The 522,685-nt window shown below is 39.6% G+C and overlaps 3 protein-coding genes and 1 long non-coding RNA gene across 9 annotated transcripts; 2 read left to right on the top strand and 2 right to left on the bottom strand.

The window, feature by feature from the left end:
• Positions 1–96,221: 96,221 nt before the first annotated feature.
• On the top strand, positions 96,222–333,722 carry dhx36 (DEAH (Asp-Glu-Ala-His) box polypeptide 36). 2 transcript variants are annotated; one of them, XM_081372075.1, is made up of 25 exons: positions 96,222–96,691; positions 97,249–97,388; positions 97,511–97,742; positions 97,841–97,879; positions 99,327–99,497; positions 100,210–100,289; positions 129,580–129,654; positions 131,443–131,609; positions 131,938–132,019; positions 133,131–133,271; positions 133,559–133,664; positions 206,467–206,554; positions 231,547–231,602; positions 231,777–231,841; positions 252,255–252,398; positions 254,666–254,783; positions 299,396–299,494; positions 303,469–303,642; positions 303,739–303,825; positions 308,708–308,791; positions 308,894–308,993; positions 313,721–313,811; positions 325,288–325,405; positions 332,946–333,098; positions 333,204–333,722. In XM_081372075.1, the coding sequence occupies exons 1-25, from the start codon at positions 96,452–96,454 to the stop codon at positions 333,369–333,371; spliced, it is 3,018 nt and encodes a 1,005-aa protein (XP_081228201.1). In that variant the 5' UTR covers positions 96,222–96,451; the 3' UTR covers positions 333,372–333,722. The 2 variants fall into 2 exon arrangements, with proteins under 2 accessions (XP_081228201.1, XP_081228200.1); XM_081372074.1 differs by having other exon boundaries at positions 133,559–133,679.
• Positions 333,723–333,981: 259 nt separating this feature from the next.
• Positions 333,982–459,065, bottom strand: LOC308694513 (rho guanine nucleotide exchange factor 26-like). 2 transcript variants are annotated; one of them, XM_081372076.1, is made up of 15 exons: positions 458,863–459,065; positions 456,979–458,185; positions 455,603–455,654; positions 423,066–423,211; positions 400,961–401,017; positions 400,097–400,257; positions 386,939–387,091; positions 386,189–386,318; positions 385,094–385,168; positions 384,903–384,992; positions 375,575–375,729; positions 351,361–351,570; positions 336,230–336,297; positions 335,821–335,922; positions 333,982–334,260 (listed from the first exon to the last, which is right to left on the bottom strand). In XM_081372076.1, the coding sequence occupies exons 2-15, from the start codon at positions 458,149–458,151 to the stop codon at positions 334,118–334,120; spliced, it is 2,715 nt and encodes a 904-aa protein (XP_081228202.1). In that variant the 5' UTR covers positions 458,152–458,185; positions 458,863–459,065; the 3' UTR covers positions 333,982–334,117. The 2 variants fall into 2 exon arrangements, with proteins under 2 accessions (XP_081228202.1, XP_081228203.1); XM_081372077.1 differs by lacking the exon at positions 400,961–401,017 and having other exon boundaries at positions 458,863–459,063.
• A 1,900-nt stretch (positions 459,066–460,965) lies between these two features.
• On the bottom strand, positions 460,966–464,047 carry LOC308694800. Its single transcript, XR_014030639.1, has 5 exons — positions 463,768–464,047; positions 463,441–463,496; positions 463,017–463,057; positions 462,480–462,590; positions 460,966–461,931 (listed from the first exon to the last, which is right to left on the bottom strand). It is a non-coding gene; the product is annotated as an uncharacterized lncRNA (long non-coding RNA).
• A 13,325-nt stretch (positions 464,048–477,372) lies between these two features.
• Positions 477,373–516,420, top strand: cd151l (CD151 antigen, like). 4 transcript variants are annotated; one of them, XR_014030637.1, is made up of 9 exons: positions 477,373–477,655; positions 481,849–481,932; positions 504,378–504,569; positions 509,774–509,848; positions 509,929–510,033; positions 510,118–510,279; positions 512,255–512,341; positions 515,211–515,345; positions 516,104–516,420. XR_014030637.1 is itself a non-coding variant. In XM_081372461.1 (8 exons), the coding sequence occupies exons 2-8, from the start codon at positions 481,849–481,851 to the stop codon at positions 515,268–515,270; spliced, it is 765 nt and encodes a 254-aa protein (XP_081228587.1). In that variant the 5' UTR covers positions 477,373–477,655; the 3' UTR covers positions 515,271–516,420. The 4 variants fall into 4 exon arrangements, 2 of the variants coding, with proteins under 2 accessions (XP_081228587.1, XP_081228586.1); XR_014030638.1 differs by lacking the exon at positions 477,373–477,655 and adding an exon at positions 479,011–479,250; XM_081372461.1 differs by having other exon boundaries at positions 515,211–516,420.
• Positions 516,421–522,685: the final 6,265 nt, after the last annotated feature.

Below are 522,685 nucleotides of genomic sequence, written 5' to 3'. Positions count from 1 at the left end.
ATTTGAAGTGGGGCTACCATGGTATGAATGAAGCACTGGAGAATAAGGCTGAAGTCCTTGAGTGGTTGAAAGTGATGTGAAATAAAGGTTATTGGGTACAAAGAATGAGGAAAAAGAAGAATAAATGATTTAAAAAAAATTACAACCTTCACTTGTGCATCTAAATCCTCCAAAATTGGGCTCTATTCACTTTCATTGGAAGAGCTTCACAGTAACCTTGATTTTTTTTTCTTTTTTTTTTTTAAAGGAAAACTGGGAAAGTGTGGAAATTAATTAATTTATATTATGCCAAAAATGCTGTCAAAAAAACTTGATTTACATTAAGCCAGCAATATACCTTTAGTTGCAATCTTAGTATGAGTGAATATGTAAATGCTGCTAGCTATATGTATGCTTGCTTCTTTGTATGTGGGTATTTGTACATCTTTGTAGTACTAAAGCCCTTTTTTCAACAGTATATACTAAAGACTGTTGAAAAAACAAGAGAGAGATTCTGTCAAAGGAACATTCCACAAGTGAGTGTGATGCATGGGCCTATTTTATGTGTTAATGTGTGTGCAAGTGTGCTCATTTTTGAGCCACTTAGGAATCCTTTCCCCCATTTTCAGTGCACTGCATTTGCAATCAGAAATGTGACCCTGGCCACTTGCTTTTGCATTTAATACTGGCATAAATTCAGCTCTGAAATGGAACATTCATGGATTATTTAATAGATCCCAGTAAAATGCAGTCATGATTACGCTGTTTTTCATTTGAGCTCTGCCATATCAGTGTGTTGAACAACTATTTAAAAATGTGAAAATTAAATACAATGGCATTCGTGGAGGCTTGTGTAGCTCTAATAATTATTTAGAATTTACTGTAGACATTATTTCTTATTATTTTCAAATGTTAAATCAATGTGTTTTTAAATATATGTATTGTATGTTCAGAATAGTAGATTATTTGTCTTAGCCTTGTGTTGTCAAACAACCAAATAGCTGAGGCTTAATGCTACAAAATATTTTCATCTATCCAGTGTTCTCATTAAAGATTTATTCACAGAAAATAGCCTAATTTAAGAGGGTAGATGGGTTAATTCCCATTTGTATGCCACAGCTCTTCAATGAACTGACTCCCATGGTCTCTATAAATTATCAACATCTGCAAATGAGACAGAAATTCCAATGTCTGGATACTTGATGTTTTTGAGATAGGAAATGTCTCTTGCAAATTATAACTTGCATTTTATGTAACGGCAAAAACAGCTCGATATCTAAAGCCTTTAATTAATGTATTTTAGCAAATTTTGTGTTACGTAACGTGGTAGTGGAAATAGCACGAAGACGAAGGGATGATGATGATGATGATAATAGTCTTTAATGACTAAACTCAGGAACCAGAAGAAAACCACACTTAACATTAACGAGAACGGACGAAGACTGCGGGAGAGAGCAAACAAAGGAACTTAATTAGATAATGAACAGGACACAGGTAAAATAAATGACTAATCAAACAGATTGGGGAAAACTAGGTCACAGGAAACACGACACAGAGCATACATGTAACAGTCTGGGGGAAGGTGTTTATTACTGAAATATGATTAAACCTGAGAAAAAATGTGTCATGTTGCCTAAGTGTTCATTTAATATCCTCATATTAGATGAAAAAAAAAAAAAATGCTCTACTGTTTACTATTTGCTCTATGTAGGCGAGACTTGTCCAGTTGTCACAGTCGATATCCCAGTAATTTAAAAGGCTTTCCATTTTGAAAAAGAGGTGCACTTAATTGTATTAAATGTGCACTTGTAATGTACTTAAAATCTTAAAAGTATTTTTTTTAAACTGCACTTGCAGATAATATAGCATTAACAAAAATAAATGCCACTTAAGTGTACAAATTTAAAGGTATAGTTCACCCAAAAATGAAAATTGTATCATAATTTACTTACCCTCAAGTTGTTCCAAACCTGTATGAGTTCACAAACAAAACAAAACAACTTGAATTGCTCTATTTGTAAGAGAGGCATGTTGCATCGTCTTGAACTGTTCCATGTTGTGTGTGTGTTTTGTGGTTTTGTGAGTAGAGTAGCCTATAGAGAAAATGACCCATAGTTTGAGAAATTGTGTGTAAGCAAACTGTAAAAAAACAAACAAACAAAAGAAACTAATATAAATTAGCTATAATAAAAGCTTTAATACATTTACATTTAATTGCAATTAAATACCTGAAGTGCCTGAAAACATTACATTCTGTTAAGTATATTCCCTTAAAGGGCACCTATTATGCAAAATTCACTTTTACATGGTGTTTGAACATAAATGTGTGTTGCAGTGTGTGAGCAAAACCACCCTAGAATGATAAAAATCCACCCAGTAGTTTTTTTACTATCTCAATAAATCATAAGCACTGTCTCAGAACACCCTGTTCTAGTTCCCTTACGAGAACGTTCTCTCGTACTGCGTTGAAAACGCTGTGGGAAAACTCCTTTTCTCGAGAATATTGAAGCCTTTATTTTAAAACGCATTGCTGCAGCACATGCGAGAGCTAGAAGTTCGCGTGAGCGTGCTGATTGGCTTGTGCAAAGCAACTGCACGAACCAATGGCGGATCAGCAGAGGAGCGCGGACCAATCGGGGCGCTTGGCACTCTGCCAGAGTCAAGTGCGCAAAACCGCACGTGACAGAAGAGTATAAATACACAGAGAATCCGCCATTTGACAGATTTTATCTCCTTCAGCTTTCGACTCACCTCGTCGCTGATCCTCTCCGGATAGAAGCCGCTCGTCGTTGAACAGCCGTCCAGCGGAACAGCTTCGCATCCCGGCATCTGCCAGCTGAGCGTTTCCCTGTGGCATCCGACGAGTATCCTTTTTCTCTTTCTCTCTATCCTAAAAGAGCAATTTCGCTGTTTTCACAGCGCGCAGTGTTGATTCAAATGCCGCTCTCTATCTGTGAATACTGCGGGTTTCCCCTGCTTGTGTTTACAGACACACACTCTGTGTGCTGCCTGTCTCGGCCCTGAGCACGCCGAGTCAGCGCTCACTATAGGTGGCTGCCTTCTCTGCGACGGGATGCCTGTTTCTTCTCTCCGCTCGAGACTCGCTCTCGCTTCGTCGGTGAGTTATCCCGCCCTTCTTCCGTCTTCGGCGCCCCGCGAGCCCCGTAGGAAGAAGCGGCGCGATCATGAGGCGTCCTGAACGCGGTGAGTTTAGCGGATGCACGCTGGGCTTTTCTCCACGTGCTTCCCCCACGCTCTTCTCAGTTCTGTTCTCTCAGAGCGACCAACGCCCCTTGTCTGAAGCGGCGGGATTCGTCGCTTTTGACGGATCTGCTGATGTTAATGCATGACGCATTTCCGTGGCGGCATCTGAGAACGAGGATTGGTCGGGCTCCGCGGACCCCTCCCCCCCGTCTCAGTTAGACCCTTCCGACACTCGAGCGAACATCGACGCCGAACTCTTCCGCGTCATGTCTCGCGCTGTCAACGAGCTGGGACTCTACTGGTTTTTCTCCAGCTGAGCCTGCCAGAAGCCGCCTCGACGAGTGGTACCTGCCGGGGCGCCAACAGGCCCCTCGTCAGCGCGCCGCTCCATTTCTGCCTGAGGTCCACAAAGAGCTCACTAAAAGCTGGCGCGCGCCCTTTTCAGCACGTCTGCTTCTTCAACGCCCTCCACTGTTGACGGCGCTGAAGAAAAAGGTTATGTGTGTCTCCTCCCACTGGAGGAAGTGGTCACTGCACACTTATGCCCTCCCACTGCAGGAAGTTGGAGGTCTAAGACTGTGCACCCATCTAAGCCGTGCAGAACTACTTCGGCCTTTGCCAGCCGCGCTTATGCTGCCGCTGGTCAAGCCGCCTCTGCTCTCCACGCCATGGCGACCCTCCAAGTGTTTCAGGCGAAGCTCCTCCGCTACATGGATGAGTCAGGCCCTGACCCAGACACTTTTTAGGACCTCAGAAGTGCGACAGATCTAGCGCTACGGGCCACTAAGACCACCGCTCAAGCACTGGGCCGCAACATGGCAGCCTAGTAGTTTTAGAGCGCCACCTATGGCTGACATTGACCGAAATCAGGGATGACACAACCTCCTTCCTCGATTCTCCGGTCACAGCATCTGGTCTCTTCGGCCCATCTGTCAGCGGCTTCGCAGACCGCTTCACTGAGGCTCAGAAAGTCTCCAGCGCCATGAAGCATTTCCTCCCTAAACGCTCCAGTTCGGTCCAACGGCGCCCCAAGAGCACGCCGCGACCTGAGAGGGTAGCTTCACAAGTCCTCCAGCCCCGCCCAGTGGCTGAGACTAGCCAGCGCATGAAGCCTGCAAAACGGTTCCTGTTCCCTAAGCGCCAGGGCCCGCAGCCGAAGCTCACGCTCGATCACGAGCCCAAGAAGCCGTCCTAACCGGCTTAAAGAGGGGTCATTGTCCCGTCGTGGCCGGACCAGCCCCGAAGATCGCTCGAGTGCTACTCTCAGCCCCCTCTTCAGTTCAGGCGGTTGGAGCAGTATTAAATGCAGAACATGGGCCCGTCACCTGTCACGCACCCCTGCACTCAAACGCTGTTTTAACAGCGACCCACAAAAAGCACAAATCGAGCAAAATTTCTCCCTCACATACATGTCAGTTCGAACCCCCAACACTGGGCGTTACAGATATGATAATGTCTCTATCTCTGCGGGCTCTAGCTTGGCAAGCTATTCCCGGAGTTTCAGAATGGGTAATGAACATCATAAAGCGCGGTTACTCGCTTCAGTTCGCCCGCAGACCACCGCGTTTCCGTGCGGTTATACAAACCACGGTAAGGAGCACACTGAGTCATGTCCTCCGCACCGAAGTGTTAAAGGAGAACTCCGGTCAATTTTAACATTGAGCTCATTTTATTGTACATTTGGAGTGCTGTCAATACAGAGAACAACGACAAAAATCGGTGTCTACACCGGTTATGCCTACACCGAGTTATTCTATTTTTAAAATTTGCACCCTGTTGACTTCAATAGGGCAAGTACTAAACCTGCTTTTAGCCTCTTAACATCCTTGATGTGTCATTACAAGTGCACAGAAAATGTGAGTGATTCCTTCTGAGTGAACACGAGTGGATCTGACTGCAGTAGATGTGAAAGATATGTATAAAAATTATGTTATTTAAGCCAGCGCAAATACCTGTTTACATCCTGTTTTTCGGTTGAAGTCAAAAGTAATCGATTGCCAAGTTGACGCGCGTGATCATAGGTAACTAAACCTATGCGCGTGAACTCGGCAATCGACTACTTTGGACTTCAACCGAAAAACAGGATGTAAACAGGTATTTGCGCTGGCTTAAATAACATCATTTTTATACATATCTTTTACATCTACTGCAGTCAGATCCACTCGTGTTCACTCAGAAGGAATCACTCACATTTTCTGTGCACTTGTAATGACACATCAAGGATGTTAAGAGGCTAAAAGCAGGTTTAGTACTTGCCCTATTGAAGTCAACAGGGTGCAAATTTTAAAAATAGAATAACTCGCCGTAGGCAACACCGATTTTTGTCGTTGTTCTCTGTATTGACAGCACTCCAAATGTACAAAAAAATGAGCTCAAAGGGGCCATCGAAAAGATCCCCCTTTCTCAGAGCGAGTCAGGTTTTTACAGCCGTTACTTTCTTGTTCCAAAGAAAGACGGCGGCCTGAGACCCATTTTAGATCTGAGACATCTGAACAAGGCTCTCATGTCACGGCCGTTCAGAATGCTCACGACCAGACAATTCAAATTCGTGCAAATTCGCCCAGGCGACTGGTTTTTCTCAATAGATCTAAAAGACGCTTACTTTCACATTCTAGTGAACCCCCACCACAGGCCATTCTTGAGATTCGCCTTCGAGGGGCAGACATACCAGTACACAGTCCTACCATTTGGACTGGCACTGGCACCTCGTACATTCACGAAGTGCATGGATGCAGCTCTCTCCCCCCTGAGACAGCGGGGAATGCGCATCCTGAACTACCTCGGCGATTGGCTCATATTGACCCAGTCAGAGGCGGAGTCACATACTCACAGAGCCTGGCTCCTCAGACATCTAGAATGTCTAGGGCTCAAGGTCAAATTTGCCAAGAGTAATCTGTTGCCCAGCCAACGTATCACGTTCCTGGGAACAGTTCTCGACTCCGTACTTATGAGAGCATGGCCCACACCGGCCCGTGCTCTAACGATTCAGCAGCTCGCAGCATCGCTCACAGAGGGCTCTTATGTACCCCTCAGAACGTTCCAGAGGATCCTTGGCCTCATGGCCTCCGCATCATCAGTACTCCAACTCGGCCTACTGCGTATGCGTCCTCTTCAGCTGTGGCTAGCACCTCTGGTGCCACCCCACGCCTGGCATTCAGGCCACTTGGTTATCAAGGTAAACCAGCGCTGTGTTCAAGCCCTGGCCCCTTGGAAAGACGCCAGCTGGTACCAGCAGGGCGTAAGCATGGGGGTGGTCTCAGAGAGAAGGGTGATTTCAACAGACGCTTCCAACTCAGGTTGGGGAGCGCTGTACGAGGGCAGGCCTGCCTCCGGCCTCTGGTCGAGCTCGGAGAAACGCCTACACATCAACTGCCTCAAAATGAGAGCAGTTTTTCTGGCCCTGAAAACCTTCCTCCCATACCTGGCTGGACACCACGTATTGGTCCGGACGGACAACATGTCAGTGGTATCTTACATAAATCGCCAGGGCGGCCTCAGGTCCCGCATCCTGCTTGCCATAGCCACCCAGCTACTGTTATGGGCTCACACCAATCTGCGCTCGCTCAGGGCAGCTCACGTGCCGGGCACGTTGAATACAGGAGCAGACATGCTCTCTCGGGGCAGGGTTCCCCCAGAGGAATGGTCTCTCCACCCTCAGACGGTTCTCCTACTTTGGGAGGTCTTCGGGAAGGCAGAAGTAGATCTCTTCGCCTCAGAAGACAATCGTCACTGCCCAATCTTCTTTTCAAAGAACAGGGATGCGTTGGCCCACGACTGGCCCAGCCTTCCCCTCTATGCGTTTCCTCCGGTCTCGATGCTCCCTCAGGTCATCGAACGGATCAGAGACACGAAATGCGCAGTGCTCCTGATAGCTCCTCTCTGGCGAACCCAATCTTGGTTCCCGGAGCTGATACGGCTGTCTGTGACAGACCCTTGGCCAATCCCAGTGAGGCGCGACCTCCTGGCTCAGGCCAACAGGACTATATGGCATCCCCGTCCCGATTTGTGTGCCCTACACGCTTGGCCACTCAACGGGTACCCCAGGACCTCCCAGAGGGCGTCCTGAACACGATCAGGGAGGCTAGAGCTCCGTCTACCAGATGCCTCTACCACCATAAATGGTCAGTGTTTTCCAGCTGGTGTTTAGCTCGAAACCTCGACCCACACACTTGTGAAGTACCAAGAGTGCTATCCTTTCTCCAGGAGATGCTGGATGCGGGTCGTTCCCCCTCCACTCTCAAGGTATACGTAGCAGCCATTGCTGCACAGCATGTATCGGAAGCCGGAGCCTCCTTAGGAAAATGCGACCTTATAGTTCGCTTCCTTAAGGGCGCCAGAAGGCTTAACCCGCCTCGGCCGCCATCTGTCCCAGCATGGGACCTTTCTTTGGTTCTGCGGGCTCTTAAGGGACCTCCCTTTGAACCACTTCAGTCAGCCAAAACCTCTCTCCCTGAAAACCGCCCTGCTGTTGGCACTGGCGTCAGTCAAGAGAGTAAGTGACTTACAGGCGCTCTCTACTAGCGCTTCCTGTCTGGAATTCGGCCCCAATGACTCTAAGGTCATCCTTAGGCCAAGACATGGATATATTCCTAAGGTGCTCTCAACTCCGTTCAGAGCCCAGGTTATTTCTCTGTCAGCTCTTCCCACTTCAGAAGAGTTCAGTGATGTTCTCACACTCTGCCCTGTCAGAGCTTTGAGAATTTATTTAGAGCGTTCAGCCTCTTTCAGACAGTCTGAACAGCTTTTTGTTTGTTTCGGGGGCCGAACCAAAGGTCTTCCCGTCACGAAGCTCACGCTGTCCAGATGGATAGTGGATGCCATTGCTCTGGCCTACACCTCACTGGGCCTTACATGTCCCATAGGTGTTAGAGCTCACTCCACGAGAGGCGTCGCCTCCTCGTGGGTCTGGTCGAGTGGTGTTCCTATCGAGGACATTTGTGCGGCGGCCGGATGGTCCGTCCCGTCCACATTTGTGAGATTTTACAACCTGGAAGTTCCTGCTCTGCAGGCACGAGTTCTCTCTATCTAAGCTCTGGCTCTGCGGACCCAAGCTAGTTTTGACATTCCTTCTGGCACATTTGTGCGATGACCAGCTAGTCTGTTTCGTCCACATCTGTGAAATGTTACAACCCAAAAGTCCCTGCTCCGCAGGTACGAATTCTCTCTGGCTAGGCCCTGGCTCTATGGATCCAGACTAGTTACGAAAATGCCTATGTAGGATGTTATGCGGCGGCCGGCTGGTCCGTTCCGTCCGCATCTTAAACCTCTATGGTACCTGCCTTATAGGCATGAGTAGTCTCTATCTAACGCTGGCTCTGTGGACCCAGACTAGTTTTTGACTCAGACACTGGTTGTCATCTTGAGTTGTGGGATTCTTAAGACTGGCCCTTGGCCCAGCTTTATCTGTTTGGATATCTAAGGGCCCGAAGATTCGGTCTCTTTATCCTAGGCTATTCTGTACTTCCTGGAGCTCTCGGTGAGTCAGATTGGCCAAAGACGACAAGCACGGCGTTTTAAATAGTGTTCCCACAGCGTTTTCAACGCAGTACGAGAGAACGTTCTTGTAAGGGAACGTACTTGGTTAGAGATAAGGGAACGAGTACTGCGTTGCCTTGCCGTGCTATTGTCTCTTATGGCAGGTGTCTTTTCGCTTCAGTCGATTTAAACCTGTCAAATGGCGGATTCTCTGTGTATTTATACTCTTCTGTCATGTGCGGTTTCGCGCGCTTGACTCTGGCAGAGTGCCAAGCGCCCCGATTGGTCCGCGCTCCTCTGCTGATCCGCCATTGGTTCGTGCAGTTGCTTTGCACAAGCCAATCAGCACGCTCACGCGAGCTTCTAGCTCTCGCATGTGCTGCAGCAATGCGTTTTAAAATAAAGGCTACAATATTCTTGAGAAAAGGAGTTTTCCCACAGCGATTTCAACGCAGTACTCGTTCCCTTATCTCTAAGGGAACCGAGGTTACGTAAGTAACCAAGTACGATTTTCCTCATTGTGACGTAGAAATGAGCTAAGCCCCACCGACGTGATTTGATTGACATCTGGTTTTGGCATAGACCCCGCCCTCGGTGATCTGCATCCTCAGCGACAGCCGGTAATGTCTCCTAAGAAGTGTGTTGTGGGATGTAAGAATGGACATACTAGTCTTCACTGACATCAGAGCCACTGAAAACGCAGCGGATGGATTTTATTTATGAAGAAAAGGCACCACTTAAACTTCCTAAATACGAGATTAATTTTCTGACTGACTGTTTAGTGAACGAGGGTCAAAGTTAATCCTAGAGTGTGGATTGTTGCCTACAGTTCGCGATCCAACGTCACCTCCAGAAAAAGTAAGTGTATTTTATGATTTTTGAGCAAATAGTCATTTCAATCGATGTCAGCAAGTTCAACAACAAATGCGTCTAAAGCTATTTATTGTCTTCGTCAACTCGTCATAGGATGTCTCAACAAACAACGTCAGACAGTTTTATGTCACGTAGGCATTTTTTTGCAGCATTTACAAATGTAAATAAATTAAGGTCTGCTCTATCTCCATAGACAGTAGGCTATATAAACGTCTATCTCCCTCCCCTTAAGAAATAAATTAAAAAAATCGTTTGTACAGTACTTCACAGTAGTGTGTGTGTGTGTGTAGTTTCAAAAAATTGCGCGAACGTTATCACAGTTCGTGTGTGTGTGTGTGTGTGTGTGTGTGTGTGTGTGTGTGTGTTGCACATCCATAATGGCAAAAGGGACGCGATTAAAACTTTGTAAGTACAGAAATGTATCAAATAACCATTCCGAGACGTTTAGTCCATTCTCTTTCGTGTTTATTCTGTGCCGGACTCTCTTCATCATCTGGGTCCAGCAGCAGGGCGGGGATATGCAACTCATTTACATTTAAAGTGGTAGACGCCAAAACAGCTCTTTTTAAAACAGGCCCCAAAAATGACATTTTCAAATGGTTATAATAAATTAACTGTGGCGTATTTTGTGCTGAAACTTCACAAATGCATTCTGTGGACACCCAAGACCAATATTACATCTTCTAAAAAGGGGCATAATAGGTGCCCTTTAAAGTTTACTTTTTTAATAGCATGCTAAAGTGTACTTCTTTTTCACCATAGGATAAATATAACAGCACATTTTTCTTTTCTTAGAACTGTCTTAATTAGAATATTTTTTTGTGAATATTGTTATTAAAACTATGTTTTTAATAATCTGGGTAAACAAGTGAAGAAAAAAATACATTAAAAAATAAACCAACTTTGAGTAGCATTAATAAAATGTGTGACATCTAGCCCTGCCCCCATTTAATCTACTTATTTCTACATTCAGAATCCTTGGATGGATTTCCCTGAAAGACTCTTTTACAAGTACCTTTATTATCCAAAGAACTCTCTAAATCTTTCATAAATATATTAAATATTATCACGGCACATTTTCCCCTGCCTCTTTTGCACCTGCAGACATCGGTTGCTGAAGCCACAGGGCATTGAAGGGACTGCGGGCTGATTTGGAGTGACCCATCACAAGTTCACAGCAGAGCTGATCTTAAGGAAATGAAAGCTCTCTTTCCTCCATTTGTGTTTCATCTTAGCTACTGCCATTTTGAAGACTGACACACCCCCTCAGTCCCTCCTCCCTCCCTTTTACAAACAAGGCAAGTTCTTTACAAGAGCCTGACATTCAGATTGTGTTTTTGCACAATTAACTGTGAGTTATATCTAAAACTATCAGGAGATGTTGTGTAGAGTGACAGGTTACTGGAAATGGTGGTGTTAAATCAGCAGAGAGTGACAGAGGTGGTGATTAAAGAGTAAAAGTGAGAACAAGATGCTCCTCGACATGAATAAAAAAAGATTTTGTGGAACAACCTGTACTGACTGAGGGACAAGATGTTTATTAAAAAGGAAAGGACACAAAAGAGAAAATGGAAGAAATAAGAGAAAATACAATACTTTTTTATTTGCTAAACAGATGTGTAATTTCTTAGCAGCAAGCTCCTATTAAGTCCTGCTTACCACATCTACATTAATCCTTCACCGACAGACATGTTAATGTAAGTAACACACATGCACACATTCTTCACAGCCTGTCACATCCTGCCAAAGATATCAGAGACCCCCAACTCCCCTGTTTGCTTAATAATGTAAAGACTAAGCTTCAGAGTACCACCATAGGCCTGTGTGTACAAATCTTATTTCTTTAAAAAAGACAAGTTTAGGCCATGAATGTACATGCTGTATGTTAATTTGGTAGCAGCTGATGGTCAGCTAGCACACATTCTTTCTTTGAAGTTGATTCACCAGGGAAGACTAGCTGGTAAATCAAAGTGAAGACACCAGTATCCAAAACATTTTTGTGAATTATGTTATCAAAACTATGTTTTTAAAAATCTGGGTAAATAAGTAAAGAAAAAAAAATACATACAAAAATAAACCAACTTTGAGGAACATTTATAAAATGTGTGACATCTAGCCCTGTGCCCATTTAAACTAGTTATTTCCACATTCAGAATCCTTGACATTAATTGGATGGATTTCCCTGAAAGACTCTTTTACAAGTACCTTTATTATGACCGCCGCTAGCATAGCTAGCGAAAGCGGTCATATAGGGATTGTCAAAGTTTTTTTAGGGCCCAAGCCCTGAAAGGGCGAAGGCCCTATTGTTTTCGGTAGGATTATTATTATTATTAGGGCCCAAGCCCTGAAAGGGCGAAGGCCCTATTGTTTTCGGTAGGATTATTAGGGCCCAAGCCCTGAAAGGGCGAAGGCCCTATTGTTTTCGTTAGGATTATTAGGGCCCGAGCACCGATGGTGTGAGGACCCTCTTGGAATTGCTCTGTTTATTATTATTATTATTATTATTATTATTATTCTTCTCCGCATTGAATTGCATTTTTGAGGGCCTAAACATGCGCGAAAACTCACGAAACTTTGCACACGCGTCAGAACTGGCGAAAATTTACATCTGATATAGGTTTCAGAATTGGACGGGGCAAAACGGCTCGATAGCGCCACCTATAAAAGTTCAACGGAGTGCGCCTCCCGCAACGTTCCACGTACGTGCACGAAATTCGGTACATACATGTAATGACCTAATACCTACAAAAAAGTCTCTTGGAGCATAGCCCTAAACCCAACAGGAAGTCAGCCATTTTGAACTTCCTCCCAGATTTTTGTGCAGTTTTTGACATTTTCAGGCCTCATACTTTAACGAACTCCTCCTACAGTTTTAATCTGATCATCTTCAAATTTGGTGAGTGTAATCTTAAGGTCTTTGCGACGTTAAATTGCGAAGATCTTGAGTTTTCGTCGAAGGGCGGGTCCTCGGCGGCCTGACAAATTTTGATGTTTCGCCATGAAACAGGAAGTTGCTGTAACTCAGGCATGGAATGTCCAATCTGCCCCAAACTTCATACGTTTGATAAGAGTTCTGTCCTGAACACATGACCATGCTCATATTCAGTTATAGTCATAGCGCCACCTGCTGGCAACAGAAAGTGACATGTTTAACACTGTTATGGACTCCTAATAACATATAAAAAAGTGCCAGCAAGTGCTAAACATAATAACAACATACTAGAAGCATGCTAAAACATGCTAGCAAACTCTTAGCTAAGTGCTAAAGCATGCTATTATTGCAATTAAATAGGAATTTGCTGTAACTCAGGCATGGAATGTCCAATCTGCCCCAAACTTCACACTTTTGATAAGCGTTCTGTCCTGAACATATCTACATGAGAATATTCAGTTATAGTAATAGCGCCACCTACTGGTAACAGGAAGTGTCATGTTTAACACGTTGATGCCATTCTAGCAACATGTTAAAAATGCCATTGACTTCTAAACATGCTAGAAACATGTTAAAACATACTAGCAATACTTAGCTAAGTGCTAAAGCATGCTAATTCAATGAAACAGGATGTTGTTGTTACTCAAGAAGGCAATGTCCAATCTGCGCCAAACTTCACACTTTTAATAAACGTTCTGTCCTGAACACATGACCATGCTCATATTCAGTTATAGTCATAGCGCCACCTGCTGGCAACAGGAAGTGACATGTTTAACACTGTTATGGACTCCTAATAACATATAAAAAAGTGCCAGCAAGTGCTAAACATGCTAACAACATACTAGAAGCATGCTAAAACATGCTAGCAAACTCTTAGCTAAGTGCTAAAGCATGCTATTATTGCAATTAAATAGGAATTTGCTGTAACTCAGGCATGGAATGTCCAATCTGCCCCAAACTTCACACTTTTGATAAGCGTTCTGTCCTGAACATATCTACATGAGAATATTCAGTTATAGTAATAGCGCCACCTACTGGTAACAGGAAGTGTCATGTTTAACACGTTGATGCCATTCTAGCAACATGTTAAAAATGCCATTGACTTCTAAACATGCTAGAAACATGTTAAAACATACTAGCAATACTTAGCTAAGTGCTAAAGCATGCTAATTCAATGAAACAGGATGTTGTTGTTACTCAAGAAGGCAATGTCCAATCTGCGCCAAACTTCACACTTTTAATAAACGTTCTGTCCTGAACACATGACCATGCTCATATTCAGTTATAGTCATAGCGCCACCTGCTGGCAACAGGAAGTGACATGTTTAACACTGTTATGGACTCCTAATAACATATAAAAAAGTGCCAGCAAGTGCTAAACATGCTAACAACATACTAGAAGCATGCTAAAACATGCTAGCAAACTCTTAGCTAAGTGCTAAAGCATGCTATTATTGCAATTAAATAGGAATTTGCTGTAACTCAGGCATGGAATGTCCAATCTGCCCCAAACTTCACACTTTTGATAAGCGTTCTGTCCTGAACATATCTACATGAGAATATTCAGTTATAGTAATAGCGCCACCTGCTGGCAACAGGAAGTGACGTTTAACACTGTTCTTGACTCCTAATAACATATAAAAAAATGCCAGTAGGTGCTAAACATCCTACCAACATACTATAGACATGCTAAAACATACTAGCAAACACTTAGCTAAGTGCTAAAGAATGATATTACTGCAATTAAATATGAATTTGCTGTAACTCAGGCATGGAATGTCCAATCTGCCCCAAACTTCACACTTTTGATAAGCGTTCTGTCCTGAACACATGACCATGCTTATATTCAGTTACAGTCATAGCGCCACCTGCTGGCAACAGGAAGTGACATGTTTAACACTGTTATGGACTCCTAATAACATATAAAAAAGTGCCAGCAAGTGTTAAACATGCTAACAACATACTAGAAACATGCTAAAACATGCTAGCAAACTCTTAGCCAAGTGCTAAAGCATGCTATTATTGCAATTAAATAGGAATTTGCTGTAACTCAGGCATGGAATGTCCAATCTGCCCCAAACTTCACACTTTTGATAAGAGTCATGGCCTGAACACATCTACATGAGAATGTTCAATTATAGTAATAGCGCCACCAACTGGCAACAGGAAGTGACATGTTTAACACGTTGATGCCGTTCTAGCAACATGTTAAAAATGCCATTGAGTTCTAAACATGCTAGAAACATGTTAAAACATGCTAACAATGCTTAGCTAAGTGCTAAAGCATGCTAATTCAATTAAACATGACTTTGTTGTTACTCAAGAAGGCAATGTCCAATTTGCACCAAACTTCACACGTTTGATAAGAGTTCTGTCCTGAACACACATCCAAGCTCATATTCAGTTATAGTCATAACGCCACCTACTGGCAACAGAAACTGACATGGTTAACACAGTAATGCAGTACTAACCACATAATTATTGTGTACTAAGCATGCTAGAAACACACTAAACATGCTAGCAACACTTAGCTGAGTCATGAAGCATGCTATTATCACCATTATACAAAACATTTTGTAACTGACTTTGACATACTCTTACTATATATACCTCCTTAAATGTACATTTCCCAACCATGCTCTGTCTTCCTAAAGCCACCGAGTGTTGATGGCACGGGTGCGAGGGCCCTTTCATCGCTGCTTGCAGCTTTAATTAGGGCCCGAGCACCGATGGTGTGAGGACCCTCTTGGAATTGCTCTGTTTATTATTATTATTATTATTATTATTATTCTTCTTCTCCGCATTGAATTGCATTTTTGAGGGCCTAAACATGCGCGAAAACTCACGAAACTTTGCACACGCGTCAGAACTGGCGAAAATTTACATCTGATATAGGTTTCAGAATTGGACGGGGCAAAACGGCTCGATAGCGCCACCTATAAAAGTTCAACGGAGTGCGCCTCCCGCAACGTTCCACGTACGTGCACGAAATTCGGTACATACATGTAATGACCTAATACCTACAAAAAAGTCTCTTGGAGCATAGCCCTAAACACAACAGGAAGTCAGCCATTTTGAACTTCCTCCCAGATTTTTGTGCAGTTTTTGACATTTTCAGGCCTCATACTTTAACGAACTCCTCCTACAGTTTTAATCTGATCATCTTCAAATTTGGTGAGTGTAATCTTAAGGCCTTTGCGACGTTAAATTGCGAAGATCTTGAGTTTTCGTCGAAGGGCGGGTCCTCGGCGGCCTGACAAATTTTGATGTTTCGCCATGAAACAGGAAGTTGCTGTAACTCAGGCATGGAATGTCCAATCTGCCCCAAACTTCACACGTTTGATAAGAGTTCTGTCCTGAACACATGACCATGCTCATATTCAGTTATAGTCATAGCGCCACCTGCTGGCAACAGGAAGTGACATGTTTAACACTGTTATGGACTCCTAATAACATATAAAAAAGTGCCAGCAAGTGCTAAACATGCTAACAACATACTAGAAGCATGCTAAAACATGCTAGCAAACTCTTAGCTAAGTGCTAAAGCATGCTATTATTGCAATTAAATAGGAATTTGCTGTAACTCAGGCATGGAATGTCCAATCTGCCCCAAACTTCACACTTTTGATAAGCGTTCTGTCCTGAACATATCTACATGAGAATATTCAGTTATAGTAATAGCGCCACCTACTGGTAACAGGAAGTGTCATGTTTAACACGTTGATGCCATTCTAGCAACATGTTAAAAATGCCATTGACTTCTAAACATGCTAGAAACATGTTAAAACATGCTAGCAATACTTAGCTAAGTGCTAAAGCATGCTAATTCAATGAAACAGGATGTTGTTGTTACTCAAGAAGGCAATGTCCAATCTGCGCCAAACTTCACACTTTTAATAAACGTTCTGTCCTGAACACATGACCATGCTCATATTCAGTTATAGTCATAGCGCCACCTGCTGGCAACAGGAAGTGACATGTTTAACACTGTTATGGACTCCTAATAACATATAAAAAAGTGCCAGCAAGTGCTAAACATGCTAACAACATACTAGAAGCATGCTAAAACATGCTAGCAAACTCTTAGCTAAGTGCTAAAGCATGCTATTATTGCAATTAAATAGGAATTTGCTGTAACTCAGGCATGGAATGTCCAATCTGCCCCAAACTTTACACTTTTGATAAGCGTTCTGTCCTGAACATATCTACATGAGAATATTCAGTTATAGTAATAGCGCCACCTACTGGTAACAGGAAGTGTCATGTTTAACACGTTGATGCCATTCTAGCAACATGTTAAAAATGCCATTGACTTCTAAACATGCTAGAAACATGTTAAAACATACTAGCAATACTTAGCTAAGTGCTAAAGCATGCTAATTCAATGAAACAGGACTTTGTTGTTACTCAAGAAGGCAATGTACAATCTACCCCAAACGTCACACGTTTGATAAGAGTTATCTCTTGAACACATGTCCATGCTCATATTTAGTTATAGTCATAGCGCCACCTGCTGGCAACAGGAAGTGACGTTTAACACTGTTCTTGACTCCTAATAACATATAAAAAAATGCCAGTAGGTGCTAAACATCCTACCAACATACTATAGACATGCTAAAACATACTAGCAAACACTTAGCTAAGTGCTAAAGAATTATATTACTGCAATTAAATATGAATTTGCTGTAACTCAGGCATGGAATGTCCAATCTGCCCCAAACTTCACACTTTTGATAAGCGTTCTGTCCGGAACACATGACCATGCTTATATTCAGTTACAGTCATAGCGCCACCTGCTGGCAACAGGAAGTGACATGTTTAACACTGTTATGGACTCCTAATAACATATAAAAAAGTGCCAGCAAGTGTTAAACATGCTAACAACATACTAGAAACATGCTAAAACATGCTAGCAAACTCTTAGCCAAGTGCTAAAGCATGCTATTATTGCAATTAAATAGGAATTTGCTGTAACTCAGGCATGGAATGTCCAATCTGCCCCAAACTTCACACTTTTGATAAGAGTCATGGCCTGAACACATCTACATGAGAATGTTCAATTATAGTAATAGCGCCACCAACTGGCAACAGGAAGTGACATGTTTAACACGTTGATGCCGTTCTAGCAACATGTTAAAAATGCCATTGAGTTCTAAACATGCTAGAAACATGTTAAAACATGCTAACAATGCTTAGCTAAGTGCTAAAGCATGCTAATTCAATGAAACATGACTTTGTTGTTACTCAAGAAGGCAATGTCCAATTTGCACCAAACTTCACACGTTTGATAAGAGTTCTGTCCTGAACACACATCCAAGCTCATATTCAGTTATAGTCATAACACCACCTACTGGCAACAGAAACTGACATGGTTAACACAGTAATGCAGTACTAACCACATAATTATTGTGTACTAAGCATGCTAGAAACACACTAAACATGCTAGCAACACTTAGCTGAGTCATGAAGCATGCTATTATCACCATTATGCAAAACATTTTGTAACTGACCTTGACATACTCTTACTATATATACCTCCTTAAATGTACATTTCCCAACCATGCTCTGTCTTCCTAAAGCCACCGAGTGTTGATGGCACGGGTGCGAGGGCCCTTTCATCGCTGCTTGCAGCTTTAATTATTATTATTCTTCTTCTTCTCCGCATTGAATTGCATTTTTGAGGGCCTAAACATGCGCGAAAACTCACAAAACTTTGCACACGCGTCAGAACTGGCGAAAATTTACATCTGATATAGACCTTATGCACCAGAGAAACAAGGGCGCCGCCATCTTTGGAAAATTGTCTTTTAACTTCCGTTTTGCGGTCGCTCTGTATATTTATATGGCATTACTGTCCAGGAGTAATTAGCTTTTTAAGTGGATTTACTTAATGTAAAGTTAACGAAAGTTATCATGAGGACTGTAATGTTTAAAGCAGATGACTTAACAAATGTAAATCGACCGGGAAGATTTTAAAACGAGCCGTTCATTAATAAACACGCAAAACGCTGTGAAAATACAGACCGGAAGTCAAAAGACAATGAGCGCAGCGCTGAAAAGGGGCGGAGCTACATAAGGTCTATAGGTTTCAGAATTGGACGGGGCAAAACGGCTCGATAGCGCCACCTATAAAAGTTCAACAGAGTGCGCCTCCCCTAACGTTCCATGTACGTGCACGAAATTCAGTACATACATGTAATGACCTAATACCTACAAAAAAGTCTCTTGGAGCATAGCCCTAAACCCAACAGGAAGTCAGCCATTTTGAACTTCCTCCCAGATTTTTGTGCAGTTTTTGACATTTTCAGGCCTCATACTTTAACGAACTCCTCCTACAGTTTTAATCTGATCATCTTCAAATTTGGTGAGTGTAATCTTAAGGCCTTTGCGACGTTAAATTGCGAAGATCTTGAGTTTTCGTCGAAGGGCGGGTCCTCGGCGGCCTGACAAATTTTGATGTTTCGCCATGAAACAGGAAGTTGCTGTAACTCAGGCATGGAATGTCCAATCTGCCCCAAACTTCATACGTTTGATAAGAGTTCTGTCCTGAACACATGACCATGCTCATATTCAGTTATAGTCATAGCGCCACCTGCTGGCAACAGGAAGTGACATGTTTAACACTGTTATGGACTCCTAATAACATATAAAAAAGTGCCAGCAAGTGCTAAACATGCTAACAACATACTAGAAGCATGCTAAAACATGCTAGCAAACTCTTAGCTAAGTGCTAAAGCATGCTATTATTGCAATTAAATAGGAATTTGCTGTAACTCAGGCATGGAATGTCCAATCTGCCCCAAACTTCACACTTTTGATAAGCGTTCTGTCCTGAACATATCTACATGAGAATATTCAGTTATAGTAATAGCGCCACCTACTGGTAACAGGAAGTGTCATGTTTAACACGTTGATGCCATTCTAGCAACATGTTAAAAATGCCATTGACTTCTAAACATGCTAGAAACATGTTAAAACATACTAGCAATACTTAGCTAAGTGCTAAAGCATGCTAATTCAATGAAACAGGATGTTGTTGTTACTCAAGAAGGCAATGTCCAATCTGCGCCAAACTTCACACTTTTAATAAACGTTCTGTCCTGAACACATGACCATGCTCATATTCAGTTATAGTCATAGCGCCACCTGCTGGCAACAGGAAGTGACATGTTTAACACTGTTATGGACTCCTAATAACATATAAAAAAGTGCCAGCAAGTGCTAAACATGCTAACAACATACTAGAAGCATGCTAAAACATGCTAGCAAACTCTTAGCTAAGTGCTAAAGCATGCTATTATTGCAATTAAATAGGAATTTGCTGTAACTCAGGCATGGAATGTCCAATCTGCCCCAAACTTCACACTTTTGATAAGCGTTCTGTCCTGAACATATCTACATGAGAATATTCAGTTATAGTAATAGCGCCACCTACTGGTAACAGGAAGTGTCATGTTTAACACGTTGATGCCATTCTAGCAACATGTTAAAAATGCCATTGACTTCTAAACATGCTAGAAACATGTTAAAACATACTAGCAATACTTAGCTAAGTGCTAAAGCATGCTAATTCAATGAAACAGGACTTTGTTGTTACTCAAGAAGGCAATGTACAATCTACCCCAAACGTCACACGTTTGATAAGAGTTATCTCTTGAACACATGTCCATGCTCATATTTAGTTATAGTCATAGCGCCACCTGCTGGCAACAGGAAGTGACGTTTAACACTGTTCTTGACTCCTAATAACATATAAAAAAATGCCAGTAGGTGCTAAACATCCTACCAACATACTATAGACATGCTAAAACATACTAGCAAACACTTAGCTAAGTGCTAAAGAATGATATTACTGCAATTAAATATGAATTTGCTGTAACTCAGGCATGGAATGTCCAATCTGCCCCAAACTTCACACTTTTGATAAGCGTTCTGTCCTGAACACATGACCATGCTTATATTCAGTTACAGTCATAGCGCCACCTGCTGGCAACAGGAAGTGACATGTTTAACACTGTTATGGACTCCTAATAACATATAAAAAAGTGCCAGCAAGTGTTAAACATGCTAACAACATACTAGAAACATGCTAAAACATGCTAGCAAACTCTTAGCCAAGTGCTAAAGCATGCTATTATTGCAATTAAATAGGAATTTGCTGTAACTCAGGCATGGAATGTCCAATCTGCCCCAAACTTCACACTTTTGATAAGAGTCATGGCCTGAACACATCTACATGAGAATGTTCAATTATAGTAATAGCGCCACCAACTGGCAACAGGAAGTGACATGTTTAACACGTTGATGCCGTTCTAGCAACATGTTAAAAATGCCATTGAGTTCTAAACATGCTAGAAACATGTTAAAACATGCTAACAATGCTTAGCTAAGTGCTAAAGCATGCTAATTCAATGAAACATGACTTTGTTGTTACTCAAGAAGGCAATGTCCAATTTGCACCAAACTTCACACGTTTGATAAGAGTTCTGTCCTGAACACACATCCAAGCTCATATTCAGTTATAGTCATAACGCCACCTACTGGCAACAGAAACTGACATGGTTAACACAGTAATGCAGTACTAACCACATAATTATTGTGTACTAAGCATGCTAGAAACACACTAAACATGCTAGCAACACTTAGCTGAGTCATGAAGCATGCTATTATCACGATTATACAAAACATTTTATAACTGACTTTGACATACTCTTACTATATATACCTCCTTAAATGTACATTTCCCGACCATGCTCTGTCTTCCTAAAGCCACCGAGTGTTGATGGCACGGGTGCGAGGGCCCTTTCATCGCTGCTTGCAGCTTTAATTATTATTAGGGCCCGAGCACCGATGGTGTGAGGACCCTCTTGGAATTGCTCTGTTTATTATTATTATTATTAGGGCCCGAGCACCGATGGTGTGAGGACCCTCTTGGAATTGCTCTGTTTATTATTAGGGCCCGAGCACCGATGGTGTGAGGACCCTCTTGGAATTGCTCTGTTTATTATTATTATTATTATTATTCTTCTTCTTCTTCTTCTCCGCATTTAATTGCATTTTTGAGGGCCTAAACATGCTCGAAAACTCACGAAACTTTGCACACGCGTCAGAACTGGCGAAAATTTACATCTGATATAGGTTTCAGAATTGGACGGGGCAAAATGGCTCGATAGCGCCACCTATAAAAGTTCAACGGAGTGCGCCTCCCGCAACGTTCCACGTACGTGCACGAAATTCGGTACATACATGTAATGACCTAATACCTACAAAAAAGTCTCTTGGAGCATAGCCCTAAACACAACAGGAAGTCAGCCATTTTGAACTTCCTCTCAGATTTTTGTGCAGTTTTTGCCATTTTCAGGCCTCGTACTTTAACGAACTCCTCCTACAGTTTTAATCTGATCATCTTCAAATTTGGTGAGTGTAATCTTAAGGCCTTTGCGACGTTAAATTGCGAAGATCTTGAGTTTTCGTCAAAGGGCGGGTCCTCGGCGGCCTGACAAATTTCGATGTTTCGCCATGAAACAGGAAGTTGCTGTAACTCAGGCATGGAATGTCCAATCTGCCCCAAACTTCACACTTTTGATAAGCGTTCTGTCCTGAACACATGACCATGCTCATATTCAGTTACAGTCATAGCGCCACCTGCTGGCAACAGGAAGTGACATGTTTAACACTGATATGGACTCCTAATAACATATAAAAAAGTGCCAGCAAGTGCTAAACATGCTAACAACATAATAGAAGCATGCTAAAACATGCTAGCAAACTCTTAGCTAAGTGCTAAAGCATGCTATTATTGCAATTAAATAGGAATTTGCTGTAACTCAGGCATGGAATGTCAAATCTGCCCCAAACTTCACACTTTTGATAAGCGTTCTGTCCTGAACACATTTACATGAGAAAATTCAGTTATAGTAATAGCGCCACCTACTGGTAACAGGAAGTGACATGTTTAACACTCTTGTGGTCTCCTAATAACATATAAAAAAGAGCCAGCAAGTGCTAAACAGGTAAGCAACATACTAGAAACATGTTAGCAAACACTTAGCTAAGTGCTAAAGCATGCTATTACTGCAATTAAATAGGAATTTGCTGTAACTCAGGCATGTAATGTCCAATCTGCCCCAAACTTCACACATTTGATAAGAATCATGGCCTGAACACATGTCTATGCTCAAATTCAGTTATAGTAATAGCGCCACCTACTGGCAACAGGAATTGACATGTTTAACACTTTGATGCCGTTCTAGCAACATGTTAAAAATGCCATTGAGTTCTATACATGCTAGAAACATGTTAAAACATGCTAGCAGTACTTAGCTAAGTGCTAAACCATGCTAATTCAATGAAACAGGACTTTGTTGTTACTCAAGAAGGCAATGTACAATCTACCCCAAACTTCACACGTTTGATAAGAGTTATCTCTTGAACACATGTCCATGCTCATATTTAGTTATAGTCATAGCGCCACCTGCTGGCAACAGGAAGTGACGTTTAACACTGTTCTTGACTCCTAATAACATATAAAAAAATGCCAGTAGGTGCTAAACATCCTACCAACATACTAGAGACTTGCTAAAACATACTAGCAAACACTTAGCTAAGTGCTAAAGAATGATATTACTGCAATTAAATATGAATTTGCTGTAACTCAGGCAAGGAATGTCCAATCTGCCCCAAACTTCACACTTTTGATAAGCGTTCTGTCCTGAACACATGATCATGCTTACAGTCATAGCGCCACCTGCTGGCAGCAGGAAGTGACATGTTTAACACTGTTATGGACTCCTAATAACATATAAAAAAGTGTCAGCAAGTGCTAAACATGCTAACAACATACTAGAAACATGCTAAAACATGCTAGCAAACTCTTAGCTAAGTGCTAAAGCATGCTATTATTGCAATTAAATAGGAATTTGCTGTAATTCAGGCATGGAATGTCCAATCTGCCCCAAACTTCACACATTTGATAAGAATCATGGCCTGAACACATGTCTATGCTCAAATTCAGTTATAGTAATAGCGCCACCTACTGGCAAAAGGAAGTGACATGTTTAACACTTTGATGCCGTTCTAGCAACATGTTAAAAATGCCATTGAGTTCTAAACATGCTAGAAACATGTTAAAACATGCTAACAATGCTTAGCTAAGTGCTAAAGAATGTTAATTCAATGAAACATGACTTTGTTGTTACTCAAGAAGGCAATGTCCAATTTGCACCAAACTTCACACGTTTGATAAGAGTTCTGTCCTGAACACACATCCATGCTCATATTCAGTTATAGCCATAACGCCACCTACTGGCAACAGAAACTGACATGGTTAACACCGTAATGCAGTACTAACCACATAATTATTGTGTACTAAGCATGCTAGAAACAGACTAAACATGCTAGCAACACTTAGCTGAGTCATGAAGCATGCTATTATCACCATTATACAAAACATTTTGTAACTGACTTTGACATACTCTTACTATATATACCTCCTTAAATGTACATTTCCCAACCATGCTCTGTCTTCCTAAAGCCACCGAGTGTTGATGGCACGGGTGCGAGGGCCCTTTCATCGCTGCTTGCAGCTTTAATTATTATTCTTCTCCGCATTGAATTGCATTTTTGAGGGCCTAAACATGCGCGAAAACTCACGAAACTTTGCACACGCGTCAGAACTGGCGAAAATTTACATCTGATATAGGTTTCAGAATTGGACGGGGCAAAACGGCTCGATAGCGCCACCTATAAAAGTTCAACGGAGTGCGCCTCCCGCAACGTTCCACGTACGTGCACGAAATTCGGTACATACATGTAATGACCTAATACCTACAAAAAAGTCTCTTGGAGCATAGCCCTAAACCCAACAGGAAGTCAGCCATTTTGAACTTCCTCCCAGATTTTTGTGCAGTTTTTGACATTTTCAGGCCTCATACTTTAACGAACTCCTCCTACAGTTTTAATCTGATCATCTTCAAATTTGGTGAGTGTAATCTTAAGGCCTTTGCGACGTTAAATTGCGAAGATCTTGAGTTTTCGTCGAAGGGCGGGTCCTCGGCGGCCTGACAAATTTTGATGTTTCGCCATGAAACAGGAAGTTGCTGTAACTCAGGCATGGAATGTCCAATCTGCCCCAAACTTCATACGTTTGATAAGAGTTCTGTCCTGAACACATGACCATGCTCATATTCAGTTATAGTCATAGCACCACCTGCTGGCAACAGGAAGTGACATGTTTAACACTGTTATGGACTCCTAATAACATATAAAAAAGTGCCAGCAAGTGCTAAACATGCTAACAACATACTAGAAGCATGCTAAAACATGCTAGCAAACTCTTAGCTAAGTGCTAAAGCATGCTATTATTGCAATTAAATAGGAATTTGCTGTAACTCAGGCATGGAATGTCCAATCTGCCCCAAACTTCACACTTTTGATAAGCGTTCTGTCCTGAACATATCTACATGAGAATATTCAGTTATAGTAATAGCGCCACCTACTGGTAACAGGAAGTGTCATGTTTAACACGTTGATGCCATTCTAGCAACATGTTAAAAATGCCATTGACTTCTAAACATGCTAGAAACATGTTAAAACATACTAGCAATACTTAGCTAAGTGCTAAAGCATGCTAATTCAATGAAACAGGACTTTGTTGTTACTCAAGAAGGCAATGTACAATCTACCCCAAACGTCACACGTTTGATAAGAGTTATCTCTTGAACACATGTCCATGCTCATATTTAGTTATAGTCATAGCGCCACCTGCTGGCAACAGGAAGTGACGTTTAACACTGTTCTTGACTCCTAATAACATATAAAAAAATGCCAGTAGGTGCTAAACATCCTACCAACATACTATAGACATGCTAAAACATACTAGCAAACACTTAGCTAAGTGCTAAAGAATGATATTACTTCAATTAAATATGAATTTGCTGTAACTCAGGCATGGAATGTCCAATCTGCCCCAAACTTCACACTTTTGATAAGCGTTCTGTCCTGAACACATGACCATGCTTATATTCAGTTACAGTCATAGCGCCACCTGCTGGCAACAGGAAGTGACATGTTTAACACTGTTATGGACTCCTAATAACATATAAAAAAGTGCCAGCAAGTGTTAAACATGCTAACAACATACTAGAAACATGCTAAAACATGCTAGCAAACTCTTAGCCAAGTGGTAAAGCATGCTATTATTGCAATTAAATAGGAATTTGCTGTAACTCAGGCATGGAATGTCCAATCTGCCCCAAACTTCACACTTTTGATAAGAGTCATGGCCTGAACACATCTACATGAGAATGTTCAATTATAGTAATAGCGCCACCAACTGGCAACAGGAAGTGACATGTTTAACACGTTGATGCCGTTCTAGCAACATGTTAAAAATGCCATTGGGTTCTAAACATGCTAGAAACATGTTAAAACATGCTAACAATGCTTAGCTAAGTGCTAAAGCATGCTAATTCAATGAAACATGACTTTGTTGTTACTCAAGAAGGCAATGTCCAATTTGCACCAAACTTCACACGTTTGATAAGAGTTCTGTCCTGAACACACATCCAAGCTCATATTCAGTTATAGTCATAACGCCACCTACTGGCAACAGAAACTGACATGGTTAACACAGTAATGCAGTACTAACCACATAATTATTGTGTACTAAGCATGCTAGAAACACACTAAACATGCTAGCAACACTTAGCTGAGTCATGAAGCATGCTATTATCACCATTATACAAAACATTTTGTAACTGACTTTGACATACTCTTACTATATATACCTCCTTAAATGTACATTTCCCAACCATGCTCTGTCTTCCTAAAGCCACCGAGTGTTGATGGCACGGGTGCGAGGGCCCTTTCATCGCTGCTTGCAGCTTTAATTATTATTATTATTGTTCTTCAAGGGTTCGGGGGCTTTTGGGGCCTTTAACATGCTCGAAAACTCATGAAACTTTGCACACAGGTCAGAACCCGCGGCCATTAGGGCCGAGCTGAAGCTGGTACCCGGGCGTGGCAGGGGTGCTCAACAGCGCCACCTAGAATGCAATCTGAAATCTTGGACACATACAAGAACGTATTAGTTTGAAACTCAGTACACATATAGAGCTCATCAGGCTGAACAACTTCCGCACTCTATGTTATTAGCTCCGCCCAACAGGAAGTCAGCTATTATGGGTTGTTTGAAAAACGTACGCTCTGGAATTTGAAATACTCCTCCTAGAGAATTCATTCAATCCCCTCGAAACTCGGTGTGCATGAAGTCAAGACATTGAGGATGCTAAATTGCGGACGGATTTTTGATATCTCGAACGGTTTGGCCGTGGCGAGGAAACGAATTTATGGCGAGAAAAGAGAAACAGGAAATGTGTTATAACTTCTGCATACATTGACTGATCTTGATGAAACTTCAGCAGTGTGTTCGTGGTAAGAGGCCGGTCACATGGATGTGACTATTGTGAGTCAAAGTTATAGCGCCACCAACTGGCAGCAGGAAGTGTGTTACTTTCAAAATGCTTTGAAATCACCCTCTTATTTTTAGCAGATTTGCTTCAAACTTTATGTGTATAATGTAAACACACGGCAGATGTAGACCTGTGAAAGGATTATTGATATCTTAGATACTGTTGCCGTGGCAACGCATCAAACTTTAATATTCTTTTCGGATGCGTTTGAGACTCTTAGCATGCTTGAAATTGGATGAAACTCGACAGACACATAACACTTATTAGCCAGTAGACATGTGAAAAGTTTCAGAAACGGGCGTGGCAGGGGGGCTCAACAGCGCCCCCTTGAACGGGGTCTGAAAACTTGGTCCATATATCAAACACGCTTGCATGAATTAATATGAAACTCGGTACACATATAGATGTCATCGGGCCGAACAACTTTCCCTCTGTCAAGTTTCACGCCAGCCCAACAGGAAGTCGGCTATTATGGGTTGTTTGGAAAACGCTTGCTGTGGAATGTGATGTACTCCTCCTAGAGAATTTATTCAATCACCTCCAAACTCAGTCAGCATGTAGTCAAGACTTTGAGGATGCTAAATTGCGGACGGATTTTTGATATCTCGAACGGTTTGGCCGTGGCGAGGAATCGAATTTATGGCGAGAAAAGAGAAACACGAAGTGGAATAACTTCTGCATACATTAACTGATCTTGATGAAACTTCAGCAGTGTGTTCGTGGTAAGAGGCTGATCAGATGGATGTAGCTATTGTGAGTCAAAGTTATAGCGCCACCAACTGGCAGCAGGAAGTGTCACTTTCAACATGCTTTTGACAAAAGTGGGGGGGTTAGTTTTAACTACAGTAAAAAAAAAAATTGTTTGTATATTGTTCTCATCAAGCCGGACAACTTTCTAATTTACATTCATTAGCTCCAGCCATCAGGAAGTCAGATATTTTGGTCTGAATGTGGATTTTTTTTGCTAAATCAGCCTCTGAATTTTTAGCCACTCCTCTTAAACTATTTATTTTATTCCCACCAAACTTTTTCAACATGATGAAAATACATTACATATGCTAAATTGTGAATGGATAATAAATATCTTAAACGGTTTTGCTATGGCGAGGGATTAAAGTAATGTCCAAAAAGGAAACACTAAAAATCTTCTAAAAATGTAATTATATACCATTTATTTCTATATAAAAGTAAACAAATATCACAACTAAACCCATTTTATTCTGTTTTTGCAATTCAAGAAGAATGAAAAAGTTAAAAACAGGCTATTTAGTGCTATTTGGTTAAACAAAAAAGCAAACATAGGGCTATACTGCCCTCTTGTGTCCAAAAGGACATCAAAATAATATACAAAACTTTTTACCAGCTAGGCCAATAATGTATTTAAATATACATTTATTAGGTATGTGTCTGAGGATATTTTCCCACCGATTAATCGGCGTGTGACATCGCTGGGGGCTTTTGAATTGCCAACTTAAAAACGAAAGTAAAATATGTTAGTCCGCACTGACATTGATAGTGGTTGAGCGAGCGTTTCAAATGAATTCCTATAGAAGTAGGAATTAACTGAAAAACGTTCACTCTGTTCTGCTCGTTCCTCACCGTGGATGTGCACCGTTTTAAATAGCTAATATGAGCATTTTAGTTTAATTTTAAAATTAGCACCTTTTGGGGGGAGGATTGCTTGAAATTATTTTACAAAAGCACAATGTTGTGTTTTATTGCAACTGTACACAAATATAAGTTAACACTTTGCAGTTTGAATGTCGTCCTGTATAATGACGGAGTATGTTGTTGTTTTTTCAATCGCACCCACGCCACACACACACACACACGGTTTACTATCTTTGTTGGGACTCTCCATAGACTTAATGGTTTTATACTGTACAAACTGTATATTCTATCTCCTCACACTAACCCTAGCCCTAAACCTACCTATCCCAGAAAACTTTCTGCATTTTTACATTTCCAAAAAAACTCATTCTGTATGATTTATAAGCTTGTTTACCCATGGGGACCTCTATTTAGGTCCCCACTGTGACACGAGTCCCCATGAGTCGGTGTGCATTCAGGTTGAAGTCCCCACCGGGATAGAAAAACATGAACACACACACACACACACACACACACACACACACACACACACACACACACACACACATTACAGCATTGTAATCTTGACATCGCAGCCTGTTCATTATAGCCTTCATAAAATATAATAATAAAATAGTCAACCTAACATATAAAAATTACACTGCTCTAAATAGTCAGTAGTACAATTCATACATTCACAGTAAGCACCGCTCCACTGTGATGTTTCCAAGCACATTTTTGCGCTTGTGAAGAGGATGATTTTTTCCATCGATATTGGAACATGAGTGAAGAACAAAGCCTATAATAAAGAATAGTTTAGCATCCAAATACATCGCAAATGTTGAAACAAGAGGGTTACGTGAGCCCAACACTGCTTTCTTTCATTTTTATTTTTACATTAAATTTAAAGGATTTGTTGTGGAATATTTTGAGTGTATCATAAAATCAGAATAAGGTAAGTCAAGTAATATTTTTGGTCTTTTATATATATATATATAAATATAGCTGCGAGCAGTGATGAAGGGCCAAAGCCGGCGGTACCGCCACCCCGGTGCCTTTAGGTAACTAAAGGCACCGGGGTTGCGGTGCCACCGGCTTGGGCCCGTAATCGCTGCTCGCAGCTATATTTATTATTATTATTATTATTATTATTATTATTATTATTATTTTGTCAACCTTTCGGCCACTTTTGGGGCCCTTAACATGCTCGAAAACTCTTGAAATTTTGCACACAGGTCAGAACCTGCGGCCATCAGGGCCGGACTGAAGCTGGTACCCGGGCGTGGCAGGGGGGCTCGACAGCGCCCCCTGGAACGGGATCCGAACACTTGTCCATAAATCAGACACGCTTGCATGTAATAATATGAAACTCGGTACACATATAGAACTCATCGGGCCGAACAACTTTCGTGCTCTAAGTTTTACGCCAGCCCAACAGGAAGTCGGCTATTTAGGGTTGTTTGGAAACGCATGCTGTGGAATTTAATGTACTCCTCCTAGGGAATTCATCGATTCGCCTCCAAACTCGGTGTGCATGAAGTCAAGACATTGAGGATGCTAAATTGCGGACGGATTTTTGATATCTCGAACGGTTTGGCCGTGGCGAGGAAACGAATTTATGGCGAAAAAATGAAACAGGAAGTGTGTTATAACTTCTACATACATTAACTGATCTTGATGAAACTTCAGCAGTGTGTTCGTTGTAAGAGGCCGATCGCACAGATGTGACTATTGTGAGTCAAAGTTATAGCGCCACCAACAGGCAGCAGGAAGTACATCACTATTAAAATGCTTTGAAATCACTGTCTTAATTTTACCAGATTTGCTTCAAATTTTATGTGTACAATGTAGACACACGGCAGATGTAAACCTGTGAAAGGATTATTGATATCTTAGATACTGTTGCCGTGGCAACGCATCAAACTTTAATATTCTTTTTTTATGCTTTTGAGACTCTTAACATACTTGAAATTGCATGAAACTCGACAGACACATCACATTTATTATCCAGTAGACATGTGCAAAGTTTCAGAAACGGGCGTGGTGAGGGGCTCAGTAGCGCCACCTTTAGTCATAAGTGGGGGTGTTAGTTTTATCAACAGCAACAAAACTTGGTATTTGTATTGTTCTCATCAAGACGGACAACTTTCTAATTTACATGAACCATCTCTGACCAACAGGAAGAGAGATATTTTGGTTTGAATGTGGATTTTCTGAAGAATTTTCTCTCCCTCTCTGTGTCTGTGTGTGTGTGAGGGGAGGGGGGGATTTGACTATTGCTTTTATATTGTTAATCAAGGTTTCAGGGGCTTTTGGGGTCCTTAACGTGCTCAAAAACTCTTGAAATTTTGCACACAGGTCAGAACCTGCGGCCATCAGGGCCGGGCTGAAGCTGGTACCCGGGCGTGGCAGGGGGGCTCGACAGCGCCCCCTGGAACGGGATCCGAACACTTGTCCTTAAATCAGACACGCTTGCATGTAACAATATGAAACTCGGTACACATATAGAACTCATCGGGCCGAACAACTTTCGTGCTCTAAGTTTTACGCCAGCCCAACAGGAAGTCGGCTATTTAGGGTTGTTTGGAAACGCATGCTGTGGAATTTAATGTACTCCTCCTAGGGAATTCATCGATTCGCCTCCAAACTCGGTGTGCATGAAGTCAAGACATTGAGGATGCTAAATTGCGGACGGATTTTTGATATCTCGAACGGTTTGGCCGTGGCGAGGAAACGAATTTATGGCGAAAAAATGAAACAGGAAGTGTGTTATAACTTCTACATACATTAACTGATCTTGATGAAACTTCAGCAGTGTGTTCGTTGTAAGAGGCCGATCGCACAGATGTGACTATTGTGAGTCAAAGTTATAGCGCCACCAACAGGCAGCAGGAAGTACATCACTATTAAAATGCTTTGAAATCACTGTCTTAATTTTACCAGATTTGCTTCAAATTTTATGTGTACAATGTAGACACACGGCAGATGTAAACCTGTGAAAGGATTATTGATATCTTAGATACTGTTGCCGTGGCAACGCATCAAACTTTAATATTCTTTTTTTATGCTTTTGAGACTCTTAACATACTTGAAATTGCATGAAACTCGACAGACACATCACATTTATTATCCAGTAGACATGTGCAAAGTTTCAGAAACGGGCGTGGTGAGGGGCTCAGTAGCGCCACCTTTAGTCATAAGTGGGGGTGTTAGTTTTATCAACAGCAACAAAACTTGGTATGTGTATTGTTCTCATCAAGACGGACAACTTTCTAATTTACATGAACCATCTCTGACCAACAGGAAGAGAGATATTTTGGTTTGAATGTGGATTTTCTGAAGAATTTTCTCTCCCTCTCTGTGTCTGTGTGTGTGTGAGGGGAGGGGGGGATTTGACTATTGCTTTTATAATGTTAATCAAGGTTTCAGGGGCTTTTGGGGTCCTTAACGTGCTCAAAAACTCTTGAAACTTTGCACACAGGTCAGAACCCACGGCCATCAGGGCCGGGCTGAAGCTGGGACCCGGGCGTGGCTGGGGGGCTCAACAGCGCCCCCTTGAACGGGGTTCTAAAACTTGATCCATATATCAAACACGCTCGCATGAATTAATATGAAACTCGGTACACATATAGATCTCATCGGGCCGAACAACTTTACCCCGGTCAAGTTTTACGCCAGCCCAACAGGAAGTCGGCTATTATGGGTTGTTTGGAAAACGCTTGCTGTGGAATGTGAAATACTCCTCCTAGAAAATTCACCGTGCCCCCTTCAAACTCGGTGTGGATGTAGTCAAGACATTGAGGATGCTAAATTGCGGACGGATTTTTGATATCTCGAACGGTTTGGCTGTGGCGAGGAATCGAATTTATGGCGAGAAAAGAGAAACACGGAAGTGGAATAACTTCTGCATACATTAACTGATCTTGATGAAACTTCAGCAGTGTGTTCGTGGTAAGAGGCCGATCAGATGGATGTAGCTATTGTGAGTCAAAGTTATAGCGCCACCAACTGGCAGCAGGAAGTGTGTCACTTTCAACATGCTTTTGACAAAAGTGGGGGGGTTAGTTTTAACTACAGTAAAGAAAAAATAGTTTGTATATTGTTCTCATCAAGCCGGACAACTTTCTAATTTACATTCAATAGCTCTGGCCATCAGGAAGTCAGATATTTTGGTCTGAATGTGGATTTTTTTGCAAAATCAGCCTCTGAATTTTTAGCCACTCCTCTTAAACTATTTATTTTATTCGTACCAAACTTTTTCAACATGATGAAACTACATTAAATATGCTAAATTGTGAATGGATAATAAATATCTCAAACGGTTTTGCTATGGCGAGGGATTAAATAATGTCCAAAAAGGAAACACTAAAAATCTTCTAAAAATGTAATTATATACCATTTATTTCTATATAAAAGTATACAAATATCACAACTAAACCCATTTTATTCTGTTTTTGCAATTCAAGAAGAATGAAAAAGTTAAAACAGGCTATTTAGTGCTATTTGGTTCAACAAAAAAGCAAACATAGGGCTATACTGCCCTCTTGTGTCCAAAAGGACATCAAAATAGTATATAAAACTTTTTACCAGGTAGGCCAATATTGTATTTAAATATACATGTATTAGGTATGTGTCTGAGGATATTTTCCCACCGGTTAATCGACGTGTGACACGAGTGGGTGCTTTTAAATCGCTAATATAATAGTGTAAGAAAAATAATGATAATGTTGCACACACAAATCACACACATGTGGGAAAGAATGATGCTTTTAAACAACACTAAACCGCCATTAGGTGTCGCCAGGCATCCATCTTAATAAGCGAGTCATTGATTCATTCGTTCAAACGATTCGTTCGAATGAGTCGATCATGATTAAGACAGATGTTTATGGATTGATCATTCAATCTTTGAGTCAACCGATTCGTTAAAAATGCTGAATCGTTCAGTTATGAGAAAACACGTGATGCGTGATGGTTCTGCCGTGATCTTTGTTTAACTATTTTCGCTGCTGAAACAGAACAAAAACAGTCAACATTGCATCTAAAATGTAAGTGACTTAATTGTAACTGTTTATTAACCTGTTGTATGAAATCTAGGGGTGGGAGAAAAAATTTATTCTTAGATGCATCGCGATGCGGACGTGGACGATTCTGAATCGATTCACAAATGTCAAAAAATCGATTCTCTAAAAAAATATTTTTCTAATAACGTAATATTGACGGAAGGCAAAAGGCGGAACTCTAAGCGGACGTGCGTGCAGTCTGTGGCGCGCACATAACAGAGAAGTTTCTTCTGCTCACCAAGGCTGCATTTATTTGATTAAAAATACAAACAAAAACAGTAATATTGTAAAATATTATTCCAATTTAAAACAGCTGCTTTCTATTTTAATATATTTTAAACTGTTATTTATTCCTGTGATCAAAGCTGAGTTTTCAGCATCATTACTCCAGTCGTCACTGTCACATGATCCTTCAGAAATTATTCTAATATGATGATTGATACTCAAGAAACATTCATTATTATTTTAAATGTCGAAAACAGTTGTGTACAGTCTTTGATGAATAGAAAGTTCAAAAGAACAGCATTTATCTGAAATCTAAAGCTTTTGTAACGTTAAACACTACCGCTCAAAAGTTTTGGGTTAGTAATAATTAAAATTTTATTTTTGGGGGAAATAAATAAAATAAATCAGTACTTTTATTTATGAAGGATGAGTTAAACTGATCAACAGTTACAGTAAAGACATTTATAATGTTAAAAATATATATATTTGAAATATATGCTGTTCTTTTGAACTTTACATTCATCAAAGCATTTTGAAAAAAAAAAAACTGTACACAACTGTTTTCAACATTGAAAATAATAATGAATATTTATTGAGCATCAATCATCATATTAGTATGATTTCTGAAGGATCATGTGACACTGAAGACTGGAGTAATGATGCTGAAAACTCAACTTTGATCACAGAAATGAATTACTATGTAAAATATTTAAAAATTGAAAACAGCTGTTTTAAATTGGAATAATATTTCACAATATTACTGTTTTTGTTTGTATTTTTAATCAATAAATGCAGCCTTGGTGAGCAGAAGACACTTCTCCTAAAAACATAAAAAATCTTACTGACCCCAAACTTTTGAACAATAATATATATATATATATATATACATATATATATATATATACATATATATGTATGTGTGTGTATGTATGTGTATGTATATATATATATATCTTGGAATTGCTCTGTTTATTATTATTATTATTATTATTATTATTATTATTATTATTCTCCGCATTGAATTGCATTTTTGAGGGCCTAAACATGCGCGAAAACTCACGAAACTTTGCACACGCGTCAGAACTGGCGAAAATTTACATCTGATATAGGTTTCAGAATTGGACGGGGCAAAACGGCTCGATAGCGCCACCTATAAAAGTTCAACGGAGTGCGCCTCCCGCAACGTTCCACGTACGTGCACGAAATTCGGTACATACATGTAATGACCTAATACCTACAAAAAAGTCTCTTGGAGCATAGCCCTAAACCCAACAGGAAGTCAGCCATTTTGAACTTCCTCCCAGATTTTTGTGCAGTTTTTGACATTTTCAGGCCTCATACTTTAACGAACTCCTCCTACAGTTTTAATCTGATCATCTTCAAATTTGGTGAGTGTAATCTTAAGGCCTTTGCGACGTTAAATTGCGAAGATCTTGAGTTTTCGTCAAAGGGCGGGTCCTCGGCGGCCTGACAAATTTTGATGTTTCGCCATGAAACAGGAAGTTGCTGTAACTCAGGCATGGAATGTCCAATCTGCCCCAAACTTCATACGTTTGATAAGAGTTCTGTCCTGAACACATGACCATGCTCATATTCAGTTATAGTCATAGCGCCACCTGCTGGCAACAGGAAGTGACATGTTTAACACTGTTATGGACTCCTAATAACATATAAAAAAGTGCCAGCAAGTGCTAAACATGCTAACAACATACTAGAAGCATGCTAAAACATGCTAGCAAACTCTTAGCTAAGTGCTAAAGCATGCTATTATTGCAATTAAATAGGAATTTGCTGTAACTCAGGCATGGAATGTCCAATCTGCCCCAAACTTCACACTTTTGATAAGCGTTCTGTCCTGAACATATCTACATGAGAATATTCAGTTATAGTAATAGCGCCACCTACTGGTAACAGGAAGTGTCATGTTTAACACGTTGATGCCATTCTAGCAACATGTTAAAAATGCCATTGACTTCTAAACATGCTAGAAACATGTTAAAACATACTAGCAATACTTAGCTAAGTGCTAAAGCATGCTAATTCAATGAAACAGGATGTTGTTGTTACTCAAGAAGGCAATGTCCAATCTGCGCCAAACTTCACACTTTTAATAAACGTTCTGTCCTGAACACATGACCATGCTCATATTCAGTTATAGTCATAGCGCCACCTGCTGGCAACAGGAAGTGACATGTTTAACACTGTTATGGACTCCTAATAACATATAAAAAAGTGCCAGCAAGTGCTAAACATGCTAACAACATACTAGAAGCATGCTAAAACATGCTAGCAAACTCTTAGCTAAGTGCTAAAGCATGCTATTATTGCAATTAAATAGGAATTTGCTGTAACTCAGGCATGGAATGTCCAATCTGCCCCAAACTTCACACTTTTGATAAGCGTTCTGTCCTGAACATATCTACATGAGAATATTCAGTTATAGTAATAGCGCCACCTACTGGTAACAGGAAGTGTCATGTTTAACACGTTGATGCCATTCTAGCAACATGTTAAAAATGCCATTGACTTCTAAACATGCTAGAAACATGTTAAAACATACTAGCAATACTTAGCTAAGTGCTAAAGCATGCTAATTCAATGAAACAGGACTTTGTTGTTACTCAAGAAGGCAATGTACAATCTACCCCAAACGTCACACGTTTGATAAGAGTTATCTCTTGAACACATGTCCATGCTCATATTTAGTTATAGTCATAGCGCCACCTGCTGGCAACAGGAAGTGACGTTTAACACTGTTCTTGACTCCTAATAACATATAGAAAAATGCCAGTAGGTGCTAAACATCCTACCAACATACTATAGACATGCTAAAACATACTAGCAAACACTTAGCTAAGTGCTAAAGAATGATATTACTGCAATTAAATATGAATTTGCTGTAACTCAGGCATGGAATGTCCAATCTGCCCCAAACTTCACACTTTTGATAAGCGTTCTGTCCTGAACACATGACCATGCTTATATTCAGTTACAGTCATAGCGCCACCTGCTGGCAACAGGAAGTGACATGTTTAACACTGTTATGGACTCCTAATAACATATAAAAAAGTGCCAGCAAGTGTTAAACATGCTAACAACATACTAGAAACATGCTAAAACATGCTAGCAAACTCTTAGCCAAGTGCTAAAGCATGCTATTATTGCAATTAAATAGGAATTTGCTGTAACTCAGGCATGGAATGTCCAATCTGCCCCAAACTTCACACTTTTGATAAGAGTCATGGCCTGAACACATCTACATGAGAATGTTCAATTATAGTAATAGCGCCACCAACTGGCAACAGGAAGTGACATGTTTAACACGTTGATGCCGTTCTAGCAACATGTTAAAAATGCCATTGAGTTCTAAACATGCTAGAAACATGTTAAAACATGCTAACAATGCTTAGCTAAGTGCTAAAGCATGCTAATTCAATGAAACATGACTTTGTTGTTACTCAAGAAGCCAATGTCCAATTTGCACCAAACTTCACACGTTTGATAAGAGTTCTGTCCTGAACACACATCCAAGCTCATATTCAGTTATAGTCATAACGCCACCTACTGGCAACAGAAACTGACATGGTTAACACAGTAATGCAGTACTAACCACATAATTATTGTGTACTAAGCATGCTAGAAACACACTAAACATGCTAGCAACACTTAGCTGAGTCATGAAGCATGCTATTATCACCATTATACAAAACATTTTGTAACTGACTTTGACATACTCTTACTATATATACCTCCTTAAATGTACATTTCCCAACCATGCTCTGTCTTCCTAAAGCCACCGAGTGTTGATGGCACGGGTGCGAGGGCCCTTTCATCGCTGCTTGCAGCTTTAATTATTATTATTATTCTTATTTTTCTGTCAACCTTTCGGGCACTTTTGAGACCCTTAACGTGCTCGAAAACTCTTGAAACTTTGCACACGGGTCAGAACCCGTGGCCATCAGGGCCGGGCTGAAGCTGGTACCCGGGGGTGGCAGGGGGGCTCGACAGCGCCCCCTTGAACGGGGTCCGAAAACTTGGTCCATAAATCAGACACGCTTGCATGTAATAATATGAAACTCGGTACACATATAGATCTCATCGGGCCGAACAACTTTCGTACTTTTACTTTTTACGCCAGCCCAACAGGAAGTCGGCTATTATGGGTTGTTTTGAAACGCATGCTGTGGAATTTAATGTACTCCTCCTAGAGAATTCATCCAATCGCCTCCAAACTCGGTCAGCATGAAGTCAAGACATTGAGGATGCTAAATTGCGGACAGATTTTTGATATCTCGAATGGTTTGGCCGTGGCAAGGAAACGAATTTATGGCGAATAAGGGACACAGGAAGTGTGTTATAACTTCAGCATACATTATCTGATCTTGATGAAACTTCAGCAGTGTGTTCGTTGTGAGAGGCCGAACACAAGGATGTGACTATTGTGAGTCAAAGTTATAGCGCCACCAACTGGCAGCAGGAAGTGTGTCACTTTCAAAATGCTTTGAAATCACTCTCTTATTTTTACCCGATTTGCTTCAAACTTTATGTGTATAATGTAGACACACGGCAGATGTAGACCTGTGAAAGCATTATTGATATCTTAGATACTGTTGCCATGGCAACGCATCAAACTTTAATATTCTTTTTTGATGCTTTTGAGACTCTTAACATACTTGAAATTGCATGAAACTCGACAGACACATCACACTTATTATCCAGTAGACATGGACAAAGTTTCAGAAACGGGCGTGGTGAGGGGCTCAGTAGCGCCACCTTTAGTCAAAAATGGGGGCTTAGTTTTACCTAGAATCACAAAACTTGGTATGTATATTGTTCTTATCGAGCCGGACAACTTTCTAATTTACACTTATTAGCTCAAAGCAACAGAAAGTCAGATATTTTGGTTTGAATGTGATTTTTTGGAGAATTTTCTCTCTCTCTCTGTCTCTGAGTGTGTGAGGGGTGGGGGTGATTTGTCAGTTGAGTGAGATTTACTTTTTCATTTGTTTTTCAAGGTTTCTGGGGCTTTTGGGTCCCTAAACGTGCTCGAAAACTCTTGAAACTTTGCACACAGGTCAGAACCCACGGCCATCAGGGCGGGGCTGAATCTGGTAGCCGGGCGTGGCAGGGGGGCTCAACAGCGCCCCCTTGAACGGGGTTCTAAAACTTGGTCCATATATCAAACACGCTTGCATGAATTCATTTGAAACTCGGTACACATATAGATCTCATCGGGCCGAACAACTTTCGTGCTCTAAGTTTTACGCCAGCCCAACAGGAAGTCGGCTATTTAGGGTTGTTTGGAAATGCATGCTGTGGAATTTAATGTACTCCTCCTAGGAAATTCATCCATTCGCCTCCAAACTCGGTCAGCATGAAGTCAAGACATTGAGGATAATAAATTGCGGACGGATTTTTGATATCTCGAACGGTTTGGCCGTGGCGAGGAAACGAATTTATGGCGAGAAAATAGAAACAGGAAGTGTGTTATAACTTCTGCATACATTAACTGATCTTGATGAAACTTCAGCAGTGTGTTCGTGGTAAAAGGCCGATCACAGTGATGTGACTATTGTGAGTCAAAGTTATAGCGCCACCAACTGGCAGCAGGAAGTGTGTCACTTTCAAAATGCTTTGAAGTCACCCTCTTATTTTTACCCGATTTGCTTCAAACTTTATGTGTATAATGAAAATACACGGCAGATGTAGACCTGTGAAAGGATTATTGATATCTTAGACACTGTTGCCGTGGCAACACATCAAACTTTAATATTCTTTTCGGATGCGTTTGAGACTCTTAGCATGCTTGAAATTGGATGAAACTCGACAGACACATAACACTTATTAGCCAGTAGACATGTGAAAAGTTTCAGAAACGGGCGTGGCAGGGGGGCTCAACAGCGCCCCCTTGAACGGGGTCTCAAAACTTGGTCCATATATCAAACACGCTTGCATGAATTAATATGAAACTCGGAACACATATAGATCTCATCGGGCCGAACAACTTTCCCTCTGTCCAGTTTCACGCCAGCCCAACAGGAAGTCGGCTATTATGGGTTGTTTGGAAAACGCTTGCTGTGGAATGTGAAATACTCCTCCTAGAAAATTCACCGTGTCCCCTCCAAACTCGGTGTGCATGTAGTCAAGACTTTGAGGATGCTAAATTGCGGACGGATTTTTGATATCTCGAACGGTTTGGCCGTGGCGAGGAATCGAATTTATGGCGAGAAAAGAGAATCACGAAGTGGAATAACTTCTGCATACATTAACTGATCTTGTTGAAACTTCAGCAGTGTGTTCGTGGTAAGAGGCCGATCAGATGGATGTAACTATTGTGAGCCAAAGTTTATAGCGCCACTAACTGGCAGCAGGAAGTGTGTCACTTTCAACATGCTTTTGACAAAAGTGGGGGGGTTAGTTTTAACTACAGTAAAAAAAACTCAGTTCATATATTGATCTCATCGACCCGGACAACTTTCTAATTTAAAGTCATTAGCTCTGACCATCAGGAAGTCAGATATTTTGGTCTGAATGTGGATTTTTTTGCAAAATCAGCCTCTTAATTTTTAGCCACCTTTATCTAAGTGGTTTATTTTATTCCCACCAAACTTTTTCAACATGATAAAAATATATTAAATATAGCTGCGAGCAGCGATTACGGGCCCAAGCCGGTGGCACCGCAACCCCGGTGCCTTTAGGTAACTAAAGGGTGGCGGTACCACCGGCTTGGGCCCTCCATCGCTGCTCGCAGCTATATTTATATATATATATATATATATATATATATATATATATATATATATATATATATATATATATATATATATATATATATACATACATACATACATACATACATACATACACACACACACACATACATATATATGTATATATATATATATATATATATATATATATATATATATATATATATATATATATATTATTGTTTAAAAGTTTGGGGTCAGTAAGATTTTTAATGTTTTTAGGAGAAGTCTCTTCTGCTCACCAAGGCTGCATTTATTGATTAAAAATACAAACAAAAACAGTAATATTGTGAAATATTATTCCAATTTAAAACAGCTGTTTTCAATTTTTAAATATTTTACATAGTAATTCATTTCTGTGATCAAAGTTGAGTTTTCAGCATCATTACTCCAGTCTTCAGTGTCACATGATCCTTCAGAAATCATACTAATATGATGATTGATGCTCAATAAATATTCATTATTATTTTCAATGTTGAAAACAGTTGTGTACAGATTTTTTTTTTCAAAATGCTTTGATGAATGTAAAGTTCAAAAGAACAGCATATATTTCAAATATATATATTTTTAACATTATAAATGTCTTTACTGTAACTGTTGATCAGTTTAACTCATCCTTCATAAATAAAAGTACTGATTTATTTTATTTATTTCCCCCAAAAATAAAATTGTAATTATTACTAACCCAAAACTTTTGAGCGGTAGTGTTTAACATTACAAAAGCTTTAGATTTCAGATAAATGCTGTTCTTTTGAACTTTCTATTCATCAAAGACTGTACACAACTGTTTTCGACATTTAAAATAATAATGAATGTTTCTTGAGTTTTAATCATCATATTAGAATAATTTCTGAAGGATCATGTGACAGTGACGACTGTAGTAATGATGCTGAAAACTCAGCTTTGATCACAGGAATAAATAACAGTTTAAAATATATTAAAATAGAAAGCAGCTGTTTTAAATTGGAATAATATTTTACAATATTACTGTTTTTGTTTGTATTTTTAATCAAATAAATGCAGCCTTGGTGAGCAGAAGAAACTTCTCTGTTATGTGCGCGCCACAGACTGCACACATGTCCGCTTAGAGTTCCGCCTTTTGCCTTCCGTCAATATTACGTTATTAGAAAAATATTTTTTTAGAGAATCGATTTTTTGACATTTGTGAATCGATTCAGAATCGTCCACGTCCGCATCGCGATGCATCTAAGAATAAATTTTTTCTCCCACCCCTAGATTTCATACAACAGGTTAATAAACAGTTACAATTAAGTCACTTACATTTTAGATTCAATGTTGACTGTTTTTGTTCTGTTTCAGCAGCGAAAATAGTTAAACAAAGATCACGGCAGAACCATCACGTGTTTTCTCATAACTGAACGATTCAGCATTTTTAACGAATCGGTTGACTCAAAGATTGAATGATCAATCCATAAACATCTGTCTTAATCATGATCGACTCATTCGAACGAATCGTTTGAACGAATGAATCAATGACTCGCTTATTAAGATGGATGCCTGGCGACACCTAATGGCGGTTTAGTGTTGTTTAAAAGCATCATTCTTTCCCACATGTGTGTGATTTGTGTGTGCAACATTATCATTATTTTTCTTTCACTATTATATTAGCGATTTAAAAGCACCCACTCGTGTCACACGTCGATTAACCGGTGGGAAAATATCCTCAGACACATACCTAATAAATGTATATTTAAATACAATATTGGCCTACCTGGTAAAAAGTTTTATATACTATTTTGATGTCCTTTTGGACACAAGAGGGCAGTATAGCCCTATGTTTGCTTTTTTGTTGAACCAAATAGCACTAAATAGCCTGTTTTAACTTTTTCATTCTTCTTGAATTGCAAAAACAGAATAAAATGGGTTTAGTTGTGATATTTGTATTCTTTTATATAGAAATAAATGGTATATAATTACATTTTTAGAAGATTTTTAGTGTTTCCTTTTTGGACATTACTTTAATCCCTCGCCATAGCAAAACCGTTTGAGATATTTATTATCCATTCACAATTTAGCATATTTAATGTAGTTTCATCATGTTGAAAAAGTTTGGTACAAATAAAATAAATAGTTTAAGAGGAGTGGCTAAAAATTCAGAGGCTGATTTTGCAAAAAAAATCACATTCAGACCAAAATATCTGACTTCCTGATGGCCAGAGCTATTGAATGTAAATTAGAAAGTTGTCCGGCTTGATGAGAACAATATACAAAATTTTTTTTCTTTACTGTAGTTAAAACTAACCCCCCCCACTTTTGTCAAAAGCATGTTGAAAGTGACACACTTCCTGCTGCCAGTTGGTGGCGCTATAACTTTGACTCACAATAGCTATATCCATCTGATCGGCCTCTTACCACGAACACACTGCTGAAGTTTCATCAAGATCAGTTAATGTATGCAGAAGTTATTCCACTTCCGTGTTTCTCTTTTCTCGCCATAAATTCGATTCCTCACCACAGCCAAACCGTTCGAGATATCAAAAATCCGTCCGCAACTTAGCATCCTCAAAGTCTTGACTACATGCACACCGAGTTTGAAGGGGACACGGTGGATTTTCTAGGAGGAGTATTTCACATTCCACAGCAAGCGTTTTCCAAACAACCCATAATAGCCGACTTCCTGTTGGGCTGGCGTAAAACTTGACCGGGGTAAAGTTGTTCGGCCCGATGAGATCTATATGTGTACCGAGTTTCATATTAATTCATGCGAGCGTGTTTGATATATGGATCAAGTTTTAGAACCCCGTTCAAGGGGGCGCTGTTGAGCCCCCCTGCCACGCCCGGGTACCAGCTTCAGCCCGGCCCTGATGGCCGTGGGTTCTGACCTGTGTGCAAAGTTTCAAGAGTTTTTGAGCACGTTAAGGACCCCAAAAGCCCCTGAAACCTTGATTAACAATATAAAAGCAATAGTCAAATCCCCCCCTCCCCTCACACACACACAGACACAGAGAGAGGGAGAGAAAATTCTTCAGAAAATCCACATTCAAACCAAAATATCTCTCTTCCTGTTGGTCGGAGATGGTTCATGTAAATTAGAAAGTTGTCCGTCTTGATGAGAACAATACACATACCAAGTTTTGTGATTCTAGGAAAAACTAAGCCCCCATTTTTGACTAAAGGTGGCGCTACTGAGCCATTCCACCACGCCCGTTTCTGAAACTTTGCACATGTCTACGGGCTAATAAATGTGATGTGTCTGTTGAGTTTCATGCAATTTCAAGTATGTTAAGAGTTTCAAAAGCATCAAAAAATAATATTAAAGTTTGATGCGTTGCCACGGCAACAGTATCTAAGATATCAATAATCCTTTCACAGGTTTACATCTGCCGTGTGTCTATATTGTACACATAAAGTTTGAAGCAAATCGGGTAAAAATAAGACACTGATTTCAAAGCATTTTGAAAGTGATGTACTTCCTGCTGCCTGTTGGTGGCGCTATAACTTTGACTCACAATAGTCACATCTATGTGATCGGCCTCTTAAGACGAACACACTGCTGAAGTTTCATCAAGATCAGTTAATGTATGCAGAAGTTATAACACACTTCCTGTTTCATTTTTTCGCCATAAATTTGTTTCCTCGCCACGGCCAAACCGTTCGAGATATCAAAAATCCGTCCGCAATTTAGCATCCTCAATGTCTTGACTTCATGCACACCGAGTTTGGAGGCGAATCGATGAATTCCCTAGGAGGAGTACATTAAATTCCACAGCATGCGTTTCCAAACAACGCTAAATAGCCAACTTCCTGTTTGGCTGGCGTAAAACTTAGAGCACGAAAGTTGTTCGGCCCGATGAGATCTATATGTGTACCGAGTTTCATATTATTACATGCAAGCGTGTTTGATTTATGGACACGTGTTCGGATCCCGTTCCAGGGGGCGCTGTCGAGCCCCCCTGCCACGCCCGGGTACCAGCTTCAGTCCGGCCCTGATGGCCGCGGGTTCTGACGTGTGTGCAAAATTTCAAGAGTTTTCGAGCATGTTAAGGGCCCCAAAAGTGCCCGAAAGGTTGACAAAATAATAATAATAATAATAATAATAATAATAAATATAGCTGCGAGCAGCGATTACGGGCCCAAGCCGGTGGCACCGCAACCCCGGTGCCTTTAGTTACCTAAAGGCACCGGGGTGGCGGTACCGCCGGCTTTGGCCCTCCATCGCTGCTCGCAGCTATATTTATATATATTTATATATATATATATATATATATATATATATATATATATATATATATATATATATATATATATATATATATATATATATACATACATACATACACACACATACATATATATGTGTGTATATATATATATATTATTGTTCAAAGGTTTGGGGTCAGTAAGATTTTTAATGTTTTTAGGAGAAGTCTCTTCTGCTCACCAAGGCTGCATTTATTGATTAAAAATACAAACAAAAACAGTAATATTGTGAAATATAATTCCAATTTAAAACAGCTGTTTTCAATTTTTAAATATTTTACATAGTAATTCATTTCTGTGATCAAAGTTGAGTTTTCAGCATCATTACTCCAGTCTTCAGTGTCACATGATCCTTCAGAAATCATACTAATATGATGATTGATGCTCAATAAATATTCATTATTATTTTCAATGTTGAAAACAGTTGTGTACAGATTTTTTTTTTTCAAAATGCTTTGATGAATGTAAAGTTCAAAAGAACAGCATATATTTCAAATATATATATTTTTAACATTATAAATGTCTTTACTGTAACTGTTGATCAGTTTAACTCATCCTTCATAAATAAAAGTACTGATTTATTTTATTTATTTCCCCAAAAAATAAAATTTTAATTATTACTAACCCAAAACTTTTGAGCGGTAGTGTTTAACGTTACAAAAGCTTTAGATTTCAGATAAATGCTGTTCTTTTGAACTTTCTATTCATCAAAGACTGTACACAACTGTTTTCGACATTTAAAATAATAATGAACGTTTCTTGAGTATCAATCATCATAATAGAATAATTTCTGAAGGATCATGTGACAGTGACGACTGGAGTAATGATGCTAAAAACTCAGCTTTGATCACAGGAATAAATAACAGTTTAAAATATATTCAAATAGAAAGCAGCTGTTTTAAATTGGAATACTATTTTACAATATTACTGTTTTTGTTTGTATTTTTAATCAAATAAATGCAGCCTTGGTGAGCAGAAGAAACTTCTCTGTTATGTGCGCGCCACAGACTGCACGCACGTCCGCTTAGAGTTCCGCCTTTTGCCTTCCATCAAAATTACGTTATTAGAAAAATATTTTTTAGAGAATCGATTTTTTGACATTTGTGAATCGATTCAGAATCGTCCACGTCCGCATCGCGATGCATCTAAGAATAAATTTTTTCTCCCACCCCTAGATTTCATACAACAGGTTAATAAACAGTTACAATTAAGTCACTTACATTTTAGATGCAATGTTGACTGTTTTTGTTCTGTTTCAGCAGCGAAAATAGTTAAACAAAGATCACGGCAGAACCATCACGCATCACGTGTTTTCTCATAACTGAACGATTCAGCATTTTTAACGAATCGGTTGACTCAAAGATTGAATGATCAATCCATAAACATCTGTCTTAATCATGATCGACTCATTCGAACAAATCGTTTGAACGAATGAATCAATGACTCGCTTATTAAGATGGATGCCTGGCGACACCTAATGGCGGTTTAGTGTTGTTTAAGAGCATCATTCTTTCCCACATGTGTGTGATTTGTGTGTGCAACATTATCATTATTTTTCATACACTATTATATTAGCGATTTAAAAGCACCCACTCGTGTCACACGTCGATTAACCGGTGGGAAAATATCCTCAGACACATACCTAATAAATGTATATTTAAATACAATATTGGCCTACCTGGTAAAAAGTTTTATATACTATTCTGATGTCCTTTTGGACACAAGAGGGCAGTATAGCCCTATGTTTGCTTTTTTGTTGAACCAAATAGCACTAAATAGCCTGTTTTAACTTTTTCATTCTTCTTGAATTGCAAAAACAGAATAAAATGGGTTTAGTTGTGATATTTGTATACTTTTATATAGAAATAAATGGTAATTACATTTTTAGAAGATTTTTAGTGTTTCCTTTTTGGACATTATTTAATCCCTCGCCATTGCAAAACCGTTTGAGATATTTATTATCCATTCACAATTTAGCATATTTAATGTAGTTTCATCATGTTGAAAAAGTTTGGTACGAATAAAATAAATAGTTTAAGAGGAGTGGCTAAAAATTCAGAGGCTGATTTTGCAAAAAAAATTCACATTCAGACCAAAATATCTGACTGCCTGATGGCCAGAGCTATTGAATATAAATTAGAAAGTTGTCCGGCTTGATGAGAACAATATACAAACTATTTTTTCTTTACTGTAGTTAAAACTAACCCCCCCACTTTTTTCAAAAGCATGTTGAAAGTGACACACTTCCTGCTGCCAGTTGGTGGCGCTATAACTTTGACTCACAATAGCTACATCCATCTGATCGGCCTCTTACCACGAACACACTGCTGAAGTTTCATCAAGATCAGTTAATGTATGCAGAAGTTATTCCACTTCCGTGTTTCTCTTTTCTCGCCATAAATTCGATTCCTCGCCACGGCCTTACCGTTCGAGATATCAAAAATCCGTCCGCAATTTAGCATCCTCAAAGTCTTGACTACATGCACACCGAGTTTGGAGGGGACACGGTGAATTTTCTAGGAGGAGTACTTCACATTCCACAGCAAGCGTTTTCCAAACAACCCATAATAGCCGACTTCCTGTTGGGCTGGCGTGAAACTTGTCAGAGGGAAAGTTGTTCGGCCCGATGAGATCTATATGTGTACCGAGTTTCATATTATTTCATGCAAGCGTGTTTGATATATGGACCAAGTTTTCAAACCCCGTTCAAGGGGGCGCTGTTGATCCCCCCTGCCACACCCCTTTCTGAAACTTTTCACATGTCTACTGGCTAATAAGTGTTATGTTTCTATCGAGTTTCATCCAATTTCAAGCATGCTAAGAGTCTCAAAAGCATCAAAAAAGAATATTAAATTTTGAAGCGTTGCCACGGCAACAGTATCTAAGATATCAATCATCCTTTCGCAGGTCTACATCTGCAGTGTGTCTACATTATACACATAAAGTTTGAAGCAAATCGGGTAAAAATAAGAGGGTGATTTCAAATTATTTTGAAAGTGACACACTTCCTGCTGCCAGTTGGTGGCGCTATAACTTAGACTCACAATAGTCACATCAGTGTGATCGGCCTCTTACAACGAACACACTGCTGAAGTTTCATCAAGATCAGTTAATGTATGCAGAAGTTATAACACACTTCCTGTGTCCCATTATTCGCCATAAATTCGTTTCCTCGCCATGGCCAAACCGTTCGAGATATCAAAAATCCGTTCGCAATTTAGCATCCTCAATGTCTTGACTTCATTCACACCTAGTTTGGTGGCGATCGGATGAATTCCCTAGGAGGAGTATTTCACATTCCATTGTATGCATTTTCCAAACAACGTATAATAACCGACTTCCTGTTGGGCTGGTGTAAAACTTAGAGCACGAAAGTTGTTCGGCCCGATGAGATCTATATGTGTACTGAGTTTCATATTATTACATGCAAGCGTGTTTGATTTATGGACCAATTTTTCCGACATAATTCCAGGGGGCGCTGTCGAGCCCCCGTGCCACGCCCGGGTACCAGCTTTAGTGCGGCCCTGATGGCCGCAGGTTCTGACGTGTGTGCAAAATTTCAAGAGTTTTTGAGCATGTTAAGGGCCCCAAAAGTGCCAGAGAAGTAGAAAAAAATAATAATAATAATAATAATAATAATAATAATAATAAACAATAATCCTACCGAAAACAATAGGGCCTTCGCCCTTTCAGGGCTTGGGCCCTAATAATAATAATAATAATCCTACCGGAAACAATAGGGCCTTCGCCCTTTCAGGGCTTGGGCCCTAATGATGCTAAATTGTGAACGGATAATAAATATCTCAAACGGTTTTGCTATGGTGAGGGATTAAAGTAATGTCAAACAAGGAAATGCTAAAAGTCTCATTTATTCTAAAAATTTAATTATACACCATTTATTACTATATAAAAGTATACAAATATCAGAACTTAACTCATTTTATTCTTTTTTTTCAATTTAAGAATGAAGTTTAAGTTTAAAAACTGACAGAATGGTTGTTTAGTCTAAACAATAAATAAATAAAGTCAAACATAGTGCTATACTTCCCTCTTGTGTTCAAAATCAGGTTCATTATAGCCTTAAGAAAATATATTAATAAAATAGTCAACCTAACATATAAAATTTACAATGCTCTGTTTAAATAGTCAGTACTACAATTCGTACCATTCAATTGGTAAGCACCGCTCCACTGTGATGTTTCCAAGCACATTTTTGCGCGTGTGAATAGGATGATTTTTTCCGTCGACATTGGAAAGTGAGTGAAGTACAAAGCCTATGATAAAGGATAGTTTAGCATCCAAATACATCACAAATGTTGAAACATTTTGATTCTAATGAGAGAGCTGTGTGAGCCCAACACTGCTTAATTTCGTTTTCATTTTTATTTTATTTAGTTTCAGCTTGTTTATAGTTCTTTTTTTATTCTTGTTCCGTTCTCAACATCGTTGAATTTAAAGAATTTGTTGTAGAATATTTTGACTCTATCATAAAATCAGATTAATTCACTCGTTTCAGTGATTCCCAAGTTATTTTTTCATTTAAGTTTTTTCATTGTTTTAATCAGGTCAGGCAAGTAAAATTATCTGTGTCTTGTCCCTTACATTTTTATGTAATATATATACACTACTGTTCAAAAGTTTGGGGTCAGTAAGTTTTTTAATGTTTTTAAGCAAAGTTTCTTCTGCTAACCAAGGCTGCATTTATTTGATTAAAAATACAAACAAAAACAGTAATATTGTAAAATAGTATTCCAATTTAAAACATCTGCTTTCTATTTTAATATATTTTAAACTGTTATTTATTCCTGTGATCAAAGCTGAGTTTTCAGCATCATTACTCCAGTCGTCTTTGTCACATGATCCTTCAGAAATTATTCTAATATGATGTAACGTACGACTCGGGGTAAATATGAATTAGCTCAAGAATATGGGGAATCTTGTGAATATTAATATTTATGACTCATGGTCATAATTCATAAGTCGCATGTACATTTATTTTATCAATTATCGAGCTTACCTTGTTCTATAACTATCTGACCAACATTTAATTCGTCCAGCGAAACAAATGTAAAATCATTACAGTCAAGAAGAGGTAACTTATTCACAAACTTCAAGAGAGTTTCATGTCCTGGCCACGGACACCCAACTTTCTGAGTTTATAAATTAAAACTACTGAATGTAGTCCAATATCGAGCTGGTAGCTTAAATAAGATCTTTGATTTCATTGACTTCATAAAAAGTGGATTCTTCAAACACAGAGGCAGTGAAAAGTATTTATGAATTTTAATAAATGCAAAACTAGAGATTATGAGCTACGAATATAAAACGTACGTAAAAATGCAAACAATAAACAAACAAACAAACATTTAAACAAACAAGAACATAAGTGATCGGAATGCAATGAAATAAAGAAAGCAAGAAAGAAATATAGAGAAGGGAAAAGCTAGTAATTATTACATACAGAAACCTAGGTTCACGAGACACCGGGAAAACAGCTTTTATCAGACAATGTAGCCTACTTGCAAGTTTCTGTGCTCTTTCTGGTCTGGCTGAAGAAGAGGGGGCGCGCGTGTCCTGTTCTGCTGCGTCTTCCGGTGTCGCGCGAAGCTTGAAAAGGCTCACTGAAATGTAACGTTACCGAGAAAGTTCGTCTTCGTCTTCCGTGAAGGAAGAGGCAAGATATAACTTAGTTGCAAAGAACGGCTGCTATGGCTCGAACATGTGTTCGAGCGAGGAGAAGGCCGGAGCCTTTCAGATGTTTCTTGGAGCCGTGGAGAAGAGGATGAAGAGAGATCCGGAAAGAGGCAGGAAGAGGCAGGAAGAGAGTGTGATGAGGGGGTTTCTTCCTTTTAAGCAAACATCTGTTTACGCCTTCTCTTGGAACGACAGCGAATCAGATTGTCTTTTCTGAGGCGGGAGAATTCTCTTTGTGTGAAGGAGAAAACGCCTACTTTCACCATATGTCTCCTGAACGAAATAATTCATATTTCATCTTAGGATTATACATACTGAACTAAAGATGTTACTTATATAACTTAGGTGGGACTGATTGAATTAAAACAGGACGGTCAGACAGATACCAAGAATTACAGGTAGACTTTGGACACACATAACGTTACGTTCATATGCATCATTACACACAAATAAAGCTCGATTAAACATACAATAAAATTGTCAGTGTTTCCGTTACGGCATGTGAAGACACTTGAGAAACATAGGAATACATATCAACATTTTGGTAATGTACTATGTGGAAGTGTATGGAATGTGGGCTTGCAGGAACTGGATGAGATGCAGCTCTGGGTCATAAAGTTTTATGGTCTGGGGGAGGATTACAACAGGACATGACTGAGGAATTCCTTTCAAGGAACATAAGTCTATAGGATTCCAACCTATATTCTAGCAAACCACACTTCTATTAATACTCAAAGTTAATCACAAATACATATCAGCAGGTATACACTCAAGAGCCATATCTCTACCTGAAATTGTACTCAAGGAGGTTTTGTGTGTGTGGGGGTGAGTGTGTGTGTGTGCGTGGGTCATGAGGTTGTAAAGTCGGGGGATACGAGTCACATGGGTGTACCAGCCAAACTGGCGCTGGCAAATTGGTCCTCGTGGGGCAATTATTAACCAGCAAACACAAAGACCATGTGTTTTGCCATCACATGATCTACTTAATGCGAAAAGCAGATGTCGTTGTGGCTACAGTCCCCCTTTTTGTTAAAAGAAATTCAGGATGGAATTCGTTGAACAACAAATAGGCACAATGGATGGCAGGTGGATCATGATGGAAAACTAGCAGGTGGTTGTTAGGCTGATGACTCAGCTCAAGTGAGGTTGAGGTGGTCGATGACCGTGGAGATGCCCATCACAGTGTTAGACTTCCTGACTGTGAGTCCTGCCTTGGGGATCAGGAGCCGGGGGTGTTCTCTCTTAATGCGATGCCGGATGCCGGGCCTGGTGATGTCCGATTGTGGCTGCTTCCTCACGAACCACCACAGCATCCTGTTGGAGGAAAAAGAGAGAGAGAGAGAAAGGGAGGAAAAATTTCAGCGATGGATGTCCTTGGTTGACTAGGACAGTCTTGTTGCTTCGCTGAGGTTGGTATGCCACATGCTTCGATGTCTCACGAGTGGCGTTGGGGCATCATTGTTGGCATAGGAAAGGTCTGTTCATCAGAGGCCCGCATGACCTTCTTTGTACACAGCTGAGGTGTCGTAAGCGGCTCTGAGGCGTGCAGTGTAGTTGGTAAAGTTTGTTCGTGCTGTGTAATCACTGCAATCGTGATGGTGGTATGTATGTGGCGCAGACATCAGTCTGGTTACTCACTGCAGGTCAGAGATGACCTCGAAGCAGTAGGGGTCAGTGTTCGTTTTCTGTGTCGGTGTCAGACGTGGCTGCACTGTCTTCATCTGTTGTGTAAGACGACTCAGGCTCATCAGGGTTCTGGAGAGAGTGGCTACAGGTTTGACGGTCAGGGCTTGGAGTTCTGGACGGCGGGTGATGCTGGTTCCAGAATCTTTCGGAGCGCTGGGTCCGACGCTTTGGACGAGTACCGTCACAGTCGTGCTGCCACCTGCTGTCTGGCTCGGAGCAGTGTTCAGAGACGGAGTAGATTGTGTGTGTTTTTACAGTCTTTTCATCCATAGCCCTTTGCTTGGTGTAAGCCTTGTGGACTAAGTCTCTGAGTTTTCGAGTGGACATTGTTCGTGGGCAGACAAGCACGTCAAGATGTCCACTCACGCTGCTATGTAGATTTCGCAGAAACAATGTTCTGAAATTCACATCCTCTTCCATACCTGGGGAGTTGGTTGCTCCGAAGAACGTTTGTCGGAGTCGGTCATAATAGGAGTGTGGGGGCTCAAGTCGGCCCTGCTTTACGTCAAAGGCCGCGATAAACCCTTGGTCTGCCTCTGGATCAGAGAATTCGCGGATCAAAGCTTGTCGCAGTTGCTTGTAATCTGCTTTGACCGCCTGTGGTTGGCGGTCCAGAAAACTACGCACATCTCTACTTGCGGTGATTCGTAACAGGTAGAATTTGTCCCAAGCTGTCAGGTTGGCGACAGTTTGCAGGTGAAAGTCAATGTCTTGAAGGTACGAATTGACACTGTGGTCTCCGGCAAACGTAGGGATGTTGCGGGCTAGTTTATCAAGGCTTTTGGGAGGAGAGCTGTTGCTGGGGGCCCAATCCGTCTGGAGAGGATTCTGACCCTTTACAGCTCCGCCCCCCTCAGCTTTTGGTGTTTGGCTGACCGGGAGAAACTCTGTGATGTGTGTTTCTCCGTTCCAGACACTCTGCAGTCTGTAAGCATGTTTTAGTTCTGCATGAACAGTGTCAAGTTCATCTTGGAGCTCGTGTCTCTGCTGAGTGAGCTGATGGATTTTAGTCTCTGCTCTCTCAAGGAGAGCTTCAGCCTGTTGGAGCCTTTCGTTGAGTTCCTTCCGGGTGAGTTCCTCCGACTGCTGCCTTTGTTCTGTGTGCCGATGAAGATCATCTAGGGCATTTTGAAGTCTTTCAACTTCCTGTTGCAGCGTCGTGTCCGTCTCGTCCTCTTCCTCGGTCAGGAAGAGTAGCTGGTCTAGACGGTTCTGTGTGTGTGCTCGGTCCTCCAGGTCTTCTGTGGAACTGGGTGAGCTCGACATCTCTGCTTACTGTGGTGAGAGAAGCACAGCACACAAAAAAAAAGAGACAAAATGCAAGTTTGTTTTAGGGTCAAATGAGCTATACTCATACGGCTATGCCGTCTATGAGAATTTCGGGGCTAACTGATGCCGACAGTTAGCGGAGCCAATTTTGTGGGTATGGATAAACCCACAATAGAGATTTTGACAGGCGGTAGCCTGGGGGTCGTCTAATGACGCCGGCTCTGATCGTTACTCTATTCGCTTTCCTGGGGTCTCTCTTAGGTTCTGTCTGTGAGTGAAATGAGAGAAACAAATCACAACAGAATGGAGAAAGGCAAAGTTAGAGGTAGGGAAGAAAAGGGAAACACAACACAAGGAAGTGAATTGGTCTGCAATGAAATGTCACAAACAATAACACGGGGAGTGTTATAAAATAAAAATAAAGAGGCCTAAGCCTATAAACACTGACTGAGTCCTGCCAATAGATACACAATAAGGGATTACGAGGTTAGACTCAATGTAAATTAAGGCTTTCTGGTTTCATCAAATTGAGTAACTATGTATGCAGGAGTCAGAGGTAAAGGCTTTACAAAGAAAAAAAAAAATAAAATAAAAATAAAATAGTGATACAACAAAAAGGGAAATTATGATAACTGATAGTGATTTATCAGAATAACCTACCCCCCCTTGGAGAGACTGGAGAAGAGAAAAAAAAAAATAATTATCAATGAAATAAATTTTGAATAAACAACACAGGCTTGAGACGCAGGCAGAGGGATAGGCCCCGGCAGTGGGTTTGTGCCACAAAGGTGAGGGGCGTATGTCCTCTCAGTGGTCTACCTGGTTGAGTAAACAAAATTTTAAATTCAAATTCAAACTAGTTTAGATTGAAATTCAACTAAGCATGCAAGGAGATGTCCAAAGTAATAATAATAAGGAAGGAAAGAAAATTAGAATGATACAGTGATGTATCAATACTAAAATAATTAAAACTGAAATTCAGAATGACTTCCTATAATCCTTACAATAACACTGAAGTTATTAGTATTGCTTATAAAAATAATCAAACGAAGAGGGTAGCAATGAGACACCAATGCAGACTGAGACTGTCTAAGCTTTAACTCAAAAAGTTTTTTAGAACTTCACTTAAAGTGTGACAGTCAAAAACAGAAAAAGGAATTGTCTAACTCCAAATAATATCAGCATAAGCTAAGCTTTGAATGCAGTTAAGTATTTGAGAGAGAAAATGAATGCAGAGAGAAAAAGAAATTGAAAGCAGGTATTATCTTAGAACGCCACGAGATGGCGTAGTTGCGCTCGTGCAGGCTGACGTCAGGGGGAAGCGACGCTTACGCAGGATGACGTCGGTGTGGGGCGCGTGATTTGAGAACTGCCACACACCTAGAGGCTGCCCTCTAGTGTCGGTCAGTGGCGTGATTCAGCAGATTTTTTTCTGTGGGATCACGAGTATTTCGCGCTCTGTTGCATGCGGAAAATTACACGAGTTTCATAACATGTGACTAATAGGAATTACACATCTATTAAATTACACATTTTACATTACACATTGAGACGGTTTAGAATAATAACAGGGATTATCATCTGTTTTAATTCATAAAACTGGTCTCCAATTACACATTATATATGAAATGGTTTACAATAAAAACAGGTATTAAAACTTCTTGTTTTAATTAATTAGAAACTGTGAGCAAACAGGCATTATCTTCTGTTTTATTACTACAGCTCTGAACAGGTATTATCTTCTGTTCATTACAGGAACAGGAATTATTGCATCTGCTCCTCTCCCATAAGCATTAAATCAAAAATAGCACTTTTATGATTTTTGCGTAGGTTTACGAAATTGGATCGCGACGCCAATTTCTGACCAGGAGTTTATCGTTAACGTATTATATATAATAAGGCCTATTACGACTGAAAAACTATCAGATTTACGTCTTCGTCCTAAAAGAGATCCTTCGTCTTCATTTAGTCGGTTTAAATCATATTACATGTACTAACTGTAAAGAGTTTTGCTTCGTCTTTACAGAGACACAATGTAATGTCATGAACTGCAGTTTTAGCTCTTAACAGTGATTAAAAATGCTTAGACTTTACCTCACAATTCAAAACGCGCGTGTAACGTTACAATTATTAATACCAATAATACACATTCACTGAAACTGAATTTGTTCCCACCAAATAAAGTTTGAAACTGCCTAAAATAACTCCACCAAAACATGTAACGTACGACTCGGGGTAAATATGAATTAGCTCAAGAATATGGGGAATCTTGTGAATATTAATATTTATGACTCATGGTCATAATTCATAAGTCGCATGTACATTTATTTTATCAATTATCGAGCTTACCTTGTTCTATAACTATCTGACCAACATTTAATTCGTCCAGCGAAACAAATGTAAAATCATTACAGTCAAGAAGAGGTAACTTATTCACAAACTTCAAGAGAGTTTCATGTCCTGGCCACGGACACCCAACTTTCTGAGTTTATAAATTAAAACTACTGAATGTAGTCCAATATCGAGCTGGTAGCTTAAATAAGATCTTTGATTTCATTGACTTCATAAAAAGTGGATTCTTCAAACACAGAGGCAGTGAAAAGTATTTATGAATTTTAATAAATGCAAAACTAGAGATTATGAGCTACGAATATAAAACGTACGTAAAAATGCAAACAATAAACAAACAAACAAACATTTAAACAAACAAGAACATAAGTGATCGGAATGCAATGAAATAAAGAAAGCAAGAAAGAAATATAGAGAAGGGAAAAGCTAGTAATTATTACATACAGAAACCTAGGTTCACGAGACACCGGGAAAACAGCTTTTATCAGACAATGTAGCCTACTTGCAAGTTTCTGTGCTCTTTCTGGTCTGGCTGAAGAAGAGGGGGCGCGCGTGTCCTGTTCTGCTGCGTCTTCCGGTGTCGCGCGAAGCTTGAAAAGGCTCACTGAAATGTAACGTTACCGAGAAAGTTCGTCTTCGTCTTCCGTGAAGGAAGAGGCAAGATATAACTTAGTTGCAAAGAACGGCTGCTATGGCTCGAACATGTGTTCGAGCGAGGAGAAGGCCGGAGCCTTTCAGATGTTTCTTGGAGCCGTGGAGAAGAGGATGAAGAGAGATCCGGAAAGAGGCAGGAAGAGGCAGGAAGAGAGTGTGATGAGGGGGTTTCTTCCTTTTAAGCAAACATCTGTTTACGCCTTCTCTTGGAACGACAGCGAATCAGATTGTCTTTTCTGAGGCGGGAGAATTCTCTTTGTGTGAAGGAGAAAACGCCTACTTTCACCATATGTCTCCTGAACGAAATAATTCATATTTCATCTTAGGATTATACATACTGAACTAAAGATGTTACTTATATAACTTAGGTGGGACTGATTGAATTAAAACAGGACGGTCAGACAGATACCAAGAATTACAGGTAGACTTTGGACACACATAACGTTACGTTCATATGCATCATTACACACAAATAAAGCTCGATTAAACATACAATAAAATTGTCAGTGTTTCCGTTACGGCATGTGAAGACACTTGAGAAACATAGGAATACATATCAACATTTTGGTAATGTACTATGTGGAAGTGTATGGAATGTGGGCTTGCAGGAACTGGATGAGATGCAGCTCTGGGTCATAAAGTTTTATGGTCTGGGGGAGGATTACAACAGGACATGACTGAGGAATTCCTTTCAAGGAACATAAGTCTATAGGATTCCAACCTATATTCTAGCAAACCACACTTCTATTAATACTCAAAGTTAATCACAAATACATATCAGCAGGTATACACTCAAGAGCCATATCTCTACCTGAAATTGTACTCAAGGAGGTTTTGTGTGTGTGGGGGTGAGTGTGTGTGTGTGCGTGGGTCATGAGGTTGTAAAGTCGGGGGATACGAGTCACATGGGTGTACCAGCCAAACTGGCGCTGGCAAATTGGTCCTCGTGGGGCAATTATTAACCAGCAAACACAAAGACCATGTGTTTTGCCATCACATGATCTACTTAATGCGAAAAGCAGATGTCGTTGTGGCTACAATGATGATTGATGCTCAAGAAACATTCATGATTATTTTAAATGTCGAAAACAGTTGTGTACAGTCTTTGATGAATAGAAAGTTCAAAAGAACAGCATTTATCTGAAATCTAAAGCTTTTGTAACATTAAACACTACCGTTCAAAAGTTTGGGGTCAGTAATAATTTTCATTTTATTTTTGGGTGAAAGAAATAAAATAAATCAATACTTTTATTCATCGAGAAGGAGTTAAACTGATCAAAAGTTACAGTACAGACATTTATAATGTTAAAACAAATTATATTTGAAATAAATGCTGTTCTTTTGAACTTTACATTCATCAACGCATTTTGAAAAAAAATCTGTACACAACTGTTTTCAACATTGAAAATAATAATATTTATTGACCATCAATCATCATATTAGAATGATTTCTAAAGGATCATGTGACACTGAAGACGGGAGTAATGATGCTGAAAACTCAACTTTGATCACATAAATTAATTACAGTGTAAAATATTTTAAAATAGAAAACAGCTGTTTTAAATTGGAATAATATTTCACAATATTACTGTTTTTGTTTGTATTTTTAATCAAATAAATGCAGCCTTGGTGAGCAGAAGAGACTTCTCCTAAAAACACACACACACACACACAGACACACATATATATATATATATATATATATATACACACATATATATAAATACATATAAATATATATATGTTCCGGCGGTACCGCCACCACCGGTGCCTGGGGTTGCGGTGCCACCGGCTTGGGCCCGTAATCGCTGCTCGCAGCTATATATATTTTTTTTTTTCGTCATCTACTGAATTTTTCGTCAACGATACCAGGGACACCGAAACACCGGGGAACATGAAATTTGGTGGGCATGTAGCCCCACTAGACTTTTACGGAAAAATTTCGTTTGGTCCCCGGGGGCCACTCCCCCCCCCCCCCCGTGCTGGGCCCCCCCAAACCCAAAAAATGCAGTTTTTCCTAAATAACTACCTGAACCGTGGCACCGAGGATGAAGAAATTTTTATGGTATGTTGGTCTTAAGGGCCCACATCAACCTAGCCCATAATCACTTATTTGTGATTTGCGCCCCTCCCATAAAAAATGAAAATGCAATATTATTCTGCTTTAATCGCCCCTATCTTCAGTTGAGATGTTCAGAACTGCACCATATTTCATGTGTATGATTAACTTGACATCATCTGGGGGTATGCTAAGTTTCGTAGAATTTCATCCATGGGGGGGTATAAAATAAATTCATTTATGTGCACATTTAGTGACTGTACACTCATTGGCCTGTAGATGGTGGTGTTGAGCGAAGGGTTGCTGGTTTAGGATGATACTGTCACTAAGGTTGCCAACTGTCCCGAATTAGGCGGGACGTCCCGTATTTTGGGCCTAATTTATTTGTCCTGTGCGTGACCTCCCGTGTCCCGTTTTTTGACAAGCTGATAAACCACTGACTGATACAACAGCAACAGCAGCAGTGCTGACCACGACACTTGAGAATGATCACCGACACCTGTCATCATCCAATCACAGCTTTTTTTAATCACTGTTTTGAGACAAATCATTGTTTGATTTGCGAACATCCTCTGCCGTCTAGTCGCTTCCGCTTCAAGCCGGACTCGTCTCGCGCTAACGGTAATTTCCTTTCACTGTCCACGTTTTGATTTCGGCTAATCAATTTTGGCGAATGCAAACAACGCGATTATTGTTCATGAGTCTAACATCCAGCCACGCAAGAAAACATGTAATCTACCTGAGGGAATAATATGCTCAAAAAACATTTCTGATTATTATTAATGTTTTAAAGCTTTTAGAAAGTACATAGAAAGCTTTTGTAACATTATCTTAACTGTCACTTTTGATTAATGTAATGCATCCTTGCTGAATAAAAGTAGGCAATTACTTTCTTTATTTTTTTTTCCCAAAAAAATAATCTTACTAACCCCAAACTTTTGAACTGTAAGCCTAGTGTATAATGTTAAAAAAGCTTTCTATTTTAGATAAATGCTGCTATTTTGAACTATGGTTTGTTTGTAATGTGACTATTTTCATGTATGACATTAAAATTATTTTTAGAATTAAATACATAAATAGGTTAAGCAATACAAATGTGTTTATGTCCAGAGGCGGACAGAGTACACAGCTACATTACTTGAGTAAAAGTACAGATACCCCTTGCTAAATTTTACTCAAGTACAAGTAAAAGTACTACAGTCAGATGTCTACTTAAGTAAAAGTACTAAAGTACTTGTTTTTAAAAGTACTTGAGTATCAAGAGTACAAGAGTACATTTTCTAAATATTGCATTACTACTGCCACAGTGCTTACATTGGTAAACACAGCAAACACTTGAAGCGAAAACTATCATTAACTTGTTCAGAAAATTGAAATAGTCTGGCGAGGTGGGGCCACGGCTTGACACATTCCCGGGATGCGATATTTTTTTTCCCAGGATGGTTGGGGAAGACTCATGAATATTCATTAGGGAAGTCATCCCTGATTGGTCTGATGACCTACCCCTAACCCCACCCCTAAACCTACCTGTCACTGGGGGTCTTATGACCTCCATAACCCCGCCCCTAAACCTACCCGTCACTGGGGTTAAGACCAATCAGGGATGACTTCCCTAATGAATATTCATGAGTCTTCCCCTACCATCCTGGGAAAAAAAATATCGCTCCCGGGATGGACCTGCTGCGTCTTCATCCATTGTTTCGTCCATGGTTTCGTCTTTTATCTAAATCTGACCATGGAGTTGACTTTGGCGGAAAAGCTGAAGGTGATTGCTGATAGGCTGTCCCAATCAGTGGCGCCTGCACAATCCAATCACATTTGAGAGGGTTTCCGAGATGTTTTTTTTTAGAAGAAGTAACGGGTACTCACAGTTATGGATAGAAATGTAGTGGAGTAAAGAGTACAATATTTGCCTCTCAAATATACTTGAGTAAAGTCATGAGTACTCCCCAAAAATGATACTCGAGTAAAGTACAGATCCCTGAATGCACACACACTGACATCCACACGCACAGACACACACCCATACACACACATACAAATCCACATACACAGACACACACACACAAACATACATGCGCACACACATGTACGCACGCATACATACACGCACAGACAAACACACACACAGACACACACATACACACACACATACACACACACAGACAGACATGCACATACTACTACTTTTTTTAGGTATATACATAAACACGCAATACAGCCAAATTGCTCCACGTCATTTAGTTTTGTGGAAAGCCAGTGCAGGCCTGAGGTTATATTTTGTACCGCCATGCGGTACATCTAGTTATCCAAAGGACTCTCTAAATCTTTCAGAAATATATTAAATATTATCACGTCTCCTACGCACATTTTCCCCTGCCTCTTTTGCACCTGCAGACATCGGTTGCTGAAGCCACAGGGCATTGGAGGGACTGTGGGCTGATTTGGAGTGACCACAAGTACACAGCAGAGGTTGTGGATGGCCTTGAATGTAAACAGGAGGACTTTGAATTGGATACGGAACTGGAACGGGAGCCAGTGGAGCTGTTGGAGGACAGGAGTGATTTGGTGGATGGAGGGGGTTCGAGTTATGATGCGGGCAGCTGAATTCTGGACCAGTTGAAGTTTATGGAGGGATTTGTGTGAGAGGCTGAAAAGGAGAGAGTTGCAGTAGTCCAGTCGGGAAGTGACGAGACTGTGGACAAGGATGGCGGCAGTGTGGGGGGTAAGGGAGGGGCGGAGGCGATTGATGTTTCGTAGGTGGAAGTAAGTGAATGTTAAATTTGGGGAAGATATTGCTAGGGGAAGGAGGTAAACAGGACAGAGCCCTGGGGCACACCTGAAGTGACGGAGGAGAGACTGGATTTAAAAGACTTGAATTGAATGAACTGAGTGCGGCCAGAGAGGTAAGATGTGAACCAGTCTAACGGAGTATGGGTGATGCCGATGGAAGATAACCTGTTGAGGAGGGTGGTGTGACAGATGGTATCAAAGGCTGCACTCAGGTCGAGGAGGATGAGAATGGTAAGGAGTCCAGAATCAGCTACCATAAGGAGGTCGTTGGTGATTTTGATAAGTGCTGTTTCAGTGCTATGGAGTGGGCAGAAACCGGACTGGAACTGTTCATACAGGTTATTGTGGAATAAGTGAGAATGGAGTTGAGAGGCAACTGTTTTTTCAAGGATCTTTGAGATGAAGGGTAAATTGGATATAGGACAGAAGTTGTTGAAGTTGGAGGGATCGGCATCAGGTTTTTTCAGATTTGGGGTAATGGCAGCAGTTTTGAAGGATGTAGAGACAGTTCCAGTGGTGAGGGAGGAGTGGATGATAGCAGAAATGAGTGGGACCAGGGAGGGAAGGCAGGCTTTAACAAGTTGTGTGGGGACTGGGTAAAGTTGACAAATGGAGGGCTTGGATTTCTGGGTGAGTTCTGTGATTTCTGAAATTGCGGGGAGCTGGAAGGAAGAGAATGAGTGTTTGGATGGGTGAAAGTCGGCTGAGATGCTGAGATGACGGATTGATCCAAGTAGGGTTGTGCCGATAGACGATAGTATCGTGTATCGACGATAGACAGAGATATCGCCGATGGCAGATGCCTTTGACGATATCAATACGATAATTGGCTCGTTTTCCCATTAATGTATTAAATCATTATTATTATTATTATTATTATGAAGCTAGTATAGTTATTAAATTAATTAGGAACTACAATTATATTTGCCTTGCCTAAATTCATAACGGCATCACCACACCACATAACCACACTTGCGACATCACCGACGCGCGCGTATGAGGACTCCTCAAAGAAAATGTTTTTAAAACAGACTAAAAAAACTATACCCCACAACGAAATTTAATTGCAAGGTGATCCATTCACAAATTGTCAAGAGTGCTTGTTTTAACAGACGCATTCTTATACAGAGCCTAGATGAAGACGCGGCATCGCTGCTCGTCAGTATTTTGTTTCCATAGCACATTAACAAAATATTTAATGACACTAATAACACTAAAAACAATACAATTACAAAATATTAATTATAATAATAATATCAATAAAATTACATAGGCCGCCCGCCTAGGCCTAATAAAATTCTTTAGTTCACGAAGCATCTGTGAAACTCTGCCATCTGTGAAAATCACAAGAAACTTCAAACTTGTTTAACAAGAAATATTCTTCTAATTTTTTCACTGTCAATAATGTAAGTCCACAAGAGAAATGTTAAGCCAGTAAATTAAGATAGTTGCTGTAGCCTACCGTTATATCCACCGTGTCTCTGAGAGAACGCGCCGTTAATGCAGCGAAAGCGCAGTCCGTTTCTGCTTTCGTTTTCAGGGAATGAGCACGTTTACATGCACGTTATTAACTCGATTATGCTGAATAAACTGACAATGCATGTGGTCATGTAAACGGATTAACCCGTTTTCCTTTATCAGAGTCAAGTCATAAGTTTAAGTATAACCGATCGACTTTTAGATTTTTGCCTCTGATTTCTCCCGGCATTTAAAACACATTAACCCGCGTTATTTGGGCTTATTGAAGTGCGGTGCGCATAAGTGAAGTGCATCCAGACAGAGAGAGCACTGGTAGGAGGACATATCGCAGACTCCGACTCTTTCTTGACCCAATAAATTAAAACGTGTTCTTGTGATATAGTGATTTTTATGTTTATTAATTTCTTCAAATGCATTATAGAATCGTCCAATGTTATTTTCAAATGCATTATAGAATTGTTCAATGTCATTTTCAAATGCATTATAGAATTGTTCAATGTCATTTTCTTGATATTTCTAATATTGTTTGAATGTTTATGTGTGCTTTAGGTAAACGAAATGAGTAAGAGCGTTATGTGCATTAATCCATTTAATTATTTTCATTTGGCATACCAGCGTGGTGACGTCATCGCACACTTCGGTATGTGGCGCGCACCCGTGATCTGAGCACATGGTTAGCATGGATGCCTCGCGATTAGCGCGTTAGCCCGCTATACACGAGAGAGAGTCATTTATGTCAACATTGTTTGAATATAAGAGTTTATTAAGTTGTTTCAGTTTTATGAGTTATCTGAAACTTGCACATTTGGGTAATTAACTCCTTCATGTCTGTGAATTGAGTTAAGTTATGCATTTCCATAGTTTTCATCAATCTTGTAAGTGACTTTATTGTAGTAAATACATTGGACACGATGGAGTGAACATTAGTTAGACATGAGCATGTAATTGATATCTCAGCTGCATTGTTGTCATCAATTTCATACTGTCATTTAGTGGGTCCAGGTAAATATTTAGTCTGAAAATGTGTTTTCTCTTTGTACAGAACAAGTGTCACTGTGTCAGTTGTAAATGCCACACGTTTCTAGTGGGATGAGATATGCTTGAATTTACTTATTTACAGCTAGTCATTACTTTGTAAGAAAAGTTATATATGCACTGATAATGTAATGTACTGAGCATTTGTTATTCATGTATGCTTTTATTATTGTCATTCAGAATCAATAGACTGTTAAAGAAGCAATCACTGCAGCAGCGCTCTCTCTTTTATTTTCTTCTTTATTCTTCTTTAATCTTTTTGTACTTCTTCTTCAGGGGTACTACAATTTTGGAGGCACCGCTGGGATAGATGTCAGACGGTTTATCCACCTTGATCGGCAGGGAACCGCCTAGCGACATTCATCCTTTAACTACCCAGATGTATACCAGTTGAGTAAAGTGACAAGGCAGAACTGATTGAACGGAGCATGCACTGGAGGTACAGAGGCAGCTGAGTTAAAACAGATAAGTCAAAGTTCACGTGCGAAACTGTGAAACACTGCAGCAACGATGGATGACTTGCAAAGTATTCAGGAAGAAATCGGTGAGAGGCTGTGTACATTGCCAAGAGGAAAATTAATTGAACTGAGTCAGTTCCTTGAAATTCAGTTAGAAGCAAATGTAACACGCCTTTCTCTCGTTAGTCGTCTCAGTAATCATCTGCTACGAAGTGAGTTGGAGGAACTTGAGGATGGAGGCATGGCTGAACTGTTAAGCATAAATGATAAATTGAGCGAAATAATGCTAACTGATGTGAATGTTAGTGAACCAAGCCCAGAGCCGGTACAGGTAGAGGAAAGAGAAAATGTAGTACAAAGACAACCAGGAGAAATTAAGCACACAACTGATCTGCTTCCTGCTGTACAAACACATCCAACCGTTTCACAGAGCATGAGGCTGAGGCCAGCATCAGCAGACAGTGTAGCAGTTAACTCTTCGCTGCCTCCACAGGGACAAATGATACCAACTGTATGGCACAGGGAGTTTAAGATTTCTGGTTTTATCGGAGAGCCTGGCCAAAGAGACAGATTAACCTTTTCGAGTTTGGGACTAAATAAGGGCTACCCAGAGAACGAGATTGTTGATTCAGTTATTCGAGCCATTACACCAGGCCTTCAATTACGTAGCTACTTAGAAGGGAAAACTGATTTGACCTTACCAATGTTGAGACGAATTCTTCGGTCGCATTACCAAGAGAAAAACGCCACTGAATTGTACAAGCAACTTACTGCAGAATCACAACGTGCAAAAGAAACACCTCAAAGTTTCCTCATACGTGTGCTTGACTTGAGGCAGAAAATTCTCTTTGCTTCACAAGAAGACGAGTCGGGGTTGAAATATGACCCTGCACTCGTGCAAAATATGTTTCTTCACACTGTGTTAACAGGTCTACAAAACGACCGTATCCAGAGTGATCTCCAACCGTACCTGACAGACACCACAGTCACAGACGAGACACTACTGGAAAAGTTGAATGTTGCATGCTCCCACGAGGCTGAGAGACAGAGTAAACGGAAAAGTGAACGCAGTGCCACTGTGAATGTTACTCAGTTAAATGATCCAACTCTGCATTCAAAAAGCAAACAAAAGCAGCCAAAATCTGATTTGATGTCACAGTTGAAAAGTTTAAGTGAAGAAGTTAAGCAGATCAAGGAATCTATGCAGCAACCCTCACCTCTGCCGCAACAATGCTGCACTGTCAACAATGATGTCTCAACTTTAAGAACAGTTCATCAATCCATCTCAGAGGAGAATCAGGTGCCGCAGAGCCAGGCCTGGAGGCAGAGTCAAAATGGAGGTGAGCAACAACAGCAGTACCCATTTCAAGTTTCTCATTTCACACCACAACCATATCAACGGCAGATGAGTCCAATGCCAGTGCAGTATTTCCAACCAACTCGTTCATCTCAGTATGCAGCTCAAGGGTTCAATCCACAGCAGTTTCACGCAGAGTCACAGTCATACGTTGCAACACCACAATCACAGTATTTCCAGCCGTACCGACAGTCACGCCCCTCGAGGCCAAGACAGTGTTTTCATTGTCAGCAAGCGAGATCGATGGAACTGTGCACCCATTGTTACCGCTGTGGCAGCAATGAACATTTCCTGGCGGGCTGCAAAGAGAGAGGTACCCGAACACAGCGTAGAGTTCAGTTAAACGAGGACGGGTTACCACCGCGGGACAGGGAGTGACCCATCAAGTGAAATTGTCCCCTTCGTATCCAAAGCAGCAAGTGGAAAGAGTGGGATTGGAACCAGAGATCATCCCTTATGAGTGCAATCTACTTTCTGAGTGTCAAGTCAACAAACATTCGCCTGTGACTTCCCTGGTTGGTAAGCAATGCTTAGTGACATGTTATCTGAATGGACACAAAACAGAGGCATTGTGGGACACAGGATCCCAAGTGTGCATTGTAGATCGACAGTGGAAGGATCAGTACATACCTGGAGTAAAAATAGGAGAAGTTTCCGAAGCGACAGAGGCCACAGACAACTTGAATCTTGTCGCAGCCAATGGTTCCATCATGCCCTATGAAGGATGGGTAGAAATCACGTTCAACTTGGCTCCCCCTGCAAACAAAATGAAAGAATTAGTCATCCCTGTACTCGTCTTAAGAGGCCAGCAGTTGTCCAAACCAATCATTGGTTACAACGTAATTGAGCAGGTCATGAAACAGAGTGAAGCAATTGGGCAGTGTGATGTGAGCAAAGGACTGTTGAATAAGACTGTTAGATGTGCCTTTCCGAGTTTGAGGAGAAGTAAAGTCCAAACATTCATTAACCTTGTGACAGCTGAAAGGTCAATTGAGTATTTAGTTAAGACGACAAGAGACCATGTGACTGTGCCAAAACATGCTATCATGCAGGTCAAGTGTCAAGTAAAAGCACCATGTATGAAGCAGGATAGTGTCATGTTGTTTGAACCATCTGTCAATCTACAGTACCCTGATGGACTGGAACCCATTGAAACACTCTTGACTCTGAAAAAGGGGAGCCGACCTGTGATCCAAATCAGTGTCCAGAATGTGACCGAACACGATATCCTTCTGGTAGGAAAGACTGAGCTTGGGACAGTACAAACAATAAAGTCAGTGTTACCAACAACAGCATCATCCTGTCTAACAACAGCCGGTGGTAATGAAAGTGCGAAGCCAACAAGTGAGTGTGAGACTAATGGTGAAGTTGTGTGGGACCCACCTGTGGATGTGAGTTATTTGTCTCTGGAGCAGCAACAGAAAGTCAGACAAATGTTGCGAGAGGAATGTCATTCCTTCTCAAAGTCAGATGAGGACATCGGGTGTGTCAAAGACCTACAATTGAGCATCAGTGTAACAGATCAGACACCTGTTGTGCGAATGTATACATCTGTTCCAAAACCGCTGTACCAAGAAATGAAAGACTATCTTCATGATTTGATCGCCCAGGGGTGGATTGAAAAATCTCATTCGCCTTATTCATCTCCAATTGTGTGCGTCAGAAAAAAAGATGGCAGTCTGAGGTTGTGCATTGATTATAGGGACCTCAACCGGAAAACAGTGCCTGACCGACAACCGATTCCCAGAGTACAGGACATATTGGATGGTTTGAGAGGAAATAGGTGTTTCTCTTTACTGGACCAAGGAAAGGCGTACCATCAAGGTTTTATGACACCGCGCATGGGGTGAAATTGAAGCCAAAAAAATGTGAGTTGTTCAAAGATGAGGTCCGCTACTTGGGAAGGATAGTTTCGAAAGAAGGGAGCAGGATGGATCCAGCAGATACTGTAGCAGTGACAGCACTGAAGGAAAAGAGACCCACCACAGTTGGAGAATTGAGGAAGGTTTTAGGCTTGTTAAGTTACTACCGGCCTTACATTAAAGACTTCTCGAGGATTGCTTGCCCCCTGTATGGCCTGCTGAAAAGTGACAATAACAAGGTACAAACAAAAGGTAAAGGGAAAAGAGGGACTTACCTCAAGAGTCATGTGGTTCCATCAAGTCAGTTGGTTGAATGGACGGAGCAACATCAGGAAACACTCGAAAAACTGATTGATTGTCTAGTTAAGCCGCCTGTGCTGGGGTTCCCAGACTTTACAAAGCCGTTTGTACTGCACACCGATGCGTCAAATCAGGGATTGGGAGCTGTCCTGTATCAACACCAGGAAGAGAAATTAAGAGTGATTGCTTATGGATCGAGGACATTAACGACAGCAGAACAGAATTACCATTTGCACAGTGGTAAATTGGAGTTCTTGGCTCTCAAATGGGCCATCACTGAAAAATTCAGAGATTATCTTTACTATGCGCCCACATTTACAGCGTACAGTGACAATAATCCCCTCACCTACGTTTTGACGTCCGCCAAGTTGAATGCAACGGGATGCCGATGGGTCGCAGAGCTTGCTGATTTCCACTTCACTATCCGGTATCGGCCTGGAAAGGAAAACATTGATGCTGACGCATTATCCAGGTTGACAACACTCTCAGAAAAAAATGTCCCAGAATACACAGAGGAGCTTTCATCTGATTCAATAGGAGCCATGATACAGGCGGTGGAAGTCCAGTCTGAATCAGGGATACCATGGTCCTTTGCTATAGCTTGCCAGAGTTCACCAACATCTGCAGAGACCAGTACAACATCAGCAGGACCCCTATCAAAAGAAGAGATCAGAAGAGCTCAGAGGGAAGACAACGACATAGAGTTGGTAATTCGTCACTTACAGTCAGGAGTAAAGCCTTCTTCTAAGCAGTGGAGGTCTGCGGGTTCAGCAGCGAAAAGTTTGATGAGAGGGTGGGATAAGTTGATGCTGGATGAGGATGGCATTCTGCAAAGAAAAACAGCACAGAGAACTCAGCTTGTATTGCCAACAGGATTCAGGAAAATTGCACTGGAGGAATTGCATGACAAAATGGGACACCAAGGCGTCGATCGGACCACAAGTTTAATGAGAGACCGCTTCTTTTGGCCCCACATGCAGCGTGACATTGAGCATTATGTGTTGAGGACCTGCTCCTGCATTAAGCAAAAGAAACTGTGCAGAGAAATAAAAGCACCCCTGAAACCCATCACGACGACTTGCCCATTCGAACTTGTGTCAGTGGACTTCCTTCACTTAGAAAAATGCAGAGGAGGATATGAATATATCCTTGTCATCGTCGATCATTTCACACGATTCGCACAGGCATATGCGACAACGTCAAAATCTGGCAAGACTGTGGCAGACAGACTCTTTAACGATTTCGCTCTCAAGTTTGGATTTCCGTTGAGAATACACCATGATCAGGGGGGAGAATTTGAAAATCAGCTGTTTGGACAATTGCAAAAGTATAGTGGGATCACTGGTTCAAGAACTACTCCCTATCACCCCCAAGGAAATGGGCAAGTTGAGAGATTTAATCGGACGTTGTTGCAAATGTTGAAAACTCTCACTGAAAAACAGAAATCAAGTTGGAAAGACTCATTGAACAAGTTGATCTATGCCTACAATTGCACAAAAAGTGAAGTGACTGGTTTCTCCCCGTTTCACCTCTTGTTTGGTCGTTCCCCGAGACTACCCATTGATGTTCTCTTTGGACTTAATGCAGACAGCCTGCCCACAAACAAAAGTGAGTACCTGGAGACTTGGAAACAAGGGATGCAAGAAGCACAAGAGATCGCTAGAGAACATGCAAAAAAGGCAAGCGAGCGTAATAAAAGAAATTATGATCAAAAAGTGAGATACACAGACCTTGACTCAGGAAGTCGAGTCCTTGTAAGAAATCTGACTCCGAGGGGAGGACCGGGTAAACTTCGGAACTACTGGGAAGAACAAGTTCATGTTGTTGTACGCCGAGTTGCTGAGGATGTGCCGATTTATGACATAAAGCCTGAGCGAGGAAAAGGGAGGTCACGAGTATTACATCGAAACTTGCTGATGCCATGTGATTACTTACCTCTTGAGGTCGATCCAACGCCGAAACCCAAATCACAGCGGAGACAGCCACAGGGGAACTCCAGCATACCTGTAAACCGAATGGAAGAAAGTGAGTTGGAAAGTGAAAGTGACTGAGTATTATATACCAGTTGAGCCTTGCCAAGTGAGAAAGCAGCTTAGTGGTCATGATCAGAGACGAGAGGAAGCACTAATACAGTTTTCACCTCCTGATTTACCTGCTCATCAGAGTGCATCAGATAGTTCTCCACTGAATCGGCTTGAACTTGAACCGTTACCTACAGCTGAAGTGGAACAAGATGTTCCCACACCTGCTCATGTACCTGTGAAAGAGAACAGATTTGAACTGCTTGGAAGACAAATTGAAAATGAGTCAGCGAGTGCACATGAAAACTTACCTGCGAAAGAACCAGAGGAAATTGAGTCAAGTGACAGACCTGTCGAGGTGCAAAGAGGATACCAGTACTCAAGGAGGCAACGACGTCCACCAAAGAAGTTCACCTATGATAGTTTAGGGACTCCTACCTGTTACAAAGTGCAAGCAACTGGTTTTGGGTATGATCCACACTTTCCTAACATGTGGACACCTACATTTACGCCTTGGGTGCCAACGGCGTTTCCCTACCCGGGACCACCATCTGTGTATTAAACTTGAACTGAAACTGAAACAGAAATTGAGAACACACACTAATTGTTCTTACTGACTAGTACACACACTAATTGTTCATATGGACTGTGAAAGAACTTTTGAAAAACAAAGAACTGTTGCCCACATATGCACGTACACATAAACGGGACTATTTATAGGCCAAAGGGACATGGACTGTTTTGCAAGGCCTATAAAAACATTGAGTGAACACTTTGAAAAAAGTTTTTGAAACATTTTTACAAAGACTTTACAGTATTTTTGTGCGCTGAAATGGACTTTTGTGTTTGTTTGTTTTTTCCTTTTGGACATTGGATGAAATCCCTGAACTTGAATTTATTTTGAGATGGGGTATGATCTATTACATTTGAGTACAAAAAGACTTAATCGGTTGACAAGGACTGTTGGCAAATGTGAACTTAAAGTGTCATTATAGAGGAAATGTGATGAAAAAAAAAAAAAAAGATGCTATATGTCATGGGTATGAATAGCAATGGAAAGTTATAAGGGCATTGGTAGATGTCGGGACGACATCTTATCCTGTGGGGGAGTGTGTGATATAGTGATTTTTATGTTTATTAATTTCTTCAAATGCATTATAGAATCGTCCAATGTTATTTTCAAATGCATTATAGAATTGTTCAATGTCATTTTCAAATGCATTATAGAATTGTTCAATGTCATTTTCTTGATATTTCTAATATTGTTTGAATGTTTATGTGTGCTTTAGGTAAACGAAATGAGTAAGAGCGTTATGTGCATTAATCCATTTAATTATTTTCATTTGGCATACCAGCGTGGTGACGTCATCGCACACTTCGGTATGTGGCGCGCGCCCGTGATACGCTTCATTCAGAATCAATACACTGTTAAAGAAGCAATCACTGCAGCAGCGCTCTCTCTTTTATTTTCTTCTTTATTCTTCTTTAATCTTTTTGTACTTCTTCTTCAGGTAACTTAAACACTTCGTTCTTGAGTAGTAACATTGTTTAATGTAATACTGATGAGTTGTACAGATTAAAATCAGTTCATTTTAGTGTAGTGATAGTGTGTCATGTGTTAGCATTTCTGAGCACATGGTTAGCATGGATGCCTCGCGATTAGCGCGTTAGCCCGCTATACACGAGAGAGAGTCATTTATGTCAACATTGTTTGAATATAAGAGTTTATTAAGTTGTTTCAGTTTTATGAGTTATCTGAAACTTGCACATTTGGGTAATTAACTCCTTCATGTCTGTGAATTGAGTTAAGTTATGCATTTCCATAGTTTTCATCAATCTTGTAAGTGACTTTATTGTAGTAAATACATTGGACACGATGGAGTGAACATTAGTTAGACATGAGCATGTAATTGATATCTCAGCTGCATTGTTGTCATCAATTTCATACTGTCATTTAGTGGGTCCAGGTAAATATTTAGTCTGAAAATGTGTTTTCTCTTTGTACAGAACAAGTGTCACTGTGTCAGTTGTAAATGCCACACGTTTCTAGTGGGATGAGATATGCTTGAATTTACTTATTTACAGCTAGTCATTACTTTGTAAGAAAAGTTATATATGCACTGATAATGTAATGTACTGAGCATTTGTTATTCATGTATGCTTTTATTATTGTCATTCAGAATCAATAGACTGTTAAAGAAGCAATCACTGCAGCAGCGCTCTCTCTTTTATTTTCTTCTTTATTCTTCTTTAATCTTTTTGTACTTCTTCTTCAGGGGTACTACATTCTCATAGAAGTAGAAGTAGCCTACAGTCAAAATGCTGCATCTGTAATGGCATGAGAGGATAATGTGTGTCCGTAAATTTCCCGCTGACATGTTGGAATACTCAGAGTCAGATACAAGAATGATTAGGATCTTTTTTTACCTCACTACTATACCAGGAAATAACCTGATTTAGCCTATTAATAAACACTCCACCTTTGCTAGCAAAATAGAAAAAGATTCTCATTTAAAACGAAGTAATAAAACAAGCAAATTGATGAGTAAATAAGCAAGTTAATAATCAAATAAGTAAGCCCCGCCCCCCTCACGATAATATCGTGTATCGCCGATCTCACAGGCTGACGATAGGACGATATGAAAATGGAGCATATCGCCCAACCCTAGATCCAAGGTGCTGGTGGATGTTCTTGATTTTTTCAGTGAAAAAGGACATAATGGAGTTGCAGAAGGAGGTTGCATACAAGTGAGGGGGGAGAGAGTCCTGGGGGTTGAGTGATATTATTAAGTAGGGAAAACAGTTACTTGGAGTTTCCTTTATTAGCAATGATTATACTGTAGTAGTAGTGTGATTTGGTGCTAGCAATAGAGTCCTTATAACGTAAGATGTGGTTATTGTACATTTCATTGTGAATAGTGAGACCAGTTTTTCTATGAAGACGTTCAAGTTGCCAACCTTTGGCTCTCATGAGATGAAGATGGGGAGTGAACCAAGGGGCGGAGACGGAAAAAGAAACAGATCTGTTATTTAACGGAGCAAGGGAATTAAGAATATTATGGAGTCCAGTATTGTATTGAGAGACCAGATCATCGGGGGTGGATAGATTGTGAGTCTCAAGGAGGCAGGAAGAGTGAATACTTGAAGTGAGAGTAACAGGGTTGATATTCTTTATATTGCGAAATGAAATAAGACATGGTATTTTAGAGATGGAGAGAGTGAGTTTCACTGTAAATGAGAAGAGAAAGTGGTCAGTTATGGAGAGTTCAACAGCTGTAAGGTCAGAAGGGGTGACACCAGAGCAGCAGATTAAGTCCAGAGTATGTCCTTTGGAGTGTGTGGGAAAAGTGGTATAATGCTGACATCCAAAACTCTTTAAGCAGGAGCTGATGTCTTTGGTGATTGGAGGCAGATTAATGTTGTCCATGTGGATATTGAAATCGCCCAGCAGTATTATGTTTGATGAGAGGATAAGTGGGTGAGAAAAGCAGCAAAGTCATTTAAAAATTCACTATTTGGTTTAGGGGGGCGGTAGACAGTAGCAATGATGGTTGGAGTGGGACCAGACAACTTGCAGACAGCAGATTCAAACGATCTGGAAACAGGCACAAACACTGGCCTTTCCACTTCTAAATTATCGCGAGACCTCCTCCCTGGCCGGAGCCACAGGGTTGAAAGATGTAAACAATCCCACTAGGAGTGGATTCATTGAGCTGAGAAAAGTCGTTGGGCTGTTGCCATGGAAGGCGATGTCCGGATGAAGGTGGAAAGCCAATGGCGAAGGCCCAGGCAGGTGACAGCGCAGCCGGAGCAGGTCAATGGCCGAGTACTGAAGCAAACCCGTCTCTAGCAGGTGAACAGGCAGTAGAAAGAGCCAGGCACAGACAAACAAGATGTATGTCCTACTGGCCCACATTGTGGATGAGGATTTAGGCATCGTCGACGGCCAGTGAAAATGCCAGGTGAGGCTCAGACTGGAACAGAGCAGGTAAGTAAGAGTAGAGCTAACAGTAAGGACTCGGTAGTGCCAGTGGATCGTAGAAATATTCCAAATGAAGGCAATTACACTGTCCGATTAGGTCATAAAACCATAAGGTGAGTCTGGATAGTCTAGAAAGTTAAAGGATAAAATGGGTCCCGGCGAGCAGTGGCATCAAGTTGCGCCATCTTTTTGGCCAGTTGCTAACAGTCTAGAACAGTGGATCTCAACCAGGGGGTCAGGGCCCACTAGGGGGCCTCACTATGACTTAAAATGATCTAAAATAAGACAAAACAAGCATTAAAATGAGCTAAAACAACTAAAATTAAGATGCTTCCATCATGTTAATTCACCTAATCAACAACTGTATTTTTTCTTTGAAGAACCATTGCGCCCTGTCTTGGAAAACATAGGTATTGTGGTAGCCTATTAATAAAATCTAAAAGTGCCCCATTATGCTATTTAAAGGCTCCTAATTTTGTTTTGGAGGTCTCCTACAACAGGTTTACATGCATAAAAAGTAAAAAAAAAACTGTTTAATTTTCCAATAATATACATTGTACATTGATTCTCAAACGACTCGATGGATGATTCAGTCTCTTTAAATCCCTCCTTTCCAAGAGCCTGCTCTGCTCTGACTGGCCAGATGGCCCAATCTGTTGTGATTGGTCTACAGTGGACAGCGCCTGTCTGAAGCTACACTGTCATTACCATACATTAACGTCAGCTCTGTCCGGAGGCTTCCTACAGTTCAGCGATTGAACTGTAAAGACAGTAACAATGACGTTGATTTTAACATATCAATCTGACCGTGAGTCCAATTATGAAACATTGGAATAACTAGTTATTCAACCCGAACCACCATCGCAAGGATAACTTCAACAGGACGTTTCTCAGTGATCCGCTACTCAGTTTGAGGTACATTATGAGACCTTTCAACTGTAATTCCTCACCATCAGCATTAAAGAATTAGTTCACTTTAAAATGAAAATTACCCCATGATTTACTCACCCTCAGGCCATCTTAGGTGTGTATGACTTTCTTCTTTCAGACAAATACAATTGGAGTTATATTAAAGGTGCAGTGTGTACTTTTTAGCGGCATCTAGTGGTGAGGTTTGCGAATTGCAAACAGCTAGTCACTCACCGCCTTTCTCCCCCTTTGCAAACTCGAAGGAGAAGCTACGGTGGCCGACGTAGGATAAAAGATGTTGTCATCAATAAATGAAATGCTACATGACACAGTCGCATACGACTGTAATACATTACTCTAATGTAATCCACAATGTGTTACATCTTGGTAGAGTTTGCTCATCTGGCCTAATAAACTGAACATCCCAAAAACTATCACATCTAGTGCAAGTATGATCACCGACAGACAACATAGAAAACGTAAGCCAAGAGTGTGTAACTTTGTCACTGTTTCTGGACCACAGTCCATTATAAACCACATCATGGATAAAGTTTACAAAGCCATAGTCAGGTGAGGATCAAGGGTCTTAATATGTAATATAATAATGCTAATCAGCTGATTGTCTCACTAACGTAACCAGCACATTTCTCCCCACATAGCAAACCCACAACACAGCGAGGGAGAAGAACCACATGAAACTATCCAACTACAAATTTTTTCCAACAGGGTAGTAAAAGTTTAGCTGGTTAATATGAGCTGTTATGCTGTAGACTAACGTTAGTGTTTTACGGTCAATAGTATTAATCAGCTGATTGTCATACGAACATAACCAGCACATTTATTACCACATAGCAAAGCCATAACACAGCGAGGGAGAAGAACTAAGTTACATGAAACAATCTAACTACATATTTTACACCACCACTGACAAGGGAAAAGTCACTTCTCACGGTGTCTATGGCTAGCTTCTAGGTAATGCTAACATTATGAAACAACAGTTTTCATTTGCATTGTTAAAGTTGGAATACCTTACTTGTCCATCAGGTGAAAAGCCACACCGATGTTGACCCGTGATTTTTGCCTACGTTTCTCCCTTATTTTTCTGGCTTCATCATACTTTCTCTCAAAAAGTGCATCCATCCATCATTTACACGTTTACCTCAGTCTTTCTCGTTCTCGCTTCTGATTGGTTAGTTCATTCACGTGGACGGTCCGAACAAGGAAGTGTTGTTGTTGTGAGTAGTGTTCAGTAAAGTACCACTTGAAAAAGTCATCCGTCTCCATCCTGCTGTTTATTATCATAAAGAGTGATCCACCACCACATACCGAACCCTCACGTTACATCAACATTATTCAACGCACCGCACACATCAGTTATGGTAAATGGAAGCTCAAGCCTGTCCGCTTGACATGCAAGAACCAATGAGGTTCATTCTCGTGTGTTATATGCAGACCATTTGAGCTTCTGCAAGAGCCAATGAGATTTGTTCCTGCACATCGATCAAGTATGGTTGACCTTCTGTTTATGTTCGCTGATCAATGTTTATATATGAAATTATGAATAAAAGCCTAAATTCAATCTAGACAAAGGGGAACTGGAGCGCTGCTGGTATCCTCTGGTGCTCATTGAAGGGTTAAATGTTCATAAAAAAGAATTAGAAAAAAATCCAGGTCCAGGCACTCAGTAGGATGCAAAAGTTAAAAAGCCTTTATTATTTTAAAGGGCTAAAGCATTAAAACACCAACGCGTAACGGCCCACTGGCCTTCATCAGGGTGTTGGTGATGAAGGCCCTGTGAAGGCCAGAAGGCCAACACCCTGATGAAGGCCAGTGGGCCTAAATTCAATTTGGTGAACTAACCCTTTAAAATGTTTTTGTTATATAAAGATTTTATATATTTTGTTATATATATATATTTTGTTATATATATATATATATATATATATATATATATATATATATATATATACTCACCTAAAGGATTATTAGGAACACCTGTTTAATTTCTCATTAATGCAATTATCTAATCAACCAATGACATGGCAGTTGCTTCAATGCATTTAGGGGTGTGGTCCTGGTCAAGACAATCTCCTGAACTCCAAACTGAATGTCAGAATGGGAAAGAAAGGTGATTTAAGCAATTTTGAGCGTGGCATGGTTGTTGGTGCCAGACGGGCCGGTCTGAGTATTTCACAATCTGCTCAGTTACTGGGATTTTCACGCACAACCATTTCTAGGGTTTACAAAGAATGGTGTGAAAAGGGAAAAACATCCAGTATGCGGCAGTCCTGTGGGCGAAAATGCCTTGTTGATGCTAGAGGTCAGAGGAGAATGGGCCGACTGATTCAAGCTGATAGAAGAGCAACTTTGACTGAAATAACCACTCGTTACAACCGAGGTATGCAGCAAAGCATTTGTGAAGCCACAACACGCACAACCTTGAGGCGGATGGGCTACAACAGCAGAAGACCCCACCGGGTACCACTCATCTCCACTACAAATAGGAAAAAGAGGCTACAATTTGCACGAGCTCACCAAAATTGGACAGTTGAAGACTGGAAAAATGTTTCCTGGTCTGATGAGTCTCAATTTCTGTTGAGACATTCAGATGGTAGAGTCAGAATTTGGCGTAAACAGAATGAGAACATGGATCCATCATGCCTTGTTACCACTGTGCAGGCTGGTGGTGGTGGTGTAATGGTGTGGGGGATGTTTTCTTGGCACACTTTAGGCCCCTTAGTGCCAATTGGGCATCGTTTAAATGCCACGGCCTACCTGAGCATTGTTTCTGACCATGTCCATGCCTTTATGACCACCATGTACCCATCCTCTGATGGCTACTTCCAGCAGGATAATGCACCATGTCACAAAGCTCGAATCATTTCAAATTGGTTTCTTGAACATGACAATGAGTTCACTGTACTAAAATTGCCCCCACAGTCACTGTAGCAACAATTTACCATCTTGTCACTAGTTAGAGGTGTTTGTAGAGCTATCTGACGCGTGGTTCCAAACAAATACACTTCCAGTCCAATACTGCATTTATCTTCTTTATTTTGGCTCAGTTCTGATGCTCAAACACATTGCAATCAATAGTTAGCATGTCCCCCATGATTCATGATCCTCACGGTCAAAAACTGTTTGCTTCCCCATTACACCTGGCCTCTTTTTTTTCCAGGTTGTCATACAATAGACAAAGCTTTGTCACAGGTCTCTCAAGTATATTGGTTTTAGTTTGTACTCGCACAGAACGTACAAGTCCATTTTTATCAGGAAAAACTTCCAAGACTCGTCCCATCAACCAGGATCCACGTGGGGCTGTAGAGTCCACAATGACAACAATGTCCCCAGGAACAAAGCTCCTCCTTTCCTTGTTCCATTTCTGTCGCTCTTGAAGCAAAGGCAAGTATTCACTTGTCCATCTTCTCCAGAATAAGTCGCACATATATTGGACCTGTTTCCATCTCCTCTTGCTGTATAACTCTGATTGGTCAAAGAGTCCAGGTGGTAGAACTGGCTTGCCTTTCATTTGAAGAAGATGATTTGGAGTAAGTGGCTCTAGGTCATTAGGATCATCCGAGAGCTTTGTTATTGGACGATCATTTAGAATGGCTTCAATTTCACATAGCACAGTATGAAATCCTTCATCCTCCAAAGTTTGCTGATGTAAGATGGAACTCAAAATTTTCTTGATCATTCTGATCACACGCTCCCACACTCCTCCATAATGTGAGCCTCCTGGAGGATTGAAACTCCACTGAACACCTTTTTGAAGCATTGCCTTTTGAATCTTGCTTTTATTCCATGAACTGAGCGTTTCTCTTAACTCTCTTTCTGCTCCGATAAAGTTGGTACCATTGTCTGATCTTATATGAACAACTGGTCCTCGTCTGCAAATAAATCTGCGTAGAGAGTTAATGCATGCATCGGTGTCCAAGGAATAGGCGACTTCCAGATGAACGGCTCTACTTGCCATGCAAGTAAAGATGACCCCATAACGTTTCACAATGGAGCGTCCTCTTTTGACCTCTACAGGACCAAAATAATCCACTCCTACGTTCGTAAATGGAGGAAGGTCGGGAATGAGTCTCTCTTTTGGCAAATCTGCCATCTTCTGCTCACCAACCTTAACTCCAAGACGTCTACAATGGCCACAATTAGATATGATCTTCCTAGCAGCTGCATTACCTTTAATGATCCAATATTTTTTCCTCAGCTTGGAAAGCATATAATTTCTTCCACTGTGACCTAATTGTTGATGAATATGCCGCAAAATGAGTGTGGCAATATGCTGATCTTTATAAAGAATGATAGGATGCTTCCTTTCCTCAGGCATAGCAGCATTCCTCAGTCGTCCTCCAACTCTTAATAGACCATCTTGAAAGACAGGATCCAACTTATACAATTTGCTGTCTCGTTTTACCTTTAAAACAGATGAAGATGACAGAACAGATGAAGATGACAGAGCAGCAATTTCCTTTCCAAACTGTTGCTGTTGACTAAATGCAACAATAGCGATTTCAGCTTCAGTCAGGTCCTCCAAAGTTAAGTTCTGTGTAATCGTTGAGAATGTTAGCTTTTGAAGCTCATTCTCTATCTTCTTGGAGGATGGCAATACACCCTTAGAATCTAAAGAGGTTTTGATTTCTTTTCGCCTTTGACTCCGTTGCCTAAGAACTTTCTTTAACTTCAAAAACCAAGCAACAGCAACTTTCAGCTTTATCCAGTCTGAGAAGTGTGTAATCAGTCTATGAGTGGCATTTGTTGCACTTAACACTTCATTTACACCAGTGGTGTTTACACTCATGTTCCTCTTTACCTCAGGATCATTGACCTTAAGAGTAGAATCAACTATTTGTACTGGCCACTCTTCCTGTGGTTTCCGCAGATAATCTGGTCCACTGATCCATTCTTCACTTGATAACAGCTGGTCTGCTTTCATACCTCTTGAACAACAGTCTGCAGGATTTTGAGATGTAGATATGTATCTCCATTCCAACGGTCTTGTAACTTCTCTTATAAAAGAGATCCTGTTGGCCACAAAGGTCAGGAAGCGTTTGTCCTCATTTTTTATGTATTTTATCACAGATGTACTATCTGTCCAAAATACTGATTCCACCAATGGAAACTGTATCTCTGCCCTCAACATTTTGTCCACTCGAGCAGCAAGTACAGCAGCTGTCAATTCAAGACGTGGAATTGTTACATGCTTCAATGGTGCTACTCTTGCTTTGCCAAGTAGGAAACTAACATGGACATCCTTGTTTGTCTCCATCCTAAGATATGTTACAGTACCATATCCAAGTGTACTTGCATCAGAAAAATGATGCAACTGAATGTTGGTAAGTTGGTCCAATCCTGTGGGCTTTAAGCATCTATCCACCTTAAAGTCTGCAATCCTCTCAAGTTCTTTTAACCACAAAGACCATTGTCTTTGAAGATTTGAGGGTAACGGATCATCCCATCCACATCTTGTCCTACACAGTTCTTGCAGAAGAAATTTTGCTGTAAGAGTGAATGGTGCCAAGAATCCTAAAGGATCATATACAGAGCATACAATTGACAAAACACCACGTCTGGTGCAAGGATGGTCTTTGATGGTCATTTCAAACTTGAAAGTGTCCGATTCAACACACCACAACAAACCAAGAGCTCTTTCCATTGGTAGTTGATCCTTGTCCAGATCCATAATTTTTATGCCATGTGCTCTGTGTTCTTCAGGTACAGTTTGCAACACAGCACGGCTATTACTAACCCATTTGGTCAATTGGAAACCTCCGGTTAAACAAACTGCTGTGAGATCTTTGATCATCAAAATGGCCTCTTCCTCTGAATCTACACTTTTCAGACAATCATCCATGTAGAAGTTGGCATGAATTGTGTCAATGACCCTTTCTGGAAATTTGGGCTTATTGTCTTCTGCTGTCTTGCGTAGTGCAAAACAAGCACAACTTGAGGATGACACAGCTCCAAACAAATGCACATTCATCCTGTATTCCACAGGTTCTTGCCTCAAGTCACCACCTGGCTACCACAAGAAACGAAGAAAATCTGTATCCTTTGTTGCAACTTTGACCTGATGAAACATTGATTTCACATCAGCCATAAATGCAATAGGCTCTTGTCGAAACCTCACAAGAACTCCCAGAAGTGAATTTGTCAGATAAGGGCCTTGCAGCAGTTGATCATTAAGCGATGTACCTTTGAAAGCAGCTCCACAGTCAAATACCACTCTTAACGTTCCCTTCTTGGGGTGATAAACACCGTGGTGAGGGATATACCAAACTTTACCTTCATCCTGTTTCAACTGATGCAATGGTACTCTTTCAGCATAACCTTGATTGATGACCTCATCCAAGAAAACTTTATATTCTTGATGAAAAGTCTTATTTCTGTCCAATTTCCTCTTCAATCCCATTATTCGCTGTTTAGCCACACAAAGGTTATTTGGCAACATGGGATTTTCCATTTTGAATGGAAGATTCAATTAGTAGTGTCCATCCTGAAGCTCAATTGACCTGTTTACCTTTTCCATAAATGCATGATCTTCTCTTGACATCTCTTTGTTCTCAGAAGCGATCTCATTAAAATCGTGATTATACTGTTTATTGAGCATCTCCTCCAGCTTGCCTAGTGAAATCCTATTAACAGTAACATCCGGACATTCAATTGTGTTCCCATTGTCCTTGCTTCCTTGTAATGGTCCATTCACGACCCATCCCAGTAGGGTTCTAACTGCATAAGGTCCTTCTCCATCACTGTTTTTAACCTCCCAGGGCTCCATTACCTTGGAAGCATTTGCTCCAATTAGCAAATCCACATCAGCAGGAATTTGAGGGATCTTAACACCTTTCAGGTATGGCCATTTATCCAAATCCCCTTCAGTAACCATGTTATCTTTGGACACAGGCATTTTCTCCTGAGTGAAAACTTCCGGAAGACTGTAAAAGATGTCATTATAAAGGCTAGACACTTCCAATCCAGTCAGAATAGAACTACTAACAGACCTTTGATTGCCCATTGTTTTCAAAAGAATATTAGTTTTCTTTCCTTTTAATTTCAAACGGTGCATTAAGTGTTCTGAACAAAATGTGGCAGAACTACCAGGATCCAAGAATGCATATGTTTGAATTACCTTTTGTCCTTTACAGGATTTGACTTGAACTGGTACAATTGATAATGCACATTCTCCATTACCGGCCCCTGTTTGACCACATGCTTGAAGGGCAACAAGCGCACTACTTAGTGATGGACGATTTTGTTCTTGAGTGCATGTTCTCTCCTTCTGTTGAATATGCAGAATGCTGGGATGCATTTGGCCACATACTGTGCAAGTCAAGCGCTTTTCACAATCTCTGCTCATGTGTCCAACACAAAGACAGCCAAAGCAGATACCTTTCTCCTTTAGAAAGTTCAGTTTTTCCTTGTGCATCTTGTTTTGCATTTGTGTACACTGCTCCAATAAGTGATCACGTTTGCAGCACAAACATACAACTTGAGATTTTGATCTGAAATCAGACACACAACACTGAATTGACTTGCTGTTAGTAACAACCGTTGTTGCAAAGCTGTTTCTAATTGTATTCCTACGTTGAGGTTTCTGTTGTACAATTTGAGTACTCTGGATATCACCAAAAAGTGGATCAGATGACATTTTAACTTGACGTTCCACAAATGTTACGATATCTCTGAACTTTGCCCTTCGATTGTGCCTTTCCAATAGCTCACAAGCAACAGTTCTCCAGTTCTCCCTTAATTTGTAAGGCAGCTTCGTGATGACTGTTTTCAAATTGCTTGGCATCTCCAGCTCCTCCATGTACTCAATTTCTTCCATTGCATTACAGCATCCACGCAAAAAGAGAGCATAACTCTGCAGTGAACTTACATCCTCTGATTTTACTGAAGGCCATCCAAGTACTTTCTCTATATATGCAGCAGCTATTTTGAACTCATTGCCAAAATGTTCCTTTAACAATGCTTTAGCTTGCACATATCCTCTTTGTGCATCCATGTGCTGACAACTGCGCACAAGTTCCTTAGGTTGACCTTGTGTGTATTGTTCCAGAAAGTACAAACGATCTCGATAATTGTTGGTTTTGTCCTCTATTCCATTTTCAAATGCTCTGATGAAAGTTCTATATTGCAAAGGATTACCATCAAACACATGAATATCTCTTTGAGGCAGTGTGCTGAATTGTTGTTGTTGTACAAGAAGAGCAGTAATCTCATTTTGTTTTTGCATAATACTGCAGATGTTTGAAGTTGATGTTCCATTGCTGTTCGGCATTACATTTGATGTTTGCATTTGTGACACAGAATGAAGATCAGATTGCAGTGCACTGTGAGTTTGCTGAACCACATTCCTTTGGTTTGCTTGCTGGAAACAATTCCTTGGCCTATATTCCTCAACATGAGGGTTAAGAATAACTTCTTTGCCACCCATTGTAGTTCCTTTATCATAATATGCATTCATACCATCAGAAAAGGTTTTAAGATGCTGGCCGTCAGAATTGTTTAAAACCGCAATTTTAGCAGTAGCAGCAGCAATATCTGCATCAATATCCATTTGCTCTTGTCTTTGCCTCAGTTGTTCCTGTTGTACCTCCAAGGCATGTTTCTCCTTTAAAGCAGTTGCACGTGCAATTAATGCAGCCTTTTCTGCCTCTGCTATAATTCGTGCTGAAGAAGCAGAAGATCTCCCAGTACGCACACTGCTAGAACTTTTCCTACTGGATGGTTTAGTTGACACTCGTGAGGAAATGTTTGAAACGCTATCATTTGGTTCAATGTCATCTTGACAAGCATTGTCATCAACACCAGAACATGAAACTTGACTTTCAGTACTCAACCATTTTTGAACATCATCTTTAAACCCATTATAAATTAACATCTTTCCATTGAACCATGTTTGTTGTTTTTCCTTTTCTTCATTGGGCAAAATAACCATCACAGAATTGTGCATTTCTTTTGCTTCATCACACAGCTTTATGAATTTCTCAAAAGAACATTGCACTTCCTTTTCATACTCTCGGTTAGACATAAAATCTCTTATGATAACCATCAAGTTGTTTGCTTTATTTAATTTAGTCTTTCTTGTTTTCTGCAACGTTTCCAATTTTTCCAGTAATGCCCTTGGAGTAAGTTTGATGCACCGTTTTTCTTTCACAGACTCCATTTCAACTCTCTCAACCGGCACATTAGTCTCTGTTTGTTTACCAGCAGCCATAAAATCTTCACCACAATTACTCACACTCATTTTCACAGAGTGTTGAATTCATTCAACTTGTCAGTAACTGTAAACTTAAGCAACCAATGCATTGGATTTATGCTATTAAAGGTGTGCACACAAGAGCCATTCATAGGTAGCACTACACATACCTTGAATTAATTCGCTCGCTTCGTCGCGACTGGTCCTTGATTCATACGTCCAATTATATCCAAATCCACAGCGGAATCCAGTGCTTAGTTCATAAAAAGTTCCAAAGCGATGCGTGATAATCCACAAAGAAGTAGTTTTTGACAAAGTGTAGCAACAATTTACCATCTTGTCACTAGTTAGAGGTGTTTGTAGAGCTATCTGACGCGTGGTTCCAAACAAATACACTTCCAGTCCAATACTGCATTTATCTTCTTTATTTTGGCTCAGTTCTGATGCTCAAACACATTGCAATCAATAGTTAGCATGTCCCCCATGATTCATGATCCTCACGGTCAAAAACTGTTTGCTTCCCCATTACACCTGGCCTCTCTTGCTCTCTGATTATCTATATACCTTAAACCCATACTCCACCCAGTATTCTCCAGTGGAACTACAACAGCCATTTGAGAGCATAATGGCTCTTACAGTAACCATATCTCAACCCAATAGAGCATCTTTGGGATGTGGTGGAACGGAAACTTCGTGCCCTGGATGTGCATCCCACAAATCTCCATCAACTGCAAGATGCTATCCTATCAATATGGGCCAACATTCCTAAAGAATGCTTTCAGCACCTTGTTGAATCAATGCCACGTAGAATTAAGGCAGTTCTGAAGGCGAAAGGGGGTCAAACACAGTATTAGTATGGTGTTCCTAATAATCCTTTAGGTGAGTATATATATATATATATATATATATATATATATATATATATATATATATATATATTGTAGCGTCTGGACCAATCGGACACACACAATTCATTTATTTGATGAATAATCCAGCAAACTCACTGTGAAACTTTCACCAAAACTTAACATCCCAAATGATGCTAACACACTGGCAGGATGGTGTCTTGTTACAGGAAACACAGGGGGGTTTACGACCAAAAGGTATGTGGCTGCATGTGTAAGAGAGAGACAATGGGGGGACAGAAACAATCTTCCATGCAAACTTCGCTGCATTAATCAGAAACTAACTGATCTAGAAATGAACGTGCATCCCAGAAACTGTGTGAATGATTGTGATGTTTTGTGTCCTATTATGTATACACCATAGTATGTATTTTATTATACAACATTGTAACTTTACCTGTATCATGGCTCCTATCAAATTAATCCTCATTTGATAACTCACGCTTTGATGTACATCACCTTCTCTTAGAATGCAGTGTGGATTTGTTATATCTAGCTGAGTATTAATGAACAGAAAAAGAGGGCTTGAGACAGCGTTGTAAATCTTTCCCACAAAGGAAACTCCCGCCAGAAATTCCCTGTTTCTGATTGGTTCAAGGCGTGCCTTTTGGTTAAGCTTTAAAAGGCCCTTCCGTTAGTCCTGCCGCTCTCTCTTCTCAACGCTTCTCATCCGACAACAAGGCAGCTTCTGCTGTTACTGGGGGAGGGGCTGGACCCCTTCCCCCCCCCCACTTGGGCCCAGCTCCCTGGGCCCAAACAGGCCTGAGCAATGCCTGCCATGCTTTCATACTCCAAAAAGGGAGTCAGACTTTTCTTCAATCTAGAAAACAACTGCAACTTTACCATCACTGACTCAACGATCCACTCCTGGTCTTCAAGCCAGGACAGCAGGCTTCGACTCACAACAGCCATGTGCTCGAAGCCACCATGCTTTTCTTCAAGGCCTTAGACCCATCAACGAATCCAATCCAATCCAAGAATTTTCCACGATTACAACTGCCATGCAAGTATTCTTTGATGAGATTGCTATGAAATAAGCTGATGGTTTTTTTTTTTCATTTCTTTCCATACTGAAATAGATCGTATTCTAGTTCTATTTCCTGTTTCCGGTTCCACATAACTCACCCCTTTACCTATGCATGTATGTATGGATGTATGAATGTATTTATGTTTGTTTAGTGTTAGTTATGTTTGTGATTTAGTTAATAAAACTTGTGCACAATTATGAATTTGGTTTCTGATCCTCTGTTTGCATACAAAGTCCCTTTTACGATTTTGATCTTGCTACATGCTAATTGCTGTACATAAGGAATAATTATTTTTCAGTGACCATGAACAATACATTTTCCTTAGAATAAATGAATAATCAAAGAGTTCGTTGGAACTGATTAATTGATTGTAATATTAATTTGGCTTACCTCAAAGTTAATCTAATTAACTGACCAAAATATTAATAATTAATCATAACTGGTAATTATGGATTATTATTAATATTTCCCCTTTGAGCTAATATTATTACATATGGTGGAGAATCTTGGGAATTGTATTAAACATTGTATGCAAGCAGACATTAATCAATCATATGTTGTCCCATAAGTTTTTATTAACATCTCATACATGCACGTACAAGTTTCTGATAAAATCAGCAAAACTATTGCTTGAATATGCCTTCCTACGAATGGCAGAAAGTTTCTCAATGCTATTATGCATGTTTAAATCGTACAATAAGAAACTTCTGATTTTAGCGAAGAAATCCTAATTTCAGATATAAATCGAGCGTAAGCCTTCTCTGACGAAGAAATCTCAGATTAGCCGCCGGTATAAATGGTTCCTGATATTAGCAAAGCAACCCTAATTTCAGTTCTAAAGTGATCGTAAGCCTTCTCTGACGAAGAAATCTCAGATTAGCCGCACGTATAGATGGTACCAGAACAAATTAGTCTGAGATGGGCGAAGAAATCCCCATTTTCAGCAATTTTTAAGGTGTTTGAGCGATGTTCCTCCTCACCGATTTAAGGCCTTATTATTATTCGTCACGTCATTGTATTCATATTAAACTGCTAAACCGCACATATGAAACAATCGCGTCGATTTAGTGGTATAAATTCTAGCATAGCTAACTAGGAATTTGCCATTGTCTGTGAAAGAACGGTGCTGTTTGATTTGTGAAAGAATCACTTACATGCAACGTCATGTGTCTAAACTAGACAATCTCTGACTCAGTGCAAACCTTCAGCACAATGCGAACGCTGCTCCGTTCGACTTGTGTTGCTGGTTGGCAGTGTGTCTGAAGTGCGAGCAGGCACTTCTGTTTACGTGAAGAACAGCACCAATCTCACAGACCACTTGTGTAAACAAGTGAATGCGTGTAGCCAAAGCCAGCTCGCTAGCAACCCTACGCGCATACAAGCCCCTTTACCTCGAGTGATAGCTTTTAGCACTGACTAAAACTTAGACACGTGCGAGCGTAAAGTGTAACCTTTAAACCAAAGACTACAGACTTTGGACCTTGGCCCTTGAAACAAAGGGGTAGTGTTTTGAACACAAGAGTCAAAGCTTCTCGAGGCTTTGAATCAATGGAGTCAATTGCATCACAAATGATTCTTTGTTTTGAAGCGCCCTCTTTGGCGACCCCTGCTGGTCAGAACAGTGTAAGTGCAGAGAACTCAGCGTAATGAAACACCTTTAACAAACCAATCGCAAAGGTTTGATCAAAGGTGTAAGCATGTTATAGCAACGCACAAACTATCTAATACTATGAGGTGTCTTTTAAGGCACAATAATTGAATAAACTGTAGGGCTCGTTTATGAAAGAGACTATTAAATTCGCCTCTTCCTTTTATCAAATGCGTCATTAAATGTGTACGAATCTATAAAGTGATACAAGATCACATAGAAATCAAATACACATTGTTTCACGAACCGTTGAAATTTAGAATAATTTCTAAATATCTATGACGCGCAACGAGCCCGTTTACTGAAATCCTGTGACTTTAACAGTCTGATACATGCTCAGAATCACTGATTTGAGACAAATGATTCACACCGGTTTCCGAGCTTCACGAAGCACGTATCATAGGCGGTTTAAACTACTCCGCCCTCTCTCTATTTCTGTCTCTCTCTCTCTCTCTCTCGACCCCCCCCCCCCCCCCCCCTTTTTTTGGTTTCACTTTAGTTGAAACCCAGATACCTTGGTTTTATTTGTGTTTCATTTATTTCGACTTAAGTCTACCCCTATTTTATTTTGTGTATTTACACCTGATGAGCCTGAATATTCCTATTCAGTTATGTTGAATATAATTAAATTTGAGATTTAATTAAATCAATTTGCTTATTCAATTTCTCTTTAAGTTACCAGGGCTATGAGGACAATCCCTGTTTACTTTTGATTTTGATTTTATTCAATTTATTTACTTACATTATTTCAGCCTGAATTTCCATATTCAGCTAAATAAAGTTTAACTAAATTTGAGATTTAACTAAATCAATTGTTTCCCTTTCCTTTGGTTTTGAGCTATAAGGACATTCTACCTTTACTTATACCTTATCTTAGGTACTTCCTATCGACATCTTCCCTCTCTCTATAGGATTACAGTAATTATAGCAACTGTTGTTTCTGTAACGACCCAGGTCATTAGAATCCTAACCCCTGTCTGTGCTTTAACCCTCCTCACTCCTTAGCACCAAGTTAAGTACATGAAGTACGGTTAACGTAAACGCACAGTAGGCAAAAGACAGAACGGGAGACACTTCCCGCTGTTTCTTCTTCTTTTGACCTTTTTGTCTGATGTTTGATGTGTCCCTGCTAGCTTCGTCTAACAGCAGCTTAACCCATACGTGACACCTGTTTACCAATGTCTCCTAGCTAAACTTAAATAGGTAGAACACACCTTCCCTTCCCTTTCGGATTTCTATTGTTTCTATTTTGTTTTTCTCTATTTGCTACTCTCGTAGTAAAACGTGAAAAGAACCATCAGTTTTGAGTAATAGTTTTAGGACATGTAAAAGGCCAGTCATTAGTCAATGCTGCTTAAAGCACATCAACTTGAATACTCAAAACCCTTTTGTTGTGTGCTCACCAACACTAAATTTAATGGCCCACAGAGCCACCTCTGTAGAAACTTGCATTGGCCTTTGTCACTCCTCTCTTGTGTTCCCACAAAGTATGCCAGTAGGCCTCAGACATCCAGCCCTGCCACCCACCAGAACCACCTGGAGACCGGCAGAGCCACGTCCTCGACATCCTCCAGCCTGAAGCAGACAACGACCTGCCGAGGCAGAGAAGGGAACCGTTAGACGACAACGAAAGCGGACGTCTGACACCCAGCCTGAGTCACCAAGAGCTGACCAGCATCATCTTCTCCTTAGCCACGCTCCCTCAGGCCTTAAACAGGAGGTAAATGAACTTAAAAAAACTGGTTGAGCTCAAAGAGAGACACTAAAGCCATCAGTGTCCACTCAGGGCTGAAGTCCAAACACTGACTCAACGATGCTGCAACATTATAGACAAACAGAATGTGACCCTGAACAGAACTGAAACAGTCCAACCACCTGCAAATGGACTTCACATAAACTTCTAAAGTTTGCTAAAGCTAAACTTCACATCAGCCGCATAAGCTCCCCCAGCCCTGTACAAAGGGGGGGAGGAGTCAAACCCTTGGCTCGACAGTCACCCGCCAGTGTCCTGTGAGCCTCTGCAGGCGCAGAGGAAAAGGTTTAATTCAGACAAACCCTGAAACGACACATGAAGCGATGCTCCAAGAACCTTTTTCTCCAAAACCAGTTAGTCACCATTCCTGGCAGCTCCATGCAATGCCCACTCAACAATGTGTGACCTGACGCAGAATGCCTTTAACACACGAGGCCTCATCAGAAAGGGTTCATAAACCCCACTGACTTTGAACTGCAAAGATCAGAAGACACACAGCCCGACCATAATGCAAACCGCTGCTACAAAGTTCATAGTCAGCATAGGACATAGGACTTTTAAAGTAGATGAAAATGTGTGCTCAAAAGAAGCAGGAAGCGGCATTAGTAAAATTAGAATTTTACTGACTTAAAGAAAATCTTGAATGCATACGTAAGCCCAACGCGCCAACAGACTATGCACTGCTTTCGAACCATACAGACATTTGATCATTGCAATCCAAATAGGATACAACCTGCAATACGCACTTTGATCACTAGTTACTGGCTTGTTTAAGTGCAGATAAAACGATAGCTGTAATCGACATCTCTACTAAGAATAAAAAGTCATAGATTTTTAACTAGTATCGGCAATTTCAGCATTAAAGCTTAAGTCTGTTTGACAAAGGAAGCTCAACTCAGCGGCATGCTGTGCCGGTATTTATTATTCTGCCTTGACTGGAGAAATCCAAAGTGCAGCATTGTTTAATCTGTTCGGACGAAGAAATCTCAGTACAGTGTTATATACACGTAGACTTGGGTGATGTCCCCTCCTTTCTACAAGGTAAAGGCCTTACAAATTATTGTTAGATTGATGTAATTCATCTAGATTTTGGGCTGCATCTACAAGCAGAGCTACTTAGTGATCAAGATTGTTTCACTCGCTGAAAGGCAATATTTATGCATGAGATGGACGTAACCTTGTATGCTTAGACAAGCTTTAACTTACAGCAAATCCATTTCCTCACTTTTTAAACAAGTAGAAGAAGTTGTTTAAAGTAAAGAGAAGCATTACACAAGTAAAAGTTTCAAATGCCAAACCACATTTGCATTTTACTGAATGTAACATCAAGTTTTGGAAAGACTCAAAGTATAGGCGCCACATTTTAACTTGTTTAAACATGTATGACTCATTTCAAATGTACAGACATTCGTCATAGACTGTTGAATTGCTCTGACATGGTTCCCTTGACAACGACTTGTCACAGGAAGTGCAAACGCATAACGTCATATTGTAAACAAATCAGCCTAGATGGCTAAGCCAACCTAACCTAGCGTCCGTTCAGCTTAGACCAAGCTAAATAATAACTGCTACAGTTAGCGGTTAGCATCATTTACTTGAAGCCTTTTTCTACAGCTTTTGCTGTGCACAGTGCAAAGTTTAGCCACTCGTGCTATTGATTATTCCCAATTTCAGATGATTCCTGCTGTTTTTATCACTTATTTAAGTCCTTTTTATTTATTATTTTACTTTGATAATAGCCGTCAGCTATTCACTTGTCTATTCTTTCATTTATTTGATTTATTTACATTTCCCCTCTTGTTCTAATGTGGTTCCAGTCCCCATAGGGCCCAGAAAGGAACCAGAGACACCTTTATTTGTGATTTTGTTTATTTTCAACAAGTGCACTCATTTTTATGACCCTGCAAAACAAGTAATCTCAACGATTACTAGGGCATAACTATAGTCCTGAGGATTGATAATAAGCATAATCTGAATAGGAAAACTGTCCTTTTCCTACTATCATTCACTTCGCCAAGCCCGTTGTGAACAACCAGTTAAGTCCAGAGAAATAATTTAGCCATAAGAACCATCTTAAGTCATTTATTTCCTCTTGGCTTATGCCCTTTTCAAAAAAAAGGTCTACTAACACTAACACCCACAGCTAAGATGATAAGGGTACAAGACACACTTGACAAGCTACACATAAACACCTAGCTTTTTGCTACATACCTAGCTAACCTATCAAACCTTAGCTCTGAACTCTTTAGGTGTCATGCATTAGCCTCTCACCCCTAGGGTGTCAAAAATGTCGCAGATCCTCTGTTCAATCTGACCCTAACCAGACAGGAGACCGAAAGAACTGACAAGCCCTCACAAGGAACACTGTTCCACCAAGGCTGCTGACATCCTACAGCACCAGAGCCAAACGTGACTGAACCTTGAGAGAAGAGGACCAACGACCCATGACCCAAGCCAGAGTTATAGCCTCACCAGGCTGATCAAGAGTATCATCTCCTTACCCCACCTTTTGGGTGGGAAACAGAAGGTACACAACCTTCTATAAAGATCACAGCGTCCCACAAGGAGCCTCACACACCAGCTAGAGACTGAGTTTCAAACCAGATTCAACGCAGCTGGACTGAGCATGCCCAGCACCAGCGCAGAACTGTCCAGACAACCCAGGTAACAGCCAAGCCCTTGGAGAAGCCATGGATGACAGCACCCTCCACCTGCAAACACCACAGGATGACCAACGGCTGTCAACGACAACATCCTCCTCCACACCATTCACACAGGTGTCAATCGGAGGCTCCACAAGGACAGCTGGACACACCTGACTCAGAGCTACAGGAGCTGCTGACGCACGCTAACCAACTCCTGAGGAGTCCTGTAAAGTACAAGCATCTGACTCCTTGCCTACCCCAGCTTAGGCAAGCTCACATCAACACCGCCATAAGGACGGAGCAACCCTTCAGTCCTTCAGTCCTTCAGACTACCTTCTGACCTCCTGCCACCAGCACTGGGTCGGCCTGAAAACCTCTCTATGCTACATAGAGCCCTAACCACTTCCTGCAACCACAAGCAAACACCTGCCCCGAAACTAATTGACTTCAGAATGACAGGTGACACCCTGTCATGGCACCTGCTGCACCGACACCTGCGGCACCAACTCAAAGACCTGTATTTGGATACTGTCTACATCACCTGATGGAACGACCACCGCTCCAGGAAACACCAGCAACCAGAGGCCACCATGGCCTTCCAGCCTGGTATGACAGAGGTGTGTCTGATCCTTCCGCACCTTAAACGTCGCTCGTGGTTGTCCTTGAGAGGGACAACAACAATCGAAAGGGGGGAAATATGTAGCGTCTGGACCAATCGGACACACACAATTCATTTATTTGATGAATAATCCAGCAAACTCACTGTGAAACTTTCACCAAAACTTAACATCCCAAATGATGCTAACACACTGGCAGGATGGTGTCTTGTTACAGGAAACACAGGGGGGTTTACGACCAAAAGGTATGTGGCTGCATGTGTAAGAGAGAGACAATGGGGGGACAGAAACAATCTTCCATGCAAACTTCGCTGCATTAATCAGAAACTAACTGATCTAGAAATGAACGTGCATCCCAGAAACTGTGTGAATGATTGTGATGTTTTGTGTCCTATTATGTATACACCATAGTATGTATTTTATTATACAACATTGTAACTTTACCTGTATCATGGCTCCTATCAAATTAATCCTCATTTGATAACTCACGCTTTGATGTACATCACCTTCTCTTAGAATGCAGTGTGGATTTGTTATATCTAGCTGAGTATTAATGAACAGAAAAAGAGGGCTTGAGACAGCGTTGTAAATCTTTCCCACAAAGGAAACTCCCGCCAGAAATTCCCTGTTTCTGATTGGTTCAAGGCGTGCCTTTTGGTTAAGCTTTAAAAGGCCCTTCCGTTAGTCCTGCCGCTCTCTCTTCTCAACGCTTCTCATCCGACAACAAGGCAGCTTCTGCTGTTACTGGGGGAGGGGCTGGACCCCTTCCCCCCCCCACTTGGGCCCAGCTCCCTGGGCCCAAACAGGCCTGAGCAATGCCTGCCATGCTTTCATACTCCAAAAAGGGAGTCAGACTTTTCTTCAATCTAGAAAACAACTGCAACTTTACCATCACTGACTCAACGATCCACTCCTGGTCTTCAAGCCAGGACAGCAGGCTTCGACTCACAACAGCCATGTGCTCGAAGCCACCATGCTTTTCTTCAAGGCCTTAGACCCATCAACGAATCCAATCCAATCCAAGAATTTTCCACGATTACAACTGCCATGCAAGTATTCTTTGATGAGATTGCTATGAAATAAGCTGATGGTTTTTTTTTTCATTTCTTTCCATACTGAAATAGATCGTATTCTAGTTCTATTTCCTGTTTCCGGTTCCACATAACTCACCCCTTTACCTATGCATGTATGTATGGATGTATGAATGTATTTATGTTTGTTTAGTGTTAGTTATGTTTGTGATTTAGTTAATAAAACTTGTGCACAATTATGAATTTGGTTTCTGATCCTCTGTTTGCATACAAAGTCCCTTTTACGATTTTGATCTTGCTACATGCTAATTGCTGTACATAAGGAATAATTATTTTTCAGTGACCATGAACAATACATTTTCCTTAGAATAAATGAATAATCAAAGAGTTCGTTGGAACTGATTAATTGATTGTAATATTAATTTGGCTTACCTCAAAGTTAATCTAATTAACTGACCAAAATATTAATAATTAATCATAACTGGTAATTATGGATTATTATTAATATTTCCCCTTTGAGCTAATATTATTACAATATATAAAGAGTATAAATGTTTTATTTGAATATTGTTGTGGACAATGAACTATATGTTTCAAAAGATAATCAATGCTGTTTTTTAAAGTTTATACATTTTACACATTTTCTTGAAAACACAATTCAAGGTATGAGTGTGTGTTTGTGCTAGAATGTGCGGACATGAGAGAGAAAGAGGAAGAGAAAGAATGGTGGGTGTAGGTTCATTTAATAATGTTATACATATTCAGTGTTGCCAACTTTGCAACCAGCAACTGTTTGGTTTTGGGTGAACTATCTCTTTAAGAACAAGCGGCAGCATGATTATTATTAGGGCTACTGTCTCTGTAAGAACTGCACGCGACGCGTCTAATATACACGCATATATGACAAGCAGATTTTAATTAATTTTCTCTGTTTGCTTTCACTTTAGACATAACCAACTTTGTTTATGTAAACATTGTCTGTATTTGACAGTATTAGCGCAATATAAGAGTCCAGTAACAGGCTTTTAGTGCATGTGCGCGTCGAGTGTACGCGCTCAGTAAAGCGCATATTTGAACAGCGCATCAGCAGCGAATGACATGTTTAACCGGCAAGGCTTTAAAGCACATGCAAATAATGAACTTTTGTGAACTGCAGTGTCCCGTTCCTCTGCGTTAACATTTGATGTGAATATACGTCGTGCTGCAGTGTAGCATAGATGAAGGCGCCGCAACTGATAAAATGCGCAGTTGTAAGACTTTCCCTCTCTGCCGTGCGTGCGCGCGCTATCGGTTGGTTTGGACGACAGTCTCGCATGCGTGCTCGCTCTAGGTTCTGGGAGATTTTTAACTAATTTGCGCCATAACTAGTGGTCCATCCAGTAGTTAAGAGCCTGAATTGTTTATAGTAATTCTGAAATTTAGTGCACATGAGTGAAAAAAAAAATACAGCACAGAAGAATGTCTATTTTTGCGTGAGATTTCTTTGTTGAGCGTGAGAGAGATTGAGGCTGAATGCGTGACTGTCACGCGAGATGCGTGAGAGTTGGCAACCCTGCATATTTCATGATGGGGTCTCGAAGCTTCTGTAGGATAAGTCCTCCGCACCTTCCCCACGCAGTTCTCCCACAACGCCACAGGGTTCTAATTAGCTCCCTGCCTTTTGTTAAAACAGTCGCTGTTTAAGCTCCCTGTTAATCCCTGTCTGTACTGCTGCCTTTTAAACAAGACACCGTTGACAATATGAGCAGAGGCCAATTAGAGTATAAGCATTAGGATAATTGCCTGAAGTCTTCATGCTTAAAGGCAGTAAACACACAGCTCTTTTTTTTGCTGTAGGCTACGATACTGCAGGAAAGCAAGAGACAATAACTTCTCTTAGACTTGAAAGGTTTCTATAAGATTACACCAACAATGGAGATGCTAAGAGAACATAATTAGTGTTCCCGGGTCTTGAGATGAACATTAAACCTTTATGATACTGCCTTTTCTGTTTAGGAAAACTGCATTTTTTTTTCCTCTGGAAAAAAAGTTTTTTTCAAGAGGTAGGCTATACGTTTTCCCTCCATTTGGTTACATCATGTTCAACCACAACGGTTAATGATTTTATTCCAGTTGATAGTGGGATAAAACAGGATTTTTCATGGATGTTTCAGGAAGGTGAGGTGATCCTCTGATGCATTCATATTTTTCATATAGCCTACATACTATAAATTGTCAGATCCACACTTATTTCTTTTATGTTATATAATCACTGTTTGACTGCTTGTTCACTTTGTTGTTCCCTGATTATTCATCTGTATCATTTGTGTTATTTGTCAATATTATGTAAAGTGTCCTTGGGTTCTTGAAAGGCGCTATATTAAATAAAACACATTATTATTATTGGGCACTTTTCTGTTTGTCAGACTGGGAGACCTGTTAACCCCCCCCCCCCCTGGGTTTTTTTCCAGGTGAATAATATAATATTAAAAAGAATTGAGATTATAAATAAATAAAAAGATTACGTATATTATTTTTATTTTATGATTTTTTTTTCTGTCATATGAAGGCCTACCTGTGATTTGATTAGGATGTAGATGAGTAAAGTCAGTAAAAAAAAGAAAAGAAAAAAAAAAGAAGTCACAGCAGCGCCGCTTGAATTTTTGATTTATAGCGCATGCGCAGCCGGAACCAATCGCATACCATTGCGTCAATATTAGTCGCCTCGGTTTTACCTTTTCGTCATATGTGTACGACATTTCCGATGTTTGAGAAAATATCGTTATGTTGGACTGTAGTACGTAGTGATAAATGACAATCAGAGGCATCATAACACTTTATCATCTTTAAACCGGCATCAGAGTTGCAGCAGCTGCTCTGGTTCATATGATCGCTGAGCGGTGCTATATTAACGTTAGTCCGGCGGCATGAATCATGGGTACGGTAATAGACGCGGTTGGAGAGGAGGGGGTCGGCGGTTCGGAGATGGAGGGTCCAAGTGGGATGGAGGGGCTGGCTCCAGTGGGGGTGCAGAAGAACAAGGACATGGAGGAGGAGGAGGAAGAGGAGGAAGAGGCAAACATCCACCTCATTTAAAGGGTCGAGAAATTGGACTGTGGTATGCCAAATGGGGCGGCATTAAAAGATCTGATGCAGAGAGGAAATCTGTGAGTAGTAGACGGTTACTATGATGTCAGATTGTTTGTTTATAAAATATGTTGAATTATAGGCTAGTACTTGGTAATGTGTTGTCTGAGATTGACAGCTATATGAGTCAGTGGCATAATATTGATGTTTGTGAGACATTTTATTATGGGCGAAACAAATGTACAGACCATTTCTGAACTTAATTAAACACCTTTTTATTATTAACTTTATACGATTGTGGCTGATTTTCATCACCAATTGGTCAAAGTCATTCTAAAAATTTGTAATAAAGTAAGATTTTGTAAGAAATGCATAATCGAGAACAATTTATGTTTGTCTACTAAACAAATTTCAAGCATTTAAGCAAAAGTCTTTAGATCTAATGGATTAAGATCATGAGAAAGTCGAATGTGCTGAAACATTTGTTGGGTAGCCTATATCAATATAATGTGTATGAGTGGGACTATTTTTTGCAACACTATTTAAAACAGTCTGGGAAAATGTTTATTTGACCAAACAATATCTATATGATATGATTGTGCATATTTTAAGACTGAGAATGGTTGTGTCATTTTAGAGGGCAGTTGTTCAAATGGATGAATCACGAGAGCAGCACATTACTCAGTTGCTGAATTTTGTCCAAAGAGATCCGGGCAGAGACGGGCATCCCTCCACGTCTCAGAGCTGGAGGGTGAAGGAGGAGCCCAGTGGCCACAGGTGCAAAACAATATTGTACAATCATCTGGGTCCACATAGTCATTGAAATCATGGACATGTCAAGGTATTTTAAAATTTTATTTTCCGTAATTATGCTTAACGAAATTGTGTATGCGTTCCAGTTACTTTGACGGAGATGATCCTCCGGAATCGCAGAACATTGTGAAAGTGCCAAAAATTGAGCCTAAAGAAGAGAAATGGGAGAATGAGCTGGGAGCAAATGTGAAAGAGGAGCTTAATGACGCTGACCTGGAATACTTATTCCAGGATGTTGTGCGGAAACCCTCGCTGGATGAGGAGCTCAAGAAAGATCAGGAGAAGAAAAAAGATAACGCTAGATACATTGATATGCTGGTGAGACAGACAGAAAACTATTCACTAACTCTTCATGTCAAAAAAAGAAAAGCGCTTTTACCCACAACTTTGTTTTAATGTGGCATTTCCTTTTTCAGAAATTCAGAGAGAAGCTACCTTCTTATGGGATGAGAGAGGTAAATGTCACCTTTTGTGATTCATATGCAGTTATATCACTGTAAAATTTGCTGTAAAACACTGGCAGCTGTGGTTGTGGTTATGACAATGTTTCCATTTTTACAGCATGCCTGTATATTTTACAAATTATAACCATATATGTCATTAGGTGGTATAATGTTAATATACCTACTTTAACTACCAACATCTGCCTTTGTACCCTAAAGTCCCCCTGTAGTCAATAATTGTAACCCTTAAAACTCATCTTTGATCACCAAAATGACATATTTAAAAGTTTTGTTCCTCTAAAAATAAATTCTTCATGCCTTAAAATAGTTTAAATGTAACTCTACACCAGGGGTGCCCAATCCTGCTCCTGCCGATCGACTGTCCTGCACAGTTCATCACAGTTCATCTCCAACCCTAATCAAACACACCTGCCTTTAATTTTCAAGTGATCCTGAAGACCTTAATTTGTTGCTTCAGGTGTGTTTGATTAGGTTTGGAGATGAACTGTGCAGGACAGTCGATCGGCAGGAGCAGGATTGGGCACCCCTGCTCTACATCCTTGCCTCATGTGGTTATATGAATATGCAAATTAGCCCCGCCTCCATTCACTCACACCAGCTTAGAGATCCACTCGTTGACAATCACACGTTGTCGTGATTGGTTACAATGTAGTTTGTGATGTCAGAAACACCAGTGATTTCAAACCGCATTTTTGAGTCTATCTTTGGTTCACTACAGTTTTAAGGAGAAAATACTCCGCAATGGTGTTGATTTATGAATTTGCACATGGTTTGTCTTAAAGCATATTAAAAACATTACATAGACATATAAACAACGTTAAAAGCTTGATTTTCACCACAGTGGGACTGTAAAATATACCGATAACCACCACAATAATACAGGTGGCACAATAGAAAGCCACATGATGAGTCAGAGTTAATCTTAAAGTAGTCTGTTCATAAAACATGGTCAAGACTGTGCACAGGGTCATACACGCGAAGACAAAAAAACATCAGGGAAACACATGACACTAGAATAACGCAATAAACATGAACTAAATAACATTAAATGTAACACAAAACACACTAATGTATGTAACTGATAACAAAAATAAGAAAGGACTAAATTATTTATAATAATTTAATCATATGTGATGTGTAACTCAGGGACTTCTTATGGTAATTCATAGTTTTTACTTGCTAAAACCATACATTTGACTGTATTTTACAGTAAAAGGTAATGGGATGTTAAATCATTTACAGTTTTTCACCGTAATATGTAAGGTAACTTAACATTTTTGTACTGTTTTTTTTTTTTTTACAGCGTAATAATTATGTTGTTACGTCTCTTTTAGTCTTTAGTTTTAATATGAAGAAGCATTTTAGTTCGCTGATCACCCAGTGAATTTTTACTATTTTTAGTTCTCTCATGCACCATTCTGTTTTTGTCTTACTGTAGGAGCTGGTTAAACTGATCAGTGCTAACCAGGTACTGGTAGTCAGTGGAGAGACAGGCTGTGGTAAGACCACCCAGGTCACTCAGTTCATCCTTGATGACTTCATCCAGAGGGGCATGGGCTCTCTCTGCAGGGTGGTTTGCACGCAGCCACGGCGTATCAGTGCCATATCTGTAAGTAAAAGCATTATTCAATTTTAACCTGTTTTTTCTCTAAACTTTTCCCCGGACACCCTTGCACTCTCTTGCAGTTTGAAAACCCTGGCCTGCGTTAGATGGTCCTCCAGGACAGGTCACATGATCTGTCAGAAATCATTCTAAGATGCTGATCTGGTGCCCAAGAAACATTTCCTATAAATGATGAAAACATTTTTACTGCTAAATATTTTAATACATATTTTTTCTAGATTCTTTTATTTAATAGAAAGTTCAGAAGAACAGCGTTTAGTCCTATTTGAAATATAACTCTTTTGTAATATTATAAATGTCTTTTTACTGTCACTTTTGATCAATTTAATGTGCATCGTTGCTGAATAAAAGGTATTAATTTCTTTAAAAACCTTTGAACTGTATTCTATTCCCTTTCCTGATGATTCAGCTTTTTTTATATATATAACACCATGATCTCTAACATGGGGCAAAAGTTGTCACAGGACCAGTCACAAGCCATATAGATACTTTCAAGTTCAGTATACATTGCAGAAATGAAATATAATTAGGCCTCTTTGTTTTCGTTCTTTCTCCTTGATTTGATTTGATTGATTTGAACTTCATTAAAAAGCAGCATATCTGATCCCACTCTTCCTACCTAATTTGTAGAGTGTCTGTGGTCCCACTAAACTTTTCTATTTAAGGTGTGAGATTGAAAGTAAGTGCCTTTGTTTAGGTTGCAGAGAGAGTGGCTTCAGAAAGGGCAGAGCCGGTGGGAGAAGGGAAGTCCTGTGGGTATCAGATCCGTCTGCAGAGGTAAGTGAATCAGATCTGCAAGTCATTCTTAATCCTGTAATCCCCATCCCGGTTCTATGGAGGCTATTCTTTTATAACAGAGTTCTGGCAGATGGGTGAATTCTTTTTTCTCCAAGTTTAATTTTGCCTGTCAGAAAGTTTGAAATTCTCTTTCTCACCTGGCCAGAAACCCTAGCTAATTTATGCTTCGCATACAGTTGGTACTCAACCAGAATAATACGGTGGCGGTCAAATTGGGGATGTGTATTTGCTGCCTTTTAACAAACCTAAACAAAAATAACCTAAACAATATAGCCGCAAGAAGCAATTCGGGGCCAAGCCCGAAGGCATCGCAAGCACTGCAAGTACAGCAAGCACATCAAGCACAGCAGCACAGCAAGTACTGTAAGCAAAGTAGTACAGCAAGCACAGCAATACATCAAGCACAGCAAGCATTTAAAAACAACAAGCATTGTAAGAGCACAGCAAATACATCAAGCAAAAAGTACAGCAAGTACTGTAAGCACAGCAGCTAAGTAAGCACAGCACAGCAAGCATTTAAGCACATATGAGAACAAACATAGTGACAGTCGACTTAAAGTCATTTCTAGGGAACGGTAGCAAATCTAAAAAATCTGTTCAGTCATTTCTGTGTGGCTCGGTCCAAAGATCATCTGAGCCAATTTCCGTAAGAATCGGGTAAAATTTGAACGAGATGTAGCGAATAAACTGAATACTGTACTTTTCAAAATGGCCTCTACTGTAATGGGCAGAGTCTTTATGTATGTAAGATGTTGAATGTGATCAGCATGAAGAGCGGATTCAGGTGTACTAAGTTTCATTTTTCTAGATCAAATGGTTTAAAAATTATAACTATTAATCATTAGAAAAGTAAATTTTTGAAACTGGTGGTGGCGCTATAGAGTTTGCCACAGTACCTCTTACGGTCTGGGCATGTGCCACACAGGATTCGAACCCACGAGCGGAATGGTTGGGGGTTTCGTGGCACATGGTTTAGCAGCTTGCGCCTCTCAGAGGACGCTGAATTACAAAGCTGCAGAGGAGAGGCTTCAGTGAAAGAATGAGCACACAAAAGCATTAGGGCTATCACTTTACGTTCGAAAATCGGACCAACCAACACAAGTTTCGAAAACGAAAATAGGGAATCGATTTTAAATGTCTTCTCTCGGAGCGCGTCCAGCTCGTCACGATACGCCCGCAGCGAACGCACGTCACACAGCAACTCTGACAAACACACATAACAGCAAATTATACTTCTGCATAATGTTTCTCTTTTTACTACAAAAATGTGAATTCTGCCGGTACTCAGACAGTCTCGTCATGCATACAGATACAGATTCGGGCTGCGGTCAACAATCACCTACTTAGGCAGAATTTTTTGACATTTCTTAATGTAAACACAGCCATGTTGAAGCCTGCAGTAATGTTTTTCATTTATGTTATGGCAGTCCACTCTCTGCTTATTGTTTTTCGAGAATGTTGCACTCCTGTTTGTCATTGTGCACAAAACTTCACGCCAGTAAAGCAACAGGAATATTGCTGACTTGTGCGCGTCTCAAGCGTCCTCTTTACGTTCGTCCTAATGCCTGTTAGTTGTCCGTGGATTTGCCCATATTTGGCGTTTAAAATGGAAACGTCTTTAGACATGGAAAATCGATTTAACAATCGATTCAATAAACACTTATGTCTCAAAAATCGAGCAGGATTTTTTCACAAAAGTGACAGCCCTAAAAAGCATGTTAACCAGATTAGCATGTTAAGCTAGCTTAATGCTAATGTAGCTTATGGTTAGCCTGATAGCTGAAGAGCCACATTAGAAAGAATGGCATCTGGTTAGCATGCTAACCAATTAGTATGCTTTAGCTAACTCTTTGGAGATGAATATCTCGGGAACGGTAGCGAATATCAAAAATCCGTTCAGTCATTTCTGTGCGGCTCGGCCCAAAGTTCATCTGATCAAATTTTGGACAAAATTGAGCAAAATTTTAAGGAGGAGTAGTGAATAAACGTCAGAATCGGCATAAGCCAAGGAATATAATGCATACCTGCAAACTTGTCGCTTTTCGGCGACAATCGCCGTTTTTTTGGTCAATTGGGTCATTTACGTGAATCGCGTAGAACCGGAGAGTTTTTGTTGGGGGGGGTGGTAATTGAGATTTTAAAATTTGAAATTTCAAAATACATTTGAAATGTTATTTCAAATGCAGGCTCGTTGCGCGTGGTGGGCGCGCTCATAATCCGCCGGCGCGACCACAACATTGTCCAACATCAAATGGCAAACGTAATGCAAGCGGAACGAAACTGCTCGTGGTTGACGGACCGTTTATCAGTTTGGACCAAGGCAGCGCGAGCCGATCTTGATCAAGCGACACTGTTACTACACAGCGCTAAGAGATCCAGTAAAGAAAGCGTTTGAATTCGCCACAGAAGTAATAACATCGCTGCGACTCCCAGCTGCGAGATCTAGTGAGAAACATTCAGATTTCTCCGTTATTAACAGATCAAACAGCACTGACGTGGAAACCAGGAATAAACATTGTGGCATGAATGAACTATCCAGCGTCCACAGATCAGCAACATTCACCATGGATTTACCGTAGTAACACTCACTGCAACCATGTAAGTTTGGCAGGAATAGTAGGCTACAATGCCTCAAGTAACATTACGTCGGTTTTATTTTGACAATGTTATGAATACAATTGCCTCAAATGTTAATCATTCTGAACTAAAATAAACCTTTGTTTATAACTACTACAATATTTTTTCCAAGGAGCTGTTTTGTTTTATATGCTCCTAAGAAGAGTCAATTATAGCTCCAGAATTGCTCAAAGTAAAAAAAATGTCATACTTTATGATGTTAGTTTTAATTTAAAAAAAAGATTAAAAAAAAAATTAAATCCAGGAAATTTCTCTGGTATTTCTTTCTTTTTGCTGTATCAAAAATGTACCAAACCGAACCGTGACACAAGTGTATCATTTCGAACCGTGAATTTTGTGAACAGTTACACCCCTACTGTTTACACAACAGCTGATGCGAGAGTAAGTGTAACATAAAGCAATTTGGCAAGCGTGTTAATCTTTTGTTGCATGGGATTAAACATGAAATTTCTGTTTAATAAAGCACTCAGAAATGTCACCCCACCCCCCCCCCCCGCGACACTGTCACCTTTTTTACTCTGAGGAGTTTGCAGGTCTGATAATGACAAATTTTAAAATCAAATTTTAAACTATGATTTCAATAGTTAAGCGTTTTTGCAAAAAAACATATCTCTGGAACACTAGGTGTCGCTGTGTTCAAACTGCTCATGTCCCTTCAGGACATGGTGTCGATCATCCCTACCAACTTTTGTGCTGATGTGTCAAATAGTTTAAAAGATATTGCAATTTATGACAAGATTCAAAATGGCGGACACATGGTTCATCCAATCTCTGACAATTCGGTATCCACGGATTCGTCATGACGCAAGGAATCTATAGACACCAATATTATGATAAAACTGACAAACTGTTCAAAAGTTATTGGCCAAAATAGACATTTTCCAAATCTCATGACCTGTAGGTGGCGCTGTTCCCAACTTTGGCTTGGACCCTCAATTTTCGTTTCAATTGATCAAAGTTTGGCCGAGCTATAGCTTCTGAACCAATTTTGGGTTGACCTCGTTAAGTTTGCGACATCATATCTTTTGAACAAAGATGAATCTTTGAATGAAAGAATGAAATCTGTTCTCTCATTTCTGTGCGGCTCAGTCCAAAGATCATTTGAGCAATTTTCTTACAAAATTGGACAAATTTTGAAGGAGGAGTAGCAAAAAAAACTGAATACTGTACTTTTCAAAATGGCCACTAGTGTAATGGGTGGAGTCTTAATGTGAGATATTGAATGTAATCAGCATGAAGAGTGGAATCAGGTTTACTAAGTTTAATTTTTCTAGATCAGGGATTTTCAAAGTGTGGGGCACGCCTCCCCAGGGGGGCTCCAGAGCATGCCAGGGGATGCGCGGAGAGTGGTAAAAATTATAGCCTAATAATTGAATGAATAAATTAAAAAAGTTAAATTTGTTATTATTCTGAAAATAAGGCCTCATTTACACTGCAGGTCTTGATGCCAAATTCTGATTTGTTCTGATTTTTTTTGACCGTCCGTTTACATGTTCTTTCAACTGTGACCCATATCCGATTTATGTGTTTACACTTTCATCTGAAACATTGCGCATGCTTAAAGGGTTAAATTCTCTTGCACAGATGGACGAATGCGAAATATGCTTGATGCTAGCTCTGCGATATAAGCAAAGTTCGCCAAACATCACCATGATTTTGAGGCAGAGGAGGGCGAAAAGTGCCATCATTGCAGCCTGCGCATATGCTTCAGTTATTGTGTGCGAGAGAGATCTCAGGACTGGTGGGAGCATATTGTGTTTAAATATTGTCTTTAACGAGGAGCAGTGGGTCCAAAATTTTAGGATGAGCAAGCCAACCTTTGATATGTTATGTCGACGTTTGTCCACATTCCTCTCCTATGACGACACAACATTTCGTCGGGCCATCCGTCCCTTTGTAGATGCGCGTCGGGGGTTTCTCTCGTCATTAAACCACAGGTTCATTAAACTTACGGTTCATAGGGCTGCCATTGACTCCCATTTGGGAAAAATAATAATAAAGTAAACTAACAGATACAATAGGGGCTATCCCCTTCGGGGCTTGGCCCCTAAAAAGCACTTACCGCTAAGGGGTGTTACAATCACAGACTTTGAAAAGTGTCAGTTTATTATCTCTATTGCTATCTGTGAGACTCTGTTATTGTTACGTGGCATTTCGTTAGCAGTTTTGGTAGATTTGGGCCTACACTTTTTGAATTCTTCATATAGTTCCCTGAGGTTGCGTTCCAGATGACTGTGGAGATTAGTTTCCTCTCAATGTGGCCAAAATTGTTCGGCACGACTTAGTGACACCGTCACTTATGTTCACATATCGCGTTTTTTCAAGTGCAGGCGTGTGGCAAGTGCACTCAAAATGAAAGCACATTTTTCCAGGCCCGCATATGCCGCGACGAGATGAGAACACCTCAACTTTTCAGAGTTCCACAAGCTCATGCAGGTCATGGTTGCATAGCAAAGACAGACACAAGCGCTTGTGGAAAGAAGGACATAGCGGTGCCGCCGCGCTTTTCATGCGTTTTAGACGCGATAAGTGAACGGCCCCTTACACAGTACCTGCATTTATGACACGTCTTCTCTACTGAAGCCAGAATATTGCCATATTTGAGACGTACAGTTCTTTTTAGGCACAGGTTCTTCGCTGTTGTCATTTTGCTCACTTGTCTCTACTCCCACCATTAGTTTTTATTTTCCACTCTCTGCTCTGAGCCACTAGGTTCCCCTTTGCGCCCGATCTAGCCAATAGCATAATAGCACCTACTGGGGAGGCGGGTATAAAGATAGTAAGGCCCCATTTGGTCGAATTTGGGTAAACAACCTAATGTATGCATGCATGCATCACAAATGCTTGGCATATAAAATAAATGCAATGTATCGCACCTCTCTGCGATACGGATATTGCATATACTATTATCGCGATAACGATAATTTTTCGATATATTGTGCAGCCCTAATTACAACATCAATTTGCTACATTCCAGTTGAGCCTCTGTTGCGCTGTACAGACGACAAAACCTGAAGGTTTGTTGAAGGAGATTATCAGCTGATCGCACCAGAAAATGAAGATGATGAAGCTCGTTTTTAATCTGCTAAATTATTGTTTTGTGAATCATTCATGAAATTGAGACGATTGACAGTGAAATCCGGCCAGCAACGAAATAACATTTTCAAAACAGATCCATACATTGAACAAATCAGAAAAAATACTTGTTGGCTTGGCTGCAAAAAATAACAGACTAACTAAATAGTCTCTCTCTCACGGACGCGCTGGATCTCTTTTTAGCAAGTTTATTTTTTCTCCCTCACTGCATGCATGCCGGGTCTCTATTAAAATGAAATGTTTCAGGGTAGAAACACATCATACAGCTGATAATCATCATAATCATAACTAATAAGTGTCATCCACACCAATTACAAAAAACAACTGTGACAAATTATTTAGCCTTTGTTGCTTCAAAGAAACGGAATGCTTTGAATTCACCTCACAATAAAACGAGGTTGATCGCGAATAAAAGCGATGTGTATCTGCTGCTCACTTGCATTTGTTTAGTTGGCATGAACGTGTTTCGTCAACAGTTCATGTTTAGATAATGCCAGATTGTTGACAATCATACACACTGCTCAAACATTCTAAAACTCTACAAAACCAGTTGAAACAACTGGATTGAACACTTCAATTTTTTTTTTTTTTTTATGCAAAACCTTTAAATAAATTAGCTACATTATTTATAATTTAATTAAGATATGGTCTATTTGGACACATTGAGAGATTTATCCTGAAAGGAATTTTGCCTTTGCCTGTTCTGTATCATTAGGCTGGCTATCCAACACTCTCCTTATGAAAGACGAGACATGAACCTATAGGGTATTGTCCTGCACCCCCACGATAAAGCCACTGAACTGCCCCTCCAAACCCCCCACCGGCTCTGAGAGGAGCGGAGCGTCTGAGACAATCAGAAGTCGCAATTCAGATTTAACTCGCTATTCTAGACATAAGCATTATTAAAGTGTTGATAATGAAGGAATTAAATAGTTTTAGCTACATGTAGTAATATTTCTGTCATAAAAAGGTTTATTAACTAAATATTTCATTATTTCAATAGGCTAATTGAAGAATTAAAATGCTACTTCGGTTTAGGCCAGCTTTTTCTTAGCAAAACAAAATACGAACTTCAAACTCATGTTCATCTTTCAGTCGGGCTAGATCTTTGGGTCCTTAAAACCAGGGTGCGATTTGTGAATTAAGCAGAGGGCGGTTATTTTTTACTTATTCAAATAAATCTCGAACTACAGTGGGTATTTTGTGCTGCTGTTAAACTAAATAACATTATAGAATAATTATAAACTTAAACGAAACAATCTCGCAACATTTCGACAAAAAAATTATTTGATCTGTTTTTACATTTTAATTCAGGGCGATTTACATTTAATTAGAGTGAGATTTTCACTCTTGCCTTGTTCTCTCCTTTCCTCATTGGGAAGCGCTCATACACATGATAAACATGTTTGAGCAGATCTTCTGTACCTCTAGGTTTTATATGGATTACATAATCAGGTAACATTCTTTTAATATTTAGACATTTAAAGCATTGTGAATGAGCTGAGGCAAGTGGCTTTCGGTTCATTTTTGTGACGCTCAGTTCCTGGAGACAGAGACCACAGAAAATGTTTTGTCGTTGATCTATTGAGTATACATGAATAAAAGTTTACAGTTTTGAATGATGTACTCTTATCTGTAAGACCAAAAAATGGCTCAGTATATTAAGTTGTTTTAGCTGTTATGAGAAAAATAAATCCAAATGAAAGCGCCAGAATAAAATCCGATTTTAGAACAATGCGTATTACCACTCGGCCTGGTGTGCCAAAATGCTTAATTATAAACTTCAATATTTCATTCAAAACAATCCCAAAATGCTTTGTGACATTTTGAAAAGCCATGCATGCATTAAGGCCACTGGAACCAGGATCGTAACTGAAACGTGCTGCATGTTGTCTCTCAGTACAGGAGCAGAAGTGCTGGTTCTGATTTTATTGTTTGTTGTTTAAACGTGCATGTTGCATATCTTTATTTTATATATTTTATATGGTCTATTGGTGAAGTATAGCATTGATTACTGTGGGGGTGGGTAATCATATTTTTTAATAACTGTTTATGGGGAACCCCATTAAGTTTTTTTTTCTATTTTTAACAGAACTGCTTTTGATATACAAATGTATTATACAAATGTAAATTGTCATTCTGTTGGATAATATTTGTTCCTTAGTGTAAAAGGGAAATGCACGGTCATTTTATTTTATAAATACAAGCAACAACAAAAAAACTGTAACAGAGTTTTAGACCTAGACAAATCTCTCTCAATTAATAATAATAAAAAATTACAGTAGCCCATGTTTGTTCGGGATTTGAACCCGTGTCATCTAAATTATTGAAACCCAAGTTATACCACTCGAACACGTATTTACTAGAAAGCTCAGAAGTTCAGATGTCCAGCAGTCAGTGTGTTCGCTCACACGAGAGAGAAGCGCTCTTCGCCTCATTCCTCAATAGAATAGTAAAAATAACCAGCGTCATTGCAACTAATTTATTTTCACTTACTGCGAGATAGACCTTTGATGGTCTTTGGTGTATTTTTTGTTTGTTTGTTTGTTTATCGCGCTGCTCCCCCGATGAATAGGCTTCTGTTGCCCACCGACATCTACAATATGAAATATAGGCTGTATTGTTGTCTCTATTTTTAACTTTTGATTCTATTTTTGTGTTCTAAAAGTTTGTTCTATTCTGTTTAAAATGTACTTTTACATATTTAATTTTTGCTATCGTTAAAGCTGCATTCCGTAACTTTTTTGGGTTAAAAAATGATCCAAAATAATTTTTTGAGCAAGTACATAACCAGCCAGTGTTCAAAACTATCTGCTTGCCTTAGCTCGATTCAAAAAGGTAAGCTTGTAATAATGTTTTTAAGTCCAGTGGTACTGGTGGATTTCCGTGGGAAATTCTAGCATGTCTTTGCGTCATTACGTTTGTACGCATAAAGAAGGTGTCTCGGCTAGTAGGCTATATTGCATGTGAGGATGTTGGAGGTGGAGATTTATAGCCTTTTCTCACAGCACTTGATATAATTAAACTTAGCCTATCAATTTGATGGCGGATCCAGAAAGGTTCAAACGACAATCATCAGTGTAAAATGCAAAAAAGTGGCTACAGAAAAAAAGAGACTGCAACCGGGCCCATGCGAAAACAAGGACAAATTTTGGAAGGGCATTAAATGTAGTCACGCAATGCTGATGTTGTTAACATTAACAATTTGAGAGTATAATTTGCACGGTTTGACGTGATATAAGCGATCGTTAGATTTAATCAGCGCAATTTATTTTTTGCTTTTTTTCCCTTAGTTGGTCAGAACAAAAGTGGATGTTACTTACTTGTACAGATGACATTTTCTGGTGAAAATTCTTCTGTTCCAAAAAGTAGAATCTGTGATTCTGGATGACAGTATCCACACAGGCGCGGTGACTGACAGCTGCACATTCTCCTCAAAACATTAATTCATCTGCGTTGTGCCGTGCCGAGGCACAACCCACTTAAAGTTGATGATTTCGCGAATAACTGCAATTGCAGATTTCAAACAGAGATGGTGACAAAGAGGAAAAACTACGGACTGCAGCTTTAAATTTAACCAATTCTGTTGTAGCCTATAAAAGATAGGTATATTTAAAAAAAAAAAAAAAAAAAAAAAAAAAAAAAACCTTTCTTTATTTTTTTACATGTAATCAGTCTCATTCTTGTTGAAATAATGAAAAAAGTTTTTTTTTAACAAGACCTTGTGCTGTGTGTTTTTCTGTTGTTTAACTTTTCAAAATGAGGCAATTGCTGCTGTTTTGCAAAATGTCCCTTTGCGCCACCTGGCGGTCATTTTGCGAACGACTTTAAAATGCAACTGGTTTATTTTTGCCGTGGTGACTTTGCTGTGCCAGCTGGCACGGTGGTAACTGGCATTCTGGTTGACTACCTACTGTACACACAGAAATTCTTATCTAGGTTTGCTATAAAGCAATACTTATTTTTTTCAGGTTTGTTTAATGATATTAAGACCAATTTACTGTAACAATTTAATTTAATTAAATTTGACAGTTTAATTCAAAGTCAGAGTCAACGTCGTTGTCATTTTTAGCACATTGCACGGCAATGGTTAAAAACGAAACACAGTTCCTTCAGGGAACAACGGTGACAAACATAACGATAATTCAATTCAGTTCATATTTATTTGTATAGCGTTTTTCACAATATACATCGGTTGGATATGAATCTTGGCTGTGGATTGTGATTTGTATGACAATACAGTAGTGGAAACCCACAGATGTTTTACACTCTAAATCTCTCAGAGACGTAACGTTCTGGTCTTGACTTTCTGGCATTATGATGAGCTGAACAAGCCTTATTTTTTTTCTATAAATAATCCTACTGGAAATACTGTATGTTTTATAATGAGAGAAAAAGCAGATTATTTTTTAGAAGAGGTAAAGATAGTTAATTGATAAATTTGAGAAATTAATTGTGGTGGCTTCTTTTGTACAATACACATTGTTTTTGTTATGATTTTTCTTTGTGCTTCCTTAAAGATGTCAAATCCTATTCTATTTCCTTGAGCCCTGTTTATAATGTTAGACAATATTTATAATTTTTCTTCCTTTCTCTGACTCTTTGAGTCACAGCACTTACTCGCAGGCTGCAGGTTTTCTGTTGGGTCCAACAACAGGGCCGCAAAACACAAAACCCTGTTGTTAAGATCAGACTGATCAGGGACCTTGTTAAAAATAAACTTCAGCCGTTCTTCCTTTGAGAAGGCTATTCAGAGATTCCCCACAGATGGGTAGGCAGAGCCCAAGCATTGTCTTATTCTTATTGTTAGAATAAATACCAACTCTAATAACAGTTTTGTTTTCAGTAGTTCACCAACACTCACCTCTCAGTACCCACCCTTCTCTCCGCTTTCATTCTCTCATTTCCTGAAGGATGTCAAGTGTGTGACTTGTGTGAAGGGGGTATTAGAAACTTCATTGAAAGACAATTTCAACAAAACTTGTGCCTAATTCCTCCTCTACTTTTCTCCTACTGTTTTTCGAGTACTTTGTATTCAGACATTCTACTTTTTTTGGCGAACTGTTTTTTTGCATACTACATAGTAGGGAAGTATTTGATTTTCGAACGCAGCTCATGAGTTGAGGGGTTTTATCCAAGTCTTCTGAAGAGACATGATCACTTTATAATGTGGAAGCTCAACCGTGTTTGCTTGATGCCAAAGCAGGATAATATGCAGGTACATGAAGTTTTGTTTTAATATTGTTTTTAATATACTTATAACTGAGTGATTGGTTACCAACTTCAAAATCCACATGCCCTTAAAAGAATGAATTACGCACCTATAAATCTTTTAAGGAAGCAGTCAGACCCTGCTAGTGTTAAAACAGGAGTTTGTGAAGGGGACAAAGACTTCAGCTCATCAAGTTTCTAATACCCCCTTCATACAAGTCACACACTTGACATCCTTCAGGAAATGAGAGAATGAAAGCGGAGAGAAGGGTGGGTACTGAGAGGTGAGTCAGTGGGGAATTTGTTGCTTCAGCTGTGCCGAAAGAGATGGAGTGATAATGTGAAAAAGTGTGAATGGGGGTGTCGGGGAGAAGAGAAATGGTTTGTTAATCTTGTCTTGCTGTGGTGAGGAAGAGTAGAAGACTGGACCTGAGAGAATAAGGTGGAAAGGTTGAGGGCTGGAAAAGAAATGGAGGAGGAGAGAGGTGAAAAGAAGTACAGATGCAGATGGCCTCTTCAGGCCATGAGAGGTGCATTATCTTGTTTTTTCCTCTTCCTCACTTATACATCAGTCTAAATCATCTGGCGCTCCCATACACCTTTTCTCTATTGCTCTAATTTGATAGTTTGTTTGTGTCTGACAGTGTGTGGGAGCAGGTAAGGAGGTTTAGCATAGTCTTATGAAGTCTTTTGAATTGCAGATTTTCTGTGTTATTATGTAAAATAGAAAGTTGAATTACTGACACTTTCTCCACTGTGGAATACCTAGTCTCTCGGGGAAAAAGCTTTCTACTTATGTACTGTACAAGATGGCGCTTTTCTCCTTCACCCAACCCCAGCTCAGATGCATCAGTTTGTACTACAAACGGAAGTTCAAAATTCGGACTCTGTAACACAGGATTCGGATGTCCACTTGACTTTAGTAGAACTGCTTTTCTTTTTTAGGTATGTCAGTGACGCCGCTATGCTGGCAAAGTTAGGTATAAACCTCCTGTACCAACCTATCAAACCCAGAAAGGATCTCTGACCCCTTTCTTCGATGACGGCGGTGCACATGACAAAATTGCTTGAAGTTTGTCCACTTGTGGTCTCACTGAACCTCCTCCAGGAGCGTAACTCAAGAAAGAAACTTCCTGCTTGGCGATCTGGCATTTCTTTGCGTTTACCACTAGGGCTGGGTATTCACACAAATTTCACAATTCGATTTGATTTGATTCACAAGATTGCAATTCGATTAGATTTCGATTCCGATTCGATTCAGTATTGATTATTTTGGATATCAGGTACAATACATGGCAAATTTTCTCAAGGAAAACAAATCTCTTATCTAATGCTGTAAACTATAGGAGTCAGTTGTAGCCTACTAGGCTTCATTAGCCTATTATAATATTGAAAGTAAAAATTTACTGATTTTTATATAAACACTTAAATTACACTTTTATTTATTTTTATAATAATAAAGTTATATGAAATATAAACATTTAAATGGTGGCTGTCATAAAAACCTGCCAGATTTATTCAAACATGCATTAAAAACTGAAGAACATTAAAAATTATAATGAATATGTAATATGGTGCATATATTTAGCAAAATGCTCCTCTCTAGAGTTAATTTTTCTAGCTGACTAACGAGTTTATGGTCACTTTATATGGTTTTTCTGAGGTAGCCTAAATGTGACGTTACATGACATTGTTTACAAGCTGATTTACTGACGTCTTTCTACGGTTGAAACTCTGATTGAGCTATTCCATGTCCCATGATACGGATTTCGATAAGTTATACTCTATCTTTTAACACACTTTCAGATGCTCATTCACGTTTATTTCGCGCTGTAACTGGCATTATTAAGGCGGAAGAGAAGATCATGTGCGCTCCGTGCTGCTGCTTCTCTTGAGCTGAGCCAGAGCGATCTCACGCCACAGTGCCAAATTGGTATTTATTATTATTTATTATTTGGAATTTCGTAAGAAAATGGACATAATTTGAAATCTGAGACTTTGTTTCATATCAATAGTAACAAAGCACAAAGATTATTGCGATTTATTGGATGGGATGCACGCTACAATGTTACATTCATTCATCAACTGAAAACAGGATGACTAATCGATTCTTGGGATTTAAGAATCGATATCGATTCATAAAAATGAGAATCGATTAAAATCGAGAAAACAGTATTTTTTTTACCCAGCCCTATTTACCACCAGACCTGCCCGTTGAATTCTTTCAAACACCTCTGCCAAGTGTTCTAGATGCTGTTCCCAGGACTCGCTGAAAATGACGATATTGTCAATGTATGCTGCTGCAAAGCCGTCCAGACCCCGTAGCACTTGATCAACCAGGCGTTGGAAGGTCGCTGCAGCCCCGTGAAGACCAAACAGCATATACTTAAAATGATACAGCCCTGCAGGAACACGAAAAGCAGTCAAGTTCTTAGCAGAATCAGTCAATGGCACTTGCCAATATCCTTTGCACAGATCTAAAGTTGTCAAATACTTAGCTTTGACTAGTTGCTCGATCAACTCGTCGACTCTCGGCATCGGATAAGGGTCGAAAGCTGATACTGCATTCAGTTTTGAGAAATCAACGCAGAATCTGAGTGTCCAATCTTTCTTTGGCACCAGTACGACTGGACTACACCATTCACTTGTTGAGGGCTCGATGATGTCAGACTCCAGCATCGAGCCCACTTCCTCTTTCAAGGCTGGGATCAGGCGTGCTGGCACTCTGCAGTGATGTTGCCTGATCGGCTCTGTTGCAAGCAAACGAATATTATGATGCAAAAGTGTTGTTTTTTCCTGGTTTTTCAGAAAAAAGCCCCCCTGGTACTAGATTCTGGAACTCTTTTTGCTGTTTAGGTGATAGATGATCTATTAGTTGGAAAGTTGACTTTGAATTAACAGGAAAATATTGTTCCTCTAATTCCTCTTCATCCTCCGCTTTCCTTGTCCACAGCTGCTCTGACCATGAGCCCTTTCTTTCATTCCATGGCCTCAACAGATTAATATGGAAGATCTGAAACTTTTTCCTACGATCAGGTACAGAAATCTCATAATTCGTGAGACTTAGCTTTCTAACCACTTCATATGGTCTTTGCCATTTAGCCAAAAGTGAACTTTCCGAAGTAGGAAGTAATAACAGTACCTTCTGCCCTGGAGTCAGCACTCTTTTCCTACTGGACTGATCATACCAGTATTTCTGTTGCTGCTGTGCTTTTGTCATGTTAGCTCTCACAACATCGGTCATTGAGTCCAATTTCTATCTCATCTTCAAAACATATGACAGAATGTTTGCTCACGTGCATTACCTCCTTCCCAGGCCTCCTTTAGCACATCTAACGGTCCACGAACCTGACGTCCATACAGCATCTCAAATGGTGAGAAGCCCGTTGATGCCTGTGAAACTTCACGATACGCGAACATCAAATATGGCAACCATTGGTCCCAGCACCTGTATCAGACACAAACTTTCGTAGCATTGACTTCAGTGTCTGATTACATCTTTCCACCTTCCCGTCAGTCTGAGGGTGATAAGGAGTGGTCTGTATAGGATGTATTCTTAACATTGAGCAAACTTGTTTCATTAACTTCGACGTAAAGTTAGTGCCCTGGTCTGTGATTATCTCTTTAGGCAATCCTACTTGAGAAAAAAGTTGAACCAGTGCATTCACAACCTGCCTTGTCTTGATGTTTCGGAGAGGAAAAACTTCTGGATAACGCGTAGCGTAATCAGCAACAACCAAAATGTACTTATTTCCAGCTCTACTCCTTTCTAAAGGTCCTTCGATGTCCATTCCAATTCGAGAAAATGGTACGTCAATAATAGGTAAGCTTACCAGAGGTACTCTGTCATTCTTTTTAGCAGGTCTCACCAACTGACATTCAGGGCATGATTTACAAAAATCAACAACATCTGTATAGAGTTTAGACCAATAAAACTTACTAGCAATTCTAGACTAGGTTTTCTGTTGGCCTAAATGTCCTGCCCACGGTACTGAATGACCTAATTGTAATACCTTTAACCTCATAGACTCCGGTACCACCAATCGCTCCCCTTCAGCACTTAAGTACAACTTTTCATCTTTAATCATCAGCTGATCTTTCTGAATTAATGTTGACATTCTGTTGTTAACCTTAGCATTCTCAAACAGCGGTTTCAAAGTTTCATCCTGCCTTTGCAATTGCACAGTATCATGAGGAATTCACTCAAGATCGTCTATGTATGGTTTTGTCACATTTTCAATTACTTCAGTACCCATAACTTTATTGCAACGTTTCTCCCTCCTAGATTTCCTCTTTTTAGAAACTCAATTGAACGGTAAATCTTGCAAAAGCTGTTTACTGACCTCCTCTTGATTAGCCTGTGCTCTTGTTACAACCCTAGCATCTGCTTCATTATCATTCTGTAACAAATCCACTAACACCGGTCCATCTCTGCCTGATATCACTGGATAGGGTGATTTGTCAATTACCCCAAGAGATAACTTATAGGCTTGACCTTCAATTTCAATCACAATCTCAGTTTTAGGATACTCTTTTTCATCGCTATGAATACAACAGACTTTCAGTTTGTCATGATTTAGTACATTTGACTTTCCTAAACATTCTGATCTCACTAATGTTTGGTTTGAACCAGAATCAACCAATGCTTTAAACAAAGTGTTTCCAATCTTCACCTCCACTAGGTTAAGGTCAAGGTCAAGGTCAAATTTATTTATAAAGCACATTTCCAAGCAGTCATTACTGCCACAAAGTGCTGTACAGAAATTCATACCAAACATAAAAACATACTAATTAATCAAAAAGAGAAATTACATAGGCAAAATGTCCCAGTAATAATAGTAATAGTTAAAAACACATGTAAACATTTTTACAATCAAACATCACACGTCACAGCTCATATTGTATTAAAAGATTTTTCAAAAAGATGAGTCTTTAAAAGCGATTTAAATGACTCAATAGAGCTAGCTTCCTTAATATTGAGGGGAAGAGCATTCCATAGCTTAGGTCCTGCAACAGAAAATGCTCTGTCTCCTCTGGTTTCACAGTCTAGATCTAGGATAGTCTAGAAGTCGCTGGTCATTTGACCTAAGTGCTCTGACTGGGGTGTGCATAGTCAGCAAATCCGCTAAATAAGATGGTGCTAATCCATTTAAAGATTTAAAAACAAATAATAAAATCTTAAAATGGATTCTGAAAGCAACAGGCAACCAGTGGAGGGACGACAGTACCGGAGTAATATGATCAAACCGTTTTTTCCCTGTCAACAGGCGAGCGGATGCGTTTTGTACTAATTGTAAACGCTGAATAGACGACTGATCTAAGCCATAGTATAAAGAGTTACAGTAGTCCAAGCGATTTGTAATGAGGGCATGTACAACGTTTTCTAGTTGACTTTGCGGCAGGTACAGCTTCACTTTCCCCAACAGTCTAAGCTGAAAAAAGCTTGTTTTAACTACTGAACTAATTTGTTTCTCTAATTTAAAAGAACTATCAATAATGACTCCAAGATTTTTTACAGATGGGCTGTAATTAGGGAGTAATGGGCCTATAGCCCTGTTTAGACCTGAGATATCCGGCTTCCCAAAAATTATAATTTCAGTTTTTTTGTCATTTAAATGTAAGAAATTTAGTGACATCCAATCTTTTATTTCACCCAGACAGTTACTCAGTGCTTCAATAGAAGTGGTTTTAGAATTTAGAGGTAGATATATCTGGACATCAGCAAAGCAGTGAAACGAAATTTTGTGTTTCCGGAAAATTGATCCCAAGGGCAGCATATACAATGAAAACAGGACTGGGCCCAAGATAGAACCTTGGGGCACCCCGCTATTAATTGGAGTTTTCTTAGAGTAAAAAGGCCCGAAATTTACAGAAAAAGATCTGGCAGTCAAATAAGACTAGGGCTGGGTACCGAGTTCGATACTTTTTAGGTACCGACCGAATTGCCTCGATACTATCGAGTATCGAAAAATGACTTGTTTTTCGGTACCAGATTTCGATACCTAAGGGGTTAACTCGTCAACGTCAGTGCTCAAACAAATACATGAAATGCACAACGACACACCTAAAGTCGCTCACGCACATACACGCAAACTCTACACACACGAGACGCGCGGAAATCTCCGCACACATACTCATATGAGAGGCGCGCGCTCACACAAACTCGCGCACATACTCAATGAGACGCGACTCACGCGAACACACACACACAAACTCTCCACGCACATAGTCCTATGAGACACGCGCGCACACACACACAATACCCTAAAGATGTGGATAAGTCGATCAAAAGTGTGGCTACATTTCTCCAGGCTCGATGCCAACAGCGCGCGATGCAGTATTTGCGGAAAATAATTGCTGCAAAGACCGGTACCGCGACAAATATGATGAAGACCTTGACAGTGCACAGAGTAAACAAGAGCAGAAAGTTGCTTCGTCTTCGACTGGTAAATGAAGAGATACCTTGTTGATCACTCTGACAGTGTTTATATTGCAATAATGACCTACTGAATGTAGGCTACACTGCCGTTCAAAAAATTGTTGGTTAGTCAGAATTGTTTTTCAGTAAGGATGCATTAAAGTAATCAAAAATGACCCTAAAACATGTGTAATGTTACAAAGGATTTCTGTTTCAAATAAATGCTGTTCTTTTTAATTATTTATTCATCAAAGAATCATGAAAAAATGTATCATAGTCTCCAAAATATTAAGCAGCAAACTGTTTTCATATTTCTGAAGGATCATGTGACACTGAAGTAATGATTTTGAAAATTTAGCTTTGACATCACAGGAATAAATTATATTTTGAAATATATTCAAATAAGATTTTAAATTGTAATACTATTTCACAATGTTACAAGTTTTACAGTATTTTTGATCAAACAAATTCAGCTTTGGTGAGCATGAGCTCTTTATAAAAAAACATTTCCTTTGTGCACTGGCTAAGGAGAATGAGTCAAACTGAAAAAATAAAACCAAAGTTTTTCTGAGGTAATGTGTTATGTAATCTTGTTAAAATGGATTTCATAAAATGGGTATCGAAAAAAGTATCGTTCAGGAACCGGTATCGAAATCAAGGTATCGGTATTGGTATCGAAATTTTTGGAACGATACCCAGCCCTAAATAAGACTCAAACCAGTTCAGAGCTGTGCCTTTGATACCTGCACAGGACTCAAGTCTTGACAGTAAAATCTTATGATCGACCGTATCGAACGCAGCAGTCAAATCTAAAAGCACTAACACAGCAGAGCTACCAGAATCAGAAATTAAAAGGAGATCGTTAAATACTTTTAAAAGTGCGGTTTCCGTACTGTGACCTGATTTAAAACCTGATTGAAATTTTTCAAATATATTATTTGATTTAAAGTGCAGTAGAAGTTGCTTATAAACCACTTTTTCTAATATTTTAGATAAAAAAGGCAGCTTGGAAACTGGCCTGTAATTAGACAAGACAGAGGGGTCTAAATTGTGTTTCTTTAGGAGGGGTTGTACAATGGCCTTTTTAAAGGTTACCGGCACAGAACCTGTTAAAAGAGACATATTTATCATATTTAAAATATAAAATCCAACAGTGTCAAATACATCTATAAAAAGCTTTGCAGGAAGGCAGTCCAATGAACAGACAGAGAGTCTTAAGCATTGGACCGTCTTTAACAAATCTGAAAGCGATATTGGGATAAAATTTTCAAATATGCCTAAGCATAACGGTGTAACACTGGGATCTGGTGCAGTACAACATGTTAATGCCCTAATACTGGACACCTTATCAGTAAAAAATTCACAGAATCGGTCACACAAAATGGTGCTAGGAATAATGCCAATGTGTTCAGGAGGGTTAATTATCCTATTTAGAACATTAAAAAGGACTTGGGGTTTATGACAGTTGTTTTGCACAAGGTTCGACATGTACTGGGTCTTTGCCGCTTTAACAGCAGACTGGTATTTGGACAAGCAATTTCTTAAAATCTCCAGAGAAATAAAGAGCTTGTCTTTCCTCCATTTCCTCTCAGCACATCTACATTCCCTTCTGAGAGCACGAGTAATGTCATTTTGCCATGGCTCTCTATTTAAATTAGCCTTCTTGCTCTTTAGCGGTGCTACTGAGTCAAGAATTTCAGTACACGTAGAGTCAAATGAAGCCACAACTCCTCAATGTCATTGAATGAAGAAATGTCTCGGGACACTACTGGAGCGGTGTCAAATGCTGCAGCAAATAATGAAGCCGTAGATGAATTAATTATGCGCCGCTGACTCATAGGGAAGCACGACTTGCTTTGAGAGCACGGCAAAGAGACAGTAAATAAAACTGGCATATGGTCAGAAATACCTGCATCTGAAATGTCCTTTATGAACACATTTAAATTGTGTGACAGTACCAGATCCAGAGAATGGCCCTTGTTGTGAGTTGGGCCATTCACCGACTGAGTTTTAGATACATTTTGCACTGGACAATCTGCTTTTTTATGCCCTGGCTGGCTGCATGCATGACGTATAATTACATCCCCTCTGTTGTACTTACTAACTCCCCCAGCCCGCAATACCGTTACTCGGAGTAGAATTGTTTTGTAACGTTCGACTATTAGGGTAAAAATTTCTCAGACCACTACCCTTAGCATCCCCAGACTTACCAGTAATGCTGTGGTTGACGTCTCACCATTGTCTCGGCTGATGCAACGATCGCATTGCAGTCATGAATGTCTCTGCCAGTTCTGCCGCTTGTCTACACGAAGTAGGACCATTCTGCTTCACCTAAGTTCTTGCTTCCGGATTCAGCATTTTGAGAAACTGTTCCAGCACTATTTGATTGCCAATCTCTTGCTTGGTTCGACTTGAAGGGACCATCCACTTTTCGTACAGATCTTTCAATCTTACATACAGTTCATGTGGTGTTTCATCATCTCCCTGACTGTATGCTCTGAAACGTTGTCGGAAGGTTTCTGGGTTAATTTCAAACTTGTCAAGTATCGCTTGCTTAACACAGTCATAGTTCAGTGAATTATCCGGCTCCAAATCATAATATAATCACGGATCACATGTACACTACATATTCAAATAAGACAGTTTATCATATCAACACATTCATATCACTCTCTGTCTTACTAAATAGTATAACCCATAACAGAATCATTAGGGATATTCACATCATCAGAACACTCCCCTGCACAGGACCAAACAGGTAAGTTAAGCCATGACATACAGTGGGGAGAACAAGTTTACACTGTTGATACAATGATACACTGCTGATTTTGCAGGTTTTCCTACTTACAAAGCATGTAGAGGTCTGTATTTTTTATCATAGGTACACTTCAACTGTGAGAGACGGAATCTAAAACAAAAATCCAGAAAATCACATTGTATGATTTTTTTTTTCAATTAATTTGCATTTTATTGCATGACATAAGTATTTGATCACCTACCAAAAGTATTCCGGCTCTCACAGACCTGTTAGTTTTTCTTTAAGAACCCCTCCTGTTCTCCACTCATTACCTGTATTAACTTCACCTGTTTGAACTCGTTACCTGTACAACCTCTCCACAATAGCCAAGACCAGAGAGCTGTGTAAGGACATCAGGGATAAAATTGTAGACCTGCACAAGGCTGGGATTGGCTACAGGATAATAGGCAAGCAGCTTGGTGAGAAGGCAACAACTGTTTAATTATTAGAAAATGGAAGAAGTTCAAGATGACGGTCAATCTCCCTCGATCTGGGGCACCATGCAAGATCTCACCTCGTGGGGCATCAATGATCATGAGGAAGGTGAGGGATCAGCCCAGAACTACACGGCAGGACCTGGTCAATGACTTGAAGAGAGCTGGTCCTTTCTTTGAGACTCCACAGTCTCAAAGAAAACCATTAGTAACACACTACGCTGTCATGGATTAAAATCCTGCAGCGCACGCAAGGTCCCCCTGCTCAAGCCAGCGCAATGTCCAGGCCTGTCTGAAGTTTGCCAATGACCATCTGGATCCATAGAAGGAATGGGAGAAGGTCATGTGGTCTGATGAGACAAAAATAGAGCTTTTTGGTCTAAACTCCACTTCCGCCGTGTTTGGAGGAAGAAGAAGGATGAGTACAACCCCAAGAACACCATCCCAACCGTGAAGCATGGAGGTCAAGTCAAGTCAAGTCATCTTCATTTATATAGCGCTTTTAACCCTCTGGGGACCAAGGTGTTTTTGGGGCCCTTGAGAAGTTCTGACATGCCTTGACATTTGTGCTTTTTTCAGTTATTTATAAACATGTTAATGACAAAGGTGTAAATTCACTCTATATAGCACAAACAGGGCTACCATAATATGCAAGCAACTTGTATGTAGATGTTTGTATTTTTAAGAGAATAATGTTTATGCGTGGTTATTGGAAAAAATAAAAATGAAAGTTGCTGAATTAAGACCACAAAACACATATTAAATATGTGTCCACAAGACTTTTGACCAATGGATGTGGTCCCTTTGAGTTCTAGCTTCAAAATTATATGAAAATAGTCTTGCTTTATCGTTCACAAAAAAAAATACATTGATTTAAATGGTGTAAAACAGGTTTTGCTTGGAAAGCCAATATGCGAGGGGGAGGAGTAGTTCACACCCACTCTGCATAATGACTCTGCCTAATGAGCCATCCTTTCAGGTGTGACACTGACTGAGCCACAATACAAGGACAAAGGATGTATTTAGAAGAAGACTTATATTGACCATTTAAGATTTTGCTTACATCTCTCTTGTAAATGTTTTGCTATTTTATTAAAAATGTTACAATTACAACAATAATTACAATTTCAACAATATTTCAAGTGTACTCTTTCTTTGTAAAAAAGAAAAAGAAAAAAGATTATAGGCCTACATTTTATCATATGTATTCATTAGTTTGAATATAGCCGCATTGGAACATCTAACATCTTAGTCTATGACTTTATTTTTGACAAATATATATATATATATATATATAAAACGTTAGATATGAGCAGAAATTGCTAAACAAAAGCTTATTTTATGTGGCAGTATATTTTACAGTAGCCTAAAAACTGTACCCAAATCTAGTCAACAAGTGACTGACTGTAGCGTTGTTTTTATGAAATATTAGGGCATATAAATGCTAATTTGCAGTTTAATACGTTGCTTGTACAAATACATTTTATTTCAACATATTCCAGTCGATTTTTACTCATCTCAGTAGGCTATAGCAAAGCAGTTTATTCTTTCACACACAGACGTGCGATTTATATTTAGGCTAAACAGTCTTTACAAATATGTACCCTTCATTCATCTCACAGAAAGGCGAGTCATATTATAGAAATGCGATTCATCTTTTTGCGGTTTGCATAGGCCTACACTAACGTTATTCCATAACGTTATTCCACACGTGAGAAAAGAAAACAGCCTACCTCACTCCTCAGCGGGATCTGCTCCTCATATCAGGATATATTGTTCCTCATATCAGCACTGTTCTGAGGAATCTTTTCTCCATAAGGTAGGCTATATTATGCCTCACTCGATCGCGACGCGCTTTGTTTACAGCTGATGTGGGCGTTTCACAGATCTTCAATAGTTCTCAGAATTTGCGTTTGAATAGCACGCGCTCTCCGTGGGCGTGTCACATTACTGTGAATTAGCTCGTAATGAGGTCGACTGGAGTCGCTCTCTTTTTATACAGATTACAGAAGCTGATAATATTTGTTTTTTATATAAATGACTTCATTTAACAGATGCGATCTCAAGCTTTATGCCCGTGGGTCTGTTTGCCTGTTTGACTGAATTTTCGCGGAGTTATAGATCATTTTCGAACGCGTTTCAAATGGGAGTTTACGGATAGAGAGAAGGCAGAAATCGCATCATGTTAAAGTTTCTTTATTTGTCAAAAAGCAAAACACTTTATTTTTATTTTGAGTATACAGAAAAAAAATAGAAAACTGAACAGGATCGATTGATGTATAACACGAAAACTAAAGATCAAAATTAACAGAGCATTTTGTGTTTATTTTTCATTGCTAAAAAAAAAAACGAGCAAAACGCGCCGGCGCGTTTTTGGTCCCCAGAGGGTTAACAATGTAGATTGTCTCAAAGCAGCTTTACAGAGATAAGCGTATAATTTAAGGTAACAGAGATTGTTTCGGCTTTACAGCAGAGTTAAGTTATTTCCATCTAAAGTTAGTTTTAATTGATTTGGTTCCGTCGCAATGATCATTTGTTATTAAATTAGGGGCCGCTAAGACGACACCATTCTCTCTACATAGACTTTAAACGCGAACCTGTGAGAAACGCTGATGGCGGTCACATGCGCATTTAGAATGGGTTCTATAGTTATGTGCGTTTGAATATACGCAGGTTTGGAAATCCCTACAAGCCAAGCCTAAACAAAATACTTGTTTTTCCTTATAAATTTTGATAAGGAATTTTATTTGTTGCTTTGGGGTAGGACCGCGAGGTGTAAACATCATTCTTTGGGGATGCTTTTCTGGAAAGGGGACAGGACGACTGCACCATATTGAGGGGAGGATGGATGGGGCCATGTATCGTGAGATCTTGGCCAACAACCTCCTTCCCTCAGTAAGAGCATTGAAGATGGGTCGTGGCTGGGTCTTCCAGCATGACAATGACCTGAAACACACAGCCAGGGCAACTAAGGAGTGGCTCCGTAAGAAGCATCTCAAGGTCCTGGAGTGGCCTAGCCAGTCTCCAGACCTGAACCCAATAGAACATCTTTGGAGGGAGCTGAAAGTCCTTATTGCCCAGCGACAGCCCCGAAACCTGAAGGATCTGGAGAAGGTCTGTATAGAGGAGTGGGCCAAAATCCCTGCTGCAGTGTGTGCAAACCTGGTCAAGAACTACAGGAAACGTATGATCTCTGTAATTGCAAACAAAGGTTTCTGTACCAAAGTTCTGCTTTTCTGATGTATCAAATACTTGTCATGCAATAAAATGCTAATTAATTTCTTAAAAATCATACAATGTGATTTTCTGGATTTTTGTTTTAGATTCCGTCACTCACAGTTGAAGAGAACCTATGATAAAAATTACAGACTTCTACATGCTTTGTAAGTGGGAAAACCTGCAAAATCGGCAGTGTATCAAATACTTGTTCTCCCCACTGTAGGTTGAATAATAAACGTATACAAAATAAACAAATATGAAACCTTCAAAGTCTCTGTTCATTTCTTGTCCTTAAAGGGTTAAAAGTGTTAAAGAGATGGATTCTCATGCTTAACATGGCCAAAGTTTTTAAAAAATATTTTGGACGAATAACGGAGAATTTCTGTGCCGAAAATCGTACTTCCGGGTTGGTACAAGTTTCGGCTGTTTTTTTTTGTCCGTGGATCTAATGACGTAGACCAGAGTGGAACTCCTTATATGAGCATTTCTCCCGGAAAAGCTTGCCCGCGCACACGTCGACCAGAGGAGAGCGAGACCGCGCACATCAGCGCGCTTCAACAGGAAATCATTGGCAGCGCTGCAAAGTGTCTCCAAAGTGTGTTTTTGGATGTGAGGGAAAGCTTACCATGTTCAGCTTCCCAAAGAACCCAGCGTTAGGAACAGTGGATGCAGATTGTTTTTCCGGGGCAAAAACGAGTTGTGTAGACTGTTTGTTCCCTGCATTTCGACGATGAATGTTTTATAAACAAAGCCCAGATCGACGGATTCTCTCTATGGCTCTGGCTCCGCCCACACGACCCGCCTCCAGACGCTCGTTTTTTTCCGGAAAGACTCGGTACTGCCTATCTTTCTTTTATAAATATAATAAAACTAAAGACTTTTTGGAGATATGAAGGATGCAATACTACTCTATAGGTACTCAAGATTAACAGGAGATTGAGTGAAAATGAGCATTTCACCCCCCCTTTAATCACTCTACATCATTTAGACACTAAACCTTGACCTGGTCTCTATACACATACAAAATCATAATAATCAATGTACACAATAACACAGTGAACTGATGTTCACGTGATGATAACCCGCAGGTTCATCATCACAGACACAAACCTCATTTTAGGCTTGTTTTTTCCTCTTCTATAAAATAATAACAGTCTTGTTCACTCTATGTTCTTCTAATATTAGTAATGTGCCTGAGGAGGGTTCTCTTCAAGAGAAAGTTAACTTTATTAAAAATTTAATAATATTTTGTTCACCCTCATGTCATTTCATAATTACAAACATTTGGATGGAACAAGAAAGAAATGCTGAAGAATGTGCTAGTTCGTCTTTTCCATGCAATTCCAACAAATGACGACTGTAGCTTTTACGCTTAAAAAAACTAAAACAAATGCTGCGTTAAAAACAGAAAAAAATAATCCCCCTGTAGTCAATAATTTTATCCTTTAAAACTCATCTTTGATCACAAAAATTATTTAAATGTTTTTTTCTTGACATTTTCTTCATGCCTTAAAATAGCTTGAATGTATCTCTACACTCTTGCCTCGTTTAGTATACGTGGTTCTGTGAATATGCAAATTAGCTCCACCTCCACTGACTCACTCCAGCTCAGAGATCCACTTGTGGAGAATCACACGTTGTCGTGATTGGTTACAATTTAGTTTGTGATGTCAGAAACACCAGCGATTTCACCAGCATTTTTTGAGACCGTCTTTGGTTGACTACAGTTTTAAGGATAAAATACTCAGCAATGGTGTTGACTTATTCATGTGTACATGGTTTGCCTTAAAGCATATTAAAAACGCCACATAGACATATAAGCGCATAGGTTTAGTTACCTATGATCACGCACGTGAACTCGACAATCGATTACTGTGGACTTCGACTGAAAACAGGAAGAAAATACAGGTATGTGCGCTGACTGAATTAACATCACTTTTATTAATATCTTTCACATCTACTGCAGTCAGATTCACCCGCGTTCACTCTGAAGGAATCACTCACATGGCTGGGCACTTGTAATGACACATCAAGGATGTTGAGAGGCTAAAAGCAGGTTTAAAACTTGCCCCATTGAAGTCAACAGGGTGCAAATTTTAAAAAGAGGATAACAAGGTGTAGGCAACACCGATTTTTGTCGTTGTTATCTGTACTGACAGCACTCCAAATTTACAAAAAAAATGTACTTTTTTTTTTTGAAAAATAAACTATTAAATGGCATTTTCTGGAGAGTTTTGTGCAAAGAAATGGAGAAATTGAGTCTTACATGATATGTGAAAAACTGCAAGGTTAAGAGCATATTTGCATTGTTGTAGTATCAACAGGTATTAGGACATTTAGCATTTACATTACTGTTAATCAGCAGTGGTGGAAGTAACAAAGTACAAATACTAATTTTCTGTAGGCCTACTTTACTTAAGTAGAATCAATAGTGCATACTTTTGACTTTTACTTTGTTACATTTTGCAGCAATTATTATACTTTCTACTCCACTACATTTCTACAACGTTTCGTTACATTTTCTGATCAGTTTTTCCCCTGCCAAAACAGGGATTGAAAAAAATGTCCTGTTTTCGGTGCTGATGCGGTGGTGACATGTTCATGTAACGTGAGGGTGGCGCTGCCAATAAAGCACCTAAAAGCTGTCACAAAGAACCGGCAAAAGTAATGATTTATGTAAAATATAGCAAGGAGACATTTTAATTGTTTATTAATAAACAAGAGTTTTCTGTGTCAGTGCCCTGCATAGATGAAGTTGACGATGCTATCCTTGCAATCTTCGCAGTAGTGAACTCGCCAGAGAGAAATGCACATTTCATACGGATTAGGCTACACAAGCAGCGGTCTGTTTTCTTTTGTTTTGAATTGTTCTGTTTAAAAGAAGACCTTCCAAGCTTTCTATAGATATATTTATCAGGTCTGTCAGGCAAGTAGGCTCCCTTATACGCTGAGTTTCGGTTCATTTATGAGACGAAAGTCCAGTTCACTCGCCGGCGCGTCCGTGTTGTGATTATCTATTGTCTATATACTATTTTTTACTATATTTACTATATTTAATAATCCAGGCAATTTTTTGATGAAACATTGATTAAAATTAAGATACAATTAATACAAAACGAAATTAATTTTAAAGAAAGGCTTTGTGCTTTCTGTTTGAGGTCTCAGTGGAAGTTTTAAACAGTCTTTTAGTGCCGCTTTCAGAGCACTCACGTCCGTAACATTGTTTTTTCCTCATAAATGCAAACATGAAAAATAAAATAAAATGAATATGTTACGTTCTGTGGAGAGCCAACCCTTCTTCATCCGGTGGGTATATTACTTTGGTTTGCAGTGTAATTCACAGAATTACAAAAAAATATTTTGCCACCTAAAAGTTAAAGTTTTTTGTGTCCCATCCACGGCATGTGTAGCCTATTTTCCTCATATTAAATATAAAACGCTTGATTACACACTGTATTACCTTGTTATGATAGTGACCCATACAATGTGCCAAACATTTTTTCCTTACCTTGTCATTCAAGGCCAGGGCACTTTTTGTACAACCAACGTTGTGCTGAACTTGACAAAACTGATCTGTTTCTGCAGCGACGGTCCAGCAGCTCGGGGTTTTTTTTTGTTTTTTTTTCAAGACAGTAGAAGGTTCTGGAACTTTTGCGCGCTTCCACATCCCGCGCAACTACGGATCTCCCAGGAACATTCATTATTGCTGCGTACATTTATCCATGTCAGAGTTCTGAGTAGTAGCTTATCTGTAGATGCGCATGGCATGCGCGAGCGGTGCGCGATCATGGTCGACTGACAACGAGATTAAGCAGCTGAACAAGAGTAGGCTACGGCCGTGTCCCGAGCGTCACTTTCATCAAATTTTATGTGACATAATTTCCAGTAGGTAACTGACTGCAAACGAGCAGGCTTATGTGCCGGGGCTGAGCCCCGGAGAGCCCCGGCCCAATTTAACCACTGTTCAAGGGTAGCCATAATGGGTTCCATTCAGACCTTAACATTAAGTATTTTACTGTTATATATCAACAAGATTCAACAACACATTTTCACCTGGCTATACCCAATGTTTAGATCTGTTGTGGTATTTATGCAAATTAGCACATAATTAATTAGATTATACACCGTTTGTCCATGTTAACAAACTATTTAAAAAAAACTTGTAATACATTTTTTCTTTGTCTTGATGTAAGTAATCAACTTAGAAATTTTCATTGTGATATATAAAGGTTAAAATTTTTACCCTATTCACGTAAGAAAAAGAATGAATAGGTGTATGAATAGGCTATATTTGGGTCTTTTTCAAAACTTTCCCCTAATGGGTTTCTTCTGGGCTTTTTCTTTCCCTTACTCAGGACATATTGAGGATACAAAATCAGTTAAGTGCTTCTGTTGCAATTTGTTCAAGGTTGACCCCCATTTTGGCTTAAAATGACTGGACTATAAAGGCACAGCTAAATGTGACATTTATTACAATGGGTTTATGTCAAGATTATTTTAAGTCCACTTAAATTAAATATTGTTATATTTTTTGAAGTCTATTGAATTTTTAAAACATTATCTTTCAAATATACTGTAATGCTGAATGGCTATAATTAATGGCTAAAATTAAGTGGAAAAAAATCCATGTAACAGAGAGACATCAGTATTGTATCAGGGATACTGGCCTTCATTCATAGTGCTTAGTAAAAAGAAGTATGTAAAATATATTGTCTTTGTTATTTCAACATTATTTTGGAGATTAAATGTGAAAGTATTACAGCATAAAAATATATAAAATGCTTTAATGTTAGGTGCGATTAATCGCGATTAATTACAGACATTTTGCGATTTAATTCATTTTTTTATCGATTGACAGCACTAAAAAATATATAAATGTGGTTTATATGATACATCTACTATATTTCAAAGTCTTGAAGCAGTACAATAGTTTTTTGTAAGGAACAGTACATTTTAGTCTGTATTTTATTGCATGTGTTGACCACTTATTGTGCTGTAACTGTTATGTAAAGCTTGATATCCCTATTTTACTGTCATTATGTTGAAAAGAGTGGCCAGAATATTCTGCAAAAAAGAGAAGTTTCAGTTTCTCCTTATTGATAAAATGTCTTTTATTGAAAACTTTTTGTTACCATTTATTTTCATTTATTTAGTAGTTTCTTCATGTATTTTTTTTCATTCATTTATGTATTCATTCATTCATTCTTTCATTCATTTTCTTTCATTCATTCATTTACATAGGATATGTTCTTGGAGACTGATCTTAAAGCAGCAATTATATGAGTACTTTATATTAAAATTAGTACATTATTGCATATTATTGAATAATGTTGCTTTTGATATGTGTAGTATTTTGATTTAATATTTTATTATGTTTTAATATTTTTATATGAAATAGTTTATATTAATAGTTTTATTTGTCTTTTTCTCATCGCTCACTCTGGCACTACTTTCCAGTCGGTTACCACGGAAACAAGGCTCGGTGTTGTATTGTACAACAGGCATTATTCTTCAGTGGCTCCGCTCAGATACGTAAGTGTTCTAAACCTCTTTCCCTCCACTCCTTTCTGCTGTTTCATTACTCCCCTCCCACCATCCTCTATCTGTCTGCTTTGGCTTTTCTTTTTCTTTCTGTTAGAGACGCCAGTGTTTAATCAATACACAGCCGGTGTACAGGGCGCATACATGCACTTATACGTACTCAAAGCAATGTCAAACATATAAATTGCACATACATTCAATATCACTCACTGACTCACTCACATCAACTCTGCTTCAGCGGCTGCAGAGTGGAGATGCCTAAAGTACTGTTCACCATGCTTCTTAGTTTGACTCATCCACTCAGACAGCTTTCACCGCAACCCATATAGAAAACACATTATGTACTGTTGCTGTTTTGTTTTTTTCTCTTACATCTCTTCTGTTTTGATGCCGACATATTCGTACGTACAGAAGTCCCTGATAAAAGCCTGTTAGGGATCTGAATGACATCATTCAGGCTACGTTCACATAGTCAGTGTTTGGGATTGACAACAGTGTTTATTTACAGCTGTGTTTCTCGAATTGCCCTGTTCGTGCAGAAGTAGGGCTGGGCAATATGGTCAAAAATGTATCATGATGGAATTTTTCATATCAGTCAATATCATAATTATCATGATAAAGTTTTTTTTTTTTTTTTTTTAAGTTTAAAGGCAGATCTTTGCTCCTGAGTGAGGTGAACATTTCACAAATTAATATTACATGTTTTGTCTTAGAAATGCACATTTAACAGTAGCTTGAGTTGGGATGCAGATGTAAATTTGTTCATCAACAAATCATCTGTAAAAATTGTAACAACCTCATTTTTGTGGGTAAAATGTTATTGGGTAAAATGTAGTATTCCATAGTATTTGGAATATGTTAACCACAGGTAAAACCACGCATTGCACCTCACTGCCATGGTAAAAAGTAACTGTATTATTGTTTCTGTGGTATTTGTTATGAAAAGATGTAGCCTAAAGACATTTAGTAATACAAATGCATAAAAAACTGCTATAGCCAATTAACAAAAATACTGTAATTATATTCAGTTATTCCTTTAATACATTTAATGTCTACGTTAATAATAAAATAAAATTTGATTTGAATATCCCACATTTCTGCCACAATCCCATGGTTTCAGTTAGTTACTACAGTTAATGTTGGCGACTTATCATTTTAGCTCAATGTTTCTCCTGTTTTCTGTGTCAGTGTTGTTAAGAATGTCAGCACTGTTTTATATGGCTTCAAACTAGTTAAAATCACTAGGCATTTGATTAATGGTTTGTATGGGAGAACACTGCGCCAAAGTCGAACACTTTTCACTGGATTTTCACTTTTCACTGGATTATGTTCTAAGCTCACGCTGAGCCAAGCCAAGCTGATACATGTTCAGTGTATCTCATGGTTCAAACAGGCAGCCCTGTCTTGTTCCGGTTTTGGTGCGTTTTAGGCATAGACTGTAAAAAAATAGGTTCTGCGTTTACTGTATAATGTTTCTCATACACAACAGAAATGGCAGGGCTTATCAGTTATTGGTAAGCATTTGCATAGAGCATAAACATTATATCGAACACTTATGGAACTTTTGCTATAATTTTATCAAGGAAAATTATAGCTGGGGAATCTTTTAACGATATGTGGCCTTCAAGAAGTATTGTGGTTGTCTTGTCAGTTCAGAGCATCAAGGCTTCAGGAATCTTTCTTATTTCCTGCTCTAGTTATTTCTTCTTCATAATTATGAAAAGTCTGTCCTTTGCTCCAGTGTGTGTATGTGTTTTTTTTTATTCTCTCCCCCCCCAGATACCTCACTAGCATAAGTCACCTGATCTTGGATGAAATTCATGAAAGGAGTCTTCAGTCTGATGTTCTTCTCACCATCGTGAAGGACCTGTTAATTGCTCGAAAGGACCTAAAAGTAGTCCTCATGAGTGCCACACTTAACGCTGAAAAATTCAGCAAGTATTTCAGTAAGAGAATTAACATAACTTCAAATAATTCAGATGGATGAATCCAAAATAAATATTTTTTTTATACAGTTTTGTGAATTTACCAGTTATCATTTAGGATTGTTTAACTATATGTCTTATAATATATAACAGTCTAATACAGCTCTCTGTACTCCTCAAAGGAAGTATGCCAAGACCTAGCATAACGCTAATGACCAGGATAATCGGTTTAGCATTTAAGGGGGAAAAAGTCAGATCATGAACAGTGGGAATCCAACCATTCAATAAGTATCAGACACATAACTACGGTATGGTAATCATTGAAGATTGCATGTTCTTTCTCTTATAGATAATTGTCCCATGATCCATATTCCTGGATACACATTCCCAGTGAAAGAGTTTTTACTGGAGGACGTGGTGGAATTGCTTAGGTGAGCTCATTAAAAAAAAAAAAAAAAATTGTGATATATTTACAAAATACAGTATCATTTCTAAAGTTTGGGGTCAGTAAAAAAATGTAAAAAAATTAAAACATTCACTGCCCTTACTAAGGATGCATTAAACTGATAAAAAATGACATTAAAGAAATGTATAATGTTACAAAGGATTTATATTTCAAATAAATGCATAAAAAACAAAACAAAAAAACTTTCTATTCATCAAAGAATCCAAAACAATTATTACTGTTTCCACAAAAATACTAAGCAGCACAGTTGTTTTTAACATTAATAATAATAATAATAATAATAATAATAATAATAATAATAATAATCAGAAATGTTTCTTGAGCACCAAATCAGCATATTAGAATGATTTCTGAAGGATCATGTGACACTGATTACTGCTGAAAATTCAGCTTTTCCATCACAGGAATAATTTACATTTTAAACATATTAAAATAAAAAAAAGTTATTTAATATATTTATATATATATTATGTTTCACAATATTACTGTATTATTGCTGTTTGTTTGGTCAAATTAATGCAGCTTTGGCGAGCATAAGAGACTGCTTTCAAAAACATTTAAAAATCTTACTGACCACAAATCTTTGAATGATAGTGTGTATTTTATACTTATTGCACTGCTGGATCCAGCTATTTAAGATAGTAGCTGTTTTACATGGTTCCAGCTGGTCCAAGGTGGTTTAAGTGCCATTAATTGTGAGCTAGACTTAGTAGAGGTCAATTCATTCAGAGCTGCTAGACCATCTTGAATAAGCTGGCAGGCACCTGGTTGAATAGGTTAAAGGATTAATTCACCCCAAAATTAAAATTCCGTGTTTAAGCAGCTCTTTTCTATACAGTTCATCAGTTCGCACATTTACTAACCACAGCTTTTTGAATTGCCATGGGAGAGTAACTGATGACATAATTGTAATTTTTGGGTGAACTATTCATTTAGGCTGGTATTTCTTTTTATTTTGTAGTGGTTTTAACTCCATTTGAGATTTTCCCACATGAAATGTCACAATGGCTACAGTATATGCAGGATAGAAGTTGACTGACTGAATGCTGGGAGTGTCTTCTAACTTTGTATCATAGATTCCAGCCAAAGCAACATGACCGAAGACCTCGCTATAAGAGAGGGTTTATGCACGGCCAGAACGCACGGCCAGAGAAAGAGCAGAAAGAGGCAGAATACCGCGAGAGCTGGCCCTGTTACGCCCGTACGCTCAGAGATCGGTCAGTATTTTTTGAAAAACAGCTATTGAATGACAGTAACCTCAAACTTTGACATGTACAAACACATTAAAGTAAATGCAAACTATTTAACGAATTGCCTTGTTTTATTGCCTTAAGTTATTTAATGCAGTTTGAAAATACAGCTTTTTGCGGGCTGAAATTAGGCTTTGTTGACGTTTTTTCTTGCAGCTGTTAAAGTGAATTTTTGAAGTATAAATATTTCGCAGCACTTGTGTTGAGTCACTGAGATGTGATGTAGCATGACCTGTCTGCTCTGTGATTGACAGGTACTCAGACAGCACCATTGACACGCTGGAGATGATGGATGATGATGAGAAGATCAATCTGGAGCTCATCGTAGGATTGATCCGACACATCGTGATGAAAGAGGATGTGAGTGCCTTCCTTGTAAGCCTGGCTGTTATTTTTGTGTATTCGAGTGTGTGTCCATGTGACTTGGCCAAATCAGGGACAGATGGTGAGCCTTGAGTAAAGCAGAAACAAGTTGGCATTAAATGTGTGCTAATGGGACTGCTTAGCAGATGCTCCTCTCCTCTCCTCTCCTCTCCTCTCCTCTCCTCTCCTCTCCTCTCCTCTCCTCTCCTCTCCTCTCCTCTCCTCTCCTCTCCTCTCCTCTCCTCTCCTCTCCTCTCCTCTCCTCTCCTCTCCTCTCCTCTCCTCTCCTCTCCTCTCCTCTCCTCTCCTCTCCTCTAAGTCATTTAGCTTAAACCCATTTTCTGTCCTGTCTCTGACCCTTAAGGGGGTCGCACACTGGACGAGAAGTGTAGCGCCGCGTCTTTAAAATTCACATTATTCTCTATGAGTGTACACACACCGGCGGCGCCATTCGGCATCTGTCCACGGTGCCCAACTATGGCTCAGGAGCTTGTTCAAAATCCTGCCACGCCACAGAGCGCCATTTACATAGTTTTATATTAATTTTACATTTATTTGTCTCAAATCGTCGTTAATGTATATACTGACTTCACCCTGTGCTGCAATATACATTTCGTTTTACATTCATTTACAGAAATCAGCTGCGTGGATGAAAACTTGCTGATATTATCGGATTTTCAGGTAATATTCTCAATTCATTCAGTTAACGGACGCTCTGAGGTAAAGTGTTCAGACTGCAGACTTAGCAACGATTGTATTTAATTGTAGAGTATAACATAGTACAGACATTATTTAATTCCATAACGTCCTTAAACATAACAATATTGCTAGCCATAAACTGAGAAAATGCACGCCCGGTGTGCGATACCTCGAGTTGTCCTAGACGCGACGCGGCTTCTCTGCGCGGCTTCTCTGCGCTTCTCATCCGGTGTGTGACCCCCTTTAGTCTTAAACTGTGCTGCTGTGCCTTTAAGGTTCCTTTTCAAATGACACCGTAAGACCTTGTGGTTATCCTCTGAGTCACGCTTTGGTGACGTAAGCCAGTGCAGACCCATTAGGCTTGTCAGCGTGTCCTTGAGGGTGAATGGGTTATGAAAACATACATTTGGGATGGACTAATTCTTTCAAATAAATCAGCATTTATAGGCAAGAGTCATGGAGTGTGTTTTAAATGTACACTTGCATATCTATATAAGGTTAAGTTTTAAGACACTTTTATAAATGCAAAACTTCTTTTGGAAAATAAATTTGGGAAAAAAACTGAATAGGAGTAATGTCATCTATGGAGGAATGGCACTTTTTAAACGGACAAATTAATAGGCATATTTATAACTGTTTATTTAATTAATAATAAATGATTCAATATATTTTTTAAATTTAATAAATTGACTTTTAAAACATTAATTCATGTTTTAAAATATGGATAATGTTATCAAAATTACTCGCGTACAATAGCGAGTGAGCGTTGATACTTTTTTCTACGCTGTGACGCACATCATAACAGTGGTCGTCTACTGACATGCCTTAAAGGAGCCCCTTAAAAAACGGATAATTTCAGATTGAGGGTATGACTGAGTGTTGCAAATGAAAAAAAAAAAATGCATATATATATATATATATATATATATATATATATATATATATACAGTGAGGAAAATAAGTATTTGAACACCCTGCTATTTTGCAAGTTCTCCCACTTAGAAATCATGGAGGGGTCTGAAATTGTCATCGTAGGTGCATGTCCACTGTGAGAGACATAATCTAAAAAAAAAATATCCAGAAATCACAATGTATGATTTTTTTTTAACTATTTATTTGTATGCAGGGTTTTTCCTGGGTCAAAATTGGTCTTCGGTGGTGGCTGACCGACATGGTCATCCACACACAGCAAAGAGTACCCTAGTACTCACATGATCCGCAAGCCCAATATTGACAGTAAATGTTAAATTTAAAATAAATACAAAGAAACAGTTTGTGATTTTTTTTTTTAGGTAATTTTCTACACATTGTCATAGGCCTATACATACTGTGGATTATTAAGGCTAAATTTTACTAAACACTCTTGCTAAATGAGGTAAGCACACTTACTTTCTCATTTCAGATTAGGGGTGGGAATCTCTAGGCACCTCACAATTCGATTACGATTCAGAGGGTAACGATTATCGATTTATTAACGATATTTTTTTTTTTTAGTTGGTACTTTTAAAGCAAAGTATTTATGATGACCCATAACAAACTTACTTCCATCTTCCTATATTAATTTTATTAATAAAACAAATGGAAATGATTTGAACATTGCAAAGAACCAACAGGAAAATAAATGTGTGCCTGTACTAGCAGCGTACTTGTAGTAAATGAATACAAACTTCAGCATATTCTGAATCTCTAGCATTTAATAATAGACTTCTAACCAACATCCTCTTGTTATTTCCAATGAGCAATATAATCCTTCAGACAAAAAAACATTTTGCTGTAGCAAAATCACAAATCAGTTTTTGTTCAAAAATATAGAGTTATGTACCAGCAGCTCTCATACAAACATAATGCTTGTGGACGCATATTCTGAATAATTAGTAACATACAAAGCCTCTCTTATTCACAACTAAATAATAAAAAGTTATGACTTGAAATGTTTGCTGTATACCACAATCAAAAACAGCTTATACAAAAAAAGTGAATGAACATCTGCAGAGAGCACAGTCAAAATGTACTCTCTACTCACTTTTTGTGACTGGCATTGCACATATTGCAGGGCAGTACAACACACGTATAACAGATCGGTTTACAGTATATTGATGTGAAAACTAGGCTACTGAAAGCAGCTTTCATACAAAAAATACTAAATAGGTAACAATGAAATTGCCAATTTTCCATACGCTAGCTTTTAACCGTTGGTGCCGTTCGAATTTGGCGCTCAACCATCATGCGTCTGTTAAGTGCGCGAGTCTGTTATGTTCCGCCTTTTGCGTTCCGTCAATATTAGGCTACGTTATTAGAAAAACTATTTTTTTTTAGAGAATCGATTTTTTGACATTTGTGAATCGATTCAGAATCGTCCACGTCCGCATCGCGATGCATCTAAGAATTGATTTTTTCTCCCACCCCTATTTCAGATGTGTATGTTCTTCTCAGTAATGATTTGATATACACCGATTCAGACACTGACGGGCAGACCAATTGCTTTAACCATTCATTGAATCGGCTCAAAGGAGTCATTAGGTCGCGAATCGGACTTTAGCGGACGTGTTGTGTGGGAATCCTGGCTGTTAGGACATCACGAAAGATTTGTCAACACACAAAAAAAAAACAACACTTCAAACTCTTCAACACTTCAGCTGTCAGCTGCATGTGCGGAATTTTCCGCTTGTCACAAGTTGTAAGAGAAGATAAGGCAACTTTTTTTTGACTGCAATTCACACCCAGCGCTAATTCAGCAAAAATATTCTCCGAATGCACCACGTGAAACATGGATTCGGTCTTCCGACCTTTAGGATCAGTTGATTTTGATGCGAGGGAGAGAGCAAAGACAGAACTGAAGATGGAGAGTGCCCGCGCGGGGGTGGGGCGCTGTGATCGTTCTCTCCGTCACTCCATCAGTAGCCTGCTTCACTCACAAAACCCAATTACAGATCAAATAAGGCTTTGGCGGGACAAAAAATCGTTTTGGCGGCCGCCAAAAAAATTTCAATGTAGGAAAAACCCTGGTATGATACAGCTGCAAATAAGTATTTGAACACCTGAGAAAATAAATGTTAATATTTGGTACAGTAGCTTTTGTTTGCAATTACAGAGGTCAAACGTTTCCTGTAGTTTTTCACCAGGTTTGCACACACTGCAGGAGGGATTTTTGCCCACTCCTCCACACAGATCTTCTCTAGATCAGTCAGGTTTCTGGGCTGTCGTTGAGAAACACGGAGTTTGAGCTCCCTCCAAAGATTCTCTATTGGGTTTAGGTCTGGAGACTGGCTAGGCCACGCCAGAACCTTGATATGCTTCTTACAGAGCCACTCCTTGGTTATCCTGGCTGTGTGCTTCGGGTCATTGTCATGTTAGAAGACCAAGCCTCGACCCATCTTCAATGCTCTAACTGAGGGAAGGAGGTTGTTCCCCAAAATCTTGCAATACATGGCCCCGGTCATCCTCTCCTTAATACAGTGCAGTCGCCCTGTCCCATGTGCAGAAAAACACCCCCAAAGCATGATGCTACCACCCCCATGCTTCACAGTAGGGATGGTGTTCTTGGGATGGTACTCATCATTCTTCTTCCTCCAAACACGTTTAGTGGAATTATGACCAAAAAGTTCTATTTTGGTCTCATCTGACCACATGACTTTCTCCCATGACTCCTCTGGATCATTCAAATGGTCATTGGCAAACTTAAGACGGGCCTTGACATGTACTGGTTTAAGCAGGGGAACCTTCCGTGCCATGCATGATTTCAAACCATGACATCTTAGTGTATTACCAACAGTAACCTTGGAAACGGTGGTCCCAGCTCTTTTCAGGTCATTAACCATCTCCTCCTGTGTAGTTCTGGGCTGATTTCTCACCTTTCTTAGGATCATTGAGACCCCACGAGGTGAGATCTTGCATGGAGCCCCAGTCCGAGGGAGATTGACAGTCATGTTTAGCTTCTTCCATTTTCTAATGATTGCTCCAACAGTGGACCTTTTTTCACCAAGCTGCTTGGCAATTTCCCCGTAGCCCTTTCCAGCCTTGTGGAGGTGTACAATTTTGTCTCTAGTGTCTTTGGACAGCTCTTTGGTCTTGGCCATGTTAGTAGTTGGATTCTTACTGATTGTATGGGGTGGACAGGTGTCTTTATGCAGCTAACAACCTCAGACAGGTGCATCTAATTTAGGATAATAAATGGAGTGGAGGTGGACATTTTAAAGGCAGACTAACAGGTCTTTGAAGATGAACTGAACTGAAAATTTGAGTAAAGGTGATATAACAGATGTAATTTATTTATTCTCATTGGTACAATTATTAAAATGGCAGAATTTGTTAAAAGGGATAAAATAGTACATTGAAAACGTTGTTGTAGTTACACGGGCGCCGCCATGTTGGATTTCAGCATTCCGCTACGTCACTGGAATGGTAAGCTACTCTGTTGCTAACCAACACAAGCAGAGCAGCCATAGCAGGTACATAGTCTGACCCCCAATTTCCACCAGATGCGTTACGGCTGCGTTACGGCTCCGGAACGGCGGCGGAGTCAATAGGTTTCCATTAAAGTCAATGAGTGTATTTCCACTGAATGCGGTACAGCTGCGTTCCGACTCCGGCGATCCGCAGCCCTCCGGAGCAGATACGCAGAGCTTCTATTTTTGCCGGATGCCGGAGAGCTCCGCAGCACTACAGGACAGAGTGCGCAGGACAGGAAGTCGAGCAAAAAACAGAACAAAACAAAATAAAAGATCCGGTTAATTTTCAAAATAAAATACACCGTGATCATGGCGGATCATATTTCCCTACACTACACCTTGAAAACGTCATAATATACCATTCGTCATAACGTTCTGTTTATAGAAACTACATATCGCGCGATCATACGTGAATTAGCGAGATCTCGTGGGTCCTCGTGACTTCAGCTGTCAGTCATGGCCGCAGCCGTTCCGCAACAACTCCGGACCTGGTGGGTATTGATGGACGACGGAACACGGAACTGTCACGCAGCGGAGCCGTTCCGCAGCCGTTACGCATCTGGTGGAAATTGACCTTTCGCCGGCCCCTCCCCCAAAACGGCCATTGTCCAATCACACATCATAGCTACCGTTACTATGTGAGCAGGTCCGACAAACATTAGCAAGATGGTGAAGCATGCGCCCATCACTGTCTATGGCGCCCATGGCGTTTGTAAATCGGACACTACATACCCCGAGAGATTGTCTGGAGGAGTTGTGTTCTTTCCATTCCCAAAGCCGAAAACACAACGTGAGCGGTGCCTACAATGGATAAAACAGTGTGGACGGCCCCAATCCCAGTTAAATGTGTCGAACATTACGAGGCATAAATACGTCTGCTGGCTGTGGTATCGATGGCTACTTAAAGTTTTTTTTGTTTTGTTTTTCTGATCTGAAAAACTCCTATCTGTAACTCAAAAAACATAATATTGTCTGAACCGCGAGTTTTATGATCCGTTGCCCCACTAATAAATATTATGGTCTCAACCGCGATTTTTGTGATCTGTTGTCCCCCTTATAAATAGTATGGTGGTAAGTGCATTATGAAAGACAATCAATGAAAGTTATTTAGATGCAAATTAAGGCTATGTCTGGTTAAACAGTTATTGTGTGATTTCGTTTATTGTGCTTTGTCAACTTGAAGCATGAATTTGAGAAAGAAAATCATTTTTGGAAGAAAATGCACCACATACTTTTGTCAATGATATAACGTTAGGCCTAAGTTAGCTAAAAGATTGTATAAGCTTTCAGTTCATCTGCCTAATTGTAGTTGAAAAGTCAAATTAAGCTTGATTATATACTGTGACTGATCAAATAAACTACAGCATCGGGAATAACGTTGACTCCCATGTGTTGCAGCATTTAAAATTTTAGTCATAGTGTTATGCGAAAAAACACACATAAGAAATTATTGCTGACAGCACTTTTATTTTCAGAGACAGTTTTTTTTCACACAAAAACACAACAGTAAGTGTCTTACATTGCTTTTAAACACTTGTTTCCTTGTTCTTTGCCATAATCACAAATGATGCGTATGAACACCGGTAAGCATTAGCCTCGATAGAGACGTAGTCGTGTCTCCTTCATTGCGTATTTTTATATTATAATATATCCCTCCACTGCATACTGTAACCCTTTTTGCCTCAATCTGGAGGATATCGCGGAGGTATTGCTCCAAAAAAGGTCACTGACACGCACGGGTATACCTTTTTCCGTCATGGCAATCTGTCGCGCTGGTCGTGTGTGACCATTTGTTTGTCGGACGTAGCAACAGTAACTAAGGGGGGCGGGGCTCGGCGAAAGGTCAATTGGGGGTAAGGCTGGAACGCTCACGTCAGGCAGAGGACAGAGAAGTATGTTAACTGTTATCATGCTATTAAGTATACTAAGCAAAGGGCTGGATGTAACGTTGTCACATACACAAAACATGTACATATTCACTTACACGCACATATAACGTGTAACGTTAGGCTTTATAGCGTTCAACAAAAGTGAGACTGACACACTCTGCATTCATTGAAATTGAACTTGAGTAACAAAACCAAGCTAGATACCAAACGATCCAACCAAGGTAAAGAGCTAGAAGCTAAACACGTTGGAAGCACTTTTGTCAAAGCTAGCCACCACTCCGACCATATAAACTGTATAAATAAATTATAAATCATGACTCCGACGATAGAACAGATCGATAATAATGCGTTTACTAGCAGCTAACTAAACCGCAGCAGGTCTGTAAACAGAATCCAATGTCCCTCTACTCACCCTGAAGCTAGCTGATGTTCATTGTGTCTGGAAACATTGTTGATGCAGGGAGTTCAACTCGCAGAACTAACGTTAGCTGTTAGGTCCATAGTAAGAGGTATCTGTGCAGTATTTTGATTTTAACATTTTGCGTGCAGCTAACTTAACAAGTGATCCCATTGGATGAATTCGTCCAATCACATTTGCCATTTATCAGCCTCGATTTTCTAAAACGCACAGTACCTCAACCATGTTTTAGTATTTTTCTCTAAAATGCACACGACATATACAAGCAGTCTCTATTAAAATTCATAATGTGCTTGTATACAATAAATGAGAGTGCATGACAGGCTACAGCCCTCCAACCTCCCACCACATTTCCCTCTTATAACACCATGAACCACTATTGCTCCATTAATAATTGACTATGTACATTGCAAATACAATCTGTATCATACCTGCATTACTTTTATTTTGTGTAATTTACAACGTAACAGCGTTGCATGCTCGTAGTTTCTTTTGCACTTGGATCAGTGAGGCGATACAGCGTGTGCCGCCGCATTTGCGTGGGCAATTGAAGAGTGCGCTATGAGAACAGGATAACGGCTGACAGGACAAGAAAGTCCGTTTTTCTGAGGTGAAAGACTTTATTTCAGCGTACACTTATGTCGCTGCCTGGTAGTTCCTATTGTGCTGGGTTTTCTGAAGTAGTCATGATTCGCCACATAACATGCTCTAAACACGCACGCAGAGTGGAAAAGGAGGAGCGGGGAGCAAGGATCACAAATTTGAACTATATCGATATATGCGATATGGTCTAATTCCATATTGCATTTCAAAAATAAATGTTCCAGGTTGACCTCTCTGCAACAGATCGATTCCGGTGCAGTGTTTATGCTCCGGCAGCGCCTGCACCCACACCAGTCACTTCCCCCCAAAACGATCCTGTACTGTAGGTGGAGCCTGAAACTGATCGTCCTCCTTGTGGTGGTAGTCAGGTACTACTGGCCTGTCCCTCACAGGCTCAAATGCGTAATCAAAATGACTCATTTTCGTGTGTATAGGACCTGCAGCTGCAGCTGCCTATATACCTTTGCAGATCCTACCATTCCAGTGACGTCATCAGAATGGCCCGCGTTCTTATACTAACAAACGCAATTTTTGTGTTGCTTTTTAAAGAAGCTATATTGATATTTTTAATCATTTTTTTTGTGTAATTTACTTTTAATTGTCATAAACAACACGTTATCAATGTTGATTCTTTCAGTTCAGTTCATCTTTGAGGGTCAGAATTCTAGCTGATAGACAGATGTTCAAATACTTATTTGCAGCTGTATCATACAAATAAATAGTTAAAAAATCCTATATTGTGATTTCTGGATATTTTTTTTTAGATTATGTCTCTCACAGTGGACATGCACCTACGATGACAATTTCAGACCCCTCCATGATTTACAAGTGGGAGAACTTGCAAAATAGCAGGGTGTTCAAATACTTATTTTCCTCACTGTATATATATATATATATATATATATATATATATATATATATATATATATTACATAGTCAAGTCACCTTCATTTATATAGCGCTTTTAACAATATGGATTGTTTCAAAGCAGCTTTACAGTGATAATAGGAAATTACCATAACAGATTGTTTAGGCTTTACAACAGCTCTAGGATAAAGTTATTGTCCAGCTAAAGTTAGTTTTGATTGATTTATTCACTTAATAACTTAGGGGCCGCTAACACAACCCCATTCTAACAGGAAAACCCTAACGCGCTCCGGCCACCCATCCGCACTACAACAGTGCCTGTTGTCTCGAGAACGCACTCCCTGAAACATGTTCGAAGGTGCAAACGATTATCCGTTATCTCTGCGCAAACCTCAAAAACGCAAACCCGCGAAAACGCATATGCGCATTACATGTTCAGTCCAAAGGTATGCGCATTTGAATATGTGCGCAGGCATGTAGTCCTTCTTTACAAATCAACCCTCAATAAAGTGCTTGTCTGGCCTTAAAAATTTATAATACAGAATTTTTTTGTTGTGTCTGCGTAGCCACGTGAACCGGAATTATCCCGGCAATATTTTATCTGTACTGAGGTAAAGTGAAGGGATGGAAGCCTTCCCAGGGGAGGGACTGGTTGATACTTCAGGACTGCATTGTCATCGTGTCCAGGCGCAGGTTTTTCATCTGATCTGGATACGGCCTGGATCCAGTGGACTGCGCTAAACCTCGAATAAACAGAAAGACTAATATTAGCGTAGACGCCATCCTTCTTATGATGTAACAAGTACATCAGGATTTACGGGGAGTGTTCCCAGTTCCGGCTGACCTAATCTATGCAGCCTAACATCGAATTATAGAAGTCTATAATGTGTTGTGTATGCTAGGCCAAAGAGATGTGTTTTTAGTCTAGATTTGAACTGACAGAGTGTGTCTGCTTCCCGGGCAATGTTAGGAAGATTGTTTCAAAGTTTTGGTGCTAAATAGGAAAAGGATCTACCGCCAGCAGTCGATTTTGATATTCTAGGTATTATCAAATGGCCGGAATTTTGAGATTGCAATTGACGTGACGGACTATAATGTGTTAAGAGCTCGCTCAAGTACTGGGGAGTTAAACCATTTAGTGCTTTGTAAGTAATCAGCAATATTTTAAAATGTATGTTGTTTAATAGGGAGCCAATGCAGTGTTGACAGAACTGGGCTAATATGGTCCTACTTCCTGGTTCTGGTAAGAACTCTAGCTGCTACGTTTTGGACCAGCTGTAGTTTGTTTATTAACCCTCTAGGGTCTGAGCTGTTTTCTGGGCCCTGGAGGTGTTCTGACATGCTCTGACATTTCTGGTTATTTCTGTTACTTGTGACATTTTCATGGCTAAAGTCTAATTACACTGTATTCAGCACAAACTCTGCTACAATAATATATCAACAGCATGTATGTAAAAGTTTGTAGTTTTGAGATAATGACATTTATGCGTGGTTTGTGAAAATACAAAAACAAATTCTCACTGAAATAAGGTCATGCAACCCATACTGATTATTTCTTCACAAGACTTTTGAAAATTGTATGGCATAGCCTAGAATATTTGCTCCAAAACTATGTGAAAATCACCCTGACTGCTCATTCAGAGAAGACAATATATTGATTTAAAAATTTTACGACGTGTTTTGTGTGACAGAGACCTTTGTGCCATTCCTAAAAACATTGTACATACCTTTCATTTCCAAGGTGTTTGATTTTCACTTTACCATGTTCATGTTCCAGAGACTCATGTGAATGTTGAAGTTGGCAGGACTCAGTGGCATCTGGGCCCTGAAAAAAAAGTGAACATACTGATATCAAGAGAAAGGCCTGCATGACTTTGCTACGCCACACAATCATTGTCCTTGTAGTATGCGATTGGCTGAAGCCTTTTCTGTCGCCGCAAAAGTAGAAAAAAATCGACATCGAAGCGAAAAAAATAAATTTTAAATCGTAAAAAAAAAAAAATCGTTTTTTTCGCCACAGCACATTCGCGTTCGGTGTGTAAGCACTCATTACACAAACAGCTGATCAAAAAATAAAACCATCGCGCGAATTATTTGTGCGTCAAAATTAGAGCCCGACCGATATGGATTTTTGGGCGCCGATACCGATAAAAAAAAGCCAGATACCGATATATCGGCCGATATTATTTGTGTATATTATAATGCAGTAGCAATATTATTTATGTGTATTATAGTACAGTAAGTTTGGACACACTTTACAACTGGTGTGTACAAACTTTTGATGGCTACTAGAGCCCGACCGATAAAGGATTTTGAAGGCCGATACCGGTACAAATATTTGTTGGTTTTAAATTTATTTTTTATTTTTTTCAGAAACGCGCAACAAAACATTAACAAATTTCCCTAACATTAGTTATTTGTAGTTATTTATGAGTTTTAACTAAAATAATATGATAATGCATTTTAAAAAGAAACTTGTTTCTTTTATTGTCACAACAGAACAGAGGAACATCAAAATATATTAAAGTTCTGATAAATAAAATGTATAAAAATACAAACTTAAGATTTTTTTTTAAGACTAAACGTTTAGTCCTTTGAACAAAAACAACAATTTCACATTCAAATTGACAACAAATTCAAATTGTCATAATTTACTCTCTCAAGTTTTTTTTTTTTCTTCTGTTGAAAATAAGTTATTTGGATGAATATGGGTAACCAAACAGTTGATGTACCCCAGTGACTTCCATAGTATATTTTTTTTTTCCTTTGGAAGTCAATGGGGACCAGCTACTGTTTGGTTACCCACATTCTTCAAACTATTAATATTAGAAAAATATTAGAAGGAAATTAATACAGTTGGAACAACATTAGAGTGCCTGTAAATAATGAGATCGTTTTTATTATTGGGTGAACTATCCCTTTAAGGACAAGCGGCAATGTGTTTACAATTGCTACTGTCTCTTTAAGAGCTGAGCACGACACGTCTAATGTACACGCATTTAACAAGCAGATTTTCTCTAAATTTTTGCCTTTACTTTAGACAACCGACTTTGTTTATGTAAGTCTTGTGTGTATTTAACAGTATTAGCACAATAATACTCGAAAGATAACTTAGTCCAGTATCCAGGCGCTGGTAGAAAGGCTTTTAGTGCATGTGAGCTTCACATGTACGCGCTGAGAAACGCACACGTTAGAACAGCGCATCAGTATTTAAAATTAAATGTTTAACCGACAAAGCATTAAAGCACATGCACATTATGAACTTTTGTGAACTGCAGTGTTAACATTTTATGTGAATATAGCCTACGTCGCGTTGTTCCGCTTCACTCTCGGCTTATTTAACCGCAGCAAAACTGGACATGAGTCACGAATTTTGTCATCCTTATTTGAGTTAAGAGAACTGATAGGGATGTTCTTTTAATTGTTATTCAAGCAATGTATGTCTCGTGAGTTGTGACCAACTCACCATGAACACACTTCACCGCTGATCTCACTCGCGGTTCTCTCTGCCCGACTCTGGCTGGATCAGCAGGTTGCTGAATGTGTGGCGCGTTATACACGAGTGTTGCCAACAGGGACGGTGTAGAGTGCCCTCTGGTGGACAAACTATACAACGCCAACACTCATAACATAACGGCCTGCCGATATATCGGTCGGGCTCTAGTCAAAATCGCGTCCAGTGTGAAAGGACCTTAAGTCCTCACCAAATGTCTGTTTGGGCCTAGTCTGATAATACCACTTTTATTATTTTAGGTCATACCCCAAAATTGTAATCAACTGAAGATGTGGCCTAGTGGTTACAAGGTACATGCTTAATGACACATTGAGCCATGGTGTTCATGTTGGCGAACTAAGATTATCTTTGTCTATAGTTACATAGTCAAACATTTACATTTCTTGAGACAGCATAATTGTATATACATTTAATTACTGTATGGCAGTTGAGAGTCCACTGACCCTTACTAGGAAAGTGCAGCAAAGAAATTAAATTCTCCATGTCCAAAATGTCAGAGACAGCAGAGTAGGGCTGTCAAAATTGCTCAAAAATTACGTTCGAATATTCCCTCTAAAAAACACACGAATATTCGAACTATTCGAACATCTGGTTGCGCATTTTGTCAATGACGTACATTACGTCAATAACAGGACAAATTAATACAAAGAGACATAACTACTTGTATAGGTAGTTTATTTAAGTTTAAACATATTTGACAACGTATTACATACACAAAAACAAACAAGTAAATCCCCTAATGGCCAAGACCGCAGACCTCACTCACTCTTGCTCGCTCACTCGCAAGCACTCTTTCTCTCTCTCGCCCTCACCCGCTGCGTTCACACACCAAACGCGAATAGAGCGTCTGCTGGCGCGAGTGATTTCAATGTTAAGTCAATGTAAAGACGCGTTTACGCGCGTCTGGAGGTCTTGTGGCGCGAATGAGGCGTCACGCTCTCCGAGCATCAAACTTTTGCTTTTGACGCGCAAATTCAAAATGTTTAAGAGTCCAACTAGACGCGAATCCGACATTGAACGCTCCGAGCGAGCTGTGCTGTGGTAAAAATATAACTTTTCCTTGACATGAAACGGTAAATAATCAAACCAGTGGAAGCCTGCAGTGCATGAAACTGCTGTATCTAACCTACCTTATTCATGCTGCGCAATATCTATTTAGTCAGTACTCTTTAGTAATGTTTCTGTTTACCGTTAACGTTTCTTCCTGTTACCTGTCCCTGACCCCTCAGGCAGCGCGCCCACTCGCAAAGCTGACAGCCGCGCCTCTGCTACCGCGGGCGTTTTTCCACATTCGAATATTAATTTTCACATTCGAATTTCTGTTTTTTAAAACTATTCGAATATATATTCGAATTTAGAATATTCGTTGACAGCCCTACAGCAGAGTGGGTTGTCTTTCAGGAGGCGAGTATTGCTATTGTAAGATTGTACGTGTCTAAGAAGAAATGAGCTCTGACTTGAAAACATAACAGGCAAATAACCTGCTCTGTACTGTGAAGTATGAACTAGTCCCATCACATCTTCCTCAAAGTATTTGTTGTCTTTGTCTGGGAGGAAGAGCAAAGTTTTTCGTAGAAAGGAGCACTTGCGTCATCAGTGTCACAGTCCTGGATGTCACAGTAGAACAGGAAGATTAAGTTTTGGTAATTAACCATAACATTTGGGAATAATGGGCTTTTTATTGTAAGGTTTGTTTTGCTCCACACAGGGGAATCTGCTTAAGGAATCGCATCCCGTAACCCTATCTCATGCCAGGTCATAAAGTTTATGACCACCAAGCTTCAGCAGCTCATCCATTTCCTCTGCAAGAGAGATAATGGGGGGCGCAACACGACCGACATTCCAACACACATTAACGCACACACATACACGAACTTTGAACATTAAACTTAGAATATAAGCATGTCATATTTCATATACTCCTGTGTGTTTCCCAGTTTATATTCACTTCGTTTATGACGTTTATTTGAAGGAACAAACTTGTAAATGCTTCTGTTCGTGCATTTGAATGTAACTTTGTATTCCTATAATCTTCAGATGACGTGTTTGATATCTCTGTAATTCTCTCAATCTAACGGAGTCGAATTCCCATAGCAGAATGCAGTAATGTGCATTGTTTTACACATTTCATATTTCTGGTGCCGAACGGCTCAACCCAATCTCCTCATGACTCATTCCAGTGGGCGTTGCCCACAGGACAAAGGAACTTCTTCCCGCTCGAACATCTCGGGAGATGATTTGCCCTCCCCGCAAAAGGGGCGTGGACGGGATTCCCTCAAAACCGTTTCTCACTCTCTTCGGTCAAACTTCGGGAAACACCAACTTCGGCTTCGGCCACCGTCTTCGGACGCGTACCTCCTTCCGACCTTTCTTTTCTTTACTAAGTTTTATGTTCATATTCGCCTCTCCCTCCACGGAGGAGATGAACTCTGAATCATTTCTTTGGTAAATTCATGTTCGGTGAACCTTTAAAACTTCGCGCGAGTCTGCTCGCACCGGAAGACACGAAAGAACGCACAGCTCCGAAAGACCGACACGCGCGTCTTCATGCCTCAGCAACACAAAAGACTATATCAGGGTGTCCGCGCGGTAGTAAAAAGAATCTACCAAAATTAAGGCCCTTGAAAGGTAGTAAAAGGTAACAAACGCAATTTGACTTGGTAGTACATTTTTCATCACCACCTCAATATATGAGTTTCAATTTTTTTGCTTAATATTTGTGTCTCCATATTTTAACTTCATCTAGCATGATTTAAAAATATATACGGTGCTAACAACAGGACCTGACGGGCTCGACATTAACGCTTGTCCGGGACAAGTGGATTTTTTGAAGGGACAAGTAAAAGAGAATTTTACTTGCCCGACCGGACAAGTAGCCTGATCAAACGTCAATAACAAAAAAAAATATAGCTGCAAGCAGCAATACGGGGCCAAGCCGCTGTAGCACAGTAGGGCTGTAGCGCAATGCGGAGCCAGAAGAGCAAAAACAGCAGAAATAGAATGTACATGAAGAACAGATGGGTTCAGAGGTACAGATAGGATGAAATCAAAATGAACAGAAGTTCTGATGAGAACGAACATAATGTAGAAAAAAAAACACACTTATTTCTAATCCCAGTGTTAGAAACATTAGTACAGCTCTTTCCCAGATAATAAAGGAGTTCAAATGACAATTTTATACCCAATTTCAAAGTCGCCCCACACTGGTCTTGAACCCACGACCAGAATGGTTCGGGATTCATGGCGCATGGTTGAACAGATTGCACCCCCCAGAGGACTTGTTTTTCAAAGCTGCAGAGGAGAGGCTTCAGTGTAAGAATAAGCACACAAAATCATGTTAACGAGATTAGCATGCTAAGCTAGCTTAATGCTAATGTAGCTTATGGTTATCTTGATAGCTGAAGAGCCACATTAGAAAGAATGGCATCTGGTTAGCATGCTAACCAATTATTATGCTAAGTTAACTAGCATAAGGCAAAAAACGCAGGCTAGGTCAACTTCGAAGATGAATATCTCGGGAACGCTAGCGAATATCAAAAATCTGTTCAGTCTTTTCTGTGCGGCTCAGTCCAACGATCATCTGATCAAATTTTGGACAAAATTGAGCAAGATTTGAAGGAGAAGTAGCGAAAAAACTGTTTTCCATTTGTTCCAATATGGCGGACAGTCACATTGTTCGAAAATGACAAATGAGATGTCGTCGGAATCAGCATAAGCCAAGGAACATAATGACATAAAGAAATCAAAATTTTAACAATGATTTCAAGAGTTATAAGCGTTTTTGCAAAAGACCTTATATCTCTGGAACACTAGGTGGCGCCATGTTCAATCTTCTTATGTACCTTTAGGACATTGTGTCGATGATCCATACTAAATTTTGTGAAGATATGTCAAATAGTAGTTATTGCAAATTATGACAAAATTCAAAATGGCGGACACGTGGTACATCCCATCCTGGCAAAATTGGTATCCACGGATTCGCCATGACCCAATGAATCCATAGATACCACATTTATTATTTCCTGACAAACTGTTCAAAAGTTATTGACCAAAATAGCAATTTTTCATATCTCATGACCCATAGGTGGTGCTGTTCCCAACTTTGGCATGGAACCTCAGATCATGCTTCCGATGAAGTGTCCCAATTTTCGTTTCGATTGATCAAACTTTGGCCGAGATACAGCCTCTGAGCCAATTTTGGGTGGACCTCGTTAAGTTTGCGACATGATAACTTTTTTTTTTCCAGTATAAAAAAATATTCTGTTCAGTCATTTCTATGCGGCTCAGTCCGAAGATCATTTGAGCACATGTTTGGACAAAATTGGAGAAAATTTGAAGGAGGAGTAGCGAAAAAACTGAATACTGTACTTTTCAAAATGGCCACTACTGTAATGGGCAGAGTCTTAATGTAAGGTATTGCTTATAATCAGTATGATGAGAGAAATCAGGTGTACTAAGTTCCATGTCTCTAGATCAAAGGGTTCAAAAGTTATAACCATTTTAATGTTGAATTTTTGAACTGGTGGTGGCGCTATGGAGTTGGTCCTAGAGACACAAAAATTGGTCCAATTACAATTCATTAGCATCACTAGAAGTGTACCAAATTTCATCATTTTCCTATGTTCCGTTGAAAGGGCTGCCATTGACTCCCATTCGGGAAGAATAATAATAATAATTAAAGCTGCAAGCAGCCTTTCCGGGGCCAAGCCCTTCTGGTTGTTTGGCTTGTTTGGATACATTATTTTTTTACTAGGAATCTTTTGAACATTGCACAATTCACATGGTTTAACATTTGCTACACATTGAAAATGATTTAACAATCTTCAAAGTTAAAGCCTTTTGCTTTACTTAGTATTTGGTTTACACTCATACACTGTGGTTTGCTTAATAATTTTACAGAGACTTAAGATGTTGAAGGTAGAATCGCTGTAGCACAATGCGGAGCCAGAAGAGCAAAAGATTAGTAGAATGCTTGAATACAAGAATCGACTCGACATAATACACAATTTTATGTAGTCATCCTACGCAGGATTCGAACCCCCAACCAGAATGGTTTGGGACTCATAGCACATGGATTAACAGCTTGCGCCACTTAGAGGACATAGAGTTACAAGCTGCAGAGGAGAGCATTCAGTGTAAGAATGAGCACGCAAAATCATGTTAACGAGATTAGCATGCTAAGCTAGCTTAATGCTAACGTAGCTTATGGTTATCCTGATAGCTGAAGAGCCACATTAGAAAGAATGGCATTTGGTTAGCATGCTAACCAATAATTATGCTAAGCTAATTAGCATAAGACAACAAACAGGGTCAACTTCAGAGAGGAATATCATGGGAATGTAGACAACTATCAAAAATCTGTTCAGTCATTTCTGTGCGGTTCGGTCTAAAGAACATCTGATAAAATTTTGGACAAAATTGAGCAAGATTTGAAGGAGTAGTGAAAAAACAGTTTTTCATTTGTTCCAACATGGCAGACAGTCACATTGTTGGAAAATGACAAATGAGACATTGTCGGAATTGGCATAAACCAAGGAACGTAATGACATAAAGCAATCAAAATTTGAACAATGTTTTCAAAAGTTAAGCATTTTTGCAAAAAACATAACTCTGGAACACTAGGTGGCGCTGTGTTCAAACTTCTCAGGTACCTTCAGGACATGGTGTTGATCATCCCTACCAACTTTTGTGATATGTCAAATAGTTTAAAAGATATGTCAATTTATGACAAAATTCAAAATGGCGGACACGTGGTTCATTCGGAATGTGTAAGAAAACACATTTCTAATTAAATGGGAAGAAAGATTAATGTAAGTATTATCTGGGTAAAAATAATTCAAGTGACAATTCACAGCTTTATAAATGTTCAGAGAAAGAGCAAAATATATATTTATCTGGGTTATAGGTAATTCAGAATGTATCAGTACTGAAGGGTGATAGTTCAGCCCTTATAGTAGTATTTATTTTCATTGTAACAATTCAAAGTTCATTGCAGTGCTGAAACAATTGAATAAACAAGACAATGTATCTGGAATGTGGAAACCACAGTCTTTTGGTCAACTGCATGTCATTTACAACAGTAACATGTGGTTGGCCAACACATTGCAGTTTCTGAGTTCTTGGTTGGGAACAATTTAAGAAAAAAAAATCTGGTTTAACCATTTTTGTGCAGCTCATTTATAATTTGACTGAAATTACACACTAGACATTTAGACCAATAATGGAAATTTTATAGGGGACTAAAATTAAAGTACAGTTCGTATGAAAAGAGGATTAGTTGGAGTTTAAAAACAAACCAAAATTTAAAGCAATATAAATGGAAGTACAGGTACAAAGATAAAGAGGACAAAAGTTAGTGACGTATTGCATTTATTTAGAAGGAAATCAATTTGGGTGAAAAAAAAAGTAACCATCAAAAGTAAAACATTGATAAAGAAAGCAAAACATTGATAAAGAAAGCATCCTCTATAGTTGCAAAACTTAAACATTTAATCAAGTAGGAAAAAAGCATCATAATTAAATCATTTTATAGTAATGTATATTTCCATTACAAATTTTAGCAACTAGAAATGGGGGAAAAAAACAAACAAACATTTTAACTATTGAAAAGTAAACCCCTATAGATACACATCTACACATTTTTTACAACAAAATACAAGTTATACAGGCTATATAGACTTATCACAAGTTTTGTTTTTTTTACAAAATTGTTTGTTTTTTGTTACAGGTCTTTTTTGCGGGATGAAAACTGCAGCAGGTTCTTGTGATGATTCAGTTTCTCCAATTTGAAGAAATTGTTCGTCGCTTGAATGTTTGGTTTCTGTTGCAGGTGTTTTTTGCGGGATGAAAACTGCAGCAGGTTCTTGTGATAATTGAGTTTCTTCAATTTGAACAAATTGTTTGTCGCTTGAATGTTTGGTTTCTGTTACAGGTGTTTTTTGCGGGATGAAAACTCTGGCAGGTTCTTGTGATAATTCAGTTTCTTCAATGTGAAGAAGTTCCTCATCAGTATCGTGGTTGGGTGTTGTTTGCATTTGTAGAACCTGCATGTTGTGTGTAAATGTTACGGTTAAACTGTTCATGGCCAGGAACAGCTGTTCGATGTCCTGGGCATCGGTGTGGTTCAGGTCAAGTAGTGGTGCTAAAAATGTCTTCAAAATGGAATTTGACACTGTTAAAGAGAGCTCCGTTTTGTTTTCTTTAAACTCAAAAATGCCACCGAGTTTTGTGACGTAAGCGGTGCCACTCCTTAACATTTTGCACTTTGTGCAGCGGTGGAAAGCAAATTGCGGAGAAAAATCTTGCTGAAGAGTGGCACACTTTGGGCAGTGTTTACTAATGTTTATTTGGACACCTTGCAAAGCAGAGGTGATGGTTTTGTGAGAAGTAATTTCGTCTTCAGACATTTGGTGAAGTGGTCCAGTAGAAATTTGAACTTTTGAAGGTGTAATTGTCGAGTGTCTGGTTGATTGTAAAAAGGTTTTTTGTTGGTATCTTTTTGTCATTAAGTTCGTAAAGTCATACGAATTCCCTTGATGGACGTCATTAATAAAGTTGTCCCACAAGGCAATTTGAATTCCTCCGGTTTCATCATTTATCCAACAGTTCATTACCTCTCCTTCAGTCTTGTTAAAAAATACATTTTTAACAGACTGTATCTTTGTTACTTTGGCTTTTAGTGTGGGTATCTGTACACAAAGAGAGTGCGAGAGAGAAATCAGTCATGCCATTTGTTTTCAATGTACTTCAACTTTTAATTTGTATGGAAAAATGTTGTGCAACTTACATGATGCTGTGCATCTAGGGTTTTCATTTCGGCAATGGTGGAGGGGTATAGTTGCTTTGGGGGTTTATGGGGGAATGGTACTTGAGTCACTTCGAGTGTTGTAGAGCTGGTACTCTGGATATCATATTTTGTGTCATTGCTGTCTGGAAAATGAAAGAAACATTTTTAAAAAATTAGATGACAAGGAGGCACATGTGCAATCACTTACATTTTACTTAAAATACCATGTCATTTTTTTTAAATACTAATAATAACAACAAACAAAGCATTGTGAGTTTGTAATAAATGTTGACCACGTCACAAAAGTAAACCGAAACCATGTATACAACTATATACGTGCCTCACAGACATGAGAAATATATTAATGGAAAGTTTGAAATGTCTACTTTAAAAAACATGAACTGATTCAAATCTTAAACACTTTCAGATTATGTAATCTGCATGATAGTAGGGAGGTTAAGTGACTTTTGACTTCAAGTCATGATGCAAAGGTCCCCTTTGGTATGGAAGTACCTTAGGGCCATAGAAATAAATTTATCCTAAGACACACGTGAGATCACATTTTGTATCTTATATACGCACATTTTTTTAAAAATGGCCGCCGACCATACTTGAGAGGCCCATATCTTTGCTTCTGTTATAGCTATAATGACAAATTTGGTATCAACGTGTACATTTTTGGGGTCAAGGAGTCCAATAAAATAGGTTCCAAGACTAAAAAACAATAATGTTGTCCTTACCATGACAATTGGAGGTGAAGTATGCAATTTTTTATTAAAAAACACGTGCCAAACACACAGTGTTTCGTGGGAGGTGGGAGGTTTTTTCCTAAAATGTTCGATTTTGACATCTTAATTTCAAAAGGCTATATCTTAAAAGTGATAAAAGATAGAGACTTTCTGTAAATTAGAGAAATATTAAGGAAGACCCAAAGTTTATGTAGGGATTACATTTCCCCATCTAATTTGCATATTATGACGTCATTATGGTGGCGGCCATCTTGGATTATAGAATTCTCATGAAAAGTCACGTTTAAATGATAAAATGATCAAATGCAGCACTTCTTTCCCCTCAAAATGTCCCTCACCTTCTGTATGCTATATTGCACAATACTGAATGCTCAGGTAAATAGTACTTCTCAGGTCCAGGAGGTGGCTGATCAATACCTGATCCATCAAGAAGCATGTGTAAGAACGATCTCAGCATGGGAGGGATAGAATCAGCTTCACAGGAAGTTGAGAAGGCACCTGTAAAAGCATGCTTCATGGGGAGATACTCTTGCCAAAGGATTTTGGCTGCTTTGAATTTGATTTTTTTATTTTGAATTTTTGGTGTTGCATTTGATGTTTGGAAATCCAAGATCAGCAATGCGCTCGTCATAGAGGGCTGTCAAGTCAGACATTGCCAGTGATTCCCCTGAGCAACGATAGTCCATGATGTATTCGAGCAACTCATTGAGGACATGTGCTCTGATGACCTGAGTTGCATTACTTTCAGTTGAGTCACATCCAACAGTTTCTGCTTTTCTATAGAGCCTAGTCAGGCATGGACGATGATAAACAGCATTAATAGCAACCATGTCACCAGCAGCTAGTTCAGCCAATAGATGCCTGTCACCCACCACCTGAGCACATTCTTTCACTTTTCTATCCAAGCCAAGGGTGGCAGCCCTCCTCAGTTCCTTTTTTTTGCCCACTTCACCACAGAAGAGACACAGTTTATCAAATGGTTCACATGATGATGTTGAGGGTCTGGGTAAAGCGAGTGTGGTGGACTTGTCACTCATGCGGCATGTTTTTACTGGACTCACAGACTCTTCATGCTTTTCATGCCCGATAGGACTCCTTCTTCAGCTTGACGGCATCCCTTACTTCCGGTGTCCACCACCGGGTTCGGGGATTGCCTCCTCGACAGGCACCTGAGACCTTACGGCCACAGCTCCGAGCGGCCGCTTCGACAATGGAGATGGAGAACATGGTCCACTCGGACTCAATATCTCCAGCCTCCCTCGGGATCCGGTCGAAGCTCCACCGAAGGTGGGAGTTGAAGATCTCTCTGACAGGAGACTCGGTCAAACGTTCCCAGCAGACAGTACGCTTGGGTCTGTCGAGTCTGTCCAGCTTCCTCCCCCGCCATCGGATCCAACTCACCACCAGGTGGTGATCAGTTGACAGCTCCACCCCTCTCTTTACCCTCTCTTGGAGTGTCCAAAACATACGGCCGCAGGTCAGATGAAATGACCACAAAGTCGATCATCGACCTACGGCCTAGGGTGTCCTGGTGCCACGTGCACTGATGGACACCCTTATGCTTGAACATGGTGTTCGTTATGGACAAACTGTAACTAGCACAGAAGTCCAATAACTGAACACTGCTCGGGTTCAGATCAGGGGGGCCGTTCCTCCCAATCACGCCACTCCAGGTGTCACTGCCACTGCCCACGTGGGCATTGAAGTCCCCCAGTAGAACGACGGAGTCCCCAGTTGGATCACTTTCCAGCACCCCTCCCAGAGACCCAAAGAAGGCCGGGTACTCTGAACTGCCGTTTGGCCCGTAGGCACACACGACAGTGAGATACCTATCCCCGACCCGAAGGCACAGGGAAACGACCCTCTCGATCACCGGGGTGAACTCCAACACATGGCGGCTGAGCTGGGGGTCTATAAGCAAACCTACACCAGCCCGCCACCTCTCACCATGGGCAACTCCAGAGTGGTGAAGAGTCCATCCTCTCTCGAGGAGTGTGGTTCCAGAGCCCAAGCCGTGCGTAGAGGTGATCCCGACTATCTCTAGTTGGAACCTCTCAACCTCACGCACAATCTCAGGCTCCTTCCCCGCCAGTGAGGTGGCGTTTCACGTCCCTAGAGCTAGCTTCAGTGTCCAGGGATCGGGTTGTCGAGGCCCCCGCCTTCGACTGCCGCCCGATCCTCTCAGCACTGACCCCCTTACGGTCCCTCCTGCAGGTGGTGAGCCCATGGGAAGGCGGCCCCACGTCGCTCCTTCGGGTTGAGCCCGGCCGGACCCCGTGGGGGGAGGCCCGGCCACCAGGCGCTCGCATACGAGCCCCAACCCCGGGCCTGGCTCCAGGGTGGGGCCCCGGCTGCGCCATACCGTGCGACGTCACGGTCCTCGGTTTAAGAGGGATCTTTTTTCAATCTTTAGGGCGGACTGACATAGGAAGCATAAACTCCAGTCACGGCATTCCATTATGGCTAATCTGAAAAAAGAAATGAAGTTGCTTTAACATCATAAGAGAGATAATATGAGCATTAACAAGCATTCGCAAAAGTAAAAAATATCAAATAATGAAGCTAGCTAACTAGCTAGCAACATGTAGACTATGTGCTTGCTTCAATAAAAATGACACTAACTAGTCACTAGCTAGTTATGATGAAGCTAACTAGTTACTAGCGACCTAGTTATAATGAAGCTAACTAGTTAATAGCTAGCTAGTTACTAGTTATCTAACATTAAAAGCATTTTTCTATTTAATGAGGAAGTCATACAAACCTCAAAGTGTTAACCTGTCACCTCTGACCTTCAACAGCTGTCACAGCTCCTGGTGCAGATGGGATGTGTTGTTGCAGGAACTGATTTGCTATAGGCTACAACTGACTGGTCGAAATCTCATGCTACTTAGGACAAATGTAATGTACAGAAGTAGCTGCACTGCTTAAATACAAAATTAAAGTTTTTGAAGGAAAAGATAAGTAAAGTCACTCTGATGACACAATTTTTATGTGAAATGTGCATATTTACCCCCAATTGTCATGGTATGGGGAAAATTTTAGTTGTTTTAAACTTGAAACCAATTTTATTGGATTCCTTGACCCCAAAAATGTACACTTTGACACCAAATTTGTCATTATAGTGATAACAAAAGCAAAGATATGGGCTCTAGAGTATTTTCGGCGCATTGGCGGCCATTTTGGAAAAAACCTGTTTATTTCTGATACAAAGTGTGATCTCACTTGTGTCTTAGGATAAATTTATTTGTATGACCCTAAGGTACTTCCATACCAAAGACGACCTTTGCATCATGACTTGAAGTCAAAGGCCTATTTTTTGGGCTTAACCTCCCTACTATGAAACAGTTTCTTGTTTTTTCAAGACACATTAATTATTGTTTGCAGGTGCACCACAGCAAGCTTTATGCGTTTGAGCACTGATTAGTTGATTATGTACATAGGGGATTAAAGGCTTATAATTTATTCATATAAATGTGCTATCCGTTGACTAATTGCTTAAGTGAACAATTGCTAGTTGACTAGAAAAATCTTGGGCAACCAAAGGAAAAAAAAAAAAGTAAAGTAACTTATGGGATCACAATTAAAAATGACTACAAATAAAAAGTGGAGTAAAATATACAAGGCATACTTACTTGGAACTTTCTTTGCATTCATGAGTTTGATTGCAGAGCAGTTTCTTGCAGCATTGTTCCATGAGGTTTGTTGATTACACTGAAAGATGACGGTGTGGTGGTATGTGTCCCTGTCGGTTTGTAGTGAAGCGGTGAAGTATTTGCTATTAATTTTAGATAGTTTTATGGGTGATACAGAATGCACGTATCCTGAAATTGAGTCTGGAAGTTGGTTCATTTTTCTCTCAATTTTGTTTTTCAATATTTCTGTTCTTACAGTGGAAAAGTTCTAATGGAATTCTTTGCAGGATACTCTGGTATTTAACATAATTCACAATTGATTGTACCATTACTAATTAAAACAGATTGAGTTGGTTCATAGTTAATTAATTGGAGTGTGTCATTCGTTGATGTTGATTTTAAGTTTATTAGTTAATTAAGGTCTTTAGTGGTAAGTTGTGGATAGATTAATACCTGTAAGTTAATTGGCTTGTTTGTCATTACACTACATTTGATTTTTGCCTGTTATGTATTTGTGGTATAGGCAGGTAAAAATAATACACCGATTTATGTATAGTTTTTTATAGATATTTACAAGTATTGTGCAATAAAGAAAAATGACAATGATATTTTATGGAATTATTTCTTTATTCATTTTAGTAAATATAATTTTTGTGTGGTAAACTTTGAAAAGTTGAGTGACATGTACAGCAATGATACTGGTATGATGAAACTGTCTGTTAAGTCTGTGTTACTGCTGTTGTTGATATTATCACTGGTCCAGACAAAGTAATTAATATGAATCAAAGCAGTCAATGTTTTGCATACAATGCATCAAATAGAGATTGTGGTAAGTCTATTCAATATTAAGTATCAGTTATATCCATTGAACAACAAAATTCCCTTAGCGGTTTTAGTTAGTGTGTACATTTGGAGTATTAAAGTATTGATGGGTTATTATGTTTACTTCATTTCTATATAGATGAGTACTATTTATTTAATTTTTACCCAAAATGAGGTGATATGAGAATTATGCAGCATGTGTCATGTAATGTCTGTTTCATTCATACATGAAGTTAGAGGGCGCCCTTGCCTAGAAAGTGTTCAAAACATTTCAGAAAATCCTTTATATAGCATTTAACGATCGGTGCAGCTGAATAACATGCAGGTAAAGACATTCTGAGGGATGAATGTTCAAGATAATAAACAAACTTTTATGAAGATATATGTTTTGTGTTATTACAGCCACATCCTAAATATGTGTTTTAAATTACTTCACCGTACATTTAAGCTCTTTATAAGTGCGTTTCTTGTGACAATAATTAATTCTGTCTTGGCAACAAATTGCGAAGTGTCTGCTTTCAAATGAGGCTGAAAAGAGGTGGAGTCATTCGTCTGTGTTCCTAGAGCAGGTGAGGTTGATTCTAAGATAGATCTAAGATAGGTCAGAGCAAAAGATTAGAACAATGGTTGAATCAACACAATTTTTATACTAATCCAACACGGGGTTCGAACCCACAACCGGAACGGCTCGGGATTAGTAACACATGGTTCAGCAGACTGCGCTACTCAGAGGACGTACAATCACAAACTGCAGAGGAGAGGCTTCAGTGTAAGAATGAGCACACAAAAGCAAGTTAACCAGATTAGCATGCTAAGCTATCTTAATGCTGATGTAGCTTATGGCTTATGACGTGGTACATCCAATCCTGGCAAAATAGATATCCTCGGATTCGACATGACGCAAGGAATCGATAGACACCAATTTTATGATTTTGTGACAAACGGTTCACAAATTACAGCCTCTGAACCAATTTTGGGTCAACCTTGTTAAATTTGATCTCATCTAATCCCACTGTAAGAAACATTAGTACAGCTCTTACCCAGATAATAAAGGAGCTCAAATTTAAATTTATACACAATTTCAAAGTTGCCCCACACTGGTCTCAAACCCACGACCACAATGGTTCGGGATTCATGACGCATGGTTGAACCGATTGCACCACCCAGAGGACTTGTTTTACAATGCTGCAGAGGAGAGGCTTCAGTGTAAGAATGAGCACACAAAAACAAGTTAACCAGATTAGCATGCTAAGCTAACTTAATGCTAATATAGCTTATGATGTGGTACATCCAATCCTGGCAAAATAGATATCCTCAGATTCGACATGACGCAAGGAATCGATAGACACCAATTTTATTATTTTGTGACAAACTGTTCACAAGTTACAGCCTCTGAACCAATTATGGGTTGACCTCATTAAGTTTGCGACATCATAACTTTTTTTTTCCAGTATAGCAAAAAAATCGGGGACAGTACTTTTATGCGGCTCAGTCCGAAGATCATTTGAGTATATGTTTGGACAAAATTAGACCAATTTTGAAGGAGGAGTAGCGAAAAAACTGTTTTACATTCGCTCAAATATGGCGGCCAGTCACATTGTTGATAAATAACATATGAGATATCGTTGAAATCGGCATAAGCCAAGGAATATATTGACATAAAGAAATCAAATTTCAAGCAATGTTAGCAAAAGTTATAAGCGTTTTTTCAAAAAACAATGATATCTCTGGAACACTAGGTGGCGCTGTGATCAAATTTCTCAGGTACCTTCGGGCCATGCTAATGATGATCCATACCAAATTTGGTGAAGAAATTTCAAATAGTTTAAAAGATATTGCAAATTATGACATCATTCAAAATGGCGGACACGTGGTACATCCCATCATGGCAAAATCGATATCCACGGATTTGTCATGACCCAAGGAATCGATAGACACCAAGTTTATAATTTTCTGACAAACTGTTCATAAGTTATTGGCCAAAATATGCATTTTCCATATCTCATGACCCGTAGGTGGCGCTGTTCCCAACTTTGGCATGGAACCTCAGATCATGCTTCCGATGAAGTGTACCAATTTTCGTTTCGATTGATCAAAGTTTGGCCGAGCTATAGCTTCTGAACCAATTTTGGGTCGACCTCGTTAAGTTTGCGACATCATAACTTTTTTTTTTCCAGTATAGCAAAAAAATCGGGGACAGTACTTTTATGCGGCTCAGTCCGAAGATCATTTGAGTACATGTTTGGACAAAATTAGACCAATTTTGAAGGAGGAGTAGCAAAAAAAATGCATACTGTACTTTTCAAAATGGCCACTACTGTAATGGGCGGAGTCTTAATGTAAGATATTGGTTCTGATCAGCATGATGAGATGAATCAGGTGTACTAAGTTTCATTTTTCTAGATCAAAGGGTTCAAAAGTTATAACCATTTCAATGTTGAATTTTTGAACTGCTGGTGGCGCTATAGAGTTGGACCTAGAGACTCAAAAATTGCTACAATTACTTTTCATTACCATCACTACAAGTGTGCCAAATTTCATCATTTTCCTATGTATGGTTCATAGGGCTGCCATAGACTTCAATTGGCGGAAGAAGAAGAAGAAGAAGAAGAATAATAATAATAAGAAAACTAACAGATACAATAGGTGCCTTGCCCCTTCGGGGCTTGGCCCCTAACTAACAGATACAATAGGTGCCTTGCCCCTTCGGGGCTTGGCCCCTAAAAACTAACAGATACAATAGGTGCCTTGCCCCTTCGGGGCTTGGCCCCTAATAAAGCTGCAAGCAGCCTTTCCGGGGCCAAGCCCTTCTGGTTGTTTGGCTTGTTTGGATACATTATTTTTTACTAGGAATCTTTTGAACATTGCACAATTCACATGGTTTAACATTTGCTACACATTGGAAATGATTTAACAATCTTCAAAGTTAAAGCCTTTTGCTTTACTTAGTATTTGGTTTACACTCATACACTGTGGTTTGCTTAATAATTTTACAGAGACTTAAGATGTTGAAGGTAGAATCGCTGTAGCACAATGCGGAGCCAGAAGAGCAAAAACAGCAGAACTAGAATGTACATGAAGAACAGATGGGTTCAGAGGTACAGATAGGATAAAATCAAAATGAACAGAAGTTCTGATGAGAACGAACACAGAACGTAGAAAAAAACACACACTTATTTCTAATCCCAGTGTAAGAAACATTAGTAGAGCTCTTACCCAGATAATAAAGGAGTTCAAATGACAATTTTATACACAATTTCAAAGTCGCCCCACACTGGTCTCGAACCCACGACCGGAATGGTTCGGGATTCATGACGCATGGTTGAACAGATTGCGCCACCCAGAGGACATGTTTTACAAAGCTGCAGAGGAGAGGTTTCAGTGTAAGAATAAGCAGACAAAATACATGTTAACGAGATTAGCATGCTAAGCTAGCTTAATGCTAATACAGCTTATGGTTATCCTGATAGCTGAAGAGCCACATTAGAAAGAATGGCATCTGGTTAGCATGCTAACCAATTATTATGCTAAGTTAACTAGCATAAGGCAAAATACACAGGCTAGGTCAACTTCGAAGATGAATATCTCAGGAACGGTAGCAAATATCAAAAATCTGTTCAGTCATTTCTGTGCGGCTCGGTCCAAAGATCATCTGATAAAATTTTGGACAAAATTTAGCAAAATTTGAAGGAGGAGTAGCGAAAAAACTGTTTTTCATTTGCTCCAATATGGTGGACAGTCACATTGTTGGAAAATGACAAATGAGATGTCGTCGGAATCGGCATAAGCCAAGGAACATAATATTGTAAAGAAATCAAAATTTGAACAATGTTTTCAAGAGTTATAAGCGTTTTTGCAAAAGACCTTATATCTCTGGAACACTAGGTGGCGCTGTGCTCAATCTTCTCATGGACCTTCAGGACATTGTGTCGATGAACCATACTACATTTTGTAAAGATATGTCAAATAGTTTAAAAGTTATTGCAAATTATGACACAATTCAAAATGGCGGACACGTGGTACATCCCATCCTGGCAAAATCGGTATCCACGGATTCAGCATGACCCAAGGAATGCATAGATACCACATTTATGATTTTCTGACAAACTGTTCAAAAGTTATTGACCAAAATAGCTATTTTCCATATCTCATGACCCGTAGGTGGCGCTGTTCCCAACTTTGGCATGGAACCTCATATCAAGCTTCTGATGAAGTGTACCAATTTATGTTTCGATTGATCAAACTTTGGCCGAGATCCAGCCTCTTAGCCAATTTTGGGTGGACCTCATCAAGTTTGTGACATCATAGCTTTTGAACAAAGATGAATAAAAAAAATCTGTTCAGTCATTTCTGTGCGGCTCAGTCAAAAGATCATTTGAGCAAATTTTGGACAAAATTGGAGAAAATTTAAAGGAGGAGTAGCACAAAAACTGAATACTGTACTTTTCAAAATGGCCACTACTGTAATGGGCGTAGTCTTAATGTAATGTATTGGTTGTGATCAGAATGATGAGAGGAATCAGGTGTACTAAGTTTCATTTCTCTAGATCAAAGGGTTCAAAAGTTATAACCATTTCAATGTTGAATTTTTGAACTGGTGGTGGCGCTATGGAGTTGGTCCTAGAGACTCAAAAATTGGTCCAATTACTATTCATTAGCATCACTAGAAGTGTACCAAATTTCATCATTTTCCTATGTACGGTTCATAGGGCTGCCATAGACTTCCATTGGCGGAAGAAGAAGAATAATAATAAATATAGCTGCAAGCAGCAATACAGGGGCCAAGCCGCTGTAGCACAGTAGGGCTGTAGCGCAATGCGGAGCCAGAAGAGCAAAAACAGCAGAAATAGAATGTACATGAAGAACAGATGGGTTCAGAGGTACATATAGGATGAAATCAAAATTAACAAAAGTTCTGATGAGAACAAACACAGAATGTATAAAAAATCCCAGTGTTAGAAACATTAGTACAGCTTTTACCCAGATGATATAGGAGTTCAAATGACAATTTTATAGTTGGCCCACACTGGTCTCGAACCCACGACCAGAATGGTTCGGGATTCATGACGCATGGTTGAACAGATTGCGCCACCCAGAGGACTTGTTTTACAAAGCTTCAGAGCACAGGCTTCAGTGTAAGAATAAGCACACAAAATCATGTTAACGAGATTAGCATGCTAAGCTAGCTTAATGCTAATGTAGCTTATGGTTATCCTGATAGCTGAAGAGCCACATTAGAAAGAATGGCATCTGGTTAGCATGCTAACCAATTATTATGCTAAGTTAACTTGCATAAGGCAAAAAACACAGGCTAGGTCAACTTTGAAGATGAATATCTCGGGAACGGTAGCGAATATCAGAAATCTGTTCAGTCATTTCTGTGCGGCTTAGTCCGAAGATCATCTGATCAAATTTTGGACAAAATTGAGCAAGATTTGAAGGAGGAGTAGCGAAAAAACTGTTTTTCATTTGTTCCAATATGGCGGATAGTCACATTGTTGGTAAATGACAAATGAGATATCAACGGAATCGGCATAAGCCAAGGAACATAATGCCGTAAAAAAATCAAAATTTGAACAATGTTTTCAAAAGTTATAAGCGTTTTTGCAAAAGACCTTATATCTATGGAACACTAGGTGGCGCTGTGTTCAATCTTCTCATGTACCTTCAGGACATTGTGTCGATGATCAATGCTAATTTTTGTGAAGATATGTCAAATAGTTTAAAAGTTATTGCAAATTATGACAAAATTCAAAATGGCGGACACGTGGTAGATCCCATCCTGGCAAAATTGGTATGCATGGATTTGGCATGATGCAAGGAATCCATAGATACCACATTTATGATTTTCTGACAAACTGTCCAAAAGTTATTGGCCAAAATAGCAATTTTTCATATCTCATGACCCGTAGGTGGCGCTGTTCCCAACTTTGGCATGGAACCTCAGACCAAGCTTCTGATGAAGTGTACCAATTTTTGTTTCGATTGATCAAACTTTGGCCGAGATACAGCCTCTTAGCCAATTTTGGGTGGACCTTGTCAAGTTTGTGACACCATAACTTTTGAACAAAGATGAATAAAAAAAATCTGTTCAGTCATTTCTGTGCGGCTCAGTCCAAAGATTATTTGAGCAAAGTTTGGACAAAATTGGAGAAATTTTGAAGGAGGAGTAGCGAAAAAACTGAATACTTTACTTTTCAAAATGGCTACTACTGTAATGGGCGGAGTCTTAATGGACTATATTGGTTTTGATCAGCATGATGAGAGGAATCATGTGTACTAAGTTTTATTTTTCTAGATCAAATGGTTCAAAAGTTATAATCATTTCAAAGTTGAATTTTTGAACTGGTGGTGGCGCTATAGAGTTGACCCTAGAGACACCAAATTTGGTCCAATTACTATTCATGGCCATCTCTACAACTGTGCCAAATTTCATCATTTTCCTATGTACGGTTCATAGGGCTGCCATAGACTTCCATTGGCGGAAGAAGAAGAATAATAATAATAATAATAATAATAATAAGAAAACTAACAGATACAATAGGGGCTATCCCCTTCGGGGCTTGGCCCCTAAATATAGCTGCAAGCAGCAATACAGGGGCCAAGCCGCTGTAGCACAGTAGGGCTGTAGCGCAATGCGGAGCCAGAAGAGCAAAAACAGCAGAAATAGAATGTACATGAAGAACAGATGGGTTCAGAGGTACAGATAGGATGAAATCAAAATGAACAAAAGTTCTGATGAGAACAAACACAGAATGTAGAAAAAACACATTTCTAATCCCAGTGTTAGAAACATTAGTACAGCTTTTACCCAGATGATAAAGGAGTTGAAATTACAATTTTATACACAAATTCCAAAGTTGCCCCACACTGGTCTCGAACCCACGACCGGAACGGTTCGGGATTCATGACGCATGGTTGAACAGATTGCGCCACCCAGAGGACTTGCTTTACAAAGCTTCAGAGCAGAGGCTTCAGTGTAAGAATAAGCACACAAAATCATGTTAACGAGATTAGCATGCTAAGCTAGCTTAATGCTAATGTAGCTTATGGTTATCCTGATAGCTGAAGAGCCACATTAGAAAGAATGGCATCTGGTTAGCATGCTAACCAATTATTATGCTAAGTTAACTAGCATAAGGCAAAAAACACAGGCTAGGTCAACTTTGAAGATGAATATCTCTGGAACGGTAGCGAATATCAGAAATCTGTTCAGTCATTTCTGTGCGGCTCAGTCCAAAGATCATCTGATCAAATTTTGGACAAAATTGAGCAAGATTTGAAGGAGGAGTAGCGAAAAAACTGTTTTTCATTTGTTCCAATATGGCGGATAGTCACATTGTTGGAAAATGACAAATGAGATATCAACGGAATCGGCATAAGCCAAGAAACATAATGACGTAAGGAAATCAAAATTTGAACAATGTTTTCAAAAGTTATAAGAGTTTTTGCAAAATACCTCATATCTCTGGAACACTAGGTGGCGCTGTGTTCAATCTTCTCATGTACCTTTAGGACATTGTGTCGATGATCCATACTAAATTTTGTGAAGATATGTCAAATAGTTTAAAAGTTATTGCAAATTATGACAAAATTCAAAATGGCGGACACGTGGTACATCCCATCTCAGATAATTCGGTATCCACGGATTCGGCATGACCCAAGGAATCCATAGATACCACATTTATGATTTTCTGACAAAGTGCTCAAAAGATATTGACCAAAAAAGCAATTTTTCATATCTCATGACCCGTAGGTGGCGCTGTTCCCAACTTTGGCATGGACCCTCAGACCATGCTTCCAATGAAGCGTACCAATTTTCATTTCGATTGATCAAACTTCGGCCGAGATACAGCCTCTGAACCAATTTTGGGTCGACCTCGTTAAGTTTACGACACAATTACTTTTGAACAAAGATGAATAAAAAAAATCTGTTCAGTCATTTCTGTGCGGCTTAGTCCAAAGATCATTTGAGCAAAATTTGGACAAAATTGGACAAATTCTGAAGGAGGAGTAGTGAAAAAACTGAATACTGTACTTTTCAAAATGGCTACTACTGTAATGGGCGGAGTCTTAATGTAAGCCATTGATTGTGATCACCATGATGAGAGGAATCAGGTGTACTAAGTTTTATTTCTCTAGATCAAAGGGTTCAAAAGTTATAACCATTTCAATGTTGAAATTTTGAACTGGTGGTGGCGCTATAGAGTTGGTCCTAGAGGCTCAAAAATTGGTCCAATTACTATTCATTAGCATCACAAGAAGTGTACCAAATTTCATCATTTTCCTATATACGGTTCATAGGGCTGCCATAGACTTCCATTGGCGGAAGAAGAAGAAGAAGAAGAAGAAGAAGAATAATAAATATAGCTGCAAGCAGCAATACGGGGCCAAGCCCTGCAAGGCAGAGCAAGCAACAGCCGCTGTAGCGCAATGCGGAGCCAGAAGAGCAAAACATCAGAAATTTAATGTACATCAAGCACAGTAAGCACATCAATTACAGCAGCACAGCTAGCATTTAAGCACCAACAGCAGTGCAGAGCCGGAAGGAATTTAAATTATTATTTTATACACAATTTCAAAGTCGCCCCACACTGGTCTCGAACCCACGACCACAATGGTTCGGGATTCATGACGCATGGTTGAACCACTTGCGCCACCCAGAGGACATGTTTTACAAAGCTGCAGAGGAGAGGCTTCAGTGTGTGAATGAGCACACAAAATCATGTTAACGAGATTAGCATGCTAAGCTAACTTAATGCTAATATAGCTTATGATGTGGTACATCCAATCCTGGCAAAATAGATATCCTCAGATTCGACATGACGCAAGGAATCGATAGACACCAATTTTATGATTTTGTGTCAAACTGTTCACAAGTTACAGCCTCTGAACCAATTATGGGTTGACCTCATTAAGTTTGCGACATCATAACTTTTTTTTTCCAGTATAGCAAAAAAATCGGGGACAGTACTTTTATGCGGCTCAGTCCGAAGATCATTTGAGTACATGTTTGGACAAAATTAGACCAATTTTGAAGGAGGAGTAGCGAAAAAACTGTTTTACATTCACTCCAATATGGCGGCCAGTCACATTGTTGATAAATAACATATGAGATATCGTTGAAATCGGCATAAGCCAAGGAATATATTGACATAAAGAAATCAAATTTCAAGCAATGTTAGCAAAAGTTATAAGCGTTTTTTCAAAAAACAATGATATCTCTGGAACACTAGGTGGCGCTGTGATCAAATTTCTCAGGTACCTTCGGGCCATGCTAATGACGATCCATACCAAATTTGGTGAAGAAATTCAAATAGTTTAAAAGATATTGCAAATTATGACATCATTCAAAATGGCGGACACGTGGTACATCCCATCATGGCAAAATCGATATCCACGGATTTGTCATGACCCAAGGAATCGATAGACACCAAGTTTATAATTTTCTGACAAACTGTTCATAAGTTATTGGCCAAAATATGCATTTTCCATATCTCATGACCCGTAGGTGGCGCTGTTCCCAACTTTGGCATGGAACCTCAGATCATGCTTCCGATGAAGTGTACCAATTTTCGTTTCGATTGATCAAAGTTTGGCCGAGCTATAGCTTCTGAACCAATTTTGGGTCGACCTCGTTAAGTTTGCGACATCATAACTTTTTTTTTTCCAATATAGCAAAAAAATCGGGGACAGTACTTTTATGCGGCTCAGTCCGAAGATCATTTGAGTACATGTTTGGACAAAATTAGACCAATTTTGAAGGAGGAGTAGCAAAAAAACTGCATACTGTACTTTTCAAAATGGCCACTACTGTAATGGGCGGAGTCTTAATGTAAGATATTGGTTCTAATCAGCATGATGAGATGAATCAGGTGTACTAAGTTTCATTTTTCTAGATCAAAGGGTTCAAAAGTTATAACCATTTCAATGTTGAATTTTTGAACTGCTGGTGGCGCTATAGAGTTGGTCCTAGACACTCAAAAATTGCTACAATTACTTTTCATTAGCATCACTACAAGTTTGCGAAATTTCATCATTTTCCTATGTACGGTTCATAGGGCTGCCATAGACTTCCATTGGCGGAAGAAGAAGAAAATTGTTATTCTGACAATAACAATTGCTAATATAGCTGCAAGCAGCAATACGGGGCCAAGCCCTGCAAGGCACAGCAAGCAAAAGCCGCTGTAGCGCAATGCGGAGCCAGAAGAGCAAAACATCAGAAATTTAATGTACATCAAGCACAGCAAGTTCTGTAAGCACATCAATTACAGCAGCACAGCAAGCATTTAAGCACCAACAGCAGTGCGGAGCCAGAAGAACAAAAATAGCAGAAATTAAATATACGTGTAAATGTACATCAAGCACAGCAGCGCAGCAAGCATTTAAGCACCAACAGCAGTGCAGAGCCGCAAGAACAAAAACTGCAGAAATTAAATATAAATGTAAATGAAGCACAGCGAGCATTTAAGCACCAACAGCAGTGCAGAGCCGGAAGGAATTTAAATGACAACTTTAAAGTCGTCCCACATGGGACTTGAACCCACGACCAGAATGGTTCAGGATTGTAGATACACGGTTTAGCAGATTGCACCACTCAGAGGACGTACAATCACAAACTGCAGAGGAGAGCTTCAGTGTAAGAATGAGCACACAAAAGCAAGTTAACCAGATTAGCATGCTAAGATATCTTAATGCTGATGTATCTTATGGCTTATGACGTGGTACATTCAATCCTGGCAAAATAGATATCCTCGGATTCGACATGACGCAAAGAATCGATAGACAACAATTTTATGATTTTGTGACAAACAGTTCACAAGTTACAGCCTCTGAACCAATTATGGGTCGACCTCATTAAGTTTGCGACATCATAACTTTTTTTTTTCCAGTATAGCAAAAAAATCGGGGACAGTACTTTTATGCGGCTCAGTCCGAAGATCATTTGAGTACATGTTTGGACAAAATTAGACCAATTTTGAAGGAGGAGTAGCGAAAAAACTATTTTACATTCGCTCCAATATGGCGGCCAGTCACATTGTTGAAAAATAACATATGAGATATTGTTGAAATCAGCATAAGCCAAGGAATATATTGACATAAAGAAATCAAATTTCAAGCAATGTTAGCAAAAGTTATAAGCGTTTTTTCAAAAAACAATGATATCTCTGGAACACTAGGTGGCGCTGTGCTCAAACTTCTCAGGTACCTTCGGGCCATGCTAATGACGATTCATACCAAATTTGGTGAAGAAATCTCAAATAGTTTAAAATATATTGCAAATTATGTCAAAATTCAAAATGGCGGACACGTGGTAAATCCCATCCTGGCAAAATCAGTATCCACGGATTTGGCATGACGCAAGGAATCCATAGATACCACATTTATGATTTTATGACAAACTGTTCAAAAGTTATTGGCCAAAATAGCCATTTTCCATATCTCATGACCCATAGGTGGCGCTGTTCCCAACTTTGGGATGGACCCTCAGGTCATGGCTCCGATGAAGTGTACCAATTTTTGTTTCGATTGATCAATTTTTGGCCGAGATACAGCCTCTGAACCAATTTTGGGTCGACCTCATTAAATTTGCGACATCATAACTTTTTTTTTTCCAGTATAGCAAAAAAATCTGTTCAGTCATATCTGTGTGGCTCAGTCCAAAGATCATTTGAGCACATGTTTGGACAAAATTGGAGCAATTTTGAAGGAGGAGTAGCGAAAAAACTGAATACTGTACTTTTCAAAATGGCTACTACTGTAATGGGTGGAGTCTTAATGTATGATATTGTTTGTGATCAGCATGATGAGAGCAATCAGGTGTACTAAGTTTCATTTTTCTAGATCAAAGGGTTCAAAAGTTATAACCATTTCAATGTTGTATTTTTGAACTGCTGGTGGCGCTATAGAGTTGGTCCTAGAGACTCAAAAATTGCTACATTTACTATTCATGGCCATCACTACAAGTGTGCCAAATTTCATCATTTTCCTACTTACGGTTCATAGGGCTGCCATAGACTTCCATTTGCGGAAGAAGAAGAATTGTTATTTTGACAATAACAATTGCTAATATAGCTGCAAGCAGCAATACAGGGGCCAAGCCGCTGTAGCACAGTAGGGCTGTAGCGCAATGCGGAGCCAGAAGAGCAAAAACAGCAGAAATAGAATGTACATGAAGAACAGATGGGTTCAGAGGTACAGATAGGATGAAATCAAAATGAACAAAAGTTCTGATGAGAACAAACACAGGATGTAGAAAAAACACATTTCTAATATCAGTGTTAGAAACATTAGTACAGCTTTTACCCAGATGATATAGGAGTTCAAATGACAATTTTATAGTTGCCCCACACTGGTCTCGAACCCACGACCAGAATGGTTTGGGATTCATGACGCATGGTTGAACAGATTGCGCCACCCAAAGGACTTGTTTTACAAAGCTTCAGAGCACAGGCTTCAGTGTAAGAATAAGCACACAAAATCATGTTAACGAGATTAGCATGCTAAACTAGCTTAATGCTAATGTAGCTTATGGTTATCCTGATAGCTGAAGAGCCACATTAGAAAGAATGGCATCTGGTTAGCATGCTAACCAATTATTATGCTAAGTTAACTTGCATAAGGCAAAAAACACAGGCTAGGTCAACTTTGAAGATGAATATCTCGGGAACGGTAGCGAATATCAGAAATCTGTTCAGTCATTTCTGTGCGGCTTAGTCCGAAGATCATCTGATCAAATTTTGGACAAAATTGAGCAAGATTTGAAGGAGGAGTAGCGAAAAAACTGTTTTTCATTTGTTCCAATATGGCGGATAGTCACATTGTTGGTAAATGACAAATGAGATATCAACGGAATCGGCATAAGCCAAGGAACATAATGCCGTAAAAAAATCAAAATTTGAACAATGTTTTCAAAAGTTATAAGCGTTTTTGCAAAAGACCTTATATCTATGGAACACTAGGTGGCGCTGTGTTCAATCTTCTCATGTACCTTCAGGACATTGTGTCGATGATCAATGCTAATTTTTGTGAAGATATGTCAAATAGTTTAAAAGTTATTGCAAATTATGACAAAATTCAAAATGGCGGACACGTGGTAGATCCCATCCTGGCAAAATTGGTATGCATGGATTTGGCATGATGCAAGGAATCCATAGATACCACATTTATGATTTTCTGACAAACTGTCCAAAAGTTATTGGCCAAAATAGCAATTTTTCATATCTCATGACCCGTAGGTGGCGCTGTTCCCAACTTTGGCATGGAACCTCAGACCAAGCTTCTGATGAAGTGTACCAATTTTTGTTTCGATTGATCAAACTTTGGCCGAGATACAGCCTCTTAGCCAATTTTGGGTGGACCTTGTCAAGTTTGTGACACCATAACTTTTGAACAAAGATGAATAAAAAAAATCTGTTCAGTCATTTCTGTGCGGCTCAGTCCAAAGATTATTTGAGCAAAGTTTGGACAAAATTGGAGAAATTTTGAAGGAGGAGTAGCGAAAAAACTGAATACTTTACTTTTCAAAATGGCTACTACTGTAATGGGCGGAGTCTTAATGGACTATATTGGTTTTGATCAGCATGATGAGAGGAATCATGTGTACTAAGTTTTATTTTTCTAGATCAAATGGTTCAAAAGTTATAAACATTTCAAAGTTGAATTTTTGAACTGGTGGTGGCGCTATAGAGTTGACCCTAGAGACACCAAATTTGGTCCAATTACTATTCATGGCCATCTCTACAACTGTGCCAAATTTCATCATTTTCCTATGTACGGTTCATAGGGCTGCCATAGACTTCCATTGGCGGAAGAAGAAGAATAATAATAATAATAAATATAGCTGCAAGCAGCAATACAGGGGCCAAGCCCTTAAACGCACCGCAAGCAGAACAAGTATGGCGCACAGCAAGCACAGCCAGCACATCATGTACATGAAGCACAGCAAGTACTGTAAGCACTGCAGCGCAGCATATATTTAAGCACCAACAGCAGTGCGGAGCCAGAAGAACAAAAAGAGCAGAAATTGAATATACATGTAAATGTACATCAAGCACAGCAGCGCAGCAAGCATTTAAGCACCAAAAGCAGTGCAAAGCCGGAAGGAATTGAAATGACAACTTTATACAAAGTTTTAATGTTGTTCCACACAGGACTCGAACCCACGACCGGAATGATTCGAGATTCATGACATGTGGTTTAGCAACTTCCGCCACTCAGAGGACGTGAATTGGTTAGCAAGGCAACAAACACAGGCTAGCTCAACTTTGCAGACGAATATCTCGGGAATGGTAGCGAATATCAAAAATCTGTTCAGTAATTTCTGTGCGGCTCAGTCCAAAGATCATTTGATAAAATTTCTGTTCAAACTGTTCAAAAGTTATTGGCCAAAATAGCCATTTTCCAGATCTCATGACCCGTAGGTGGCGCTGTTCCCAACTTTGGCATGGAACCTCAGATCATGCTTCCGATGAAGTGTACCAATTTTCGTTTTGATTGATCAAAGTTTGGCAGAGCTATAGCTTCTGAACCAATTTTGAGTCGACCATGTTAAGTTTGCCACATCATAACTTTTTTTTTCCAGTATAGCAAAAAATTCTGTTCAGTCATTTCTATGCGGATCAGTCCGAAGATCATTTGAGCACATGTTTGGACAAAATTGGACAAAATTTGAAGGAGGAGTAGCGAAAAAAACTGTTTTTCATTTGTCCCAATATGGCGGATAGTCACATTGTTGGAAAATGACAAATGAGATATCGACGGAATCGGCATAATCCAAGGAAAATAATGAAGCAAAGAACTCAAAATTTGAACAATTTTTTCAAAAGTTATAAGCGTTTTTGCAAAAGACCTTATATCTCTGGAACACTAGGTGGCGCTGTGTTCAGTCTTCTCATGTACCTTCAGGGAATTGTGTCAATCATCCATACTAAATTTTGTGAAGATATGTCAAATAGTTTAAAAGTTATTGCAAATTATGACAAAATTCAAAATGGCGGCCACGTGGTTCATCCGATCTTGACAAAATTGGCATCCACTGATTTGGCATGATGCAAGGAATCCATAGATACCACATTTATGATTTTCTGACAAACTGTTCAAAAGTTATTGACCAAAGTAGCAATTTTTCATATCTCATGACCCGTAGGTGGCGCTGTTCCCAACTTTGGCATGGACCCTCAGAACATCCTTCCAATGAATTGTACCAATTTTCGTTTCGATTGATCAAACTTTTGCCGAGATACAGCCTCTTAGCCAATTTTGGGTCAACCTCGTTAAGTTTGCAACACCATAACTTTTGAACAAAGATGAATAAAAAAAATCGGTTCAGTCATTTCTGTGCGACTCAGTCCGAAGATCATTTGAGCACATGTTTGGACAAAATTGGACAAAATTTGAAGGAGGAGTAGCGAAAAAACTGAATTCTGTACTTTTCTAAATGGCCACTACTGTAATGGGCGGAGTCTTAATGTAAGGTATTGGTTGTGATCAGCATGATGAGAGCAATCAGGTGTACTATGTCTCATTTCTGTGGATCAAACGGTTCAAAAGTTATAACCATTTCAATGTTGAATTTTTGAACTGGTGGTGGCGCTATAGAGTTGGTCCTAGAGACACAAAAATTGCTACATTTACTATTCATGGTCATCAATACAAGTGTGCCAAATTTCATCATTTTCCTATGTACGGTTCATAGGGCTGCCATAGACTCCCATTTGCGGAAGAAGAAGAATTGTTATTTTGACAATAACAATTGCTAATATAGCTGCAAGCAGCAATACAGGGGCCAAGCCGCTGTAGCACAGTAGGGCTGTAGCGCAATGCGGAGCCAGAAGAGCAAAAACAGCAGAAATAGAATGTACATGAAGAACAGATGGGTTCAGAGGTACATATAGGATGAAATCAAAATTAACAAAAGTTCTGATGAGAACAAACACAGAATGTATAAAAAATCCCAGTGTTAGAAACATTAGTACAGCTTTTACCCAGATGATATAGGAGTTCAAATGACAATTTTATAGTTGGCCCACACTGGTCTCGAACCCACGACCAGAATGGTTCGGGATTCATGACGCATGGTTGAACAGATTGCGCCACCCAGAGGACTTGTTTTACAAAGCTTCAGAGCACAGGCTTCAGTGTAAGAATAAGCACACAAAATCATGTTAACGAGATTAGCATGCTAAGCTAGCTTAATGCTAATGTAGCTTATGGTTATCCTGATAGCTGAAGAGCCACATTAGAAAGAATGGCATCTGGTTAGCATGCTAACCAATTATTATGCTAAGTTAACTTGCATAAGGCAAAAAACACAGGCTAGGTCAACTTTGAAGATGAATATCTCGGGAACGGTAGCGAATATCAGAAATCTGTTCAGTCATTTCTGTGCGGCTTAGTCCGAAGATCATCTGATCAAATTTTGGACAAAATTGAGCAAGATTTGAAGGAGGAGTAGCGAAAAAACTGTTTTTCATTTGTTCCAATATGGCGGATAGTCACATTGTTGGTAAATGACAAATGAGATATCAACGGAATCGGCATAAGCCAAGGAACATAATGCCGTAAAAAAATCAAAATTTGAACAATGTTTTCAAAAGTTATAAGCGTTTTTGCAAAAGACCTTATATCTATGGAACACTAGGTGGCGCTGTGTTCAATCTTCTCATGTACCTTCAGGACATTGTGTCGATGATCAATGCTAATTTTTGTGAAGATATGTCAAATAGTTTAAAAGTTATTGCAAATTATGACAAAATTCAAAATGGCGGACACGTGGTAGATCCCATCCTGGCAAAATTGGTATGCATGGATTTGGCATGATGCAAGGAATCCATAGATACCACATTTATGATTTTCTGACAAACTGTCCAAAAGTTATTGGCCAAAATAGCAATTTTTCATATCTCATGACCCGTAGGTGGCGCTGTTCCCAACTTTGGCATGGAACCTCAGACCAAGCTTCTGATGAAGTGTACCAATTTTTGTTTCGATTGATCAAACTTTGGCCGAGATACAGCCTCTTAGCCAATTTTGGGTGGACCTTGTCAAGTTTGTGACACCATAACTTTTGAACAAAGATGAATAAAAAAAATCTGTTCAGTCATTTCTGTGCGGCTCAGTCCAAAGATTATTTGAGCAAAGTTTGGACAAAATTGGAGAAATTTTGAAGGAGGAGTAGCGAAAAAACTGAATACTTTACTTTTCAAAATGGCTACTACTGTAATGGGCGGAGTCTTAATGGACTATATTGGTTTTGATCAGCATGATGAGAGGAATCATGTGTACTAAGTTTTATTTTTCTAGATCAAATGGTTCAAAAGTTATAAACATTTCAAAGTTGAATTTTTGAACTGGTGGTGGCGCTATAGAGTTGACCCTAGAGACACCAAATTTGGTCCAATTACTATTCATGGCCATCTCTACAACTGTGCCAAATTTCATCATTTTCCTATGTACGGTTCATAGGGCTGCCATAGACTTCCATTGGCGGAAGAAGAAGAATAATAATAATAATAATAATAATAATAAGAAAACTAACAGATACAATAGGGGCTATCCCCTTCGGGGCTTGGCCCCTAATAATAATAATAATAATAAGAAAACTAACAGATACAATAGGGGCTATCCCCTTCGGGGCTTGGCCCCTAATAATAATAAGAAAACTAACAGATACAATAGGGGCTATCCCCTTCGGGGCTTGGCCCCTAATAAGAAAACTAACAGATACAATAGGGGCTATCCCCTTCGGGGCTTGGCCCCTAAATATAGCTGCAAGCAGCAATACAGGGGCCAAGCCGCTGTAGCACAGTAGGGCTGTAGCGCAATGCGGAGCCAGAAGAGCAAAAACAGCAGAAATAGAATGTACATGAAGAACAGATGGGTTCAGAGGTACATATAGGATGAAATCAAAATTAACAAAAGTTCTGATGAGAACAAACACAGAATGTATAAAAAATCCCAGTGTTAGAAACATTAGTACAGCTTTTACCCAGATGATATAGGAGTTCAAATGACAATTTTATAGTTGGCCCACACTGGTCTCGAACCCACGACCAGAATGGTTCGGGATTCATGACGCATGGTTGAACAGATTGCGCCACCCAGAGGACTTGTTTTACAAAGCTTCAGAGCACAGGCTTCAGTGTAAGAATAAGCACACAAAATCATGTTAACGAGATTAGCATGCTAAGCTAGCTTAATGCTAATGTAGCTTATGGTTATCCTGATAGCTGAAGAGCCACATTAGAAAGAATGGCATCTGGTTAGCATGCTAACCAATTATTATGCTAAGTTAACTTGCATAAGGCAAAAAACACAGGCTAGGTCAACTTTGAAGATGAATATCTCGGGAACGGTAGCGAATATCAGAAATCTGTTCAGTCATTTCTGTGCGGCTTAGTCCGAAGATCATCTGATCAAATTTTGGACAAAATTGAGCAAGATTTGAAGGAGGAGTAGCGAAAAAACTGTTTTTCATTTGTTCCAATATGGCGGATAGTCACATTGTTGGTAAATGACAAATGAGATATCAACGGAATCGGCATAAGCCAAGGAACATAATGCCGTAAAAAAATCAAAATTTGAACAATGTTTTCAAAAGTTATAAGCGTTTTTGCAAAAGACCTTATATCTATGGAACACTAGGTGGCGCTGTGTTCAATCTTCTCATGTACCTTCAGGACATTGTGTCGATGATCAATGCTAATTTTTGTGAAGATATGTCAAATAGTTTAAAAGTTATTGCAAATTATGACAAAATTCAAAATGGCGGACACGTGGTAGATCCCATCCTGGCAAAATTGGTATGCATGGATTTGGCATGATGCAAGGAATCCATAGATACCACATTTATGATTTTCTGACAAACTGTCCAAAAGTTATTGGCCAAAATAGCAATTTTTCATATCTCATGACCCGTAGGTGGCGCTGTTCCCAACTTTGGCATGGAACCTCAGACCAAGCTTCTGATGAAGTGTACCAATTTTTGTTTCGATTGATCAAACTTTGGCCGAGATACAGCCTCTTAGCCAATTTTGGGTGGACCTTGTCAAGTTTGTGACACCATAACTTTTGAACAAAGATGAATAAAAAAAATCTGTTCAGTCATTTCTGTGCGGCTCAGTCCAAAGATTATTTGAGCAAAGTTTGGACAAAATTGGAGAAATTTTGAAGGAGGAGTAGCGAAAAAACTGAATACTTTACTTTTCAAAATGGCTACTACTGTAATGGGCGGAGTCTTAATGGACTATATTGGTTTTGATCAGCATGATGAGAGGAATCATGTGTACTAAGTTTTATTTTTCTAGATCAAATGGTTCAAAAGTTATAAACATTTCAAAGTTGAATTTTTGAACTGGTGGTGGCGCTATAGAGTTGACCCTAGAGACACCAAATTTGGTCCAATTACTATTCATGGCCATCTCTACAACTGTGCCAAATTTCATCATTTTCCTATGTACGGTTCATAGGGCTGCCATAGACTTCCATTGGCGGAAGAAGAAGAATAATAATAATAATAATAATAATAATAAGAAAACTAACAGATACAATAGGGGCTATCCCCTTCGGGGCTTGGCCCCTAAATATAGCTGCAAGCAGCAATACAGGGGCCAAGCCGCTGTAGCACAGTAGGGCTGTAGCGCAATGCGGAGCCAGAAGAGCAAAAACAGCAGAAATAGAATGTACATGAAGAACAGATGGGTTCAGAGGTACATATAGGATGAAATCAAAATTAACAAAAGTTCTGATGAGAACAAACACAGAATGTATAAAAAATCCCAGTGTTAGAAACATTAGTACAGCTTTTACCCAGATGATATAGGAGTTCAAATGACAATTTTATAGTTGGCCCACACTGGTCTCGAACCCACGACCAGAATGGTTCGGGATTCATGACGCATGGTTGAACAGATTGCGCCACCCAGAGGACTTGTTTTACAAAGCTTCAGAGCACAGGCTTCAGTGTAAGAATAAGCACACAAAATCATGTTAACGAGATTAGCATGCTAAGCTAGCTTAATGCTAATGTAGCTTATGGTTATCCTGATAGCTGAAGAGCCACATTAGAAAGAATGGCATCTGGTTAGCATGCTAACCAATTATTATGCTAAGTTAACTTGCATAAGGCAAAAAACACAGGCTAGGTCAACTTTGAAGATGAATATCTCGGGAACGGTAGCGAATATCAGAAATCTGTTCAGTCATTTCTGTGCGGCTTAGTCCGAAGATCATCTGATCAAATTTTGGACAAAATTGAGCAAGATTTGAAGGAGGAGTAGCGAAAAAACTGTTTTTCATTTGTTCCAATATGGCGGATAGTCACATTGTTGGTAAATGACAAATGAGATATCAACGGAATCGGCATAAGCCAAGGAACATAATGCCGTAAAAAAATCAAAATTTGAACAATGTTTTCAAAAGTTATAAGCGTTTTTGCAAAAGACCTTATATCTATGGAACACTAGGTGGCGCTGTGTTCAATCTTCTCATGTACCTTCAGGACATTGTGTCGATGATCAATGCTAATTTTTGTGAAGATATGTCAAATAGTTTAAAAGTTATTGCAAATTATGACAAAATTCAAAATGGCGGACACGTGGTAGATCCCATCCTGGCAAAATTGGTATGCATGGATTTGGCATGATGCAAGGAATCCATAGATACCACATTTATGATTTTCTGACAAACTGTCCAAAAGTTATTGGCCAAAATAGCAATTTTTCATATCTCATGACCCGTAGGTGGCGCTGTTCCCAACTTTGGCATGGAACCTCAGACCAAGCTTCTGATGAAGTGTACCAATTTTTGTTTCGATTGATCAAACTTTGGCCGAGATACAGCCTCTTAGCCAATTTTGGGTGGACCTTGTCAAGTTTGTGACACCATAACTTTTGAACAAAGATGAATAAAAAAAATCTGTTCAGTCATTTCTGTGCGGCTCAGTCCAAAGATTATTTGAGCAAAGTTTGGACAAAATTGGAGAAATTTTGAAGGAGGAGTAGCGAAAAAACTGAATACTTTACTTTTCAAAATGGCTACTACTGTAATGGGCGGAGTCTTAATGGACTATATTGGTTTTGATCAGCATGATGAGAGGAATCATGTGTACTAAGTTTTATTTTTCTAGATCAAATGGTTCAAAAGTTATAAACATTTCAAAGTTGAATTTTTGAACTGGTGGTGGCGCTATAGAGTTGACCCTAGAGACACCAAATTTGGTCCAATTACTATTCATGGCCATCTCTACAACTGTGCCAAATTTCATCATTTTCCTATGTACGGTTCATAGGGCTGCCATAGACTTCCATTGGCGGAAGAAGAATAATAATAATAATAATAATAATAATAATAAGAAAACTAACAGATACAATAGGGGCTATCCCCTTCGGGGCTTGGCCCCTAATAAGAAAACTAACAGATACAATAGGGGCTATCCCCTTCGGGGCTTGGCCCCTAAATATAGCTGCAAGCAGCAATACAGGGGCCAAGCCGCTGTAGCACAGTAGGGCTGTAGCGCAATGCGGAGCCAGAAGAGCAAAAACAGCAGAAATAGAATGTACATGAAGAACAGATGGGTTCAGAGGTACATATAGGATGAAATCAAAATTAACAAAAGTTCTGATGAGAACAAACACAGAATGTATAAAAAATCCCAGTGTTAGAAACATTAGTACAGCTTTTACCCAGATGATATAGGAGTTCAAATGACAATTTTATAGTTGGCCCACACTGGTCTCGAACCCACGACCAGAATGGTTCGGGATTCATGACGCATGGTTGAACAGATTGCGCCACCCAGAGGACTTGTTTTACAAAGCTTCAGAGCACAGGCTTCAGTGTAAGAATAAGCACACAAAATCATGTTAACGAGATTAGCATGCTAAGCTAGCTTAATGCTAATGTAGCTTATGGTTATCCTGATAGCTGAAGAGCCACATTAGAAAGAATGGCATCTGGTTAGCATGCTAACCAATTATTATGCTAAGTTAACTTGCATAAGGCAAAAAACACAGGCTAGGTCAACTTTGAAGATGAATATCTCGGGAACGGTAGCGAATATCAGAAATCTGTTCAGTCATTTCTGTGCGGCTTAGTCCGAAGATCATCTGATCAAATTTTGGACAAAATTGAGCAAGATTTGAAGGAGGAGTAGCGAAAAAACTGTTTTTCATTTGTTCCAATATGGCGGATAGTCACATTGTTGGTAAATGACAAATGAGATATCAACGGAATCGGCATAAGCCAAGGAACATAATGCCGTAAAAAAATCAAAATTTGAACAATGTTTTCAAAAGTTATAAGCGTTTTTGCAAAAGACCTTATATCTATGGAACACTAGGTGGCGCTGTGTTCAATCTTCTCATGTACCTTCAGGACATTGTGTCGATGATCAATGCTAATTTTTGTGAAGATATGTCAAATAGTTTAAAAGTTATTGCAAATTATGACAAAATTCAAAATGGCGGACACGTGGTAGATCCCATCCTGGCAAAATTGGTATGCATGGATTTGGCATGATGCAAGGAATCCATAGATACCACATTTATGATTTTCTGACAAACTGTCCAAAAGTTATTGGCCAAAATAGCAATTTTTCATATCTCATGACCCGTAGGTGGCGCTGTTCCCAACTTTGGCATGGAACCTCAGACCAAGCTTCTGATGAAGTGTACCAATTTTTGTTTCGATTGATCAAACTTTGGCCGAGATACAGCCTCTTAGCCAATTTTGGGTGGACCTTGTCAAGTTTGTGACACCATAACTTTTGAACAAAGATGAATAAAAAAAATCTGTTCAGTCATTTCTGTGCGGCTCAGTCCAAAGATTATTTGAGCAAAGTTTGGACAAAATTGGAGAAATTTTGAAGGAGGAGTAGCGAAAAAACTGAATACTTTACTTTTCAAAATGGCTACTACTGTAATGGGCGGAGTCTTAATGGACTATATTGGTTTTGATCAGCATGATGAGAGGAATCATGTGTACTAAGTTTTATTTTTCTAGATCAAATGGTTCAAAAGTTATAAACATTTCAAAGTTGAATTTTTGAACTGGTGGTGGCGCTATAGAGTTGACCCTAGAGACACCAAATTTGGTCCAATTACTATTCATGGCCATCTCTACAACTGTGCCAAATTTCATCATTTTCCTATGTACGGTTCATAGGGCTGCCATAGACTTCCATTGGCGGAAGAAGAAGAATAATAATAATAATAATAATAAATATAGCTGCAAGCAGCAATACGGGGCCAAGCCCTGCAAGGCAGAGCAAGCAACAGCCGCTGTAGCGCAATGCGGAGCCAGAAGAGCAAAACATCAGAAATTTAATGTACATCAAGCACAGCAAGTTCTGTACGCACATCAATTACAGCAGCACAGCAAGCATTTAAGCACCAACAGCAGTGCGGAGCCAGAAGAACAAAAAGAGCAGAAATTGAATATACATGTAAATGTACATGAAGCACAGCAGGGCAGCAAGCATTTAAGCACCAACAGCAGTGCAGAGCCGCAAGAACAAAAACAGCAGAAATTAAATATAGCACAGCGAGCATTTAAGCACCAACAGCAGTGCAGAGCCGGAAGGAATTTAAATGACAACTTTATACACAACTTTAAAGTCATCCCACATGGGACTCGAACCCACGACCAGAATGGTTCAGGATTCTAGATACATGGTTTAGCAGATTGCACCACTCAGAGGACGTACAATCACTAACTGCATAGGAGAGCTTCAGTGTAAGAATGAGCACACAAAAGCAAGTTAACCAGATTAGCATGCTAAGCTATCTTAATGCTAATGTAGCTTATGATGTGGTATATCCAATCCTGGCAAAAAAGATATCCTCGGATTCGACATGACGCAAGGAATCGATAGACATCAATTTTATGATTTTGTGACAATCTGTTCCCAAGTTACAGCCTCTAAACCAATTATGGGTCGACCTCATTAAGTTTGCGACATCATAACTTTTTTTTTTTCCAGTATAGCAAAAAAATCGGGGACAGTACTTTTATGCAGCTCAGTCCGAAGATCATTTGAGTACATGTTTGGACAAAATTAGACCAATTTTGAAGGAGGAGTAGCGAAAAAACTGTTTTACATTCGCTCCAATATGGCGGCCAGTCACATTGTTGAAAAATAACATATGAGATATCGTTGAAATCGGCATAAGCCAAGGAATATATTGACATAAAGAAATCAAATTTCAAGCAATGTTGGCAAAAGTTATAAGCGTTTTTTCAAAAAACAATGATATCTCTGGAACACTAGGTGGCGCTGTGATCAAACTTCTCATGTACCTTCGGGCCATGCAAATGACGATCCATACCAAATTAGGTGAAGAAATTTCAAATAGTTTAAAAGATATTGCAAATTATGTCAAAATTCAAAATGGCGGACACGTGGTACATCCCATCATGGCAAAATCGATATCCACGGATTCGTCATGACCCAAGGAATCGATAGACACCAAGTTTATAATTTTCTGACCAACCGTTCACAAGTTATTGGCCAAAATATGCATTTTCCATATCTCATGACCCATAGGTGGCGCTGTTCCCAACTTTGGCATGGAACCTCCGATCATGCTTCCGATGAAGCGTACCAATTTTCGTTTCGATTGATCAAAGTTTGGCCGAGATACAGCCGCTGAACCAATTTTAGGTCGACCTTGTTAAATTTGCGACGTCATAACTTTTGATCAGAGAAGAATTAAAAAAATCAGGGACAGTACTTTTATGGGGCTCAGTCCAAAGATCAGTTGAGCACATGTTTGGACAAAATTAGACCAATTTTGAAGTAGGAGTAGCAAAAAAACTGCATACTGTACTTTTCAAAATGGCCACTACTGTAATGGGCGGAGTCTTAATGTAAGATATTGGTTCTGATTAGCATGATGAGATGAATCAGGTGTACTAAGTTTCATTTTTCTAGATCAAAGGGTTCAAAAGTTATAACCATTTCAATGTTGAATTTTTGAACTGCTGGTGGCGCTATAGAGTTGGTCCTAGAGACTCCAAAATTGCTACAATTACTTTTCATTACCATCACTACAAGTGTGCCAAATTTCATCATTTTCCTATGTACGGTTCATAGGGCTGCCATAGACTTCAAGAGGAGGAAGAAGAATTGTTATTCTGACAATAACAATTGCTAATATAGCTGCAAGCAGCAATACAGGGGCCAAGCCGCTGTAGCACAGTAGGGCTGTAGCGCAATGCGGAGCCAGAAGAGCAAAAACAGCAGAAATAGAATGTACATGAAGAACAGATGGGTTCAGAGGTACATATAGGATGAAATCAAAATTAACAAAAGTTCTGATGAGAACAAACACAGAATGTATAAAAAATACCAGTGTTAGAAACATTAGTACAGCTTTTACCCAGATGATATAGGAGTTCAAATGACAATTTTATAGTTGGCCCACACTGGTCTCGAACCCACGACCAGAATGGTTCGGGATTCATGACGCATGGTTGAACAGATTGCGCCACCCAGAGGACTTGTTTTACAAAGCTTCAGAGCACAGGCTTCAGTGTAAGAATAAGCACACAAAATCATGTTAACGAGATTAGCATGCTAAGCTAGCTTAATGCTAATGTAGCTTATGGTTATCCTGATAGCTGAAGAGCCACATTAGAAAGAATGGCATCTGGTTAGCATGCTAACCAATTATTATGCTAAGTTAACTTGCATAAGGCAAAAAACACAGGCTAGGTCAACTTTGAAGATGAATATCTCGGGAACGGTAGCGAATATCAGAAATCTGTTCAGTCATTTCTGTGCGGCTTAGTCCGAAGATCATCTGATCAAATTTTGGACAAAATTGAGCAAGATTTGAAGGAGGAGTAGCGAAAAAACTGTTTTTCATTTGTTCCAATATGGCGGATAGTCACATTGTTGGTAAATGACAAATGAGATATCAACGGAATCGGCATAAGCCAAGGAACATAATGCCGTAAAAAAATCAAAATTTGAACAATGTTTTCAAAAGTTATAAGCGTTTTTGCAAAAGACCTTATATCTATGGAACACTAGGTGGCGCTGTGTTCAATCTTCTCATGTACCTTCAGGACATTGTGTCGATGATCAATGCTAATTTTTGTGAAGATATGTCAAATAGTTTAAAAGTTATTGCAAATTATGACAAAATTCAAAATGGCGGACACGTGGTAGATCCCATCCTGGCAAAATTGGTATGCATGGATTTGGCATGATGCAAGGAATCCATAGATACCACATTTATGATTTTCTGACAAACTGTCCAAAAGTTATTGGCCAAAATAGCAATTTTTCATATCTCATGACCCGTAGGTGGCGCTGTTCCCAACTTTGGCATGGAACCTCAGACCAAGCTTCTGATGAAGTGTACCAATTTTTGTTTCGATTGATCAAACTTTGGCCGAGATACAGCCTCTTAGCCAATTTTGGGTGGACCTTGTCAAGTTTGTGACACCATAACTTTTGAACAAAGATGAATAAAAAAAATCTGTTCAGTCATTTCTGTGCGGCTCAGTCCAAAGATTATTTGAGCAAAGTTTGGACAAAATTGGAGAAATTTTGAAGGAGGAGTAGCGAAAAAACTGAATACTTTACTTTTCAAAATGGCTACTACTGTAATGGGCGGAGTCTTAATGGACTATATTGGTTTTGATCAGCATGATGAGAGGAATCATGTGTACTAAGTTTTATTTTTCTAGATCAAATGGTTCAAAAGTTATAAACATTTCAAAGTTGAATTTTTGAACTGGTGGTGGCGCTATAGAGTTGACCCTAGAGACACCAAATTTGGTCCAATTACTATTCATGGCCATCTCTACAACTGTGCCAAATTTCATCATTTTCCTATGTACGGTTCATAGGGCTGCCATAGACTTCCATTGGCGGAAGAAGAAGAATAATAATAATAATAATAATAATAATAAGAAAACTAACAGATACAATAGGGGCTATCCCCTTCGGGGCTTGGCCCCTAAATATAGCTGCAAGCAGCAATACGGGGCCAAGCCCTGCAAGGCACAGCAAGGAAAAGCCGCTGTAGCGCAATGAGGAGCCAGAAGAGCAAAACATCAGAAATTTAATGTACATCAAGCACAGCAAGTACTGTAAGCACATCAATTACAGCAGCACAGCAAGCATTTAAGCACCAACAGCAGTGCGGAGCCAGAAGAACAAAAAGAGCAGAAATTGAATATACATGTAAATGTACATCAAGTACAGCAGCACAGCAAGCATTTAAGCACCAACAGCAGTGCAGAGCCGCAAGAACAAAAACAGCAGAAATTAAATATAAATGAAGCACAGCGAGCATTTAAGCACCAACAGCAGTGCAGAGCCGAAAGGAATTTAAATGACAACTTTATACACATCCCACATGGGACTCGAACCCACAACCAGAACGGTTCAGGATTCTAGATACATGGTTTAGCAGATTGTGCCACTCAGAGGATGTACAATCACAAACTGCAGAGGAGAGGGTTCAGTGTAAGAATGAGCACACAAAAGCAAGTTAACCAGATTAGCAAGTTATAAGCGTTTTTTTAAAAAACAATGATATCTCTGGAACACTAGGTGGCGCTGTGATCAAACTTCTCATGTACCTTAGGGCCATGCTAATGAAGATCCATACCAAATTTGGTGAAGAAATCTCAAATAGTTTAAAAGATATTGCAAATTATGTCAAAATTCAAAATGGCGGACACGTGGTACATCCCATCATAGCAAAATCGATATCCACGGATTCGACATGATCCAAGGAATCGATAGACACCAAGTTTATAATTTTCTGACAATTCGTTCACAAGTTATTGGCCAAAATATGCATTTTCCATATCTCATGACCCATAGGTGGCGCTGTTCCCAACTTTTGCATGGACCCTCAGATCAAGCTTTCGATGAAGCGTACCAATTTTCGTTTCGATTGATCAAAGTTTGGCCGAGCTATAGCTTCTGAACCAATTTTGGGTCGACCTTGTTATGTTTGCAACATCATAACTTTAGAACAAAGATGAATAAAAAAAATCAGGGACAGTACTTTTATGCGGCTCGGTCCGAAGATCATTTGAGCATATATTTGGACAAAATCAGACCAATTTTGAAGGAGGAGTAGCAAAAAAACGCAATACTGTACTTTTCAAAATGGCTACTACTGTAATGGGCGGAGTCTTAATGTATGATATTGTTTGTGATCAACATGATTAGAGCAATCAGGTGTACTGTGTCCCTTTTCTGTGGATCAAAGGGTTCAAAAGTTATAACCATTTCAATGTTGAATTTTTGAACTGCTGGTGGCGCTATAGAGTTGGTCCTAGAGACTCAAAAATTGCTACATTTACTATTCATGGCCATCACTACAAGTGTGCCAAATTTCATAATTTTCCTATGTACGGTTCATAGGGCTGCCATAGACTCCCATTTGCGGAAGAAGAATTGTTATTCTGACAATAACAATTGCTAATATAGCTGCAAGCAGCAATACAGGGGCCAAGCCGCTGTAGCACAGTAGGGCTGTAGCGCAATGCGGAGCCAGAAGAGCAAAAACAGCAGAAATAGAATGTACATGAAGAACAGATGGGTTCAGAGGTACATATAGGATGAAATCAAAATTAACAAAAGTTCTGATGAGAACAAACACAGAATGTATAAAAAATCCCAGTGTTAGAAACATTAGTACAGCTTTTACCCAGATGATATAGGAGTTCAAATGACAATTTTATAGTTGGCCCACACTGGTCTCGAACCCACGACCAGAATGGTTCGGGATTCATGACGCATGGTTGAACAGATTGCGCCACCCAGAGGACTTGTTTTACAAAGCTTCAGAGCACAGGCTTCAGTGTAAGAATAAGCACACAAAATCATGTTAACGAGATTAGCATGCTAAGCTAGCTTAATGCTAATGTAGCTTATGGTTATCCTGATAGCTGAAGAGCCACATTAGAAAGAATGGCATCTGGTTAGCATGCTAACCAATTATTATGCTAAGTTAACTTGCATAAGGCAAAAAACACAGGCTAGGTCAACTTTGAAGATGAATATCTCGGGAACGGTAGCGAATATCAGAAATCTGTTCAGTCATTTCTGTGCGGCTTAGTCCGAAGATCATCTGATCAAATTTTGGACAAAATTGAGCAAGATTTGAAGGAGGAGTAGCGAAAAAACTGTTTTTCATTTGTTCCAATATGGCGGATAGTCACATTGTTGGTAAATGACAAATGAGATATCAACGGAATCGGCATAAGCCAAGGAACATAATGCCGTAAAAAAATCAAAATTTGAACAATGTTTTCAAAAGTTATAAGCGTTTTTGCAAAAGACCTTATATCTATGGAACACTAGGTGGCGCTGTGTTCAATCTTCTCATGTACCTTCAGGACATTGTGTCGATGATCAATGCTAATTTTTGTGAAGATATGTCAAATAGTTTAAAAGTTATTGCAAATTATGACAAAATTCAAAATGGCGGACACGTGGTAGATCCCATCCTGGCAAAATTGGTATGCATGGATTTGGCATGATGCAAGGAATCCATAGATACCACATTTATGATTTTCTGACAAACTGTCCAAAAGTTATTGGCCAAAATAGCAATTTTTCATATCTCATGACCCGTAGGTGGCGCTGTTCCCAACTTTGGCATGGAACCTCAGACCAAGCTTCTGATGAAGTGTACCAATTTTTGTTTCGATTGATCAAACTTTGGCCGAGATACAGCCTCTTAGCCAATTTTGGGTGGACCTTGTCAAGTTTGTGACACCATAACTTTTGAACAAAGATGAATAAAAAAAATCTGTTCAGTCATTTCTGTGCGGCTCAGTCCAAAGATTATTTGAGCAAAGTTTGGACAAAATTGGAGAAATTTTGAAGGAGGAGTAGCGAAAAAACTGAATACTTTACTTTTCAAAATGGCTACTACTGTAATGGGCGGAGTCTTAATGGACTATATTGGTTTTGATCAGCATGATGAGAGGAATCATGTGTACTAAGTTTTATTTTTCTAGATCAAATGGTTCAAAAGTTATAAACATTTCAAAGTTGAATTTTTGAACTGGTGGTGGCGCTATAGAGTTGACCCTAGAGACACCAAATTTGGTCCAATTACTATTCATGGCCATCTCTACAACTGTGCCAAATTTCATCATTTTCCTATGTACGGTTCATAGGGCTGCCATAGACTTCCATTGGCGGAAGAAGAAGAATAATAATAATAATAATAAATATAGCTGCAAGCAGCGATACAGGGGCCAAGCCGCTGTAGCACAGTAGGGCTGTAGCGCAATGCGGAGCCAGAAGAGCAACAACAGCAGAAATAGAATGTACATGAAGAACAGATGGGTTCAGAGGTACAGATAGGATGAAATCAAAATGAACAAAAGTTCTGATGAGAACAAACACAGAATGTAGAAAAAAACACATTTCTAATCCCAGTGTTAGAAACATTAGTACAGCTTTTCGAAGCCATGACCGGAATGGTTCAGGATTCATGACGCATGGTTGAACAGTTTGCGCCACCCAGAGGACTTGTTTTACAAAGCTTCAGAGCAGAGGCTTCAGTGTAAGAATAAGCACACAAAATCATGTTAACGAGATTAGCATGCTAAGCTAGCTTAATGCTAATGTAGCTTATGGTTATCCTGATAGCTGAAGAGCCACATTAGAAAGAATGGCATCTGGTTAGCATGCTAACCAATTATTATGCTAAGTTAACTAGCATAAGGCAAAAAACACAGGCTAGGTCAACTTTGAAGATGAATATCTCGGGAACGGTAGTGAATATCATAAATCTGTTCAGTCATTTCTGTGCGGCTCAGTCCAAAGATCATCTGATCAAATTTTGGACAAAATTGAGCAAGATTTGAAGGAGGAGTAGCGAAAAAACTGTTTTTCATTTGTTCCAATATGGCGCATAGTCACATTGTTAGAAAATGACAAATGAGATATCAACGGAATCGGCATAAGCCAAAGAACGTAGTGACATAAAGAAATCAAAATTTTAATAATGTTTTCAAGAGTTATAAGCATTTTTGCAAAATACCTTATATCTATGGAACACTAGGTGGCGCTGTTCTCAATCTTCTCATGGACCTTCAGGACATTGTGTCGATGATTCATACTAAATTTTGTGAAGATATGTCTAATAGTTTAAAAGTTATTGCAAATTATGACAAAATTCAAAATGGCGGACACGTGGTTCATCCGATCTTGGATAATTCGGTATCCACGGATTCGGCATGATGCAAGGAATCAATAGATACCACATTTATGATTTTCTGACAAACTGTTCAAAAGTTATTGGCCAAAATAGCAATTTTTCATATCTCATGACCCGTAGGTGGCGCTGTTCCCAACTTAGGCAAGGAACCTCAGATCGTGCTTCCGATGAAGTGTACCAATTTTCGTTTCGATTGATCAAACTTTGGCCGAGATACAGCCTCTTAGACGATTTTGCGTGGACCTTGTTAAGTTTGCGACATCATAACTTTTAAACAGAGATTAATAAAAAAAATCTGTTCACTCACTTCTGTGCGGCTCAGTCCAAAGATCATTTGAGCAAACGTTTGGACAAAATTAGACCAATTTTGAAGGAGGAGTAGCAAAAAAACTGAATACTGTACTTTTCAAAATGGCCACTACTGTAATGGGCGGAATCTTAATGTAAGATATTGGTTCTGATCAGCATGATGAGATGAATCAGGTGTACTAAGTTTAATTTTTCTAGATCAAAGGGTTCAAAAGTTATAACCATTTCAATGTTGAATTTTTGAACTGCTGGTGGCGCTATAGAGTTGGTCCTAGAGACACCAAATTTGGTCCAATTACTATTCATGGCCATCTCTACAACTGTGCCAAATTTCATCATTTTCCTACTTACGGTTCATAGGGCTGCCATAGACTCCCATTTGCGGAAGAAGAATTGTTATTATGACAATAACAATTGCTAAATATAGCTGCAAGCAGCAATACAGGGGCCAAGCCGCTGTAGCACAGTAGGGCTGTAGCGCAATGCGGAGCCAGAAGAGCAAAAACAGCAGAAATAGAATGTACATGAAGAACAGATGGGTTCAGAGGTACATATAGGATGAAATCAAAATTAACAAAAGTTCTGATGAAAACAAACACAGAATGTATAAAAAATCCCAGTGTTAGAAACATTAGTACAGCTTTTACCCAGATGATATAGGAGTTCAAATGACAATTTTATAGTTGGCCCACACTGGTCTCGAACCCACGACCAGAATGGTTCGGGATTCATGACGCATGGTTGAACAGATTGCGCCACCCAGAGGACTTGTTTTACAAAGCTTCAGAGCACAGGCTTCAGTGTAAGAATAAGCACACAAAATCATGTTAACGAGATTAGCATGCTAAGCTAGCTTAATGCTAATGTAGCTTATGGTTATCCTGATAGCTGAAGAGCCACATTAGAAAGAATGGCATCTGGTTAGCATGCTAACCAATTATTATGCTAAGTTAACTTGCATAAGGCAAAAAACACAGGCTAGGTCAACTTTGAAGATGAATATCTCGGGAACGGTAGCGAATATCAGAAATCTGTTCAGTCATTTCTGTGCGGCTTAGTCCGAAGATCATCTGATCAAATTTTGGACAAAATTGAGCAAGATTTGAAGGAGGAGTAGCGAAAAAACTGTTTTTCATTTGTTCCAATATGGCGGATAGTCACATTGTTGGTAAATGACAAATGAGATATCAACGGAATCGGCATAAGCCAAGGAACATAATGCCGTAAAAAAATCAAAATTTGAACAATGTTTTCAAAAGTTATAAGCGTTTTTGCAAAAGACCTTATATCTATGGAACACTAGGTGGCGCTGTGTTCAATCTTCTCATGTACCTTCAGGACATTGTGTCGATGATCAATGCTAATTTTTGTGAAGATATGTCAAATAGTTTAAAAGTTATTGCAAATTATGACAAAATTCAAAATGGCGGACACGTGGTAGATCCCATCCTGGCAAAATTGGTATGCATGGATTTGGCATGATGCAAGGAATCCATAGATACCACATTTATGATTTTCTGACAAACTGTCCAAAAGTTATTGGCCAAAATAGCAATTTTTCATATCTCATGACCCGTAGGTGGCGCTGTTCCCAACTTTGGCATGGAACCTCAGACCAAGCTTCTGATGAAGTGTACCAATTTTTGTTTCGATTGATCAAACTTTGGCCGAGATACAGCCTCTTAGCCAATTTTGGGTGGACCTTGTCAAGTTTGTGACACCATAACTTTTGAACAAAGATGAATAAAAAAAATCTGTTCAGTCATTTCTGTGCGGCTCAGTCCAAAGATTATTTGAGCAAAGTTTGGACAAAATTGGAGAAATTTTGAAGGAGGAGTAGCGAAAAAACTGAATACTTTACTTTTCAAAATGGCTACTACTGTAATGGGCGGAGTCTTAATGGACTATATTGGTTTTGATCAGCATGATGAGAGGAATCATGTGTACTAAGTTTTATTTTTCTAGATCAAATGGTTCAAAAGTTATAAACATTTCAAAGTTGAATTTTTGAACTGGTGGTGGCGCTATAGAGTTGACCCTAGAGACACCAAATTTGGTCCAATTACTATTCATGGCCATCTCTACAACTGTGCCAAATTTCATCATTTTCCTATGTACGGTTCATAGGGCTGCCATAGACTTCCATTGGCGGAAGAAGAAGAATAATAATAATAATAAATATAGCTGCAAGCAGCAATACAGGGGCCAAGCCGCTGTAGCACAGTAGGGCTGTAGCGCAATGCGGAGCCAGAAGAGCAAAAACAGCAGAAATAGAATGTACATGAAGAACAGATGGGTTCAGAGGTACATATAGGATGAAATCAAAATTAACAAAAGTTCTGATGAGAACAAACACAGAATGTATAAAAAATCCCAGTGTTAGAAACATTAGTACAGCTTTTACCCAGATGATATAGGAGTTCAAATGACAATTTTATAGTTGGCCCACACTGGTCTCGAACCCACGACCAGAATGGTTCGGGATTCATGACGCATGGTTGAACAGATTGCGCCACCCAGAGGACTTGTTTTACAAAGCTTCAGAGCACAGGCTTCAGTGTAAGAATAAGCACACAAAATCATGTTAACGAGATTAGCATGCTAAGCTAGCTTAATGCTAATGTAGCTTATGGTTATCCTGATAGCTGAAGAGCCACATTAGAAAGAATGGCATCTGGTTAGCATGCTAACCAATTATTATGCTAAGTTAACTTGCATAAGGCAAAAAACACAGGCTAGGTCAACTCTGAAGATGAATATCTCGGGAACGGTAGCGAATATCAGAAATCTGTTCAGTCATTTCTGTGCGGCTTAGTCCGAAGATCATCTGATCAAATTTTGGACAAAATTGAGCAAGATTTGAAGGAGGAGTAGCGAAAAAACTGTTTTTCATTTGTTCCAATATGGCGGATAGTCACATTGTTGGTAAATGACAAATGAGATATCAACGGAATCGGCATAAGCCAAGGAACATAATGCCGTAAAAAAATCAAAATTTGAACAATGTTTTCAAAAGTTATAAGCGTTTTTGCAAAAGACCTTATATCTATGGAACACTAGGTGGCGCTGTGTTCAATCTTCTCATGTACCTTCAGGACATTGTGTCGATGATCAATGCTAATTTTTGTGAAGATATGTCAAATAGTTTAAAAGTTATTGCAAATTATGACAAAATTCAAAATGGCGGACACGTGGTAGATCCCATCCTGGCAAAATTGGTATGCATGGATTTGGCATGATGCAAGGAATCCATAGATACCACATTTATGATTTTCTGACAAACTGTCCAAAAGTTATTGGCCAAAATAGCAATTTTTCATATCTCATGACCCGTAGGTGGCGCTGTTCCCAACTTTGGCATGGAACCTCAGACCAAGCTTCTGATGAAGTGTACCAATTTTTGTTTCGATTGATCAAACTTTGGCCGAGATACAGCCTCTTAGCCAATTTTGGGTGGACCTTGTCAAGTTTGTGACACCATAACTTTTGAACAAAGATGAATAAAAAAAATCTGTTCAGTCATTTCTGTGCGGCTCAGTCCAAAGATTATTTTAGCAAAGTTTGGACAAAATTGGAGAAATTTTGAAGGAGGAGTAGCGAAAAAACTGAATACTTTACTTTTCAAAATGGCTACTACTGTAATGGGCGGAGTCTTAATGGACTATATTGGTTTTGATCAGCATGATGAGAGGAATCATGTGTACTAAGTTTTATTTTTCTAGATCAAATGGTTCAAAAGTTATAAACATTTCAAAGTTGAATTTTTGAACTGGTGGTGGCGCTATAGAGTTGACCCTAGAGACACCAAATTTGGTCCAATTACTATTCATGGCCATCTCTACAACTGTGCCAAATTTCATCATTTTCCTATGTACGGTTCATAGGGCTGCCATAGACTTCCATTGGCGGAAGAAGAAGAATAATAATAATAATAATAATAATAATAAGAAAACTAACAGATACAATAGGGGCTATCCCCTTCGGGGCTTGGCCCCTAATAATAAATATAGCTGCAAGCAGCAATACAGGGGCCAAGCCGCTGTAGCACAGTAGGGCTGTAGCGCAATGCGGAGCCAGAAGAGCAAAAACAGCAGAAATAGAATGTACATGAAGAACAGATGGGTTCAGAGGTACATATAGGATGAAATCAAAATTAACAAAAGTTCTGATGAGAACAAACACAGAATGTATAAAAAATCCCAGTGTTAGAAACATTAGTACAGCTTTTACCCAGATGATATAGGAGTTCAAATGACAATTTTATAGTTGGCCCACACTGGTCTCGAACCCACGACCAGAATGGTTCGGGATTCATGACGCATGGTTGAACAGATTGCGCCACCCAGAGGACTTGTTTTACAAAGCTTCAGAGCACAGGCTTCAGTGTAAGAATAAGCACACAAAATCATGTTAACGAGATTAGCATGCTAAGCTAGCTTAATGCTAATGTAGCTTATGGTTATCCTGATAGCTGAAGAGCCACATTAGAAAGAATGGCATCTGGTTAGCATGCTAACCAATTATTATGCTAAGTTAACTTGCATAAGGCAAAAAACACAGGCTAGGTCAACTTTGAAGATGAATATCTCGGGAACGGTAGCGAATATCAGAAATCTGTTCAGTCATTTCTGTGCGGCTTAGTCCGAAGATCATCTGATCAAATTTTGGACAAAATTGAGCAAGATTTGAAGGAGGAGTAGCGAAAAAACTGTTTTTCATTTGTTCCAATATGGCGGATAGTCACATTGTTGGTAAATGACAAATGAGATATCAACGGAATCGGCATAAGCCAAGGAACATAATGCCGTAAAAAAATCAAAATTTGAACAATGTTTTCAAAAGTTATAAGCGTTTTTGCAAAAGACCTTATATCTATGGAACACTAGGTGGCGCTGTGTTCAATCTTCTCATGTACCTTCAGGACATTGTGTCGATGATCAATGCTAATTTTTGTGAAGATATGTCAAATAGTTTAAAAGTTATTGCAAATTATGACAAAATTCAAAATGGCGGACACGTGGTAGATCCCATCCTGGCAAAATTGGTATGCATGGATTTGGCATGATGCAAGGAATCCATAGATACCACATTTATGATTTTCTGACAAACTGTCCAAAAGTTATTGGCCAAAATAGCAATTTTTCATATCTCATGACCCGTAGGTGGCGCTGTTCCCAACTTTGGCATGGAACCTCAGACCAAGCTTCTGATGAAGTGTACCAATTTTTGTTTCGATTGATCAAACTTTGGCCGAGATACAGCCTCTTAGCCAATTTTGGGTGGACCTTGTCAAGTTTGTGACACCATAACTTTTGAACAAAGATGAATAAAAAAAATCTGTTCAGTCATTTCTGTGCGGCTCAGTCCAAAGATTATTTGAGCAAAGTTTGGACAAAATTGGAGAAATTTTGAAGGAGGAGTAGCGAAAAAACTGAATACTTTACTTTTCAAAATGGCTACTACTGTAATGGGCGGAGTCTTAATGGACTATATTGGTTTTGATCAGCATGATGAGAGGAATCAAGTGTACTAAGTTTTATTTTTCTAGATCAAATGGTTCAAAAGTTATAATCATTTCAAAGTTGAATTTTTGAACTGGTGGTGGCGCTATAGAGTTGACCCTAGAGACACCAAATTTGGTCCAATTACTATTCATGGCCATCTCTACAACTGTGCCAAATTTCATCATTTTCCTATGTACGGTTCATAGGGCTGCCATAGACTTCCATTGGCGGAAGAAGAAGAATAATAATAATAATAATAATAATAATAAGAAAACTAACAGATACAATAGGGGCTATCCCCTTCGGGGCTTGGCCCCTAATAATAAGAAAACTAACAGATACAATAGGGGCTATCCCCTTCGGGGCTTGGCCCCTAAATATAGCTGCAAGCAGCAATACAGGGGCCAAGCCGCTGTAGCACAGTAGGGCTGTAGCGCAATGCGGAGCCAGAAGAGCAAAAACAGCAGAAATAGAATGTACATGAAGAACAGATGGGTTCAGAGGTACATATAGGATGAAATCAAAATTAACAAAAGTTCTGATGAAAACAAACACAGAATGTATAAAAAATCCCAGTGTTAGAAACATTAGTACAGCTTTTACCCAGATGATATAGGAGTTCAAATGACAATTTTATAGTTGGCCCACACTGGTCTCGAACCCACGACCAGAATGGTTCGGGATTCATGACGCATGGTTGAACAGATTGCGCCACCCAGAGGACTTGTTTTACAAAGCTTCAGAGCACAGGCTTCAGTGTAAGAATAAGCACACAAAATCATGTTAACGAGATTAGCATGCTAAGCTAGCTTAATGCTAATGTAGCTTATGGTTATCCTGATAGCTGAAGAGCCACATTAGAAAGAATGGCATCTGGTTAGCATGCTAACCAATTATTATGCTAAGTTAACTTGCATAAGGCAAAAAACACAGGCTAGGTCAACTTTGAAGATGAATATCTCGGGAACGGTAGCGAATATCAGAAATCTGTTCAGTCATTTCTGTGCGGCTTAGTCCGAAGATCATCTGATCAAATTTTGGACAAAATTGAGCAAGATTTGAAGGAGGAGTAGCGAAAAAACTGTTTTTCATTTGTTCCAATATGGCGGATAGTCACATTGTTGGTAAATGACAAATGAGATATCAACGGAATCGGCATAAGCCAAGGAACATAATGCCGTAAAAAAATCAAAATTTGAACAATGTTTTCAAAAGTTATAAGCGTTTTTGCAAAAGACCTTATATCTATGGAACACTAGGTGGCGCTGTGTTCAATCTTCTCATGTACCTTCAGGACATTGTGTCGATGATCAATGCTAATTTTTGTGAAGATATGTCAAATAGTTTAAAAGTTATTGCAAATTATGACAAAATTCAAAATGGCGGACACGTGGTAGATCCCATCCTGGCAAAATTGGTATGCATGGATTTGGCATGATGCAAGGAATCCATAGATACCACATTTATGATTTTCTGACAAACTGTCCAAAAGTTATTGGCCAAAATAGCAATTTTTCATATCTCATGACCCGTAGGTGGCGCTGTTCCCAACTTTGGCATGGAACCTCAGACCAAGCTTCTGATGAAGTGTACCAATTTTTGTTTCGATTGATCAAACTTTGGCCGAGATACAGCCTCTTAGCCAATTTTGGGTGGACCTTGTCAAGTTTGTGACACCATAACTTTTGAACAAAGATGAATAAAAAAAATCTGTTCAGTCATTTCTGTGCGGCTCAGTCCAAAGATTATTTGAGCAAAGTTTGGACAAAATTGGAGAAATTTTGAAGGAGGAGTAGCGAAAAAACTGAATACTTTACTTTTCAAAATGGCTACTACTGTAATGGGCGGAGTCTTAATGGACTATATTGGTTTTGATCAGCATGATGAGAGGAATCATGTGTACTAAGTTTTATTTTTCTAGATCAAATGGTTCAAAAGTTATAAACATTTCAAAGTTGAATTTTTGAACTGGTGGTGGCGCTATAGAGTTGACCCTAGAGACACCAAATTTGGTCCAATTACTATTCATGGCCATCTCTACAACTGTGCCAAATTTCATCATTTTCCTATGTACGGTTCATAGGGCTGCCATAGACTTCCATTGGCGGAAGAAGAAGAATAATAATAAATATAGCTGCAAGCAGCAATACAGGGGCCAAGCCGCTGTAGCACAGTAGGGCTGTAGCGCAATGCGGAGCCAGAAGAGCAAAAACAGCAGAAATAGAATGTACATGAAGAACAGATGGGTTCAGAGGTACAGATAGGATGAAATCAAAATTAACAAAAGTTCTGATGAGAACAAACACAGGATGTAGAAAAAACACATTTCTAATATCAGTGTTAGAAACATTAGTACAGCTTTTACCCAGATGATATAAGAGTTCAAATGACAATTTTATAGTTGGCCCACACTGGTCTCGAACCCACGACCAGAATGGTTCGGGATTCATGACGCATGGTTGAACAGATTGCGCCACCCAGAGGACTTGTTTTACAAAGCTTCAGAGCACAGGCTTCAGTGTAAGAATAAGCACACAAAATCATGTTAACGAGATTAGCATGCTAAGCTAGCTTAATGCTAATGTAGCTTATGGTTATCCTGATAGCTGAAGAGCCACATTAGAAAGAATGGCATCTGGTTAGCATGCTAACCAATTATTATGCTAAGTTAACTTGCATAAGGCAAAAAACACAGGCTAGGTCAACTTTGAAGATGAATATCTCGGGAACGGTAGCGAATATCAGAAATCTGTTCAGTCATTTCTGTGCGGCTTAGTCCGAAGATCATCTGATCAAATTTTGGACAAAATTGAGCAAGATTTGAAGGAGGAGTAGCGAAAAAACTGTTTTTCATTTGTTCCAATATGGCGGATAGTCACATTGTTGGTAAATGACAAATGAGATATCAACGGAATCGGCATAAGCCAAGGAACATAATGCCGTAAAAAAATCAAAATTTGAACAATGTTTTCAAAAGTTATAAGCGTTTTTGCAAAAGACCTTATATCTATGGAACACTAGGTGGCGCTGTGTTCAATCTTCTCATGTACCTTCAGGACATTGTGTCGATGATCAATGCTAATTTTTGTGAAGATATGTCAAATAGTTTAAAAGTTATTGCAAATTATGACAAAATTCAAAATGGCGGACACGTGGTAGATCCCATCCTGGCAAAATTGGTATGCATGGATTTGGCATGATGCAAGGAATCCATAGATACCACATTTATGATTTTCTGACAAACTGTCCAAAAGTTATTGGCCAAAATAGCAATTTTTCATATCTCATGACCCGTAGGTGGCGCTGTTCCCAACTTTGGCATGGAACCTCAGACCAAGCTTCTGATGAAGTGTACCAATTTTTGTTTCGATTGATCAAACTTTGGCCGAGATACAGCCTCTTAGCCAATTTTGGGTGGACCTTGTCAAGTTTGTGACACCATAACTTTTGAACAAAGATGAATAAAAAAAATCTGTTCAGTCATTTCTGTGCGGCTCAGTCCAAAGATTATTTGAGCAAAGTTTGGACAAAATTGGAGAAATTTTGAAGGAGGAGTAGCGAAAAAACTGAATACTTTACTTTTCAAAATGGCTACTACTGTAATGGGCGGAGTCTTAATGGACTATATTGGTTTTGATCAGCATGATGAGAGGAATCATGTGTACTAAGTTTTATTTTTCTAGATCAAATGGTTCAAAAGTTATAAACATTTCAAAGTTGAATTTTTGAACTGGTGGTGGCGCTATAGAGTTGACCCTAGAGACACCAAATTTGGTCCAATTACTATTCATGGCCATCTCTACAACTGTGCCAAATTTCATCATTTTCCTATGTACGGTTCATAGGGCTGCCATAGACTTCCATTGGCGGAAGAATAATAATAATAATAATAATAAATATAGCTGCAAGCAGCAATACAGGGGCCAAGCCGCTGTAGCACAGTAGGGCTGTAGCGCAATGCGGAGCCAGAAGAGCAAAAACAGCAGAAATAGAATGTACATGAAGAACAGATGGGTTCAGAGGTACAGATAGGATGAAATCAAAATTAACAAAAGTTCTGATGAGAACAAACACAGGATGTAGAAAAAACACATTTCTAATATCAGTGTTAGAAACATTAGTACAGCTTTTACCCAGATGATATAAGAGTTCAAATGACAATTTTATAGTTGGCCCACACTGGTCTCGAACCCACGACCAGAATGGTTCGGGATTCATGACGCATGGTTGAACAGATTGCGCCACCCAGAGGACTTGTTTTACAAAGCTTCAGAGCACAGGCTTCAGTGTAAGAATAAGCACACAAAATCATGTTAACGAGATTAGCATGCTAAGCTAGCTTAATGCTAATGTAGCTTATGGTTATCCTGATAGCTGAAGAGCCACATTAGAAAGAATGGCATCTGGTTAGCATGCTAACCAATTATTATGCTAAGTTAACTTGCATAAGGCAAAAAACACAGGCTAGGTCAACTTTGAAGATGAATATCTCGGGAACGGTAGCGAATATCAGAAATCTGTTCAGTCATTTCTGTGCGGCTTAGTCCGAAGATCATCTGATCAAATTTTGGACAAAATTGAGCAAGATTTGAAGGAGGAGTAGCGAAAAAACTGTTTTTCATTTGTTCCAATATGGCGGATAGTCACATTGTTGGTAAATGACAAATGAGATATCAACGGAATCGGCATAAGCCAAGGAACATAATGCCGTAAAAAAATCAAAATTTGAACAATGTTTTCAAAAGTTATAAGCGTTTTTGCAAAAGACCTTATATCTATGGAACACTAGGTGGCGCTGTGTTCAATCTTCTCATGTACCTTCAGGACATTGTGTCGATGATCAATGCTAATTTTTGTGAAGATATGTCAAATAGTTTAAAAGTTATTGCAAATTATGACAAAATTCAAAATGGCGGACACGTGGTAGATCCCATCCTGGCAAAATTGGTATGCATGGATTTGGCATGATGCAAGGAATCCATAGATACCACATTTATGATTTTCTGACAAACTGTCCAAAAGTTATTGGCCAAAATAGCAATTTTTCATATCTCATGACCCGTAGGTGGCGCTGTTCCCAACTTTGGCATGGAACCTCAGACCAAGCTTCTGATGAAGTGTACCAATTTTTGTTTCGATTGATCAAACTTTGGCCGAGATACAGCCTCTTAGCCAATTTTGGGTGGACCTTGTCAAGTTTGTGACACCATAACTTTTGAACAAAGATGAATAAAAAAAATCTGTTCAGTCATTTCTGTGCGGCTCAGTCCAAAGATTATTTGAGCAAAGTTTGGACAAAATTGGAGAAATTTTGAAGGAGGAGTAGCGAAAAAACTGAATACTTTACTTTTCAAAATGGCTACTACTGTAATGGGCGGAGTCTTAATGGACTATATTGGTTTTGATCAGCATGATGAGAGGAATCATGTGTACTAAGTTTTATTTTTCTAGATCAAATGGTTCAAAAGTTATAAACATTTCAAAGTTGAATTTTTGAACTGGTGGTGGCGCTATAGAGTTGACCCTAGAGACACCAAATTTGGTCCAATTACTATTCATGGCCATCTCTACAACTGTGCCAAATTTCATCATTTTCCTATGTACGGTTCATAGGGCTGCCATAGACTTCCATTGGCGGAAGAAGAAGAATAATAATAATAATAATAATAATAATAAGAAAACTAACAGATACAATAGGGGCTATCCCCTTCGGGGCTTGGCCCCTAATAATAATAATAATAATAAGAAAACTAACAGATACAATAGGGGCTATCCCCTTCGGGGCTTGGCCCCTAATAATAATAATAAGAAAACTAACAGATACAATAGGGGCTATCCCCTTCGGGGCTTGGCCCCTAATAATAAGAAAACTAACGGATACAATAGGTGCCTAGCCCCTTGGGCTTGGCCCCTAATAATAAGAAAACTAACAGATACAATAGGTGCCTTGCCCCTTCGGGGCTTGGCCCCTAATAATAAGAAAACTAACAGATACAATAGGTGCCTTGCCCCTTCGGGGCTTGGCCCCTAAAAACTAACAGATACAATAGGTGCCTTGCCCCTTCAGGGCTTGGCCCCTAATAAGAAAACTAACAGATACAATAGGTGCCTTGCCCCTTCGGGGCTTGGCCCCTAATAACTAGGGAATCACTAAAATGAGAGAATGATTCTGAAAATTTAAAGCTGCAGATATGACAATTATGTAGATTTAAATATATCAGAGCTGATTTAACACAGATGAGGATATTTCTTCAGAATAAATTTTTTATTTACAGCACACACACACACACCAAAAAAATTCCGGACAAGCAACTTTTTTACTCGGACAAGTGAATGACAGATTTACTTGTCCAAAGGACAAGCACATGAAAAGGCTTAAAGGTCCCGTATTATGCCCTTTTTCACAAGATGTAAAATAAGTCTCTGATGTCCCCAGAGTGTGTATGTGAAGTTTCAGCTCAAAATACCCAACAGATCATTTTTTACAGCATGTTTAAATTGTAATTTTTTGGGGCTCAGAAAAACGCGCTGTTTTAGTGTGTGCCCTTTAAATGCAAATAAGCTGCTGCTGGACGACCCATGGGGCGGAGCTTCACGAGCTCGCGCACAGTCTCTCAGGACATTTTCATCTCACGGAATGATGATAATATCAGAAGCTCTCAGTAACGGTCTTCATTTTCGAGTCGGACAATAATGTCTACAGAGTCAGAGTGATGTATAAAGATGAAACAGGTATAGTTTAGTAGTTTAATTACGGTTATTATAACATATTTGTCATTTGCTTGTATGTATCCATTATTTATTAATAGCCTACAAGTCTGCTGTCTGAATGATGATCAAACATACTGATGAGTTTAATAAAGTTTATTGTACATCACACAAAAGATGAAGCGTCAGTTTTACTTCAGAAAATCACCGTAAGAGCTGAGTAAACACTAAGTTATTAGAAGTGCGCAAGTACATAAACGAATTTCGGTAGAGTTGAGGGAGCATTCCTGTGGGCGGAAAAAAAAACGGTTTTAATGACGTCATTAAAGAAGGAAGTAGAGGGATGTAGTCCAAACGAGCCGTTCGATGTAGTAAACTTCTGTTAAATAAAATATCTCGCTTGGCATTGAACTTTGGCTGTATAATTTTTAGGGATGTCCCGATCCGATCCACGGCATCGGTATCGTGCCGATACTGGCCCAGAACGCTAGATCGGATATCGGAGGGGAGAAAAAAAAATATCCGATACCTAATCCGATACCTATAGGGTGGAACGCTACATGTTGTCTATTCGTATATTAAACATCCGTGCGTCACGGTTCGGTGCATGGATTTACACAGAGAATACACGGTATAAAAATAAATAAAACTCGCGTGCACATTAATTAATGTTATGCGCAACTACTGTTAGATACGTGCATAGACATATGCGGGTACTTTAGGGACACCTAATCTGTAGCCCCGCCTTAGCTCTGAACGCGCGTCTATTTCGCTTCAAACTCTCGCGCGGCGCGTCCTATTCGCTTTGGACGCGCGAATGGATTCAAACTGTTCAAGCATCGAACTAGACGCGATAGACGCAAATCTGACGCTCTGTTCGCGTTTGGTTTGAACGCAGCAAAATGAACAGGCTGCGATGTCAAGATTGCAATGCTTGAATGTGTGTGTGTGTCAGAGAGAGAGAGGCACGGGCGCGATCAAACAGTGGAAACATAAAAACATTCTCCGTAATTTTGTTCATACAGGACATCATTAAACCTGTAAAAAGTGTTTAGCCTACTTATATTTGTGTAAAACATAACATTGTGCTTTTGTCAAACTGTAAACTCTTGTCAAACTGTAACCTACAACTGTCACCCAACCAAAATCACGTGCGCGCGCTGTTTAAAAGCAAAAATCATCTCATCTTTTGGACATTCATCATATTGCATAGATTTTCATTTCTTGTCCTAAAACAGAGCACTAATCTGTTTATTTTGAAGTTACACATTCTACATTGAAAAGAAAATCAAATGTGATTTTAATGGTAGTATTATTTTATACAGAAATAAATTATTTATAATTCAGATGAGAATAACGTTAAAGTTAATTAAAATTTTAAGGAAACAAATATATTGATCTGAAATATAGCAAAATAATTTTAAATTTATTCAGGTACAATTACCAAAAATGTCTCATATCTTGAATAAAGGGTGGCAGTCTTTCATTATCAGCTGTTGTTGTGGACTATATACTGGACTCTGGAGAAGTTTTTTTCTCCATTTGAGTGAGATGTTTTTATGTGGTTAATTGAGCAAAGTGCTTCCATATATTGTATTAGTAGTAGTATTAGTTCAAGAAAATAAATAAAAATATCGGATTGATATCGGTATCGGCAAATAGCCAAAGCTGCGGTATCGGTATCGGTATCGGAAGTGAAAAAGTGGTATCGGGACATCCCTAATAATTTTACAGATATTATTTATACTCTAACAACAACATTACACACTAACTAAAGTTTGAAACATGGGATCGCGAAGAACGGGACCTTTAATGTCAAGCCCTGAGTGAGTCGGAGTTGATAGCAATGACAAAGTGCCAAGGTTATTATTCACCTTATTAGGGCTAAGGGCTATGGTTAGGATAACTCAAGGGCTAGGGTTAAGATAAGGACAACTGAAACTCAACTCGACGCTACAAAAAAAAAAACTTAATTGACAATGACAATACTTAATGATCACAATTAAACATTAGTGTACCTAATATGTATGATGGGTGTGACAGTGTCACCCTTATACCTTATAGTAAGTAGTAAGTGGTGCTTTGCACCTCTCTCTCTTTCTCTCTATCATCCTCTATTAATTTGTGTTTGTTTGGTAAGGTTTTCGTGTGTTTGTTTTCTGTTGTAAATACATGTATTTACTCTGTGTGAATCGTAGTATGTATTATTAGTTCAATTTTATTAAAACCAATATATCCTTGATTGCCCCTGTCTAAATGCTCACATTACGAAGTCAATGAAATGTTGATCCTAGCTACAAAGCTTTACGATTTGTTACTTTTCAGTAACCTAAATTGTATAAGGACAGGAGAATAGTTTCCATGGCCAGAAACTAATTTTCCTGAAATTATAAGAAGTGATAACTTTATTGAGAAGTTGATAAGTTAATCTTATGGCCGTTTGCTGGACAAACAACTGTTTGATAACTACATTAATTTCCATTAAGGGTTATCTCATAGAATCGATCTGTAATAAGACTATTGATATATGAATGAGGAATTATAATTCGTTGTGATTGATTATTCATATATACAATCGATCTATTTTCAAGTTCGATAATTTAATGTAACTGTAATATGCAATATATTAATAATATTCATGATTAATTATTAAAATTCCCTGTAGATCATTTGAGCTAATGTTCAATACCTAATGTGGTTACACCCTTCATTTTGACCATGTGAGTTCATCAATGGTGTCTTTGTTTGCAAGTAAGTTTGTGTGCTTGAAGTGACTGAGTGGTTAAGTCACATGGGTGATGTGATATGACACATGGGGGATGCAAGGCTGTTGAGGGTGGCTTCCAAGGTGTTATGTGGTTGCTAGGGTGTTCTTCATTGTTTGTAGTGTCAGGCTGTGTGGTTGCCAGGGTATTCTGAGTTGTTGTTATGTGGTTTACACGCCCAAGTGAAAAAGAGTCCAGAGTCAGACCAAAGTCTGTGATATTCTGATCCCTAGTAGATATGTTTTTTTTTAATTATTGTCATCCTTGCTTGTTAGGGGGTTGTTCAAATTTATAACCTGAAATATGCACTGCAGTTTGTGTAAAATAAAGAAGTTGGTAAGATTTTTAGAATGTTTTTGAAAGCCTTTATGTTCATCAAGACTGCATTTATTTGATCGAAAATACAGTGAAAACTGTAAACTTGTGAAAAAATAATAAAATTTAAAATAACTTTTTTATAATAATCTTTTTTTTATATATAATTTTAAAAAAAAATATTCATATATTTTAATATTATATTCATGTGATTATTGCTGGATTGCTCCCTTTTTCAGTGTCACATGATCCTACAGAAATCATTATAATATGCTGATTTGGTGCTCAAGAAACATTTCTTATCAATGTTGAAAATGGTTATGCTTACTATTTTTCTGGATTCTTTGATGAATATTAAAAAAACAAAAACTTTTGAACAAATAAAAAAATATTTGTTACATTTTTAAATGATTTTACTGTCACTTTTGATCTATTTATGCCTACTTGCTAAATACAAGTATTACTTTCTTAAAAATAAAAAAAATGTTACTGACCCCAAAATATTGAACGATATTCAAAAAATAAGTATGTGATCTTGTTGACACGTTGATGCTGTCTTTCAGGATGGAGCAATTCTAGTGTTTCTGCCTGGATGGGACAACATCAGCACCCTGAATGATTTGATCATGGCTGACCAGATGTTTAAGTCAGGTAGATTATACATAAATATATATTCTCTAAATCAAATCAGTTTCTCTTCAAAAGGACCCAGTTTTATGGTTTTCACATACAGTGCATCCGGAAAGTATTCACAACGCTTCACTTTTTCCACATTTTGTTATGTTATAGCCTTATTCCAAAATGGATTAAATTCATTATATTCCTCAAAATTCTACAAAGAATACCCCATAATAACAATGTGGAAGAAGTTTGTTTGAAATCTTTGCAAATGTATTAAAAATAAACAGCCTTTGCCATGACAATCAAAATTGAGCTCTGGTATTTCCTGTTTCCACTGATCATCCTTGAGATGTTTCTACAACTTGATTGGAGTCCACCTGTGGTAAATGCAGTTGATTGGACATGATTTGGAAAGGCACACACCTGTCAATATAAGGTCCAACAGTGCCTGTCAGAGCTCAAACCAAGTCATGAAGTCCAAGGAATTGCCTGTAGACCTCTGAGACAGGATTGTATTGAGGCACAGATCTGGGGAAGAGTACAGCAAAATGTCTTCAGCATTGAAGGTCCCAATGAGCACAGCGGCCTCCATCATCCGTAAATGGAAGAAGTTTGGAACCACCAGGACTCTTCCTAGAGCTGGCCGCCCGGCCAAACTGAGTGATCGGGGGAGAAGGGCCTTAGTCAGGGAGGTGACCAAGAACTCCAGCGTTTCTCTGTGGAGAGAGGAGAACCTTCCAGAAGAGCAATTATCTTTGCAGCACTCCACCAATCAGGCCTGTATGGTAGAGTGGCCAGATGGAAGCCACTCCTCAGTAAAAGGCACATGACAGCCCGCCTGGAGTTTTCCAAAAGGCACTTGAAGGACTCTCAGACCATGAGAAACAAAATTCTCTGGTCTGATGAAACAAAGATTGAGTGGCTACAGGATAACTCTGTGAATGTCCTTGAGTGGCCCAGCCAGAGCCCAGACTTGAACCCGATTTAACATCTCTGGAGAGATCTGAAAATGGCTGTGCACCGACACTCCCCATCCAACCTGATGGAGCTTGAGAGGCTCTGCAAAGAAGAATGGGAAAACTGCCCAAAATTAGGTGTGCCAAGCTTGTTGCATCATACTCAAAAATACTTGAGGCTGTAATTGGTGCCAAAGGGGATTCAACATAATATTGAGCAAAGGCTGTGAATACTTATGTACATGTGATTTTTTTTTTTTCATGAATTTGCAAAGATTTAAAACAAACAAACATTGTCATTATGGGGTATTGTTTGTAGAATTTTGAGAAAAATAATGAATTTAATCCATTTTGGAATAAGGCTGTAACAATAAAATGTGGAAAAAGTGAAGCACTGTGAATATACGGATTTCCGGATGCACTGTATGAATATATCTTCACTAAAAAAAGAAACATCACTCAAGCATTTAATTTTTATGATTAAACTGAAGTAAGAAGAATTAAAATGTTTATGTATTAAATGTTTATGTATTAAATAAAACTTATGAATGCATAATTATGGGCTGGTGATGATATTGAGACAATATTGGTAATTCTGTTTCAGTAAAAAAGTACTATTAATGTAATAATTTTAATACTAAAACTACTACTAATAATAAAGATTATAAGGTCTGACAGGCAGCAGGACTCATAAATACACTGCTCAAAAAAATTAAAGGAACACTTTGAAAACGCATCAGATCTCAATGGGGAAAAATATCATGCTGGATATCTATACTAATATGGACTGGGTATGTGTTATGAACGGAAAGGATGTCACATCGTTTGATGGAAATGAAAATGATCAACCTACAGAGGATTGAATTCAAAGACACCCCGGAAATCTAAGTGAAAAAATGATGCAGCAGGCTTGTCAATTTTGCTGAAATTTCATTGCAGCAACTCAAAATGGTACTCAGTAGTTTGTATGGCCCCCACGTGCTTGTATGCATGCCTGCCAACGTCGGGGCATGCTCCTAATGAGACGACGGATGGTGTCCTGGGGTATTTCCTCCCAGATCTGGACCAGCGCATCACTGAGCTCCTGGACAGTCTGAGGTGCAACCAGGTGATGTCAGATGGACCGAAACACAATGTCCCAGAGGTATTCTATTGGATGTAGGTCAGGTGAGCGTGGTGGCCCTTCAATGGTATCATTCCTTCATCCTCCAGGAACTGCCTGCATGCTCTCGCAACATGAGGCCGGGCATTGTTGTGCACCAGGAGGAACCCAGGACCCACTGCACCAGCATAGGGTCTGACAATGGATCCAAGGATTTCATCCCGATACCTAATGGCAGTCAGGGTGCCATTGTCTAGCCTGCAGAGGTCTGTGCGTCCCTCCATGGATATGCCTCCTCAGACTATCACTGACCCACCTCCAAACCGGTCATGCTGAACGATGTTACAGGCAGCATAACATTCTCCACGGCTTCTCCAGACCCTTTCCTGTCTGCCACTTGCTCAGGGTGAACCTGCTCTCATTTGTGAAAACCACAGGGCACCAGTGGCGGACCTGCCAATTCTGGTGTTCAACGGGAAATGCCAATCGAGCTCCCTGGTGCTGGGCAGTGAGCACAGGGCCCACTAGAGGACGTCGGTAGGGCTGCCCCCGACTAAAGATATTCCTAGTCGACTAACACTCCTGCATTTTAGCGATTAGTCGAATAATCGTTCATTTATGATATTAATATAACAACTTGCGTATATACAAGGAAAGGTATAGTCCAAGTTGAAGTTTAACACTTCCATATGACAGAAAATGCTAAAGCATGATATTAGCGCTTTCAAAATGAAAATTAAGCGCTTAAAACAGAATAGTAAAGCGTTTAAAGTATACAGCGCTTACGGACACAAAAATCAGTTGCCGGAACGTTAGGCTAATTATAACATAAAAACAGCAATCAGACTGCCTGTGCATTTTAATAATTTATTATCAAAAATACAAACTGTAACAGTTACAGTACATGTCAAAAAACAAAAACAAAAAAAAAACAGTTTTGAATAAAATAAACTAAAATTCGTTCTTTAAAATAAATTAAATAAACTTATTAGTAACTTAGGCCTAGTTCAAAACAAGGCAAAAAACAAAAACAAATAAATACTGTAGCAAAAACGCTGTTTGGTATAAAAATACAGTGGAAAATTAATATAATTTTTATATTGTTCAGAAGGAAAATTAACAAAAACGAACAATTTAATAAATGCACATGGCACATCGCACAACGCCAAAACTTAGAATAAAAAAGAAGGTGGCAAACAAATCAACAGCCTAAGTATTTGATTAAATTGTTTAGAACAACTATATTTAAGACAAAATGTGGAACAAATAATTTAAAGAACACTAATACAATATATAATAATAATAATAATAATAATAAAAATATCAGAGCAAAGCCGCAAACTGCCATTAAGACTACGGATGAGTGTTGACCTGAAACAACAAATTGCAAACATCAGACAAATTTTTCTTACAGAATAAAAAACAACTTCTGCATTATATAAAAACGAATAAATAAAAATAATATGTATTTATTTATTTGTATAGCCTACCCGTTATAAAAACACCCGTTTTTTTTAATATAGCCTAACGGATAGCAAACAGAAACACTACAAAAAGGAAATTAAGCATTCTTACCTAAGCTTTCAATTCGATTTTATTTTTTTCATATTATGTGAGAGGAACACCAGCTTGTCCACATTGTTGGGAAGAAGGGAGCTTCTCGACTTGATCACAATGAAGCTGGCCTTTGAAAAGATGCGCTCTGATGGAGTGGATGTGGAAGGGATACAGTGGAGGAGTTTAGCTGCTTTAGGCGCCGTTCACATATTGCGCCTAAAAACGCGTAGAAAACGCTAGGCGCGCCGCGTTCTCCTTTTTCGAAAGCGCTAGGGCGGTTGCGCTCTGGAGGCGTCTGTCGTTGCTAAGCAACCATCAGTTACAGTTGTCACGTGACCTACGGTGCGCTTGCGGCATTCTGAAAAGTTGAGATGTTTTTATCTCGATGCGACGCGGATGCGCTTTGGTATACCGCGAGGCACGAGATCTCGTTGATCTCTCCTTGCTTTGATGTCATGTCATACACTGACTGCGCAGCCCCTGATTGCGTCAATTTTTCACGTGATTTTTTTGCGACTAACCGACTAATGAAAATGTATTCGACCAAGCCCTGTTCATATCGACTAACGTTTAGTCGACTATTTGGGGGCAGCCCTAGACGTCGGGCCCTCAGGCCACCCTCATGAAGTCTGTTTCTGATTGTTTGGTCAGAGACATTCACACCAGTGGCCTGCTGGAGGTCATTTTGTAGGGCTCTGGCAGTGCTCATCATGTTCCTCCTCGCACAAAGGAGCAGACACCGGTCCTGCTGATGGGTTAAGGACCTTCTACGGCCCTGTCCAGCTCTCCTAGAGTAGCTGTCTTTCTTCCTGGAATCTCCTCCATACTCTTGAGACTGTGCTGGGAGACACAGCAAACCTTCTGGCAATGGCACGTATTGATGAGCCATCCTGAAGGAGCTGGACTGCCTGCGCAACCTCTGTAGGGTCCAGGTATCGCCTCATGCTACCAGTAGTGACACTGACCCTAGCCAAATGCAAAACTGGTGAAAAACAGTCCAAAAAGATGAGTAGGGAAAAAATGTCAGTGGCCTCCACATGTAAAACCATTCCTGTTTTGGGGTTGTCTCACTGTTGCCCATCTAGTGCACCTACTGTTAATTTCATTAACACTAAAGCAGCTGAAACTGATTACCAACCCCCTCTGTTACTTAACTGACCAGATCAATATCCCAGGAGTTTAACTGACTTGATGCTATTCTCTGATTAAAAAGTGTTCCCTTTATTTTTTTGAGCAGTGTATTATTCATAGTCTGTGTTTGCTCAAACTGATTTGTTAAAATTTAAAAGATGAATGATGATACAGTGCTATGCATAAGTTTAGACACTCATGCTAAAGTTGACTAAAAAGAGGAATAAAAAATCATCTTTTGGAAATTGAACTTAATGCCTTAATTAAAAAAAAAATAGGAAAAATCCAACCTTTAAGGACACCAATTTTCTTTGTGAATGAATAATGTATCCGTAGAACTCCATGCCAATCTCTAGGTATGGTGAAGGCTATGTCATGATGTGAGGCTATTTTAATTCCAAAGGCCAAGGGAACTTTATCAGGATGCATAGTATCCTGGATCCATGAAGTAACTGGCCTTTAAAAATAAAAATCTGCCTGCCTATGGGAATTTTCTATTCCTATGGGAATTTAACATAGGGGTGTCCAGACTTATGCACCCTGTATTTTAAGGAAGAACATTTATTTATTTACGATACATTATTCATTCACAAAGAAAATTGGTGTCCTTAAAGGTTGGATTTTTCCTAATGTTTTTAATTAAGGCATTAAGTTCAATTTCCAAAAGATGATTTTTTTATTCCTCTTTTTAGTCAACTTTAGCATGGGTGTCTAAACTTATGCATAGCACTGTAGGTGAGAGCACTAGTGAAATGGATAAAATATTGATGATGATCATGATAGTAATTCCAATCATACTCTGTAATTTTGACAGGAAAAAAACAATAAGGAATATTATTTACATGTAGTGCATCAGTTTAAAGGGTTAGTTCACCCAAAAATGGAAATTCTGTCAGTAATTACTCACCCTCATGTTGTTCTAACCCCGTTACACGTTCATCTAATTTTCACAAATTAAGATATTTTTGATTAAATCTGAGAGTTGGATCACTCCTCCATAGGCTTCTATGGGATCGAAACTTGCCGGCCCAGAAAAGTTGGTAAAGACTAGGGTTGCAAAATTATGGGAATTTTCAAAGATGGAAACTTTCCATGGGAATTAATGGGAATTTAAGGGAATTTAAGGGAATTAACAGGAATTTATGGGAATAAACGGGAATAAACTGGGAATTTTCAAAGTTGAGGGTTGGCTCTTCATAGGGAACTTAAATATAGTTGAGGAAAGTATATTTTAGCATAATCTTGACTAAAACAAACAGATGCCATTCAAATACACTTGAATATCCATGCCATTCCTCAATCACATGCACATAGCACACTGATTACTGCAGGGCTACTGAGACCACACCCCCTACTGGCACTGTGCATGCCTCCATCACATGTACAGAAGCCCAAAGCACAAGACTATTGAAGGCACACATTTGAGCCTGTGGACTAAACAAAGTGAAGTAAGTTTTGATGATATTATGGGGAAATATATTTATTAAATGTTTAAATTGCAAATATCACATACAAATGTATTCATCTAGTAGATAGCAAGCTGATAAGTTAGATGCTAAATAAGCTAGCATAACTTTGTTTACCACATAAGTAGGGCTGGGCGGTATGACTGTATATATCGTTACCGCAGAAGAAAATGTCAACCGTAACATATTTTTTTATTCCGTGTATACCGCAACATGTATATAAGTAGGCGTGGTTAACTCGCGTGCAGCTTGTGTGAGACGGAGACACTGATATTTGTCAAAGAAACATGAAGAAAGACCAAGAGGATCCACAAAAGGAATTACGTTTTCAAAATTAACGTGATATTTTCGGAGGGGAAGGCGCAGAAGTCAACTAGAGCAGTGCAGCACACTGAAAGTTTAGAGAGACGCACATGCTCGCAACGGGGCTTACTTGACAACAAGTTCATATATCAATATTCTAACGAATAGAAATAACCTTAAATAATGTATCTATCCGTCTCTTATGTGTACAGTTACTTTCAGAGTGGATGCACAAGCAGTTGCCGTGGTAATGAATATTTCCAAAATTCCCCAGCTTAACTTCCCATGGAAATTTACCGGAAATTTTCCGCCCCTTTGCAACCCTAGTAAAGACATCGTTAAAATAGTTCAAGTGACTACAGTGGCTCAACCATAAGTTTATCAAGTGAATGTAGCCACATTGGCTATGAATCATGGCTCATTGAATCAGAACATAAACGCACATTCCTTCTTGCTGTCCCACTCTGAACCCCCGAAGGTAAATCAGTTGCTTTGGCTCCAGCTAGTCGGCCAATTGACTTTTACGACACTAATTTCACCTCAGAGACATTCCGAACCCCCCTTTCCCCTCTCTGGACCACAGAGAGATAACGAAACTTGAAACTTTCTACACACACACAAACACACACAAACATCCCTTTGTGTTTAAATTAGGATAGAATATACTTTAATTTATGTACAATTACATTAGGCATGTGTGATTTAGTTTGGCTTTATAATAGAGGTGTGGTTTTGAAATGTATTCTTTAATCAATAGTGTTTTAGTAAGAGAATGTTCAACAATATTCTCTGGCAATTGCCTTCCCCCCACTTTGCTGTTTTATTGCCTAAAGGAATGTCCAGCAACAAAGATTTTAGGAGTGGAGCAGTGTTAATCTTTAACCCTACTTAAATCCTACATTTTCTATATGTATAACCATTGAAGAAATATGTAAACCTGAATGTAATTTCTCTTTTCCACGATTGTTCTTCTCTGTGATGGGTTGTTGTATTCTTGTAAACCTTAAAGGAATAATGTTTCAGATGTGCACCGTTGCAATCATAGATATGCCATGTGGATCTTTTTAAAAAGTCTAATTTTCATTCCCACTTGTAAATGCACATCACATTTTAGGTTAGTCTTATTCCCAGTTTGTTAATCGAACTTTTAATACTTATCTTACAGAGTAAGAAGGTACTTCTAGGCCGTAGCTTTTAAACATACCAAATTTGGTCTTGAATTAAACCTCCATATACCCGTAGGAAAGATATGGATACCAAATTATGATAAAATGCATTTTACTGCAGTTATAATTGTTTAACGTAGAAATGGCATGATCCTAAGACTGCCATAAAACATGCAAATCAAACTCATAGTGAGACAAAGAACTTTTCTCCCGCCTGGAATTTTGCATTCCAATTGGCTCAAGCCCCAGGGAGGAGTGAAATTCCTGTGCCCTAGAAAAGCGGTTACACTCCGCGTTCTGCTGAGTTGAGTCCGGTATTTTCTTTCGTCTTGTTTGTTCCTGCTTGTTCGAACCCTCCTCATCAGGGAGACCATCAATGGCTCCCGTTTAGGGGGCTTTATATTTTATTTTCTTTAAGTCTTTTAGTTTTGTTTCGTCTTCGAACTTCAGCCGACAACTTCAACTCAAAGTGAACCTTTAAACTGCGCGCCCCGAAGATACGAGGAAACACGCCCCGCTCTTAAAGGAGCTCTTCTTCAGCAAATACAAAGAGAACCATGTGCATGCAAGTATCGATTATTGAATTGAACTTACAATGTGATTTCTTTGTTGTCTCTTACGGGTTACTGTCTGTGATTTTTGCCATGCTGAGATCATCTCGGTGATCTCTCTCGTCCTGAAACTTTAGTTTCACTTTCTCCCTTCCTCTCCCTTTCTCATCTGTTATCCTTTTAGTCTTGTATTTTGTTTACGTGTCCTGTACATACATTTACTCGTGTAAATTGTAGAACTTGTATTCCTTAGTTCGATGTAGTATTAGTCCAATTATTAAATTCCATATGCCCTTGACTGACTCTGATTTAATTGCCCATGTTACTTAGTCCCTGAAATGTTCGATCTTAGCTATATGCTTTACCTTGGTAGGCTACGATTTAAGTAACCTAATTTTAGTCTACAAACACAGAGAGTGTCTTTTCAAGGCCTGGAAAAGATACTCTTTCTCGTGTTTGTAAGAAGGATAATTTTCCTTGAGAGTTAATTTAATCTTACGTACAATCTGTTCGCTGGACAAACAGATTGTTTAATAACTAAATTAATTCCATTAAAGTTATCCCATAACTTCGAGCTGAAATAAGAACAATTGATGTATTAATGACGAACCATAACCCGTTATGGTAATCGTTCATATATCAATCTAGTTCAGCTGCGATAAATTAATGTAACTGTAACATACAAAATATTAATCATATTCATGATTAATTATTAAAATTCCCTATAGATCATTTGAGCTAATATTAATATTAATGTACGACCCATTGTTTTTACATGTTTTGGTGGAGAACGCGACGCATTTCAAACTTTGTTTATGGGCAATATTCAGTTTCAGTCTGTTTATATGGTTATTAATAATTTTTGCGCATTATGAAATTATGAATTTGTGAGTTAAGTCGCTAACGCGAACTCACTCCTAACTGTCCAAGGCAAAAAGCCGAAGTCAGTAGGCCTAACGTACATTTTAACAAGTTGCTAAAATATGCCTAGACGATTTTAGCACTGTTAAATGCTACGTACACTGCAGTATTTAATATTACAAATGTCCTGTTAAGAGATGAAGAAATATCTCTGCAGTTGATACATTTCTAATATTTGTTTTAAATCGCTGTGAACGAAGAATTCTCACGTGCGTACTACCGGTATTAATAAATATGTTTTCTAAGCGAGAGTCCTTATTAAACATAGGCCTTGCATGCATGCAATATCGTTATTGAATTCGTGGTTAGTCCAGTGATATTCAACAAAACGGTAAACTCCTGGTTAACATTGACCTAGCTAATCAATCGAAAACCTAAATACACAAATCAAGTGCTATTTTGATAAATGTGTAATATGGGAGTCTAGCAACAGACGGAAAATTCCTGTTGTCCACATTTGAGTATTTGCGGGAAGAAACCCCGCCATACTTTCCTGTGCAGTATTAATAGCACCAAAAGGTCCGCCGAGACCTCTGTCCTATTTGTGAGTGTTGCAGAAATCAGCGCGTGACGCGAGCTGAAAAGCTCTTAGCGTTTGAATCACATTGAAGTTGTGTAATTCCATTTACTAAACGCCAGAGGGCGTAAGTGTTTAGCAGCCTCAAATTACCCCTTTGCCCTCTGATTTCCGCCTGCATGAGCGCAACAACGCCATCTCGTGGCCAGTTATCAGATAACGCTCTCTTTACGGCTGAATTCATTTCCCTGTGAATTAATGTTTAAACTCTAAATAACTATTCGCATTTATAGCTTTGCTCGTGCGTTTATTATTTTGTGTTAGACAATTTTCCTGCTTTTGGACTGATACATTAACTCTGAGTTTGGTTCAAACAAGATTTGGATTAAAACTCAGATTAAATCTCAGCCATTCCCTTAGAGGAAACAACGGCACCTAGTGGCCGCCACCCGCGAGGTCGGTTCACTCAGCTCTCTTTCCTCTCTTTTCAAATCCTTTCGTGAATTGTTTACTTCCACTTTTCTCTTTTGATTATCGTAATAATTATTGATGAGACTTCACTGTTACCATTAATTATTATGGGTTATTATTCTGAGTTTTCCTTTTACATGTTCTTTACATGCTCATTCAAATTTGATTTAAACTAGTTTGAATTTTAAATTTAAATTGAGTTGTGTATTCACCCACTGATATCCACTTGGAGGAAACAGCACCATCGTGTGGCCTTGTTGATACTAAGTCGGCATCACTATTTTCCTCCTTTCACTTTTATATCGGCTTTCTCTCCTGATTATTTTTATAAATAGGACTGATACTTTAGTGTATCTGGATTATTATAAGATATTCTGATTTTTACATTTCCTTACATGCTTATTTTAAATTTTAATTTAAACAAGTTTTGAATTTTTAATTTGAATTAAGTTTTATGTTTGCCAGGTTAAGCACAGAGAGGAAGCACGCCCCCTTGTGGTGAAAACCAGCTACTGCGGCCTGCTTCTTCTCCCGTGTTTCAATCCTGTCCCTTTCTATTTTGATTTTTAAATTTTTATTTTTTTATTCTATTATTTTATTTCTACTGTTATTCTTTTCCTTCTCTCTTTTGGGTTAGGTCATTGATAAGTAACATTATCATAATCTCCTTTTGTTTATTATTATTTAGTAAAACCTTTGACTCTTATTGCCACATAAATAACTAATCCATTTGGTTTAAACAAACTAGCCTTAATTCACTTTAAGTTTCACTTGTTTATCCTTTGTGTATTTATAGGTGGCATTCACTAGAGCACTGTGGGAAGTTGCAGTCATCTCGGATTGGTTTCCGCGAGCGAGGTTGTCCAACCGGCGTTACTGACACTCGCCGTTCTGTGAGTTTCGGACACTTCCGAATCCCGTACCATCGTTGCGGCACGCAACTTCGACATTAGCAATTTGGCACTCCAAAGGTCAACCGCGCCAGCCGACACACACAAAGCAATTTTGGGACAATAAACCCGAACTGAGGCCTAAAAGTGGGCCACTCTCCGGAGAGTTCCGGGCTAAAACCCAATTTTGTCGTATTGTCTGGCCGGGGAAACCTTGGTGTTGCCAGGTTGTGTTTTAAAGTCGCAAGTTGTCTGAGAGGGCACAGCGAGGTACAGGGAGAAAACGAAGTTGCCCGAGAACACTGCGGTCAAGTGTTGGGAACCGTCGGAGGGGTTGACTTAGCCACGGATCCCACCAGAGCGGCTTCAATTCACCACAGGTTAATCTAAATTTAGTAAAACCCATTCCACTTACTATAAGCCACAGAATATTAGATATTCCCCCGGGTATATTCTAGATGTATGGCCCACTTTTCCCTCTTCTCTAAGCCATACCATCTTCGTAGGTTTCCTACCCCCCAAAAGCCCCCACTCACCTGGTGGCCTATCTTAAACCCTAACAGTGGTAATAGCTTAGGTCTCTTTATCCTCTTGAACACGTACTGTGTTACTATTCTGTTTATTTAATTTCAGACCTAGTCATCACTAGTGTTTTGTTTACCTTAGTCTTTTCTATCCCTTGTTCTGTTGTGATTTGTTTCTTTCATTTCACTTAGAGACAGTAACCTATGAGAGCCACCAAGGAAGCTAGATAATAGGGCGACAAACCAAGCAGCCGGTGTCATCACGTGACCCGCGAGGCTACTGCCTGTCAAATCTCTAGTTCGGGTCCTTCGACCCAAGTCAATTGGCTCCGCTAACTGTCTAACTGTGCATCAGTTAGCCCAAAATTCTCATAAACGGCATAGCCCGTATGAGTATAGCTCTTTAACCTTAGAACGAACTTGCATTGGTCTCTTTGTGTGTGTGCTGTGCTTCTCTCGCCTACAGTGAAGCCAATATGTCCCGTGCATCCAGTCCCGCGGTCCGTCGGGAGCACTTAGCGACATGGCTGGAAGCGACAACGAGCACCTTCCTGCCCAAGGAAGCCAGTGACCTGCAGCATCTGAACCAAACGCAGCTGGACACTGAGCTGGACCAGCTGATGGCACAGGATCCTAGCCAGAGTTACACCCACAAAGAACTCGCCAGGATCACCGGGACCCTAGCTCACCTCCTCGTCGCCCAGGCACGGCTCAGCGAACGGAGCAACATCGACCTGGAGCAGCAAGCCGCAACGCTAAAGCTTCAAGCGGATGAGGCCTGGAAGGACCAGGCCCGGACCCAGAGTCGTCTAGATCAGCTCCTCCTCGAGACCCAGAGCCAGCGCGAGAAAGAGGACGCCACAGATCCAGAACTACAGAAAGAAGTAGAAAGACTTCGAAATGCCCTGCAAGATCTGCGCCTCGACACAGACCAAAGAGAACAGTTGGAGAGAGAAACCAGAAAAGAACTCGACGAAAAACTCCAACAAGGTGAAGCTCTCCTTGCAAGAGCAGAGACTGAAATAAAAGACAGAGACGCTAAAGCCAGGGCCTGCGAGAAACACTGCGAGTGAACACCCCCAGATCTACTACAACCGACTCCGACAAGCCTTCTTCGGAGCACAGAATGAGCCAGGGATGGAACAGGATGTTACATTTAGAACTCTTTTCCTGCGGAATCTCCATCCAACCTTATCCCATCATATTGGGGTTTTGGCCGATGCACGGGCCATGTCTACCCAACAGCTGCGTGACTTAGCCCATAAAGCTTACACCAAGCAAAAGACTATTTCTGAAAAGACTGTGAAAGACCCCACAATCTATTCTGTCTCTGAACACTGTTCAAAACTGACTTTAGAGGGTGTCCCACAACACCACAGTCACAGACATTTTTACAGAGAGTCACGACCGTTCCAAACCAGCAGAGGGCAACACAATCGCGGTGGTGCTCGTCCAAAGCACCAGAGCGAGCGCTCTAAAAGATTCCGGGAAACCGGCCGGCGACCCAAGAAGAGCCGATCTCCACCGTCCAGGACAACTAGCCCCGACAGAAAGTGGAACCACTCTCGACACGACACTGGTAAGCTCAAGCCTGAGCCCACATCAGATAACCACAGTGCATCCACGTCTGAGACAGCAGAGATCCTAAAAGTGCTGAAAGAGCTTCTTCACCAAAAACGTTGCAAGGAAGACAAGAAGGACGAGCCAGACATCTTATGTCTAAGCATAAGAACTGAAACCAAACCGTCTGACCGCCATCTGACTGAGCCAAGCACCCCGAACACTGCTCATCATCCACAGACCACAGAGCTAACTGTCACATCACAACGTGACAGCATCACCCAAGCCCCACAGCTGACAGCTGCACACCATGAACGAAACAGCACACCTCCTCACACCAGGTACCAAAATACCAAGGTACCAGAAAACGCTGTTCTGTCTAACTGCCCCCACAGCAAGCTACACGAGACCGGTCCTAACCACCCAACGACCGTCACACCTGCCATGCCAACATTCCTGGGCAACCTAATCAAAAAGGGGGTGGCCCAAAAACTCTACCTGAACATCACGTTGGAAGAGGAAGTGAGCATGGAAGCCCTGATAGACACAGGATCGGACATTACGGTGATCTCAAATCAACTGTTCCAAAGACTCCAATTTAAAGCTAAGAGACAAGACCGAACTCTTACACCTCAAACTTGTGAACTGAACGTACAGTCATACAGTCAACATGACATCCGGCTCGAACAGGTAGCCCCCATTCACCTGACGATTGGTCCTTTGAGTCTAGTCCATCCCGTGTTCATCTCAAAAATGGACACTTTTCCGTTCCTCATCGGCAGAGACCTTCTAGATCGTTTTGAACCGTTACTGGACTTGAAACAGCTCAAAGTCTGGGCTCAAGTACGAGAACTTTGCCCCCTCCAGTCACAGCCAGACGGTCAGGTCACAACGGTCTCAGAGTTCATGGGAACTCCCACAGCCAGCCAAAAAGACACAGACTCAGCACCAACGGAAGGTTCGAATCCGCTACCCTGCACCTTACAGCCCACCAAAGACTTTGACACTTGCTGCCTCAATGTCATGACTGACCTGCAGCGACATGACCTCATTCAAGCCATTGCCAAGCCTGGCGCACTAAACAACAAGCTGTGGCCACTTTCAACCCACCCACCCACCCTAAAGAAAGTGAAGATTAAACACAGCATAAGAACTTTACAAGCTCAACTGCCTACCTCAGAGCCGCTTACGCTGGCTCCGCTGTTTACAAAGACAACCATAACTGACATGCGGACTTCTGACATCCACATCAAGACTTTAAATGCCCACCTCTCAAAACCCTCCAACCACCCTCGCATGCCGTCTGACCTCACTGACAACCAGTGCCTCAGACCACTGCATAACACAACACACATGCTGCGCGTACAGAACAACATTATGAGTTGTGCACCGATTGACATCACAATGCCAAGGCTTGTACTGCCACGGCGCACAAAGGGGGATAAACTGCTAATGTTCATCTATAACGCATCATGTGCTGCACAACGCAACACCAGAGACACTGACGAGACACTGAAGCAAGCGACAAGCCGACAGCAAGATGTGGCAAAACATGGGCCAAGGCGAACTAAACCCAGTCGCCGCCCACAAAGTAAAAAGACTGCCCTGTCCAATCAAAGACAACCCTTGCTGGCTTCTTCCTCCCCTTTCTCTCTCTCTCTCCCTGTTGTCTGTGCCAGGTTGCTGCTGTGGTTCGCCATGCTGTACTGTTTGCCAACCAGAGGACAGCTGCCACCGAGAGAACGACCGAGACCCCAGATCACTGACGGCAGGACCTACCCCCAGCAAGTGCATGTTCGACTCATCCAGCCCCGCCCGGTCTACAGAGCACACCACCCCAGCTCTGTAGCCCAATACATCTGGACAAGTGTCCGACGGACAGAGGACTCCCTCTCTCACGCCGAGGCCAAGGCCGAACACATGTTCAACCAACTTGAGATAATGACTGTTGCACAATCGGGACTCCTAAGCACCAACCACCACTCCAGCCAGTTCCTGGGAGCATTGCTCAGAACCGGAGCTGCTGCCAGAACTCTGTTTAACATTGGTGTGTCCAGTGTAAATGCAGCGAACCAGACTGCAAACTCCATGAAGCCGCAGTTTACTGTCTCACAGAGTGACTTTGTCCAGACTCAGCTGGTTACAGTGCCAACGACAGACATGCTGTGGGAGGTTAGCTCCTCCAATGACAGCATAGCCACAGGTGTAATCCCACCATACCTGATACTAAGCCTGATGCTAACTGTGCTGGTTTCCGCCATCAACATGCCAGCTGACTTTCTACAAAAACACCTGGCCTACTCTCTGGGTAGCGCCATCTCACTCTGCTTCGATCCCGAGCAGAGAGAAGTGGGCCTTCTCCTAAATCCGCCTATCATCGAGTCAAGCCAAGTCTACAGACTTACAGGCATTTGCAAGGTCAGATTTTGGGAAAACAACACCCACCTCAAGATAAGCCCTCCAGACGTGGTGGCCTACCACGATGGCGACACACAACGGTACTCAGCTCCAAACCTACACCTGTGTACTATGACCAAAGACATTTGTTATCTCTGCCTTAGCAAACCCTTACTCAGAGACAACGCTGAAGAAATCTGCGGGTTGCACCCCCTGGTCAGCAAAGTCACCCACACACAAGCAGAGATAGCAGGTGAAAGGTGGCGTGCTAACGCACCTGTGCACACCGCCACTGTCACTCACGACCAGCATGACACAACCAGCCGTGTCAACATGCTCAACCAGAAAATGGGACTTCAAGTACTGAAAGGTGTCATCCTACACCTTGATGGCCTGACATGGTACCAGCTTCCCAGCAAAGAGTACCAGACAGCACTGAAACTACCATCCTCCAAAAACTTCAACGTCACCTTGAATCCAGGACTGGAACTCCGTAGTGAGAAAAGGGGGTCCCAACTCATGGACATTGCTCCTGCCAACAAAGCCCTCCGAGCACCGGCTCGACGGCCCGTTCTGAACACTTCATCTGCGGTCCGAGGCTGGAACGCCGCCGACATTGGGCTGTGCACCTTTGCAGGTTTCAGACGGAATCCCCAGAAAGGTGGTGTCAAGTCAGAGACCACGCCGAACCTCATCGAGCTGAATCCTCAGCTCCAAGCACCACCTGCCTTCCTACCGTCATGATCCACCTGCTACACGACTGTCATGATTCACCTGCCATGTGACCATTGTGATGATTGTCGTCCGACGATGTCCACACGGACTTCACCGGACGAAAAGGGGGAATGTAGCCACATTGGCTATGAATCATGGCTCATTGAATCAGAACATAAACGCACATTCCTTCTTGCTGTCCCACTCTGAACCCCCGAAGGTAAATCAGTTGCTTTGGCTCCAGCTAGTCGGCCAATTGACTTTTACGACACTAATTTCACCTCAGAGACATTCCGAACCCCCCTTTCCCCTCTCTGGACCACAGAGAGATAACGAAACTTGAAACTTTCTACACACACACAAACACACACAAACATCCCTTTGTGTTTAAATTAGGATAGAATATACTTTAATTTATGTACAATTACATTAGGCATGTGTGATTTAGTTTGGCTTTATAATAGAGGTGTGGTTTTGAAATGTATTCTTTAATCAATAGTGTTTTAGTAAGAGAATGTTCAACAATATTCTCTGGCAATTGCCTTCCCCCCACTTTGCTGTTTTATTGCCTAAAGGAATGTCCAGCAACAAAGATTTTAGGAGTGGAGCAGTGTTAATCTTTAACCCTACTTAAATCCTACATTTTCTATATGTATAACCATTGAAGAAATATGTAAACCTGAATGTAATTTCTCTTTTCCACGATTGTTCTTCTCTGTGATGGGTTGTTGTATTCTTGTAAACCTTAAAGGAATAATGTTTCAGATGTGCACCGTTGCAATCATAGATATGCCATGTGGATCTTTTTAAAAAGTCTAATTTTCATTCCCACTGGTAAATGCACATCACATTTTAGGTTAGTCTTATTCTCAGTTTGTTAATCGAACTTTTAATACTTATCTTACAGAGTAAGAAGGTACTTCTAGGCCGTAGCTTTTAAACATACCAAATTTGGTCTTGAATTAAACCTCCATATACCCGTAGGAAAGATATGGATACCAAATTATGATAAAATGCATTTTACTGCAGTTATAATTGTTTAACGTAGAAATGGCATGATCCTAAGACTGCCATAAAACATGCAAATCAAACTCATAGTGAGACAAAGAACTTTTCTCCCGCCTGGAATTTCGCATTCCAATTGGCTCAAGCCCCAGGGAGGAGTGAAATTCCTGTGCCCTAGAAAAGCGGTTACACTCCGCGTTCTGCTGAGTTGAGTCCGGTATTTTCTTTCGTCTTGTTTGTTCCTGCTTGTTCGAACCCTCCTCATCAGGGAGACCATCAATGGCTCCCGTTTAGGGGGCTTTATATTTTATTTTCTTTAAGTCTTTTAGTTTTGTTTCGTCTTCGAACTTCAGCCGACAACTTCAACTCAAAGTGAACCTTTAAACTGCGCGCCCCGAAGATACGAGGAAACACGCCCCGCTCTTAAAGGAGCTCTTCTTCAGCAAATACAAAGAGAACCATGTGCATGCAAGTATCGATTATTGAATTGAACTTACAATGTGATTTCTTTGTTGTCTCTTACGGGTTACTGTCTGTGATTTTTGCCATGCTGAGATCATCTCGGTGATCTCTCTCGTCCTGAAACTTTAGTTTCACTTTCTCCCTTCCTCTCCCTCTCTCATCTGTTATCCGTTTAGTCTTGTATTTTGTTTACGTGTCCTGTACATACATTTACTCGTGTAAATTGTAGAACTTGTATTCCTTAGTTCGATGTAGTATTAGTCCAATTATTAAATTCCATATGCCCTTGACTGACTCTGATTTAATTGCCCATGTTACTTAGTCCCTGAAATGTTCGATCTTAGCTATATGCTTTACCTTGGTAGGCTACGATTTAAGTAACCTAATTTTAGTCTACAAACACCGAGAGTGTCTTTTCAAGGCCTGGAAAAGATACTCTTTCTCGTGTTTGTAAGAAGGATAATTTTCCTTGAGAGTTAATTTAATCTTACGTACAATCTGTTCGCTGGACAAACAGATTGTTTGATAACTAAATTAATTCCATTAAAGTTATCCCATAACTTCGAGCTGAAATAAGAACAATTGATGTATTAATGACGAACCATAACCCGTTATGGTAATCGTTCATATATCAATCTAGTTCAGCTGCGATAAATTAATGTAACTGTAACATACAAAATATTAATCATATTCATGATTAATTATTAAAATTCCCTATAGATCATTTGAGCTAATATTAATATTAATGTACGACCCATTGTTTTTACATGAATTTGAAATTCACAAACAAAAATAATGACTTCATTCAACTATTCATTTTCTTCTGTGTGGGCTTGAGTGAATTCACGTTGTGTAACAGCGCAGCGCTTCTGTGTTGTACGTCACCACGTAGGCTCACGCATCACCAGAGGTGTCAAAAGTATTCACATTCATTACTCAAGTAGAAGTATAGATACTAGGGTTTAAAAAGACTTCTGTAGAAGTTGAAGTATCAACTCAAGCTTTTTACTCAAGTAAAAGTATAAAAGTACTGGTTTCAAAACTACTTAAAGGGATACTCCACCGTCTTTTCATATTAAACTATGTTATTCCCTTAACTAAGACGAGTTGATACATACCTCTCTCGTCTCAGTGCGTGCACTCAATCTCTCTGGCGCGCGGCGAAACTTTGTTCACTCAGTTCATTCAATATGGGCCAAGAAGAGAAGCTACCAGACACCTCCACGTTTTCCCTATTTAAACACAGTTACTCGCGTAGTGTAACTCGACCTAGGACGGTGACACAAAACAAAACGTTGCGCTTTTCTAAGCGTGTAAAATGGATAACTATATTGTATGGCGGAATACCATAGCAAGTGCTTGTAAGCACTTCGTCTTGGCGGAGTAATATCTTCACCAGAGGGAGCGGGGGCCGGTGAGAGGATTTTTCACGAGTGAAGATATTACTCCGATATTACTTTTACTTCATATTAAACATAGTTTAATATGAAAAGACGGTGGAGTATCCCTTTAAAGTATAAAAGTAAAAGTAATGTAAGGAAAAAAATGCCATTAAGGACAAAAGCTTAGCTTGCCCAGAGGTGTCAAGTAACGAAGTACAAATACTTCGTTACATTACTTAAGTAGAAATTTTTAGTATCTATACTTTACTGGAGTAATTATTTTTCAGACGACTTTTTACTTCTACTCCTTACATTTTTACGCAATTATCTGTACTTTCTACTCCTTACATTTTAAAAATAGCCTCGTTACTCCTAGTTCATTTCGGCTTGTTTTCATTCCGGTTTGTCGTCGTAAAAAAAAAAATTACACAAACGGTTAAGAGCTCTGAGTCCCGCCTCCTGAACACACATCGCTAAACTGATTGGCTTTGTGTTTTCTTTCTAACTTGTGAGAGGCTGTAGTCACATTTGGTTGTGCGAAGCGGCAAAACTCCTCCGAGTCCTAAGGAACAGTGTTGCCAGATTGGGCGGTTTTGAATTTGATTGTGCGGGTAAAAAAGGGTTTGGCCGGGTGGACAAAATTTGGGCTGGTTTGGGGTCAGTTCGGCGGTTTTCAAACATCTACATTTTAAAGTCTAATTGGTTAAAATACTAAACTAAAGTGTGCATGTAGTCCATAAAATCAGTCATCATAACATTACTGTACACACACGCCCATGCAGAGTCAGCTGGCATTGGTGTTGACATCACCGACGAGCACGCACTTTTAGCCAGTCAGCGATCAGCAGGCAGATGCGATTGAGCGCGATAAGTTGTAGCTGTATACTCAAGTGATCGCTAATGCCAAAGTGATATAGTCTACTAAACAGTAAGTAAGATGTATCTACACAGCAAAGAGTGAGATAGTGAGCAACTCTAAAAACGTACATGTGGTGGGAGATATCGATGGTGACCAGGGCTGGACTGGTAATCTGGCATACCGGGCAAATGCCCGGTGGGCCGACGTGCTTTTGGGCCGATACATCTCATACTTTTTTTTTTTTTTTTTACGGCCCATAAAGCTCGTACATCGGCGGCCCATTCATTTTGTTTTGTTTAATTGACGGCGCTGGGTTAGTGCCGGTGTAATGCATTGGTCAAAAAAAAGTACGCGTTGTTTTTTTTTTTTCACTGATAGACCGGCCCATGAAACGCGTAGATCAGCGGCCCATTGGTTGTTTTCTTGATTGACACTGGGCTGGCCCAATCACATCTTTAAACACCTCCCCCCTCTGGGCTCTGAACGAGCGTGCAGTGTCAAGTGTGTATCTGTCAAAATAGTCTGAGAGATGGAGAAGAAACGCAAGGAATGTGCAGAGAAATAGCGTGAAAAATAGATAAAGGCCCTTCAAGCAGATGCTGTAAAATGTGTCAAGATATATATGTTTTCTGCAGCAGCAGGACCTTCATCAGCTTCAGTGGCTGATGAGGAGGATAGTGAGGAGGATCAGGAGAGAGATGAGAAAGTGTAGAGTCCGCGGTAAGCAGAACTACTTTCAAAACACTTTGGCTATGAGTGTAGGAACCCATAACCCAGTTACAGATTATTTCCACATCTGCATAGTTGACGATTACAGAAATTTACTAGAAGTTTAATGAGACGTGTTTTTATCCATGTTCTCCGCCAAAATAAAAGCTTGATGCAGTTTCCGTCAAAATAAAAGTTCATGTGCGTATCGCTTTAAAGTATAGAAATTAGTACAAAACTAATTATGAAAGTTTTATTTATTTTTCAGTGCATTTGTTTTACAATATATGGCTATTAGGCTACTGTCATGAGATTAATATTATATCTAGGCTATTATTATGTAGTAGTGTAATATAGACAGACACTGTTACTAAAAGAGGTTTGGTTTTTTCTTTGTTATATTTGCACACTGAAAATGGGTTGGAGCTTTTAATTTTGAACCCTCAAACCGCACCAGATTGATGAATTTAACATTAAAATGCACAAAATTTTCTTAGGGGGAGCATGCCCCCAAACCCCCCTAGAAGGACTGAGGTCCACCCACCACAGTTTTACCAAAATTCCTTTGAGAAACAATGGAATTGCTATGCCAATGCAGCTTATAGCTTGTTTTTTGGATTCATCACTGTGGAGTATAGTTAAATTGCATTAATAAATTACAATTTTGTACTTATTTCATCTGTTAACTCTCACTCGTTTATACTCACTCATTACATGGCATTAGTGGTTTTAATGAATAGGAGTTGAACAAAAACATATTCAAAGGCGTTCAAAGATGGGTGGTGTTTATGATCATATGTAGTGGGCCAGTCTGGGCCAAAATGCCAGGGCTGATTTTCTGTCCCAGTCCAGCCCTGATGGTGAGTGACTATAACTCTGAGAGGAGAGCACAGTTGAATGACTTGAAATGAAATCAAATATGGGACGTGAAATATGTCCATGGTCATGTGCACACTAGCCTAACCTTACCAGACATCGGTAACTTTTACACCGTCCAGACTGCACTATACTCGACCGTGACAGCTGCTGAAAAAGGTTTGAATCAACGATGAATCCGTTTTGAATGCTAAATTCTGCATTATGTTCTGCAATGTGTACTTTCGAGGGGTAAAGTCATCGGTTCATTTCTTAATTGCAGTGTCCACCTGGACATTTGATTTTAGTCATATTGGCTAATTCTTCTTAATTTTTTATCTGTTTTCCTGGATTTTTTATTTATTTATTTTTATCATTGTTATTTTGTTTTAAGGAGATACAAATTGTGCTTATCAACCTTGAATGACGGTAATGAAATTATATCATATTATTTTGGCAGTAAAATTTTGGGAGTGTGTGTGTGTGTGTGTGTGTGTGTGCAACTCTACATTATAGGGTCAAAATATCCCCACAAAGATGTCAATATCCGAAATCCTCGTCCTTTTGGGGATTTTTTTTTCCTTCAGAAAACAGCTTATAAATCAGACTTTTGTTTTTTGAAAATGTAAAAATGCAGGCAGTTTTCTGTGATCGGTAAGGTTAGTCTATAGGGGATAGAATACACAGTTTGTTTGTACAGTATAAAAATCATTATGTCTATGGAAAGTCCCCATAAAACATGAAAAAATAACATTGCTTGGTCTGTTGGAGGCTGGTCTTGTTGAAATGAGAGGCCTGTTGATCAAATCATCCCAGTCTCATCAGCTGGACTGAAAGAAGTTTCAGTGTTCTTAGGACACTGAAAACATGGCTCAGAGCAATGGTCACAAGTGACACTTGACAGTATTGCTGTGTGTCGTGTCCAACAGGACAAACTGGACAGTATTGATGTGAAACATATGCCAACAGTTCATTTCTGTTAAATGATTAGTTCACTTAGTTAAAAATTAAAATTCTGTCATCATTTACTCACTCAAGTTGTTTCAAACCAGTTTCTTTCTTCTGCTGAACACAAAAGAAGATATTTTGAAGAATGTCGATAACCAGACAGTTGATGGTAGCCATTGACTTCCATAGTATTTTTTTTTCCTACTATGGAAGTCAATGGGGTCCATCCACTGTCTGGGTATCGACATTCTTCAAAATATATTATTTTGTGTTCATCAGAAGAAAGAAATTCATACAGGATTGAAACACTTTGAGGGTGAGTAAATGATTTTCATTTTTGGGTGAACTATATCCCTTTAATGAAAGATGCAGACATGTGTTTGGCTTCTTCAAAAAGCAAGGAACAAGACAGTATTGCACTATTGCATTGCACTATGATCGGAGTAAAGTTAAGTCTCTGTTAAACTGCCACCATGTCTTTATTAGTTATTTGTAACATTACAGAATTAATTAATTTACGTATTGTTAAGGTCAATATAGACTAAAAACCTTAATACATTATCCTATTAATTTCCTGATTCCTCAGCTTATTTAGCTTATTTATTTAGAAAATTAATTTTCTATGGGCATATATACGGCTGAAACAGGTAGCCTAGTGCATCATCTCAAAATTTTCAACATCAACATTTTAATATAATTATAGTCAAATATGGCCTTTAGAAAAATGTGTTTTTTTGAGGAGGTGGGGTAGTGCACTATATAGGCCCCTGTGGCGCGGCCTAAGCTTTTGTCCTTAAAGGAGAACTCCGGTCAATTTTAACATTGAGCTCATTTTTTTGTCAATTTGGAGTGCTGTCAATACAGAGAACAACGACAAAAATCGGTGTTGCCTACACCGTGTTATCCTCTTTTTAAAATTTGCACCCTGTTGACTTCAATGGGGCAATATTTAAACCTGCTTTTAGCCTCTTAACATCCTTGATGTGTCATTACAAGTGCACAGGTCATGTGAGTGATTCCTTCAGAGTGAACACGAGTGAATCTGACTTGTACTTCGTTACTTGACACCACTGCACATCACACACATGACCAGCGTCGGCCAATAGTGAGCATACGTCACCAGGTGAATTCAGATCAGGCCCACACAGAAGAAAATGAATAGTTGAATAAAGCTGTTATTTTGGGTTTTTTTTGTGCACAAAAAGTATTCTAGTCGCTTGATAAACTTATGGTTGAGCCACTGAACTAACCCCTTTAACATGCTATGAAAGGCTCTCTCGCTTTCCCTCGCTCTTTGCTTGTTTGATAGAAAGAGAGAGATTGCATTGAGCCAGCAATGGTAAGAGCTACAGTTAAGGGGGTCGCACACCGGATGCGCAGCGCCGCACCGCGCCGTGCCACGTCTAGGACAACTCGAGGTATCGCACACTGGATGCACACTTTTACAGTTTATGGCCGGCAATATTGTTATGTTTAAGGACATTATGAAATTAAGATAATGGTAAATGGTAAATGGACTGCATTTATATAGCGCTTTCACAGACCTATGGCCACCAAAGCGCTGTACATATAGCCTCACATTCACCCATTCACTCACTCATTCACTCACTCATTCACACACCGACGGCGGTGTCAGCCATGCAAGGCACCATCCAGCTCGTCGGGAGCAGCTGGGGTTAGGTGTCTTGCTCATGGACACCTCGACACTTGGTCAGGTGGAACCGGGGATTGAACCACCAACCTTTCGGTTTGTAGACAATCTACATGAACCACTGAGCCACTGCCACCCCAGTGTCATAATGCCTGTACTATGTTATGATTGTACTGTACAATCAAATACAATCGTTGCTAAGTCTGCAGTCTGAATTCACATTACCTCTGAGCGTCCGTTAACTGAATGAATTGAGAATATCACCTGACAATCTGATAACATCAGCAATTTTCATTCAAGCAGCTGATTTCTGTGAATGAATGTAAAACTAAATGTATATTGCAGCACAGGGTGAAGTCAGTATATACATTAACGACGATTTTAGAAAAATAAATGTACATTCAATGTAAAACTATGTAAATGGCGCTTTGTGGCACGGCAGGATTTTGAACAAGGTCCTGAGCCGTAGCTGGGCGCCGCGGACAGACGCCGAATGGTGCCACCGGTGTGTGTACACTCATAGAGAATAATGTGTTCGAATTTTAAAGACGTGGCACTGCGCGTCCAGTGTGCAACCCCCTTTACAGTGCATCAGAGCATGCTGTGTATCCATTTATATCAATGGGAAGTGTGCTATAAAGATGAAGAGGGAAACACAATTTTCTGCGGACCAATTCACTGTATCCCCTCTTTATTCAAATTTAGAACAGCTCTTTTCAGAACCATTGTCTTAAAGGAGCAACAAAATGAATCAGTTTTCATGAAATAGTGCAAAAAAAAAATGAAACATGAAAGTATGAAACAATAAATGGTCAGTGACCCACTCATTGAAAGAAGTGTCAAAAACTGCATTTTTGGGCACAGCTACTATTGTCTTTACGCAGAATGACAAATACACAGTTCCTCAAATCTCGGTTCTCTTTCAGATCGGTTTATCATCATCCCCCTCCACTCTTTGATGCCCACGGTCTCTCAGACTCAGGTGAGTGTTGTAGATAGTTGTGGCAAGGTCTCTGCCTCCCACAACAGCTCTCAAATGCGATCTTTCCCTCCCATCTGACTGCTGAATTGAATTCGCTAAGCTCTATGTGAAATCCAGCGCCTCAAACTTTCTATAGTGCTATTATTTTCATGAATGACACTTTGCTCCCCTCAGGTGTTCAAAAAGCCACCCCCGGGAGTACGCAAGATTGTGATCGCTACCAACATCGCAGAAACCAGGTGTGCTTGTGTGAATGTGCTCATGATTATACAAATTTTTTTTTTTGTGTGTGTTTTGTGCTTTTCTGTCTGTTGTACTGTATGATGAAAAGAATCTCTGTCAAGATTCAAATAACCATTTGTCAGTTTTGTTTGATAATTAATAATTAACTCTTGTTGCTGCTTTTCTTGCTGGTGCCATCAGTATGCAAAGGTTAAACCATGCAGTGGCCAAGTAGCAATGGAGCCAGCTTATTAAAACTCAACAACACACAGCTTTAAAACAGACTTTGAGCTTTGTCTGTACTCTGTACAAACAAACTCAACAAAGAGTTGAAAGCAGCCTGAATTTGATGGGGTTTCATAAATAAATTCATGAGTGGAGCTCTTTTTAATTGCATTCAGTATCATCAGGCTGTTCTGCCGCTGAAATGTTTGGTCTCTGGTAATAAACATCTGGAGTCTGTGATGGTGAACTTTGATCAGTAATTAGAGATTCATTACTGTTATTTCAGCTTTCTCATATTTCATCATAAATATTGGTAACATTTACAATAAGGTTCTATTTGTTAACACTTTACAAAAATATCTTATTTGTTAACATTAATGTATTAACTATGAGCAATGCATCTATTAATCTTTGTTAATGTTAGTTAAAATACAGTTGTTCATTGTTTGTATAATGTTAATTCACAGTGCATTAACTAATGTTAACAAATACAACTTTTGATTTTAATAATGTATTAGTAAATGTTGAAATAAACATGAACTAAAACAAACTAAGTTGTATCTGTTAATATTTAATGGACCTGAACATGAACTAACAATAAACAATTGTATTTTTTATTAATTGACATTATCAAAGATTATTAAATGCTATAACAAATATATTGCTCATCGTTAACTGATTTTAGTTAATGCATTTACTAATGTTAATTAGTCCAGGTGATGTGCAAAATTTGAGGTGATATGTTCACTTTTTCATAAAAGCATGAAACTTGGTACTTGGTACATGGTACTCTTGTACAGTTTGGGGCCCTGAACATTTTCAGAAATGGAGCCATCGTAAAAACGCCTTGTGGCGGCCATGGCAGCCATATTACTTTCCGTCATAACCAAATTATGTATTTTGTATCATATCTCCTGAATCAAATATGATAACACAGAAAAAGTTATGTCTACCCCCATGTATATAACATCATAAACTGTTCAGGTGAATAGTTTAATAGTGAATTCATGGTTGTGAGAAGGAAATCAAAGTATCTGAGAACTTAGGCTAGACTTTATAATATCATGTCTGTGGTATGCATGTTGTGTAGAGTTTAAAAAGCTTAATCCTTTTGTTCATTAACCTTGACAATACAGTGACTGTAAAGAATAGAATATTCAGTATGACCTTAGCAACATAGCTTAAAAAGAATCTGTCAAACACAAAGATTTACTTAAAAAAAAATCTATATTAGAAACACGTTTGTTTGATTGTTTTGTTGTTGTTGAACCTATTCTTCAATGTTTCCTTCACAGTCTCCTCCACATTGACACAGAGCTGTACACTTTAAGAAGAGTTTTTTTTTTGTTTGTTTTTTTTGTATTTGCAATGCCCCCGGCAGCTTTTCTTGCAACCACAACTTAAGAGTTCAAGGATAGACTGGCTTGCCTGTAGAAGAGTTGACCACAATGGTCTCCAATCGCTTGTGTCCGTCCAACCCAAACTGTTGGAGATTACATATTTGGTGCCCCCTCAAGCGCTTGTCCCCAACAGTGTCCTCCTTGGTACACTGCTCTTTTGAGGTGCTGCACTTTGTAAAGAAAGACTACGCGCCCGCGCACATACACATTCAAACGTGCATGCCTGTGGACTGAACACGTAATGTGCATGTGCATGTGCATGCCATCGCCGTTTTCACAGATTAGCGTTTTTGAAGTTTACGCAGAGATGTGAACGGTATCATTTTCAAAACTCGCTTTCAAGAGCTTGCCGTTGTCGTGTGGATGAACGGCTGGAGTGCATTGAGGGTTTTCTGTTTTCAGTTGAGAACGGTATTGTGTAAGCGGCCCCTAAGTTAATAGCTAATGATTTTTACAACGGAAATTATGCTGGACACTTCATTTACTTAAGCTGTACAATGATTTGTACAACGAGCTGCTGTACGGCCAAAACAATCTTTGTTGAATAAATTTCCTATTATCACTGTAAAGCTGCTTTGAATCAATCTATATTGTAAAAAGCGGTATATAAATGAAGGTGACTTGACTTGACTGCACCAGTGCATCCTTAGTTGGGGAGATTTGCTCCATTCCTTATTCCTTTCTTTGTGAACAACTCAAGACGAGCTTGATCGATGTTGAGTTCGCTGCTGATGCGATCATAGAGGAGAATTGTGAAGAGCTCCACAATGGAAATGACCTCCTCTGGAATGCTTTTTGGAGCCTTTGACAGAGCCATGAAAGCCTCTGTTGCCATGTCATCTGCATTCTAGGTATCCCATGCTGTCTTCTTACCCCTGGTTGCAAATGCAGAGACTGTGCCACAGCCAGTGAAGGCATAAAACATGGGAAGAGCCTTTCAGGACCCTGAGACTTGGCAATCTCATGGCCAGGTATGTATCTGAAGTTCTTGCCAGTCCCAAATGCCACCCACAACTCCTCAATGTCCAGCTCTGACACACGTGCAATGGCTAGAACCCCAATAGTTGGTCCACAGTGCACAGAGTGATCTTTTTAAATCCTTTTCTGCTGCACCGGCTGCATGGAAGTAGCATCCTTGTATGTGCCTCTTCATGTGTGCAAGGGGCAATCTGATCTGATTTTTGTGGGTGAGATAATTGGGTCCGCATGTCTAAACAACTTCTTTGGTAGTCAACATTTCCACAAGGTTCCTTGTCAGAAAGTAAAAGAGCTCTGTTTGTTTTTTTCCACTCTCAGGAAGCCTTTCCAGTTGGTTTGTTAACTTGTTTTTTCCATCCACTCTTGTTCTTGTCCCCTTTCCCCGCTTCTTGGACTTTAAGCTGTTAACTTCATAGCAGTCCCATACAATATCCACTCTGTTGACCCTCTCAAGTTTCTCTTTGTTATAAGGTATGAAGATCTTGCTGGAAAAGTCATTGGAGGTTTTTTGCTACGCCTGGTTTCTGCTGCTGATTTAGACCTCACTGTCTGGGGCACTGTTTCGTGAGGCACTGTCTGGGGCACTGCTTATACTGTTTTCTAGGCAGATCAGCCTTGTTTCCCAAGTGTAGTCCACCACGAAGTGAGAGTGATGGAGGGTAGGCCTGATTTTCTTTTTTGAAGAAGTTTTCTAGGTTCCCGACACGGGTCTGACAGGCAATATAGAGTCTGGAAAACAGTGCACAGTCATTTTTCAGCAAGTTTTGTCTTGGACTGTCCTCTTGTTCCATTTCAAATGGACAGTGATGCCTTTCATGCCCTGCATCTTCTCTGCAATAAAGAGTTTGTACTAGGGCTGTCAAACGATTAATCGCGATTAATCGCATCCAAAATAAAAGTTTGTGTTTGCATAATTTATGTCTGTGTATGGAGTATAATTATTTTCTATATAAATACACACATGCATATATATATTTAAGAAAATTTGTTATTTATATATAAAATATTTATATATAATATAAATATATATACACAGTATATACATGCAAATATTTCTTAAATATATACATGCATGTGTGTGTATTTATATATAGAAAATAATTATACACCTTACACACACATGTATTATGTAAAAACAAACTTTTATTTTGGATGCGATTAATCGCGATTAATCGTTTGACAGCCCTAGTTTGTACTGCTCTTGGCCCATCCTCTCTGCAACCCGAACAGCATCCACAACAACTAGGTCTGCTAATTCTCTTGAGTTCTGCTTCAGAAGGTTGTTGCTGTCCTCTGCGAAGGGGTTTCCCATTTCCTCAATGACATCAACCAACTCACATGTCTTGAATTTCAGCTGGACACTTTTGGCCTGTTCATGATGTCTGTTTTCAGAGACACCCTTATGCTGGGTACACACTACAAGATATTCGAGATGATTTTGGACCAATTTCTCCCCTCCTGACAATGTCAGGTATAGTCCCAATTATCTTGACGGTTCTACAGATTATCGTATCAGATTTTCCTGTGGTATAAGGTGTGTTAAGAGTGACTGAATCTGCTCTGAAGAACGTTGGAACCGCCCCGATCTTAAATCGAATCAGAAATCATGTTGTGTGGGGGGAACAAAAGTGCGCATGCAATGGAGATTATCACGTAAAACGAAACTATACCCAATCAGAAAGTGAGCTGACAGAAGACTCCCCTCTAGCTCATGCTGTAACATGTTCACACCGTCTCCTTGATTTCATCTAAACATTTTTTTTTTTTTTGGACCAACCCAACCGACGCCAAAGAACAAGCGCTGATGAAAGCCGACTGTGTTGACGCTTTAAAACTGCCCGAAAAACTCCTGGCTTGGTGTGTCCCTGGCCTAAAGTGCTCCTATTATGGATTTTTGAAAATTAGCTTTCATACAGTCTGCAAAGTTTTAAAGCTGAAAGTGCATCATATATAAAGTTTATCTCAAAATAAAGAGTCGACTCACGAGTCAACTGGAGTTCAAATCTATTTTCGCGAAGTTCATACATCACAACTTACTACATCTATCTATAAATTACAGAAACGTCTGTCTGTCTGTATGTCTGTGTGTGTGTCTGTATGTCTGTGTGTGTCTGTATGTCTGTTATTTGCATATCTCTCGAACCGTTAGTCCGATGGATTTCAAACTCGACAGGTGTCTTGCTACGGGCAAGAGTAAGTGCAGTGCCAAATATAAATAAATAAATATATCGGTAAAAGAAGCACTTAAAAGGTTGTGCTTTAAAAATAAACATTCTGACATTAGAGGGTTGTATTGGTCAAAGAAGCCCCAAGAAGGTTGTGGTTTAAAAATAAACATTCTGACAACACTCAAGTGGGTCGCACACCGGACGCGCAGCTCAGCGCCGCGCCGCGCCACGTCTAGGACAACTCTCACCTGAAAATCCGTTAGCATCAGCAATTTTCTGATTTCTGTAAATAAATATAAAACTAAATGTATATTGCAGCACGGTGTGAAGTCCGTATATACATTAACTACGATTTGAGACACATAAATGTAAATTTAATATAAAACTATGTAAATGGCGCTCTGTGGCGCGGCAGGATTTTGAACACGGTCCTGAGCTGTTGCTGGGCGCCGCGGACAGACGCCGAAAGGCGCCGGCGGTGTGTGTACTCTCATAGAGAATAATGTGTTCGAATTTAAAAGACGTGGCGCTGCGCGGCACGGCGCTGAGCTGCACGTCCGGTGTGCGACCCCCTTTAGTCAGCTACACTGTTTACTTCTGAATATTATAGTTTGGTTCCAAAACGTGATAAATCCATCTATCTATAAATTACAGAAACGTCTCTCTGTCTGTGTGTCTGTCTGTCTGTCTGTCTGTCTGTCTGTCTGTGTGTGTTAACCACATATTTCTCGAACCGTTAGACCGATGGATTTCAAATTCAACAGGTGTCTTGCCACGGGCACGAGTAAGTGCAGTGCCAAGTTTGACGTTGTTTGGATGAGAAATGCAAAATATATCGTTAAATATATAATTTTTAAAAGGTTGTGGTTTAAAAATAAACATTCTGACATTAGAGGGTTGTATCAGTCAAAGAAGCCCCAAGAAGGTTGTGGTTTAAAAATAAACATTCTGACATTAGAGGGTTGTATCCACTGATCTATATAATGACTGGATAGCTCATGACGTTCTAACTGCCACGCTCTTCCACATATAACAGCGCCACATGGATGCAGAGTACAACATACAGACAGGGCGGGTTACGGCCTGAACTGATGGTAAAATGCGGGACTTATACAATTTGCCCAAGCATTTTTTTTTTTTTTTTTATCTCTCTGTCGATTAGTGAGCTATGCTCAGCAGACACCGTATTCTGGACCGATAGCATCAGTACAGACAACACTGGTCATTTAGACCGACAGCAGCCTGGCCTGCAGGGCGGGAACCTCTAGGTTGTAAAACCTTATAAATGTAGACGGGGAGGCCCAGCCTTCCGCCATACACATATCTTGCAAGGCAATCCCACTTGACCAGGCCCACGATGAAGCCATGCCTCTCGTGGAGTGCGCTCTGACACCCAACGGGCATTGCATGCCCCTGGAAGTGTACGCCAGCGCGATAGCGTCAATTATCCATCTGGATAGGCTCTGTTTCCACGCGGCTAGTCCCTTAGAACGCCCGCTGAATGAAACAAAGAGCTGCTCTGTCTGTCTGAAGACAGAAGAGCGAGACACATAAGCTCTTAATGCCTTGACTGGGCAAAGGAAGCTCTCGTCTCCTTCCTCGTCAGAGACCGGTAGGGCTGACAGGGAAATGACCTGTGCCCTAAACGGTGTATTGAGGGATTTTGGAACATAACCATGCTTAGGTTTGAGTATAACTTTTGAGTCATTAGGCCCAAACTCCATGCACGTTGCGCTCACTGAGAGCGCTGATAAGTCCCCTATGCGCTTCACAGAAGTGAGAGCCAGAAGAAACACCGTCTTGAAAGACAGGTGTTTAAGATCAATTGACTGCAAAGGCTCAAAAGGGTGACCCTTCATGGTTTCCAGCACCGTAGAAAGGTCCCAAACAGGGACTGAGGGAGGTCTGGGAGGATTCAGCCTCTTAGCTCCTCTAAGGAAGCGGATGACTAAATCGTTCCTTCCTATTGACTGACCAAGCGTTGTTCCTGAGAACGCTGCTATAGCCGCCACATAGACTTTGAGCGTGGAAGGGGTCCTGCCCTTATCCAGCAGCTCCTGTAGGAAGGAAAGAACCTCCGTCACCCCACAGTCTGGGGGTGACACACCACGAGCTATTCACCAGCCAGAAAACACCAACCATTTCGAGGAGTAGAGACGTCGCGTAGACGGAGCTCTGGCCTGCGTGATCGTGTTTAACAGCGGGTCAGCGGGTACCCGTTGATGGCCCAGACATGAAGGGACCACAGCTCTGGGTGAGGATGCCAAATTGAGCCTTTGGCCTGAGAGAGGAGGTCTCTCCTCACTGGCACTGGCCATGGGGCAGTGCTCGCTAGCTGCATCACAACTGGGAACCAAGGTTGGTTTTTCCAGAACGGCGCTACGAGTAGCACTGAGCATCCTTCTTCCCTGATCTGCTCTATCACCTGAGGCAGGAGAGAGATGGGGGGAAAAGCATAGAGCGGGCGGCGGGGTCATACATGAGCCAACGCGTCCCAGCTTTTGGAGAAAAATTCCAGACAGTGAGCGTTTTCTTGAGACGCGAACAGGTCTACTTCCGCTCTCCCGAATTTCTTCCACAGCAGTTGGACTGTCTGTGGGTGTAGAGACCACTCGCCTGCCGGAACATGGTTCCTGGACAGTCTGTCTGGTCCTATGTTTTGGAGCCCTGGCACGTGTGCTGCTCTCAGCGAGAGCAGGTTGCGCTGAGCCCACACCAGGAGGCGTTTTGCTAGCCTGTACAGGTTCCAGGACCTGAGGCCGCCCTGGCGATTTATGTAGGACACCACAGACATGTTGTCCAAGCGGACCAAGACGTGGTGTCCCTTTATTTGGGGACAAAAGCGTGTCAGCGCATTGTCTACTGCCAGCATTTCGAGGCAGTTTATGTGCAGAAGCTTCTCCCGTTCTGACCATTGGCCGAAGAACGGTCTGCCCTCGAGCAGCGCTCCCCATCCCGAGGTGGACGCGTCCATGGAAACCACTCTCACTCTCGAGGAAGTCCCCAGGCTTACACCTGATTGGCACCAGTCGTTTGCCTTCCAAGGTTTCAGAGCTGCAATGCATTTCTGATTGACCTTGAGACGAAGCCGACCAGAGACCCATGCTCGGCGTGGTACTCGTGCTTTCAGCCAGAACTGCAGTGGGCGCATGCGGAGCAAGCCCAGCTGAAGTACTGATGATGCTGAGGCCATGAGACCTAGCATCCTCAAATTTCTTGAGCGGGACAGAAGCGCCGCAGCGGAAAGAGTTCGCTGCGCGCTGAATGTCCAGCGTGCGCTGCGCGCTGAATGTCCAGCGTGCGCTGCGGTGATAGACGTGCTATCATGAAGAGCGAGTCCAGTTCTGTGCCCAGAAAAGATATTATCTGCCTGGGGGACAGAGAACTCTTCTCCCAGTTCACTCTGAGACCGAGATTCTCGAGGTGATCGAGCAAAATGGTCCTGTGCTCTACGAGCTCCGAGTGAGATTGCGCTAGAATCAGCCAATCATCCAAATAGTTCAACACTCGCATGCCCCGAAGTCTGAGGGGTGCGAGCGCTGCGTCCATGCACTTCGTGAATGTATGGGGTGCTAGGGACAAGCCGAATGGCAGGACTGTGTACTGATATGGCTGGCCCTCGAAGGCGAATCTCAAAAATCGCCTGTGACGTGACGCTATCTGTATTTGAAAATACGCATCTTTCAGATCTATTGACACAAACCAATCTCCTCGGCGAATATGCGCGAGGTTTTTCTGGTTGTGAGCATCCTGAACTGTCGCTTCACAAGCACTTTGTTCAGTTGTCTTAGATCTAGTATGGGTCTGAGACCCCCGTCTTTTTTCGGCACCAGGAAGTATCTGCTGTATAACCCCCCTTCGCTCTGAGCTTGAGATAAAGGCTCTATGGCCCCTTTGCTCAACAGTTTCAGAATTTCGTCTCGAAGTAGATGTGCTACTTCTGTTTCCACCGCGGTTTCGACGCGCCATAGAGCGGCAAGGGCGTCGGCGAAACTGCAGCGAATAGCCTCCTTTTATAATGTCTAGCACCCATTTCGAAACCCCTGGTAGCTCTGCCCATGCATCTGCATGGATAGCTAGGGGTTGAATGCGAAGCACGCTTCGTTCGTTCAGCAACGGAGGGGCTTCGGTGTGCTGTAACATAAGCGTGGCGCTTATGACATTTGAGGCAGGGGGCGCGCTGATAAAAGCGGGCAGATTGCCCACGCTCGACCCCTCTATGGTGGTCAACCGAGAGGGGGAGGGCTGGGCGAGTCCCGTAGGAACTGTCATGTCTAAGAGTGGATGTGGGCGCTGGATAGCGGGCACATTTACAACACTGAGAGCATTGCTCGCCTGAGCAGAGCGAATGCATGCTGGTTTCGTTTTCACGGAAAGCCTGAGACATGCAGGACGTAGTGTTTGTGGGCACTGGGTAGTGGGCACGTTTACTACGTTTAATGCGCAATCGATCTGAGTCGATTTTATGTGTACGAGCCCTGTGTGAAGGGAGCGCTTCGGTAGGAAGTGCTTCATGGCGTGGGACGCTTTCTGTACCTCAGCGAATCTTTCCGCAAAGTCCTTGACGGAAGATCCAAAGAGGCCAGCGGGAGAAAGCGGAGCGTCGAGGAACACGGTGCGCTCAGACTCGGACATCTCAAAGAGCGTCAGCCACAGATGTCTCTCAGTCACGGTGAGAAAGGCCATGCTCCGTCCTAAAGCCTGTGCAGCGGACTTAGTAGTGCGGAGAGCGAGGTCCGTAGCACTTCTTAAGTCCGGCACGCAGATTGCATCTGGTCCTTTCTCGTCCAGTTTTCGGAGGAGATCGGCCTGTAAAATCTGCAATGTGGCCATGGTGTGTAGCGCTGACGTGGCCTGCCCGGCGGCGGAGAAAGCGCGGCGGAGCAGGGTTGACGTCGTGCGGCAAGCTTTCGAGGGTAGCGTCATCTTAGCGCGCTGTCCAGCGGAGGGCGGGCATAAGTGGGTAGCTATCGCCTCTTCGACTGGCAGCAGGGAATGGTATCCTCTGTCCTTGGCACCTTCGACAGCGGAGAATGCCAGAGAAACAGAAGAGCGCGTTCTGGCCGAATAGGAGGCGTTCCAAGACTTAGCGACTTCTTCATGTAACTCAAGAAGAAAGTGCGCTGGCTTGGACGCAGGCGAAGCGCGTTCCCCGGGCAGAAAATAGCCGTCCAGCCGGTTGTGAGCAGGCTGCTCAGGTGTAGACCACTCGAGGCCGAGGCTCGCCGTGCGCCTGTGCGAGTACGCGCATGAGCTCCGTCTCAATGCTCGCTCTTTTACCTGACGATGCGCGGGGGCGGGGGCGTGAGGTCCTCAGAGCTCGCCCAACCTTCACTGCCTGACGCCAGAATAGAGCAGGAATCCTCTTCTCTCAGCAGGGCTTCCTCGTCAGCGTCGTCGACGGAAGCGGCGGCAGACCGCGCCCGCTGTCCGCCGGGAAGAGAAGCTGACGAAGCCGGTGAAGCAGGCGGGCGAACCGGCGAGCTTTGCCGGCTGGGAGAAGGTTCCGGGACCCGCTGAGCGCAGTGCTTTTTACGGCGCGGTACCACGCGGGCGGGGGTGCAGCCTCGGTGAAAAATGCCAGCCAAGTCCTCAGAGTCGCCATGGGCATAGGCTCGCAATGAGGGCAGCCGCCCTCACGAGCGCGAGAGCTGCATGTTCCTCACCCAGGCAGGAAACGCAGATCACGTAGCGGTCCCCGTCGCTGAGTGTGGCTCTGCACGAGCCGCAGGAAGGCATCTTGAAAAAGACGCAAGCTCTTTCAGAGAGTGTGTGTCGCAGCAGCGAACACACACACAGCACAGAGAATAAAAGGATATAGGCGCCGGATAGCGCAGCAGGAAGGCGATGAAGGCGGCGCGGCCAGCGGCTTCACGACTCGTCCCGCTGAAAGGCTTGTTCAGACGGCGCGACTTCTCTCTGGATCCAGCGATGTGAATGCTTTGCTGAAGGATGAAAAAATCTGATATGTGTCGCCTGCGAGCTGTATTTATAGGCCTAAGCCACGCCCGTTTCGGCGGGACGTGACGCAGAAGGCGCGAAGCGTGCCCATTGGGTCTGACGTCACGCTAGGCCTCGCTCGATAGGCTCACGCAGTTGCCAGCAGACCAGCCAATAGGCGCGCGAGCCGTCTTGCCTATGTCTGTATGCTGCCGCAACGCGCTTTACATTATTGCTAAATTAAGGATAATTTTTGGCATTAATATCTCGTGGAAAAAGGATTTTCCCCTAACGTAAGATACTCTTACGCAGTACGAGAGACCTCTCGTAAGAGAACGACGTTCACAAAAGGATGTAGGAAAAACTGCCCACAGGTTGTAATTCAAGCCCTATTAGTAGTAATTTATATGCAAAATTGTCGCTATGCCCGTGTTGTTTTATCCGAGGCAAGAGCTGCTGCTTCTTCAAAAAACAACGATAAAACAGTCAACAGTAGCCTATAAGAAACCTCAGAGCAGCAATAATCACAATTAAGTGTCCAATAGCGACACCATTTGACAGCTTCAAAAGAGCTTTGTGCAGAGTCCGTTTACCGTTACATTAACCCATACAATTTGTATTATGCATTTCCTGAACATGTACTTGCTAATCAAACACTTTATATGAACAAACTACTAATCTATAAAACACAATCGGTCTACCGACCTTTTACTATTGTGTCAATTGATGTTGATATGCGCGAGGGAGAGAGAGAGCAATAACCTACAGTGCTTGTGATGTTTGAAGGCGGTGAGAGTGCGCGCGCGCGGCCGGGGCTCTCTCTCTCTGCTTGTTCTTATGCGCCCTGTCCACTGATCTAAATAATTCGTTGTTACCACGACTTGAATGACGAACTAATTCCCTCCCTCATTTTGATTTAACGAATTACAACGTGGCTACAATATAATAAAACGAGGGAACAAATTATAACGTGCTGAGGTATTATTAATTCGTGGCTACGAAACAATATTCACCTGAATATTCACCAATTCACAAAAATATAGGTCTTTAGCATTCACTATTTAATTAATAGTATCAAACTGTTTTTCTTACCTGTGAAGATAGCTTTTCAGTGAAGTCCGACTAGTTTTCTCGTACAGCTTTTTATTCCTTTTGCAAAGAAATTGCCGTTTTTTAATAAGCAGGAAAAATTTCCGACTTTAAACAAATACCCATTTAAATGCTTAGGATGTTTGCGTTGTGAGAATGTACAGGGAGACTTTAGATTTAAAAACTGTGTCTCGTTAGGCAATGTTTTTTCAGTCAAATCATAAAATTTCCTATTGATTCAATAGAACGCGTGAGCTCATTAGGGAATACCAATATGGTGGCGCGGTGGCTTCACTGTTTATGACGTCATGAGCTATCCAGTCATTCTATATAGATCAGTGGTTGTATCGGTCAAAGAAGCCCCAAGAAGGTTGTGGTTTAAAAATAAACATTCTGACATTAACACTCTGTCAGCTACACTGTTTACTTCTGAATATTATAGTTTGGTTCCAGAACGTGATAAATCCATTTTGATTCATTTTAGTAAAAATGTGTTTTCTTTACCAAGAAAGTGGCAAGATGAAAACCACTATTTTCTGTTTCAAACTTTCACATAGCATCTTTAGGTTAAAATAACATGTCAAGTCAAGTCAAGTCAAGTCATCTTCATTTATATAGCGCTTTTAACAATGTAGATTGTCTCAAAGCAGCTTTACAGAGATAAGCGTATAATTTAAGGTAACAGAGATTGTTTCGGCTTTACAGCAGAGTTAAGTTATTTCCATCTAAAGTTAGTTTTAATTGATTTGGTTCCGTCGCAATGATCATTTGTTATTAAATTAGGGGCCGCTAAGACGACACCATTCTCTCTACACAGACTTTAAACGCGAACCTGTGAGAAACGCTGATGGCGTTCACATGCGCATTTAGAATGGGTTCTATAGTTATGTGCGTTAGAATATACGCAGGTTTGGAATTCCCTACAAGCCAAGCCTAAACAAAATACTTGTCTTTCCTTATAAATTTTGATAAGGAATTTTATTTTATTTGTTGCTTTGGGGTAGGACCGCAAGACGAATTTTCCCGACAACGCCTTATCTGTAGAGTGGTAGTGGGATCCTCCATAGGGAGAGACTAGTTGGCACTTCAGCACTGCGTTGTCATCGGTCCAGGTGAAGGTCCTTCGTCAGATCTGGATACGGCCTGGATCCGGCAGGCTGCAGGAAAAACCTTGGGATAAACACAGACACTAAAATTAGCGTAGATGCCATTCTTCTCATGATGTAACGAGTACATCAGGATTTTTGGGAAGTGTTCCCGGTTCCGGCTGACCTAATCTATGCAGCATAACATTAAATTATAGAAGTCTATAATGTATTATGTGAAAGCTAGGTCAAAGAGATGTGTCTTTAATCTGGCTTTGAACTGACAGAGTGTGTCTGCTTCCCGGACAATGGTAGGAAGACTGTTCCAGAGTTTTGGTGCTAAATAGGAAAAGGATCTACCGCCAGCAGTGGATTTTGATATTCTAGGTATAATCAACTGGCCGGAATTTTGAGATCGTAATAGACGTGACGGACTATAATGCGTTAAGAGCTCGCTCAAGTACTGCGGAGCTAAACCATTCAGTGCTTTGTAAGTAATCAGCAATATTTTAAAATTTATGCGATGTTTAATAGGGAGCCAGTGCAGTTTTGACAGAACTGGGCTAATATGGTCATACTTCCTGGTTCTGGTAAGAACTCGAGCTGCTGCGTTTTGGACCAGCTGTAGTTTGTTTATTAAGCGTGCAGGGCAACCACCCAGTAGAGCATTACAATAATCTAGCCTTGAGGTCATGAACGCATGAACTAATTGTTCCGCATTTGTCAATGAGAGCATATGACGTAATTTAGATATATTTTTAAGATGGAAAAATGCAGTTTTACAGATACTAAACACGTGACTTTCAAATGAAAGATTGGTATCAAAGAGCACACCCAGGTTCCTAACCAACGACGAAGACTTAACAGAGCAGCCATCAAGTGTTAGACAGTATTCTAGGTTATTACGTGAGGAAGTTTTTTGTCCAATAATTAGAAACTCTGTTTTTTCAGAATTTAGAAGTAGGAAATTACAAGTCATCCAATTTTTTATATCCGCTATGCATTCCGTTAATTTTGTGAATTGATAAGTTTCGTTAGGTTTTGAAGAAATATAGAGCTGAGTATCGTCAGCATAACAGTGAAAGCTAATTCCATGTTTCCTAATGATATCTCCTAAGGGTAGCATGTACAGAGTGAACAGCAGCGGTCCTAATACTGAGCCTTGTGGTACGCCATACTTAACCTGTGATCGATGAGACATCTCATCATTTACTGCTACAAACTGATAACGGTCAGATAAGTATGATTTAAACCATGCTAGTGCATTTCCTGTAATGCCAACATAATGTTCTAATCTATTTAAAAGAACGGTGTGGTCGATGGTGTCAAATGCAGCGCTAAGATCGAGTAACACTAATAGAGAGATACAACCACGATCGGATGATAAGAGCAAATCATTTGTGACTCTAACGAGAGCTGTTTCGGTACTATGGTACGGTCTAAATCCGGACTGGAAATCCTCGCAGATATCATTTCTTTCAAGAAAGGAACACAGTTGTGAGGATACTGCCTTTTCTAATATCTTTGACAGAAAAGGTAGATTCGAGATCGGCCTGTAATTGACTAATTCTGAAGGATCAAGTTGCGTTTTTTTAACAAGCGGTTTAATCAAAGCCAGCTTAAAGTTTTTTGGTACGTATCCTAGAGACAAAGACGAATTAATGATATTAAGAAGAGGATCTATGACCTCTGGAAGTATTTCTTTCAGTAGCTTAGTCGGTATAGGGTCTAACATACATGTTGTAGATTTAGATGATTTAATGAGTTTAGTAAATTCTTCCTCTCCTATAGCAACGAATGAATCAAATTTTTCCTCAGGGAGACTACAATGCACTGCCTGATGTGATACTGTAGTAGACGGTTGCATAGTTATAATTTTGTCCCTGATATTATCAATCTTATAAGTGAAGAAGTTCATAAAGTCATTACTGCTGTGTTGCTTGGAAACTTCGGTGCTTGAAGCTTTATTTTTCGTTAGTTTAGCCACCGTTTCAAATAAATACCTAGGATTATGTTTATTTTCTTCTAATAGGGTTGAAAAATAAGCAGATCTAGCAGCTTTTAAAGCCTCTCTGTAAGTAATTGAGCTCTCTTTCCATGAAATGCGAAATACCTCTAGTTTTGTTTTCTTCCAGTTGCGCTCCATTTTTCTGGCTGCTCTCTTAAGGGCCCGAGTGTGCTCGTTGTACCACGGCGTTGGACTATTTTCTTTAATCTTCTTTAAGCGCAACGGAGCAACTGTGTCTAAAGTGCTGGAAAAGAGAGAGTTAAACGTTTCTGTTGTAATATCTAGTTCTTCTAAGCTATCTGAGATGCTGAGATGATGAAACTGATTAGGAAGATTATTAATAAAGCAATCTTTAGTAGCAGAAGTGATAGGTCTCACATATTTGAAACACGGAGTCGGCTTTGCAGCCTTGGCTAAATGCAAATTACACGAGACTAGATAATGATCTGAGATGTCATCGCTCTGCTGCAGAATTTCAACGGCATCCACATCTATTCCGCGTGATAATATTAGATCTAGAGTATGATTACGACGATGAGTAGGTCCTGACACGTGTTGTCTAACTCCAATTGAATTTACAATGTCTTTAAATGCCAATCCCAATGCATCTTTTTCATTATCGATGTGTAAATTAAAATCACCAACAATTAGTACTTTATCTGCAGTCAATATTAATTCTGATAGAAAGTCCGCAAATTCTTTGATAAAGTCTGTATGGTGCCCTGGTGGCCTGTATACAGTAGCCAGCACAAATCTCAAACGTGATTTATCGTTTACACTATATATTTTTACATTAAGCACCAATGCTTCAAAAGAATTATATTTAAAACTTGATTTCTTAGTGGTTTTGAAACTATTACTATAGATTACAGCAACACCACCCCCTTTGCGTTTCAGACGAGGCTCATGTTTATAACAGTAATCTTGCGGGGTTGATTCATTTAAAGTAATGTAATCGTTTGGTTTTAGCCAGGTTTCTGTCAAACACAGCACATCTAGGTTATTATCTGAAATCATATCATTAACAATGAGTGCTTTTGAAGTAAGCGATCGAATATTCAGCAACCCAAGCTTTAGCATTTGCTCATCTGTATTATAGCTGTTTTTTATTTGTTGAACATCAATTAAATTTTTAACCTTAGTTGGGTTTAAACGTTTTTTGGATTTCCAAATTCGGGGAGCAGACACAGTCTCTATATGATGATAGCTAGGTGAAAGAGGCTCTATGTGATGGGATTTATCTGACCTTGGTGACGAGAGGCCGCTAGCAGACAGTCGGTTTAGCCAGTCTGTCTGCTTCCTGACCTGAGCCCCAGATTGTCATGTTTGAGCTCTAAGACTATGAGCCATATTACTAGAGAGAAGAGCAGCACCATCCCAGGAGGGATGGATACCATCTCTTTTCAACAGGTCAGGTTTGCCCCAAAAACTTTTCCAATTGTCTATGAATTCTATATTTTTTAACATAAAAAATTAAAATCTAGAACTCGGTCATTACTAATCTTATAGGCTATACAGGCACTGGACTAAAATACATTCAATCAGCCATCGCTAAGAAATACCTCCTGAACTTATTTGACGGCGTTTAGCTCACAAAAACTTATTTTGCACGGGCACTTCGCACTTCTCCCTGAATCGATGCGCTTATTCATTTGTGGATGTAAACTGAATCTGTAAGTCTGCTATGCTGTTTACTTCTGGATATTATATTTAATTCTGGAGCACTTAACGTTATCGCTACTGTGTAATAGTAGCCTATGCTATTCACCAACTAAACATATCCTACTCAATGCGTTCACATTCTCTTTCACGGGCATCATTTGTAGTAGCCTATTCACTTTGTGAGTTTACTTTGTGCTTTCTACCATGCACAAATAAAAATGTCACTGAACTTTTGCTGTGTAATTGTAACAATGAGCACTCAAACACACCAAACCAACAATTACTAAAAACACACTTAAAAACTGATTTTGCATGGGCATTTTGCACTAGTTTGTATAATGCCCGACTACGTTCTGCATGGACAGGACATCTTTCTGTAGCTGTAGCTTATCATGTGGCAAGACGCTCTGCTCTCCACTGTGAAAGTAAATTCGGTTTATTTTCACTTCCAAAGGATGAGGCAGTGAAGAATCAGTGGTTAAAATAAATCTTTACCACGATACCACAGCAGTATAATCCCAAACTTTTGCTATGTGTCCCCTTCATTTTACTGACAACTGCTTCTCAAATCTCGGAGTTCAGTGCAGGATTCGCAAAACACTTGCTCTAGAAAGATGGGTCAGTACCCAGCTTATTTGGACTAACTTGCTCCTCAGAATCACAAGTCAAGTCACCTTTATTTATACAGCGCTTTTTACAACACAAATTGCATCAAAGCAGCTTCACAGTGATAACATGAAAATAATACATCAAAATACAATAATACAAAAAAGTTTGTTTCTAGAAGAAAATTGCGTCATCGTCCACCTTAAAGCTATAGTAGGTAATGTTGGAGAGCTAGCAAGATTTGAAAGCGGCACCTCTTCTAAGCTCCACCCCCTCTCGTCAGTACTCCGTCCAAAGCTACGCCCCCACAAACATGAACGCGCATCCACAGTCGGAGTCAGCTGCAGGTGACAGGAAAGCAGAGTATTTTTGTCATGTTGGAATAAATATTTTGAAACGATAAATGCCTTTCCTTTACCATTTCAGCATAAACAAGCTATTACTTTTCTTACCTCCTTACATGCTAAATGAATAATGACAATGAATGTGGTATAACACTTTTTGTTTTATTTAAAAAAAAAAACGAACAAGGGAGACCTAAGAGAAATACTTTTTTACACAAGTGTCTGTACTTTCGCTGCTTTTGATTGTCATAAACAATCTGTATTTACATATAATAAATAAGAAATAAATATATATAAGAAAAGGAGTGTCCAGGGATGGCTGACAGGTCAGGCTTTGCATGAGGCGTCGTCTGCTGTGGTGATCTACTCCTTTGGCAGTGATTTACCTTTAGGAAGAATATCACAATTACACATCTGACAATAATTACTGCATCTCAAAGACACACAATGAATGACAACAAAACTTTGTTTCCATTTCACACAGTAACAAACATTTCTTCTCGTAGCTAACAAAACACATATGCCACATCACCACAGTTGTCCCGTTTATAAGCAATATTAACGTCATTTTATCACAATTATAATGCAGACACTTGCGACTATGGCTGTGCAATATGTTCAAAATGTCATGTCCTAAAAGTCAGATAAGCAGACCTGTAACGCAACACCGACAGAGAAGCTAATGTTAGCATTGGGCTAATACTAGCTACAAAAGTAGCTACGTTGCCTAACGTAACATATATCATGGAAATAACAAATCCCCCCGAAGCAAAACAAATAATTACCTGTTCAGCAGAAAGAACGCAACCTCGGCATCGCTTTTCATCGCTTTTGCTCCCTCAGTTGTCTCCACCATTCAAATGCTGCAATGTTGACGCAAGTTTGTCCTCTGGCTTTATCCAGTGCCTGTTTCGTTGCAGCCTTTTCTGCCTCCGATTTTCTTTTTTTTAGGCTTTTTATCAGGGGGAGCAGTTACCAGCAAAGCTGGCATTGGTAGATTTTGCTGCATTTTCTCTTCCATTGTGCCGCAAACTCCTGCTTACTCGGTGTAGTGAGCTGAATGTTTCCGGGAACGGTGACATGTGATGAGTGCACGCAGGGCAGCGCACGTAGTGGGGCTCGGGCACGAGACATGAAGGCATCTGATTGGTTCTTTACATTCGCACCGAATGGCAGTGATTGGTCAGAGTTTTTACTGTCCTGCAGCTGCTACAGAGGTCTGATTTTTTTCATTCCTTTTTCTGAACACATAATGTATTGACTACTCTCAGGATGGAAGGACCATTTCACCCAGTATAAAAAAAAAGTGTTTCTGAACAGGATTACCTACCCTAGCTTTAAGTAAGGCAGATCAATAATATTGTTGAATATTAAATGTCCACAACTAAGCAAGCCAAAAGCCAAGGCAACAGTGTCAAGGAACCAAAACTCCATCAGGTGACAGAATGGAGAAAAAAGCCTTGGGAGAACCCAAGCTCAGTCGGGGGCCAGTTCTACTCAGGCCAACGAGCGAACAGTGTATGATTATGATCCAGGCAGCATTACAGGTCAGAAGTCAGATTGGTCGTGTCGATGAAGCCTTCCCCGGGCTGATGAGGCTGGCACTTCAGGGATGCGTCATGGATTCAGCTGTCTGGCCAATCAAAGCAGAGTAGCAATAAAAAAAAAGCAATCCATACACTATAAGGACCATTTCTTCTTGCCGGTCGTCCGCCATGTTTGTTTGCTTAACTTCATGTTTGATTCGAGAGTTTTTGCGAGATTTCCCGTTTTCATGTTGGAGCACTCCACACATTAGAGGAACAAAACGGATAAATCTATGAATTTTTTTCGTCATGTTTGTGGTCTCTCACATTTTGAAAATATTATAAGATTTTAAAAATCTTTTAGTGTGGCCCCAGCTTCAGATGATTCTCACATACTGAGATTTCATTGTAATCCTTCTCACAACGTCACTGAATTCACCAATGAGTATTCACGTGAACAATGTATGATGTTGTATATGGTATCATTCTAATCCTTGACCATCAAAACATAGGGGTATACATCACATTTTCCATGTTATCATGTTTGGTTCAGGAGATATAATACAAAATACATAATTAAAGGTATAGCGGAGGATCTTTCCGAATTTTAGATAAGACCCGCCCTCTCCACTTTTTGAAAAGTTTGATTGATTCACCAGAATGATTGACAATTAGGAGGACCAGTAGTATAGGCTATCCACCCGGAAGTATAAAATCCTCCGCTATACCTTTAAGTTATGGCGGAAAGCAAAATGGTCGCCATAGCATACCGATTTTGCAATGGCTCCATTTCTGAAAATGTTCAGGGGGCGTATTACGGTATTACAGAAACTTTCTATCTTAATTAAAAGTTAATTTAGGATTTTTCAAAAAAAAAAAAATATTACAGAAGCAAATCTTATGTTGATTTAGGATTCTTATCCTATGTTACAAAATCAAATTTTACCTATTATTAAAAATAATAATAAATATGTGCATGGATAAATCATTTATAATAAACACTGCAGTATTCCATTAAAAAAAATAAGCCAGATAAGAAATTACAATTTTGATTTCATGGTGACAAGAGACACATTTCTTAGTGAAACGGAATATTCAATGAGAAATAACGCAAGACTCAACTTGATTTTATTCATTGGCATTTGTTTGGATTCTTGGGGGAGAGGAGGAAACATTAGCACATGATATTATTGGCTTTTGTTACAGGCAGAAAAGTTTCAGACGGCAAGAAAAGTTTTTCCCCCCTCTTAGAATAATGTGACCTAATGAATCATGACCAGGGACATTTATTAAGACAAAAAAATTTGCCAATTTTGACTTTAGAGGACATTTTTTCCTCTACTTTCGTGTCATCATGAATACCTTGTGATATTTCTCTTTTAAACTCTGTCTCTTTCAGTATTACGATAGATGATGTTGTGTATGTGATCGATGGAGGGAAGATTAAGGAAACTCATTTTGACACCCAGAACAATATCAGGACCATGACAGCGGAGTGGGTGAGCTTAGCCAACGCCAAACAAAGGAAGGGCCGTGCTGGCAGGTACAGATCTTTCTCCCTCTCTCTCCCTCCCCTCATTTATCCTCCTTTATATGTTATTCCCTCCATATATCAGCAGCTCTTCCTCAATCCATTCACAAGTATCAAAACCAATTTCAGTCGTAGGAATTGCACCCCGTGGAAGAATGTCAAACCTCTCAGGAGGATATGCAGTGTATGCTTGTATCACCGAAATGCTGTGGGATAAAATTGATTTCAAGTTTTTTCTTTTTTTCGTATCACACTATTTTGGGATTTTAGTTTCTATTCCACAGTGAATTTTTATAAAACTTAAAGAAATTAATTTATCCACGTATTGCTTCATTCTGTAGTACTTTCTTTTGTAGAAAATTACGATTATAATCAATACAGCAGTTTTTGACAGTTTATAGTGACCAAAACTATTTAAAAAAATAAAAAACATAAAAATGTTATCCATATGACTTGTGCTATTTGTAGGGGGTGGGTAATATGACCAAATTATTATATCACAATAATAGTCTTTTTTTTTTTTTCACAATGACTATATATCACAATATAGTTATTTTTGCTTGAAATAAGGTTGTTGCAATATCAAAATGTTAGACTTTCAAAACTTAAAAAAATTATTATTCTCAACACCAACTTTGATATCACAGCAAAAACTAATTCAGCGAAAGGACAAATTAATATAATGAAACAAAGATATAAATAGATCAGTGCTTAATATTTTTCAGGCAGGTCTATTTATCAGAAAAAAAAAATTGAATCAATTTGTCAAATGTATAAAAAAAATAATAGATAAATATACAGTTTTCACTCTATAAATTAAATCTTCATTGTTTCGTATTAAAAGCTACAAAAGCTAGTCAAGAACAGTGAATGATTTTTTTCTCTCTTTTTCTTTTGTTATTTGATTAACATTAAAGGGATAGTTCACCCAAAAATGAGTCCATGTCATTCCAAACCTGCATAACGTTCTTTTATTTTGTGGAACACAATATTTTTTCTAATTAATTATAATTTTTTTCCCACTGCGGAAATAATGTCATATAGGTTTTTAACATGAGGGTGAGTAAATAATGATAGAATTTCAAACCCTGTTTAATCTGAATCTAATAACACTTCTCCTTTCATCTTTTCACATCCTCAGGTCTTTTCATTTCTGACTAGTATTTTTGTTCATGAAAGGTCTGTCTGTCGAGACAGTGCTTCTCTCAAGGTTTTTTTTTTTTTTTTTTTTAAGTCCACACAGAGAGGAAAGATGTGGCCTTGAATAGCTTCATAGTTATCTCAGTCTTTTGTTATCTCAATCATTTGATAGGAAAGTGAAAAAAAAAAAATCTTCCTGTTGGCTTTTCTTGAAAGTTGAAGGCCACATTCCTCACTATACGTAAATCCTGTTTGGTTCTCTCTCTTTGTGTCTATTTACTCTAAATGGACTGTAAATCTACTTTAATTGGGAATATGTCAAAGATGTTTTTCATGATGTTGTTTAGTTTGCATTGAAAAACTGAAGCTTTGTGTGTGTGCAGTTTTGTCCGGTGTCTACATGTTGGGGTTTAAATTGGCATAGTGACTCATGCTTTTTAGACAGTGAGCGAGAGTGTTTGTTTGTATGAAAGAGAGAGAATAAGTCAGTCACTAGTTTTGCATCTACATGAATCTGCCCTACTGCTCAGCATAGGCTCTGACACACCATTTCTTTTTTATACTTGTTCACAAATGCCCAAATGTATACCCCCTCTTATTGTACCTGTGCACATTCACACGCACTGCCCCGTTGCCACAGTAACTCCATAGCACTGCATTATTCATGGGAAAGCAAATTGACTTTCACATATCCCAGACTTTGACTAGTCGTACATAGACAAACCGTTGACTTTCGGCATAAAGTCTGAGCCCCATTGCAGCTTAGACTGGCCGAAATGCAGAAAATGTGAAAAACAATAATGTCTACCTTTGTTACTTATCTTTCTCTCCCTCCCCATCCATGAGAATTACAGAATTCAGTTCAGTATATTCAAATCAAATAAATACAGGTTTTTAGTTTAAACTGATACAATATAATTTTAATATATAATATATCTTCATTTGGTCTGCTAAATTAATAAAAAAAAAAAAAAAACAGGCTGAAATGTTTTTGTACACTACCTACGCATGATTGAACTCTCGATTACATTTAGCCAGTAGCAATTTGCATTCATCAAAGAGACTTTCCTGATGGATGCAGTGTGACATTGTATTTCCTGTGTCCCTTTTGTTTTGTGTGTGTGTTTGTGTCTGGGCAGAGTGTCTCCAGGGAAATGTTATCACCTGTATAATGGACTGAGGGCCAGCCTCCTGGATAACTACCAGTTACCTGAGATCCAACGCACTCCACTTGAAGAGCTTTGCTTGCAAGTAAAGGTGAGAGAGAGAGAGAGAGAGAGAGAGAGAGCTCTCCAACACATACACTCTCTTCTTTACATACGCACAACCTCTTTCCCTTGTATCTGTTTGGCTATAATGGGGCCTGAAGGCAGAGGTTTCACAAATAGTCTCCGAGCACACAAACAAACTAATGGATTCAAAGGGACATTAATCACTGTCATTGTATCTGAGAGCCAGTGTAATCGTATAACTATGCCTTTTAGCTGTGTCAGTTACTGCTCATTTTCATCTCCATATGGCTGCCCAGTACCAGTTCTGTCTGCTGCTCAGTGGTACAGCAGGGCCCTGATGAACATTCACTCTCATTTATTCACACAAAGCCTTCATCTTATTAGGGCCCGAGCACCGATGGTGAGAGGACCCTATTGTTTTAGGACCCTATTGTTTCTGCTCCGTTTATTATTATTCCGCTTCTTCTTCTTCTCCAAAGTGAATCGCTTTTTAGAGGGCCTAAACATGCTCGAAAACTCATGAAACTTTGCACACGCTTCAGAAGTGGTGAAAATTTACGTGTGATGTGGGTTTCAAAATTGGGTGGGGGAAATTCTGTAAATTATTGCCCCCACATTTTGCCCTGGCTCCGGTGACAATGACCCAATACCTACAAAAAAGTCTCTTGGAGCATAGCCCTAAACACAACAGGAAGTGAGCTATTTTGAACTTCCTCTCAGATTTTGGGCAGTTTTTGCCATTTCCTGATGTTGTACTTTAACGAACTCCTCCTACAGTTTTGATCTGATCCTCTTCAAATTTGGTGAGTGTAATCTTAAGATCTTTGCAACGTTAAATTGCGAAGATCTTGAGTTTTCGTCGAAGGGTGTGCCCTGGGCGGCCTGACAAACGTACACCCAATTTCGGCCTTTTGGTGATATATGCATGATCAGATAAGTTCTCTGTCAATGTTGCTTGCAGTTCCGATGTTGCTAGGCAACCACAGACAGCCTGCAGTAACTCAGGCATACAATTTCCAATCTGCCCCAAACTTCACATGTTTGATAAGAGTCCTGTCCTGAAAACATGACCATGCTCATATTCAGTTATAGTAATAGTGCCACCTGCTGGTAGCAGGAAGTGTGGCAAATACAAAATGTGCTCGAAAAATCATGAAACTTTGCACACACTTCAGAAGTGGTGAAAATGTACGTGTGATATGGTTTTGAAAATTGGGTGGGGCAAAATGGCTTACTTATTGCCTCTACATTTTGCCCCGGCTCGACGTTTCACGTACAGGTATGAAATTTGGTACATACATGTAATGACCCAATACCTACAAAAAAAGTCTCTTGGAGCGTAGCTCTAAACACAACAGGAAGTCAGCTATTTTGAACTTCCTCTCAGATTTTTTGCCATTTCCTGATGTTGTACTTTAACGAACTCCTCCTACAGTTTTGATCTGATCCTCTTCAGATTTGGTGAGTGTAATCTTAAGGCCTTTCCTAAAGGCGCCGGGTGGCGGTGGCATGGGTGCGAGGGCCCTTTTCATCGCTGCTTGCAGCTTTAATTATTATGGCCCGAGCACCGATGGTGAGAGGACCCTATTGTTTTTGCTCCGTTTATTAGGGCCCGAGCACCGATGGCGAGAGGACCCTATTGTTTTTGCTCCGTTTATTAGGGCCCGAGCACCGATGGTGAGAGGACCCTATTGTTTTTGCTCCGTTTATTAGGGCCCGAGCACCGATGGTGAGAGGACCCTATTGTTTTTGCTCCGTTTATTAGGGCCCGAGCACCGATGGTGAGAGGACCCTATTGTTTTTGCTCCGTTTATTAGGGCCCGAGCACCGATGGTGAGAGGACCCTATTGCTTTTGCTCCGTTTATTATTATTAGGGCCCGAGCACCGATGGTGAGAGGACCCTATTGTTTTTGCTCCGTTTATTATTCTTCTTCTTCTTCTTCTCCAAAGTGAATCGCTTTTTAGAGGGCCTAAACATGCTCGAAAACTCATGAAACTTTGCACACGCTTCAGAAGTGGTGAAAATTTACGTGTGATATGGTTTTCAAAATTGTGTGGGGCAAATTCGGTAAATTATTGCCCCCACATTTTGCCCCGGCTCTACGTTTCACGCACAGGTATGAAATTTGGTATATACATGTAATGACCCAATACCTACAAAAAAAAGTCTCTTGGAGCATAGCCCTAAACACAACAGGAAGTGAGCTATTTTGAACTTCCTCCTAGATTTTGGGCATTTTTCATAATTTCCTGATGTTGTACTTTAACAAACTCCTCCTACAGATTTGATCTGATCCTCTTCAAATTTGGTGAGTGTAATCTGAAGGCCTTTGCGACGTTAAATTGCGAAGATCTTGAGTTTTCGTTGAAGGGTGTGCCCTCGGCGGCCTGACAAACATCTATCTATAAATTACAGGAACGTCTGTCTGTCTGTCTGTCTGTCTGTGTGTGTGTGTGTGTGTGTGTCTGTTCCTCGCATATCTCTCGAACCGTTAGTCCGATTGATTTCAAACTCGACAGGTGTCTTGCCACGGGCACGGGTAAGTGCAGTGCCAAGTTTGACATTGTTTGGATGAGAAATGCAAAAGATATCGTTAAATATATCATTTTTAGAAGGTTGTGGTTTAAAAATAAACATTCTGACATTAAAGAGTTGTATCGGTCAAAGAAGCCCCAAGAAGGTTGTGGTTTAAAAATAAACATTCTGACATAAACACTCAGTCAGCTACACTGTTTACTTCTGAATATTATAGTTTGGTTCCCGAACGTGATAAATCCATCTATCTATAAATTACAGAAACGTCCGTCTGTCTGTCTGTGTGTTATTCGCATATCTCTCGAATGTGAGAGAGCCACTAAATGTGTGAAAACCACTATTTTCTGTTTCAAACTTTCACATAGCATCTTTAGGTTATAACAACATTGAAAATCAAAATCTGGATTTGAATTTTTTAAGATTTATTATAAAAACGGATTATTTTTTCCCAAAAATGCAATAAATTCATGACTTTTTTTTTTTTTTTTTCAAAATGCAATTAATCCATTGAATCAATATAAAGTTTTTTTTCATCATATTGCCATCGCAAGAAATATATCCTGAACTTTTTTGACGGCGATCAGCTCACAAAAACTGATTTTGCACGGGCACTTTGCACTGCTCCCTGAATCGAGGTGCTTATTCATTTGTGGATGTAAACTGAATCTGTAAGTCAGCTATGCTGTTAGTGTTTACTTCTGAATATTATATTTCATTCTGGTGCGCTTAACGTTGTCGCTACTGTGTAATAGTAGCCTATGCTATTCACCAACTAAACATATCCTATTCAATGCGTTCACAGTCTCTTTCACGGGCATCATTTGTAGTTGCCTATTCACAAACTGTTTGGTCAAGCATAGCGTTTTCTCGGAGTTCACTGTGTGCTTTTTACCATGCACAAATAAAAATGTCACTGAACTTTTGCTGTGTAATTGTAACAATGAGCACACACCAAACCAACAATTACTAAACACACACAAAAACTGATTTTGCACGGGCATTTTTTGCACTAGTTCACCCAATTTCGGCCTTTTGGTGATATATGCATGATCAGATAAGTTCAATATTAATGTTGCTTGCAGTTCCGATGTTGCTAGGCAACCACAGACAGCCTGCAGTAACTTATGCATACAATTTCCAATCTGCCCCAAACTTCACATGTTTGATAAGAGTCCTGTCCCGAACACATGACCATGCTCGTATTTGGTTATAGCAATAGCGCCACCTGCTGGTAGCAGGAAGTGTGGCAAATACAAAACGTGCTCGAAAAATCATGAAACTTTGCACACGCTTCAGAAGTGGTGAAAATTTACGTGTGATATGGTTTTTAAAATTGGGTGGGGCAAAATGGCTTAATCTTTGCCCCAAAATTTCCCCCGGCTCGACGTTTCACGTACAGGTATGAAATTTGGTACATACATGTAATGACCCAATACCTAAAAAAGTCTCTTGGAGCGTAGCCCTAAACACAACAGGAAGTCAGCTATTTTGAACTTCCTCTCAGATTTTGTGCAGTTTTTGCCATTTCCTGATGTTGTACTTTAACAAACTCCTCCTACAGTTTTGATCTGATCCTCTTCAAATTTGGTGAGTGTAATCTTAAAGGGACACTTCACCCATTTGCATTAAGCTTTGCATTGTTAGAAACCCAGTCATACTATTGAATGGTCGTGCAACACTCTCTCATTTTCCCCTGAGATGGGAGAAATCTGTTATTTACCTCTTACACTTCCTCCTACAATGACGCAAAAATCGTCATTTTGCGTCATTGTAGGAGGAAGTGTTAGAGGGGGGGATTTCTGTTAAGACTACAGACACTAGTTTCTCATCTTTCCCAGGGTGGGGCGCGCTCACGCTACAGACCTATTAAGGATCAGTGGGTGGGACTTTACTCTCTGAAACTGAAAGCAATATCCTCCATCTTGTTTGTAGCTAAGCTAACAGGCGCTGTGGAGACAGATGTAAAGTTATTAGGGCCCGAGCACCGATGGTGAGAGGACCCTATTGTTTTTGCTCCGTTTATTATTATTATTATTCTCCAAAGTGAATCGCTTTTTAGAGGGCCTAAACATGCTCGAAAACTCATGAAACTTTGCACACGCTTCAGAAGTGGTGAAAATTTACATGTGATATGGTTTTCAGAATTGGGGGGGGCAAATTCGGTAAATTATTGCCCCCACATTTTGCCCCGGCTCCTGGTTTCACGTACAGGTATGAAATTTGGTACATACATGTAATGACCCAATACCTACAGAAAAGTCTCTTGGAGCATAGCCCTAAACACAACAGGAAGTGAGCTATTTTGAACTTCCTCCTGGATTTTGGGCATTTTTCGTAATTTCCTGATGTTGTACTTTAACGAACTCCTCCTACAGATTTGATCTGATCCTCTTCAAATTTGGTGAGTGTAATCTTAAGGCCTTTGTGACGTTAAATTGCGAAGATCTAGAGTTTTCGTCGAAGGGTGTGCCCTCGGCGGCCTGACAAACATCTATCTATAAATTACAGGAACGTCTGTCTGTCTGTCTGTCTGTGTGTGTGTGTGCCTGTTCCTCGCATATCTCTCGAACCGTTAGTCCGATTAATTTCAAACTCGACAGGTGTCTTGCCACGGGCACGAGTAAGTGCAGTGCCAAGTTTGACATTGTTTGGATGAGAAATGCAAAAGATATCGTTAAATATATCATTTTTAGAAGGTTGTGGTTTAAAAATAAACATTCTGACATTATAGAGTTGTATCGGTCAAAGAAGCCCCAAGAAGGTTGTGGTTTAAAAATAAACATTCTGACATAAACACTCAGTCAGCTACACTGTTTACTTCTGAATATTATAGTTTGGTTCCCGAACGTGATAAATCCATCTATCTATAAATTACAGAAACGTCCGTCTGTCTGTCTGTGTGTTATTCGCATATCTCTCAAATGTGAGATAACCACTAAATGTGTGAAAACCACTATTTTCTGTTTCAAACTTTCACATAGCATCTTTAGGTTATAACAACATTGAAAATCAAAATCTGGATTTGAATTTTTTTAAGATTTATTATAAAAACGGATTATTTTTTCCCAAAAATGCAATAAATTCATGACTTTTTTTTTTTCAAAATGCTATTAATCCATTGAATCAATATAAAGTTATTTTTGATCATATTGCCATCGCAAGAAATATCTCCTGAACTTTTTTGACGGCGATCAGCTCACAAAAACTGATTTTGCACGGGCACTTTGCACTGCTCCCTGAATCGAGGTGCTTATTCATTTGTGGATGTAAACTGAATCTGTAAGTCAGCTATGCTGTTAGTGTTTACTTCTGAATATTATATTTCATTCTGGTGCGCTTAACGTTGTCGCTACTGTGTAATAGTAGCCTATGCTATTCACCAACTAAACATATCCTATTCAATGCGTTCACAGTCTCTTTCACGGGCATCATTTGTAGTTGCCTATTCACAAACTGTTTGCTCAAGCATAGCGTTTTCTCGGAGTTCACTGTGTGCTTTTTACCATGCACAAATAAAAATATCACTGAACTTTTGCTGTGTAATTGTAACAATGAGCACACACCAAACCAACAATTACTAAAAACACACACAAAAACTGATTTTGCACGGGCATTTTTTGCACTAGTTCACCCAATTTCGGCCTTTTGGTGATATATGCATGATCAGATAAGTTCAATATTAATGTTGCTTGCAGTTCTGATGTTGCTAGGCAACCACAGACAGCCTGCAGTAACTCAGGCATACAATTTTCAATCTGCCCCAAACTTCACATGTTTGATAAGAGTCCTGTCCTGAACACATGCCAATGCTCATTATGATTATAGCAATAGCGCCACCTGCTGGTAGCAGGAAGTGTGGCAAATACAAAACGTGCTCGAAAAATCATGAAACTTTGCACACGCTTCAGAAGTGGTGACAATTTACGTGTGATGTGGTTTTAAAAATTGGATGGGGCAAAATGGCTTACTTATTGCCCCTACATTTTACCCCGGCTCGACGTTTCACGTACAGGTATGAAATTTGGTACACACATGTAAGGACCCAATACCTACAAAAAAGTCTCTTGGAGCATAGCCCTAAACACAACAGGAAGTCAGTTATTTTGAACTTCCTGTCAGATTTTGGGCAGTTTTTGCCATTTCCTGATGTTGTACTTTAACAAACTCCTCCTACAGTTTTGATCTGATCCTCTTCAAATTTGGTGAGTGTAATCTTAAGGCCTTTCCTAAAGGTGCCGGGTGGCGGTGGCAGGGGTGCGAGGGCCCTTTTCATCGCTGCTTGCAGCTTTAATTAGGGCCCGAGCACCGATGGTGAGAGGACCCTATTGTTTTTGCTCCGTTTATTATTAGGGCCCAAGCCCTGAAAGGGCGAAGGCCCTATTGTTTTCGTAAGGATTATTATTTTTTTTTTTCTTCATTATTTTTTTTTTGCCTTTTTGCCACTTTTGGGGCCCTTAACATGCTCAAAAACTCTTGAAATTTTGCACACACGTCAGAACCTGCGGCCATCAGGGCCGGGCTGAAGCTGGTACCGGGGCGTGGCAGGGGGGCTCGACAGCGCCCCCTGGAATGGGGTCCGAAAACTTGGTCCATAAATCAAACACGCTTGCATGTAATAATATGAAACTCAGTACACATATAGATCTCATCGGGCCGAACAACTTTCGTGCTCTAAGTTTTACAAAAGCCCAACAGGAAGTTGGTTATTATACGTTGTTTGGAAAACGCATACAATGGAATGTGAAATACTCCTCCTAGGGATTTCATCCGATCGCCACCAAACTCGGTGAGAATAAAGTCAAGACATTGAGGATCAATTCTTGCGAACAGATTTTTGATATCTCGAACGGTTTGGCCGTGGCGAGGAAACGAATTTATGGCGAATAATGGGACACAGGAAGTGTGTTATAACTTCTGCATACATTGACTGATCTTGATGAAACTTCAGCAGTGTATTCGTTGTAAGAGGCCGATCACATGGATGTGACTATTGTGAGTCAAAGTTATAGCGCCACCAACTGGCAGCAGGAAGTGTGTCACTTTCAAAATGCTTTGAAGTCACCCTCTTACTTTTACCCGATTTGCTTCAAATTTTATGTGTATAATGTAAACACACGGCAGATGTAGACCTGTGAAAGGATTATTGATATCTTAGATACTGTTGCCGTGGCAACGCATCAAATTTTAATATTCTTTTCGGATGCGTTTGAGACTCTTAGCATGCTTGAAATTGGATGAAACTCGACAGACACATAACACTTATTAGCCAGTAGACATGTGAAAAGATTCAGAAACGGGCGTGGCAGGGGGGCTCAACAGCGCCCTCTTGAACAGGGTCTGAAAACTTGGTCCATATATCAAACACGCTTGCATGAATTAATATGAAACTCGGTACACATATAGATTTCATCGGGCCGAACAACTTTCCCTCTGTCAAGTTTCACACCAGCCCAACAGGAAGTCGGCTATTATGGGTTGTTTGGAAAACGCTTGCTGTGGAATGTGATGTACTCCTCCTAGAGAATTCATTCAATCACCTCCAAACTCAGTCAGCATGAAGTCAAGACATTGAGAATGCTAAATTGCGGACGGATTTTTGATATCTCGAACGGTTTGGCCATGGCGAGGAAACAAATTTATGGCGAGAAAAGAGAGGAGACGAAGTGTTATAACTTCTGCATACATTAACTGATCTTGATGAAACTTTAGCAGTATGTTCGTGGTAAGAGGCCGATCAGATGGATGTAACTATTGTGAGTCAAAGTTATAGCGCCACCAACTGGCAGCAGGAAGTGTGTCACTTTCAACATGCGTTTGACAAAAGTGGGTGGGTTAGTTTTACCAACAGTTACAAAAATCAGTATATATATTGGTCTCACCGAGCCGGACAACTTTCTAATTTACAGTTATTAGCTCCGAGCAAAAGGAAGTCAGATATTTTGGTTTGAATGTGGATTTTTTGGATATTTCAGACTCTGAGTTTTTGAGCTACTCTTCCTAACGGTTTTATTTTATTCACACCAAACTTTTTCAAAATGATAAAGATACATTAAAGATGCTAAATTGTGAACGGATATTAAACATCTCAAACGGTTTTGCTATAGTGAGGGACTAAAGTAAAGTAACACTTAAAGCCTCATCTTCTAAAAATGTAATTAAACACCATTTATTTCTATATAAAAGTATAAAAATGTCACAACTAAACCCATTTTATTCTTTTTTTTTTTCAATTTAATAAATATTTATAAGTTTAAAAATAGTAATTGTACTATTTAGTCCCATAAAAGTCAAGTCATACATAGGGCTATACTGCCCTCTTGTGTTCAAAATCAGGTAGGCCTATTGTATCTACATAAAAATATACTAGGTATGTGACGGTGAGAATATTTTACCACCGGTTAATCGACGTGTGACACCGCTGGAGGCTTTTGAATCGCCAACTTAAAAACGAAAGTAAAATATGTTCGTCCACACTGACATTGATAGTGGTTGAGCGAGTGTTTCAAATGAATTCCTATGGAAGTAGGAATTAACTGAAAAACGTTCACTCTGTTCTGCTCGTTCCTCGCCGTGGATGCGCACCGTTATGAATGCCCGTGCAGCCATGAGCATTTTAGTTTAATTTTAAAATTAGCGCCTTTCGGGGGTTGATTGCTTGAAATTATTTTACAAAAGCACAATGTTGTGTTTTATTGCAACTGTACACAAATATAAGTTAACACTTTGCAGTTTGAATGTCGTCCTGTATAATGACGGAGCATGTTTTTATGTGTCCACTGTTCAATCGCGCCCACACCACACACACACACCCACCCACACACACACGGTTTACTATCTTTGTGGGGACTCTCCATAGATTTAATGATTTTTATACTGTACAAACTGTATATTTTATCTCCTTACACTAACCCTACCCCTAAACCTACCCACCACTGAAAACTTTCTGCATTTTTACATTTCCAAAAAAAACTCATTCTGTATGATTTATAAGCTTGTTTACCCATGGGGACCTCTATTTAGGTCCCCACTGTGACACGAGTCCCCATGAGTCTGTGTGCATTCAGGTTGAAGTCCCCACCGGGATAGAAAAACATGAACACACACACACACACACACACACACACACACACACACACACACACACACACACACACACACACACACACACACACACACACACACACACACACATTCCAGCATTGCAATCTTGACATCGCAGCCTGTTCATTATAGCCTTAATAAAATATAATAATAAAATAGTTAACCTAACATATAAAAATTACACTGCTCTAAATAGTCAGTAGTACAATTCGTACATTCACAGTAAGCACCGCTCCACTGTGATGTTTCAAGCACATTTTTGCGCGTGTGAAGAGGATGATTTTTTCTGTCGATATTGGAACACGAGTGAAGAACAAAGCCTATAATAAAGAATAGTTTAGCATCCAAATACATCGCAAATGCTGAAACATTTTGATTCTAATGAGAGGGTTACGTAAGCCCAACAGTGCTTACTTTCGTTTTAATTTTTACATTAAATTTAAAAGATTTGTTGTGGGATATTTTGAGTGTATCATAAAATCAGAATAAGCTAATAAGGTTTCTGTCTTATATATATATATATATATATATATATATATAAAATATATATATAAATATAGCTGCGAGCAGCGATGAAGGGCCAAAGCCGGTGGCACCGCCACCCCGGTGCCTTTATGTAACTAAAGGCACCAGGGTGGCGGTGCCACCGGCTTGGGCCCGTAATCGCTGCTCGCAGCTATATTTATTCTTCTTCTTCTTCTTCTCCAAAGTGAATCGCTTTTTAGAGGGCCTAAACATGCTCGAAAACTCATGAAACTTTGCACACGCTTCAGAAGTGGTGAAAATTTACGTGTGATATGGTTTTCAGAATTGGGGGGGGCAAATTCGGTAAATTATTGCCCCCACATTTTGCCCCGGCTCCTGGTTTCACGTACAGGTATGAAATTTGGTACATACATGTAATGACCCAATACCTACAGAAAAGTCTCTTGGAGCATAGCCCTAAACACAACAGGAAGTGAGCTATTTTGAACTTCCTCCTAGATTTTGGGCATTTTTCGTAATTTCCTGATGTTGTACTTTAACGAACTCCTCCTACAGATTTGATCTGATCCTCTTCAAATTTGGTGAGTGTAATCTTAAGGCCTTTGTGACGTTAAATTGCGAAGATCTAGAGTTTTCGTCGAAGGGTGTGCCCTCGGCGGCCTGACAAACATCTATCTATAAATTACAGGAACGTCTGTCTGTCTGTCTGTCTGTGTGTGTGTGTGTCTGTTCCTCGCATATCTCTCGAACCGTTAGTCCGATTGATTTCAAACTCGACAGGTGTCTCGCCACGGGCACGAGTAAGTGCAGTGCCAAGTTTGACATTGTTTGGATGAGAAATGCAAAAGATATCGTTAAATATATCATTTTTAGAAGGTTGTGGTTTAAAAATAAACATTCTGACATTAGAGAGTTGTATCGGTCAAAGAAGCCCCAAGAAGGCTGTGGTTTAAAAATAAACATTCTGACATAAACACTCAGTCAGCTACACTGTTTACTTCTGAATATTATAGTTTGGTTCCCGAACGTGATAAATCCATCTATCTATAAATTACAGAAACGTCCGTCTGTCTGTCTGTGTGTTATTCGCATATCTCTCGAATGTGAGATAACCACTAAATGTGTGAAAACCACTATTTTCTGTTTCAAACTTTCACATAGCATCTTTAGGTTATAACAACATTGAAAATCAAAATCTGGATTTGAATTTTTTAAGATTTATTATAAAAACGGATTATTTTTTCCCAAAAATGCAATAAATTCATGACTTTTTTTTTTTTTTCAAAATGCTATTAATCCATTGAATCAATATAAAGTTATTTTTGATCATATTGCCATCGCAAGAAATATCTCCTGAACTTTTTTGACGGCGATCAGCTCACAAAAACTGATTTTGCACGGGCACTTTGCACTGCTCCCTGAATCGAGGTGCTTATTCATTTGTGGATGTAAACTGAATCTGTAAGTCAGCTATGCTGTTAGTGTTTACTTCTGAATATTATATTTCATTCTGGTGCGCTTAACGTTGTCGCTACTGTGTAATAATAGCCTATGCTATTCACCAACTAAACATATCCTATTCAATGCGTTCACAGTCTCTTTCACGGGCATCATTTGTAGTTGCCTATTCACAAACTGTTTGCTCAAGCATAGCGTTTTCTCGGAGTTCACTGTGTGCTTTTTACCATGCACAAATAAAAATGTCACTGAACTTTTGCTGTGTAATTGTAACAATGAGCACACACCAAACCAACAATTACTAAAAACACACACAAAAACTGATTTTGCACGGGCATTTTTTGCACTAGTTCACCCAATTTCGGCCTTTTGGTGATATATGCATGATCAGATAAGTTCAATATTAATGTTGCTTGGAGTTCTGATGTTGCTAGGCAACCACAGACAGCCTGCAGTAACTCAGGCATACAATTTTCAATCTGCCACAAACTTCACATGTTTGATAAGACTCCTGTCCTGAACACATGCCAATGCTCATTATGATTATAGCAATAGCACCACCTGCTGGTAGCAGGAAGTGTGGCAAATACAAAACGTGCTCGAAAAATCATGAAACTTTGCACACGCTTCAGAAGTGGTGACAATTTACGTGTGATGTGGTTTTAAAAATTGGGTGGGGCAAAATGGCTTACTTATTGCCCCTACATTTTGCCCCGGCTCGACGTTTCACGTACAGGTATGAAATTTGGTACACACATGTAAAGACCCAATACCTACAGAAAAGTCTCTTGGAGCATAGCCCTAAACACAACAGGAAGTGAGCTATTTTGAACTTCCTCCTAGATTTTGGGCATTTTTCGTAATTTCCTGATGTTGTACTTTAACAAACTCCTACAGATTTGATCTGATCCTCTTCAAAGTTGGTGAGTGTAATCTTAAGGCCTTTGTGACGTTAAATTGCGAAGATCTTTAGTTTTCGTCGATGGGTGTGCCCTCGGCGGCCTGACAAATGTTAACCAAATTTCGGCCTTCTGGTGATATATGCATGATCAGATAAGTTCAATATTAATGTTGCTTGCAGTTCCGATGTTGCTAGGCAACCACAGACAGCCTGCAGTAACTCAGGCATACAATTTCCAATCTTCCCCAAACTTCACATGTTTGATAAGAGTCCTGTCCTGAACACATGACCATGCTCATATTTGGTTATAGCAATAGCGCCACCTGCTGGTAGCAGGAAGTGTGGCAAATACAAAACGTGCTCGAAAAATCATGAAACTTTGCACACGCTTCAGAAGTGGTGAAAATTTACGTGTGATATGGTTTTCAAAATTGGGTGGGGCAAAATGGCTTAATTATTGCCCCTACATTTTGCCCCGGCTCGACGTTTCACGTACAGGTATGAAATTTGGTACATACATGTAATGACCCAATACCTACAAAAAAGTCTCTTGGAGCGTAGCCCTAAACACAACAGGAAGTCAGCTATTTTGAACTTCCTCTCAGATTTTGGGCAGTTTTTGCCATTTCCTGATGTTGTACTTTAACAAACTCCTCCTACAGTTTTGATCTGATCCTCTTCAAATTTGGTGAGTGTAATCTTAAGGCCTTTCCTAAAGGTGCCGGGTGGCGGTGGCAGGGGTGCGAGGGTCCTTTCCATCGCTGCTTGCAGCTTTAATTAGGGCCCGAGCACCGATGGTGAGAGGACCCTATTGTTTTTGCTCCGTTTATTATTAGGGCCCGAGCACCGATGGTGAGAGGACCCTATTGTTTTTGCTCCGTTTATTATTATTCTTCTTCTTCTTCTTCTCCAAAGTGAATCGCTTTTTAGAGGGCCCTAAACATGCTCGAAAACTCATGAAACTTTGCACACGCTTCAGAAGTGGTGAAAATTTACGTGTGATATGGTTTTCAGAATTGGGGGGGGCAAATTCGGTAAATTATTGCCCCCACATTTTGCCCCGGCTCCTGGTTTCACGTACAGGTATGAAATTTGGTACATACATGTAATGACCCAATACCTACAGAAAAGTCTCTTGGAGCATAGCCCTAAACACAACAGGAAGTGAGCTATTTTGAACTTCCTCCTGGATTTTGGCCATTTTTCGTAATTTCCTGATGTTGTACTTTAACGAACTCCTCCTACAGATTTGATCTGATCCTCTTCAAATTTGGTGAGTGTAATCTTAAGGCCTTTGTGACGTTAAATTGCGAAGATCTAGAGTTTTCGTCGAAGGGTGTGCCCTCGGCGGCCTGACAAACATCTATCTATAAATTACAGGAACGTCTGTCTGTCTGTCTGTCTGTGTGTGTGTGTCTGTTCCTCGCATATCTCTCGAACCGTTAGTCCGATTAATTTCAAACTCGACAGGTGTCTTGCCACGGGCACGAGTAAGTGCAGTGCCAAGTTTGACATTGTTTGGATGAGAAATGCAAAAGATATCGTTAAATATATAATTTTTAGAAGGTTGTGGTTTAAAAATAAACAGTCTGACATTAGAGAGTTGTATCGGTCAAAGAAGCCCCAAGAAGGTTGTGGTTTAAAAATAAACATTCTGACATAAACACTCAGTCAGCTACACTGTTTACTTCTGAATATTATAGTTTGGTTCCCGAACGTGATAAATCCATCTATCTATAAATTACAGAAACGTCCGTCTGTCTGTCTGTGTGTTATTCGCATATCTCTCAAATGTGAGATAACCACTAAATGTGTGAAAACCACTATTTTCTGTTTCAAACTTTCACATAGCATCTTTAGGTTATAACAACATTGAAAATCAAAATCTGGATTTGAATTTTTTTAAGATTTATTATAAAAACGGATTATTTTTTCCCAAAAATGCAATAAATTCATGACTTTTTTTTTTTCAAAATGCTATTAATCCATTGAATCAATATAAAGTTATTTTTGATCATATTGCCATCGCAAGAAATATCTCCTGAACTTTTTTGACGGCGATCAGCTCACAAAAACTGATTTTGCACGGGCACTTTGCACTGCTCCCTGAATCGAGGTGCTTATTCATTTGTGGATGTAAACTGAATCTGTAAGTCAGCTATGCTGTTAGTGTTTACTTCTGAATATTATATTTCATTCTGGTGCGCTTAACGTTGTCGCTACTGTGTAATAGTAGCCTATGCTATTCACCAACTAAACATATCCTATTCAATGCGTTCACAGTCTCTTTCACGGGCATCATTTGTAGTTGCCTATTCACAAACTGTTTGCTCAAGCATAGCGTTTTCTCGGAGTTCACTGTGTGCTTTTTACCATGCACAAATAAAAATATCACTGAACTTTTGCTGTGTAATTGTAACAATGAGCACACACCAAACCAACAATTACTAAAAACACACACAAAAACTGATTTTGCACGGGCATTTTTTGCACTAGTTCACCCAATTTCGGCCTTTTGGTGATATATGCATGATCAGATAAGTTCAATATTAATGTTGCTTGCAGTTCTGATGTTGCTAGGCAACCACAGACAGCCTGCAGTAACTCAGGCATACAATTTTCAATCTGCCCCAAACTTCACATGTTTGATAAGAGTCCTGTCGTGAACACATGCCAATGCTCATTATGATTATAGCAATAGCGCCACCTGCTGGTAGCAGGAAGTGTGGCAAATACAAAACGTGCTCGAAAAATCATGAAACTTTGCACACGCTTCAGAAGTGGTGACAATTTACGTGTGATGTGGTTTTAAAAATTGGATGGGGCAAAATGGCTTACTTATTGCCCCTACATTTTACCCCGGCTCGACGTTTCACGTACAGGTATGAAATTTGGTACACACATGTAAGGACCCAATACCTACAAAAAAGTCTCTTGGAGCGTAGCCATAAACACAACAGGAAGTCAGCTATTTTGAACTTCCTCTCAGATTTTGGGCAGTTTTTGCCATTTCCTGATGTTGTACTCTAACAAACTCCTCCTACAGTTTTGATCTGATCCTCTTCAAATTTGGTGAGTGTAATCTTAAGGCCTTTCCTAAAGGTGCCGGGTGGCGGTGGCAGGGGTGCGAGGGCCCTTTCCATCGCTGCTTGCAGCTTTAATTAGGGCCCGAGCACCGATGGTGTGAGGACCCTCTTGGAATTGCTCTGTTTATTATTATTATTATTATTCTTCTCCGCATTGAATTGCATTTTTGAGGGCCTAAACATGCGCGAAAACTCACGAAACTTTGCACACGCGTCAGAACTGGCGAAAATTTACATCTGATATAGGTTTCAGAATTGGACGGGGCAAAACGGCTCGATAGCGCCACCTATAAAAGTTCAACGGAGTGCGCTTCCCGCAACGTTCCACGTACGTGCACGAAATTCGGTACATACATGTAATGACCTAATACCTACAAAAAAGTCTCTTGGAGCATAGCCCTAAACCCAACAGGAAGTCAGCCATTTTGAACTTCCTCCCAGATTTTTGTGCAGTTTTTGACATTTTCAGGCCTCATACTTTAACAAACTCCTCCTACAGTTTTAATCTGATCATCTTCAAATTTGGTGAGTGTAATCTTAAGGCCTTTGCGATGTTAAATTGCGAAGATCTTGAGTTTTCGTCGAAGGGCGGGTCCTCGGCGGCCTGACAAATTTTGATGTTTTGCCATGAAACAGGAAGTTGCTGTAACTCAGGCATGGAATGTCCAATCTGCCCCAAACTTCATACGTTTGATAAGAGTTCTGTCCTGAACACATGACCATGCTCATATTCAGTTATAGTCATAGCGCCACCTGCTGGCAACAGGAAGTGACATGTTTAACACTGTTATGGACTCCTAATAACATATAAAAAAGTGCCAGCAAGTGCTAAACATGCTAACAACATACTAGAAGCATGCTAAAACATGCTAGCAAACTCTTAGCTAAGTGCTAAAGCATGCTATTATTGCAATTAAATAGGAATTTGCTGTAACTCAGGCATGGAATGTCCAATCTGCCCCAAACTTCACACTTTTGATAAGCGTTCTGTCCTGAACATATCTACATGAGAATATTCAGTTATAGTAATAGCGCCACCTACTGGTAACAGGAAGTGTCATGTTTAACACGTTGATGCCATTCTAGCAACATGTTAAAAATGCCATTGACTTCTAAACATGCTAGAAACATGTTAAAACATACTAGCAATACTTAGCTAAGTGCTAAAGCATGCTAATTCAATGAAACAGGATGTTGTTGTTACTCAAGAAGGCAATGTCCAATCTGCGCCAAACTTCACACTTTTAATAAACGTTCTGTCCTGAACACATGACCATGCTCATATTCAGTTATAGTCATAGCGCCACCTGCTGGCAACAGGAAGTGACATGTTTAACACTGTTATGGACTCCTAATAACATATAAAAAAGTGCCAGCAAGTGCTAAACATGCTAACAACATACTAGAAGCATGCTAAAACATGCTAGCAAACTCTTAGCTAAGTGCTAAAGCATGCTATTATTGCAATTAAATAGGAATTTGCTGTAACTCAGGCATGGAATGTCCAATCTGCCCCAAACTTCACACTTTTGATAAGCGTTCTGTCCTGAACATATCTACATGAGAATATTCAGTTATAGTAATAGCGCCACCTACTGGTAACAGGAAGTGTCATGTTTAACACGTTGATGCCATTCTAGCAACATGTTAAAAATGCCATTGACTTCTAAACATGCTAGAAACATGTTAAAACATACTAGCAATACTTAGCTAAGTGCTAAAGCATGCTAATTCAATGAAACAGGACTTTGTTGTTACTCAAGAAGGCAATGTACAATCTACCCCAAACGTCACACGTTTGATAAGAGTTATCTCTTGAACACATGTCCATGCTCATATTTAGTTATAGTCATAGCGCCACCTGCTGGCAACAGGAAGTGACGTTTAACACTGTTCTTGACTCCTAATAACATATAAAAAAATGCCAGTAGGTGCTAAACATCCTACCAACATACTATAGACATGCTAAAACATACTAGCAAACACTTAGCTAAGTGCTAAAGAATGATATTACTGCAATTAAATATGAATTTGCTGTAACTCAGGCATGGAATGTCCAATCTGCCCCAAACTTCACACTTTTGATAAGCGTTCTGTCCGGAACACATGACCATGCTTATATTCAGTTACAGTCATAGCGCCACCTGCTGGCAACAGGAAGTGACATGTTTAACACTGTTATGGACTCCTAATAACATATAAAAAAGTGCCAGCAAGTGTTAAACATGCTAACAACATACTAGAAACATGCTAAAACATGCTAGCAAACTCTTAGCCAAGTGCTAAAGCATGCTATTATTGCAATTAAATAGGAATTTGCTGTAACTCAGGCATGGAATGTCCAATCTGCCCCAAACTTCACACTTTTGATAAGAGTCATGGCCTGAACACATCTACATGAGAATGTTCAATTATAGTAATAGCGCCACCAACTGGCAACAGGAAGTGACATGTTTAACACGTTGATGCCGTTCTAGCAACATGTTAAAAATGCCATTGAGTTCTAAACATGCTAGAAACATGTTAAAACATGCTAACAATGCTTAGCTAAGTGCTAAAGCATGCTAATTCAATGAAACATGACTTTGTTGTTACTCAAGAAGGCAATGTCCAATTTGCACCAAACTTCACACGTTTGATAAGAGTTCTGTCCTGAACACACATCCAAGCTCATATTCAGTTATAGTCATAACGCCACCTACTGGCAACAGAAACTGACATGGTTAACACAGTAATGCAGTACTAACCACATAATTATTGTGTACTAAGCATGCTAGAAACACACTAAACATGCTAGCAACACTTAGCTGAGTCATGAATAGGGTTGGGTATCGGTTGGGTTTTATCCGATACCAGTACCTACTCGGTATTTTTCAAACGGTTCCGGTGCTTAAACGGTTCTTGAAACGGTACTTAACAAAACTAAACCGCACACACTTTATCAAAAAAATAATACCTGAGTGTGTGTGTGTGTGTGTGTGTGAGAGAGAGTGATTTTCTGATTTCTGATTAAATGAAAAATTGTGCCATTTAAAAGGCTACTGATGTAGCCGAAAACACTTGAGTTAACATCAAAATTTTGTCTTCTAATATTATGACTTTTACAAAACAGAGAAATATCTGACACTGAGCAGAAATATTTAACACACACAGTATAGCCTCATATAAATATACTTGATATTGATATACTTCATACTTGATATGCAAGATTTGCAGTTGGCATTAAAATACTAGACTTATCCGAAGAGGAACACTGGCAGCTGAACTTGAACTTTAGTCAGGCGTGTCAGAGGTTTTGGGTTCTAATCCGCATTCGTAGTTTATTTTTTTTTTTTTTACGATTATGCTCATCAGTGGTTGTATATCAAGCAGGGACACGTTGTGTCCATTATATTTTGTGATTTCACCAGAATGAATAGATAGGCGTCGTCTAGGGCTTAAAGGGATACTCCACTTTAAAATGAAAATTCTGTCATCATATACTCACCCTCATGTTGTTTCAAACCTGTATGAATTTCTTTCTTCTGCTGAACAGGAAGGAAGATATTTAGAAGAATGTCAGTAACCAGACAGTTTCTGGTCTCATTGACTTCCATAGGCTAGTAGGAAAAAAAAATACTATGGAAGTAAATGAGACCAGAAACTGTCTGGTTACTGATATTATTCTAAATATCTTCCTTTCTGTTCAGCAGAAGAAAGAAATTCATAAAGAATTGAAACAACATGAGGGTGAGTACATGATGACAGAATTTTCATTTTAAAGTGGAGTATCCCTTTAAATCAAACTTCATTCACGCACATATGAAACCCTTGCATACACATATAGGCCTACTAAGTAGTCATACATGTATACTGCTGAATGCTCAAACTAATATGAAATGCTCAACATCACATCTAAAGTCGCTCACGCACAAACACGCAAACTCTACACACACACGAGACGCGCGGAACTCTCCGCGCATACTCATCTGAGACGCGAGCACACACACACACACACACACACACACACACACACACACACACACACACACAAACTCTCCGCGCACATAATCATATAGACGGCGCCTCATAAATAGATCGATCTCCGCAACGAAGCGCGCGTCCGAGTGACAGTGCGGTGTGCGCGCGCCACAAGAGAAAACACTGTATCCGCGCCACTGATCGCAGCGGCAACGAGCACTTTGATCACTTGATTTAAAAAACGCATTTCAGCGCTAGATCGCCTCTTATTTAACAAACGAACTAAATTAATGCTCGCTCTGCTGGTTTACTGGAGATGTTTTATTATTGGATCATTCGTGCCGCGAGATGTTTTATAGGGGGCGGTAAAAAAACGTCAGGCACCGAAATCAGGCACCGAAAGTTTCGTTCTTATTCGGTCTGGTTACTACCGTTTACGTCGGAACCGGTTCCCTATTGGAACCGGGTCTCGGTACCCAACCCTAGTCATGAAGCATGCTATTATCACCATTATACAAAACATTTTGTAACTGACTTTGACATACTCTTACTATATATACCTCCTTAAATGTACATTTCCCAACCATGCTCTGTCTTCCTAAAGCCACCGAGTGTTGATGGCACGGGTGCGAGGGCCCTTTCATCGCTGCTTGCAGCTTTAATTATTCTTCTTCTTCTTCTTCTCCAAAGTGAATCGCTTTTTAGAGGGCCTAAACATGCTCGAAAACTCATGAAACTTTGCACACGCTTCAGAAGTGGTGAAAATTTACGTGTGATATGGTTTTCAGAATTGGGGGGGGCAAATTCGGTAAATTATTGCCCCCACATTTTGCCCCGGCTCCTGGTTTCACGTACAGGTATGAAATTTGGTACATACATGTAATGACCCAATACCTACAGAAAAGTCTCTTGGAGCATAGCCCTAAACACAACAGGAAGTGAGCTATTTTGAACTTCCTCCTAGATTTTGGGCATTTTTCGTAATTTCCTGATGTTGTACTTTAACGAACTCCTCCTACAGATTTGATCTGATCCTCTTCAAATTTGGTGAGTGTAATCTTAAGGCCTTTGTGACGTTAAATTGCGAAGATCTAGAGTTTTCGTCGAAGGGTGTGCCCTCGGCGGCCTGACAAACATCTATCTATAAATTACAGGAACGTCTGTCTGTCTGTCTGTCTGTGTGTGTGTGTGTCTGTTCCTCGCATATCTCTCGAACCGTTAGTCCGATTAATTTCAAACTCGACAGGTGTCTTGCCACGGGCACGAGTAAGTGCAGTGCCAAGTTTGACATTGTTTTGATGAGAAATGCAAAAGATATCGTTAAATATATCATTTTTAGAAGGTTGTGGTTTAAAAATAAACATTCTGACATTAGAGAGTTGTATCGGTCAAAGAAGCCCCAAGAAGGTTGTGGTTTAAAAATAAACATTCTGACATAAACACTCAGTCAGCTACACTGTTTACTTCTGAATATTATAGTTTGGTTCCCGAACGTGATAAATCCATCTATCTATAAATTACAGAAACGTCCGTCTGTCTGTCTGTGTGTTATTCGCATATCTCTCAAATGTGAGATAACCACTAAATGTGTGAAAACCACTATTTTCTGTTTCAAACTTTCACATAGCATCTTTAGGTTATAACAACATTGAAAATCAAAATCTGGATTTGAATTTTTTTAAGATTTATTATAAAAACGGATTATTTTTTCCCAAAAATGCAATAAATTCATGACTTTTTTTTTTTCAAAATGCTATTAATCCATTGAATCAATATAAAGTTATTTTTGATCATATTGCCATCGCAAGAAATATCTCCTGAACTTTTTTGACGGCGATCAGCTCACAAAAACTGATTTTGCACGGGCACTTTGCACTGCTCCCTGAATCGAGGTGCTTATTCATTTGTGGATGTAAACTGAATCTGTAAGTCAGCTATGCTGTTAGTGTTTACTTCTGAATATTATATTTCATTCTGGTGCGCTTAACGTTGTCGCTACTGTGTAATAGTAGCCTATGCTATTCACCAACTAAACATATCCTATTCAATGCGTTCACAGTCTCTTTCACGGGCATCATTTGTAGTTGCCTATTCACAAACTGTTTGCTCAAGCATAGCGTTTTCTCGGAGTTCACTGTGTGCTTTTTACCATGCACAAATAAAAATATCACTGAACTTTTGCTGTGTAATTGTAACAATGAGCACACACCAAACCAACAATTACTAAAAACACACACAAAAACTGATTTTGCACGGGCATTTTTTGCACTAGTTCACCCAATTTCGGCCTTTTGGTGATATATGCATGATCAGATAAGTTCAATATTAATGTTGCTTGCAGTTCTGATGTTGCTAGGCAACCACAGACAGCCTGCAGTAACTCAGGCATACAATTTTCAATCTGCCCCAAACTTCACATGTTTGATAAGAGTCCTGTCCTGAACACATGCCAATGCTCATTATGATTATAGCAATAGCGCCACCTGCTGGTAGCAGGAAGTGTGGCAAATACAAAACGTGCTCGAAAAATCATGAAACTTGAAATGAAACATGAAACGCTTCAGAAGTGGTGACAATTTACGTGTGATGTGGTTTTAAAAATTGGATGGGGCAAAATGGCTTACTTATTGCCCCTACATTTTACCCCGGCTCGACGTTTCACGTACAGGTATGAAATTTGGTACACACATGTAAGGACCCAATACCTACAAAAAAGTCTCTTGGAGCATAGCCCTAAACACAACAGGAAGTCAGTTATTTTGAACTTCCTGTCAGATTTTGGGCAGTTTTTGCCATTTCCTGATGTTGTACTTTAACAAACTCCTCCTACAGTTTTGATCTGATCCTCTTCAAATTTGGTGAGTGTAATCTTAAGGCCTTTCCTAAAGGTGCCGGGTGGCGGTGGCAGGGGTGCGAGGGCCCTTTTCATCGCTGCTTGCAGCTTTAATTATTATTATTATTCTTCTCCAAAGTGAATCGCTTTTTAGAGGGCCTAAACATGCTCGAAAACTCATGAAACTTTGCACACGCTTCAGAAGTGGTGAAAATTTACGTGTGATATGGTTTTCAGAATTGGGGGGGGCAAATTCGGTAAATTATTGCCCCCACATTTTGCCCCGGCTCCTGGTTTCACGTACAGGTATGAAATTTGGTACATACATGTAATGACCCAATACCTACAGAAAAGTCTCTTGGAGCATAGCCCTAAACACAACAGGAAGTGAGCTATTTTGAACTTCCTCCTAGATTTTGGGCATTTTTCGTAATTTCCTGATGTTGTACTTTAACGAACTCCTCCTACAGATTTGATCTGATCCTCTTCAAATTTGGTGAGTGTAATCTTAAGGCCTTTGTGACGTTAAATTGCGAAGATCTAGAGTTTTCGTCGAAGGGTGTGCCCTCGGCGGCCTGACAAACATCTATCTATAAATTACAGGAACGTCTGTCTGTCTGTCTGTGTGTGTGTGTGTCTGTTCCTCGCATATCTCTCGAACCGTTAGTCCGATTGATTTCAAACTCGACAGGTGTCTCGCCACGGGCACGAGTAAGTGCAGTGCCAAGTTTGACATTGTTTGGATGAGAAATGCAAAAGATATCGTTAAATATATCATTTTTAGAAGGTTGTGGTTTAAAAATAAACATTCTGACATTAGAGAGTTGTATCGGTCAAAGAAGCCCCAAGAAGGCTGTGGTTTAAAAATAAACATTCTGACATAAACACTCAGTCAGCTACACTGTTTACTTCTGAATATTATAGTTTGGTTCCCGAACGTGATAAATCCATCTATCTATAAATTACAGAAACGTCCGTCTGTCTGTCTGTGTGTTATTCGCATATCTCTCGAATGTGAGATAACCACTAAATGTGTGAAAACCACTATTTTCTGTTTCAAACTTTCACATAGCATCTTTAGGTTATAACAACATTGAAAATCAAAATCTGGATTTGAATTTTTTAAGATTTATTATAAAAACGGATTATTTTTTCCCAAAAATGCAATAAATTCATGACTTTTTTTTTTTTTTCAAAATGCTATTAATCCATTGAATCAATATAAAGTTATTTTTGATCATATTGCCATCGCAAGAAATATCTCCTGAACTTTTTTGACGGCGATCAGCTCACAAAAACTGATTTTGCACGGGCACTTTGCACTGCTCCCTGAATCGAGGTGCTTATTCATTTGTGGATGTAAACTGAATCTGTAAGTCAGCTATGCTGTTAGTGTTTACTTCTGAATATTATATTTCATTCTGGTGCGCTTAACGTTGTCGCTACTGTGTAATAATAGCCTATGCTATTCACCAACTAAACATATCCTATTCAATGCGTTCACAGTCTCTTTCACGGGCATCATTTGTAGTTGCCTATTCACAAACTGTTTGCTCAAGCATAGCGTTTTCTCGGAGTTCACTGTGTGCTTTTTACCATGCACAAATAAAAATGTCACTGAACTTTTGCTGTGTAATTGTAACAATGAGCACACACCAAACCAACAATTACTAAAAACACACACAAAAACTGATTTTGCACGGGCATTTTTTGCACTAGTTCACCCAATTTCGGCCTTTTGGTGATATATGCATGATCAGATAAGTTCAATATTAATGTTGCTTGGAGTTCTGATGTTGCTAGGCAACCACAGACAGCCTGCAGTAACTCAGGCATACAATTTTCAATCTGCCACAAACTTCACATGTTTGATAAGACTCCTGTCCTGAACACATGCCAATGCTCATTATGATTATAGCAATAGCACCACCTGCTGGTAGCAGGAAGTGTGGCAAATACAAAACGTGCTCGAAAAATCATGAAACTTTGCACACGCTTCAGAAGTGGTGACAATTTACGTGTGATGTGGTTTTAAAAATTGGGTGGGGCAAAATGGCTTACTTATTGCCCCTACATTTTGCCCCGGCTCGACGTTTCACGTACAGGTATGAAATTTGGTACACACATGTAAAGACCCAATACCTACAGAAAAGTCTCTTGGAGCATAGCCCTAAACACAACAGGAAGTGAGCTATTTTGAACTTCCTCCTAGATTTTGGGCATTTTTCGTAATTTCCTGATGTTGTACTTTAACAAACTCCTACAGATTTGATCTGATCCTCTTCAAAGTTGGTGAGTGTAATCTTAAGGCCTTTGTGACGTTAAATTGCGAAGATCTTTAGTTTTCGTCGATGGGTGTGCCCTCGGCGGCCTGACAAATGTTAACCAAATTTCGGCCTTCTGGTGATATATGCATGATCAGATAAGTTCAATATTAATGTTGCTTGCAGTTCCGATGTTGCTAGGCAACCACAGACAGCCTGCAGTAACTCAGGCATACAATTTCCAATCTTCCCCAAACTTCACATGTTTGATAAGAGTCCTGTCCTGAACACATGACCATGCTCATATTTGGTTATAGCAATAGCGCCACCTGCTGGTAGCAGGAAGTGTGGCAAATACAAAACGTGCTCGAAAAATCATGAAACTTTGCACACGCTTCAGAAGTGGTGAAAATTTACGTGTGATATGGTTTTCAAAATTGGGTGGGGCAAAATGGCTTAATTATTGCCCCTACATTTTGCCCCGGCTCGACGTTTCACGTACAGGTATGAAATTTGGTACATACATGTAATGACCCAATACCTACAAAAAAGTCTCTTGGAGCGTAGCCCTAAACACAACAGGAAGTCAGCTATTTTGAACTTCCTCTCAGATTTTGGGCAGTTTTTGCCATTTCCTGATGTTGTACTTTAACAAACTCCTCCTACAGTTTTGATCTGATCCTCTTCAAATTTGGTGAGTGTAATCTTAAGGCCTTTCCTAAAGGTGCCGGGTGGCGGTGGCAGGGGTGCGAGGGCCCTTTCCATCGCTGCTTGCAGCTTTAATTAGGGCCCGAGCACCGATGGTGAGAGGACCCTATTGTTTTTGCTCCGTTTATTATTAGGGCCCGAGCACCGATGGTGAGAGGACCCTATTGTTTTTGCTCCGTTTATTATTATTCTTCTTCTTCTTCTTCTCCAAAGTGAATCGCTTTTTAGAGGGCCTAAACATGCTCGAAAACTCATGAAACTTTGCACACGCTTCAGAAGTGGTGAAAATTTACGTGTGATATGGTTTTCAGAATTGGGGGGGGCAAATTCGGTAAATTATTGCCCCCACATTTTGCCCCGGCTCCTGGTTTCACGTACAGGTATGAAATTTGGTACATACATGTAATGACCCAATACCTACAGAAAAGTCTCTTGGAGCATAGCCCTAAACACAACAGGAAGTGAGCTATTTTGAACTTCCTCCTGGATTTTGGCCATTTTTCGTAATTTCCTGATGTTGTACTTTAACGAACTCCTCCTACAGATTTGATCTGATCCTCTTCAAATTTGGTGAGTGTAATCTTAAGGCCTTTGTGACGTTAAATTGCGAAGATCTAGAGTTTTCGTCGAAGGGTGTGCCCTCGGCGGCCTGACAAACATCTATCTATAAATTACAGGAACGTCTGTCTGTCTGTCTGTCTGTGTGTGTGTGTGTCTGTTCCTCGCATATCTCTCGAACCGTTAGTCCGATTAATTTCAAACTCGACAGGTGTCTTGCCACGGGCACGAGTAAGTGCAGTGCCAAGTTTGACATTGTTTGGATGAGAAATGCAAAAGATATCGTTAAATATATCATTTTTAGAAGGTTGTGGTTTAAAAATAAACAGTCTGACATTAGAGAGTTGTATCGGTCAAAGAAGCCCCAAGAAGGTTGTGGTTTAAAAATAAACATTCTGACATAAACACTCAGTCAGCTACACTGTTTACTTCTGAATATTATAGTTTGGTTCCCGAACGTGATAAATCCATCTATCTATAAATTACAGAAACGTCCGTCTGTCTGTCTGTGTGTTATTCGCATATCTCTCAAATGTGAGATAACCACTAAATGTGTGAAAACCACTATTTTCTGTTTCAAACTTTCACATAGCATCTTTAGGTTATAACAACATTGAAAATCAAAATCTGGATTTGAATTTTTTTAAGATTTATTATAAAAACGGATTATTTTTTCCCAAAAATGCAATAAATTCATGACTTTTTTTTTTTCAAAATGCTATTAATCCATTGAATCAATATAAAGTTATTTTTGATCATATTGCCATCGCAAGAAATATCTCCTGAACTTTTTTGACGGCGATCAGCTCACAAAAACTGATTTTGCACGGGCACTTTGCACTGCTCCCTGAATCGAGGTGCTTATTCATTTGTGGATGTAAACTGAATCTGTAAGTCAGCTATGCTGTTAGTGTTTACTTCTGAATATTATATTTCATTCTGGTGCGCTTAACGTTGTCGCTACTGTGTAATAGTAGCCTATGCTATTCACCAACTAAACATATCCTATTCAATGCGTTCACAGTCTCTTTCACGGGCATCATTTGTAGTTGCCTATTCACAAACTGTTTGCTCAAGCATAGCGTTTTCTCGGAGTTCACTGTGTGCTTTTTACCATGCACAAATAAAAATATCACTGAACTTTTGCTGTGTAATTGTAACAATGAGCACACACCAAACCAACAATTACTAAAAACACACACAAAAACTGATTTTGCACGGGCATTTTTTGCACTAGTTCACCCAATTTCGGCCTTTTGGTGATATATGCATGATCAGATAAGTTCAATATTAATGTTGCTTGCAGTTCTGATGTTGCTAGGCAACCACAGACAGCCTGCAGTAACTCAGGCATACAATTTTCAATCTGCCCCAAACTTCACATGTTTGATAAGAGTCCTGTCGTGAACACATGCCAATGCTCATTATGATTATAGCAATAGCGCCACCTGCTGGTAGCAGGAAGTGTGGCAAATACAAAACGTGCTCGAAAAATCATGAAACTTGAAATGAAACATGAAACGCTTCAGAAGTGGTGACAATTTACGTGTGATGTGGTTTTAAAAATTGGATGGGGCAAAATGGCTTACTTATTGCCCCTACATTTTACCCCGGCTCGACGTTTCACGTACAGGTATGAAATTTGGTACACACATGTAAGGACCCAATACCTACAAAAAAGTCTCTTGGAGCATAGCCCTAAACACAACAGGAAGTCAGTTATTTTGAACTTCCTGTCAGATTTTGGGCAGTTTTTGCCATTTCCTGATGTTGTACTTTAACAAACTCCTCCTACAGTTTTGATCTGATCCTCTTCAAATTTGGTGAGTGTAATCTTAAGGCCTTTCCTAAAGGTGCCGGGTGGCGGTGGCAGGGGTGCGAGGGCCCTTTTCATCGCTGCTTGCAGCTTTAATTATTATTATTATTCTTCTCCAAAGTGAATCGCTTTTTAGAGGGCCTAAACATGCTCAAAAACTCATGAAACTTTGCACACGCTTCAGAAGTGGTGAAAATTTACGTGTGATATGGTTTTCAGAATTGGGGGGGGCAAATTCGGTAAATTATTGCCCCCACATTTTGCCCCGGCTCCTGGTTTCACGTACAGGTATGAAATTTGGTACATACATGTAATGACCCAATACCTACAGAAAAGTCTCTTGGAGCATAGCCCTAAACACAACAGGAAGTGAGCTATTTTGAACTTCCTCCTAGATTTTGGGCATTTTTCGTAATTTCCTGATGTTGTACTTTAACGAACTCCTCCTACAGATTTGATCTAATCCTCTTCAAATTTGGTGAGTGTAATCTTAAGGCCTTTGTGACGTTAAATTGCGAAGATCTAGAGTTTTCGTCGAAGGGTGTGCCCTCGGCGGCCTGACAAACGTTCACCCAATTTCGGCCTTCTGGTGATATATGCATGATCAGATAAGTTCAATATTAATGTTGAATGCAGTTCCGATGTTGCTAGGCAACCACAGATAGCCTGCAGTAATTCAGCCATACAATTTCCCATCTGTCCCAAACTTCACATGTTTGATAAGAGTCCTGTCCTGAACACATGACCATGCTCATATTAGGTTATAGCAATAGCGCCACCTGCTGGTAGCAGGAAGTGTGGCAAATACAAAACATGCTCGAAAAATCATGAAACTTTGCATACGCCTCAGAAGTGGTGAAAATTTACGTGTGATATGGTTTTCAGAATTGGGGGGGGGCAAATTCGGTAAATTATTGCCCCCACATTTTGCCCCGGCTCCTGGTTTCACGTACAGGTATGAAATTTGGTACATGCATGTATTGACCCAATACCTACAGAAAAGTCTCTTGGAGCATAGCCCTAAACACAACAGGAAGTGATCTATTTTGAACTTCCTCCTAGATTTTGGACATTTTTCGTAATTTCCTGATGTTGTACTTTAACATACTCCTCCTACAGTTTTGATCTGATCCTCTTCAAATTTGGTGAGTGTAATCTTAAGGCATTTCCTAAAGGCGCCGGGTGGCGGTGGCAGGGGTGCGAGGGCCCTTTCATCGCTGCTTGCAGCTTTAATTAGGGCCCGAGCACCGATGGTGAGAGGACCCTATTGTTTTTGCTCCGTTTATTATTATTCTTCTTCTCCAAAGTGAATCGCTTTTTAGAGGGCCTAAACATGCTCGAAAACTCATGAAACTTTGCACACGCTTCAGAAGTGGTGAAAATTTACGTGTGATATGGTTTTCAGAATTGTGGGGGGCAAATTCGGTAAATTATTGCCCCCACATTTTGCCCCGGCTCCTGGTTTCACGTACAGGTATGAAATTTGGTACATACATGTAATGACCCAATACCTACAGAAAAGTCTCTTGGAGCATAGCCCTAAACACAACAGGAAGTGAGCTATTTTGAACTTCCTCCTGGATTTTGGGCATTTTTCGTAATTTCCTGATGTTGTACTTTAACGAACTCCTCCTACAGATTTGATCTGATACTCTTCAAATTTTGTGAGTGTAATCTTAAGGCCTTTGTGACGTTAAATTGCGAAGATCTAGAGTTTTCGTCGAAGGGTGTGCCCTCGGCGGCCTGACAAACATCTATCTATAAATTACAGGAACGTCTGTCTGTCTGTCTGTCTGTGTGTGTGTGTGTCTGTTCCTCGCATATCTCTCGAACCGTTAGTCCGATTGATTTCAAACTCGACAGGTGTCTTGCCACGGGCACGAGTAAGTGCAGTGCCAAGTTTGACATTGTTTGGATGAGAAATGCAAAAGATATCGTTAAATATATCATTTTTAGAAGGTTGTGGTTTAAAAATAAACATTCTGACATTAGAGAGTTGTATCGGTCAAAGAAGCCCCAAGAAGGCTGTGGTTTAAAAATAAACATTCTGACATAAACACTCAGTCAGCTACACTGTTTACTTCTGAATATTATAGTTTGGTTCCCGAACGTGATAAATCCATCTATCTATAAATTACAGAAACGTCCGTCTGTCTGTCTGTGTGTTATTCGCATATCTCTCGAATGTGAGATAACCACTAAATGTGTGAAAACCACTATTTTCTGTTTCAAACTTTCACATAGCATCTTTAGGTTATAACAACATTGAAAATCAAAATCTGGATTTGAATTTTTTAAGATTTATTATAAAAACGGATTATTTTTTCCCAAAAATGCAATAAATTCATGACTTTTTTTTTTTTTTTTTTTAAATGCTATTAATCCATTGAATCAATATAAAGTTATTTTAGATCATATTGCCATCGCAAGAAATATCTCCTGAACTTTTTTGACGGCGATCAGCTCACAAAAACTGATTTTGCATGGGCACTTTGCACTGCTCCCTGAATCGAGGTGCTTATTCATTTGTGGATGTAAACTGAATCTGTAAGTCAGCTATGCTGTTAGTGTTTACTTCTGAATATTATATTTCATTCTGGTGCGCTTAACGTTGTCGCTACTGTGTAATAGTAGCCTATGCTATTCACCAACTAAACATATCCTATTCAATGCGTTCACAGTCTCTTTCACGGGCATCATTTGTAGTTGCCTATTCACAAACTGTTTGCTCAAGCATAGCGTTTTCTCGGAGTTCACTGTGTGCTTTTTACCATGCACAAATAAAAATGTCACTGAACTTTTGCTGTGTAATTGTAACAATGAGCACACACCAAACCAACAATTACTAAAAACACACACAAAAACTGATTTTGCACGGGCATTTTTTGCACTAGTTCACCCAATTTCGGCCTTTTGGTGATATATGCATGATCAGATAAGTTCAATATTAATGTTGCTTGCAGTTCTGATGTTGCTAGGCAACCACAGACAGCCTGCAGTAACTCAGGCATACAATTTTCAATCTGCCACAAACTTCACATGTTTGATAAGAGTCCTGTCCTGAACACATGCCAATGCTCATTATGATTATAGCAATAGCACCACCTGCTGGTAGCAGGAAGTGTGGCAAATACAAAACGTGCTCGAAAAATCATGAAACTTTGCACACGCTTCAGAAGTGGTGACAATTTACGTGTGATGTGGTTTTAAAAATTGGGTGGGGCAAAATGGCTTACTTATTGCCCCTACATTTTGCCCCGGCTCGACGTTTCACGTACAGGTATGAAATTTGGTACACACATGTAAAGACCCAATACCTACAAAAAAGTCTCTTGGAGCATAGCCCTAAACACAACAGGAAGTCAGTTATTTTGAACTTCCTGTCAGATTTTGGGCAGTTTTTGCCATTTCCTGATGTTGTACTTTAACAAACTCCTACAGTTTTGATCTGATCCTCTTCAAATTTGGTGAGTGTAATCTTAAGGCCTTTCCTAAAGGTGCCGGGTGGCGGTGGCAGGGGTGCGAGGGCCCTTTTCATCGCTGCTTGCAGCTTTAATTATTATTCTTCTCCAAAGTGAATCGCTTTTTAGAGGGCCTAAACATGCTCGAAAACTCATGAAACTTTGCACACGCTTCAGAAGTGGTGAAAATTTACGTGTGATATGGTTTTCAGAATTGGGGGGGGCAAATTCGGTAAATTATTGCCCCCACATTTTGCCCCGGCTCCTGGTTTCACGTACAGGTATGAAATTTGGTACATACATGTAATGACCCAATACCTACAGAAAAGTCTCTTGGAGCATAGCACTAAACACAACAGGAAGTGAGCTATTTTGAACTTCCTCCTAGATTTTGGGCATTTTTCATAATTTCCTGATGTTGTACTTTAACGAACTCCTCCTACAGATTTGATCTGATCCTCTTCAAATTTGGTGAGTGTAATCTTAAGGCCTTTGTGACGTTAAATTGCGAAGATCTAGAGTTTTCGTCGAAGGGTGTGCCCTCGGCGGCCTGACAAACATCTATCTATAAATTACAGGAACGTCTGTCTGTCTGTCTGTCTGTGTGTGTGTGTGTGTGTGTGTGTCTGTTCCTCGCATATCTCTCGAACCGTTAGTCCGATTGATTTCAAACTCGACAGGTGTCTTGCCACGGGCACAAGTAAGTGCAGTGCCAAGTTTGACATTGTTTGGATGAGAAATGCAAAAGATATCGTTAAATATATCATTTTTAGAAGGTTGTGGTTTAAAAATAAACATTCTGACATTAGAGAGTTGTATCGGTCAAAGAAGCCCCAAGAAGGTTGTGGTTTAAAAATAAACACTCTGACATAAACACTCAGTCAGCTACACTGTTTACTTCTGAATATTATAGTTTGGTTCCCGAACGTGATAAATCCATCTATCTATAAATTACAGAAACGTCCGTCTGTCTGTCTGTGTGTTATTCGCATATCTCTCGAATGTGAGATAACCACTAAATGTGTGAAAACCACTATTTTCTGTTTCAAACTTTCACATAGCATCTTTAGGTTATAACAACATTGAAAATCAAAATCTGGATTTGAATTTTTTAAGATTTATTATAAAAACGGATTATTTTTTCCCAAAAATGCAATAAATTCATGACTTTTTTTTTTTTTCAAAATGCAATTAATCCATTGAATCAATATAAAGTTATTTTTGATCATATTGCCATCGCAAGAAATATCTCCTGAACTTTTTTGACGGCGATCAGCTCACAAAAACTGATTTTGCACGGGCACTTTGCACTGCTCCCTGAATCGAGGTGCTTATTCATTTGTGGATGTAAACTGAATCTGTAAGTCAGCTATGCTGTTAGTGTTTACTTCTGAATATTATATTTCATTCTGGTGCGCTTAACGTTGTCGCTACTGTGTAATAGTAGCCTATGCTATTCACCAACTAAACATATCCTATTCAATGCGTTCACAGTCTCTTTCACGGGCATCATTTGTAGTTGCCTATTCACAAACTGTTTGCTCAAGCATAGCGTTTTCTCAGAGTTCACTGTGTGCTTTTTACCATGCACAAATAAAAATGTCACTGAACTTTTGCTGTGTAATTGTAACAATGAGCACACACCAAACCAACAATTACTAAAAACACACACAAAAACTGATTTTGCACGGGCATTTTTTGCACTAGTTCTCCCAATTTCGGCCTTTTGGTGATATATGCATGATCAGATAAGTTCAATATTAATGTTGCTTGCAGTTCCGATGTTGCTAGGCAACCACAGACAGCCTGCAGTAACTAGGCATACAATTTCCAATCTGCCCCAAACTTCACATGTTTGATAAGAGTCCTGTCCTGAACACATGACCATGCTCATATTTGGTTATAGCAATAGCGCCACCTGCTGGTAGCAGGAAGTGTGGCAAATACAAAACGTGCTCGAAAAATCATGAAACTTTGCACACGCTTCAGAAGTGGTGAAAATTTACGTGTGATATGGTTTTCAAAATTGGGTGGGGCAAAATGGCTTAATTTTTACCCCTACATTTTGCCCCGGCTCGACGTTTCACGTACAGGTATGAAATTTCGTACATACATGTAATGACCCAATACCTACAAAAAAGTCTCTTGGAGCGTAGCCCTAAACACAACAGGAAGTCAGCTATTTTGAACTTCCTCTCAGATTTTGGGCAGTTTTTGCCATTTCCTGATGTTGTACTCTAACAAACTCCTCCTACAGTTTTGATCTGATCCTCTTCAAATTTGGTGAGTGTAATCTTAAGGCCTTTCCTAAAGGTGCCGGGTGGCGGTGGCAGGGGTGCGAGGGCCCTTTCCATCGCTGCTTGCAGCTTTAATTATTATTCTTCTCCAAAGTGAATCGCTTTTTAGAGGGCCTAAACATGCTCGAAAACTCATGAAACTTTGCACACGCTTCAGAAGTGGTGAAAATTTATGTGTGATATGGTTTTCAAAATTAGGTGGGGCAAATTCGGTAAATTATTGCCCCCACATTTTGCCCCGGCTCCTGGTTTCACTTACAGGTATGAAATTTGGTACATACATGTAATGACCCAATACCTACAAAAAAGTCTCTTGGAGCATAGCCCTAAACACAACAGGAAGTCAGCTATTTTGAACTTCCTCTCAGATTTTGGGCATTTTTCACCATTTCCTGATGTTGTACTTTAACGAACTCCTCCTACAGTTTTGATCTGATCCTCTTCAAATTTGGTGAGTGTAATCTTAAGACCTTTGCGACGTTAAATTGCGAAGATCTTGAGTTTTCGTCGAAGGGTGTGCCCTCGGCGGCCTGACAAACGTACACCCAATTTCGGCCTTTTGGTGATTTATGCATGATCAGATAAGTTCTCTGTCAATATTGCTTGCAGTTCCGATGTTGCTAGGCAACCACAGACAGCCTGCAGTAACTCAGGCATTCGATGTCCAATCTGCCCCAAACTTCACATGTTTGATAAGAGTCCTGTCCTGAACACATGACCATGCTCATATTTGGTTATAGCAATAGTGCCACCTGCTGGTAGCAGGAAGTGTGGCAAACACAAAACGTGCTCGAAAAATCATGAAACTTTGCACACGCTTCAGAAGTGGTGAAAATTTACGTGTGATATGGTTTTCAAAATTGGGTGGGGCAAAATGGCTTAATTATTGCCCCTACATTTTGCCCCGGCTCGACGTTTCACGTACAGGTATGAAATTTGGTACATACATGTAATGACCCAATACCTACAAAAAAGTCTCTTGGAGCGTAGCCCTAAACACAACAGGAAGTCAGCTATTTTGAACTTCCTCTCAGATTTTGGGCAGTTTTTGCCATTTCCTGATGTTGTACTTTAACAAACTCCTACAGTTTTGATCTGATCCTCTTCAAATTTGGTGAGTGTAATCTTAAGGCCTTTCCTAAAGGTGGCGGTGGCAGGGGTGCGAGGGCCCTTTTCATCGCTGCTTGCAGCTTTAATTAGGGCCCAAGCCCTGAAAGGGCGAAGGCCCTATTGTTTTCGGTAGGATTATTTGTTATTATTATTATTATTATTTTTTTCTACTTCTCGGGCACTTTTGAGACCCTTAACATGCTTGAAAACTCTTGAAACTTTGCACACAGGTCAGAACCCGCGGCCATCAGGGCCGGGCTGAAGCTGGTACCCGGGAGTGGCAGGGAGGCTCGACAGCGCCCCCTGGAACGGGGTCCGAAAACTTGGTCCATAAATCAAACACGCTTGCATGTAATAATATGAAACTCGGTACACATATAGATCTTATCGGGCCGAACAACTTTCGTGCTCTAAGTTTTACGTCAGCCCAACAGGAAGTCGACTATTATGGGTTGTTTGAAAAACGTATGCTCTGGAATTTGAAATACTCCTCCTAGAATATTTGTCCAATCACAACCAAACTCGGTGTGCATGAAGTCAAGACATTGAGGATGAAAAATTGCCAGGGGATTTTTGATATCTCAAACGGTTTGGCTGTGGCGAGGAAACAAATTTATGGCGAAAAAATGAAACAGGAAGTGTGTTATAACTTCTGCATACATTAACTGATCTTGATGAAACTTCAGCAGTGTGTTCGTTGTAAGAGGCCGATCACATGGATGTGACTATTGTGAGTCAAAGTTATAGCGCCACCAACAGGCAGCAGGAAGTACATCACCTTCAAAATGCTTTGAAATCACTGTCTTATTTTTACCCGATTTGCTTCAAACTTTATGTGTACAATGTAGACACACGGCAGATGTAGACCTGTGAAAGGATTATTGATATCTTAGATACTGTTGCTGTGGCAACGCATCAAACTTTAATATTCTTTTCAGATGCTTTTGAGACTCCTAACATACTTGAAATTCGATGAAATTCGACAGACACATCACATTTATTATCCAGTAGACATGTGCAAAGTTTCAGAAACGGGCGTGGTGAGGGGCTCAGTAGCGCCACCTTTAGTCAAAAATGGGGGCTTAGTTTTAAGTAGAGTCACAAAAATCGTTATGTGTATTGTTCTCATCAAGCCGGACAACTTTCTAATTTATAGTCATAAGCTGTGACCAACAGGAAGAGAGATATTTTGGTTTGAATGTGATTTTTTGGAGAATTCTCTCCCTCTCTCTCTCTGCCTCTACGTCTCTGTGTGTGTGAGGGGTGGGGGGATTTGTCTTTTGAGTGAGATTTCTTTAAAATTCCTGTTTTTCAAGGTTTCAGGGGCTTTTGGGGCCTTTAACGTGCTCGAAAACTCTTGAAACTTTGCACACAGGTCAGAACCTGCGGCCATCAGGGCCGGGCTGAAGCTGGTACCCGGGCGTGGCAGGGGGGCTCAACAGCGCCCCCTGGAAAGGGATCCGAACACTTGTCCATAAATCAAACACACTTGCATGTAATGATATGAAACTCGGTACACATATAGATCTCATCGGGCCGAACAACTTTCGTGCTCTAAATTTTACGCCAGCCCAACAGGAAGTCGGCAATTATGGGTTGTTTGGAGAACGCTTGCTGTGGAATTTGAAACACTTCTCCTAGAGAATTAATTAAATCGCCACCAAACTCGGTGTGCATGAAGTCAAGACATTGAGGATGCTAAATTGCAGACGGATTTTTGATATCTCAAACGGTTTGGCCGTGGCAAGGAAACGAATTTATGGCGAGAAAAGAGAAACACGAAGTGTTATAACTTCTGCACACATTAACTGATCTTGATGAAACTTCAGCAGTGTGTTCGTGGTAAGAGGCCGATCAGATGGATGTGACTATTGTGAGTCAAAGTTATAGCGCCACCAACAGGCAGCAGGAAGTACATCACTATTAAAATGCTTTGAAATCACTGTCTTATTTTTACCAGATTTGCTTCAAACTTTATGTGTACAATGTAGACACACGGCAGATGTAAACCTGTGAAAGGATTATTGATATCTTAGATACTGTTGCCGTGGCAACGCATCAAACTTTAATATTCTTTTTTTTATGCTTTTGAGACTCTTAACATACTTGAAATTGCATGAAACTCGACAGACACATCACATTTATTATCCAGTAGACATGTGCAAAGTTTCAGAAACGGGCGTGGTGAGGGGCTCAGTAGCGCCACCTTTAGTCATAAGTGGGGGGGTTAGTTTTATCAACAGCAACAAAACTTGGTATGTGTATTGTTCTCATCAAGACGGACAACTTTCTAATTTACATGATCTATCTCCGACCAACAGGAAGAGAGATATTTTGGTTTGAATGTGGATTTTCTGAAGAATTTTCTCTCCCTCTCTCTGTGTCTCTGTGTGTGTGAGGGGAGGGGGGATTTGACTATTGCTTTTATATTGTTAATCAAGGTTTCAGGGGATTTTGGGGTCCTTAACATGCTCAAAAACTCTTGAAACTTTGCACACAAGTCAGAACCCCCTGCCATCAGGGACGGGCTGAAGCTGGTACCCGGGCGTGGCAGGGGGGCTCAACAGCGCCCCCTTGAAAGGGGTCCCAAAACTTGGTCCATAGATCAAACACGCTTGCATGAATTAATATGAAACTCGGTACACATATAGATCTCATCGGGCCGAACAACTTTCCCCCAGTCAAGTTTTACGCCAGCCCAACAGGAAGTCGGCTATTATGGGTTGTTTGGAAAACGCTTGCTGTGGAATGCGAAGTACTCCTCCTAGAGAATTCATCCAATCCCCACCAAACTCGGTTTGCATGAAGTCAAGACATTGAGGATTCTAAATTGCGGACGGATTTTTGATATCTCGAACGGTTTGGCCGTGGCGAGGAAACGAAATTATGGCGAGAAAAGAGAAACACGAAGTGGTATAACTTCTGCATACATTAACTGATCTTCATGAAACTTCACCAGTGTGTTCGTGGTAAGAGGCCGATCAGATGGATGTAACTATTGTGAGCCAAAGTTATAGCGCCACCAACTGGCAGCAGGAAGTGTGTCACTTTCAACATGCTTTTGACAAAAGTGGGGGGGTTAGTTTTACCAACAGTTCCAAAAATCAGTATATATATTGGGCTCATCGAGTCAGACAACTTTCTAATTTACAGTTATTAGCTCAGAGCAAAAGGAAGTCAGATATTTTGGTTTGAATGTGGATTTTTTGGATATTTCAGACATTGAGTTTTTAGCTACTCTTCCTAACTGGTTTATTTTATTCACACAAAACTTTTTCAAAATGATAAAGATACATTAAAGATGCTAAATTGTGAACGGATATTAAACATCTCAAACGGTTTTGCTATAGTGAGGGACTAAAGTAAAGTAACCCTTAAAGCCTCATCTTCTAAAAATGTAATTAAACACCATTTATTTCTATATAAAAGTATAAAAATATCACAACTAAACCCATTTTATTCTTTTTTTTTTTTCAAGTTTAAAAATAGTAATTGTACTATTTAGTCCCATAAAAGTCAAGTCATACATAGGGCTATACTGCCCTATTGTGTTCAAAATCAGGTAGGCTTATTGTATCTACATAAAAATATACTAGGTATGTGACGGTGAGAATATTTTACCACCGGTTAATCGACGTGTGACACCACTGGGGGCTTTTGAATCGCCAACTTAAAAACGAAAGTAAAATATGTTCGTCCGCACTGACATTGATAGTGGTTGAGCGAGCGTTTCAAATGAATTCCTATGGAAGTAGGAATTAACTGAAAAACGTTCACTCTGTTCTGCTCGTTCCTCGCCGTGGATGCGCACCGTTATGAATGCCCGTGCAGCCATAAGCATTTTAGTTTCATTTTAAAATTAGCGCCTTTCGGGGGGTGGATTGCTTGAAATTATTTTACAAAAGCAGAATGTTGTGTTTTATTGCGACTGTACACAAATACAAGTTAACACTTTGCAGTTTGAATGTCGTCCTGTATAATGACGGAGTATGTTTTTATGTGTCCACTGTTCAATCGCACCAACGCCACACACACACACCCACCCACACACACACGGTTTACTATCTTTGTGGGGACTCTCCATAGATTTAATGATTTTTATACTGTACAAACTGTATATTTTATCTCCTTACACTAACCCTACCTCTAAACCTACCCATCACAGAAAACTTTCTGCATTTATACATTTCCAAAAAAACTCATTCTGTATGAAGCTTGTTTACCCATGGGGACCTCTATTTAGGTCCCCACTGTGACACGAGTCCCCATGAGTCTGTGTGCATTCAGGTTAAAGTCCCCACCGGGACAGAAAAACATGAACACACACACACACACACACACACACACACTCCAGCATTGCAATCTTGACATTGCAGCCTGTTCATTATAGACTTAATAAAATATAATAATAAAATGGTCAACCTAACATATAAAGATTACACTGCTCTAAATAGTCAGTTGTACAATTCGTACATTCACGGTAAGCACCGCTCCACTATGAATTTTCCAAGCACATTTTTGCGCATGTGAAGAGGATGATTTTTTCCGTCGATATTGGAACACGAGTGAAGAACAAAGCCTATAATAAAGAATAGTTTAGCATCCACATACATCGCAAATGTTGAAACATTTTGATTCTAATGAGAGGGTTACGTGAGCCCAACACTGCTTTCTTTCATTTTTATTTTTACATTAAATTTAAAGGATTTGTTGTGGAATATTTTGAGTGTATCATAAAATCAGAATAAGGTAAGTCAAGCAATATTTTTGGTCTTTTATATATATATATATAAATATAGCTGCAAGCAGCAATGAAGGGCCAAAGCCGGCGGTACTGCCACCCCGGTGCCTTTAGGTAACTAAAGGCACCGGGGTTGCGGTGCCACCGGCTTGGGCCCGTAATCGCTGCTCGCAGCTATATTTCTTCTTCTTCTTCTTCTCCAAAGTGAATCGCTTTTTAGAGGGCCTAAACATGCTCGAAAACTCATGAAACTTTGAACACGCTTCAGAAAGTGGTGAAAATTTACGTGTGATATGGTTTTCAAAATTGTGTGGGGCAAATTCGGTAAATTATTGCCCCCACATTTTGCCCCGGCTCTACGTTTCACGCACAGGTATGAAATTTGGTATATACATGTAATGACCCAATACCTACAAAAAAGTCTCTTTGAGCATAGCCCTAAACACAACAGGAAGTGAGCTATTTTGAACTTCCTCCTAGATTTTGGGCATTTTTCATAATTTCCTGATGTTGTACTTTAACGAACTCCTCCTACAGATTTGATCTGATCCTCTTCAAATTTGGTGAGTGTAATCTGAAGGCCTTTGCAACGTTAAATTGCGAAGATCTTGAGTTTTCGTTGAAGGGTGTGCCCTCGGCGGCCTGACAAACATCTATCTATAAATTACAGGAACGTCTGTCTGTCTGTCTGTCTGTGTGTGTGTGTGTCTGTTCCTCGCATATCTCTCGAACCGTTAGTCCGATTGATTTCAAACTCGACAGGTGTCTTGCCACGGGCCCAAGTAAGTGCAGTGCCAAGTTTGACATTGTTTGGATGAGAAATGCAAAAGATATCATTAAATATATCATTTTTAGAAGGTTGTGGTTTAAAAATAAACATTCTGACATTAGAGAGTTGTATCGGTCAAAGAAGCCCCAAGAAGGTTGTGGTTTAAAAATAAACATTCTGACATAAACACTCAGTCAGCTACACTGTTTACTTCTGAATATTATAGTTTGGTTCCCGAACGTGATAAATCCATCTATCTATAAATTACAGAAACGTCCGTCTGTCTGTCTGTGTGCTATCCGCATATCTCTCGAATGTGAGATAACCACTAAATGTGTGAAAACCACTATTTTCTTTTTCAAACTTTCACATAGCATCTTTAGGTTATAACAACATTGAAAATCAAAATCTGAATTTGAATTTTTTTAAGATTTATTATAAAAACGAATAATTTTTTCCCAAAAATGCAATAAATTCATGACTTTTTTTTTTTTTTCAAAATGCAATTAATCCATTGAATCAATATAAAGTTATTTTTGATCATATTGCCATCGCAAGAAATATCTCCTGAACTTTTTTGACGGCGATCAGCTCACAAAAACTGATTTTGCATGGGCACTTTGCACTGCTCCCTGAATCGAGGTGCTTATTCATTTTTGGATGTAAACTGAATCTGTAAGTCAGCTATGCTGTTAGTGTTTACTTCTGAATATTATATTTCATTCTGGTGCGCTTAACGTTGTCACTACTGTGTAATAGTAGCCTATGCTATTCACCAACTAAACATATCCTATTCAATGCGTTCACAGTCTCTTTCACGGGCATCATTTGTAGTTGCCTATTCACAAACTGTTTGCTCAAGCATAGCGTTTTCTCAGAGTTCACTGTGAACTTTCTACCATGCACAAATAAAAATGTCACTGAACTTTTGCTGTGTAATTGTAACAATGAGCACACACCAAACCAACAATTACTAAAAACACACACAAAAAATGATTTTGCACGGGCATTTTTTGCAATAGTTCACCCAATTTCGGCCTTTTGGTGATATATGCATGATCAGATAAGTTCAATATTAATGTTGCTTGCAGTTCCGATGTTGCTAGGCAACCACAGACAGCCTGCAGTAACTTAGGCATACAATTTCCAATCTGCCCCAAACTTCACATGTTTGATAAGAGTCCTGTCCTGAACACATGGCCATGCTCATTATGGTTATAGCAATAGCGCCACCTGCTGGTAGCAGGAAGTGTGGCAAATAAAACCGTGCTCGAAAAATCATGAAACTTTGCACACGCTTCAGAAGTGGTGAAAATTTACGTGTGATGTGGTTTTCAAAATTGGGTGGGGCAAATTCGGTAAATTATTGCCCCCACATTTTGCCCCGGCTCTAGGTTTCACGTACAGATATGAAATTTGGTACATACATGTAATGACCCAATACCTACAAAAAAGTCTCTTGGAGCATAGCCCTAAACACAACAGGAAGTGAGCTATTTTGAACTTCCTCCTAGATTTTGTGCATTTTTTGTAATTTCCTGATGTTGTACTTTAACAAACTCCTCCTAAAGTTTTGATCTGATCCTCTTCAAATTTGGTGAGTGTAATCTTAAGGCCTTTGCGACGTTAAATTGCGAAGATCTTGAGATTCCGTCGAAGGGTGTGCCCTCGGCAGCCTGACAAATGTTCACCCAATTTCGGCCTTCTGGTGATATATGCATGATCAGACAAGTTCTCTGTCAATATTGCTCGCAGTTCCGATGTTGCTAGGCAACCACAGACAGCCTGCAGTAACTCAGGCATTCAATGTCCAATCTGCCCCAAACTTCACATGTTTGATAAGAGTCTTGTCCTGAACACATGACCATGCTCATTATGGTTATAGCAATAGCGCCACCTGCTGGTAGCAGGAAGTGTGGCAAATACAAAACGTGCTCGAAAAATCATGAAACTTTGCACACGCTTCAGAAGTGGTGAAACTTTACGTGTGATGTGGTTTTCAAAATTGGATGGGGCAAAATGGCTTACTTATTGCCCCTACATTTTGCCCCGGCTCGACGTTTCACGTACAGGTATGAAATTTGGTACATACATGTAAAGACCCAATACCTACAAAAAAGTCTCTTGGAGCGTAGCCCTAAACACAACAGGAAGTGAGCTATTTTGAACTTCCTCTCAGATTTTGGGCATTTCCTGATGTTGTACTTTAACAAACTCCTACAGTTTTGATCTGATCCTACAGTTTTGAAATGCATTGATGAAGTCAACAGTTGGATGTGTCAAAATTTCTTCAGTTAAACAAAGACAAAACTGAAGTCATTGCGTTTGAAAACAAATATGAAGTTCTCAAGGTGAACACATATCTTCACTCTAGGGGTCAAACAACTAAAAATCAAGTCAGGAATCTTGGTGTGACACTAGAGTCAGACCTTAGTTTCAGTAGTCATGTCAAAGCAATAACTAAATCAGCATACCAGCATCTGAAAAATATTGCAAGAATTAGATGCTTTGTTTCCAGACAAGACTTGTGCATGCTTTCATCACCAGCAGGGTGGATTATTGTAATGGACTCCTCACTGGCCTTCCCAAAAAGACCATAAGACAGTTGCAGCTCATACAGAACGCTGCCGCCAGGATTCTGAGCAGAACCAGAAAATATGAACATATCACACCAGTCCTCAGGTCTTTACACTGGCTCCCAGTTAAATTTAGGATTGATTTTAAAGTATTATTACTGGTATATAAATCATTCAATGGCCTAAGACCTCAATATATTGCAGATATGCTCACTGAATATAAACCCAACAGATCACTCAGATCGCTAGGATCATATCAGCTAGAAATACCAAGGGTTCACTCTAAGCATGGCGAGTCCGCTTTTAGCTATTATGCCAGCCGCAACTGGAACCAGCTTCCAGAGGAGATCAGATGTGCTCCTACAGTAGTCACATTCAAATCCAGACTCAAAACACATCTGTTTAGCTATGCATTTACTGAATGAGCACTGTGCCAATGTTCGTCCGACTGTACTGTACTGTATTTTATTTTTTATTTTTCTAAACTGTTTTAATTATTCTTATTTCTTTTTATTATTTTTAATTTCTTCTATGTAAAGCACTTTGAATTGCCATTGTGTATGAAATGTGCTATATAAATAAACTTGCCTTGCCTTGCCTTGATCCTCTTCAAATTTGGTGAGTGTAGTCTTAAAGGGACACTCCACCCATTTGCATTAAGCTTTGCATTGTTAGAAACCCAGTCATACTATTGAATGGTCGTGCAACACTCTCTCATTTTCCCCTGAGACGGGAGAAATCCGTTATTTACCTTTTACACTTCCTCTTACAATGACGCAAAAATCGTCATTTTGTGTCATTGTAGGAGGAAGTGTAAGAGGGGGGGGGATTTCTGTTGAGACTACAAGCACTAGTTCCTCATCTTTCCCAGGGGGCGGGACCCGCTCACGCTACAGACCTATTACAGATCAGTGGGTGGGACTTTACTCTCTGAAACTGAAAGCAATATCCTCCATCTTGTTTGAAGCTAAGCTAACAGGCGCTGTGGAGACAGATGTAAAGTAATGACAATAGCGGAGGAGAGTGCTCAATATGATATAGAAGAAGAGGATTTCGGAAGTCTGATGCTTGAATCAGGTTTTTGTGGCTACCTTTACAAGCCGCATTATAGCGAAGAGCAGCCGAGGCAGAAGACCTGCCTGCCACGGACGAGGAGCCCGGACTGGCTCGAGTTAGGGCGGACTGGTGGCGCCGGTGATCTCACTATGCAACTCATAGACTGTAAGATGCAACTACGAACACAGAGATAGAGTCCGTCTGCGGCAAAGAATTTCAACGATGACAATTTCTCCTGGACGAAATCTCTGAATCAGACGAGGACACGGACGTTTATGTTGAGAACTATCCTAGTTTCGCACCGCATATGTTCTGACTGAACATCCAGGTACCATGCAATAATTCACCTTTTCGAAAGAAATACAAACGAGGAGTAATGCACTAATGAGTTCGCCAACTAACTCGACATTTTGTGTGAATGTGAAATGAATTTCAAGCTCTGGTGGTAGCTAGCCTTGTAGACGGAAGAGTGATTTCTCTTATAGGCAGATATGCTGTTCTGGATTAGTGGGAGTGGCTTGCGGAGCTGTGCAATGTGGTGCATTGTGGGAGTTGTTGTCTTTCATACAAATGCGTCCTGAAGTAATTTTTTGTCTTTCCTCGGTCACGAAGGCACCAAATTCAAAATTTATTTTACATTTCGACTACATATATGACCCACTTTAAATAAAAAACAATGTTCAAATGGGTGGAATGCCCCTTTAAGGCATTTCCTAAAGGTGCCGGGTGGCGGTGGCAGGGGTGCGAGGGCCCCTTTCATCGCTGCTTGCAGCTTTAATATTACATACTATAATTGTATGTGCTTAGATTGAGTACTTTGTACATTTTGTAATAGTGTGATGTTCTCTCTCTCTCTCTCTCTCTCTCTCTCTCTCTCTCTCTCTCTCTCTCTCTCTCTCTCTCTCTCTCTCTCTCTCAGATACTGAAGTTGGGCCCTATTGCATGTTTCCTGCGGAAAACTTTGGATCCCCCATCAGACAAAGCGATAGAGCTGGCCATCACACACCTGATGGACCTGGTAAGAGGATAAAAAGATGATTGTGAGGAATAATTGATAAAAAAGGAGGTTTGGATTAGCAAATAAGTAAGGGATAAATTACAGTCTGTTATTATCACAAGATAAACTGGGTAATCAGGAACCCAACACAAAGCAGCTACATGGTTACTTACCAGATAAATTAAAGGAATAGTCTATCCATCCATCCATCTTCTACTGCTTATCCGGGACCGGGTCGCGGGGGCAGCAGTCTAAGCAGGGATGCCCAGACTTCCCTCTCCCTAGACACTTCCTTCAGCTCTTCCGGGGGGACACCGAGGCGTTCCCAGGCCAGCCGGGAGACATAGTCTCTCCAGCGTGTCCTAGGTCTTCCCCGGGGTCTCCTCCCGGTGGGACATGCCCGGAACACCTTCCCGGGAAGGCGTCCAGGAGGCATCCGGAAAAGATGCCCGAGCCACCTCAACTGACCCCTCTCGATGTGGAGGAGCAGCGGCTCTACTCTGAGCTCCTCCCGAGTGACCGAGCTTCTCACCCTATCTCTAAGGGATCGCCCAGCCACCCTGCGGAGAAAGCTCATTTCGGCCGCTTGTATCCGGGATCTTGTCCTTTCAGTCATGACCCACAGCTCATGACCATAGGTGAGAGTAGGAACGTAGATTGACCGGTAAATTGAGAGCTTCGCCTTGCGGCTCAGCTCCTTCTTCACCACGACAGACTGGTACAGGGACCGCATTACTGCAGAAGCTGCACCGATCCGCCTGTCAATCTCCCGTTCCATCCTTCCCTCACTCGTGAACAAGACCCCAAGATACTTGAACTTCTCCACTTGAGGCAGGAACTCTCCACCAACCTGAAGCGGGCAAACCACCCTTTTCCGACTGAGAACCATGGCCTCGGATTTGGAGGTGCTGATTCTCATCCCAGCCGCTTCACACTCGGCTGCAAACCGTCCCAGTGCATGCTGGAGGTCCTGGTTTGATGAGGCCAGCACGACAACATCATCCGCAAAAAGCAGAGATGAAATCGTGTGGTCCCCAAACCTGACCCCCTCCGGCCCCTGGCTGTGCCTAGAAATTCTATCCATAAAAATTATGAACAGAACCGGCGACAAAGGGCAGCCCTGCCGGAGTCCAACATGCACCGGGAACAAGTCTGATTTACTGCCAGCAATGCGAACCAAGCTCCTGCTCCGGTCGTACAGGGACCGGATAGCCCTTAGCAAAGGGCCCCGAACCCCATACTCCCAGATCACCCTCCACAAGATGCCGGGAGAGACACAGTCGAATGCCTTCTCCAAATCCACAAAGCACATGTGGATTGGTTGGGCAAACTCCCATGAGCCCTCCAGCACCCCGTAGAGGGTATAGAGCTGGTCCAGTGTTCCACGACCGGGATGAAAACCACACTGTTCCTCCTGAATCCGAGGTTCTACTATCGGCCGGATTCTCCTCTCCAGTACCCTGGCATAGACTTTCCCAGGGAGGCTGAGAAGTGTGATCCCCCTATAGTTGGAGCACACCCTCCGGTCCCCCTTCTTGAAAAGAGGGACCACCACCCCGGTCTGCCAGTCCAAAGGCACTGTCCCCGACCGCCACGCGATGCTGCAGAGGCGTAACAGCCAAGACAGCCCCACAACATCCAGAGACTTGAGGTACTCAGGGCGGATCTTATCCACCCCCGGTGCCTTGCCACTGAGGAGTTTCTTGACTTCCTCGGTGACTTCAGCTTGGGTGATGGACGAGTCCGCCTCCGAGCCCTCAGCCTCTGCTTCCTCAATGGAAGACGTGACGGCGGGATTGAGGAGATCCTCGAAGTATTCCTTCCACCGTCCAGTGATATCCCCAGTCGAGGTCAACAGCTGCCCACCTCCACTGTAAACAGCGTTGGTAGGGCACTGCTTCCCCCTCCTGAGGCGCCGGATGGTTTGCCAGAATCTCTTCGAGGCCGACCGATAGTCCTTCTCCATGGCCTCACCGAACTCCTCCCAGGCCCGAGTTTTTGCCTCCACAACCACCCGGGCTGCAGTCCGCTTGGCCCGTCGGTACCCATCAGCTGCCTCAGGAGTCCCACAAGCCAGCCAGGCCCGATAGGACTCCTTCTTCAGCTTGACGGCATCCCTTACTTCCGGTGTCCACCACCGGGTTCGGAGATTGCCGCCTCGACAGGCACCGGAGACCTTACGGCCACAGCTCCGAGTGGCCGCGTTGACAATGGAGGTGGAGAACATGGTCCACTCGGACTCAATGTCTCCAGACTCCCTCGGGATCTGGTCGAAGCTCTGCCGGAGGTGGGAGTTGAAGATCTCTCTGACAGGAGATTCGGCCAAACGTTCCCAACAGACCCTCACAGTACGTTTGAGTCTGCCGAGTCTGTCCAGCTTCCTCCCCTGCCATCGGATCCAACTCACCACCAGGTGGTGATCAGTTGACATCTCCGCCCCTCTCTTCACCCGAGTGTCCAAGACATACGGCCGGAGGTCGGATGAAACAACCACAAAGTCGATCATCGACCTCCGGCCTAGGGTGTCCTGGTGCCATGTGCACTGATGGACACCCTTATGCTTGAACATGGTGTTCGTTATGGACAAGCTGTAACTAGCACAGAAGTCCAATAACAGAACACCGCTCGGGTTCAGATCAGGGGGGCCGTTCCTCCCCATCACGCCCCTCCAGGTGTCACTGTCGCTGCCCACGTGGGCGTTGGAGTTCCCAGTCGGAGCACTTTCCAGCACCCCTCCCAGAGACTCCAAGAAGGCCGGGTACTCTGCACTGCCGTTCGGCCCGTAGGCACAAACGACAGTGAGAGACCTATCCCTACCGAAGGCGCTCTCACCATGGGCAACTCCAGAGTGGTGAAGAGTCCATCCTCTCTCGAGGAGTGTGGTTCCAGAGCCCAAACCTTGCGTAGAGGTGATCCCAACTATCTCTAGTCGGAATCTCTGAACCTCACGCACAACCTCAGGCTCTTTCCCCGCCAGAGAGGTGACGTTCCATGTCCCTAGAGCTAGATTCCACGTCCAGGGATCGGGTTGTCTATGCCCCCGCCTTCGACTGCCGCCCGATCCACTTAGCACCGGCCCCTTACGGTCCCTCCTTCAGGTGGTGGGTCCACGGGAGGGTGGCCCCACGTCGCTCCTTCGGGCTGAGCCCGGCCGGACCCCATGGGGGGAGGCCCGACCACCAGGCGCTCGCATACGAGCCCCAACCCCGAGCCTGGCTCCAGGGTGGGGCCCCGGCTGCGCCATACCGGGCGACGTCAAGGAATAAATCACTTAAAATGTTTAATTCTTTCATCTGTTTCAAACCTGTATGAATTTCTTTCTTCTGCTCCTCTGCTGAACACAAAGGAAGATATTTTGAAGAATGTTGGTAATCAGACAGTTGATGGACCTCATTGACTTCCATAGTAGAAAAAAAAATACTATGGAAGTCAATGGGGTCCATCAACTGTTCGGTTAACGACATTCTTCAAAATATCTTCCTTTGTGTTCAGCAGAAGAGCAGAAGAAAGAAATTCATACAGGTTTGAAACAACTTGAGGGTGAGGGTGATTTTCATTTTTAAGTGAACTATTCCTTTAAATGGACTTGAAAAATTGTGTTGATTATTAAGTAAAGCATAATCTAAAGTCAGACGGGCATTATCGCAAAATAAACCCTGAGATGAAGTCCAGGGACCAACTTATTACCAATTCACTAATTAAATTGACATGAAATATTGATTTAAGTTGAAAGTATTTTATGTAAGAAGAAAGAGCAATATGAGAGGCGTGCAATGAACTAACAATGAAAATAAGTTGCCTGTGAGAAGTCTATTATACCATTATTATACAAAATTAATTGGCAGTGAAATGCTGTGATTGACCAATGAGAATAAAGTGTTCCAGAAAGCTGTATAATTAAGAAGTGTAGTGACTAATCAAAGAGCTTAGCAGTAGCACAATACTTTGAATGTATTTGTTTGAAAAGCCAACCATTTCTCTGCTCTATCTTGTAGAACGCCCTGGACAGGAGTGAAGAGCTGACTCCATTAGGATTTCATCTAGCCCGTATGCCTGTAGAGCCTCACATAGGAAAAATGATTCTGTTTGGGGCTCTTCTTGGCTGTATGGATCCTGTGCTTACCATTGCGGCCAGCCTTAGCTTTAAAGATCCCTTCTTCATACCACTGGTACATTCAAACACACGCTTTCACATAAACATGTGCAGCCCCAGATGGCGTTCTCTAATTGAGGGATTGTTTGACTGATGGATGTGCTTATCTCAGGGAAAGGAGAAGATCGCGGACCACAGGAGAAAAATGCTCTCCCAAAACTCTAGAAGTGATCATCTCACTATTGTCAATGCGTTTTGGGTAAGTCCTAGAGTTTCTTTTCATTAAAAAGTCACTCTTAATTGTTAGGGCCCAGCTGGTCCTGGCATGACACATTCACAGCTAGCTATAGGGATCTGTGCTTAGGGCTAATCTAGACGCTGAGAATTTGTCCTGAGGGCTTGTTTTGTCAAGGTCTTTGCTGCCCATGAAGGGCTATCATTGTACTATAAAAACATACAGAAATTTTTTTAAACTTAAAACTCGATAGAGATGAATACATTGGCAAAAGACTGCCTGCACAGACACAGATCAATGATGATTACAACTCCATCATTACCTCTGTGACCTGCCCACTGATGCGTTAGTGAATATGGACAGGCAGGAGAAATAACACAACATAATCAGTAAATAACTTTATCTTCCAAAGGGACTTAATGATAGGAAACGTTTTTTTATTTTTATTTTTTAAGTATGTCAATATGTCGATAGTGTATTATTTGTTCACTTGGTACATTTCTCTGTGGATTTCTTTGATTAAACCAGTCACACACAATTCAATGCAAGATTTACAAACAAACCTTTACTTAAAGATACGGACCTGACAGTAATGCTGCTGCATGTATGAAGGGCTTTTGTGGTCATTCCGGATCCACCATCTGGTCTGGATATGGACTGGATCTGGCAGACTAGGGACCATATCCAGCGTATTTGTTGAACATCTATTAAATTATTACCCTTAAATGGGTTCTGGGGGTTTTGGTATTTACTAGTTTGGGGGAACAGACGCAGTCTCTATGTTATGATATCTAGGTGAAAGAGTCTCTACGTTGGGTCCTAACACCCCAGTGTAGTTATGGGGGACACTATACTGTGAAAGAGCACCGTCCTTCGGATGAGACGTTAAACCGAGGTCCTGACTCTCTGTGGTCACAAAAAATCCCAGAAGTAGGGGTGTAACCCTGGCATTCTAGCCAAATTTGCCCATTGTCCTCTGTCCATCATGGCCTCCTAATCATCCCCATATATATATATACAGTGGGGAGAACAAGTATTTGATACAATGCCGATTTTGCAGGTTTTCCCACTTGCAAAGCATGTAGAAGTCTGTAATTTTTATCATAGGTACTCTTCAACTGTGAGTGACGGAATCTAAAACAAAAATCCAGAAAATCACATTGTATGATTTTTAAGTAATTAATTTGCATTTTATTGCATGACATTTAAGTATTTGATACATCAGAAAAGCAGAACTTAATATTTGGTACAGAAACCTTTGTTTGCAATTACATAGATCATACGTTTCCTGTAGTTCTTGACCAAGTTTGCACACACTGCAGCAGGGATTTTGGCCCACTCCTCCATACAGACCTTCCCCAGATCCTTCTGGTTCCGGGGCTGTCGCTGGCCAATACGGACTTTCAGCTCCCTCCAAAGATTTTCTATTGGGTTCAGGTCTGGAGACTGGCTAGGCCACTCCAGGACCTTGAGATGCTTCTTACGGAGCCACTCCTTAGTTGCCCTGGCTGTGTGTTTCGGGTCATTGTCATGCTGGAAGACCCAGCAACGACCCATCTTCGATGCTCTTACTGAGGGAAGGAGGTTGTTGGCCAAGAACTCGTGATAACATGGCCCCATCCATCCTCCCCTCAATATGGTGCAGTCGTCCTGTCCCCTTTCCAGAAAAGCATCCCCAAAGAATGATGTTTCCACCTCCATGCTTCACGGTTGGGATGGTGTTCTTGGGGTTGTACTCATCCTTCTTCTTCCTCCAAACATGGCGAGTGGAGTTTAGACCAAAAAGCTCTATTTTTGTCTCATCAGACCACATGACCTTCTCCCATTCCTCCTCTGGATCATCCAGATGGTCATTGGCAAACTTCAGACAGGCCTGGACATGCGCTGGCTTGAGCGGGGGGACCTTGCGTGCACTGCAGGATTTTAATCCATGACGGCGTAGTGTGTTACTAATGGTTTTCTTTGAGACTGTGGTCCCAGCTCTCTTCAGGTCATTGACCAGGTCCTGCCGTGTAGTTCTGGGCTGATCCCTCACCATCCTCATGATCATTGATGTTCCACGAGGTGAGATCTTGCATGGTGCCCCAGACCGAGGGAGATTGACCGTCATCTTGAACTTCTTCCATTTTCTAATAATTGCGCCAACAGTTGTTGCCTTCTCACCAAGCTGCTTGCCTATTGTCCTGTAGCCCATCCCAGCCTTGTGCAGGTCTACAATTTTATCCCTGATGTCCTTACACAGCTCTCTGGTCTTGGCCATTGTGGAGAGGTTGGAGTCTGTTTGATTGAGTGTGTGGACAGGTGTCTTTTATACAGGTAACGAGTTCAAACAGGTGCAGTTAATACAGGTAATGAGTGGAGAACAGGAGGGCTTCTAAAAGAAAAACGAACAGGTCTGTGAGAGCCAGAATTCTTACTGGTTGGTAGATGATCAAATACTTATGTCATGCAATAAAATGCAAATTAATTATTTAAAAATCATACAATGTGATTTTCTGGATTTTTGTTTTAGATTCCGTCTCTCACAGTTGAAGTGTACCTATGATAAAAATTACAGACCTCTTCATGCTTTGTAAGTGGGAAAACCTGCAAAATCGGGAGTGTATCAAATACTTGTTCTCCCCACTGTGTATATATATACAGTAAGGAAAATAAGTATTTGAACACCCTGCTATTTTGCAAGTTCTCCCACTTGGAAATCATGGAGGGGTCTGAAAATGTCATGGGTGAATGTCCACTGTGAGAGACATAATCTAAAAAAAAAAATCCAGAAATCACAATATATGATTTTTTTACTATTTATATGTATGATACAGCTGCAAATAAGTATTTGAACACCTGTCTATCAGCTAGAATTCTGACCCTCAAAGACCTGTTAGTCTGCCTTTAAAATGTCCACCTCCACTCCATTTATTATCCTAAATTAGATGCACCTGTTTGAGGTCGTTAGCTGCATAAAGACACCTGTCCACCCCATACAATCAGTAAGAATCCAACTACTAACATGGCCAAGACCAAAGAGCTGTCCAAAGACACTAGAGACAAAATTGTACACCTCCACAAGGCTGGAAAGGGCTACGGGGAAATTGCCAAGCAGCTTGGTGAAAAAAGGTCCACTGTTGGAGCAATCATTTGAAAATGGAAGAAGCTAAACATGACTGTCAATCTCCCACGGACTGGGGCTCCATGCAAGATCTCACCTCGTGGGGTCTCAATGATCCTAAGAAAGGTGAGAAATCAGCCCAGAACTACACAGGAGGAGCTGGTCAATGACCTGAAAAGAGCTGGGACCCCCGTTTCCAAGGTTACTGTTGGTAATACACTAAGACGTCATGGTTTGAAATCATGCATGGCACGGAAGGTTCACCTGCTTAAACCAGCACATGTCAAGGCCCGTCTTAAGTTTGCCAATGACCATTTGGATGATCCAGAGGAGTCATGGGAGAAAGTCACGTGGTCAGATGAGACCAAAATAGAACTTTTTGGTCATATTCCACTAAACGTATTTGGAGGAAGAAGAATGATGAGTACCATCCCAAGAACACCATCCCTACTGTGAAGCATGGGGGTGGTAGCATCATGCTTTGGGGGTGTTTTTCTGCACATGGGACAGGGCGACTGCACTGTATTAAGGAGAGGATGACCGGGGCCATGTATTGCAAGATTTTGGGGAACAACCTCCTTCCCTCAGTTAGAGCATTGAAGATGGGTCGAGGCTGGGTCTTCCAACATGACAATGACCCGAAGCACACAGCCAGGATAACCAAGGAGTGGCTCTGTAAGAAGCATATCAAGGTTCTGCCGTGGCCTAGCCAGTCTCCAGACCTTAACCCAACAGAGAATCTTTGGAGGGACCTCAAACTCCGTGTTTCTCAGCGACAGCCCAGAAACCTGACTGATCTAGAGAAGATCTGTGTGGAGGAGTGGGCCAAAATCCCTCCTGCAGTGTGTGCAAACCTGGTGAAAAACTACAGGAAACGTTTGACCTCTGTAATTGCACACAAAGGCTACTGTACCAAATATTAACATGGATTTTCTCAGGTGTTAAAATACTTATTTGCAGCTGTATCATTCAAATAAATAGTTAAAAAATCATACATTGTGATTTCTGGATTTTTTTTTTTAGATTATGTCTCTCACAGTGGACATGCACCTACGATGACAATTTCAGACCCCTCCATGATTTCTAAGTGGGAGAACTTGCAAAATAGCAGGGTGTTCAAATACTTATTTTCCTCACTGTATATATATATATATATATATATATATATATATATATATATATATATATATATATATATATATATATATATATATATATACATACACACACACTAATTGGCTTCACTCATCACTCTATCTCCTCTCCATCAATAAGCTGGTGTGTGGTGGGCATTCTGGCGCAATATGGCTACCTTTGCATCATCCAGGTGGATGCTGCACATTGGTGGTGGTCGAGGAGATTCCCCCTTCCATGTAAAGCGATTTGAGTGCAGAGAAAAGCGCTATATTAATGTAATGAATTAATAATAATAATAATAATAATAATAATAATAATATTACGTGACATTAAGAGATTTATTTGACTTCTGTGATGTTGATACAGCTAGCAGATGGTCGGTTTAGCCAGTCTGCCTGCTTCTTGACCTGGGCCACAGTTAGTCAAATGCCAACTCTAAGACTATTGAGTGATGACAGTCTGCTATGTATCTTGTCGCCATGGTAAGCGGGGAGGGTGCCAGTGTCTGACATTTTACTTGCAGGCTCATAGACCTCTTTAATGTTATTTTTAGTGATGCCTGACTGATGCAGTCAGACATCATTTGTGCCAACATGGATAACAATTTTACTGAATTATGTTTTAGCAAACTAGCATTAGTGGTGTTTTTGTATGGTGTTATTTTAGGGCTGGGAGGATGCTAAGAGACAGGGTGGCAGGTTTGAGAGGGAATACTGCTGGGAAAACTTCCTGTCTGCCAACACGCTACAGGTCCGTGTGCACTCTACCAATCAAACATTAGTTAAACATAATGAAATTGACCTTTTGATATGCACTTAATAAATGGAAACCCATTTTGCTCCTTCCCACCAGATGCTTCAGAATATGAAGGATCAGTTTGCGGAGCATCTTTTGGCAGCTGGCTTTGTGAATAGTAAGAACCCTAAAGATCGCAGCTCTAACATCAACTCAGGTACTTTGCCTAGACTGTCCGTCTCTTCGACTGCCATTTACATTTGCACCTTTAAAGATTTGAGCTGTCTGAGAGTGCTGATTTTTGAGGAGCGATGAGCTACTATTTTTCTAACCGAAATCCAAACATGATGTTGACACTTTTGATCCCATAGATAACATAGATTTAGAGTAATTAATGCTGTAAATGTCTAATCTAATTTAATCTGTAAAATCAAATTTCCCCTGATATTTTGACATAAGAAATCATTGTACTATAAAAACATGCAGTAAGTTTTAGAACACAAAACTCAACAGAGATGAATACAGTGGCAAAAGACTGCCTGCACAGACACAGATCAATGATGATTATGACTCCATCATTACCACTTTGACCTGCCCACTGGTGCATTAGTGAATATGGACAGGCAGGAGAAATAACACAACATGATCAGTAAATAACTTTTATCTTCCAAAGGGACTTAATGATAGGAAAGTGGTTGTTGTTTTGAACGTATGTGAATATGTCAATAGAGCATTATTTGTCTGTTTGGTACTTTTCTCTGTGGATTCTTTGATAAACCAGTCACAATTTACAAACAGACTTACTGAAAAATATGGACCCGAAAGTAATGCTGCATCATATATGCAGCATTGTTCTATCACCTAATCTGTAATATGTAAGCACTCCTGTAGTCAGACGTTGCTTGTTGTAAAATAATTTATTACTTTTTATATGTAGTAAATAAATAGACTAAATAGACAAATTTACACTGTTACTTTCATGGAAATCATGTGTTATTTAAATTGTAGTAAGGTTATATAGAGAAAGATAGCAAAGAATGCTCCCTTTTAGATCGCTGGAGCTGTTCAGTAACATTGAGAGTTCTGTACTCTCACCAAAACTCCCCTTATAATCAGATCTGCTGTCTACACTGCACAATGAATCTCTAATTTACATTGTGTCTGCATTGTGTTAGTTGTGATTGAGCAATTGTGAGAGTGTGAATACGAGATTCAATGGCGAGATGATTGGAATTGTGCGCTTAACAGACATGATTGTGTTCAGCTACAATGTTCAGCGATGCAACCTATTGTCAGGATAATTCCGGTTCGCGTGGCTACGCAGACGCAACAATTTTTTTCTGTATTTCTGGACCACACGCCTGCACACATACAGTATATGGGTCAATGACATAAGGATTTTTTACAGGCCAATTTTAAAATACAAAAGAAAAAAAATACCTGTTGCAGTTGTTCAAACATTAAGGATGTTGTGTACACCTAAATTCATTTTAAAAATTTGATTTAAGTGATTTTAGTGCTTTTTCATCTAGATGAATTGTCCGTAGCCTTAAAAAATGTCATGTGGTTCGACCATGATTTATCTTAAAATTAATTAATTTCCTTAACATGCTTAAACATTTTTTTTACAAGTTCTTGGTAATTAAAGTGTTTAGAAACCAAGTATTTGCATTTCTTTTCTTTCATTTTTTGTTCAATAATTTCCGAGTTGCCTTCTTAAATCTAGTTAACAGACTTATTTTTCCTGTAAATCACATAAAACTGATTAAAATGTTTTAAAAATATAATTTACTAAAGCATACTGTATCAGTGATTCATATTTCAGCCACAGAAATAAGATATTTTATTTGAAATTTAATACAGTGATGGCTTTTATTGGTCTCACCACATAAGTGGTCGCTCCAAATGACACGAAGACCTTATATAGTTGAACATCTATTTAAAGAGATCAATGAACAATACATTTTATACAAAAAAATAGATTTAAACCAGATTTTATACAAATTTCACAGAATTTTCCTGAACATTAACATTTAATAAACTTTTTTTTATAAAAATCACATCACAAACACAAGTGCACCATTTAATTTAACTTGACTTAGAATTTCTTTCTAACAAATAGTAATGTTAAAGATATAAATTATTTCATAATAGTATTGTATACAGTTAACATTTGGGGTCAATTTTTTTTTAAGTAATTAATACTTTTATTAATCAAGGACACATTCAGTGTCACATTCAGGTGCAGGCTATAATGTTACGAAAGATTATATTTCAAACACTGTAAATGCTGTTCTTTTGAACTTTCTATTCATCAAATCATCCTGACATATAAAATGTATCACAGTTTCCACAAAAATATGAACATTGATAAAAATCAGAAATGTTTCTTGAGCAGCAAATCATTAGTGACTCTGGATCACAAAACCAGTCACAAGTCGCACAGGGTATTTGTGGCAATAGCCAACAATACATTGTATGGGTCAAAATTATCGATTTTTCTTTTATTCCAAAAATCATTAGGATATTCAATAAAGATCATGTTTTATATTTTGTAAATGTCCTACCATAAATGTATAAACATTTATTTTTGTGAGTGAATATAGCAATATCGCAAACATAAATGGCCAACCTTAAAGGGTCGATTTTCTCAATGTTTCGATTTTGTAGCACCCTCAGATTCCAGATTTTCAGTTGTATCGGCCAAATATGGTTCTATCTTAACAAATCATATATCAATAGAAAGCTTATTTATTCAGCTTTCATATGATGTATAAATCTCAATTTAAAAAAAATTGACCCATGTGACATTGACCCGTTGAGTGGTTTTCTGGTCTAGGGTTACATATTAGAATGATTTCTGAAGGATCATGTGACTGAAGACTGGAGTAATGATGCTGAAAATTCAGATTTGATTATAGGAATAAATTACAGTTTACTATATATTCACATAGAAAACATATTTTAAACTGTAATAATATTTCACTCTTCTCCTGTCAAGGTACTCTGCTTTTGCTGCAGGGTCAGAATTTTTTCGCTTGGCAGTGGCATCTGGTAAAATAGATTAAAATAGTTTTAAATAAATAAATAGGCAATAATAAATACACTACAAATAAATGCATTATTACTAAACTGAAATTACATGCTCTACTTTTTTTTTTTGCATTTTCTCATATTGTACAAAGAGTAAACATAAACTGTCTGAAATATATAAAAAAATATCCCAAATTGCATAAAAATCTATTCCAAATGATACTAAAGTAAAGTACTTTTTTATATAAACCGTCAATTGAATATAAAAGCATAAAACTGCCAATCTAGGACATATATCTATCATGGAAAACAGTCTGCAGTGGTCGCACCACATGATATTTGGTCGCACCACATTATATTTTTAAATTCAGTCATAATTTACAGGCACAGAATTGGCCACCTAAACAAAACGAGCTAGCTTGCCAAAAAAGGTCACTATGAAATTTATAATAAAAATATATATTTGTAGAAATAACTTTAATATTAAATTTTTTTTGAGGTCATACCACATGACATCCAAATTTGGCAACTACATACCAACCATTACAAAGGTTTATTATTTTTTTTTTCCAATTTGAGAGAATTACAAACCTGCTTGCTGCTTCCATGGGTCCTTGGTAATTGGTTTATGATGTAACTTCCTGTGTTTGAATAGTTTTCAACATAATGTCGTGGTAAATATCATGGTCGCACCACATGATATTTCATAAAATGGACATCATCGGACAAAGTTTGTTTGTATATTATGATGGAAATATAAATACAAATGCTTTGAATTTTTTTAAAGGATTACAAAACATTTTGGAAATCATGCCAAATAGTGCAGAATATAAATTTTCAAAAGTAATTTCAAAGTTGTTTTCAAAACAGTTATGGCCGGATGGTCGCGCCACATGATGTTTTGACACTTTAAATAACAAAAAAAAAAAACAAATAAGTAAAAGTTTTTGAAAAGTTAAAGTGAGTACATACATGGGAGAGGTACTACAAATATGCAGTATCTTTTTAGGCATTTAAACCCATTTTTGCCTGAAAAAATGCAATCGGACAGAAAATTTAGACGTCATTGACCCGTATTCAAATGCGCATTCCTTTGGACTGAACACATAATGCGCATATGCGCGACGTCTGCGTTTTTGAGGTTTGCGCAGAGATAACGGATAATCGTTTGCACCTTTGAACCTATTGCAGGGAGCGCGTTCTCGAGACACCAGGCACTGTTTTGTGCAGATGGGCGACCGGAGCACGTTAAGGGTTTTCTGTTAGAACGGTGTTGTGTTAGCAGCCCCTAAGTTATTAACTAATGATCTTCACAATGTAAGTGAATCAATCAATCAATCAAAACTAACTTTAGCTGGACAATAACTTTATCCTAGAGCTGTTGTAAAGCCAAACAATCTTTTACAGTAATTTCCTATTATCACTGTAAAGCTGCTTTGAAACAATCCATATTGTTAAAAGCGCTATATAAATGAATTTGACTTGACTTGACTTAACTAAGGGAATAGATCTACATATAATACTTTAATCAACGTTTTTCACAATAAGTTAATCTCGGCAGATGTAATAGTTAAAACAGTAAAATAAAAAGTAATATTTATTATGCAACAGTGTTATTACCAAATTATAGCAGTTTTTACATTGAAGTCTTTAAAGGAGATATGCCACTTAAATTGAGTGTTTATATCAGAGGGCTAAAATGAGGTAAAAATTTGACTTTTTTTATATAAAAAAAAAAACTTTTTAATTTTAATATTTTATTTCTATATCTTAAAATAGAAATAAGTATTTTATACTATTATACAATTTTGATGTAAAAATTTGTTTCTAGCTCAGTTTTTCTCTTTGCTCTGTGTCTATTTTCCTATTCACATTTTTATACCAATGTTCTTCATTATTTATTTTACTCAGAGAATGAGAAGCTGATTAAGGCAGTGATAGTTGCAGGACTGTACCCAAAAGTGGCCAAGATTCGCTCCAGCCATAGTAAGAAGAGACCGATGTAAGTGGCATGGATTTCTCCTATTGCTTGTTTTTGTATGTTTATTTTGGATTATGTGGCCTCCATTCTTCAGTTCATTGATAGGCCTGAACCTCTATTGAATACTTACAGACTGTCACTTGCTGCGTTTCCATTACCCTTCAAATTGCGCAAATTGAAATTGTGAATTGCGAATTTTTTTACTCTAAAAGTTTTTACACTCGCATGAGGTGGTTTTTCAGGCAATTCGAAAAAGGAATATTTTGCAAAACTGCAATGGAAACAGTTTTTGAAACAAAAAAGCTTGTTGAATTGCACTACTTGAAAAAATATGCATTGCATTAACCTTGCTTGCATTTTAATGCATTGTATTTTTAGGGCTTGCATTTTTATGGGCTGAAATTTAACATGGTTTTTAAGCATTTAAACTGTGAAATATTTCAATTTAAAACATTTCACACAAGTTTTCATTATTATAAATTCAATAATCCATATTCACCTTTCAGATTCCCCTTCCAAAATGTAGGAAAAAAATACAACCTATAATATTTATGAATGAATGACTCTCTCACCCGTGGCTATATAATTTTCTTCGTCAACAGCCGCTTGCACCACCTGCTGGTGAGGTTGACTAACAGCTATGGAGATTATCAATCTGCAATCTACTGATATTCCTGCCGCTCCCGGGAGTGTCAATTGTTGAATTTTCTGTCGAATTTGAACCACTGAATTTATGGAAGCGAATTTGTAAAGCAAAATAAAATGGACTGAAAATTGCCTGTCGAATATTATAGGTTGTATTTTTAAACAGAATGAACATTTTGGAAGGGAAATCTGAATGGTGAATAATGGATTATTGAATTTTTATTAATGAAAACGTGTGTGAAATGTTTTGAATTGAAATATTCACAGCTTAAATATACAACCATGTTGAATTTCACCCCATAGAAATGCAAGCCCTAAAAATACAATGCATTAAAATGCAAGCAGGGTTAATGCAATGCATATTTTTTTTCAAGTAGTGCAATTCAACAAGCTTTTTTGTTTCAAAAATATTTGTCATTATTTTACTTCCATATACAGGTCACCTGAAGTTGATGGCACGGTATGTTTGGACAGAAGACGAGACAGAGTTCTTCATTAAACTCATAAAAGACAAAAGTATTACGGGAATACTGGATTCTAAACAACAAAGAAATGCCACAATTGGTCAGATAGAGGGAGAAACACCTCATATGTTCTGCTCCCAAGTATAAGTGGCTTTCCTTGCCGCTTAATGCTTGGATAACATGCCTACGTCTCTTTCAATTAAAAATAATGGCTAGTGCGGTGGCTGAGATATACGTAAACCTACCAACATTCATAGGCACGATTTTTGGAATGAGTTATCGCAAGAGAAAAAATTGCATTTTAGTCGCATTACATTGGTTAATGGAAACGCCGTAATTTCCCAATAGCTTTTTATCTACATTTAGAAAATATTGCAAAAGTTTTGTGCAAATCTGTAATGGAACCGCAGCTACTGATGGCATTATCCCAATTTAAGACATCTTCAAAGACCGTAAGTTATGAATATAACTATGGATCTGTGAGACCGAAGGATGACCGTCACTACGGTCTAATAGGATGATAACCTTCGTTCCGCCTACTCTCGAGACCTTATGTAAACCAAGTCATGCCCATGACCCCGGAAGCGGAACGTCACACGCTATAAAAGGCGAGTTAACCTGTTAAGCTGCAACCCCACTTTTGAAAAATCCCCAGAAATGACATACCCAAACTGAAACAGATACAGTTCATGAACCCTTTGTACTAAAAGCACAAGTATGATCTCATTTGAAAGCTGACACCTGGCAGTTTGTTGTAAATGTAGAATTAATTATTGTCATAATGACAAAAAAATGTTATAAATAGCTTCAAAGTTTTGTAAAGTTATTAGAAATTCATTTTTATGAAACATCCTCATGAAAATAAAATTGAAGTTGGCACTGTAGCAATCTAGAAATGCACTGCAGCTAAAGCCACGTCTAAACATTTTATGTTTAAAATCTGAAGATAATAAGTCCAAAACTCTGTATTTAGTTAAATGTTTTTCAAGACCATGTCAAATGACTTAATTTTGATTTGACACTAAAGTGCAACTGATGTTTATTGTCATCTTCTAACCACCTATCCAGTATATTGTCTCTATTGTTTTGTGGTGCAAACGATCCCCATTCAGTCTCAGTCTCCCCCTGCACACATTCACACCTCTCCAGCCTGGTTATGGCTCTAAATATGCATTTCTTTTGTCTGCATTATAGTTACTAACGACTGGCTATTCACAGGCTATTCATAGGGTTTCAGTCCCTAATTTCTTTTCTCAAAGTTCACCTCACATTTTAAACTGTATCAAATGCATTTCTTGAATAAAGAAACATTTCAGTAAGCATTCAAAAAATTATAAAAGTATAACTTCTAGGGGCAGGTGCACCTAGGGCTAGCTAGCATGTTAGCTTAGCACACCATCAATACACAACAATTTATGAGATTAAAACCATGTTTGTGCTCCAAACTTAAGTCGAGTATTTTAAATAATCTTCTGTGATCTAATTTGGCTTCAGATAAAAAAAATCAGACAGAAAATATACTATTGGTATATTATTCTGCACAATGATAGTCTATAGATTAGCATTACATTATAAATATAATCTATTATTATGGAAATACCTGGCATGGCTTGAAAAACACAGGTAACTCAAATATCATTGCAATCATGTTTATTGTCTTCAAAACATCTTTATCTGCATATTACAGCGCGATCTCTGTAGCTTTGTGTGTATCAGTGACGTCCTGGAATGTCACATGATCATGGCTCTTCTTCATGTTCCATATATGGACTATTATTGTGCATAATAGCGCCCTCAGGCTATTGGTATGAATTGAAAACACAGTATCAGAGTACCAAACGCTCATAAAGATTACATCGACGCATTTGGGTATAAATTCAATAAATATTATTCCTGTCTATAGAAATATGATGTAAATCTATGAGAATCTATCAATATTTCTCCAAATCTGCACATTTTTGAGCTAAAAGCCCTGAGGGACGTTGTTTTGTGTATCGCTGTCAGGACGACAGCACGGAGTTTTTTATGAATGAAAGCGGCTGACGCGCATAATTCATATTAAAGGTATCGACTCATTTTTTCATTTCATAACTCCTGACACAAATTAAGACATAACTGTCACTATGAGTTTCTCAGAATACAATAGTGGTCAAATACTGAAACTTGAGTATTATATCTTTTTAATTATGTATAGTTTGGCAAGGTATAACATTAAATCTGATAGTAATTTTGAATTAAATAAATAAAAAAACGCTTCAGTGTGCGGGCGCACTGGCAACGGTTAACAGGTTAAACTTCCGACTCGTTCTCTTACCTTGAACACCCTAGAATTCCGAGCGACAAGAATAGTGACGGTCATCCTTCGGTCTCACAGATCCATAGTTATATTCATAACTTACGATCTGTTTCGACCTCACTCTGACCGTCACTACGGTCTAATAGGATGACTCATGTCAACAGGGTTGCGAGAAACTACAGACTCCGAACTATTCAAACATCGCTGGTCAACAGACATCAAAACTGCCGTGCTGACAGGTGTTGTGCTAGTTACGTCAACTCTATAAAAATTAGCAAATGTACATGGTGTAGACCATGATGCTGCAGCACAAATCTCCCCCACCGGAACTCCTTTTAGTGCGGCCCATGAAGTAGCTACACCTCTGGTTGAGTGGGCCCGTATTCCCATAGGAACTGGAAACCCTCTTTCTGTATAAGCCTGGGAAATAACCTCAACCAACCAATGTGACAAACGTTGCTTAGAAAGTGGCAACCCTAGTCTGGCCTTTCCATAGCAAACAAAAAGCTAAGAATGAGACTTCCTCAAGGCCTGAGTAAAGTTTACATAGGTGCGTAATGCCCTTACTGGACAAAGGGTGAGCAAATTCTGCTGATCTGCCTGTGAAGAAGGGGGTTGAAATTGAATTAACTCCAGAACTTGATTTCTGAACTGAGGATTAAGTACTTTAGGTAAAAAGGCAGGGTTGGGCCAAAGTGTCACTCCTGTGCCATCCGGCCTCCAACGTAAACAATCCTCACTAATAGATAGCGCACACAATTTTCCTACCCTTTTAGCAGAGCATATAGCCAAGAGAAAAGCTGTCTTGAGACACAAAGCTTTAACCCTCTGGGGTCTGAGGGGTTTTTGGGGTCCTTGAGATGTTCTGACATGCCCTGACATTTGTGCTTTTTTCAGTTGCTTATAAACATATTAATGGCAAAGGTGTAAATTCACTCTATTTAGCACAAACAGGGCTACCATAATATGTGAACAACTTGCATGTACATGTTTGTATTTTTGATAGAATAATGTTTATGCATGTTTTTTTCAAAAACAAAAAACTAAAGTTTCTGAAATAAGGCCATAAAACATATTCTAAATATATGTAAATAAGACTTCTGACTAATGGATGACGTTGCCTAGAATTTTTTCTTCAAAATTATGTGAAAATCATCCTGCCTAATCATTCACATAACACAATACATTGATTTAAATCTTGTAAAACACTTTTTGTTTGGAAAGGCGATATGCGGGTGGGCGTGATTCACACCTGCGGAGACAATGGGGCCCGCATAATGAGGCTGCATACGTAATGAGCCTTTCATTCAGGTGTGTGACTCAGCCACAAGAATGCAAGGACAATATATAACTGGTTTGTTGTTTTTTTTCCACAAATTTTGCTTGCAAATTGTACAATATCCAAGGTAAACATTTCTAGAAATTGTGCAGTTAATTGTTCTCATACTGTATTTTCAGATTTGGAATATATTCTCTTCCCAAATGTGTCACTAATAAAGCATAATACAATTATTTAAAGAGAAGGCTTATAATGACCTTTTAAGATTTTGTTTACATCTATCCTTATATAAATATATATATATATATATATATATATATATATATATATATATATATATGTATGTGTGTGTGTGTTTGTTTTGCTTTGTTTTTTTAAGGTTATACAATTACAACAACATTTAAAATTGTAACAATATTTCCAGTGTAATCTTTCTTTGTATTCGCAATTCATATTAAAACAGTATTTTTGCCAGCTGTAGTAGCTCCACAACAGCGCGCATCTGTGCGCTGTTTCATTCATTCATAGAAACGCGATTCATATTTAAACAGTATTTTTGCCAGCTGTAGTAGCTCCACAACAGCGCGCATCTGTGCGTTCGTTCGTTCATTCATTCATACACAGAAACGCGATAAATATTTAAACAGTATTTTTGCCAGCTGTAGTAGCTCCACAACAGCACGCATCTTTGCGTTCATTCATTCAGATTAGAACAAAGCAAACAGAACTGACCTAATTCCTCAGCGGGATCCGTTTGCTCCTCGAAATGATACTTCCAGAACTTCTGAGGTAAATTTTTGCTGGATTATTATCAAGATAGTATTATTCCTCACAGCATCGTAAAGTACATAAGTCTGAAAGTGAACTCGCGGTGTGTGTTATCCAGCTGATGTGGGCGTTTCACAAGTTTGTTTGGATCGCCTCACATTTGCGTTTGAATAGCGCGCGCTCTCCGTGGGCGGAGCACATTAAAACTTAATTAGCTGAGATGAGAACGACTGACATCTCTCTCTTTGCATGCATATTACATAAACTGTGAATATTTGTTTTTTATAAAAATTACTTCATTTTAAAGAAGAGAATTCAAGCTTCATGCCTGTGTGACTGTATGCCTGTTTGACTGAGTATTCGCTGAGTTACAGTTCCTTTTCGGACACGTTTCAGAATTGACTTCACTGACGGAGAGTAGGCAGAACTCGCATCATGTTTATTTTTCTTTATTTGGCAAAAAGCACAACACTTTGTTTTTATTATGAGCATACACAAAAAAAATGCACACTAAACAGGATCGATTGATGTATAACACAAGCATATAAGATAAAAATTCATATTTTTTTTTTATTTTTTTTTTGCACTCATACGGAAAAAAACGAGCCTATCGCGCCGGCGTGACAGCCGACCTCAGGGGGTTAAAATCTGCATCTGCCATAGGCTCGTACGGGGGCTTAGTGAGAGAGTCTAGTACTAAAGGCAAATCCCAATTGGGTACCCGCATGTCGGCCTAATGGCTGGCTATCCACTCCCCTATGAGATGCTGAAATGGATGAAGCATAAACCCTGATTGTGCTGGCTGCTTTGCCCTGATCCAGTTGAGCCTGCAGGAATCTAAGGACAAGTGGCACAGAGCAGGTTATTGGATCAACATTCAAGCCTAAACACCACTCTGAAAAAATTCTCCACTTTATGGAGTAATTAGCCCGAGTAGATGGAGCTCTGGCGTTATTCAGTGTCTCACGTACAGTTTCATCTAGCTGTTGAGGGATGGACTCTGCAGAGGCCATACCCACAATCGCAGTGCCATCGGGTTTGGATGCCAAATCTGCCCGTCTATTTGGGATAGGAGATCCACCCGTGATGGAAATTGCCACGGAGGACCCTGAACCAGCTGAACTAGGTCCGAGAACCATGGTCTTCCTGGCCAGCGTGGAGCAACTAGTAGAACTGTGCAATGACCCTCTCTGATCCTCTGGAGGACTTGGGAAATCAGAGGAAAGGGGGGAAAAGCATATAATAAGCCTGTCGGCCACTCTTGCGACAGAGCATCCAGGCCTAAACTGCCCTCCTGTACCGTGAGGGAGTACCATCCCAGGCAATGGGTCGTTTCCCTGGAAGCAAAGAGATCTACATGAGCTGTCCCGTATCGGGTCCAAATTTGGGCTATTACCTCCGTGTGCAACCGCCATTCTCCTGGGAGAGGCCCTGTTCTGGACAAAATGTCGGCTGCTCTGTTTGTCACACCCGGGATGTGGATTGCTCTCAGTGAGGACAGCCGTGGCCCGGTCCACGACAGCAGGTTCGTTGTCACCTGGAGACAGCGTAGTGATTTCGTCCCTCCTTGGTGATTTATGTGGTAAACTGCTGAGGTACTGTCCGTTCTCACCAGCACATGCTTGTGGCGAAAAAAAGGTAACAGACCCTTGAGAGCAAGATGAACAGCCCTCAGTTCGAGCACATTTATGTGCTCTGATGACCAATGGGGATCCCATTTGCCCCTTACTGACCTGCCTTCCCAAACGGCTCCCCAGCCTGTCAGTGATGCGTCTGTTGTTATCACTGATCTTCTGTGAGGAAGATTGCCCAGTGGGGTTCCCTTGCGGAGAAAGTCCTTGTCCCTCCAATGGAGTAAGGCCCGCATGCAGGCCTTTGTCACCAACAGCTTTGTTCTTCTGCCTTTTTTTGGATGAAGACGAAAAGAATTGAACCATCTCTGTATCGGGCGTGTCCTCAGTAGGCCTAAGGGAATCACTATTGATGCTGCCGCCATCAGTCCTACCAGCTTCTGAACCCTGTGGGCTGTCACCAGCTTTCCCTTCTGGAAGTGACCTAATGCCTTCTCCAGGCTGTCTATTCTCTGGGGAGTGAGACATGCTTCCATTGTTATGGAGTTGAAATATAGCCCCAGGAATTTCACCTGCTGTTGAGGCTGGAGACTGCTCTTCTTCCAGTTCACCATGAACCCCATGGACTGAATGTGAGCTAGTACCTCCTCTGTGTTCCTGATCACCTGCTCTCGAGAAGAAGCACAAATTAACCAATCGTCCAGGTATAGCAGGATTTTGATACCTCGCAGCTGAAGGGGAGCTAGGGCGGCTGAGATCACCCGAGTAAAAATTATCGGTGCCAAAGACAGGCCGAACGGTAGAACCTGGAACTGAACCGTCGGAACTGTAGCCGATACCCGTGAGTTATTGTAGATAAAACCCACTGGTCTGAGACCACTCTCTCCCAACTGGACCGTGAAAGTTGAGAGGAACAGTCGACGGTCAGCCCCTGACACCTATGCAGGGCCGCCATCACGTCCTGCACCCCTTCGTGAACCTCTCTGTTGGGTTCCCCCACGGGACTGAAATCTCCTGTGGGGATAAGTGGCAGAATTTTGTCTTTGGCCACGAAAGCTCTGCCCTTGAACACTAACAGGATTTCCACTCATTTGTCTAGACCAAGCAGGTTGCTGTGGTCTTTGTGTTTCTCGAAACCTTGGTCTGAAGACTGGAGCTGGTTTATGACAAGCCCGCTGGACAGCTTCTCTCGTTGTAATGGAGCGCTCAGCCTTATCCAGCACCTCCTGAGAATCTGAATTAAAAACGTGACCGGGAATTACTGGCAAATTCATTAGTTCACTTCTTATGGTCTCTGGCAAAGAGGTTTGTGCCAGCCATATCTGTCTATGACATAAAACAGCCGAAGACATAGCATCCCCCACATCACGTGTCAATTGTGAGTGGGCTGCCAGAGCAGAATCAACAAGGTTCCTAGAATCCTGGTCATCCGAACTTACGGTTTTCCGTAAGGCTGCTAAGAGGATGGCCAAAGCATTGCCTGTACGAGCTGCAGGTGCAGTGGCATTAAAGGATCGTGAGATCAAACGGTCAGTTTTCGCACACTCCTTCTTGGGACAGCGAGGGTTAGCTGATGCATAGGCTGGTCCTAGAGTTGTCCATGATGCTATTTCTTGTTCTACCCGGTGGCATGTCCCCCAGTCCAGTTTCTTTTGGGTAACGGGCATTGGCCAACCGTCTGCAGCCTGCATTGAATTGAGGCTTCTGAGATGGTTTCTTCCATGCTGTCCTCAACATTGAGGTGTAATCATCTGCCACTGGAATGCAAGATGGAGAATTAGTCTGAGGTATGCCTTCCCAGACACCCCCAACAGGAGCAGGGTCAGACACAGAAGGCTGCAAACAAAGAATTTTTGCTGCACTAAATACTCTAGCAACAAGAGAATTTGCTGGAAAATCATCCTTCCCAGTTGATTCGCCATCCACTTCGGCAGAATCTGAATGGGGTCCTTCTCCTTGGCTCCCTCCTTCTGCCTGCAGTGCATTATCAACCAGCGAGTGGGGAGCAATAAGAGATAATACATCAGTATCTTCTGCGTCAGTGTCAGGATTACCCTGCTGTGCAGGTGGAGGAACGCATTCCTGAGCAGAAGGTAGTGATGGTGAAAATGAGTGGCGAGCTTCAACTCTGTCCATCCTCTGTGCTAAACTCTGAATAGCAGCCAGGATCTGTAGTTGAGAGTCTGTGTTGCCACCCTCCGCTGGTGGAGCAGGAGTTGGGTATTTTAGCCACTTCCACCACTTTCTCATGGCCTGATCTGTGTGATTCATGGCGATCATGTGAGTGCCTGCGAGAACGCTTATGACTATGCCCGTCCGATGAGCGTTCCCTCTTCCTACCACGTTCAGGTACAGAACTGCATACTCTATTAGCGCGGTGAAGTCGTTCCCCTCTGGGCAGGTCACAAATGGCTCTTAAATGAGCCATCCCCAGGCATGAAGGGCATTCCCTATGTCCATCACGAGGGTCCATTGCTGTTTGGCAATATCGGCAACAATGAGAGTCCATAATACCCCCACACCAGGTAAGGCAACACACAATCCCACTGACTGCGCACAGCAGTAAAGGGTATATCAAGCCCACACAAAGCAAAGAAGGCCTGCACTTAGTACGCGAACGTATTTAGCAGGCCTATATCAACCCCCAACAGCTGTGAACAGTGATATAGGGCTCCAAAAGGAGAAAATACTCACCAAAATTTTGTAATGAAGTATATTCACTAGGTTACTGATGGATACTCTGAAAGAAAACAGAAATAACCCATAATATTGAATGGCTAGTATGTTTAGAAACTAGCCTCAGAATATCTGAATAATACAATAAACTAATCCCAATTCATAAGCACATATAGCATGAATTGAGTTTTTGTATTGAAATATTGAATGGCTAGTATGAAAACTAGCCTCAAATATCAATATAACTTATCACAATTCAAGCATTTGAATTGAGTGATTGCACAGATAAACAAAAAATAATACAATAAAATAAAACACCACAATTCACAGGGGCACAAGGCACCTGCACCACTTGGGTGATGAATTGAATGGTAAATAACAATATAATTAGGTTCCTACCTGTACCAGGTCTCTAAAGGCGAGAAAGGTAAAGAGAACGAGTCGGAAGTTTAACTCGCCTTTTATAGCGTGTGACGTTCCGCTTCCGGGGTCATGGGGGCATGACTTTGTTTACATAAGGTCTCGAGAGAAGGCGGAACGAAAGTTATCATCCTATTAGACCGTAGTGACAGTCAGAGTGAGGTCGAAACAGATCTTTATTCTGTTGTGAAAAATAAAGGGCAGAAAAGATGAAAAGCAAACTCGGATGACAGAAACGGCATGAAAAGATCTGCATGTATTATTGCAATTTAAGATAAACAGTTTTCTATTACAATATATTTAAAAATGTAGTTTATTCCTGTTATGGCAAGCTGAATATTCAGCATCATTACCTCATTCTTCAGTGTCACATGATCCTTTAGAAATAATTCTTATATGCTGATTTGGTGCTCATCAAACATTTATTTTTATCAGTGTTGAAAACATTTGTGCTGACCCCATGATTAACTCACCCTCAAGCCATCCTAGGTGTATATGACCATTCGGAGAATACAGTTGAATTTATATAAAAAAAATATCCTGGCTCTTCCAAGTTATATATACACCTAGGATGGCTGTTGGCGGCAGTGGCTCAGTGGTTCATGTAGGTTGTCTACAAACCGAAAGGTTGGTGGTTCAATCCCCGGTTCCACCTGACCAAGTGCCGAGGTGTCCATGAGCAAGACACCTAACCCCAGCTGCTCCCGACGAGCTGGATGGCGCCTTGCATGGCTGACACCGCCGTCGGTGTATGAATGAGAGATTGAATGGGTGAATGTGAGGCTATGTAAAGCGCTTTGGTGGCCATAGGTCTGTGAAAGCGCTATATAAAATGCAGTCCATTTGAAGGTAAATTTGGGGTGAAATCATGGGGTAATTTTCATTTTAAAGTGAACTAATCCTTTAACACTTTTGTGGAAACCATGATTTATTTCAGGATTCTTTGATTAATGGTGTAAGTGTAAATTAACAGTATTTATTTGAAATTATAAAAGTTTTGATCAAAGTTCTGTCACTTTTTATCAATTTAATGAATCCTTGATTAATAAATATATTAATTATTTAAAAAAATCTTACTGACCCCGAACCTTTTTTCGACGATAATGTAAATCTGTGATCAGAATTTCTGTCTTCCTAAAATAAGTACAGATTATTTAATTAAATTAACAACATTTCCGCTTACAACTACTTTTTTTCTGTTGTAAAAAAAACTGCTGTGACATTATTGGATTTGTTTGCCCCCTTCCTGGGTGGTTTATTATTGTTTCAATTATTTTGATAAACCATTTGATGACCAAAATTAACTATGGTTTGTTGCTTTACATAATATGGGGCATTTCAGTTTTTGAAAAATTCTTGAAATTGTGTGGTTTTGCAGGCCAGTGTACACTAAGGCTGATGGGAAAGTTTGTATCCACCCTAAATCTGTCAATGCGGAGGAAACACAGTTCCACTACACATGGCTCATCTATCACCTGAAGATGAAGACCACCAGTGTACGTACCTTTTTTTAAGTGTTTGTAATGTTTTTATCTTTGCTGACGAGTCAAATATTGAGGCTAATTTGTTACGTGTGTTCTGTTTATTTACTTTTCTATTGTTATTGTATTTGTATTGTATTTGAATTGTACTTTATTGTATTTTATTTATCTGGTAGATAGAGCAGTGTTTCCCAACCGGGGTGCTTCGGCATCCTGGTGTGCTGTCTGGCGAGAGCAGGGGTGCTGTGCCTCTCAAACAGCTTGCGAGTGCCAAATGGATTTCTTTTTTGTGGCTTGTTGCTCTTAGCCCTAAAACCGTATTCTGGACAAATGTGGGCAAAATAATTTTGATTTATTTTTAAAAAATACTTCCCTTGATCTGAGCGGTACAAGACTTGGCCACTTTTCCTAAGTTTGCCTCCTGAACACACACAATTTTTTTTGACTCAATTCTACAATGTTAAGTTGGTGAAAAAAAAAAATCCTTAAAGGTCCCGTTCTATGCCCCTTTTCACAAGATGTAAAATAAGTCTCTGATGTCCCCAGAGTGTGTATGTGAAGTTTGAGCTCAAAATACCCAACAGATCATTTTTTACAGCATGTTTAAATTGACATTTTTTGGGGCTCAGAAAAACGAGCCGTTTCAGTGTGTCCCCTTTAAATGCAAATGAGGTGCTGCTGGACGACACAGGGGGCGGAGCTTCATGAGCTCGTGCTCAGTCTGTCAGGAAAAATTCATCTCACGGAATGATGATAATATCAGAAACTCTCAGTAACGGCGTTCATTTCGAGTCGGACAATAATGCCTACAGAGTCAGAGTGCAGTATAGAGATGAAACAGGTATGGTTTAGTAGTTTAATTACGGTTATTATAACGTATTTGTCATCTGCTTGTAGGCTATGTATCCATTATTTATTAATAGCCTACAAGTCTGCTGTCTGAATGATGATCAAACATGTACTGATGAGTTTAATAAAGTTTATTGTACATCACACAAAAGATGAAGCGTCAGTTTTACTTCAGAAAATCACCGTAAGAGCTGAGTAAACACAGTAGGCTAAGTTATAAGAAGTGCGCAAGTAGCCAGTAGAGTTGAGGGAGCATTCCTGTGGGCGGAGGTTAGTCAAGAAACGGTTCTGGTGATGTCACTAATGCAGGATGTAGAGGGGTGTAGTCCAATCGAGCCGTTTTTTGTAGTCAACTTCTGTTAAATAAAATATCTCGCTTGGCATTGAACTTTGAGCTTTATAATTTTACAGATATTATTTATGCTCTAACAGCAACATTACACACTAACTAAAGTTTGAAACATGGAATCGCATGCAACGGGACCTTTAATCTTGTATTTGGGTCAAAAATGGGCACCCATAGAAATGAATGGGAAAAAGTGAAAGTGAAAGTGACATTAAAAGTGAAAGTGACAGTGAAAGTGAAAGTAATGTAATTTAGAGCAAAAACTGTAATTTAGAGCATTCTTCTTGTTTTTTTGTAAAAATAAATCAATAGATCCAATACAATGCATATCTAACACACACAAATGAAGGGCTGATCCTGTACAACATTCTCATCATGGCAAAAACTCACACTAAAAAAAAATAAGCATAATTTACATAGAAAATATGGTACTTTTTGAAGTAAATAAATTCAAAAATACCCCCAAAATAAAAAAAACACACCATAAATGGATGGACAAAATTTTATCGAAGACAGTGATATAACATTTATAATAAATAAAAAATAGGATCACATCTGAGTCCTCTGTGCCCACAATTGTCCACAATTACAGAATTAAGGGCTATAAAGTGAATACGGTTTGAGGGTTAAACGGTCAAATACTAATACAAATATTGTCTTGTCGAGTATTTACATAAACGCTGGTTATGTCATAAGTGAACGTAAACAGTTCAGAAATGCATGTTCAACAGTATATTGGATCTGTGCGTCAGGTCTTAAAGTGATGAACTTAAAGAGTCTTAAAGTGAACTTTATGTTGGCTTTTGAAGTTCCACAGAGGGTCCCGCCTTTGAGTTTTGGCTTGACCAGTGAGAAAGGTGCAATTCTCAAGCGGTAAAAGTTCCTTTGTTTGAAAAGCTGACTCAAACTGCCAGCTTACTCCAATCATGCAAATGTGTCCATTTATACTCTGATAAATATAACAAACACACACTGCATTCTATGAGAAGGCGATGTCCACCAAAGTGTGAGTCATTAAACGAGGAACATTTTGATAGGAGACACCACCTAGATGGGGCTACATTAAAGGGGGGGGGTGAAATGCTCATTTTCACTCAATCTCCTGCTAATCTTGAGTACCTATAGAGTAGTATTGCATCCTTCATATCTCCAAAAAGTCTTTAGTTTTATTATATTTATAAAAGAAAGATAGGCTGTACCGAGTCTTTCTGGAAAAAAACGAGCGGCTGGAGGCGGGCCGTGTGGGTGAAGCTAAAGCTGTGCTAACGCGCCGAGCTAGTAACAACACACAGAGACATTTGAAGCAGTTTTACTCACCGAACCTTTATCATTGTGACTGCTCGATCCTTAAGCATTAAACGATCTGCAAATCCATCGATCTGGGCTTTGTTTATAAAATAATCATGGTCGAAATGCAGGGAACAAACAGTCTACACAACTCCGTTTATGCTCAGGAAAAACAAACTCCATCCACTGGTCCCTTAATGCTGTTATTTTTGGTAATCTGTGCAGGGTTGTCTTGCCCTGGCAACCAAAAACACACTTCTTTGGTGACATTTCGCTCTCTCGCTCTGGTCAGTGAATGTCTCCTTGAGAAGTGCCCTTAGAACCCATATAAGGAAATTCCGCACCATCTTACGTAATATAGACCCATACTCGAAAAAAACTTTCCGGAACTTGTGACAAACCGGAAGGAGTATTTTTTGGAACAAAAATACTCCTTCAAACTTACAACTTAGTTTTTGAAACTTTGTCCATGTTTAGCATGGGAATCCAACTCTTTAACAGTGTAAAAAAACTCAGTATGCATGAAATAGCATTTCACCCCCCCTTTAAGTAGTAGTTCTATCATCAAGCAGTATATAAAAAGACAATATTCAAACAGTAATAATACTCAAAATGTACTGGGGAAATGCCTGTTCATTCATTAGACAGATTTGTAAATGAATTAGTGGAGAGAATTCCATTTATATGGGACTACATGTCTACTACTACTGACTACTACTGTCTTTGAAGTGTGTGAGTGGAGCAGAAGGGTGGTGATTCACAGTGGGGCAGACAGACATAAAGTCTACTTGAGTGTGGAGTTGTGAAGATTAAGGGTAACAATGGTGTGTTTGATTGGTCCTGTCATTACATAGAGTTAGTTTGTGGAGTAAATGTATAGGCTATAATTTGTTTGTGTATACAGCTTGTTTTAAAATGGCGGTACCATTTCTGTACCATTAGTCAACTCCGACTGGCACAGACTTTCAGCAACTATTGTCGACTGATCTAGACTGCAAATTGTGGCAAAAGTCATGTAGTGTATTCCAGCCTTTATGAAGATGTGTAAAAAAAAAAAAAAAAATTATCCCCCAAACCAGTCTGCTCGCGCAGATCACATCGTCAGCGTGTTCCTGGTCTATGCAGAGTTGTAGACAGACAGTCTTTTTTCAGAAACCACAGGGGTGCAAACACATGTATGGTCAAAAAAGAGAGAGGTAATCGAAGCCCTCGTGCCGCGGCAAATATCCAGATACTACATTGCCACCATCCCCAACCCACCCCTATAGGCACATAGAGTCAAATGAAATTTAGAAAAACTATCTTGCACTTGCTTTACTGCTACTTCCTGAAAACAATTTCACCTGATGATTTGAATAGCTCTTTTTGTAAAGAATGAATAATTCTAGGATGATTGGGTTAATTGTGTAGGGTAGGCCTAGTGCATCTGCATAGAAACTAATAAACAAAATACAAATATAAATACAATAAAACATAAATACACGAGAAATAAAGCAGTGCTTTATGTTTTTCTGGTAAATTAACTGTATTAAGTATTAATACAGTTTATCTTTTGACAAAACGTGATTTTTCTCTTTCTCTTTTGTTGTTTGATTAACTTTGGTGACAAACAGCTGCAGGTATATTGGGTGCTGTCCCTTTAAGACGAATGCACGTATCTAATACCGGTAATGACACGCATCCGTTTTATTTTGACTGCGTTTACGGGGAAACTCGTTGAGACGGACACTGGCCTATTTTTTCGTGCACATGTCTGTTCAAACACAAATAGATAAGAAAGAAAAGGGAATTCGGTGTTCACGAACTTCACGTGCTGTCTGCGACTGCGTGGCTCTGTGCGCCGACAGACCATCTACATTTGGTTGTTAAACATAATATAGCCTGATACAGCAAAGACAACGTCGGCAGTATTGACGGCAAAATAGGCTACATAATATTTCGTTCTGTAGGCCTATTGACAGGGGCAATATTTGAAAATCGATAATTAGGCCTATTTTTTAAATTACAATTATATATGCATTTGTCAAAACCGAGAGACTTTCAAGCATCAAAATGTAATTTATTAATATGTATTTGCGCCTTCTATTTTGTCTGAAAACTTCCAACACTCTTGCGTGTCGCGTGATAAATAGGCGTCGGTTGCGGTTCTATTTCTAGCACGCGGTTTCGGCGCGGCTCGAGAAGTGTGTGTGTCACGCAGGCATTGTGCTCTAACACAAGCTCTAACCAGTTAGCATGAGAGCCGACATAAAAACGGACACTCCACGCCACGCAGAGAGAAATGTGATGCAGTGGCAGATCCAGAGTGAGACAGAAACACTAGTGGTTCACGCTTGCGCACATACTGCTGGTTTGGCGCAGTGTTCTGATTCGCTTATTTCCTATTTACTTGTTGGTGGACGCAATCCAGAATTACTGTTGGTTAAATTATAATCAGACCCTCTCAACCCCCCCCCCCCCCCTCCTTAAAAAAAAAACTCTTCGGGATCTGCACGATTCACACAAGTCACCCAAACTGACGTGAAAAAAGCGGGAGGCGCCGAAAAGCGCGCTGTTTGCACCCCTGAAACCACCTTCCACAGTTCCTCCTGAAGCAAAACAACAAGCTTATGCGGCGTACACGTAACCGTCATTACGAGATGGCAACCCGTGGCGTTCTCAGAGCTGTTCACGTCCTTAGACTCGGATTTAAGCGTTTTTTAGGTCATTTAATGCCGTCTCTGTGCTCTGGCTGTGTGTAACCAATGTGTTTTGGACGAGGCATGGCTTTGGAGACGCTCTGAAGGGAGGGCAGGATCTAATGCTTTTAAAGCTAGCTTTGCTATTGCTAGCCTCTCCGGAATTGCCTACCCTGGTTTAAACAATGAATTTGGATGTTGGATGGGATTTGCGTTGATCTGAAGTAATGCTATGAAGCTTATTATTTTATTTAACCTAATTATAATATTTACAGATCAAACCCTGTGTCCCTAAAAGAAAATATTTAGAGTTTTTTTCTAACAAACAAAAAATCTTACTTTATGAAATATAGAGAACTTTTTACCTTTGAGGATGTCCCCAAAGTGAAGTTTTGTTAGCTTTAGTTTAACAAAACTGTCCTCTGTAAACTCATGCACATACACTTGTGCTGTGTCTCCATTTGCTCATATCAAAGGAAAAGACTACTGTATATCAATTTGTTAAAGAGCTCTGTGTTTAGAGGTTGTGTGTTTGCAGATTAATGCCGCCCCAAATTTAAGTCCATCTTTCATTCAGTTTCTTTGTGCCTTTTACTCAATAGCCTCTCAAAAGAGATCAAAGCTCCTTACCAAATCAAGGAGTATAATTTCTGCCATATCTCTCCTTGCTCAATGAGTCTCACACACGCACAGTTGCACCTGCGGCTGTTTTTGGCAGAAAAATTACTATTTTAACTATTTGGTGACTATCTGTCACAGTGATGCAGATTGAAAAGTCCTGTCCTGTGCAGCAGTGTCCCCAGGGTGAGACCTGGCTCTTATTGTCCTTTTCCGAGAAAGCAATACTGGAAATGGAGAGTAAGAAATCAACCTGTGCTAACACTAAAGTCACTCATATCTTTGGTTTTAATCTCTGTTTTTAGTTTGATGTGAAATCAATAATTCATGCTTATTTATTTAATTGGTTCACATTAGAGTCCTGACCAGGTTTAGTTTGCGATTAAATGATGGAACATTGTTGCTTACTTTTTTTCTTTTTCACCTAGTCTTTCTTTCTTAGCAGTTGCATCGCTCCTTCATAACGATGCAGAAACATGGGTACAGAGTTAAAAAAATCACATGTAGAGGAGGAAAAAGATTGTTAAGAGTGACAAGGGAGACCCCTAAAGAAAATTGTCGGATAGTGAGATTGAATTTTTAACTTGCTTCACTTTTTATGACGTCCTGAGCAATCCAGTCATTTATATAGATCAGTGCTCAATACTGTGTTCAGCAAATAAAGAAGGGAGGAAGTGCCAAAGAAATGCTTTTCTTCCTCTCTCTTTTCACATGCATTTACACCATTCTGTTTCTGCGTATGGGGATATAAGTCACCCTGCCGCAGGACATTTTCACTCACAAACTCACAGTCTATTTCTCCACTCGCTAATGGAGCGGATTACATTTAAGCACATAGACAGCCTGAAAAAAAAAATCTAAATTTTCTTTTGCATGGATGCAATTCTTTTGCAATTTGTTTGCTATTTGTACATTGGGCTAGTTTTGCAAAACTACAAACAGCATATTGAGTAATGCTTGATACCTGCAAAACTACAAACAGCTTACTGAGTAATGCTTGATACCTGATCAAGTGGGTCAGTGACAAAGTTCAAGATCAAAGATCTATTTTAAAACTCTTGGTAACTCATTCTTAGAAATGTAATCTGAAATGTAATGTATTCATCTTGATTTGAAAATGAATACACTACTTTTCTAGAAATGACTTTAAAGTCAAGTGGTGTAATATTTCCTCATACACTCAAATTAATTCAGGGTATTATTCTGAATTATTACTAAAAAAGTATTACTAACACTTTATTTTACAGTGTCCTAGTTACATGTACTTGCTGTATTAGTAAATTATGTATAATTACAAGCAACTAACCCTAACAAAACCCTATTCCTAACCCTACCCTATAGTAAGTACATGTTGTTAATTGATATTATGTAAATGTATAATTACACCTTAACAAGGACACCTAAAAATAAAGTGTAACCAAAAAAGGGAATTATAATAAAGAATTATGAACTTTAACCCTTAAATATTATGGTTAACTTTGATTTTTAGCTTTGGCATTTTTTTTTTTTTTTTGACAACCTAAACTTATGTTAAAGAAAGATCAACATTTGGATATTTTTTATTTATTTATTGAGACTTTTTTTTCTTTTCTTTTTTATAAGTTGTAACCACCTTGACATTATTACATCACATATATTTTGTAACATATTCGCATAACATTATAATATACATCATTTTGATGTGAGGTAAATTGATTTATATATATATATATATATGTGTGTGTTTTGGGAATAAAAAATAAAAAAATTAAAAATTATTTTCCTTCTTTTTCAAAAGATCTTCCTCTACGACTGCACCGAGGTGTCTCCATTTTCATTGCTGTTCTTCGGAGGGGATATTTCCATCCAGAGGGACCAGGACCAAGAGACCATCGCCGTGGATGAATGGATTGTATTTCAGTCCCCGGCGCGCATTGCTCACCTAGTCAAGGTTTGTGTTAATTTGACATGTTTTTGTTTTATATGCCACATGTGACTTGACAGGGCACTCAGTGATGAATTGCAATTATATTTCAAATGTATTCTTTAAATTTAGGAGCTGAGGAAGGAGCTGGACGTGTTACTGGAGGAGAAGATAAAAAGTCCACGTCCTGTGGACTGGAATGACCGGCAGTCTAAAGATTGTGCCGTCATCTCTGCCATAATCGACCTCATCACCACACAGGAAACCCCTGCTGAAGAGCCCAGGAGAGGCAGCCAGTGATCGCAACCACCAGCAGCTTATTTATTTCAATGACATTTAGCTGCCACAGAGAAGACTGGTCTGCTCTCACAGATCTTTTTTTTTTTTTTTATCAACACTTGCAAGTGTTGGAGTAAATATTACAAACATTAAAGATAAGAGAACTATTTTGTCACTTCTTTTTTATTTTAGCGTTGGCTTGAGTTATTGTATGCTTCTTTACAGTAATTCATTAAATTTACCATAATGTAATAATCCATTTGTCTTATTCCATTAATAATCTCACTTTAAACACACATACATATAGGTCAAGTGAAAGTTTAAGGAATTAAATATCTTTACTCTTTAAATGCACATAAAAACATCTTGAATATGAATCTATATACTGATTATTTCTATTGATTAGTTTACAAATTGAGTATATCTGATACATATTTACATTTGGCATGATACATGTTTACACTTTCCCTGAGAGACAATTAATGAGAGTGAATAAGCGAGTGAACATCTCTGTGTTAAAATGTTACTAGCTCTTAACAGTGAACCAGGAGGACAAAACAAGAAAAACCCTCTCATATTTTAAAATGAGCCGAGCTCAGTTTATGATCACATAAAATCACTGTTGAATAAAGCAGAATTCCATATGGTGTGTATTTTATCCTTTGTATCCCCTTTTGAAGCAACTAAAGCAGTTACTGCACTGTAGTGTTTTGAGTTCATCCACAGTTTTATCATGTGCTGCGCATTCCTCAGGAGGAGGTAATGTCTCAGACATTGGTCTCTAGGCTTTGCAGACGGTCCATCCGCTGCATGTTTTTCTCGATGGTCGCCTGACAGGTGATGAGTTCAGCACACTCGGCTAAGAACCAGCCCCTCTCTCCATCCCGCAGACGCTCTCCTTCATACCAGCCTGAAACCACAGACAGACATCAATTGAGATTCTTGTGTACACAAACCAGACACTGAACAAAGAAAAAATATTTGACTACAAATAAACTAAATCTGCTGTCGGAGCCATGGCTTAGTGGACAGTAACATGAATGTGCCATTTCTTACAGCAGTTCCCCCTTATTTCCCTTGTATTGCACACTTTCTCTCTTTTTTGCCAGCTTCTTTTATAAAGAACTAAACAAGAGTCTAGAATTTTGCATGAAACTGGTTAAGAACTTTGCAGCTGTGAAGTTTTAAGAGTCAGGTATCAATTTGATAAACTGAAGTAGTGCTGAGATAAACACTTTCTACTTCAAATTGCTCTCCTTTGAGTATTGTGGTGAGCTTTTGGAAAGGATGAAATGTTTAAAAATAAAACGGCCTGCTTTCATCTGTCTTTTGTATATTTAATGGCTATTAAAAGATTCAAGGGGCCTTAGAAGCCCTATCCCATGAGCCCTGGCCTTTCAACATGAAAGCCAACCAATGAGCAGCAACCAGAGCGAGACCGTCGTTTGACCCTCTGACCAGCACCATCAAAAATGAGACCTTCAGCTGAGCCTCACATGAAAAGACATCCCTGTGGTTACAGGACTACTCGGTCTGGGACAATAGTCATTATCCAATAACCACAGAACTGTTCTCTGAAGAACTTAAATCTGACCTCTTGCTTGTGTTTGTGTCGAGAATTTAGAAAATAGAAAGTACCAACTTAGTCAGCATGAAGAAAGATTCTTTAAAGCAGTGATTCTCAACCTTTTTGACTCCAATTACTTTTTGACTCTTTTAATTTGAATGAACGGAAGTTAATGCATACATCCGCACGAACATCCACACGCATTTTGACAGTTTTTTTGTTTGTTTGTTTTTATGGGGAGACATTCTAATCTTTTTTCCATCGCACTGTGAATAAAACTGGCCAACCAATAAGAATTGCAATTTTGGTCATGTGCCTGTTACATAAAACTATAATTTGGTGGCATTCACAAACAGACTATTTTGCTGTGACAGTAAATACTAAAGGAAGAATCCAGATCCAGCTTTCTTTCTCTATACTCTTGGATTTGGTGTAGTTGTATAAACATCATAGTAAATAAAAAAATCTGAACCGCTGTTTGAGAACATGTATTTGTTTGATGATGTTTCTTCTCTGTGCAGTGTCAGAAATTAAAAGTTGTGCAAGTTGCTGCCCTTGTGTGTGTGTGTGTGTGTGTGTTTTTTTTTTTTTTTTATTACAACATTTTGAACAATGTTGAAACACAAAGACAATTATGACAAATATCAGTCATAGCAAATCAAACATCAGAATATACATTTGGTGTATATTAGTGGATAACATTGTACATTGTCCTTGTGTACTGCTGTATTTCTACTTTTCCGTAGTGCCACCCACTCTCAAATGCATTTTCATTCAGTCAGTCTGCTGCTTTTTTTTATTTTGCATTGATTTGAACAGACATATTGAATGCCAAAATCAGACTGAATTATCGTTTTGGTGTGAAGAATGAGAAGAATGGAAGAATAAGGGGGGTGATCTCACCGTCCACTATCTGTGACAGCAACACCACATCAGCAACCTGTAGAGAGAGCTCATCCGGCTGCCTGGCTGTGTACGTCCTCGTCACCTCCACCTGCATGGCGTCTAACACAGAAATACACACATTTATCACTTTAACAAAAATAAAGTGACAATCTAGTCCCTAGATATTCCTCCTTCGGTGTAATTTTCATGTATCGTTTTACTATCCACCTGGCAAAAATCATATAGAAAATTAATACTACACTTCTCACAAAGCAGCAGATTTGAGGCATCATTCAGGAAAAACACAGTTTAGTAATTGTAACATCGATTGTAACCAGCGACTTGATTAAGCAGTAGCTGAGTAGTGTCGCTGTAATACTCCATGGCCAGAGGGTGGCACTGTTTCACTGAAACTGGTTATACTCACTCATTCTGTCATTCTTGTTGTCACTGTTGTTCCGTCCCAGAGCGCTGATCCACCGGGCTCTCTCATTACTGTCACCAAAAAAAAAAAATATATATATCTCATAACCACTGAAGCAGTTTTTTTTGCACTTATTTTTATGTGGTCTTATTTGGTCAGAATGAATCCAATTGTGAAAACCAAACAACACAGATCATCTTCCTTTTTCACATTCCTTTATTGTTCTGGACCATTCAAAGACACACACCCCCAAACTCAGGTACAACAGCAGGTAAGGTTACTAGGAGAAACCTGACCTCGGTGCTTGAACATTCAGTACAAGAAGCATCTGTTCGCTCTTGTAAGCTCTTTTGTGTTTGTTCAGTTTCAGTGTGAACATTCAGCTACTTCCGTACAAAGAAAGAAAGAAAGAAAGAAAGAAAGAAAGAAAGAAAGAAAGAAAGAAAGAAAGAAAGAAAGAAAGAAAGAAAGAAAGGTCATGCCATAATATTTTACTCTTTCAATCCTTGATTATTTGAGCTGTGACGTACATGAGTCAAATTCAGCACAAATATCCCACACTAAACATTATTATTGTATTAGAAAAGCAGAAAGACACAAGGGGGTCGTCTGTCAGAAACTACTTCTTTGTTTAATGAGATTTGCTATTAAGTTGTGAGAGGAAAATACTGAAAACCAGGGGAAACATTTTCAGAGCTGACCTGCATTCGAGCTCCTAAATTGAGTCAGCCAGACTGTGGGATGTTTAGCACAACTGCAGCGCACACAGATGCCAGTCCAGGCCCGGATTGGGTAATCGGGAGAATCGGGAGAATTCCCGGTGGGCCGCTTCACTTTTGGGCCGGTCGAGGAATTTTTTTTTTTTTTTTTTTTTTTCACATTTCAATGTCACGTTAGTAACATTACACATTCCGCCTTCTGACACTGCAGCGCGCAGCCTCTGCATGGGTTGTACCATGTGAGGGAGTTCTCCCCTCCCCTACTATAGAGTTGGTTGGGTCCACAGCCAGTCTTTTCCAAAACGTTTTAGGTAGGCTACTGCGGCCGCGGGTCCGCGGCATCGCCGGCGCCTACAGCCTTGTTTATACTCGACGCAGCCGCAAGATCGCGAGGCGCGCGCGCCAAAAATGACGTCATTGCGGAGTGGGCGGTCTCGCGCGTTGGGTTCGCAAGACCCAATTTCGCCTGGCGGTGTGCACGGCACTTTTTGTAACAACGCGCGCGGCGCCGCATCCGAAGATGAACGACTTCGAGCCGAATCTGGCCGAGCTCGAATTTTTCACCACACCGGCACCCAGTTTGCAAGTCTAAATGAGTTGCTTACATTTAAAAAATGAGCATACAATAGCATAAAAAGTATTTTTAATGAACATAAAGGTCCATGTTTAATAAAAATGTTCACGAAACTTAATGAAATGTTTAGTGAAATTAGAAAATATGTAAGAGATTGTTAATTTATTTATGTATACACATTCTCATATCCATATATTTTGTTTTATTGTCACTATAATAATCTCAGGGTTTAGCCTACTGGGGTTTACACGATTCTTTCTGTAGTGTGGTATTGGTGGCGGTGTACTAAAATAAACATTGTCACGTGTGTATAGCTTCTTCTTTTAACCGCTGGTTCCTGATGGTTTTAGAGGATAATTACTTGAGTCGCCCCCTATCGATTCAAAGAATAGTACACCGGCGAGCGCGTCAAGTATAAACGCCTCGTCCGTTTGCGGAGGTGCGCGCGCAGTCTGCGGAGACTCGCGCTGCGGAGCCAGGCGAAAGTATAAACAAGGCTTACCGCGCCTGGCCGGCCCTACCGTAACGGTACGCGTCAGGAAGGATGGCTGGGAGGAAGAGGCCAGGAGGTATGGAAGCTTGTTTGCGTCACAGAATAAAACGTTTTAAAAGATAATTGCGACTTTTTATCTCACACTTGCGAGTTTACATTTCGGAATACATCAGAATTGCGTGAAATAAAGTCTCAATTGCGTGTTATAAAGTCAGAATTGCCTGAAATAAAGTTGCAATTGCGTGTTATAAAGTCAGCATTGCGAGATGGTCAAAATTGTGAGATATAAAGTCGCAATTGCGTGTTATAAAGTCAGCATTGTGTGAATTAAAGTCGATTGCTTCTTATAGTCAGAAATTGCAAGATATAAAGTCAGAACTGCGTGAAATAAAGTTGCAATTGCTTCTTTTTAAAGTCAGAAAATACAGAATTGCGAGATATAGTCTGAATTGTGTGATATAACATCGCAATTGCTTCTTATAAAGTCTAAGTGAATTATTATTTAACCTTTACATTATTTGTTGAACTATGGTATTCAAGGGCGTAGATTTGGTTTGAACATTGGGGGGGTTGAAGTTTGGGTCTGCATATTTTTCATGTGATCATGGTATAAATACTGGGGGGGTTGTAATGCATAGATTTAAATATTGGGGGGGTTATCTCCCCCCCAACCCCGCCACAAATTACACCCCTGATGGTATTAATACCAACTACACAATAGTAACAACTGAACTGTTGCTTCATTTTTCCAAATTGGAAAAAGTGCTAATTTGGAATTCCACCGTGGAAAAAGTGGGCCGGTCTTGGGCATGAACTCCAGGGCTGAAAAGTGGCCCCACTCCGGCCCTGTGCCAGTCCCATGTCACGAACTGAGCTGACCAGCTGCATGAGTCATGCTTTGCTCATTCCGGTCCCGTTTACAGCTAAAGGGGTCACAAAGGCCTCCCCTGTTCCATTACCAGGAATCTTAATGAGCGTGATTGTGGAGTGATTCATTCAATCACTAATCACGAACTAATTAGAGTTTATAGAGTAATTAGTAGAATCACTGACAAAAGGGGAGGAAAGAACATGGGAAATCGCATATAATCTTATATAAATCTTAGCATAATTAAAAGATTACAATACAATTTTAATATGTTTTCAGTCCGGATTTAGACCGTACCATAGTACCGAGACAGCTCTCGTTAGAGTCACAAATGATTTGCTCTTATTATCTAATTGTGGTTGTATCTCTCTATTAGTGTTACTTGATCTTAGTGCTGCATTTGACACCATTGACCACAAGACTAGAAAACTATGTTGGCATTAGTGGAATTGCACTAGCATGGTTTAAATCATACTTATCTGACCGTATACCGTTTGTAGCAGTAAATTAAGAGATGTCTCATCAATCACAAGTTCAGTATGGCGTACCACAAGGCTCAGTACTAGGACCGTTGCTTTTAACATTTAGCCAGTCTGTCTGCTTCCTGACCTGAGCCCCAATTCATGTTTGAGCTCTAAGACTATGTGCCATATTACTAGAGAGAAGAGCAGCACCATCCCAGGAGGGGTGAATACCATCTCTTTTTAACAGGTCAGATCTGCCCCAAAAACTTTTCCAATTGTCTATGAATTCTATATTATTTTGCGGACACAACTTAGACAACCAGCCATTGAGTGAGGACAATCTACTAAGTATCTCATCACTCCTGCGAACAGGAAGGGAGCCAGAGCAAATTACAGTGCTTGACATCGTACTTGCGAGTTCACACACCTCTTTAACATTAATTTTAGTGATCTCCGACTGGCGGAGTCGAACATCATTAGTGCCGACGTGAATAATAATCTTAGAGAATTTACGATTAGCATTAGCCAGTACTTTTAAATTTGCTTTGATGTCAGGCGCTCTGGCTTCCGGCAAACATGTGACTATGGTGGCTGGTGTCTCTATTTTCACGTTCCGTGTAATAGAATCGACAATAACTAGGGCACATTCAACAGGATTCTCAGTGGGTGTTTCACTGAGTGGGGAGAATCTATTTGAAGTTGTAATCGTAACGGAAGAGCGGTGTTTTGTCCCGCGACTACAGCGCCTCACAGTCACCCAATTGCCCTGCCGCACGGGCTCTACTACAGCCAGAACTGAACAATGTACAGAGTTCACTAAGCTAGTCGCATCCAAAGCAGTATCTAAAGCCTTTACGCTCTTACAATTAACCTCGATTAAAGCTTGGATGCGTGTCTCTAGTTCTGAAATCTTCCCCGTCAGCTTGACTATCTCCCTGCATTTATCACACGTAAATCCTCTGCTGACGGTGAAGGCTATGCTATACATGTTGCATGAAGTGCAAGTAACAATAAGAGGAGAAGATGACATGACTCACCGTGTTTGTTGACTGACCCTACTCACCTAAGTTGTTTGATGAACTTGTAAAAGGCGCGAGCAAATAAATAAAGAAATAAAGAGTGGACGGATGGCACGCTAACAGGCTAGCGAATTACAAGCGTGTTGTGCTAGCAATAACGATTTAGAATGAAGCTAGCGATGTCAGGTTAATGTGTGATTTTGATTAAAGCTGCCATCTGCACCATTTTTTTGATCATATTCAGTGAAATCGACACTATAATCTGACAGAACAACATAAGGTGGTTTTAGAAAAAAACTCGAGCTTCTAACTCCACCTGGAGCGTGTTATTTGTTTTGCAAAAATCCACCGCTCCCGGATCATCGGGTCCAATCAACGCAGGGGGTTGTGAGATCTGACTGTCAATCACAGGTCGTGCACACGCCATGGTTTGAAGACGTCATGGTTTGAAATCATGCATGGCACGGAAGGTTCCCCTGCTTAAACCAGCACGTCAAGGCCCGTCTTAAGTTTGCCAATGACCATTTGGATGATCCAGAGGAGTCATGGGAGAAAGTCATGCGGTCAGATGAGACCAAAATATAACTTTTTGGTCATAATTCCACTAAACGTGTTTGGAGGAAGAAGAATGATGAGTACCATCCCAAGAACACCATCCCTACTGTGAAGCATGGGGGTGGTAGCATCATGCTTTGGGGGTGTTTTTCTGCACATGGGACAGGGCGACTGCACTGTATTAAGGAGAGGATGACTGGGGCCATGTATTGCGAGATTTTGGGGAACAACCTCCTTCCCTCAGTTAGAGCATTGAAGATGGGTCGAGGCTGGGTCTTCCAACATGACAATGACCCGAAGCACACAGCCAGGATAACCAAGGAGTGGCTCTGTAAGAAGCATATCAAGGTTCTGGCGTGGCCTAGCCAGTCTCCAGACCTAAACCCAATAGAGAATCTTTGGAGGGAGCTCAAACTCTGTGTTTCTCAGCGACAGCCCAGAATCCTGACTGATCTAGAGAAGATCTGTGTGGAGGAGTGGGCCTAAATCCCTCCTGCAGTGTGTGCAAACCTGGTGAAAAACTACAGGAAACGTTTGACCTCTGTAATTGCTCAACAAAGGCTACTGTACCAAATATTAACATTGATTTTCTCAGGTGTTCAAATACTTATTTGCAGCTGTTTCATACAAATGAATAGTTAAAAAAATCATACATTGGGATTTCTGGATTTTTTTTTTTAGATTATGTCTCTCACAGTGGACATGCACCTACGATGACAATTTCAGACCCCTCCATGATTTCTAAGTGGGAGAACTTGCAAAATAGCAGGGTGTTCAAATACTTATTTTCCTCACTGTATACACACACACACACACACACACACACACACACACAACGGTAAATACATTTTGTACAATTAATGCATTTATTCACCAAGGAGGTATCAAATTGATCAAAATTCTTTCAAACTTTCTATTTATCAAAGGATCCAGAAAAAAAAGGTATAACTGTTTCCACAAAAATATTTAGCAGCACTGTTTTCAACATTTATAATCAGCAACAAATCAGCAATTGGGAATGATTTCTGAAGGATCATGTGACACTGATGACTGGAGTAATGATGCTGAAAATTCAGCTTTGCCATCACAGGAATTATTTACATTTTAAAAATATTATCAAAAAGAAAATTTATTTTAAATTGCAATAATATTTCACAATATTGCTGACCCCAACATTTTGTTGTGTTATTTATGCCAAGCAAACGAACATAAATAATCAATATGTGCCTGAATTTTTGCAATGAGGAAACAACACATTATCAACCAAGCAAAGACATCCTTTACACACTCATTGTGCATGTCCAAATATTAAATGTGTAATGCAAACTATGAGGACGTTTGTATTGCTGCTCAGCCGCTTGTGTAGTTAGCATGAGAAGGGCAGCTGTTTATTCACATCCTTGGAATCTGAGCACACATAATCACAACAGGTAGCAAAAACTGCTCCGAATTACACCAGCTGAATTACTCATCTTACACCCAGACACAGTGTTACACATTCCCTGAGTTCATAAAATTTTCTAAATTATTTGAAAAGTCCTGCATAAATAACATTTCAATTAAACCTTTCAAGGTCAAAACATTTGTTTTTAAATGACACCAATGCATTTAGAAAATAGATGGGGTAAATTTTCATTTCATGCCGAATTCAGCAACTCTGATCTAGCAAGCTATATTTGTCAAACACCAGAGAGGCCGGCAGCACCAGGAATGAAAACCTCACATCTCCCACTGTCTGGTCTCCTGCATGCTGCACTGCTTCAACAGGCTTTAACACGCTTCCTACAGCTGAGGGCCAACATTCCAGGCCGATCACCTTTAAAGATTATTTTACATGAGGTAAAAAGTTAAAAAGGTAGGTTTGGAAGTAAATATCAAAACTGAAAACAGAGCAAAGGAAAACATGAAGATGATTGAGGCATCTTCAAGAAATATGCAGTGCTATGCATAAGTTTAGACACCCATGCTAAAGTTGACTAAAAAGAGGAAATCTTTTGGAAATTGAACTTAATGCCTTAATTAAATTTTTTTTGGAAAAATCCAACCTTTAAGGACACCAATTTTCTTTGTGAATGAATAATGTATCATAAATGTTCTTCCTAGAGATTGGCAAGGTTTTATTTCAGTTAGCCTAATAGCTGGTTTGATTTGCATTGAGAGATTATCTTATGGAAAGTACTCCATGCCAATCTCTAGGTATGGTGAAGGCTATGTGATGATGTGGGGCTATTTTAATTCCAAAGGCCAAGGGAACTTTATCAGGATGCATAGTATCCTGGATCCATGAAGTAACTGGCCTTTAAAAATAAAAATATGCCTGCCTCTATGGGAATTTAACATAGGGGTGTCCAAACTTATGCACCCTGTATTTTAAGGAAGAACATTTATTTATTTACGATACATTATTCATTCACAAAGAAAATTGGTGTCCTTAAAGGTTGGATTTTTCCAAATTTTTTAAATTAAGGCATTAAGTTCAATTTCCAAAAGATGATTTTTTATTCCTCTTTTTAGTCAACTTTAGCATGAGTGTCTAATGCATAGCACTGTATATATCTACATTTGGCTTTTTTTTATATTAAGACAAAACCAGTACATTATCTTAATCAATTATACTGCTCATTTAGAAGGCAGAGAGTGCAAAGAGTTTCTTGTAGTTCACTTGTAGCACTTGTAATTCGCTAGGCACCTTTCAAATACCGTATTAATGGTTATTCCTCCTGAAAACTAAAAGAGGCACTAAGTGAGCCAGCAGGAGGGAAGGCGTTGAGATGACTCAAGCTCCTGACAGTGCATAGCCATCTAGCTATAGTTGAATCGTGTGAATATAGTGCTTCTCATCCCCCTTAAGATGTGAAGAAAGGATGCCAGGAAAGAAAATGAAGACAGAAGAATCGAAGGAAATCTTCTTTGTGTATTGGAATATTATTGATCACTCAAACATCACTTCAAAAGGTCATCAGCTGCATTGAAGGGATCTGCCCTTATGTTGTTGAAGTTTGGTTACACTCTTAAAAATAAAGTTTTTTTATTGGCGTCTATATAGTTCCATCAAGCAACTTTAACATCCATTGAACCTTTCCATTCAACAAAAAGGTTCTTTATACTAGAAAAAGGTTGTTTAGATTATTAAAATGTTCTTCACACTAAGAAAAACATGGGTCTTTTAATAACTGTTAGCTGAAAGGTTCTTTGGGGAAGCAAAAGTGGTTCTTCTATGGCAGTCTTCAAGCCTGCTCCTGGCGACCCACTGCGAGGAAATGAGGAAGCATCAATTGAGAAGTAATGAGAAGCACCCATATCAACATTCAAGTGAACACAGCACAAAAAGATGTGGCTAATGACGTCACAATGGGGGTCTGTTCTCCAAAATCCTTTTCTAAGACAAGGAGAGTTGGGGGCTTTCCATAATGATGACATTCTTGGACACCCACCGTGAGGAAGGATTGTGCCACTCACTCATAGCAGTATCAACATGTTATTAGACACTCAATTGGGTGGAGCCTGCAAGAAATGTGGGAGAACTTGTCTTGTGTTGACAAAGGTTCCTCAGAAGAACTACAGTCATGCTGACTCTTCACCAAGAGAAACTGTAGATAAGCATCTTTGTTATGTAAGTGGAATGGCAACATGCTAAGCTATAATTACACTCTCAGAGACAGATAACATGTTATCTCACTCACCTGAAAAGCTCAACTGAAAATGGTTCTAATCCTTTAAAAGTATCTAATGTACTCAGTGGTAAAACACCTTTTTTCGAAGTCTTGATTGTGTTTGTGGGGTGCACTGTAACGTGTTCATGCATCGTTTTGAAAAATTCGCATTATTTTTCACATATTTAACTATTATTCTACACTGCTCTGTCCCTCCTTGTAAAAACAGTCGGAAGATTTCCGGTTTCAATGAAAGTGGACCTGCAATCTGGGTGAAAATAACAGCGTTTCGACAGCATGGCGGCAACGACACTCTACTACCACAACAACTCTTCTCCAAAGCAACATAAAATGGCCACGCTCCCTTTATTTATTGTGTTCCCAGAGGAGGGGTTTATGTAAATGTTGGGGTTAGTGATGTCACTAACCCTGGAGGAATGTCTTGTAGTCCCTACCAGTGAGGTCAATGTATGAACAAACCGTACCCGACCGACTTTTTTAACTAACCTGCCCGCAACTCGGACCGCAAAAAAAGAAAAAGAAAATATTGTACCCGACCCGCTTCCTGTCCCGCATTTTTTAAAAGTAGTAAATGCTCATTGTGCGTCTTGATATAACTTAATATATTCTAATTTTGTCAAGAATTATCGTCAATAAGCTCTAAATTTTTACTAAAATAGTCTAAATGTTTAGTTTTAAAAACAATTTTAAAAAGCTGGCTATGTCTATTTTGATGTTTCTGCGCAAGTTCAGCAGTGAGGTTCGGGTTTGTGAGCGGAGAGCGCATTTCTGAATATTCCGCAGGTTCGCTCGTCCAACCCAGATGCCCTGCTGGTTCAAAAATATGTGGAATAAGGGCTGCCTCCGACAAATTTTTTTTTTCTAGTCGACTAGTAGTTGTTCATTTAAGCCATTCATGGACAAATCGCCCCTTTCTATTAATTGAATTACTTAAATAGGCTATAGCCTACAGGATAATAAGCGTTATGACCGCACGCATAAAGCTTGCCACAAAGAACTGGTTAAAGTAATGATTATGAATGTGTCTAAATTAGCAAGGAGACATTTAATTGTTTAGTAATAAACTGGTGTTTTCTGTGTCGTTGCAAAGATGAAGTTGACATGCGGACTCGCCATGAACGCCAGAGAGAAATGCACATTTCAGATTACATAATCATAGCCTATTTATTTTGGTTTGAATATTTTCGTTTAAAAGTAGACATTTCAAGCTTTCTGTAATATATAGCCTATATTTCTCAAATCTGTGAGGCACAAGCTGAGTTTCGGCGCCCTCCAGTTCACATGCAATGCAAGTGATCGTGCCGGCGCTTATTACATTGTCTGCTATATATTTGCTTCTTATTTATTAAATACAGGCAATTGATTGATAAAAAATCGATCAAAATTAAGATACAATTTACTATTTACAATTAAGATACAATTAAGATACAAGAGGCGCCAGCGCCTCTGCCTCGCGAGTGGATGGTAGCCCTGAAGACGCCTAGCAATGATATACCTTTAGTGGTAGTATACCTTTAGATAAGTTATACCTTAAGAGTCTTCGTAGCGCGCTAAGAGACAACGTTATTGGAAAATGCAGCCCAGGTATGATGCGTGTGATGCGTAATGGAGATTCCAAAGCGCTCTTCTTTGGTCAGAACCACGGAGAGCGATCGCGGATTTACTTTTAACAATGCAACAAAATATTTAAAGAGCATCAAGCTATTAAAATATATATTATGTATACGCACAGATATTATAACAGTAGGCTATATTAGTCAATTTTTTTTATTAGATTAAGCAGTGATTGGATAACGTTTTTTTTTTTTTAATTTAACGTTTTTAATTTAAGGCCCACCCACTGGCCCATCCAAAACTGGAATCCTGGCGCCGTGCCTGGTTGGTCGTGCCAGTTTTGTGGTTATCAAATGTGTAAATAGCATCACAAGAAGTACACATGACAAAGCCAGCACTTTGGTCATCATCTTTCATTATTTCGGCAAATGTCTCCCACACTTTGCTCTTTCTATTTGTGTATTTGCGGAGCTTCCACTCCCCAGTCTTCACCTTTTCTCTTGCCGCCTCCATCTCTACCTGCAGACTGAGCTTGTGTGTCATCTTCGCGCCAGTTATTCAGTCAATAAAGTGTAGGCCTATGTATTTCATAGAAAATTGTGTCTAGTACTATATAAATTACAAAGGTTTAATTGGCATCTTTATTTCAAACGACCCGACCAACCGCGACCCGGATATCATTAAAAATATTTTTGGATGACTCGTAACCGCGGGTAACCGCGGGTGACCGCAGGCACCCGCTCATTTTGGATCAACCCGCGCATCACTGGTCCCTACCGGCCATTTGCTGTAGTCCTAAGAAATTGATTTCTTTAAAAGCAAATATATCCCTTTGTATTGAACTTTGAGCGTTGTAACTTTGCAGATGTTGTTTATGCTCAAACAGCAACATTACACACTAGCTAAAGTTAAAAAAGTGAAATCACATTCAACCACCCCTTTAAAGTAAAACTAGTTTTAGCTACTGTACCTTTAAGATTTCTCTACGTACATAGCCTGTTCAGTTCAATATAACTTGTTTCACTGTGTCTCTAAACCTATTTGCTTTAAAAGCTTGAGGAATGATACAGATCTTTACTGAACAAATAAAGACCTTTGTCATCCATTTAAATGAGTGGCTGGTTTCATGGAATTTCATGATAAGTTCTCAGTGCTCCATTACAAACAAACAAAAAGGCCTAGAAATTACAGTGTCCAGAGTGACTAGAGTCATATCTAGAGACCAGAATATCAACTTGGGAAGTGAGTCCTTTAGACTTGAGGAAGTAAGTGACCACTTAGCAATGGAATAGCAACACACTAAAAAACACTCAGAACACCTTGGCAACCACTTAGTATTTTAACATTGTGATGCTGATATTTGCACAGGCGGGCACCACACACTGTGTCCTGAAATAAGTGTTTATTTCTAAAGGTCAGAGGAGGTGTGAAAGAAGATGATCATGTGAAAATAACTACTGTTTTTGATGCAAATAAATTTGACTAAAAATTAAGCTTAAATAAAATAATACAATGTTACATAAGTGTAGAAAATGTTCCCTTGAAATACAATTCAGGTTTTCTGGCTTTAAAATGGAGGAAGGAGGATTATTTTGGAAAGATGCAAAGCAAAAGAATGATACAAATGTGCAGCTGTTACTGTGCAGCTATTCTCTGTTATTTTTTCCTCCCCTTTCCTGACCTTAGTCCTCAAAACAAGAGCAAAAACCCTGCTGGAGTCTTTCTCTTCACCAAACATGTTTGTATGTGCTCTGTTCGACATGATTAGCTTTTTTAATGAGTAGTTCTTGGCACTAAGTACATCACCTACAGCTATAGTTTCAAACAATCCCTGATTCAAAACCATCAACAACTATTACAAGTGAAAGGGTGAGGTAGATCAGGAAATCCGGTAAATCAACATCGCTACATCTCGGCTTATTTTTGTTTAGTTTACTGGGTGAATGCCTGATTCTTTTCTGATAAATCTTGTGCTGGTACATGCGGCCCTGCAGTGTGATGACTGATGGGGTGCTAAAACACACATGTACTGCTTTTTATAGAGCAGTTCAAATCTGTCATGTCAATTAAAGGTTATGTCAACATGTCTACTTCAGCAGGTTATCTAGCCTCAGAAAGATACAGAATCACTCACATAAGTCATAAGCAGCTTCATTAATGTGTAAGTGTTGTAGCGACTGAGACAAATCAGACACAATTATTTGCCATATGCACACACAAATCTTTAAAAACTTCCATCCGAGAGCAGGGTCCCAACCCCCCAGGCGGGGCGAAAGGGGCCTGGTTGCCATGGCCGCGATCAGATAGGATGTTTTATGACTCTCAGGAATGCTAACAAGTAACTAACTCTGCCACAGATATCAGAACAAACTCTCCTGCATTCATTTATTGATGAACTGACTGACATGAAATGGCATTCCAGAAAATTTTGAGAATGATTTACTGTTGTGTGTTTTGTCTTTTAATAATTCTGTTGATACTATGATCTCTTTGATACTATGTAGTTATTACAGGACCAACTGTCTATGTAACCCCACTTATACCATGTTTGGTCTCGATAAATTGGTACTTTGAAGATCGAAATGATTGTGTACATGATATGCCAATAGCTGTGCAACACATTAGAATTACTAAGAATCTTCCTTAGTAGTGTCATTAAACACCAATCCAGCATGCCAGTCCGAGTGAGTACGCTTAAGACAAAGGCTTGTAAATCCTGGTGACAGAAGAAACTCCCGCCAGACAGTCCACCCTTCTCATTGGTACAGCAAACCCAGAGAGGGGTGGCCATTCTCAGGCTTTATTAGAGACTGACCACAGTGACCGCCCTCTCTTCTCAACGCTTCTCATCCGACAACAAGGCAGCTTCTGCTGTTACTGGGGGAGGGGCTGGACCCCTTCCCCCCCCACTTGGGCCCAGCTCCCGGGGCCCAAACAGGCCTGAGCAATGCCTGCCATGCTTTCATACTCCACAAAGGGAGTCAGACTTTTCTTCAATCTAGAAAACAACTGCAACTTTACCATCACTGACTCAACGATCCACTCCTGGTCTTCAAGCCAGGACAGCAGGCTTCGACTCACAACAGCCATGTGCTCGAAGCCACCATGCTTTTCTTCAAGGCCATAGACCCATCAACGAATCCAATCTTCATCCACTTCAAGAATTTTCCACGATTGCAACTGCCATGCAAGTATTCTTTGATGAGATTGCTATGAAATAAGCTGATGGTTCTTTAATTTCTTTCCATACTGAAATAGATCGTATTCCATAGTTCTATTTCCTGTTTCCGGTTCCACATAACTCACCCCTTTACCTATGCATGTATGTATGGATGTATGAATGTATTTATGTTTGTTTAGTGTTAGTTATGTTTGTGATTTAGTTAATAAAACTTGTGCACAATTATGAATTTGGTTTCTGATCCTCTGTTTGCATACAAAGTCCCTTTTACGATTTTGATCTTGCTACATGCTAATTGCTGTACATAAGGAATAATTATTTTTCAGTGACCATGAACAATACATTTTCCTTAGAATAAATGAATAATCAAAGAGTTCGTTGGAACTGATTAATTGATTGTAATATTAATTTGGCTTACCTCAAAGTTAATCTAATTAACTGACCCAAATATTAATAATTAATCATAATTGGTAATTATGGATTATTATTAATATTTCCCCTTTGAGCTAATATTATTACAGTGTGTTGATGTGAGCACAAGCAAACTCAATGCACTATGAAAGGAAGCAAAAGGAGAAAAGGAAATTATGTGATAAAGTCAGGGTTCCCACATCTTTGACCAATGAATTTACACAACAAAAGTTTGGGGTCAGTGAGATTATTTAGATTATTTATATAGAACACTTTTATTCAACAAGAATGCATTAAACTGATCAAAAGTGACAGTAAAGACATTTATAATATTACAAAAGATTTCTATTTTAAATAAATTGTAATTAATTTCTGTTTTTTTTGTGGTTTCCACAAAAATATTAAGCAGCTATTTTCAACACTGATAACACTGGTCTACAGCCAAAATGATTCTGAAATAAATGTATTCAAACTTTTCTAAATCTGGGTCACTGAGAACAAAAAAAAAATATATATATGCTTAAAATTCTGATTGGATCTAATTTTCATGATATGATATTGGTCAGTATATATGACCCTTGACTTTGGAATGGCAGATCATAAGTGAGTAATAAAAGGAAGGGATCTCAATATAAACCAGAAATTACTAAAATACATCTTTGCCAGGATATATGAATAAATCTATGACTGGGTTTGGACAATACTTGATTTTAAGACAAAACAATGAATGATGCAATCTGAAGCTGAATTGAATATCAATTGCATCATTATTTCTAGAAGTCATGGATGATGCGAAGCTCTGCTGAACAAACTGCCCTATATCAGCTCTAGAAATCATACAGCAGGAGTGAAAAACTGAACTCTGCAAGGCTGTGCCCCTCCAGGAATTTAGTTTCAAACCTGTTCCAACAAACATACCTGTAGTTTTCAAATAAGCCTGAAGGACTTGATGAGCTGGATCAGGTGTGTTTAATTAGGGTTGAAGCTAAAGCTACACTCTGGAGGGCTGTGAGTTTTTCACACGTCATACAGTGTTGTGTGTGTGTGTCACACATGTCATACAGTGTTGTGTGTGCTTTCTTATTTTTCAGTAAACTGAAACTGAACACAGGGAAATAAATATAAGGAAAAAACAAAGGGAACTAGATGAACATAGGTTCAAACAGAGCAGACAGAGTGAAAACGAAACCACATCAGAACATAACAGGATATACACGTTACAGCTATTTTGAATTGTAATAATACTTCACATTACTTTTCTTTTTTTACTGTAATTTCGTTCAAAAATATGCAGCCTTGGTGAGCATAAGATACTTCTTTAAAAAATATTACAAATCTTACAGACTCCAAAATTTTAAACAGTAGTGTAACTGACTTTCTAGCCAATTAAAAAATGTGTGAAAATGTATACAGATATTTTAGATTTTTTTTCTTTCAAAATTATATTAACTTCTAAAAACTTTTTAAGATTTTATTAATATTATTATTATTATTATTATTCATAAAACTTACTGGATATTTCCATATTTTCTCTGAACGTGGGATCCCTGTAAAGATGTTTGGCAGAAATACTGCAAATAAGCGCACAAGTGATGTATATGAATTATTATGCAAATACTTACAGTAGCTCCAACCCTAAGATCATGGTCACATTGTCTCCAGAGTAGTTGCTGCGGAAACTAATCTGGAACATGTGGCTGGCCACGTTCTGTCGTGACGTCAGCATTCCCGCAGTGCCACGTACTGGAGAGAGATTCAGGTCTTCTGCCTGACACGACCCCACCCAGACCTTATCCCTCAGTGCGTAGTCTATAACTGTATAGCTCTCCTCGCTAAGGGAAGGGAAACAGAGAGAGTCAGAGATTAATATTAAGGAATATTCCAGGTCAAATCACTTGGATCTCGGATATTCATTTGCGATGGAACACCACCAAGTCCATCACAAACAAATGTACTTTTCACATTTTTATTGAATACATTAAGTAATCATTCACAGAGCAGGGAGAAGAAATTAAGTTGAACAGTAGTAACTTGTAGATTTTCCTTTAGAACTTCCACCAGATGTTTACTGTAGCTGCTTGAAAGACTTTTGACCAATTTTGGACCATCCCTCAGCTTAAATCAGTTTCAGTTTATCTATATTTCTGGGTTGTCTTGTTTGCACAGCACTCTTTAGGTTATGTCACAGAATATCAATTGGCTTCAGGCCAGGACACTTCTTTTGTTGAATCACCCAACCTCTTTTAAGCTTGAAGTCTGCATGAACATCTGTCCTGACATTCTCATGCAAAAATGTCTTGATAGTCTCTTGAATTCATTGTTCCTTCAATGATCCACATGTGTCCTTGGGCCACCATGAGACACGTCAATATTTTACCTTTGGCCGCATTGGTTTCCTATGTGTTGTCCTTCCCTATGTGTTGTTTTTCTGATAGTGGGCACAGGGAGAATCGATTTGCAATCCCTGCGTCTCGAGGAGAACAGATGTGTCAGTGTGTGCCTTTATTTAACGGACAGGTCTTCTGTGCAACCCACACTTACAATCTCATCTTCTTAATTGACTCCATTTAGCTTCTGGAGAAGTCTTAACACAGAGTTTTACTTCATTTGTCCAGTCTGCCTGGCTAATAATCACTCATTGTCTTCAAGAAAACTTTTGTGTTATTACAGTTTGTGTGTTATTAGTGATGTCAAATTGTGTCTATGTTGTCTATATTTGTGACTTAGATAAAGATTGGACCAGATTTTATGAGTAATCAATGCAGAAATCAAGACATTTTCAAAGGGTTCACAAATTTATTCTTGTGACTGTACATCTAGATTCAGTTGCCTGTCTAACAATTTCCTGCCATCTGGAAGTAATTGTAAGGTCAAATGGCCCCTCGCTGCAGAGATGTGAGGCTCTTGATCTCTGCTGAGGCCCATCAACAGCAGCTAACTGTACACCAACACACATGTGCAGCAGTGCCGTATCTTTTTACCAGGGACCACTGGCCTACCGTTATATGTACATGACTTCAGGGAGAAGCTGTGGGTTTAAAGTGCAGGTCATCAGCTATCCATCAAATCTTGCTCCAAAACATCAATCAAAACCAGAATGGAATGTGTAGTACGGAAAAGGAAAAGGGGATAGACTGATAAAGAGGAACGCTGGAAGAGTGATAAAGAGGTGGAGGCGTAATGTAGACCTTAATGGGTGAATCTCATGAAATATTAAGACATGTCCCAGTCAAATTTCACCCCAAAATCAAAAGAAACAAATAACATATTTTGGACAGAAATTTCTAACTCTATCCTGAGTAAGCTATCTGTATGCAAAATAATAATAATCATAAATGTAAGAAGTACAAGTATACAGTACACTTTAGTATTTGTTGTACTGAATTTTATGCAGATTTTAATAATAATAAAAGCATTTTGTCTTTACAGGATGGATCAATATTTAGAGTACTGAAAATGTGATGCTTTTTCTTGCATTGTAGTAATAATAATTTATCCTGAAGGAATAGTTCACACAACAAATGAAAATTCTGTCCTCATTTTCTCACCCTAATGTTATTCCAAACCTGTTTGACTTTCTTTCTACTGTGTAACATAAAATAAGATATTTTTTATGTCTCAGTTTGTTTATTTATGTGTCTATATAAAGGTAGTCAACATTAACAAAGAGGGAGAGTAAATGACATATTGAGGAAACATATATAATACAATATATATTTGTCTACTTTAAATTTGTAGATGTCCTGTCACTTGTCACATCTGTACAATATATTAAACAAAACAGTATTTCTGTCTATAGTCAAGATGTTACAAAGTTTTTCTATGATTTAAATGATTAAAAGTCTCTCACAATGACTGCTGACTGTTTTAATTAGAATGTTGATGTGTAAGCAAGTGCTATTCATAAAAGCATTGAAATGCTAGTGGTGTGAATAATAAGTCAGCATGTCTTCAGCCAAATAATTAGCTGTGTTTGTATAGAGATAATTGAATAAGTGGAGTCAGATCCTCCTGTTCAGTTCCTGAAAATCCTCTGGGCTCTGTCCAACACAATCACAATGCCACTTACATTCCACTGGCAGAAGACGACAGATCCCACAGACAGAGTGGGACCATCACACATATAATCGGAAGTCTGGAAGAAACACGGTGATCATGAAATATTCTGAGCAACAGAGAGAGAGAGAGACCAACTAAAATTAGCTATTAGGAAGCTGAATATTCAAAAGGAGAGCAGTCCAAATGATACTCTAATTAACTTATACACAGTAAAATCTCCAGTGTTGAAATCCTGGTGTTAAGGACATTTAGAGTAAAGTGTTAATTTTCTGGTGTTGAATTTCAAGGGATTAACACTGCTAGTGTAAACTGCACCCTCTGGGTGGTGATAATATGTGGAGTTAAATTAATAACACAGACAGAGTGTAATTGGTTACATCCGGGACATTTATGCGCTGGGCGCGACCAGACGAGCTGAAACTTTTTTCAAAGACGCCATTTTCTTTGACTCGCGATGCAAGGCATACGAGGAGGGAAAACGCATCAATTAAGTGTTTTATCGCATTTATACATGCATTTTATAAAATCATATTGTTTTATAACAATATGTATATGCTGTGCATGGCTAAACTGCTCTCAGAGGGGCATTTTCCATGACGCGCGATTGGGAGCAGACCAGGATGGTGTTGCTTTTTAACAGGGAAACGACGAAAGTAAGTGTTTTAACTAATTTACAATATGTATTTTATAACATATTGATTTATAGCGATATTTAAATGCTCTGCGCGCTTAAACGAGCTGAAACTTTTTTCAAAGGCGACATCATCTTTGACTCAATGCGGAGCTGACGACGAGGAGATTTGCTTGTAACGTTAACAGGGAAAACACCGAAAGTAAGTGTTTTACCTAATTTACAACATGTATTTCATGGCATTATATTGTTTTGTAACGATATTTATGTGATGTGCGCGCTTAAACCTTTCTCACAGACTAACGTTAGGCCCTCCATCTTCTTTGACTCGTGACGTAGTGCAGACACGGAGTTTGCCTTTAACAGTGAAAACACGGAGTAAGTGTTTTAACTTATTTACAATACGTGTTTTATAATGTTATATTGTTTTATGATAATATTTGTGACGTGCAAATATCATAAAGTAGCCTATGTATTTATCCTCAAACTATCTTTCACTCTCGTTTGCCAGCACACCTAACGTAACTGAAAAACAGAAGAACAACTCCACAAACTGCGGACCGACAATGAACGTGAAATTGTCACTTTATTTCCTTATTTGGTGGACCAATTTTCTTAAAATTGGTAAGTAGCCTAATTCTTTCAGATTAAATATGTATGCAAAATGTATTTATCAGATTTACTTTTGGTTGATGTTTGGATATATCCAGCATATATGCTTTAAATGTATTGATTTTGCTATTTGTGTTTGCTAGGAGCATTTCTATGATGCACCAAGTAGCCTAGAGTAGCAGGCTGGGTGTTTAAAGACTGTACAGACAAGAACCTGGTGATGGTAAGATTTAACAGATAACATGAAAGTATGAGAGAATCTTGGGCACAAACATAAAAAACTAGATGTACCGCATGGCGGTACAAAATATGACCGCCGCTCAGGCCTGCACTGGCTTTCCACAAAAATAAATGACGTGGAGCAATTTGGCTGTATTGCGTGTTTATGTATATACCTAAAAAAAGTAGTAGTATGTGCATGTCTGTCTGTGTGTGTGTTTGTGTATGTGTGTGTCTGTGTGTGTGTGTGTGTGTGTCTGTGCGTGTATGTATGCGTGCGTACATGTGTGTGCGCGTGTGTGTTTGTGTGTGTGTGTCTGTGCGTGTGGATGTCAGTGTGTGTGCATGCTTGCGTTTGTTTGTATTCCTGCATGTGTGTGTGTGACAGTATCATCCTAAACCAGTAACCCTTCGCTCAACAGCACCATCTACAGGCCGATGAGTGTATAGTCACTAAATGTGCACATAAATGAATTTATTTTATACCCCCCCATGGATGAAATTCTACGAAACTTAGCATACCCCCAGAGGATGTCAAGTTAATCGTACACATGAAATATGGTGCAGTTCTGAACATCTCAACTGAAGATTGGAGCGATTAAAGCAGAATAATATTGTATTTTCATTTTTTATGGGAAGGGGCGCAAATCACAAATGAGTGATTATGGGCTACGTTGATGTGGGCCCTTAAGACCAACATACCATAAAAATTTCTTCATCCTCGGTGCCACGGTTTAGGTAGTTATTTAGGAAAAACTGCATTTTTTGGGTTTGGGGGGGCCCAGCGCGGGGGGGGAGTGGCCCCCGGGGACCAAACGAAATATTTCCGTAAAAGTCTAGTGGGGCTACATGGCCACCAAATTTCATGTTCCCCGGTGTTTCAATGTCCCTGATATCGTTGATGAAAAATTCACGGGGGGCCCAGCGCGGGGGGGAGTGGCCCACGGGTTCCCCGGTGTTTCGGTGTCCCTGGTATCGTTGACGAAAAATTCACGGGGGCCCAGCGCGGGGGGTGGGGGGGGAGTGGCCCCCGGGGACCAAACGAAATTTTTCAGTAAAAGTCTAGTGGGGCTACATGGCCACCAAATTTCATGTTCCCCGGTGTTTCGGTGTCCCTGGTATCGTTGACGAAAAATTCACGGGGGGCCCAGCGCGGGGGGGGGGGAGTGGCCCCCGGGGACCAAACGAAATTTTTCCGTAAAAGTCTAGTGGGGCTACATGCCCACCAAATTTCATGTTCCCCGGTGTTTCGGTGTCCCTGGTATCGTTGGCGAAAAATTCACGGGGTGCCCAGCGCGGGGGGGGGGGGGGGGGGGAGTGGCCCACGGGGACCAAACAAAATTTTTCCGTAAAAGTCTAGTGGGGCTACATGCCCACAAAATTTCATGTTCCCCGGTGTTTCAGTGTCCCTGGTATCGTTGACGAAGAATTCACGGGGGGCCCAGCGCGGGGGGGGGGAGTGGCCCCCGGGGACCAAACGAAATTTTTCCGTAAAAGTCTAGTGGGGCTACATGCCCACCAAATTTCATGTTCCCCGGTGTTTCGGTGTCCCTGGTATCGTTGACAAAAATTCACGGGGGGCCCAGCGCGGGGGGGGGAGTGGCCCCCGGGGACCAAACGAAATATTTCCGTAAAAGTCTAGTGGGGCTACATGGCCACCAAATTTCATGTTCCCCGGTGTTTCAATGTCCCTGATATCGTTGATGAAAAATTCACGGGGGGCCCAGCGCGCGGGGGAGTGGCCCACGGGTTCCCCGGTGTTTCGGTGTCCCTGGTATCGTTGACGAAAAATTCACGGGGGCCCAGCGCGCGGGGGGGGGGGGCTGGGAGTGGCCCCCGGGGACCAAACGAAATTTTTCCGTAAAAGTCTAGTGGGGCTACATGGCCACCAAATTTCATGTTCCCCGGTGTTTCGGTGTCCCTGGTATCGTTGACGAAAAATTCACGGGGGGCCCAGCGCGGGGGGGGGGTCTGGCCCCTGGGGACCAAACGAATTTTTTCCGTTAAAATTTAGTGGGGCTACATGCCCACCAAATTTCATGTTCCCCGGTGTTTCGGTGTCCCTGGTATCGTTGACGAAAAATTCACGGGGGCCCAGCGCGGGGGGGAGTGGCCCCCGGGGACCAAACGAAATTTTTCCGTAAAAGTCTAGTGGGGCTAAATGCCCACAAAATTTCATGTTCCCCGGTGTTTCGGTGTCCCTGGTATCGTTGATGAAAAATTCACGGGGTTCCCAGCGCGGGGGGGTTGGGGGGGGGGGGTGGTCCACGGGGACCAAACGAAATTTTTCCGTAAAAGTCTAGTGGGGCTACATGCCCACCAAATTTCATGTTCCCCGGTGTTTCGGTGTCCCTGGTATCGTTGACAAAAATTCACGGGGGGCCCAGCGCGGGGGGGGGAGTGGCCCCCGGGGACCAAACGAAATTTTTCCGTAAAAGTCTAGTGGGGCTACATGCCCACCAAATTTCATGTTCCCCGGTGTTTCGGTGTCCCTGGTATCGTTGACGAAAAATTCAGTAGATGACGAAAAAAAAAAAAAAAAAAACTTTGACAATCCCTATATGACCGCTTTCGCTAGCTATGCTAGCGGCGGTCATAATAATCATAGCTTTGTTGCTATTTGGTAGATTTTCTGTGTTTCATAACACTCATTTTGAATTTGTCCAGTCAAATTATTTTACAAAAGTAAATCCTTTTTTTTTTTTTTTTTTTTTTTACTTAAAATGAGTTTTCAAACCTTTTCATGATTTGACAGGTATATGTTTTCTTGCTATTTTAGACTCAACTGATTGGGAAAAATCTGCCCATCACCTGCCCCCAACATCACAAAGCCACAACAACGGAGCAAAGATTCTTCCGGCAGCTGACTATTTAGTGAGATTTCTTAAGGTGCGTGTCTTAATTTATTCTTAAAGGGATAGTTCACTTTGAAATAAAATTTTGGTATGTTTTAGCTTACCTCAAGGGCATCCAAGATGTAGGTGTCTTTTTTTCTGCAGTAGTTTTAATTTTGATATTTTTAGGTCAAACCGTTCTTGTCTGTCAGTCATATAATGCAGCTCTATGCTCACCACCTCAAAGAGCATGCACAGAGAAGTCCAAATTAAACAATTCCCCATCGTAAGTACACATTGATGGCCTAAGACATGAAACGAGCGGTTTGTGTGAGAAAACTTAACAATATTTATATCGTTTTTACCTCTTGTACACAACCACGTCCAAGTGATCTGAGGGTGCGCGCGCTTCCTGGCGTGTACGTCACTCATTGTTTACCACTCCCGGATGAGTTCGCGCGAGCATACGTAATTGTTTTCTATTACGTCGGTTTAAACATCCCGGATAGGCGCAAATTAGTACCATTTCTATTAGCCGTCTTACCTACAGTCTCTGTTCTGTGTAAACAATGAGTGACGTATATGCGCGAGAGATCACTTCCGGCGCTTGCGCAGACTAATCCAGAATGCGCGCACACGTCACACACCAGGAAGCGCGCGCCCTCAGATCACTTGGACGTGGTTGTGTACAGTAGTAAAAACTATATAAATACTGTTCGTTTTCTCACACAAACTGCTCGTTTCGTGTCTTAGTCCATCAATGTGTACTTACGATGGGGAATTGTTTAATTTGGACTTCACTGTGCATGCTCTTTGAGACAGTGACCACAGACCTGCATTATATGACTGACAGACAAGAACGGTTTGACCTAAAAATATAAAAAATTTAAACTACTGCGGAAACAAAGACACCTACATCTCGGATGCCCTTGAGGTAAGCTAAAACATACCACAATTTAATTTGAGTGAACTATCCCTTTAAAGGGTTAGTTCACCCACAAATGGAAATTCTGCCATTAATTACTCACCATCATGTAGTTCCAAACATGTAATACTTTCTTTCATCTTCACAACACAAATGAAGATATTTTTAATGAAATCTGAGAGGTTCCTCTCCCTCCATTGACAGTCCACGCAACTACCACTTTCAAGCCCCAGAAAGGTAGAAAGGTACATCATTAAAGTACTCCATGCGACTTTTTATTAAACTATGCAAGTGCTGTGTTTGCAGCAAAAAAACATTTACCACCTAATTTATAAAATATTAATTTCCAACATGCGTTCATGAGATAATTACAAGACGTGCATGTTGTTAATGCGAGAGCAGATGTTGTTGTGTGATTGTGCATTGAAGATTAATATTTTGTAAATAAAGTTGAATTAAAATTGTCGTAAAAAAAGTCATAAAATTGAGGTCAAACCACTGGAGTCACATGGATTACTTGTGATTTTCTTTATACCTTTCCGTGGCTTTGGAAGGGATAGTTGAATAGGCTGTCGATCAAGGGACAGAAATCTCTTAGATTTCATTAAAAATAACTTGTGTTATTTGTTCCGAAGATGAGCAAAACTCTTACTGGTTTGGAACAACATAAGGGTGAATAATTAATGACAGAATACAAATTTTTGGATGAATTAAGTCTTTAATTTACTTGTAAATCAGTAAATTCAAGTCTTAATCTTACCAAAATAGTTTCTTGTTTGAGTCACGAAAGTCTAAGATGGTTGAACTTTTTCCACCATAAACTTGCTGTATTTATAAAACACAAAGTATTGATTGTAATTGGTCTGGTTTTGTGTTGTCTAGGGAACCAGCACTCCAGGATTTTTCGAGAAAGTTGGATCTGCACAGCCTTTCCTTCTCTGTGAAACAACTATGCACTGAACTTTACTGTTAGCAACTGGACACAACTGATCCACTCATATTCTGCAATTGTTTTTCATCTGCTGAATGTTGTTGACTCAAGCACTGCTGTACTGTTGCAAAGTTGAAGGTACTGAATCAACTTCACTGACACAGAGCTTACATTCACTGACATGTACAGGACTTGAGGTATTGCAGACCATTTGAATAAGCAGCTTTCATATAATTCTGGTGACAGAAATGCCTATATTGTGCCTTCATCATTTATTTTAAAAGTTAACCTATGATGTAAAGGGGCTTGTTAGTTAATAAAAAACTAGTTTGTTAAAACAACTGCTTGCATTTTGCCTTTATTTTTAACTTTAAAACTCGCTCTAACCTAAAGCTAATGTGTTCTCCCTTGTGGCTCAGTGGCAGAATCTTAAGCTTTTGCGCTAGAGACCCAGGTTCTATCCCGGCTCTCGCGGCATATAAAAATTTATGCTGTTCGCTTCTCCAAGCTCGCGGACAGTTTTTGTTACATACAGAAAGCGAACCCGCACTTCCCCTTGTTGGGCCGCGCAGATTGCGCCGTTCACAAGGGATGACAGAGCGGACGGTCACGAGCAACGTTCAGCGCGCGCGCCTCACTCCCCGGCGAAAAGAGGAGAGAGAGTGTTTTCGTCCCGTTGTGGCCGGACAAACGCCAATTCTCAAACATTTCTCAGTCCCCTCTTAAGTTCAGGCGGCTGGAAATATTACTATTGCAGTAAATGAGCCTGTTTTTAATACACGCACGACTGCAAACAAACATGAGGTCGTACTATTATATGCTCGCGCTGACCGAAAGCTTATGTGTTCTCTCCTGTAGCCCAGTGGCAGAATCATAGGCTGTAACGCTAGAAACCCGTGTTCGAGCCCAGCTCTCGCAGCAGATAAAATTTTTTACTGTTCGCCTCTCCGAGCTCGCGGCCAGCTTTTCTTACATACAGAAAGCGAACCCGCCTCTCGTACCACTCGCACCACATGGTGCTCGATTATTTATGAGCGTCTATACACGAGGGAAGAAAAGACGGTTAGGTCCCGCTGCGGCTGGACCACCGTCAAAGCTTCACGCTCTGTCAGTCCCCGTTGCCACGGCTACTGCAGATGTTTACCTCGCAGCCAACGAACCGGTATATCTACCCGCTCGCCTGCGCGCAACCACCGTTCTCACGGCGACCCAGAGAAATCTCAAATGAGCATAATGTCCGGTTGCACGGCTCACGCCGTATGTGTTTCAAATGCAGTGAATGTGCCCACGTTTCCGTGTTCACCCCTGCACACAAGCACTATAAATCCCGTGTCTCTCACAGAGCCCACTCTCAAATGCCTGGTCGCGCGGCTCGCGCTGTATGTGTTTCAAATGCAGTAAATGTGCCCACTTATCTCTGTTCACCTCTGCACACAAGCACCATAAACCCCATGTTTCTCACAGAGCCCGCTCGCATAAAGCAGGCAGAAGCCGCTCAAGCGTTAAAAGTAGGTCACGTGTCCACCCCGCTGTGCCCACACCTACTCACTGCCGGCTCTGTTACACAACCCCTCACGACCGGTCATGTTATAAATACAGATGCTGTGCCCGCTCCCACGCGCTCACACATCCTCTCGAATACTTCGCCCCCGACGCCGCTTTCAAGCGTCGTGCCTCACACTGTATGTTCCCTGTCCAAAGCCACCGGGACGCTGTGTATAAAACGGCCAGTAATCGCTGCTTGCGACCCGCCGTATCTAAGCACCGAGAGCGCGCGCGCCGCGCCCGCCCCTCCGTTTCGAGCTCTCGAGCCCGCAATCAGCGGCGATCAGAGCCCGGAGGCCATTCTGCCCCTGGCTGCACCTGCGAAAGCGTGGGAAGCTATTCCAGGCGCGTCAGAATGGGTGCTGAGCACAGTAAAACAGGGCTATACTCTGCAGTTCGCTCGCCGCCCTCCGCGCTTTCAAGCGCGTATCGAGACCAGAGTGAATGGGGAAGTAGCACATCTACTTCGAGCAGAAATAGCTACACTTCTGTGCAAAAGGGCTATAGAACCGGTTTCCCCTTCCATGAGCGAGTCGGGCTTTTACAGCCGTTATTTCCTCGTTCCCAAGAAGGACGGAGCTCTCAGACCGATTTTGGATCTGAGACGTTTGAACAAGGCTCTTATGAGAAGACCGTTCAAAATGCTCACAACCAGACAAATTCTTGCGCAAATTCGCCCGAGGGACTGGTTTATATCTCTTGATCTAAAAGACGCGTACTTTCAGATCCAGATAATACCCCATCACAGGCCATTCTTGAGATTCGCCTTTGACGGTCAGGTATATCAGTGCACCGTCCTGCCGTTCGGCCGTTCGGCCTGTCATTGGCACCCCGTACATTTACGAAGTGCATGGACACGGCTCTCGCTCCCCTGAGGGGTCGGGGAATGCGAATTCTGAACTACTTGGACGATTGGCTGATTCTAGCACAGTCAGAGGCCGAACTCATCGCCCACAGAACAGTGCTTCTAAGCCACTTGGACAGCCTGGGGCTTACGGTCAACTGGACCAAGAGCTCGCTAGTGCCCAGTCAATCAACCTCTTTTCTGGGTTTGGATCTGGACATTGTGGCAATGACGGCCCACCTGTCGACACAGCGCGCGCGCTGCATTCGACGCCTGGCCGCGTCCTTTCCGGCCGGGCAGCACCGCACCTCTCAAAACATTTCAGAGGTTGCTGGGTTGTATGGCCTCAGCTGCAGCAGTGCTTCAGCTGGGTCTTTTACGAATGCGCCCGCTACAACGCTGGCTGAATGCCCGAGTGCCTCACAGAGCCTGGGCTTCCGGCGGCATCCGAATCAGAGTGACTCAGAGCTGCGTTTCAGCACTGAAGCCCTGGTTAGCGGCTGACTGGTACCAGCGGGGAGTGACAATGGGAGTCATCTCACACCGCAAAGTTATCTCGACGGACGCTTCCACCTCAGGTTGGGGCGCTCTTTTCGAGGGCAAACCGGTTTTGGGCCTGTGGTCAGACCAGGAAAAATGCCTCCACATAAACTGTTTGGAGATGATAGCGGTCGAGAACGCGCTCAAGCGCTTCCTCCCATTCATACAGGATCACCATGTGCTAGTCCACTCAGACAACATGTCCGTGGTATCCTATGTGAACCGACAGGGCGGTGTCAGATCCAGGAATCTGTGCAAGCTGACAGAACGCCTTCTCGTGTGGGCTTACCGCTCGTTGCGCTCGCTGAGAGCCGCGCACGTGCCAGGCCACCTGAATGTCGGTCCAGACAGACTGTCCAGGGACAACATTCCCCCGGGAGAATGGTCCCTGCTCCCCCAGACAGTCCAGTTTCTCTGGCGCCTATTCGGCAGAGCGGAGATCGACCTCTTTGCGTCGAAAGACAACGCTCACTGCCCGAAATTTTTCTTGAAAAGCGAGGACGCGCTGTCCCAGACATGGCCCAGCCTCCTGCTGTATGCTTTTCCCCCGATCTCCCTGTTGCCACAGGTCATTTCGAGAATCAGAGAAACGCACCACTCAGTGCTTCTTATAGCCCCGCGCTGGGAGAACCAAACTTGGTACCCAGAGTTAGTGAGTCTTCAGTTAAACGTGTGTGGGATTTGCACGCGCTATCTGTTAGCCCTGCATGTCTTGAGTTCGGACCGAACACCTCGAAAGTCATTCTCAGACCGAGACACGGTTACATCCCCAAAGCGATTGGAACCCCTTTTAGGGCACAAGTCATTTCCCTTTCGGCTCTGCCAGCATCCGATAATGGGGACAGTGATAACCTCCTATGCCCTGTCCGGGCGCTGAGAGTTTACATCACGCGCTCCGCCGCTTTCAGGCGTTCAGAGCAGCTCTTGTTTCCTTCGGCGGACGCACCAAGGGTCTCGCCGCCTCGAAACAGAGCCTGTCCAGGTGGATAGTGTACGCGATTGCAGCAGCTTATGCCTCCAAACACCTGCAGTGCCCTCTGGGTATCAGAGCCCACTCTACTAGAGGCATGGCCTCTTCGTGGGCCTGATCCAGCGGAATTTCTATTCACGATATTTGTATGGCGGCGGGCTGGGCCTCCCCATCAACATTCGTGAGGTTTTATAACCTGGAAGTTCCCGCCTTACAGGCAAAATTACTGTCAGTATAAGTGACATATATGCTCTGCCCAGTCTCTCATGTGCAGACTACGTTCACATGCTGGCGATATTTCTGGTATGATACTTAGGGTGAAGTGTTTTATACTCAGACCGGCTGGACCGCTCTGTTTTTCATTCCCCTTTACGCGCTGTTTTACCGGTGCTGGCCCGCGCTGCTGGCCACCCGTATTCCACTCTGTGGCGCGGGGTTTATTCTCTTCATGAAAGACCGACTATGTCGCTCTTTTCTTACCCTAATAAGTGCTTATGTACTGTGTGGGCTCGCTCTGCCGGCCCTACTGTTTTGCACTGTTATATGCTTATAGACCGGCCGCGCCACTCTATTTTATATACTGAGTGAAGTGCTTTGTACTGTGTTGGCCTGTCTCTCAATATTCTATAATATGGTGCTTGGTATCGTTGGAAAGGGGACCTTTTAGGCTTTCATTTAAGCCCAGTACTGAATCTGTCTGACAAACACAGAGGTCACATGACTTCTTTAAACCAGAAATAACACACATTTTTTCACAATTTCCGCCTAAACTGTATGCTTTCTTTTATTCCTGTGGCATGAAAGAACACCACGGACACAAAACTCAACAACTTCAATACTCAAGGCACTCTGATGACTCAGAAAATGTATAATATACCCATACTATTTATTTGTGAGAGCCTTAAATTAGAGTCTTCAAAATAGAATAGAGCCAATAGAATGGACAAATAGAATACCCTATTAGTCCAGGGCCAAATGGCCTATTTATTCATGTACAGTTGTAATAAAAAGTCATTGTTTCAATAGTGTTGTCAACATAACACTTGTAATTGGTTTAAAGCTCCAGTATGTAACTTTTGTATGTGACCACAAGAGGGCGCAGTTTCCAACAGTAACAAAGGCGAAGCTTGATGACGCTATGAAGGAGGTGACGATGGGAGATGTCGTTTTTAATGCGTTTTCACCATCTAGCGATGTGTCTAAATGGAATTAATGAATCATGATCACGGATGAGGTAATTTATTCGTTTTTGTATTACCTGTATGTCTGATCGTATTATTTTATGTCATCATAATTAATGAACTGCAAGGAACGTGAAATGTTATGCTATATTATCCCGTTACAACATACAGCTATTTGTCAAATGATTTGTTTGGTTTATGTTGTGCAGTTTTACGTTTTTATGGTTAATGCCGTGTTGTTTAACGTGTTCAAACCAATATCAAAAAGTAAATTTGAACGAACATTTGCAAGTAATGACTAAATATATTTTTTTAACAACATATCCGATTGTGTTTAATTGTACTGCCATAATCTCGGTCACCACACGTGATAAAAAGCCTTACCGAAGTACAAAGAGCAATATAACTTTGTTTATAAGTGCTATTATTGACAGTTGCATGTCTTACCTGTCTATCAATACACTCGCGAGAGCAGAGTCTCTGTCAAGTCCAAGATTGACGCGCAGCTCTCTCCATCTCGAAAACGCCTGCCGATATTTATCCGGGTTTTATTCCTCCGTTTGTCACACAGTCCGTGACTCCGCGTGTATCCGAATATGGACGCTTTCGTTTTGTTGGCACTTCAATACTCGCCAAAGAGTAATCGTGATCCATAACAGCTATAACCATACAGTCTATGGCTATAACGCTTTAACCACCACTTCCGCATTTGACCATGTGATATTCCGGTGTGGTGGGTCATTTTTTTTTTTTTTTTTTTTATTCTTTGTCAGACGTCTTTATTTTTTATTGTGATAAGAAAAAAAAACTCAATAAAGTTGTTGTAAAAAAAAAAAAAAATAATCCGGTGTGGTGGAATATCCTATCACATGGTCCACACCGGAAAAAAAGGATAGAGCGGACATTGCGTCACTGAGGCGCGACATTTCTTTTCCGGGACGGCCAGTTATTTAAAATCGGAATTTCTCTGAAATAAAAAATCTTTGGAGACTTTTGAGATATTGTAAGTACACAACTGGAGGAAATATATCACACTGTGCAAGTTATTTTCGGAAATTTTATTACAAAATTCCTACATATTGGAGCTTTAACAAAATCATGTATTTTGATATTCACCCACTTTCAGTTAGAATGTCAGAAAGTAGCTCATGTACGATGGATTTTGTTGATGGATTTTGACAGTTTGACGAGGTTTTGTCAGTTTTGTGAAAAGATTGTTGGTTCAGTTGACTGGTTATAACAACACTACCAACTATGCCATCTTCAATCAACTTTCATTGAGTTCCAGGGGTATTAAATGTAAGTACAAAATACTTTTTCTCTTGTGCTTGTGAATTGGTGGGGAATAGTAGCAGTAGCTAATGTAAGCTTGGTGTTTTTAGCAGGCTAGCTAGCTTGCAGGTTAAACAGTGTAACAGTAACTGCTACAGTGCAGTCAGGGCTTTCAAGTGTCACGTGACAGTCACTCATTTTGGTCTTTTGTCACGCCCTCTCGCCACACATTGTATTTCTCATGCGGAAAAACTATTTATAATATATTTAATATGCTGCAGCGCCCAAAATGACTCTGGCCGCGCCAGTCTCATTATGGAACCGGCAGGAATCAGTCGCTGTAAAAATCTATTATTGTCTATCCACTATAAAAGTGCATCTATCCATTATAAAAGTGCATCTATCCATCATAAAAGTTCATCTGTCCATCATAAAAGTCCATCTATACATTATAAAAGTGCATCTATCCATTATCCATTATAAAAGTGCATCTATCCATTATAAAAGTGCATCTATCCATTATAAAAGTGCATCTATCCATTATAAAAGTTCATCTATCCATTATAAAAGTGCATCTATCCATTATAAAAGTGCATCTATCCATTATCCATTATAAAAGTGCATCTATCCATTATAAAAGTTCATCTGTCAGAATAGTAGCAGTAGCTAATGTAAGCTTGGTGTTTTTCACACTTAGTATACTTCTTTTAAACTAACTTTCAGTATACTTTCAGTCTACATTTTATGTACTTCTCAGAAATATACTTAAAATGACACTTCAATGTACTTAATTTATACTGAAAGAAAAGTCTAGGGCCCGTATTCATAAAGATTCTAAGAATCCTCTCAGAAAACTCTTAATTTAGCTTAAAAACTTTTACATAGGAGTCTTAGCTTAAGAGCGATTCGGGGCCGATCTGAGAGCAACTCTGAGCGAGGAAAAGACAAAAACTTTCATCTTAGTGAGGAGGCGGGGCTGACCCCGTTGTATGACACAATCTTTTGAAGACTGTGATTGGCTGGTTGTCCAAGAAGGAAAAAAAGAGTGATTTTAAGTATAGGGTCTATTCTAAGCCTTCACTTTGAAATTACATGCGACTGTGTACATTACACACTGCTGCATTGTTGCATTTTCCCAGTTGCCAAATATCGTAATGTAGTGATTACTTTCATTTCTGGCGCTATGGCATTTCTGCACTGTGTCGGAGATGTTAGCGCGTCTCTAAGATCAGTCACAAACATGATCACTGCACGATCTAATCTATAGCGTCTTATTAACTCACTGTCATCCATTGTCTGCAACACATTTCTTCTCCCTCTTCGTCTTTCTGCCATGTTCTCCTCTGCTAAAGAAACTCTTCAGCCTCTGAAAAGTCCTCGTCCGTATACTCCATAGGGTATACTCCTAACAATTTTGACCTTAAAACCTCTTTTAAGGGTTAAGATGCTTTCTGAATTACTTTTTTCTTTACTGGGATTCTTTCTTTAATTTTAAGAGTAAACGCCCACATTTCTAAGAATTTTCTTAGAATTTTGTCACTAGGAGCTACTCTTTGCATTAAGATTCTTTATGAATACGGGCCCAGGTATATTTGGCCTGTACTTGAACTCAATCTTTTGATCCAGATATACTTAAAAGAATAATTAAGAATTCAAAGTATACTTGTCTTGTTGTTGTGTTAACTCTTTTGATTGAGTAGTCAATTAAATATACTTTTTTTACATAGTTTTTTCATATACAGTCTTATGAAACTTACATTGTTTGAAAATATTGATTAGAATATTGATATAAAACATATGTTTCTAATTCTGCATATCTGAATTTTTGTGTAGGCTAGTCCACTGGTAGTGTATAGCAATTTACTCTAATTCTACTTTTTTGTTTAAAATGTTGCCTTTCTTTATGAAACTTACTGACATTCAAGTGTTGATTAAAAAAAGATGCATGAAGCTAATAAAATGTTTTTAAAATTAAAGTACAGTTAAAGGTATTTTTCAAGTGCAAAAATAATAATGTTATATGTTAAGTGCAAAGTAAGTTTTCACTTAAAGAAAACTTACAAGTATACTTGCAGTATAAACTACGAAACTGTGTACACTAGTACACATCAGTGTGTACTTTCATAAACTAAAAAATGTACTACTTGTATTAAAATAGTAAACTACTAGTATACTTATAAGTTCACTTGTAGTACAGATGCATTACAAATGAGAAACCTAGTTGTGTACTTAGTTTACTACTCTTACAAATACTAAAAATACTAAAAGTGGGCCAATTTAGTCCCAAGCAGTATTGAAATAGTAAACAAGTTTACTACAAGTACACATTGATATTAGTATACTTACTACATAAAGTATACTTACAAAAATATACTTGAAAATTACTTAAGTATACTTCATAAAATGAACATGAAGACATGCACTTATTTTTATTAAAAAAAAAGACATGCACTTTTATGATGAAGAGATGCACTTTTATGATGGACAGATGCACTTTTATGATGGACAGATGCACTTTTATGATGGACAGATACTCTTTTATAATGGATAGATGCACTTTTATGATGAAGAGATGCTCTTTTATAATGGATAGATGCACTTTTATAATGGAGAGATGGACTTTTATAATGATAGATGGACTTTTATAATGGATACATGTACTTTTATAATGGATAGATGCACTTGTATAATGGAGAGATGCACTTTTATAATGGAGAGATGCACTTTTATGATGGATAGATGCACTTTTATGATGGAGAGATGGACTTTTATAATGGACAGATACACTTATAATGGATAGATGCACTTTTATAATGGATAGATGGACTTTTATGATGGATAGATGCACTTTTATGATGATAGATGCACTTTTATAATGGATAGATGGACTTTTATGATGGAGAGATGGACTTTTATGATGGAGAGATGGACTTTTATAATGGACAGATGCACTTTTATGATGGACAGATGCACTTTAATGATGATAGATGCACTTTTATAATGGATAGATGCACTTTTATAATGGATAATGGATAGATGTACTTTTATAATGGATATATGCACTTTTATAATGGAGAGATGCACTTTTATAATGGAGAGATCCACTTTTATAATGGATAATGGAATTTTATAATGGATAGATGGACTTTTATAATGGATAGATGCACTTTTATAATGGATAATGGATAGATGTACTTTTATAATGGATATATGCACTTTTATAATGGAGAGATGCACTTTTATAATGGAGAGATGCACTTTTATGATGGAGAGATGGACTTTTATGATGGAGAGATTGACTTTTATAATGGACAGATGCACTTTTATGATGGATAGATGCACTTTTATAATGGATAGATGTACTTTTATAATGGATAGATGGACTTATGATGGAGAGAAGGACATCTGGTTTAAAGAAGTCATGTGACCTCTGTGTTTGTCAGACAGATTCAGTACTGGGCTTAAATGAAAGCCTAAAAGGTCCCCTTTCCAACGATACCAAGCACCATATTATAGAATATTGACAATATCCCTAGCATGAGCCTAAACCAGATATACATCAGATTTAAAAAACGGAATTTATCTTAGGGGGTTAGTAACTTCATGAGCTGAAAAAAGTGATTTCGCTACCACCCCTGCACTGCTATCGTGATTTTTCTAATACTAGGGGTGTATACCTTGCCAAAAAAGAATGATAGCATTTTTCCCCCCTATGATACCGATGATACCCCTGGCTCATGGACTATATGTCTTTCGGAATTTTGAGAGTAGCCTACAATTCTATTGAGGTTCTGAGCCTGCTGATCAACTATTAGTGAAATCATCACAGATCCATTGATTTTGGTTGGATTTTTATGATTTTTTCTGTGGAATGAGTAGGCCTATACTGTTTGGTGAAAAGAATGACATATTGACTGATGTCATAACTTGGGGGAATAGTTGATTGCCACTGAAGTAAAGATGAAAATATTGGAAAAAAGTGAGAAAACGCCTATTTTTTTTGCATTAAATTTATACAAAATCATGTAGAAATGTGTTTTAAGAGTTATTTTTTCAGTGGATGTTGTCAGCACATGTGTTCTGTGTATCTGGAATGCATTTATTGACAGCCTACCAAACCCACTGAGGATTTGAGGAAAAAAATCATTTTTTACATTTTTCTGATAAAAAATAAAGGGTGCATACACTAAAATGGCCACAATTTTTTTTTGCGATATTTCCGGCAGAGCAGACCCTCCAATTATTGGTTCTTAGGGTCAAAGTTAACAGAAAAAACACAAATAAAAAGTATGGCAGACCATGTCAGGTTCAACCCATTTTTGAGACTTTGGCTTCTTGTCCTACTGGACACCACCGTCAACAGAGTTACATGATGAAGATAATGTTTGTTAATGTTTCTATTTTAGTTGCTTTGTGCTAGGTAGCAAAACACAATGTTTGTCTATGACTGTAACAACAATGAGAAGAAACCAACCACAGACTAATTTTCTTCCAGAAAATTAATTTTCTCTACTTCCTGCCGAACAAAACAGAAGATTTGTTCAGAACGTCACATGATCCTCATCACCCTGGCTATTTAAAAGAGCCTCCCCCAACACTCACGCAATAACTGGTCAATGCTACCTTTGTATACTGGTTAATGCTAGCTTTGTGGTCGACTACTGACTGGTTAAGATAAAGACAGTGTTCGCACATTCCAGAGTCAAATCACCAAGCCCAGAGCCATAAGTGACCCATCCCGGTGCCAGAGAGTCTGCAAAAGACCCTTAATGACCAAACTAAAGGAAGAACTTGTCAATATGAGGGGGTTTGTAAAAGACAAATTGCTGCAGAGATGGCACACCAACATTCCTGACCCCTCCCCCGTTGGGATCTCTGAACGAACGAACTTTCTTAAGAAGCTCTTTTCTCTTCTAAACCAGAAAACTGAGATTTTTCCTACAGTATACATAAAACTCATTCAAGAACAATTTCAATGGACTCATGATCAAACAGTCATGCAACTACCTAATCCTGTGTTTTTTTTTTACCACTTATATGCATATTTTAATAAGATAATATGTTTTGATCCCATATAATTCATGTAAGTGTTATACTGATAGACGTTTGAATGAGAGTGTGTTGTGTTTCATATCAGTATGATCGTATGCCCGAGATTCAAAAGATGGCTTGAATGATATCTATGTAATATGTTTTGATCTTCTTTTAATTAGAAATCATGTCTAAACTGTGGCCTCTGTCCTCTCTGCTTAAGAGCTAGAGAACACACCAACACCCCAGATAAGGCATGATTTATGACTTTGAAAACAAAGTTAGTGTCTAATTGGTCCGCTCTCTTCAAGAGGGGGGGGACAAAATTTTGAGTTTAAAACCTTGGATTCTCTGTTCGCTCTCTCTCTAAGTTCCGGCAGATCAGTAACCATGTAACAAACGCGCAGACCGAGGAACCCAAATTAAGATCAGAAGAACGGGTTCAACAGCTTTATTCAAGCCATCTTACTAGTCTAAATCTTCTTTCCTTTTCTAAGTTTTCCTTTATTTTCCGTTGTGAGTCTCGGTTCTAAGTTAAGTTTTGCGACAAGATTCCGACCACGTTTCTTCTGCAAAGCCAGCTTCAAACAAAGACTTTAATTCCGCCAGCACAACACGTGGCCGCCCCATCTATCCAGGCACAAGGACCATAACCAACGAACGAACCCCTTTGACGCTGACCAAAGGAATTCCCAAAAGGAACGCAAAAGCAAAGACGCAAGTACCTCCAGACTAAAACTGAACTGGTGTTTTGATAGATGTAATAACCTGTCTAAGAAACGATAGAAGGGTTAAATTAATGATTGATGGTTCGTTCAGGTCATGTCTTACAAGTGCATATAGAAATTCGGAATTTCCTTCCTCTTACCCTTAAACTCATTCTTCCCAAACTCATTCTTCTTTTGTATTTCTTTCCTTATTACTCTCTTCCTTTCTGCAACCTGTATGAATGTGTGTGTATGCGTGCGCGTGTTTTTGTTAGTTGTTAGAATGATCAATAGAGTCTTGTTTGTGTTAGTTATGTGTTAGTATATAATCAATAAAGTATTGTTTGTATTTGAAAAGATATTGCTTGTGTATGTGCTTATCAAATTTATTGTCTTGAACTTCGATTTTAAGTTACCTATGCTTTTACCCTTAATTTATTTCTTAATTTATTGTTAGCTGGGGATTATTCTTTCTTGGCCAGGAAGATATTATATTTCCTAGAGTTAATAATTGGTTATGCTTTCTGTTCGTTGGATGAACTGATAAAATGATCATACAATTGATTCTGCTACAGTGAATTATGAAAATAATTAAATTATTAATTATTGTTCATAATTCGTTATGAATAATAGTTAATTATATTTATACGTGGGTGTATAAACGCTACAATGACAATTACCAAAAAGTTTGAAAATCAGTCACAGTGGCAGAATAAATGTATTTAACCCTCTGGAGTCTGGGCTGTTTTTGGGGCCCTTGAGATGTTCTGACATGCCCTGACATTTGTGCTTTTTTCAGTTGCTTATAAACATATTAATGGCAAAGGTGTAAATTCACTCTATAAAGCACAAACAGGGCTACCATAATATGTGAGCCACGTGAATGTACATGTTTTCATTTTTGAGAGAATAATGTTTATGCATGGATATTGAAAAAACTAAAAACTAAAATTTCTGAAATAAGGCCTCAAAACACATAGTAAATATGTGTCAATAAGACTTTTGACTAATGGATGTCCTCGCCTATAATTTTTTCTTCAAAATTATGTGAAAATAGTCTTGCTTTATTGTTCACATAAAGCCATACATTGATTTAAATTGATGTAAAACAGGTTTTGCTTGGAAAGCCAATATGCGAGGGGGCGTGAACGAGGAGTGGTTTACACCTGAAATTACAATGTCCCATCCCACTCTGCATAATTAGCCATTCACACAGGTGTGAAACTGGCTGAGCCACAATGCAAGGACAAAGGATCTTTTGAAGAAGACTTATATTGACCATTTAAGATTTTGCTTACATTTATCTTGTAAATATGTTTTGCTATTTTATTAAAAAGGTTACAATTACAACAATAATTAGCCTACAATTTCAACAATATTTCAAGTGTACTCTTTCTTTGTAAAAAAAAAAAAAAAAAAGATTATAGGCCTACATTTTATCTATGTATTCATTACAGCTAACATCTTAGTTGATGACTTTATTTTTGACAAAAATAGTAGGCTATTTTATATATAGAAATTGCTAAACAAAAGCTTATTTGACGAGGCAGTATATTCTACAGTAAAAACTGTACCCAAATCTACTAAACAAAATGTTGTCTTTCGTATTTCGCCTGAATGTAACGTTGTTTTCATGAAATATTAGGGCATATAAATGTTAATTTGCAGTTTACGTTGCTTATACAAATAGCCTACATTTTATTTCAACATATTTCAGTCGATTTTTACCCATCTCCTTATAGCAATACGGTTTGCTAAAAAAATCATCATTCGTTGACGATAGGCTTTTGACTCGCGATCTTTGCAGTAGGCTAGTGAACGCACCGGATAAATGCACATTTATTAGGCTATAGTTTTTTTGTTTTGGATGGTTTTGTTTAGAAACAGCTTTCTGTAAATATATTTCACATTTTTTAGACATGTGAGGCGAGTAGGCTCATGATTCATGATGATCTCCAGTTCAAGCACCTTATGTTGTGATTGCCTATAGGCCTATTTACTTTAAATCCAGGAAATTTGTTAATGAAAAAATTATTAAAATTAAGATACAATTGATACAAAACGAAATTCGTTTTAAAGAAAGGATTTGTACTTTCTGTTTTGAGGTCTCTGTGAAAGTTTTAGAGCGCTCGCGTCCATAATGGAGAACTGTCAGGTAATATTGTTTTTTGCCAGCTGTGGTAAACAGCGCGCGTCTATGCCGTTCATTCATTCATAAACAGAAACCCGAGAAGGAAAAACTTACTAGTATTGCTCAGCTCGTATTCCTCGTATTCCTCATTATTCCTCACAGCGCTGTGTTGTAAACAAGTAATGTTCTGAATAAACTTGTGTTTTGGTTGTCTCGAGCTGATACAGGGGGCGTTCACAGGATTGCGCGGATTACCTCAGCCATTTGCGTTTGAATAGCACGCGCTCTCCGTGGGCGGAGTCACATTACATTTGAATTAGCTCTAATGAGGTCGACTGGAATCGCTCTCTTTTAATACAGATTTCACAAGATGAGAATATTTGTTTTTTATATAAATTACTTCAGTAAAAAGAAGAGAATTCAAGGTTCATGCCTGTGTGTCTGAATGCCTGTTTGACTGAGTATTCACTGAGCTACAGCTCATTTTCGGACGCGTTTTAGAATGGACTACACGGACACAGAGAAGGCAGAACTCGCTTCGTGTTTATTTTTCTTCATTTGGCAAAAAGCACAACACTTTGTTTTTATTGTGAGTATACACAAAAATAATACACATTTAACAGAATCGATTGATGTATGAAACTTGTTTTGTAAAATCAAAGTCAAAAGAGAATTTCGGGTCTCAATCAACTCATAAGGAAAAAAATCGAGCAGATCACGCCGGCGTGATCTCCGACCTCTGAGGGGACCTCAAGAATCAGAATCAAGGGAAACAGCATATCACATTCTGGAATGCAAACAAACAGATTTTCATAAAAGCAAAATCTGGAGCACTGTGAGTTGCACGTGTCATCTGCAGTGGTCACAAGGTCTTACTTCAGTCAAATGAAATGAAGACTCAAGGGTTTAGCCTTATTTTATTTTATCAGACTATTTAACCTGATAGGACAGCAATATTTTATTTATAATAATATACAAATATTGATGTTGAGCACTGGCAAACGGTAAAACCCCACTCCACATTGTTGTATATTACACATGAAAGATGATCGTAGGTACCGTCTGGAGGGTAGTGCAGATGCTTTGACGTTGTGTGACAATTTTCATTACCCGTTTATTTTAATACAAAATTCTGCCCTCTCAATTGCTTTATTTCCTAACAACAGTTTTTGAGTTCTGTCATTTCCTTATGGAATAAGTGGTAAAGCTAACTTTGTTCTGTCTCTGCAACAGGATCCACCCATTCATACAAGCTGTACCTTCATATCCGCCCACTTTAGTCAAATAATTTCCTAATTAACTTTAGTTTTCTATAGTATCCTCCAGGGCACAATAACAGCAGGGGTAAAACAGAGGCACATTTGGACACTGTTTGAGAGATATAATTTGTGGTCTCCTACTCACCTTTTCTTTCGTGTCACAATGAGGACATCATTGAAGAGGAAGAAATAGACCTGCTGGCGAGATGTCCTCTTGGAAAAGATCCCATTTTCCTCTACGAAAGCCGTTAGCTCACCACGCTTCACCATCCAGCGGGAGGATGACACCAGTGGGAATGGCTGCAGAGAGAATGTGGGAAAAGGAAAATGTGAGCCAAACAGAATTGTTAATGTTTTTAATGCAAGACAGATGACATGAAGAAATTAAAAAAGGCCTCATCTTTCTCCAAATTACATATATTAAGAGCAGTGAATAAAATAGTTACATAGGGATGTAGCATTTTGACTGCTAAACAATAAAATAATAACTCAGCCAGCTTTTAAAAAAGATTGTCTCAAGACCCCAGAGATCCATTCCATTGCTTCAGTTATGCTCTTTTTTTAGGAGATTTCAAGTCAAGAATAGTGTACAAAATCTATTCCTATTTTTTTATTCCTATTTGCCAATTTAGCTAATAATAATAATAATAATAATAATAATAATAATAATAAAACGTTTTTATTATCAATCATTGCTACCACTTCCAAGGACAAAGTACCCAAGTACTCGAAAAGACACTGGGTCTCATTCACTAATAATAATACGAACAGGAGAACTCACAAAAAGAACATAAAATGCCTAATTGCAAACATATGCATATGCACACAAATTTGTTCTTTTAACCTCATTCTGATGCTAATGAATTTGAAGCATTCTAAATGAGCAACCATATGTGACCTTTTTGCAGCGCCTTTTGTCACTCTCAGCAAATTTACGACACTCTGACATATGACACCTAAGAGAATTCGAAGAAAGATACTCAAGGTATACCAAGTCTACTGTCCAAAAAAGCAAGTTCAAACATAATGAACACTTTTTAAAGTCAGCATGAAATGTAAGTTGCAATCATGTGTTTTCTAGGGCTGGTCCGAATACCATTTTTTGAGCTTCAAAGCTTCGGTAGTAATGAACATCGAATATTCGAAGCTTCGGAGAGAGGGTGCTGAACATATTCTTCTCTCTAATAAAGGCACGAATCTCTCTGTCTGTCTGTCCGTTTGCATTTTGATTATTTCAAGAACCGTTCATCCAATCGACTTCACATGGGAGTGCAGTGTCGCATTTAGTGCAATATAGATAGACACTAGCCTGGCAAGCCACACCTACATCAAGATGTTAGGTCTGGCAACTCACCATAGACACGGCTCAATCCGAGGGGCGGGATAAACGGCTGTCTTTCAAATTCACTCTGCACGCAATAGGACAGCGCTTCAACCAACCAGAGCATTTTCCCACCAGCGGAGCTAAGGTTAGTTGATAGATTTAACTTTTGAATCTGGCCGGCAAAACTACGAACACATCTTCCTTTTTTAAAAATTACTTAAGTGCTGTTCTTTGCTCTTTTCTCGAAGAAAAACCTAACTCCAAGTCCTCCAGAGTCGCGGCCAAAGCCGATTCGAAAGACTGTTCTCCAGCAGCAGCAGCCATTCTTTGTTTTCAAGTAGCAGGGGGAACCGTCGCAACTCTGTCGTCATTATGTTAAGCCCGCCCCGCCTACTCTATACACGATGTGATTGGCCTGACCCAATTTAGGTTTTTACAGCTCCGAAAGTCAACGGAGAGTTGCTAGACTACCCTGGCTGCAAAATAAATTTTGCTGCCGCTAGGGTGTGTCTAGATTTCTAGGCTAGATAGACACGCGAGACGCACACATTCAGAATTAATAAACTTTTATTAAACTACAGAATAGCGCGAGCGGGAAGCGGCACACCGCACACGGGCAGGGCTTATATGCTCCGAGAACAGACACTGCACAGGTCTGTTAACTTAACACACAGGTCTGTTAACTTAAGCAATACTTTTAAGGTAGTCTAATATTTTTCTGACTAACAAATTACTGACACAGTAAAGGGTAGATTTAAATAAAGAAAAACGACATTTAAATAAAGAAAAACGAAATTTAAATAAAGAAAAAACGAAATTTAAATAAAGAAAAAACGAAATGCGGATGTGACGTCAAGCGGGTTCAAGTTTAACGTTCCAGATCACTCTGCCACCACCGCTAGTCAGCAAACAAACTTAGTTTCTCAAATAATAATACAGTCATGGTCAAAATTGATGGCACCCCTGGTAAATATGATAAAAAATGGCTGTAAAAAATAAATCTGCATTGTTTATCCTTTTGATCTTTCCTTCAAAAAATTCGCAAAAATCTAACCTTTCATTGAAGTAAAAGAATTGAAATTGGGGGGTAAATCACATTATGAAATAAAAGTTTTTCTCCAAAACACGCTGGCCATAATTGTTGGCACCCCTAGAATTTTTTATGAGAAAAATATCTCTGAAGTATATTCCCATTAATATTTACCTTTTTAAGCACACCAGGGTGACTAGGAACATGAAACTGTCCAGCTATGACTTCTTGTTTCACAGGAGTTTATATATGAGGAAACGCAAAGGCCAAAATCCCTTAATCATCCATCACAATGAGAAAAAAACAAAGAATATAGTTCTGATGTGCAGAAAGAATTGAAAATCCCCATTTTGAACATCAGGGCAATAATTAAGAAGTTATAATCAACTAAAGATGTTACGAATCTGCCAGGAAGAGGACGTGTGTCTATATTGTCTTAATGCACGGTGAGGAGGAAAGTTTGAGTGGCCAAAGACTCTCCAAGGATCACAGATGGAGATTAGTTGAGTCTTGGGGGTCAGAAAGCCTAAAAAAAATTATCAAACAACCCCTACATCCCCACATGTTGTTTGGGAGGGTTTCAAGAAAAATCCTCCTCGCTCCTCCAAAAACAAACTCAAGCATATTCAGTTGTCAGACACGACTGGATCTTCAAAAGGGACCGGATTCTGTGGTCAGATGAAACAAAAAAAGGGCTTTTTGGCAGCAAACCCAGCAGATGTGTTTGGTGCAAACAGGGATGAAGAGTACCCCATGCCTACGGTTAAATATACTGCTGAATCTTATATGTTGTGGGCCTATTTATTTGCTAGAGGTCCTGGACATCGTGTTCAGATACATGGTATTATGGATTCTAGCAAATACCAACAGTTAAAAAATCAAAACCTGACTGTCTCTGCTAGAAATCTTATAATGGGCCTTGGTTGGATCTTCCATCAGGACAACGGTCCAAAACAAACATCAAAATCAACACAAAAATGGGTAACTGAGCACAAAATGAAGCTTCTGCCATGACCGTCCCAGTCCCCTAAACTGAACACTATAGAAAATGAGTGGGCTGAACTGAAGAGGAGAAGCACCAACATGAACTTGTGAATCTGAAGGATCTGGAGAGATTCTGTATGGAGGAATGGTCTCTGATCTCTTGTCAGTTATTCTCCAAACTCATCAGGCATTATAGGAGAAGACTCAGAGCTGTTATCTTGGCAAAAGGAGGTTGCAAAAAGTATTTAATAACAGGGTGCCAACAATTATGGCCAGCGTGTTTTGGAGAAAAACATTTATTTTATAATGTGATTTACCCCCCACTTTCAATTCTTTTACTTCAATGAAAGGTTAGAGTTTTGTGAATTTTTTGAATGAAAGATCAAAAGGATAAACAATGCAGATTTATTTTTTTATAGCCATTTTTTATCATATTTATCAGGGGTGCCATCAATTTTGACCACCACTGTATGTATTTGACTGTTCTTACCTCTGTAAACATAATGTGTGGATGACTTGTGAAGTGTGCACGTACGAGAGCGAGCAGAAAGGAAGAGCAGTTCCGTTTTTTGGCCACAGGTGTTAGTCGCGAGTTTAAATTTCAGAAAATCGCATGTAGCCTCTTTAATTTAGATTGATAATAACGGGTAAAAATGCTAATACATTTTTTTTCTATTATTCTATTTTCCACAATGTCAAAGGAACGCAGCTTAACCCAAAACACAAGCTCAGGCATGCACTTCGGTCCATACAAACTCCACTGTTCTGCACTCTAGCCAGAGAACACTCCCGTTGCAGGAACACCTAGGCGTCGGTTCTATTTCATTACGATATTGTGTTACTTTTTATGGAAAGTTACATTACTTTTGCGTTACTTTTTTTCACCTATTTCTCACCGTTTCTTTTTTTCTGCTGAACACAAAAGAAGATATTTTAATGAATGTTGGTAACCAGACATGGAACCAGACACGGTATCCTACTATGGAAGTCAATGGCTACCATCAACTGTTTGATTACTGACATTCATTAAAATATTTTATTTTGTGTTCAACAGAAAAAAGAAACTTATACAGGTTTGGAACAACTTGAGGGTGAGTAAGTTATCACAGATTTTTCATTTTTGGGTGAACTATCCCTTTAATAAAGTGAGATTAAATACATGGAGTATATGTGTAATTTAATATATTTAATTATTGCAGGTTTGTGTAATATTCTGAGTTTGCATTTTACTGTTTTCATTCATTTTGAGGAATACTGAATGTGTTTTTGTGTAAGTGAGATGAGTAAATGCATGCTTACATTTAGTCTAGAACTACAAAAGCCATCATGTTTACACAGCACACACAACACCTAGTAACACACAAGTAAAAAATAATAATGTGCATGGATAAACTGCAAAATTCCATAAAAACAAGAACTGTTCATTTTGATCTAATGGTAACTAAACAGAACCAGATTACTTGTACAAATGCATATGTGCTTTTTTTCCACAGAAGAACCTTGCAAGAAGACTGTTGCCTATGGAAGCCTGGTAATTGTAAGATGCAGTTTCAAATATGAAATACATTCACAATGTGAGACAAAGTTACACTGTGAGATTGCAAAGAATTTAATTTATTTATTTGGGTGGGGACACAAGCTAATTAATTTAATTGATTAATTTAGTCGTCCCTACACTTGGACATTATTATAAAATTTTATACTGAATATTTCAACTTACTGAGCACTATTTACATTGCAATCTAAAACCACCCTGTCACACCATGTAATTTCAGTTCAGCTGTATATCTGTGCATGAACAGACTGGTGTGAGATCTACTGACCTCCTAACAGCTGGACACAGCAAAGTCGTGATTATGCTGAACCCTTTATACATCTGCTTGTACCAAATGTGCCAGCAGAACTTTCCCACACTGCTCAAGCAGCAGGTTGTGAATATGGTTACATCAGTGAGTGTGTCTAATGCATCACTGTGTACGTGCAAAGGCAGTTTAAAAAGCACAGGCATAATGTGTTATGACGTGAAGACCCACAGCGAGGGAGCAGCATGTGTGTTAATGAGGTAAAAATGTATGAACAAGTTTTCTGTAATGAGTAAAAAACAAACAGCAGCAAATACCCACAGGTCTGCTTGTTTCTTGTGGTACAGAGCACAACATGAAAGTGAAGGCAAGTAAATAATAAATCCAATGATTAAAAGGCAGACTAAAGTCTAAACTCTTGCTAATTTCTGTGAGAGAAAATAAAGCATATAGTTGCGTTCACATCTCCAACCAGATGATTTCACTCCACATTCTTTAACCAGTTGGATTAATCTCTCCAAGTAACTGGGATTTGTCTAACTCTACTCTACTCCACACAATCTAAGAAGGCCCTCAGCTGTGACATGGACATTACTGAAACATATTAAAGAGGTTTGTGGAAAAGAACAAAGATAGTACACACATGCTTTATAGGATTTTTACATGTACTGCTTGCATAGTTTAGACAATGCATTTTAGACAACGTTCCTCATTAGCTGATATTACAGACGAAATGTCAAACACCAGTATGTATCTCTCTGGGACTGGAAATCAAAACTTTGTTCTGTCATTTTTTTCAAACCAACTTTTTAACTGGAGCTGAACTTATTTTTTATGGCACTTGGTTCTGTTAATGGTTTCTGAACGCATTCTTCTGCAATCATAATACCATAATACAAAACTCTAACAGTGTATAATCGAATCTACAGCACTAAGCAAAAGACATTATATTTCAGCTTGTAGTCTGAACTGAATTCGATGTGAGAAAGTCTGCAGAAGCATTACAGTGTTAAGTGTAATTTGCATCAATGTTAAATGTCTTTAACATTAAAACATTTGCAGTCATGCTGCTTACAAATTGGACATTTTGCAGTTGTTTTGCCACTACACCGATATGCCCAGCAATGCTGCATTTAAATCATTCTAATATGCTGATTTGTTGCTCAAGAAACATTTATTATTATTTTCATTGAAAACAGTTGTGCTGCATATCTTTTGATCAGTTTAGTGCATCCATGCTAAATAAAAGTAATAAGTTCAAACTTTTAAACGGTAGTGCACATACATAGTACCTTTTTTTTGTCCTCACTGGCTGCACAAGTGTAATCACTTGATTCATCTCACTGACAGAACAATTCACTCACTAAATCAGCAGGAGTGTTCCTTGACTCACTAAACTGCAAAACATTACTTCTGTTGTGTATAACTTGAAATAAACCAAGAACTTACTGTTTTACTTGTACGTAAAACTCATAAGACTCATATATTGACTCATTTGACAAGATAGTTATAGGTGTGTGTAACTGGACTACCAATCAAAATGGAATTACACCAGGCCCGGATTGGGTAATCGGGAGAATCGGGAGAATTCCCGGTGGGCCGCTTCACTTTTGGGCCGGTCGAGGATTTTTTTTTTTTTTTTTTTTTTTTTCACATTTCAATGTCACGTTAGTAACATTACACATTCCGCCTTCTGACACTGCAGCGCGCAGCCTCTGCATGGGTTGTACCATGTGAGGGAGTTCTCCCCTCCCCTACTATAGAGTTGGTTGGGTCCACAGCCAGTCTTTTCCAAAACGTTTTAGGTAGGCTACTGCGGCCGCGGGTCCGCGGCATCGCCGGCGCCTACCGCGCCTGGCCGGCCCTACCGTAACGGTACGCGTCAGGAAGGATGGCTGGGAGGAAGAGGCCAGGAGGTATGGAAGCTTGTTTGCGTCACAGAATAAAACGTTTTAAAAGATAATTGCGACTTTTTATCTCACACTTGCGAGTTTACATTTCGGAATACATCAGAATTGCGTGAAATAAAGTCTCAATTGCGTGTTATAAAGTCAGAATTGCCTGAAATAAAGTTGCAATTGCGTGTTATAAAGTCAGCATTGCGAGATGGTCAAAATTGTGAGATATAAAGTCGCAATTGCGTGTTATAAAGTCAGCATTGTGTGAATTAAAGTCGATTGCTTCTTATAGTCAGAAATTGCAAGATATAAAGTCAGAACTGCGTGAAATAAAGTTGCAATTGCTTCTTTTTAAAGTCAGAAAATACAGAATTGCGAGATATAGTCTGAATTGTGTGATATAACATCGCAATTGCTTCTTATAAAGTCTAAGTGAATTATTATTTAACCTTTACATTATTTGTTGAACTATGGTATTCAAGGGCGTAGATTTGGTTTGAACATTGGGGGGGTTGAAGTTTGGGTCTGCATATTTTTCATGTGATCATGGTATAAATACTGGGGGGGTTGTAATGCATAGATTTAAATATTGGGGGGGTTATCTCCCCCCCAACCCCGCCACAAATTACACCCCTGATGGTATTAATACCAACTACACAATAGTAACAACTGAACTGTTGCTTCATTTTTCCAAATTGGAAAAAGTGCTAATTTGGAATTCCACCGTGGAAAAAGTGGGCCGGTCATGAACTCCAGGGCTGAAAAGTGGCCCCACTCCGGCCCTGAATTACACATTAAAGGAACACTCCACCGTTTTTTGAAATAGGGCTTATTCACCTTCTTTCCTACATTTAGATAAGTGGGCAAATGCATTTTTGTCTCAGTGCATGCATTGTTTTAGTTTGACAGGGTCGGCGCAAACTTAGCTTAGCTTAGCTTAATGAATGGAATCCTTTGTTGCCAGCTAGCATGTCCTGAGTAAAAGTGATAAAAAAAACAACACCTAATTACGACAGGAGGAGGAGGTTGCGATCACTGAACAGCCTGAGGACGTGAGGATGAGAGCCAACACAAACTGGTGGTGTGAATGTGGGGGAATATGCCAATCTATGCCGACTGAAATAGAGTGTCTGTGCTGTGGCGAGTGGGACAAGTTACTGCCATCGGTGTAAAACCATAAAGTGAACTGGAAAAAACGCCCCACGCCGAATGGACCAAATGGACAGCTGTCCACAGAGTAAGTGATTATTTTAAACATGACGCATGTATAGATCGACCCATATTATACCTGTATTCACAAGTTGTGGGATTTCATGTGTTGCGTGATATCTCTGCGCCCAAGTAGCAGTGCTTCACCTGTGCCTCCCCCTAATATAGTCCCAAGTCAATATCTGCCTAGGAAATCGCCTAGTGTTAATCTGCATCGCTATTTGTACTCGTTGTGAATACGCAGGCCACAAGAAGTAAGTAGGTGTTTTTTGTTTTTTGTTTTTTATCACTTTTACTCAGGACATGCTAGCTGGCAACAAAGGATTCCATTCATTAAGCTAAGCTAAGCTCGCGCCGACCCTATCAAACTAAAACAATGCATGCACTGAGACAAAAATGCATTTGCCCACTTATCTAAATGTAGGAAAGAAGGTGAATAAGCCCTATTTCAAAAAACGGTGGAGTGTTCCTTTAAAACTTTGACTCAACCCAAGTGGGAGTTTGGTGTCGATCATCTATTTGATTGTAGAGACAGAGTGTTTCAAACTTTCTTGAAAACAGTAATTTTTTATTACAAAACTTTTTAGTAAAGAAATTACACAAATCACCTCAAAAGTTATACATTCAGAAAAGCGTTTTTTTTTTTTTTTTTTTTTTTTTATTCCATTTTTATAGGTACTTTCATTAATAAATTATTATTATATACTTAGGGCTAGTGGGATAATGATATATTGCCACGGCCAATATATAACTGCAGATATCTGGCATTTTTTAATTCTCGCATTGGCCAATAATTTTTTCCTGTTTGGCCGATAAGTGTTGAAATTCTGAAAGATAAGTGTTGCACTTTTTGAGTGCAGATGCACAGGGGCTCTCGTTTTATGTTTCTGTTTCCTTTTATTCATGTTTTACTATTGAAAAATATAATAACAGAATTACAGGATTACAGAATCAAGATTTTTCTATCTAAAGTATAAATCTGTTTCTTTTACAGATACATTTTTTTAATCAAATTCAAATACTTTTTTGCATATTGATATATTTTCCTATTAATTATTTTTAATTTAGCAAATATGTAACACTTTACAGTAGAAAATGTTATGCATGTGTTATATATATTGTATTTATTATATATATAATTATAAATTATAATATATAATGAAATAATGAATATATGTATATAGTGAATCATAAAATTCCTTTCACAGGTTGTTTTATTCTCTTACCTTTATTTTAAACTCCAACTGGGAATTGATGGTGTACATCATTTCCGTTCTCTCCATTGTACGAGCGCCCTCATTACACTTCCTCACAAGCTGCATATACACACATACAGACAAAAGATGGTGATTATTAACTAAGGCTCTCTCAGACAAAACTAGAAAAATCCACAGTGGTAATTCCTGGCATTTATTACCTTGCTGACAGCATGCAGAGCTTTTTTACATGCCTCGTAAGGGATCGAATCTTTGGGCGTCTTCTGGCATATGGTCTATAAGACAAAAACGTTTTGAATCAAAATTATCTTTCAACTGTTGGTGCTTTTGCACACAGTTTAATATGCTATAAATATAAAACAGACTTGCAACAGAACTTGTTTCCTGTATATATAATAGTTTTTGGTTTATTGTTCCTGAAGCTTTTTGAACACTTTATATTTAAAGGAGTGGTCTCAAACTTTCTCTCACGCTTGTCTGATATTTCCCAGAGATTTATTTGTTTCTAAGCTGTGGGAAGAAAAAGAGAGAGAAGGAAAGAAAATCAAACCCAATTTTATCATACTCAGAGCCAGCCAACCCAGCTCTACTGTCCTAAACTCACTGCCAAGCTCAGGGGACCCACAAACAAATAGACAGAGGGATGGAAAGATGAGAGGGTGATAAAGTGAGAAAAGGTCTAGAGGAAGGAGGGAAGCATGGTGATAAATGAAAACATGAGCTTTGAGGATAGGGACCATGGTATGTTTCTAGGTCATCTTTAGTGAAGCTGACTCCCTCCCTTCATTTTACATACACAATCCTCTGATAACGGAAAAGATGACAGAGAGAAAACAACACCAACCCTTTTAAAACATCTTTTAAATATAATAGCACAACTCCAACTCAAACCATTTACCTTATGCAAAAATACTGCAGAAAAGTCTCAAGAATTGTTACAGTTGAACAGCGAGGCCCTGAAAGCTACATTTTTTATTTTAAACAGAAGAGAACTAGAAGAGAGTTGAAATCTGATAAGGTATGAAGAGCAGAGAAAGAAAAACAAGTAGCAAGTGACTTTAATTAGTTTAATATGATGTGTTATGTAACAGGGAAAGTCCTGCAGGTCAAACCAACCAAATAACATTAGTGGAATCTCAGACACAGAGATGCAGCTAATGTTATCAAAGCATAAGATACATGTCAGAAGATTCAGAATGCAGTTACAAAAGAGCTGAATGTTTATGTCAGTGCTAGAGATATTAGTAGAGGTCAGACTGGGTCTGAAGGGGAAGAAAAGGGATAATGTCACTCACATCCATCAACAGGGGCAGCCGTGTGACTCTCTGCATGGGAAGGATGAGGAAGGAGATCATGGGAAGGTTCCGGCAGTCTGGGTGGGCCTCGATTCGTGTCAGTACCTCCTTAAAGGATGAGCTTTTATTTCTGAAGGGATAAACAGACTGTTAAACTAGTGATGGGCTGCAGAGTGTGATGTGATAGCAATTTGAATTGCATTTTTCATAATTGTGTCTCTTGAGACAATGTTTCAATTACAAGAAACAATGTACATATTGTTAAACATATCCTGACAATATCTACAACTTTTGTCACAATGTGACTTTTTATCTTGCAATTGTGAATTTATCAAAGTTACACCAATATATTGTGTTACTATCTATCTTATAATTGTGATTAAATGCGACTATATCTCAATTTGATTTTATCTGCCAATTGCGACTTTGTTTCTCTTAATTGTGACCATATCTCAATGTGACTGTCACAATTGCAAATTTGTTTCTCAAAATCACAACTATATCTTTTAGTGTGACTTCATATCTCACAACTGCAATGTAATTTCTCATACTTGAATCTTTATATCTCACAATGTGATATTGCAACTGCCATTTGACTATTTTTATTTTTACTCTGAGGCAGAAAAAGGCTTCATAGAAATTTGATCTCTGTCCAGAAAAAGCTTCAGATCCGCTGGGCTAAAGGGTAAAAGTCAGAGGTGACTTTCAGTCGAATCAGTGACGAGTTATGTGTATATGTGCTGTACTCACAGGAGCCTTTGCAGGGTCCTCTGCTGGTACACTTCATTCGAGCAGTATGTCACATAGGGGTCAAAGTTTGCCTGAGCATGCCTTGTAACAATGTCACTTATGTCATCGATTACGATGTTCTGCTGGTGCCGATCTTCAAGTTCCTTGAAAAACCTGGAGGGAAAAAGGAAAGAATACAATTGCATTAGGGTGTTAACATGCGTGACATGCCTCACATAACATCAACACGAGTCAAAGTCAATGAGGGGAGCAACGTTTTAGTCATTCCGCATGCACAAACACGCATATACACATGCAACACAAAGCCAGGAAACTGTTCTAACACCTCCTTCCACAGCCTATGATCACACCAGAGCACAGGACATCCCAAAGCCGCTCAAATGACCAACCAGGGATGGCAGCATGAAAATCATACACACATGCTCTTCCTGACCAGACACACACTTCATGGCCCGTCATAGGGTATTCACGATTTTTCAGTAATCCAGAGGATGCAGCTCAGAGCCATCTGTGCTGGAACCCAGCGTGACCTCTAGTTCACAATCTCACAATAGACCACAGAAAGACACAACCTGAATGCTAAATCTGGAAGTGATGTCAGTCAGGTTGTTAGCACTGGGGCTGTGACCCCGGGACCTATCTACAGGTGTTTGGAGCCCTGTCAGCTTTACAGAGGGACAAGAGTTAACCGGTGAATTCCAAATGAACACGACTCAAAATAAATTTGTGCTAAGGATGAAGTTGTAACGGTAGGTGTACAGAATAAACACAGTGTTTTACTGAAAACGTACCAAACCGTCACTTCAAAACCGAGGTATGTATCGAACCATCACTTTTGTGTATTGTTACACTTCTAACAAAGGGTAAAAAGCAAACATCTATTTCTGGTCTTGGGGGTTAAAACAGTCACTGAAAGCAAAGTTCAGCTGCTGTGTCAGGGAAAATCCATCAGAGGAGTTTTGAAATTTCTTTTGACTTACAGTACAAAAGTCTCTCTATCCACAGCAAAGGAATCTGAGCTTTTATGTGAGCAATCCATCACACAAGCCAACCCACACGGACACATATGCAGCAGGCCATTTCAGGAATGCTTTGCACTTCTGTTCTGGTACAGAATCAAGGCAACTGTACATGTTCATGTACATCTGTTTATCTGTCATTTATAGCAGGCCCAGTGTCTGTTCAAATGAGACCGAATCATGTTCAGGAATCATGGAGGACCAGAGGGAAAGTCCCATTTTGTGCACTATATTCAGCCAAACTAAAGTACATCATCAATGACATTAATATCACATCAACTAATTACTGCAATGAGAGGTACATAAAGACAAAAAGAAGGACCAAAGAACTAACTATTCTGGATTTCCTTTGTCTTTGGCTCTCTATCAATGTTTGTTTGTAATGTGTAAATGTGTTTGTTTATTTGTGTTTGTCTTTTATCCTTATAGAGGAAAACATTAACAACACAGTTCAATATTTCAATATGTCTGTGGTTTGCTGGGCCTAATTTATACTTAATCAACATCATGCCTCTGACTGTAAGAGACTTCTCGCTTTTTATTTATTGTTTACAAATCAGAAGCACAGCTTGGGCTAAATAAATGAGCCTCATCGTGAAAACATAATTTTCCTATCTTGTTCCCCTTTCTCTCCTCCCCATTGCTTCCTGTGTTATCTACACTGCCCTATCCAAAAAAAAAATTATAACTTTATTAAAAACATTGTGTCCTTGAGCAAGGCACTTAACCTCAGTTTGCTCTAGGGGGATTGTCCCTGTAACTAGCATACTGTGGGCTCTAGTACAATTGTCTTGTGTCGCGTCTACACAGCTTTCAAAGTATAAATCACCCATGGATAAGCGTGAATGGATAAGTTTGACATGTGCAGTACAATTGCTTTTTTTACAGTCTACCAGCCTTTAGAGGGCAGCACTGAGATACGTCATTTACAGGACATTTGCTCTGGGCCCGTATCCCTAAAGATTCTGAGAATCCTCTCAGAGAGCTCCTAACTTAACCTAAAAATTCCTTGCCAGGAGTTTTAGCTTAGAAGTGATTCCAGAACATTTTCAGTGAACTCTGAGCAAGGAATGGATGGAAAATCCTATCTTAGTGAGGAGGTGTGGTTGACCCCGTTGCTAGGTATGAGTCATCATTTCAAAAGCCGTGATTGGTTGATCCTACAAGTTTGATGAAATTAACTTTTGGTGATAATGAGCAAAGGATGTACCCTCAAATCAATAAACATAATTATACACTCTAATCTTATGCAGACTGTAATTGTAAATAATATTTCACATTCAAGAAAATATCTGGAAAATGAAAAGTAAGCTGTAGGGGTTATAGCCTAACATTAAAATCTAAAATATGTGAAAACTAAAGCTCATTACACCCTGTTCAAATAATGATTCGTGTCTTATTTGCTCATATTAATATCCTAGCTGGCATATTTTGTGCTTTTACTCCCATATGGACCCCATTGAAAACAAGATGGCCTATCTCAAGGGGCTGTCCTTAATGAAGTAGAAATTGCAACGTTACAACTCAGTGTGGTCTTAACGAGGGTAACACGGCTCAGCTTTTATCAATGTCTGTGATTGCTGGCTGGTCTATTTATGAAGGCTTGTTAACAAATATCCTACAAACACAGAAAATGGAGGAAAAAAAGGAATGTCATCCAGTGTTTGCAGGACATCTCTGTTGGCCATTTTGTGCAGCTGCTTAGGGGAACTCCTAAGCCACTAAAAGTCCTCTTCCCTGCTCTTAGCAGATCTCGCCTTAGGAGCCCTTTTAAGCGCTAGGAATCTTGAGGAATAGCTTTTATATTAACTGGGATTTTCGTGTCACTTTTAGGGGAAATTCTAAGAAAACGTCATGACTCTGAGAATTTTCTTAGAATTTGGCCGCTAGGAGCCACTTTTTGCACAAAAATTCTTTAGGGATACGGGCCCAGAAGTATAGAAGAAGAAAAGTAGCGGATCGCCATTGTATGTAAAGTTTAGCACAAGAACCTAAAAGAAAACGTTGCTTTGTTTACTGTTCTTGGAACAGCATGCTATTTTGTATTGCTCTTTCTGCACTCTGATTACTGTACAATATATTACAACTGTGTATATTGCCACTGTAGCAAATTAGCTCTAAAGAAATATTAACAATCAATCATAACTTGTTATAATTGATTATGAATATTTGGATCAGCTAATAGAATTAACTTAATGTAGTAAAATTAATATTACAATCAACCCACCTGTTCGTCCCATGAACACTCAGAGTAAATTGTTTATTAATTCTAAGAAATATTCATTTCCGGCATAGAGAAATGTCTTTCTTACTGTACAGTACTACTAAGAGCATGTAGTCAAAATCTAAATCGTAAAGTAAACTTTGTTGCAAGCAGAGAATCAGAACCAAATACGTATTGTGCACAAGTTTTATTAACTAAATCACGAACATAACTAATCTAAACGCACATACATACATGCATAGGTAAAATGGTGAGTGACAGAATGAAACCGGAAGCAGGAAATGGAACTATGGAAAAGATTCATTGGACCAGAAAAGAACCATCAGCTTATCATTTAATGTATACTTGCATGGCATTTGCAGTGAAACATATCGTAAAGTTCCTGAAGAAGGACTTTTGATGGTCTCAATCGATTTCTTCGGCGTTGACTGAAGAAAAGTTGGTGAACTTGAGTGGTTTGTTTGACTCTGTTCTGGTTGAAGGTTTTTTCTCTCTCCATGAGCACATGGCTGAGCACATGCAAATTGTGGCCTGCCGTCCCTGGGCCGGAGAGGCCACGCAGGCAACCAAGGAGTGAGGAAGTCAGAAGAGTTAATGGTTGCCCATTCAGTGATGGTAAAGTTGCAGTTTTCTTCTGAGTTGGATTGAAGAAAATACAGTCTGACTCTGTTGGGAGAGTGAAGGCATAGCAGGCTGTGGTCACGGCCTGCCGGTCCCCACAGACATCAACCAGAAGAAGCAGCAGTAGAGGCCAGAAGAAGAGAGGCTGGGTCACTGTGAATTTGTCTCTAATAAAGCCTGAGAAAAGCCCCAACTCTCCGGGTTTGCTTGACCAATGAGAAGGGTGGAATTTCCAAGCAGGAAAATTCCTCTGTGGTTGATTTATGAATCTTTGTTACCAGCGCCTAGCCTGGGAAAACCCAGACAACTTCCGGCAAATTTAGATTTGCTCTGCAAGTAGTCTGGCAAAGAGCTCATTCAAGCCCATTTCTAATCCGTCGAAATCGCGCCACCAATCAGAAACGTTGGGGCGGGCTTTACACGATGACGATCGTTCTGATTGGTTTTAGGTCTATCCAATTGCACCCATTGAGCGACGTCCGTTGGTGAAGCGCAGCAACTTTTAAATGCATTATTATATTCAAATTGCAAACAAATGAGGACAGTCTCCATGAAAGACCCACTGGCAGATGAACGTGCTACTACATTTCTCTCCGAAATGGTAGGAAATTAAATTAGATTTAATAGAGGATTTTAACTGTGACAAGATGATTGACAGGGCAGTTTAAGTGACAGGATGCACGCAACAGATCCATCCGATAAAGATGACGAAGTAGTATGTCCCAAAGCTTGCCTACTTTTTTGCTACACATTCAAAAGTAAATACCTTTTCTTCACAAAAAGAGTACATACTTTTATGGCATAGTGTAACTTAGGCGAATTGGGACGCAGCATATGGGTCTATCCAACTGCGCCCAGAGGCATTTGAGCGACGTCCGTTGGTGACGCCCCTTTGGAAAGGAGTTATTAATGAAGCTTTGCCAGACCATAACTCAGTTACTACTGAGAATGGTCTGGTTTTAACCAGGCTAACCAGCGCCCCTATTTTTGAGAATTCTCGGAAAATGACATACCCAAATACAAATGTCTGTAGCTCTTAAACCCTATGGTCCACATTCATAACTCTGATCTTTTTTTAAACTAGACACTTGAAACCTTGCTACCCAAGAGTCATTTTAACTCAAAGTAGCATAGGAACAGAGTAAAACAAGGTAACATTTACATGAAAGTGACTCACAATTTCTTTGAATGAACTTCACTTAGGGAAAAATAGATCAGACTTTTATGTTAAAGGCCTGAAAACACTATAAAGATAAAATTGAATGTCTGACCAAGTTTTGATTCAAATTTGAGGATGATACTCCCAAAAATGTAGTTTCTGTAAGCTTTTATTCAAGAAAAGTATAGGCGTCCTTTCCAAAAGGCCATTTGGAGACTTCAAATGGACACCTGGCACCCAACACCTTGACATAAGGAGTAAACACTACATAGGCCTACTACATACATGTATATCAATTCAGAACTGTTTTGCCCATCAAACCACGCAAGAAATACTCCTTATTTTGAACAATTGTAATAGCAAAAACAGTGAAATAAAACATTTCTCACTACATGTATAGACATTCCAGAAGTGATCATTTTCCAACTAATGTATAAAATATATAAAAAGAAAAAAAAATGTTTTAGAACATTTGTAATTACAACAGTGGTTTTTACTCAAATAAATTACAATAAACTGATAATAATAATGAATATCCTATTACTTTCTGCTGCTTTTCGCCGCTGCTCCTCATCACCTTCATCCAAAACACCACCAAATCTCTTCTGTAGTCGACGATCCATGATAGAGATGTTCAGATATAAGTGTTGGAGTAAATCCGTTATATGAGCTCCGAGTGGCGAAACAATGCACTCTGTGTGTGTGTCTGCGCGCTCTGTGTGTGCGTGAAATGGCAAAAGCGCACGTGTGAACGAAAACTTTGCGCACTTGAATTTGACGAATCTGCTTGCATAAACTGTCTATCACTCCCATCGATTTTAGTTGGTTAATACTCCCTACTATCCAGCCAAAAACCAAGGTGCAAGAGTGACAGGTTGCGCAGCCTGTATGGCGCTCCCTTTATGTTTTGGTCAAAAACAAAGCCTGTGATTGAAGGAGAGAGAAGGGGAATGTCTCATTAGACTTTAAACTACAGGGGAGAGATGGATTTTGAGTGTTGGAATATGGATTAGAATTGATATTTCATTGAAAATGAACATGATGCGAACTCTCTCGAAAATGCTCATGCAAACAAAGGAGGATATTTCACTTTTTTCCCTATTTTTTTGTTATTTTGGATTAAAAAGTGGGATGCATTTTGAAGAGTAGACCCTTACATTGAAATGTATGCTGTTGTTCCTTGGATTCGTCCGAACTGATCTGAACCATAGGAGATGAAAGATAAGTATTGCCGTTCATTTTGTTCATGTTTACAATGCCAGTCCTTCCCCTTTCCTCTCTGGTGTATTGATTACAAAAACAAGTTCAGAACATGGGGTTTTGTGGTCTTGAGTGTTTTAGCTTTCAAATGATGCATAGTTTATGATAGTCAGTTGAATATTTGTTATAAAACAAAGGTAAAAAAATAAAATAAAAGCATAGACACGCCCCCACGGCCCGCCCAAGGGCCGATGCTAGTTAACAGGTTAAGCGTGCTCATTTGCATGTGCAGCTGGATTGGTTTCTGATGAAGAAACTAAGAAAGATTCTTGTAATACTAATATGTTGCCCAGCTATCGACATATCATGTTCACAATCAATTCGATCTTCAAAGTACCAATTTATAGAGACCAAACATGGTATAGGTGTATAGTATAGTAATATTACATTGACCGTTGGTTCTATCATAAAATACACCGTATCAAAAAAAATAATAGAATTAAAAGACACTACACAAGACAGTAAATCATTCATACAATTTTCTGAGATGCCAGTTTATTTATAGATCAGTTTGTCTATAAATTAATGCAGCAAAGTCTGTTTTAAGGTCTGTTTCTGTCTTCCCTATAGTCTCTGTCTTGACCACATGACCACATTTTTAACACCAATAAAACCATCTTATCTGATGGTAGTCATGGTTCTTGCCCTAGTTGGGGGGAAGGGACCATAGATCCCAGAGTGGGTTTTAAAGATTATTTGATAAGTATAACAAATAATTGTGTCTGAATTGTCTCAGTCGTTACTAGTAGACTCTTCTTTCTCAACATTCACCTTACGCATGCGCAGTTGTATACACACCATCTGCTCGGACAGATTGGTCTGCACACGGATGGGGTGCGCCAACGTAAGTGGAAGAAAATGATGTCACACAGACAGTACCGCAGCCCGTCTAGAAACGTGGACTTCTGAAGTATACTTCACACTACTGACTATTACAATCTGCAGAATGTAATTTAACAAGAAAACATGTTAAATGGATCCGAGAGTACTATACCCTAACTGACAGCTGAAAGAAAAATGAAATTAGCTATTCAATAAAACTCTGATAATGTATACAAGCTGTAGTTTTGACAAGGCATTTAGCTCAAAACTTATTTTACTTTGACTAAGAATGCCATAACCCCTCTCTCATGGTATGTTTACGCATTTGGTTCGATTATAATGAACTCTGGAGCATTTGCTCCGATAGAGTGGTTCTATTATTATATAAGTCTATTTTTATATAAGTCTGAACGCTGCGATCCGAACCTTGGTGCGCACCAAACAAGCGAACCGAGGCCCCTGAAGAGGTGGATCTTGAATCGATCCACTTCCAAACAAACTCTTGTGCGGTTCGACTGAAATATGAACACAAAAGACAGGACAAAAGACATCTAAACGCGAAAAAAAACAAGACGTAATGTCACAAGATTTAACCCTAAAAAGGATAGAATGCTCAAGCATACCTTTTTTTCTCATAATAAGAGCAACGTTGCCCATTACTGTTTAGTACAGGCGTCGGAAATGACTCCTTGCAGCAGTTCTTTGTTTGTGTGGACAACAGAGGAATTCCTGCTACTGTTTTGACTTGCTACTTTTACACATTTTAAGTTCTTCAGGAGTTGTCAGCTGGTAGAAATGCCATCATATGTACACACATAGAATGAGTGCATTTAGCGTAGCACACAGTATTGTTTTGGATGTTCGGTAAGTTCTGTCGCTAAATATACGTCCTAAAAGCTGTTTATTTTTTACATATCATTAGGTTTGGTCTAAAAAATGACAGTGTGAACGCTAAGCATTCAGGACTAAATGTATCATTTTCTTTTCATATCCGAACCAAACTAACCAAGAGAACCGAACTACAAATGAGAACACTCCCTCAGACATAACACAGATTTAATAACCTCAGACAGTATGCATTAAATGCAATTATCCCACAAGTTCATTGTGTTTTACTGGAACAGTGCTCACTGCCAGATGTCTGTAAATGTTTAAAGAATTTAGTAAATATTTAATCCATCTGTGTGAACATAGCCGGTTGGACTTTGATCACAGGTTTTACGTGCACTCGCCACAGCAGTGAACAGCTCTGAGGATATTTGTGAAGACAATTAAACTTAAGCAACATCCGAGCTCTGTGTTTATAGGATAAAGCTGGTACAGTGTAGAAGTACAGGACATCTAATTTAGTATTACCTCTAAAGACATATATGTATAGGTATTTTCAGATAAGACATTATATCACAAGTCGTAAATTACACACGTCCATATCGAAAATGTGAATTTTGAATCTGTTATGTTTATTTAAACAAATGTATGTTGTATCATTTTTAAGTATAAGTAACCAGATAAGAATGTTTGGGGTGCGAGTGTGTGTGCAGTTTACATTGTAGAGCAAAATTTTCAAGTAACATCAAGTTATGTTTACCACAGACCTCACTCATATATTGAAAACCCCAATAATAAAAACCCATAGGAAAATCTTGAGGAAAACAGTGGCGATTTAGTCTTCAGGGTTTTGATGTCATCCCTGCAGAACTCTATTAGTGTGGGATGAGCATGTGTTAATGAGGCTCACCAGCTGGACTGTTCCTCACAGATGGAGAATATAAAGTGAAACCATTTCTTGTGTTCTGAAAATACAGCACTGTGCTTCTCACCAGAGGTCAGCGGGGGGTAAATCCTGTCCGCAGGGCATTAACAGATCAGAACATTTGTTCATGAGTGTAAGCAGCAGGGATCAGGGCCATAAAAGTGTGGCATGGACATGTGTGGCATGGACAACACTGACAGGCAGAACATATGACAGGCAGGCAGTAAAACACTGACAGACACACACACACACACACACACACACACATAACACACAGGCAAACACAAGATTTTGTCATTTTAGTTCTCTTCCTTCTCACTGACCAGATGGGTGAAGGGCTGAGAGAGTGTCTACATGAAAACAATGGTTCCAAACATACGAGAGTCAGCTGAATGGTCCAGTATGTAACTGATTATACAATGAGAGTTCTATGGTAAATGGAGGTTTTCAATACTGAATGTCCATCTAGATATCTAGTAACAAAATATCTGTAATGTGGCATAGTTTCAAGTGAAAAAGGATATTCAGCAATGAAACAATGTGGCTGTGAATGTGTGTAAATTGTTATATTGTACACATTTTCAGAACCAAAAACCAAATGTGTGTCACTTATACATACAGATGATTTGTTTTCTTTTAATGTCAGCCTAGTAAATGTCATTCCTAGTAATATGCATGCTAATTAGCAACTAGTTAAGAATTGGACCCTAAGCTAAAGTGTTACCAGATATTTCAATATCCTTTAAGATTCGGGTTCTAAACCAACTTTTCTTTTGACATCTTCGTTTTTAAAGCCCTATATGGTTCACTCCCTGAGATATTGGGGGAACTCAATGCAGGTCCATGTGCAAATTGTTGTATTTTACCCATTTTCAATGGTCACTCTGCATGCAGCTAATACTTAATACATTTAAAGAGGAAGAACAAATAAATACCATTATTTATTCACATAAAAGCAATAATGTCACTATTTTGATCTTTGAATGTCTATACGTGGTCATTAATAATAAGAAAATCATGGGAATTTAAGAGGTGCAATACATTTATTTCTTTTTTGGATTTTTAGAAAGGGTTGTCTACAAAGCTCTGGAAGACAAATTATACTTTGAATCTTTTCTTTCTCAAAGTGATACTGTCTACCATTGCTGATTGAAGGCACAAAACAATGCCTGGATTGTGGCTTGACCGGTACACAGCACTCATCACAACGTCCTGGCCACTTGAATGATTTGGAACCCACATGGGTCATGAAGGACACAAGAACATCCTGCCTATCATCACCACACTTAATGTTGTAAATATACCACTTCTGGTTGTACACTGCAGCAATGTAGTGTCCAGGCATATGTTTCATGTTAGGCAGATGGACTAAAGTGTGAGCAAAAATAAAATATAGGGCTTTTTCACAGTGTTTAAACCTGGGTTATCATAGTTATAAACCTTGTTTTTAACCATGACTGTTGACACCACAAAAATGCAAATAAGAACAGTAACCCAGGGTTTGGGAATGCACTGTGTGACACGTCTGGTTATGAATACCCAGTATTGATTGTTAACCCCAGGAATGTATAAGCAGTGTAAAACATGAAATAGAGGTGGGCGATATGGTAAAAGTATCATATCATAATAATATTTTTTCAGGCAGGATCATGATCCATGATCTTAACACAATTCTTTTTATGTTGTTTTTTAATTCTATTTTGCAATATACTGCAGTACGGCCAAACTAATTTCCCTATTTAAAATCTTATTTTACTTGATTTTCTTTAATTTTATTTCATTGTTAAAAAACAAGAACAAAGATGAAAACAACAGGACAAGTGCAATATAAGAAAGATACAAATAAAAAGAAACTGCTAAAGTGTGAGTAGGTAGATTTAACAGCAGTATCAAGAAATTGAAAAATCAAAAGTAAAAACTAAAACTGCATATTCTTTACTGTATGAATGAACGAATGAATGAACAAATGATTGTATGAATGAATTTTCTCTTTTTATTTTTTCCTTTTTTATACACATTAAAAACTCTGCTGTCACAGTTTCTCTGCTAAATTTACCTAAAGTCATTTTTTGGAAGATATGTACTTTTAAGAGTACATTTAAAAGTGAGTACTTTCACTCTTATTCGTGTACATTTATTGACAAAAATGTACTTTTACTTATACTCGGTGGCATTACTTATGTTACTTTATTCGTAATGCAAATGTTAAAGGCGTCCTATTATGCTTTTTCACTTTTCCATCTTTAGTTAGAGTGTAACGTTGCTATTTGAGCACAAAAAAGATCTGCAAGGTTACGAAGCTCAAAGTCCACTCCAAAGGGAGATACACTATATTGCCAAAAGTATTAGGACACCCCTCCAAATCATTGAATCCAGGTGTTCCAATCAATTCCATGACCACAGTTGTATAAAATCAAGCCCCTAGGCATGCAGACTGCTTCTACAAACATTTTCGAAAGAATGGGTTGGTCTCAGGAGTTCAGTGAATTCAAGCGTGGTACCGTGATAGGTTGCCACCTGTGCAATAAGTCCATTCGTGAAATTTCCTCACTACTAAATATTCCATGGTCAACTTTTAGTGGTATTATAACACAAAGTGGAAGCAATTGGGAAAAACAGCAACTCAGCCACGAAGTGGTAGGCCACGTAAAATCACAGAGTGGTGTCAGCGCATGCTGAGGCACAAAGTGCACAGAAGTTGCCAACTTTCTGCAGAGTTCAATAGCTACAGACCTCCAAACTCTGTGTGGCCTTCAGATTAGCTCAAATACAGTGCCTAGAGAGCTTTGTGGAATGGGTTTCCATGGCCGAGATGCAGTGGTGTAAAGCCTCTCTGGCAATCCGATGGACGAGTCTGGGTTTGGCGGTTACCAGGAGAACGATACTTGCCTGACTGCATTGTGCCAAGTGTAAAGGGGGGGATTGTGGTGTAGGGTTGTTTCTCAGGGGTTGGGCTTCATAATGCTTCAGCATACCAAGACATTTTGGACAATTTCATGCTCCCAATTTTGTGGAACAGTTTGGGAATGGCCCCTTCCTGTTCCAACATGACTGTGCACCAGTGCACAAAGCAAGGCCTATAAGACATGGATGAGGGAGTTTGGTGTGGAGGAACTTGACTGGCCTGCACAGAGTCCTGACCTCAACCCGATAGAACACCTTTGGGATGAATTAGAGTGGAGACTGAGAGCCAGGCCTTCTCGTCCAATATTAGTGCCTGACCTCATGAATGCACTTCTAAAAGAATGGTCAAAAATTCCCATAAACACACTCCTAAACCTTGTGGAAAACCTTCCCAGAAGAGTTGAAGCTGTTATAGCTGCAAAGGGTGGGCCAACTCCATATTAAACCCTACGGATCAGGAATGGGATGTAATTAAAGTTCATGTGCATGTAAAGGCAGATGTCCCAAAACTTTTGGCAATGTAGAGTATTTTATTTAACAGAATCCACTATCCAAGAACTACAACGAATAGAATAATTTGGACTACAATGTGTTTTTCACATAGTGGCGCTATAAGCCATTTTTTGCTAAACAATATTTATTTGAAGTCTTTGAAGTTTAAAGGGATAGTTCATCCAAAAAATGAGAATAATTTACTCATTCTGAAGTTGTTTCAAACATGTATGAATTTCTTTCTTCTGCAGAACACAAAAGATATTTGAAAGAATATGGATAACCAAATAGTAAATGATGACATCATTTTCATTTTTGGGTGAACTATCCCTTTAAGACTCGCTTGCTTTCAGAATATGCAAAATGAAAACACTCGCAGGACTTTCTAAAATTTACAGATAAGAATATAACTATAAAATTAAAGTTATGTGCTGAGGAAAACACATGTCAGAGGTAATAAACAGCACACAGATCTGCCAAAGCATGACAGGGCAAGCTTATGATTTTGTTTGAATTGCTTATAAATATAGTATATAAGTATATAATATAATAAATATAAATATAAAGTATTATCATGCTTGGACCCCAATGATTGCCACTTGCAACTATATTTTTATTTGTTATCTTTCTTATATAGTATTTGTCCTATTGTTTGTAATTTGCATCTTTGTTTTTGTTTTTAATATCAAAGACAAGATAAAATAACAAAAATAACTATATTGAAATATATGTTGTAATAGTGAAATAAATTATCATAAAATAAGATTTTCATCACATAGACCAAATTTACTCTCCATTATTCTTCTCCAAGGTCCTATATCAGCACCATATCAACAAACTGTCAGAGCTAGCAGAGATGTCTATCAGCAAACTTATCTGAATGTATCTAAGAGACAGATCTTACTTTTTGCTGGCCTCGCAGACATCAACGATGTTGGAGAAGAGATGGTGATGTTCTGTTTTGTTAATGGTTTCGCTGAGTTTATTTGAGTTCTTGAAGAGGCGAACAAGGATCTCCAGACTGTGTAAGTAACTGTGCTCTGATGAGATGACCTCAAATATGGCCTAAAGGAGAGAAACCTTTTTTAGACCTTGCATTTCACCTGTCTAGTTTCAATTACTACATATATCATGCTCATATCTATGAGGATCTCTCCTAGCCGACAAAACGCAGGATAAGAACAGGTGAAAGTTGACACAGAGCTGAAAGGAACTGATTAAAATAATAAACATATCTGACAAAACTAAAAGGCACAGAGTTTGAGCAATGATTTGTTGTACTGTCCTTGCCTTAAGCTTCTCTGCTGAAATGCTCAGTGAACATTTCTTATAACAAACATTTAACACATATATTAACAGATGCTGAGTAAAGTTTTTTTTTTTTTCTTTAAAAATATTAAATCAAATTTTACTGACCCCAAACTTTTGGGCAGTAGTGTTTGGGGTCCACTACTTCTACAGAATAATTGATCTGGTCCGTAAGTAATTTCTATTGTATTAGTAATTACAATATTAGTATTGTAATTTCTCTTTTAGTCCAAGTTCCTTTATGATTGTCGTTTTTCAGCCTAATGTCTTTAAAGCAAAATATGACTTGTGGAATTTAATGCAAAACCGAGAGAAAAGGTTCATTCAAATTGGCAAGTGACAGGCTCCACAGAAGAAGCAGTATTTAAACTGGAATAATCTGTCTTTTAAAACTTTTTGATATGAACAAAACCAAAAGAGAGAGAAAGAGAAAGTCAGGAAGGCTGATGTGGAACTTTACCTCTTGTCTCTTTTGTTCTTCTTGATTTAACATCTCACACTTTCCACTTTTTTTAACCTGGAATAGAGAGTTGAGGATAAGCATCTCACTTACAAATGAAAATGAATTATACACTTTGCAGAATGCATTTACACTAAGTATCAGGGGTAAGGTTCATCATCTTCAACGAGTAAGGATAAATTGTTTTCATACACCCGAGTTTACATCAGGGGTCCTCAAAGAACGAGCCGTGGTCCGGTTCCCTGGCTTGGTTCCAACTGGACCGCAAAACATAATGACATTGGTAGCACCATTTGCCGTTTCTATAGTTTAAAGTAAGCAGCGTGTCAAAACAACAGAGCAGTATATACAAGCGTTCAGGGTCATTTATGGTAATGATGTTTCGAATGTATATCCTCTAATATTTTTATCAGGAGCCAAACATGCTAGTTCATTCAAGCCCTTTCAGTTACATGTGCATTGCTTCTCTCTCTAAAGACGCTAAAGCGCCACATTAAGAGCTGCAGATTATGTGGTTATTTTAACAACAATAGCAAAAACACAGTGAACAGCAAAATAGATTTGATACTTTCGCTAAAACACTGCAAAAAAAAATAATCCAGCATATACAATTATTTTTCTATTTTTTTTATTTGTTAAACATACAGTATTGTCACAGTTGTCCAGTTTTCCTTAGTCACATGTCTTCCTTTGTTCTGTTTTCCCGCCACTCCTTTGTTCCCACGGTAACCCTTATTAGTTCATCTGTCACACCTGTTACCTCGTTAGTCTTGTCAGCTGTCTTGTTTCCCTGATCTGTTTCCCCATGTATTTAAGCCCTGTGTGTTACCTTGTTGATTGTCTGATCTCTGTCTTATTAAGTGTGTGTGAGAACCTTCTGTCCGTGCCTCTATGAATTATATTGTTAGTAAAAGTTTGCATTGGAACTTTTGATTATATTTCGTCGTCTTCTGCCTGCACCACACTGTGACAGAAGATCGGACTGCCCAAATTGGACGATAGGGTGAGAATTATCGTCATGGCTCAGGAGAGCCAAACCTTTTTTTCATTCGTCAAGGACTTTTGCTGCCTTGCCGTCACCAGCACCCTCGATGACGAGAGCCTGAGCACCTTGTTCCGGATCGGGGCCACATTCAACCATCCAATTGACCTCCCTTACACCACCGGACTAGACTGGAGGGAGACCGTCATCCAGTGTCTGAAGAGCGTCGTGTCTCGACCCGGAACACAGCCAGACCTAAGACTTTTTCACGTCATGCCTGACCAGCCAGAGCTTCTTCACGTCATGCCCACCATTCCTGAGCCCTCGTCTTCAGCCAAGAAGGCCGCCAACGCAATGCCTGAGCCCTCAGCCAAGATGGCCGCTGCCTCGCCGCCTGAGCCCTCAGCCAGGATGGCCGCCACCAAACCAATACCTGTTCCTGCTCACCGTTCTGTTCCTTGACATGTTCCTGTCCAAAGATCTGTTCCTGTTCTTCGACCTGTTCTTGCTCCAAGATCTGTTCCTGTTCCTAGTCCAGTTCCTGCCCCAAGGACTGTCCATACTCCCAGACCTGTTCCCGAGCCTGTCTCTGAATCGGTTCCTGAATGTGTGTGTGGTTACTAAATAAACAATCTCTGGCACTAAAGATAAATATTGGAAAGAAAATATACAAATAAGAAGAATGGGAGAGAAGTGAGAGAGCTCACTCTAATGCTGCGTTCCAGTCCAAAATTGTCATGCCCTTCACTCGCTAACTTCCCTCCGTCTCGTTCACTCGGATGTACTTCATTGCTTACGTTGCACGAGTGCCCACTACTGGCGGAAACTGCGGCGGGCTGAACTGGAATGCCCTAAACCCTTGATCACTTGGAATCAGCTATGGAGTTTATTTATTATTTAAAAATTTTCTCTTTAAGAATTTGTTTAATGCAGCATCCAAATGTATATAGGCGTGTTTGGGTTGTTTTAAATTTAAAAATATATAATTAATATATCATAGAGTTGTTTGTTGTGGTGGTGATTAGACGAGATATGTGGTGACGTCACAATCGTACTGCATTGTGAGACATATAGGTGCCTGAAGTGTACATATGAAGTAGACTCGCTCCCTCGGTCAAAATCGAGGGAACGAGGGTCTGTCCATATAAACTTCCCTCGTTCACTTCACGAAGTGGAACGCACTTCAAAATGGCGGCAGAGATTCCCCCGAAGGGAAGTGCTTAGGGAAGTTCGCAAGTGCGTGTCTAAAAGTGGACTGGAACGCAGCATAAGTCACACAGGTCTTTATACTGACCCCTATTAGAAGTTAATTAGGGATTGAATGCACCTGTTGCCCAACTAACGTCTGCACTGCGTAGCAGAGCCAGCAGGGGGGAAACAGGCAGGCGTAACAATATCCAGAAATCTATTTCAAGAGTAGACTGAATTTAATTTATTGACATTGAACAGAACTATTTTAATTTTTTTCTCATTAAAAGCAAAGGTGTTCATCATGTTTATGTTTTTATACTTTGTAGCCTATATTTTAAAAATACCTGCATGTAATTACAGCTGTAATTAATTTCTGTAATTACATTTTGTAAAGCTTAGTTCCACAGAAAATGAAGACGGTGATTCAATAACATAAGATTTAATATAATACTCAGAATAAACAGCCAATACGAGACGGCGTGCTAGTGCACAGACAACAATCGACCATGACCAAGCAACAGGCAGGAACTTAAATATGCAGAGATGATAACTTTTTAAAGACAAACAGAGTGGTGATTAGTGTAGTGTTCATGGTGACTGATCAGTGGCGGGATCCCTTCCCTAATGGTGCGTTCACACGAAACGCGAATAGAGCGTCTGGCACGAGTGATTTCAATGTTAAGTCAATGGTTTTATTTGGTGATTTTTGTGCATTCACGCATTTGACGCGAATTCGCGTCTGACACCCGAGTTGAAAAATCTGAACTTTGGTGTCAGTTCGCGCAGAGTTAACCAATCAGGAGCCTGCTTGCTGCTGTCACGTGGTGAAGTAAAAACAAAGTAAAGCTTTTATCACATAAAAACTTGATTTCTATATATGAGACATATTCATTTTGTATTGAATGCTATTTATTCCATATCTAAATCCAGATTATATGAAACATTATTATTCTAATGTAAAGACAACCAATATATTTTAGTGTATAAGAACATAGTTCGTGTCTGGACAGTGTTGTGTGGGAAAGAAAAAAAAATCACAGGACCAGTTAATTACTTTTGGAGGCTGGCTCCATTTATCATCAATACAAAAATAAATTACAGATTATGTGGGTGAGGGCGAGGGTGATCCTCGCTCCGATGCGGGACACGCGAATGGATTCAAAATGTTCAAGCGTCCAACTAGACGTGGTAGACGTGAATTTGGCGCGCTATTCGTGTTTGGTGTGAACGCACAGTTACACCTTAACCCACCCTAAAACCTAACCATATCATAAAACCTGTCCCTAACCTTACTTGTATCCCCCTCAATAGCAGCAAAAAAATTTTGCAAAACTGTAGACTTTTACAAATCTGTATGATCAAACAGCTGAACTCAAAACTCTATATTCTATTCTTAACTATGTGAGTTCATCCATCAGATATTTTAAATAATATCTGAGTAATGGATTAAAATGCTTTGTTTGTAACCAAGAGCAGAGAGTATTGACCCTCGTAGCTCACACCCATGGCAGCTTCCATGGATCTTTGAATCAGTGCAACTCATTTCTCCATCTCTGTGTGTAAAACCAACCACTCATGATTAACACTGGACTTATTAACACGATTAGTATACAGTTCAATGTGGCTCTCACAATACATGGCATGGCAGACTAACAGTTTCTAAGCGCAGTTCAGTTCAAACAGTGCAGGTTGAAGAGAATGCGGTTGGGAGTGCTGAACATTAGCATGTGTCAGTTTGGTTATAGAATGCTGTTGTTGCTCATCAATAGAATGCTTGTCAATGTGTCATTTCGGCCTTAGCATCCACAGACAATTTTTCGAGCTTGGAAACAACTTGCCAGTGAGTACAAATCTGAAAAACTTCTTCACACTGAACTCTTACATCCAGGGCTGTACCCACCATTGAGGTCCCCGAGGTCAGGACCTCTATAATTTTTGCATTACAGAAGTGCATAAAATGAAGGTTGTGAAATTATTGCCTAATTGCCAATCAGTTTGCAAAGACTGTATCAATCAAATGTCCACGAATCCCCACGGACCCCCATGAACCCCCATAGCAGGATCACTGTAGCAAGGACCTCGTTTTTTATAAAATCCTGTGTACGGCCCTGCTTACATCACATGGACTAATGTCTTCAAAATTTGTGGAGCAAAAGCACCCTCAGACTAGCCTAGAAATCTAGACGCACCCTAGCGGCAGCAAAATGTATTTCGCAGCCAGGTGGGTCTAGCAACTCTCAATAGACCTTCTAGCTGCAAAAACCTAAATTGGGTCAGGCCAATCACGTCGTGAATAGAGTAGGCGGGGGCGGGCTTAACATATGACGACAGAGTTGCGACGGCTGCCACTTGAAAACAAAGAATGGCAGCTGCTGATGGAGAACAACGGTCTTTCGAATCGGCTCTGGAGGACTTGGAGTTAAGTTTTTCTTTGAGAAAAGAGCAAAGAACGGCACTTAAGTCATTCTTAAAAAAAGGAAGATGTGTTCGTAGTTTTGCCGGCCAGATATGGCAAAAGTTAAAATCTATCAACTAAGCTCCGCTGCTGGGAAAACGCTCTGGTTGGTTGAAGCGCTGTCCTATTGCATGCAGAGGGAATTTGAAAGACAGCCGTTTATCCCGCCCCTCGGATTGAGCCGCGTCTATGGTGAGTTTCCAGACCTAACATCTCGATGTAGGTCTGGCTTGCCAGGCTACCCTCAGACTCTATTCACAACAAAGTACCTCTTCTCTAACCAAACTGATATTCTTTAATGGGGTCCTATTTTGCCCTTTTACGAAGTCTTGATTTTGTTTTTGGGGTGTACTAAAATATGTTTTCATGCTTGATTGTTCAAAAAACGCATTATTTTACGATGTTATCCACCATTTAATCATATTTGTTGGAAACCTATGGTAATACAAACAGTAATCAATCACAAAATCATAGAGCTTTACAAAAAGCAAGAGCTTAAAAAAGCTAAAGTAAACACTAAATCAATACTGTAAAGTTTGTCTTATTTGACAACACGGTTGTGGTTTAAAATGTAAAATCAGCAACTAACTATCAGGTTAGTCCAATGTCTTAGTGAAATACAGTGAATCATTATAATTTGTGTAAAATCCCAAGTTTGCTGATCTACTGATTCTATGAAAATATAAAAAAGCCAAATGAATGGCATGTTAATGTGAAATTTTGGAGCCCCACACATGACATGCAGAAAATATATAAATAGGGCCTATATCTCCATTGCTCTCTGATGCCAGAAATTTTATGAAGTCTTGCTCACTAAACGTGGCAGTGATTTATCTGCTGGATAAATTAATAGATACAATATAGCTACGTCTCAAACAGTGGATCACTTATATCATCATGTATTGTCATATCACCCAGCCCTAAAACTTCTCAATGTTAAAGCATTGAGGCTTTATAGACATAACAGTATGATTTTCTGTAAAGCTACTGAACTATAAACCAATAAAATTGTGTATAGGCAGAGCGACACATGTTGCCCCATCCTATCGTCCAGGTAACTCTAGGGCCACTCCCTGAGAACATTCTGATAATTCTTAACCAGGTCAGAAAAACAAGATAATAAATGCACACTAGCTTACAGGCAAAGGAAAAGTAAATCCAAGCAAAACCTTCTCGGGTCCTCTTACAAAGAAACAGCTGCTAAATTGTTTTGTGCGATATTTCTGAACTTTGCGCCTCAATGTCGAAAGCTCCACGACAGAAAAGACCGATCCGGCGAGCTCTAACGGATCTGCAGAGCTAGCAAAGGATGAAACTAGCATAACTGATGGTGCTACAATAATGTCAGCGATTAAGTCTTTGGAAGCTGGAATTCACCAAAAGTTTGATGTGCATGCAGCGGAGCTACAGAAAGAAATATCATCCCTTAGAGAAGAAGTTCATAATTCACTAACGACGTTAACTTCAGAAGTGAAAGCGCACGAGGATAGACTAACTAGTCTGGAAAATGCTACATCTGAATGGACGACTAGTTTGCAGACACTAGAGCCCACCGTGACTTCCTTACGGAACGAGATTACCGCTCTTCAGGCTAAGTGCACAGATTTGGAATGCCGCTCACGACGAAGCAATCTGCGTCTTGTGGGTATTCCCGAGGGTATGGAAGGCACACATCCGACAAAATTTATCTCAGAAACACTGCAAGAAATATTTAGCCTCCGTGAACCTCCACTTCTCGCCCGAGCCCACCGTACGCTGGCAGCGCGACCCTCGGAGGGTCAAAGACCGCGGGCGTTTGTCATATGCTTTCACCGATTTGACGTCAAGGAAGACATTCTGTGGATGGCTATTCAATCCAAACAGCTCAAATTCAAAGACAGACTCGTCCACATTTTCTCTGATTTCCCCCCTGAGATCGCAAAAAAAAGTTTGATACACCAGCAGAAGCGATGGACTATGTGAAAAGGCACATAATGACCCCTTAAGACAAGAGGACACGATCTATCTGAGCGGCTGAGGTAATAGAAAGGTCAACTGGTTGAAATGGCTGCCTGACTTTCAAAGCTGTCATGGACTAAGTTAGCTGAAAGAATACCATGTTATCCTTTCTACCTGCTTTATATGTTATATTACCAGATCCGTCATTTTGCGTTAAAATTAATTATCCTTCTCTTGAGATTCCCCGCTGCGGTGCAATAAAAAAAAAAAAAAAAAAAATGAGGCTATTCGCTTATTAGCCTATTATAACAATACTTACAATTTAACTTTCTTGTTCTGATCATAATCATAAATGTGGTTATAACATGATTTAGTGGTTTGCAGAGTCACGCTCGAGTTTCGTTTTAAGGTGACTCGGGCGTATTGTTGGGTGTTAACCCAGGGAGGCGTACACTCCGTCAAGGGTAGTGTTAGCTTTGTTCACAGGGTGGGAGTGGGGAAGGGGTGTAGGGGCGGGGAGGGGAGGGTGGGTGGTGTTGCGGTTTCAAAGCTGAGTTCATCTCCAAGTTCATTTATTCTTCGTGGTGTGCATCATTGGGTGTCTTTTACACATGGATGTGTTTCTGCTTATCTTAGGTCTCTGTTTGTTTGTTTTTATTTTGTTGTTATTGTTTTTGTTAGTTGGTTTTCTTTTGTTTTCATTCTCTTCCTGAATAGAATGCCTCTTTTATTAAACACTTTCACATGGCAAACTCTTTGAGATATTTTAGCTGGAATTGTAAGGCTGTCAATAATCCTGTTAAACGTAACCGGGTCTTGAACCATCTGAAGAGCTTAAAGGCAGACTTTGTTTTTTTGCAAGAAACGCACCTCCGTCCTGCTGACCACTTTAGGTTAAAAAGAGATTGGGTAGGTCAGGTTTTCCATTCAATATTTCATTCCAAATCTAGAGGTTGTGCAATTTTAGTGCATAAATCTGTCCCATTTGTAGTCTCTGATACTATTGTGGATCAGAAAGGAAGATATATTATTGTATCAGGAACACTTTTCTCAACCCCATGACTCTTGCAAATGTTTATGCACCCAATTACGATGATCCTACTTTTATTTCTTCTTTTCTGTCTTGCATTCCTAATATTCACTCACACCCGCTTATTTTGGCTGGGGACTTTAATTGCGTTATGTCTCCTGCTCTTGACAGATCTTCCAAAAAAAGTATAGCTCTATCAAAATGTGCATCAGTTATCCTCACTTTTATGCAAAAGTACGGTATGTGTGATGCATTCCGTCACTTACATCCCTCAGATAGGAAGTATTCCTTTTTTTCTCATGTTCACCAGACGTATTCTCGTATTGATTATTTCTTTCTGGACCATAAATTTCTTCCATACTTACAGGACTGTTCTTACCAAAGTATAGTAATTTCTGATCATGCACCAATTATATTAGAGCTCAAAATTCCACACCAGCCACCTAAATATTGTCAGTGGCGTCTTAATCCAGGTCTCCTATCTGATAAGGATTTTATTGAATTTATTTCTTCTAATATATCGAGTTTCATGGAAATCAATACCACACCAGGCATGCCATACTCGATCATTTGGGAAAGCCTGAAATGTTATTTACGTGGTTTAATAATTTCTTATTCATCCCATAAAAATCGAGAAAGGGAAAAAAAACTAATAGAAATATCCAACTCCATAGCGCATATTGATAGCCAGTATTCTTCGGATCCCTCCCCTGAGCTTTTTAAAGAGCGTCAGTTATTACAGGCAGAATATGATATTTTATCAACTGACAAGGCTGAAAAACTGATTCTGCGTTCTCAACATAGGATTTATGAGCATAGTGATAGAACAGGGAAGTTGCTTGCTCGGCAGATTCGTGAGGCTGAAGCATCTCGTATGATTCCCCAACTTAAATTACAATCAGGAACCATCACAGCAAATAATAAAGAAATAAATTCTGAATTCAAACAGTTTTATGTTGACCTATACTCAGAATCCCCACCGGATGCTTCCATAATGAACACTTTCCTCAATGGAATTGAATTCTCTACTATCAACAAAGTGTCCCATGACTCTTTAGAGAAGGACGTTCAGGTGGAAGAAATTGAGGAAGCTATAGCGTCCATGAAATCTGGTAAGGCCCCAGGGCCTGACGGATTTCCGTCCGAATTCTATAAAAAATTTTCTAAATTGTTAAGCCCTATTTTATTTTCAGTTTTTTTAGAAAGCCTTCAGAATGGTTATTTGCCCGCGAGTCTCTACCAAGCGACTATTTCTCTACTTCTAAAGAAAGACAAGAATCCACTTGAATGCGGTTCGTATCGTCCCATTTCTTTGTTAAATTGCGACTATAAGATCTTAGCAAAACTCTTATCTATCCGTATGGAAAACTCTATAGACCCTTTTACAGTTGGTAAACACGGTGACGTATTTGTGTGGGCGGAGCTTAGCTGGAGGCAGAAAGATCCCTCTGGCCGCTTCACTAACGTTAGTTTGCAAGTTTTGTTAGCTTGTTTTTTAACAATGACTGGAAAAAATCCGATTTTGTCTTAATGTGCAAGGTCACTCACTGTCCAGGATGCCGATTGTTATTTGCAAAAGTTAATTTTAACGGACGGAACCAGATGACCGTACACGCTCAGTCAATGGACGAACTGACAGGATTAACGTTAACGCTACCTCCGGTTGAGTGGCCTGACTTCTACACCTACCCGATAGAGAAACCGAGGGTAAAGAGAAACTGAGGACATATAAATATATTTAGATGCCTATAATATAACTATGTGCTGAATGGTCATGTAAATACTTGTGTGGTGCGATCCGCAGTTCTGCCTAGCCAGCGCCAAGACGACAATGTAAAGAGTGACACTACGGTGCAATTTTAATTATATGAATATTTTCTAGAAATAAAAATTCCAGATACAGCATACTCATTTTTCATTGATTCTTGCACCCAAGAACACAACAAGATGACTTTTAATAATAAAAATAATAATTTAAGCTCCTTATTATGTAGCCGAATCTGTGCTGGTTTGTATTGGCCGCCTCCAGTTTTCCGTTTGTTTTGCCTCCAGCTAGCGCCGTGACGTAGGCGCAAAAGGGGTCTATGGGTCAAATTATTTCGCACGATCAAACTGGATTTATTCGGGATAGACATTCTTTTTCTAATGTTAGGCGCCTTTTTCATATTTTGTATTCTTCCCATTCAAATAATCCGGAGGTGGTTCTGTCACTCGACGCTGAAAAGGCATTTGATCGGGTTGAATGGAATTATCTGTTTCAGGTTTTAGGAAAATTCGGTTTTGGCTCTACTTTTGTCTCCTGGATTAAAATTTTATATGCGGCCCCTAAAGCTTCTGTACGTACCAATAATATTTGTTCAGAGTATTTCGAACTACAACGGGGCACAAGACAGGGGTGTCCACTTTCCCCATTGTTATTTGCTATTGCTATTGAACCCCTTGCAATTGCCCTGCGGTCCAGTGCACAGGTTTATGGTATTACCCGTACAGGTATGGTACACAAGGTCTCTTTATATGCAGACGACCTTCTTCTTTTTCTGTCTAACCCTCTTATTTCAATTCCTCAAGTTTTTTCCATTCTGAATGTCTTTAGTAGTTTCTCTGGATACAAACTAAATTTCTCTAAAAGTGAATTGTTCCCAATGAATTTATCTTCCCTTCAGGTTTCATACTCAGATTTTCAATTTAAAGTTGTCAGAAACCGTTTCAAATACCTGGGGATTCGTAAATACTCTGACCTGTTCAAAACCAACATTAGTCCTCTTTATAATCATGTCAAGTCTCTCTTCATGTCCTGGAAATGTCTCCCTCTTTCTTTGATAGGAAGGGTGAACATTATCAAAATGAGTATACTCCCTAAATTTTTATATCTTTTTCAATGCCTTCCTATATTTATTCCAAAATCCTTTTTCACAGTTTTGCAACGTAATATCACTTCTTTCATATGGGATAAGTCAAAAAGAATCAATCAAAGTCATCTTATGAAACCAAAGTGTTTGGGCGGCCTGGCTTTGCCAAATTTTCAAACTTATTATTGGGCAGCAAACATTAGGAACCTGTTATACTGGGTGCAGCAAGATTTGCAATTAAAGAAGTCTCAGTGGGTACTATTGGAATCTGCCTCTTGTACTCCAGCAACTTTGACATCCTTATTATGTGTACCAATTCCCTATAAGCATACTACTTTAGTAAAAAAGAATCCTGTTGTCAAACATTCATTAAGGATTTGGTCTCAATTACGTTTGGCGTTAGACCTTAAGGACCCTTGTGTTACAGCGCCTATTTTCTGCAATATATTATTTCCACCCTCCCTGATGGATGGGGCTTTTAATATCTGGAGGGAAAAAGGCCTATCTACAATTGATCAATTATACATAGATAACAATTTTGCATCCTTTACACAACTCCAAGGAAAATTCGCTCTACCCAATTCACATCTATTTAGATACTTTCAGATACGGAACTTTATTCGAAAGCAGTTTTCGAACTTTCCCTCTCTGCCAACTAAAAATATACTTGATAACATATTAGACCTTCATACATCTTTGAAAGGGGCTATTTCTAAAATATTTGCCATAATCAATGCAAAACAGTCCCCTTCAGTGCGTCCACTGAAGGCGCTCTGGGAGGAGGAATTGAATTTGACGCTGGAGGAAAATATTTGGGATCTAATTCTTGCCCGTATACACTCATCTTCTATAAATGCTAGGCATACCCTCATCCAATTCAAGGTAGTGCACAGAGTTCATTAGTCTAGAGCTAAACTAAGCAGAATATTTCCTGATTCGACCCAACCTGCCTTCGCTGCTTAACTGAACCAGCTACCTTATCACATTCTTTTTGGTCCTGCCCGAAATTGTCTGATTTTTGGGGGAAAATCTTTGGGTGCTTCTCAGTTATTTTTTCTTTAACAATAGGCCCTAACCCATTAACAGTACTGTTTGGTATTTTGCCAGAATCTGTTAGTCTAAACGCATTGCAAGCTGATAGTGTAGCCTTTGGAACCTTACTGGCTAGGCGACTTATTCTTATGAATTGGAAGGCAGCAGCTCCCCCTTCTTACCGCCAATGGGTTTTTGATCTTCTGTATGCTCTCAGGATGGAAAAGATTCGGTTCGCATTGAAGCAAAAGCCAAAATTCTTTCTGAAAGTCTGGGGCCCTTTCCTAGAGTATTTTAAGGAGTCAACAACGACTTAATTTTACTTTTTTTTTTGTTTTTTTGTTTTTTTGTGTGTGTGTGTGTGTGTGTGTGTGTGTGTGTGTGTGTGTGTGTGTGTGTGTGTGTGTGTGTGTGTATTTGTATGCATACAATTATATTTATCTTTGTTGTTTTATAATCTTACTTAAAAAAAAAAAAAATGATTTTAGGGATGTACCGACACCACTTTTTCCAGAACAAGTCAGATACCGATACTTTAATTTGTGGTACTTGCAGATACTGAGTACAGATATCTGTATAATGTATATTCATTGCATTTTTTCATTTTTAAAAATATTGTGTAGAGAAACCAAAAGAATATGATTCAAATTAGTTGGCTTATTTCGTTTAGCAAATAGATATTTCCTTCAGTTATTTTCATGCCTAGTCATGCCTGTTAAAATGTATTGTAGAAGCTTAGTTTACTTTCACTGTTAATTCTGTTCTATTCTATCATATTTTATCTTTCATTTAATAGCACAGTGAATATTTAGTGGTTAAAATTTTTAAATGCCAGTGAAACATTACAATTTGCAGGTGCAGAAATTGAATAAAGTAATCAAATGTAAAATAACACTGCATCGTCTTCTTCTATACATAGAAGAACATATACATGTATAATTTATACATGTATAAATTAAATATAGATTAATCCTCATCAAAGCTACAAAAGTTATTCAGTCAAGAGCAGTGGGTGATTTTCTTTTTGTCTTTTGTTGTTAGATAAACATTAGATAATAGTTACTTTTTGTTATAAACGGGAATACTATCAGGATTACAATGGTTTTACTTAAAACTAAATAAATTAGTATTTTGACATAATAACGCTATTTTGACAGTAGTGATGTGCCAATCATGGTTTTATCTGTGGAGACTGAAGATAATTCGAATGTCGGCCGGGCCAAGTCATAAAAAAATAACATTCCAATTAACTGCAAGTGGGTCGTGGGTCGATGAGGGATAAATCATTAATGTGTTGATTTTAATAAAGACACAGAATTCTCATTTCACAGTAAAATGCAACGAACATGCATTACTTCATTAAAGCTCAATTTAATGTTAGGCAAATTGGTAGTAGCAACAGTGGCAGGAAAAAAGGTAGCAAAATGCAACCATTTAGCTGCAGTCTGGAGCTCTGACTCAGGTCCTGAAACTGGCTCGAATGACCAAAGGTCACTGCAAGAAAAAAAAGAAGGCATCTTTTTCTTCTATTTGACTCATTGATATTGACTTGTGCCACAGATTCCAGATATTTTTTTTCTCATTTTTTACAAGAAAGGAAAGTCATTTTGAGATTAGAGAGAAAACATGAAAGACAAATAGTTAACTGGGACAGTAAGAGAGAGAAGTAGCAGTGGTAAAATGTCTGATAACAACTCCACCCAGACAACTCTAGTCCAGATTCCTGTAAAAAAGCTGTCAGGGACACTACAAATGATGATGTGACATACATAACATGAACTCAAAATGTGTACCTTCCTGTCTCTAAACACCTCTCCCTCTTGCTGGAAAGATCTGAAAGATTTCTGAGAAACCAAGTAAAACGAAAGTAAAAGCAGCACCAAACTGGGGTTTTACCATTATTTTTCCAGGGAATATGGGTGGCAGACAGCGGCAGAGAAGTCTCATGACTCATGATTACATCATTTATGAACAAATGGTCTACATCTGCGTGTTACAAAGGAATCCAGCCAAGCCACCAAGTACTTTTAACACACTTTTTTAATACCAAACCATCGTAACTCTAAAACACTCGACATACTACAGACACTAGGCCCTTATTCTGCAGATTTTAAGGCAGCAGTACATTTTCCAATGACTAAAATTCTCTCTACAGAATACAGATATTGGTATTGACTCTGGTATATCAAAATATTAAATGCAACAACATCTTGACATTTTCAAAAGAAAATAGGAGTGGGGGACATGAATATTAATCACTTGGCATAAACTGATTAGCTGAAAGTGCTAGCAAATGGGATTGTGTCTTGCGCACCAGTTGAGAATTTGTGTTTATGGCTAAAATAGTGAATAATTCCAAAACATCATCATTTTGACAGGAAAAAACAAAAATAACATTTTCATCTAGTGTATAAATGTTACGCAGTATGTCAGACTCTCTTGCATTCTTTATTTGTATGCATGTGAGAGAAATAGTAAAAGAGAGAGTGCCATCAGCATAGCAATGGTAATTTGCCCGCCAGCAATAATATCTGGCCCGCACCCGATTATTTTGATAGTGGCTGGTTCTGAAATAGATCTGTCATGACAGCAACAGTTACTCACAATCACTTCGTCTTTAGTGATTTTGCCTTCAAAATAAAAGTATGATAACGTTTTTGCAGCAATGTTTTCTTTTGAGATGAATAGAGAGCTTTTAATTTGAAAAGTTTTGAAAGACATTCAAAAGAGTCTGTGGATCGCTTCGTTGCAGATAAGACACACTAGCCGTTTCTCAATATGCGTTCTTGTCTGTACTTGTGTTTTTGTGGACTTGTGAAACGTCATCAGTCGCTGCCCTAGTACTGTGCCAATTCAAAGTTCACATCTAGCCAAGTCCAGTTCGAATCCCCGGATGTGTTCTTGATCCGCCCCTTTTACCGAGGATGCATCAAGAGGTGACTTGTGCGGACTTGACAAGCCAGGTATCCCAGAATGCATCTCACACCACCAACCAGCAAGCGTCAATAGCAGAGGAGAAACCCCGCGTAATTTAAAAATACTGCTATAAATGTGTCACGAAATGTAGTTTTAAGAGTATTTCAGGCGAGAATGTAGTTGTTTAAAGCTCAAATCTTTGGTTTATTTATAAAGATAGCACCTATTTGAAAATTTGATCTGACGTTTTCGGAGTTCGGCGCTCGTACCCCGCCGAGAACAGCCTTTCCTCGGCTTCTGCTGCTGACTTGCCGTTGGCTCGGATGTCTCTAGTCTAGTGGTATAACCTTTTACAGTCTGGGTATAACATGAGATTTAAATCGTCTTGTGTATATCCAACAGGCGATTTATTTATTTTATTTGTCTCATTAATGTATTATTTGTTCCCTGGCAAAACGTTTTAGCTGAGGGCAAAGTGAAGTTATAGCTTTATTTAACGTTAGTCTATTTAACTATGTAGCCTAGAGAGCTGACTTATGTTTGACTGAATCGTTGGCTTTATTATTGTATAGCTTCTTATACCTTTTAGGCTACTTATACTTTTAGAATGGCTATTATTGATCATTAAAACTGACATTTAGCAAAAAAGGTTATGTCATTTTATTTTATATATTTAAAACATATAAAATATTTTATTATAATAGCCTACATGTTGCCTATATTCTCTTCACTGTATATACATATATGACACAACCCTGTCTCTTTTTGCTAAATGTTCGTTTTAATGATCAATATTATAATGTTTTTTATTCATCATATTTTTAAAATGAAAACAAAAAGAGTCAGGGTTGTGCTTTATATTTCGTGTTGTTGTAAATATGCAGTGAAGATAATCAATTGCGTTGCCTGAACCTCATTTGTGTGGCCATTATGTTAAAGATCTTTTTTAAATGAAAATGAAAAGAGGCAAAATGGTGGTTTATAACATATTTTGTTTTATTTGTAGCCTATAAAGAGATAACCGGAGTAGCCAGAGCAAGCTGAGTGACGCTATCAAGTACGCCGCTGTTCCATTTGCAGAATTATCGGACTCGCGTCCTCCCGTCCTCGGGAGTTCGTTCTCCTGAGTCGAACTTGACAGTCCGAACTACCAAGGACTCAAGTCCGAACTTTGCGTACTTGGTATTGAGAAACGGCTACTGGCTTTGCATTCACAATACTAGGTAGGATGAACACATAGTTGTCTTTCCATTCTTCTTTGTATGCCCTATTTTCGCTGTCAACTTTCCTCTTTAGACTCTTTGATAGTGCCATTTTCTCTTAGCCTGGTTCTACCAGACTCTTGTACATTTCATTTGTACAGAGAGTCTGGAATCTCTCCATTGAGAAACGTTTACTTCCTTGTAGGCGGGTTCTCTGTTAAAATTCAAAACTATTGGATCTGCCCAGAGTCACTCAGGATCTGCCATAGCCAATCGCTAACGTGTGGTCGTGACGTATGTCATGCGCCGAAACCGGCCGGAAACATTTACAAATTCAAAATGTATAAGGACAGTGATGTATTCAGTCAACTGTCGAAGCTGGGTCTAATCATTAACAATACGCCGCTGCGGTCGTTTGGGATCTGCCGCAAATGCTGTACAGTGATCACCAGGCTACTCCGCGATACGGAAACAACTTTTCTGCCTCCTTCACTTGGTCCTCCATTAGTGCAACAAGAGGGGAGACGACAACAACTATCGGCTTTGCATCCCAATCGTTCGCCTTAGCTAACTCATTCACCACTAGAACTGCCATGGCGGTCATTTTGACCGTTTTGAATTTTATATCTGCAATAACTTTGTTGAAAAAATAAATACAATCCTGCTGGTACCTGACTTTTCCTAAAAGTGTCTGTATTTTCATTTCAAATGTTTTTCATATAAATTACCTATGTAAATTACACATAAGGCAAAAAAAACAAAAACAAATGAACATATTTACCTATTTCGGCCATAAACGGTCATATTGACCGCACTGAATTTCGCGGTATTATTATACCAATATACGCAACAATAAAATGTGGTAAAAAATACACTAAACATATTCAACAACAAATCATTTAAATGTAATGATATTCAGAACAAGAATGAAAAAATAACTAAAGCCAAAATGAAATGTTTTATAAGCGAAAGTAAGCGGCGTTGGGCTCACGTAACTCTCTAATTAGAATCAAAATGTTTCAACATTTGCGATGTATTTGGATGCTAAACTATTCTTTATCATAGGCTTTGAACTTCACTCACGTTCCAATATCGACGGAAATAATCATCCTCTTCACACGCATAAAATGGTACGAATTGTAGCCTACTAGTACTGAGAAACAGAGCAGTGGAATTTTTATATGTTAGGTTGACTATTTTATTATTATATTTTATTATGGCTATAATGAACAGGCTGCAATGCTGGAATATGGTGTGTGTGTCGGCGGGCGCGGGCGCGATCGAACAGTGGAAACATGAAAACATCTCCGTCATTTTGTTCAGGGCATCTACGAATATTATTTATTTATAAATTATAATTAAACTTGTTTAAATGTACAGTTTGGTGTTGTTTTGTTTTTAAAAGATCCTAAATTAAAAAATCCTAATACAATAAATGCATTAATCTCTCAATTAGGGGTGCAACGGATCAAAAAACTCACGGTTCGGATCGTTTCTCGGATCAGAGTCACGGATCGGATCATTTTTCGGATCAGCAAAAAAAAAAAAAAAAAAAGACAAGACAAGACAAATAAACACAAGTTTTGTCTTTTTGTTTATTAACATTTTTAAAATATTAAATTAAAATATATAAAATCAACAGTGGGTGCGCGACGGGTTCATTCCATGAAGCGTGACTATAAACACACTGATAGCGTTTGTGATGGCTTTATCCCGGTCTGATTGTGCAAGGTTGAGGAGCCTTCTTTTCACTCCTGTCAGCGAAACACCGGGGTGATGTCGCTTCAAATGCGTGGCCATGCTTGATGTGTTTCCAGGGATGTCCCGATACCACTTTTTCACTTCCGATACCGATGCCGCAGCTTTACCGATATCAATCCGATATTTTTATTTTATTCTTGAACTAATACTACTACTAATAAAATATATGGAAGCACTTTGCTCAATTAGCCACATAAAAACATCTCACTCAAATGGAGAACAAATACTTCTCCAGTAGGCTATATAGTCCACAACAACAGTTGATAATGAAAGACTGTCACCCTTTATTCAAAAGACCTTGAGATATGTTTGGTGTAGGCTACCTGAATGAATTTAAAATTAATTTGCTATATTTCAGATCAATATATTTGTTTCCTTAAAATTTTAATTAACTTTAACGCTATTCTCATCTGAATTATAAATAATTTATTTCTGTATAAAATGATAGCCTACTACCATTAAAAAAACATTTGATTTTCTTTTTTAATCAATGTAGAATGTGTAACTTCAAAATAAACAGATTACTCTGTTTGAGGACAAGAAATGAAAACCAATGCAATATGATGAAAGTCCAAAAGATGAGATAATTTTTGCTTTTAAACAGCGTGTGTGTGTGTGTGTGATTGTTCGATCGCGCCCCTGCCTCTGTCTCTCTGTCTCTCTCTCTCTCTCTGACACACACACACACACACACACACACACACACACACACATTCCAACATACATCGCAGCCTGTTCATTTTGCTGCGTTCACACCATACGCGAATAGAGCGTCAAATTCGCGTCTAGTTCGATGCTTGAACAGTTTGAATCCTTTCGCGCGTCCAAAGCGAATAGGACGCGTGTTCCAGGGAAGCCAAAATGCTCCCATACAGGGGATTTATATGACGCGGGGCGTTCAAGCTCCTCCGTTCCTCCGCTCGCCATGACCACGCTGTGAGTGGACTGAAAATGCGCACAACTTTTTTTTTTTTTTTTCATAAATTAATCCGCGGATCACGTGTGTGCCGAACCGAAGATATTGATCCGAACGGATCACGGATCAATGATGATCCGTTGCACCACTACTCTCAATTGGGGATTTATCATTAAAGATATAGAGTTTTGAATAGCGATCAAAATGACCGCTTGCGGCAGTTCTAGTAGTTATGGAATTCTGGCACTTCTAGTGCTGAGTGAGCTGGAAAATCAAACTTTTCCCGAACCCCGTGGGGAGGAGGGCCACAACATCATGGCCACCAACAAAACTTAGCAAACATTGTTCTTGCTCCGGCTTTAACTTCTGTATATTCGGCAGTTTTGCAACAACGGACCGAATAGCTTTTCTCACATCTTTCTCCGCTGCCATTACTCCAACTCAAACTGACGCACTACATTAACGTCATCGTTCTCAGCCACTCCCTCTGTTCGCTGATTGGTCCTACAAAAAATTGGTTTCTGGAAACCTAAGAATATACAGCAGTCCCAGACGTATGCTGAGTCCCAATTCGCATACTATCCGTCCTAAATAGTATGCGAAACTAGAATTAGTACGTCCCAAATCGTAGCATGTTGAAATGAGTATTCCAAAGATACCCGGATGGTCTACTATTTCCGGTTAGAATTCGAAGTGCAGATCAATGCACACTCTAACGGCTAATATTGCCCACAACCCATTGCGTGCGGGAGGGAGGAGCTTCGCGGTGATGTAAACCTGGCAGTCGGATGCAGCAACGGAGATGCGCCCTCAGTTTTTAAGTGTAAGAATTCAAATGTTTAACCCTAATAAAAGTTATATTTTAATGTCTCGTAATATTAATGGGTTTATGTTGTGCCAAAAAAGTACCGTGTTTATCTTGTAGGGTCCGATGAAGATACCGAGCGCCTCATTGCAGGCTACAAAACAATAAATAAAAAGGCTCTAGTACAGTGTCATGCAAGTGTCTTTTTTTATGTATTTCTTTTGATGTTTCTGTCTGACTTATTTGTAGTAATACTGTGGCTGTACATATGTTAACTTTATCAGTCCAACCAAAGAAACATGGTTACTACACTTTTACTATAGTAAAAGCATGGTTCATTTTCATCTGGGTATTTTTAAGTATTATACATAAGTATAAGATTAAGTATAAAATACGTTAAACAATAGTTACACTATAAACTTTAAATAATTTAACTCAGAAAATAAGTAGCGCTAGCGTAATGCGAAACCGGTCTACGCGTACACTCGCTGATCCGAATTCCAAAATGGGGGCCACGTGCAACTAGTCAATAGAAGCGACATGAGCCGTGGGCGCGACGAGCATGCGGTGCGTGGTGATCGTTTTTGCAGGCGCGCCTATACCTCGGCAAGATGAAAACATCTCAACTCTTCAGAATGCCGCAAGCGGTGCGCAGGTCATGTGACAACAACCAACCTTTCTGTAACATCAAAAGCTCGGCTGAACAGCTGATCATAGCTGAACAGGGCGGGTTTTTATTTCTCATCTCCATAAATATATCTAGTAGCCTAGTAAAGCTAATGCAAGGGCTATAAATCAATTAATCTTTTGCTGATACTTCCTCGTCGTCATCATGGAGAGTGCAGTTCATGGTTGCATAGCAACGACAGACGCCACAGGAGCACAAGCACTTGTGGAAAGAAGGAGAAAGTGGCGCGGCCGTGCTTTTCCATGCAGGAAACGATATGTGACGCGATATGTGAACGGTCCCTAATTCAGGAATCGATGTGGCTTAAAATCATTTTTGTTTTGTTTAAAATGGAGATCACGATTACATACATCAGACAACTACTCAGAATAACATGTTTAGTCTAATAGTCTATTTTTTTTTCAAACTAGTTTGAATAATTAATTCAAACACTAATTAATTCAGTGTTTAATAAATACTTGTTTAATGAATGAATGATTCACCGTTTTTGAACAAATCTCTCAAGTCTTCTTGAATAAATAATTCAATGAAAAAAACAGTCGATTTTTGCCACCTACTGCTGGAGTAATAATGTAATCAACACCTTTATATGAAGAGACTCCTTTCACTTTAGCCTTTTTATTGGTTATTGCTTAAAATTGGCAAGAATAAAAGGTAGAAATATTTATTCTTCAAGTATTTGCCCTTTTTTCTCCCTCCAAAAAATATTGGAATCGGAAACAAGAATCGATAAGAACCAGATTCGATAAGCAGAATCGGAATCGGAATCGCTAAAAATGAAACGATACCCAAACCTACTCTTGAGACCCCCAAATACCTCTGACGTATTCAGAAAAGGCCAATGGAATTGCCGTGTGGAATTTGCATGCCAGGCCACGCCCTACTTGTCCCTGAAGGGAGTAGTGGGAACTTTGGGCACATATCCAGGCTGGGTCTCAAGACAAGCGAGTAGGCCGGCACGAATTACAGACACGAGTCACTAACGGAGAAGGCTTGTAGGTCCCCCACCCTCTTGATGGAGGTGAGCGCAATCAGGAGGGCAGTCCTCTTTGAGAGGGTGCTAAATGCAACTGATTGCAAAGGCTTAAACGGATCTTTCTGCAGGGCCTGTAGGACCAGAGAAAGATCCCAAGAGGGGATGACAGGAGGTCTAGGAGGGTTTAGCTTATGTGCACCTCTTCGGAACCTATCAATTAGGTTGTGGTTTCCCAAATACTAGCCACCCATTAGCCAGGCCCTGGTGAAAAAAGGAAAGCAGAGACCATGGAACGACATGAAGGGGAGTAAATGATGATAGAATTTTTATTATTTAAATAGTGTGTGCCTAAATAATTATAGTTTATTCAAATTTAAACAACTAAATGGCACTAAAATCTCATGATAGTTCATGTGTTTATAGTTCTACTAATAATAGTATTAATATATCTAATTTCTTATCTGGACTTATATGTGTTTCTGCATGTGATGGTGTTTTCACAGGTGGATATACCTACACTGCTCTGCTTTAAAGCTGTATGCCCTCCTGCCAAAACCAACAGTACACCACACAACCAGAGATCCCTCATAAGCCCATATACTCCAGCCATTTCAAACTGATACAATTTCTCTTCTTCCTTTTGTACACCTTTGTCCTTTCTTTTTTACGTGTCACTCTACATTCTTTGATGTAGATATTAGATAGATAGTTAGATATTAGATTTTTTTTCAGATTTGCCTCCTACACTTTCCATTTTTATTTCTCTCTTTCTAGCATTGTAGCATTCTCTAGCTCGTTCTTTCTGCTGGTGGTTGTTGGTTCATAACAATGATACAGTTTGCTTCTCTCTCAACCTTAGCATTAGAGCATTCCTGCTTAAACATTCCCAGATATTAGTAAACAAAAACACTGGGGAACAGAACACTAAGTGTAAAATAGTGTTAAAGCCTTCCAAACCTAATTATGTAATTCCATATCTGGTCGTCACACTGTTCTATCCCTCTACATTTTTTACATTTTTCCATGGGGAAGAATTATCTGGTATTTGCTAAGGAACTGGAGACTTGCCATACCATTTTCCAATGGACAAGCTTATCCCAGCCCACTCTCCTTCTGTTTCCCTCCTATATTTGGATAAAAAACACCTGCTTTCAATCCCTTGCTCTCTTGAATAAAAACTGAGGCTAGAACACCCAGCAAAACAGAGCCGGATGACATTCCTTAAGATTCCAGAATTCCCAAACGCTGCCACAACAGAGTGTGTTAAAGTTCATAAACAAATATCCATTTGTGTAAAACTGTAAATGTCCATCAAAACTCAAAGATTTTGAAAGGTGTGCATATGTTCCTCCATAGTTCCTCACCACACTAAGCTGACTCCAGGATGTCCGGATGGGTCTGTATTGGACCACAATGCCTTCATCTGGCTGAGGTTGTTTGGGCTCAGTGTCCTCATCAGAATCATTGTGCAGTGCTTTCTCTTGGTAATTCTGGTACAGAACTTCTTCCTCTGAAACAACAAAACACATAGTAACTTTGTAAGACTGTGAAAACATTCCTAGAAATGATCACCTGATGGCACATTCTGAACTACACATTTCACATATTTAACATAATATTTAACATACCTGTGACCAGTTTACACAGACATGAATCTATCTTCTGCTTTTAAGATTTTTAAGAAGGTAATTAATAAAATAAAAAATTCACATGTATGCATTTCAATTAATTGGTTTATAGAAATGATTATCTGCTTCATTTGAGTCTATTAGGATATCCAACACTAAAACTGCCTGATTAGGCGATATTGACAAGCCATAATAGGGCTGTGCAAAAAAAAAGGTCTGTGCAAGAGCTGGTATAAACCACAGTATAAAATGTCTATCATTAGTGATTTTGCTATATCATGTATATTGAGGTATTTAAATATATAGCACTATTGACACTTCAAAGTGATGAAATGCATGAATGAGAATTTAAAAAGCAGGACGTGCCTGATGTTAAAATAATAAACACTCAATTCATGTAAACACAGCCGGTTATGTCTTAAGTGAAAGTAAATAGTATAATAGATCCGTGCGTTTGATCTTAAAGGAGATCATGAAAATCTGACTTTTTCAGTGTTTAATTGCTATAATCGGGTCCCCGGTGCATCTACCAACCCAGAAAATGTGAAAAGTGACAACCCAGTAACTTTGTTTTGGTAAGCCTTTCTCTGCAAGCATGTAAAAAAATAAGCAGATCAGATTTTGCTCCCCTTCTGATGTAGGAAGTGGATCTTATTATAATATTACCGCCCCTTAATCAGCACGTTTCCAACCACGGTGCCGCCATTTGGTTTTCGCAAGCGACAACAGTGCACCCAGTTCTAACGCAATGGCAAAAGTTCAAGCAAAGCATGCAAACTGTTCTGTTGTTGGCTGCACAGACGATCACAGAACACTATTTGACAAAAAAAATGTCACAGCTATCTTATAAAGACCTCAGAGAACTGTGTCAACGTGTAAAAGTTAAACGTGACGGTACATGCAAGTCGATGAGATTAATCAACGTAACTCCACAACAACTACATATATGTATCCACTAACCATTCAGAAATGTTCAGGTGCAGTCTTAAAGTTGCAACCTCATCCAGAGTCTCTCTGTGAGGCTGCAACCCCACTACAGGTTATTTCTGAGATTTTGGATGAGTGAGATTATTCACGTGTTTTGTTATTGCCAGAGTATCTGAAGCTAGTGTAAAGGATCGGCCCTCTTCTGAAAGGGGGTGAGGAGCAGCAGCTCATTTGCATTTAAAGCGACACAAAAAGGCACGTTTTTGCTCACACCCAAAAAGGGGCAAATTTGACAAGCTATAATAAATGATCTGGGGGGTATTTTGAGCTGAAATTTCACAGACACATTCTGGGGACACCATAGATTTATATTACATCTTGTAAAAAGGGGCATAATAGTGTTGTCAAAAGTACAGACTTCGGTACCAAGTCGATACTGAAATTTTAAAAATGTGACGATTTGAGCGCTGTTGAGCGGAATCGTAAACACCTCGGAATACAATACAATACAATTTTATTTGTATAGCACGTTTAAAAACAACTGGTATTGACCAAAGTGCTTTACAAAAGGACTTTATAGAAAACATATAAAACAGAAAAGCAAATTTAAAAACAATAAAAATGGAAAACCTATTAACTAAGGGGAAAAAAAAAGACAATCAAGATATATTGAAAGTAATTGAAAAAAAGATACGTTTTCAAAATGGATTTAAAATTTAATAAAGTTTGGCCGGATCTGATGTAAGCCGGTAGGCTATTCCATAACTTAGGGGCCGATGACCGCAAAAGCACAATCACCCCTGCTTTTATGTCTAGTTTTAGGAACAGATAGTAGATCAGAGTCCCCCAATCTGAGGGATCTTGACTGTGTGGGCGGATGTAGCAGTTCAGATAGGTACTGTGGAGCCTGGTTCTGCGAACACTTAAAAAAACAAATAACAAAACATTAAACTAAATTCTGAATTTAACTGGTAGCCAAAGAAGCGAGATCAAAACCGGGCATCAAAAATGAATTGCAGGCGTGTGAAACATATTTGAGGGGCACCAATATTAAGAGTATTAAGAGTTATAATAATCTAATCTGGAACTTAAAAAAGCATGCATAGCATTCTCAAAGTTTTAAGCAGACAAAAAGGGCTTAACCCTGGCTAAAAGACGAAGATGATAAACCTTTAGAGGAGCAACAGCATTTAAGATGTTAGAGCAGATAGAATTAAAAAAAGTTCAAATGTTCATCAGCATCCAAGAAGCTTAAAGATGAGTCCATGTCTTGATTGGCACGTAGACTGAGATATGATGCTATAAAATCCTCTCCTGCACGATCAGTAAAAAATACGAGTCAGCCGTGAGCGAGGTTGCTTATGTATAGTTCCATTAAGAGGTAGGGAGAACAAAATCCAATCGGCAAGTGATCCGACATGTCCAATACAGGTAAACCATGTGATAAAATTAAGTCTAAAGTATGTCCCTGAATATGGGTGTGGCCAGACACCCACTGATCAAAATCAAAAGAGACTAGATCTCTGCAAACTCATTGAGAAAATCTTTGTTCAGCTGAGGTGGGCGATAACCCAAGACAAATACCAGTGAGTTAGTTAAAGTGAACTGTAGCAACTGCACTTCAAAGGTGCAGCGAGGGCTAGTTGTTAGACCGTGGCAGGGATAAGAATTTTTAAACACTGTCGCTAGTCCACCACCATGGCCAGAAAGCCCTGTGGAACTAATTCAGTGAATTAACTTAACCAGGTCTCAGTAATGAATAAAATATCCAAGTCATACGCCATGAAGAAGTAATTTATTATAAATGTCTTGTTCACCACTGACCGTGCGTTGATCAATGCCACCTTAAGTGGCGATGTTGCTTCCTCCAGCAGCGTTTTCCAGTTTAGCGGTCGGAGGTTAAGGAGATTCACTCCACGGTGTCGAAAGCAGGAGGAGACGCCGCGTGAAGGCACAGACAAAGAGCATGGAACAACAGGTCGAAGCCACCGATGCAAGGGAAAAGACCATGCAAAGGCACTGGCAAAGTGGCGCTCATAGGCCAGCACAGGTCCAATACACACATGCGGAGACCGCTCAAGACTTCAGCCGAACAGTGATTCCACCCCGCTTGCCATGCTTCCTCTGACGCCGTCGCCTCCAGGGAGGATCGGCGGGATACCAACGCAGGTGTGCAGGGAGGTGTGGGTGAGCAGGTAGGGGCGACTCATCGGCAAGACACAGTTGAGTCGATAGCCATGCGGACATTTAATAATGTTTGGCGATTGTAAACAAGCGACATGTCACAGTCTGAATTTAGTAGGAACAAACATAAAATCACAAGATTTAAAAACGAGAAGGAGAGCAACGGCATGCCACATACAACGGCGCCATCTTTTTCAATGGAATGGCCATTGTACTCACGCTCATCAAATATGTCTGTGATTGGCTACAATGATCAGCACTTCAAAAACATGTTGTAAATATACATCAATGTATACATGCCCTGCAAACATGCCCCTGCGGGACCCATGCTGGCTTTTTGCGGGCACAGTGGGCTAGGGCCAGCCCACACCAAACCTAAACAGGCCCAGTGTGGGCTTGCCCAGGCGAGGCCCACAGCTTTGGGCTCACCACGGGCTAACTGTGAGCAGCCCACACTAGCGGGCTGCCCACATTAAGCCCATGGTGGCCCATTGTGGGCTGGCCCTAGCCCACTGTGCCCGCAAAAAGCCAGCATGGGTCCCGTTCGGGCCCAGAGCAGCTTTTGTACCTTTGGGCCCATGCAGGTTTTGTTTAGGTAGCCCACTTTCATTACGTTTTGGCTGCTTTTTAAAATTGAATGTGAAATTCAATAAGACCTTCCATTTATAACTCTGCTCAGCAGGAAGAAAAAGAAAAAATCCATTATTTGCACTGGATTGTGTCTACAAGACAACACATGATCCCTTAAAAACTCTAAGAACAAATCTTACTTTAAAAAGCCTATTATTTTTACTGGATTTGATGTTTGTAATGTAATCCAAAATTAACAGTGTACCATGCAATTGGTGGTAAAAATCTGGCTGCCTCGTAATTTAAAAAAATCTACCAACCTAGTTCATTTTGAATCCTGCATATCAGGAATAAAACAATAGGCTTTTAATTTATTTGAGAAGGTCAAAATGTAAAGTTATTGATGGTACAGAGATATGAAGAAGTTATTACTAGTTATTATGATATCCATCACTCTGGCAGAGTTCGTTGAGTTTAAATTAAATTTTAATTTTAAAGTTTAAATTAAACTTCTCTCTTCTTTTTGTCTGTTTTTATACAATTTCCCATAGACGTATAGGCCTAATGCCATTTATATCATTCTAATATAGCTAAACATTTTCAACAATAAAAATTAGATTAAATTGAAAGAAAAAACAAGTTCACATGACTAATAACACCTCAGTCAAGTCAAATAAATGTTTATTCATTATAGTTGCTTTTCACACCATTGTCTACAACACTCAAAACAACATTGGAGATCATAAGTTTAACTTTAGGCTATACACTCAATTTTAAAATATTTAGAAGGAAAATGTCTGCCGAGATAGAGATTGAGCGCTCTTTGGAGTGCTATTTTTCATGTAATTTATAGGCTATCTTTTTTGTTATTAACTTATAAGAATTATTTGTAGAGCATTCAATGCTATATATATATATATATATATATATATATATATATATATATATATATATATATATATATATATATATACATTTATGTTTACATTAACAAAAAAAAAGGTTTTAAGTCGGTTATTTATTTTGCTGTAGTGTGTCAGTAGGAAATATCAGTTTATCAGTTTAATTTCCAAACATTCTTTTTGCCATTAATTGTAATAACCAGTGAGATTTGTGTATGCACAAGGAATCTGACAACAGCCGGTAGGATCTGATCTCACCATCATCTCGAGTCTGATAAGAAACAGAAAAAACTGGGAACGTCTCAGAGATACTTGAAGAAACCTTCCTGCATTTAATAATTAATATAATTCATCTAATGAAATATCTATTTAAGTATCTATTTTTCTATCCTTAACTCTGCATTACAGTTTAAATTACATTAAATAAAAGATTAATACATGCGTGTTAAAAGTATCCAATTCCGCGCATGCGTCGAACATCAACTACGTATTTGATTAAGTTAATCATCATCGCGCTACAGGCTGCAGTCGTCACTTTCCGCCTTCCTAACGGTTGTTTCTGCCTTCACAGTGGAATTCTCCTGACTCTGAGGTGAGTTTTAATTGTAAATTGAGTATTATCTTTAACAGTAAATATTTGCCATAGTGTGTGTGTTCTGCTATTATTGTATTTTCAGTACCTATTGTTTTTTTTTTTTGTTAATCCAGACCATATGTTTTTGTCGAACGACAACGGAGTAACGTTGGCAGCTAGGTTGTCAATAAACTAACGTTAGTTAGCTTATATAGGCTAAATATGGTCCTTTTCACCCCGTTTACCATATTCTATATGTTACCACGTCAGATTGTCACAGTAAACTGCTAAAGTCTAAGGAAAAAAAAGTTCTTAAGCTATAACTACGTTCGTCTAACGGCTGTGCTCGAATTTTGAACGTGGACGAGTAAAATGGCTCCACGATCTGCTTTTGAAGATGGTAGTATCAGTGCATTAAGTTGGTTATGGGATATGTAGTGAAAGTAAACATTTGAGAGAAAACTACTCGGTTACTATCGTAACCTCACTTCCCCATACACAGTGGGGAAACTCCTTTTCCTTGATTTACTGTAGCCTATCAGTGTTGCCAGATTGGGACGGTGATTTCCAGCCCAAAAGCTCACCAAAACCCGCCCACTACAAGAAAAAACCGCCCAAAATTTTACTGCCGCCAAAATAATATGATATAAATTCATTACCATGTCATTCAAGGTTGATGAGCACAATTTTTATCTCCTTAAAACAAAATAACAATGATAAAATAAAAAAATAAATAAATAAATAAATAAATTCCAGGAAAACCGATCAAAACAGGGCAATAATAAAGGAGAATTAGCCAATATGACTAAAATGTCCAGATGGACACTGTCAAAACGGCAATCAAGAAATGAACCGATTACTTTAACCCTCGGAAGTACACATTGCAGAACATAACGCAGAATTTAGCAGTCAAACTCATTCATCGTTGATTCAAACCTTTTTCAGCAGCTGTCAGGGTCGAGTATAGTGCAATCTGGACGGTGTAAAAGTTGCCGATGTCTCTGGTAAGGTTAGTGTGCACATGGCCATGGACATATTTCACGTGACGTCCCATATTTCATTTCATTTCAAGTCATTCAACTGTGCTCTCCTCAGAGTTATATTCACCATCTATCTCCCACCAGGTGTACGTTTTTAGAGTTGCTCACTATCTTACTCTTTACTGTGTAGATAAAACTTACTGTTTAGTAGGCTATAGCTAGCCTATCACTTTGGCATTAGCGATCACTTGAATATACAGCTACAATCGCGCTCAATCGCATCTGCCTGCTGATCACTGATTGGCTAAAAGTGCGTGCTCGTCGGTGATGTCAACACTAATGCCAGCTGACTGCATGGGCGCGCGTGTGTGTACAGTAATGTCATGATGACTGATTTTATGGACTACATGCACACTTTAGTTTAGTTTTTTAATCAATTAGACTTTAAAATGTAGATGTTTGAAAACCGCCGAACTGACCCCAAACCAGCCCAAATTTTGTCCACCCGCCCAAACCCTTTTTTACCCGCACAATCAAATTCAAAACCGCCCAATTGGGCGGGAACCCGCCCAATCTGGCAACACTGTAGCCTATAATGTAAAAAAACGCATTTTTTGCTGGCACAATGGAGCGGGCGCCTCTGACGTGTGCGCCAGTGAGCTAGCATCACGCCATTACACGTCAAGGGGGCGCGGCCTTGGCCTATTTTAGTCCCCGAAAAACGCCATTTTAGCAGAAAACATTTGAGAGAAAACTGGATGCGTGGCTGTATAGAGCAGCATACAGGTCTTAAAATGACAGCATCCTAATAGTAAACATGCTGCCGCTTGTCCTTAAAGGGATAGTTCACCCAAAAATGTCAAATGTCATTATTTATTCACTGTAATGTTGTTTCAAACCTGTATTAATTTCTTTATTGTGCAGAACACAAAATAAGATATTTTGGAGAATGTGGGTAACCAAACAGTTGCTGGTCCCCATTGACTTCCAATGTAGAAAAAACATATACTAGTCACTGTGGACCAGCAACTGTCTGGTTACCCACATTCTTCAAAATAACTTTTTTCAACAGATGAAAATCATTAGGGTTTAAAACAATTTGAGAGAGTAAATGATAACAGATTTTTTGGGGTAACAGTTAACTATCCCTAATATAACAAAACTATAAGAACTTTAACACCGTAGCTTTATTAAGAATCTATGTATAATTTATACAGTGAAGTCTAGTGTTTTATTGTTATATTTGTTAATTTAATTTTGTACTTGAATGCTACTGTTAAATACACCTAAGGTAGCTGAAAAAAATAAAGCACTGTTGATTTAATTTGATTTCACCCTCCACCAGCGAGCCACCTTGCACCAGTGAGCCACCCTCCACCAGTGAGCCACCCTCCACCAGCGAGCCACCCTCCACCAGCGAGCCACCTTGCACCAGCGAGCCACCCTCCACCAGCGAGCCACCCTCCACCAGCGAGCCACCCTCCACCAGCGAGCCACCTTGCACCAGCGAGCCACCCTCCACCAGCGAGCCACCCTCCACCAGCGAGCCACCTTGCACCAGTGAGCCACCCTCCACCAGTGAGCCACCCTCCACCAGCGAGCCACCCTCCACCAGCGAGCCACCTTGCACCAGCGAGCCACCCTCCACCAGCGAGCCACCTTGCACCAGCGAGCCACCCTCCACCAGCGAGCCACCCTCCACCAGCGAGCCACCCCTGCACCAGCGAGCCACCCTCCTCCAGCGAGCCACCCTCCATTAATAAATTATTACTTTTTTTGTATGTTTTGCTCACATCAGGTGCACAGTGGTTAAAGACTCCATGTGTGTCAGAGAATATACTGCAGTGCACACTACACTACACACTACAGAAGACAGCTGTCTATACCCTCACCAGTCAGCACTTACACTGCAGTACACACTACAGTGTTCAACACCTGTTTTAGATGATGTGTAAACGCATGAATAAATCATTTACAACACTCTCTGCATCCCCTAATCTAAAGTGTACACTATTCATCACTTGGAAAATGTGTTACACATCATTCGTAGATAAGATTCGTTGATCTTATGCCTTATTGAGTCTTGAAGTGGTAATCTACGAATGATGTGTAACACATTTACAAGTGATGAATAGTTTACACTTTAGATTAGGGGATGCAGAAAGTGTTGTAAATGATTTATTCATGCATTTACACATTGTGTTGAACACTTACCTGTTACAAATGATCTGTACGTGTATACAAGGCATTTACAACACTTTCTGCACCCTCTAATTGCTACATACATACATACAAAAAAAATAACAATTTATTAAACATTTATGAAACACATTCATGTTTTGTCAATCATTAACTAATCAAATGTAAATGACTTATAACTGAATCTACAAAACATACATACAATAATTAACATATCACTTTTTAATCATTTAATTTATGAACGCATAGTCATGTTTCGTAAATAATTAGTTAATCATTTACTAATCACTTGTAAATGGAATTTACAAAACATACATAAAATGTTAGTATATCACTTGCTAATCATTTATGAATGTTTTGTAAATGATTAGTTCATCGAATGTTATTATAAAGTGTTACCAGTATTTTTTATGTTTATTTGAATTATTTTATATTTGTATAGAGAATTTTTAGTCCCTTTCAGAGTGTTAAATTAGCTTTATTAACCTGAATTGAATGTTTTATATTTTGTAATTAATAAATACATTGATTTGAAATCCCTTTGACTACTGTACATTTTTTGACAATACAGACATTAGTTATGTGGTGACTGCATCCATTTCAGATGTATAGAATAAGTTATAGTAGCTGAAAAGTATTTATAGTGAAACAGATTTATTGTTGTAGATTAATAGTGCGGGCCCTGTGTGGGCTTAGTGAGGGCTTTCTGGGGGCTAAGTAAGGGCTGCCCCTGCAGGGCCAGCGCTAAGGGGCCAACGTTTTGCCAATGAGCAAATTCTCATGGGCCCTGCGCTGGCAGCCCGCTGGGGTCCCTTAGGCTAGCCCTAAGTGGGCCCGTAATGGGCCAGTCTTCATCGAGCGCTTACACAGATACACACGGGAGCGTTTGAAATCAGGCATCTATCAGCGGATCATATGTCTTGCATATTGTGTTATGTAAATATATTTGCACAGTGAAGTAGACACTGCTTAAAGTTTATTGACACATTAAAGTGATAAAATACATATCAAATTGAAATCGGATCAGATTTAGTAATTGTGAACAAAAAAATCGCATGAAATGCAAATTTTACAAATCAGTTTCGAGCTACATTATGTGTTTAGAAATCCTATTCAAATTGCATTTCTGGAAATCTGTTTCAGTCTGACTGCTCTGAACGGATTTTGCGTGGTTTATGTGACTCATGCCACATAAAACAAACGTCAGACGGTGTTATAGGTAACATGTTGAAAGTCGCAGCAGAAACAATGTTGTGTTGCTGCAAAGTGCCAGATTAGCAGAAAATATCAATACAAAGGAGACATGTTTTGAAACTGGCAGATACACCAGCATGGAATAAAGCCACGCATTCCAGCCTTCAACGTTTCTGCCGTTGCCTCATAAGGCGCAGTAGTCCAGCGCATTGGCTGTTGTTGTTTTTGGCGTATATCTACCAACGCAATGTCATTGAAATCAATGCAAGTATTACGCAAAATGAAAGAGCGGCATGGGACACGCAAATTGGATCTGAACAGATGCGATAAACAATGTGGGCAGTCAATAATTTTAAATCAGATTCCAATCAGATACACAAATAATCAGATTTGGACAGACAGTGTAGCCCGTAGCCTTACTTTCACCTAGCACCGGACCACGACTGACTGTGAATGATAACATAATTAGCATTAATACCATGAATGATCACCACATCAGAGTGAATATGTCATTATACATCGTATTGGCAATAAGAAGTAGCCCTACATACTAGCGGTGTGACGAGATACTTGTGATACTTATCTCACGAGACGAGACGAGACATGAGATTAGGTTCACGAGAATGAGAACGAGATGAGACAAGATTTTATAGAAATCCTCAATGACAAAGTTCATGACTGGAAAAATAGCCTGCAGGTGCATTCTGAAATGTTTTAACTAATAATCTTCTAATGAATGTCATTTCAGTTCTACTTTATGAGTATGAATTATCATATGTATTGAAAGACAACAATATACAAGCACTGTAAAAGGTTTTGCCACAAACTGTTTGGCTTTTCTCCTGTATGATTTCACATGATTCTCTTCAGACCTTACTCTACATGAATTATGAGCTACCAGAACTTCTGATTGAGGCTGTGTGACGTCCTAATTGAACTCCTTTCCTCAAATTGAACATAGAAATTAAAACTGTATAAATAACAAAAATAAATAACAGTTTTATCTTAGTCCTATTAAGTGCAAACAATAAGTGCAAGTGCAACCATAATCAAAGAACTGTAGCACACAGACTCTTTATAATTGTTTTGAAATTGCTGTTTTATTTTGCACCGGCAGCTATAGGGTTAAGGCAGTGAGTTCGGAAAAAGGCCTGGTAGAGAGAAACGGGCAAGTGAGTTTGGCTGGTGCGTTTGTGTACAGTTCTTGCGTCCCGAAAATTAAAAGTTCAGAAACGAAGCCTCCCTTGTCTTACGTTCTTCAGATGTTACAGTACTCTCTCAATATTCAAAGTGAAAACAGAGGCCAGACCCACAACTACACAGTCCAGAGATAGGTTTGATATTTTGAGACTGTATGCAGCCTAATTTGCGCGCATCAGGGAGCTCGCGTTTCACTTTGGGATTTGCGATCACACGTACTCAGTAGCGGCAATGTTGAGCACGCATTCTACAAGATAAGACATTTATCAGACGTTTTAGGCTCTGTTGCGCAACGAATCATCCGCCATCGTCACGGGATAAGCGGACTGTGATTCCTAATGCACCTGTGCAGAAGAGCAGACATTTACAATAGTATACAATGGTTTTTATTTTTATAAAAACAGCAAAACAACAGTGGAGGCATGTAATCTGAATGTAGCGGTGGTATATTCTATGCTAATTTCACCCTCACGCTCTGTCATGGCGATACCACGAGACAGCTTTTCACCCGACGAGAAATCTCGTCACATTTTAGTCTCACGAGATCTCGTAGCACGAGATACTACTCACACCCCTACTACTAGGCCTACATACTACTATGTATATAGCCTATCTGAAAAAAAAAATTATCTGAACAAGTAACATATGCTGCTTTTATTCCAACCAAATTACAACATAAATGTTTTACAATCACATTACTGACATTTAGATCTAACGACTGCTCAGTCAGATCAGATCACACATTGCAAATTAGGGCCTGTTTACACCTGGCCACTTCATGCGTCTTTTCTGATCGGATAGCTATCTGTATTTGTAAAGACCAGAGCTGCATCCAAAAACGTAGGCAACTGACTTGTTGCAAGATACCTCACAAAACTGATTTCGAACAGGCAGCGTACAACCTCGACCCCAGGTTCTATGAGGGGGGACTCGAGCAGTAGCACTCTCTTGCTCTTGCCGAAATGGGGATGAACCTCTTGAACGCTGCTGATTGACGTTTCACCTCCTAAAACCTCTCGACGACCAAGCTTTTTTCTTACAGCATAGCCGAAGAGGCCATTGAGTCTCCTTGGTGGTGCAGAGAGACAGGTCGGTGGCCCGACGAAGCTCTTTAATATTGTTGGGCCTGACCCCCTCGCCCTCATCAAGAATATCAAAGCAAGTGTGCCTGTTAAGACTGCGTCAAAAAGAGCGAGGCAGGAGCGGAGCGTCAGCAACTGCTCACAGTGATAACAGGCAGCCCCCTCGAGAACTGCCTGTGCATGCTCTGCTCCCAGGCAGAGAACACAAAATGTATCCGTGATGTCTCTGTATATACAGTACTGTGCAAAAGTCTTAGGCATGTTAATATCTGTAAAATATCGTGTTAAAATGCTGTAAAATGCTTTCAAAAATAAAAATCATAAATTGAATTTATTTATGATTTAACTTCTATTAACGAATTCAAAACAATATTTGGTGTAACCCTTTGTGTTTAAAACGGCTTTTGTCCAGTACACTTGCGCATAGTTTTTCAGGTAGCTTTGCAGGAAGGTTTCTTCAAGCATCTTGGAGACGTTCCCGCAGTTCTTCGGGATTTAGTCTGTCTCAGTTTCTTCTGTTTCTTCATGTAATCACAGACGGACTCGATGATGGTGAGATCAGATCATACCGGCTGTTTTCAGAGTCCTTGTGCATACAGAAATCTCACTGGATTATTACAATTAATGGCTAATTAATTCCCCCATATATATATATATATATATATATATATATATATATATATATATATATATATATATATATATATATATATATATATATATATATATATATATATATATATATATATATATATATATATATGTATCAGAGTATGTGAGCGGAGTGGAGCGGAAAGAATTTGCGCTCCACGCTCAAAGCATTTCATAATTACTCCGCTCAAGCTCCGCTCTAGGTGTACAAATTTCCGCTCCCACTCCGTCCTTAATACGTCTCGCTCCGTATTCGCTCCACGGTAAATTTTTATCCTTTTTTTCTTTTCTTTTTTTTTTTTAAATAACACCAACCTCTGATCAGAAGATGCATGTACTGTAAAACGAATACGCAGTACTAAGAGAAAAACATCCACATACTTTATTGGAATTTTGAACAGCCCCAAACCAATAAATTAGGCTATCCTTAGCTCACTTAAAAAAAAAGCAAAATAGAAATCACAAGGAATCTTTTGACGTTGTAATCACCTCCCCGCACTCGCGTTCTCCTTTGTCATCACTACCTTTTACAATACATTTATATTTTTTTCCCGTTCTTCACGGTAATATTTCGGAAACGATCTGAAGAGAAAACGCAAAAGTACTTTTTTATTCTACGTTTAGACGACCGTTATGGGAGGGAAATCTGCGTGCATATGGTGACGCATAAGTGTGAAATTCAATGTAGTAGGCTATGCACTCAGCGGCAAGGTGGCAAGGTGAAGCACTGATCGCACGGTGCCTTCACTGTCTAGCAGACTTTAGCTTTTACCTTTTAGACGGAAACTCGACGGTGGAGCGTTTTTAACAGTGGCGTAACTTTGTTTTAAAAAGTGGGTGGGACGGGTTTTTTTTTTTTAAACGGGGGGGGGATTTATGAATGCTAAATCATAAATCGATGTATGTACAATAACATTACGATGTCCAGCAATCGATTGAAATAGTGCATGGGTTTAATTTGTCGTTTAATGAGGTTTGATATATGTTGGTGTGGGTAAATACATTATGAATACATGTATTGAAATGGTCCAGTGGTAGAACTTTTGCCAAGCGTGTCAGAGGTTGTGGGTTCTAATCAGGGTTCTAATCCACACTCCTATAGGTTTTTTTCTTTTCTTTTTTTCTCATTAAAACTGATTATGTTTATCAGTGGTTGTATATCAGGCAAGCATACGTTTGTATGCATTTTGTTTTGTAATTTCACCGGAACGAATAGAGTCTCCACAACGGATTGAAGCGCGAAGTGAAGACTGTGCGCAAGCCACAAGAGAACACAGTATCCGCGCCACTGATCGCAGCGGCAACGAGCACTTTGATCACTTGATTTCAGAAACACCACATTTCAGCGCTAGATCGCCTCTTACACACGAACTAAATGAATGCTCTGCTAGTTAACTGGAGATGTTTTATTTATTTGTATTGGTACATTCGTGCCGTGAGATGTTTCAAAAGTGGTGGGGACAATATCGACCTTAGCAAAAAGTGGTGGGGACATGTCCCACCCGTCCCACCCGCAAATTACGCCTATGGTTTTTAAGATTTCCACTCTGGAGGGTGGTTTCACTTTTTTGCGTTTTTAAGCCCCAAAAACGCCGTCGCCGTCTAAACGAAAGGCACATCTGATAAAATATTTTTACGTTTTCACCCGCGAGCGTTCTCGTGTAAACTGGGCCTTATAAAATCGTCCATCATATAATGGAGTTGCACAGGCGGAAATCGCGAGGGGGTCGGTAAAAATATCATTAAATGCATGTGTAAAATTAATTAGGCTACATGATATATACTTATATAAATGTTTGTGAAAGTACTAGTAAAACAATATAAATGCAAAATATGATTAGAAACATTTTGAGTCCCCCTCCATTGCCTCACAGTGGTATACTGAGCAATAGTGGAGCGTTTTCGGAGCGAGAGAAAATCACAACGCTCCGACATTAAAAAAATCCGCTCCTCGCTCCTGGCAAAATCACGCAACTCCGCTCCTCGCTCCGTATGGAGTTAGAATCATGCCAAAACCTCACACACACACAAAACGTGTTTTACTCACACCCAACGATTCACAAACAAACTCAGTGTGGTTTGCAAATATAAAACATCACTCACAAACTAATGCATTTTGTTCTGCAAATAAAAAACATACCTATCAAACAAATACAGTATGTTTTACATATACAAAGAAACGTATTTCTTCAATGACAAAAATATCCTCCAAGTACAAACTCAAATCTTTCAAGTACAAAAAAAAAATCCTTCAAGTAAAAAAAAAACCCTTCAAGTACAAAACAAAATTCTACAAGTACAAAACAAAATTCTACAAGTACAAAACAAAATTCTACAAGTACAAAACAAAATTCTACAAGTACGAAAAACTGTCACGTGACTTTTGGCACTAATTTTCTGCCTTGCTGATCCACACACAAATGCCTTCAGATCCACACGCATGCTAGTAAACGGTCATGTAATTCGCACTCCACAACAGCAGGTGGCGCTGTTACCGACTTGCTTTAGCGCCGCCACGGACATGGAAAGAGAAGAGAAGAAGAAACGCTAGCGTGGGGGACGTATGTTTTGAACATGATAGATGTGTTCCAACGTGAAGGCTGCATTCTTCGAAGGACTGAAGACTTCAAGGATGCAGCCTATATGCGTCCTTCGAAGGACGCACCATGTAGACTTCGTAGGATTTCCTAATTGCGCAACCAGGTGTTTCTGATCACCGCTCCAGGTGCCAAGCAGCGGTGCGAGAGGACAGCTGTGAACCTGATAATTCATTTGATAGCCTAATTGAGTAAACAGCTATGGAGCCAGAATTGGCTTTAGTATTTTTTATGTTTTATATTTTACTGGAGGACAGGATGTTTCAGCCCCGGCGCTGCCAGGTCATGTATTTTCGGTTTAGCCTGGTTTGAATATAAAACCCAACTGAATAAAAAAGTCCAGTATTTCTCGCGCTCGTCACCGGCAGCTGTCACAGTTGCCAGGAGACAAGAACAATCCTCCGTAGGCTAGACCGGTCCGAGCGCGTCAGATGCGCCCTTTGTATAGGACGCTGTTGTTAGCACCAATTTGTTAATATTGTGACAATAGACATACATTTTGTTTCTTTAATTTTCGGAACTGCATATTTCGTTAAGTATTCACGTACAAATGTGAAGTAACCTACTGAAGTACTTTTTTCCCCACACATGATTTTAAATTAAACTAAACAATAATGTAACAACCTTGAAAATATTCAGAAGTAAAATGCAGTAGTAGCATAATATAAATACAAAACTATAATAAAAACCCTGACAAGGAGTTTTTTCCCCTGCAGAAAACACCTCGTTTTACTCTTGATACCTTAAGTACATTAGCAAGATAATTTTGCTTAACTAAGGTTTTAGTAGGTTTCCCCCAATGCAGTATTAGTAGTTATTAAAAGTACTTTTTTCAGAAATATACTCTTTGAAAAAAGAAAAGAAAAAAAAACCTCAGTGACATGGGAGCCGTCGATTGAATCAGCCCTGCAAACCTGTTGGTAGACAACTTAATGGATAGTGGAAATTTGCACTCAAACACTCTGAAGACCATCCCAGATGATGTCCCACCAGCAGAGGCCTTACCAGGGGCAGCCCATCCCGGTCCAGCAGCTCCAGTGTCTCCCTGCTCAGCTCAATACAAGTCTACATCATTTTTTTCTTATTTTTCTTATTTTATGTTTTATCTTATTTTATTTTATGTTGTTCATAGTTGGAAAAAGTACTTTAATGTAGCGTGTGGAACAAATGATTTTCATTTACCAATTGTATTTGAAAAAAAAAAGTATAGAAGAATTTGTTTCATGTAGAAATTATTACTGTCATTACAAAATAAACAATGACCAGAACAATTCATTCTCTTTTATTTACACATTTAAAGTTGCATAAAAACACAGAATTTTTCTTTCCTTTTAAAAAATAAAAGTGAAAAAAGTTAAACAAGAATAAAAAATATATTTTTCAATCATTCTCTCAAGAAGAGAAAACAGCCTGTCCATCCTCTCCCTACTCTCCAGTGCTCTCCTCGCCTCTGCCTCCCTTTGTAGTTGCCCTCTGTCTCGCTGCCTTCATGCTGCTGGTGCTGCTGCCTCACCGTGGGCACCCACTGCTGAATTCGGCCCTGGTGTGTCCTCAGGGATTGAGGCAATGAGGACAGGGGTTGGTGCAATGCCTCTGTCCCAACACCTCATCCATGAGGACAAACCAGGGCCAAGTTTCAGCAGTGGGTTTTCCCACTCACACCCTCTCCTGTCCCAGGACATGTGCAATCCTAAGAGCAGAGCAAATGAACCATGGCTTGTTAACAACAACAGCACAATACATTTCAGCAAAGACGTGTATTAACTTTCTTACTTTGTATTTTTTTTTTCCTGAATTGCTCTAAAAAAGCAAAAAGGGTACTTAACACAGGGGTGCAATCTTAAGTGCATTGTTAACACTGCAAAATATGACACATCAAGACATGCAAAATACTTATGAAATCATATTTCTAAATACTCAAATTTGGTTAAAACCACATAGCCTAGATTTCATGACAGCACTACAAAAACACATAAAAGTGAAACCCCATTCCCTTATCAACTACTTTTCCTATTGTTGTGGACTTTATAGGTGAAAAAAAAATGTTATTTGAATACTATGAATTTGCAGTTTGTAATTAACTAGCTAAACTACATGATCCAAAGTACTAAACTACTGAAAAAGCTACAGAGATTTAAATGCACTGCAGTTTAACAACCAACTACTGTAAACTGTAGATTAACTGGTAATTGAACTATATGCATCATAAACAAATAAAATGGCCAGACATATTTTTTACCAGTCTTTCTATTGTTATCATCATCTCATAACTTCGCCACTTCACATTAACTTGGAGAGGTAATAAAAAAAAACTTCCTAAAGTGTCACAATAAATGGGAAAAACGAGTCCAAAAAGACGTATAATAGGTGGATCTGGCAACACGGAGGTTTCACCCGCGCCCTCACTCACAACACGCTCTCAAACCCCGTTCACTGTTCTAACGTTACCTTCTCGCAGCGACATGAATTGCAAACACTCATATGAAGTGCTTTAGAAGGCTAATTAATCATTCAGAGAGCTTGAAATTTTATTTTTGAATATACATTTTTTTTTCACCGAGGTCCGGACCTCGGTGACCAGCTGGCTACGGCCATTCACTCTACCCACGACAGACATTTCATGAGTTTGATATTACTAACTAAATATACTAACATTTCTAACATTTGATTTTTCACCAGCAACGACTGCAAACTCACCTGTTGGCCGCTCATCTTGTTCAAAATACGTCCCCCACGCTAGCGTTTCTTCTTCTCATCTCTTTCCATGTCCGTGGCGGCGCTAAAGCAAGTCGGTAACAGCGCCACCTGCTGTTGTGGAGTGCGAATTACATGACCGTTTACTAGCATGCGTGTGGATCTGAAGGCAGAAAATTAGTGCCAAAAGTCACGTGACAGTTTTTCGTACTTGTAGAATTTTGTTTTGTACTTGTAGAATTTTGTTTTGTACTTGAAGGATTTTGTTTTGTACTTGAAGGTTTTTTTTTTTACTTCAAGGATTTTTTTTTGTACTTGAAAGATTTGAGTTTGTACTTGGAGGATATTTTTGTCATTGAAGAAATACGTTTCTTTGTATATGTAAAACATACTGTATTTGTTTGATAGGTATGTTTTTTATTTGCAGAACAAAATGCATTAGTTTGTGAGTGATGTTTTATATTTGCAAACCACACTGAGTTTGTTTGTGAATCGTTGGGTGTGAGTAAAACACGTTTTGTGTGTGTGTGAGGTTTTGGCATGATTCTAACTCCATAGCTCCGCTCCCACTCCGCACCGCTCACATACTCTGGTATGTATGCAGGGGCGTAGCAGCCATTCTAAAAGTGGGGGGGACAAAAGCTGTATGTGACCATGTGACCCAAAGGTGATGTTCATAACAGTATTTTTCCTGGCTCAAAATGAGGCGGACGTGGTAAAATCCTAATAATCTATTTTAATAATAAGATAATTAAATGTGTAATTTTTTGTAGATTATCATATCCCCTAATGTGTTTCCCACATTATTTTTGTGGGTGGAGCTTAGTACCTCTAGGGGGGTCTGGGGGCATGGCCCCCCAGAAGAAAATTTTGTACATTTTAAAGATAAATTCATTAATCTGGTGCACTTTGAGTCACCCGAGTCCATAATCCACCCGCAAACCGCCCGATGATATTCTCTGATTTAGATATCTGCATCTGATCATCACATTACAATTATTCAAATTCTCAGTGTTAAGCATGATAACATGGTAACATATCACACTGAAGTAGGCTGATTTAAAATGAACATTTATTTAAAATAAAAGTTCTTCTTTTGGCAAAATTACATTTCCTTAATAGCCTAAACAGAGACTTTACGCCCTTAAATTTACTCCCTTCAAACTTAAATTGTCAATGTTTCATTAAATCACTGTTTGAAACACCATTTTTTTATACCTTTATAAAGGGCATTTTCCCCCTAATTTTATTAGCCTAAATGTATGCTCCATCTTTCCTTTCAAATTCTTAAATTTGATCAATATATTCAATAAAAATAAGACACAGGCTGTTACCTATCAAATTAAATAATTTACATTGAAAAAGTATAACTGTATTTATTTGGATCATTTTAAATATTTTTGAATATACAAATAATAAAATGTTGAAAAGAATGATACTTTATGAAACTAAACCGCCAGTAGGAGGCGGCAGGCGACTGTCTTAATGAGCGAGTCATTGAGTCATTCATTCAAACGATTCGTTCAATCGGCTGATTTATTCAGAATGAGGCAGTTTATGAATGGTTAATTGAATCTTTGACTCAACCGATTCGTTCAAAACGCTGAATCATTCAGTAATGCTGCTGCAACATAGCCTGGCAAGCCAGACCTACATCAAGATGTTAGGTCTGGAAACTCACCATAGTCACGGCTCAATCCGAGGGGCGGGATAAACGGCTGTCTTTCAAATTCCCTCTGCACGCAGTAGGACAGCGCTTCAACCAACCAGAGCGTTTTCCCAACAGCGGAGCTTAGTTGATAGATTCAACTTTTGCCATATCTGGCCGGCAAAACGACGAACACATCTTCCTTTTTTTAAGAATGACTTAAGTGCCGTTCTTTGCTCTTTTCTCAAAGAAAAACTTAACTCCAAGTCCTCCAGAGTCGCGGCCAAAGCCGATTCGAAAGACCGTTGTTCTCCATCAGCAGCCGTCATTCTTTGTTTTCAAGTAGCAGCAGCCAAGTAACCGTCGCAACTCTGTCGTGTATGTTAAGCCCGCCCCCGCCTACTCTATACACAACGTGATTGGCCTGACCCAATCTGGGTTTTTGCAGCGAGAAGGTTTATTGAGAGTTGCTAGACGTACCTGGCTGCGAAATACATTTTGCTGCCGCTAGGGTGCGTCTAGATTTCTAGGCTAGCTGCAACAAGTGTTGCTGTGAGATGCGCAATGTTTCTGCTGTGATCTTTTTTTGGAACCATTTTCGCTGCTGAAACAGAACAAAAACAGTCATTGTGTCTAAAATGTAAGTGACTTAATTTTAACTATTTGTTTATTGAACTCTTATGAAACCAGTCACGGTTTCAATCTTGATGGCATTCAGGAAAACAGCTGGTATATTGTTTCTTAACTAAAATATGTTATATCTGCGCGAGCCTCAACAGCTCACATTAGGCCTATATTATTATCAACTATAAGCTATCAATCGCCACATCAAATTAAATAAAACAGAATCATCCTCAAGTTTTCAGTGATTCCCTGGTTATTTTTTATTTTTATATTAAAAATTGTTTTAATCAGGGCATTTGTCCAGTTGGGCAAGTATTAGGCCTACAATTCTGCGTGTTTAAAAAAAGGAGGTAATCGTCCTCTGCTTTTTTCTGGGGTTCATTTTTTACCCCAGACGGCCAAACAGCAAAGTAACTAAACACAACGAACGAAAATTCGCAAGAGCAACAAGAGATTTGAAGCTCATGACAGACTGTCTATGTGACAGACACGCAGAGATGATTCGCGCTGTGATTGGCTGAATGTTAGTTCACTCAAGTCTGAGAACACGGGCAGAAATATTGGCGCTCGCTGGGTCCAAAAATTTTTTCCCATTCTGAAAAAATAGATATATATATGTATATATCTATATATATATATGTACACTCACCTAAAGGATTGTTAGGAACACCTGTTCAATTTCTCATTAATGCAATTATCTAATCAACCAATCACATGGCAGTTGCTTCAATGCATTTAGGGGTGTGGTCCTGGTCAAGACAATCTCCTGAACTCCAAACTGAATGTCAGAATGGGAAAGAAAGGTGATTTAAGCAATTTTGAGCGTGGCATGGTTGTTGGTGCCAGACGGGCCGGTCTGAGTATTTCACAATCTGCTCAGTTACTGGGATTTTCACGCACAACCATTTCTAGGGTTTACAAAGAATGTTGTGAAAAGGGAAAAACATCCAGTATGCGGCAGTCTTGTGGGCGAAAATGCCTTGTTGATGCTAGAGGTCAGAGGAGAATGGGCCGACTGATTCAAGCTGATAGAAGAGCAACTTTGACTGAAATAACCACTCGTTACAACCGAGGTATGCAGCAAAGCATTTGTGAAGCCACAACACGCACAACCTTGAGGTGGATGGGCTACAACAGCAGAAGACCCCACCGGGTACCACTCATCTCCACTACAAATAGGAAAAAGAGGCTACAATTTGCACAAGCTCACCAAAATTGGACAGTTGAAGACTGGAAAAATGTTGCCTGGTCTGATGAGTCTCGATTTCTGTTGAGACATTCAGATAGTAGAGCCAGAATTTGGCGTAAACAGAATGAGAACATGGATCCATCATGCCTTGTTACCACTGTGCAGACTGGTGGTGGTGGTGTAATGGTGTGGGGGATGTTTTCTTGGCACACTTTAGGCCCCTTAGTGCCAATTGGGCATCGTTTAAATGCCACGGCCTACCTGAGCATTGTTTCTGACCATGTCCATCCCTTTATGACCACCATGTACCCATTCTCTGATGGCTACTTCCAGCATGATAATGCACCATGTCACAAAGCTCAAATCATTTCAAATTGGTTTCTTGAACATGACAATGAGTTCACTGTACTAAAATGGCCCCCACAGTCACCAGATCTGAACCCAATAGAGCATCTTTGGGATGTGGTGGAACGGGAGCTTCGTGCCCTGGATGTGCATCCCACAAATCTCCATCAACTGCAAAATGCTATCCTATCAATATGGGCCAACATTTCTAAAGAATGCTTTCAGCACCTTGTTGAATCAATGCCACGTAGAATTAAGGCAGTTCTGAAGGTGAAAGGGGGTCAAACACAGTATTAGTATGGTGTTCCTAATAATCCTTTAGGTGAGTGTATATATAATATATATATATATATATATATATATATATATATATATATATATATATATATATTAGGGCTGTCAAACGATTAATCGCGATTAATCGCATCCAAAATAAAAGTTTGTGTTTACATAATTTATGTCTGTGTACGGAGTATAATTATTTTCTATATATAAATACACACACATGCATATATATATTTAAGAAAATGTGTTATTTATATATAAAATATTTATATATAATATAAATTATATATAATATAAATATATATACACAGTATATACATGCAAATATTTCTTAAATATATACATGCATGTGTGTGTATTTATATATAGAAAATAATTATACACCGTACACACACATGTATTATGTAAAAAACAAACTTTTATTTTGGATGTGATTAATCGCGATTAATCGTTTGACAGCCCTAATATATATATATATATATATATATATATATATATATATATATATATATATATATATATATATATGTATGTATATGTATATGTTCCATTGACAAGTGATCTGTGTGTTTTGTCGTTGTGAACTGACTATCATCGCAGCACGTCCAGTCTCAAATACCACTTGATGGCCAAGCACACAGCGGATGCGAATTCTCTGATGCGATTATTTGCTATTTGATTATTATTTGCGATTACAAAAATCCAGAAAATCACACTGTATGATTTTTAAGTAATTAATTAGCATTTTATTGCATGACATAAGTATTTGATCACCTACCAACCAGTAAGAATTCCGACTCTCACAAACCTGTTCGTTTTTCTTTAAGAAGCCCTCCTGTTCTCCACTCATTACCTGTATTAACTGCACCTGTTTGAACTCGTTAACTGTATAAAAGTCCACACACTCAGTCAAACAGACTCCAACCTCTCCACAATGGCCAATACCAGAGAGCTGTGTAAGGACATCAGGGATAAAATTGTAGACCTGCACAAGGCTGGGATGGGCTACAGGACAATAGGCAAGCAGCTTTATTTGGTCTAAACTCCACTCGCCGTGTTTGGAGGAAGAAGAAGGATGAGTACAACCCCAAGAACACCATCCCAACCGTGAAGCATGGAGGTGGAAACATCATTCTTTGGGGATGCTTTTCTGCTAAGGGGACAGACTACTGCACCGTATTGAGGGGAGGATGGATGGGGCCATGTATCGCGAAATCTTGGCCAACAACCTCCTTCCCTCAGTAAGAGCATTGAAGATGGGTCGTGGCTGGGTCTTCCAGCATAACAACGACCTGAAACACACAGCCAGGGCAACTAAGGAGTGGCTCCGTAAGAAGCATCTCAAGGTCCTGGAGTGGCCTAGCCAGTCTCCAGACCTGAACCCAATAGAAAATCTTTGGAAGGAGCTGAAAGTCCATATTGCCCAGCGACAGCCCCGAAACCTGAAGGATCTGGAGAAGGTCTGTATGGAGGAGTGGGCCAAAATCCCTGCTGCAGTGTGTGCAAACCTGGTCAAGAACTACAGGAAACGCATGATCTCTGTAATTGCAAACAAAGTTTTCTGTACCAAATATTAAGTTCTGCTTTTCTGATGTATCAAATACTTGTCATGCAACAAAATGCAAATTAATTACTTAAAAATCATACAATGTGATTTTCTGGATTTTTGTTTTAGATTCCGTCACTCACAGTTGAAGAGTACCTATGATAAAAATTATAGAAATAAGAATTAGACAAAATAAAAATTAGACTTCTACATGCTTTGTAAGTGGGAAAACCTGCAAAATCGGCAGTGTATCAAATACTTGTTCTCCCCACTGTATATATATATATATATCTGAGTAGGTACTACATTTGAATCTAAATTTACTTCATTTACTTTAAAAATATCTATATCGTATGAAGTATGAATGTGGGAAGTATGAATGAAATTCTGACGTATTACATCTGCCATGTACAACCCGAATTCCGGAAAAGTAGGGACGTTTTTAAAATCTGAATAAAATGAAAACTAAAAGACTTTCAAATCACATGAGCCAATATCTTATTCACAATAGAACATAGATAACATAACAAATGTTTAAACTGCGAAATTGTACAATTTTATGCACAAAATGAGCTCATTTCAAATTTGATTCCTGCTACAGGTCTCTCGTGTAGCATCTCCTCTTCTTTTCAAAACAGTTTGAAGACGTCTGGGCATCGAGGTTATGAGTTTCTGGAGTTTTGGTGTTGGAATTTGGTCCCATTCTTACCTTATATAGGTTTCCAGCTGCTGAAGGGTTCATGGTCGTCTTTGACGTATTTTCCATTTAATGATGCGCCAAATGTTCTCTTTAGGTGAAAGATCTGGACTGCAGGCAGGCCAATTCAGCACCCAGACTCTTCTACGATGAAGCCATGTGGTTGTGATAGCTGCAGTATGTGGTTTTCCATTATCCTGCTGAAATACACAAGGCCTTCCCTGAAATAGACGTCATCTGGAGGGAAGCATTTGTTACTCTAAAACCTTTATATAACTTTCAGCATTCATAGAGCCTTCCAAAACATGTAAGCTGCCATACCGTATGCACTTATGCACCTCCATACTATCAGAGATGCTGGCTTTTGAACTGAACACTTATAACACGCTGGAAGGTCTCCCTCCTCTTTAGCCAGGAGGACACAGTGTCCGTGATTTCCAACAAGAATGTCAAATTTGGACTTGTCTGACCATAGAACACTATTCTGCTTTGAAATAGTCCATTTTAAATGAGTCTTGACCCACAGGACACGACGGACCATGTTCACATATGGCTTCCTTTTTGTATGATAGAGCTTTAGTTGGCATCTGCAGATGGCACGGTGGATTGTGTTTACTGACAGTGGTTTCTGGAAGTATTCCTGGGCCCATTTAGTAATGTCATTGACACAATCATGCCAGCGAGTGATGCAGTGTCGTCTGAGGGCCTGAAAACCACAGGCATCCAATAAAGGTCTCTGGCCTTGTCCCTTACACACAGAGATTTCTCCAGCTTCTCTGAATCTTCTGATGATGTTATGCACTGTAGATGATGAGATTTGCAAAGCCTTTGCAATTTGACGTTGAGGAGCATTGTTTTTAAAGTATTCCACAATCTTTTTATGCAGTCTTTCACAGACTGAAGAGCCTCTGCCCATCTTTACCTCTGAGAGACTCTGGCTCTCTTTTATAGCTAATCATGTTACAGACCTGATATCAATCAACTTATTTAGTTGCTAGATGTTCTCCAAGCTGAAAAAATTCAAAATTGCTTGCTTTTTCAGCCATTTGTTGCCCCCGTGCCAACTCACCTAGATTTCATCATATAGAGACTGTGTCTGTTCCCCGAATTTGGAAATCCGAAAAACGTCGAAACCCATCTAAGGTTAAAAATTTAATTGTTGTTCAACAAATAAAAAACAGCTATAATACAGATGAGCAAATGATAAAGCTTGGGTTGCTGAATATTCGATCCCTTACTCCAAAAGCACTCATTGTTAATGAAATGATTTCAGATAATAACCTAGATATGCTGTGTTTGACAGAAACCTGGCTAAAACCAAACCATTACATTACTTTAAATGAGTCCACCCCGCAAGATTACTGTTATAAACATGAGCCTCGTCTGAAACGCAAAGGGGAGGTGTTGCTGTAATTTATAGTAATATTTTCAAAACCACTAAGAAATCAAGTTTTAAATATACTTCTTTTGAAGTGTTGGTGCTTAATGTAAAAATATATAGTGTAAACGATAAATCACGTTTGAGATTTGTGCTTTCTACTGTATACAGGCCACCAAGGCACCATAAAGATTTTATCAAAGAATTTGCGGACTTTCTATCAGAATTAATATTGACTGCAGATAAAGTACTAATTGTTGGTGATTTTAATATGCACATCGATAATGAAAAAGATGCATTGGGATTGGCATTTAAAGACATTGTAAACTCAATTGGAGTTAGACAACACATGTCAGGACCTACTCATTCTCGTAATCATACTCTAGATCTAATATTATCACACGGAATCAATGTTGATGCCGTTGAAATTCTGCAGCAGAGCGATGACATCTCAGATCATTATCTAGTCTTGTGTAAATTACATTTAGCCAAGGCTGCAAAGCCGACTCCGTGTTATAAATATGTTAGACCTATCACTTCTGCCACTAAAGACTGCTTTATCAATAATCTTCCTAATCAGTTTCATCATCTCAGCATCCCAGATAGCTTAGAAGAACTCGATAGTGCAACAGAAACTTTTAACTCTCTTTTTTCCAGCACTTTAGACACAGTTGCTCCGTTGTGCTTAAAGAAGATTAAAGAAAATAGTCCAACGCCGTGGTACAACGAGCACACTCGGGCCCTTAAAAGAGCAGCCAGAAAAATGGAGCGCAACTGGAAGAAAACAAAACTAGAGGTATTTCGGATTTCATGGAAGGAGAGCTCGATTACGTACAGAGAGGCTTTAAAAGCTGTTAGATCTGCTTATTTTTCAACCCTATTAGAAGAAAATAAACAAAACCCTAGGTATTTATTTGAAACGGTGGCTAAACTAACGAAAAAGAAAGCTTCAAGCCCAGAAGTTTCCAAGCAGCACAACACTAATGACTTTGTGAACTTCTTCACTTATAAGATTGATATCAGGGACAAAATTATAACTATGCAACCGTCTAGTATCGCATCAGGCAGTGCATTGTAGTGTCCCTGAGGAAAATTTGATTAATTTATTGCAATAGGAGAGGAAGAATTTTGCAAACTCGTTAATTCATCTAAATCGACAACATGTATCTTAGACCTTATACCGACTAAGCTACTGAAAGAGATGCTTCCAGAGGTCATAGTTCCTCTTCTTAATATCATTAATTCGTCTTTGTCTCTAGGATACGAACCAAAAACCTTTAAGCTGGCTATGATTAAACCGCTTGTTAAAAAAACGCAACTTGATCCTACAGAATTAGTCAATTACAGGCCGATCTCGAATCTACCTTTTCTGTCAAAGATATTAGAAAAAGCAGTATCCTCACAACTGTGTTCCTTTCTTGAAAGAAATGGTATCTGTGAGGATTTTCAGTCCGGATTTAGACCGTACCATAGTACTGAGACTGCTCTCGTTAGAGTCACAAATGATTTGCTCTTATCATCCGATCGTGGTTGTGTCTCTCTATTAGTGTTACTTGATCTTAGTACTGCATTTGACACCATTGACCACAACATTCTTTTAAATAGACTAGAAAACTATGTTGGCATTAGTGGAATTGCATTAGCATGGTTTAAATCATACTTATCTGACCGTTATCAGTTTGTAGCAGTAAATGAAGAGATGTCTCATCGATCACAAGTTCAGTATGGCGTACCACAAGGCTCAGTACTAGGACCGCTGCTGTTCACTCTGTACATGCTACCATTAGGAGATATCATTAGGAAACATGGAATTAGCTTTCACTGTTATGCCGATGATACTCAGCTCTATATTTCTTCAAAACCTAACGAAACTTACCGATTCACAAAATTAACGGAATGCATAGCTGATATAAAAAATTGGATGACTAGTAATTTCCTACTACTTAATTCTGAAAAAACAGAGATTCTAATTATTGGACAAAAAACTTCCTCACGTAATAACCTAGAATACTGTCTAACACTTGATGGCTGCTCTGTTAAGTCTTCGTCGTCGGTTAGGAACCTGGGTGTGCTCTTTGATACCAATCTTTCATTTGAAAGTCACATGTCTAGTATCTGTAAAACCACATTTTTCCATCTTAAAAATATATCTATCTAAATTACGCCATATGCTCTCATTGCCAAATGCGGAATTAGTTCATGCGTTCATGACATCAAGGCTAGATTATTGTAATGCTCTACTGGGTGGTTGCCCTGCACGCTAAACAAACAAACTACAGGTAGTCCAAAACGCAGCAGCTCGAGTTCTTACCAGAACCAGGAAGTATGACCATATTAGCCCGGTTCTGTCAACACTGCATTGGCTCCCTATTAAACATCGTATACATTTTAAAATATTGCTGATTACTTACAAAGCACTAAATGGTTTAGCTCCGCAGTACTTGAGCGAGCTCTTAATGCATTATAGTCCTTCACGTCTATTGCGATCTCAAAATTCCGGCCAGTTGATAATACCTAGAATATCAAAATCAACTGCTGGCGGTAGATCCTTTTTCTATTTAGCACCAAAACTTTGGAACAGTCTTCCTACCATTGTCCGGGAAGCAGACACACTCTGTCAGTTCAAAGCAAGATTAAAGACACATCTCTTTGACCTAGCATTCACATAACACATTATAGACTTCTATAATTCAATGTTAGGCTGCATAGATTAGGTCAGCCGGAACCGGGAACACTTCCCATAAATCCTGATGTACTCGTTACATCATAAGAAGAATGGCATATACGCTAATTTTAGTGTCTTTGTTTATCCCGAGGTTTTCCCGCAGCCTGCCGGATCCAGGCCGTATCCAGATCTGACGAGGGACCTTCGCCTGGACCGATGACAACGCAGTGCTAAAGTGCCAACTAGTCTCTCCCTATGGAGGATCCCTTTACCACTCCAGATAAAGCATTTTCGGGAATTTCGTTTCGCCCTGAAGTGATGAAATAAAATAAAATTCTGTATCAAAATTTATAAGGAAAGACCAGTACTTTGTTTAGGCTTGGTTTGTAGGGAATTCCAAACCTGCGCACATATATTCAAACGCACATAACTATAGAACCAATTCTTAATGCGCATGTGAACGCCATTAGCGTTTATCACAGGATCGTGTTTAAAGTCTGTGTAGAGAGAATGGTGTCGTCCTAGCGGCCCCTAATTTAATAACAAATGATCGTTGCAACGGAAGCGAATCAATCAAAACTAACTTTAGCTGGAAAATAACATTTTTAAAGAACCGCTATAAAGCCAAAACAATCTCTGTTACCCTTAATTATAAGTTTATCTCTGTAAAGCTGCTTTGAAACAATCTACATTGTTAAAAGCGCTATATAAATGAAGATGACTTGACTTGACTTGACTTGACTTGTTTGAAACCTGTAGCAGGCATTAAATTTGATAAAAAGTGTAAAATTTCTCCGTTTAAACATTTGCTATGTTATCTATGTTCTATTGTGAATAAAATATTGGCTTAGGTGATTTGAAAGTCTTTTAGTATTAATTTTATTCAAATTTAAAAAATGTTGGGTTGTAGTCACTGTCACGTGACCTACAAGTATCAGCTTCACTGGCATCCATAAATCCTCTCCCGTGGCCTCATGTGATAGTAAAGTACCCAGCGAATGCCCACTTCAGAATCTTACAGGAAGTAGGTAATCCGGGGACTATTCGCCTACTGTTTTTTTAATAAAATGCATTCGGACACACTACTCTGTTGGCATGCTGTTTTTTTACTTTTAGGGAAGTATTGGATTTTGGATGCAGTAATGGTCTTATTATTGGGAGATACGAGGGTCCGTGGCTCATTGAAGGTTTTCTGTTAAAATGGTGTTGTGTAAGTGGCCCCTAAGTTAATAACTAATGATCTTTGCAACGGAAGTGAATCAATCAAAAACTAACTTTATCTGGACAATAACTTTATTCTAGAGCTGCTGTAAAGCCAAAACAATATCTGTTACTTTAATTTCCTGTTATCACAGTAAAGCAACTTTGAAACAATCTATATTGTTAAAAGCACTATATAAATGAAGGTGACTTGAATTGACTTGACTCTGCCAATGGAGAAAGCGTAACAGCTAACTTAGATCATGTGTGTGCCTTCATAACCAATCACATTACAGCCTTGACTTCATTGAACCTTGTTCAGAGTTGTGCTACAGTCAATCACTCTTTGCAGATACCACAGAAATGAATGAGAAATGCCGCAAACAATGTAAACTGAAAACAACAACTTTCCTTTTTGACTTCAAGGTTTCTTAGTTTTGACAGGTGATTCGCCAGATGTCAAAGATGGATGCCATTTAGACCTTTCTAGATTAAAAGCAGCCATCTAGATTCTAGATGACAAGTTTAAATTCTAGCAACTGCCTCCTCAGCACGTTATATAGTACCCTGGTCTTATTTCTGTTTACGGACATGATGTAACAACGCAAAAACAAATGACCTCAAACTAACATTTCCCACAAAACCGGAACGACAGCACAAATTATAAATAATTGTTTTCAGCTTAATGTTGCAATTCGGGCTACGATAGGGAGACTGCTTTGGTAACACTTTACAATAAGGTTCATTAGTTAACATTAGTTAACTACCTTAGTTATCATGAACTAAGAATGAACAATACTTTTTCAGCATTTATTAATCTTAGTTAAACGTACAGTATGGAATTTTTCGTCACTAGGGGTCGCTAACCCCTTTACAATAACAAAGGCGTAGTTTGATGACGCAACACATGCTAAGAATTATGGATGTTGTCGTCAACGTCAAGCCGACCGATCTAATAATGTTTATGGTTGACTGAATACATCAATGCTTTTATCATGACTGTGATATAAAGCAGTTCGGGATTGCTAAGAGACAGCTATCAGCTCCACACGCGACGCGAGCTCCCGCGGATATAAAAGGAATATGGACATTTCATTCTACTGAACTACACGCAGAATTACTACTCAAAGGTCAGTTTATTAGACAAATTAAACTCGTGAGGTAACGCAGCGCTGTTTCACCTGGTCTAACATTACACTATCACACTAAACTGCATTTGAATGTGTTGAAAAGTATGTGTTAGTTTGTCTGTATGAGACTAGCAGTAAGCTAGATCAATATTAGAATAACATACAGATCATATTCTAACATTTTATCATTGTTGAACTATATAACATTGATTAGTTTTATGTAAATGTGCTCACCTGTTTAATAAGTACATGTAGGAGCGGTCGAAGTCTCGGACGTGGAGCTCTTGTTTATATACTGTCTATGGGAGCTCTAGGCATCTCGAAAACACAGCACTGATATTGATTCTCATTTTAGTTCTCCTTTTTTATCCAAAGTCTGCTTGCCATGGTCCATAATGTTTGAACGAAACAACAACAGCGTGCAAATAGACATTGCGAACTCCACAGTTGTCTGCGTCTGTCGCTTTGGTTAATCAGAGGGCTCTGCTCATAGCTCTGGTTACCATGGCAGTACGAGCGGAAATCATAGGCGGAAACCAGGGACAACGCGGATATGACGCCATTGACTGCGACAAAACGGAAATAAAGAAACGTGCCGTGTCTAAAAATTAAATTAAAATTTATCTTGGTTTGAAAGTTGTTGGAATCAGTCGGGATAATGCAAGTACACAACTAAAAAACATATATAACGTAGATATAGTGATTTTTGCTAATTTTAAAGCAAAAAAGTTACATATTGTGCCTTTAATATTAATTTCATCATTTACTAATACGTTATTAAAATCAAAGGTTGTATTTGTTAACATTAGTTAATGCACTGTGAACTAACATGAACTAACTATGAACAGTTGTATTTGTATTAACTAACATTAAAAAAGATGAATAAATACTGTAACAAATGTATTGCTCATTGTTAGTTCATGTTACTTAATAAATGAACTAATGTTACCTAATGAACCTTATTGTAAAGTGTTAACACTGCTTTTAACACTGATGTCTTATATACTTGCTCAATAATGGATTTTTGTTTTGTTTTTTTTACCTAAAAAAGTTACATACTGCAGCTTTAAATATAACATTTTGAATATAGAAATATGCAATGATAAAAAAAAAATGAAATAATACTTTAATATGAATCTAATACAGCTAATAGGTGGCAGCAAGTCACTGCCTTTGTCAATAGCCCCTTTTACAAATACAGTGTGTACAATTTTCCAATATGCAAAGTTGTAACATAACCAGTAAATTACTGTTATCTGCTATGAATGAACAATGCATAAGATTACAAGTATGAGCATGTGCGAGGTTAATATCACACATTTGCATTTGGGGAAAACAGCACTCCTGCTTGTGTGATACTGCATACACCATATCTTGAATTTTGGGGGCATTTTTGCCCTGAATCCCAGTATTTTCTGGCCATGCTTTATTTAAATTTAATTTGACAGGCTGCTAAGAAACAACAGCAGCTCATGTTAACCTGTTTCATCTTGTAAACCTAAATACACAAAAAAAAAACACAATGTTCAATCTCTGAAGTGTATCCACCACACATGGAAAGTGGCAGCATTTGCAAAATGTAATGGATGTGAAGAAGAGATGCATTTTAGGAGTTTTATTCCGATTGTATTAGACAACTCTATTTTGATCAGGTCACTCACACTTGTGAAATGGTTGTAATGTAGAGCCCTGATTAAAGTACCTAAAGTACCATTTCATCATGCATATCAAATGAAGTAGAGTTCACCTAGTCCCTGTTGAGTGTGCTCTATGTAGCACACAGAAAGGTCTGGAGGATGCTCCAATGCTTACCCTCACTGTCAAACGTCCGCTGGGTTGGGGGGCCTTTCTTCCGCTCCACATTCTGCAAAAAGCACAAGTGATTGATTAGTTGTACTTGACAATTGAGATTTTGACATTATTTATCCTTTTGTTCTTTCATTAAAAAAAATCACAAAAATGTAACCTTTCATTTAAATAAAACAAGTGAAAGTAGGGGGGAAAATCACATTATAAAACAAACGTTTTTCTCTAATACATGTTGACCACAATAATTGGCACCCCAGAATACTACACTCACAAAACTAGCCAATATTCAAACAGTGCTCTTTACTTAAAAGGAAAATGTTTGCAAATGCAATTACGTGGACAAGCCAATAAACATGCAATGGGCATGAGATGCAGAATGAATCTGAATTCACATGGCAGAATGTGGCCACCTGCTCTGACTCTTTCCCATCATTCTGTCTTCATAAAAGGAATGAACTGATGGTTGTATTGGGCTGTTAGGTCCACTATCACAGTATGCTGTCATTGTTGTTCACGATGCCCAAACATTCTGAAGGATGAAATTAAGTAATGGAAGTTTATTGTCACAATCAATCTTTGACCTCTTTGATAAATATTATGACCTTTGCCGTTATATAGTGCTGCCTGACAAGGTTAATTTGAGGGCAGTGGTCACGGTCCTAAATAAATATACATACACAAATACACACACAGTACATCAATATTAAAAATGGCAAATGGGCAATATTAAAATTATACACTATTTAGTCTAAATTAATAAAAAAATGAAACACTAAAATCAATTGTTTTAAATGTAATATGTTACCATATAACACTTGATGTTTTATTAACAAAGTTCGGGAGGAACACGTTCAAATTGCCTATCCAATCAGCACGAGAGGAGGTCTATACAGTATATCCATAGCTGACTCACCTATGTTCCTCAACAGTTTTTTGCATCCCTCCACCACCCCGACTCCTCACTCAACTGGTTACTATCCTAGCCAGCTGGGTTCAGGACAAATTTCGAGCTCGGAGCCCTCCCCGTAGACAGCACGGCAAATACGCATACTCTTTACTCTATCTGATTATTTGTAAGTGTGAACCTGTGAAACTGTGACGATCCGGTGCGGATATCTAAATCAGAGAAAATCATAGGTTCGGGTGGGTGGTGGATGATTCATTTTTAACAGCGGATTTGTGTGAAGTTAGAGCTGATCCACGCATCTGTACTGTATATACATACACACTCTCTCCTTCATTGAGCTGTGAAAAACAATTCCTTAATAATTATAAAACAATACACAGATTAGGATTTCCAAAAGTTCAGGGATGCATTCACATTGTGACCACAACATAAGAAGTAATGTAATTTTTACAATATTTAGTGTTCAACTCACTTTGCTCTTGGATGGACTCAGGTTAGACTGTCTCTCTTCAGCGACTCCTTCCAGCACAGGCTGGGACAGGCGTTTGGCCTTTGGGTCTAATGATGGAACTTCTATATCTACACCACTGCCCATTGCCCGGCGATATGATTTGGAGCGCTGGCCTCTTGTCAGTAGTCCTCCATTCTCATCTCCATCCAGCTCATCATCCTTACTGGTGGAGAAAGAAGAAGTCTCAAACATGCTTCGTGGTCGGAAGACACTTTTTCCTGTGTCCATAAACTTTTGAGAGGGCTTGCTGAAGCGTGTGTCGGAGACCAGACTCCTGGGGATGATCTGCTGGGTGCCCATCTTATGCGCTGCAGGACTGTGGGTGCTCAGTATTATTGGGGAAGGGGGCTGCTTGCCCTCCAAGCCCTGAGATGCCCCTGAACTCTGCCGCTGCAACAGGATGCCCCCCGGCCTTTCAGTGGGGGAGGGGCTGCAGGGTGTTGGGGGGTCTGAGGGAAGGCTAAGGTTGGAGGACATAGAGGGGATGCTGGAGGTGGAACTGTGAAGTGGGGAGCTGCGGTAGCCGATAGGAGATCCAGGGACATCCTGTGATTGGCGTGAAGGCGTGGAATTTTGAGGTGATATGTTTGAGGTGATAGGTTTTGGTGAAACTGTTTCTGGAGGTGAAGAAACATCCCCAAAAACAATTTGATCCCTTTGAGAGGTGAGGGTGAACTGACTGGAGAGACGTTTGAGGGGCTCTGTTATGTCATGCCAAACACTGAGTCCTCCATTCCCATTCTTGGTGGGCAACAAAGGTGTTTTAGGGGAAGAAATAGCATCTACACTCTTATCATCCGATTTAGTCAAGTTTGACAGAGAGAACCTGCCGTTAGATAAATATCCAATACTGATGCTCCGGACCACCCTAGTCTTCCTAGTGGGTTTGTTGAGAGTGTGTTTCAGCACTGTAGTGTTTGACGCAGTGGTGCTGATTTTCTCAGCCGGCTGGGTGAGAGTGAACATGCACTTATCATCTACAGGAAAGTCTGTCATAAGAACTCCATCTATTTGGTAACTATGAGGTCTGGGCTTGTGCTTCTTGTCATTTTCGCTGCGTCTTTTCCAGAGAGGAATGATATTGTTGTTGGAGAGATCCACTTCGTTGCCAAGATCCATAATGTGTCCACTCATATCACTCAGCAATCATTCTGACCTTCGTCTGAACCTAAAGAGAGAGGGCAAAGATGCATGAGTGTAAGTTGAACTGTGCCCTGAAAGTTGATTGTTTAATAATGGCAACCAAAAGAGATGGTTCACTCAAATAAATAAATGAAAAATAAACATGCATTACTAACTCTCATATCGTTCCAAACCTGTATGAATACTTAAAAGGAACAAAATTATATTTTACAGTCTTATAAGACTGCGTCTTATAAGACTTATCTAATGTCCTTTCTTATAAGAAAGGACATTAGGACATTCTTTCTTTTCTTATAAGTCTTATCTAATGGTGACTATAGTCACCATTCACTTTTGTATTGGGAAAAGATGAATCGTAACTGATCTTTAAGTTCGATCTAACGTTTCTTTTCGTGTTTCACAGAAGAAATACAGTCATAGAGTTTGGAGTAAACTGTAGTATTTTCAAGTGTGGGTGAAATATTTGAATTGTGCGCGAGGATGTGCGGCTCAAATCCACGATTATACATTTACAGGTATTTCAACTATTTTTAACTACTTCTGAGTCTTGCAATGGATTTATACATTTTGTAAGAATTAGAGTATCAATTCCTCTCATCCTCTGTACGATTCATCGCGCTTGTTGGCTCTAGCTCACAAAAACAACACACATTGCTCGCGCGAAAACTTTGCAAGATTTATAGAAAAGAAATGCATGCATACCTCTGTGTGAAGATTAACTATAACCCTGCTCTCTACTACTGTTTTTCAGCCCGTATGAACTATAATTCCATTGTGGCCGTTTTTCCCTCGAGAAATACAAAAATGAATGTGCTCTAAACTCCAGAAAGTCTGCGTTGTTTATTTGTCGTCACAAGGTGCTTTGCGCTTTCGCAGTCGTGAGACTGTAGTAATGCAGTAAGTGTAAGTCAAGGTTGGGCAGGGAGGGCACAAGAGTTCCCAGTTCACGTGACGTCATGTGCTCGATGATTTAGCTAGTGTGAGTGTCCCAATATTGTTGGCCTCAACCTATACGCTCAGTGAACTCTGATCGAAGGGAAATAAAATGGTAACCGGAAATCTTATTAAACTAAAATTAATTTTAGTTTCTACTATTTTCATAAACTAATTTTGTGCAGATAGTGATCAAATATATAGAGATCATCTGATTCGTCGTGCATAACAGTGAATACGTAGCGCCATCATGTGTTGTTTGGCTATTTTTGCAACGTTTTCAAAGATTTAGGGCAGGCGGATCGACAAATTGGTTTGACAACCATAAATATATTTTGGATAGTTAATTGTAGCCTATTTTGACGAGTCATAATTATAATTTTACTAGTCAAAATAATAATTTGAAATATCTGTAATTCTAAATGGGCTATAAAAATCTGATTAGAGATATCTCTGTTTTGACTGTCTACTGACGTCATATTATCTTCAATTGACGCGTCATTCATACGCAAATGTAATTAGAGATATCTAATTTAATTTTAACTATTAAAAATGATATTTTCAGATATCTGAATTTTACCTGCTCCTATATGCAAATCATTTTAGCATTTTACCCCTTGCTGTACTGGCAAGCCGTTTTGACGTCACTGATGAACAAATAAGCCTGAACCTAGCTGAGACGCGAAAGCAGGTTGCCTTGTATAGACACAGCGCTCCTATACATAACAGCTTATTTTTATCAGTACTTTTGGAGATTTCTGTAAGAATTATAACTTTATAGATAAAGAAGCACAGTAGATTACATTTATATGAATGCATTAGAGTGAGAGAGTGCGCATGAATTGCACCTGGCAGCGTCTCTCTAAATAGTGCTGTGGGTTTTAGTTACTAAGAAATATTTGCTAGAACTTTTCAGTTTCTAAGCTTTTTTTTTTTTTTTTTTTTTTGATAAATCACAGAACAGAGTTTACAATACATTTCTGCGCTACTAAATGATTCTGCCCGATCTTCACATGATACGTGACACAAGAATTTGTATTTCTGCGAGTAATGACATCATTGTTGATATCAAGAATTAACATTTTTACTAGTGGAAATCCCTAGTGAAAAAATAGTATACTTAAGCACAATTTATTAAGTAGCCTATAATTTAGTGTATTTATGCCACACTATAAATTGGTATACTTAAAGTCTGCTAAATTGGAACAACTAATTTTGTACTAGGCTAAATGCAGTTTAGTTGTCCAAAAGTAGTGCTTGAAGTTCAACTAAAGTTGTATTTAATATACTTGTTTGTGCTAAAGTGGAACTATTCCAAATATACTTAAAGGCCCACTGAAGTGTCTTGAAACGCGCAGCTTTGTATGATGCATTGGCGTAATTTCCACTGAAACAGGAAGCTAACCCAGCTAACAATTTAACGTTCTGGGAACGTTAGTTTTTGGTTCCCAGAACGTTCCCAAGAACGTTCCCTATTGGTTAGCCAGGAAAGTTTTCTTTACGTTAATAGAACGTTCCCTATAGGTTAGGGGAACGTTCCCGGAACGTTGCCGAAAGGTTCCCAGAACGTTCCCGCAAGGTTCTCGTAACGTTCCCGGAAGGTTAGGGGAACGTTCCCGGAACGTTGCCGAAAGGTTCCCAGAACGTTCCCGGAAGGTTCTCGGAACGTTCTCCTAACGTCTACACATCCTGATATGCCTGTACACAAATTATAGGTCTACAAACATATTCTACATTGTTTATTGTTCAAACACTTAAGAATCCTATGAATATATTATTACAATAAATTGAATTTACAGAAACTATCATTAATAAGTAAATCTATCAGTTTGTATTAAATAAATAAATCAGCACACAATCCATGTTTTTGTTGATTCATTGTTTAATTATCAACCTAAAATAAGTCATTAAAAACAGCGTTAGCAAAATGTATTCAGGAACAGTAATTTACATTTAATATTTCAAACATGAAAATATTTCAATAAATAAAACTGCACAAACATTTTAATTAAAACTATCTTTTGCAAACTGTAGCCTATAACTTTGGCTAAAAAGTTGAAAAAGTATTTATTTATATACAATATACATGAATGTGCCAATCTTCACACCGCTCAAAAAATTTAAACTCCCAACACCATCTGCAAATTTAACAAGAAAATAAAAAGACAACGTGTTACATGGACACACAATCCCATGCCAAAATTCAAGCCCTGTAATGGCATTAATATTCATCCGGAGCAAATGAAAAGAGTGAGGTGGGATTGTGTGTCACAAGCTGTAGGAGATATGAGAGCACGAGCGCTGCTGGTATCATGTATTTATTCAGATATTTCAGCATCAATGTGTATAGAAAAATTTATATATTTCAAAACACTACATTGCATTTATTTATATTGCACTATTTATTATTTCAGACTACAAATCAAAAAAGGAATGTTTTATATAGGGGTAAGGATACCCATTAAGCCTCTCTCTCTGAAGTCAAATAAAAAACAGAGAAAATAATATTTAAGTCTAGTGAACTCTGACCTGCGAATTCGCTCTACCTTTTATGTATAAGTCTCACCTCCAATGAAGAATTTGAAAACCTGTAACTGCTGTGTTGTTTATGAGAAAGAAAGTGAAAAAAAGTTTGAAACTGCTATCAATTTTTTTTTTTTTAATCTCTGTGACTTTACACCTACAAATTCCACTGTCACAGGTGCTCAGTTTTGCTATAATGAAACCCTCACAGAACATGGTAATAATCAGCCATCCATGCAAAAGCAAAGGTCGGTGTAGTTTACAGGTGCATCTGTCCAGGCCAACGTCTGATGCCTTGATGCCTTCCGCTGGAACCTGAAATAAAAAAAATAGTACAGTTCAAAATCTATCATACATACATCTCATCTGGTATCACAAATTATCATTCCAGGTTCACTTTAAGATATGCTCAATATTAGTGCTGCACGATATTGAAAAATTTAGAGTTTATTTAGAGATATCAGCCGTATGGTTTAGTGCATGCGCTAACGGCTCCAGGTTTGTATCTGGTAAATTACCCCACTAATAATGCCCAGAATGGTACCAAACTACTACAGTAGTACAAATAGGTTCTGTACTCATTAAACGAGGCATTGGAAAGTTTGTAAGTACATCAGGAGTTTATTTAAATAACACTTGCCTGACGGCGAATGCTACTGCTGATGTTGACGTCACTTTATGAGTACAGAACCTATTTGTACTACTCATTTTCCCCAACATAGAGCAGACCGGCACACAACAAAAACTGCTGTTCGGATGTTCCCTTTTCTGATATTTTAGCCTTTGTGACATTTTAATTAAAACAGAAGTAAGAATTTTAGTGTAATAAGCAAAAATTAACAGTAAACTCAGAGATCACCTACCGCTGCAGATGTGTACGGAAGTGAAAAGCGGAAATGCTTAGACCTCTTTCCGGTTCAACCGCTGGGCGCTCCGCATAACCCCTATTGGGGGGATTTTGTAGAGGAGTGAACCTGCATAGAAAATTACAATAGATAACAAGCATAGATAAATACAATAGAAGAAAAACACAGTTGAAATAAGCAGTGCATTATGTTTTCAGTTAAATCTAACTTATCAGGTACAGAAATTGATTTATCAAAATGTAAAATAAGTCTTCAGTGTAAAAATAAAATAACTATAAAATTAATGTATCTTTGCTAAAGCTACAAGTCATTTTCTCTTTTGATGTTTGATCACCATTGGCGACACAAACAGCTGCGGGTACGTTAGGCTGCTGTCCCTTTAAGACGAATGCGCAGAACTAATATAAATGACACGCATCCGTTTTCTTTCTGTTTAAAACACAAGACAAGAGGAAACTCGCCATTTTGACTTCATTTTGCGTGCACGTGTCTGTAAAAAAAAAGTGAAAGAGAACTTAATTCGGCTAAACTCACCTTCTTCATCTACTGACTGTGGATGGCATCAAGGTCTTGTCCTGAAGAATACAGGGCCAAACAATAGGGATTTTATCTCATCTGGTAACAAGAGCAAAGCCATAACTTTAAGAACTCTACTGATATATTTACCCCCTGATATTGCATTGGGGATATCAATTCAAACATTTTTAAAGGCTAAGAGTATGAGCCACAGCTGCCCAAGATATCAAGGGGTTGCAAATTAGTCATGGCTATAAACCTGTATGCATGGCATCTACTTTGTATTTTTTATAAAGCAATGTTCTATGCATTTGTCCCTGTCAAATAAACATTAAATAAATAAATCTGTGAAAAATAACTGCCTAAAGTTGTCGACCCCCTGAACCGCATTTAAAAGTACAAAGAATTTCAGTATTGATCAATAAAAAAAATACATAAATACCTTTGAGTTGGACAGTATGGTGTCAGTCTCATTGGCCAACATAATTCAAAACAGACCTAAAGAAATAAAATAAAATATAGTAATCATCAGGATATCATGTTATCATAATAGTTAAATGAATTATTATAACTATGACCATTATAATATTGTATTAGTCGCCTATTATTTAGCTGATTATTTAGCTTACAGGCTTCTCAAGGACAATCTCACTGAAAAAACTTGGGGTTAATGATTTTAAAATGTGAGACTTATTTCAAAAGCATAAATCTTACAGACCCCAAACCTTTGAACAGCAGTGCACTGTATGTTTGAGGTGGTTTTGCTTACTAGTCATATGGTTCATAGAGATTTTCTTGGACAGGGAGTGCAGCAGGCCATCACAGCATGATGATCTAGGAACATAACATGCTGTTTGTCACAGAGCCAAAAATATTACATGTGATAGGTTTATTACAAGGAACCAAGCTAGAACAGAGGTGAAATGCATAAAAGATAAATACAAATCTTAAGATAATATATTGTGAAATAAATGCATATGGAATTATCATCATGATTAAACAATAACTCACCCCTTGTTGTAGAGTTTTATTTTTTCTCTCGCTATTCTGAAATCACATTTTAGCAATATTGGTAAGTGACGTCACTGATTAAGTTAACAATACAGTGCATTATTTTAGGTTAGCCTAAATAAATTAGCTTACTTCCCATTGACAAATTACCAGCAAAACTATCAAAAACTGTTATCTACACTAAATATGTGTTTAAAAACCCAAACTTTCATAAATAAGACCTCAACTTAACGTAACTTAGGCCTAACGTTGTCTTTTGAAAACGGTTAGCTAGCGTAGATGCTAACGGACTTTTTCAAAGACATAAAACCATTTTTTTTAAATAAATATTTAACAGAAGCGTGTCAATTACACGTAAGAAATGTGTCAGGGGCGTTTGTGTGTATTATTTGTGAGATTTTGTTGTCTAAACTTACCTGAAAGCAGTGAAACCAACAGCGAGAGACGGGAGTTTTGTTGTTTGTCAGTTGTCGATGACGTTTCCATCTGCTCTCGCGCAGCGCACGTGCTCCAGTGTTTGATCACGCGCATGCGCATTAAAACACTTCAAAGTCACGCAGCATTTAACATATAGAATTAAAATATATAACATAATTTAAAATGTCATTAATAAAAAGTTATTGCGAATAGATCTGAACGTTGTTGGTTGTCTTATAACCTTAGGGGACCGTACTGACGACTTGTCAGTTGAATCTGCCTGTTAATAGTAAGTGATATTAAAATAATAACCTGCAGAGAACGTTCTCAGAACGTTCTCTTTAGGTTATAAAAATAAAACCTAAAACCTGCAAGGAAACGTTCTGGGAAGGTTCTCTTTAGGTTATAAAAATTAAACCTAAAGATAACCTACAGGGAACGTTCTGGGAAGGTTCTCTTTAGGTTATAAAAATTAAACCTAAAAATAACCTACAGGGAACGTTCTGGGAAGGTTCTCTTTAGGTTATAAAAAATAAACCTAAAAATAACCCACAGGGAACGTTCTGGGAAGGTTCTCTTTAGGTTATAAAAATAAAACCTAAAAATAACCTGCAGGAAACGTTCTGGGAAGGTTCTCTTTAGGTTATAAAAATTAAACCTAAAAATAACCTGCAGGGAACGTTCTGGGAAGGTTCTCTTTAGGTTATAAAAATTAAACCAAAAAATAACCTGCAGGGAACGTTCTGGGAAGGTTCTCTTTAGGTTATTAAATAACAACCTGCAGGGAACGTTCCCAGAACGTTCTCTTTAGGTTATAAATTTAGACCTAAAAATAACCTACAGGGAACGTTCTGGGAACGTTCCCTTAATGTTATAAACATAGATCCTAAAAATAACCTACAGGGAACGTTCCCAGAACGTTCTTGTTTGGTTCCCAAAAAAATAACCAAATGGGAACCAAAAGGGAACGTTAGGGGAACGTTCTGTGTTTGCTGGGTAAGACGGGACATATCAAAGTCCTTTTAGGCTGTCTCTGGACATATTGACATATTCGGGCTCCTCCCCCTTTTCAAATAACCAATAGCGTTTTGATTTACCTCACAGACTGTGAGCAGTACTTGACATCACCATGGAAACGAATCCGAGCGCTGCTACGTTGGATTCACTGATCTATATAGAATGTCATTCTATTCGGTTGTTAAGTCCGTGTTGTTAATAAAATTATGCCACCTGATTGATGAGCTACACTAACCACTTTGTTGGAGTTAAAAGAATTTAAACCCTTTTTGACCGCCAATGGTGCCTCACTAAAGAAGATCGTGATCGTAAATAAATTTACTGGCTCCGCCATTGTTATTTCTGGACGAGCGAGCGGAGCGCTTGGACCCGGAAAAGGCTAAACGTCACGCGTGACGTCAGACTTAACAATCGGATATAGATCAGTGGTTGGATTCAATAGAGCTGGTAAGTCCCGCCCCTTCCGCTAACCCCGCTGGACCTCTAGGTTGAAAAATCGTCAATGCAAGTGAATGGGAGAAAATAATTATTTTCTGGTCCCGTTTGAATTTTGCCATGAATGTGACATATGTTGTCTGTGAATTTTTAATATAATGTTTTGTGTAAAGAATGCTACAATTTAGCTGGTAGAAGTTTGATACGGTTAGACTTTGTGTGAGAGCACTTTGTGGACTACAACTCTTCGCTGCTTTCGACGCGAATCTGAAGAAAGAACAGCCCATTTGGTTTGAATGGTGACATTTGGGTACAAAACACACAGGCATCTCGATCTGTCTCCATATATTATCGCAGCATTAGCACCGTGATTTGACAAGTGGAGGGAAATGTGTTATGGGGTGACGTCACATAGGCGACATGTAGTCTTTCTCGTTATGTCTTTTCCACAACTGCTAGCCAAAGAATCATACAATATACGGTCAAACTCGTAATATGAAACATTATATAAAAAATTCACATACAACATATGTTCACATTCATGGCACAATTCAAACGGGATCAGAAAATAATTATGTCATGTGTCGATACTTTAAAATGAAAGAGGAACCGAGTCGTCTTGCTAGGAATGAACTGTTTTATTAACTGGCCTTTTATTGCTACAGCTAAGCTACTCGAGCATAACACCGTCACATGCATCAGAGCGCTCTCCGGCGACGCGCTGACGTCACCTTTCCGTGACTCCCACAACCTGTAGTTCCATATCACAACATCTCCCCCTTTTCAAAGGTTAACGCTCAAACAGTTAAACAAGATGTACTGCACATCAAATAAAGATAAACATGAACATAACAGTCTCTGGGTGGTTGATGTGTTACATCAGCATTACTTATTGTGATCTCAGGCACTTAATTCCTATTTATCCTGTCAATTATCGGATATTTCCCAAACATAACAATCTATTCCTATGGAACATAACTTAACTTGGGAACATAATGTATAACTGTACTTATCACTCAAAACAGAATTACTGAGGAGACAGTGTGAAGATAAGTGTCATTAAGTGTTCAAGTGTCTCTATATCTGAGAGGTACTCTGACCTCACGACCTCTGGATGTCACTTGAACAGTCCTCTGAGGGGACGGCTGGTGTGGTGAACACACCACAGGTGAATCCTTTAGTCTCTGGACAGAAGCAGGGTCACCATGACTGGGTCTAGCCACAGAAGGAGGGCTGCTGAGCAGCTGCAGCGGAGATCCCTCAGACTGCTGCTGCTGGTCTGGAGGGTCAGCAAGCTCCGGGACTGCCTGCAGATGTCTTCTATTGCGTCGCAGCACTGCACCTTTGTCTGTCTTCACGATGTAAGACCGGGGCTCACTGCACTTATCAATGACTTTAGCAGACGTTTTCCACCCCTTTTCTCCATCCAATTTCACTCTAACGGCCTGCCCAGATTGGAGTTCCGGAAGTGGCAGAGCAGAGTGACGGCGGTCATGGAAGAACCGGTAGGCAGATTTAGTCTGAGCATCCTTCTGCTGGATTTGATGTCTGTCCACAGGAGAAGTTTGTAGTTTTCCTTCCAACATAGGAAGTGTGGTCCTAATGTCTCTTCCAGCCATAAGTAAAGCTGGGCTCACCCCCGTAACAGCACTAGGGGTGGCTCTGTAGCACATTAGAGCAAGATATGGATCGGGCTGCTTCAGGAAGCGCTTAGCAGTCTGCACAGCTCTCTCGACAGCACCATTTGCCTGAGGATAATGAGGGCTGGTAGTTGTATGCGCAAACCCATAGCTTTGGCAGAAGTCTTGAAACTCACCCGAGGTGAATTGTGTGGCATTGTCGCTCACCAGCTCCAGCGGTATCCCCCATCTTGCAAACATGCCTTTGAGCCTGGTAATGACCTGGTGGCTGGATGTTGAAGACAGGTGGGCAATTTCAATGTCCCTGGAATAATAATCAGTCACAATGAGATAATTCTGTCTTTCTAGCTCGCACAAATCAGCAGCAATGCGCTGCCAGGGTCCCCCAGGTAAAGGTGTGGTGAGGAGCGGTTCACGTCTTTGAGTGGGTCTATTTTCAATGCAGAACTTACATGTTGACACTGCCGTTGCGATCTCTGCACTGATGCGAGGCCACCATACTGACATCCTAGCTCGAACGTGACACCTTGTTAGACCTTGGTGTCCCTCGTGTAGCTGTTTGAGCACTTCTGATCTAAGTGCAGCTGGGATAACCAGTCTATCTTTATACAACACCAGTCCATCAGTCTCAGAGAGGTGAACTCTGACAGAATAATATCCATGCAGGGACGGAAACAGCGATGTCTTTGGTGGCCATCCGTTCCTAATGAACTGCACAATCTTTTGCAGCTCTTCATCCTGTAGTGTGGCGGAGCGGATTTTGTCAAGTTTTTGTGATGAAACAGGCGCATTTGCTACCACTGACTCCACATATGCTTGTACTTCTTGGTCAGTGTGTTCATCACCACGGTGGGTCAGCGGGCTCCTAGAGAGAGCATCGGCTACTACAAGCTGCTTCCCCGGGACGTGCACAGCCACGACATTGAATCTCAGTAGGCGCATTAGGAGTCTTTGGCACCTTGGAGGGACTTTGTCCAGGTCGTATGTATTTATGAGGGGTACCAGTGGTTTGTGGTCTGTTTGTAGAAGGAAGCTTTCCATGCCTTGCACATAGCGAGCGAAGCGCTCACAGGCCCACACTCCTGCAAGACACTCCTTTTCAATTTGGGAGTATCTCTTCTCTGCATCTGACAATGTGCGGGAGCAGAATGCAACTGGCTTTAACACATCCTCGTGTTCCTGCAATAATGCTGCTCCTAATCCGTAGCTGCTCGCATCAGCGCTGATGACAGTCTTGCGGTTGACATCATAAAATGCAAGTGCTGGTGCTGACACAAGCATAGCTTTCACTTTCTAAAACGCCGCTTCTTGTACATCACTCCACACCCACTCATTTTCCTTCCGGAGCAGGGCAGTGATGGGATGCAGCTCTGAGGAGAGGTCAGGCAGGAACTTTCCAACATAGTTGACAAGACCTAAAACCTGTTTAAGCTCTGTAACATTGGTTGGGCTTGGCATCCGTGTGATGGCTTCTACTTTGTCAGTGTCAGGTCTCATGCCTTCTGCACTTATGAGGTGGCCAAAGTACTTTATTTCTGTTTTGCCAAAATGACACTTGGCCTTGTTCAACTTTAAACCACTGTCCTTTATGGTCATCAGCACCGCATCAAGACGTGTGTCGTGTTCTTTCCTTGTTGCTCCATAAACAAGTATGTCGTCCATTACTACAACAACTCCATCATGACCCTTTAACAGTGTCGACATCTGTCATTGGAAGATTTCTGGAGCCGACGTGATACCGAATGGCAGCCGTCGGAAGCAGAATCTCCCCATCGGGGTGATGAAGGTTGTCAGCTTTTGGCTGGCAGCATCCAAGGGGATCTGCCAAAATCCGCAGGAGGCGTCCAGGGTAGAGAACACTTTAGCTCTGGCTAGCTTGGGAGCAATATCCTCCAAAGTTGGCATGATGTATCTCTCTCGCTTAACCGCCTTGTTTAAGCGTTTTAGATCGACACACACTCGCACTTGCTCCTTGTTCTTCTTCTCTACTGGAACCATCGGGGCACACCAGTCAGAAGGCACTGTAACCTCTTCTATTATGCCCAGGGCAAGCATGCGTTTGAGTTCAGCCTCAACTTTAGCCAGGAGGGGGAACGGGATGCGACGTGGCGTCGTCAGTGAGTAGGGCTCACAGTCAGCTTTAAGTTCGATTTTTACGGGGTCGCACTTGAGCAAACCAATATCCCCAAACACATGACTTAACATTACAGTGTCCATCCCGTCTACTCTCATGACCAGTCCCATCCTTGTGGCAACGCTCCGTCCCAGGAGGTTGTGAGAGTATGGCCCTTTAATTACAGTTATCCAGAATCTGTACTTTTCCCCTTTGTACTCACTTGTTGCCAGGAACTTGCCAATACTCTTAACTTCGCCGCCGGGGCTGGTGATGGGTCCTTTCCTTGCAGTGACCAGGCGGGAGCGCTGTGGCAGTCTCTTGAATGCAGCCTGTGACATTACACTGATGTCTGCCCCAGTGTCTATTTTAAATTTCACTGTGCTGCCATTAACAGGTAAGTCAACAAGCCACATATTTTCTGAATCAGGTTGATCCATTATGTCTGACACATGTTCAGTAACTTCTCCAAGGAAAAACATCTCATCTGTGTCAGTGGTGCTGCTTGGCATTGTAACCACCTCTTTCAGCATCTTCGTCTGACAAGCTGCCTCAAAATGTCCAATTTTATTACACCTTCTGCATTTTTTATTCTTGGCTGGGCAAGGATGTATTTTACCATGTTGTCTGTTACAGCGGGGACAGGTAGGATTCTGTTTTGACTCACTGTGTTCCTGTTTTTTCTGCCATTGTCCATCGTTGCTGCTGCTTCTGCCATGGAACTGCCGCCTCCCCTGTCTTATGGTGTCCACTGCACACTCCGAGCGCAGGCTCACATTCTGTTGCTTTATCTGTACGCTCTGGCGCGCTATTTGAATAGCTCTTTCAAGAGAGAGTTCCGGCTCGAGCTGTAGCTTCTGTGATACATCGTTGTCAGATATACCAATAACTATTCTGTCCCTGATTTGCTCATCTTTAGTGTGCCCAAACTCACAATACTGTGCCAGTTCGTATAAACTTCTCACAAAAGCCTCTACTGACTCACCGGGCTTTTGTGCTCTCTTGTAAAAACATGCTCTTTCATGGATCACGTTTCTCTTGGGCACAAAATGGTCGGAGAATTTGGCTATCACCGTGTCATAATCCAACTCCGGTCTACCTCTCTCCTCTTCCTCATCAACCTCTCCGCTGTCATCGTACACAAAGGAATCATAAATCGCTTCCGCCTCTCTCCCCATGGCATAGAGAAGCGTGTTTACCTGCACTTCACCGCTATCTTTGTCCAACTTTGACGCCACCCGAAAGCGGTCGAAACGTCGGCGCCACATCGGCCATTCTGCCGGGCGCGTGAAGTCAAAAGATTCCAGAGGTCCGAGCTTCGCCATGTCTTATTTTTTTCAGAGCGTGAAGTCGGCCACTTCTGACACCATGTCATGTGTCGATACTTTAAAATGAAAGAGGAACCGAGTCGTCTTGCTAGGAATGAACTGTTTTATTAACTGGCCTTTTATTGCTACAGCTAAGCTACTCGAGCATAACACCGTCACATGCATCAGAGCGCTCTCTGGCGACGCGCTGACGTCACCTTTCCGTGACTCCCACAACCTGTAGTTCCATATCACAACAAATTATTTTCTCCCATTCACTTGCATTGACGATTTTTCAACCTAGAGGTCCACTTGGGGTTTTACGGATGGGCGGGACTTACCAGCTCTATAGTAACATTAGAGGTGTGAATAAATTCTAGCCATTTGATTCTGAAAACGGAATAAAACTTGAGCGTTTGAACACACATCTCTGAACTGTCCAAACAAACACAAACACACGACAGAAACCGGGAAAGAAAGGACAGATCAGCCCAGGGACATGACACTTAAGTATATCTTTAGTTCGACCTCAGCACAATTTCCAGATAATAACCAAAGTGCATTATGCACAAAATTACTTGTTTTAATTTAGCAGACTTTAAGTATACCGATTTAGTATACTAACAGTACATTTGCAGGGTATTTATATTAAGTACATAAATAGGCCTATATAATGTATTTGCATAAAATAAATGTATTTCAAATACATTTAAGTATATATAGTTTTCACTATGGGTATTAGCGGCTGTAGACAAGGCAAAACAAAATTTGCATCCGCGAGGGACTAAACACTGAGAGACTGGAAACATTGCGACGCGCAGAAACTCAGTTCCACTCAATGATCTGAAGTTCATTGATTTATTACACTTCAACACAACAAGATACAACTGGTACTGCAGTTACCAGGTCATTAAAAAGTGCTGTGTGAGTGCGAAAGTGCGGTCAACAGAAAGTGTTCGCTCCCAGGATCACTCCCTCTCTCTGTCAAAGCCCCATTGAACTCAGGTGAACAGGTGAAGCAAACAAATAGACCACTATCACTTCCACCCAACCCCCGGTGGACACGCCCACCACCTACAATCCGAGTGCAGTGAATATTATGAATGATACTGTAAACACAGAACACATGGGAGACTTACAGGAGGCTCTTACAATGGGTACTACTCGTTTCATCATATGAAGAACGGTTTCTATGCTAATATTAGTCTTTCTGTTTATTCCGAGGTTTACTGCAGTCAGCCGGATCCGGGCCGTATCCAGATCAGATGGTGGATCTGCACCTAGACACAACCATTACGCATGATGTACAGTAGTCAGCCAGATCCGGGCCATATCCAGATCAGATGGTGGATCTGCACCTAGACACAACCATTACGCATGATGTACAGTAGTCAGCCAGATCCGGGCCGTATCCAGATCAGATGGTGGATCTGCACATAGACACAACCATTACGCATGATGTACAGTAGTCAGCCAGATCCGGGCCATATCCAGATCAGATGGTGGATCTGCACCTAGACACAACCACTACGCATGATGTACAGTAGTCAGCCAGATCCGGGCCGTATCCAGATCAGATGGTGGATCTGACATGACCACAATGCATCCCTGAAGTGTCAGCAGAGATTTTGTCAACTAGACTCTCCCCTGTGAAGGCCTCATCGACATGACAGCCATTGACACTGATCCTCAACAAACCCGTCTCCATATCGTAATAACTCTAATCTTCAACCAGATGGAACTGGATAAATATTCTGAATGTTCCAATCCAAACTGACTTCTGACCTGTAATGCTGCCTGAATCACTGTTCGTTCGTTGGCCAGAGGAGAACTGACTGAGCCTAGTTTCTCCCAAGGTTTTTTTTTCTCCTCCATTCAGTCACCTGATGGAGTTTTGGTTCCTTGCCATTGTCACCTTTGGCTTGCTTAGTTGGGGACACTTAATATTCAACAATATCATTGATCTGCCTGCATTGACACCATTATATGAGAATTGAACTGAACTATATATATGAACTAAATTAGTAACTTTTTTACAACAAAAATAAACCATCACTGAACTTACTTAAGCTGGACAATGGCCCCAGGAGGAATTACTTCAGGAATTAAATAATATCTGGATTCATTCATATGGTAAAAGGTCTCCAGCATGCATTTATGTAGCGCTGTGATTTTAATTGAATCATGTTGTAAAACGGAACATCTGGAGTGTAGTGTTCAATAAAAGCAGAGAACCGCAAATTGCACATCTGAATTCATTTATTATATTTTTTAAAAGACAAGAGTCAAGCACAATGGAATTATATACCAACCTCTATATATTCAGAATCAAGGCAAACCAGGTCAAAAAAGGTGAAGGCTGATATAAAAAAGATTACAAGAAGTTCAACTGGCATTAACATGCACCGATGAGTGACATTGTTTATTTATAGTAGGCTAGTACATTGTGTATGGATTGTGCCTTCTGTGTTGATGCAGGTTTGATCATGTCATTAAGGTAATAGCCCACAAGGTGGGAGTGTTGTATTATAGCATCATTCTATGAAAATGTGCCATTTTCTATTCTGAAAAACAGATTTTCAAAGTATTGTTTTTGTTGTGTTTAAGGACTTATTTGGTTTAAGTAGACCCTTACCTGTCAGAAAAAAATATGTGGTGCCATGTTATCTTATCTTATTTATTTATTTATTTTCCTAAAATAATCAGCATGCATATGCGTGTTTTATCAACCCCGTTACAAACTTCAGATTGTATTTTAAAGTATTTGAAGTGACACTCAGAATAAATCTGGTATATTATGAAAGATACATCATCCCTGTTTACATTAGGAGTGTTTATAAATGAAAATAATAAGGAATTTTTCTTCTTCTTTTTTTTACATGGATGAATACGCTCAAATGCAATCGGACATGTCACTGTATCTTAGTTTTTAGGGAAAAATCATGACAAAAAGTAATATGTTTCTAATTATATCCTAAATATTTGAGGGAGATATTGTTGAATTTTACTTAACATATTAAAAGAGGTTATTTATATTTGGCTTTTATTTCTATTTATTATATACAGTATAGAGTATTCTAAGAGTAACAGGGTTGACAATAGAATACCTGTTCAGGAGACATGTTTGTTTTTAGACTGCAGTGGATTTGGCTTATGGAAATGAATGATGACACTGAATACATACATGTAAAACAGTTATTTTATTAAAATTATGCAAGAATTAAAAACTAAACTCATTTGCATCAACATGAAATTATGCTATCTGATGCATCCTCTCAAATACAATCAGTGTCAAATCAAATCATCTCACAGGAATGCCTGTGAAAAACAGAAGAGCAGCCTCCCCATTAACGAACTGAGCTGCCAATAAAATACAAATGCATATTAAATCACCTTTCTTGTTCACAATAGGTTATTTCATATTGCAATTTATATTAGTATGATTTGAAGAAGTTTCACAACCTAACGAAATGATATGGGGTCAATACACATTTGTGTTCAATAATATATGGATTTGGTATATCAGTTGAATGGGCATTACCAACGTATTTAGGGACAAAACATGATATTCATAATATAAATAACATTAATAATTATGTATTGAATAATATATTCTAGATGCATTCTAGAGAGGCTAAAATGCTTGTTTGTATGTAGCCTACATTTTAATAAAAAAAATAAAAATAAAATAAAAATAATACATGATATCATGGTAACGTGGTTGACACAGTACGATCGTCCCCTTCTGTCAGACTAAACACTACTCAGTGAAAATTCATTAAAAGAGAGGAGCACTTACTTGTCTGTTTGGCATCTTTCTTATAAAAGGCAGATGATGTCACTTCCTGATAATGATGTCACTTCTGGGATAGTCCATTGTCCCTGAGGGGTGTGTTTATCTAAAGTAACAGGTTTGAGTAAAACGTATAGGGACAGTCACAGTACTAAAATGCTATTTTTTTCAATATTCCAAAAAGGTCAAGAATAAAATACATGCATCATATGTTAACTAACAATTGAGGCTTTTCATAAGTTAAAGACTGATTTCAGATAATTTGATTTTATCCTCCTTAAAAGCCTGTTGTAATAGAAACATTTTACTGAGGGACAAGCCATTTTTACAATGTTAAAAACGTATACAATACAAAAATCTTTAAAATGATTAAAAAAAAATCAATGTCTGATTTTTTTTAAATGAAGATTGTTTGTTTACGATATCAATTAAACCACTAACCACTACATTTTTTAATATTTTGTTGTTAATACAGCTTTATGGGGTAGATTTTGTGTCAGGGACACGGCAAGTTTTCATTGAATCACCAAAGCAAGAGATCTGTAATGGCGATATTCTGCTGTTTTCGTCTGTGCATTAATTTGATTTATTTTGTATTATTTTTCATTATTTTTTATTATAGCAAATGTTGCACCTATACAAATGCTTACTGGTTTTAAATGTGTTCATTTAGAAATAAGGGCTTACTAAATTTAATCCACAGCATGCACAACATTATCCTACTTTATGTCTTCTCTGCATATGTCACTTTTACACGTGCCCCAGTTACTTTGTTACTTTTTTTGCTGTATTTTGGATCAAATAAATGCATCCTTTAAGAGCAGAAGAGACAAAACATTCAAACTCTTACCGATCTAAAACTAGTAGCCTATACGATCTAAAAACTAAAAACGGTATAGGCTAGTGGACAGTGCCACTTGGGGACATTTAATTTAATATTCAACAATAGCCTATTATTGATCTGCCTGCAGTGACAATTATATAAGAACTGAACTGAACAATGAAATCACGGTTTTCTATGGAAGCTTGTTTCCGCCACAAAATAAAACATTTTAAAAGATAATTGCGACTTTTTATCTCACAATTCCGAGTTTACATCTCGCAATTCTGACTTTCTTTCTTAGAATTGCGAGATATAAAGTCAGAATTGCGTGAAATTAAGTCGCAATTGCGTGTTATAAAGTCAGAATTGCGAGATATAAAGTCAGAATTGCGAGATATAAAGTCAGAATTGCGTGAAATAAAGTCGCAATTGCAAATGCAATGCAATGCACGAAAATCTTCTGCAGGACCAACACACCCTCCACCTCCCATCTGCATCTTTCCGCAGACAAACACTATGAACAGTAAGTTAACAATTGTTGCATAAGCTTTGTCAAGTTGTGCGGATCTATATTAAAATATACCTTATGTTGACATTTTTTATTTATTTACACAGACCTTGATCCAGTTAGTCCTATTCAGCCTGAGATGTCTGATGGTATGATTATATTTTTATTGTTGGTTTAATGACTTTGAAAATCTTGTTTATTTGTAAGTGTTACAGTTATCAACATGGTGACACACAAGAAATGTAGCCTGGTGATTTGAACTTTGGTAGTTCTTGTTTTATAACATGCTGAACCTAAGTGTTGAGTTTAATCGCTTGCATTTTGTATTGCATATGTGCACACAGAAACTGCCAGCTGCTCCTCAAGTGTGTCAGACTCTATCTCCGCCTTAACCCAAACGGTTACAGTAATGCAAGGTATGCTAATTTTTATTGTGGGTAAATTTCAGTCATGTAATAACTGCAATGTGTTATCTTTGCACTTTGTACATTTCTGACCTTCATTTTAATGTCTTTGAAACATTTTGTGTTTCTGAAACAGAGACACTTAAGGCAATGTTGACCCGCCAGGATGTGATGGCAAAAAACATCCAGGAGATCCTCCTCCGGTTAAACCAGACTGGAGGAGCCAGCCAGGGTCCGGAGACTCCAATAGAAATCGATGTGGCCCAGTCTTTGGAAGAGCTTGCTGTCTTGGAGGCAAAACTGAAAGAGCTTCCAGACTACAAGATTTATTTAAGATTTATTTAAATTGTTTGTCTAGGTGCAGTAAGTCTCAGAAGTGGCGGTCCCACAAGAGATCAATAACCAGCAATTCAGTGACACAGATTAAAGGGATAGTTCACTTTGAAAATAAATTTTGGTATGTTTTAGCTTACCTCAAGGGCATCCAAGATGTAGGTGTCTTTTTTTCCGCAGTAGTTTCAATTTGGATATTTTTAGGTCAAACCGTTCTTGTCTGTCAGTCATTTCATGCAGGTCTACAGTCACTGTCTCAAAGAGCATGCACAAAGTCCAAATTAAAACAATTCCCCATCGTCCAAATTAAACAATTCCCCATCGTAAGTACACATTGATGGCCTAAGACACGAAACGAGCGGTTTGTGTGAGAAAACGAACAGTATTTATATCGTTGTTATCTCTTGAAAACAGCACACATCCAAATGATCTGACGGCGCAGATGATCTGACGGCGCAGGCGGGTATAGATACACTAGATGTCGCCTTGGCTACTGCAGTTCATTGGAACGAGACCGTAGCCAAAGCGACATCTATGTATATATCTATACCCGCCCGCGCCGTCAGATCATTTGGACGTGTGCTGTTTTCAAGAGATAACAACGATATAAATACTGTTCGTTTTCTCACACAAACCGCTCGTTTCGTGTCTTAGGCCATCAATGTGTACTTACGATGGGGAATTGTTTAATTTGGACGATGGGGAATTGTTTTAATTTGGACTTTGTGCATGCTCTTTGAGACAGTGACCGTAGACCTGCATGAAATGACTGACAGACAAGAACGGTTTGACCTAAAAATATCCAAATTGAAACTACTGCGGAAAAAAAGACACCTACATCTTGGATGCCCTTGAGGTAAGCTAAAACATACCAAAATTTTATTTCAAAGTGAACTATCCCTTTAAGATTCAGATGAAGACCTTTTTAAAGTGTTTTACATAGTGACGTTTATTTTTTTCATTTTTTGCTTTAATGTATAGTTGTTAATTTTTTTCCCCATTTGTTATTATAGTGTCTGTTAAATTCTGTTAAATAAAATCTGCAAAAACACTTTTCAGTTCTTTCAATTATTCTAGAATGTTTTTTAACATGTTTACATTAGTGAATGTTTAAACATGTTTTTACCAATTGTTTGAGTAAAATGTAAAGATTTGAACAGTACTGCTGGTTGAAACAACAAACTTAAGTTCTGAACAAGAACCACAATTATAGATGTTGCTGTGACAGTAGTGGCAGGTAAATGCTAGTAAAACTGTCAAAAGTCCTCAAATGACCAATCGGCGACCTTAATTAAATAACGTTGTCGCAAAGTACTGGAGACGTTATCACGACGTCGGTTGGCGACGTCGTAGCAACCTCTTTTGGTGTTTCACTTTGACGGTTGTGGCCATAGTTGTGGCGACCTCATATGCTAACGTAAGCGTGACTAAAAATGACCAGCACGTGACGTCGTCACAACGTCATATTGTTTGCTGGGTGCATGTTATAAAGTCAGAATTGCGTGTTATAAAGTCAGAATTCTGACTTTTTTTCTCGCAATTGCGACTTTATATCACGCAATTCTGACTTTATAACATGCAATTGCGACTTTATATCTCACAATTCTGACTTTATATCTCGCAATTGCAACTTTATTTCTCAGAATTGCAACTTTATTTCTCAGAATTGCGACTTCATGTCTCGCAATTCTGAGAAAAAAAGTCACAATTCTGACTTGATATATCGCAATTGTGAGAAAAAATATAAAATATATGTGATATTAAAAGTCGCAATTATTATTATTTATTTATTATTCAGTGGCGGAAACAAGCTTCCATAGTTTTCTCCAGAGCGGTTTTATTAACTAAATGAATAACTTTTTTACAACAAAAATGAACCATCACTGAATTTACTTCAGCTGGACTGTGATGCTATTTTCTTCTGGAAACAAACTTTGTTGCATTATTTTCCTGTTATCTCTGTAAAGCTGCTTTGAAACAATCTGTATTGTAAAAAACGCTATATAAATAAAGGTAACTTAGCTAGGAAACTACTGAATTTACTTCAGCTGGACTGTGATGCTATTTTCTTCTGGAAACAAACTTTGTTGCATTATTTTCCTGTTATCTCTGTAAAGCTGCTTTGAAACAATCTGTATTGTAAAAAACGCTATATAAATAAAGGTAACTTAGCTAGGAAACTACATGAACCGAGCATGTCCCTTTCCGGGCACCGTAATTTGGGTTGAAATTATTTTTTTTTTCTGGGACCTGGCAACCCTGCTCACTGGGTGACTCGGGTGGAGCTCGTTTGAACTTTTCTTTTGGGTCCTATTATGTTTTTGTTGATGTTTCTAAATAAGCAATCTATCCCATGAATTAAGAGTAAGTTATCTTTGAATGAAGACCTATTCTTACAATTTGAACAGTTCTCACCGTTTGGCAGTCTTTGTGTGACATCAGCTGATAAAGGTAAGATCTAAACTGATTGAAAATTTTTCGTCGGTGTTTGTTTTAGCTGTAAATGTAGCCTACATTAGTTTTCGTAACTGTGATTGGAGGCCAGTTTGCGACAGTAAGTAGCCTATCTTTGTGGTTTTCTCAAGTCTACTGTACGTATGGTATAGTGCACTGCTATAATACATTCTCTGTTTAATCACATTTTCAATCTGGATTTGAGATTTGTTTGATCATCTCGAACAATCTGAGATTACTAAATACAATTGTGAATACATTCTAATGAGTTCAGAGCTACAGAGTAGAGTTTAACTTGATTTCTAGACGGACGGTTACGTTAGTGTGTTGCGGTAGAATACTAAACGGGACCATAAAGGTCAGCAAATAATCCGTATGAACGTGTTAATATACATTCACATTCATTATGCGAAAAAACTTGTAAAGTAAAATGTAACAGTAAATGTAAAATGTAAAAGTTCTCTGCAACTGTTTCTGAGGCTGGATTCGGAATAACATACTACTCTTTATGCAATTTAAAGTAGTAGGGTAACGTTAGTGTTTAATTCCGAATTCAGCCTGGCTCGTGCTGTGTGGTGTAATGAACGAACATGTCGTTCTTTACATGTTCAGACAGGTGAGTGAGTCAGTTGTGTGTCACACTTTTAGTGAGCAGCATAAGCTATGTGTTACAAGACTGTGAAATTTAAGTTTTTTTCTTTGTTTTTTTTTTTCTTCTTTTTTTTCGAAATGAATCTAATCATAAAGTACCATAGGGTCACACTTTAGATTAGGGTCCATTTCTCAATTTTTAACTAAATATTAACTACGATTGTTGCCTAAATAAACTCATAATTACTGCTTTTTTATAGTAACGTAGTTGTTACGTTTAGGAATTGGGTAGGAATGTAGAATATGGTCATACACAATAAGACATTAATATGTGCTTTATAAGTAGGCTACTAATAAACAGCCAATATCATAGTAATATGCATGCTAATAAGCAACTAATAGTGAGAATTGGACCCTAAACTAAAGTGTTACCGTACCATAGTGTAGTTTTCGTGTTTCAAACGTAGAATATTAGCTGGAGCATCATACCCCATGGTATTGCCAGTACATGCAGTACTGTTTTGTAAGGGGGTAGGCCTATCAGATATTTATAACGGGTGTGTGTGTGAGTGTCAGTGATTGTTGTAAAGATCTGTGTGTTTTTCTTTAACTAGCAGATAAACATAAAGAGCTCCAGACAAATTCATCAAATATGCGTCAAAGTAGCTATCTATTTTAACAGTGCTTTTGTTTCACATGACACACAGTTGAGGAATTAACCCTTTCTTCATATCAATTCTTTTTAGAGAAACATTAATGTAATTATACATTTATTTGAGAGCTTAAAGAAATAGTTTACCCAAAATGAAAGTTTTATCATTATTTAAGCCTTGTTCAGAATGTCAGTCCAAATCAGATTTTTGTGCATATCCACTTGGAATCCCATTGTATTTAGAAAGTGTGAATGTCAAAGAAATCACACGAAATCCAGTTTTCACAAAACATCCGTTTTAAGCTACATGTGGTTTGAAATCCTATTCAGTTAAATTTTTCGGATATCCATTTCAGTCTGGCAGCTCTGATCGGATTTGGCGTAGCATTTTTGCTTATGTCACTTTCTTGCGCCATATGACATTGTTGCAGAAACAAGGTTGTGTTGTTCTCAATGTGCAGGTTGCGTGGAAAATTCTTCATGGTTCAGTGTTGAGGTGTCTTAATTTTTGCGGAGATGGCAGCACAGAATAAAGTTGTTCAGTATTCTACGTTTCTGCCACTGCTTCTCTAGACATAGTAGTCCAGCTTGACATCTACACATTGTCATATTGGTAGACAAAGTTGAAACGTTGCAAACCCCTCCATGTTGTTTTTGCCATTGGACTATCAACTTAGCGTCATTGCCATAAACCAATGCAGATATTCCAGAAATTGTAAGAGCACCACGGGACACACAAATCGGATCTGAACAGTCTGGACAGTCTGATACGTGTCAGTCATTTTGATCGGATAACAATCGGATACACAGACAGTGTGAACATAGTCATACTCGCCCTCATGCCATTCAAAACTATCTTTATGAAAACTAGCATCATATTCTTTTTTTAATAAAACTTTTTTTTTGTGGAACATGAAGATATTTTGAAGAACATTTCAGCTGTTGATGCAGAAGTTCAATCTGTATCAATCATGAACAAATTTTTTATCACACACTTAAGGATTTTTGTTGTGATATATTATCAAACACACTGAAGGTAACTGGATAATTATTATTAAAATGCATTATTTAAAATCACATCTAACATAATTATTACAATAATTTTCTTCAAAAATCAAGGTGAAAAAATACCCCAGTGTTGCAAACCCAACTGCAGAAGTTTGCTATTGTTTGTGGTGTCATAACCAGGCATAACTTTACACAACATCAAAAGAAGCAAAAATAAAACAAATTTTGCATGTACTACAAGAAATATTGTGCACAACAGCTAGACTGCTGCATATTTAGCCCAACAAAGATGCTCAGTTGCTTTTAGTTCATGTCTGTGGTTTTTTCTTTCTTTTTTCTTTCAGATGGGGTTAAAAGAAGAAAAGAAGGAAACATGTGGGACCATCTGCTTGAAATACTTGCTCTTCTCCTTCAATTTCCTGTTTTGGGTTGGTATCTGTTACTGTCATCTAATGCAGTGGTTTTCAAACATTTAAGCCAGTGCACAAACATTAAACAAAAACGTTTTTAAGTCCTTCACAACATTTTAACTATGTAATATCCATTTATATTTACTATACTGTATATCAATTTAATTTAGGCTTACCTTTCAATGGGATGGGTGCACTTGTTTTTGGGAGCGCAAAAGCTTCATTAGTGGCCTGATGTTGGATACGACTACTAGCAGATCATCTTCAACATCAAGAAGTGATCAGTATTTATTTTTCATGTACTGTATGTAACAGTGGAAAAAGTCTGCTAGCACAAATATGTAGATCCAAATGGAAGCGGTACATTGCCACATTGGATAACTCTTTGTATTCTCCTGCTACTGTAATCCAAAATTCAGGCGGTGTGGAATTGGAAAATTAAGTTTATAATGTTCGACCACTGGACCGCTCTAGCAAAGCATCTTCCAGATTTCTTGGGAGATGAGATCAGATTTCCTAGATTCAGTGAATCGTTGCCGTATTCAGTCATCCAGTTTTGACTGATCGATTGCACAATCGATCGGACTAACCAACACATGTTTCGAAAACGAAAATAGGGAATCGATTTTAACGGCCTTCTCTCGGAGCGCGTCCATCTCATCAAGATACGCCCACAGCGAACGTGCGTCACACAGCAACTCCAGGCTCTGACAAACAGCAAATTATAGCCTACTTCTGCATAATGTGTCTCTTTTTACAACAAAAATGTCTCATGCATACAGATACAGATTCGGGCTACGGGCTACAGTCACCTACGTAGGTGAAATTGGTTTGACATTAATGGTAAACACAGCCATGTTGAAGCCTGCAGTAATGTTTTTCATTGATGTTATGGCAGTCCACTCTGCTTATTGTCTTCTGAGAATGTTGCACTCCTGTTTGTCATTGTGCACGAAACTTCACGGCAATAAATCATCAGAAATATTGCTGACTTGTGCACGCCCTCTTTACGTTCATCCTAATACCTGTTAGTTGTATTAGTTAGTTGTACCTGTTAGATTTGCCTATATTTGGCGTTGAAAATGGAAGCGTTTTTGGACATGGAATATCTTTTTTTACAAAATTTTACAATAGATTCAATGAACACTTATGTCTGAAAAATCTAACAGGAATTTTTTCATAAAAGTTACAGCCCTAATGGTCAGTGATGTGTACTCTCAGGTTGTAAGGTACTTAGTTACAGTATAAGTAGAGGTTGACCGATAGTGGATTTTACCGATACTGATAACTAGGTTTGACCGTACTTGCCAATAACTGATTAATCAACCGATATTTTTTTTAAATGAATACTGGATAAAAAAAACATAACACAAACAGTGCTGAACTGAAATATGCTAAATGAAATAAATATATACAGTAAATATTAATATGTTAAAATGAGAAGTTCTACTGAATGAATTCTACAGAAAATAATTTAAACATTAAAATATTACAGGTCAAATGTGTGTTTCTTTAGCTATAACCTAGAAACATATGTAATTTTCATAAGTAACATTTTTGCAAGTCCAGTTTGTTAACAAGGATGTATTAGCCAGCTTTCATGAACTATATGCATTATGCAATATACATTTTTACAGCATGTATATTAATTAATATTTGAGCAATACAATTGTACCTTGATCATTCATGTTAGTTCATGGTACATTAACTAAGGTTAACAGATAAATTAAAAATTAAAACTCAATTTAAAATGTATTAGTATATGTTGGAATTAACAAACTAACAATGAACAATACTTCTACAACATTTATTAACCTTAGTTAATGATAAAAATAGAAATCTTATTGTAAAGCATTTCATATAAATCCAAAAAGTCATGCTTAAAGATTAAAGCCATCTTTAAATATCTGCAAAGGCCAGAACATTAAAGGGGTCATAATGGTACATGCACTTTTACAAGTTGATTGCACTGAAATGTGTGTTGGCAGTGCCTGTACACAACCATCATAAAATGATAAAAATCCATTCAGTGTTTTTTTAAAATCTCCTTATATGTTTGACCCTCTCTAAAATCAATCCGTTCGATTTTGTGACGTCACTAAATCGACGCCCCTCCCACGATTGTGATTGACAGCAGCGTTTCAACACAGACCCGCCCTCGCTCGTGAGCGAGCTGTCTGTCATCATAGTGCATTGATATGCTGGAGAAGAATGGCATCTTAGCGATTCTGGCGATCTGTTCTTGGGTGTAATAAGGAACACAGCAGTCATTTTGATGTTTTGATGGAATATTCCCAAAGCATTGACGCGGGGATTCCCTCGCGGGGATTCCCCACGATCAACATCCATGCTTTCATGTTTGCGCGAATCATTTCACACACCAGACTGCTTTAAAAACGAGGGTTAGTAAAGCTGGTTTTGCTAAGAAGCTGTTCCTGAAAATAGGATCGGTACCAACTATTCGTGTTCCTGCTGCACCTCTCAACTGAAAGTGAGTGTAACGTTTTATTAACCTTTATATTAATATTTATATTAATCTTTGCAAATCGCTTGCTGCACGCTTCACGATGAATGCGGCTGTTTACACTCAGGGTACATTACGGCATGTTTTCTATGTACGAGGTTCTCAATATAATTCATAATCCCACGTTTATAATGAACACCGCGTTATGGTTACTGTGTTATGGTTATAACAAACGGTGTACGCACAGAACAGAGGGGCGGGGTGAGCAAAGCTCATTATCATTTAAAGACACATGCACTTAAACGGAGCTGTTTTTGACCAGGTAAAATGAGTGTTTTCTTACAATACTAATGAGAATTTTTAATTAAAGTATATTACAAACTTTTAATTTATACCCTAAAGAATCATGTTAGCTTGTACAAAAATGGCATTATATGACCCCTTTAAAATTACATAAATGTAGGCCTATATTACATGAATAGTCTCTCACTTTATTTGCTTCTATTTTAGAACACTTGATGATTATCTTATCAAAATAACAATATGTATTGTAGTGATAAAAAAAGATCTGAAATCGAATGCATTTCTGATTTGTTTATGTTTCTGTCGGCTACATGAACATATCAATGTTGAGAAAGCAATCACGTCGCTAGCTTTAAATATGCATAAACGTGACCAGCTGGATATAAACTAATGCAAATAGAACAAATGCGACATTAAACATTTGGGTCAGGTTTGTGTGTGTTTTGTCACATTGTTTTAACCACTTAAGGTAGTCACTACTGTTAGTCCTCCCTATGAAGGTAAAAGAGTAGCAATACTCAAGAACACGTAGATGTGAATTTGAGAACTTGTACAATAAATATTCGTTCTTGTACACTAAAATTTACACTCACAGCTCCAATGTGAAAACCTGTAAAATAAAAATCTGAAGTTGAATGTTGAAAATTGCACTCGCAGACAATAGTCACAAACCTGTATTCTGAATTTGAAGCTGCAGACAAGTAGTCACAAATGTGTGAAATGCCATTCACAAAAATACAATGACAGACACAAACTTGTAATATATACAGGTGCTGGTCATAAAATTAGAATATCATCAAAAAGTTGCTTTATTTCAAGAATTCAACTTAACAGGTGAAACTAATATATTATATATACTCATTACATGCAAAGTGATATATTTCAAGCCTTTATTTGTTATCATTTTGATGATTATGGCTTACAGCTTATGAAACCCACGAAATCAAAATCCCAGAAAATTAGAATATTACATGAAATCACACAGTAATTACACAGTGATACCATGATCATTGAACCAGGTTTTGGTTCTTTTGGCAGTGTGGGCAGATGCAAATCCTGCTGGAAAATGAAGGAAGCATGAAGTGCTCTGAAAATGTCCTGGTAGACGGCTACGTTGACTCTGGATTTAATAAAGCACAGTGGACCAAAGTCCTCTTTTCTGATGAGAGCAAATTCTGCATCTCATTTGGAAACCAAGGTCCCAGAGTCTGGAGGAAGAATGGAGAGGCACACAATCCAAGATGCTTGAAGTCCAGTGTGAAGTTTCCACAGTCTGTGTTGGTTTGGGGAGCCATGTCATCGGCTGGTGTTGGTCCACTGTGCTGTCCACTCAACGCAGCCGTCTACCAGGACATGTTCAGAGCACTTCATGCTTCCTTCAGCAGAAAAGCTTTACGACTTATCAATATCTGTTTAACCCCCAGTCTGCAATTGAAGTGTCTCATTGCTACCCTTTTCGTTTGATTATTTTTATAATCAATACTAATAACTTCAGTGTTATTGTAAGGATTATAGGAAGTCATTCTGAATTTCAGTTTAATTAATTTTAGTATTGATACATCACTGTCATCATTCTAATTTTCTTTCCTTCCTTATTGTTATTATTTTGAACCTCCCCTTGCATGCTTAGTTGAATTTCAATTCAAACTAGTTTGAATTTTAATTCAAAATTGTGTCTAATCAGCCAGGGAAGACCACTGAGAAGACATACGGCCCTCACCCTAGTGGCACAAACCCACTGCCGGGGCCTATCCCTCTGCCTGCATCTCAGCCTGTGTTGTTATTCACATTTTCTTTCATTGATAATTTTCTCTTTTTTTTCTCTTCCCTCTTTTCTCCAAGGGGGGGGGGGGGGGTAGGTTATTCTGATAAATCACCATCAGTTATCATAATTTTGTTGTATCACTATTTTAGTAAAGCCTTTGCCTCGGACTCCTGCATACATATGTACTCAATTTGATGAAACCAGAAAGCCTTAATTTACATTGAGTCTAACATCTTAATCCCTTATTGTGTATCTATTGGCAGGACTCAGTCAGTGTTTATAGGCTTAGGCCTCTTTATTTTTATTTTATAACACTCCCCGTGTTATTGCTTGTGACATTTCATTGCAGACCAATTCACTTCCTTGCGTTGTGTTTCCCTTTGATCTTCCCTACCTTCAACTTTGTTTTTATTTTAATTTTTCTCCATTTCTGTTGTGATTTGTTTCTCTCATTTCACTGACAGACAGAACCTAAGAGAGACCCCAGGAAAGTGAATAGAGTAACGATCAGAGCCGGCGTCATTAGACGACCCCCAGAGAAAAACCAGAAAAGAACTCAACGAAAGGCTCCAACAGGCTGAAGCTCTCCTTGAGAGAGCAGAGACTAAAATCCATCAGCTCACTCAGCAGAGACACGAGCTCCAAGAGGAACTTGACACTGTTCATGCAGAACTAAAACATGCTTACAGATTGCAGAGTGTCTGGAACGGAGAAACACGCATCACAGAGTTTCTCCCGGTCAGCCAAACACCAAAAGCTGAAGGGGGCGGAGCTGTAAAGGGTCAGACTCCTCTCCAGACGGATTGGGCCCCCAGCAACAGCTCTCCTCCCAAAAGCCTTGACAAGCTAGCCCGCAACATTCCTACGTTCAACCCAGATCCTGCAGGAAACCATGACATTTTTGCTTACTTACAAGACATTGACTTTCACCTGCAAACTGTCCCCAACGTGACAGCTTGGGACAAATTGTACCTGCTACGAATAACCGCAAATAGAAATGTGCGTAAGTTTCTTGACCACACAGACCAACCACCCTCACGATTGCAGTGACTACACAGCAAAAACGAACTTTACCAACTACACTGCACGCCTCAGAGCTGCTTACGCTACCTCCGCTGTGTTAAAAGGTCATGCGGGCCTCTGAAGAACAGACTTTTTCTATGCCGCCACTTACCCCTCCACCACCCTCGCAAGCCATCTGAGCTCACTGGCAGCCAGTGCCTCAGACAACTGTCTGCCACCACGCACAAGCTGCGTTCACAGGACTTCAGTACATATTGTGCACCTGTGCCATCACAGCGCCACAGCTTGTAAGGCCACAGCGCACAAAGGGGGGTCAGGCGTGCCGAGAACACATCATGTGCTGAACACCGCAGCACCAAACCCACGCATGGCACACCAAAGCATGTGGCACACCAACCTCAGCGAAGCAACAAGATGCCCTAGCCAACCAAGGACATCCATCGCTGAAGTTTTTCCTCCCTTTCTCTCTCTCTCTCTTTTTCCTCCAACAGGATGCTGTGGTGGTTCGTTAGAAAGCAGCCACAATCGGACATCACCAGATCCGGCATCCGGCATCGCATGGAGAGAGAGCAACCCCGAGTCCTGATTACCAAAGCAGGACTCACACTCCGAAAGTGTACATTCGACTTAAACCCAGCAACGTCGAAAGATCACATTACCTCAACGAAATGTGAACATCCACAGCCAAGCTCACAAAGCCGTGTCCGGCGGTTTCCTATGGAACCCCGAAAAGGGGGGATCCCACACTATCGACCCCCTTCAACCTCATGTGAGCTGAGTCATCAGCCTAGCAACCACCTGCCATCTGACCATTGTTACCGTGATGAGTCAACTAGGCCCATACACGCCCTATCAACTCATCAAGGGGGGACTGTAACGGAAAGCAGATGATCAGGTCTGCCTTTTTGTTGATTAATCAAATCTAATCAACAAACAAAAGGTACTGATTAACCCCTCAAAACAAAACAACAGTGTTAGCAGATGCTCGGTCAGGTCCCCTGAGTTAATCTCATCAACTCAAGAAGATATTCACACTGAAAAGGAAGGACAAAGTTCGCCACGCGGTTCCACGTGTGCACGACTCTGCATACACACACACAAAACACAGACTCCTTATCATGCCCGACCACTTGTGGTCAAAATTACCTTTTTAAAATGTTTAAAATGTATTTCTTGCTGTGCTTATGATCCTTATACCCGAAATACGATATCTATAAGCTTTATTGATATGTAATCAGTTTAATATGCATGTAATCACGAGAAATCCTGTTTCTTTGTGTTGTTGACTAACAGAATTGTCATTCGCGGTATTGTTTTGTTCAGAAGAACACAACGGTGTTGAATATTTAGCACAGAATATTAGAGGATGCATTATTTGATTAATACCAGTTTTATAAATGTTTATGAACGAAGTTTATTCCGCCAGCATTAGTTAGAAGAGGCGTGTACCTTTCCAAATGAAAGGACATGACCACAATACGTCCTCCCAGGCGATTGGGTCACGCACGCAAGGGGGCGTGACTTGAGCTCCTTCAAAACACAGCGGGCTCTCTCACCTCTCTCTCTCTCACCTCGCTCTCATCTTTCCTCCTCTTCTACCGGCGCGACGCTTCCCCGAGGAACATCCCGGAAGGCCTCGGACAAACACATGTTCGAGTCGTAGCAGCCGTTCTTTTGCAACTAAGTTATATTTGCCTCTTCCTTCACGGAAGATGAAGACGAACTTTCTCGGTAACGTTACATTTCAGTGAGCCTTTTCAAGCTTCCCGCGACACCGGAAGACGCAGTCGAAACAGGACCTCGTCCGCGCTTTCAGCATCAACCAAACAGAGAACAGACTTGCAAGTATATTTATCTGATAAAAGCTGCTTTCCTGGGGTCCGGCTTTAGGTTTCTGTATGTAACAATTACTAGCTTTTCCCTTCTCTCTATGGCTCTCTTTCTTTCTTTCATTTCATTTTATTCTTATCACGTATGTTATTATTGTTTAAATGTTTGTTTGTGTTTATTGTTTGCATTTTTACGTACGTTTCTATTCGTAGCTCATATAATCTTTAGTCACATTTATTAAAATCTATTTATACTTTTCACTGTCTCTGTGTTTGAAAACCCACCATTCTAAAGTCAATGAAACGAAAGATCTTAAGCTACAAGCTCGATATTAGACTACATTCAGTAGTTTTAATTAATAAACTCAGAAGGTTTGATGTCCGTGGCCAGGAGATCAAACTTTCTTGGAGTTTGTAAAGAGATAACCCTTCTTAACTGTGATAATCTCACCTTTACTCGCTGGACGAATAACGATTAGATCAGTTACAGAACCAGTTAATCTCTATAATTGATAAAATAAATGTACATGCGACTTATGAATTATGACCATGAGTCATAATTATTAATATTTCCAAAATTCCCTATATTCTTGAGCTAATTCAAATTTACCCAAAGTCGTATTCGCTACAAGATGCTGACTTAATTTTCCAGCAGGATTTGCACCTGCCCACACTGCCAAAAGAACCAAAACCTGGTTCAATGACCATGGTATCACTGTGTAATTACTGTGTGATTTCATGTAATATTCTAATGTGCTGGGATTTTGATTTCGTAGGTTTCATAAGCTGTAAGCCATAATCATCAAAATGATAACAAATAAAGGCTTGAAATATCTCACTTTGCATGTAATGAGTCTATATAATATATTAGTTTCACCTGTTAAGTTGAATTCTTGAAATAAATCAACTTTTTGATGATATTCTAATTTTATGACCAGCACCTGTATATTTGCACTTATTCTTAAATTCACACTCACAGTACAACCTCAATTATGCACTTGCAACTGCTCAAATGTGTCAATGCAAATTCAAATTTCGCATCTTGACTTTTGCTAGTCTTTTCGCGATATATTAGATGCAAAACTAACTTGTGCACTTAAAACTCAGTGGCGGCGAGAGAGGAAGCCTTTTATTTCAATAAAATTTTGTTGTATTTTTAAACCTTTAAAAAAAATCTGAGCATGTTTCTAATAGCAACCAGATAGCCTTGAGCTCAAGCATGTTTCCAATAGCAACCAGATAGCCTTGAGCTCAAGCATGTTTCCAATAGCAACCAGATAGCCTTGAGCTCAAGCATGTTTCCAATAGCTACCAGACAGCCTTAAAGGGCACCTATTATGACTCTTTTCACAAGATGTAAAATAAGTCTCTGATGTCCCCAGAGTATGTATGTGAAGTTTTAGCTCAAAATACCCAACAGATCATTTTTTACAGCATGTTTAAATTGTAATTTTTTGGGGCTCAGTAAAACACGCTGTTTTAGTGTGTGCCCTTTAAATGCAAATTAACTGCTGCTGCACGGCACAGGGGGCGGAGCCTCACGAGCTCGCGCTCAGAGTCAGGACAATCTCATCTGATAATATTAGAACAGAAACTCTCAGTTGCGGTGTTCATTTCGACTCGGAGTCGGACAATAATGCCCACAGAGCCAGAGAATATATGCTGTATGGACATAGAACAGGTATAGTTTAGTTTAATTATGGTTATAACTTATTTGTCATCTGCTTTTATCCACTAATACAAGCCTGCTGTAGCAAAACCCGTCCGAATGATGACCAAAATATACTGACGAGTTCAGTGAAGTTTATTTTACATCACACAAAAGATGAGCGTTAGTTTTACTCCAGAGAATCTCTAAGAGCTAAATAAACATAGTATAAGAAGTGCGCATTAAAGTCTTATCCATAAACTCTCTCTCTCTCTCTCTCTCTCTCTCTCTCCCTTTCATTATCAACAACATACACAGCGAAGTACACAAAACACTCGTTACAACTAACAGTAAACAAATATACACACTTTTTCAGTGGGTGCTAAATAAACTGGTAAACCTTTTATCCGTAAAATGACTCGAAGAGCTGTCATAAAGAGCGCGCTCGCACTTTCATTTCTTCTGTGTCCAGTCACGTTAGGCCTGTTGCTCCGGAGAGTGTAGCACTAAGCTTGATCACAAACAGTACAGATCCATCCTTGAGTAACAACGGGAGTAAATGAAGACTGCTATGTTCATTCTTACATCCATCAACAACACACCTCAATCGCTTAGGAGACATTCTTGTCTACAGCTGCTCAAGCGTCGAACAATGGCGGACTCTGTGTCCAGCTCACTCAGGGCGGGTCTAGGCTCAAACTGAAGTGTCACTCAACAGTCGTGGGAGGGGCCTGCTCAATTCTACGTCACATTGCGCCGAATCTGAGAATAGCTCATTCTGAGACAGTGCTTATGATTTATTGAGATTGTAAAAAAACCACTGGGTGGATTTTTATCATTCTAGGGTGGTTTTGCTCACACACTGCCAACACACATTTATGTTCAAACACCATGTAAAAGTGAATTTTGCATAATAGGTGCCCTTTAATGACAATCATGCAGGGCTGTACTTTAACTTTTTTTTTTTGCACATAGCACTGGTGCTACAGAGGTTGAAAGTTTTGTAGCACAGGCCAAACAGTTGTAGCACAAATATAAAACGTATGTTATCATCCCTGAAAACAAACAGAAGTAATGGAGTGCATCACTTAAAGAGGCATTGATGTTCCATAAAGTGCACAGAACACATAACACCTCTTACACCTTAACATTACATATCAAAGTAGAACAGATCTGTGGGCAGACATTACTAAATAAAAACTCTTGTTTGCAAACTAGCACTAACCTATCCCATGACACTCCTCTATGAGACTAATACTGTCAACAGTTGCATCGTTTCTTTAGTTTAGTGCATAGTGTGTGTGTCACATATCTAGCATGTCTGCTGGCTTCTCTTTTGTATTTGGTCTCCTGACCCTTTTAGAAGAGGTCATCCATTTAGCTACTACCTGATTTGGATTACCAACCCATAACAAAGGGGTTGTCTATTTTTATCTTTTCTGGAGCCTCCTTGCACAAGCTACAAAACAAGAGCTGTTGGTCAGCATCGAAAGTTAACCATGGAAAATCCATTGTCCACTTGGGGTTATATCTATAAATTTTCCTTTTTGTTTCTCCCTTACTTTGATTTGGTAAAATTGCTTCTGTCGATTCTTCCTTGCGGGCTCATTTGGGGTTTTCGTGTATCACTTGAAAATAGCGCTTCATTTTCTCGTCAACTAGCAGCTGCATAGAAATTATGGGCTTTTAATTACTTAGGAATTGTGGGAAAACAAGAACAAAAAAAACAAAAAAAACAAAAACAAGTTTTATCAACTACCAAGTGTTACGTCAGAAACGAGGATACAATTTGCAAGTGCAAAAAACTCTTTAGTGATAGTCAATGATGATGATGATGATGATGAAATCCGGGTGATGCAGACTGTGGCGCAGGGACTTTGATGGTCAGACACGGAGTGATGAATGAAGTGCAGCGTGCTCTGATGAGTGAAGACGTGATCCAGACATGAAACGTAATCCAACAAGACGTGAAACAGGAACACAGGAACTCCAGACGGGACACGAGGCACAGGAACAGGATCAGACAACACAGAGACTTCATGCAACGATCTGACAAAGGAGATGAGAAAGCGGTGAGCATATATAGGAGATGAGATGAGTGGCAGCTGGTGATGATGAGTGATTGCAGCTGGCTACTGATCAACAGTAACGATCCGGACACACCCACTCACACACTCACACACATGTAAACAACAAGGCACGAGACTAGAGAGAGACATTGGATCTATGAACCGTGACAGTACCCCTCCCCCTAGGAACGCCTCCTGGCGTTCCCAGGTCCCCTTACCTGCCGATTGTAATCATCGATAAGGGAGTGATCCAGAATGTCTCTAGCAGGTACCCAACTTCTCTCCTCTGGACCGTAACCTTCCCAGTCCACCAATTACTGGAATCCGCGTCCCCTCCGCCTAGAGTCCAGCACACGATTGACCGAATAAGTGGGTTCCCCATCTACGAGTCGCGGCGGGGGAGGAACCGGGATTGGCGGATTAATACGAGAATGAAATACGGGTTTAATTTTGGATACATGAAAGACGGGGTGAATCCTCCTGTACGCTGGAGGTAGGTTGAGGCGGACTGCCACCGGACTAATGATCTTGGTGACAGTAAACGGGCCAATGAATTTGGGAGCAAGTTTATTAGACACGGAACGGAGAGGAATGTTCTTGGTAGAAAGCCACACTTTTTGACCAGCGATTTATACGGGAGGCCTAGACCGGTGGCGATCGGCTTTGGCCTTGGTGCGCAACCCCACCTGGAGTAGAGTCTCACGGGCTCTCATCCACGTGCGGTGACACCTCTGGACGAAGGCGTGAGCGGAGGGGACCGCGACTTCGGATTCCAGACTAGGAAAAATTGGTGGCTGGTACCCTACGCTACACTCAAACGGAGATAGGCCCGTAGATGACACTGGCAACGTGTTGTGGGCGTACTCCACCATAGAAAGTTGTTGACTCCACGAGGAAGGATTCTTGGAAACTAAACATCGTAACGTTCTTTCCAAATCCTGGTTGGCTCTCTCAGTTTGGCCATTGCTCTGGGGGTGGAACCCTGAGGACAAACTGACAGTCGCCCCCAGAAGCTTACAAAATTCTCGCCAAAATTTGGACACAAACTGGGGTCCCCTGTCAGAAACCATGTCTATCGGGAGGCCATGTAACCGAAAGATGTGGTCAACGACAATCACCGCTGTCTCCTTGGCTGAGGGTAATTTGGGCAAGGGAATGAAATGGGCCGCCTTCGAGAACCGGTCCACCACGGTCAAAACTACCGTGTGACCCTGAGAGGGTGGGAGGGCGGTAACAAAATCTAGAGCGATATGGGACCAGGGTCTCGAAGGGACCGGCAGCGGTTGGAGTAACCCATCTGGGGGTCGATTGGAAGTCTTACCAGTGGCACAAACTGAGCAAGCCAAAACAAAATTGTGAATGTCACGAGCCATGAGAGGCCACCAGAATCGTTGCTTGACTAAAAATCTATTGCGACTGACTCCTGGATGACAAGCCACATTGGAAGAATGCCCCCACTGAATGACGCTGGACCTCAGACCCTCAGGCACAAATAAACTACCCGGTGGGTAACCGACCGGGGGCGTTACCCCTTCTAAGGCCTTCTTGACCTTCGATTCGACCTCCCATACGAGTGTGGAGATGAATAGAGTCTCCGGTAAAATGCACTCGGGAGTAGACGGGCGTTCGGAACGACCAAAAATGCGCGATAAAGAATCGGGTTTGATGTTTTTAGAACCCGGGCGGTACGAGAGAGTAAAATCAAAACGACCGAAAAAAAGTGCCCAACGAGCCTGCCTGGAGTTCAATCTTTTAGCAGTCCGAATGTATTCTAAGTTCTTGTGATCAGTCCAAACGATAAAAGGTACCCCCGACCCTTCTAACCAGTGCCGCCACTCTTCCAATGCTAACTTGACTGCCAACAACTCTCTGTTCCCAATGTCATAATTGCATTCGGCAGGAGATAGACGATGAGACAAAAACGCGCAAGGATGCATCTTGTCGTCTGAAAGAGAGCGCTGGGATAACACTGCTCCTACCCCCACCTCTGACGCATCGACCTCCACCACGAACTGACGTGATGGATCAGGGGTTGTCAGAATAGGGGCTGAAACGAAGCAACCCTTCAGTTTGGCAAACGCAGCCTCGGCTGCGTCTGACCACCTGAACGTCGTTCTGGGGAAGGTCAAGGCGGTCAGAGGTGCGGCTAGTTGGCTGAAGTTGCGAATAAAACGCCGGTAGAAATTGGCAAACCCCAGAAATCTCAGTAGGGCCTTACGAGACTCTGGACTTGGCCACTCTACCACAGCCTTGATCTTCTCAGGATCCATGCGCATTCCCTCAACCGACACGATGTACCCTAGGAAAGGAACAGACTGTGCATGAAAATCGCATTTCTCCGCCTTGACAAAAAGCCCATTCTCTAGCAACCTCTAAAGCACTCGTCGGACGTGCTGCACATGTTCCTGGAGAGAAGAAGAAAAAATCAGTATGTCGTCCAGGTAGACATAAATGAACTGATCTATCATATCTCGCAGCACGTCATTGACAAGTGCCTGGAAGACCGCTGGACTGTTGGAAAGCCCGAAAGGCATAACCAAGTATTCAAAGTGTCCCCTGGGGGTGTTAAACGCGGTCTTCCACTCATCCCCCCTCCCTGATGCGGACCAAATGATAAGCATTACGTAAATCCAATTTTGTGAAGATGGACGCTCCCTGCAACCTCTCGAAGGCTGAAGACATCAACGGCAAAGGATAAGTATTCTTTACCGTGATGTTGTTCAAGCCCCGGTAGTCAATACAAGGTCGCAGAGACCCGTCCTTCTTCCCCACAAAAAAGAACCCCGCCCCCGCTGGAGAAGAGGAAGGGCGGATGAACCCAAGACTTATGACACTGATTAGTCCACGAAGACACAGACTTGAGCTGCCAGTCCACTTTAGGGTTGTGACGGGTGAGCCAAGGGTGACCAAGGACAATGGGTGCAAGGGGAGTGTCCAGGATATAGAAAGAGATGATCTCGGTGTGGTTGCCTGATGTGATGAGGGTGATGTCTTCTGTGGCAAAAGTGATGGCGGGAAGTTCTTGTCCATTAAGTGCGTGTACAGCAATCTGATGTGTGAGGGGTTTGAGGGAAATCTTGAATTGACGTGCGAATGAGTGATCCATGAAATTACCTTCTGCCCCGGAATCCAAGAGTGCTTGACAGTCGTGAGTGAGTGTTGACCATCTCAGTCTTACCGGAAGGAGGGTAGATGTTGATGAGGTCTTCTCGGCGGAGATCCCACCCGATAGTAGCCTCATACTTACTATCGGGCTTGGCCTTTTACGGGACAGTTGTAAGCATAGTGTCCGGTTCCTCCACAGTATAGGCAAAGGCCCTGGGACCTCCGCCTTTCCCTCTCCTCCCGGGAAAGCCGAGCTCGACCCACCTGCATGGGCTCGTGATCGTCGACGGGGCTGACCGCGTCCCCGCCTCCAAATCGTGGACCCTCGGCACCTGCCAGAGGGCGTCTACTCGTGGCGTGACCTCCAACTCGGGATAGTCGAGCATCAACTCTGAGGGCTAAAGCGATGAGTTCATTAAGAGATTGAGGCAGGTCCAAAGCGTAGATCTCTCTCTGGACGCGGTCAGCCAGCCCATGCAGGAACATGTCCCACTGCGCCTCCTCGTTCCATTTGCTCTCCGCTGCCAGGGTCCGGAACTCGATCGAAAAGTCTGACACTGATCTCTCTCCTTGACGTAAATCAGCCAGCATTCTTGCAGCTTCTCTTCCACCGGCCGCCCGGTCGAAAACTCTTTTCATCTCAGCGGAGAGCTCCTGGAACGAGGCGCAGCATGGATCTTCATTCTCCCACACCGCCGTTCCCCATAAGGCCGCTTTCCCAGTCAGGAGGGTGAGTACAAAGGCGACCTTGGATCGCTCGGTCTGGAAAGTCTTGGGTTAAGCTCTGCAAAATTTTGGGTCACCTGAATAGGACTCTGGGGCTGGTAGGCGTGGCTCCGACTGGGATGGGCTGTCCGATGGTGTGGGAGGAACGGCCGGTGTGGGCGGCGCAGTGGGAGCTCGTAGCTGTTGGATCTGCCGGGTGAGCTCGGACACCTGCGCCACTAACGCCTGAACAGCGCGACCAGTATCGTTTAAATTCTTCTCTTGCATGTCCAGATGAGCCATACTGTTACTCAAACAGTCCTCCATGGTCGGCGCTGATGTACTTGCTGTATCCATTCTTGGTCAGATCGTTCTGTTACGTCAGAAACGAGGATACAATTTGCAAGTGCAAAAAACTCTTTATTGATAGTCAATGATGATGATGATGATGATGAAATCCGGATGATGCAGGCTGTGGCGCAGGGACTTTGATGGTCAGACACGGAGTGATGAATGAAGTGCAGCGTGCTCTGATGAGTGAAGACGTGATCCAGACATGAAACGTAATCCAACAAGACGTGAACAGGAACACAGGAACTCCAGACGGGACACGAGGCACAGGAACAGGATCAGACAACACAGAGACTTCATGCAACGATCTGACAAAGGAGATGAGAAAGCGGTGAGCATATATAGGAGATGAGATGAGTGGCAGCTGGTGATGATGAATGATTGCAGCTGGCTACTGATCAACAGTAACGATCCGGACACACCCACTCACACACTCACACACATGTAAACAACAAGGCACGAGACTAGAGAGAGACATTGGATCTATGAACCGTGACACCAAGTATAATAGCAGTGCGCCATCAATCTCACATGCAAACAAGCACAAGAATCACTTCACACTATTAAGCGGCTGTGTTATGAACATGCAAAATTGTATCGCCACATGCTACAGTGGTAAATTTATTCATCACACAGACCATTTTTTTCATATATGTCACACTGTACAGCCCTGGCATGTTTCAATAACAACAGATAGCCTTTAGAGTAGTGGTTCTCAACAGGGGTGTTCAGAGAACAACGGGGGGCGTTTTGAAGCAAGATTTTTGAAAGGGGGGCGTTCAGGTGTTCATCAATTGAATCGATCAACAGAATTAATTGCAAAATAATTGCCTGCAACATTCTAAAATCTGCCAGTTTAATGCGACATGTAAGCTATGTATCGTTTCTTTTGCAACGACTCTATTATTTTTCCAGTCATAGACCAGCACTCAAGCACTGACTAGAATCCAGCGCTGACAAGAATCAGCATTCAGGTGCTCAGAAATGTGTTTCGCGCTGACAACAATCCGGTGGTGGCTAGAATCAAGCGCTGACTGGAATCACGCAGCGGAGGAATGGAAAGTTAAAAAAGTATTGACTAAAGAACCAATTAATTTTCAAATAATTTTCATATATTTTCAAAGATTTTCAATAAATCATGTTCCCATTCACTCCGGCGACGAATTTTTAAATTAATTAAACTAAATTCTATTTATAAGGTAAAGCTTTTACATTTTTAGGCATTAACTAATGCCAATGCAAAATGTTTTCTTTGTTCACCAAGTAATTTACTGGTCAGGCATTATTGTTAACTCGCAAGACTGTATGACAATTTGAAAATGACAATTTGATGGATAATTTAAATATATTCTGTAATCACATTTTGGTAATGCATTAATTCCACCGTCACATCTGAGCGTGAAATGCTGCTTGAATAGTTTTAAGATAATACAACAATAATTATGTGTTAATGTGTTTATTCTTGTTAGAAGATTTTTTTTTTAAATGATTATGAACAAATTAATCATGACATAATTAACCAAATTAATTGTAATTGTATTAATTATACCATTGATGAAAACAAGCTGATACCAAGATATTTTAGGCGTACAATTCTAACATAATTTTTCATGAAAAATCATTATTGTATTTATTTTTTTCGAAAGTAAGGTTAATGCAAGCAGCTTCTTACAATCTCCTAAATGCGTGATAAAACCTAAGTCCCTTTCCCCTACGAGTTTATAATAGCATATTTAACAAGGTTTTCAAATGGATAAAAAAAAAAAAACCTGCCAATTTTTTTTTAAAATTTTGGCTTTATTAAACTATGTTTTAAACGTGAAAATGTGCCATGTGAAAGTCTCATATGTCTATTTATTTTTTATATAGTCCTACTATTTTTTTTTTTTTTTTTTTTTATTTAACATTTTTACATTTAACATGAATAATCAAACATTTAACATAAAACAAGAATTGCACAACAAAGTCTGTAACTTTTGGACCTGAGGGACCTGGATAATGGATGGGGGGTGCTGGCCCAAAAAAGGTTGAGAACCACTGCTTTAGAGCAAGCATATTTCCAATACACTATAGCTTTAAGAACGCTGTGTTTCCAAGAACTAGATAGACCAAGCGTGTCCGATACCCGACAGAATCAACGCTGAACTGACTCAACTGAATAATGACTGTTTACTATCTTTTTAGAGCTATGCCACAGCAGAAATGATTCCGTTTGCACCATGAATAGTTATTTCCTAACTATCACCGTAAGATGCTTGAATCTGTACAGCGTAGTGCTAAAAGCACAGCATGTGCAATGCGAGCAGTTGCCAATGACAACAGATAAGGAAAGCACATAGTCAATATGATGGCATAAGCCTAGCAAGAGCATTTTAATGAAAACGACTAGATAAGCCCAAGCAACACGGATATCATTAGCAACAGGCATGTTGCCAATACCCTGATAGATTTTAGCAATGGGCATTAAAAGGAACTTAGCTTAGCTTCGTGAAGACTTACTGAAATGAATGGAGAGTGAATCACATCGAGTCCTGTGTCAATAATGCTGCGATGCAAGCACTTTGGAGCTCACTTCCAAATCAGGATTTTAAACTTGTGATCAGTGCAATGAATCTCGTGTTCAAGTTCACAAACTTGAATGAATCTGAGGTGAAATCCTTGTGGGGAGCGAATTCCTCTCGCTAAATTCCCGATTGCACGCTTCCTTGTGAGATGATGTGGTTTGCCTGCTGAATTTCGCCATTTAATTAGCTCCTGAGAAAAGTGATAGCTGCTGATAATACTGAAGGAGCTTATAGTGATAGGCGTCGTATTCCTATAGGTAGATGTGGATCAGCTGAATGTCAGGTGATGCGAGCTTGACTAACATGACCTGCCAGAACTGACGCTACACTTAATTAATAACTGCATTAGTCTGCAATCAATGGCTCAAGCCTCCGTTACTAGCTCTAAAATTACATTTTGGAATTAGCAACAGAGGCTTGGGTTTAGATGCGTAGAATTAGTCCTACACACAAGAGAGTTTTAAGGACAAAAACCTGACAAATGTCTTAAAATACATCACCTGAACAATGTTTTGAGGTGTGATAACCGTAGTATAAGCGGAATAATTGACTCAGAGACCATCCTTATCCCTTGCATATTAAGGAAATAAACTCAACGTAATGTTTAACATGGTAATAAGATATCACAATAATGAACATGCACAGTATTGTTATCATGGTAATTCCTTATTACAAATTATTTAGAGCTTTACTACGCATTTTTAAAATACTTTTCCATCATCCGGATGGAACCACGCATGAGAAACATGTCGGATTGAGTGAAGGAGTCGTGATGAATGAAAATGCACTTTCACTCTCTGGCAGTAAATGCTGCATGTGGAACATCAGAAATGCATGTTGTAAACCTGTAAACAAGAGCTTCTTTCTGTTTCTGAACAGTGTTTAAATGTTTCAAACAGCCATTCAGGTTTTTGTATTCGCTATGATGTTCATCACAGCACCAAATACATAAATACTTTATACTAAAAGACTTAATAGGCTGTCTTGAAAGTTTGTTAACATGGGGAGGTGTAACAACTCTGCAGATGAAAAAAAAAAAAAAAACGCACATCTGTTTGATTTAGGTAGTGCTAGAGCCTATATGCTACCTGTCTGTGAATTACATAATAAACTAAAAGAAAGTTTATATATCATATTTTCTGGCTAGTTTACTTTAGTTTTTTTATAATAAACCACATTTTCAGCCAAATTGAATAATTAAAAACAAGTTTAAATGGGTAAATCTTCTATAAATATTTTTAATTCTTCGTTTTCTTTTCTACAGTGACCGGGAGGAGACGTATTCGGTTCACTTAGTTTTGTCGTGGCCACAACATATAAACTCGTGGGAACGTGATAATATTATGTTGCCACGAGATATTAATTCGTGGGAATACCTCATCATTTTGTTGAGGTAACGACATCATTATGTCGTGACCACGCGATGTAAAGTTGTGGCCTCGAGATCATATGTTGAGGGAAAGATATATTTTTCTTGTGGCCACGACTTCATATTTTGAGAGAACGACATCTATTTCTCGTAGCCACGAGTTATGGGTACCACACCGGTCAATAACCACAGCAGTCGGAGATGGAGATGACTGATGAAATAACATTTTACTTTCAATTAGGAATGTCATATAAAGATATAGTGCAGTCTCTGGCATTTAGACATGGGTAGGCTAAGTGAAAGACACCTGAAGCGCATTCTTAAGTTGAATGGTCTTTTTCATCGGAAATTTGCTGGATTGAATGAAATACTCGGGTCACGAATAAAGTTCCGAAAAACTTAAATTAACAAGTAAATTATGACCAGGGTAAAAGGAGGAGCCCGTATCGCGTGTGAAGATTTGGTTCCCACATGTAATAAAACTGGTAGCCACGAGAAACGGATGTCGTTCCCTTAACATATTATGTCGTGGCCACGAGAAACGGATGTCATTCGCTCAACATACGATCTCGTGCCCACGAGATATTATGACGTTCCCACTACTTAATATCACGTTCCCACAAATTTATTTGTTGTGGCCATGACAAAACTAAGTGAACCGAACATGTCCCCTCCCGGTCACCGACCGTACTTTTCTGACATATCCAAGGTCTTGTTAAAACACACTAGACATGCTTATTCTGTGCATTTTGAGCACTTTTTGTGGGAAATCATATTTGTTTTGTCCATCAAAAGAGTGCTTTCACTTTAATTGAGCGTGAGCAGCGCAGCAAAAAAAAAAGACTTGGTGCTTCACTGGACCACGCTTCACTGCTGCTCACACAACGCTCCTGCTCCCGGTGTGAATGCACTCATTGGTTAAAGGGTAACTCAACCCCTGGTCAGAGCCTGACTCCACCCACTGGCAATATTTGAAAAATGCTGGAAAAGTGGGCAGAGCCCAGCGGAGATAGAGGGGACGAACAGAGGGCGGGACTGAGCGGGGGGGCGTGCACCTGAGACTCGTTTCAACAGCGCCCGCTCTCTGTAGGCGCAGATGAGTTGCCATATGAGAACGACTGACATCTCTATCTTTGATACAGATCACATAAACAGAGAATATTTGTTTTCGTTTTGAATTAGATAATTTAATAGCAGAGACTTAAATGTTTATAAAGATATTGCTTATGCCTGTGTGACTATTCGCTGAGTTTTGTTTAAGTTTAGAGACGTGCTCCAGAAAAAAAGTTCACGGAGACGCAGTGGCAGAAAGCACACCCTGTTTATTTTCTTTATTTTACAAAAGCACAATGTTTCGTTTCGAATGTAAGTGGACACATAAAAAAATAGACATTTAACAGTTTATTTTTTCATATTTCTTAAGTCTTTATGACCATAAATGACAAAGTATTTTAAGTCTATTTTGCTGCTATGTGAAAAAATCCAGCAAAACACACCGCCGCGTTTGTTGACCGCAGAGGATTAACTTTAGCCTAATAGGAAGGAACATAAATTGTGATTAAAAATATATGCTCACTCACATCAAGACGCCGCTGCAGTGATGGAGTCCATGCAGGAGGAGCAGCGTTTGGCACTGCGTCGCTTTTCAGCGCGAGCTGTTTGGTGAAGCTAAATAAATCTATAAATACAAAGCTAACTAGATGCTAATAAACGCTATCCTGATCGTTTTCAATACTCGCAATTCCAACTCCTGACTCCCTACAGTGGTTTTGACTAAACAAGATGTTTTTATACCAGGGGCTGCCAAGGGCGTGGTGAGCTCGTACCAAGGGCGTGGTGAGCTGGTACCTGCTTATGTCACAAAGTACCACAACATCCAATAGGAAAATTCAACTGCAGTAGCCACCGTTCAACCTGAAGAGGGCAGCACTCAGATGTTTTTACACCATATATTGTAGAATTAAAACACTTTATACCCAAATGTCAAAAAATGTACTTGAATCAATGAACAGCACTAATAAAGCCCCAGTCTTACAAATCATTAACTAAAAAACGTTGTTTTAGGATTTAGTTAACCTTTAACATACACAGCGAAAATAATATGCGTTGCTCACGCTTGCAGTGTGAAACGGCCGTTTAGCTGCTGCCTCTTGACGTTCCACTGTAACCGCCTACTACGGGATAATAGCCGATTTGGCGTAGTTGATAATGCATGACAGATTAGATAAATCCCTAATGCAAGAGCAGGTAGGCAGACACCGATTCAGTGTCTTGACCATGCACTCGCATGAGTGACCTGATTGATTCTCATGAATAGATGTATAATACAATCGGAATAAAAAGTACAACTCTGAAAATGCATCTACACTGAGCAACAGTTACATTTTGTACTGTGATCGGCTGGTTCTCATGCCTTCAGTCAAAGACTTTGTAAGTGCAAAAAACGTGTGCGACAGACTACACTTCAAAGATTGTTTGGTGAAATAGGTGTGACACAGGCCATGCGCAATTACCAGACCGTCTCATGCTGCTGATGTTTCTTTGCAGCCAAATTAACTGAGAATGCTACATTATCATAATCAACGGGGGCTTGGGGCAAAAATGGCACAAAAAATTAATAAAAAAACATGCACCGTCAAAATGCCCATGCGGCCGTGCTCATTTTACTTTCGCTTTCTAATTAGCAGCAATTTGGAGGCGCCAATTGCTTGAATGGTGGGTTAATTATTATTCTTAATGAAAAACACAACAACAAAACTGTACAATGACAAACTCATTTAAATAGGCACTTTTACATTTTGCTTTGAAGCCAAATCTTCTGCCATCATCTTGTCAGTCAAGAGTGAGGCGAAGTGAAATCTGACTCCTCCTGCTGGTCTGTGCTGCAACTCTTGTTCAGCTCACAAAATTGAGCAGACGTGTTCAGTTTTTAACTGTAGCATCTGTTCTTTAACTGAACTAAATGATTTTTAATTCTATAAAAAATGACGCAGTGGTCAAGTGATATAACCGGTGTTACGACTAACACCGATTATCGCAGCAAGCTTATGTAGTTAGGCAATATCACATGAGTAAATTGCAAATGTGTGATAGTGATCTTGTACAAAAGTCCAATAAACAAGTTGATATAAAGTGACTTAACATTTTAGCCACAATACTCTGTTTTTTCTCTATTTCGTAAAAATAGTTTCAAACAAAGCCACACCAGAACTGTTGTGCATCTCCAAGCAACAGTGAATCTTGAATGTTCCTTTAAATGTTTTTCCAGCTGGCAGGAGGTGCAGTGATGGCTGTGGGCATCTGGACGATAGTTGAGAAGAGCGATTACATCAGTCTGCTGTCCTCAAAGATTTATGCTGTCTCTGCCTATATACTCATCATGGCCGGGGTGATCGTCATGGTAACTGGGGTTTTAGGCTGCTGTGCCACCTTCAAGGAGCAACGACGCCTTCTGAGAGTGGTGAGAAATATGTATAAATGTTTACTTGCTCTAGAGAACTGTTGAGGGTTGTGTTTCCATTTTCTTATACTGCATGTTCCTTGACATAAATAGTAATGCATGACTGCACATCAGATCAGTTTAGAGCATGCATGGGCAAACCCGGTCCTGGAGGGCCGCTGTTCTGCAAGTTTAGCTCCAACCCTAAGCGAACACACCTGACCCCCCCATTTGATGTAAGTGTGAACTTGTGAATTATAGAAGTCTATAATGTGTTATGTGTATACTAGGCCAAAGAGATGTGTTTTTAGTCTAGATTTGAACTGACAGAGTGTGTCTGCTTCCCAAGCAATGTTAGGAAGATTGTGCCAAAGTTTTGGTGCTAAATAGGAAAAGGATCAACCACCAGCAGTCGATTTTGATATTCTAGGTATTGTCAACTGGCCGGAATTTTGAGATCGCAATAGACGTGAAGGACTATAATGCGTTAAGAGCTCGCTCAAGTACTGGGGAGCTAAACCATTTAGTGCTTTGTAAGTGATCAGCAATATTTTATACGATGTTTAATGGGGAGCCAATGCAGAACCAGGCTAATATGGTCATACTTCCTGGTTCTGATAAGAACTCTAGCTGCTGCATTTTGGACCAGCTGTAGTTTGTTTATTAAGCGTGCAGTGCAACCACCCATAATAGCATTACAATAATCTAGCCTTGATGTCATGAATGCATTTGAGGTAATTTAGATATATTTTAAAATGAAAAAATGCGGTTTTACAGATGCTAGACAAGTGACTTTCAAATGAAAGATTGGTATCAAAGAGCACACCCAGGTTCCTAATCGACGATGAAGACTTGACAGAGCAGCCATCAAGTGTTAGACAGTATTCTAGATTATTACGTGAGGAAGTTTTTTTGTCCAATAATTAGAATCTCTGTTTTTTCAGAATTAAGTAGTAGGAAGTTGCTAGTCATCCAGTTTTTTATATCAGCTATGCATTCCGTTAATTTTGTGAATTGGTAAGTTTCGTCAGGGTATGAACTAATATAGAGCTGCATATCATTTATATTTTAATTTTAATAAGCGGTTTAATCATAGCCAGCTTAAAAGTTTTTGGTACGTATCCTAATGACAAAGATGAATTAATGATATTAAAAAAAAGGATCTATGACCTCTGGAAGCATCTTTTTCAGTAGCTTAGTCGGTATAGGGTCTAACATACATGTTGTCGATTTAGATGAATTAACAATTTTAGAAAATTCTTCCTCTCCTATAGTAATGAATTAATTGAATTTTTCCTTAGGGATACTATAATGCACTCTCTGATGCGATACTGTAGTAGACGGTTGCATAGTTATAATTTTCTCCCTGATATTATCAGTCTTATAAGTGAAGAAGTTCACAGAGTCATTAGTGTTGTGCTGCTTGGAAACTTCTGGGCTTGAAGCTTTATTTTTCGTTAGTTTAGCCACTGTTTCAAATAAATACCTAGGTTTTTTTTTTTTTCTAATAGGGTTGAAAAATAAGCAGATCTAACCAATTTTAAGGCCTCTCTGTATGCAATCGAGCTCTCTTTCCATGAAATGCGAAATACCTCTAGTTTTGTTTTCTTCCAGTTGCGCTCCATTTTTTCTGGCTGCTCTCTTAAGGGCCTGAGTGTGCTTGTTGTACCATGGTGTTGGACTATTTTCTTTAATCTTCTTTAAGCGCAACGGAGCAACTGTGTCTAAGGTGCTGGAAAAGAGAGAGTTAAAGTTTCTGTCGCAATATCAAGTTCTTCTAAGCTATCTGGGATGCTGAGATGATGAAACTAATCAGGAAGATTATTAATAAAGCAATCTTTAGTGGCAGAAGTGATAGGTCTAACATATTTGTAACACGGAGTCGGCTTTGCAGCCTTGGCTAAATTAAGTTTACACGAGACTAGATAATGATCTGAGATGTCATCGCTCTTCTGCAGAATTTCAATGGCATCAACATTGATTCTGTGTGATATTAGATCTAGAGTATGATTACGACAATGAGTAGGTCCTGCCACGTGTTGCCTAACTCCAATAGAGTTAAGAATCTTTAAATGCCAATCCCAATGCATCTTTTTCGTTTTTAACATGTATATTAAAATCACCAACAATTAGAACTTTATCTGCAGCCAGTACTAACTCTGATAGAGTCAGCAAATTCTTTGATAAAGTCTGTATGATGGCCTGTATACAGTAGCCAGTACAAATCTCAAACGTGGTTTATCATTTACACTATATATTGTTACATTAAACACCAACACTTCAAAAGAATTATATTTGAAACAAGACTTCTTATTAATTTTGAAAATATTACTATAAATCACAGCAACACCTTCCCCTTTGCCTTTCAGATGAGGTTCATGTGTATAACCGTAATCTTGGGGGGGTGGACTCATTTAAAGTCATGTAATCATTTGGTTTTAGCCAGGTTTCTGTCAAACACAGCGCATCTAGGTTATAGTCTGTAATCATATAATTAACAATAAGTGCTTTTGAAGTAAGGGATCGAATATTCAGCAACCCAAGCTTTATCATTTGCTCATTTGTATTGTATCTGTTTTTTATTTGTTGAACATCAATTAAATTTTTACCCTTAAATGGGTTTGGAAGTTTTTTGTATGTCCTAATTCAGGGAACAGACACAGTCTCTATATGATGATATCTAGGTGAAAGAGTTTCTATGTGATGGGATTTATTTGACCCTGGTGACGTGAGACAGCTAGCAGACGGTCGGTTTAGCCAGTCTGTCTGCTTCCTGGAGCCCCAATTGAGCTCTAAGACTATGTGCCATATTACTAGAGAGAAGAGCAGCACCATCCCAGGAGGGATAAATACCATCTCTTTTCAACTGGTCAGGTCTGCCACAAAAACTTTTCCAATTGTCTATGAATTCTATATTATTTTCCAGACACCACTTAGACAGCCAGCCATTGAGGGAGGACAATCTACTAAGTATCTCATCACTCCTGCGAACAGGAAGGGGGCCAGAGCAAATTACAGTGCCTGAGATTTGCGAGGTCACACAACTCTTTAACGTTAATTTTGGTGATCTCCGTTTGGCGGAGTCGAACATCATTAGTGCCGACTTGAAAAATAATCTTAGAGAATTTACGATTAGCATTAGCCAGTACTTTTAAATTTGCTTTGAAGTCAGGCGCTCTGGCTCCCGGCAAACATTTGACTATGGTGGCTGGTGTCTCTATTTTCACGTTCCGTGTAATAGAATTGCCAATAACTAGGGCACATTCAACAGGATTCACAGTGGGTGTTTCGCTGAGTGGGGAGAATCTATTTGTTATGGTAATCGGAACGGAAGAGTGTTTTGTCCCGCGACTACATCGCCTCACCGTCACCCAGTTGCCCTGCTGGACGGGCTCTACTTCAGCTGGAACCGAACAATGTACAGAGTTCACTAAGCAGTGTCTAAGCCCTTGCGTGTCTCTAGTTCTGAAATCTTCTCCGCCAGCCTGACTATCTCCCTGCATTTATCACATGTAAATCCTGTGCTGGCAGAGAAGGCTATGCTATACATGTTACATGAAGTGCAAGTGACAATAAGAGAAGATGACATGACTCACCATGTTTGTTGACTGATCCTACACACCTAAGTTGTTTGATGAACATGTAAAAGGCGCGATGCTCTGTTTTAAAGTTATTTTAAGTGCCTAAAAATAAATAAAGAGCACACGGATGGCACGCTAACAGGCTAGCGAATTTGTGTTGTGCTTGCAATAATAATTTAGATTGAAGCTAGCGATGTCGGGTTAATGTGTGACGTTGAGTAAGCTATATTTAGCAGTATAAACAACAAGGAATGATATTAAATAATGATTAAAAACAGAAAGATATATGAAGCTTACAGACGCAAACCAGCGCAACAGAAGCAGCAGCGAACGAGGCAGACAGGAGCAATCGATCTTGTATCTCTTTAAGAAAGTAAGGCACAGACTAATTATCCTACATTTGATTACTCCATTACAATAGTTACCTTAAAGTTACTGCTATCATAAAAATACACTTGTAGGTTTTAAATTCTACATATGGCACATTTATTGTTCAACAACAAGTTTTTTAGCAATATGTATATTTTAGTTGATATTTTAGCAGAGATTCACTCCTGACCTAGGACGTCTCCCATCCAGGCACTGGACAAGCTCAACCCTGCTTATCTTTAAAGTGGGCAACCAGTCTTGGGCTACAGGTTGATATCGCTTTGATGTTTCAAAAAGTTAATAGAGATCATAAAAGAAATCCCAGTGAATCAAGTCCTGCAACCACCATAAACATTTTGTCCCCCACTTGAATTATTGAAATGTGATAGTGTGTTATTATGAGTATGCCAGTTTGAAGAGATGAGTCTTTAATAGGGCTGGGAATCGAAAATATATGTATAGACAACACATATAAAACACAAAACTACATATTTTTAACACCAGGTAGATTAGAAAGTGTATTCATCAATACAGTAGTTAATCATACTTTCAGGATGTGATTCAGAGGAGCAAGTTGGTCCAAATAAAGTGGATACTGTCCGATCTTTAATGGATAATTTTTTTTAAAAAATTCTGCGTTGATCTCGCCAAGATTTCAGAAGCAGTTGACAAACGGTGTGGTAATTTCAACCACTGACTCTTCACATTCTCATCCTTTGGAAGTGTTATGAAGATAATTTTCTTTTGCAGCTTAGAAAACAGCATCTTCTCGACATGTACACAACACAAACCAGCTACAGTGTTGGAGGGTGGGTCAAAGAAGAAGAAGAAAATTGCATTTTTGTCAAAGACTATTTCTGATTCAGAACAATGATCAAAACATAGATGGAGTTGATTGAGTCCATCAACACTCCCAAAGCTTGCACATTCCTTGACATTTCATTCAGTAACGTAATGTTAAGCAGTTTTGATTTATATGCTGTTTAGTGTTTAATGATCGTGTTAGCGTACATATGCGACAATGCTTGTATCGCTTGTTCTTCTATGCTTATTTTAGATCTGGAGATTCTGTACTATTTCAGAAGATGTGTAATAGCTTCCCCTACCGTATAACAGTGAAAACATGGATTGCTAGAAAATTCTGTCAATGCCGGAGAAAGAGTTTAAAGGCATTTATCATTTGTTCTGGATATCATTATATAAATTGCCATCTCACAAGAATTGTACTTGAAACCAAATCTCTAATACCCCTTGTCTCTCTTCTTCTATTGTCAGTATTTTGTCCTATTGCTGTGTGTGTTCCTGTTGGAAATCCTTGCTGGAGTTTTGGCCTACATTTATTACCAGCAGGTCAGTTACTTGTTCTTTCTTTCACTCATTGTTTGCTATGCATTTGTGTCTTTCAATGTTACACTTTGTGAATGTTGTAGCTGAATGAGGAACTAAAGGAGAACCTGAGAGAGACTATGGTTCAGAAATACCATCAGCCTGAGCAGGAGCATGTGACAAAGGCTGTGGACAAACTACAGCAGGAGGTGAGACAACTATCTGTTTGCTAAAATGCATTTGTTATTTACTTGAGTAGTTTTGGGCTAATGATTGCTTCTCCCTCTTGTCAGTTCAAGTGCTGTGGCAGTAACAACTCCTCTGATTGGGCGGAGAGTGTTTGGATCCGCACTGGTGATGCTGAGAAACGGATGGTCCCTGACAGTTGCTGTAAGAGCCCAGTCATACAGCACTGTGGTCTAAGAGACCACCCCTCAAACATCTATAAAGTTGAGGTTAGTGCACTGCAAAGGACATTCTTGCACTGAACAAGAGCTGAAATGTTTTCTTATGGTTCTTTTGGATAATATATACCATTTCACACGTTTATTTATACAATTGCAGAATTAACTTTCCCAATAAAGATTCCACTCAGAGACTTTCTGTGTTCATACAGTATGTGTACCACTCATATATCAATCTGGTAAAAATATAAAATATTTCCTAAATAGTTTTATTAGACTAACGTAGATGATTTGAGGAGCTGAGGAAGAGCTGAGAAACCAGTGAGATTATAGAATGTAGCTAGAATGAGGGTTAGAAGAATGTGTTTGCAAGATTTTGTATGAATTAATCATCTGTTTAGCAAAATGGACCAAGTTGAGTTTATAAATATTACAAATATATTATGCTGACAAAAAATAACCATCCAAATCAATAGGAGTATAAATAATGCTTGAATGCTTGTGGAACTGAGGATCTAGGCCACAGTGTTAGACAGTTATCTCTCCACGGTCATAAGGAAAGGAACTGGGGGCCTCATCTCTAAAACCAGATTTGATCTTAGAGTGCGTGTTTGCTAAAATCCATGCCAATGTTCATATTTATAAAAATGTCTTTGATGTGGAAAAGTGCTTTGCGCCACGTCAGGGTCTGAGCAGACTTACGCACTTTTCATTGTTGCAGAGAGTCGGAATGCTGCAGGTATTTGGAAATGTAAGCAATTCTTGCCGCTTGCCATTCTCAATTTAATTATTTGAATGTCGACTCTTTTACAAAGCGGAGGTCGGAAACCATTCAGCTGTGCACAAATTCAAGATTATTTGCAATTTATAAATTTCACTTATGTAAGAGTTCGTTCTCTGAATCATACGTACACACATTTGAGAAATGATTGTAAGATCAAAGGTAGGATGGTTTCTATGCAACATTTTATAAATGAGGCCCTTGAAGAAGAAACATTCACTCAATTTTTTATCTACCACAAAATTTGCGTAGTCGGCAGGGTCTTTATGCTTTCCCAGTGAGTTGACTACACATATAAAACACACTCAAAGAATCTGAGAGCTGGCTTGGGGATTTTCTGTAAGAAAGTTTGCATTTGGAACACAGGGGCACTTGCAATTCTAGGAGTCTGGAACTCCACTGCGGTTGATTCGATAAAGCTATTGTATTATGGCTAGATATGAATTGGGAAAGTGAAGCAAGAAATGTGAACAAACAGACAAAGCATGAAAATCAAGCCCTAATGGAAATGGTTAAGCAAGAACAGGAGAACAAGGATTCTATAACAAAACAGGGCAACGAGAGAGGAAGAGAAACATTTCCCTCTCTACCTCCTTATCCAGCAGTATTAGAATCTGCATCTGCCCCTAACAGGCATTTTGCCTGTTAGAAATACATTCTCTGTTTTAATGTTATTTTAAGGTGGGGTAGAATTAAATGAATGGAAAAACTCAGCATTTTGTTTGCATACCCCATCACCTCACGTACCCCCAGGGGTATGCGTACCCCAGTTTGGGAACTACTGCACTATCCCACCTCCTTAAAGGGTTAGTTCACCCAAAAATGAAAATTATGTCATTAATGACTCACCCTCATGTTGTTTCAAACCCGTAAGACCTCCGTTCATCTTCGGAACACAGTTTAAGATATTTTAGATTTAGTCCGAGAGCTTTCTGTCCCTCCAGTGAAAATGTATGTACGGTATACTGTCCATGTCCAGAAAGGTAATAAAGACATCATCAAAGTAGTCCATGTGACATCAGTGGGTTAGTTAGAATTTTTTGAAGAATTTTGGTCCAAAAATAACAAAAACTACAATTTTATTCAGCATTGTATTCTCTTCCGGGTCTGTTGTCAATTCGCGTTCACGACTCCGCAGTGACGCTGCTGACATAAGACGCTGCTGACGTGTTATCTGGTGACACTGCGGAGTCATAGTGTACAAAAATAGTACTTTTTGTTTTTGACTCTAATTTTTTTTTTCAGGGTGGCTGCATCTCAAAGTTGGGGAACTTCATTCTGAATCACTTGCAGATCATTGGTGCAGTGGGAGTGGGCATAGCCTGTGTGCAGGTCAGCTGAAGCACTGCAAAGTGTAGAGGACACATGTACTGTAGCTGAACACTTGCATTTTAGCCACCCTTAAAATTGTATCATGTACTTGTTTAAATACTAAAATCGAATGTGTAATACAAACTTATTTTAATGACCACTTTTAAAGTCTTGTCACCCCTGATTGACATGGCAGGATGTGTCAAACATGTATTTGTCAGATGTGAATTTCTGTGCCTGTCCCAATAATCACACTTGCACTTGACCACTTTTCTACTTGCATGACATATTTCAATACGTCACACGTATTTCAATACGTGCACTTTAAATGAAACTTTGAAATGTCCGTTCAGAAGTTACTATGTAACAAAGGAAAATTTATGAACCCTCTGGAGTCAGCAAAGGCACATTTTACACACATTTTACAGTGCGCAATCAGTTTATTCCTGATAACAGTGGAAACTGCTTATACCCACGAGTAGTGTGGGCTATTCATACAGTAATTATCAGTGTGAGCCATGCAAACATACAGAACAATAAGCTTTGAGGAAATTTACCTCAGAAAAAGAATGCGATCTGACACTGCTTGATCCAGCGGAGGATTTCATTTCTGAAGATTAAGTAACTTGTTCTTTCTTAAATTAGTTAATGTATTATTTTTACATAAATATGTGCTCTTTTTATTAGTTGGGCTTTCCTTAAACTATATTGCCAGACTCAAATGTGTGAAATCAAATAAAACAGGTTGAAATCTGAAATATATAGACAGAAATATGCTTTTATTGAAATGAAATATTAACTTTTCATTACAATTTAAATGTCTAAAAAAACAAGGATGTAAATTTTATGCTCTATAATATATGATCTAGGGCTGTCAATAGCTTCAAATTTTTTGCGATTAATCACATACTTAGCGTGAAATTAAGCATACATAATTTATCTTGTTTAACAAATTAATTTTGTCACCATTTGCTATATCCAGCAACGTAAACTATCAGATTGAATGATGATTCTCACAATTCAGTTTTTTCTGCAAGCTTTTTTCTAAGGGAAATGTTGGTGTCTTTCCAAAAAAGGACACTTGGAGACTCCAAAATGACACCTAATAACCAAATGATGTAAAGAATCCATATAATACATAAATGTATGCACACCAAAGCACACACGGAAAAATATTACAGAACAAATCTTTTCATAATTTACAGTGCACAGTATGGACCACATGGTGATGCCAAAAAAAAGCTAAACCATTCAAACTGTCTTGACCTGACTGCATATGCCTAGTACAGTTCACAAATCCATTCAGCATTACTAAATACAGCAACTTACACATGACAGATAAACATTTTCCTGAATGTGTGTGAAAACAACATAAATGTACTAAAATGTATCTGAGCAAAAATACAATGTGCGATCACTGTACGCCACTGCAATCTTTACCTTGATTACAGTCCGTATCTGTCAAAATTATACTTGAAAGAATCTGGTTTGCTTTATCCAGCAGAGAAAAGTAGTTTGCATATCATCTGGCCATACAGCGGTGGGATGTTTTGACGTTCCGTTTAGTCTGTATTTCACACAGCACGATGCGTGAGGGCTTTTGCGCACAATATCTGAACATGTTAGAGCTTGTGTTTTAAAGCTAAACAGACACTGGAATGAATAATTCACTGAAAACTACTCTCTGCCATCTCTGATGTAATAAACCTGTCTTTCTTTACGTTAGTGCTGTTTTGGACTGATTGTTTAAATGCATTTGCTTACTGAATCATTGAACTGAAAACTTTCCTGGAGTTTAACGGCCTAAAATGGTCTGATCGCAAAAAGAAAGCGAAACTGTGTTAAAGGGTTAGAATAGAAATAATTTTAACACATTAGGATGTTGAATTGAACACATGCGTTAAGGCATTGACGTTGACAGTCCTAACATGTTATGATATATATAATATGACATAAAATATGAAAAGTAATGTTTCCACTGTAATATGATGAATGTTAAAATATGTTTAGACTAGTGTATACTGTAAAATTAGCAAATATCTTCTCAAATATAGATGTTTAAAATGTACTAAACAATAATAGTTGTCTATAGTTGTTCTTGTAATCAGAATGCTCAGTTTGCTCTTACAGTACATCAAAGACTTATTTTTTTCCATGTGAGGAAGGTACTCGCATGCATTCCTGAAGAAACAGTGTTGGGCATCAGACTGTTTTAAAGAATTTTAAGAATAAAATAAAGTTAGAGCTTCATTTAAAGATAATATTGGACAGTTTGCTTTAGTGAAACCATTGGTGCAGAGATGAGTATGTGTATTTTGCAAAATGTTTGCAACTGCTTTTCATCAATTATTAGAAGCACCGCAATTAATAAACTATCTTTTGTTACATAGGAACTTGTAAACAGACATTTAGAGATTTATTTTAAAATGCAAAGCATTGAAAATCAAAAAGTGTAAATAAAGCCCAGTAGAAATAATTCAGTACTTAAATCTTTACAAATGTATGTAGTGTGTCCCATCGGGTAATCAAAAGCCCTACGCACACTTGCAGTCTTCACACCCGCTTGAACACTGGCAAAACACAAGAAATACGACATGTAAGTAGACAAGTGGTCTAGTGCAAAGATTGCAAGTATGAGTATTGGGACAGTTCCATAAATGCATGATCACATCCTGCCATGTCAATCAGGGGTGACAGGATCCTAATGACCCGTCAATCTACAGGGAGTGACAGGGGTCATAAATAAAGGGACATAAATCATCAATTTGACACATAATGACGAGTTCTGTCCATATGATTTTTTTTTTTTTTTTGCCACAACTGTATGTACAGTATGATATTATATGGAATTGTATTAATATCATGCTTTTCCTCTCATACGTTCTTTCAGATTTTCGGCATGTGTTTCACCTGCTGCCTGTACAGGAGTTTAAAAGCAGAGCCATACTGAAGAGACACAGCTCAACTACAGCATTAATCAATGAACATCATCCTCCATGCCATTTTTGTTTCACAGATTTTAAAGGTGAAGTATGTAGTTTCTGCGACACTATAGTGGCACCTAATGGAAATGCACCTTTCGTGTGTCGTGCCTCCCCCAACTCAAAAATCACAAATACATCTCTTATGGGTGCTCATGAAGGCATGTCTCAACAGGTAAAAGTTAGCTATTTTCAATAAAAGTACAAATTAGGAATACTTTTAGCTGTGTTGCTATGTGTCAAGTAAGCAATTGAGTAGACTGTAAACCCATCCAACATAGCTGCAATAGGCGCATTTTTTGACATGATGCACCACGACTGTTTGTGGCGGTCTGCATTGGACACATGAAAGTAAACATAAACTGGTGCATTTGTGTTTTTGAACGGGTGCATGATAATCCTGTATGGTACTGAAGCGTCCATTGTTGCGCTTTATATCTCAGCACTCCGTTCGTTTTGACGTGTTCATGACCTTTTTAATCTTTGAATGTCTAAATGCAGCACATTTTTGCTTGCACTTCATTTTCCATGTCAAGCGCAAGTCATGGTCCCACACTGGCTTAACATCCTCTTGCTCCGCCTGCTACTGTAGACACTCCACTCTCACAATCGGTTGAGATGGAAAGATGGATCTGAGCAGACTGCTCTCAATGTTTTGATTTAGTGTTTTGAGGCTCAATGTTTACATTTTTGGGGGAGATAAACCCATGAATATGGCATACTAATAGTTGTCAATGAACCATAAACTGGATTAGGAGAATGTTTTAACATAAAAAATCTTACATACTTCACCTTTAAACAGAAAGGAAACAACTGAGGGATCTGCTGACCATTTCAGATTCAGATCATTAAATCAATTCCAACTACACCCTGGCACAGACACATATCCAGTAATAAATATACAGTTTATGATTTTATGATCATTCACACATTTAATGTACTACTGAAAGTTCATTTAAATCCTTTATCTAAATGGCTTTATTATTCTTATTGATTCAAGGGATTTTAATAACTTAAAGTTTGGACTGTATTTTATATATGAAACCTTATATGTACTTGTTTTTCTTTGTATGTGTGATCTCCTAGATCCTCAATCAAAACATTAAATATCTGCCACAGAACCTTTTGTTCTTTATTCCATTTAATGCTGCTATGTTATTTATGCACCAATAATGGCATCAGGCACAGTTGCAAATATAAGTTTCAAAATACATGGAAGAATAAACAACAAAGGTATTTGATTAAAAAAAAAAAGTGTACTATATATATAAGAGGCAGTGTAGAGACAGAATTCTCTGATAGCCGAGGCACTCCTTAATTAAAATGTCTTTATTACAAAAATGACATGTCCTAACTGGACAACTTTAAAATGCCAAATTGGCATTTTAAAGTTGTCCAGTTAGGAAATGTCATTTTTCATTTCACTCTTAGATGTTCTACCTTGGACCGAAGAGCACCCAAATCAAACTCAAAAGGAATTGAGCACGCCATTCATCTTGAATCTAAACTGTACTATATATATATATATATATATATATATATATATATATATATATACTGCTTTTATCTTTTGCATATTTTAACCTTTTACAGCAGTGATTGTATGATTTTGAGATCCATCTTTTCACACTGAGGGACTCGTACGCAAGTATTATAAAAGTTTCAAACATTCACTGATGCTCCAGAAGCAAATAAGCTGCATTAAGGGTTGTACATTTTTTTATTTGAAGATCAAGGTAAATTGTACTTAATTTGTTGTAACGAGGTTAGTTGTTGTGGGAAGAAGGAGCTAGGCGGGAACCGGCATACATTTAAAGACTTAACTTTTGTTTTGTGTTTATTTATATATTAAAGGTGGCAGCCCCTCACGGACGACTGCCGCACACACATAAACGAAACATAACGTAAAAGTCCAGGCCTGGTCCTCTCGTCCTTCAATGTCGTCGCTCCTCCTTTTATGCTTCCAAAGCTCCTCCGTCAGAGATACGAGACCGGTGCGGCGCACAGGTGTCGCTCATCAATAATCACTCCACCGGCCTCGCACCGTTCTCTCACGGCCCTCTTCCTCGTCCTGCTTGCCACATTTGTCTTCTGAGAGATATGTAAGTATCTTCTGTAGCTTCCGAAGGGCGGTACTAAATGAAAAAAATACGATATTTAAACAAAATAAGAAAAATGTTCACATGTTGTGTTTGCTTCTGGAGGAATATATATATATATATATATATATATATATATATATATATATATATATATATATACACTGCTCAAAAAAATTAAAGGAACACTTTGAAAACACATCAGATCTCAATGTGGAAAAATATCATGCTGGATATCTATACTAATATGGACTGGGTAATGTGTTATGAACAAAAGGATGCCACATCGTTTGATGGAAATGAAAATGATCAACCTACAGAGGATTGAATTCAAAGACACCCCGGAAATCTAAGTGAAAAAATGATGCAGCAGGCTTGTCAATTTTGCTGAAATTTCATTGCAGCAACTCAAAATGGTACTCAGTAGTTTGTATGGCCCCCACGTGCTTGTATGCATGCCTGACAACGTCGGGGCATGCTCCTAATGAGACGACGGATGGTGTCCTGGGGTATTTCCTCCCAGATCTGGACCAGCGCATCACTGAGCTCCTGGACAGTCTGAGGTGCAACCAGGTGATGTCAGATGGACCGAAACACAATGTCCCAGAGGTGTTCTATTGGATGTAGGTCAGGTGAGCGTGGTGGCCCTTCAATGGTATCATTCCTTCATCCTCCAGGAACTGCCTGCATGCTCTCGCCACATGAGGCCGGGCATTGTTGTGCACCAGGAGGAACCCAGGACCCACTGCACCAGCATAGGGTCTGACAATGGATCTAAGGATTTCATCCCGATACCTAATGGCAGTCAGGGTGCCATTGTCTAGCCTGCAGAGGTCTGTGCGTCCCTCCATGGATATGCCTCCCCAGACCATCACTGACCCACCACCAAACCGGTCATGCTGAACGATGTTACAGGCAGCATAACATTCTCCACGGCTTCTCCAGACCCTTTCCTGTCTGTCACGTGCTCAGGGTGAACCTGCTCTCATTTGTGAAAACCACAGGGCACCAGTGGCGGACCTGCCAATTCTGGTGTTCAATGGGAAATGCCAATCGAACTCCCTGGTGCTGGGCAGTGAGCATAGGGCCCACTAGAGGACGTCGGGCCCTCAGGCCACCCTCATGAAGTCTGTTTCTGATTGTTTGGTCAGAGACATTCACACCAGTGGCCTGCTGGAGGTCATTTTGTAGGGCTCTGGCAGTGCTCATCATGTTCCTCCTCGCACAAAGGAGCAGATACCGGTCCTGCTGATGGGTTAAGGACCTTCTACGGCCCTGTCCAGCTCTCCTAGAGTAGCTGTCTGTCTTCCTGGAATCTCCTCCATGCTCTTGAGACTGTGCTGGGAGACACAGCAAACCTTCTGGCAATGGCACGTATTGATGAGCCATCCTGAACGAGCTGGACTGCCTGCGCAACCTCTGTAGGGTCCAGGTATCGCCTCATGCTACCAGTAGTGACACTGACCCTAGCCAAATACAAAACTGGTGAAAAACAGTCCAAAAAGATGAGTAGGGAAAAAAATGTCAGTGGCCTCCACCTGTAAAACCATTCCTGTTTTGGGGGTTGTCTCACTGTTGCCCATCTAGTGCACCTGCTGTTAATGTCATTAACACTAAAGCAGCTGAAACTGATTACCAACCCCCTCTGGTACTTTACTGACCAGATCAATATCCCAGGAGTTTAACTGACTTGATGCTATTCTCTGATTAAAAAGTGTTCCCTTTATTTTTTTGAGCAGTGTATATATATATATATATATATATATATATATATATATATATATATATATATATATATATATATATATATATATATATATATATATATATATATATATTGGAACATTACATGTGAAATGTTCTAAATGCAATATTTACTGTTTAAAAATACAAACATATTCCACTGCAGTCATCCAAATACTGTTTATATATATATATATATATATATATATATATATATATATTTCATTTAAAGCATTTGAAAAATTTTACAAAATGTACAACATATTACAATACGTATTATTAAACCATCCTTGTTATGCTAGTTAAGACAAAAAAAATCCAGTACCAGTAATAAATAGTAAATATACATAATGTTAGTACATCCAAGCTTTTACTGAAATCAATGATCCCCTTCAAGATATATATATATAGATATTATTTTACAGTAAAGTACTTGCAGAAATGGTTACAGCTATAGTTTTACAATATAAAAATGTTAGAATACAAATCTGATGTTGGATGTCTATTAACATCTCTAGTATATGTAGTATATAATGTATAGCCATGTCAAACAGATTTTTCACTAGATGGAGAGAAAAAAGAAATAGGGGACCTGCATGCATTTTCGGTCAACGAATCGTGCCTGGAATTCGGGCTGGCTTACTCTCACGTTATCCTGACTCTCACGTTATACACGTTCGCTAGATTTTATAGCCTACGTGTCGATCTAATTGTTTCCCATGTGCTCTCTTCACATAGAAGCCAGTTAAGCACGCTCAATGTGTCGGCTTGCTGCGCTATCCCCCTCCTATGGACTTCATACGTGCGCAATTCTTGCTCCAGTTGAGTTCTTCTTATTAGAACCCTGTGAGTTCCTCCACAACCCCTTCGGCATTGGACGTGGCGGAGCGTCTGATGCTAGGCCTACCACTTGTTACTACCAGCTTAGTAGGCCTACCACTCCTACTACCAGCTTAGTGGAACTTGTGCTGGGCTGGGTCCATATGTTGTATCCCCACGGGGATACATTTGTGTGTTTCCACGGTAAGGCTCCCTAAGTTCGAGCCCGTGTCTTTCCCTCGGCAGAAGTTTGCCCTGCCATCTCTGACTGTTCGGTCTCCCCCTGTTATGGCTGGAGTCACCTCAGTGACATTACACATGTTGTACTGCCCGACAATTCGCCCAGTCCATATGTGTATTCTCCACTTCCCCCCCCCCCCCCCCCCCCCTCGGGCTTATAGTGGGTTCCGTAGCGCCCCTCCTTCCTTCGCTAGGGCACGCTTTCCCAGTGTTATCCAAGTCTACTGAATGGGTTTTTTGGAACAGCAGTGACTTCCTGGTCTAAAGCCCTGTCCTTTTTCCGCCCCAAAAAGCTGCGGAAGGATATAGGAGGCTTTTTTCTAGGCACTGCAAGGTGGCAGCACTAGTGCCGTCTTAGTCAACGTGTTGACCGATTGGGATCCCTACTATGTCAAACGTGCCCGACTGAAAGGGAACGTCTCGGTTACGTATGTAACCCTCGTTCCCTGAAGGACGTAACGGAGACGTAGTCCCCCAGCCACTATTGCTGTACCACCGCTGACATGGGCTTGCTCAGCTCCTCAGCAAAAAACAACTGGTGCGTGCATCCACTTCCGTATTCATACCCGTACTGCGGGGCGGGGCATGTGATGCGATTCACTCACGCCAATGTCCATTTTCTCATTTTTACAATACTCGAAGATGACAGGCTCCTAGCGTGATCCCAATCAGTCGACACGTTGACCACATCTCCTTCAGGGAACGAGGTTTACATATGTAACCGAGACGGTTTGTGTAAGAAACAAATCCATAAAACTTTCACTAAAAATGATCTTCCTGCCAATGTATAACGTAGCTGTGTGACACAAATATGTTGGCTTGTTCACGTGAGAAGTAGAAAGCAAGAATGAGCATCACGTGAACAGAGTCGTTTCAAACAGTATCAGAGCCCAGATCTTAAGCTCTAATTTAAAGTTAAGATTGTTTTTCTTATTTAACTGTTTCTTACATAAATCTTAATGCTAGACCTCATTTACTTGCATGGTATGCATCCTACAGAGCTTGAACTTCCATATTAAAAATCTGCATTTCTGTTTTGATGAAGAAAGTCATATAAACCTTGTATGGCATCAGAGTAAATAAATAATGAGAATTTTGAAACTATACTGTACTATATTTTTAAGAAGCATGTTAATAGTTTTAAGAGAAAAAATACAATGTCACAGAGAAAAGTGTAAATTGTAAAGTCCAATGAGAGGAACTAGTGTGTGAATAAGCCTTAAGAAGAGAGGAAAAAACAGCCAACATGTCACACCAACTTTGCATAGATCTGGCTAGAAGTCTGATGAAGTTGGTCAATGAATGACACACCAGCTTTGCAGAGGTCTGGCGAGAAGACTGATGAAAAATGCCCAGGTCTAAGAGAAAAACATAAAAAATGTTAATGAATACATGTACACCACAATGGATGATCAAAGTTAACTTGTTGACCTGGTCAACACTTCACCAACGTTCAAGCAAAATTTAAACTAAATTAATGTTGAGTATTTACATAGACCACTAAGATTTACAGTACAACAGTTACCATCTATTAGTGCTACCATCCCAAAAATCAGACCATAAAGTGCTGCAATGAATACATTTTATTATTTTTCCTTAAACAGGGCTTCACATTACATTTAGCCAGGTCCTGGGCACTCAAAATACTCTGCACAATAACCTTGTTCAACATTAAACTTCATAAAACAAAGCTCATACCTGCTGGTTGCAGTCTATATGATGCAGTTGTCTGGGACAATATAAAATGTAAGCATAAAACATTCGAACATCAAAGAGCTTCAAGTATCATCCAGGGCTTCACATAACATGACATGGCACTCAAAATACTCATACAACCCCTTACGAAAAAGAAGTTTATTCAAGTGTTCTATTAGTATACTTCTTTTAAACTAAAAATAAGAAAGTATACTTTCATCTTACTTTTTATGTACTTCTCAGAAATATACTTCAAATTGCATTTAAGTATACTTGACTTATACTGACAGAAACGTCTAAGTATATTTGGCCTATACTTGTTGATCGAGATATACTTAAAAGTATAATTAAGTATTCTAAGTATTCTTGGCTTGTACTTGTGTTTACTATTTTGATTTAGTAGCTTATTAAATACTTTTTTAAAAACATAATATCACATACCGTCTTAAACTAACATGTTCAGTTTTATATAGTAACAAACTTTCTGGTGGAATAGCCTATAGAGTAAATAAAATAAGCATGGAAAATAAGTTTATTCAAGTGTTCTATTAGTATACTTCTTTTCAACTAAAAAGAAGAAAGCATACTTTCAGTCTACATTTTATATACTTCTCAAAAATATACTTAATTACACTTAAGTGTACTTGACTTATACTGAGAGAAAAGTCCAAGTATATTTGGCCTATACTTGTACTCAATCTTTTGATCGAGATATACTTAAAATTTTAATTATTCAAAGAATACTTGGCTTGTAGTTGTGTTAACTCTTTTGATCGAGTAGCCTATTA

The sequence above is a fragment of the Scardinius erythrophthalmus genome, assembly GCF_964197995.2.
Source record: "Scardinius erythrophthalmus genome assembly, chromosome: 8".
Lineage (NCBI taxonomy): Eukaryota > Metazoa > Chordata > Actinopteri > Cypriniformes > Leuciscidae > Scardinius > Scardinius erythrophthalmus.
This window is presented reverse-complemented; position numbering and strand designations above follow the sequence as displayed.

Bases quoted from the DNA above. Each gene is read 5' to 3' on its own strand.
- dhx36 (XM_081372074.1), top strand. From the start codon at position 96,452: ATGAATCATGGGTACGGTAATAGACGCGGTTGGAGAGGAGGGGGTCGG. The intron at 252,399-254,665 runs GTACAGATCTTT...GTGTCTGGGCAG, and splicing joins AGGAAGGGCCGTGCTGGCAG to AGTGTCTCCAGGGAAATGTT. The intron at 308,792-308,893 runs GTCCGTGTGCAC...CCTTCCCACCAG, and splicing joins TGTCTGCCAACACGCTACAG to ATGCTTCAGAATATGAAGGA.
- cd151l (XM_081372461.1), top strand. From the start codon at position 481,849: ATGGGGTTAAAAGAAGAAAAGAAGGAAACATGTGGGACCATCTGCTTG. The intron at 481,933-504,377 runs GTTGGTATCTGT...ATGTTTTTCCAG, and splicing joins CCTTCAATTTCCTGTTTTGG to CTGGCAGGAGGTGCAGTGAT. The intron at 504,570-509,773 runs GTGAGAAATATG...TTCTATTGTCAG, and splicing joins AACGACGCCTTCTGAGAGTG to TATTTTGTCCTATTGCTGTG.
- LOC308694513 (XM_081372076.1), bottom strand. From the start codon at position 458,151: ATGAGTGGACACATTATGGATCTTGGCAACGAAGTGGATCTCTCCAAC. The intron at 455,655-456,978 runs GTGAGTTGAACA...TGCTTTTTGCAG, and splicing joins TGAGTCCATCCAAGAGCAAA to AATGTGGAGCGGAAGAAAGG. The intron at 385,169-386,188 runs GTGAGTGACATT...TTTGTCTTATAG, and splicing joins GGCTGCCCCTGTTGATGGAT to ACCATATGCCAGAAGACGCC.